Raw genomic sequence first — 527,791 nt, 5'->3', positions numbered from 1 at the left:
TAAGTCGATATCACTGTCTGGAAAAAACAACAACAATAGTATCTGGAAGTTTGAAGCTAATTTGAAGCAATTAGTATAAAGGAATCAGGTTACTTCCACTTCCAGGTTCTGCGGACTTAAAAAGTGCTAAGTGGACAGTTGTGTATTGTGGTGTAATGTGTTGTTTAGCTTTGGGTTTTATCTTAAATCTAAACTTTCAGTGTTTGTGAGGACTTTAGGAAAGAGCATATTGTCATGCAGATTTTCAGATGCTAAATAAACAGTGGAATACACACACGCAGCTCATATTTATACCTTCCCATTCAAACAGAAATCCGCAGAGGAGGGAAAAAAACAAATTTCTTCTAAATGAGATCGATGGTGGATGTTGTGGGACCGCGGTAACATCGTGTGGCGGGCAGGGACGGCGCCTTTGAATTGGCAAACTGAGGTGGTGATCCCTCTTTTTAAGAAGGGGGACTGGAGGGTGTGTTCCAACTACAAACTACAGGATTATCAAACTCCTCAGTCTCCACGGTAAGGTCTGTTTCAGGGTATTGGAGAGGAGAATCTGTCGGATTGTTGAACCCCAGATTCAGGAGGAGCAGTGTGGTTTTCGTCTTGGTCGGAGAACAGAGGACCAGCTCTATAGTCTCCCACGAGTGCTCAAGGGTTCATGGGAGTTTGCTCAACCAGTCCACATGTGCTTTGTGGAACTGGAGAAGGTATTTGACTGTGTCCCTTGTGGTGTCCTTTGGGGGGGGTGCTCTGGGACTATGGGGTCCGTGGCCTTTTCCTAAGGTTTGTCTGGTCCCTGTATGACCGGAGCAGGAGCTGGCAGTAACTCAGACCTGTTCCCAGTCTATGTGATGGACTCTGCCAGGGCTGCCCTTTGTCATTCGTTCTGTTCATTGTTTTTATAGACAGGATCTCATCTCTGCTGTTTACAGATGATGCCAGGACTTGCAACATGCACTGGGGTGGTTTGCAGTCGAGTGTGAAGCAGCTGGGATAAAAATCAGCTCCTCTAAATCTGAGGTCATGGTTTTTGACCGGAAAAAGGTGGCTTGCCCTCTCCAGGTACACTGTTGTTGCATAGACTGTTGTGGTGAAGAAGGATCTACGTATCGTCCCTATGGTCATGAGCTTTAGGTAAAGATCGAAAGGACAAGATTGTGGAGATAAGCGATCAAAATGAGTTTCCTCCACAGTTTGGCTGGGTGCTCACTTAGAGATAGGGAGAGAAGCTCAGTCACACAAGAGAAGCTCAGAGTAGAGTTGCTGCTCTTCCACATAGAGAAGAGCTAATTGAGGTGGCTCAGGCATCTGTTACGAACGCCCGAATCTAAACTTTGTGACAGCGTGTATACTGAGCGGCATGAATTACTATTTATATTGTTGTGTGTAACTATGAACTTAAAGCTGAATTACCCAACCTTTCGTTTATAAATTCCTTGTTTTTTTTCGTTTTTTCCCCCATAATGTGATTTGCAAAAGCCGATCTTCATCTAACTTTAATTAACTTTCCAAACCATGTGTATATTTGTGTCTGTACTATTATGTACGTTACTATGTGAATTATATGTGCAGGTTTGAAATAAATATTCTAACGCTCTCAACTATCTGTAGACCACAAACAAGTAAGAAAGAGCCATGTGAGTCACTATGACGTTTAGAGATGAGAGCTGATTGTTTGGGCAAAGCTGGTAAACCCTGCTTCACTTTGTCATGTGAAAAACCTGCTCTACAAAAACTGCTCTAAACCTGAGCTGGCCAAATGCTGTGAATACTATCAGATACCCCAGCTTTAATATTTAGACAGGGTGTCGGTATGTTGACACACATAGCTATAATATATGTGTGTCCTGCATACAAATTAAACAATAAAACTGTCAAAACACAAAAACACAATACACTCCAACAGACATCTAATATTTATGCATGTACGTTCTATATGCATAAGTCAGTGGCATTAGCAGCTGAAACACAAACACTTCCCTTTTTAAGAATAGCCCAGGCCACTGCCTCTTGTCCCGCTCCATTCAGACCAGCGTTAAGCACACAGACTAGCATGCTAATGGCTAATCCCTGAGGAGCGAGCCACCTTTGTCCCGGGACGTCCCTCTAACTCTCCGGGCTCTGGGTGACAGCTACCACGGGCTGCCTGCGAGGTTGCCAGATAGTGATCTTACAGCATTTGCATTTTGGATAGCAGCGGGTTGCCGGGGTCTGATAGGCATTTGATGAGCTTAAGATTGGCGTTTCTCCCTGCCACACTTTGTTTTTGGGTTCTTTTCGTCTTTCTTTAGCTGTGATGCACTGCTGGAGGTGTGCTATGTCCTTCTGCTTTGTGTGCGGAGAGCAAAAGTGTGTGTATTTGTCATGCAGCAGGTGGTCCGCGGGGGTCAACAATGCCTTCTATTGAATCTTATGGACTACAGTAGGAATGGCATGAGGTTGCTTCTGTTCCTGTTTTGAGTCCTTTTTGAGCCTTTTGAGTCCCCACATTAGCCCCTATATTCAATTTAAACAGAAGAAACAAATAATTGGCTTACATGATTTGAAATTGTATTCTCCGGACACAACTTTGGTTAATCCATTTTGGCAATTACCTATTAAAACGACACGGAAAAAGCCAATTGGACCACGTTGAATGGGAGTTTGATTTTCTCTGCTGGAAATGGAAGTCACCAAGAGCTTTGCCCCTGCTGTGATAAGCATTTTGGGACATTCCGTGGTGCAAGGTGGGCTTGGGGGGGGCGCAGGAGGGTAAGAGGACATTCCACAGTGCAAGGTGCAGTAAAGAGGCAGCGTAGGAGGCCGGCAAAGCTAATCTCACGGGAATAAGTGTAATCCTCATGATGGGATGGAATCAACAGAAAGGATGGGAGAGAGGTTGGAGAATTAATGGCGTTCCGGGAGTACCTTGCGTGTGGTATGTCTGTGTTTGCCAGCGACGGCATACAGCATGATGATTATTTTAAACAATTTGTCTAGCCCTGGTTCTATACTGTCTATGATGAAAGATGGTGGCCCTATCCCAAATGTGCGCTCTCATCCGTCTTGCCTTACCCCCAGAGAACTGAGCTCCATATTCGCCAGCAGCACCCAGAATATGTGCTCCGAGCAAGCGTGCACAGGCGCCGGGACTGGAGTAGGATCATAAGTTCGTATGTGCAAGTGCAATTGGTGAACTATTTTGGATGCCCTTTGCTAAAAATGGCATCGACTGATTAATTGTGATAACTTCATGTTGTTGTTTTGGAAAACTTTCAAACCCCAAGATGCAACTAACGTCTCAAGTTTTCTAGTTGTGATGCAATAGATGGAGGTTTGGGGAAAAATGAAATGTTCCTCCTGACAGTTTGTTGGGACAAGATATGAGTGACAACATAATTATTTGATTTTTGTTTTATTTATTTGAGCACATTGAGTTATTGTCTTGATGTTAGAAGCTGTGGTTTAATAGTTTCTTGTCTCACGGGGTAATAAAACAACTTTTGCTCCAGTGAATTTACATGTCAGTAATTCCAGAGCAGTACTGCAAATACTGAAAAACAGAAAAGGCATCTTTATCATGAGTAGAAAGTAGAAAGCTAAGATAACTCTATGTATATGCATTCATTTTAAAGGGTCATTACCCCATTTTGAACCATGAGTGAAGAACATATTTCAGAATTAAGTGCAAGTGCCTGTGTACTTCCTTCTCTAACTCTGAGGTTGAGCCATGACAGAGAAAAAACTGTCTGAGATAATCCAGAATCCACAGACAGTTGTTTCCACATGGTTCTTACTCAACAAAATTCCTTTTAAATTGTACTGGCAATATCATTCAGTCCATTTTTTTCCCCCACAAATAGTTAATTTTAAAACAAATTGTTTAGAATATAAAGCTTTTTTTCCCACTGAATTACAAACTAAGTAAATGACAGACAGGTTCTTTAAATTTAGATTGTATAGTTTGCTGAAGCTGTGTTTGCTTTTTTTCTTTATCTTCAACACATATCTGTTTTGAAAGTTGGCACAGGTCCGTAAACTCAATGCCCCACACCTCACACGGGTTTTCACAGCATACCCCCTTGAACCCCAATTTCTATGCACACTTTGTCATGATCCAGAGCTCCACGAGTGCACCCGCCCGCCCGCCTCAGCCACCCCTACGCCTCGCGCCCGGGAGCACGACTCGGGGGGACCCTCCATGGACGCCTCCCTTTGTGCCGACGACCCCGTGCTCCTGACGGCTTTCCGTGCCCCCTGGTTTCATCCATCATATCTGCCCCCCCTCCAGGCATCATCAGATCTCTACAAAAGCATCCAAGAGAAAACATAAAGGGAAAAAAGAGTACGGCCGCTTCCATGCAGAACAGTGCGTAGTCTTTTGTTCGGTGTTTTTCGGCTGGGCAAACACACCCTCTGCACTGGGGAAGACTTGGGGGTGGAGATGGGTGTGGTGCTATCTAAAGTGGGATAGTGTGGCCCCCTTGAAGGCCCCCTGGTCACCAGCAGAAACCATGTGTAGAGCTGTCATATGGGGCTGTCCCGGAACACCCCCTGTGCCCTCTGATACAAGGAGTATTGGATGGTAGGGCTCAAACTCTAAAGGAGAAAGGCCTACAGATATGTGGGTGCTTTGCTCGATTGACCACTGGTGCGTCCTGGAGTGGAACAGAACATATCAAATTCAAGGGGATTTGTGTCAAAAGCTGTGTTTTCGAAATGCTTACAGGGGACTTGTTTATTATGCAATCAACACTTAACACACTTACTCAGCTTTTTAAGAAGTTATGATGAAGTTATGTAGTAATGCTGAATTCTGGGGAGTTTTTGAAGCCTCAGAACGCCTCTCTTTCCGTAGCGCTCAAACTTTTTAGTCATAGATATTTCCCGGGACTTTTGATGATCAGCTGTGTCCCTTTACACCGACGCACTTACAAAAACTGTCATTAAAACATGTAGATATTTCTCAAATAAAGTGGAGTGAATCATTTTGAGTTATCACACGTAAGAATGGAGCGATGGGCGGGGATAGGGGGTAGGTGAAAACGATGATAGAGGAGTACTCAAATATCATGCATGCATCATTAGAAAAACCCCGAGAGAGTTTATGTTGAATGAAAGTTCAAAGTTCAAAGTCAGTTTTGTGTGATTATATCTGTTTTAAGTCTACGTTTTGTTTCCTTTAATTACTTTACTTTTATTAGCACTATTTCAGTTTTTGTCAGTAGTAAAAGAAAAATTCTGGACAACTGGACAAGAAGTTGTAGGAGTGAAGACGTTTTGCTGCTCATCCAAACCGCTTTCTGGTCAGACAGATAGATCAAGTGCAAGTCTTTCCTCTCCAAAAAACAATTTTCCAAAACCTGACACACATTACGCTGTGACGTCACTTTTTATTATTTAAAAGAAAAATCTAAAATGTCCAAGTGAAAGGCAACATCCTTTGAAGCAAAACAATGCGCACCGGCCCGCGGTTTGTGCGGCTGTTCTGCGGCAGGACGTCCAGCCTTTTGTGGCCCGTAGAAGGAGAGGGAAGTCCCCGCTTGGTCACGATCACACCCCCGACTGATGGAGCACCCCTCGGCCGCCCGTTATGCCTGTTAGCCGAGCTGCAGCTGCGTGGGCGCAAATGAAGAGGTGGACAAACACAGACACACAAGAAACAGTGTTCAAGAGAAGAAGTGATGGAGCCAAAATGGAGCCCAGAACAAAAGGAAGTGCAAATATAAAGCAGCTATATAGAGATTTATGTGGAAAAGGTTAGTGTTATTAATGATGAGGTACTACCACTATGACTTTAGTTGGATTGTTCTTTTCCGGTGTGCTATTCTGTAGGGCCCCAGAGAGTAAAATGTGACAGGAGCAGCCGTTAAGCAGAACGTAAACTAAAGGCATATGTGTCAGTGCAGTGTTAATTGGTCTCTTGAATCAGAAATATAGTTTTACTGCCATTGTATTGACCATATATTTATTAAAGCAGACCATGTGACTATGTGTTTCTCTGGTTGATTAATCGACCTGTCTCTGGAAGACAAGATCACATGTCACAATCGACACGTGATCACATGGCATGCAGTCTTTGCTCGTCGGGCTAATATTATGTATCATCAGGCTTCATAACGTCTGGACAACTTCCCCTTTGCTATTTCCTGTAATGAAAAAAAATCTTTGCATAACACGGGATTTTTCAAAGCGTTAAGTAATCCAAGTATGACCCATGCTTCAGTGACCAGGGGTACGAGTCATGTGGTCAGGAGCTGTTGGTGACTGTAATAGGGCATCTCGGGATAGTTTTCCAGATGTTTAGCTGGGATGGGTCAGGGGTATCCAGCAAGATACAGGTTAATCTGTTGTATAAGGTTAAAGAAATTGTATATAATTTGTCTTAAAAAGTGAAAAACAGGATTGCAGATGTCAGATTATTGCAGATTACTCATTTTGTTGATTGCTTTTGACAACTTTCAGAGGCTAGAGCTGAGTTTGCTATCACGGTAATGCTAATAACGACCATGCTAAGTGCGCACATCCTGATTTTCGGACAATGAAATGCTTTACAGACGCAGACAACACACACTGGATTTATTTTGACCACAAGAGCTGCTTATTCACTATATGTGTAATGGAGTAAGACAAATTCTGCTTAAATTGGAGCAGTTAAAGGAAACCCATCCAGGCGTTATTCACTTTCGCGTTTCTTTTCGCCCGGTTTCTTTACAGCGTGCCAACATTATAAGAGCTATAACATCTTAAAACACTGCTTGAATAAATAATCTGGGTTATAATTTCTTGAAACAACAAGTGCATAAAAGTATCTGAAAGTAGTCTAGAGTGAAAAAGAAGTTTTAAATCTTCGGGCCACGCATACAAACAGACACGTCAATAGCCCCTAAAAGGAAGCGTGACTGACCACGTTCCAGCCCCATTCACCGCTGGGACAATGGTTCGCTGAGGCTGCAAAAAACCCCAATTCAGCGCGTTGGGAGCGTGTGTGTGTGTGTTGGTGAGTATCTCTTTTGCAGCGAGGGCGAGTATAAGACAGCCCGCCCCCCTTCTCCTGCCACCGCTCCTCTCTCCAGCGCACCAGATTGTGAATTTCCCAGGTGAACCTCAGCATACGGCACACACTGTCTTCAGCTTTACTAAGACACCATTGGGGGGTCCCATTAGAAAGCACTGAGCATGGGTGTGTGTGGGGTTGAGGAGGGAGGTGGGGAAGGGGGGTACATTCCCTCACACACACTTGCCAGGATAGGGCACCACGCCATGAACCAAAGGCCCCAGGGTGGAGACCTCTGCTGCATACAGGCCAAGGGAACGCAGCAGAAGGATGGGATGCAGTCTTGTATTCTGGTAGCGTTGGTTGTTGTATGGGGGGATAATGGGTAATGGGGGGTGCGTGTAACAGCTTGTCGAGTTCCCTTACTTGGGCGATTCATGAAAACTGTTGAATGGAGTAACAGTTGACAGAGTTCCAAGCGGGACATTGAAGTCTGAGGTATAAAAGGTTTTGTTAGTGGATAGTTATAACATTGGAGCATTGAGGAGGGGTAAGTGATTGCTCTTTAGGGGATAAGGCCTTATTCACATGGTGCATTTCAATCTGATTTGTCTTTATATGGACGCGTGGCTAGACAAACATAGATTCAGAAGCGGGTAGATCCATGTGTGCGCTTGAGTTATGTCAAAATTTTTGATTTATTAAATGCACTACAGTATAACCATTCTGCAAAACTGTTTAAAATGAACAGCTCCCAAGTCTTAAGTTTTTGTGCAGACCTTTCTGTGATTTAGTAGTGCTGGGAAAACAGGGTTAGACAGGTTTGAAAGAATCCAAATTGATATGGGTTAAATGCAAAGGACAGATTTCCTTACGAGGACAATAAAGTTCTTAACCTTTTTGAGCTAAAGGCCCAACTTTTCTGTACAAAGTGACATGGGGCATCTCATATTAAATCATTATATTATATTTTTATGATTTTGCAGACCTCAAGACTGTGCTCGCGCCCCTACTTTGCAGTCTTATGGTTAATAATCACTGCCTTAACCTCTACGACAATAATGATACACGAAAAATACACAAACATTCTGAAAGATACCCCAAAAATATATCTGTATCTTTCATCTATTCCTCTAAACAAATAATGCCACAACAAAACAGATGCTATTATTTTGCAGTTTTTTATGGTGAAAGCAGCCGTGCATGCTCACACTGTGATGTAATGACTGTGAGTGATCTTGTGGCTTTCAATAGTGAACACAGATCTAAAAACAGCAGCTAAGTTCATTCAAATGCTGGACCAGACTGGAATATTTCGTTGCTAAGGCACTAACACTGAATACGACGCTTGGGTATAGGTTTCTTTATGCAAACAATGTCTTTAAAAGGAATTCTGCTGTATGTACATGCATTTACATGAGAGTACAAATCTTTTTTTCTTGTTGTCCCTCTCGTGGACAGGAGCCAGCCCCTCAGGCCTCAGTGACTTCAGACTTGGACCAGTGACCAATGGCGAGCCTTTAAGAGTCTCCCGTTGCTATGGCAAGTGCAGCGGTCCATAATTCAGCCACATATGTGTGAGAGAGGGCCCTGATGGTTACAAATGGAAGTCTTGTCAGCACTAGAGCCCGGGCCATCTGTGATACTCCAACATGGGCTCAGAGTGCACATGTAGAAGTGAAAGTATCTCCCCAGGGAAACAAAAACACAAGCTTTCACTACAGAGACTCACTAGAAAGCAGTCTGTTCAGCTTAAAGGGTGAAGGCTTCAGAGACATCTAGTGGAGAAGTTGTGGACTGCAGTCATTTTAGATAAACCAAGAACCTTCAGAGACAACTCCTGACGTCTCTATGACTTTGGTTAAGGTTTATATTTGAAGATTTAAAAAAATATTCTTGCTTAATTACAGTGAAACAGTGGGGAGTGGATCCTGCTCCCTTGCCGATGCTGACCTTTAAATCACCTTTGTCATGAGAAGTACAAATGCTGGGTTGTTTTTAGTTACACTTTTCCATCGTTGATTCCTCAGTGTTTCATGTAACAGGGATGTAGACAGGGAAATGCACAGCTCTAACCCTAGGACGAAGTTCGCCTTAAGGGACATTTCGACTTTTATCTAAAATGTCCGAATGACCTGGTTGATCTATATATAGTTAAAGCAAAAATGTAAAAATGTCCTCACTGCAAAGGCTTTTTTGCCATAACCAAGGGCCCATGTTCAGATCTGGAGCTACATGGTGAGGAGGACCAAGTTGGAGGTGTATGTTTTATTTTAATAGAGGTTTAGTTCATTTTCATACCTGACAGTTTCAAGTGGTCACATATTGTTGCTGTGATGTGTCCGGTCAGCTGATTTAAACAAGTTTTGGAGCTGTTTTCCTATCGATGGAGACAGGACGACTCCGCCATCCACAGTCCGACATCTTCAGGACAGTATCCCGAGTGTGTGAGAGTAAAACAGCCCCCTCGTCCCAGTTTAAAGTCCTTGGGCACATTTCCGTATTTCGATTGGCTCCATAATCCAGCGACAATGTTTGCTGTCCTCTGTCCCAGTGATGTTTGCTTCGTCCCAGCTGATTTGAGTTGCTCCTGTTCTGCTTTGGAAGACCAGATGAACCTCATTGGACGAAGCCTCTTTTAGGTTGAGGGAAAACCAGAGCACCTGTAGGGTAGACGTGTATTGTCACTACAAAATAGTTCTAAACAAGGACCCAAAGAAACGACAAAAAAGACGACATTCGATTTATCAGAACAATCCCCAGTAACTTGTTATATGGAAACCGTTTTTAGGGAGACATATAGTCCTTGAACACTAACCTCAAACAACAAATTGAGTGTTACACAACGCCCCGTGCAGCCAAACATACACAATTCTACCAGGATTGCATGAGGAAGCAGGGCACTCTGTGGAAAGGCAATGTTTCACTGCAAACAAGCTCAAATTTCCTGCTGAATAAGTACTTCTGTAGGATATAGAGGAGAGGCCCAAACTTTTTTCTAGGTCTCCCCAAAAACATGATGTATGTTCTCTTTAAGTCGATTAATCAGCCCGCGTGCCACCCTGTTCCCCCCGGTAAGGATATAGACCCAACCTCTTCTAGTGAGGGAGCTACGAAGGAGAGTCAAAATATTTATAGATCCTCGCGCCGCCAACCATTTCTCTCCGGTGACATTCACTAACTCCCGCTTCAGCGAACAGCGTTTTGTCAGCTATCTCCAGGTAGATAAATAACCAGGAGTCCAATCAGATTTTAATTTATTTTCTCCGCTTCCTCAAGTCAAATATAACCATCAAGCGGCCCATTTTTGAAGGCCCAACCATGAATCATTCTCAGAAGGAGAGGACTTAAAAGTCACACTGACCTTTTTGGGGAGTCGCCAGAGACTATAGTGGCTATTTCCTACTGTAGGGTTGGCGTATAGGCAGAGGAAGGGTACGTCGCTATGGAAACACACGGGGGTATGTTTTGGTGAGCGATGCAGACAAAGCAACACGTGACTAGATGGTCGTCCCCCTACAGCTGTGACCTGTCGTCTACCCCGGAGACAAGAGGGGGGGACAGGGAGATGGATGGAGCATTTTGGATGAGGAAGTCGAGGAAAGTTACAGGAAAGTTACAGTATTTTGCAAATGTAGTCCCATTATACACATTCAATAAGCTACGGCAATGGTAAATTATTGTCAGCTCTATATTCCTTCCAAAAAGCAGACAATTTGCAACTCTAAATGCTGTGTTTAATTCAGATACTGGGCTGATTCTGTGAAAGAGGCATCACTGTCACTGTTTTCGGGAATAATTTAGATTGTACGGATTAGATTGCAACAGTATTTTACAGTATTCAAACGTATTCAAATTCAAGTAGAGCGCGTACTTGCTGGGTTATGCAAATTGTGCGCCCAGATATTTCCTCAAAACTTGCAGGAAACAGGAAAAGGTTCGAGAGTTATACTTCTAAAATGAGGTACTACTATTACAATAAGACTTCTGAAGTATAACTGTTAGTAGCTGATACTAATACAACTTCCTCACTACCACTGCCACATTTTGGTAATATTACTACTCACAGAAACAACAAATACAGTAGGTATTTTGAGTTTTTACAAGTCTGGATAAACACTACAGTTTACATAGTTTTTTCTACACTTTTACTGTAAATAGTCTAAAAGTAGTCAGCGGACCTCATCATCAACTAATAACATCACACCAAAACTGCTCAGTAATTAACTTTTAAACTCACAAGAATATCAAACAAACTATCTGACTTTTCTAAATTTAAAACAACTAAAAATAAAAGCACAAAAGTAATTACCATCCCACCCGTCCCATTGGTCCTGCCCACTTTAACAGGTGCTCCGCCCACAACCAGAAAACAATGGGGTCATAAAGAGAAGTGAAAGAAAGTCGTGAGGGCGGCAAACTCTCGACCTCTGAAGTGACCGAGGGCTGCCACCAATTTAAAACAATACACTCATCATCATCTACTGCTCATTCTGTGTGTGTGGCTTCTACAGGACAGAGACACCTAGTGGACAAATGAGGTACAGGGAGCAAAATGAAGACTTGTATTAACCTATTTGTAGTGGTAAAATGTCAAAAGTTTACCACTATTTATAGGTAAAACTAGTTTATAACCTCAGATTACAGTGCAGATTGACAGGACATTCGCCTACCAACCTAAATTCACGCAGTACAATCCCAGTATCAATCACTTTATACCCTGTTGTCCTTACCTAAACATATACTTTGCCTATTTATTAATGCGGTGAGTGAGTGATGGTGCAGATTTACAGCCTCGCTTCTGTCACTGTACCCTCTGATAGAAGCAGTTTATCACCAACAAGTGTGGACAGAGTGACTGATGCACAAAAACGGCCGGACAACTTTGGTTATCTGGAAAAACTCAGTGTAATAAATGCGTTATTATGTTTTGGAGGAGGGTATTCTTGATTCTGGGTGATTCAATGAGCTAAAGTGACAGTACACAACCAGGGAAAAGTTTGGACACAGCCTCTCATTCAGTGTTTTCTTTATGTTTAGTACTTTTTGCAGTTTATATACACACACAGAAGGCATTAAATATATGAAAAAAGATATATGGAATTATGTAGCAAAGAAAAAAAAACAAAAAAACATTAAATGAGAAGCTGTGACAAAACGTTTGACTGGTGTTTAAAGGTCGTATGTTACATCTCCAAAGCTCAAAATGCTCTGTTCCACCTTGTGATGTCATGAAGTGGTAGTTTTCAAGTTAAAAGCTCCTTTTACCCTTAGTTCAGTAGATATTTGCATTTCCAGGGGTGAAATTATCCAAATCATTCTAGTGAAAGTGTATAGGGTTTCAGCATCACAAGAGAGAGAAGAACTCAGCCTAAATTTGTGCGTTAAACATGTGTGAATGAAACAAAACACAACTCCAGGTCTGTTTTTGATGAGGAGACATTATAACATAGATCAGAAAATAGTGTAATACTTACTTACTTTTACTACATTCTACTTTTTATACACATGGAAAACCTCAAATATCTAAATCAAGACATATGGAAAGATGTAGTAAAGAAAACACAATAATTAACTATTTTTTTCAGCAAAGTAAAGGGTATTTAGTAGAGTTATTTACCTTTGCTATATAATTCTTATTTCATATATTTGATGATTTGATTTGTCTTCTGTGTGTATATAACAATGTAGAGAGTAGTAAAAATAAAAAAAAAACAACAACAACATTGAATGAGAGGGCGTGTCCAAGCTTTTGACCTGTAGCATAAATTATTATCAACTTTATTTTCCTTCCAAAAAGCAACAATTTGCCTTTCAAAACACTGATACACTGAGCCATCACTGTCATTTTCAGATTAATTTTGATTGTAGAGCGACAACCATAAGCAAATAATAAATGCATTCTTGATTCTGGTAATTTTCTTGACCTTACACCTCCCCCACATCTTCTCACTCTCCTCCAGCCTGGACCATCTAGCTAGAGTGTCCCACAAAAGACACGTCCCGCCAGTCTCTTCAGAGAGGACAGGAGAGAGTGGGCTCATCCCTCTAATCCCGGGACGACAGGGCACCTCTTCACTGGAGAGGGCCAAATCCACTGATCCCCTCTGCTCCACTGAAAGAGTCCAGGTTCTCTCTGGGACAGGCGCAGCGGGACGTGGGGACACCAATCCGGGGGGCAGCGTTCTCCCGCACACACCGTCCTGTTGTTTTACAAAGATAAAGGCCGTTATGCAAATGCAAATGTGTGTGGATTACATACATATACATAACATGGCAACAGATGCTATGTTTCGAGTGATAAGCAAAGCACTAATCTGCAAGAAATGTCACTGCTGGTGTAATCCTGCGTGTGTTTGTGTTTCAGTGTGTGATTGATGGGCATGTGAATGTGTAACAACAATAGAAGAGAAATATTACACAGATTCATTTGCATCATGGGGCGAGAGAAGCTCAGTTGGTCGAGCGTTTGTCCACTGATCAAATCCCGCTCTCGACGTAAACTCGGCGGGTCTTTGAACGCCTTGGGGTCCCACCGGAGGAGCTGGAGGAAGTGTCTGGGGTGTGGGAAGTCTGGGAGTCCCTGCTTAGACTCCTGCCCCAGCGACCCAGCCCCCGGATAAGCAGAAGAAAATGGATGGAAGGATAATTTTTTAAGTGGCAAGTGGCAAGTGTGAAGGCAGAATGAGCAGTAAAGTTATGGCAAAACAACCAGGTATTATAATGGCTAAATTAAAAAATAAATAAATAGTAGTTCCTCACAAATATTTCTTAAGTGGGAATGAAAAATGAAATATTGTGAAATAGGATTGCATGGAGTGGACACATTTTTTTATATTTTTGCTGTTCATCTAAAATAATAAGTAGCAGGCGACAGTAGCTCAGTTGAGTGTTTGTCCACTGATCTGAAGGTTGGTGGTTCGAATCTCACTCAACCAATGATGTTTTCCACTGATGATACGATTCCAGCTCCCACAGATGAATGCTGTTGCTGTGTCCTCGGGCAAGACACTTAACCCAACTTTCGCCAACAGTGTCCGCGCACACTGGTGTTTGAATGTGTGTGTGAATGGGTGAGTGGTTCCTTAATATAAAGTGCTTTGACTGCCTGGAAGGTGGAAAAGCGCTTTATAAAAATGAGACAATTCACCGTTTAGAAGTTAATAAAAAAGATCACGAGTAGTTTTGAAAGATGTGGTTTTGCTCTGGGTAAGATGTTTGATGTTTGATGTTTTATTCGGTTGCGTCATTGGCTGCCACAAGTCACAACGTACATGGTGGCACTGCTGAGATTTCCATGACAGTCAGCCTCTTTCCGGCTTAAAAGGTTTGGTCCCACCTTGTGACATCATCAGGTGGTAATCCAGACTCATGTCAGTTCTCCCTTTGCAACTAGCTAACAGTTTTTAGCCCCATTTTCGCTGCAGATGATGTCCTTGTGCCCTCTAGTGGCAACGCAGCTGTTTTCCTTGCCCAAAAATCAGGGTTATTATATTTAAAGGAGTAAAATGTTCCAATATAAATCAATAACCCGGAATAATACAGAAATATGACGTACCAAATATGAAGTTTCTGCAGTCAGTAGTTCTTTTACTACTCCAAATTTTGGTGACAGCATTACACACAGAGAAGAATACCTTTTCAAAACATGTTAATTCTAAAGCATGCAAGTGAGTTAACTTCAAAAACTGCCCAAATCTTGAACAAAAGTTGGATTTGGAGTTGCATAATATACAGTTTTTGTTCATTGTCGTTCTATCATACTAACCCACGCAGGAAAATTGCTCCTTGCCCCTTGCTTTATTGAGTTATTCTTTGGTAAATTCCTGTCCCTTGCTGTGCTCAGACGTATGCATATGAGCTACAAATTGCCTGGATCCTTCTCCATGGTTATGTGGGGCGTGCGTGTGCGTGCCAGTGTCCCGGTGCGAGCGTTCAGGGCGTGGAGTGTGCGCCTGCATTCAGCCTGTCCCAGCAGCTAATGAGCGGCACCCACCTCCTCTCCTCTCGGGTGCCCCTGACACCTCTCCTCTGCAGGGCTGGAGGGGCTGCAGCGCTCCCGTTTTCTCATGCTAATCACACGCTTTGTCCCGGGACGGATAATCCTGCACGGGCTTTGTGTGGGGGGCCCCTGAGGAGAGCTCCACTGGGTCGACCCTGCTTCACGCTACGAGCCACAAAGAAGATGGGACACCCCACTTTAGGCTGCTAGAGGCAGAGACACAAAAATAATATAAAAGTCTGTCAAGTTTTGCAGAATGTACCTTCAAATAACTAACAAACTATATGAAAATGACTTTGTTAGACTTGCAGTTTGAAGAAAAGGGTGGTCCAGTGGTCATCAAACTTAGTAGTAGTAGCGGAAATAGTAAAGCGAATACCTCCACAGAAACTGGTATTTGCACTGCCTATTTATAGTATATTGGAAATGTACGTATTTTCACATTAATAAAGTAGAGTCTATATATGGCCTGCACTAGTTCACGAAAACACTTGTTCAGCAAGTTTCTGCAAGTAAAACAAGCCACCTCATATCTGGGTCAGACAGTCTCAACATACAGCTACAGTATGTTGCCATAACATCCATTATGTGCACCGTTCTTATTCAAAACCAGCTTTTGTTTAAAGGTCAAGACAATGTGTTTTCTAAATTTGACCAAGTGTTATAGCTGCTTCAGACTTAGAGCTGAGATCGTGACACGAAGCTGCCGTGTAAACTCTACTATGCAGGGTGTTAGTAACTGGAAAACTGTATGCATACTCCACACAAAACATGTAAATACCATCTATAGAAGGTCAGTTGTAGGTTTAATAAAATTTCTATATGATTTAAAAAAAAATAAAAATAAAAATCAAACTATACTAACAAGATATGAACTAAAAAAAAACAAAAAACTCTGGATGCTAATCTATTAAACAGCCATATTACGCTATTTTCTAATCTACGTTATAAAGTTTCCTCATGACAAACAGACCTGGAGTTGTGTTTTGTTTAATTCACACATGTCAACACACAAACCCTGCATATTTACGCTGAGTTCTTCTCTCAAACAGCAAATACTCTGTTCCACCTTGTGATGTCATCATGTGGTAATACAGGAAGTGCTCCATTGTGTTTTTAAACTCCTCCTTCACTAGAATCATTTGGATAATTTCAGCCCTAGAATTGAAGATAGCTAACTTGAAAACTACCACTACATGACATCACAAAGTTGAGCAGAGCATTTTGAACTTTGGAGATGTAGACAGACTAATAATGAATGATTACTCGAGCATGTGTGAATGAAACAAAACACAACTCCAGGTAAGTTTTTGATGAGGTAACAGCATTAAAACATGGCTTAAAGCTCACAAGTATCATTTTTGTGTAATATAGGACCTTTAACGCTCATGACTGATCCTCTCTATGGAGTAAAATAGTAACATCATGAAGCACCGATTGACCCTTTTGGAAGCATCCCAACATTCCTCTCCTTGAACCTCCGTATGGAAGATGGCTGTGGGGCGGTGAGGGCTCAGGGCACGGCGAAGCGTCAGGCAGATCGGTTCAGCTGAATAACTGCAGGGCGAGACAGGAGCTACACACTATCGTGGAGAGGAGAGAGAGCAGACAGGCAGCTACAGGTTTCTCTGTCTCATACTGAAGGGAAATGCAGATTATTGAAGCTGGGCACACAACCTTAGCCCGCTGCTCTATACATCATAATCAAATTCTGTTTTATGCTCAACTGTCAAATGGGAAGGTGCAAACTACTGTCAAGTCAATTACACTGTTGAGGATCTTTTTTTTACTTCTGAAAGTTGCAGCGCCCGATCAAAATACACTCAGATGTCAAGCCCTTTACTACTGTGCCAATAGTCTTCGTCTTAACTGGTCTAGAAGAATAATATACTTTAAGTTTTGTGTTTTTTCTGACCTATTTTGCCTTCTTAACATCATTTTACGAGCAACTTAAACAACATCACCACTGGTTGCAAACGGTGCCCACCAGTATCCAAGATGGCCGCCCTTGTTTTGATTATCCACTACAGATTTTGGTTGGATCTGGGCGGAAATTGACAAAGTGATGTGAGGTCCCTCTGAAGGAATGAATGTGCCCCAGTGGGTCATGATCCGGGGGGAGTCTGCAGCTCTGTGGCCCAGTGTGAAGAGGCAAAGACGGGGATTGTGATCCTCGACCACGGATGGGCCAAAGCCAAACGTCTGTCTGAGGACACACACGGACATTTTTGTTCAGCAAACAAGTGAGCGCTGGAAATCCCACTGCTCCCCTCGAATAATCCTCATTGGGTATTCTGACGGAGTTGTGCTGTGGACACCAAGTTGACAGACAGAGTTAGGGAGTAAAAGAGGAATCCGAGGGAGGACACAAAAGCTCCACTCCTCCGGTCCTGATTGGTCCCCGGCATAGGGCCTATTCTCTGCTGTTTTTGCTAATTGGCCACCCAAGCATTGAGTTCAACCCAAACACGTGCAATTGCCTATACTTCTATATGGCACACCGCCGGCTCTTCTTCTCTCATGTACCCTCATATTTCTTATGCTGGAGGATGGTTGCCTTGGTGAATAGAAGCTTTTCAGGAAGAAAAAAGGAAGACAATTTGGAAAAAGTCCTTTATTGCAGTTCACAACAACACAACTGTACTCAAAGCAAGCAAAATCCAATGAAAAGGATCACAGAGGTATACATAAAAAATCATCAAGGTTACCAAAAATTGAGAGCAATAATTCCACCCGTAGATGTCTGCAAGTCTGCGCCATTATGTTACATTGCTATTTCAAAAGGACACACTTTTCCCCAAAGTGCTGTGACGCATGACCTTAAAGTTGACATTTAGAGAAAGCCCGAACCCTACCCCATTAAAAGTTGGGGTTGTGATCTATGGCGTCTGATCTTATTATTTCATTAACTTATTAGGTGTGTTGGAATTCTACCACATCTCCAATAGGTTTTGTCCTGGTTTGCCTTCTTCAAATAAAAGGTAATTTGATTGTCTGGGGGGTCCATATGGATCTATAGCTCCTCGCTTCACCCTGACTGACTGCTACCAGACTGAGGCTTTGGTGTTCCTTTAAAGCGATGACAAACTTCCCTATCCTCCCTTCCTTTATACCCCCCCAAAGGCACCCTGAATCTGGTTAGGCCCAAAAGAATAGCCCCACTGAACAATGAGCAGCCATGATGGAAAGGAGTGGTGGTGCTGACGGAGTTTGTTGGGAGAAAGATGTGTGTATGTGTGTGTGTGTGGATAGGGTGAGGGGGTAGCGTCAAGTGACCCGCAAAAAAACACTATCAAACAAGACTCTGAGGGCTTGACAATGGCATCGGCCTGCTCTTTTCGGCACTATACGGCACTGGTGGAGCAAGATAAGGGAATTCCACAATACGGCAAAAACGGGTTGAAAGGAAGGCCAGGGGTTGCTGCTTTTGTAGATATTCAAGACTGTTCTTTTAAATCCAAACACTCTCAATGCATTACTGCTTGTGTGTTTCTGGAATAAAGCGTCACTTTGTAGGACAAGGTCGCCCCACGTTGCCAAAGATCTCTCTATGCAGATGACGTGGAGATTAAGACTTGGCTAACACCGGGCTAAACTTCTCAAACGGCAATAATTCAAGAGGTTGCTACAATGGGGCATACTGCAGCTGTCTGAATTTATAGAGATTTAAAAGTGCAGGGGAGGCCTTTATGAACCTCATGCTATAGTTTTCCAAGTTATTGTGACGTGTTGAGCTGTGAGTCAGATATTGTGTAAGTTCAAAGTTGTGATTTTTTGTGTCAATTTGCCTTGATGGAAACCCAAGAAAAATACCTGCAGGGTGAGAATTTGTGTGGAGAAGGGGTAGAGCCACGATAGACAAGGCAAAACATATCGCTTATGTTGCACAGAGCCAAGTAACTGTCTCCAAAACGTACAGATAGACTGGGCATGCATTCCTAAATCAAAGTAGGACAGTGAGATGAGAAAGAGTGCGGCATCATTACAGCAGTCAAACCAGGCTGATAGATAGAACTTAATGACCCCAGGATACAGATTGGTTCCTCACGCTTGTTTTTCTGTGCGCCAATAAACAAATAATTGATATATTTACTATTTTAAATGTTTTGTAGTATATTGGAATATTCAAAGGCTTGGATGAGTCAATCAATTAATAGATTTTATAATATATATGTATAGAATATGAAGGGACCTAAACAAACACCTTGTGGCACACTATGTTTCACTAGTTGTTTTTGATTATAGAAATGATAGCTGATAAAATGTACACCAGATTTAGCAAAACCATAGCAAAACAAGAACATTTTATGATTTATTCGAGGCCGCTGTAAAGTCTTATAATATAGTTCATATGATATTTTAGTCATAATCAATTATGTCATTTGGATGTCTGTTTTTCTCTGTAAACATGCTGATAGTTTGTATGAATCTTTATATCTGTTGTATTCGCTTCTGTAGAATATAAAATAACAAATCAAAAATAACCTATACTAAATGAAAGTGACCGTTAAGGCACATCTTTATGAATAGCACTAGGTCTCTGCTTATCTCAACGTTTGGGGCAGAAGGGGCTTTACTCAGGAGCAGGGCTGCTCAAATATTCACTATTTGCACAGCGTACAACTTCCCAGTCAGTGCGGATTAAGCAAACAATACTCGCTGCCCCCCTACACCCCCCTGTCAAAAAAACTCCATCCAAATTAGTCTTTCTTTGGCCAGTTATAAAGACCTGTGTATGAATGAGGGCCTCTGTTAGTGCACTAGAGATAACACACGCTCACTCTGAGTAATCTGGCTTTTCACAGCTTCTGATTGGCTGGAAGTGATTTATCTGTATTGCGATTGGACAGGAGCGTAACTGACCATGGTCGATTTGACACCTGCCCAACTGTTGGCCTGTATAGAGCCTGCGTGAAGTCCAGAGATATGTGGATATAGCAGAGATGGAAACCTGCAAACTCCTGATTAGATTTGGTCAATGCGGCACACCAAACACCGCATTCATTCCCACTGTTATGCAGACGATGGGGAGCTGTTTTCTCAACCCAGAAAAAGGACATAGGCAAACATTGCGATCTGAAAGCTGTAGGTGGTGCTGTATGTTGGATTGTGAGTTGCAGCCAATAATCTTGTATTTTCTGGTGTTTCTGAAGCTTCTGTGTCTCCGTACACTCATCCTCCATAGTAGCATTGGGGTAGCAGTGGTAGAGTTGGTATTCGTCACTAAAAGGACAGTTTGAAATGTGAAACACTTCAGAGGGAGTACTATTTTTGCGTCTCAGAGCAAGACATTTCACCAAGCGATGGGTTTGGGATTTGTGTTTTGTGTTTTTTTGCAGGGGTCATATGTGTTGCAGGATTGTGGATACAGAAGCTTCCATCACTGACATGACGTGAGATGTTCATTAATTTTAAAATAAGACAGGAATAAAATAAGAAAAATAATAATAATGGTCCAAAAACATCAACAGAAACACCAGAGGATGGATAAGATTCACATTTGCGTTTACAAGTCCTTATACTGAATTTCAAAATGCACAAAGTTTAAACATAATTTTGATTTACTGGATTGAGTCTTTTTGAGCCATTCGAGGTCACGGAAAGTGCTCAAAAAAAGATGCCTGCAGCAAATTCCTAAAAGTCATATAAATTGCTCTGTGCCTGCCTCGAATCACTAAATAGGACAAGTTACACAGAGATATTGTAATTTTCATCATGTCAGAACTGAGTGGTGAGAGAGTCTTTTTGGAGGGTATCCATGATCACGACAGTAACATAAAAGAGAAAAAAAAGGAAATTTAGAGAGTAGAAAAAAAATGTTCACTACTGAAGTCTTAGTATTAAAGACGCTCTATGGGATTTTTACTCAGAAATGTGAAAAACTGTTTTCATTTTAAATGGTTTGCAATGGTCCAAAGTTATTCCACACTTACCTAAAAATCCTAAAAATTCACCGTGATAAGACTAGAGACCAGTGCAGAGTTTGATGTGACGGTAATGCTACAATCTAAAATGCTAATACAACAGAACAACACAATATCTATGCACAGTACAATGCTGTTTGTACAATATATCTGTACTAGAGCAAGAAAACCTTTATTTATACCGAGAGACCCAATGCTCTTTGCTCCATGTCCCTATCTTCTTCTCTTTATTGTAATGAGCTGTGGTGGTTGTGGAACTTAGATTCTCTTTTTCATGGGCGCCCCGTTCAAAATACAGAAAAAATCCAATCAAAAACAAAAAAATAAGTATACAGTTTGCAAGTTTTCTCCCCGACAAAACCCGCAATATCGATGAAACGTTCTGCGCCGACAAATTTCAGAAACGCTTTGGACTTAAAAGTGTTTCTGTGCACGGAGGGGCGCCTCTGTGGATACGTGAACAACAAATTTAAAGCGATCATCGAGGAAGAGGGATATAATATACGAAGGTTTGAACTTTGAGAGCGTTTAAACAAGAAAGAAATGTGAGAAAATGCTAATGCCTGCGTGAGAAAAGTGTATAAAGTGTTTGGTGAGGGGTTTTACAGCAAAAAACATATAATTATAGTAAAAAATAAAGCTGATACTTCGTCTATTGTGGGTTATTTTTAGAACGTAACCCCCGTGATAAATGAATGACCACTGTATAAGTCCATTTAAAACATTAAAAACAGGTGCAGGTGTGTGTTTTAAAGTTTGTTGCCAGTTTATTATATTGTGTTTGTGGCTCTTCTTGTTCTTGAAATATATTCCATTTTTGTGAAGTAAAACAGCCAAAAGCCCCTTTTCCCATCTTAATTCTGGTGCAGCCTTATACAATTATGTGATCTTGTATTAAATGTTCAAGATCACATGATTATATACGTCCAAGTACTTTGCTGCAATACATTGGAAAAGAAATTGGATGCAGGCCTTATAACTTATTTGTACAAAAATAGAAATGAGTATATGCACTAGACGTGGCCTTATTTCACAAAATGAGGTGAATAAGGAAGCTACAGAAAGTTCTCAGACAAGATGAACTGTTTTAGTTCAAAATAATAAAGTCATTAACAACTCAACGGCTCAAACGGCAGAGTGAAATGAGTGAGACCCTGCAGTTACATCACAGTGAAACAGGTAGTAGAATGGATACGTACATGTGCGTGCCTGTAAAGAGAGAAAGGTAACAAGGCGACACCAAGAATGTGTAATTAAATTCTGGAGCAGGCCCTGAGCGCTTGTGCTTTAAATGGCCCTCGAGCTGAAAGGAAGGATTAACATGGACAGTTCCACAACCGCCACAGCTCATTACGACACAGCGGAGGATAGGGACATGGAGCGAGGAGCAGGCAATACCCCCAACGCCACACAGACGGGGACTGTGGCAGGAGCAGGTCTCAGATTGGGTGATGACGCTGCTTTTCTGCTGTGTCTCTCGTTCTGGTCTCAGCTCAATCATCTTTATCGATCATTATTCAGGAATAGTTTTTGTTGCTGTTGTTTATAAATGGACCAAAAAAGTTGAGTTGATTTGTGAGTTGTTGGGCTTGACTCGCATTCACCTCTTTGTATCTTCTCAAAGTCTTTTTCATCTGTTTGTAAAAGTATAGATACAGAGACAAAACGTAAAAGTATTTAGGTACCTGTTTAAAAATGTAATTTTAGAGTAAAAAAAAAAAAAAAAGTACTTCACAGAGTTTTTGATAGTGTCGTTAATTTGTTAAAGTGTTAAATGTAGTGAAATTGATTTAAAAATGATGCATATTTTGGTCAACAGTAACAATAGGAATCAATTTCTTAATTTTTATTATGAATATTCTGTATTCATTTTGTTTGCTCAAAGTCAAAGCTTGAACTCAGAAACTTTAGTCAGGATGGGACAATGAACATGGTAAAAAAAAAAAAAAAAACAACAACTCTCAAATCATATGAAAAGTAAAAGTAAAAGCCAAAAGTAAATTCTGTCAACTGGACAAAAAAACTTGTAGGAGTGAAGACATTTTGCTGCTGATTTAAGTCACTTCTTCAGTTCTGGCCAGATTATTGGTGGACACTGTCTTATATCTGTCTGAAGGGAGGAGCTAACTATTGTTTATAGTTTCTGTATGTAGGCTGGGTCTGTTGAGCTACATTAAGTGTGCACTGTGCCTGAGTCATAATTAGCGTATTCATTCAACTCTTAATGGATGTTTTCAAATCTATTGGCTTAAGAAAAATACTTTTTACTTTTCAGTCCAGTTAAAAAATGTAGTGGAGTAGAAAGTACAGATACTGCTCTCAAATGTAGTGAAGTAAAACTAAAAAGTAACCAATGTAAAATGAACAGACACCTGAAAATGGCACTTAAATACTGTACTTAAACACCACTTTTGCACCTTCCATGACCAGCTCAGTGTCCTTCTGTTATGAACACAGTCATGGATAGAGTAGGTTATCGCTGTGAATAGAATACTTGCTACAAAAATTAGAGTTTTTTTTTTTTTTTTTTAGTCCAGCAAATACATGTACTTATTCACTCTGCCTTATTATATTCAGCTGTGTTTATCTTGTCTGTACCTAACCTGAATGATTCAAGTTAATGCATAAGAGTCTTCTTTTAAACAGAAGGTGCAGTGTAATTAGTCATGTGCTGGTTTGTTTGGAAACCATAAAAAGATTTGTATAACTAAAATAACTCTACTGCTACTGTTAAAAAAATGCTAGTGATGGGACTGTCGGCTCTTTTGGATCCATTCATGTCATTTTTATATTTATTTATATGACAGAAGCCAACGTGAGAACTCACTTTACCCACAAACTAATCACAGAGAGGAACGACCAAGGCTCAAGATGTGTTTAAAACGGTTCAAGCTGAGAGTGGGACTGTGTTTACTGACTGAAACGATGCATAATCTAATTAAAACGTCGCACTTCAATAACACTAATTAAAAACGGAGTGTTATTATAATCCCAAATATGTTTTCTGTGCAAAAAGCTCTCATTCGTGTTACCTACTTCTGTGCTGATTCTTGTATTGGTTCGGTGTTAATCAGTGTAAAAATGCAACTAGAAAGTGCAACTAGAAAGAGAAAGATTTGCGTTTTCAAAAATGAGATCCGATTCCATCCATTCACGTTAAGAAACCGTTCAAAAGAGGATGCATATGATGTCAAAGAGCTTTGAAGCATGCGTGTTATAATGATTTGCCCTCATCCTAAGCTTATACGAGTTGTATTTTGAGTAAGTCATGTATCTCTGAGTCATCCTGTATTGTTCTGGGTCACGGCTAAGAAATGTTTTATTTGCGTCTATCTTTTATCCTTGTCCTAGACCTATTGCCGAATTCTTTGTTTTCTCCAGCTCTGGGTCATATAGTGTTTAAAAAAATGTCCCTGTGCCATTTTTTCACAGCTAAAACCACTGCTGCTCACTCCTGCAGTGGAACAATGTGTTATCAAGACTTAAAGAGCCCATTTTACACTCTGTTCCACCTTGTGATGTCATCATATGGTAATACAGGAAGTGCTCCACTAAATTTTTAAACTCCATACACCTTCACTAGAAAAACATTTGGATAATTTTAGCCCTGGAGGTGAGATTTTTTTACTAAACGAAAGCTAAAAGGTAGGTGCTTCATGACATCATAAGGTGCGAACGGGGCATTTTGAGCTTTGGAGATGTAGACGAACTAATGATAAACATGTGTGAATGAAACAAAACGCAACTTCTGGTATGTTTTGGATGAGGTAGCAGCATTAGAACATGGCTTAGAGCTCAAAAGAGTACATTTTCTGTAAAAAGGTTAGGGACAACCTGTTCGAAAATGGTAAAAAGAGAAAAAAAAATTACTAAAAATGCTTCAAATAAACTGCTAAAAATGTAGAAATGGTACAAAACGGCTAGACATGGCCTTGATGGAGTGGACTGGTGGTAGGATTAGAGCTCTCAGCACAGACAGGCAGACAGACCCCCTCCTCGGGGAAGAATAGGGGGCAGTGTGGTCAACCTTCTGTCTTAGACCTCATACATACGGTTGACCGGGCCACTGCAGCCAAACGCACACATCGTACAGGTCAATCACGGCAGGAGAGCAGCAGTACAAACACATGGCGGACTTCCTATGGAGCCACTGCGGTACTCCAATGTACACAGACTGACCGCTGAGTCAAGTTGGTGGCATTAAGGACCTGAACATGTGAGCAAGTTGACATTCCAGCAGAGCCAAGTGCGGTCCCCACAGACTAGACTAATTAAGTGTTCGGCCATTTTGGTGCTTAAGGCGAGGAAACTAAACAGAGACTCGTTGACTGGAGCATTACGGCGGACCTGTAAAGAGAATGTAGGAGATAGACAGGTGCCTCGGTGTTGACGTTGTAGGACTACACAAGAGGTTTCTGCTAATTCATGTAGTTTCAAGTCATTTCAAGTCTTAAAAATATACATCTATTGACCAGTAATTATGTCACCCACCACAAACAGAAAAGTATTTAGGTTATCTTTACCTCAATGGCAAAAAGGTACACGTTTGATACTTTTTTTACTTGAGTGTTGCCTAGTCTTGATGTATACAAATATTTTTACCTTGTTAATGTTACTTCTTGATGCGCTGGTTCACAATCTACCTTGAAATAATGGAAAATAGAAGATAGAAGTACAATAAAAAGTACTAACCATAGGCTGTATATATAAATAGACATAGTTAACCCGCTGGTCACCTCGTTCCACATAAAAAGTGATCATTGTTGCGCTTCCGGCTCCATCGGCTCTGGCTCCAATTCACTTTCTATTGAAAAACTGTCACCTTTCTCTCTGTATCTGCTGCTGTCAGGCTCATCATTTTGGTTTTAAAATGTCCGTATTAACCCGCTCTACATGATCCTGGTATTTTTATTTTGCAATTTTGTCCGTAAATAAGGTCGCTCCAGCTAGCATTAGCAACAAGTTTGATTGACACTGTTGCTAAGCTCCTGTTGAGTGCTAAACCGATGGTGCGGACGGGAAGGGGTGTTACCTTCAACAGCCTGGTTTCTGATTGGCTCTTTGGTTGCTATGGTACTTGCAGTTGGAGGCAGGGTCGCAGGGTCAAAGGTCATGATCACCTGTCTACTTCTGGGCCAGTGCAATGTACTTTTTTTTATTTGGTGTTTTGCTTACTCTTGATGTATACAAATATTTTGACCTTGTTGACTTTACTTATCAGGAACACTTTTCTTTAAGCACTGGTTCACAATCTACCTTGAAATCATGGGAAATAGAAGATAGAAGTGCAATGAGAAGCACTAAACATAGACTGTATATATAAACGGACATAGTTAACCTGCTGGTCGCCATGTTTCAAATAGAAAGTGATCATGGACGTGGCTTCCGGCTCCATCGATTCTGGCTGCAATTCATTCTCTATTGAGTCGAACACTATGGGTGACATCCACTTCTTTATACAGTCTATGGTACTAACCCTTAAGGCTCACAGACTAAATACATTTGTAGTTAAAATCAAGATAAATATTCTGAATTGAGGTTACAGTGGTCCCTCATTTATCGTGGGGGTTATGTTCTAAAAATAACCCATAGTAGGCGAAATCCGCAAAGTATCAGCATTATTTTTTACAATTATTCTATATGTTTTTTGCTGTAAAACTCCTCACCACACACTTTATACACTTTTCTCACACAGGCGTTAACATTTTCTCACATTTCTCTCTCGTTTAAACTCTCTCAAAGTTCAAACCTTCGTAGGCGCCTTTGTCGGTGCAGAATGTTTCATCGACATTGTGGGTTTGGTTGGGGAGAAAACAAATTGCAAACGTACAGCATTTCAGAGTCACACTGCAATCCAACATTTATGTAAATTTGTCTGAACACATTCTGTACTGTACAGGAGACACGGCACGGACTGATGGACAACGGTCTACAGTCCAACAGCCAATCAGGACGCACAACACAATGCACGTTTATACAGTGCAAAAATATCTGCGAAACAGCGAGACAGCGAAAGGTGAACCGCGATATAGAAAGGAACAATGGTATACGTTTTGCCACTGTTTTTAATCAGACGCATCTTGGTTCTTTTGCTGCTCTCTTTTTTATATTACCACAGCTCTATGTACTTCACTAGTTCTTAGCAATACAAGTTAGTTCCAACTCAACGTGACAGGACTACTACTAAGAATCTCATGCTCATTACGCTTGATAAGAGAATATTGATTTGCATAGACACAGACAAAACTCTGCACTGGGCACGACTCCTCTCCATCAGTCATGGATATGTGACAGCGGTTAAGTTAAAGCTGAGTTATCTGTGTGTATCTGCGCTCATATCAGCACATCTGGAACAGCCCTGTCTCTGTCTGCAGGGTCAAAAGACAGGGTTGCGGGGTCAAAGGTCATGATCACCTGTCAACTTCTGGGAAATTGCAATGAGAAAACACCTGGGAAAGAGTTATTCTAACATGAGTGAAGGATGGAAAACACCAGGAAGGTTTTTGGATGAGGAAATAACATTATGACACGGTAAAATCACTCTCCCAACTGAGCTTCTGTCACTATTTTCCATCTGTTACTGTTTACCAATCCAGAAGTATAACCATTAGACTTAGACAAACCTAACATCGACTTCGACTGCGACCAAGAGCTCTTCGAAGTACTTTTTGAGCACTACATTGCCGACTCAATCATTTGTAGTGGATTGCGATGACAGTTACTTAAAATTCACTTACGTCTGCTTATGCCGTGACAGATTGGTCAATTTAAGGAAAACTCTGGAATCTACTTAGTCCCAAGTCACATCCAACAACATGTGTGTGTGTGTGTGTGCGTCTGTGTGAACCCTCCCCATACATGAGCACTCAAAGAAGGCAGCCAAAAGTGGATGTGCCTCCCGCAATAGCTTTGGGGATTTGGGTATAAATGAGTTGAGTGTGGGTGCATTAATGAATAACACACAGAACCCTTACTTTAAACAATGACCCCCTCTCTCTCTCTTTCTCCCTTTCTCTCTTTCGCTCTCCTCCCATCCTCTGGCGCATCCTCCCTCTCGCCGGCGCATTTCAAGGCGCAGCAAAGCGACTTCTTCATTTGGAGTGTGAGACAATGTGGCAACCCCGGCTGGCTTTGTGCGGCTGACACCCTGCAGCGGCACAATATGGCCCTGTCAGGGATCAGTGGCATCGCACAATGGCCATTTACCCACGGGGCCGGCGAGGAGGGCCCCTGGGGCAGAGACGAGACGGGCCCATTTCGACATAGTACTGCAGCATGTGTGTAGTGCCACTACTCAACCAGAAAAGACAAGATCAGATAGGAGATTATAAGAGAGATTAAAGATGGGAGAATGGTAGTTTGGGGACATGTATGGGAGTAATGGTAGGAGCTGTAGTAGTGATGATAGTAGTAGTAGTAGTGATGGTGGTAGTAGTAGTTGTAGTAGTGGAAGTAGTAGTAGCAGTGGAAGTAGTAGTAGCAGTGGTAGTAGAAGTAGAGATAGTAGTAGTTGTAGTAGTGTCAACCGTGAAGTACAACTTTTTTCCCCACTGGTTTACTTTGGGATTGCTAAAAAAAGTAGTAGGGGTAGTAGTAGTAGTATTAGCAGTACTGTAGTAGTAGCAGTGGAAGTAAAAGTAGAGATAGTAGTAGTTGTAGTAGTATCAACCGTGAAGTACAACTTTTTTCCCCAATGGTTTATTTTGGGATTGATAGTAGTAGTAGTGATGGTAGTAGTAGTTGTAGTAGTGGAAGTAGTTGTAGCAGTGGTAGTAGAAGTAGAGATAGTAGTAGTTGTAGTAGTGCCAACCGTGAAGTACAACTTTTTTACCCACTTGTTTACTTTGGGATTGTTAAAAAAAAGTAGTAGTGGAAGTAGTAGTAGTAGTAGCAGTACTGTAGTCGTAGTAGTGGTAGCAGAAGTAGAGCTAGTAGTAGTTGTAGTGGTGTCAACCGTGAAGTACAACTTTTTTCCCCACTGGTTTACTTTGGGATTGCTAAAAAAAAGTAGTAGTGGTAGTAGTAGTAGTAGTAGTAGCAGTACTGTAGCTAGAGTAGTGGCAGTATGTGCAATTATTTTATGAAGGAATTTAGAAGTAGAGGTAGTAGTAGTTGTTCTAGAAAATGTAGCAAGCAAGTAGTAAATACGTTGCAGTAGTAGTAGTAGTAGTAGTAGCTGACATAGTACCGGTATTTACTGCAAAATATTTGATTCACTACTTCTTTCTTATGAGTAATATTAATTCTAACAACTAGTAAAACATTTCGTTGCTGTGTTTTTCATCTGTGGTTATGAACAAGTACAAAGACGACCAGACTGAATGCAGAATAAACAGATCTTGTGCCAGCGATTGAGAAAAAAAAGGGAAGACACAGAGCCAAGGGGGTGCCTCTCCCGCGGGACGTCCCACATCCCACAGCCAGCACGAAGGGGTTTGGGAGGGCGGGGCCGGTGGGTCTTGGAGCTGAACTTGGATGCTTGATCAGAGCCGAGCATAATGTCCCGCCCTGAGCAAACACAAACAGGCCCCATTGGACAAGAGCTGGATTTTCACCTTCACCGCTTCACCCATTAACCTCTGCCTTCTTTGAATGAGAGCGGTGGGTGGACAGCAGTGGACAACAGAGGGATCTGGGGTGGCGATGAGGGGTCAGAGGTGGTGACCCGAGGGGGCTCCAAGGACGCAGGGACACAGGACAGAGGGACAGAGGCTGGACCTGGGTCAACGAGTCCGCTAAACTTCACCATCAGTCTCCCACGTCAGCTCTTGACACGGTGCAGAAGGTTTGGGCTAAACAGGTTAGCTGGACAAACAGACAGGGAGAGCGAGGCTTTCATGGGGTGGGAAAGGGACGTGAAGGAGAAGACATGACCTCTTGACCTTTTGCTGATTAGATTATTAAAGGTGACAGGATTGTAAGCAAAGATGTGTATCGACTGGAATTATATTACGAGGTCAAGCATTGGAATGGCAGAAGACTCCGACCCTTTTCATTCCTGTGCATAAGAAACGTTTTTGGTTTAAATCAGCACGGGCAAAGCTAGAATTATATGTCTCTGTCTTTTTCAATATATTTCAATATCAGTCTGGTCCCCACGTCCTCCATTGGTCCAGTCAAATCTGTTTTTTTCAGTGATGCATGTGAAACCAAGGAGCTCATTGGTCATCTATGATTTACAAATAAAATCTAATTGATACCTTGGATAATCACCTCAGATTAACAGTTTAGTGATTCACTAATTGATCCACTATGTTTTTCAGCCCTCTGTGATATTTTTGCCCTTTATTTTTTTCCCGATACAGACAGATCATGCGTGTCCCTGATTGGCTAAACCACCTGTCAATCACGCCCATTTGAAAACCGGGAAAGTTTCAACCAGTTTTGACCAGAGTCACATCTTCATAAAGTAAAGAAGTGTGTATCCTAGACCTCAGGCAAGCACAGAACAGTAGTGATTCAAACAAGTTTAAAGTCATGTTAAAATGATTGGATTGCACTTTGCTTATTCATTCACTGTAAACTGCACATTTACCTTTGCAAAATACTATTTGTACCTCTCAATGATGATGTAAAAACTGGTCACAAGGCTAAAAGAGACCAACCTCTGTGGAGCTCATTTCAAACGTAAAGAAAAAACATTTATTGTAATGTTTTTTTTGTGAAATGGGGTATCCTAAAGATTCAGACAGACAGTGCCAACAAATACAACAAAACATAACTCATTCCTTTATAACATGGTAGAAAGTTGTTTTTGAAGAATACTACTATAATTCCGTAGCGTTCTGCTGAAAGAAAACACGCAAAATTTCTTCTGGTTGGTTCTGGTGGTTTATTTTTGAACACAAAAGCTACTGCAGGCCATAACCCACGCCAAAACAAGAGCAAAACAACAACAGTAGAGCCAGTCTCCAAAACAGACCAGTAACTGACGAATAAAACCTTCACGTCAGTTTTTCGACACAGCAACAAAGTGTCATGTACAAAAGCAAATACATTAACAACAGAATGTGTCAACTCTGAACAAAACACAAAATATCAGATCATTAGCCTATGACACTATGACACAGCCGTGACCTCAATGAACTCGCGTTACGTTAGATTTGTCAGGCATGAAAATTAAGTAAATTAAGATGAGCACTTCTGGTGGTGCAGAATACAAACCCTGCAGAGATTCGTTAGCTATATCGTGTGATAAGATCCACGCTAAAGATGTATTTGTTTGAGAGGGGGGACACCTATGATGTTCCTCAACAGTTTCACTCAAGTTTCCTTACGTCAGCTGCGTTCTACACACTTGACACACCTCCTGAAGCATATTCTCTATACACAGTGATGATATTTGTGCCATCAACCACTACAATCACTGCCAGAATCAAACCTTCAACTTGAATTGGGTTGGTCGACCGCTCTTAAATGACACAGTCTCGAAAATAGATAATACCAAGTCGTACCAAACATTTGAAGCTGGACTGGATTAAAGATGAATCAATTGTTGTTTTTTTGGAACTAATTTTCCAAGAACCCTGCTGCCTCGTGTCTCTTTCTAATTACACTGTGCCCTGTGATGTGGCTGTACCGTGCTTCCGGACCAAACGGTTGCGCTCACCTTAGTTGGGGGTCATCCTGCTTCTGATTAACTGGGTCAGTGCTCACTATTTTCAGCCCCTCTCTGACAGGGAGATGCATTAGTAATCTGGGAGAGTATTCCGTGTTTAGAAGGGGAAAGGGGAAAAAAAGTGCTGTGCCGGGGGTTTGTGTGCGTGCCCCTATACCAGGCTCCCAGAGGTGGGGCTCATGTGTGATGGAGCCCGTGTCTGTGGCTCACATCTATAGTTCATGTAGTCATGTGGGGCGGTGGGCTGGGACCCGACGTGCCCCCTTTATGTTGCAACATCCAGGTAAGTGTTGCAACATAGCTTTACATAGGTATAGTTTTAGGACTTTTAGGCACACGATGCATTTAGCTTATTGAATTTTAATGATAAATATATATTATACACTTTGATAAGATAAAGTTTCATATTATTAAATGTTCAAAACTGCATATATAGATGGACATACAGTAGCTAACCTGTAAGCCGCCGCCGCGTTTTAAAAAGGAGGTGAGCATGAACGTGCTTCCGGTTTCCTTGACTCTGGCTCCAATTCACTTTACACTGAAAAATTGTTGCCCCTCTTTCTGTAACTGATGCTATCACGCTTGTAATTTTGACCTTAAGATGTTCATATAAACCCACTCTACATGATCCTGGTGTTTTTATTCCACTATTGTATCTGTAAATCAAGATATGAACATTAATAACAGACAAATCAGACACCTTCTTTCCGCAAGGTTTGATTGCCAGTGTTGCTTAGTGCCCACTCCCTGCTAAACCAGTGCTGCAGGCGGGAAGAGGCGTTACCTTCAATAGTCTCGCTCCAGATTGGCTCTTTGGTGCTATGATACTCGTGCTCAGACTTCCAATTATGGAACTCAGCTCCAAATTCGTCCCTATAACTGCTAGCCTGGATGAGTTTCATTTGACTGGAGCTGAACGCTGTGGGTGTCGTCATACTCCCTTAGTTCACTTCTTTATACAGTCTATGAACACAATACATGAAAGTTAAACACACTTCAAAACAGTTTTACTTACATTAGTCTCTCTAACGTCAAAGTAGACATGTTATGCTTTCACGTATTAAAATTTAAACTATAAGATCGATCTCTTTTTTACATTTTGCTTATTGTAAATCTCAATATTTCCAGATTTTCGGTTACATGTTTTGGTCGTCCATCCATCCATTTTCTTCCGCTCCCAGACTTCCCTCACCCCGGACACGTCCTCCAGCTCCTCCAGTGTTTCTGTTGTTTTCTTTCTAATTTTATTTGATTGCTCGTCTCTCTTCTAGGTCTCCAGACGACACCACACTCATCGGGCTCACCTCGGACGGTCATGAGTCTGCTGCAGGAGGGAGGTGGAGCGGCTGGTGACCTGGTACAGTGGCAACAACCTGGAGACACAGATACAGACTGCAGTGCATCTCTCTGGGACATTTAAGTCTCCAGGACACGGGGATGAGCAGGTCGGATCACAGCTGACCCTTCTCACCCTGGACATGGACTATTTGAGCTCTTCTCCTCGGTGCATGAGGCTACAGAACCTCAAGAACAGTTTTTTCCCCTCTGCTGTTGGACTCTCTACTCTATATAACACCTGTCACTTTACAAGACCTGTCGCTGTCACTTTAAACAACAGTAACGAACCTACTTGTGCTGTTCTCCTGTCCATATTGTACATTTTCTATTTGCATATCAAAGTCTTTTTTTTACCTTACCTAGTTTTTTATCTTTGTTTTGTGTTGCACCATAACGCCCAAGCAAGTTCCTTATTTGTTGATTTTGTTCACTGACAATGACAATAAATCATATTCTAATTCTGTTATGTGACATTTTTTAACTTTTATATATGACCTGGAGACTGAATCTTTTGAATAATCGCAAGTAAATTCAGACAGATATAAGGCAGCGTCCACCAGTGATCTGACCAGAGCTGAAAAAGCGTCTTGGATGAGCAGCGAAACGTCTTCACTCCTACATCTTTTTACCCAGTTAACAGATTTAATTTTTTCTTTTACTATACAGACAAGTCCTTACACAACCCTCAGTAAACTAATGACGAGGGAACACCTTTAAAACACGGTGAAAAGCTCATAAGAGTCGATTTTGCATATGTCCCCTTTACAAACAATGATAAATGCTTAACGTTCCCAGACTAATAATGCATAAGCACTTACGAGGCCGGCCAGGTGCAGCAGGTGAAAGGTGAGTAGGTCCAGCAGAAGTACACCTGGACACTGTCATACGTGCAAACTCATTAATACTGGTCACTGGTCTGTGCGAAAAATCCCAGGTTTATAAGGATTCATACTTCATAGTTGGTTTTTTTTGTGTTTATTTGTTGCAAACTGCAGTACTGATTCCTCCCTGCCCCTTTATAGTATACGCCATCACAACAAAGTGCCACGCTGCCTCTGCTGACCTCTTTCGGCCTATGACCTTACTGTCTTTCAGCCCTAACCCAGGTGTTTTGATCATCCCAAATGTGTCTATCTTTCCGCACATGTAAGTTAACGAGAAACCACTCCCACTTCCCAGTACAGCGCTGTTTGTTCCGCAGAGGCAAACTTTGTCTGTTATTTAGTCAGCGGGAGGGGTGATGGCCTGCAACTAATCTTTGTTTGTTTTATGATATCATTTTATTGTAGTAGAAACCTTGCCTGATGTAATGTGGTAATGTTTAAAGTGGTTTATTTCCAAATGAATAACGAACAATAGAATGTGTTCAAGTGGCGATAGTTCCGTGTCTTATTTAACTCCTATTGTCACGTGTGGAGCCGTGTTGACTGATGTATGTTTAAGTGGGGACCATATGGCTCAGGCACACAATCACTGCCTCATTTATGGGCCTAAACAAGCGACTCCTTCCATCCCTGATCTGGAGCTGCCTTTGCTTTTTTTTGCAGTTCCACCAAGCTACAACGTGTATAGTAAACTCTCATGCATCTATTTATTGATCAACTCCCTAATAAAATTACTTTAACAAATGAATGTAAGCACAGAGGAGTTTGGTCAAACACCCATGAGCTCATCAGGCCATTCTCAGCCCCTAATTATTCCAGAATGAAAGAAGAACAAGCTTTTTATAAGGCCAGACTGAATAGACAATAAATTAGACTCCTGTTGTTCTGTCCAGCTATACGTTGTAATGTACAGTAATGGCACACAAAGCCCGAGAGGAAATATGTGACAGCTCCGGTTAAGCCTTCCACACACACATAAGCCCCTTTTCCATTGGCGCTGTTCGCTTGGGGCCGCCTCAGAGCAGGTCTGTTTGTTGCGGCTCCCTCCAGGCGGATTGCGTTTTCATGCTGCAGGTCCGGGGGCAGGGCTCTGCGACCTGAGCAACTGATGTGACCCGAATATTACAAATGTTTACTTAATAAATAAGATCTGAGTCGCATATTTGCAGAAATTCACAGCAAGATGTTTAGTGATTTAGTAAGTTTGCGACACTGATACGTGGCTAAAACTAGTGTAAAAATGAAACTACGTCTACTTTATTGTGAGCTTTTTCTGTGTGTATTTCATTTTTCTGCACCTTTACATCGTGTTTAGTGTCTCTTTATGTAATATGTTTGGTTTTGGCTCATGTTATGAACTGGAAACATTATATTTTCGATCGATAAACAGGTTATTTTGTTCATGTTTTGTTTTGCAACGTATATGAAGTTGTCAGAACTGTAAATATGGCGATTTATCAAGATCAAGTCAGCGTTTGGTGAGAGATTATTGTTTTATGCTTATGTTCTTGAGTCTGCGTCCTCTCTTGAACAATCATCTCGTGTCTTATGTAGCCACACCGTAGCTAAAGCGTTCGTCCGCTGCTGGGAGCTAGTACCCTCAAACGGCGCCGTACGGTTCACTTTAGACACTGCAGACACTTGTGGCCTGTACTGATCCTTTCTGAAATGAACCAGTGGAAATGAGGCTATACAGACCCCCCATTGTGAAAGTTCACTTTGAGGCACGTCCCGACACCTCCGGGTGCTAGAGAGTCCCCCATGGGTGCTGCCACGGGTTTATTTAGAGCTGCGAGCATGTCCGCACTGCACAGCTTGTCTGAATGGAGATTCCCAACATGTGGTTTACCCTCCCCTCCTCCTCCCCCAAACTCAGCCCCTCAACCCTCTGAACCCAAAATGCACCATCTGGCCTGTTCCTCTGTGCGCTACTACACGACCCACACATCCAGCCGGGACGCACACAGATGTGATGTCGACATATTACCATCAATTCCACGGTGTCTAGCGCTATTAGCATTTGTTGATCATGCCAGATTTGTTTGAAATGAAGAAAATATTACAGGACTTCATGGAGCCTTCATAAACAAAATGAACGCATGGTTGCACATAAAGTTGCAATGATTTAATTTTTTTTCCTGAGAACACAACGCCAAAAACTATTAAATAAATGTCCCTGGATCATTATAAACTAATAAAACTAACTGCGCTAAAACAGTGAATCTAAAGAGAGTTATTAAAGTGCATTAAAGCATCGTTTAAAGTAGAATTAATGCATTAAATTGTAGAAAAATACATTTGAAATATTGATAAAATATTAAAAAAAGAAGAAAAAAGTCTGATGTGTAGATTAAGGAGAGTTAAACGTATGTATAGCGAGCTGAATATTAAAAATAGTTCTTTTCTAGTGGGAGTGTGAGAGAGTGGACAGACTGTGGCTTGAGCAGAACACTGAATGCCCATGAGCCGATGACCTCGGGGGGTCAGGAATCATTGTGTGTTGAGCCTACGCTGTGTGGTCTCTGGTGTATAATTGACATTTAATGAAGGCTTGCGTTAGTGTGGGGCCAGAGAGACACTGGGGAGAAGAATGGAGGAGCGGGGTGAAACAGGGGCACCCGGGATTTATGGGGCAGCGCGCACTGAAATTGGGCTAAGAAAGTGCAAAGAAACGCAATATCTGCTTCTGAGGAAAAATTGGCTTGAGAGGATGGAGTGGAGGTAATAAATGAAAGATAAAGAACAGCTATAGAAGTTCCTGGAGAAGAGGTGCATCCTGGGACATGCAGAGGAGCAGACACCGCAGTCTGTTGTCTGGCTGCCAACTCCATCTGTCTACTTTCACATCACTTCCATCAAACGTTTGACTAAAGCAAGACATGGAAATTCATGCTGGTGCACCATGTGGAGGCACAAAGCTCGGGTTTTGAATCTTTTGAATCGGCTGATGAATCTTTTCAGATGAAATTTGTGTAAAAGTGACTCATCTCCTGATCAGGGCAGTGTTGAATTGTTATTTTCCTTTAAAATAAAATAATATTTGCTGATTTACTGTGTTCTTTTATGCTCTCTGAATCATATGTTCTGCTTTTATGGAGGTTGGGGCTTCAATTCCCTCCAGAAACAATAAATCTCTTAGTCTCAAGCTGAGCAAAATTTGATGTATTTGGAAGGTCATGACTTTACAGACACAAAACTCACATAGACATAGGTCAGGTGTCTTAACCTGTGGGTCACTGTCACACAACATGGTATATGATTCCCTTTCTCTGCTGCATTACCTCATGTCCATGTCCAGAAAATCACATTCATCCTCAAACATTTACCTCTTCCTCCACCACAGCCGGAGAACTATCAGCCACCTCAGCCTCTCCATTTCCTCTTAACCACTGCCATCTGTTATAAGATATTTTCTCACTTCCTTATTTGGATATCTGACTTGAGAAAACAAGGAAAAGATTAGCTCTAAACTTGCCATAATGATCTTTGTTTTATGATCCTTTATCCGGAACAAACAGAAATAAAATGGGGTGATAATAAGCATTATCTCTCATTCTCTGTGTTTATTGAAATAACACCCTCCTTAACCACTACTTCTCACATCAAAGTCTCTCTTTCTTTATTATTTTCTGCATCCTGTAAAATCCCTTCCCGCCAGTCTCATTTGCCTATTGCTCAGCAGCAGACTCCTTGTTTTGAAGGCGTGGCTGTGTATTATCTACGTCAAATTAACTGAAGTTGGCCCAGTATCAAAGTCTGCTCCTGGGGGAAATCCACAGTCACTGACAATGGTCCGGCCAAGTTGCAAAATAGGCGAGAGGTTAGCCTGGAGTGTGGCTCCAGAGCTTCAAGTCTCAGAGACCTGCGGCACCACTAACACCATAAGAAATACAAGCCACACAAAAAGGAAGTGAACTTCTCTAATGCTGCCACGGTGTATGTAATTGAAAGAGTGAATCTTGTTAAGTTCACCACATGAAAGTGCCCTGTAATTACTGTAATTAAACATAACTGCGGAGATGGTCCAATTAACATCCATTTAAACTTGATGGTTTGTTTAAAGTACTGTCTTTAACAAAAGACTTCAAAAGTCGTTACTGAATCACATCTACCTAATATCAAAAAGAGGAAATAAAATACAGAGCGTTAGACATTTACCTGTGTCCTATTATCACTAAGAAATAATGCCGTCTCAAAACATCATTCAGCCTGTACATGACAATAGAAAACAAGAAGGGGCCCAGAGCTGATCCCTGATGGACTCCCACTAGCACCAACACCGCTCTTATAATGAATTTAGTCAATAACATGTACTAGCAGTTAACCACAGTAAATAATTTCATACTAAACAGACTATACTCATTGTTTTGGCTCAGCATAAATACAATTTTACACTTTGTCATTTGTGTTGGTTTAAGAATATATCACCCTGTATGTGCTGCATCGCAAAACACCTACCCCTTGGTTTGGCGAGCAGTACCAGACTGAATTGCTCTGTATGTAACGCAATGAGAAAGCTATATTTGCTCACCAGGCAACATATCATGTTTCTTCCAGCTGAAAATAGTATGTCGACATTCTGCTGCTCTGAAAAAATAAATGTTTTGGGAGTTTTGCGTCTTGTTTTAGAAGAAAAAAAGACATATAAAGTGCAGAGTGAGCAGAAAACTTGTAAATCCTCTGCTTCTCTGGGGTTTAAGGCACTTGGAATATAGAGGAGAGCGCCACAGAGAGTCCTGAGGGAGAGGAGCACACAAGTCATGTGACACATACTGTACAAATAGATGTTTTGTACTGTAGCTGGTATAGGGACTTTCACGTGATTTGGATTTGTAATATCCGTCTGCTTAATTCTTATAATATGATTACTGTTGATATACAGATATTTATTTCACATGAAACATATACTGTAATGTAGCTGAGTTTAGAAAAAGATAAGGGTAAGTGATATCTTCATGCAAATCACCTGAGCATCTGAGAGAACGACTGAAACACACACACCTGCCAACACTGAAGACTAGAGCCTGTGGTGTTGTCTGTTGTGTGTGAACTGTGTGTGGTGTAAAGGTCATGGGATTGTGGGTTATTGGTGGGGATGAATTTGAAATGCCGTGGCCGAATTAGAATAAAATGATTAAAAGTGGAGTGAGGACAGGGTGCTGGTGTGACCAATAAAAACCCAAAAGACTATAAAATATGTCAATTTATTACAATAAATTCCTTCAAAACTGAGGTCAGTGAGAGTAAAACTATGATAAAAGTTAAAAATTTGTATTAAAAAGATAGTGGAGTGACGCTAAAAGTTACTAAAAGAGTTTATGAAGTAGCAGTGTCAGTCCAGTGAATGTTATTTCTTATTATTTGCTCCTTTAACATCAGGGCAAGGGGGTTTAGACCAAAAATCCTGTGTTTTTGCTCATGTTTAATCTTGTTTTATGAAATCCTCTCTCAAATTAACTAAAATAATCTAATCTAATCTGAAGTGAGAGATTGTTTAACTGAAATTGACAGGAATTCTTTCTGTTTTGAATATGATATATTAAGTCTCAAGAGGCTAAAGGATTAATAATAATAATAAAACAAAAATAAATAAATAAAAATAATAAAAATAAAATAAATAATAAAATAAATCAAAATAAAAATGAAATAATAATAATAATAATAATAATAATAATAATAATAATAATAATAATAATAACAATAAAGGATTAATAATAATAAAATAAAAATAATAATATAAATCAAATAAATAATAAAAATAATACAATTAATAATAATAATAATAATAATAATAATAATAAATCAAGTGTTCATAAGACAAGTATAAGTTTGCTTTTGGCAGTGTTCAGTATATGGGACAGTTTCTTATTCTACTTAATTGAAGTTAAGTATAGGGAGTCGTTTACCTTTCCTCTAAAGTCATCATTTTCTGTTGAGAAAACATTATGTAATGTTAACCGCTTCATATTGCACAAACAAATACATACCCTGGAGACATGAAGACTAACGCTTGCTTCCTTGAACACTTCCTGGGCGCCTGCCTTGTGTCTGCTCTCCATTCCTTCAATCCAGCTCTGCCACAACAGAATCAGTTAACGGCCGCAGCGCTGGGGGTGTGTGCACTATAAACACACTTGAGGCTCAACGTATGAAAGCAAACCATTGAACATGCCTACTCCCGAGCTCCTCCTGTCTATGCCGTGTGAGAGGTACATAAAGTGTTACCAGAAATGAATGCCCCAAAGCTATCTGCACTTAATGAAAAAACGTTAGCTGAGGTATGCTGGGGGCAAATCATTTATTTGTTCCGGGATTGTTTTGAAGAGGTACATATACTGTGGTGCGTGGTGATCTGTCTTACTGTATATACGCAGGGGTTTGTAGGCTGTCACTTCACATGAGACTTTAACACATGTGCTGGTGATGCATGGAGAGTTGTGTGAATACCTGGACGTGTGCCCTCCAGGTGAGCTGTCAGTCATAGTTAAATGGTAGTGGTGCTTTAGTTAAGTGAACACAGTACATGATATTATCCACTTAGAAGATGGTTTAAGCAAAGCCCTATAGATTATAAGTAGTAGGGTTATTTTAAATTAGATGCAAAACTCAGTAAATGTGTTGTTTCTACTAGTTATCCATGTTTATTTATCCCAGAATAGGAATTTACGCTCACATGTAAGGCGCGATTGTCCGAATGCTAGTTAAATGCCCTTTTTGTCGTACACTATACTTATTTTGGTATTGTTTAATGGCATTCGTGACGCTAACCCATGATTTCTTGTGTACCAGATTGCCGTTGCTTTAGTATTTTTTGCTCTCTAGCGGCGTCTCTGCTCTGCTAATCTTTTAAAAGTTAGTTCTCACTGCATGATTGTTTTGATATATTACCTAACTTCCTGTCGCGACCTGGGTTGGGCTAGTTGAACAGCAACACACAGTCGGGGTTGTAGTGCACTGCAAGGTTAGGCCTCAGGATTTGCATAAGTCACTGTAGCTCAGACAGGCAACGTATGACTAAGCACTTAAACACCTAAAACTCCATGCACTTTAACCTATTCCTAAGCAGTACAAAAAGAACTTCAGCACAAGCACTTTAAATGTCAGTAGAAGCACATCCGCCATGTTTTACACAGCAGTAGCACTTTAACTTATTGTAAATGTAGGATTTCAGTTGTTTTCTTTGCTGCGCGTTAATGTTTGGTTGATTTGACACTACTAACCTTTTTGTTTTTAGTTTTTTTTAGCTTGCTGGTTGTTGTTTAGTATTTTATTGCTTGTCGCACCTTGGAGGGGCGCTCTAACCTGCGCCGCGGTTACACATGTAAACAAAATCAAGGTAAATAACTAAAAAAACAATTAACAAGAGTACTTAAACATAGACAAAATCTAACATGACCCTGTGCTAGTAAAGCTAAGGCTACAAAACGATTGTGTACAATAAACACTGAGCAAAACGGCTAGAAAGTTGTTAAATTACAGCCATTAACAACAGGCTATTCCCTTATAAACACAGTAGACTCCTTTCTGTATCAAGCAAGCAGAGTTTATTTATAAAGCACCTTTCACAGACAAGGAGTCACAAAGTATTTCACAACAAGACGTTAAAACTCATAAAAATAACACATAATTACACCAACCGTCAGTACAACAATATAACAGTCGTAGCAGCCCCTAAAAAAAAAACTACTGCACCTTAAAACACTTGACCAAATAAAAGTGTTTTGAGTCAGTGTTTGAAGGCATCAACAAACTCCAGTGAACGCAAGGAGAGCAGAAGATCGTTCCAGAGTCTGAGAGCAACGTTTTTAGCTATTAACCAAACCTGCCAGACTCCTATGTAGATGTTTATGACTCCAAAATCCCCTCTAATTACTTTAAATAATGATTACATGGACAGGCAAGGGGTTTGTTTGCACTATGCTGCTGTGATGTAAGTCAAAGGGAATCCTCCTGCTGATCTGGACTAGCACCAGAAAAAACCTGCGGAATCAATAGAAATTATAAAGCTCATTCTCAGCAGTGGCGTGTGTGTGCGTGTGTGTGTGTGTGTGCACTGGCAGTATGTGTACATTTAATACTAATATTGTGAGTGTGTATGCCTGTGTTTGAGAGTGTATGAGTGGGAGATGCATGTGATGTTTTATGAAATATAAGGGGTTCTTGGCTGGTCTTGGCCCTGCAGGGGACTAAAGATGGAAATTAACTTTGGCTATAATCCGTTTCACGTTTATTGGCATTAATGTGTTTTTAATATGCACTGTCCCTTTAATAAATAAATACTAATACAAGTACAAATAACACACGCATGCACACAGTCGGGTTACATGTCTTGGATGTGCATCGATCATTACATTGACAATTACAATAACTTCCTGGAGACTGATCCTAACCATAAACGTACTCGCACAACCTTAATCTTAATGCACCCTTATCATGTTGTTGATTAAATATTAAAAGTTTTATGCCATAGAGATCTGATCATTGGCCTTATGTGACGCATATCCTCATGAATTAACTGTACAGTGTAATAAATGCACTCCCTCTGATTGAAAGAGTCAGGTTCTGTGGGAAAAAGTAGGTCAGGGTTCCCAGAAAGGTCAAACATCTCCTTCTCATGCGAGTTCCACACAGAAAGGCCCAGGAGTTGAACCTGGAACCGTGTTGCTCGGCCACTGTGTTAGACTATGACTATATTTTTACACAAATGTGGTTAGTTATTGATAGTACCGGATGTCCTTTATGGAGAAAGGGAAGGGGAAGGGAAACTGCTAATTTTCCCGATTGGAAGCCCGCCTAAGTAATGAAGTGTTAACATTGTTACCAGGGGCCTTTGGGCTGGAAATGTGAGGAATGGTATTTGTAAGGTTTATGTCTCTAATTACCATCATGCCAGTACCGTCGTGGTCATTAGCAGTCATACATGTAGCATTGCACAGCACATTACAGCTAACAGACAGTTTGTGAAGGACACCTTAAGACTCATACCTTCATATTAATCATGTCACTATCAAAGAAGTATTATACTTTTGAATGATTTGATTGTGTGTGTTGCCAGATGTTTTTCTTGTGAATGGGCAGAAAGTAAAGGCCCAGTACCTTAACCAGTGACTTATTATCTTTTAGTTAAGTGGCCCCCACTAACAGCAAAATGTAGTACACGGCTTTAACTGTATTTGACTGTTTTGCATTTCTGAGTTTAAACTAAGAAATCATCAATCATCAAATGCCAATATCACTGCGATGTATGCAAGTTTATTCCTTAAAGGCACTGCCATTGTACATAGGACAGGACCCTGCTGTAGTATGTTATAATATATAGTACATGGGGCTCATGCAGGGATCATTCAGAAGTCAACTACTCCACCACACAGTGAGTAATGAAACCATAAAAAGTGAAATAATAAATCATAAGATGTTGCAGAAAAGAGTTCCAGTTGTGAATAGTTGAGAATACTCGCTATGGGCTATGCACCCCATTATTTCAAGTGTTGGCTTCACATTTGCACATTTGTGCATTTGCCTCAACCTGTCTACTGTATAGGCTCAAGGGAATACGCAAGTGCAAGAGAAATCATAGAAATAAAGTCTGCACATTTGGGTTACACATGACATGCATGTGAGTGGGTGCACATAGGCAGAGGGTTTTGGGTGCCCTGTGTGGAGGGGCCAGTAGCCTCCTCATGCTTCACAGGGCTGTCAGAATGCATTGGCTCACCTCCAGTCAGTCTCCGCAGCTCGGGGCATACATTCTTCCAGTGGAGAGTGAAGAGTTAGCCCTGGAAGGTGTCTTTGTGGATCAGCACAGGCAGACACAAGGGACAAAGCAGTGTAAACAGACACAAAGTGACAGTCAGATCATGCAAGAGGAGCATGGACTCAGGAGGAGTCCTGTGCACCTTACAACTGGAGGCTAAAGCTGAGAAATGGAGTGACTGTGGACCTCTGGGTCATTGGGTCTCCACAACAGAAGTCAAATGAAATGTTTTTTAGCATTTTCTACTCTAGATACACATCCTTGCTAAAATAAATCAATACTTGAGAATGTCACAGTGGACAGTTACATGAATAATCACTGACAACAGGCTGTTACTAACTTTACGTGTACTTTATGTGTACATCAAAGTATGTGTTTCTGTCTCATCTCTTATCTTATGCTAACCAAAATTAAAGTGAATTACAAAACATATTTTTGTCAAGTTATGTATTTTCTATTTCTGAGTTCATTTATGAATTCAAAAATAAGAGAACTCATGTTTCTCTTTGAAAATCTTCAGGTTTGAAAGCGAAACATCTACTTTTACAATCCACAAGCGAAGTATATATATATCGTAGGTCTCAACTGTCAGCAATTATGAATCCATAACTCATGGTCACAGTCAGTGCATTAAATAATGATTTATTTTAGACTCTGCTAATTCGCCAAAGAAAATAAATACAGCTGTAAGTGACAATCTGCACTTTTGAGGCAACTGGAACGGGCCGTCTCGTAATAATGTGAAAATAGCCTATTGATTTTCCAAGACATAACATTACAGCATAACCAACCCTACTCCCCATGCATCCCAAAGCACTTTTATAGCCTCACTTTTCACCTTTACACACTCCATACTAGAGATGTGACCAGACCTGTCCGCCTGTCAGCTCCCACGGCAACCTATGGAATAAAACTGCAGGCATCTAACCTATGAACGCACTTCTAACACTTTAATGCATGTCAGAGGGACCACAACAGCAAGGGAAAGATCATGTCATTTGTGCATTCAAAGCCATATAAAAACCCAAAGCATTGCAAAACATGTGATAGAGTCCATAAATTATGCAATCGTTCCACATTCTTCGCTGTTACATATAGAGACTGTAATTCACATATATTTGGTTGCGTGCCAGCTTCACATATGCCAATAAAAAGGTCTAAATTATTTTCTCTGGGAGCAAAATCAAAATACAGAGAGGTTGTTCAGACCAGACTTGTTCTTGATGTAAATATGCAATGAATCATTGGCCTGTAAAAGTTGAGTTGTTAACAGTGCAGAAAGATAAGCTGAACCCAAAATACTGTAGAAGTTAAAAGAGCAGCAACGTTTGACCGTATACTTGAAATAGCATGACGTAAACAGGTTTAAAGGGGGGTAAAAGAGTCATATGACAGGGATATAAAAACAAAACTTTATTAGATATGGTGCTCTTCAGACAGATGCGAGTTGAAACTTGAGATTTAACTGTTCTGATAACATTACATGGTGCTATTCATTACCAGTAGATTATAATAGCTTTATAAATCGTTAGACTTGTAGGTGACTATAAAGATTCTAGGTTCTGTTGATCAGTTAGTCAACTAAAAAGCTCTTAAAACCATTATCTCTTCATATCTGTCCAAAACTGCACTTATAAGACTACACCTGCACAGAAGTTCATGCAAAAACAACCATTTATACAGAAAAAAGTACTTGGAAACCATGTATTTACACAAAAGACATATAAAACTTGACAATCGTGAGTTTAATCTGCCTTTTTACATATATTTACCACAAAATCTGTTGTAAAAGTACGCGGAGAAATAAAATTCATTCCTATTTTGAAAAGAAAAATAAAAAATCTTCAGCAAATTCACTCAAAAGCAGTGGTGGAATGTAATGAAGTACAAGTAGTATAGTACTGTAGTTAAGCAGAATTTTTAGGTGTCTGTACTTTGCTTATGTCAGTTTTACAGTGGATACTTTCTACTTTTACTTGACTATATTTGAGAGCAGTATCTGTACTTTCTGCTCCACTACATTTTTGAACTGGACTGAAAAGTAAAAAGTACTTAGACGCAGAGGTACAGGGATCGTTCTGTAGATCTTTATTGTTGGTTACAGCAAAACAGTCGGGTTAAAGGAAGAAGTTGAACTTGCATCAATGTTTTATACTAGTCGAAGAGTCGGGGGTTAACCTACTACTTCTATAGATAAGAAATTTAAAGCACAGTCGAACAATGTGATCGCATCAGTGTTCTATAAAACCCAGAGTCACACATTAAGAGACGTAACCGTAGCCAAAATGACCAGCTGTTATTTTCCCTGACTGTGATATATGTCCACTGTTGCATGAGAAACAGAACATTTTGCACCTTTGTAAGAAAATAAGCAATATTCCATTTGCATATTGTCCACAGGGGTTATTTTTTATCATGTTTGTAGTAACATCCTGAACATTATAAAGTTTTTGAGTTCAAGCTTTTTTGAGCAAACAAAAATAAACAAAAAAATTAAGAAATTGTTAAAAATACTGTTACTGTTGATCAAAATATGTATAATTTTTAATCAGTATCACCGCATTTAACAACACAAATTAACAACAGTACATTTTTAAACGGGTACTTAAATACTTTTACTTAGATTTTTCCATGTCATACTTTTATTTGAGTAACTTTTTACCTCTTTTACTTAAATAACAACTTACTTTTACTTACAAAACTTTTACAAAACTGAGTACTTCATCCACCACTGCTCACTACCTTCTCATTTCTCCCGTAGTCCCATATAAATCTTTATAATCTAGATAAAGTGATTAGTCTAATGCAAATTTTGGTTGATTAAGAATGACTAAAGCCCTATAATAACACAGGTGACAGATAGAAAGTATAATGTGAATGCAATAAAACAGTTACAATATGGACCATTCATAAAAATCCTCTTCAGACCTAAAGAGACGCTACTATTTGCTACACTGGACATGTATTTTTGCACGAACGTTTACTTGTATTTATGTAAGTGAAAGTCCCAGAACCGTATCTCAAACTATAGCTGCGACTCAAGTTTTAATGCCCTGATTATCGACGCTAACAATGCTCTGTTATCAGCAGTTAAGAGTCCTCACATACACAAACAACTGTTTCTGTGTCCTTGTTTTAGTATCCCATTTGTCGTATTAGTTTGTATGACTGCCTGGAGGCTAGAGATTAGGCTCCTTTACATCTTCAACGGTCACTGATGCCAAAGACGCCCTTATCGAAATGATTCCACACAGACGCCTCGCATAGTTTCACACAAATGCACAACATAACCCCTCCCCTTTTTTCCCTCCAGTTTTTGTAATTGCTAGAATCTCGGCTGGTGTATTTACAGACAGCGTAACAACAAGCCCATTGGAGCCAATTATTCCCCCAAAAAACGTTAAAAAAAAGAAAGAAAAGAGAGGAACGGCCTTCAACTTGAGCGCGGGCGGACGTATCACAGAAATATTTATCCTGTTTAAAAGTTTAGGGAAGACAAAAAGGGGCTCGCCACTAAACCCCTTAGCGTAGCAAGTGGAATGAAAACAGCCAGTGTAAAAGGGGGCTATTAGTCCCAGGACATGGACATTAGCATGATAGTAGACTTAGCCTAGGGAGGGACGCTAGCGGGTGGACTGGGAGGGGGAACTTTCTATACCAAGGGCTGCGCAGATAGGCAGAAAAATGCAAAGTAGGCTCCTATATACACTGAGCCGCTATCAGCACAAGCCTGTACATAAGAAAATGGGTGGGGCTAAGACAGGAGAGGCGAATTCAAGCTCCGAGATGCAAGGCCGTAAAAAAAAGAGGCAATTTGTAAAACTGCAAAGGACAACAATGACTTTATAACTTTCTTTTTGTGCTGGGAGAAGACTCTGTTTAAAAAGAAAAAGTGCCAATGTGCCGTTCTGTGCCGGATTGTGATACTAAAACTTGGGTGAATAGTTGAATGGAGGAATTGTTGCGAGGAAAAGCCACCGTATGTTCGCCGCACTGTACTTAGAGGTATAATATGCAGGATTTCCATTAAAAATAAAAAGTAATCCTCAAGCAATGGTAGGGCTTTTTATTGTAGCATATGGACCTCAAGAGTGAAGGGGCAGTGATTTTGTGAGCTCTTTGGTTCTAGTTTTCCTTTCTCTTTTTTCTCAGTTTAGTTTTTTTAGCATTTCGGAGAGCTTAGTAAATCATTTCTTGGATTTTTACACATTATAGCACGGAAACGGCGCCAAAACTTCTGCGTTTTTATATATTTATTGATCTAGTTTCAATTATTTATGCACATTGTCTTTTGTCTGCTTATTTTGACAAAAGGTTACTAAAGGGGCAGAGGTGGGAACAAGTCGTTGTTTTGCAAGTTAGAACTAAGACTCAAGTCTTTGGCCTAAAGTCCGAGTCAAGTCCCAAGTCAAAGACAGGGAAGTCCAAGTCGAATCCTAAGGCAGTGGTTCCCAAGTCCAAGTCGAGTCCCAAGTCAGTGGTTCCCAAGTCTAAGTCAAATCCCAAATCAGTGGTTTCCAAGTCCAAGTCGAGTCCCAAGTCAGTGGTTTCCAAGTCCAAGTCGAGCCCCAAGTCAGTTCTCCCAAGTCCAAAGCAAGTCATAAGTCAGTGGCTCCCAAGTCCAAGTCGAGTCCCAAGTCAGTGTCTCCCAAGTCCAAAGCGAGTCATAAGTCAGTGGCTCCCAAGTCCAAGTCGAGTCCCAAGTCAGTGGTTTCCAAGTCCAAGTCGAGCCCCAAGTCAGTTCTCCCAAGTCCAAAGCAAGTCATAAGTCAGTGGCTCCCAAGTCTAAGTCAAATCCCAAATCAGTGGTTTCCAAGTCCAAGTCGAGTCCCAAGTCAGTGGTTTCCAAGTCCAAGTCGAGCCCCAAGTCAGTTCTTCCAAGTCCAAAGCAAGTCCTAAGTCAGTGGCTCCCAAGTCCAAGTCGAGTCCCAAGTCAGTGTCTCCCAAATCAAGTCCAACTCCTCTGTTTTGAGCTTCAAGTCACTTCACGTCCTTAAACTAAAGTACCAAATATAGTTTGCATTTTTGTAACTTATGCACTTTTTTAAACTAAATTGTGCTACTTCAAAAGGTCATGCAACAAACAGGGATGAAACAATATCCAGATCTCACAGTACGATACGTATTATGATATTTTGGAGAGAACTAAATTGTATCTACATATAATCCACAGATTTAAAATTTAAAAGTGCATAACAACAAATATGTTCTGCACTGAAATGGTGCAAAGGATCATGGTCTATGTAGTTCCCTCTGTTTCAGCTGTTGCTGCATCAAAACAATGTATCTGAGCGAGGGACCTTATAATCCAATTTATCGTATCATTGTAAGACATTTGACAACATGATATCACAGTATTTCAGTTACTGTTACATCCGTAGAGTCCCCTTTGAGGAGAAGTATCAAGTCATCTCAAGTCACAGAGCTCAAGTCTGAGTCAAGTCCCAAGTCCTTTTTATCCAGTCTCAAGTCATCAAAATAATGACTCAAATCTGACTCAATCACGACTTGTGAGTCCCTGCCTCTGCTCAGGGTCATGGGACTGACGGAGACAGACAACCATTCATTCTCATTCACGAGGGGCAATATACAGTAGATTGGCTAATCCACCTAATAATGCATTTGAAAGGGTAGAAGGAACCCATTTGGATGGCATGCATGAGAGCTAACTACTCTGCCACTAAACAACCAGTGGCGATTCTTCATATAGTTTTTCAAAACGGTGATCAAATGAAAAATGAATTTGCAAAAACAGATACGTGCCATTAAAAACTGTGACTTGTGATATCTTAAATCATCCGTTCTTGATGAAATCCTAAAAAGAATCAAATAAAATCTAAAGAATCAGGGTAGATTTTTAAAAGAGTGGTTAGCAATACCACAAATTCAGTTCCTCGATAGTAACTTTATGTGTAGAGTGTTTGCGTTTTCCACTATCTACGCTGTTTTCCACTTGATGCTCCAGTTTTTCCAATCAAAATCTGAATAACTAGCTAACTATGATACCTGAATATCCTGGCCGCAGATAAAAGTCCCAGTGTTTTCAGTTTTGTGTGATCGGCCCTTGATTTATGCGCAATTTATTTAAACAGTCACACCGTTTTTATTTCTATCAGATTGTGAGTGATGAGGTAATAAAAAAAGAAAATGGGTTAAGGGTCTAACTTTGTTTACATACAATTCCCAGGAAATCCAGGCTTGGATGTCTTTAGTATGCAAATGTACTGTCAGTGGGAGGGAGGCGACCTTTGCTAACCCGAACTCCATTAGCCTTTAGCATCCACCCGAGCTAGCCCAGATACCCCTGTTTTAAACACAAAACAACCGACTAAGAACTGAAAGTGGCACCACTACAAGCGCAGTCATGTGTGGTCATGCCAACATGCAAATTCTGTTTATGTGTCGAGGAAGAAGCGGCTGGGGAGGGAGAAGTCTGGGGTCACACGTAGAGCCAGTATACAAAGAATTGGTTGATCTAGAGTAAAGATAGAGGCCATAAAAACAACTCACGCAACAAGTGGAGAAAAGGGAAGCATTGTGCGTGATTTGGGGGATAGGGGAGGGGTTTGGGGATGAAAACAAAACTAAAACAGAAAGTATGAGGTATTGGCATTGAGCTGGTTAGATCAGAGAACACAGAGAACTTCAAGTAAGATAAGGAACCAAATTTCATCAAAATCATCAAATCACCCTGATGATCTGGTACTTTTTGGGTTTTTTTTTTTCACTTTAATGTAGCAGACCAAAAACAAGGAAACAACATGTGCCAATAGATGATGGAGGGATGCTAGTTTACCACATGATTAAACATCCAAGCACATGTCGAGTATTTTTGTTTCTGTTTCTTAAATCTTGCTGTTTCTTAAGCCTTTGCCTGTATGTAACTGTACTGTGCAGTTACATGAAGCAGGTATCTGAGTACAAGTTGGTTTCTCCAGATGTGTTATTGGGTTCTGGGAGAATCAAACCATGACACCTCAGCTCATTTCAAGGTTAACATACATTTTGATAAACTATTTAAATTGGACTATGCATGTTATCCCGTTTCCTAGTTCTTCCATGTGGCCTACCTCTCGCAAGAACCTCTGCAGTTTGTGTATTTGTCTTATTTGTAGATAAAACTATTAATGTCTTCGTCTTCCTTTGGGTTGTTTGACATTTACAACAACCTTATCCATGGTTTAGTGTCATTTTATGTCTCGCTCAGAGTGCAAGACGACGTGTACGGTAACTACTAAAGAGAAAAAGCTTGCGTTTGGTTCCAGCGTCCGTTAAGAATAGACTCCCAATGGAATTAAACTGGAGCAACGCGGCACCCAGCACCACCGCACTGCTTGATGTGCTATCTGAGGTCCTCTTCTACCTTGTAATTATGTGGAATACTCACAGTCACCGGACCAGAGCTGCCTGGGGTTAGACCTTGTTTAGCCCTAAGTTAGGCCTGGTATAGTCCTGGTTTAGATCTGGTGTTACTCGGAACCCAAATGTCATCTTGGAAAATCACTGGTCTAGATTTATCGCAGTCACTGGAAGAAGATTCTTGATGTCTTTAAAAATAAGGCCTATTTTACTGTCAGTACTATTTGGGGAAGTTGGCAAAAAGCAGGTACAAACGTTTATAATACACATTAGTCCCGAAGTAAATAACCAAATAGAATTCTTCCAAGCAATCTAATGAAATATAAGATGTTCAAATCAAAATAGGGCAGCAAAGTTGGTTGTAAACTTTCAAAATCGGTAGAGGCTTCTTGCAGGAACAACGAAACACAAAATAGACGGCATTGACATTGAACTTCGAGCAGACACTACGCTGTACATGACCAGTTTAAAGACAGCATTCAGAGTTGTGAGACCATGCAAGACACTGAGGGATTAGGAGATAAGAGTCAATATTAGCGAGGAGGCCGAGGAAAACCCTGTCTGCTCAAACACAGAAGGGAATCAAGCAGCTCGTGTTTGCACAATCATCCTAATCATTTACACAAAGAGCCCGGTTTGTCTAATAAATCAGCAGCTACATGGGAAACGAAGAAGGATGGTCAAAGAAGGCGATAGAGTTTACTGTACAAACTCATTCAGACAGATACAAGCATTGATAAAAGTATTATTAACAAAAGTCTAATCCTTACAACAATGTACCAGCTCTATACTGTGCATCAGGTTCTCGAGGGTTCATGGGAGTTTGTCCGACCAGTCCACATGTGCTTTGTGGAACTGGAGAAGGCGTCTGACCATGTCCCTTGTGGTGTCCTTTGGGGGAAAACTCCAGGAGTATGGGGTCCAGGGCTCTTTGCTAATGGCTGTCCAGTCCCTGTCCCAGTTATTTGTATTGTTTTTATGGACAGAATTGCGTAAAGACCAAAAGGATCAAGACGAGTTTCCTCCAAAAGCTGGCTCAACGCTCCCATAGAAAGCGAGGAGTTCAGTCACACAGGAGGAACCTCAGAGTGGACCCGATGCTCCTTCATGCCAAGAAAAGCCAGTGACTGCTATGCAAATACACAGACCAGATACAATGCAGCGATGAGGCCGAGTGGAGGAATCTTATGAGTCAACACTGTACCACATAATGTCACAGAACGACTGTTGGCCAGTGGTTTTGCATACACTCATTCAACAGTTATGTGCATTGTACCGTCTATGTGTCATGTATTTACATAGTGAACAAGGTGAGGTCATTAAAGGTGAGGCTTGTTTGGTTATTCTATGTCTTCTGTTACAAAGAAGCTACTTTCTAGGTTATGGAAAGTCCCTTTACACTTGTCAGTTACATATTAAGAAGCCTCATATGGGGGTGGGAACTGTTTTAGACGCCTGAGTGCTGCTAAACATCCAGTGATGGTTAAAGCAGAGGTGACTAACTATCCTGTAGAGAAGGGGTATCAAATACATTTTCACCAAGGGCCACATCAGCAAAATGGCTGCTATCAAAGGGCCTAGTTCACAACTAGTTTATAAACTTGATAGTTAACTATTTCTGTGTTTATAACTCATTAAAGTTACAAATATTGCTTATATGTTTGCCTAGATGTAAAAGTATGGCTGTGGAACCATGTATTTCCTGATAAAAAGGACATTTTAAGACCATCGTGCCTGTTAATTTACCCTGTTGAGGGCCACATAAAATTATGTAGAGAGCCACGTTTGGCCCACGGGACTTGAGTTTGACACATGTGCTGTAGAGAGTCTTGTCCGGATGAAATCTTCCACACTGTTTGAAGTTTGCCAAAATTACACTTTTGAAACCATAAACTCAGCCACTAAAAACAGAGCAAGTACCGACTTCATTTGACTTGGCAACCAGCAAGTGAAAACATTGCAAACCTATCTAACTTATCAAAGTGCTACATGTGAGTAAATACACTAATTTGCTATTGCTAACATATTGCTGCATACTATATATTGCTAGTGGAAAGGATGTAGGGCTTTCTTGTAGCATTTTAGTATTTATAATATTGTTAATCATAGAATAAAACGTCAACTTTTTCCAATAAATAGTGTGTAAATGGATGTTTATGCTCATACCGTCTCAAAAATTACGTTTTGTGCAACATCAGAGTCAAGTATTTACAAAACATCAAAATGATATGACTAATGTACACATGTAGAAGAATTTAAAAAAGCACTAGAGGGCCTCAGATTTGCCTCTGGGTCAAACCGCATGACAGTGGAGGAGAAGGATCAGTCTCCAGCTCTCCGCTCTGTGCACTTCAGTTTGGAGTGGTCCATCCTTTAATAACATGGAAGCGTAGCATATGTGCGTGTGTGGAGGTATCCCTAAAAGGCAGGAGGGGGGAATATTCTTAGCCTGCCCACCACTCTGATGAATAGGACTGCGGCTCTGTGCCACAATACCCCTTACTTCATTACTGTCACAGGGAACAGATGGCGCCTTTCAAGCCCAGAATCGCACCCTCGCTCTTTCTGGGGATGCCGTCGCAGGAGTCTGATGTGCAAGCAGGACTTAACGAATTCCCCTTCACACATATTAATTTACCAGGTCTGAAAAGCAACCAAATCCAAAATGAGATCATACCAGGAGCTAAGATAAACCATGCAGGGCTAATTGAACCAAACAGGTAAATAAACAGAAAGCACTCTCTTATGTTCCAGAACTGAAGTAAATCTGGCATCATTGCAGGACAGAATAATCACAAGATGTTTGAGGGAATATTCTTGGTAAGCAATTTTGCAAAACTGAAATGGCATCAAAATTCATGGAAAACTAAATAAGGAGTTTGAGGGGTAGGTTTTGTAAATAGGTGGTAAACAGATTTTCCAAACTAAACACATGGAAAGCCAAATACCACAACAGACGAAGGACCAATTTTTATAGTCAGAAGGAAATGGCATGCACATATATTAACTTAAATTAAACTTGAAAAATCCCCCAGGGAAAGCCATGTGGTAGGGAGACATATTAAAAAGGTACCAGGGCCATCCTTAATTATTCTACATAATCCTTCATATCGCTAATTCTTTTGTTACTCCCGCCGTTACTGATGGGTCCGTGTGACATTAAAACACGCTGGAATGTCAATAGGCTAGTTAAAACTGAGCTTGAAGGCATCATAATTCAATTTAACAGTAAAAATGCAGGTGTTTTGGTTAAAGCAGACCGATTATGTAACATTGACTTTTCAGAGCTTTTAACCATGTGTTGTTTCCCCTCACGATTTACTCCCCCGAAGTTATATTTGGATGATTCGTGCCTGTTTGAGCATCTTTAATCGCTTATTTTCGAGATGTCATATTGATTAATGCCTGTTCCTGTTTTCAGCACAACCGGGACACGCCCACTGTTCTGCACTGAATTCATTTTTCAATTTTAATTTCTTAATCAGTGATATGTGCAGGATGCGGCAGCACTGTGCAGTCATTTTTACTTTTTTTTTTTCTTTTTTTTTTATCTCCTACTTGCTTGCGTAATCTGCAGCTATCCATCAGAGGTGCAGACTTTTTGTTGTGATGACGTTTACGGCGACGTTAGCTTCCACTGGGTACCACAGTTTTCTAATGTGGTCTTGTTTGTTTTATTAAGTTGTTTTTGATGAATATTGTGATTTAAAATGTGCAAAATATTAAATAATGATCCACGAGTGTCATAGATTATATCAATAAAGCAGAAACAAGTGCATGTGTCTTCTAAATATAACTGTATTTTCATTTTGGATATTTTCTCTAAACAATGAATTGCCCAAGAGTTACACAGGCCCCATATCCAACTAAAACTAAAACATCACACATATGACACCATGCTTATGTTGTGAGATCATAGTAAACTTTTAAAAGCATTATTAATTATTGTTTTGGTTGGAAAGCTTGTTCAGCACATGTGGGGCGAGTGATGGAGGTAAGTTGTCCAATATGCACTTGAACAGGCATAACAACAACCTATTAAAATTCAAATTCATTAAAATAATATGTAAAAAATAATATGTAATGGCAGTCACTTCCAAAAACCAGAAAACATAAAATAAAAAAATATTAAAATCTAAATTAATTCAAATAAAGGCTACCCAAATATTTTTTATATTTTTATGTTTTTATTTTTAATATTTACTACGCCTCAAAATTAGCATCAGCGTTCACATTGGGACACAAACATCTCTCTATCCAAACGCAGAAGTGTCCTCCGGCGAAGGACTCATTTTATTTGTGCAGTTTTTAACATGTTGTCAGTGTCATTGTCCTGCAGCTCCCTGTCCACTGTCTGATCTTTAACTATTTATTAATTTTATCGTGACTGCAAAAACCTTGTTGAGATACAATTGAACAGGAAGTAATTACGATACAGTGAGGCTGCTGGACGCTGTTGTGCACAAAGTTTATCAGCAACACCCTATTTAACACCCTCCAGTTACAAGCAAAACCTAGAGATGTTACGTTATCCATGTCATATTATCACAATTTGCACCTTCCAGTTATTATTTAAGTTGTATGGAGGCTAATGATATTTTTAAACTGCCCCATAAACCTTCAGCTCTGTCGTATTAGGATTAAGACATAAAACAAGTCTCTACTACTTTTTTAGGCTGCACTGAAACAAACGATGGATAGTTTTCAATTTTGTTTTGTTTTTGTTCAGTTTTTTAGTTGTTAAAACAGCACGGAGCTTGTAATTTGATACACTTTTTGACTTTCTGATAATATAACGCCTCAGATACAGTCACATTCATGAAAAAAATAACATTGGCGAGTATTTTTCTTCTCCAAACTCCACCTGCATTACACACTTGTTAACACTGGAAACTTTTGCCCACATCTAAACATTATCTAACCGAACATCAGAGATCTGAGCCTTATCGCGGCAGGGGTGAGGCAGGGACCGTCTTATCTTATTGGTTTAACACTGAGCAAACTGTGGCAGCACACTGGACCACCCGCCATCCCAGTTCCTCTCTTTACTAAACTTTTATCATATTTGCTCTGCTCTGCCGCTGTTATCTGAAGGGAGCCATTATAGAAGCATCTCTGTTTGTAAACGTGTCTGAAGACGCTCAAACACTCCCGAGAAGAAGAAGAAGAAGTGCGTTTGGGGAAGAACTAGGGACAAGAGTTTAACTGATAAGGAGAAGGAGCCGTTGTGAGTAAATAAATATGTTGTGAACTTTTTTTGATTTCGAGCTTAACCCAAGCAGCAGTAAGAGCGTTCCAGTCAGGTAATGCCATTCAAGTGTAGGTCTGAAGATGTATGTGATATATTCCAGGTGTAATTATGAAGCTTGAACAATTAAGTAACTATTGCTATGACACAAATGACCATTTTAGCAAAAAAAGTTGGATGTTTTTTTTTGCAATCTAAAGGTGTTCAAGAATATACAATACTCTAAATTGCAAACAGGCAAATCTGATCCATTTTAAAAAGGCATAAACTCTTTTTGACTGAGGGCTACACTTAGTCCTGTGAGCTGTCATATGTAACTGGTGTGTTTGTGGTTGTCTTGATGTTGATTTCTGTCCATTTTTGCAGAATTGGAACCTGCTGCAAAACAGCTCAGTCAGATCTGATTAATTGTTTCTTCTTTTTTCCTTTATAAAAAGTGATACAACTTCTGTATTTCTACCTACTCTGGAACTGTTTTTTACAGTAAACTGCACAGATGTGTTGTGTGTTAATAAATAAATATACTGGTAGTGAAACTAATCCAAGCAGAAAATCCCCAATAAATCAAGTGATTCTTTTCCATATTCATATGTTAACATGTTGGTGTATCTTATTATACAGACAATGGTTGGATGAATTGAGCATTTTGTTCAAGTAATGGCCCCAGTGGGCAGCAGATGCAAAGCAACCTCCCAACCATGTAACAATAGCCTGCGGTCAGCACTGTCCATCCATCTGTATCTGCCCCAGTACAGTGGAGGTAAACCAACTGGCTTTTTTCTGCTGCCTATTGTCATACAACTATCAGCGCCTTGCATCAGAGCCAGCACAGTGCCCACCTAATTGATCAGATCTCACAGAGAAAGAGCAGGCTAAGAAAGGACTTTGATGGATCACACAAAAATGGACGCAGGATCTCCCCGGCGCACTTCCTTTAGCGGAGGACTAGCATGTGAAAGGCTAACTTAGTTAATTGTAGTTGGCTCGTGGGCTTGCTGCGGCAGCCCGTGATTGAGAGGTGGTCCTGGGGGGGTCGCGTCCATAATGACCAAAAGATTCATGGGGCTACTGGGAGGGGAGTGATGCTGACCCCACCACAAACACACGTACACACACACAAACACACACAGAGGAGGTGGAAGCATGCCACATTCCTGCAGCAGTGTAACAGAGTTGGTTATCACTGTAGAGATGCAGAAGGTCAAAGGTCAAAGATACCTGGACCTACAGCATCAAGTGGGACATCCTTTTGGACAAGAGGGTGTGTTAAATTTTAGAGTTCATAGAAATATCAAGAATATTCAGTTCAAAATGTCCTCGTAAGCCTTGGCTGAAAATGTGTGTGTGGGTGTGTGTGTGTGTGTGGGGGGTGGGGGTGGGGGGGTGGGGGGGTGGGGGGGGGGGGGGGGGTGGGAATGAGGGGGTGGATGAATGAACTATAAATAATGTTGAACTGCATTGTTTTAAGACATTTTGTATTGTATGCTAGGGTAGAAAAGATCAACCAAGGACAGGAGTTGAAAACTAGCATAATTTACTCTACGCTGCATCATCTTAGAGCTTTTGTTTTGTAAATATGTCTGAATGCATTGTCCCAAATGGCCAAATAAATGAATAAAATATCGCTATGGTAATCTTTACAAACCCATATTATGCTAAAATGTTTTTCATTGATTTAATTTGTCATAACATACACAAAGCTAAACACGTGAAGACAGTTTAAAAAGCCTGTAGAAGTGTTTTTGTGCAGTAATCAACAATAAACTTGGAACTTTTGCGCATTATAGAAACTTAGATGGTTCGTTCCGATAATAAATGGTCTTTTGCTTTTGTATGTGGTCAGAGGAGGCAGTGTGCTGTTGGACAAATGTTAAACATGCTGTTCAAGTGTATTTATAAAGCACATTCACATAAAAGTAAAATAAAAGAATAATAAAATAAACAAATATATAGATAACAAGGTAAGGATAAGTACAAGAAAACACCAAAATATCGTGTCTAGCTAGTATTAAATGCCATGCCAATGGTTTTTTGTTGTTTTTTTACATTATCGAAACTAAGATGGTTCCTTCCAATAATAAATGCACTTTTGCTTTATGTGACACAGTAAACGGTGTGGGCTGGAAGGTGACTCATGATTTCACAAATACTCAATGTTAAAGCCGTACAACACATTCAGGTCTGTCTTTTGTTCCTTTGTCCATCATACACAGAGCACCATTCACCTTCCCTCAGTTTGGGAGATTTTAGAGTCAACAACTCACCAGCCAGACACATCCAGTGGCAATAAGTTAATGTGACAGGTAAGATGATGTGAAAGAACAGTTTTACAATGCAAAAAGACCTTCAGTGGTTTGGTCATGGGCCCCCACTGAGCTGAAGCCACAGGCATCTCATATTAACTAAGTTAAGCCTTTCACTTGCTAGTGCTCTGTAAAGGAACGGAGCCTGCAAACCCATTTGTTCTGTCATCCATCAAAGTCTCTGTCACTCTGCCCATGCATCAGTGAGGCTGTTATTGTCTATATCCTGACTATATACATAATACGCAAGAACCAAAAGACTATTTTTTGGTGTCTATAGTTTATTATGTTTTTACTATCGAACATAACATGGACCTGTCGACTTTAACACTATTGACCTTATTCTGGAAGTTGCCGTGGTCCCACCATTGTCATTGGGGTTGTATTATTTTGCACGGGGATCTTGGCAGCAAATAAGTTTTATGTGGACTACAGAGCTGTTTTTAAGCCTCTCAGTGAATCGGTGCAGTGTTGACTTGTTGTTGCACTTGAACATTAAATATTTTACACAAATCAACCTACTTTATATCAGATTTTAGCTGCGAAACTTTTCTTAACGTCTTCAGTGAAATGAAATGCATGGGATTCCTACTTAACTGTAAGTGCCACCACAAAGAAAGTGCATTTTAGTAGCATTCAGAGGCAAGTGGAATAAGCTCATTAAATGTTTCAAACGTGATTTTGACGTTAAACAAAAGGCTCAATAGTCGATATAGATTTGATAGCACAATGATAAAACTGCATTTTTTTAGACAATAGATCAATCGATTCAGGAAATGCCCAATTATGTCTTAGTTCATGCATGTTCAAATGAATATCTGGTTGAGTAGTTTTTTGTTCTGGTGTAACGGAACACGCCCAATTTCTTCTGGTTGTTAATTTTCTGAACACGGGATGCTGCAGGCCATAAACCACACCAAAACAAGGGCAAAACCACAGCAGTCTCAAATCCTCGAGCCAATCTCTAAAACAGACCAGTGACTGACAAAAAGAAGCTTCACATCAACTCGTCAGCACAGCAACCAAGAGTCACAAACAAAAGCAGTTATATTAACAAGAAAAACAAAAGGTGTCAGCCATAAACTGTGTAAAGAAGTGGACTAAGGGAGTGTGACGTCACCCATAGTGTTCACTCAAATGAAGCTAATCGAGGCTAGTGGTTATAGGGGTGAATTTGGAGCCAAGTTCCATGTTAGGAATTTTGACCACAAGTATCATAGCAACCAAAGAGCCAATCCAGAGCGAGGCTGTTGAAGGCAACGTCCCTTCCTGCACCACTGGTTTAGCAGGAAGCGGGTATGATTTGCTTTTATTTGGACAAGGACAGTGCACAACAATACACTGACCTTAAAAAACTGGAAAGATGTTTGGTGTCAGGTTATAGCAAAAATAGTCTCTGGACAGGCTGATGTTGAAGTAAAAGTAACAGTTATAGGTGGATGAAAGGCCTGTAAACATACGGTACATACATCAAATAATACGCCATTTCTAAAAACATTCAGTTCACACGTACACATATACACAACCATACCAAATGTGCTTAGCAACGCTGTCAATCATACCTGTTGCTAATGTTAACAGGAGCGACCTCGGGTGAAGAAAGTGCCTGATTTGTCGCTTATTAATGTTCATATCTTGAGTCATAAACGCAATAGCAAAATAAAAATACAAGGATCACGTAGAGCGGGTTAATATGAACATTTTAAGCTCAAAATGACGAGTCTGACAGCAGAAGTTACAGAGAAAAAGGTGACAGTTTTCCAACGTAAAGTGAATCAGCCATGCTCACTTTCAAGTTTTGTCCATTTATATATACAGTCTATGGTGTCAACTCTGAGCTAAACACAAAATATCAGATCATTAAACTATCATGTATTTAACAATTTGCTAAAATAATAAAGCAGGAGTCTAGCAATAGTGCACCTAGTCTGGAATATTATAGTTAAAAAGAGCAATTTTCATTTTGACCACTGCAGCAAAGCATAGTGAAGACTCATTGTGCATATTTTACCCCCCTGGACTCTGGACAGTCACTGTTCACAGCACACACGAGCCCGGTTCTTTATAGGTTGTAAAGTGCAGACATTGGCGTGTAGTAAAAAGCTGTGGACACCTGCCGCATGTTGACTTGTTTAACTTTATCTCCCATAGCTAACCCTCAGCCTTTTACCCCTGATAAATGAGCTCATGTCGGAATTCACCCCTGCTCCGCCACCCACTAGCCCCACGGTCCCAGGTGTGTGTTTGCAGATAGAGTAAAGGCTGTATGTGCGTTTATTCACACATATAGGATCGTGTGGTTAATGCTTAAACTTACGAATACATGGATTAGCACCTGTGAGTACTTTACAGAAGGATTGGGGAGGTAGTGCGCTGTTGGGTAAATGTTAAAGATGCTGTACGAGTTTATAACAACTTCAGCTGGCCAAAGTGCTTTACACAAACAAAAAAAACAAAGCACAAATATACAGGTAGGATGATACATAGAAAAACTACACTAAAACACAAAGATATCCTGTCTTTCTAGTGTTAAATGCCAGGGAGAAGAGGTGGGTTTTCAGTCTAGTCTTAAGCGGTGTTAAAGACTGAGAAGATCTGACAGGAAGATGACTTGGAATAATATCTCGTGGACACAACGAAGGCTTTAAGTGTTGAACAAGAGAATTTTTTTCAAGCCCAAGAGAGACACTGGCTCAAAACACTTAAACACTGAATTACAGACTGTTGGAGATACAACAGAGGGTACCACAATGTTTGTGTTACATGGATTTACAAGAGACGTCAAAGTAATAAAAAGAATCTGAGGTTTGTGGCAGTTTGTTGATACCAGGTTGGCTATAAAACTACATTTGGCAGGTTTAACTACCCTGAACTACCCTCAGATATTATAAAAGTGAAAAACAAAACTAGCTCATTTTGAGTGATCCAAAGTTATTCCTCACTTACCTTATGCATTCTGAACATCCTAAATATTCACCGCAATGAGTTTATAAGTGATTTTCACAACTCATTTGAAGTTTTTTTCCAACACGGTAAAGCTAAACCAGGGGAGACCCAGGACACGCTGGAGGGACTAAATCTCTCAGTTTGCCTTACAACGCCTTAGGGTCCCACCGGGGGAAGTGTCTGGGGTCAGGGGAGTCTGGAAAGTCTGGGAGTCTCTGTTTAGACTGCTGCACCCGCGACCTGGCCCCAGATAAGCAGAAGAAAATGGATGGATGGTTAGGCTAACAACTAGCATGCTAACACACACTTTCTTAATATTAGACAATAATCTGCCTTCTTATTTTGACCTCAAGAGCTGCTTATACAATATCTGTGCTGGGGCAAGGCATATTTTGCTCAGATCATGGGGATAAAATCAAGTACAGGTCCACAAAACACCAAAACAATTTTCTTTTTCTTGTATTCATTTTGCTTTTATTAAAAATACACTATATAACTTCTCAAGGGGAGGATCCGCCACCCGCTTTTCTCCATAAAGATGTTACATATTTACATTGAATTTTCCATAGTGTTGCATGAAACAAATTTATCTCCATGAAGACAAGTGAGTTACAGGTTTGATCTATGGAAAGACAACCCTGCTCATGATAACAATACATGTTTTTCAAGCTACTTTTGAGCAATACGAACACCTGGAATTCAATAAATGCAAAAATAACTTTAATATCGGTGAACATTCGAGGCAAAGCAATGACATTTCCGCGGAGGGACAAGCAGCTGGCAAATCGTCCGTGAGAAAAATTACATAATGTACCTTGTTCTTTTAGCGCGGCAGCCTGGATGACGACTCAGCTTCAGAGAGCAATGGATTATAATTAGGCGTGAAAGAAAGAAAGTACATTTTAGGTTTGTTTTGATGAGGTGACAGACAGAAAGACTCGCAAAGTCAATATTGTTTAATACAGTGGTGAAGTTCAAAGAGGATGAAAGCGGCTTTAGATGAGCGACAAAAGGCTAGAGACACAAAAACATCAGCCCTGCCTTAAGACACACACCTCATGCACTTCAAAGTTTCACACTATTATACCTTTAATCTGTGGGCTGAATGACACGAATCATGAGTCCTGTGCACAATAACGGTCTAAAGACACACTTAAGTGAAAAGATTTGGACTTAACTGTGTATAAATATTGACTGAGAGTTTGTTACTAGACTCTTCTGTTCGAAAAAGAGAAGGTGAGGACAGGTAAAAACAGAGCACGTGAGGACAGAAGCTACATTTCAATGAGATGGGAAGACAAAAATCCGCCATATGTGTGAGTTTTCATTCGACCCCCGATATCCAACCGGCTCCTGACTACACTTTTGTCTTGAATATTTTGCAGCCACTGTGAGCTGTCACTGACCATTCAGAACACAGCCCGGCAAATCTGCGTAACAAGGCCAAAGCCGGAGTTGTTTTGGTGCAGTGGTCATAGTTCAGCCTGACAGTGATTGGTTGTTACATCATAGCCTTCAGGACAGCACAGTCGTACCTGCGCCACTGTCAGGAGAGGTAACATCCACAAGTGCATTTTAGAAAGCTACAAATAGAACGTTCTGGTGTCAGTCCCAGTTCCGTCAGACACCTTATGAGCAGGAGTACCTAGAGGGAGGATTAAAAGACTGCGTGTTTTGGGAGTAAACCGGTTTCTTTCCGCAGCAAGATGAATTCTCGTGATATTACTGAGCTCAAAACTCAACAGAATGCATCTTTTATTGCTCCCTTTGCTGTATTTCATCGACTGGTGGGAACAATTCCACGGCAGCATTGTAGTTTAGTTGGAAGCCAAAGACAAAAAAAACTAAAAATAGCAACTCCAGTGTAGGCTGCTGTGTGTTTGCAAGCGCTGGAGTATCTCAGTTATGATCCATATCTTTAGTGTTCTGTGATGTTTGTATGTGCTCAGAGAAAGCTACAACTGAACACTGTGTCTACATGAACACCGACAAAACCAGGATACTATGGGATATTGTATTTTGTCGCTATGGAATTGCTTTGTGCATTTGTGAGTGGGGAAAATGTGCTCAATAAAAAGCACTTTGACAATTTGAAAGGTGCAATATATAGTCAACATAACCATTATACCTGCAGACAACAACGAGACAAAAATTGCTTCCAAACAGTATATTCGAGAGTAATTTGAGCTAATTACAACTGCTCCTTATCTATATGCTGTTAATGTGAGCTAAACGTTACATTTATGAGGTAAATAAATCACTCTCCCTTTCACCATTTTTACAGTAACAGTTTTGCGATGTAATTCTTTTTGGCAGTTTTACAACACTGTTTCAAAAGAACTTAAAAGTGCCATAATGACTTTTCTTTCCCACGTGTGACCTCTTACAGTGTGTAACAGGGCTGTTTACTTGCTTATCTCCGAGCACTGCAATTAACAGGGACAGGGACAAGCTCAGAAGCTGCCCACACAGGCGGATCACACGGGGAACAGTAGATAGGAGGAGGTTAGCGGGACAATGGACGTCGTGTAGGCACATACTGGGACACCTGATAAAAACAGATAGAAGATGCGGAAAGACCTCCTACCTAGAGACCTGAACATTAGGAAACTGTTCAAACCTTGACTATAATCCGTCTTATGTGGCTTTACTGAGGTCTGGCTGAGTTGTATTGAAGATTTGGGTAAAGGAATGGGTCATCTCATCCCTATAGAAGTCAAGTTACTGTAAGACAACATATAGACATATAGACACAGATCATCGGAATTAATCTATTGGGAACTTTTGGGGGATAAAAGAAATAAATGAAGCTTTACATAACAGAAATTCTGCTAAACTGACCTGATTTGTACTGATAAGTTTAACAAAAGGACATCTGAAGGGAAACCCAAAAGGTTTTGAACTCAAGTATTATAGAAAATGTACTAGTGCAGCCACTTAAAATAAAATATACTTCTATATATTTCACAACTCATCGTATTATTGGGTGTTCCTATGTCTATGATGGTTTACTTCACATTCTTTGATTTATTCTAAGATGATCCCCCCCCTCCACTTTCAGGTCACCCATGCAAAACTGGTTGACGTTTGGGTGAAACGCAGAGGACACATTTCGTCGTAGGACATTACAACTGCGATTAGCTCTTGTTTGTTTTCCGGGGAGCGACATACCCAACATGCCAACCTTACCAACAACAACTGTCCTCTATTTACTACTGGACATCTCCAAATGGGATTACCCTACCATTTCACGCTTAATCTCCATCATTTTTCTTCCCCACCTCACTCGGGCGTACAAAGCCGCGCTGATGAGCCTGACTTGCCCTGCCTCTTCAGAACCAGTAATAATCTCCCTTTAGGAGTCCTGAGAGCTCTGAAGTGAGCCATAAGAACCCACTTTGTCAGCTTTAACCAGCGCGCAGAAAGAAAAAGTCATAATTATAGTGCTTTTTCTTCAGGGTGGATTTAAATAATGCTTCCCGGACCTGGGCCCCTATAGACACACACACACACTCTATTTTTTTCGCTTAAATAAAGAGCCACTAATCAATCAGGGGTTCCCTTAGCCGTGGCCGCTCCTTCTGAATGAATAGAATGACAGCCCTCAACCTCCCCACATTGTCAGACGGGACTGATTAGTGCTTGTGGCCGGCTACCTCCGCCACCAGCTCCAAAAGCGCAGAGGTTAAAGGGTCTCCATTTGAGATCGACGAGCTCTGAAAAAGTTCTGGACACCTGCCTGTTTTAAAAGTGATGCTTGTCCCCGCTGCTCCTGTCCTCTATGTTTTGTTCGCACTGCAATTTGAGGGAGAGAGCTCCGGGGAGTGAAATTAGGGGTGTGTGGCTTAAGTTTTTAGAATTGGATGGAGGTGGTGGTGGGGGGGCGTATAGGGAGGTGTTGGCGAAAGGCCCAAGAGCTGGAACAAAGAGGGGACACTCTTTACATGCATAGCCAGACAGAGTGCGCACGCAGGCCAGCGGTGAGCCAAATGTAAGGTATGAAAGAGCAGAGACAAGAGACGATGACAGAACTCTAACTTATCGTGTAAGTCGGCTTAGGTTTTCAGTTTGATTGTGCGGAGTTTGCGTGTCCTCTCTGTAGTTTTTCCTATCACTAAAAACATGTAGTGCACATCAAGACGGTCATCAAGTTAGTTATTACAATGACTTGATGAGATGTTGCGTCCTTGGGCAAGACACTTAACCGACTTCGCTCTCAGTGTCTGCGTACACTGGTGTATGAATGAGTGACTGGTTCCTTGATGTAAAATGCTTTGAGTGTCTTGAAGGAGGAAAAACGCTATATAAAAATGTGACTATTTACCATTTTGATATAGGCGAACCATGCATGTCCCTGATTGGCTAATCCACCTGTCAGTCATGCCCATCTGGGAGATTCACCGGTGACGAGACTCATATCTTTGTGAAGTATTGAAGAAGTGTGCATTCTGGATCACAGTCAATCACAATGGAGCTCTCCTGGTCAAATAAGATAAGAAATGCACTAGAAGAAGGCTAGTCACAAAAAGTATTGTATTATCAACAATATATGACACAAAATTTAGTGATTAACAGTCAGATCGCACATTTTCTGAGGCTTTGCACTTCGAGGTAACAATTCCTGTCGTCCTATATCTCGATGTTTCTAACAATACAAAAATAAGAACTGAAACTGCAGCATAAAAAGAAACCGGACCACCTTGTTGAGCACTAATGAATTGGACTGGCAATATGCTTATAAGCTGCTTAGATTTTATTCTGTTTACACTCAATATGGAGCAGCGCGCCTGGAGTAAACGGAAGCTATCCCTTTGCAAACAGCTGCGAGATGAGCAAATAAAAGCAATGAGAAGCGAGAGGACAGGTGGACACGGGCGACGCAAGGAGAGCCCTGCACAACTTAGGGGACGTCATAAAACATATCAAGTGCATGTACAAGATGTTACACGTGACAGTTATTACTTTTTTTACAGATTTATTTTGAACAAAAAAAGAACCTGTAAAAATATACGTCTAAATATATGCATACTTATTTATTTTTAATAGGTTTATAGTTTCCATATATATTCTGGTTTTAACAGGTCTAGTTTGCCAAAATAAGGAGAATTTATTTTGTTTTTCTGTTCATTTATTCTCTGAAAGGAAATTGGAGAACTTTGTAATACTGACACTTGTAGCTGAGTTGAGTTTGGATCGGTCCTTTAAAATTGTAATGAAAAACTAGGTGGTGTTATCTTATTTGTGTTTTTATGGTGTTAAAATTCTTAAACTACTACAAACAAAATGAATATCCTGATCCCGTTTGTATTCCCACGTCACCTCTACATCCTAACCATTATCTACCATCACTCGTCCGTCCTTCCAAACTTCCCTTCAAAACAAAGACGATGCACTCTCTGTTCTTTTTTCCTGCAATTAGCTTCAACCTCTGCTACGCATCCACCACGCCAAAGAACCTAACCACTCCATCATTCTAAAACAAAAAGTAGACCCCCAACAACAGGGCCGTGAGGGCGGACCCCCACAACCGACCAACCAACCACCAGCACAGCAGCAGCATTGCCCACTGCACTGCCTACCACTGGTGACTGGTAAATGCCACTTTGAATCTCTCGCCCCTTTTTTCGACTTGCTCCTTGAATGGATGTGTTAAGTATTGTGCTGTGTGGCGATGGCGGCAGGGAGGGTGGAGGGGTGAGGCAAGGATCATTAAAAGCACACCCAGCCTTTGGCCAGATCAAAATAATTAACTGGGGAGGTCACAAGCTAATCAAATGAGAAAGGGCCGAGCTGAAAGGAGCCCTAAATGGTGCGCGCTAATCCCCCCTTTACCTTGTCTTATATAGGGGTGCGGGAGGGAGGGAGGGCGTAGGGGGCAGGGTCGGGTACTGATGCTCAGAAAAGGTTGAAGGGTGATGGGGGCGATGGATTAGATGTTGGCTGGGGGTATCTGAATGTCTGTTTTATTTATTAAGGTCGTTTTTAAGGTTGGCACTGAAGACATCCAAACTAAAAACGAATGTACTAAACAAAAAACAACCTCAAAATAATTAAAAACTTTGCTCAAACCCCGCTTTGCGTTTGTGGCATTTGCTCCTGACACGCCGCAGTTGTGAAGTGACATTATTTCAGGAGATTTTGTCATGAAGCTCATTGAGAAAAGGCCATGGGTTTGCAGCGCTGTCAACAAACGCAAAGACTGTGATCAATCTGGATATAAAAAACATATATATTTAGTTGAGTTATTAACATTATTTCTTCGCTACATAATTTCATACATCATGCGTCATATATCTGATGTTGTCCATGTGTACCGACATCGTAACAGCAGTAAAAACTTTGTATAAGAAGGTGTGTTCATGCTTTTGACTGGCAGTGTATAGTATGTTCATTCATATATTACATAACAATGATAGATGTAGCCTGTATGTCACCCATAACATTACAATTTCCAGCCTCGCGTTACTTTTCGTCTTATATAATGTTTCCATTCTGTTCTATTCTCTTCTGTCTGTGTTGGTATGCAGCATATCCTCTACCTACAGCTGCGTTTGGACAAAAATCCAAGTCCGCCAGTCGTTCCCACTAAACAGATTCATGCAAACAGATGGGTGAGGTGTCTTGCCCAATGCAAATCCATGCCGATGTTTGGGAATTGGATGTCTACTTTCACATCAATAGCTATGATCTTCAGAAGTTACAAGTGGCCATATTGTCCGAGCATTGCTGTAATTATATCTAATTGCGGTTTTGCAGGTTACAAAGGCAGTATGAATCTTTTGGTAAACATTATCACCAACAATTCAGACATCCCATGACTCCAACATCAATAGTCTCCAACAGCTCAAGTCTGTGGTTTACCTTGTATTCGCTAACCCAACTTGTTTTCAGCCTAATCCAGCTTGTCCTTTCATGTCTCCAGCTTTTATGACCTGAAGCTAGTGAACGCTCCATTCTTTAACGTCATAAAGCCAACATTTCTATTGTGAAAACCCAGATATTCACAAGATATATAAAAGAAATATCCAAGTGTCCCCATGTCGGTACACCTGAGACAATGGAAGAAAGAGGAGCAGGGCTGAGGGCGATGCACGTCAAAAGCGCATGAATCCACTTTGCGACAGTGTGAACAGGTTCTCCAAGGGCACGCTGCGACCTGCACGGGGAGGGACAAGACAAAAAGGAGAGAGACAACTTTGAAGTACTGGTGACCTTTGACGCACAAATAAGCAACTTTTAAGGCGACCGAGTCATGTTGAGTGAAGGAATGCACCTGATACAAACACAAAAAAAGCAAGTAAGGGAGCAAGTTTTTAGAATGAAAAATATATTTACAAAGAGGACATATAATCATAACGGTGAATTGCAAAAGGTCACATTTTTGTATACAGCTTTTCCACCTTCAAAGAGCTTTAAATGAACGGACCACTCCCCCATTCGCACATACTTTTATCCGCCTGTGTACGCAGACTCTGGGGGGTGAGGAGGGTTAAGTGTCTTGCCCAAGGACAAAACAACAACAATCATCTGTGGGAGCTGGAATCGCACTGCCAGCCTCGGGGTCAATGGAGCTGACCTCTCTCTACCTATGACGTTTATTTCAAGATTCAGATCAGTGGACAAACACTCATAAATATTAAAACCACTAGTAGATTCCAAAAAACATGCCTCTACATTTCCAGTTCTTTCTTGTATTTTAATATTGTTCTACTAATAACAAAACTCCATTGTTAGCGAGGCATTTGGCAAACCTGGCCTTTATCATGTCGCTGGGGGTTAGCAACATGCATACTTGAAAGTTTTCACTCTTAAGGCCTTTATACACTGCCTCGCCAAAAAAAAAAGTCACCACCAAAAAAATAAAGGTCACACACTCTAATATTTTGTTGGAGTGATTATGGGCACATATTTGCTGTGGCATTGTTTCGAATTCGCTTCTGCAATGTCACAAGATTTATTTCCATCCAGTGTTGCATTCATTTTTCACCAAGATGTTGCATTGATGATGGTCGAGTCTGACGCTGCACAAAGCTTCTCCAGCACATCCCAAAGATTCTCAATGGGGTTAAGGTCTGGACTCTGTGGTGGACAATCCATGTGTGAAAATGATGTCTCATGCTCCTGAACCACTCTGTCACAATTTGAGCCCGATGAATCCTGGCATTGTCATCTTGGAATATGCCCGTGACATCAGGGAAGAAAAAATCCATTGATGGAATAACCTGGTCATTCAGTATATTCAGGTGTCAGCTGACCTCATTCTTTGAGCACAGACTGTTGCTGAACCTAGACCTGAACAACTGCAGCAACCCCAACATATTAGCTTAGTTAAATCCAGGTGGTGACTATTTTTTTTTTTTTTTTTTTTTTTGTAGTTGCAACCCCTGCCACTACTGATTGCATTTACGTTTCAGAAAAAAGATAAAATACACTGTGGTAATAGAAATTTTTGAGTGTGCGCTCACTATAACATGGCGCTATGTTATCCTATATACTTTCAGAGGAAGGTAGTCGTTTTATACCATATGTAGTCACATTTTTAAACTAAATTAGTTCACGTGAATGTCAATACTGATCACAAGTCAGAATACTTCATGAGAAAAGTATCTGCTACAGTACGTTTGTATAACTAGGTCAACGGATTCCAAACTGTGTACTGGTTTTAATAGCTTTACATCGACAACAACGTTTGGAAGTTTGTATATCTCGTACATTAGCATTAGTAACTATATATTTTTGAAATTTCCTGACATTTTCAACTGTGATATAGCCACTAGCCGACTATGTGTTCATGAGCACTGGTTTTCACAAAAGTAACAGTACTCCTTTTTGAGAACAATTTTACTACGCAGCTCTGGTTTTAAAATCCTCCTCTGCCACACACGGCCTAATCTATTTGAATCCTTAAATTGGCCACTACTCAGGAGCCTTAATTCTCCACCACTCTCCCATGCACAGTCCACTCCAGCTCTGCACCATCATTACCGTCATTAGGCCCAAATAAGCTCTGTATCACAGGAGTCCACCAGCATCTAGTTTAACCCAGCACAATTAGCACATCCGTTGGAGTTGAATTACCCTGTAAAATGAGAAAGACACGCACAAAAGAGGCAGTAGAGTCGTATTTGGAAAAAAAAAAGTGAGGGTCTAAGTGTGTGAGAGAGAGAGAGGGAGAAAGAGGAGGAGAAATAACAGGACAGGCACAGATTAAAATTGTTTGAATCGAGTCCACGCTCGGTCCATTCATTCAGCATTCTGCTTAAATCAGGGCTTTTGTCCGGCCCGGCGTAAAGTAGTGTCAATCATCTCGACCCGGTTTTGTAGAATGGGGGAAATTTATTATGAATTTGCTCTTGCACATAATGAGGACTACCCCCTGCCTGCTCTGCACTCCCCTCCCCACTACCAAAGGCCCAACTCCAACCCCTCCACCGCCTATCGGAGTAGCGCAATAGAGAGTGAAGTTAGCAATCTCAAGGCTACTCGCACCCTGGACCCACATCAAAGTGACAGAGACGTCCAATCAGATTTGTCTTACAGGCATTACATGATGAATATGGTGAGGCCGGCGTACAAAAGGGTCTTTGTGTCTCCCCCCAGAGCCGAGACTATTCACAGCCCTGCCGCAGCCAGCCAGAGTGGAAGTAAATGGCCAAAAGGGTCCCGGGCCAGAAAAAAAAAGCACCCAAACTTGTACGACACAATGGACCATGCAAATGAGTACCCCCGCCTCTGCACCCGTCCCTCCATCCCGCACACTCTCCTCACACATGAGTTCAGGGCTTTTGAAACGAGTCCGAGGTGAGACTTTAAAGTATTGGGCTGCCCGGAGCACCATCGCTTTTTTTTTTTTTTTTTTTGTTCTATATGCAGTTGAAAAGGAGTAAGGTTTGTCGGAAAGAAGGTGAAGAGAGAAAAAGAGGAGTGACGGAGCGTTTTGTCACTAAATTGATACGTCTGCGAGAGGCCTATCAGTGCGACCAGTGAAAACAGCAGGCACGAAGCTATTCAAGGTAGATCAGGGCGCTGGTGACAGAACCATGAGGGGGCGAAACAAAAGAAAGCATAAAAGTTTAACATATTTTTCTAGATGCAAGTGGAGAGACCAGTAGAGGGGAGTAGAGTGCACCACTGTTGTGCTCTTTCAAAAACAGATAGTAAAAAAAGTCATTAAATTTGCTACTGCGCTGTTTAGTTTTTGTTTGTTTTATGTGATTTAAACCCACAGTATGCAACATTTTAGCAAAGAAATTGACTAAAATAAAAGCATGTTGTTCTTTTGTTAACTGAAAAATAGAAAAACTTATGTTCTTACTCTAAGCGGACTTACATCTACACAAACTGGCTCTTATTTGGCCTGGAGAAGAACTTCCCCCAGCGCTTGTTGAAATGTTCCTATCGAGACTAAAAATCTATTTCCATGGAATCATTCAGGTGACGTGCTACCTCCATAAAGTTGCATACTAAATAAGAGCTTTATAGGCCTCTGAAACCAAGGGGAAAGAGTAGATGACAGAGAATACACTCAAAATGGTACAGATTTAAGTCGAAAACAATGTTCCTGCAAAGTGAGAGAAAATTTCTGCCAATAAAAACTATAGCACTGAGCAAAGGTTTATTCTCAGGGGAAGTAGACATATGCATATACTTTCTTTGAATAAAATGCATGTGCTGGACCAAGTAACAGTCTGACTCCCAGGACATCAGCGACACATGTCCCACCTCTCACAGAGTCTGCCGCTCCTGCATCGACCTGCACTTTCAAAGCAGGAAATGCTCCAACCACTTCACCGGGAAACGAGACACAACAGGTGTAAATGAAAGAATACAAACTATACATGTACAGAAGCTGAAATAGTAATATAATGTGCCATAAAATATACTCACTTCAAATACAAACTCCATCAACTCCACTGTACAATCTGCTTTATAAAGGCACATTTATATTTGAGAGTGTCATGTGAACAACCATCTCCGATCATTAACACCTCAGTAAGCACTGCTGAAGGGGTCCATGGATCACAAGTTTTGATTTTGAAGCAGAAACCCTGAAAATCTTCTGTCAATATCAATGCAATATCAAAATAAAATATCAGCTGCAGTTGCATTATTCTCTGAACCTATAATTTCATTGATGCTGAAAAGGTTGTGTTCTCTTCCACTACAATAAAACATCACAAAGCCAGTGGAGTTGTTTTGATGTAAATACACTGCTTCTCTAAAAAAGTCCGGCTGATAAACGGATTTTGCCAGTGGCGTCAAAACATGAAAGACAGTTGAACGTTTGGCAGTGTGCGCATAAATATATCACAGTCCAGCATGAATGGAGAGTGGCCCTATTTCTGATGCAAAACAGCAATAAGAAGCCAAAGTGCACTCTGGTGGTTTTGCTCAGGGCAGCACATGACCTCTCACCACTCTATTCACCCCAATGGCCAATTTAGTAACGTCTGATTCATGCGTAACAGGGGCGCTCCAATTTCCATACCAAATCCATACATCATGACGCATGCGTAATGAGGCGCATGCGATTGCTGTGGCTAGCCGTAATTAAGGCTGCCAGGGGCTTTGTCGATGTGAAAATGACCCGTGGACTTAATGACAAGGGCGAATTTATCCCCATATAAACCTTACGCACGTATTCATCTTCTGAACGCTTCTCCTAGACTCTGGCCCTTGTCTGACTCCAAAGAACACAGAAAGGCCATTTCGACTTGGTTATAATGGAACAGCGGGGTACAGGTCCACCAACATTGGTTTGTCTTTTTGGAGATCCCTGTGACGCAGGCGAATATAAAGCGAGCCATAATTAATGCCATTTATCACAGATTTGAAATTGTCACTTGCTCATAGAGCTCTCACAAGTACGCGAGCCTTCAGCCAATGGGAGAGCGGGACGCTTTGTCAAAGAGCACAGGCACGTGGCTCGTTCACACCTGCAGGCTGCAGCAGTGTGTGTCACCGAGACAAATACAAGCAGAAGAAAGAGCGCACTTGTGGCACACTTTCTGTAGCGAAAGAAGTGTTGTGATGACGTTACAGGTTTTGATCTCTCCAATAGAAAGTTTCTTCATAGAGTTTGCAGTTACTATCCTGTACATTCAAAGTGAGCATATGTTTATCTCTGTGGAAAAACTCCCTGTTCCAGCTTTTCCCTAACTTTTTACGGTGCTGTGCTTGTCTTGTATGGACTGTGCGCAGTGTTTATTTACCATAGATCTTCCATAATTCGAATAATGAGGCGAAAAGGCGCACACAATGCGTCTCACAATGGGGCGTTGTGCTCCCCATTCCGGCAGGAGATGTGCTTTTTTTGATTATGCCGTGAAAAACACAGCCAGGGATACAAGCAGCCAACAAGTAAACTTTTTATTTAGATTGATCACAATCCGCCAATACGAATTTTGACCCTGTGCCATTGTGCGCCCGACTTTCCCCGGGCCGTATTTCAAAGTGTCTATAGCCTTTGAGAGTTGGTGAATTGCACCCCTTCCTCCCCCTTCTCCCTCTAGGGCTTTTGGGTAAAAGCAGAGTAAGAAACAATGCAACGCATGAAACGTAATATTAATCTCCCCGTCCCCAATGCGCACAAAGCGCTGGAGAAGCTGTGCGTCTCCAAAGGTTATTGAGCGCTCAACCCAGCTGCGTAATTTCCCCCGCGCGCCCAAGCAACTCAGGAAAAGGTCATCCAGGGGCTCTGAATAGAAACGCACAGTTTGCTCAATTACCGTCACTAATACAGCCCCCCTCTCAGACTGACCCTGATGTGAAAAAGCAACCCACAACCACTGTGTATAATATAAATAGAGTCATTTTATTTATAAAAATGTTTTACACAAAATAGATCTGTTCAAATCGACTGTTTACATCGTAGGCTACAGCAGAAGGAGAACAAGTGCATACATTAAAGAGTATCTCCGTACCACCTATTTATAAACTACAGTGTGTCACAGGTAGTAGCTGTATTATTGCTGCTCTGTCACTCACTGGCCACTGACAGCCAGCTCTCAGCACGCGCACCAATGACAGTGACAACAGGGTGTCATGTACAAAAATAAGTTCTCATGTTAAACAGTCTTTATGATACAAGTTTGATGTACATCACTTAAGAGTCCATCATCTTTGTTTAATCTCCGTCCCACTGACGCTGAAGTGGACAGTCCTGCTCCGCGTCCAGCTCCAGCCCCGTCTCTGCAGAGCCCGCTGCTGCCCTCTGGTAATTGCACTTTTTGTCAAACACTGTCTCGCGTCGTCCTGTCCGCTTACTCCCTCCACAATAACAAGCTCTGCTTGTTTGTTGCTCCAGGAGGACTTCTACAGACTGTCCCCGCGCAGAGGGACTGCTATGTGCCACAGTCTTCATAAGACCAACAGGCGCGCGCTCAGTATCTGTCAAACCAGGTGGTAAAGTCCAAGAGTTCTTGTTCCTCGGAGCTCAGCGGCTCATAGCTGCCTTCGTCTGAAGAGTAAGTGGAATGCGGTGACTCGGGGTCCGCGGAGTAACTGTTAGACAAAGTGGGCGAGGGCAGCCCGCACTGGAAAGCGGCGGATACTGCGTCATGCTCGTCCAAGAGCTGCTGGAGCGCCCTGATGTACTCCACCGCGGAGCGCAGCGTCTCTACTTTGCTCATCTTCTTGTTGGCGGCGCCGTTGGGGACGTGCTGGCGCAGCGTCTGGAAGCCCATGTTGACCTGTTTCACCCGGTTGCGCTCGCGCTCGTTGCGTCGGGCCACCGCCACCGGCTGCTGCTGTGGGATGGAGTAACCCAGGCCGTTGAAGCTCAGGCGCCGCTTGCAGCGCAGGAGCTCGGGGGAGCTGGAGCGCTGTCTCTTCAGCACCTTGGTCTTGCTCTGGAAACCGGCCGCGCTGGCACCGGTGGCGGGCTCTTGTGCCCCCGTGTGCAGGGTAAGTCCAAAGGTGAAGGCACCCTGTGTGCTGCTGCTGGTGTCCATGTCTTACAGCGGGGCAAGTGATGCGTGCAGTGAATGGACAGAGGAAGAGGCAGACCTGGCAGTGCACAGCTCTCGTGTCCTTCGCGTGGGGACCGTGTGGCTAACTCTAGTCCAAGTCTCTCTTGACTGCTTACTCCACGAGCTGATCTGACCCAAACTTTGGCAGCACTCCTCTTTTTTAACACGCGCCCTGCACACACCCCACCCACCCCTTTTCTTTTGCACTTTTTGGGACGCACGCTCTGCGTCGAGGCCCCGCCCCAGCTGTGTGATTCTTGCGCTCGCCGACTCCCCCGGGCCAGGCGCGTGGCTCCGGTAGCTCAATAAACAATCCCGAGCTTTCACTGCGCCGGGAGCACGCGCTGGGCTCATTTACATTCCAATGTCCCCAACTTGCAGAGCCATTGGTGGATTTAAACGGACTGCCACCGAGCGAAGAGAAAGACGCGTAAGGAAAGGCAGAAAGAGAAAGAAGAGAAAAAACACAGAATAGAAAAGTGAATGGATTGGTTTTTGAAATGCCTTTTGAATTTGACAATGTACCCCTGGCATGTCTTCAAATTGTCAGTGTCCCCCTTCAGCAATCACGCTCCTCCAACTCTTTACACTCACAAATACCAAGGACACAGTGCGCTGTATCCCGGCTACACTCTGCAGACACTTTGTAAGCGTGTCTGCTGCACAATCACGACCTATCAGAGCCAGCCGAGGAGGGGACGCCATTCATTCAAAAGTAAATATGCTGTTTCTGATATGAAAGCACCTGGTGATTTCACAAGTTCGCCCTGTGTGCAGGACACCACCACAAGAAGCTTCTCAGCACAGAGACCGTAAAGTCATGTGCCAGAGGCTGTGGTCACTGTCCACACGAACGTGGTGCTGAACTGGTCACCAGGGGAGAAGCCGTGTGCACAACAGAACAGACCTCACCGCTCAGTGCCGCGCGAGCCCCGAGAAACATGACACACTTGCGCTCTCTGCTGGTGAGAAGCTGTCATTACATCTAAAAAAATAAAAAAAAAAAACAAAAAAAAAAAAAAAAAAAAGATACATCTTCTGATTGTTTTACGTGGAGGTTGAAATAACTAAATGAATAAATAACAAAAATAAACAACTAAATAAATAAATAAATAAATAACAAAATAAACAACTAAATAATTAACAAAATAACTACAAAAATACATAAAAATAATAAATACATAAATAAAAATACATAAAAAATATAATAAATACATAATAAAAAAATACATAAAAATCTATATTAAAAAATTAAAAATGAATAAGAAATGAATACAAAATAAATAAATAAAAATACACAATATACCATAATGTAATTGTGTTAAAACTCCCCACTTCATCTGTTCAATTTCAATTCAATTTATTTTTGTAAATCCCAAAATGACAATAGCAGTCGCAGTTGATTTAACCAACAGAAAGTTAGAAAATCAACAATGAAAGAACAACTAGTGATGCATCGCACATGGCAACAAAGTATGAGACGACAAAGAGGGAGAGAGGAAATGCAAGGGAAGCAAGAAGAAGAGAGTTGGGGAAGAAAAAGCAAAATACAGATCAATAGAGAGAGGGAGAGGTCACAGGGAGAAGTAACTGATGGAAGGATGAAGCACACAATACTGAAAACACTTTGAGCATCGAGAAAATACTTCACAACTGTAACAAAAAACCTGGGAATTAACTGTGAAACATGAGCCGTCTGACAGCATTTGTAAAGGGTGAAAGGTGAACAACTGTTAAAACTATGACAGCCATTCTTTTCTTCAATCATGCACTTCATCCATTTCTTTGCAGCTGTAGCCTACCTTTGGTCCAGTCGAATCTAAAATAATGTCTGACTTTTGCCAATGTTGTATGCTGAATCCAAACTATTATTATATATCTGTTTAGCAATAGAAATCAATGATTAATCCAATGCCCCGTCTGACCTTATAAATGGCCAGCAGAGGGCGCACTTCAGTGTTTTTTAAATATTTTGTGTGTGTGTGTGTGTGTGTGTTTTGTTTATTTATCCCTTGTCCTAAATCTTTCAGGGACTTTAAGCATGAACATTCCCACTCGATTTTTTTTGGCACAACATTGGGAGTTTTGTTTTTACCACTGTCTGTGAGTGACAGTTTGACTTCACTATACACTGAACCAAGGGCTTTTAATTATGAATTGTGTGTTAGTCATCACTAAAGGTGTGTTTGTTATCATAATGAGTTATTGTAATACTTATACCCGCATAGACACGTTGACCAGATTCCCAGAAAGATTATTTGGCAGATTTAAATAGCTCTATTGTTACCATAAACCTTTCATTTTAAGTAAACAGGCCTAATACAATAATAACAATATATTATAATAATTAATTCATTCATTCATTATGTTTAGATTTCTGTGGAATAATAATGCTTTACAGACTCAAAGTGACATTGCAACTGACTCCATATCCAACGGGAACTGGATCACACATAAGAACAGTGAAGTGTCTTGCCTGTTGAACGTGATGATGAACGTGATGATGAACGTGATGATGAACGTGATGATGATGCACTGCCCTGTGGTATTATGCATCATCTTATTCTACCACTGTGTCGAAACTTTGATTCAATAAATAGATATTTTTTTCCATGTCTGTACTTGCTGAATGTGCACTATGAGTCAAAGGTTTGGACACACCATCTCATTCACGATTTTTTTTTAAATTTTTTTTTACGTTTACTATTTTCTATTTTAGATGCACACTGAAGACATCAAATATATGAACCAAGATACATGGAATTATATAAAAGTTAAAAAGTAAAATAACTGTACTAAATATTTTTGACAAAGCAACAAGTAGTTAGTTTGAGGATTTGAACATAATAATATAAAAAAATGTTATAGCGTTGTAGTTATTTTCTTTGACATATAATTCCATATATGTTACTTCATACATTTGATATCTTTGTGTGTACAGTATATACAATGTAGAAAGTAGTAAAAAATAAAAACAATTACATTAAAATAAAATAAAATAATAAAAAATAAATAATAAAAAATAATATATAAATAAATAAAATTTAAAATAAATAAAATAAAATACACAATAAAATATAAAATTAAATTAAATTAAGAAAATAATACATAAAAAATAATAACAAATAAAATTAAATAAAAACATTGAATGACTGGTAGCTGGTAGTGCATGAATGAAAGTGAATGGTGAAATACCTCTAGCCCTCCCCTGTGGAGATACAACACTTTCAACTGGACAGAGCTACTTCCATTAGGCCTGAAAAGAGAAGTGCTTTAGCAAAGCTTGTATCATTTCCCTGTCCAAGCCACCAATTTATGTCAGCTACTTCTCATGTATCCCCTAAATACATCAATGATGACCCTGCAGCCCGGTGCACTGACACGATACAGGAGCTTTTAAAATGTTAGTGACCTTAAGCCCAAAATAAATAATAGTCCTACACAGGCTTTCATGCGTACATAGAATGAGTCACGGCACTTGATAACAAATAAGTCATAAAATCACACACCCATTTTGATTTGAGACAGTGATTTATTTTATTTTAATCCAATAATAGGATTCAAAACATAGTAGTAATAGTCTAGTACAGTAGTGTGTTTTGTATGACATCACCTCACAAACACCCAACTGGGCTTATGCAATGTGGTTTGAGATGAAGGAGGGGAAACACAGTGATATAAACTAAATCTTTGATGCAAGGATTTCCCCTGTTTGCTCTCAGACCTGCTATTTTTATTATGTCTTGTAACACCTGTAGGATTCTGTTTGACAAAGCTTTGGTGACTTGGAGTAAAGATGTTTAATATTTGCCTAGTATCTGTGTAATAAACAGCCTATAAATAGAATAATTATGGAGTAAACCTGTTTACCTGACCACTGTGGGAAGGATGAGAGCAAAGATCAAGTCGTTAAACTCTCATTGTTTATCTTTAGTGCCCACGCCGGTGTTATTACAGCAGGTGCGTAAATCTGGGTTTGGCCATAACTTTTTCAACGCAGTGATGAAATGACAAGGAGCTAGTGATGCAATTCTTTGACTACACACTTTCAGTTTCAATTTTCAGTTTGTTCAATTCAGCCGAAACTGCGCGTTGGTACGGCCTCTCTGGAGCAGCGCGCACGGGTGGAGGCGGGTGGAGGCTAAGGAGGAGGCGTGCACGCTGATTTGAGGAAGTGATGCGCTTCTTTTTAGCGAATCACAGCTGTCCAGACGCGCACAACAGCGTCAGGAGGGCTGCGCCAGAGACAACCCTTTAAATAAGACAATCGGAGGCTGGAGAAGTTTGTTGCGTGCACAGGACGCACTAAAACATGCAAAGGTAGGAGGAATGTTGTGTTGTTTGAAAGAAAAGGACTGGGGCTGGAGTGATTTAGGATGTGAGCAGATGTCCTGTCCTGTCGTTTATATCTGGAATGAAAAGATACGATTGTTTAGTTGCCATTACGGCACAAAATAGTTTCTCCATGAGCTGTTCCTGTAGTTTACGTCTGCCATTGCTCTGTTTGTTTCCTGCTTGATTCTCAGTCACCCGAAGCCTCAGTTCGCCAGCTGGCTCATAAAGCAGGTGGAGACGGGACAGTACTCTGGACTCCGCTATGTAGGGCCCAACAGGTTCAGAGTGCCGTGGAAACACAACTCCAGGAAGGACTGCAACGATGAGGACGGCAAAATATTCAAGGTAGTGGCTTGAACTGTTGACATTAAAGATCAGTGATAAAGATGAGTGAAAGGCAGTTCAGAACTTGCTCTGTGCTTTTATTCTGATGATATGTTCTTGAGAATAACTTGATCCGCCTCCCCATGTCTGAATACGAGAGTTAGGTGGTTGGAGAGCTAAACACTATCAGCTTTATTGAATCAATAACATTTGGACACTCAAGACGCTTTGTATTATTCATTCACTCCACGCCGGGTGATGTTCAGCTGCTTCTGGAGCCACAGCTGCCCTGGGATGAACTGGCATAACTGCAATTGGCATAATCAGCCATACATGTTTATACAGTATATAGACAAAGTGAGGGAATTGTCTTGCCCATGTGCACAATGTCACTGTTTCTCAGCTACTCCAGAGTGTGAAGGGTGAATAATACATTACTATAATGGGTGTTACTTGTGTTTACAACAGGCTTGGGCAGTGGCCAGTGGTAAAATCAGTGATTTCCCTAAAGACAAGGCACGGTGGAAAACCAACTTTCGTTGTGCTCTCAACAACCTCCATGAGCGCTTCAAGTTAATCGCCGACAATTCTAAGAACACAGATGACCCCCACAAGATTTACGAGATAATTATCCCTGAAAGTAAGTAACATGAGCCAAAAATGTCCTGAGACCTATGCACTGAATGATACTTAAGTGTTGTCCATGGATTAAGGTCTTCAAATGCAGAGCTCACAGGAGGACTACGATCCAGACATCTACTCCTCCCCCACAGAGTACTTCCCCTCAGGATGTGACGTATGTTCTCACACTTTCACTTCTTTCACAAAAGCATTGTGATGGGGCATTCAGGGAATTCCTCATTATTTCATATTTTTAATGCGTGTGCAAAAAACATTCATTGAAGTGATCTATGCTTTTTCAACAGCTCAATTTACTGAACACATTTAATGAACTGGACATCAGCAGCAACATGACTGGTACTGTGGAAACTTTAAAGTGTTGCTAGTTCACTGTGGGTTTATTGAGCGAAGAGTATTAAAACTTATATTGTTGTCGTATTATTAGAACAGTCAAATCCCGCTGCTGTCCCAAACTATCCTGGTGTCTTGGCTCCTGCAAATAACATCGAAATTATACCAGAGCCAAATATTTACTATGAGCGTAAGTTATTGTTAAAAAATTATTTCATTCGTCAACACAGGTCAAACATAAAAATCACTACGTTTTGTTTTTTCCAGCACCTCCTACTCATCCACCACAGGTCCCTACCATAAACGACCTCGAGATCTCCATATTCTACAGGAAAAGAGAAATGCTAAAGACCATTGTGACTTGTCAACATCTACAGCTGCATTATCCACAAGAGACTCAGGAGCCCAGTGTCCATGCTCTCTGCTTCCCCTCTACAGACGGCCTCACAGACCACAAACAGGTACGCTCAACTCAATCTACCACGTTAATATCGTTACGGGGGGTCAAGTTGAATCAGTTAATCCATAATTGTGTTTATTCAGGTCACAGTATTATGGGTAAAAACAAATAAATCATAGGGTTGATGATTTTAGTAACAAAATTAAGTCATTTCAATTAAATCTAAGTGAGAAAAGTTGAATTATTTTACTTTGTCATTCAGAAAGTTTGATTTCATAAAACTAGTTGTATACAGGAATGGTTTCTACTGTTAATAATCGTGGATAACAGTTCATTTATTTTGATTTGAAACATTGTGACGTCCCTAGAGTCATTAGTCAGATAATTCAGAATTTGCTTCGTTTAGATTCACTACACCAATCGCATCTTGGACAGCATCCAGAGAGGCCTAACGCTCAAAGTGCAAGAGGATGGGATCTACGCCTACAGACATGACCGGTGCCATGTGTTCGCAAGCACCAGCGATCAGACTGTGGCTCACCCGAATCCCCAGAAACTGCCCCTGAACACCATGACGCAACTACTTAGCTTCGGAAACTATCTAAACGGTAACAGTAAACTAAATGTTATGTATAGGTTACCATTAAAGTGTAAATTAATTCCACGTTCCTTAGAGCTGAAAAACTTCGAGGATAACAGCGGGCGCTCACCGGAATATACCATCTACATGTGTTTTGGGGAAAAATTTCCAGATGGCAAACCTCTGGACAGGAAGCTTATTGTTGTAAAGGTACTGCATTTTTCGTTAAAAGGGGCCCTATGCAGCTTCACTTGAGGGTTCACCATATATCCGCACACATATGATGACACAAACTGGCCAATTTAGTGTTAGATATGTAAAGTCTGCTTGAAGTTTGCTACTGTGCAAAGTCAAAGCAGTAACCTCTCCTTGGAGTTAGGTTACATAGTCCCTAGCAGACGTTATTTAGTGTAACTTTTAAATAATATAGTTAATTTGCCAGTCCCTCATATTGTATCTCCATGCTCTCGTGTCACAGGTGGTCCCACTCGCCTGCAGGTATTTCCATGAGCAGGCACAACTGAAAGGAGCGTCATCTCTTCACAGCTCTAACATCAGCCTGCAGACGTCATACAACAGTCTAATGGAGCTCATCAACACATACATTGGTCTACCTACAGCGGAGGAGCCAGACCTCACACCTCTTATGACCTCACAATCACAATATTAGCTTATATTCCATGCATAACACATTAGTATTTAAAGGGGCTTTGACAACTGTTCTCATAAAATCTTTTTGCACTACAATGTATATAAAGACTTCATTATATGTACTATGATTTTTGAAAGGCATCAGATGGGAATCTTTATTTAGCTGCTCCCGTACGGGGGCTGCTATAGTAAATGTTTTAGCGAGCTTACTTAAGTATGAACAGTAGATCAAATGTGAATGAATCTGTAATAGTTACTTGTTTTTCATGTGTATTTTCCATGTAATGAAATGAATCTGCGTCTGTAATAGTTATGTTTTTTATATGTATTTTCTATGTTTGTAACATGTCTTTGGGCTGCTGAATAAAATACTGAAATACATTCACGTCACTGTTTTACAATGAGAAGGAAAAGCTGTTTGCATAAATTATATAACGTGCATTGAACTCTCATGCATGATTGTAGTGTTATGGTGAATATTATGCAACCAACACCTATGTCTATGTAGTTTTTTTTTATTGTTAACACTTCTACAAAACACAACAAAAACAAATTGAAAAAAGTAAATACATTCTGACTAACAGGAGTGCCTTTTAATAGATAATTTAAACCAATGTTTTGCTTTCGCTCTAATAAAACTTTACAATGCATAAATCAAGCGCTCATCACTCACCTGGCCATTATGTCACAATATTTACAAATAATAAACAAAAAAGATCCACAGTTATGTCAGAACAAGGCTGTGAAGTGCACATGAGACCAGGAGACTTGTCTACTGCATTTGATATGAAATGATCCCAAATGTAGGAATGAGTCATTTTATCACAGCCTTTCATGGCATACACATTTTAAAATCAGATTCACCATTTTATGTAAATAAAACATTTAGACACTGAAGCCACAGGATAAACTTTAGCTCCTGTGACCAACCATTTGTACCCAGGGTTAGAAAGTAAACGGTTCAGTTGAATGCAAAATTAATGCATATTTGGGTCATATGAGGAATAGTGATTCCTTATAAACCACATTTGAAATATTTATCAAATAAAAATACACAGAATCTCAGAACCACAATTTGAAAAGTAGCATTTAACGATCATTGTCGTTTATAAAATTGAAATGTTACCCATTTTGTGTAGATTTCTGTTTCGATTTATAATTGTACGGCAAAAAGAAAAAAAATCTATGACGGCAACCTCGTACAAAAAGCCACTCTTGGAAAGAATGTGATAGTGGGTGTCAGTCTTGTATGAATAAAGGGAGGAGTTAGTCTTCTCCCAATAGACAGATGTTTGGCAAATGAGGAAGACAAGCGAGCAACAGAAAACATATCTGTGAGTTAGTCAAACCTACCAGTACTTACTGTCATTTGCTGTAGTCGAGTGACAATGGAACATAATTAATCAAATCTATAGTATTTACAAACAAGTCTAAAACTGTATTTCCTGATGATGATCCATTTTCTACAAAAGTTGCATATTACTTTAGTTCCTTAATGTTTCCTCTTATTATTGACAATTAGACAGGTTTTATTTTCTACACAAACTTTTCCTCTGATAAATACCCTCCCCCTTCCACAAAACAACACAGAACACCAGAGCCTCCAATGTCCTCTTTCAAACATAATGAATACATCAGTAAAAACGTGCCTCTTTAAGACACTAGAAATTTAGCTGCAATGCTCCAGCTCTTGGCAGCAACAATCCCAGCATCAAATCTCTAAAGACACTTTATTTGTTCAAACTATGTCCCCAAATAATCCAATGTGACCTGTCCAATTTTGCCAAATGGACAGTTTCTTATCATCATGGGCTGTCAGTTCGTATAAGTTCCTGTGATTTACCTGGTTCATCTCCTTTCTTGTATTTTCTAGCATGTTTGTATTTGTCCACATAAGCTTTAACTAGATTGCCCACCTTCACCGGGTTGATCTCTCCACTCTTACTGTGACATACCTGATGGGCATAAATAGACAAAACACAACTCATTGGGGATGCTGTCAAAAACCCTCTTAATCAGACTTTGTGAAAGAAATCACTCACCTTCTGCACAGCTTTACGTAGAATCTCTTTGTACTCGTCCTTGTTAATGTCTCTTTTCTGGTAAAAAGGCTTGATGGCCAGCTTCACCTCCTCAATAGCTCTCTCTTGCATGTGAAGCTTCTTTAAGTAGGTCTAGTATTTAAATTTAAGTGTTAAGTTATCTATTCTTTATACTACACTATTATAATGAGCTGCTGTGTCTGAATCTTGTTTACCTTGTCTTTCTTGAGTATATCCCCATCGTCGCCCTGCCCCTGTGCTGAGGCAGAAGGTCCCTGTGAACTGTCAGATCCTGAGGACCTTTCTGGGTCTGCACTCTTCGTTGCATCACCTACACTAGTTCCGGTTAGGTCCTGTCAAAGAAATGGGGAGAATGCTCTGTGTACAATATAATACATATATTATAAATGCTGCACAACTAAAATGCTGGTAATTCTCTTTGTGCATTTCGTATTCGCCACTATAGCAAGTACACAGATCTATTTATTGCAAGGCATTTTCTCCATTGGCACTGTTGCTACTTGAGGTTAGATTTCATTTACTGAGAAATGACCTCGGTATAAGTTTCGTGTTCCCCACGTGACATTGTTTTAAATAGTCTTCTCTAAGTAAACACTGCCATCTTCTGGCCACACATGATATTACAAGCCTTTACCTGAGAGGACGTGGATGCTGAAGGTCTGCGAATTCCCTCCTGCTTGAGTTTTAGCTTGTACAAAGCCACCTCTGAACACAGAAAACAAAGGATTACATTATATTAAGACTATATTAAGAGAGACAGATATACCTTACAAATGCATATACATTGCATTTGTTACAGTAAAATGTTATCATATAATGATACATTTTGAACTTCCAAATGTCAACAAGTAAAATAGTTATTTCATTTATTACATTAATAACCTCTGTGGTAAATCTTATATTACCAGTGATTAACAGCCAGTCTTATGTTGTATGTCCTTGGGTCAAGGTGATGTATCTGAATTGAAAAGTATTTCTTCTACAATGAACTAAATGTTTCAAGATTAACACATTAACCATTTTTGATGTATAATAAATGTGAATGTTTTAAACCTCCAAAATATGGACTCACTGCTTGCTGACTTGTCAGGCTGAGGCCTCACAGGCTCCTCTATGTTCCATGTGACTCTTTTCACTTGTGCTTTGGCCTTGCCCGCTGCAGCAGCTGGCTCTCCCTCGCTCTTCTCATCTTTTTCCTGTTTGACAGTAGCTTCAGTTGACTCTTCACACTTGGATTTGACCAGGTCCAGGTTGTCTAACATTATGTCCACATTAAAGTCATCATCAGAGTCGGAGGATGCGTGAACTGCTTCTTGCTTTATAGAAAGGAATGGACCCTCAGTACTTTGATCTGGTGGGTCCTGTGGAGGAGTGGACACAGTAGTAGCATGTATGTCATCATCAATGCTAAAATCTAAAACAATGGGCTTCTCCTCAGGGGATTTTGCTTCTGGTTTATCCGACTGGCACTCTTCAATCTTAATACTATGCATGTCTTCCCCATTTTTATCTTCACCTGCTGAAACAGGGGTGTCAACATGCTCCTGTTTAATAATGCTGCTGGTTGGACTACCTTCAAACATATCAAGCACTGCACATTTTTCCTTTTTGATTTCTTTTTTTATTTTATCCTTTTTGTCAACAGCTTCAAGGGGATTCTCTTCTACTTTCATCTCTGTTGCGTCTTTCTTAACCACAGAACAAGAAATAGAGGATGAAGAGCCTGGTTTGTTCGTTCTAGATGCTTTTTCGGCATTTTCGGCTTTTTCTGTGTTTTCGGCTTTTTCAGATTTTCCAGATTTTTCTGATTTGGCTGTGGAAGTTTCATCTTTTCTCTTTTCTGCTTTTTCAGCATTTTCGGCTTTTTCAGATTTTCCAGATTTTTCCGATTTGGCTGTGGAAGTTTCATCTTTTCTCCTTTCATTTTTTTCAGCTTTTTCGGCTTTTTCAGATTTTCCAGATTTTTCTGATTTGGCTGTGGAAGTTTCATCTTTTCTCTTGTCTTTTAATGGCTTTTTGTCCTTATCAGTTGATCTACTGGTATCAGCTGTTTTTTGTTTGACTGTAGGCAGGTCTTCTCTGGTCTTCTTTCTCTCTCTGGAACTGGACCGGGACCTGTGCCTTTTCTTATCTTTTGAACGGGAGTCCACCTTGTCTCTGGATGAGTGATGGCGAGACTCATTCTTCCTCCTGTCTCTGGACCGCGATCGACTTCTAGATCGGGACTTGGAGCGAGCGCGTCTCCTCTCTCTTGACCTGGATCTAGAGCGAGATTTGGAGCGAGACTTGGAGCGAGATCGGTCACGCCTCTTATCTTTTGAAGAGCGTCTTTTCACATCTTTATCCTCATTTCTTTCTTTGCTTCGCCTTTTATATTTCTTTGTCTTTGATCGCTCCCGGCTGCTGGAGGTAGAATATGACCTACAGAAGAAAGACACTTTTAATAAATATTCCCCATAATGTGCTTTTAGTTTTACTCCCTGAATGTAATGTAATGAAGGAAATGCTAAATGCAATAATAATGAATATATTTCGACAATTCTTCACCATTTGATTTATTATAACATAGCATTTGCATTTTCAGAGGAAATTTTTGCAACACTGATCAGTAGTAACAACAAAATAAGCCAACAATCTGTGTGAAGATCTAAACCCATAGCTCTAGCTGAGCCGTACCTGGATCTCCTCTTGTCTTTGGAGCGTGATCGTGAGCGTCTTCTCTTTTTGGAGGCCTTGTCTGGGGATTTGGAGGAGGAGCTTTCAGAGGTTCTGTGTGTTCTTCTTCTCTCCTTTGACCGAGAGCGCCTGGAAGATTTTGCTTTGTCTTTGTCTTTTTCCCTTTCACCTCCTTCGTGTTTGGCCTCAGTGAGGACATGTCTCCGGTCGTGTTCAGGGCTAGCTTGTTTCTTTGCCCGGTCTGGGCTGCTGGACCGCGCCCGCTGATCTTTAGAGGGTTCTTTTTTCTTGGAGGTGCTTTTGTCACTGACTGATTCTTTTGTTTGGTTCTTGTTGTGTGAATCGTCCTTAATTTCCATCTTTTCTGATTTTTTAACAGGACTGGAGTTGGATGTAGCTGAGGCTCTGTCATCACAAAGCTCAGTAGGGGGTTCAGGGGTTGGACCTTCTATGTCAGTCTCCTCAGTTTTGATAATACTTAATTTTTGCTCCACTGGTTGAGTGTCATCATCCGTTTCTGATTCAAAGACACGTTTTACAGTATCTGTATCAGACTCTGGTTCTTTCTTTATAGTAGTGTCAGATGGAGTCGGCATCTCAATATGAGAGAATATAGAGCCTTTTTTAAATGTGACATTGTCTTCAGTGCCCTTTAGTTGCTCTGTGCATGATTCCTGAGCAGTTGTGGGAGCTGGTTTAGCTTGTGAATGTGGACGCTGTGTTTCATCTTTTCCTTGTTTTAGATCCCACCTACTTCGTGACACAACTTTCTTTTTTAAATTGGCTGGCTCTGGTTTAAGTCGAGAGCTACACTCTGTATGTACACCCTCACTTTCGCCATCTGAGCTGCCTGAATCTGATTCAGTGGGATTAAAAGGATCATAAATATTATTACTGTCTTTGGAACGTGATGCAAGCAGCTTCTGCTTATCCCGTCGTAATTGTCTCTTTTTTTCTTCTTCATCTTTTTTTGAACAATGTTCTTGTAGGCTAGATCCACTTGGAGTTAGTGACGCAATATTTAATCGTCTAGAATGCCACGAATTGCCACTGGAGCTAATGCGGAAACTTACAGAAGAGGATGATGACGATGAACCTCCTGAAGAGAATCTCTGATGGTTGGTGTGTGAGGCAGGTGAGGAAGAGGAGAAAGAGCTGGAGAAGCCTGAGGAAGAACCTGCTCCATCAGGTCTGCTCCTCGGACCATCTGTCCTGCCATGCTGCTGATCCACAGAATGATGCCGCTCTTTGTCCCCAGCCAGTCTGTTTATGCCAGTCTCAGGTATGCCATAGCTGCTCCCGTTTGAACTTCCATTCATTCTACTTGTATTACCATCAGTTTTCACAGAAGCACTGACACTGCCCTCCCTTTTGATTTTTGGTATTCTGGGGAGCACGGACACATCCAACCACATAGGTTTTGTAGGTGCCTTAAGTGAATGAGCCTGGGAGACAACTTTGCTTTCTGAAGAACTACTGTCTCTACATTCTCTTACTCCATTTGTTATCGAGTGGCCCAACCTCTGATTTGACCTGTTCACCTCATGTGAAAAAGCACTACTTCTTGGTGGGACATGGGGATAAGACATTTCAGTAGGGGTTAGTGGAGAGCCTAGAGGTGGAGATAAAGTAGAAGAGCTCTGAGAAAAATGTGTATTTATGGGGCTTTCAGAAGATCCCAGTCTGTCCATGTCTGTGGTCTGTGAGCCACCATCTCCAGAGCTACTGCTTCTGCTGCTGCCTGGCCTTATAGTGTTTGTCAAACTCACTGAAGTAAAAACAAAGCCTTAATTATTATCAAGTACCATTGTGGATATTACTGAAATCTACTTCAAGCTGGCTCCATGCACTTACTTGGTTTTGAAGCTTTAAGTGAACCATCACGATTTATGACCACATCGGAACTGTCCATTAAAAGCATGCTTTGGCCAGAGAGTATGCTCCCCAACAGATCAGGTACAGGAGCTGCTTCAACAACACTGCTCGTTTGTGGGATGCTCACAGGCCTTCTGGTGTAACACAGTTAATATGACAAAAGGTTTAAAGATGATTCTAATAAACAATATGTGATCACAAGTAGCACAACACTGAAAATAAATATTGATGTATATGCATGTTACCTGGAGAGACTAACTGGCCGTGCCACTGGCTGATGAGAGCGGAAGGCAGAGCGTGAGATCCCTCGTCTCTTGGCTTCGAACAGAGCAGAGTCGTTGGTCTGCTCTTCCTCATCCTCACTAACATATCACATGGAGTTTAAGGAATTACTCTTACAGTACATTTGGTGCATCATTCAAATAAACGTGTTAGAATTAGGATTGTGTGAGTCATGATATTCGAGTTAAGGTCATACCGGTCAGTAAAAGGGTCAAGGTCAAATGGATCCCCATAGATGGACAGAGATGCTGCGCCAATGTCTGCCCTCATGCTGCTCAGAGTGCTCTCAGATGGTCTGTAAACAGTTGGAAGGGATGAGCTCTTCCTTTCCTTCACAATGCCAAGACTGTTAGCAATACGACTCCGAGGGGTGGGCGTCTTTTTCATCACCTTATAAACAGCAATAAGAATCAGCAAAAAATATAATAATCACAACTGATGCTGCTGAGGTATAATACACGCACCAGATTCTTCCTGGATTTTCTCCTTTTCACTCTCCGTTTTCGTCTCTTGCCCCCCATACTGGATGCTTTGCCCTTTTTACTTTTTGAGGAGGTTTTTCTGCCATTTACTTTCCTGCTTTTACCTGAAGAAGCCATACAGAAAAAGAATAATTTGTAACATTTTATCCATTTTATTTAAATGCGTTTTAGTCACTACGTACGGCGACGGGTTGATGAAGGTCGTGAGGTTAAATCTCGTACATACACTGCAGTGTTTAGACCTGCCACCACAGCATTTATAGTTTCATCCAGCCAAGTGGATCGGATCAGATATGTAGGAGCCAACTATAGGGAAAAACTTTGTTACTTGACAGTATGTTGAGCCCAGCTCAACTTCAGTAAATAAACCTGCATGCTTTGTTTTGGTTTGTAAGTTACAAAAAACACAACATAGATTCAACATCTTTTAACACACAGCCATGCGCACTGTTTATATATGTTAGAAAGCCAAAACTGAAGCATCACGCTTCATGCCAAACCTCCTGAGTGCGTGCCTGGGTGATCCGATGGCGATTAACATTGGCCCGGACTCTCTCACTGTGCTGGGTGCGGGCGATAGCTCGGGTCTGGCCCACTTGGGAGCGAGAGCGGCGAGAGCCATGGCGTGCAGTGGAAGGAAGGCTGTCTGTGTCACTTGTTTCTGTAGCTGAAACCCCTTAAATCAAAAAGACACATATAATGCATTATATAAAACATATATACAGTATTAACTTAGCACTTAGACTAGAATGGTTTACAACTAACTTGATTGGTGGTTGTTGGCTTCACATTCTGGGCAAAACCATTCTTCAACTGGAACAGCATCAAGTGGTGGTGTAAGGCATTCCATGTGATATCTATTAATGCATTGTACATTGTGAGGTTCCTTTTTTCCATATACACATACACCTTTTACTGCATGTTTTAACTGAGGGACCATGCATAAATCAAAGGTTATGGTGACTACTAAAGCAGATATTACCCTGCGTCACAGCCGTCACAGAGCAAAAGGCGGTCTTCCCGGTCACTTCCTCCACACACTTCACAGCTTGTTTCCTCTAGGTTCACATCTACAGTGTCCTGCTCACACTGTTTTGCAGGCTTTTGTACAGTGATCTGCATTTAACCACAAATTAAGACAAGTCTGCACATGATAAAAGATGCTAATGTTAAGTGTCTGTGTACAAGGAAACATACCACTTTTTGCACCTTGCCTCCAAAGCATGTTCTGAGATATATAACTTTGAAGTTAGTCCGGTCTATTGGACAAGAGTTTGCGTTCTAAAACACATAAGCAGTAATTAAATAATAAAAATGTCATTAATTATTTGAGTCTGAAGATTAAACAATATACGTAAGCTCACCTTGGACCATTCAAGGATGCAGTCAAGGCAGAAGTAGTGCTCACAGTTCTCTGGTGTGGCCACAGGTTGTCTGTTAAATGAATGGAGGCAGATGGGACATTTCTCAGCCTCCTCATCTGAGCTCCCTTCTGCATCCGCTGATGTCCCTGCACATGCCCCTTCCTCCTTAGGCACAACTTCATCATCTTCCTCCTCATCGTCCTCATCTAATTAGATATATAATGTCATGTATGACATATCATGTCATATAAACTGTCTGATAGGTCAACAGGATACAGATTTTAAACACACCACCTTCATCCTCGTCTTCTTCATCTTCCTCATCTAAGGTTTCATCCTCCTCCCCACTCTGTGATTCTACCTCCTCATCCGAACGAGCTTCATCAGAATCATCTAATACATTGGACCAAGAAAGGACGTAAGCTTTACTTTGTTTTACAGACACAATGTAATTGAATCACCATTATCTCTTGCAATTATAAACTATAACATATTGTGAACAATAAGAAAAGTTAGGTATTACAATAGTTAGCATAAAGATAGTATAACAGTGGGGTAAGTAAAAAGGAGACATGCACACACCTGAGATGGCCCATGCTGCAGCTCTTTTCCCTTTGCTATTGGAAGAACGGTTGATCAGCTCATCTTGGCTGTCATCTTCATCCATGGCTGATCATCAGAAAAATATGTCTTTACAATGTATCTGTGGAAGTGTGGCAAACAGGTAGAAAACTCAATGTCGGGTCAAATTTGGTGCTATTTGCAAAAAAACAGCGCTAACGATGAGTAATCATACTATAAAAGATCAAACTAAAATGCCACGTTGAGAAAAAACTTGCAAAACAGTTTACTTGGAAATCAAGGGTTTCATGAGGTTAGCATGTAGCAGGCGTCTGCACAAGGCTAACGCTACATGTGTAAACAAAGCAGCCAAACCGTCAAAAACACCACGGATTTCATGTGTTGAGGGTTTATTGTTAGCCGCTTAAGCTGGAATTTAAACAAAATGTAATTTTATGGAACCAAAATTTGACAAATGACTTAGCAGACTAAACAAAAAGGACTAGCAATATTAGCATTGGCGTGTTAGCTAAATATAGCCACAGGACCCAATGTGACTTGTAGACAGGCCGTATGGCACCTTCTAGAAATGTCAGACTCTAACCACATAAAACTAGTTCTATATTGATATATTTCGAGCTTGACCGAACCTACCCTAGGTAGTAGTGAGGTAAGAGCGGGGATTGAATGATACACTGTAGTTGATCTTCACAGTAGTTGAGTGACACCACCGGCTGCTCATGGTAGAGGCACAAATGGACACTATTTTCTCTTAAAGAAACAGCGTCCCACAAATGAGACTTCATTCATCTTTACGATTATAGAAAAGTACTGAAACATGACCAATGTACCAGTTTGAATGGGTCTCTGCATGCTTTGTACTTTATTCAGGGCTGCTGACTAATAAATAAGACTAGTCTACAGATTTTTTTATTTATTAGGCTTTTAGCCTATTATGTTTTGACCAAACTATATTTACATTTAGCCTATAGGCCATAGCTACAACTGTGGTGATAGTGATTACAAAATGTAAGTCTATGAGCAGCAGTAAAAAGAACATTTATGCCTATTGCTCAAGTAGGTGGTTATTGCCCACTTGAATCGTTTGGTTAAAGCCAAATTATTCAAATGGGCTAAACTAAAAAGATCAATACAAATTAAAAAGGCCAGATTTTCAGCTATTGTCAAACTAAATTATCTTAACCTATGCCATCACAGGTGCTCTGTTGTGCACATCCATTGTGGACAAAATGTTCACTACACTGGTGTCTAGAATCGGGTGAAGTTAGGTAAAAAGAATAGCCTACACATAAATGTCTGTTAACTTCAGTGTGATCCTCCCTCAGTTTTGTCGGTCTTTATTCACTTCTTGCTACATAGCAAGAGTTTTTTTTTCATTGAAGTCATGCTTTGTGGCACTTTCCCTGTAGACCTAAAGGACAAATGAGCCACACGTGTACAGTGGTTCCCAAAGAGGTGTCCGAGGCACAGCACAGCATTATCAGCACTGAACTTTATAGCAGAGAATTGTCTGTCATTTAGTTTGGTTCAAAGTGTGAAGTGTGTATTCCAAATCTGTTGGCTGCCTTTCGTCTCTTCCTGTAAAGGGGCGTGTGCTCATGTCATGAGTAATTATGTCATGTCTAAAGTGTTTTCCCTGAGCCGTACAGACCTAATCCATGCTGTTAGCCTATACAAAATTTAGGAAACATTGGATAAATTTAAAAAGCAGTGGCCCAAGTAACACCATGTAATCTTTAATAGGCTATAAAATATATACTTTTATTTTTTGGCTAAAAGTTATACGGTGAGACTTATAGGCCTATTTAAGGCAAAATGGGCTGAGACTTTTGGAAAGCAATCGCCTAAATGGTTCATTTTGTAATACCATAACCATGTTTCTCTTATAAGGATTCCTGTGTGCAGCACTACTTGTTGCTTAATTCACAACAAAAAAGTATAAATATATATAACTTTATCTAGTTTAATGAAGTCAAGAGTCGAAAGGCAAAGCTCTCGATTTACCGGTCAATCTACGTTCCTACCCTCACCTTTGGGTAGCATTAGCTTTGGGTAATGACCGAAATTCCAAAATCACGGATACAAGTGGCTGAAATGGGTTTAATCACAGGGTGGCTGGGCACACCCTTAGAGATAGGGTAAGGAGCTCCGTCACATAGGAGGAGCTCAGAGTAGAGCCGCTGCTCCTACATATCGAGAGAAGCGAGTGGAGGTGGCTCGGACATCTTGGGGTCCCACCGGAGGAGCTGGAGGACGTGTCTGGGCTGAAGAAGTCTGGGAGTCCCTGCTTAGGCTGCTGCAACCCGGCCCTGGATAAGCGGAAGAAAATGGATAGATGGAAGGGTTACATTTTACAATCAATCATGTGACCTGTTTAATTGGTTTGCTATTTATAGGTGAGCTCCTCTGACATTATGTTTTATGGCCAAATTTACCTGACCTCACAATAATTCTAGTGGTCATAATGTTTCGGCTGATAACTGTGTTTTTAATATTGTTCCAAGGATATAGGCCAGAGGTGTCCAAACTTTTTCACCGAGAGCCGCATACTGAAACATATTTGAAGCAGAGGGCTACAAACCAGTGTCGCTACAGGGAGTCAAACAGTGCATTTAACACAGGTGTGACAGAGGCATTGTGCTGTTAACCTTATAGCTTTGGATGCTGTCGTCGCCGATAGAGCACAGTTGCGGACTTTCCAATACTGTAACTCCGCAAACAGTCGTGCTCTCATTTAAATTCAAACGGCATCTCAAAGCGTAGGCATGGGGCTATTTAAATATTTTACCACCATTACGGTAATCTGCCTCCGTTGTCCCTCGAAGGTGACAAATGAGAGCATGGGTGATGCGGTGATTTTCCCAGTCACTTATTCGATGCATAAAAGAAAAAAATACGGATGGATATGTAATATAGAGGTAGTTGTGTGAAAAAATGCAGTAAATTCTGATACTTCTTTTAACATGATTTTTATGGCTAAAATAATAAAAGTCTATGAGAGCTATACTGGTCCATAGTGTGCTCAGTCCTTAAGGGGTTAAGACTGCTGCCCCCGCAACCCGCCCCTGGATAAGCGGAAGAAAATGGATGGATGGAAGGGTTACATTTTATAATCAATCATGTGACCTGTTTAATTGTTTTTTTATTTATAGGTGAGCTCTTCTGATGTTATGGGTGTTCCAGGGCCCAATTTACTTGACCTCACAATAAGTCCAGTGGTCATAATGTTTTGGCTGATAACTGTGTTTTTAATATTTAGCCAAGGATATAGGCCAAACTTTTTTCACTGAGGGCCGCATACTGAAACATATTTGAAGCGGAGGGCCACAAACCAGTGTCAATACAGGGAGTCAAACGGTGCATTTAACACAGGTTTGACAGAGCCATTGTGCCACTAAAAAGACTTGGAAGATTATTTTTAGGTCTGTGTCACAATGCAATGTGATATTATTCAGGTTATAGAGGTAGAATCTTTTCAGTTTAGACAAAAAAAAAAATTCCTGACCAACTAAGGGCCAACAAAAATTGATCTGAGTGCCGGATTTAGCCCCTGGGCCGTAGCTTGGACAACAATAATAAAGTAGGCTATTTTAGTTGCACCACTACAATGTGAATAAAAAGTGGAAATGGGCTACACTGGGGTCGGGTCAGTACATCTCTTATCCTCTTTCTCGCGGTAAATAACTGAGCGCTATCACCGTTTTCCCTCCACTCCGTCTCGTCGTCGTCACATCACTCCGTCACGCTGCATCCTTGGTACGTGCACATCTACACTCCGCTCATGGCAACACTGTACACAAGTAAGCCGAGTGCAACCACTTCCAACTGTAGGGGTAGAAAGCCAAGTCTGCTCACAATCCACTCTAAATCACCACTGAGGCGTTTGTTTTTACACAACCGACTCTTATCGGCACCCGGATCTTTCTATAACACTCCATCGCTTTTACCAGACCCATATAAGTCCAAGTCTGGGCAGGAAACTGTTAAAAAGATAATGGTTTGTTCCTAATGTACGACGTGCGAAACTGAACGCACCGCACCCCAACTATAACTCTAGAAATAAATCAAACTTAACGGTTGCATTAGCCCCGCCCTTGCTAGCGTTTGATTGGCCGGTTGCCTTCCGAGACGAGCGCTGATTGGCTGTCGCAGGTGTCGGTTCTCGTCTCATCTGCATAACCAGGACGGGTTGCAGATGCAGGGGAGTGGGCAGGGTTTGGGTAGTGCAAGTGAACTGAACTTCTGCGTCGGTGTACCCATCCAATATTCTTTAAATGCAGCAAAGTTTAACCGCGCACTGTGATTTCTTTGAAGGAAAAACCAAGTACAGACCTCTACGAAACTGTGCACTTGACTCCATCTTCAGAAGTGGAAAGTTGTGCTTTTAAATCCACAAACTTGACCATGGTAAGTAGCTGTCTTTCTTTGCTCTAATGATTTATTCCGTTAATAAATCACGTTCATAAATTGTTGACCTGTACATGACACAACAAGATCCATCCTAAATCATTCCTAACCTGTGATTTTGAAACTTTTTAATTAATTTATTCATTTTAAATCATGGAAGTGTTTTAGGTTTTGGTTCAGTTTATTGAATTGCTTTGTCACTTTTAGGTATTCTTATGTATTTATGTCAGTATTTTGATTTCTGTTGCCATTTCATTCTAATAACTGTGATTGATCAGCCACGTGTTGTTAATGTTTTATTAGGCCTGATCCCACTGAAGCAGAAGAATCATACAGTGTTGTGTTTACTTTACAGATAGTGCTCTTTCATTGTTGTCTGCTTGTCCTGGCTGTGATCTAAAAGCAGGTGAGCCACTGACTAACGCACATTGTGCCATTTGCCTGTTCCACTGTGCGTGTGACAGCGGCTAACCTGGTTTTGGGAACACCACGTCCGAAAAAACCAGCCGCAGCCGGACCAGACACCTACAGTAGCTGCTTACTGTACATGAAATCACGTCCCATGCATTCAGCTGGGACAGGCCTGTTCCAAGATGATTGCCCTCCCAGTGGTCTCCCATTGAACTGTAGTCTACTTCCTATGTGCACATACTGTACCTTATGAGGGGCCAGGCGCCTTACAGACTCTGTAGAGCCTATGGATCCAATGTCTGCAACGCCATCTACTGTTAAAATAGTTTCTCTTTCATTTCCATTAGACACTGGATATTAATCTTAATCTGAAGTTAGTTATTTTTGTAATTGTAAGAAGTATCCAGGAAGTCAAAATCCTACTCAATGCCTTTATAATAGCTTTCTACTCGTTGTTGTAATCCACTTCTAGGCTATTTGGCAGGAACCTATCTCGATATTATGGTCATCTGCTGCTCTTTTTACATCCGTGTTTAATTTTGAATCAGTTATGAAACTCATTAGTCATTCAGCACCATATCTCTCTCCGGGGTCACGCAGAGGCCACATGTGGACTACATGTTGAGTAATTCCGTGCATGGTGACTGTGCTCCTCATCAATTTGTTAACGTCTTGTTTATGACATCATTGGACTGAGGACTATAAATAACATAATTTTTTGCGACACACTGATTAAAATTCCCCTTCAGATTTACAAATTCGGATTGAGAAATAAATAACCTTATTCTGGGACTTCATTTGTTTTCCTGTGATTGTTGTTACTCGTAGCTGTGAAAATAACACGATATAGACCTAGTAGTTATGTTCTTGGTAGGCAGGTGTCAGTATTGGACCATGCTGTGGTGTTTCCCAGACATCTAAACAACAATCTAAGGTCTTATCTAATCCCCACGAAGCCAGACAAGCCTAAATCTTAATCCAGTTGAAGATAGTTAATCATATAACAGTTACACATGATGCGCAAGGTGAAAAGTTCAATGTGTGGCATGAATGGGACGCAAAATTTGGCACAAAACATTATAAGGCATTCTTTCCAAAATATTCTACTTGACAGTCTAGAGAGGAGAGACATGAGCCAGGAGGGCATGTCACTCGTCAACGTGATGGCCAGCTTGTTTACTCAGGACGGGTAAACAAATGCGGGAGGATCTGCGGACGTGCACGGCGCAGGGAAGCCCATAGTGGTGCAATTGTGTGCCCATTCAACACTGCCAGGGAGCTGTTTGGGCTTCACAGTTGGCAGAGTTGAACGAAACAAATCATTACCGCTCATTAAGGCAAAGGGTTGGGTGGCTAGAAATAGTTTTGATAGTTTTGATAGCTTTAGAAGTTTTGATTTGAGTAATATGTTTTATGTATTTTTCTCCAAGATACTAACTTTCAAATACTAAATTAACAATGAAAATAAACATTACAACATCATATTTTTTCATAATCTGAAGTTGTTTATGATGTTGATACTGGGTTTTGTTTATATTGCTTTACTTTGCTTTGCTTTTTTGACACTGTAACATTGTTTTGATGAAGTACTGCTGAAATAAAAGTCATTATTATTGTATAAATGTCCTTTGGTATCGGTTTTATGTCACAATTCTTACCTGTAGGGGTGGGTGATAGGCTAAAAAGGTAATATCACAATTTTAACTGTAACCTAAATGAAAATAGATGGTGATACTATTTGAGCTGCATAAAAACACTGATTTAAAATATGATAATTTCACTAAAATACCATATCGCTGCAACCCTATTTACCTGACACAGTCCATGACAGTATTGCCATGATTCTGAATTTATTGGCTTTCTGTTGTCATGTTTTAAATTAAAATAAAAATGTACAGTATACATGCTGCTTTACACTGATGTAGCTTCCTTGGATGAATGCTGTCATCGTGTCCTTGGGCTGGACACTCAACCCACCTCGCCCCCAGTGTCTGCGTACACTGGTATACGAATGTGTGTGTGCGTGTGTGTTGTTCCTTGATGTAAAGCGCTTCGAGTGCTGTGAAGGTGGAAAAGCGCTATATAAAAACGTGACAGAATGTGACCGTGTTTTCCTCTCCAGAGCAGGACGAGTAAAACCATTACCACTAACCTAATTTGGATATTTGTAACAATACTTCATCTATTTGCACTGATATTCTGTCCTGTACTGTATAATTTATATTTATATTCAGTATTATTTTACACATGCCTTTTATCTGATCATAGTTTACTTTTATTATTCTCTGCTTTTGTTGGACCATTGCCAAAGCAGTTCGTGGATTTTGTTTCTATTCTGTGGGTGCATTTACACTTGCACATTTAACACATTCAAATTGGGACAAACTAAACCAGGACTACACCACCTCCTCTGTGATTCACCTTCATTAGTTTATGCTGGCTTCATTGTATTGTCTTGATACCATTTTATGCATGTTCAAACCAACCAAACAAACAAAATCTAGACTAAACCATAACTAAACAAAGACTAGAACTAAGCAAACAGGAGGACTAAAACGACCAAATAGTGACAAGTGTGAGCTCACTCTGATTCTGATTGTATAACTGTCAGAAGTGCAGTAGAGAGCTGTGAAATGTTAAGTAGAAATAAAAAGATAGCAAAACCAGGACAAGGACTAGAGCAGGACCAGCCCAAATAAACATCAGGACTAAAAGGGGTTCAGTTTAGGAGCAAATAGTGACAAGTGTGAGCTCACTCTGATTCTGATTGTATAACTGCCAGAAGTGCAGTAGAGAGCTGCGAAATGTTAAGTAGAAATAAAAAGATTGCAAAACTAGGACAAGGACCAGACCAAGTAAACATCAGGACTGAAAGGGGCTCAGTTTAGGAGTTAATAATGACAAATGTGAACGCTCCCTGATTCGGATTGTATAACCCCCAGACATGCAGGAGAAACTCTGAAGTATTAAGCAGCAATAAGAACACAGCAAAACCTAGACTAGACCAGGACTAAACAAGAATTAGAAAAGGGCCAGACCAAGTAAACATCCGGACTAAAAGAGGTTCAGTTTAGGATTAAATAATGACAAGTGTGAATGCACTGATTCTGATTAAATAACTGCCAGAAGTGCAGTAGAGAGCTGCGAAATGTTAAGTAGAAATAAGAAGATAGCAAAACCAGGACTAACCAAGGACTAAACAAGATGTAGAACAGGCCCAAACCGAGTAAACATGAGGACTAAAAGGGGTTCAATTTAGGAGCAAATAATGACAAGTGTGAACGCATCCTGATTATGATTGTATAAAAACCAGTAGTAATAAAAAGACAGCAAAACCTGGACTAGACTAGTACTAAACAAGGACTAGAACAGGCCCAAACCAAGTTAACATCAGGAACTAAAAGGTGCTCAATTTAGGAACAAATAATAAGATTCGTGAACACACTCTGATTATGACTGTATAACTGTTAGAAGGGCAGTAGAAGAAAGTAGAAGTAATAAAAAGACAGCAAAACCAGGACTAACCAAGGACTAGAACAGGCCCAAACCGAGTAAACATCAGGACTAAAAGAGGCTCAGTTTAGGAGCAAATAATGACAAGTGTGAACGCACCCTGAGTCTGATCAATAACCATCAGAAGAGCAGTAGAGAGCTGTGAAGTGTTTAGCAGCAATAAGAAGACAGCCCTGATAATGCCCTCTTAACAGTCTGCTGGCCACTGTTTGCTGGAACACTCATGATGGTAATAATATCCTGTTGATATATTGTGTTTCATTGGGCGTAACAGAAGCAGATGTGAGGCCAGGATGTTCGCTGCATTTCTCTCTCTTCCGTCGCACTTTCCCCATTAAGCACCTGTGAATTTCACCTATTTAATCGCGCAGAAATCATAACAACTCTTCACAGAACACACTGTGGATCTCACTGTAAAGACCATGCATATTTCAATAACACATTTATAATCCATGAGCCTGGTGTTACCGTAATTTACAGAGTATAGTGGTATTTTAATAATTTATTATATAAGTGGGGTACAAGGTAGTCGTATGGTTTTCAGTGTTTTTTTTCCTTCAGTTAAAATGTGTGAATGTGAATTATTCATGGACCAGGGGTTACGAACTACCCAGGACCCATAATGCTTAGAGAGAGATGGATAGTAGGCCTGTCACGATAACATTTTGACATTTTGAAGTGCGAAATATTACTGGAATCAATATAGACGATAAACGATATACTGAAACCAAACCATAAAGGAGAATTATTCACAAAAAAGTATTATAAATGTACAATATTGGTCATTTTAGTTCATAATTCAACCTTCTACAGCTCAAATCTTATCATATTGCTGGAAAAATAACCACAATTTCCCACTAGTACAAAGAAAAAGTACCATAACTATATAATAATAATAATTGTGACAGGCCTAATAGTTGTGAGTGACAATAGGACAAAAACTTAATAACATTTTATATAATTAATACAACAGGTCACATTCTAAACACAATGCACTGTTTATTAAATACATTAATAATTTCTCTAAGTAAAAGTCTGGATTATTTTACATTTAATACAAGTACATATCAGTATACAGTAGCAAAACTGTAAATATATTTGTCTTATGTACAGACAGTATAATATTCATACATAATAGACTAAATGACAATAAAGTGGGGTTAAGTTAACAGGTATTGGTGACTCAGTAAGTTTTCCCTTGGCCACGCGCTCCGAGATTTACCTCCAAGACGCTTCTCGAGATGTGAGGACTGTAAGACACACAGAGATGAGTGGGAATGAAGCTCCCTTCGTTTAGGACAAGACTTTTCAACACAGACACAACAGGGGTGGCCCATATCCACACCATGCTTGACACTCAGAAGCGCACACATGACCAGGTAAACTCGTTGTACCGAAGTCTCTACGGCAAGAAATGTCAAAAGACCCCAAAGAGAGTTGTACAAAACACACCACATGTAAACAGTATAGGGAGAATTCACACGCTGACGCATTCGTTTGACAGTACAGTAACAGTTTTTCTCAATCACTTTAACATATATGGAGATTTTACACATAATTCATACACAAAACTACACGTTGTTACTCTTTTATGAACTTTCTTTGGCCAAAAGTCTTAAATTGTGTCGTAATTGCAAATCAGGAAGAACGTTTTGACATAATTTTCAACTGCTTAACTGCTGTCATTAATACATATGATAAAGCGATTGCAAAAAAACTGCGCAATTATGTACTGCAAAATAGTGTAGTAAACATACGGTGAAACAGTTGTGGACATCAAAAACTTTTCCATTTTTTTCTTCGTTAATGTGTGAACTTTGGTAAGTGAAAAGTGAAATATTTAGTGTAAAACAAGGTGAAAATAATATATATAGAGAGTTATTTTTGAACCATGGTCTTGCTGCATATGCACAAAATGTATTTATAGTTTTAAGGGTTTACAAAAATATACTATCAAGGATTATACACATTAATACATAGAGCAAAATGCATTTCTGTGCGGGCAGACCAGAGCCATGGGTTGACACAGTTAAGACTAGGACAGTGCAATACATTTTACAGAGCCCTCAATGACAGGCTCTTTGCTCTTTGGAAGTCAAGTGTCACCAAAGTACAAGGCATTGTATAGACACACCTCTTTGATATAAACAGTATCCATACTTAAAAGGCAAAATGAAATGACATTGGTCTGGTGTTATGCTCTCTTATCACAGTATCAAACAGCCCTACAATCAGAATGTCTGCTGCACTCATTCCCAATGTGAATGAATCCATAAAAGAAAATGCATGTACTCGATTCAGAATAGGAAGAGCATTATTCAGAAGAGAGAATGTTGGAATGAAAAGCAGCAGCTGTTAGTCTAGCACATCAAAAGGTGAAATTGGGGTTAAGCAGAGAGAAATATTTAAAACAAGGAATTTAGACTAGATAAAACGGCTGTAAAAAGTCCAGAGACGTGATACAGCGCGAGTGTGTTAGCTTTGAATGGCACAGCATAAAGAGCCTGAGCAGCAGTAAGGACCTCCACCAAACACCAAAAAAAAAGTGATGCAACCAACACCAGGGGCAGCTGGGATAGAGGAGCGGCAGTGGGGGGGTCCCGGGGCGGGGCAGGAGAGGAGCAGAGGGGTCTGGGGGGGGTCTCACACATACACACCCTCAGGATTCAGGCTGGACACTAGAGGGTTCTGCAGGTTTCGAGGGTGGCCCAGGAACTGTTTGGCGGTGGGACGAGGCGGGGATTCTACGGGAGTGTCGCTTCGGCCTAAGTGGTGGAGAGACAATATTACAGGATTATTACAGTGACAGAAATATTAATTATTTATAGTGCAATTGTTTTTATGCACTTCATGGTCCATGTCTCGTTTCTATACTCATTTATTTCTAAGGGAACCAGCAAGTAAGAATTTCATTACTGAGTTTAAACTATATTTTCACTGCGTACAGGACAATAACTTTATTTTAATCTCTTTGACTCTTAAATATTAATATTACGTAAAGCTGCACTAACTTTTTTCTTCTCGTCTCCATGAAGATGTTATATTAAATTAAGTTTTATTATGTTCAGCAATAAAAACACCAGTAATTGAATAGGACCCCCACGAAAAAGAGATGGTTCATCTCAAGGGGCTATAAAATAATAAATGCAACATTCCAGCCAAAGTAATAATATCTCCATGGAGAAAAGCTCATGGCAGACTCTCAATCAAACAAGTTACATAGTGCACCTTTAATTACTTAGAATTGGCTACACTTAACAATATTACAAAAGCATATAGTTGAATCTTGATATTAAGATGTGTCCCATAAAAGGTGTGATGGATATACTGTCATAATCAGGAGGTCGCTGCCTTTTGGCTTCATAGACTGAACAAAATAGTGAATTTCTGCTTAAGCGCTGACTTGGCATTCTATAAGGGCAATTACAAAAAATAAGATGGTAAATCAATATTCCTTCAGTCTACACACATTTACTTCATTCATTTTCTACATTTTTCATCTGCTATTTGATCATGACACTAAAGGGCAGGTTGAATTCTGTAATAGATAATCAGTATTTATGTAAAGTCCCAAAATGTTTGCCTGTAAAAATAAACATGAACTAAATGATGAAGTACATTGTAGTATGATACAGACCCGTTGTGAAGCACTGAGTGTAAAGGGGCCTTCTGTAATTCAGTATTTACTTTATTTAGAGGCATATCTATAAATGCTTTTTGTCTTCCTTTGGACAAATCATTATTTAGAACTACCTTATTCGTGGTTTAGTCTCGTTTTGGACCATGTTTGGGTCTAATTTGGGCCCAATAAAGGCGAGTTTATTCCTGGTGGTATTGGGAAAACCACATGTTATTTCAAGTGGTACTAATGAACCACTGATGTATAGTATTAGTAGTATACGTACACTGATACAAAAGTGCAATATTAGAATTAGAATATTAGAATGTTGAGCTGAGAACGTGGGGTCCATACTTGCGTTCCTGTGTGCCTCCTGCAGCAGCTGTGCCAGTTCAAGCTGTTCGAGTTCACTGCGTGATTGAGAGTGCGCTGGCAGAACCCCCGCCTGCTGAATGAACTGCTGCAGGTTACACTGCCTCAGCTCCTTATTCAGATCTTCCAGCTCATCCTGCTTCGCCTGAGGGACACAGGGGAGAAACACCAGTCATTCAGATTATATTCTCTGTATCAATCTCACATAATACATCAGATTTATGCTTTGTCTAATAAGTCAAACGTAACAACTATCTCCTATCTGGGTACATGTTCTAAGGTTTAGTTTTACTGTGATCATAAAACATTAAAGAGGTAACCAAATACATGTATGTTACAGTACAAGGTTAGTAGTACAGGAGTTAATGTAATTACAAGCTCAAAAGCAGTTGTCCCAGTTTTACAGTAGCAGCAGTGACAGCAGGGTCAGCAGTAGTAGTTGTGGTGTTAGTAATAATTAAATTAAAAGTAACAAATACTTACTGAGGATGTACCTATTGTAAAAGTTATAGATGTTTTGCTTCTGCCTAGATTTATTGGACAGGATTTTACTTCTCTATTTTGAGTATGTTCCACCTCTGAGCACCGTGTAACTGGATAGTGAAGTTGATGAACTGCAGAGCATGCAAACTATGACCACATGGTGGCAGTAAAGACAAAGAGAATCATGCTAAAACTCCCAGTCCCATCAGTTTCCAAGACCTTGAGCTTGAGTAAATCTATGGTCTGACAGAGACCATCTCAAGTTGTCTCTCATCCCTGATTCCAGCTGTTTCTGAGCTGTAAAATAGATATACAACTCTGTTCAATTCCACCTCACAGTATAAACTAACAGCTCCCAGAGGAAACCAAATTCATCAGCTCTCATTATTGGAAATTTGCACTTTAAGGATGCCCTGCAGAGGAAGAAGTGCCACCTTCACACGAACAGATTAAACAAACAAGCCAGTCAATCAGTCTTAACAGCCTATCCATTTGTGTTGAATCAATGTGTCGGCCCACTGTAGCCTCAGCTAGCGTACGTGTGTAATTAGTATTGGACTCCCCGACAGGCGGCTGAGGCGCTTCACACCTGTGAGTCTACCTCCATTAGCCTAATGACAGGAAAGCTGCTCTCATCAGCCCGCACTTAAACAGCCTGTCGCCACCTCCACACATCAGCATAGGCCAGTGAGCAACCTTTCTTTTTTGTGTCTTCTGGTGGATGAAGCTATCATATAATTTTAAGGAAACAAAAGTGACTTATCCCTCCAGGCAAAAACTGACTTGGTGGCGACGTCTTTGCGGTTTTAACTGCTGAGACAGAAACCCTTCACAGGTGCGTGTTGTGGCATGCTGTTGTGAATGACAATCACATCTTTGTACTAAAGCCGACTTAGCCAAAAGCAGTGAGTCTTTGTGACTATAACATAGACCCTCCCTAAGCCCCTCAAAGTGCAATAAATCTGTTCAACCTGGGAGTCACCCATCTCCATAAGAGCGACACACAGCCAGCAAATGTGCTCATCATTATAGTTTTATTACCCCTGCTGCTAATTTGATTTTACATGAAGCTCCGGAGAAAGAATAGCATTTGTGAATGTAAATGAAATGGATGATAAGGAAACTTGTGCTTTCGACTGGGTTAGGCTTTTATTGATACAGCCACATCTATAAACAACCACCAAAAGTAAACAAACAATGAGGCCACAAATTGGCAATAATGAGAGCAAGTGACGCCACTTTGTTCTGTTGCAATAAATCTCAGTTTTATATACAATGATAACATGGAATACTAGATACTTAATTCATACATTAATAAGTCAGCATACAAATTCAACCAAAAGTCTGTGTGATTAGTCTCTAGTGTAGTGCGTCTGCTGCAAGACACAGGGAGGAGAGGGTGTAGTGTGGGTGTGGAGGAGGGCCAGTGCTGTACATTTAAAGGGAAGGGCTTTTTTTTAAAGTCTTTACAGTCCTTTCTCAGTCACCTCTCCTCTTACCTGCAGCAGAGCCTCTGCCTTCCCCAGGGCCTTGTCAGTCTCAGAAAGTTGCTCCTCCAGCTCTGAGCCCTGTCTGTCCAGGCTCAGCAGCTCTGCCTTCACAGCGTCCAGGGAGTCCTCTGGTGAGGTGGAGTTGGCCTGGAGCTGGCTCTCCCTCTGGATCTCCTGCTCCAGCTGATCCGAGCGCACGGAGAAGTCGTGGAGTCGTCGGCCACAGTCATCCAGTTTAGAGTGCAGCTCCCCCAACTTCCTCCTCATGCCTTTCTCCCTCTCCAGCTCCGCCTGCAGCTCATCCTCCCAGTACTGTTCATGAGCGAGCTCAGCTTGGTTCCTGCGCATCACCTGCTCCAGAAGCTCCAACTCCTCCTGCACACGAGCGTCTGATACAGGGGAGGGGCAAGGAGAGGAATAGGGCCGCTCCCATGAGTGAGACTCCCTCTCCAGGGCCTCCAGCTGGGCTTCGATGGCCCTCAGTCTCTCCTGCTGCTGCAGAACCCTCCGGAACACCTCCTCTTTGGACGGGCCCACAGGAGGAGAGGGCGAGGAGGGTGTAGGAGAGGGGGAAGCCCTCTGCTCAGGTGAGGCTCTGGGAGACCTCTTAAGCTGGTTGGCTTTGGGTTTTGGAGATGTGGAAGACGCTGTTGGCCCCAAGTTAAATGTAAGAGATTTCTTGGGCTGACTGCGTTTCAAAGGCTCTGGCTCCCACTGTCTGGGCAGAGGCGTTTGTCTGTCCTGTTTTGAGTTAGATCCATCACTGGTGCTGGGGCCAGTTCGCCTTAAAAAGAACTGCACTTCATTTCCATGTTGGCCCAGCTTGGCCAAAGACTCCAGAGGTTTCTCTGTGGCCAGCAGCTGCCGCTCTGTGTCCCTCAGACGCTGGATGAGAACATATCGGCCCGTCTGACCTATGGACAGAGGGGACAATGGGTAAACCCAAATGTACAAAGAACGCTCTGTTTGTAGTTACAGATGCTGTGTGACTCAGAGTCTGTAGCAGAACAATCAAATCCTCTCCCTGGACTGGAGAAAGCAATGCATAAAAACACACAGCAGACGCATTATGATGATGCTGATATCTCTGAGCCGGTGCCACTGAGAATAGGAATAAAAGGCCATTGCATAAGACATTGCTCAATGTGTAAAACTGTTCAAATAGACTCAATTTTCCACAAGGACTCTGAAATTAGGACAAGTCCTCCCTTCTGACTTGGCAAGAGCTGCTCACTCATGGAAGGAGAGTTCTAAATGTGGTGTTGTTCAGTGCAGTGATAAACAGACGCCTGACTGACCCTCACAATACTGACAACATTTCAGGTCAGGAGAAAAAGAAACTTGAAGGTGAAAGAAAAATATCCTTTTTGTGCGGCCTTCTTTGACTTACCATGGATAACAAGGAATAAATGTTACAGAACTGGGCAGATAATTTCATTCATTTCCATTAATGTTATCAAATTATTCTGTGAAGTGGTATAATAAACAAATAGTGGCAGAGTGACTAACGCAGTTTCTTAAAATAGAAAAAAATAAACTGTACCGTTGAACTAGTTTTTCACAAAGGTACGGCTTTTTCACCATATAATTGTAGATCTCGTTAAACTAGAGCTTGCAAAAGGACTAACACTGACCTAAAACTTTTAAAACTTAGCCAAGCCATATCCACAGAGTTACTTTAATGTAAATGGGGCATGCTTTGATATCGATTTTACATTTAATGAACTCCAACATACCTAATTTCCACTTTATTGATTTGTTCTTTGAGTTAATGCATGAGTAGAAAATGAAAACTTGGTCAAATAAATTCATACAAAACAAATAATACAATGTAGAAAGGAGCAGGATAAGAGTGAAAGACAGTTTTTTTGTTTGTTTTTGTTCATTTAACTTACCAATAGCCTGGGCCAGTGCAATGACCACATCCTGGCAGGACGTCTCCTCGGATAGGCCACACACCACTCGCACCACTCCGTCCACCCACACTTTGAGCTCCATCTGGGACAGGGGGGGGTGGCCCGGGGCGCAAGAGGGGCTTCAATACCAGTCAGTACAGCTTGGCTCACTTCTGCTTAACGCTGCATGGCACTGCCTCTGCAAAGAAATGGACAAAGAAAGAGATACATTGTGGTGAGCTGGATCAATCATTACACACATGACGTAATCTGAACCTTGTTGTAAAGCTCAACAAAAGCACTGCAGACAAATGGTACTCTGTCCTGTTAGCTTATGGTTAGTCAGAATACCTGTTTTTACATTAAACAAAGCTGACGCAAGATATTCAAAATGAGAACACTACTGAATTGTACATTTCCAGCCACTGAATGGATCAAGAAGAGAGACATTTTTATGTTTTCTAGTAGTTAAGCCCCTCCAAGGTATCTTGTGAACCTCAGCACATAAATGCCAATCTGTAACCCAATTAAACGCACTGCTGCCCCCCCCTTCAAAGCAGTTATGATAGCTTACAGCCAAGGGGAACGGACGGCTGAAAGTGGAACAACTCGCCTGTGCAAGTATTGAGGAGAAGATGCTAGCGTGGTTGAATAAATAGAAAACAATGTTATGCTGCTGTCACTCAGGGGATCAACATAGAAAGTAGCCGAACATTCTTTTGGGCGCATGGATATCAGGGTTTTTAATACAGTCTGGGTCTTTCCTTTTTACGGCTAAAAACAAGGTAATAAAATACCGCAGTGCTCATAAAAAGTCGAACGCCTTGGGCAGCGCTAGGATTATGAATAGTTCTTGGCACGAGGATGAGAGTTTGTAGCCCGCGTGGACGAAATAAAAGACAACTCTTCACCCCAAAGTTAGACAGATGGCACGGTCTTATTGCCCACTTGACAACAGGAGATGCCTCACGGTTATGGACCTTGTCTCATTCATGAACCTGGCTCCGCTCCACTGGCTGCTGTGGGGGAATGCATTGACTTCACGTGTCGGGCCAGAGAACTTCGTATTTTTGCTTTTGACAAAACGTTGACCTCCCTCTGCTCCACCGTTGCCTCCCCCCATGCTGTTGAGCAACCTGCTCTTCACTGTATTACTTCAGTGTTGTTTAGGAGCCAAGAAATACCAAGCAATTAAGCAATAACCCATGATATGTTTATAATAACACATCTTAGACTGTACATATAAAGGTGTAGTGTATGAGGACTTCCTGGGAGTCAAAAATTATATCTTAAGATGTGCTTGATTATGGCAAAAAAAATCCTAATCTCAATTACTTGGCTCATCACAATTATTTCCAATGATTACTTCTATTTTGACAAAATTAAAAAGTCTAGAGACCTTACATTTTATTAGTTATTTTTTGGGACACTTAAGTTTTAAAATACTTTGTGCATTATAAAAGAGGTTCTGGTCCAGGTTTTGCAGAACAGAGCCATCACTGAACCTTAACTGCACTTTTGAATATAAGATTTTTGTATCTGAATACTGTGCTACTACTATTCAATGGTGGAAGAAGTACTCAATGTTACTTAAGTAAAAGCACAGATAATAAAAAGTAGATTTAAGTAAAAAATAAGAAAAAAGTACCTGTTTAAAATGTACTTAAAGAGTAAAAACAGTAAAAAGTAAGTATTTCACACAGATTTTGAAATCCAATAAAGCTTCGAATGCAGTAACTTTGATAAAGATTTGTGCTGAATTTTGATCAACAGAAACAACTAAATTCATAGTTGTTGTTTTTTTTTATTTGTATGAACATGTTAAAAATAAACTCTCAGCCTTTTCAGAAAGTCTCAAACAATACTGAAAAATACTTTTACTTTTCAGCCCTGTTAAAAAATGCAGTAGAGTAGAAAGTACAGACACCTGCTCTCAAATGTAGTGAAGTAAAAGTAAAAAGATACCTTTTTTTTTTTTTTTACTTGAGTACAACACTTTACTACTTTTATTTTGTTACGTTCCACCACTGTTAGCAATGAAATCACAATTTCACATTTGAGTAATTGCTTACCCCTCGATGGATATCTGCGCTTGGATATTTTGGGATTCTATTGCTATCTTGATATGAAAAGTAATATCAAAAGCTACACGAGTGAACACGCCGCTGAGGTTGGAAGAGAAGACAGTGCAGTGTTGCAATGGGTAAATTACGCGGAGCTATCCCAGGAATGAGGGAACGGGATAATCATTTACTGCCTCTGTTAGTTACAAATGTTTCAGGTGAGTGCAGTGAAACTCCAAAACGGTCTTATCTGTTAGAATGAAATGCTAAGGTCCTGACCCTCTGAGAGATTAAAGCAAAACGTTCCAACTAAACTAGTGAGTTTTGTTATTGAGAAATGAATAGGATCCCACCACCTTACACAGATAGTTATAAAGGTATTTTTGGGGCATTGTTTGGAATACATCCACCAAAACTGCTTGCCTGTTATTTTCTAATAATGCAATTTAACCTCACAATACCTCGCCTTTGAGTTGTATCTGAAAGCAATACACCATTCCCAATTACATTAACTGCGCACTAGCAAAGAATGCCAGTCTCCCATGATGCTCGGTGCTAGTCCCTCCTGAAATGTGATAATGTGCACGAACAGGAAACAAACAGGCCTGCAGGAGAGTCTCGGGTTTCTGTCTATTGCTCTCTCTTCTCTCTATCTCTCTGCCTTTCTTTCCCTCACTCTCTCCCTCCCTCCCTTCCTCTCGCTGCCATTCTGTCACAAGCAAAACAAAGCTGGGAACTAGACATCTGAAGCAAGGCCAGTGGAGTCTCAAGTCGCCCGCAGCCCCGCGTAACAAGGGACCTTTAACTCAAAACTGAAACGTCACACTTTGAAAGCATACCATCAGCTTGTGTCAGAACCCCTTACAATGAAAAAACGGTAACAGATACAGACGACTGATACAGGGAGACAGCTGCATCTCTGTACATATGCTCAGGTTTGTACACATTGATGAAATGATTTGCAATACAGCAAGAATCCCACTGGGGCATGGTTAATTAAAGTTTTGCAAATGAACTAAAATAAATTGCGCCCGATGAATTTTTCATTTGGTTGCACCCCCAAATGTAATTTCAAAGTGCTTTGTGAAAAATGTGGCGGTTTTAAATGAAGTGTAATGGAACATATCCGTTTTGAATACAGCGGTGGTTTTCGTTCAACTGATTGCGTGACCCATCGTTTACCCCGGCACATTTTAATGAGATGCTCTTTTATTATTATCATACAAACATGGACCATTGCACAGGAAAATAAAACGGGGCCAGAAACATTTTGCAGAAACATTCTTCCGTGATGTTTAAGTTCAATAATACGAGCAATAGTGCGTTCGCTCTTGCACATACACCATCAAATTTGGGATAAAATATTTGTATCAGACCAGGACTAAACAAGGACTAGACAAAAACAAATGTGCAATGGGATAAAACTGGGCACAAATCAGGACAAGTTTGAACTCAAGTTTAAAAGCGTACATATTTTAAGGTTCAAATATTAATTAAATTGGTAAAGTGCGTAGGAACAAGACTTTACGGAAGCTGGTCTAAAGGGTGCTTGCTGCCAGTCACCACCAAAAACGTATTTTTATATGAATAAGATAAAATTTTTGGATTCCATTATTGTACAAATGAACAGTGACAACAAATAGATTATCTTCTCTTGCCCATCTATCCATTTTCAACTGCTTATCTTTCAGAAAGTTTATCGAAAACTTTCTCATGACTTTTCAAATTAGCTTCAATCCTGAGGCCGGAAATATCTCAAACAGAAGTGGGGGAAAAATTCTGGATCCAATTAATTAAAAGTTTTCTATGACATTCAGCTGAGTCAACATGCAAATAATGACGGATGATTTGCACATGGTGAGCAGGCAGAAGACATATACAAATGAGGGGTTTCAATTCATAGTTCCGTCCGTGTGACCGTACCCAAAAGTTGTAGCCATTCTCCCCGGGCTAGTACCAGTACCTTAAAATAGAAACTCACTTCCCGATTCCCACCTCCTCTTTCACCAGACAACCCAAGGCACTTTCACTCAGACTCTGTTTCAGTAGAACTTATGAGTAATGGCCATAGATATACAGTTTTAGAGACCATCTGAATCATTCTGGTATCTGGTATCCAATTTCAAGTTTATAAAGTACAATATTAAAGTGGAGAAATTGTAGTTTTGCACTTTGACCTGGATAATGCAGATAAGAGCGGTACTACTCCGGCATAATAATAAGTGAACCAACTTTTGTGGTGGAGCTTCTGCCACTAGAAATGTCATCGCTTTGCCTGAAATGGTCCGCTCTATGGCATTAAGTGTTGTCACCGGGTCAAATTACAGATCTGTGGAGCGGCGACCCCACTCACACTGAGAACGCATGCATTTCTGGAGCTGGAGGAAGCGTCTAGGGTGTTGGAAGTCTGTCCCCGCGACCCAGCTAAAGGAAGAAAGCAGAAAAAAAAATGGATGGATGGACATTTGGTAGCAATAAAAACACCTGCGACAAAGATGACAAGTTCAATACCACACTTTGGAACATCCGGCGCAATAAAAACTCCATGGAGACAAGTAGGTGTCATGCCCTCCGCCAGACAAGTTACACAATCTAGCTTTAAACAACAGGGGAAGAAACCATTAGCCTGACAGGAGCGGTGTATTTACCTTCTTTTATAATCTATGGAGCCATGAGAACAGGCCACGTTTCTCCGCATGTAAACGCACCGATAGCCTGACGAAAACTGACAGTGAGTAAGACAAACTAAGTAGCACTAGGTTGAATCATTCTTGGACAGACAGGTGAAGAGTGAGTGGACATATTGGAGGCAGGGGCAGGGTGTCTCCCCGCTCATCAACCATCGCGCTAACTCCCTTGGCGTCTTTCATCACCCTGTCGCGGCCTTCCTCTGCCACCCCCTCAATAACGGACTGGCTTCGGCTGCGGCGCGGAAAGGAATCAAGGCAGAAGTGGTTAACGTCACGCTCCCGGGGACACGGCGGGCAGGATCCCACTCGTCTCCGTGGCCCTGTGACTGAGCCCGCTGTCAGGCTGTGAATAGATGGAGCGATTCACACGGGGACAAGTAGAGGAGGAGATAAAATGACTACGCTATATGTCAAAGTTTAGATGTTTACTGAAGATAAATCAGAGGAATGAGGTGAGAAATTTAAAAATGGCGCCTTGAAACACCTTTAAAAGACTACTAATGTTTATTTGAGGGACAGTTTTAACGCTCACACTTCCCTTATTTGAAACAGCAAACTAGGAACTAAGATGATTTGTGTGTCATTCTATATTCTTAACCATAGACTGTATAAAGAAGTGGACAGAGAGTGTGACGTCACCCATAGCGTTCAGCTCCAGCCAAACGAAGCTCATCGAGGCCAACAGTTATAGAGGGATATTTGGAGCCAAGTTCCATATTAGGAATCCCGAAGACGAGTATCAGAGCGGGCACTTAGCAACTCTGTCAATCAATCCTATTGCTAATGCTAAAGGGAGCGACCTCAGGGAAAGAAGGTGCCTGATTTGTCCGTTATTAATGTTCATATCTTGATTTACAAACATAAAAACACAACAGCGAAAAAAACAAAACAGGATCATGTAGATAGGGTTAATACAAACATTTTAAGACCAAAATTACGGGCCTGACAGCAGCAGTTACAGAGAGAATCGCCACAATCTCTCAATACAAAGTAAAATCAAACAGCAGTTGCCTCTTAGGGCTTAACAAGATAATTGATTTAACCAACAGAAAGTTAGAAAATGAACAGTGAAACAGACATTTGTCAATAACAGACAAGCAGATGAACAAAAAGAAAACAAGCAAATGGATAACTGTCCCAGAATGCCCCCTGTCCTTAAACCGTCCTTCAAGGAGGGTTTAAGGCAAGGAAAAACTCAAAAAGCTGAAGCTATATTTTCAACGTAACATTTTTTTTTCATGAAAATTACACTTTTTATATGGATGTCATTTTAGGATAATAACAGCTCTGTCTGAGTCATAAAACCTCTTCTATCAGCACATGGCATGTAGTGGAGTATGTGTATAGATCAGGAGGTGACTATTCTATTACTTAAATAGTTAATGATTATAATTGAGTAGTTGAAATTAATCGATAAACTTGTTTCAATCCTACTATGAAGCTAGGCCTGTAAAGATAATCACTATATCAACTTCTCATTCAATATATAAAGGCTGAAATAATATTTTTTGGTGTCAATATTTATTATGTGTACTTTTTTCTTTGCACTACTGGGAGATTTTTTGTTATTTTTTGGTTATACGTTAAGATTTGAGTCGCAAAAGGTTGAGATAATAACTTCTATGACTCATTACAGATGCAATTTATCAACTAAAGTGTTTCTTTCTGCTATTTATTTATTGCAGCTCATGACTTTTTAACAATATTATAGATTTAGAACAGTTTTTGTGGTATAAATGTTTAAGGTTATTATGTAATTAGTTTCAATATTAATGTTTATCGTCCATATTTACTTCAGCAATATATCGAACTTCCAAATTTGTTATCGTGACAGGCCTATATGAAGTTATTGGAAAAATGATGGTTTGATGGTTATTTTCATTGTCTTAAGTTGTATGCCATTTCTTGCTGAAGTAAATACAGACGAAAAACGATCATATTGAAACAAATTTATGCCACTGAAACAATAATCCAAGAGCAGATTTAAACCACAAAAACTATTCTAAGTCTAGCATATTGTTAAAAAATGATGAGCTGCTGCAATAAATCAACACTTTAGTAGTTAGTTTGCATCTGTAATGAGCCATAGAAGTTCTTAATTCAACCTTTTACAGCTTAAATCTTATAGTATAGCTAAAAAATAACCAAAAATTTCCCAGCAGTGCAAAGAAAAAGTACACACGATAAATACTGACCACAAAAAGCTACTGTTCCAGCTTCCGTACATTGAATGGTAAGTCGATATAGTAATTATCATGACAGACCAACATAAAGATTCTATTTTCTAAAGCTTCCTATAAATCTTCTCTGCTGCCACCAATCACACAATGCACTTTTGTTTCATGACAGGGGAACGGCTACATGACTTGACGTCGAGTGTTTGTGATTGCCAGCAGATGTTCCATTTATGCCCTATCCTTACGAGAGGTCACCGCAGCCCCGAGCTACTACGCTATCTCCACAGACACACAGCTCCGGGAAACAATAGCTGACAGACAACATGATGCTAGCCGGAGACGCACACACAAAATGACCACACAATAAAACCCCTTATAGCAAAGTGGACAAAACTGGCCCCTATCAGTGTAAACACAGACTAGACAGAAGCGACTACGGCAAGATGGTGGAAAAGAATAAATAGTGGTGCCCTCCCCGGCTCTGAGCTCAAGGTTGGCGAGGAGAGTCGATGTACTAAAAAGCCAGTAACGCGCTGGCACGGAGCAACCTGGTGTCACTGAACGGACATTATTGCTTCACTGCGGGTAGCGTTTTCTGGCCGCTGGCATCGCTGGGTGATTCCTCTGCCCGACCTTTTATAGTCATCCACGTGTTAATGATAAAACTAATAAAACAAAAAAAGGCCAGGATAGTCCCTTGGTCGGTTAACACGCCCCATCATTTGCCTTCGTCTTTTTTGGCATTTAAATTTATGCGGCGAGTTTGTAGAGGGCTGCCCCTTGAGAACAGTATACGCTGCTTGTTCCAAAATGATCTTTTTCAGTTTGCGAAATGAAACTTGTCCTTAAGGAATTGGAAATAAATTGGTTCTGTTGGCGAGACGAGTCCACGAGCGAGGTCTTTAAAATTCATAAACTATAATTCAACGTTTTTTGACTTTTATTGATAGAAATTTACCCAACATCTGCTTGAATTATCCACATCCTGGGGCATATTCTTTATAGTGACGAGAAACGTGTCTTTTACAGCGCAGACGTATTGCCTCTGAAAAACAGATGTTGTAGGACAATTATCGTGAAAAGTATCTATATATTATGGAGGTTTAAATTTCCCACGCACGAGACATTACAAGAAAGGGTTTGGTGCCTGTGGTCACAAAAGCAGGGAGTGGTCCGTAAAGAAGCGCGAGGATCAGGCATCAGATGGACTGCAGCGGGGAACCATTACAGGCTATTAACTTTGCAGTGTAGACGTTACTTTCTTGTGGTGGAGTTGTTCATTTAATCAACGTTTATTGTGTGTGAAAAGGCAGTAAAAAAAACAACAAAGTGTCAGGTTCATTGCTTGTACATGTTTGGTACAGAGAAGAAAAGGAAAAAAAACAAGTATATGAACAACATTTTAAGCATTTTTGCAACGAGGGGGCTGTTGTAGTGGCTTACGTTTGCAGCTGTGGAGGTCATGTAGCCTTTTTCTTAAAGAACTCATGTTACGCTGTTTTCTGAGCTATGTTATAATGTTTTTTCCTCATCGCAAATAGATCTGGAGTTGTGTTTTGTTTCATTCATACATGTTTAACGCACAAACCCTGCAGATTTAGGCTGAGTTCTTCTCTCAAACTTCCACCTTTTGATGTCATGTGGTAATAGAGGAAGTGCTCCACTGTATTTTTAAACTTCACACACCTTCAGTAGAATCAGTTGGATGATTTCAGCTCCGCAATTGCCAATATTTCCTGAATTAAAGGTAAAAGATAGCTGTTAACTTGAAAACTACCACTTCATGACATCACAAGGTAGAACAGAGCATTTTGAGCTTTGGAGATGTAGATGGACTAATAATAAAATGTTACTCAAACACAGCTCCGGTTACATTTTTGATAAGGTAACAGCATCGTGGCTTAAAACTCAAAAGTGGACCTTTAAACATCCTGCTTTTGTGACCATCCTGGATTTTCAATTATAAACATTGATTAATTCACAATTACAAAAATATCCTGCGTGTTGTAGTTAGTTGTTGACTGTAAACATCCATGTATTGGTTCATTACGCAGTCAGACAGCAGAATGAGCCCCTCTCTTTGGGTTGCCAGATCCTAACACCAGTTTGGAGTAAACCCAAAAGCACTCTCTAATGATGCGTTTCAAGATTTTTTAAATGGACAGCGCAAAACAGCTCAGCAGTTCACCAATGCAGAGGTGTCCAAAAGTTTTAGAAATGTGGTTAAGCGTTATACACTTTCTATGAATAAGATGGAGATTAAATTAATTTCCACTTATTCCTGTTTCTCCTTGTCACTGTGGAGACCAGGCACTACTGTTAATTAGACACGATGGTTGCCTGGTTTCAAGGAGATTCACTTAAATTCTCTCTAAAATAATGCCCTTTGTCACAGTGCATTAATTCAACCAATGTTTCCTCTGAAAGAAAATTCAAAAATATTTCCCAAACCTTTAAAGTTGCTCCTCCGTCAGCCTTTGCTCTTTTGACGCGCTAATGACAGGGCAAAAGAAATCCGAAACACTTGTTAATAAGCTTTGGTGTTCAGATTTGCATATGGGGTTTGTCAGTGCAGCTTTCTCTATTATAATAACTGGCTCGTCCAAGTGTGAAATCTCAATGAGAAGGGATCAGCCGCCATTAATACAGGGGACACGGTTTCACTCAAGGACAAATATGTTTATAGGAGTTATTCCAACAGAGTAAGCCGAGCCAATATACCCCTTTTAATTGCTAATCTCAAGCTGCAGTTGATACCGAAACGCTTTTAGTAGTAAATAAGAACCACCGACCAAATACAGTTTATATTTCGTTCATAATTGACATGGGAATTACATTCTGACAGTGAAGTGATAAAAGCTTTTAGGCACAGCACTTGCTAAAATTGACAGAAAAAATATGCTTGGGGAATATATAAGATTAGTTTTTCTGTTTATCTTTATTAAACTGTATAATGGCTACAAGAAAAAACAATGCAGCCACTTCGTTGACCAAAAACTAAGCCTTCTACGTCAAGTCCGTTTATTTACTAACCCTGAAATGTCGACTTCAGTAAGTGATAAACAGATCAATATATTTTGGGGCTCAATATTTCTTTGCAATCGCGTGGAATTTTTATTTACTACGAAAAGATTTAAGCTGCAGAAGGTTGAAAACGTAACTTCTATGGCTAATTACCACTTCATTCTGCTATTTATTCCTTGCTGCTCTTGCGTTTTAATGATACTGCATATTTAAAATTGTGTTTATAGGGATTGTCCTACTTTACGTTACTGTGTCAGTCGCACAAAATACTTTAAATATTATCATTTATCGCTGTTTATCTCTGCAGCAATACATCATGCTTCAGAATGTGTTACTGTGACAGGCCTAGCTGCCGCAACTATGTTCATCACACAATTGTTTCAAGGAATCAATGTCGTACCTTCGACATTCTCACCTGTGGTTGTCACTATCGCTGTAGTCACACTTTGTAAAAAACCCACTACGGTGTGAAATTCCACTTGTCACAATTCACTATGCAGACAGACGCTAACCCGGGTCAGACATTGGGAGACAGGTGAGGAAAACTGACAAAAGAAAGGCTATTTTTTCAGTATTATAGAATGACAATCCCCACTTGGCATAATTTATGGTTTCATTGAAAGGAAACACACACCCAAACGCATGAGTAAGCGATAGTTTATACAGCTATGACCTCATTCATGCAAAACCGGTGTGGATTTTCCAGTTCTACAATCACAAGTTTTTGACAAACAGCTTATCATTTTATGTGCACATTCACCTGGCAGACTACAGCAATCTCAAAACACTCAAAAATGTTAAATTAGACTTCCAAGTTTGTCTGCACTCCCTGTCGATCAAATCATATTCTTGTACTGCGTCCTTAATCTGCAAAAAAATGACAATATGAAAAGTCAGCATGGATTAATCCTGTCCATTTATTCATTTAAGAGCTTTGTGACATAGTATATGGTCTTAAAAATGAAAAAGAACTCCAAAAAAATCCAGGTTTTCCAGGTTGCACAAGCTCATGACTCATCAGTGAAAGTGAACAGCCAACTCATACCTTGGCATTCCCTTTTAACCAATAGGTGGAGGGTTTCGGATTAGCAGAGTGACGTATCAAACCACATAGGTCACAGCAGCACCAGATTGTCTGATTCAGAGAGAGGAGCACTTTTGGCTGTCCGTGGGCTTAACTCCGAGCACACAAGTTGGCATTGTTAGGTAAGAAAGCTGTCAACCGGATGACGGGCACCCATGTGTAATTATATCCTCCCTTCCTGAGTCAGCGAAAACCTGCCAGGGAAGGAGAAGTCTGCCCCGTTCCCAGAAAAAGTCATACGCAGCAACAAACCTACTGGATAATGCACACCTTAAGTAGCGTCAAGTAGGCAGCGGGAGAATGAGAGTGACAGGCAGACATATTCAGTTATTACGCTGCCAAAATAGTATCCTTCAGGACTTAAAATACATAGGCAGACAGTCTGACTCAAGTTTAATAGTCATGTTTAAGGAAGCCACTAATTTAAAGGGAGCAATTTTCAGAGAGTGTGAGTTTAAATTAGTAGGCTAAAATTGACCAAAACATGCTATTCATAGTACTTTCACTTACAGTTTAAGTTGTTTTCATAAGCAAGTTTAGAAAATATGTACTAGGCGATATATCAGGCTAAGTTTAAGCGTCGAAGAGTTTTCCTGTAAATGTCTTGTTTGTATTGTAGTGTCATGTGCGAAACTCAAAGACACAAATGCGCAAATGTTGTTTACGTCAAATAAAACGCCACTGAATTGAATTGTAATCTTTGTCGTGATGTGCAAAAGCAGAATGGACAAGGAGTCTGCCTGTCCTCGGCTAAGTTAATTCTTTATCGTAATCCAGTGTAATACGATTTTCAATTGTGCGCAGAATGTCTATTTTGGGGACCTGGCCAAGAGCGGAATTTTCATCATTTTTGGTGTACAAGAAAAGAATGATGCAATATGCAACAGAGTCCTTGTCCGAACTGGAGGGAATGCTGCCATTAGCGTGCCCAGGGAAAAGTTCAGTTTGTGGATAGTTTTCAGAAAATAAAATGAATGCAAGTTTAAAAAAAATAATAGAAAACATTCCATTTTACAGTTCAGGATGAGGTGAAGGCAGTTATGGCAACAGGAAAGCACAGGTGCACATTCTTGAGCAGGGATGGACGTACCCATTACTAAAGAAATATATTCCACTAAACATAAATACGGCTGTTATGAATGAATACTTTCGCAGATCAAAGTGAAAAGCGATCCAGGGAGCTTTCTTTCCACAACATTTTTATAGGGTCGTGAACACCGCGTGGGGAGGTCAGTGGAAAATATCGGATACGCTCCCATTCTCATGCTGTTTTCGATTAACTTTGAAACTAAAACCTACGTTCCTGACTGTGACATTCCTTGAACAACTGCCAGGGAGTCAAACCTCAAAAACACAAAAGGGTGCCACAGGCTGTACAAATTAACCTGTTACTTCACCACGAAGGTCAGGCCGAGCTACGGGAAACATCTCCTCTCGCACGCCCACCTAATATTTACCCAGGGAGTTCGTACATGCTGGGCCCTGGGAGAGATCCACAGAAACATGAGTATGGGGTGTGTAGGTGTGGGGACCTTCTGGTATCAGGTCATTTAAACTTTATGGGAGATAAAGTGTTGTCATTCTCTAACAATGGACCTTATTCACTTAACAAAAATGCAGCCATGTGAGGATCAAAAATGGTTTTACTGGATATTCTATGAGACATGTTTGTGGAATGCACACAGCGAGATGAAAATAAACATTCATCTGATTATAATGAGACTATTGAGAAAAAAGCATTTAATTTAAAGAGATGCTTATTTAGGTGCGTCAGTACGGTTTATTATCTTGTATTGATCGACTTAAATGGATTTGAAATACATTTGGCTGTAAAAGTTATGGTTAGACAATGAGCAAATTCTTGAGGTCTTATCCATCTGCACCCAATCGTGTTTGACATTCCACTTCTGCAGAAACCGTCACATGTGGTTTCTAATATGCTTTTGAAAGGGGCCGCACAGTTGTATAAGAGTAATTATACAAGACAGAATATAAAAATGTATTCATGACAAGTAAAGATCTGGATATGTGGATAATTCAGTATCTTTCTTCATGTTCAGAGTAATAATATGCATTTTTTGTACCTAATAGTTGAGTAGAATTTGTTTTGCCCTAACTCATTTCAGATTTACGCAGCTAAAACCTGGAACAGTCTTCCTGAAGATGTGAGACAGGCCTCTACTTTGACAATGTTTAAATCCAGGCTCAAAACAGTTCTTTTTAGCTGTGCATACGACTGATTCTGCACTTTTCTCTTTTAATGTTAATCTTATGATGATTATTTGTGATTATTTATGTTTTGATTTGTTGTATTGTGATTGTAATGTCTTTTTTATTCTGTAAAGCACTTTGAATTACCTTGTGTACAAATCGCTATACAAATAAACTTGCCTTGCCCTGCCTAACATTGCCCTGTGTTGGAAAGCAGTTCTTCGGGTGAAAACGAGACTGCTGTTTGGTGTATAAACGGTTTTACTGTCTGAGAATCAGGAAGAGCATGCCAATTGTTTTTAGCTTTACTGTCTGGCCTCTGAAAAGCAATTATAACTCTTTGCGGGGAATACTTAAAATGCTAAGATGCACTAGGACCAAAGAAATAAGTTAAGACAGTATTTTAGAGTCCACAAATGAATGAAGTACATGAAAGAACACTGGGCATGACTCCATATGCACATCACTAGTCTTACTGTGCATACCATGTTGTTTGGACAGCAGCTCTTGTGGTATCTCAGCGCTAATCCCACTTGGAAAGTTAAGGGTGGAATCTGTTTGTGTTGCATGTGGATCTTGAGCTGTAGAGAGGGTGGGCCCCGGTATCGGCCTGATTTATAGGTTTGACGGCAAAGTGTCTCGCACAACTCTCTCCCTGTCATTACTCCCGGGAAGACTAACGGCCTGGCCTCTCCATGGGGGAACGAAGGCTGCGTGGACACTCGGGCTCGGGATGGATGGGGCTGATTTATAGTTGACTGTCTATATCCAAGGAGCGCTCCTCTGGGACATGTAGGTCTTGAGTCAGATCACCAGGGTGACGTGCGGTGCGGAGACAAACATACATGAAGCCATTAGCGCACGTAGATTAGAGGCTTAGTGGTGTCAGAGCTGCTGTTGTGGAGTTTACATTTGAGATAAGTGAGTTGCCCCCATGGAAACCGCACTTAGAAGAGCCGAAACTATACTGTTTGTTCAAGGCAGGATATTGAACAACTACGTAATGTATTAGCCTACAGACAGAAATCATAAATAATAGCTGTTTCGTGTAGTTAGCGCCTCCCTTCAGACAGATATAAGGCAGTGTCTACCAGTAATCTGACCAGAACTGAAGAAGTGGTTTGGATGAGCAGTGAAACGACTTTACTTTTGGATTTTACTATGGATCAGAGCTGGAGGACTGAGGGATTACACAGACATCGTACTTGACTATAATGTAATGCTACACAAAAGAATATGATAAAAGCACTTTTTGAATAAACGTGATGAGTAATTCAATTTCACGTATCATTTAAAAAAAATATTGCTATCAAAACTTTGCCTAAACAGTACAAAATTATTGCTAAGCTACCAAGGAAACATTCCAAATATGTTTATAGAGGACTAAGTGACAGGCGAAGCAAGTGTTGTGCCCCACGAAGACCAATTATTCTGCAGTGTGCTGTAAAACATCTCTTAACTCTAAATGTATTTATGTATTCAAAATGCCAACAATTTCAATATTGATTTATTAATAATGTATCAGTCGTGAGTGTGTCTTACATCTACGGCATGTATAATGTGCCTGCAAATTTACAACAGGAGTGTGAACAAGGACCCACGAGACTCGTGTGATAAGTGTACAAGTTATCTGTCTGAAACCTGAAGCAGTCAGTGCCCCACATTTAAAAGAAGCGCTGCAATCTTTTGGAACAAGGCCCAGGTTTGAGTCACAGAGCTTGTTTCTTACGCAGAAGAGAAAAAGGTAATGTGACACTGAAAATATGTCTTATCTGCTCATCACCATGAATGAAAGGACTTTGGACTCTTTGTTGGTGGTTTGTAACAACACCAACAATAATGGTGTGAATTGAAAACATTCAGGAAGCATAGGCATTGGTTATCCTGTACTTCCCCTGCATTAAAAGAACTTATACAAAAGCACATGACATATCAAAAACTAAAACTATTCAGAAACACACAATAACATTAGTCAAGTTGGTGACCAAGCGGACAAAGTAAAATAGCAAAGTTTCTGGTCATTCAGTTTAATTATATTCATATATATATTGTATGGTTGAATGCCCTTATAAATCCAAGTTTAATGTCACTGTGAGCCACTTAGATTTCAGGAGAAGCCTTTCCTTCTAAATGCGACTCCATGCTTAGCAACATTTGCGTGTGTTTGATGTGCTTGATCAAACACATCTATATTCACTGACAGGTCGAGCATCAAGCGTCTCACGGAAAAGGACAGCCCTGTCACACACACCAGCCTGTCGTCTTCACCAACCTTCAGTCTAGACTTCACAACTGAGAAGAATATTCTGCCTCTTGTTCAAGTGTTATATTCAATAATAAAATGTTACTGTTCAAGATTTAAACAACTTTGGCCATGTCCATATGAATACAATGTGTATTATAAGTTGTGCTCAGCTATTCCTCATCTGAAAGTTCATAGTTATCTCACCATTGTTAAAACTAAATGCTATGAAACATTCTGTCTAATGCACCTGCTTGTTGTGTCTCTCTTCCCTCACTTGATTTAGTGGCCCTGAGTCAAAGAGCAGACATTTTGTTTTTGTGTGGCCGGCGTCTTGACCCCCCCCTTTTGGCCCATGTCCGGGCCCTTGGTAGAGGCACCACGTTATTTACTGCTCACAGAGCCCTGTGTGCGAAGAGTCAACACAGCACGGCTGGTTGAGCAGGGGAGCAACCTGCTGCTCATTCGCACAGTCACATGACCATCCCAAGGGGCTGGCAGAGATGTTTACTGCAAATCCAATCACAAGTCATGATAAAAGTGAGAGAACCCAGAACAAGCAGACATCCAGCACACGTCAGCAGAGTGGAAGGCACAGTTGAAAAGGTGAAGTTATGTTTTTGATCGCGTGACAGAAAGAATACATCTCTTCTGGCTGGAGGAAGTTCACCCTGACAGGCCCCGACAGCTCTCGCTCAGGTGAACTTTCCGGACAGCTGGACACACGTGGGCCCACATCCTGGAGGTGGACGGGCTTTATATGGACCTGCTCCGATCAGGTGGGATATTTCAGCTCCTGATCTGCACACCGGGCTTCACGCTACTGGGACTGTGCTCAGTGACCCATGACAGACATTTTCAAAATCAACTCCTAAAAGGCTTCACTCAAGACAAAAACAAGTGCAATGTTTCACACAGTCTGCAACAAAGCGCTCCCTGAAGGATAGGCCTGCAGAGGTATAGAAATGTGCAGCTTAACGAGACAAAAATGTGAACAGGTTTCTCTTAAAAGCAACATCTAAAACTAGAGCACAGTGAAATTCCTCCTCTAAATCCCCTGCTTCCTTTGGGTAATTATAGGCTCCTGGAAGACAAACTCCAGGTCTGCTGTGTTTGTCTTTGGCTGAGTGGGTACAACAGGTGACTTACTTAAAAAGACCTGTCCACTCTTGGTTCTAATGTACATATAACAATTCTGTACACCCCACAGACGAGAAATTAGCAAACCTTGAAATTCCGATTTTCTGTAAAGCTGGGATTACAGAAAGTCTTAATGTAGTACTACTTAGTTTATGAAGTACTATGAAAAAACCCCTAACCCAGATTAGCTACCATATAACCCAACCATATCCAAGTTACTAGCTCTACAAATACAGCCTAACTTTTCCAATAAATTTCACATTTTGCCAAAGTTCCACAAGAACATTCTTTTAAAAAAACACTCTATCAAAAGTAATGTTCTGCCATGTTTACTCCTGTGGGGAAATAAGTAGATGCCTCCGTGAAAACTTAGTGTGGAATGATTTATGGAAAATAAGATTTGATAAATTGAAAAGTGGGCTGAATTTGGATTGGAAATGGGCTGCTGGGGGGAAAATGAGGTAGCTGCTCTTTGAGGGATGTGAATGTGTCGCGGAGAGGAGCGGATCAATCTTTTATCACTGACGGCGGGCGTTTATTCCTAATGGATCCGATTGGAATGCTGGAATTTTTTCCACCACACAACAGACCGGGGAGGGGGCGGGGGACAACTTCACCTCTGAAACATGCAAACATTATTTAAAAATAGGGTTTTTTTTTTTCAGTTACCTCCAGACCTGAGTCTAGGAATGCTCCTGATAAGAGTGCAGGGAAATTAAGTCACAACAAGGAGACAGACTTTTCCCCATTAAACGCCCCAAGGGATATCTCCGTGTGCATGGATGGACTTCCTAGTGACAGGAACATTAGTAGACTAGTATATATTTCCAGAGCTCATTTTTTTTGGTAAGAAGAAAAGCACTGGATAGGTTTGGCGCACTCCGATATGCTCTTGTCTACGGTAAACAGAAGGCAGGAAAAAACAAAAATCCGAGAGACAATAAGTGGTGTATGAGCAGAGGAGCAAAGCAAACAAGACTGGAGAGACGGCTGATGGTGCCTGTGGTAATTCACTGTGGTGATTTTTGGGAATGGAAAACGCCACAAGCTGACAACAAAAACTGTATATACAAGAAACAGAAGCAAAAAGCATTCATCTGCTGGCACTAGTTACTTTTACAAACAACATTACAATAATAAAGTATTAAAGGGAAGTATATGTTCTGACCAGATAATTATCATGTTATTGTTAGCCGCATTGTCAGAGGTTTTTAAAGATACAAAAGAATAACATTTAAGCTGAAGCAACCCTATACTTAAACAAAGACGATTTATCTTCTGGACTTAATTGGCTAATTACTGAAGCTGTAGAATAAATCAGTGTCGCGCTCAAGAACCGATAAGTTTAAAGTGCAAGTTGTAGTTCATTCCCCTATAGCCATCTGTACTGCGGGCACTATCTCCCGAGTTCACGACGAGCAGCACCTAAACACGAGATAACACATGATATATAACTGGTAAACTCCCACAGTGGACCTTGTAAAGAAAATAATCACCCCATGGGCAGGAGGAGGTGTGGGGAGGTGTGGGGGGGTGCTAATCAATGCTCCTGATTGGACGTTCTGTTAATGAGCTCAGAGTTTCCCCCTATCTATCTGACATACAGCACGCTGAGAAAACCTTAAGTAAGATGCTAGCCCATGCATAGTGATGAGTCAAATGGGCTTAAGAGCACTGTGGAGCATTAGACATGCACGGCACCCGGCAATACTGAAGTGTAGAGCGGCTAAATAGGGATAGAACATGCACAGAAAGAGAGCGAACTTTGGCCATTAATTAATCTTTAATCCTACGCGGGGTAAAGAGAGACGTGAGCGTGACGCATGGGGTAACAGATAGCCAGCACTTGTCTATTAAGTCTCATTGTGGTTGATGTTCGCAAACTCAAGAGGCCAGCCATGTCTACATATACACATTATGAACATTTTATATGCTTTAAACATTTATATAAGGCTATAAACAGACTATAAACATTTTAACACCTTAAATTCATGGTGGCCAGATTATGGAAAAATAGATACTGTCAATGTTGCTTTGGATGAAGATATACAAGAAATGAATATTGAGTATATGGTTTATAATCAGAAATGCTGCTAACTAAAAAGGAAAAAAGGTGATTTTTCTGCACATTCGTAGGTAATTTTACAGTCCTTTCTCATTTTAAAACCACAACTAATCTAACTACTAACTAATCTGTTGGACTGACATAATATCGTCTGAATAACTTTATCAGGAACTCCAAAAAATATCAATAAATACATTTCGTCAGCATTGCCCACTCCTAGTTTAAACGATTTGAAATACAAAGCAGAAGCTCTATTGTCAACAGGTACAAAGTTGCTATATTCGCTTTGACAGATAAGAAGTTGGACAGCCTAACACACGAGAAAGAACATTTCAAAAAGTCTACAATGAAACCACACGCATTAAAAGTAAGAGAAGTTTGTCTTACCAGTGCTCTCGTCCTCTGCGTCTCCTGATTGTATATCCCCACTCCGTCGTCTCTCTGGCAGGCTGGCTGAAACCTTCACTGGTGACGAAGCTGTCGATCCGGTTGTGCTGCTCCACGTACACGAGTGTGTGTGCTAACAGGAGCGTGCCGGTGCAGCAGAGGTCAGAGGCAGTCGGGCAGCTGTAGGAGGAACACAGAGGACAGCCGTGAGGGATTTGCTCCGTGTCGCGATCCGTCTAACATTCACACAGGCTTCTGGCGGCGTCGCTGGCTGCCTCAGGAATGCACTTGTGCTGGGTTGTCTTCACCAGCAGCCGGAGATCTGAGAGACTCAGAGCTCCCTCCCTCTGCTCCCTGCTGTCTACAGCCCTCCTCCTCTCTCTCCTCCCCCTCCCCCGGCCAAAAGAAACACAGCCTCTCCCTCTCTCTCTATCTCCACCCATTCTCTCCATACTGACAGATCAGGTACCTTGTGCTTTCAGGTTGGAGTATAACTTTTCTGTTTTCTCTGCTTAATGCTAAACAGGGTTACATATTTTAGATTTTAGAGCATGTTTAACTTTATAATACATTAAAAGTGTACAGCACCCAAAGTATTTGTCTATAATCTCAACAGTATAACCACAGCATAATCTCAACTAAAAAGTTCAGGGGTAAATGCTTCATACATGGATGAACAATGAAAATGAACAATGTTTTTCACATGGTGACTCAGACCCTATTCTATTTCTGGATGCACCAAAGTGTCATTCTCTGAGAATTAAAATAATGAAATCACCACAACTATGTAACAAGATAAATGAATAGTGCTGCAATAGTCTGCTGATGTTCATATAGAAGCTTTTCCTCCCAGTTTAGCACATGAATCATTCTGTTTGCTGTATATGTGTGTGTTTGAAATCACACTAACCTGAGGCTATGAGCCTAACACAGCCTGGGGCCTGCAGTCACAAACAGCTGATTACACAAGCCACAACGTCAGGTGACTATCTTCCTCTTCCGGGAATGAGCTCATAGTGCAAATAACCAGGTGCTGCGGTGGTGTGTGGATATGACAGGACTACGCCCACTGGAATGGGGACAAAACTGATCACTTACAAATGGCAGAATAATTACCCACGAAACAAGGGCAGGCTCCTGAACTGTCCCGAGGCCCCTCCCGTTCAAACACAGCCAAGGCATGCATGACCAATGGGTTAGGCACAATGTGTGGGAATCCCTCTTTTTAAACACACACTGCTCTGTACATATCCTTGAGCTCAAACCAAAATCAGAGCCACTTTCAGATTTGACCCTCCCCCAAAACATTGAAGCTACTCACCAGCTGCACCACACCCTAAAGAGTTTAAATTCAAATTTTTCAAATGCAAATAAAAAAGAGCTACAACACTACAATGAAAAATATTAGTAATATTTAGGATCTGCTCTTATTGTTGGATCTGTGAAATCATTTTATATCATTACTGCAGCATTTCTATGTCATATGTCGTTCACTGTTGTATTTATCTTGGCTTTATGTTCATGCAGTTTTGCATTGTGCACTCTTCAAGCACCTAATGAGGACATGCAGTCACTGTCCACAATATCTAGTGGGCACATAATTGAATTACAGAATAGATTTCTTGGATTAATTGTCTTAATTTGATAAATTAAATCAAGCAAACAAAAGTAATAAATGACGTGGCTATGTGCCAGACTGAGTCACAAAGGCCTGTGGTGAATCAGAACCATCTCTCCACTGTGTTCATAAAGCAAAGCTTTTGGCACATCCCAGAGATGTGCAACCTCACAAATCACTGAGGCCACACTAGGATAAGGAGGGCCGTAGGACAGAGCCCCAGGAGGCAGCTCACAAGGGCCCAGGGCTACAGTGAAAAAAGCATGGTGCCAAACAGAGTGCAGCTAATACACTTTAACAGACTATTAGGCTGATGTGAATCACAGGGACCATGTCAAATCTGCACTAACTTCATTTCAGGGCTTTTTGCTGTGGTCCAGGATCTAACTGAAGGTCAATGGACATAAGATGTGCTTCAGTCTAAAGAGACAACGGGGCAGTAATCAGACTGAATCTACTGTTGTGTTTAGTCAAGGATTATGGAAGTGGAAGGCTTCACAGACACCTTCCAGGCATTCCTCAGGGTACCTCCCACAACTCTGTGCCTGCCACGGCCCACCCTCCCCTGTCAGAGCCCACATTTCATCCTCCTCTGCTGGGTGACTCAAGCATTCTTCAACCCCTCCTTCGTTCTCATCGCACCCTCCTCTGCATTGACACCAGACAAAAGAGTATGAAAACCTATGCGCTCAAAGAAATTCTTCTTTAAATTTGGTGGCATGTAATGCACATTATTAAGAACATAAGACATTTGGAGCTAAAATCATACTCTGAACAGGTGACATTAAGTACCACAAGTACCAAGAAGAACTGGACAGGGGGACGGCTCTGACACTTGGCCGCTGACTGCATTGGTCTGGCTGGGGTTCAATAGGTTGAGTAGAGGGCAGAGGGAGAGTGGATGGCATGCTGATGTGACTTTGTTTGCCTGTGTGCATTAAAAATGAATAGCATTAAGTTGCTGGAGAGACTCACGCCTCCTGTATTCCCTCCTGTTTATTTATTCAGGTTTTCACTATAAATATAGACTTCAACAACAGGTGGACGAGATGTCAGTCATGATTTAAGGCACAATGAGAGCAGACAAACCAAAGCTCTATTTTCAGACTTACAAACAAGGTTCAAATGCCGAACTTTTGGTTACAATGTTTTTTTTTATATTCGTCTCTGCAACAAACTTTAGTAATAAGCTGTTTGTGCCAAACAGCCTAAGTATAGGCTGTCTATTTCATTATGGTCACTGCTCCTGTAGTGAAGCGAGGCCTTGTATGTCATTATGACAGGCAACATGGCTTATGGCAGCAAAGGTAATTGCACTGTTGAGACATAAATATAGCACATCCCTCAAGAAGACACTAGCACTTTTGTTTTCTTCCCAGAAACTTGGCTCTGGGGATGATTCATGTTTTGGAAGCAAATATGTGCTACTATATCATCATGTTACAAATAACAACAATGAAATGAAATGAAAAATTCACTAGTGAGGTGAATGAGAGGACAACGAGAGAGCGGGCACAGGCTGTTGGAACATTTTGAGCAAGGTGCCCCCCTGTAAGATTATATAACTTTAACACAACTTCTGACAAATACCATCTGAGGAGCTTTTAGCAGCCTCCAGGTTGTCCGAGGTTTGGCCACAGCCTGAAGAACTTTATCCATCTTCTCCTTATCTCCACACATTTCACAGTGCTACGTCACAAACATTAAAAAGTTGTATTTTACATATAATTAATCTTTTAAATATATATTATAATATTTTCTCCAGATAAAACAAAACATAGTAGATTTATAGGCCAAAGAGTAAAGCATTTGTGGCATGGTGCAAATAGACACCACTACAAATAGGCTTCATGTTAGCAGAAGAAAGTTACGGATGAGCTACGTGTCTCAGCTTTTCCCAGGCATGAGGAGGACAAAGCGGGTGAAATCTAACACCTAACCCCAGTATGTGAAAACGAACAAGAAGGTATGGGAACAAGCGTACGGACAACCAAACAGCCAAATTGTGAAAGATTGCTTAAAACAAAGGAAAGCGGATGGACAGGAAATGTGGGATTGTGACGAGCGAGCTATCAGGTAGTGTCAGGTCAAAGGTCGGAGGTGGACAAAAGCTTAGTAAGCCCCATGTAGCGCAAAAAGGAGGCCCCTGGATGTGCTCATTGGCGCCTGCACAGTCTATCACCACCGATATGCTCCATTAGCAAGAAGCCACCCTATTTCAATGCATTTTAAAGATGCACTGCGTAACTTTTTGATGGCGGATTCGCTACTTTTTTTTAGGTTCAAGTGACTTTATTGGTACCTGTAGGTAAACATTTTGCAGCGTTAATCATAAAAAATAAAGAAAAACCTGTATCCATCCACCCAGAGATGTTCTTGCTTTGCCAGTAATGTTACATAGTACTGCATTAAAGTTATCTACCTCCATGGAGACAAGCAGAAGACACCACCAGGCCAAGTTTCAGGTCAAATGTGAGGAGAGACAAACCCACTTACAGTAAGAATACATGTTTTTAAAGGTATTTTTGAGCAATAAAAACACTTGATATTGAATGTTAATGTCATACTGTGGAACCTTTTAGGCAAAACAATAAGCTGGTGGCAGATTCTCCATCATAAAAGCTACATGGTGCACCTTTAAATCAAGCAAACATCTGTAAAGGTGATGATGGCCATGCTCGTCTTCAGGCTTAAGCGTTACATAACATAAGGGGTGTTTTCTTGTTTCTTACATTAAAGCCGGGCTCAGGGGAACAGCATACCTGGCATTAGTATGCGTCTCCATGTGTCTGAAGTGGATACTTGTGTTCACATCCTATCTATATGCAAACACGTTTTCTTGTGAAGTGTGCAAATGGCTCTTTTAACGCTGCCATGTCAGTGCTTATTATGAATAATAGAAAATATAAGAAAAGGATGTTACCACGACCACCTGTGGCACTGGAATCATCTGTCTTACAATGATGGAATACTGTCTTTTAGTCATAGCAGAACTAAAACATTTTAAAACATTTTAGAGTCAGTGTAGCGAGAAAACTGTTGAGCTAAGGATTGGTATGTACTGAGTCACAAAACCCTCATATTTTACCCCTCGTATACTCCTACATTACTTGAACCATCTCACACTCTGAAGACTTCAGGGACCGGCTTCCTGCTGATGCCCAGAATCAGGACCAAACATGGGGAATCAGCGTTTCAGTTTTATGCAACTAAAACCTGAAACAGTCCTCCTGAAGATGTGAGACAGACCTCTACTCTGATGTTTAAATCCAGGCTCAAAACGATTCTGTTTAGCTGTGCATATGACTGAAAGGTTTTTATTCTGCACTCTTCTCTTTTAACGTTAATTTTGTCATGATTATTTGTGTTTATGTTGTGTTTATACTGTGGTTTTAATGTCTTTCTTATTCTGTAGAGCAGTTACTTTGTGTACAATTTGTACTATGCAAATAAACTTGCCTTGCCTACTTCTTATGATTATCAAGTATGATTCTGGACCCACGCCAAAAAACATACACCTGTTCATGACGTAAAACCAAACAACTTTCAAGTCCATAATTTAATTCGTAATCTTTGTAATTATTCCTTTTTTCCGTTTTTTTCCAAGCCAAGAAAAACGATGACTGCACGACTGAAACTAATATTCGAAAATGAACAAATCCTGTAATTTAAGTAGGCAAGGTGCTCTAAACAAACATATTAAAAGTATTCTGACGCGCGTGTCTAACGGAATAAGACAAGATTGCTTAACAGGTTCTTAGTAACATATCAACGGTGATGCATTTACAATACTTGGCATAAAGACACAAAAGACTACACTCAAGTTGAGGCATGTGTCTACGTAGAGAGATACATTTATATCACTCCTTAGGGTCAATATGCATTCAGGGGTGGACTCAAGCCAAAACCACAAATTTATTCATGACACAAAACCAAAAACTCACAATCTTTATAATCGTTTTTCCAGGGCAAGAACAAATAAGTATACAACTATATTTTCCATAAGGTTGTATAGGTCCTTCGAGCGATTTAAAATGAGAAAAGAATGTCAAGATGACTTCTTCCAAATGTGCTCTGAGCTATCTGATCTCCCACCTGTACTTTCAGCCTGACATTCAAATGCAGTTAATGCCAAATGTGAAAAGCCTTTAGTGTCTTTTATGAATGCTTCCTTTCAAAAGCTAAAAGGGCCCATCAAGTTTTATCCAGGCATATAATTTCCAAATCGTTTCACACTGTGCTATTTTGTCTGGCAGCATTATAATTCAGTTTCTAACTTCAACAATGCACAAATGACAGAGTGGTCTTCTTTAACCGCCTGTGGGAAATGCTAGCAAACACCTGTAGCAACAACAGTAGTTAAAAGCTTTCACTGTACCAAACCTGTCATCTGTTGGCCTTTGTGGCTTCCCTGGATCAAAGGGAAGCTGTAGTCCAGGTACAAATCGATGCTAGCAACAGTCATGCCCTGTAAGCACAAACAGATATGTATGCACGCATGCGTACACTGGATAATGATGAGACAAGAGCATAATAGTTGAGATCCCGAACCTCCATAACAACAGCCATTTTTTAGCCTCCAATTTATGCTAAACACATTCAAGCATGCACTCTTTAAGACTTGTTGAATTTTAACAAGCTGGCTAAGACAGACCTCTCTGTTCTTATCAGACAGGAGACAGTTGGAGAGGGCGCTGGAGTGGGCACAAGCAAGAGCCTCAATTAATAGCATATGTGTGTGTCGAGGAATATGCCACGTTACTAATCAGCGCTCGGAGACAAGGGGCATATGTGTGCCAGTCTGCTCCTCTCTCCGAACCCCCCCTCATCTTTTCCCCTCCACGGCGGTGTGACCCCATCAGCAAGAATGTCAGGATTGTCATGTCAGCAGCGGTGACATCATGGCAGGCCCGTCACCGGGGGATCGGCGCGGCTTTTCTCCCGGTTACATCAGCCTTTGTGATAATAACAAGAGGGGTGAGGGGTTACAGAATCAACATGTTCAGAGTGGCATGTTCGAAAGCAAACGTAGCATGGAGTTCAAAGATTTTCCATGAGAAAATAATACATGTGTCAAGGAATATCATGTCATACTAAGAATATTCAAGGGTCTTAAAATGTCTGATGTTCTTCTGTTAAGCCCACCACCACATTAGGATATGTCCTTGGATCCTGCCTCTAGTGATTTAAGTATCTGACTCATCTTAAACGGCCATCACAACTTGTACTATTATTACTCCAAACTTCTGAATAAGTTTAATCCTTGTCAAGATCTTCATGAGAAAAACATGTCCAGTGTTCTGGATGGATAAGAAAGTAATGACTTTTTCCTTGATCTAGCACATAACGTCCCAGCATATCTTAAAATCTTCCACAGTTTCTGGGGGAAATATATATAATTTTTATTCCGTTCTTCTCAGCTTTACAGATACAGTACAGTGCACAGTCAAATAACAGATTGGCAGCCTTGTTTCCATCAGTCTGCCACAAGGCAGTTATGGCTACAATAGTAGCCAAGTGTGAATAATGAATAATACACAGTGAAGTGCCTTGGGTGTTTTGACAGGCACTGTATAAATCGAATGCACTGTAAATGTGTAGAACAGCTATACTGATTGATTACCACTCATATGGGCAACACAAGTTTATTAGCCCTGGTTATTCTGGGCTGACAGTGAGATGACAGAATCTCTCTTTTGTACTCCAAAATATATTTCAAAACCTAGAACTAGCCCTCGGTGGTCTATGGTCGAGAAGTCTGTCAAGACAAGCTTTTCTGTTTACAGAGAAGATGTGGCCTGAAGAGAGCATACTAAAACAACCTTGTACTCAACAATATTTTGCAGAAAAACAAATATAATGAGACCAATTTGTAAACAATCATTACCTCCATTCAGCCACTATTGCCACATACAAGCAGCTCTTTCATGTCCGCCTTAAATATGCGCAGGTCAAGTGTCAGCGAACAAATGCAAGTGTGTGTGTTTGAACACATCCTGAGGATCCTCCAGGTCATCAGATAAAGTGCACCTGAGGGAGGGGCGGGGAGCGTTTTAGGCCGTTACCGTAGAAACCAAACAGGCAGGAGAAGACCACCTGGTTAATGGAGCCCAGGACAGCAGTGATGAGAGGGCAGCACTTCAGCAGCCAGCAAAACAGAACTGAGGGACATATTGTACCTGGTCTGGTAACAGGAGAGGACTCTATGTAGCAGATGTTCAGATCACACAATACCAAACTGTCTATTGTAAGTCCAAAGATGGAGCAGTGGTTGAGACTATCGCAGATAGAAAGGTCCTGGGTTCACCCACCTATGGCTCTTTCTTATGGAGTTTGTATCGGTCTCCCAGTGTCTGTGTAGCGGCTCAAACACTGCATCTGATCTACTCAGTTCTGTTGTACATAAACATATGTATGAGCCCTAGAGATCGACTGACATGGGTTTTTACATACCCGATGCCGAGTTGCCCACATTGCTTAGAATCCAGAAGATGGCTGATATGATTATTTAAATTTACTGCAAACTCACCTACTTTATTTTACTACAAACCCCCTCTGAGAGCTGTGTAGTCATATTTTATCTCTTCACGTATTCAAACAGAGCTTTATGTGTATTCTTTAGTCAGCAGATGAGCCAAAACAAAATATCTGCCTCATGAGATTTAAGGCCGATACACTGAAAAGTGCAAATATTGACCCGATATATATCGGCCGACCGATGTATCAGTCTATCTCTTGTGAGTCCATTACAAAGAGTGTTGTAGATGAATCCTGACCAGAGATCACTAATGATTTAAGATTTCAAAACTCTGCTGAGGCAATGATTACAAAATTTTAACTTGCCAGGAAAGTCTAACTTAACTGGAACAACACTGTCCAAAGGAGGATGAATCACAGTATGACAAAGTTACTTTAGTCCTCTTCAGGTAAAAAAAAAAAAATCCAAAACTATAACACCGAGTTGCTACCATTTTTATCAAGGGTCAAAAGAGAATATATGTGGAAGTCACTGTATCATCAAGTATATTGGGCCGAGTAAAGAAGGTGCTGAGCTTTGTGATGTTGTCACACGAACAACAAACTACTGACACTGACAATAACTATCACAACAGTTTAAGAAGGTGAAACCCAGTTCTTCACTTATAATTCTGTACTTCTGTAGACAGGGCACATACGGTATTTTGCAAAGTACTCTTCTTACTTACTAAATAAGGTGCAGTAGTATTGTTATCAGTAAACTACATGTGCTAAGGGTTATATAAGGTTAATCAATACAATTAAACGTCATCGGGCACCAAACAGTTATTGAGTTTATCATTCAGTGTATGTTCATTACAATTACAATTCTCCTTTTATTCCAAAATGTACATATTTCTGTTCACCATAATTAGTGGAACCAGAGTGCGGCATAATACAGGCCCGGTGATATTTAAATGCTGTTGATTGTCTAAAGAATCAAGACAAAACTGATAAACCAGTTCTAGGAAAATAACAGTGTTGAGTTTACAATACATTGGCTAAAGAAATAAAATTCTCCCTCAACTTTTTTTTAACATTACTCCCAAGTCGAGGCATGTGTCTAAGAAGAGAGATACACGTGTAAGTTGAAAACACAAAAGTCATTAGCTGTACTCACCTCTAAGAGCTCATGTGTCTGCAGGATGAACACAAGAAGAGGGGGAAAAAAACAGTCTGTCAGGGTTTGTTGTCAGCCGTGGGCTACCTGATCCAGGCCTATGTGAAAGAGACAGGGCAACATTCTGAGCCGCGGTGCTATGCAGAGGGAGGGGAGGGCGAAGGGGCAGCTGCAGAGAAAAAAAAAAGTGAAGTGGTGCCGCCATTCCCCATCGCCCCGGCAACCAACGCGCTTTCAAAGAACTCAGCCAATGGCAAACACCCGCAATTGTGTTAGGACAAAGAGTCACATGACCACCCCGCACACCACTCCCTGTGATGGAAGTGAGGGGAAAGTAAAGTTTTAAAGAGGGTGGAGGGGTCCAAAAACAGCTATTTGGGAAGGGGCGGTGGAGGGATTTTGTGCAAAACATTTCTTGCATAATTCTTTATAGAGGGGGTAATAATTGCTAACACATAATCAGATCTCAATGTTACCTTTTATCACTTTGAAAACAATCGCACAATCTGTGAACATCCTGCTAATGAAACTACTGCGCATTGCATCAGGTTTGTGAAGTTGTAGCGTATTGTTTTGTATCCTGCTTTTGTATAATTATGGAAAATTGCTGTGTGGGAGCATGGGTGAAATTGGCTTGTAGTCTTGGACAGAATCATACTGCTAACCGTAAGGAGGGTTCAAACAGGGCTCAGGAGAGATTAAAAGACAACCAAAATATACATGGGTGATATATAAACCTCTTCAGGCATGTTTTGATGAGGAAACAACATTATATCATGGCAGAAAGAAGTTGTTTTTGCATCTTTAAACATTTCCTTCTGTGGCTACAAAGGCAATGTCAAAAATGTGTTCGTTTGTTGTCCATTGCCAAAAAAGTCCTATTATAGCTGCACAAGTAAAAATATCCATAATTTCATATCATATAATTGGAAATACTAAGTTCAATTAAATCATAACAAACGCCTTGTGTTTATTCAAAATAGCACCAAAGCTTGAGAAAGGAAAATCAGATGGAAGACTATAACATACATAGAAATACATGTAGTTGTAATAAAAAATATTGCTTTTCCTGGTATTTAAATATGTCTAGTGTTAAATGTACAGCCTTACTACACAGTGCTGCATCATATGAGCTATGAATGTGTTCATTTTTGACAATAGAGGCAGGTCAAAAGTATTGTTTACACAAATAAACAAAGAATTTCATGTTACTTCCTTTCTGGAGTTCCCCTTAACAGGTAGCCACAGTTTATTTCTGCTAAAGGAACAATACTACATGCTGGCACACCCAAGAAATGTAGTTTACAGAGCTAGAAAAATCATTCTTACTAAGTTCTATTTTGTATTTAGCATCTAACTGTTTATTGTCAAGCCCCATTATCCCAGTCAAGCTGATGCTATTCCATAATATACAATTGTGAGTAAAAATCCTGCTTTTGGTGGCTGTTTTCAGTTTTCAGTAGTCTCAGGTGAATGAAGATGGTTCGGTCAGTAAAGGCATTTCATTTAAAGCAAACGCCCATTGCATATCACTGCAAATAGGAGCTGGATGATTTACTGCTCCCACTCCAGAGCGGCCACAGGGCATACAAATTAAACTTAACCTTATAAGAAGTGAATAAAAGAAACCTTGAAAAGTACACGCAGCCTCACTGGCACCAAACAATGACAGTACTGGTGATGACTAAGACTGTGTCAGTATAATTTTGCTCTAAATGTACAGAACCATAACGTGTAATTTGCACTTATTATAATCTTATCTTCTCATATTCAGTGGCCTTGGTATGAGCTAGACGGACACACACACTCACATTCACTGATATCTAAGCCTCTGTCATTGATATGTTTAAAAAAAGCAATAGGAACGAGTACCTGTGGATTAACACTCCTGTAACGGCTTGTCAATAGATGAAAGGCACACGCTGCAGGCTCAAGGCTCATTCTTGGGATTTATTATCGATGAATAGCCCGACCTGCAGTCACATGATTCAATTAATTACATATAAATGAGATGTGATTTATAATATGATTGCATAATACACTGAAAAATGTTTATGGTATTATGAACTTGCAATCAAAACAAACATACAGGGTTTAAGCGGTTTATTGTGAATAGTAGATCTGCATTTTCAATTTAAAAAAAACACCGAAATGACTAAATGGTTAAGGACATCTGAGGATACTCCTAATAACTGTTTAAGAAGGTAACAAATTAGAAAATATAAGTGGCAGTTTTGCTGTCTTCCAAGTGAAATTAGCTAAGCTGAAAGTATTTTCGACACCTGATCAAAGTCTCTGCAAAGTCAAAGACATTAAAATATCTAACTCCCTAAAAGCTTGCAATATTAGAATATGAACTAAAATGTGAGGTGTTCACAATTATTCAAAGGACACTGGCTATTTATGGGCTTTTTATCACTGTAATGTAGACTAACTCAAGTTGTAGAGCAATTTACATTAACAATCATAATTTGGACCTGCAGTATTGCTCTTCTTGTGCAGACTTTTCCTTTGCATGTTCCTGAAAAGCTCAGTCTTTATTAACATAACAAAGGTTTTGGTCAGGGGAGAATCAAGGGAGATCAGTGATGGATTTTTGATTTATTATGTGGGCTCTAAGTAATGATGTGACTGCTGTGGTCATTTTGTAACAGTTAAATGTGTAGGTTATTCAACGTGGTCACAGTGTTGAGTCTCGTGCTCATTAGACCCACTGCTCCACGCTCCAGAGGTAGGACACTTTTAGGCCTACTTCATGACAGGATAATAAACCCGTCATTAAAGTGTTTATGCGTATATTGTATCTAAAACTGAACTAACACAGCAGTCAAATAACTAGAACAAGTTTGCCCTTTCCCCTGGTGCTCAGTGCATGCGCTCGTGCAGGTGCACCTCTCTCTGGGACACTTCCACGTGCACTCGTGGCGGTGGATAAGCTGTGCGATAAAAAATTAACAAGACGCAATAAATTTGCACAACTTACCAGAACCATAAGAACAAAAAAGCGCAGATGTGGAAAGCTCCATCCTCGAGTTTATGTTTCAGAGTTGTTCCCAGGATCAAGTCTGGATTCCGGAAGTGGGCGCGTGCTGAAATTCCGCAAAAACTTTCAAATTAAAACTTGTAGTCTACCTAATTTAATAAACTTTTTTTGGCGCTGAAATTTGTAAAGACATGTTACATAGAATACTAATTGGCTTTCTATCTTAATTACTAATTTAGTGTTTGATTTGGGATCTGAACATTTAACTGGATCATTCAGCCTCTGAGTGGGCCTTGATCATGAGTCTGGGACATGTCTCCTCTACAGGAGGGTAGTAGGGCAATATACAACTGACACACGTGGATTTAACATTTTTACCATCTTTTTGCGTTATTACGAGAAAGTATTAAGTTAAAACGATAAAATGTTTTCGTTAAGAGTAATCATTACAGGTTTTAACGACTTCAGTCTCATGTTTGAACAATATCAGTTTCTCGTTTTAACATGAACATATTACACTTACAACCAATGCACTGAATACAGCCAAGTCACTTAAAGAATGCAAGTCTGAGAGTGTGATCTGCATAATCTGAAGCAATGCACAAAGGAAGAGCCAAGTGCTTATCATTTTACTTATGTCTAATGACAGGACTGGCTGCATGGTGCTCCGACTCCACCGACATAGACCTACCTGTAGACATAGGCCTACTGTAATAACCTCCTGGACCTGCCTTTTAGACAGGTCAATGTGCCTGGGGACCTGAGCGCACATCCAGAGTGCACACAAACACCTTTACAGGCTCTGGGCTGTTGTGACATGTTGATGCACCTGACTCAGTAGTTGGTGGCACTGATCATGAAGGATGAGCTGTGCACACACATCTGTTGGTGCTGCGTAAAGTAACCAGCCACATTTCCTCTGTTTGAAGCACGTTTGTATGCCTGGACACTCCGATCTAAGGATGTCCCATATGGCCACTGATTCCCTCCTGGCTTCTTCTTGTTTCCCAAGAGCGTGTAGTCTTCACCCACATGAAGATGTTTGTTCAGACATGGCATCTGTTAGATAGGTTGTGATCATAATAGTCCACCGCACCGAAAAGGACCTGTAACTTGGTCTAGACTCCAGCGATTGTTCAGTTAGTCATGTCCCCTCTGCGCTCAGACAACTGAATATATGTGGAACCCAGTCCACCCTATTCTCGCGTATCAGGAGCATGTTGCTTTTACCCTTAAATAGAGCAAAATACACATGTGTCTGCTCTTGGGTGGCACAAGGAAACAAGCCATGAGGAAACCAGTAACTATAAATTGCAGCTCTTGATTTACACAGCAAATGATTTTGGGACCAGCTTTTTCTTGAAGCCCACAATATAAAGCAAAATTATGGGACATCTTTGAGTGAGTGAGACCAGAGTGTCTGGCACACAGGCATACTCCCAACATTGCCAAATGCAGCAACGCAGGATAAGCACAGATGTGTGCACGGATGACCCTTTGAACTTTATATGTTATGATAGGTGCCTCCAGCCATTGGGTAAGGTGCACATAGACATGCCTCGACAGCCCAGAGCCTGTAAAGGTGTACGTGTGCCTTTGGTTACACACAGACGATGCACGGTCTGGTCTCCAGGCGTATTGGCACGTCTAAAAGGCAGGCCCGGAGCTTATTACAGTAGGCCTATGTCTACAACCTGGTGAAGTCGGAATGCCATGCAGTCTATCTGTCATTAGACATAAGCAAAATGATAAGCTCTTGGCTCTTCCCTTATGAACTGCTGCAGATCATGTAGCTCACGTGCTCTGATCTGGCCCCTATTCTGTGCACTGGATAAGAGCTTAATATCTTCACATTAAAACGAGAAACTGATGTTGTTAAAGTAAATAGAAAGTAGAAAGTGAATTCATTATAACCTGTAATGATTACGTTTTAATGAAAAAATGTTCTCGGTAAAAATGTTTAATCCATGTTTGTCAGTTCTATGTTGCCGTAGACCTCAACCCAGAGACTGTATAATGTTTTTGGCCCTCTAAGACTTGACAAATGAACCACAGGGGGGGAAAAAGTCAGTTAATTTACATACAGTATAGCTTTACTTTGCTTAAGGCAGAAGGCTTCACAAAAAACAGTCTGTGCTTTGTAAGCTTCAGGTCAGGATAGGCTTCTGATTACTTTACTAAACAAATCAGATCCAAAACAACCGGCTTAAAGCTTCAGTTTGTGGCCCCATTTTAAGGAAAATGCCTCTTGTCTCCTATTTCCTCCTGACCTTGAGCACTGTCTGCATTTTTTATGCTCGCAAACAAAGATTTAGTTAGATGCATCTAACAGGTAAGTCCCAAAGCCTCCCATTGTGGAGTTAGTTAAATGTGTGACCTTGAAAACTGATTAGTAGGATTTACACAGCTAAGCACCACAATAAACCAGCAATATACAGTGATGAAAGAACAGACTGTTACCTAATATGAGAAATCCCAAAATTCTATACAAAATCACCATTGTGAGATAGGGCCAAAGATGATCGTTTCAGCCACCAGGGGTCAGTAAATTAAAAAAAGAAAAGTCAGATGTCTTAATATATTTTGATGAATAGGCCCTCTAAAATAACAGCCATTTGATAAAATATATTTACATCTGAATTTCTATATATTTTTTCTCTTCCAACACAGAATTTCAATATTATTTCATATTCATATTTCATATTCATCTCTCCCTGCACTAGAAGATGCTTAGTTGTGAACAGAGTATTTTTCTTTTATTGTATTTTACCATTGCAATATAGATAAAAACATAATCACAACCTACTTCAGAATCAGTGGGCTGGCACACTGTGTACATTAATCCCAGTAATGGGTGGTATTAAATGTCATGTCTGCGTGCATTAAACTTGCCATCTATCACAAGTCGGATGAGACTCCAGTATGAACGCAATGAAAGGCATAACGATTAATTTTATTCCTTTTTGTTTGCGATTATGGACTACATGTCTGCAACGGGATTGTTAAAGTGTCAACACAGTGTGAGTTATGCAGCCCAAACAGTTAGCCGGAATGTTCCTCCCAGCAGGATCTTACATTTACTGTACAAACAGCTACTGCCGGGCCTGCCTCGACCCATAGTACAGGTATTTCCAAGTACAACACTGATTAGTACTGAGGAACTAGAACTCAAGTCAAAACAAGCTGGAAGTTTCCTCTGACAGTTCAATCAAAATATATTCAAAAAGACTTGAACACGTGTTTATATTCAATGCTTTTGACACCCTTCCAGTCATAAAATTATAGGCTTTATACACAGAAGATATGTGACATGAATGTTGTTATTGTCTTAAACAGCACTTAAATGCATTCAAAAACTTTGGGGTAGACTAATAAAATTATTCTTAAACACTGTTCCTCCAGCTCCTCCAGCCCCTCCAGCTCCTCCAGCCCCTCCAGCCCCTCCAGCCCCTCCAGCCCCTACAGACCCTCCAGCCCCTCCAGCCCCTACAGACCCTACAGCCAACTATTACCAATTACACAAGCCTATTAAAACATTCAGTAAAGTCGGGCTGAGTATTGCCTAATAACAGGATTGTTGGCAGTGGGGCTAGAACCACCAACCTGCCAATCAGGTCAAAGGTCTACTATGTAACTTTTCCATTGGAGGGTCCGTTACCTTGTCTCAATTTATATGTTTGTTTGGAACGCTCCACAGTATGGAATTAAACTTTTCTATCTTGGTTTTAATTGGACAGATTTTTACTGCATAAAAATATATTAGCATTCTGTGAGCGGGGTAACTTCTCCGCAGATCTGACCTGTAACTTGGGGTGGCATTACTTGCTTGCCTTCAGAGAGACAGAAACGTTTAAAGGTCCTACATTACACAAAATTGACTCTTGTGAGCTTTAAGGAATGTTAGAATGTTGTTACCTTATCACAAATATACCTGGAGTTGTGTTTTGTTTCATTCACACATGTTTGAGTATTCCTGTATTATTATGCTTTGTTCCACCTTGTGATGTCATTTAGTGATAGTTTTCAAGTTAACAGCTACTGGTAACCTTTTCTTCACTAGAGATGGCCATATCCAGGTCTGAAATTACTCAAATGATTCTAGAGGAGGTGTGTGGAGTTTAAAAACACAGTGGAGCACTTCCTGTATTACCACATGATGACATCACAAGGTGGAACAGAGTGTTTTCTGTTTGAGAGAAGAACTCAGCCCAAATATGCAGGATTTGTGTGTTAAACATGTGAATGAAACAAAACACAACTCCAGGTGTATTTTTTCATGAAACAATATTACAACATAAATCAGAAAATAGTGTAAAATGGACCCTTTAATGCCATACTGTGGAATATTCTTAGCCAAGCAATAACATCTCCATGGAAGAAGGCAGTTGGCAGACTCTTTATCAGAAAGGTTACACAGTGCACCTTTTAAGCAATGTACTGTTGGTGTTTTAACACATTCCAGGCCATAATTACTGGGTTTAAATGAGGATGCCACGTGGAAAAAGATACAAACCATAATTACATAACAAGTGTCATGATTGAGTGGTTGATCCCTTCACAAAGCACACAAGAATTTACACGTGCAAATATTTTCAAGCGGTTACTATGAACACACCTGCCTGGTTCCATGTGACAGTTTATACGCCCAAAATCCTATAAAGTCAATTGTATATTTTTCAAGTTGTATCAGTGTTCATACTAAAGCTTTTAAAGTTGTGAAAAGAGACATTAAAAACTGAAGAGATTATCCCAACCTGAGTAACATAAAGTGAGGTATGAATCAAACCTACTCACCTCTTTGTGCTACAATAACAGTTTAGTTTAAAATATAATTGTAAACCTATGACAGTAACAGTACTTTCATTTCATCATGAAGCCTAAACACTGAGGCAATGCTGGGGAGAGTTACATAATTCCAAGGCACTGGGGAGCTAATAGTCTTGAAAATGAAACTGGTGTTGTGGTTATTTAGGCTGAGAGCTCCCCCTGCTGGTCGCAGACAGATGGTGCTGGTAATGTTTCTGTAGAGCTGCACTGGCTGTGTGGGGGCGAGTAAACGATGATCTTTCCATATTTTCAGATGAATTGTTCCCAGACGTTGCACCGGCACTGCAAAAAAAAAAAAAAAAAAAAAAAAAAAAAAGAGAAAGTGCCAGTCAGTTCTGTAAAAGAAATCTGTATTCTCCACTACGCCTATTCATTTTATTTTTATAGTTTAAGATCACTATCAGAATGTCTCCACACAGTCCAGAAATTAAACTTGAAATCTTCTTGCTGTGAGACAGGGGTGCCAGCTTTTATACCACTGTGTCCTGCCATCAGTTTTTTAAGTGAATAATAAAACACATTATAACTGAAATCTTTACAGCTAAAAATAAAAACTAGTCCAATCCTTCAAATTCTTACATAAGAACATTGCATAATATCTGTAAAAGACATTTGGAGCCTATTCCAGCTACCTGCTATCCGTCCACTTTCATCTGCTTTTCTGGGGCCAGGTCAAGGGGAAGCAGTCTAAGCAGAGACTCCCAGATTTCCCACACCCCAGACACTTCCTCCAGCCCCTCCAGTGGGACCCTAAGGCATTCCCAGGCCATTATGAACAAGTGGTTTATTAAGAACAATTCAGGCTTTGTAACTATAAGTAAGGGGTTATGATTAGAAGTCAGGGTTGGGCTATTAATTATCCTGAATCACTCTTAATAAACTATTTGTTCATTATAAATTAAGTCTTTGTTTAATGCTTTGTGTAGTTATTATAAAAAGTTACCAAAAATACTGCATCCATACCATGAAGGCCTCAGTCCATGGGCGATTCCTTTCAATGGAGGAGGGCGAGGTATTCGAGGAGGGTGTGAAGAAACCTTTACATCTGAGCCTGTGAGTCGCCTGCTATCCTGTGGTTTCATGTCACTTACAGAAGCTGCAGCTAGGTGGCGCTTTATACTCTTGAAATCAGGCAAGAGTTCTGTATTGACCTGTATGAGTCTACGTGTTCGAATCCCTGGTGCTTTGCGGACAGTTTGGGACGCAGCGCTGCCCGGGGGAGATGGTAACAGCATGGAGTCTGGGGATGAGATTTGAGCTGCACCCGAGAAACTGTCGATGTCTACAACAGACACGTAAAGACAAAAAGTTTATCATGAAGTATATTCAGTAAAATACAGTTTATCATCAAAGTAAGTGTGTGTTGAGTTGACCTGGTGAAGGAGACTGGAGCAAAGTTTCTGGTGAATGCCGTTTCTCCTCATCCTCTTCATCAGAACTAGAATTTCTGAGACTATCAAAACAATCTTCATCTTCGTTGTCCTCATCATCACTGTGTCGAATTGTTAAAATCTGTGGAAGCTTTTCTGTTTTTATTGCCTCAAGACGCCTGGAAAATCATATAAGTGAGTGGTTTAAGCTTGTTTCCTAGTTAGAAATAGTCAGTTAACTATTGATTGAAATATACAGTATTTAAATATTTAACATACTTGCAGTCCTATAGCCAAATACTTCACCCAAATAGAAAACAATAAGTATACAATAACCAATTAATCCAGAAACAATGACCTAATAGACCATAACCTTGCATTAATTACAATATTCAGATTAGTTTTAGTTTTAATTATAATAAACTAAATTACCCATATAACTTCATTTCCAAAGTAAATGTAATCCATTACTACATAACTCTGATGTAGCGGAGACCAAGTTGACCAAAATAATTGACTTTAAAAATATGAGGTATTAATAAATTGTAATAAAGTCATTACAATTTTCCAATAAATAAAAACTGCATTTATTCCCGGGGTTTGTAATAAATTTTTGTAAAAAAATGTGTTTGTTTATATTACGCAAAAATGACTCTTGTGAGATTTTAGCCATGTTAGAATGTTGTTACCTCATCAAAAACATACCTGAAGTAGCATTTACGGTAGTTTCATTCACACATGTTTAAGTAACCCTTTATTACTGTGCTGTCTATATCCCCAAAGTTCAAAAATGCTCTGTCCCACCTTGTGATGTCACGAAGCGGTAGTTTTTTAGTTAAATATGCGTGAATGAAACAAAACACAACTCCTGTTATGTTTTAGATGAGGAAACATTATAACACAGACCAGAAAAAAGAATAATATAGGCCCTTTAAAGTTCACAGTAAATATCAAATGCACCGCGGATGAAGAAAAGAGGCCATGAGGTGAGGTGCTACCTGCTGTGTTCTTTTCTCCACACTCGGAGTTCAGCAAACACATCACAGCGACCTTTGTCATCAGGCTCTTCCACATCATACGTGTGCTCGGGGATGTGAAGGGGCAGCTCCCGCGGTGTTAAGGCCGAAGTCGTGGGTGCCGTCTACACAAAGAACAGAGCACGGGGGATTAGAAAATGGCAACAGAATTATAGCACAATGACTAACAGCATAATATAGAGTAGTTGTGGTTTATTTCTATTTCGGTCTCTTTCTATTCTATCTCTTGTCTTACTATATGCTGCAATGTATAATCATAGTCATAGCCACTTATTGTACATAATGGTGCTGTAGGTTTCAATTACCTGCAGTTTTGTGTAATCTATTTGCTCATAGTTATTTATCTTGACTTTTGAGAGCTATTCTGTTATTGAACTATGCATTGCAACACTGAAATTCCCCCTTCTCTTATTTTCACTGCCATTATTTTTATCTCTATGTATTGCAATGAGTGAGCTACTGTATCTATGTAATTTCTCTTGTTTGTCCAAGTCTAAGTTTTAGTCTACTTTTCAGATAACATTTCATAGGCTTATATAGTAATTTAATGGAAACAGGGGCAAAAAAATTACATCTATGAATATCTGCGAGTGTTTGAAAGAGCAGAAATGAGGCATAAAAAGGAAGATGAGCTTGTTTTTGGCAAGATAAGAAGACATTGTTTGTGTTTTAACATGTTCTCCCCTACCCGCAGTTTTTCTCGCCTCGCTCGAATAGCCTGGACAGGATTTCCACAGAACAGGATTTTGGTAGACCCTAAAAAAGAACACACAAAAGTTACATTTTAAAACAAAACAACTTTATGCATTTGAAGCTAGTAAGTGTTATTTTTACATACCATTTTAGTTTAACTTTAGACTCTTTAGACTTTACAATGTTTTAACTAACAATGATTCATATTTACTGTATGTCCAATTCAAGGAAATGATATAGCACTATTTTATAACCAGGCATGTTCCTTTGACGCTGAGGTTGTTCATGTCATAGTAAACTTCAAGCCTTAACTACATGATGCTATGTCTACAACTGCATTATTTCTGTCTGCTGCTACCAGTTCACTTTCTTTCAAAAATCTTTATCTTTTACCAAGTCTTTATAGCAAAAGCCGAAGTTAAATCTGTGAACTGGACAAAATTTCGCTGCTCGTCCAAGCCGCTTCTTCAGTTCTGGTCAGATTACTGGTGGACACTGCCTTATATCTATCTGAAGGGAGGAGCTAACTACACTGAAACTGAAAACAGCTATTGTCCCTAGTTTCATCTTTAATGGCCCTAGTCAACCTTTAATGGCCCTACTATTGTTCTCTTTTGTTTCTTTTGTTTGCTTTGGGCCTGAGGATGGAATTATTGATCGGTGAGAGATTATGTCTCAGGCGTCCATTCGTGTTTAAGGAAGGATTGTATTTCCTAACAAAAATAGCTTCTTTAACTTCCCTCTCAAACCATTTCTTTTCTTTGGCTAAGATCTCTTTTATACATCAAATCAAAATCACTCAAGCAAAATAAGATTCACTAACAGACTGAACATTAGATTTGATATCTGACTGGGAAAAAAGATAGGAGAGATATATTTTCAAGTTCTAAAACATGCTTATAGGTCTGAGGACACTGCTCTTTTTGATTAAATGAAAAAAATGTGATTGCTCAGTACAAGGGAAAAATGTATAACTATTATTATCTTTACTATTATTTTATTAGCAGAAGTAAAAAGTATTTCTGATAATAAATATACTGGAACTCATAAAGGTAGAGTTAAAATGGATTCTGGTTTGAGTCATTTATTTTTGCTTCTGAAAAAATTGTTTGCATTGTCTAACTAACCATGTGTGAGGGAGCTGCTCTCTACATCTTCGGCTGATAATCCTGAGTCTGAAGATCCTGGTCTGGACCCAGAAGGAGAGGAGAGGCCGAGTGCTGTGGTCGGCCTCGAGGCAGTGAAGGGTCTTGGGCTTTGAGATGAGCGTGGCCGGACACGGGAGAGACTGGTGTAGGGGCGCCGGGCTGACGGGGGCCGACTCAGAGGAGGCGTCCTGCCAGCTGATGCGTCTACAACAACAGTAAGTGAGTCATCAATCACAGTTATGAAAGTACGTCAACTGTAAAAGCAACATATAAAATAAAATCATTACCAATACACACCATAGTTTGTATCTAGGTGAGTCAAGTCTTTGATGGAGTTTTGAAGAATTTCCCAGTCCTCTCCCATGGTGCGACTGCAGCTAAGGCCCTCCTCCTCCACCTTCACGTTGTCAAGGTAACGCAACTGAGGGATCAACTCCCGCACGGCTGCTGGATAACTGTAGTCGGCTGTCTGGGAAAAGATAAGGGGAGCAAGGAGGTGAAGAATGTGAAAGGGCTTAGTAGTATGGATGAGGAATATTCATGATCACAATTTTATATATTTACACTGTGTAACTATACTGATGTAATTAGTTTATTCAGCCACAAGGGGCCAGTAATTAAACCATTTATTTTTTGTGTATTCTCGAATCCGGGCGTCAAGAAATTCCCCCATCAGAATCTGGATGGGGAGATTACAACATTTCCCATTTTGCGTCCTTGGACAATTAGAGGTCAATCCATTGTTATAGATAAGTTTAAGCCAAATACAATTGAGCAAATATAGTATTTATGGGCTAAACAAAAGTGCATAGTTTAAAAGTTTAGCGTGAGAGACAGATAAGTTACTTCAAATTTATACACTCTCAATTTTTGAATACATGAAGTTAATGCATTTTTTGACTTGCGTGTACAATGGCAGCTCAGTGAGGCAGCAGGACTGGACATGGAGCCAGGCCTTATAATGCCACAGAGATTAATAACCACAACCAGTGAGAGCACTTTGCACTCAGCTCTGATCTATTATCTCCACAAACTGCATTGAGAACTGGACTGGAGTGTGGTGAGGAAAACCCAGTAAATCACCGGCGACTATACAATCAAATTAGTTAGGTGCTCATGCCCTGCAGCACAGATGCAATGAATGAAAGAGCTGGAAGAGGAAACTAAAGAAAAAAAAAAGAGGAGTAGAGGGGGCCGTGTGACAGGAAGTGAGTGGATGTGCCTCTGTGTGTGTGCATGGCTAAGTTTGGCACAGCCCACCAGCCTTCAACACTACAAAGCACAGACCTAATGCATATGCAGCTCAGCATCTTTCTTCATTGCCCCAGATTCCTAATTAATGCTTGGCTGGTAGGGGGAAATAAACACATTTACCAAGCCACGAAAAATCTTTACAGAAGATAGAGGTTCATACTTAAATTTGGGTTATGTAGAGTGCAGTAAGGTAAAATTGTTATGCTCACATCATACATTAATACAGTAGTTTTAAAACTGGCTGATTTGCATGTTCTTCCTACGTTTGGATGGATTTCGCCTGGATACTTCCGAATTTCCTCCATCAACCTAAAACATGCACAATAGGCTAATGATCCAGCTAGGAGCTTTTAACAAGTTGCCCCAGTGGCACCAGTGAATGAGTAAAAAACATAAAGCCCAGTTTCATTTTAAGAACAGCGCTGGTGCTACAAACCAGTGCACTTTGTTACTCATGTAGAAATAAGGCTGTGCAATTAACCAAAATTTAATCAAACTGACACTGATCATTACAAGGGATTTGTATTATTTATTTATTTTTTTTTATGGACTACACACAACAATGAGTGACAGCAGCTCTAAGTTAAAATCAATCCTGGTTTACAGCTTAGATTTTTGTTACCTCCTCAGTTTTATGGATCAACCTTGGTTCTCCTCTTTTTGACAGTCGTTCCTCAAAAAGGTTAGGCTACGTTGGTTGGTGTGTTATAGTTCATAAATGTGTTTGGTTGTTGCCGTGGTGATGCCCTCAGCTCTCTTCTCCTCCTGTTTTGTATTTGGCACAGACAGATGCAGAGCGGCGAGATCACACCGATTCTTTTATGCCTCACCAAATGATTATTACATTGGGTTTATTGCCTACCATAGCCACAAGATCTGAGCACAGACAGATGTTAGCAATACAAACATGTGAATAAATACATTGAGCTTATTTTTTTATTTTTACTTATTTAAAAAAAAAAATTGTATTTGATTTTACTAGTTCCATTTGTCCGGAGCTTAATTCTGCTAACTTTTACAGCTAAATGTTTGCTATTATCTGTAGCACTATAGAAATCATCTTGTTTTTAAAATGTGCTATACAAATAAACTTGAATTAGATAAATATATTACGCATTTTTGACCTATCCTACAAGCTCTCACCTAACCTGTTCATCATTAGTAGACTTGGTTCTGAAGAGACAAGACGCATTTCACTGAGAGCAAAGATAGCGAATAAGATAGCGGCTCTTTCACTGCTGCCAGCAAACAATCTCATCAACTGTCAGAGACTACAAGCCAAAATGGAAACCCCACAAAACTGCACCATGGCTTTGATAAACAAGCTTAATGTCAACTACAACAATGAAGTTTCTGACGTTTTTGAACTTGGCCATAAACTGGGGCTGCGAGTTGAATTCACCGAACTAAAAAGAGAAGGCCCCCACCCACAAGGTCACATTCTCTTTTAAAGTAACTGTTGGAGGTTTCACTGGAGTAGCTGAGGCACATTCAGTACCTATTGCCAAAAAAGGTACCCGATGTTACCAAGAAGGAACTCTCCATTATTGACTATGTACCACAAGAACTCCTACCAATATTGGCTGCAATGGGAGTTTTGGAAAGTGTGAAGGACTTAGAAGAAAAAACAACCCCATCAGGGTCAGCCCCAGTGTGCCCATTGCCACAAGATCCTGTAGGTTCAGTTATTCAGGACCCCACTCCTGAAATCCAAGACAGGCCTGAGATGGAGACACTGTTGTTGGAGACACCAGAGGTACCAGCTGAAACCCAGGTGGAGACTTCAACAGATGGAGTCCAAAATGAGCTACAGACCAAACAACCAGAGCTCAGACTAAAAAGACCAAAACAATATTAACTGTGGTCATTGAATTGTCCAGAGTTGAGCCTGTCACCTCTTCTAGTCAACTGAGGAGTGAAAGAGACAAACAGACACAACTGAGGCCAATTCAGCTGAAAGCAGAAGTTTACCTGTGCTTCAGTTTGGGTCCGCCGTGTCCTGCAGTCTGACTCGTGTTCTCGTCAAGAAAATATTACAAAAGAACAAAGTCTACAGTCGAGATGCATGCCACAACATCACCAACAGACTGGACAACAAGATCAAGAACCAGCTTATTGTGGAACCGCATACAGACATCAGTGATAACAAACGAATGAGAATAGGCAAAGGGGCTGTCAGACGTCTAGAAATGTATTATGGATCGCCTGCCAATATCCTGAAGGCAGCACGTACCCCTGACAATGCAGAGTTTGAAGCAAATGTTGTCAAATGTCTCAACACCGAGCTTAAGGCATTTCAAAACCGCCCGAAGACAGCTGTGTCCCGTTTCTTCTCTGCTCTGAGGATGACCATAACCACCACCTGTTAGGCTCCTCACCTCAACAACCAATAAGCAATAAACATTATTTTAGCATCAGTCACTGTTCGTTTTATATGTTTATATGTATTTTAGTCATTTTTGGTGGGTATTTTCCACATTGTAAAGGCAAAATCTACATACACACTAATTTCATTATTATATCAACAGAAAAATATGGGTTAAATAGCAAACAAAAATTGTATTACCTTTTAGGTGTTGTACAAATAGTCAGTGGAATTTATGTCATGAGTTTAGGTTAAATGGCTGTCTTTCTGTTTATATCATTGTATATCATTATATCATATCATCATAGTTATTGAGACAGGTTCAAGTTATGGAAACAAAAGAACAAGCATGCATGAAGACATGTGCTTGCTTTTTGGGCTACACTGCTTGTCGGCTCAAAATCAATTATAGCAGCTCGAATCTCAAGTATTTTACCTGGAGTACAGTTGGATTTGGGCTCTTGCATATGGGGTTTCCATCTAGAGTGAGATTCTGGAGCTTGGTGCACAGTCCCAGGAACTGAATTTGAACCAGGTCATCCACGTCGTTCCCCTCGAGGTCCAGGATGTGCAGGTTCTCCAGCATGCCCACCTGACTCAGGTCTGACACTTTGTTGTAAGCCAGGTACAGCTCCTGGTAAACCACAGTAGCATGCATAGCAGAGGATATAGTCAGTTAATGGCATAACAGATGGGTGCACGCTATAAATAAAATATGTACTGAAAGGAGTTCTGTTGGCAGGAGTGGTACCTAACATTAGCAACATTTTCTGTTTACACATAAAGCAGTCTCTAAGTTGTACAGAATGAATTATTTATGATTTGTAAACCTTGGTCTATCACTGTGTATAAGTTAAACCAATGTAGGGCTGGGCAATTAATCTTTTTTTTTTTTTTTATCAAGAACTCTACAGTAAAAACATGTGGTTTAGAGCAGTTTTCAGCAGTTTTTTTTTTTTGTTTTTTTTGTTAAATGATTATGTTCAAAAGCCTGTATTGATTATATTCAGGATCTTAATACTGAAAGACATTTTTATTTGAAAATTGGAAACTAAAATAAACCCATGTATAACAATTGAGGGTATCTAAGTTTTTTTTATTTAGTAGAGACAAGGCCAGCAGCTGCAGGTGCACTGGGAGTAACACAGCTTCAACCAGGCTAAAAATAGTAGTTGCAACTAATGCCAAAGTTGGTTAGCTGCAAAGTGAAGGTAATTTAAGCATTTTTCCATTGGATGACGTCAACATATGGGGAGTGAGGCTTTTATTTCTTCCATTCAACAAATTACCCTGAGAGTGGATAGTGATGAAATACCATCCAAGTCTTCCAGACAGCAGCATGGCATCCACAAAACCTGCAGCTGAGAGAGGGAACTTCCTATATCTCTGTTAACCAAGACACAAGAAATTAAAATAATTTTTCTTCAGCTTCTAATTTTCTAATAGCTTCTAATATTGTTCACATGTGTAAATGTACCTGATTGACTTTATTACACTATTGCTCATTTTAAGTTGTTCCAGCTTAGGAAGATATGCCCCTAAAAAGCAAAAGAGGCACAATTGAAATTGTGACATAGAGTAATGAGGTGGCAGAGTATGACGTCTTCTGTTCTTTTAAACATGCACTAACAAGGTTCTCTCTTTGTCTAAGAATGTTGTGCAATGTGGGATTTTACATGGACAAAGACTAGCAACAAAAATATTTGTTCAGCCCTGTTATAAAAGAATATCCAGTGTCATGGCAACATTTTGACATTTTATTTAGCAATAGCATTCTACATATTGTCTTATTAATAGAACACATAGATCCACGACTTCACTCACCAAAGTTGCCCACTGTGTTGTCTTGTGTGTTTAAACACATTTCTAGTGATGTCACCTCTGAAAGTTCCTGTGTTCCACACAATAATTCCTACAAACATAAACATCACATATTGAACATTTTGAACATGTTCATGTTTATAGAAATGCACACTGTTACAGAATGTCTCTCTTTTGTAAATTACTGTAAGTAAAAGTATTACATTATTGACACTGATTTTTGTCATTATATAACAATAAGCTCCTGTGTTTAAAGAAAAAAATATTTTTTGTAACAAATGTGTAGGTATACAGTGATGAGACAAAAGCCTTGTTAGGATTATTGTTATTATAAACCACAATTTTAGTGAGCATAATTTTGCTCACACACTGTGACAAGAGATTTGGATATGCTTATAGACGTTGTTGGTCATAATAACATTCACAGGTGTAACAGATGTTCTTACCAGTGTGTCTAGGGTAAGGCATGACTCAGAGAGATCCAGGTCTTCACAGGGTCGAGGGGTTGGGTTGATATGTTCTGATCCACTCAGCTCAGTTACCAAGACCCTGGCTGAACCAGGGCGGGCCCCCTGAGGCACAGAGCTGTGGGGGATGTTCATGTCTCAAATCTGCCTAAATGCAAACAGACTGAGTTAATGTACATACATTTAAACCATTTCAATGAATAATGATATGAAATTAAATGATAATGAATGATAAATATGTATTGAAATGTGAAAAACTAACGTTACCAATGTTCAACAGTTGTGTTGTTGGCCTAATAAACAATAATTACAAACTAATTCCAGTCAAACCCACGCGTAAAGTAAAACTACGAAACATATTCTACCTTTAATGTACAGAGTTAAAACACCAACCAACAGCGACCGCCAAAACATCCCAAAGCTTGCAGAAAAAGCACTTTCCAGAGGTGAAAGTTTGGTTGACGACGGTTGCCCACTTCCTGGATACCACCAGACCCCCTTGGCCTTCTGGGATTTGTAGTCACACTTGTAATAGTCCATGTTCTGGTGTGTTTCAATAAACCGCTACTCAAAACCACTAAAACGGAACTCCAACAATAGAAATGACTCTAAACCCCGGAAAAACGTGTTGCAACAAAATCCAGTATCACTGCGGAACGAAAAACCCCGTGTAGTAGTGTAATGTTACGTTTACGTGATGTATGAGTTCACGAATTTTTAGATTGGTTGGTGATATAAACGGTTATTATTGTAAACAAACGCGCTGTAATAATAAAAACATGTGTTAGCTAAATATGATATACCTTAATTTTGGTGTTATGGATCTAGAAATACAGAAGTATATCCAAATATTTTTAATTATCGATGTGTGCGATGTAGCGTTGAGACAGATGTGTAAACTTTTCCGAGGTTACTTGAAAGCAGCAGTAACGTGCACGGTAACGGGGGCGGGGCTTGGTTTGATAGAACTGGGCGTGGGCTCCACTCGCAACGTCTGTCCTCGCCAAAAGCACATTGTTTAACGCGGGCGCTTTTTTTACACAGAATTCTCCTCGTTTCATTTTGATTTTTGGTGATTTTAAGTCTTCCTGCAGTGGCACAGGGAAGCGAGGATTGTGACACGAAGCGGAGAGAGGCAGCAGACTTGGAAGATTTCCTCTGAGGCAGAAGAAACAAGGCGGCTGTGTGGCTAATTAGACCTGGGTTTGTTGTAAGTGTGACTTTAACATTCTTGTACTATAAAATGTGTCTGGTGTTGTCTTTTCACCGTGCAAATCCCATCACTGGAGACTGCGGTCAACAGCTGGTTATAATGAACAGATAATGTGTCATATCACATGTATGACGGTAATGCAGTGGGTTTTTTCCTGTTACATCCCCTGTTATTATGTTCTAATGAGCTATTTATACACTGTTATCATCCACTCTCTCAGTTACAGCTGTTTTCTTAACTGTTTTCAGAGTTCCTGCTAGTTTACAGGCAAGAAATGACCCAAATTGGTCCATCCTTAATGAAATCCCAGTGCATTTACATGTAGAAGTGGTTCTCCTGACTTGTGCTGTCTGGAGAAGGCACAGTCCTCACTCCTGGGCGCACAGACAGAGGGAGACGCCCCGTCACACTCTGTATAAACTGAATGTATCACTGCGGAAGTTAGATTCCATTACAACGGCGTTTGGCCAGCAGCTTCTTTCCTGCAGGATTTAAATTGCTGTTTTGTAAAGTGAATGCTTAAAGTGTGGAAAAACTTCTGTCTCACATAATCATTCTTTCAAAGTGTTGTGGAGATTTACTTTGGAGAGCATCCACAACAGTGCTTCCACTTGTCACTGATAAACCATCAAACACAACAACTAGGCCAACAATGCATATACAATAATCAGTTCATTAAAAAAAAAGTCTGTCTGTCTTCCCATTGGCTTTTTTCTTATCTTAGGCCTTTTTAAAATACATTCTATTGTGGATTCCTTTTCTAACAAGATAATATCTATTTACCTTGGCTTTACCTTAGGAATGTTCCAGAGTAGAATAGCTTATGACCCTGGTCTGTACCTGCATTATGATGCCTGACTCCAAGTCATGTATTGGAAATGATTTCACACTGAATAGGGCTTAGCTTGCATTAGGGAAGGCCAATGTAGAGCCTAAATATCCCAATGTTCCAGCTTACTTAAATACAACATTTTGTACAGAACTAAAATGTCGTGTCCTTGTAGAAAGCTTTCCTTCTAACTTTTTGTTTTAAGACAGTCTTAGGAGATTTTAAGAAGACTTAGAATTGAAACAGCTGGAGTGTTAAGACTGCTTACAGATTGGAGGAGAGGACAAGGGCACAGAGTTTGGGGTGTTGGGTGTCCAATGATTAGCCTGGTGCGCTGCTCTCTTTGGCTGGCTTTTGTGTGGAGGTCAGCTGGCCTTTTCATCTCTACTTCTGCTGCTGCCTCCACTGCCTCTCCCTGCTCACAATGCACTAAAAGGATGACCCAATACAGAAAAGGTCACATAGACTCTCTCATCCACTGTATTAACCTTCTTATGACGCACAGAGAAACATGATCATGCTTGTTTTGTAAAGTGATAATCTGTGAACATATTTGGAAATATTTTCCTGTCTCGGTCTAATCCATTTCAGTCTGTTTTGAAGGTGTCATGGCGGCCAGTCTGCACTTCTGTTTGGATGCACTTTCGGGGGGATGATGTCATTGGGCAGTGGACATAAAGGGGGGTAGCACACAGGGCTATCAAGGCTCTGTGATGGGTCTTGGAGTCTCAGTATTGGATCGTGATACCTCCCTAGAGAGGGTCTCCTTACCATCATTGCTCCATTAAAAATCTATTATCTCTGCAGTGGGGCTTGCTTGTGGCAATACCAATATGGATTCTTTAACCAATTAGTCCCTACAATAGACACTAGAATGATGAAAAGAACATCATCCTGCTTGTGTCTACGCTTTTTAGAATCTGAAAAAAGGATAAAGGTCATTCCAGAGTGCTACTAGTTTAGGCTGACATCAGCTCTTTCAATCTTTCTCTTCTTCTACCATTTTTTTCTTCCTTTCGGTGCTTCGCAAGGATAAAAATCTAAAAACAAAACCACAGCTAGCTTGTTGTTTGGATGCTTTCTCGCATCAGCAACACTCACAGGCTGAAATGGTAAAAAGTTAGTTATTTTTGGATTAAGAGGTATGCCACATTATCCACTTGTTGTGTTTTGGATGAGATCACTGTTATATTATTATTATACATATATGAACTTTGTATCTCCTGCTCTCGTCTTGCTGCTATGGGCCTACACCCTCTGTAAGCTGTCATGTAACATTATACTCTGAGTCCAGGCTTAGTGCTAGGGTTTCAAAAGAACTGTTAATTTCCCAGGCTTAAGGTGGCAAGCTATAAATAACTTTAAAAAGAGTGGTGCATATTTAGGGAAATAAATGCAACCGATCACACCTGCCTCCTTGTTAAGAAGTACGTCAGTAAGTCAGAAATTATTGCACTATCTTTGGAGGATTATCTCACGTGGATTGATTTCCAGATTTAAAAAAAAATCTACATGTTGACTGCCATGGAAGATGTGATTGCTTTAACATAGAAACTAATCTGTATTTCAGAAATGTGCAATAAATACTCTGTTAAGTCTATGTTTTAGTTATCCCCGCTGTTATTTTAAATGTCACTAAGTAGCCTAACTTTTACGGAGAAGTGTACTCCACCTGTTTGTTTTTGCAGAGATGATATTGCTTTGTCTGGAATGCAATATAGATGTTGGCATTACATTTATCTACAGGTATCTCTTATGCCTTTAAAAATATGCCCTAACTGTGAGTGGGCTCGCTTTTCCACAGATCCTACATGTAACTTGGTCTGATAGTCGCATCACCTGCTTATCTGCATGGAGATGGCAAATTTTAATGACGTACCGTGGAAATTAATTAAATTTAGTAAGCAAAGCAATAACATTTCCATGGAGACTAGGAGGTGATATACCCTTCACTGGAAAAGTTTGCGTACTTATAAACCTGTCATGATAATTACTATATTGACTTATCATTCAGTATAACAAAGCTGGAACAATATTTTTTTAGGGGGGTCAGTATTCATCATGTTTCTTTGCACTATTTCTGGTTATTTTTTTTGTTTTACGATGAGATTTAAGCCGCAAAAGTTTGAATTAATAACGTCTATGACTCATTACAGAGGCAAACTAACTCCTAAAGTGTTTTATTCTGCTGTTTATTTATTGCAGTTCATAATTTTCTAGCCATATTGTCGATTTAGAATAGTTTTTGTGGTTTAAATCTGCTCTTGGGTTATTGTGTCGGCATTAATTAGTTTTATAGCAGCAATAGCAATATAGCAAGCTTCAAAATGTGTTAGCGTGACAGGCCTACGTACATACATGAATAAATATGTAAAATCTTAAATGATTTGATGGAGCTTTTGTCTCTCCGGAGAACATCCCCTTTTGTCGTAGTCAAAATGCTGCTTCAAAGACCAGTTCGGGACAAGCTCGGCAGATCTGAGAGAGTGACAGCTCATCTCCATATGTTTGTGTGGATTATTAATCAGATTGTGGCATGGCCCACTTTGAACGGAGAAGACCAGGCTGTTTCGCAGTAACAGTGCACAGTGGATTAGAATTTGGAATGAATTTCACACACTTGTCAGGAGCGAAACGAACATGCCTCGATCGTGAACGTTTAGAAACATTTGTGATGTAAGGTGGAACGTCACGTCATTATGTTGTTGCAATGACTCAGTGGGACAATACTCGAAAGAACCTTATTATGCAAAAACGTAGCTTCTCTATTCGGTCATGTTCTACGCACAATATGGCGACAGTTTTCATATGAAATTGCATGATCATAATTCACTGCAATGACAGGATCTGCGTCAGAACTGTATTTGGTCAAAGCAAAGTACAAGAGTATAAGGTTGACTGTGACGACACCAGGAACCAGTATGGAGGTGTTGTAAAAACCCTCATGGCAGTTAATGGGTGGTACTGTTGAGAGAGATTGCAAAACAAAGGTGTTATAATTTGTAACAACACTAACTGAAGCACATCATGACCTTGCTTTTATTATTTAAAGACAGTAACGGCTATTATCTGAAGCATGTCCTTGATACTAAAAGTTCATTTCTAAACTAATCGATATGGAAGTCTCGATACTTTAGTTTATATACACACCGAAATCTGATCAATGTCTGATTTCTTGAGTATTTCTGGAGTTAAAACGTAAATTGTTACGTCTGAGTCGACTTGGGACAATATTGAAATTTGGTGTCACAATTATCAAGACCAAGATAATTGCAATTAACGATTATATCATGAAGTTGCTGACAGTTTTGAATAATTGTAATTTTTAATATCACAAAGAGGTTCCATATTGAATCAGCTGTTATAGTTTTGTGATATAGAAGGGATTACCATGGAGAAGTAGTTTTTTTCTGCACATTTTGGTGATATAATGACGATTACCTTTGTTGGCGATGTCCCATGAATGATTATTATCACGATAAAACGATATTTTTGTTGATCGTTCCATCAATAATGTGATTTCTCTCTATTTGTTCACACCTGTGCAGCCGTTGACTAAAATGATGCAAACTAACGTGGCAAAGACTCGGCCTGTCACTATAATTACTATATCGACGTGTTTCAGAGGATTATAATACAGATTAATTTAATAAATGTCCATTTTTAGAGGATATTGAGAACAGTGATTTGGATTTTGAGTATTTTTTGAAGATGAAACTTGAAACTTTGTATTTATAATAATCGGTTTTAATGAATTTTGACAGTTTGAAATGTTTAATGATGAATTGGATTGTGGGTATTTTCAAGAAGACATTGTTATTGATGATATATTGCCTTTTCGAGCTGCTTTTACGTAAATAAGCTCTTTAATGTTTCCTGTAGCTGCCCAAGGTCTGCACTTGGAAAGAAACTTGTATCTCAACCTGGCGCAGAACATCTTTTGTCTGGAGATGAATGTTCTCTGTGCACTGTCCTTGTTTTAAATAAATAAATAACATAATAAAATAAATGATTGTTAGATTGAACAATACTTTTTTAAATATTTAGCGTGGGGACTTTTTCTATGGGCTAGTGCAGAACTTTTTGTCATTTCCTGTTCTACGATTAGATTTGAGCTGTAGAGGGTTCAAAAATAAATACAGAGTCAATCTAATCACTTTTTAATTACTTATTTATTGTAGTTAGTGTGTGTTTTTTTAAAAATAATATTGTACATGTAGAGTCTTTCAACAGTAATCCGGTAATAGAGTTATTGTGTCAGTGAAATTTTGTAGTTTCAGTATAATCGTTTGTCTAAAAAATGTGTTTTCATGACATGCAAAGACAAAAATGCAAGGGAAAATCTTAAGAACTGAAAGGGTAATTTTAAAATTCATTGTACTTTATATTCAAAATACACCAGTAACATGTATGACCAGGTGTTTTCAATGTTTATTTCTTAAGTCCATGTGTCAACACAGTAATAATCTGATTTTATGGACTGTCTTCTATGATATAAAGTCCGTGTTAAACCGATCTCACCTTTTGATGTGATTAGTGTTCTACTGTTTTTAGTGAATATGTGGAAGTTGTCCAGGCTGAGAACAACAGTGAGTCACCATCATTCAGCATTACTAATATGACATTATTCCATCAGCGTGCGTAGTTCAAGGTGGAGTGGAGGACAAAGACACATACTATAGATGTACAATGAATAATCCCTGACTATGTTCAACTAACTATAACTGAAACTTTTGAATGAGGCTCTGTTTATTTGATTTGTTTCAGCTTCACTTGTCCAGCCAACCTCTCAAATGTACTCCTTTTGTAGAGTGAGTTTGGGATTGAAAAACTAAATAAATTGAATGCTGTAACATTACTGATGCAATTATTCTAAGTGGTGTAGCCGCGGTGTGAGGTGCTCTGCCTTCTCTCCCTTTCGCTTTTGTCTAACTGACCATGTGCTGGAGAATTTGACACGGTTTCACTTTTACTAGTCTAGATCTCTGAGGTTCACTGCGTTTCCCACCAAATTCTACAAGGAATTTGACTTATTTTTCTCACGTTGGGTGTGCCCCCAAAATTCCTCCTCTGTGCTACAATGCTGCTTGTACTTGTTCAATCTTCTCACTGCCATTTGAGCTACTTTTAAAATGCTATCAGTTGCAAATTTCCCTTTTTTTGTTCTTTGGTATTTTCGCAATATTAAAAAAAAACACTAAAAGAATTCCAGTTAATTGCCACACATCTGATAAAGACTTTACAATCTTATGATCATGATCTATTACGGCCAATATAAGTGTTCTGTTTGGAGCGTTGGAGTTAAGACTTTGGATGCATTAAATGGATTTTAAATAAAAGCTTTCCTGAACTAAATGTTGAAGGCCACACCATCTGTACAGGGCCCTCAGGTCACTCCTGTAGCACAGCTGCTGTTTATTTGGTCAGAGCAGGTCCTTACTGTTCTCTCTACTGTCGCCATGTAGATTTATTTCAAGTGCGCTGGAAAAGTAAGAGTCATGTTAGGCCAAATGTGAGGTTTTCTTTAATTGTGTTTATGATTCCCTGGGCTGCTTCTTTTGGGGCAAATCTGGTGCAGCTCAGGGACTAGTGATGTCCATTATGAATTGTAGTTCTTATACTATCACTCATAAAACTACCACATCCAAAAAAAACAACAACTGCACTTCAGCCTTTCAGCAAGTCCTGGGTTTACCTCTCAGGCAGTGTGTAGAGTTTGCATGTTCTCCAGGTGCTCCAGTTTTACACTACCACTAAAAACTGTAGAATAAATTTCCCTAATCTCAGTAGGACTTTCCTGGTTAAATAAAAATAAATATATTTTAAAAATATAAAAATCAGAAATACTCATTTCTGTGCATTCAAACAAGAAGAAGGCTGTTTGAATACACACACTGCATAGTTAATAAAACATTGTGTGTTTTAATGAGCTTGTTAAAATATTAGTGTTCATTATCATACCATCTATCCACAAATCCTGTCTGCTCAAGCTGACCAAAAAAATAAACTGAGAACTTCAAATAAAGGTCATTACGAGATGTCTTCACTGGTAGCGGTGATATACAGTGTAACATGTCACCTCTCCCCTTGTCCAAATTCACTCCAGATGTCCACCTGAATCCAAGCCGAAACGTGCGCTCATTCAGTCTGCTCAGCGCCGACAAAGTGAACTGATGTCAAATATTGTGTTGGAGTAGAGATTCTGATGGTGGGTGCTTCTGCTACGCTCGTGAAATGCAGTTGGATTGATTACGCTCGGTGACAGATGGTGCAGGTCTGTTTGTTTTTGAGGGCACATCAGGAGCAGTCTGTAAAGGGAGGCTCCATGGATGAATGAACTGGTTATGAACTATGCGTCACTAATCCTAGCCTGGAGGAACAGAAATTGTTAGTATGCTGTCTAGGGCGGAGCAGGTTTGTTATCATGTCACCATGCTTACTATGATGATTTCATTATCTTGCTTTAGTTTTTTTTAGAGAAATTCTTTGATTGAATCACATTGGGTAAATTGCATTGTTTTAAAACTGAACTAAAACTGAAAATTAAAACAAACTTTAATCAAATAAACAAATTGTCTACCTTGAAGTGTCAGTGATGTGATCTCAACAGGGCAGGGTACCTCACAATACAAGTTTTGTTTTGTTTTGGGGGTGATATGATTAAAGCAGCCTCTCAAAACAATATTTTAACACCAAATAAAATATCCCAATACATCAAGACATCAAGACAATACATTTTAAATCTTACACACTTTCACTTCTGATTTGCTTCTCTTTCAGATGGTCAGACCTAATGAGTGTAGACATTTGATACTGATATTTTTTGCTGTTTTCACTGTATTTCATAAAAGAAACTATAACATAACGACGTGTTTTAACATAGCAAATGTCCCATATTGTTATTGTGTGGTATTCTACATTCTTTCATAGCTGTTGTTGAGTGTTTTCTGTAGTGAAAATGAAACTTGTTATCTTTGTCAGTTGGCCCTGGATGGTACAGGATTCCCAGTGATTTTCCAATGAGCTCAGGCCTCAGAAGTGACCACACATGACATCAGCCGGCTCTGTGCTGTGTTGCTCCGTGTGAGCTCAAAGTTGCCCCATAAAAACATTGTGAGGATGACTGAGCCTCTCCTAAACGTGTCTCTCACTCCATCTCTCACTCCATATGTACCAGTTATGATGGTGTAATGTCATTGTTCTAAACATATGGTCAGATTCCGTGCATTTGCTATAACCTGAGTCACAGGTTGCCACCGTATTTGGCAGTAACGCCGATATGGCTTCACTGATTGAGTCACTGTCACTATGTCTGGAATTTCACTGGCCCACAGTTATAGGGCGAGGGCGCTCTACGGCTGTACGCTGTTTTTTTCTGTGGTAGTGCGACTAAACAAAATGTTGTCTTAACTAACTAACCAACTTTGCACAATGGCTCATGTTGGAAATGCTTTTTTTTGTTGTCGTTGTGTCCATAAGTGTGTGGTTATCTTGAGTTTCCCGGCAAGCGTAAACAGCTGAGATGTTGAAATAAACAATTAACAATGAAAAGATTTTTTGCTCTAACAAGTGAGCGCCACATCTCAAAACCCCCAGACACTAAAACTGTAGGCGTTGAGTCGTTTACTCAGTTAAACGATCAATGATGTTTTAAGCGAACACTTTATAAAGGAGTTACGTTGACCACAGTGGAAAGGACAAGGCAGTGGAGTGGGATAGATGGAGTTTTTTTGAGTGAATTGTCTCTTGCATAGTTTTTAATCATGTGTTTATTTCAGGTCAGATGCATTTTCAGATCATAGTGGAGATACGCAGCAGTTTTAAGCTCTCATGTCACAACCTGTTTAGTAGGATAATCACAGCACGGAGCATAGAATTTCTTTAGACAACTATACCGCCCTATCAGACAGTTAAGTCACAGTGTCTAATCTGTTTACTTTCCACATTTGAATTGAATCAAGGCCATGAAAAAGGAAAAAAAAAGATTTGAGCTGGATCTACGTGCTTATGACAGGTTGACATCCTTGCATGAACCTGAATGATGAGCACCCGTCTGACAATGTCGCACCCCTCCTCTCTTTCTCCTTCCCTCTATCTCCCTCCTGCTCTCTCACGCGCTCTCTCTTTCCCTCTTTCTCCCTGCCCATCATCCTCCACTCACAGCTCAGGATGGGAACATGGAGTACCTTCACCACATTTTTCACATTCTCCTCTGAGGGTCTCCACCTCATCCCCCCCCCTTGACACCACAACAACAACCGCTACAAATATGCCCCCGATAACAGCTATGGATATGCTTTTTAACGCCTCTTCCCCCAGCGAGCGAATAGGCCTTTTGTAGTCTGTGGTTTTAGTCCTAATATGAGTGAACTTTGCATTGTCACTGGGCTAACCTAACCCCGTTTTGTTTCTATTCTCTTCTGCAGTGGTGGTTTGCGGTGAGCGGCAGTGGCAGAGATGACTGAGTATAAGCTGGTGGTGGTGGGAGCAGGAGGCGTGGGCAAGAGTGCGCTCACTATCCAGCTTATCCAGAATCACTTTGTGGACGAATATGATCCGACTATAGAGGTATGACACCAGTTCAACATCGAATCGAAATCGGAATTTGAATGGGCGAAATTACAAAACTGCAAAAGCCTGAAAGTAGCATAATTTCCCCCTAATTTCCTTCTAGTTTGGATCTTTTAGCATATTTTGAAATGTGATTCTTGTGTTTCTTTTTCAGTTCATATTTCAGTTTTTTTGCCAATTCTCCTGGTCCCCTTTTAAAATTTGAACTTTGAGCACAATCAGTTCAATTAGATATTTCCCGAATCGTTCAGTCATATTCAATTTTCCTGACAAACTGACTTATTAATTTATCGAAACCTCATATTAAAAGTGTGCTAAGAATTTTTAAATTGACCATATTTTTTCCTGGTCTGTCTACTAGAACTGGCTCTTTCTCACCACGCCTGCCTCTAGCCAGACAATGTCCTTTTTGTGTATTTGCATTCCTGGCCCCTGTGCTCTAACAAACAAAGAGAGAGCACTCCATGTTTTTGGAGCTGTGCACTACAAGACTGAACACTGGGTCTAATACCGTCTGATCTCATGCTCCGTTGACCCTACAGGATCAATGACGGCAATGACTTACAATGTCGTATAGGAAATAGTGGAGCTCTTCTTATCTACCAAGTAACATCTGTCACGGGAATACAGATGAAAAATGGCGTTATGGCTTATTAGCAGAAATGTTCATTAATATGCACTGTCACAGAAATAAATAAACTATAGGGCTGTTGCCAGGCAAATCCAGAATGATACTTCTCTATATTTTTATACACATTGATATCAGTCTGGTCCTCATGTCCTCCACTGCGTCTCAAGCTGGTCAAACGTGTTTGTGCAATCAGATTTGTTTATTTCAGTGACACATGTAAAATGAAGGAGCTCATTGGTCACCTACGATTTACATGTAAAATACAATTTTATCTCATCTCAGATTAACAGAGTTCAGTACTTCACTCACTGATTCAAAGAGCTTTTACATTAAGGAACCACTCTCCCATTCACGCACACATTCATAAAACAGTGTACGCAGACACTAGGCAGGTGGGTTAAGTGTCTTGCCCAAGGACACAATGACAGCTTTCATATGAAGGAGCTAGAATCTAGCCACCAACCTGTGGGTCAGTGGATTTGACTGCTCAACAGAGTAACTTTTTTCAGACACTTATGATATATTTTTATTTTATTTTTTCCAGTCAGTCACGCCCATTTGAAACGGGGAGATTCACCAGTGACCAGACTCGCATCTTCATAAAGTAGTGAAAAAGTGTGTATTCTGAATGTCAGGCAAAATGAGCAGCACAATTATAAAAAAAAAAAAAAAACATAATTAATTGATATTGGGTTTTTTTTGGGGTTTTTTTTTATACTTAAAATACATTAAAATCAAATAAATAATTAAAATAAAAACAGTTGCTGCAATAATTCAATTAATTGTTACTTTTTTATTGCACTATTTTGTAACTTGTTTGGAGCAATAATTATAAACTCGATTGAATTGAAAATGATTTCTCAGTTAACTTTCCATAAGACCCTTGTTACTTTGCAGTTTGTCTTTGTTGACAGACCCATGTGAATTCAGAGTTACCCTCCAGTGTTACCATGAGTTATCGATTTGGTACAACCTCTGTCCAGACATGCACACGCTGAATAAATGATGACTCTAAATTGCCTCTAGTCATAGAATGAGCAGGCATATAATGTACAACTTTGAGTTTCAACCCTAAAACCACGAAAATTTCCCCTTTAATACCCAATAAACCAGTGATTGTTCATAACTTTTTCTCTTTTCCTACAGGACTCGTACCGAAAGCAGGTGGTGATTGACGGGGAGACGTGTCTGCTGGACATCCTGGACACAGCGGGTCAGGAGGAGTACAGCGCCATGAGAGACCAGTACATGAGGACGGGGGAGGGCTTTCTGTGTGTATTTGCCATCAATAACACAAAGTCGTTCGAGGACATCCACCAGTACAGGTGTGTGCGCAAACTCACCAACCTAGAGCTTAGTGATTATAAGAGCAGGCAAATGCAGACGCTTCATTTTTTGTGAGTGTGAAAAGTTCATGTTTTAGGATTTTGTTTCAGTGGGAATTGCAAAATGTTAGCCAAGGGTCAGGGTTCAAATCTCACTTTAAATTGTGTATTTAACACTTGCCCAGGGTTGTGCCCCTGGGCAAGACACTTCATCCACTTTGCCAATTCTTGTCACACTGTGTTTAATATAAAAAATAGACTGTTTTTTTTTTTTCTACAAAGGAAACTCCACCCCAACCACATGTTTTTACTAACAAAGGATTAGCTCTAGACCTCTCAATTTAAAAACACATAATCGTACATTGACTATTAATTGCACAGCCCTATAAGCCAGCTGTGCAACTTGAATTAAAGTCATAAATTGTCAAAAAAAAAAAGACATTTTGACAACAGAAAGTACTAGTTATCTGTTTCCTAATGTATAAATGTATAAAAAATCCTTTCATTAATAATAACACTTCTTTTGATTGTTTATAATTTTACTGAAAATCAAAATTGTCTAGCGCTGGGGACATTGAAGTTGAAGCCTCTATTACCGCACCTTTCAACTGAATTTGCTGTTTGTGCACTTGCATTGCTGTCAGGGACTCCCATAGTCTCTGAAGGGAGTGCTGTGTGTGTATATTTACCTCATGCAAGTGGGTGCCAGCTCCCTGCGGTAGTCAGGTGATGTCATGCTGTAGCGTTTACCGCGGCTAAAGAAAGCTTAGCCCCCAACTGGAGGCTTACAGCTCGATGCCAATGAAATCGATCCTGACTCAATTAGAAGGTTTGGGCAGACGTAGCACTCCCCCAGGACTGACGAAGAAGAAGAAATGGGGAAGGAAGTTAGCCAGGGTAAATTCTACGCTACTTTTGACTGTCATTTTACTTGATGGCCACTTGCGAGCATCACACTTCATAAAGACGCTACATATTACCTTTGTGGCCTATTACACAGTTTTGCAGGGATGTTGTTTTTTTTTTAGCACGCTTTTGTTTGACCCACTGTCAGCCTTTTTATGGAACAGCTTGAACACTGCTGGCAGGGCAGTAAAGTAACACTTGAGAAAGATTTGAGAATCAATGGAAGAAGTGGAGGCTTGCTTGGTGAGAACATTAGAGTAATTCAAAGATCGCTAAAGAACTCCAAGCTGTTTGTGTTTTTAAGACTAGCTGTAGTTTATTCCAAAAGCTTTCAATAGGAACACGGATTGATTCATGCTTATTTTGTTAATAATGCCAGGTTAGCATGAAAACTTCCTGTTAAAATCGCATCGGAATCAGGCCTGTCACAATAATTACTATATCGACTTATCGTTCAATATATTATAAAGAGAGCTATAATTTTGAGGGTCAATATTTATCATGGGGACTTTTTCTTTGCAGTTGTGGGAAATTTTTGGTTATTTTTTCTGCAATATGATACGATTTGAGCTGTAGAAGATTGAATTATGAACTAAAATTACACAAACTAATTCCCTTAAGTGTTGCAGTCTGCCATTCATTTATACAGCTCAACAATATTTAACAATATTGTACATTCAGAATTGTTTTGTGAATAATTCTGGTTTAAATTTTATCGTGCTATTCCACTAACTATCTGTTTATTTGTGATTTCTGGCATGGAAAATCATGTTTTTCTACATTGATGTCACTGCCACCAATACAAGTGTTTGTCAAATACAAATTCCATGTGTTCACTGCTGTTGTAGGCTGTAAATACCTGCATTACTAGCCCAGACTGGAGAAGCCACACTGTGCAATGACATCACTTTAGCACAAATGCGGTCATAAACACTTCTCTGAGTGGAGCTGGCTGCAGATGGGCTGGCTGCAGTGGCTAGTGCATCATGCTGCTGTGCTGTGGCTAAAGTAGCTGATAGATTGATTTGACCCTCTCCCCTCGCTGTGCTGTAGTGATGAGGTAATGCTGTTAGCTGCCTGTTGTACTGCACTCCCTCCCTCCGCCTCACTCTGCTTCACTCCATCAACAGTGCACCATCGGGGCCCCAGTAGAGCTTGCTCTTTTGCGCTTGGTTCTCCTGTGGTTCCTGTTGTCAGTGTTGTTTGTGGATTCAAAGATATTCCTAGGAGTATCTTTTTCTTGTAATGTTCCACACATGGCTGAGGGCTGTATTTGTAGAACCAATAACTAGAGGCTCAGTGTCTTTTTATTCAGATTAAGCCTGTGATAATTACTGTATAGGGCTGTCTAAAGTATTGAATATCACATACTAATCAATATTAAACCTAGGGTAGTATTGAAACTAGCAGGTTCACAGGAGTTTCTGAATAGCTTTAGAATGATCTTGAGCTGTATAAGACCACAAGACCACGTATAAACCACTATGGAACGTACCTGGACGACTGAGGGATCACACAGATACAAGACCACATGGTAATAAAAGAACTACTATTTAATGTTTTGGTTTTTTTTTGTTTTTTTATCATTACGTTATCAGAATCGGTATGGAGCATAGAGTTTCTTCCGTAGTATCAAAATCGAGTTTGGAATTTTAGTATCATGACAACACTACTACTAAATTATTACTAAATGATTCCCTGATTGTGGGAAAGATGGACTGGTGTGGGCAGAGTTGTATCTTAGTTTTTGCTTTTCCTTGAGTGATGCAGAAAAGAGGGAGCCACTGTCTGTGTGAATGGTCATGTATGTTAACATTGTTCAGTAAATAATGCATAGAACAAGATATTTTATGGCTCAATATTTCATCATGGGTGCATTTTCTTTGCAATAATGGGGAGAATATAACACAATTTGTGCTGTAGAGGGCTAAAAAACAACCACCGTTTACTCACTGAGGTTATCCTGCTTTTTAGGATCATTGTGTCAGTGGCATAAACTATTTTCAATATTATCATTTATTGTGATATTTTCTGTAGCAATATATTGTGGCTTAAAATGTCTTATCCTCCTAACATATTTAGTTAGGATGAACCTTTTATTATCCCTGTTGAGAAATGTGTTACTCTACATTTGACCCATCCTTCCACGCTGCTTGGGCAACCTGTCAGGAGCAGTTGGCATAAACACTGCAGACCCCGGGGACCCCTTTCCTCATTTTGAGCCAGAATCCTGTTCAACGATACCATCAGGAAGATTAGCCAACAGTGCGTGTGATAGCGGAAACCGTAGTAGTGCCTGTAGAAATACCATCTTATTCTAATCATGAGTTTTAATACCAGAATCATGTGGTTTGTGTAGATTTTTGTGCGTGCGTACGAGTTGTCCATGTTTGTCAAAGGGATTTTTTTCAATTTCAGCCATTCATATCAGCAACGACGGTCACCCCAAAAATGTCAAACTATTTCCTTTCAAATTTGCAGAGAGCAGATAAAACGAGTAAAGGACTCTGATGACGTCCCCATGGTGCTCGTGGGCAACAAATGTGATCTCCCGGTGCGTACAGTGGAGACCAGGCAAGCCCAGGAATTAGCCCGCTCCTACGGCATCCCATACATTGAAACTTCAGCAAAGACACGGCAGGTAAACCATCACACATGCTCTTAATGTTTGTTTTTGACCTATGAATGACCACAAAAAAATAGATGTATACTCCTCTTTGTGTTTAAAAAAAAAAGTATATTTCATCATTTTGCCTAGTTTTTTATCTGGCCATGGTTTGTTGATGCCGGTAAGATTTGATTGAGTAGTGAGTCAGCAAGGTGGTTTGGCTCACAAACCATAAAAAAGGCCTCATAAGGACATGTTGCCACTCAGCTCCCACAGTCTCTGAATCACTCTGCACATAATTATGTTGTTAAGGAAGGGTTAGCATTTAGCAATCAGAAGTGGAGATTGACATTAAGTGATTTTGGGTGCTCAATTAATATTCTGAAATGAAGGTTACCATGGTAATGTTTCCCCTATCAGAACCTTTTCAGAATAAGAGGCTATATTCAGCGGGCTTCATTTGACCGTGGCTAATTAGCACTTGTATTGGTTTATGCAGGGAGTGGAGGACGCCTTCTATACACTGGTTCGGGAGATCAGACAGCACAAGTTACGGAAGCTGAACCCACCCGACGAAAGCGGCCAGGACTGTATGAGCTGCCGCTGTGTGGTGTCTTGATACAGGTGGGAAACTGAATGTTGTTTTAGGGCCTAGTTTCCAGGATCTTTATGTATTGAGCTGCTTATAATGAAACTGACAGCTCTTTTTCTCAATCTCAAGACCGTAACATGTATGCATTGCTTGTTTTGGACAACTCAATTACAGCTAACAAGATTTCTGCCTTTGCCCAAATTACTAACCTGGTTAACTATTTAACAGAATTCTCATCCTTTTAAAACACAAAGAATGGTCTGTCCATTGTAGTTTAGAAATGAAATATACTTGCATGATTACAAAACTTAAGTCATCTTCTGTCAAAAAGTAGCCAGGCGTTGATCACACTATAAAACTAGTAAAACAAATCTACCTGCATGTAACTAAACAGACCTGTTTCTGTTTTCTCCACAGCCAGTGGTGCACATTTAGCAGACTTGCAACGGCTTTATTGGCAGCATGGACTTGGAGATGAAAGCTATAACAACACAATGGTAACTTTTCAAAATGGAGGACAATGATTGAATGAACTGCTCAGAAGGAAATCACCGGAGCTGTCAGACCTGGGAGAACTTGGACTGTTGCCTAAATGGTTAGCTGAACTGGCCCTCAGCGGACCTCTATTTTTGGTCTGCCCACGACCTCACGAGCAACACCACTAATGACTCTTGTCAACTCCAATGTATTCTCACTAGTGAGTGCCACAAGTTTCCTGCTAACTTGTTGTTTTCAGTCTCAACACTGGTCTATAAAGGAGGCATCTCTTACTCCACTCCCCTTCTCTTCCTGGCTGCCTACTAGAACGAAAAAGGATTTGACTGGAATAGACATTAGGTTGCTCCATTGCCTCCGATGTTGACACACTACCTGTCTTTGTTTTCTCCCCCTGTGTAGTGCCTCCTTCATTCTCGACACAAGGAATGGAAACTTTAATACAAATGACTACTTTGGTTGTTGTTTAAGTTAAGCCTTGTGGTTAAAAAAAAAAAAAAAAAAAGATTTTGAAATGGACCAGTCTATTTACAGAACGTCCAAGAGCACTGTGTGAGTAAAGTTGTTTTTTTTTTGTTTTTTTTGTCTTTTTTTTTGTCTTTTTTTTTTAGATGGCACCTTGTCTGACCCTTTAATAATCAGTCAGGCATAGTAAGAATTCCTTTGGGGTAAGTTATGTTGATTGGAGATCCACTTTGTTCTCAATCACTAAGCTGCCTTCTCTTTCTTGTGGAATTGTAATGGCAAGTGTACGTACTTAGAATCTGGTGCAATAGATAAAAATCCCTTGCTCTATACTCTAATATTCTTTGCTACTTGGGTACAGAGCATGAGGCCATAATCTGCCTTTGTTTTTAAAAGCAAGTTTTGTTTTTTTCCACTTAGCCTCCTCCCTTGCAGGATCACCAAAACAAATCATCTGCCTCTGCATTTATTTGCCTATTAAGTTGGCATAGGTTTGTTTTTGTTTTTGTTTTTTTTTCATTTATCCAGGCTTGGGACTGATGCAAATAACTGAATGGTGTACCACATGAATTATCTTGCATTGTGTGCTCAGGAATCAGGGTCCAGGAGTGTAGCATCTATACAATCCTGAGTGTGTTAGTAAAAGATATACCCTTCTAGTCTGCTCTTTCTATCTTTTGCTTTTCAAAGGGAACAATAATCTTTGTCACAACACGATCTAGTGTGCGCACGTTAACAGGTTATGAATGTTCTGGGATCTTTGTTTCTTATTACTGCCTAGCTAGTGCTCTGTACTTAATGCCCGAAGACTGTTTACTTTGCCTTATTGGTTGGCTCGTTTGTACCTCATGTATGCAGCAGATTCTACCTGATGTGCTCAGATTTTGCTGTCCTTTTTGGTTAATGTTTGTGTGTTACTAAAAATTGCAGAATCATGATGAGATGTGCTCTATGTGGATTTGACAAGAAAACCTCACATAACACTAAAGTGAATTTTAATAATGCTTGTTATTGTTGTATTATATAAAAAAAATGTATTTTAACTTGACGATAGGTTTCTGAATACCTACCCTTTGTTCATGGAAACTGGTACAAAGTAGTACGTCATCATGGCTGAATTTTTATTGTATCTAAAAATCAAATCTAATTTTGTGAAAGCTAGATATTTGGATTTCCCATATAACAAACCTTCAACATTTCATGGCATTAATAATTGGTGTAGTTAATATTGTAACTGGCAAAGATGAGAACTGTGAATGTCTGTAGATATAGTTAAAAGTTGCTCCAAAATATTAACAAGGTTGTGTTTGCTCTTTTTTTTCATTTAAATATTTACTTTTAGATATGACCTCCTATTAATTTTTATACCCTTTGTACTTAATGATGTTATGTCGAGAAGAAGAAAGGATTGATTAATGGCCTGGGAGTTCATGATCTTTCTCCAGTCCACCTCAAAGCTATGCAGAATAATACAGCGTCATGTTGCCAGTATCAGCCAACAAACATTAAGTATATGTAAAAGAAATACAAATAAACCTGGCACGAATGACAGACTTTTTGATTTTGCACATTTATTTCATTTTTGGGGAAATCAAAAGTTAAATATCTACATTTTACAACAGTCAAGATCAGGATTTCATTTTGGGTGATGCTTTGGACCCATCTATTTTAATGTAAGTGAATACATACGCAGAGCTGGCATAAATCAGCTGACAGTTGGCACAAAAAAAATCTGGCTGCAGACCTCTACCCAGAGGACCCTACCCCGCAGGCTCTGCTCGGAGGCCCCTCATGTCACTTACCTCCTTCCACAGTAAAGACATGGCAGCCATTCCAAAAGAGCGCGAGTGAAAGTCAGAGATTTCCTCACCGTCTTTTTCAAAATAACATAAAATTTAACATTGTTTTACCTGCAGTGTACAGTGATGGTTAACAGTACTAGAAATACTAATTATACTACAGTTCCCTGGTTGTAGCTATTTAAAGGTGCACTATGTAGCTTCTGGTGTGTGTCCATGGAGATGTTATTGCTTTGTCTAATGTTCCACAGTTTGGTATTAAACACATGTAATTCAGTAGAAATGAGAAAGTAACAATACCTGGCCATGTAGTCAGATCTGTGGAGAATGAAAGCATGTTTTGGAGTAATAAAAACATCTGCAATAAAAAGTTTAATGTGGAACATTTCTGGCAAAGCAATAGCATCCCTGTTAAAAGTTAAATAGTGCATCTTTAATTATTCAAATGGTCAATACCACGCAGCATGCAAAGCTCAGGCACTTCAATAAAAAAATCAATCAAGATGTTATAGTCCACAACTTGAGTCGTTTATCTCAAATACTTTTGGTGCGATGCTTCACAGGCATCAAAGCATTACTATGGCAAAATAAAATATTGTGTTTTGCACAACACTTTTATCAGTGGAGTAGAGACCTGATCTCTGGGTTCAAGGGCTCGTCCCTTGTTTATTGTGAATGATGCAGGTGTGTAAGGACTATGTGAAAGGTCAACTGTTTAGCTATTTAAGATGTATATAGGCTACTCTTCACAGATGTGGCAGTAATAAAGATGTCAAGATGAAAATGGCTTTGGTCTTCTTCTTTTTTTTAGTTTATTTCTTCTGTGTTATGTGTTAACAGAATTTAAAACTTGCCAAAAGATGATTATAAATATTTGCTGCCATCTAGAGGCGGTTCTCATGTTTAGCAGGATTTCTCATGAACAGGTTTATGATCTGATTTGACACAGGAAGACAGGGGAGTGGCAGCTATAACAGTTCATTATACTCTTGCAAATGTGGGGTTACTCATCCTCATATACATTTATTATCACTGACCAGAAAACATTACCAACTCACACCAGCGTTTTTGATTCATGGTTTACAGTTCTCTAAAACAGCAATGGTTGAGTAATAACAATGTTGAAGAGGTACTCACTGCCCATCCTCACCAGGACTAAACACAAGATCTGATGGGACAGGGGCCCAAGAGACTCATTCACATGCACTGTCCATCTTCAAAGAGCCTGAAAACACATCTCTTTAAAACCACCTTTGAATAACTCTTCTGTTTGTATCTTGAAAAGTGCTAAGTGTTATATACAGGCCTATTATTGTTATTATTAAACCAATTACCTGTTTTTATCATTCCATAGTGTTTGTTATGTTTAAAAGAAGGATGATTTGTGACAAAATAATCTTAATTCAGTTGTAAACTATGTATTGTTATGATCTGATATTCTGTGTTTAGTCCAGAGCTGACACCTTTTGTTGTTTTTGTCATTGTTTAGGTGTTGTTAATGTAACTGCTTTTGTTTGTGACACTTGGTTGCCACGCTATGCAAAAGTTAATGTGTAGATTATATTTATAGGTTACTGGTCTGTTTTTGTAGATTGGCTTTAATGATTTGAAACTGCAGTTGCTTTGCTCCTGTTTCCTTACACCAGAACGCTACAGTATATTAATAAAAAATAATTAGAAAAGCAAACATGACGTAGGATATTTGACCTATAAACTGCTGATTAAAGCAAGCATGTTATTTAATTCACTAGTCAGCCTGTATTTCCTTGAGTAACTCTTTCAATTCAATACACGCTATGCCGTTTTACACATCATACTTGTTGAATGTGTAATGTATTTATCTAGGTTACAGTGAGAGGTCCACGCTTGTTGTTTTTCATCGACCTAAATGTTGTTTTTAGGCCATCTGATACCAAATATAGTATATAGTGTCCCTTTGGTCATCAGTAGCCATAAAAGTAGTTAGATATTAAACCAAAAGTGCAAACAACACGGCAAGTTTCATGAGGCAAACTGAGAAAGCGCAGGATATTTTTGAGCTCCAGTCATGTCATCTAAAGAGAAGATTAGAAAAATGCTGCCAAAGGTAAAAAAAAAATACATTTAAAAACTCTTTGTATGCTACCATAAATAGGCTTACGAACTGAATTTCTTGCTTTGAAGACCTACCCTCGGAGAGTTGTTGCGGAAGACATAGACACAGCACTGAGTTATTTTAAAAGCCTTACACCTGCGATGAATAAATATGGTGAGATATTCAGATCTTCTTGAGCATAGGCCTTTGCTGACCAATGTAACTCTTTGTAACTCAAGATTTTTGTTATTATTATTTTATTATATGCAGTATACAATGATGGAGTCACTAAAGATCTAATGTGCCTATCTGGAACTATTCGTACAATATATAATGGTGAGTATTTTTCAGCAGTAACCTTAATAACATAGCAGCTTCATGCCATTTAACAGTAGTAGTATTTTTTGTGTGTATGTGTTCAAGGCAAAGCTTATAACACCCCACTGTCTGTGTGGCTTGAGGAAAGCTACCCACAAAGTGCTCCTATTGTGTTCGTCCAGCCTACTAAAGAAATGATGATTGTTAAAAGAACATTTGTTTCCAGTAATGGTGAAGTCCAGCTGCCATATCTAGAGGAGTGGAAACAGGTAAGAGATCAAAATAAGAGCAACTGCACATTTTAAGGAAGCCTATTTACATTATTATACTATTTCTGAGTACTGTAATAAATCAGTAGTGCCTTCCTGTCTCTCCTCTCCACTCAGGGTGAATGTGATCTGCTCAGTTTACTGCAGCTGATTGCGGCAATGTTTGGGGAATATCCACCTGTTTGTATTAAGCCATATCCAGAACCCGAACAAGCTCCATGTAGGTACCCAACTGCATATAGTGGAAAACTCCCACTAAAGCATATTACTGCTACACTATACTCTAGTACTGTCTATTAACAAAACAAATTACATTTTAGGTTGGCTCCAGTTCCACAGAGAACACGACATTTATTCCAGACCAGACGGAAGTTCATATCTGTCTCTGCCTAAAGACGATGACCAGCCTTTCCCCCAACATCACGAAACCAACTGCTAGTGTTATTATTATTATCTTATTAATTTAGGCCTCTGTTTCTCTGAGCTGCCTTCATAAGCAACACCAGCTGGAGTTCATAATGGGTATTGGGATTTGATGAAAGAAATAAAAAGTTGTGACAGACTCAAGTCAGATAGGAGTTATTGCTTTGATTACTTGACTTGACAACTTGATTTGAGCCCTGTGCCTTTTCCTAAGTGAGCAGGCTTATCTGCTTTAGAGAGGGTCTGACAATAGTGTGAACGGGTGACAAAAATGTATAGACATGGTATAATTGGAAGAGTAAACACCGGAAGAGTCTACCTGAAGATGTGACACAGGCCTCGACTTTGACAACGTTTAATCCGGGCTTGAAAAAGGTTCTGTTAAGATGTGCAAATGACTGATTGTTTTTTATCCTGCACTCTTCTATTTTAACGTTCATATAATCATTATAATGATTATTTGTGATTATTTATGTTCTGATTTGTTTGTTTTGTGATTTCAATGCCCTTTGACTTACTTTGTGTATAAATTGCGCTACACAAATACATTTTCCTTGCCTAAAAATATAAAACACAATAGAAATAGCAAAAATACAAGGACATATTTGCAAAATTTCAAGGACTTGAAACTCAAAGCATAGGATTTGAGACCTTTACCTTGTCACGATTTGATTAAGACTTGTGTTTTACTTTTGACCTGCAAAACGAAGATTTGGTCTCACCTTTGCTGTTTGGGCACTACAAGAAGCATCTTTCTCTGTTCAGGTCAAGATAAAAAGCAGAATCTAAGCTGAGGAGAGCTGTACAGGCCAAGACCGTTAAAAAAAGTAATCTAATAGGCGCACAAGTATTATTTCTGAGTATTTACTGAGAACTCAGGTCTAATTTGAACATCCAAATAAATAAATACATCTAAAAAACGTTATCGGATGTGACGTCATAATCTACCGGAAGCCCTTAAAGGGATTGCCGGAAGCTGCTGTTGTTGACGATCGGACATTTTTGGAGGATCGTGAGCTTGGATTTTTATTTTAAATACATTTAAATACACTGTGTATTTGTGGCAAAGTCATCGCACATTCTAAAACAAATCTTTCATTGTTGCCGAGCCCAAAGCTGGGCTAGCGTACGTTAGCCTAGCATCAACTATCTTACTGCTAGTTAGCTTTAGCTTGTGTCAGTCAGCTAACTCACCAGCCAACTCAAACCCAGCGGAATTTTCTCTCAAACAACGCACAAAGATCTTGAACCATGGCTGTGGTCAACGAGGGAGCCCTGAAGAAAATGCTTAAGGTAAGTTTTAGTTCAGTCGTGGTGGTCGTGGTGTGAGACAAACTACCTGAGCTTGAAATACCATCCGGCTAACATGTCCTCAGCTTTTAAACACAAAAGAACGAGACATTTCCTAGATAATAAACAATACAGCTGGTAAAAGGGCCTTATTTGGTTATGGTATCAGTTTAACATAGGGACGGTATGTAACAGCTGATAATAATAACACATTTCTGTTCTTATTTGAATACAGTAGTTTGCATTACTTTACATAATCTTTACGTGCTTAACCATTTCATTATCTCTTTTCCAGCAATATAAATACAGAGACTTGACTGTTCGTGAGATTACTAATGTCATCTCCAACTACAAAGACCTAAAGCCAGTCATGGATGCATATGGTAAGAAACACAATGACATCACATTTCAACTGTTTTCTTTTTCCTATGTGTACATTATATTATTTTCCATATTTCTTTGTTTTATAGTGTTTAATGATGGTTCTTCAAGAGATTTGATGAGTTTGACAGGTACTGTTCCAGTAAGCTACAGAGGTGAGTCAAGTTTCCATTGTTTTTAGTGGCCATTGGGTTAGATAAGAGGCCATTTTATTGCCTCATTGTTCCATGGGTAATTCTGAGATTATATGTAACTAGGGATGTCACAATATAAATTTCCTAAAAATATTTATTTCGATCTATCAGTGTTTAAAGTTTACTCTTTGCAGGGTGAATATTACACATCAACCATATTTAGATTTTATTTGTGATACTTAGTTTCATGTGTTGATTTCAGATGTGATTTAGTGCAATTCTTTAACTTTTAATACATTTTCTTACTTTTCCTTTTCCTGTAATGTAAAGGTAATGTCTACAACATCCCAGTATGTTTGTGGTTGCTGGACACATATCCCTACAATCCGCCCATTTGCTTTGTCAAACCTACAAGTGCAATGATGATCAAAACTGGAAAACATATTGATGCCAATGGCAAGATCTATTTGCCTTATCTTCATGAATGGAAACATGTAAGTTTTCATCATAATATTGTCATATTTCTGTTTTTTTTTTATTGTATACTGCGAATGAGTAAACTGACTAGCACTGTGTCTCCAGCCTCAGTCAGACCTCTATGGGCTGATCCAGGTGATGATTGTGGTGTTTGGAGAAGAACCCCCAGTGTTTTCACGTCCCACCACACAGGCTCCATACCAGGCCTTTCAAGCGGCTGGACCTCCTAACCGTGAGTGGAACAAAAGTCAAGCCTATCTCTAGTACTCTGAGCAAATACCTACAATACAATAAAATTATGCAGTCTAGCACCTCTTTTATAAAAGTGGTGTTGCAAATGTTTGTGCATTATAGTACAATTCTGTTTTGCAACCCAACCACTGACTGTACCCTCAACTGAAGCAAAACTTAGCAATAGCTATTATAGCAAACAACAAAGTTAAATCTGTCAACTGGACAAATTTTGTAGGAGTGAAGATGTTTCGCTGCTCATCCAAGCCGCTTCTTCAGTTCCGGATTTTTGGATGAGCAGTGAAACGTCTTAACTCTTACAAGATTTGTCCAGTTGACAGATTTAACTTAATTGTTTGTTTGGATCAGACCTGGACGACTGAGGGTCTACACAGACAATAGCTATTATGTTAGGTTTTTCAGTTTTAAGGGCTGAATTTGAGTAAATTGTTGAACATAAGGACGAGATTATCTTACTGTCACATGACGTGATTTTACTTTTAGGATGGTCAGTGGCAAAAATATCAAGGGCATAAATAATCATTTAGGCTGGTTAAAATGTGTAGGAATAGTATGATGTCAGCACATGTCAGTACCTGAACACTAGATGGTGCTAGCATTACAGTGTATAAGCCATGAAGTTTTGCAATTCCAGTGAGGGGGGAAAAAAAATCTCTTATGGGCTTTCATTACCACAAAATCCAAGTTTTACTTGGTCTGGAGGAAGGCCTCTTCCTGCTTAGGAATGTTGTTCCTTTGGCTATAATATTCCCTAGTATGGCATAAAACGTATATCTCCATAGAGAATGTTCTGAAGTATGATTTTAATTTTCTTTTTCCCTGGAATCATGCAGATGAGCTGCCTCCAGAAATGTACATAACATTGCATTTTAGGAATTGAATGATGAATGATCAACACTAGATGGTGCTAACACTACAGTTTATAACCCACAAAGCTATGGCTCTGTGACAGCAGCATGCTAGCTAGCTCACTGTGTCTTAAACCTAGCAGTCACTTTTATTCAAATTGGAAAACTTAAAATAAACAACATATTAAAATTCAAATTAATTAAAATAAAGACTACCCAATTATTTTTATATGTACAGTACTTCAGTTTGTGGTGTTGTTTTAATCTTTATTATGCCTCAAAATTAGCATTAGAGATTGAGACAAACATCTCTTTGCAAACACAGAAGTGTCCTCTGGTGTAGTATTCATTTTATTTTGGTAGTTTATAACATGTTGGCAGTGAAATCCACCTGCAGCTCCGGGTCTACTGCTTTATAATGAAATATTTATTTGTTTTAGTTTGACTCAGCAAAAACCTCAGAGATAAAATTAGACAAAGTAGTGATGCCAATAGTGAGTTTGCCGGGCACTACTGTGCACACAGCCAATTCTAATGAGGGGGGAAATGCCCCTACCTATAGTAGTCTAATCTAATCTTTTATTCTCTTGACCTCAGCTTCTTACATGCCTGGAATGCCTGCTGTCTCTCCTTATGGCCCAAATCCCAACCCAGGGTAAGATATTGTGAATAAGAGTTCCTCAACCTCTCGTTTTGCAACATTTACAGCCAGTGCAGATGATAAAGTTAGAGAATGAATACAAAGCATTTATTTGCAGAGGCTATCCAGGCTATCAGTATCCAGGAGGAAACTCATACCCCGCCTCAACTGGCCAAGGACATTACCCGACTCAGACCCCAGTCTCAACTGTTGGTACGTACTGAAGTGTTATGTGAGTTTTTATAAAGGAGGTTAGAGCATCTAGTCAAATCCTAAACCACTTTATTTATATTGCACATTTTATAAACATCCAAAGTGCAGCATAGTAACTGACATGTAAAGTCATTAAAATGATAAAAGTTATGCAAGTCACATGATGAGACACCTTTCTCAATTCTGTTGGTCTTTAGATGACCTGTCCCAACTACTGACCTTTAAGTTAAATATTATTCACCCCTGTATGACTTTGGTACACTAAGGGGCAAATAAAAGGTCACTGGTGTAATAAGAGTGGGGTTCATAAAGGCCAAAGGGAAGAAGGGCATGGGGCTCACTGTACACCCAGTTCTTCCAAAGTGCAGAGAGCTATATTTAGTGTCATTACAGTTGCAGCACACAAAGACCAACACATCATGGCATCTGCCGATAGAGTTCTATTTAAAGCTGAGATAACTTAAATATTTGAAGGGCTATTTTGATGGGCTCTTCTCAAAGTGTGATACAGCAGTATGTTAGTGCAGAACAGTTAGTAGATGATACACAGACATGCCATTCCTTTTGAATGCTATTTTGCCCCAAAAAGTATTATTCAGAATTGTTAATAGTAACATTTTGTAATCAACCTTAAATAATTTGAACCTGAAATGTTCTTACTTAAAATGTCTTTTGTCTTCAGGACCAAACAGAGATGGCACCATTGGGGAGGACACCATTCGTGCATCTCTGATCTCTGCTGTCAGTGACAAGCTTCGCTGGAGGATGAAGGAGGAAATGGACAGAGCCCAAGCAGAATTAGATGCTTTGAAGAGAACAGAGGAGGATCTAAAGAAGGGCCATCAAAAACTTGAAGAAATGGTCTCAAGACTTGACCAGGAAGTGGTAAGCATGCTGTCAGAAATATTGTACTTTTTAATTTTGCCTTTGTTCATGTGTTTCATAATTTGTTTAGGCTGAAGTGGACAGAAACATTGAGCTGCTGAAGAGAAAGGACGAGGAGCTGACAGAGGCCTTGGAGAAGATGGAGAATCAGTCAGAAAACAATGACATTGATGACGTCATTGTCCCCACTGCCCCACTGTACAAACAGATCCTTAACCTCTACGCTGAAGAAAACGCCATTGAAGACACAATTTTCTACCTGGGCGAGGCTCTGCGCAGGGGTGTCATAGACCTGGAGGTTTTCCTCAAGGTGCTTTATCCTTTTTGTAATTTAGTCAACATTTTTCTCTAAAGCTGACTTGGCTTACATTTTTCTTCTCTTGCAGCATGTTCGACTTCTTTCCAGAAAGCAGTTCCAGCTCCGTGCTCTCATGCAGAAAGCGAGAAAGACAGCTGGCCTCAGTGATCTCTACTGACCCCTGCTTTTTCTCTTGTCCTTCTCTATATTCGGGAATTTTCTATGCTTCAACCATCACGATTTAATTTGTCCCTTTTATAAAACCTAGCTGTCAAAGTAGATGTTTCATAGTACAATCTGTTTTTTGGCCGTTTGACTTTTCTTTGGTCCTGTGCAGGTAGAATCATGGTGTTTGATCCCAAAGCAAAAGATCTGAATGATTAATTGTTGGCTGTTGGATCACATTGGAAGTATCAGTATTGTTGATTTGTTATTGGAGATTTTGCTTGTTAAATCAAGTGATTTAAAGATGGCTGCACCAAAGCCTCACAAGCAAATACAGAAGTCAGAAAGTTTAGCAGACATGTGCAGGATGTTTTTATATCAAAGTCACACCCATACAGTGACCAGCTATGGCCCACATTTTCCTGGCACCCAACAATATTGTGCAAGCTTGCAGAATATGCCAAATTTATTGTACATCTACAGAATGATGTATTTTGTATACTCCTACTTTCTATGTTCCATCTCTTTTCCATGTTGTCCGTCTGAATTTCTTGGTAAGACTGGGGTACTATTGTATTAATCCAGACATTAATTTATGTTTTCAAAAGGACTCTTTTAATTTAGCCTTTTACTAAATGCACTTTGAACTGTATTATAGAGTATCTGTTTATTACTTTCTGACACCCATACAAAACATTTATATTTCTCTAGATTTATGTTAAATAAAATTTCTGTCCTAAATAATGTTACTTTCACTTGAGTTCCATTATAATGCAATCTGGTGAACTTCAACAGTCAATACTATAGTCTGTCCAATACTAGCCACTGGGCTGCGGGCAGCTGAGTCAGCCACTCTCAAACAAACGGGGACAAAGGCAGGTCCTGTTATCCTGGCAGATTTATTTGATGTCACAGCAAAATAAAAATCAATGTGCAGCTGCCACCACAGGTACAGGTACTCAGATCTGATTAAAATAGAAATCTAATGCAACATCAAAACATAAATAGAACTCGGTATAAACAATAAATATCATCACCATCGATGATGTTTTACCAGAGCTAGAATGACTCGTGTAACTCTGGAGGGTTTATGGTGAACACAAAACCTTTTCAAATTGTTAACCATTTTAAGATTATCGGAGCCGTTTTTCTATTGAATCCCTTTTCTCTTGCTGCGTTTTACACAAAAATGTTAATTCATTATGTATGGTAGTTCAGCTGTATCAATGCACTTTAGTGGACAAGAAGTTATATTTAGAAGACCTCCCATAGCCATAGTGCTTCGGCATCACAAGAACTGGCCCAGTGATATGCAGCAGTTAAATCGGGCTGCAGAGGACACCTTTCTCACAGAGAATGGAATGTCACCATTTCGTGGTAGATAAAAATCAAACAGATTATCATTGGAAATGACCAACTGGTAACAACCACATACACTTAAATACAATCTACAAGCAGGGAGTGCAGCAGCAACAGTACAGTACAGTGACATACAGATAGGTACATACATACATACAGTACAGAATAAACTGCAGAGTTTTAAGTTGTGGTAACTTCAGTCATGGCAGGAAAAATGTGCTAATCAGGACATGAAATGAGTAACGTTTATAAATATTAGACAGATAATGTGGCTCATACACAAACCCTTGACCTTTTGAGAACTGGTCTAATACGGCTGTTGCACGTTGACAGCGGACACCGTTAGCATGTTTAGGAGTGATCTCGGGCCAGTAGGAGGAGCCGTCTCACAGAGTGAGCTCTTTCTGTACTCCCCACAGAGTCTCAGCGCTCTTCCTCAGCTGCTGCTCTTCATCGGGCTTCAGGGTCATATTGATGACATCAGTCAGACCACTGTTCCCCAGGACACAGGGTACACTCAGGAAGACCTCCTCGTTTACTCCATGCATGCCCTGATGCAGAGACCACACGAGTGTTAGTTTGTAGCACAAGAGAAATCATTGGAAAGATTAAAAATAATTAACTGTTTTTACCTGGACCAGGGTGGACACGGGCTGCACTTTGTGCAGATTCTTCATGATGCTTTCCACCAGGTCAGCCACAGACAGACCAATGGCCCAGGAGGTGTAGCCCTTCAATTTGATGACTTCATAGGCTCTGTGGGACAGGCACAAATAGGTCAAGCTACTTGTACACACATAGGACATTGTCCCATATAATAAAAATCAGACTAACACAAATATGAGGAACAAAATATTGCGTTTAATGGTGTGAGCACAGCAGGTAAAAGCAGCCGAGACTGCCAGCCTCCATTCACAGCAATGTCAAATTCCACAAGGATTAGTCTGCTACTATGTCACGCGTTAAATAGCACGATAGCAACCGACCTTGAAAGCCTTTTTCATTATGAAAATGTTCACAGAACTGGATACATTTAATGAATGCTATAAAATCGCTGTTGATTTTTTGACATTTAGAACAAACACTGCACTTACCCTTGAACTACTTGGTGGTGAACTTCTTTCCAGTTTTCACTGTCAGACTCTCCTCCCATATTTGGGTTCAGCGCTTGCAGTGACACTCCAGCCACATTAACTCCACTCCAGACGGGCACTAAGAACATAAACATATATCATCACATTATGACCCTTAGAGCTTATTATGACACCCATTTGTGAGAGGTGAGTGCATACCACTGGAGTCTCCATGCTCTCCAATGATCCAGCCATGGCAGCTGGAGGGGTGCAGGTGGAGCTTCTCTGCCATCAGATGGCGGAAACGAGCAGAGTCCAGGTTTGTTCCAGACCCAATGACACGGTTGCGGGGGAATCCACTCAACTTCCATGCCACATAAGTCAGGATGTCCACTAATAACAGGAAACACTGAATGATTAGCCCATTCTCTGAGATCAGAGAGGAACTGTAACACAGCTTTAGATTATGTGTGTCAAACCTGGGTTGGAGACCACCAGGAGGATGCAGTTAGGACTGTACTTGACAATGTTTGGGATGATGAACTTAAAGATGTTAACGTTGCGCTGTACCAGATTCAGACGGCTCTCGCCCTCTTGTTGGCGGGCTCCAGCGGTCACAATCACCACTTTGGAGTTTGCTGTAACACTGTAGTCTGTTGGTAAAACAACAAAATAAGTTAAAAAAAAAAAAATCCTCTAATAGACTAAACAACGTGATGGATTTCTCTCTATTCCCACCTTTGTCTGCCGCAATTCTGTGCGTCTTCAGGAAGAGGGAACCATGCTGCAAGTCCATGACCTCACCCTTGAGTTTGTCCTCCATTACATCAACCAAGGCCAAATCATCACACAGATCCTAAACAAACACAAGTTACTTTACGCCTTTTGTTTGTTTTGTATTTCTTATTTATCATGTGGAATGTGGTATTTCCTGTAGTTGGACAAGAAAAAACTTGCTAAAATGCTTTGTCATGGTAACGCATTCCCCCCAAAAACCTTGAGCATGTTGCTAATAAGATGACATATTAACCTTTTATGGGCATTAGTAACATGTGACATTATTTTACTTTTTGTTCATTGTAAACCAAAATATTAATCTAAAACTGCTTAATAATAGAACTGGTTGGATAACTTAAGAATTGCACAATAATAACACATATTTGAATGACGAGCGTGAAGGAAAAATACAGATTATTATATCTACAAGACCACGGCTTAAGTAAATGTTTTACACACGAGAGGTGGGGTAAGCAAATACTGATAAATATATGGTAGTTTTGACATGAAATATACTGCAAACTGGCACAAAACTGACTAGATAAGAACCAGCCCACCAGTCCTATGACACTCAACGCATGTGCAATACATGGTTAACTGATAAGTGGTGTTGTAAAACTGTAAAAGAAACAGTCAAAACGGCTTTTTAAAAGACTTGGTGCAGATGTGTGTTATTTTCATCCCACCTTGAGCAGTATGCTGATAGCGGAGGCCATTCCCACCATGCCAACACCCACAACTGTTACTTTGTTCTTGCTGCCAACTGCCTCCTCCTTGGACACATGGCTGATGAGCTTCTCCTTGGTGGACATCTGCGTAATAAACGGCAACAGGTGTAAGACAGAGTGAAAAGAGTGCTTCTGACTCAATGTACAGTCCCCTATTTCATCATTACTACTGAATACACCCTGACCTTTGTGCAACCTTCATTATACACATTTCCCGTCATGTGATTTCCTTACTCCAATTTAGGGACGGTCTGTTCTTTCCTGCACCCTTGCCATTGCCATTTTGGGGGGAGTCCATGGCAACTAAGTACTCCCTGAGAAGTATTTCATCCCCCGATCTGTGCCAAGTAGCAGAAATAGCAGTGCGCGCAGACAGAGAGAGGCCAGCAGGCTCACTCGCTGCTGTTACATCATCAGGCCTTGTCGCAGTGATGTGGAGCAAACAATTTTACTCTCAAGAGGATATTGGCTCACTACTAGGCCTATATTTTAACCAGGCCAGTCATAACGAATATCCTTTCATCCAATTATCCTTCTCCTAAACGCTTATATTACACAGGCACGACGATCTGCCAAAACATTTACTCCTTTATTCACTTTAAGAGGGTGAAACAGGACAATAACCAGCAATGCCAAACAGTTAATGAGTAGTTTTACAGTTTCAATGTTTATATTTAGATTTGAAACATTAAAAAAAAAAAAAAAAAACACTGCAGCCAAATTTGCCTTTCCAGGGCCTTCAGGCTGAATGAAATGTGATCCCAGATTAGGCCCCTACCCCCACTACTGGACCGTACCAACACGAAGGAGAATGTACCAAATGGATCAAATTGTGCCACTGCAGTTTAGCATCACCAAAGCCATCCGGGAATTTGCACTTGACCTGTCACATCACCACATCCACGAAGATAACAAAGGACATGACCTTCCGCAAACGTTAAAAAATAGAAATAAAAACTAAAAAAAAAAAATAAAGTTTAACGTTATTAGAACTTCCATTTCAAAAGATGTAAACCCTAACTGCCCAAACTGCAGGCCTATTTTGCTTCAACAGGCTGTCTACAAGTTTAGACCAGCATCATGTTTCCACGGGCCATTTTTACGCACCATTTTTTATTGTTCTTCCAATTATTCTGAACAAGGAACAGCAAACGATCACATTGCAAGAACAAGGTCGTAAATTGTAGCAGAAACGTGACGCATTTTTACTATAGCACAAAACGTCCCAGTCACCCATTCCATTGATTCGTCTCGACACGCCCATTTTCATCCAGAAATGCGCACCACGAACACGCTCTAACCGGATTAACGGCTAAAATTGAGTAGAAATCTGGTAGTAACGTGGGTAAAAACGTAAGAAAAAAAGTTCCCTTACCGTGTCGCTGTGCTGGGTGAGTTCTTTGTCAGAGCTAGTGGAATGTGAGCGCTTGTCTGGAGCCGCGATTTCCGCAGAGTGCAGTCGCGCGTGTGCAGCGGAGCCGTATTTATAGCCGCCTGCGTCCGCCGTCTGCGTCCGCCGCCTACGTCATCACGCAGAATCAACTGGCGGTGCATGTTTGGAGTCACGTCCTCCAGAAGCGCAGAGGACACCCCCCTCCCCTCCCCAAGTCAGACAAGCAGCATCGTGTCCAAGACTTTTAACTACGAACAACGATTTAAGTGTTCCCCCTGTACTAGTACGATCTCTAAATTAAATTCTGTTAGTTTTCATGGCCAAATAATGTTTTAAGTGCAAAAAAAGCGAACAATATTTTTTTTTTATTTTTTTTTTTAACTAACCGATCATTTTGGTTAGGCGTTGGTGTTGCCAGGCAAAGTTTTGGTTATTTATTCAACAGGAAATGACTTGGCTCATTTTACTACACGTACCACACGTTTGAAGGGATTTTCCTCTCATGAGTAACCTAACAAGAACTAAGACAGTCGGTACGATTAACACACGGAAAAAGAAACCCTCCCTCTGAGTTGTCGCTACAATTCAATATTCTCGATGCAGTAATAACAGAAGTACTTGAATGACAAAAACAGAGCGGTAGGAAGATGCCATTTTACGCGAGGAGATGAGAGTCATATTATGTAACGCTCTTACCTAACACTTCCTTTTCCCGTTTGGTTCCCTCTAGTGGTGACTTTGTGCAGTTACACGGCTGCGCCTGCGCTTCTGTTTTGTTTAATGAGTCAAACGACACACCCTCCACCTATAATGGCCCTTCATGATCTCACGCATGTGTCACGCAGAGTACGTAGACTTTATGTACAACTATAACCGCCAGGCATGATTTTATTTTTCACCTGATGCAATAGACCCACAACACCTTTACCCAGGGCCGGCTCAGCGTATAAGCAGACTGAACAGCTGCGTAGGGCCCCAAGGTCATCAAAGGGCCCCCAAGAGCCAATATGTTTAATATAATATGTAAAGTTATAGTGGAAACAGTGCTCAAGTGTTTACAGTAGCCTAAATATCCATCTATATACTTTACTTTTTTTTTTTTTTTTTTTTCCAATATCTATAGTAGCAAAATATCTACTACCTATATATGTTTTTGAACCAGGCATAAGTGTGGGCAGCTATGTGTTTACACCCCCGAGGTGTGCTGAAGCAGCTGAAGTACTTTTGAATGGCTGTTTTGCAAGTTAGATTAAAACATTTCATTCTTTTGCTCATATAAATAGAAACACACTTCGACAAGGTGATGAGAGCAGGGTCATAAAGTTGTCAAATGCGAGTCACCAATAGCTGAGCCCAGGTACATGCACTGCCAAGGAGCCCAGAGACAAATTCTGCTTAAGGCCCCTTGAAAGCTAGAGCTGGCCCTGCCTTTACCAGACGATGACCAGAGTCACGTAGTTTGCTCACAGGCGCGCTGCCACTTCCCTGGTGGTTTTGTGGTTTGCTTGTGGAGAAGTTACTGCTTTGCTTGTTCCACTGGCACTAAACTTACCCATCTCACATTTATCCAATTCTGGGTATTTTTATGTCTAACAAAAATGCATAGAAAAAAATGCCCTTTAACTGTGAGTGGGATTGCTTTTCTATAGATTTGATCTGTAACTTGTTCAGGTGGCACAACCTACACCCTCATTTGGGTTGTATTATTTTGCATGGAGCTGCAAATAAGTTCTATACAGACAACAGAGCCATTTTAAAGGATCTGTAAAGTGTTGACTTATTGCTGCACATAAACACTGAACATTTTACACAAATCCAACTACTTTATATCATATTTTAGCAGCAAAACTTTTCCCAAATTCTCCAGTGAAATGAATGGGACTCTTGCTCAGCCTTAAGTACCACCACAAAGAAAGCACAGTTTACGAGCATTTAGTGGAGGGGGGCAGGGCAGAATAAGGTCAATTGAAGTTAATAACAGCCATAGTCACATGGAACATTCCAGGTTAAGGTTATCTCCGTGGAGTCAAGGAGATTGTTACATAGTGTACCTTGAAGTTAAGATGAATACTGGTAAAGCACACTCACTCCTTTACAGAAGAGACAGCGAAGTGAAACTACCATCACGAGGAAATGGAAATAGGTTGAAAGAAAAACTGACTAGACCCGTGTGTGGTGGTAGTCAGGGGGGCCAAGAATTTAGGTTGGAACATTGCCAAATAAAATAGGGCGCACTGAAGTTACTTAGCTTATTAAAAATGTTGTCCAAAACAGAAAAAAATGGTCTATGTTTTGAAAATGCGTAAATGCAGCCTATAAACTTATTTTACTCTCATTCAAATTAAGCGATTAATCAATAATAAGACAAATACAATGCAATTAACTGAATCACCAAAACAGGACAGTGTGCACCTCACTTTTCTCCGTGATGCAAATTAGGCACGCATCTTCAAGAACCCTCCTCTCAGATCCATACTGCAGCTTTTGTACTGCGAGTTTAAACACTGAGAAGGCCCCTCACCCACCGCTCTCGCACCACCTCCCCCAAGATCTGTGTCGTTTCTTTCTCTAAACAGACAAAAGGTCAGAGCGGGCCCAGCTGTGATGGCTCCTTTTACAGTGTGTGCAGACCTGCTGGCCCCATTCAAACACTACATTGACAAATTCAGTAGACCACTGCAAAATCCTGTAATACCTCTACGTTACGATAAATACTAGATAGTTTATTGCTCAGTAAATGAAAGATGGAATAATAATAAAGTAAAGTTTGCACTGTTGTTCTGATGTTGTTGCATACATCTACCTCTATGACTATTTTATCTTTATGCATGCTCTTATTTGTATTTATAATAGCTATACTTCTACTTTTTATATTATTATTACTATTCAGTGTTTTATGTTGCACTTTATCACCGAAGAAAGTTCCTACATTGTGAGTTGTGTTAACTGACAATGGCAATAAAAGTCTGAATAATAGTCTTTTTATCGTGCATACTTTTACTTTTTGCTATCTTTTTGTACTAGGATGCACTTTGTAGAGGGTTGCATACATCTTTTCTACTCATTATAGATTAAAAAACAAACTACCAGGACTAAGGTTTGACTCTGCTATTTATTTTTCTCAGGTCATGTTTGTTTTTTTAATAATATTCTACATTTAGAATAGTCTTTTATGGGGATAATCCTGCTTCCTGCCAAGTTACTTTCATCACTATTGCTTACCACGTATATTTTCATACACAATATAAGCTCTGGCTCTTCAAAATGTGTTAGCGTGACATGACCTACATCTTTATCTCCCAAGAATGTTAAGAGCAAACCTGGGTTGACACAGTTTTAGTAATTGCAACAAAACGCCGGCATTGTCACAGCTTGGTGCAACTTCTTTTGTTTCGCTTTCCCTCCACATCTGTCAGTCACGTCAAATTAATTTAAAAACATTACAGATTGAATGGGTTTTTTGGTTGCACAAACAAAAGCACTTAAGCCAGTCCCTGCCTTTCAGCCCACAGACCCACACACCCTCTTGTAGTTATCACATCAGCCAAGGTGTGAGTATTTAAAACACCAAGGACAACGCACGTTTACCAAACAAACACAAAATCAAGGCTGGTTTTAATGAAAGCTGCTCAACAATGTGCACGTTTAGCCTAATCCTAGAACTGGTTGTCTAGAATCTATTTTTCAAATCTGGTTGTGTACAAGAGCAGAGCAATGCAAGTCACCTGATTTATCTTTTATTTTACACCTTTATTTATTCTAGCTTGCATACCTAAGCCCATTGTACAGTTTTTTGGAAGTCTTTCTGTTCCCACATAAGCTCAAGTGTCTTATTACACCTATGAACACCTTTGGCTTAGTGTCTAGTCTACTTTGTCATTAAACATGCAATTAAAAATACAATTGCAGATGAAACTATTTAGCATTAACCAATCACTTACAGATGAATGCAGATGGGAACAAGTGAAAATGCCCCTATCATAGGTTAGTTTTTCTGTAGGCTACACATTTTGATTGTTTTTTCTTGTTTCTTTTGTGTTTGGGTCACCATCCAGCCAATCAAGCCTAATATTTGACAAATTTGTGCCACATCTTGCACATTAGGCTCATTTTCAACAGGATCCGCAGGTCTAGTTCTTTTACTTTGTGCAAAGACAATAAAAATAAACGTGCCTTGTCTCGGGCGGTGTCCTGTTCACTGTCCCAGGGCATGATCTCAGCAGAGCAGCAGGTGGGGGTTGGATCAGATGAGGTCAGGTCATGTCACATTCAACACGTTATATAACAGCGACGCCTGGTGGTAAGAACTAGACTGCACGTAGCTCCACTCAAAGCTTAAACTCGTTCATTTCGCCATTTAAACTATGATTAGACTATGTGGTCTTACATTTTATCTATCATCAGGATACAGCCAAATGAAACCCAATGGAAACACAGCAAAGCTTCAGTAAAACAGCACATGTGTCAAAGTGTGATGATCTAAATCCACAGATCAAATTAACAGATTCCACACAGAAATAGTGTTTAATTCATGGTCCTGCAGGCTCTACAGACACCACCTAACCTTTATTATGTCATACTGAACTAAACAAAATCACTTTTACAGACAGGTTTTAATGTTCCAGCTCCACCCCGGTCAGTCTGATGTGGAAACAGTGGCTCTTTGTTTTAGTCAACATGACCTGGATTAAGAAGTAGGTCAAACATAAACCACCTTTTTATTTGTCCTAGCTGTAATATCCACATTCATTATTCTGTCATTATTTGAATAATAATATTAATTTCAACAATACTCTGAATGTTGATAGTGTATTAGTCTGATTATTGATATTTCATTCTCAAAACGCTCTGTGAATAAAGCAGTAGTCTGTCCTATAGACTAAACAGTTAAGGCTAATCAGGTGTAGCTAAGGTTGAATGTAGGTTTTTATTTATTTAAAATTGTATAAAATTGATGTATAACCATCGATGTCCCTAGATATAAATATTACTTTTACTGATAACAACTGGCTTAAACTGACTTAAATACAAAAGCACTGCACTAACTAACTCTTTGTCCAATGCCCTTCATTTACACTATAGTCTAATTTGTTAATTTGGTTTTCAAGACGATTATCCAATTAAAAGGCAATATGAGCATCGCGTGATCCTCATATTTGAACATTCATTTCTTTTCACATGAGGCATGGTCTGTCCATATACTGATGATGAAAAAAAAAAATCTTTTTTCAGCCAGTGAAAGCGCAGACTGCACAGCCTCTTGACAGTTCGAGGAAATAACAGCAGAGGGCGCCACTTCACAAGGAATAGATAACCTGATTCTTGTGTTAAAGCTAAACACAACAGCATTCTTTAACAGACTTCTTTCACTGTTTATAAACCATGTTCTTGCAATAAAATAAAAAAACTAATTACAATGACAAAACAATTATAGGAAGTGCTTTCCCCTGATAAAAGTGTTATTCAGAGACAAGTCTGGTGTTTGTCAGGTCTTTGCACAAATCACCTGAGGTGATCAGAACTATCTGGATTTTATTTTATTTTAAATATATTTGGCTTAATCTCATGATTATGTAATCAGTTAGTTTGATTTATTGTAATGGCTTTAGGGGCCTTATGTAAATTGGCCACTGAAACCCACTACACAGACATAAAACACTGGAGATCCATATGTGAATCAAGTTGTTACAAAGACAACAGGCCTATATGTGGACTTTCTAATATTCTAAACAGTATACAGCCTTTATCACTAAACTATGGGATCTCAAAATCACATTGTATCCTCCACTGTCCCACCACTGTCCCCCACATGTCATTATGCACTTATAAAGTTTGAGTGCAGTACTTTTCATCTAACATACAATACTGAAATAGAAGATGCACATTTTCTTCAGTTAAACCCTAGAGCCTCTCACTTATTGTACTTCCTCACATTTTCTATCTCCCACAATGCACTTGGGATGTTCTGTTACTCCAACTGCATTTACCACATTTACAGAAGACAGATGAAGTTTCATTAGACCACTGTCAGATTCATCTCGTAATAATGCGCTTGTGCTGCCCCTTGGATATCTTCTCTCAAACTCTATCAAACCTAAGTAACCTATGTACTTCAGTACTTGCTTTGTCCTCTCTGTGTCTTTCCCAATTCAATCAACTTCAGCTATTGTCCAATTTCTCAGTGGAATACAAAGGCACCGGTCGGCCATGTTTGTTGCTTATGTCTCTACTACGGGGTCCGCGTGTTGTTATTGTGTCGTGCTTTGGGACCTCGGAGGTGCTTCAGACTCTTGATACTCTCCCGCATGACCAACGCAGAAGGGCTGGTAATGGGGTGGGCAATCTAATAAGTGAGGCCACAGCTTCCGCCTCTATGCAGCCAGATTAGAAATAGAAACAGGGCCAAGTACCAGCGCTACATCAATCACAAAGGGACTGTGTGCAGAGGATGAAACAACTTTGTCAGAGCATCATCCAGCCCACAGATGTTTGGAACAGTTTACCTGGGAGAGTGGGTTTTGTCATTCATCTCAATCATTTTTTGGCAGTTCCAGAGGCAGAGAGCATATTCAAACCGTACCCAAATTTAATGGGCCTGTACCCAATTTTTTCCCATGTATTTGAGTGAAGTTTGTCTTGCCCCAGAACAGATATACTGTATATGCAGCTTGTGAAGTCAAAATAAGTCCAACTCTGCAATGGTCCTGAAAGTTGTGAAAAGTTCTTGTAAACATGTAAAGTCCCTTTTTGTCCTAAATTTGGTTGAAGGTATTTGGGGTGGAGCCTTAAGGGTGGAGTATCGTTGCTCGTAGCCACTTGGCCTGATTATTCTTTGTGTGGAAGCTGGACAGGGCTGAGGTCATACAGTTTATTTGACTGTGTGGGACCGGATTTATTGGGGAATCTGTATTTGTGGAGCCCGTATCTTCAATTAAACCTCTTAAACAGCATTTCCTCCAAGTCTAGACAGATTTGGAGAGACTTATCCATGCATTTGTCTCTAGTAGCTTAGACTATTGTAACGTCCTGCTCACTGGCCTCTCCAAACGAGCCTTAAGACAACTGCAGTACATCCAGAACACTGCTGCTCGGGTTTTGACTGGAACCGGGAAGTACAAGCACATAAGTCTAGTGCTCACATCTCTGCACTGGCTCCTGTGGCTCAGAGGAAAGACTTTAAAGCCGCTCTGTTTGTGAACAAGTCTCTTCACGGACCAGCACCAAAGTACATCTCCGACATGTCAGTGCCATATGAACCATCTCACACTTTGAGGACTTCAGGGACCGGCCTCCTGCTGGTGCCCAGAGTCAGGACTAAACATCAGGGGGAATCAGTTCAGTTCAATTTTCTGCACCTCAAACCTGGAACAGTTTCTCTGAAGATGTGAGACTTTGACAATGTTTAAATCCAGGCTCAAAACAGTTCTTTTTAGCTGTGCGTCTTTGTTTGTATTGTGATTTTAATGTCTTTCTTATTCTGTAAAGCACTTACTTGAATTACTTTACATATGAATTGAGCAATGCAAATAAACTTTCCTTGATTCTATCCATTTTCACCCCAGACGCACGAGTCAAGCTAAAGCCCTAACAGCTATAGAGGCAAACTGTGAATTTAAACCGCCACTATAAAACTCATTGTAGTGAATAATTAGGATGCATGAGGAATATCTTTGGACAGTGCTGCAAACTCTCTCACAACAAAATTGCTCAATAGTAGTTACTTCAAAATAACACTCGATAGCTGCAATATAAGTTAGTTGAAGTATTTGGGGACCGATTCGAGTGATCTGTTTCCTTGAATTGTAAGCAGGCCTGTCACTATAATTACCATTTTTTATGTGTACATTTTCTTTGTAAGTGTGGAGCTTTGGGGTATTTCACAATTGAGCTGTAAAATTCTGAATAAGTAACTTCTCTGGCTAATTACTGACCAATAATCGTACGTTATAGTTGCAGCTCAGACCTTTTAATGATACCGTCTATTAAAAATGGTTTACCGGGATTGTGTCAGTGTTTTAAAGTAGTTCCTTTTATCGCTGTGTATCTCTGTACCAATATATCCATCCACTTTCTTCCACTTATCCGGGGCTGGGTCGCAGGGGCAGCAGTCTAAGCAGGGACTCCCAGACTTCTCCCACTCCAGACGCTTCCTCCAGCTCCTTCGGTAGGACCCCAAAATGTTCCCAGGCCAGCCGACCACTATAATGTACCAATATATCATGCCTCAGAATGTATTGTAAGGCCTAATTGTGAGGTATTCAAGTCTATATATTGATTGAGAACAAAGTCTGAGAACAAAGCAAGTAAAAGTAGTAAAGTAAAAGAAAAATTCAATTCCGTTCGACTATGGATCACACCTGGACGACTGAGGGATTAGACAGATGACTGAAGTAAAGTTTAAAATTTAAAAAGCGATATGGGAGCTTAGGCTAACTCATAAATCGGTTTGCCAAAATGCTTGTATTTATCCGCTATCATTTCTCATTCAAGCCTCATATCACATTTGACGAAGCCTTATCTGATACTTCACTATCTTACACCACTATGCCTTCCTACCCAGGCCTCTCTCAGCTTGTTGCCTGCTTCCACCTCTGCCTCCAGCCTCCTGCTCTGGCCTGATAGCATCACTTATGAGCCTGTTTTATTAACCACCCACTGGCAGATTAACGGCGACAATAATAGACCAATCAGATGCAATTACGGCACGATAAGGCCAGGTAGAACACTGAGCCCGATGTGGCGCTAAACTAGATTAGCTAGCGTGTCCCTGCATACATTTCCATATTTGTATTCATGAGTTGTGCAATTTATTTTTTGCCCTGGGTCCTAATCCCTGTACGGCCAGATATCATTATCAACAGATGTGAAATCGGGAGGTTTTATCTGATGTTAATTGAAGCCATAATGCACAACCAGGAAGTTCATTTTTACATAGCAGCTTATGACACCAGCTTCTCAATCAAATTTGTTGTTATTACTTATGCAAGAGCTTCGAAATCACTGGAGAAATCCCATATCATTAAAGCTCTTGAGTTGGCACCTGTGTATGTTCGACTGTGCACAGCGGCTGATGAGGAAAAAATAAGTAGGAGGCCAGAGATGAGCTGAAGCCTGGGGGGACACGGGAATTCTACCCAAGTTTGATTTCCATGACAGCTGTCTGGATTTAACCTCCTCCACAGACAAAACACTAACTAATAATGACTAACAAACCAACAGATTTTTAAAAGTAGTGTGTGCGTTTGTGTATAGTTCATAACATTACATTAGCTGTGCATTTGGGTATTAAGAGACATGTTCAGACATTTTCTTTGCAAATTAAGTTGTTTATTTTAATATTTTGTGTTTAATTGGTTCATTTTGGCTTCATATATTTATCTAAAAATGATCAGACGTTCATCCAGCATGGTACATTTTTGTTATCCTGTGTAAAAATTTTAATAGATTAACTTGTCGTCGTCAGGAAAGACAATCCTTCCTTTCTATGATTCCATCCTCAGACCCAAAGCAAACAAAAGAACCAAAAGAGAACAATAGGAGGGCCATTAAAGGTTGAATAGGACCATTAAAGGCTGGAAATGGAGACAATAGCTGTTTACGGTTTCAGTGTAGTTCTCCTTTCAGATGGATATAAGGCAGTGTCCACCAGTAATCTGACCAAAACTGAAACGTCTGACCAGAAGAGAAACGTCTTCACCCCTACAACTTTTTGTCCAGTTGACAGATTTAAACTTCGTCTTTTGCTACTGTACTTAAGCACATTTTGAAGTCAGTACTTTTACTTTTTTTACATTTGAGAGGCGGTATCTCTACTTTCTACGCCACAGCATCTTTGAATAGGACTGAAAAGTAAAACCATTTTTTAGCCTGAGGGGTTTATTTTTTAATACATTCATAATCTGAGCAACTAAAATAAACAAGGAAAAAACGCTGGGGAAAAAACATTTATCCAATTGTTTTTGTTGAGCAAAATTCAGCACAATTCTTTATCAAAATCACTGCATTGGAAGCTTCATTAGATCTCACAACCTGCATGAAATACTTTTACTTTTTACTCTTTAAGTACATTTTGAACTGGTAATAATAATACAACATTGAGTATTTCTTCCCCCGCTGGTAATCGTTAACTTTTGTGTTTGTCGTCCTTGTTGCTTCAGCCTCCATATTGTTCTCTCCAGTCCCACAGTAAATGGCTGCAACAGGAAGGGCGTCTGACATAAACAGTCCACCGAATCAATATCTAAAAAACACACACAAATAAACAATCAGGTTATCCCTAAGCTGCTTTCTTTTGTGCAACTAGAAAGCGACTCCAAACGTGTCAGCCCTGCGTTTGAACCTGTGGTCTGCTGGTTCAACGTCTGTCCTCTGTGACTCCGACAGCACAAATCATCAAAGGAGGCCACTAATTATACAATGTTTAATTGGGTTTCATGCTCTGTGCTTCCAGTGGCAAACACAACTTGTTACTTGGCACTGTTATTGGTCCAGTAATCCCTCCCATGTCACAGCTCAGAGGACAGTCTGCTTGTGTCGAATGAATCAAGGACACGTGTAAGAAAAGGCGTATTAGAAATGGATGGATGAATAATGGGGAAAAATAATGATTCAAAAGTGAAACATTAACTTTAAGTGTTTAAAGCGGACCTATTCGTTAAAGCAGACCTATTATGCAACTTTTCAGAGCTTTTAACCATCTTACACATGCAGTTTGAGCTATTGTGCGCGTTTGAACCGTCTTTAAGCGCTAATTTTCAAGACGCTATATTGCTAATCAACCCCATTTTCACTGTCACCTCTGCTCTGTACTTACTTTCTTCTCCAATTTTATTTAATTTGATTCACTGCGGTTCAAATGAAAAAACAAAATCTGCTGCTTGCTAGCGTGATGTGCAGCGATCCATCAGAGGTGCCAACTATGGATCTATTGGTGCCAAATCTTTGTTGTGATGACGTTTGCGGTGACGTCAACTCCCTTTGGACACAGCAGTCAGTGGGCTTGCTTGTTTTTGTAGGTTGTTTTAGATGATTTTGCGATTTAAAATGAGAAAATGATGAAATAATGATCCACGAATGTCAGGGATTATAGCTGTATAGCAGACGTAAGCGCAATATGGATATGGATTTAGTTTACCATGATATTCTTTTATCCAATAGCAATAATCTGAAAATACATAAATGGCAGACACGATTTATTGAATGTCAGTGATGTAATGAGGAGGTCGTGAAGCAAAGGGGATGGAAAGGCTGAGGTGGTGGCCGATTCTGTCGTTGTATAGCAAAAATAAGGAGAGGACAATCAGAGAGATAAAAGCTTGTGAAAATAGGCAGAACAATCTTCCTGGTTAAATTTAGACAAACGTTTTGTCAAAATAAGCCCATTAATCTCACAATTCTGAAGCCATTCTTTGACCTTGAGCTAATCCACCGTACCGCCTTCCCAAATTACACGAACATTTAAAAATTCACCATGCACAAAATTCAAATTAAACTTCCCCCTTACTTCCCCTTTTGCGTGTCCCAGTTCTAATTATCCTCAAAAATGTATTTCCACATTTCGCAATCTTCTGTCGTATTATTATTTGTTAAGCAGCCCAATTGGAAACACAGGTGGCCTCACATTCCCGCATTCACCAATGGAAAAGCGGCACAAAGCTTCCCAGTTCGGTGACCTTAACGGCGGATTGGTAAACGGGACGGTGTGTGCGGCTGTGGTCAGGTTAATTGAAGCTGTTAGAGTGAAAATGATTCCCTTGGGGGTGAGGAGGGGGTCGGCGGGGGGTAGATAGGGAGACACTGGGGGGAGAGGAGGGGGGTCAGAAAAAGGCGATTGCTCCTCAACCCCCCCGAGAACAGGAGGCAGTGATACACGAGGACACCAGGATGAATGCGTTCGTCTAAAGGTCACTGCGGAACATGTCCTTCCCATATCGCTTGGGATTTCATGCTTCTGGACAGTTGTTTTTGGAATTGTAGACAGTGCTATCCATTTGGAGGAAAGCAAACCTGAAATGAACTGTATTTATTTTATATAGACATTACAATTTGAACATAATCATTGCCATTTCCTGTGTGAAAAAATTACAATTCTAAATGAAAAGTAATGCATTTGTGAGGCCTGGTGAGGTTTGAAATACAAAAAAGGTTTATTCTTTGTTACAACAGATGCAGACAAGGAGCTTTTCAGCATCCTGGGTCTCTCCTACTCCGTCCCCAGCTTTCTAGTCTCCCAGCAATTATCCGAGCTCTGAGTATTTATACCAGAATGACAATGCTGCATACATTTCAAACCAGAGTGACTTTTGTTTCACACCCATGAGAGAATTAACTGTTACACTCAGATAAGTAGAACAACATAGAGTTTCCTTTTGGGATGGAGAAAGAGCCTTCACACATGTTAACGTCTGGTCTGGGTCTGACACACTGACACACTGACACTGATCAAATGCATTTAAAGACAAACAGTAAGACTATTTACTTCTCAACATGATTATATTTAAATTTCCATCACATCCTGCATAATGGGACCAGAGTTAGCTTTACATCTACAGCTCCTAGTTTAATTAATATGAGACAACCTACAAACATTTAGCAAAGGAAAAAAAACAGATTAAGTTGGTTGAGCATGGTCATACATACACAGAGACGTGCAAAATTTACACAAGATGCCCTTCCAGATCATAGAGTACAAGAGCATGTGGGACTTAAAGGTGCCACGACAACATTTAAATCTGTCAACTGGACAAATTGTTGTAGGAGTTAAGTCGTTTCGCTGCTCATCCAAGCCGCTTCTTCAGTTCTGGTCAGATAGCTGGTAGATGAGCAGCGAAATGTCTTCACTCCCACAACAATTTGCCCAGTTGACAGATTTAAACTTTGTCTTTTGCCGTGCCCTACACTCAAAAAAATAATTCTTTGGATTTACTTAAAAGCATTGTGTCATCCGGTTGCACGCAATCACATTGAGTAATTGTTGTAAAGTATGCTTATATAGTACATACTTAACATACTTCAATAGGGTCTATGTAGATGGATTAAATATATACTAGATATTTTCATTACATAGTTAATACTCAACCTTATTGGGTGCAAACTACATAAATGCATTGCGTAATCCCTTTATAAAATACTTAATAGTAATTACTCAAGATGCTTAGGTAAATCTTAAGAATTCACGTTCTTAACCCTAATTCAAACATATTAACTAACTTGTATTAAATACCATTAAATAGAATTAACATCACTAGAGTAACTTAATATTATGAATAAAACACATTCATATTTACTCAGTGCAGTTGCATGCAACCGGATGACGCAACATTGTTAAATATCGCTTACAAAAGCAAGTCAAGTTTCCCAGAAGTGAACAAAAAGCATCAGGAATAATTTTACAATTCTTCATTTATTGTCTTTTTTAGAACATGACATTTTAAAACCATGCTTTAGTGCAAAACTAGCGCACATTTTTACATCTCAAAACTAACTTTTTTTTTTACTTGAAAAGTGCAACATGAAGTTTTATAAAACTGCTTCCCAATTGTGAAGAATTAACTTTACAAAGAGCAACCAACCTGCAAACATAAAAATTTGTAAACACGCCTCTTTAGGGCAGTCCTCTTTAAGTGAATAGGGTCTATTCTTAAAACATAAGATAACCTTTCTAAAATAGCTGTCCTTGTTTGAAAAATTAACTTAGCAAACAACAGATAAGATTGTGAAAAAAGTAAATAAAATATGTATGAAAAGGACAACATTTTGTCCCAAACCAACACATATGGTGCAAAGTAGCACCTACTAAAAATATAAATATTGATATTAATATCAAATTTGAGATATTGTGAATGTTTATGAATATCTGCAAAATAGGCAGATATTTTCAAACTTTCATCAATAATACACTTCATTTGAACATTTTTGCAGTAGCATTCTGGAAACCATCTTTGAACATTGTGAACAAGTGTATTAATGTATTGACTAAAATTGTGAAAAATCATCACAGACTTGCAATTTGCAATAATGAACTTTAACGAGCAAATTTAAAACTTAAAAAAATAATACATTGAACTTATTGGAATGTACTAAAGTCTACTTAACGTATTCCTTTTTAGCAAAGAATATTTTAAATAAAATAAAGTTGTTTTTTAATCAAAAAGTAAGTAAAGCATTTCAAAAATGTTTTCAGTAATCCTGATTTGGAAATTTAAATTTGATTGTTTACACTTGGCTTACTGCTCATCTGAGATCACCAAAAAATAAATACATAAATTTTTGTTCATATTTCCAACCTCTAGTGCAAAGTAAACACTGAAAGAACAGCAGCCCATCTTAAAAAAAGAAAAAGTTGTAAAATATGGTCAGCTAATCTACTCAAGAAGCTTGTTTTTTAGAATTTGGATTTTGTTTGACATTTTTTTGTTATCAAGCTCCATCAACACCTTTTGGTAAAATTCAAAAGTGTACTTGAGATCCCGTGGGTAGTTCAAGTTGATCAGTCCAAAGAGCAAAGGGAAAGCAGTGGCAACCTCACGAAGATCCTGCAGTACAGAGACTCCCTCAATGATGATTCCCACATCCTCTGGATCTTCCTTGCCGCCATCATCCCCTTCATGCAGGATGGCATAAATGCCAATAGAGGTCTTTGGCATTTGTTGCTGGGCATTAAGGAAATCAATATTCTAAAAAAAGACACACAAAAATTTTTTTATTACAGTGAACGCTCACTATAACGCGCTTCACCGACTTTTTTTACCGTGCATTGTGTTCTAGATCGGCACAAGAATTGAACTTGTGTCATGTCATTCATAACAGTTCTCAAACTTAATGGAAGGTGTCATGTCCGTTTATAAAAATCTTCTTGCTCAGAAAAAGAAACATTACCAACAACGACCCATGACAATGTTCTTCTCTCTGAGAAACACTCCTGCGCAGCCTTCAGTAGAAAAAGACGCTACAGCACTATTTCACGGATTTCATTTATCCCAGATTATATTCGGAACGTAAACCCCCACCATAAACAAAGGTTCACTGTACAAGAGATATAAACATTCTCGACTTAAAGAATGAGGGACACAGGTGTGGTGGTGGGGGTGAGGAAATAAGAGGACTGTAGTTGTCTCACCTTTGATGCGGACAGTGACTAAGACCCAACACCAGGGGTCCATCTTTATAAGACTAAAGTACCAAAATATGCTTTTCTGCTGGACACAAATAAATCTTTACACCCATAGATACGTTATACCAAAACCATTAGTCATTAACAATAAGTAAGTAAAATTCTGATATTTTCCTCAAAATAGTATTATTATTATTAAAATTAACATTTCATACAATAAACTTACTACATATTCTTTTATCATGTTGCTTGGATCTTCATTCAGATAAACAGAAAGGGCCTTCAAGGGTACAACATCTTCTTTGGTCAATGGAGTCTCTCTGAAAAATAAATAAATAAATAAAATTAAATTTGGGAGTAAATTAGGACCTATGCAGGGATATCATACTTTAACGCTACTTTATTCATTCTGTATGTTCTATATGTGCCAAATGTTAAAACCATTTTATATTTTTAAAAATACAATAACAATAATATTCTGATTTAAACTTAAAAAGTAAAATTTTAAATATCAATTTTTTTATACTTTAATACACAGTATTTTTCAACTTTTTAAGCGACGGCACACTTTTTTTGGATTGAAGACATTCTGTGACCACCATTTATAAATGTTTTTTACAATTTTTATAAAAACAAAAAAATATCCTATAAAGACTGTATTAATGTTAGCTGTGCAAAATATATTGTTAAAAACCATTATGTTGAGATGTTAACAGTCTAATACATCCATTTATAAATAGTAACTAATTTATTGGAAATGTTTTCAAGGCACACCTAATACAGCCTTTATCTCCTAGAGAGACACTTTTACAAACCAAAAATAACAGTTACGGTTGTAAGAAAACATTGTCAATATAACAGCAATAGTAAGCCTTAGTTGGAAACATACAAACATCTTTAGCTAGCTAAATATACATTTACAGTGGTTATATAGGGCATGTGTTAGATCTAATTTGAATTATTCAATACAGCATGTGGAGCGCAACTAGTAGCTCCTGAGCGACAAGTCGGAGACCCCTGCTGTGTACACTATTTAAATAGATTTTAATAAAATGAAAGTGGTGGTTCTGAGTAATGAAATTATTTACAAGTTTAAAATGACAAACCTCATTAATTCCTGTCATGATTTCTGTTATCTTCCGTCCAGGTTTTCCTCCCTTCTTTCTAAAGATTTTCATCAGTTTAGGAGCAGAAAGATCCAGCTGTGACATGAACTTTGAGGCCAATGGCATTGTGGTGATTCGTCTGAACTCTGCATTAATCTAGAAGACAGTGAAATAAAAATGTATTTAAAATTTTTTTTTTTTTTCCTGCCCCAAATACCAAATTATAAATGTATATAGCCTGTAAGCTTGGTGGTGTTTAAAATGTTTTTTATCTGCAAAAGTTTAAAAAGAAATGTGTGTTCTGATGTAATTTTGTCAAATTAACAATTCTTAATTTTGGCCCAGTGTAAAACATGGTTGCTAAGGTAATTACCAAGTATGTCATTGTTTACAATGAGGAAGTAAAATTATAAATGTAAAAAATTCATCAAACTGGGATGACATTTATGATTTTTATTTTTTTTTTAGGAAAGTCTTAGATGTAATTATCTTAACTGTATTTTAGTAGAATTTGTTGCCTAGCCTCAGAGGTACTTCTTGTAAGTTCAATTATTTCAGTACAAAAAATTTGTGTCAGTATTGTCTTCTCCAACCATAACATTAGACTTTATGATTGTTGTGTGAGCATGCCATTTATGAGATGTTCTAATGACAACAGCATTGCAAGACAACATGACATACCTCTCGATGAGAAAAGAGTGCAGGCCATCTACTTTTGAAATCTGCAATGAAGGGCATGTCTCGAACGATTTCTTGTCTCCTGTGTGGAAAAGTTTTCTCCATCTTTCTTTCAGCAACACAAGCTGAGGTTTGGCTTTCAATGGTGTTCACAATCCCTGGTTTAAAGTCTTCTAAGGTGTATGGCGTGTGCTTCCGGGTTTTATGCGACTTGAATGTACCATAGATATTTGTTTGGTAAGAGCAACCCTTAAACATACAATGCACTGTCTCACTACTTTTTAGATGAGTGTTAATATGAGAAAAATACTCTTTTTCTGTAGCAAGACCACTAAATGTACACAGATGGCAGCTAAATGTTGCAACAGTTATGTGTTTTTTGTGTGGATGTACTCTGCTTGTATGGCTATAAAGAGTTTTAAAAGTCTTGAAAGTACACGGGCAATCCAAATATATACATGGATATAATGGTCTGGAAACATGAACTAACTTGTAGTGCCTAAACAAACGCGTCCTTGTTGACACCACCTTCTGGCACAATTTACACTGCCACATCAGCACATCTGTGGAAAAAAAGACAAAGCATAAGACATATATTTTTCAATAGCATTTTAAATATTTTAATTAATATTTTTGTTATTTTATAGCACTGCCTTCTGAAACTGGATTCTCAAACTTTGAAGCTCACCATGTATAATTGGACTGTGTAATAAAAGCTATTTAGCTATAATCTTGTGCTTTATGAGCTTTATCTGTCTGCACATTGGCCCTCCAAATACAAAACTACTAAAACCCACATTTGAAAGTTTATAAAATCCAAATTTCACAAATTTCCAAATTTCTATCTGTGTAGGTAGTTTTATCTTGTCTTATGGTCATTACAATAACTTTATAAAAGACTACATTAGATACATGTTCAATAATTTCATGATAACTCTATACATAAAACTAATTGATTTGATCATTAAAATATGCAAACAAAATCTTATTACAAAATGGAGGGAAGATTTATTATTTGTTCTACTTGTAATACAACGGCAGGAGTGATCCTGCATGCTCAAACCCTATCGAAGTATTTACAAAAAGATAATAGCCGAATTCCTTATTCAGTCTCCCTCTTCACCGGGATACAGCGCGAGGCTCCGCAGTCACGTCATCGCGGCGGTTGTGCCTGCCCATCGCCGCCTTCGCACGCACCACTACAGCTTTCATTTGGTCTCCGCTGGTCTCCGCTCACACACACACCCACCGACCGACCGACCGACCGACCGACCGGTCCGCCCCGCGCTCATACATTCTTCCCATTCTCCCCCACGCCAGTGTAGCACGTGCAGCAACCCCAGTCTGTAGTGCAAAAAGTATGCTAACCAAACTATTCCCTCAATTTAGCGTTCAATACATGCTCGTGACGAATCATGAATATTATATACAGCCGAAATGTCCGGATAAATAACGATATAAAGTATATCAAAGTTAATAAAGTTTTACTTACCAATAAATTTGAGAGAAAACTCCAAAGATGGTCAGGTCTCGTTGATCAGGGCAGGTGAAATTAGCGCATGCGTGTGTGCTCACATTTGAGCGGGCAAAAAAAATCAAATCAAATACGGAATCCCAGAAGGACATAACTCAAACATTTTACTTAAGAGTTTTGAGTAATCCCTTGCATATAGCCTTGAGTAATGCCAAATATTGAATGTATTTCATAATATTTACACAAGCATGTCAAAAATATGTGAAAAATCAAAGTGTTTAAATAAAAACTACAAAATACACTTTAGTAAAAGTAACAACAGCCACAATTCATTTTTTTGAGTGTATGTGACTTTTCTTGTAGACACCCGCTTGTCTCATGGAAATGTGATTGCTTTGTCTAGTATGTACCACAGACGGCATTGAATGTGTCTGCCAGGTGTTTTAATTGTAAAGAAAATACCTCGAAAACCATGGATTCTTACCGAGAGCGGATTCGCCTCTTCACAGATCTGACGTCTGCTTGTCTCTATGGAGAAGTTTTACGCCGTACAGTGGGACATTCTCGGCCAATCAAGTACATCTCCAGGTAGGTAAGGGACCCTCTACTAGAAAATACTCTGTAGATAATGTAGGACATGTTCGAAATGCAGTAAAACTAACAAAAACATCCTGCATCTCTCTCTTGCAAAATAACTTGAACTCTTCATGTAAAAAATTGCGCTGTCAAAACACTATTTGTTTTTTATCACAAGTTTTAAAAGCTTTACTTGGTTGAGCAATCTTTCTCTTCAAACAAAAGCCATTACACAGTTGCAGTTTTATTATTGTTGGAGTCCTGCAGAGAGTTAAATGCTTTTATTATATTATTCCAGTAACAACACAATTACTTCTACGGCAGTTTATGGGGGAAGTAATGAAAGTCAGGCTTGTAAATGTAAATGGAACCTGCGTAGTCAATTAAACCAGAACACATTGATTGCAGATTTATACAGAGTGCCAGTCACCTTCAAACTAAACATCTTGTGCTAAAATAGCCACTATCTGATGATGAATGGGTTGTAGCAGCCTCTAAAGCTAGGAGCTACTTGAACTCCAGCTTGACCTGCAACCCATTAGATTCAATACACTGCAGGGGAACGTTTACGGGGCAATGGGAATGTCCTAATCACTTTTACTGCAGCGGAAACATGCAATTGGTGTGACCTGGAAGTCAATGGCGACCTTCAGGACACAAATAAACATAACCAACTGCGGTACACTGGTGCACACTTCAGAGACACAACAGCAGATCGAAGTGAAATTATTCTTAATATTATTTTAATTTGATTGCGTAAGTATTTGCAATTCTTGCCACACACAAGTCTAATTAGCCATAGCCATAGGCCGGGTGATAATATTTGTTAATTAGGAAGAAAAAAAATAAAAGATGCACATGGAATTATTCATTTCCTGATGTCAGTGAGAACAGTGTTTATCAAAAGTATTGATCACGTACTCTGTTCAAAATGTACAATGATGTATAATTTAAAAGCCCTATACCTGCAGTTGACTCCAGTAGGTTAGACTTCTGTAACGTCCTGCTCACTGGCCTCTCCAAACGAGCGTTAACACAGCTGCAGTACATCCAGAACACTGCTGCTCGGGTCCTGACTAGAACCAGGAAGTTCTTCACACATGAGTCCTGTGCTAAGGTCTCTGCACTGGCTCCTGTGGCTCAGAGAAAAGACTTTAAAGTAGCTCTGTTTGTGAACAAGTCTCAACGAGCCTTGCACCAAAGTACATCTCCCACATTTTAGTGCCGTACGAACCATCTCACACTCTGAGGACTTCAGGGACCGGCCTCCTGCTAGTGCCCAGAGTCAGGACTAAAAATGCTGAATTTGATGTTTTGATTTGTTTGTATTGTGATTTTAATGTCTTTCTTATTCTGTAAAGCACATTGAATTACTTTGTGTATGAATTGTGCTAAACAAACACACTTTCCTTGACTTTGCCTTAACTGATTTTACTTACAGACAACAGTGCAGAGTTTTGCCGTGACACTACAACTAACAAAAACTAGCATGCTTATGTGCACTTCTTGATTATCGGACAGTAAAATGCTTTTTAATTAGATGCAGAAAACACACAGCAGACTTATTTTGACCTCAAGAGCTGTGTATACAATATATCTGTACTTTGCAAGACAAGATGAGGTAAAAATGGCATACAGGACCTTTAAGAATTCATTTTTGTGGGCCTTACTGTTTTTCCCATAAGATGCAAACTTTAACAACTAACTTTACTTTAGCCAGGGGACAGTTTTAGTGACATTCTTGGTTCGATATGGGAATTGCACGTATTTTTCCCAAATCCCATTACGAAACTTAGATGTACTTGTACTTACTTCACTGTCTTACGTCCAAACTTAAGTCTTTCATTTCCACTACAGAAGCCTGGGGGACTCCACGGTGTAATTCTATGATATATGGCCAGTACATGTTCTTTCTAGTGATGCACACTGCACACACAGCACAGTCCAGGCGTCTACAGTGGTCGACATTGCCAGAAGCCCATTTCCAATTGGCTTGAGACGAAAGCTTACCTTCCAATGCCATTTTCAAGGGTACTCAGCCATTGTATGAGAGAGAACACAGGAAAGGTCACTCTGTAGATGCAGGACCCAGAAGCAACTGTTAAATGGGTATTGGCAAATAGTCAGAATAATGTGCTTTTTTGTTGTCGGGCAAAAGTCCAGAGTAAACAAGTGGATACGCTGAATACAATGCTGCTGGGGGGTTAAACAAAAGGTACATGCAGGTTGTGTTTTTCATTGTTGGGAAAAAATATCACCATTTGAAATAATTTGTGGATTTAAGTACATTTTTTAATTTGCATTTTCTTCTTCTTTTCTTTCTTCTTCCTCTGCCTCTTCTTCTTTTCTTCTTATTATTTTCCTTCTTCTTCCTCTGCCTCTTCTTCTTCTCTTCTTCTTTTCCTTCGTCTTCGTCTTCTTCTTCTCCTTCATCTTTTCTCCTTCTCCTTCTTCTTCTCTTCTTATTTTTCTTATTCTTATCCTTCTTCTTCTTCTGCCACTTCGTTCCTTCTTCTTCTTCTTTTTCTTCTCTTCTTCTTTTCCTTCTTTTCCTTGTTCTTCTTGTTCTTGTTCTTGTTCTTCTTTTCCTTCTTTACCTTTTTCTTCTTCTTCTTCTTGTTGTTGTTCTTCTCCTCCTTCTTCTTCTTCTTCTGTTTCTCCAGCTTTAGTCTTGATGTAGTCCTGGTTTAGTCCTTGTTCAGTCTGGTTCAGTCCTGGTTTAGTCATGGCCTAGAGTAAAGACTAACTTTATTATTTAGTCTTCCTGAAGATGTGAGACAGGCCTCTACTGTGACGATGTTTAAATCCAGGCCCAAAGGTTCTGTTCAGCTCTGCATATGACTGAGAGGTTGTTATTCTGCACTCTTCTCTTTTAATGTTAATTTTATGATGATTATTTCTGTTTTGATTAGTTTGTTGCCAATATGACTAGAGTAAATTCTATTCTTCATTATTTCAGAAACAATGGTTGTTTGGGCCATAATTGGATAAATCAAATCATGCAAAATCATGCAAAATACAGGGCAGTAAAAGTACTACCGTCTCTCCACCTGGTGCTTTCTCACAGCAGAGGTGTAATGGCTCATTTGAGGGTTGGTCAAACAGAAAACCAAAATCACTTTACTAATTTTACTTTTTTTTTTATTTTTAATCTTCATTTATACAGGGGGAGCCCAATGAGAGCACTCACACTCTGTTTTTGATGAGCACCCTGTTGAAATTCAAAAAAACTTTCAAACAAGCTAACAACACAGGCCCATTCAAACATTAAAAACAGGTGCAGGTGTGAGTATAAATCTTTATCTCCAGATCATTAAAGTGCATTTGTGGCTCTAGTGCATACACTTTTGAATGTCCTTGCAAAGTACTCCATTTCTGAGAAGCAAAATAACCAAAGCTTTTTTCCCATTTCAGTTCTAGTGCGGCCAGTTTTAAGACGTAGACAGTCATGAGGTCTTGTATTAAATGTTCTCGTACAAAAGTTCAACAAGCAAGTGAGATATTCAGGCAGTCTATGCAGTAGTCCCTTATAAATACATTTTATACCGTGTTGTTCTCTTCTGACAGATAGCGATGTCCTGCTTGCTTTTTTATAGAGTGAACAGTGATGGGTTTTAAATGCATCACCTGCTGTTACGAAACGAATGGCTGACTTCCAATATTATAACCACTGTACCTATATTTTTAAACGAGTGCGAGAGAGAATGACAGTTGCTCTTGGAGGTTGAACTACCTTGAAATCTGACATATCGTTGTGTCCTTAGGCAAGACATTTACTACAACCTTAGTGTTAGAATGATTGTATGTTTGGTTTAAAAATGAGCTCCTCCATCGATACACACATTCTCTTCTTTTCCACACCCAGCGTGCCATATGAGCCAACCACAACCTCCCATTGCTATAGCGGCGTGTGGTATGAATGATGAGTGAATTTAAAGCATCTGAATGTAGTTGTTTTAGTCCTATCCCCCCTGTTGTGACTAAACCTCCCAGTGATTAGTGAGGCTGGTGTTGCCAACCTAATTACCCAACTCCACACCCAAGCAATGCATGATTAGTAACTGTTCAATTTTCTTATCCCGCAATTACGCCCATTGTAACCGTGGAAACCTGTGATTAAAGAGAAAACTTGGGCCATAGGGGCTCATTTGTAAATAATTGTGTGTAGTGTGTGTGTGCCATTGCTATAAAGAGTCCTATATTTAACCATGTTGTTACCTCCTCAACAATATACCTGGAGTTGTGTTTGTTTTACTCAGGCATGTTTGAGTAACCCTTTATTATTAGTCTGTCTACATCTCGAAAGCTTAAAATGCTCCGTTCCACCTTGGGATGTCATGAAACTGTAGATTTTTCTAGTTAACAGCTCTTTTTACCTTTTGTTCGGTAGAGATTGGCAATTCCAGAGCTGAAATTATGCAAATTATTCTAGATTCAAGGTGTATGGAGTTTAAAAACACAATGGAGCATTTCCTGTATTACCACATGACATCAAAATGTGGAACAGAGAGGTTTAAAAGAAGAGCTACCTAATAGTGTGTTAAACATGAGTGAATGAAACAAAACACAACTCCAGGCAGGGCGGCCCAGCCTATAAGAAAACTAAGCAGCTGCTTAGGGCCCCTAGGTCACCACATTTATCTTAAAAATAATGATTGAAAGTTTTTTCTGAAAACTAAAGGGCACTCAGGTGTTTATACTTGTCTAAATATCCTTCTTAAACAACTAGATGCGTTTTATTTCCAGTAGCTAAATATGTGCTGCCTACATTTGTTTTTGATTTGGGCAGTGGTGTGGACAGATACATGTTTACACCGGTATGAAGGACCCCTCCCCTCCAGGTGCACTCTGGGACATCTGAATGGGTGTTTTACAAACTAAAAGTGAAGTTCAGTTTATCTAAAGTACGGGACAATGTATGAAGAGCCCAGAGGGAGACCGTTTTGGGGACAGGACTTTTCAGTGAAGACTCGAAATATGTCCCACTTTACACCATGGGACCTGCAGATAAAACAGTGAGGCTGGACATGTATGATTCTGCAGACAGGACACACCTCAGAGGGACAGAGGACACACAGGACACACCTCAGAGGGACAGAGGACACGCAGGACACACCTCAGAGGGACAGAGGACACAGGTGAGTCCGTTTATTACACTGGCTGTTTTTGGTTGTGTCTGATCCTTTTGTCTCTAAACATCAGATGATGTGAGTGAAGTTAAAGCGTCACTGCTCCTGTGAACGAAAGAACGACCTGTGAACGACTCCTGAATGTGTTGTCCTCATATAGGGACACACTGATACCACGTTTTGCAAAACGAGTAGGAGTACTTAATTTTGAGTACTCGCTAAACCGAGTAAAGATACTGGACATAATTTTTACTGCTGTTTGATTATAGTAGTAAATCTAATTCATTTCGTAGGTTTTTTATAACATAGACTCATTTTTCATCTTAGAATACTTATCTTATCTACTGAAATCACTGTAGTTGGGTATAATTCAAAAATAATTTATTTAGATAAACATCTGGCTTTAATATTTACCACTTCCTCTTTGCAGACGGTGCCCTGAGCTAACGGCTAACGAGCTAACTAGCTAATTGCTAACGTGCCACTGTTAGCATAACAGTGACTATTTTGTTACATTCACCACGGTCACACTTTCACACATATGTTCATGCTGTACGTCTTTTCAAAGCTCTGAACACGCTCTGTTCAGTCTTTAAATGTGTTTATCAATTATAATAAGTTACAACAGCACAAGCAAATAATCACCAGCGCCACTTAGCAACGTTAGCATGCTACTATTGTAAACACAAGCACTGCGATGATGGCCTCTGTGAACTATAAAAACCTTTAGAGTCCTAAATATTTGTATATTTCATGTGACAGTCACATATGTTTACAGCTGTGCTTAATGTGCAGAACAGTGTGCAGCTTTATGTCCAGAGCTCACTGCTCTGTGAGAGATGAGCTGTGAGCCTCAAACAAGGCAGCACAGATACAGTGGTATCGACAGTCCATTGATGAGTATTAGTACTGGCACCCGATACTGGCATGAGTAGGATACTCATTAATATGCGCATTTAGGCAAAAATCTCACATCCAAAGCATGACAATAAACATAAAAATGATGTGATCCTAAAATCCTCTCTTATTTAATGTTCAATTTATTTAATGTTTAATGTACAAATGATCTGATGTTGATAAATCTGATGTTATGTCCAGGCTGTTTCTCTTAGGCAGCTCTTAACGTGGAGCACTACTTTGTACTTCTTGAGTGATATGATTTTGAAGTAAGTGTACCCTTGCTTAAGTACACTGTTTGGCTACTCTGTCCATCCCTGCTTTTTATGACCTTAAGAATTGAGAAATGTAAGCCCACTGGAACACATTAAAATGCATCAGAATAAAAAAAATTCTCTGGCAGACCCTTCTTCCTTACACATTTTTATACTGTTATTCTTGTGGCTATTGGTTTTGTGAGCATCTACAATTTTCAGTCTTTTAACAACTGGTTGTGATTATGTCTTAATGTTGTCAAATATGAATATGTGGCACTGAAATTCAGCTTAGAGTCCCCTAAATACTAGGGCCGGCTGTGACTTCAGGTCTGTTTGTGATGAGGAAACACTTTTCCTTAATCCATTTCAGTGTACACTTTACAGAAGGGAATTTGGTAGTCATGTCTGCTAAACATTTACTTTCCATAGCTTGGTGATTGTGATTCATAGTTTATTATGTATACATGCATATGTACACAAGTGGGATGAAGCAGCTTGTACCTAATAAACTGGCCTCTACTTTCATTGCTTTGAAATGGCATTGCCACAGACATACAAACTGGGTCAAACCAACCATGTGATTTCATGAGTGAAAGGTGGGATTAGTTAAACCTCATCTTTACCCGAGCCAACATTACAATCCCTACTACTACATAATCTGTGAAATCACCAATTCTCCCCATAACAAAGGAACAATTGCCTTTTCCCTTATCCTATTATATGAGAATTATACAGAGATACTGGTGTGGGGGAGGTTGGAAGATTGTGTCATTTTCTTACCAGCAGGGGGCAGTGGAGACGTGGATGTACATGAGTGCTTTTGGATTGGTTTGGATGGAGGAGAGTGGGGGTGGTGGTTGAGGCAAAGGCTTATTCCCTGTTCCCTGGATATTCCTCCCATTCTCTTTCTCTCCTTCCCTCCCTCTCTCCATCCTTCTCTCTCTCAGGGGCATGCCAGTGTCCACATAGCACGCTTTAGTGACATTTGAAATCAACAGCCGTCATTGATCACAGAGGATGAACTTGGTGGACACAAAGAGACACAGCTTATGACAGAGAAATGTCAAAGGGGTTTGCAAGTGGAGGAAAGGTTGTTTTTGAGTCAATATAAAATAGACTGCTAACCAACAGCTTAAATAAAACATACAGGTCACAGAATTGAAAGGATAAACGAGCCTCTGCTGGATGGGGGCTGGGCTGTAGCGCAACTGAATCAGATTTCATGTATTCTTACTATGAGCAGGAGCGCCTCTCCGCAGATCTGACATGCAGAATAGTGTGATAGCGTTGCCTGCTTCAAATAGACTGATAGTTTAGATTTCATATGATTCTATTATATTCTAAGCAATGCAGAAACCTCTCCGTGGAGACCAGCCGGTGGCAGACCCTCCAGTACAAAAGTTACAGAGTGCACTTCATAGGTGACTATATATTGCAGGGGCGACAGTAGCTCAGTTGATGGAGTCTTTGTTCACTACTCTGAAGGTTGGTGAAGTTGGCAGTACCATTCCAGCGCCCAAATTTGAATGCTGTCATTGTGTCATTGTGTCCTTGAGCATTTAACCCTCCTTGCCCCTCTGTATGAATGTGTGTGTGAATGGGTGAGTAGTTTCTTGATGTAAAGTGAGTGCCTGGAAGGTGAAAAAGTGCTCTGTAAAAATGGGACCATTTACATTTTTATGTAGCAATTTTCCACCTTCAAGGCACTCAAAGAGCTTTACATCAAGGAACCACTAATTTACCCACCCATTTATACACACAATCTTACACCAGTGTAGACACTAAGGTTAAGGTGGGTTAAGTGTCTTGCCCAAGGACACAATGACAGTATTCTGTGGGATCTGGAATCACACCGCCAACCTGTGGGCCAGTGGATCTGATGGCTCAACCAATTATTTATTTTTTTTTATGTCAAAAGCAAAATTTGAACCGCCAACCTCTGGATCAGAGGACAAGCACTCAACCAACTGAGCCCCTATCGGCAATTAAACTGTCCCTCCCAGTGCCTCCGTGGCATCTGTTCAACCCTAAACCTCCATTTGAACCCAATCTTTATTTTAGAACATCAAATGCAAATCTAGTCTCAATATTTTCCCTGTAAAAATAAGTTCTACTAACAGCACAACAAAGCCAGATGTGATTAAACCTGATATTTCAATGTATTTCAAACATTAAAAACACTAAAACATTCACATATTTTACATTTATTCATTTTTTTTTCAAACCCACTGAAACACATTGGAAATAGTCATAACTATGAGTCTGCTGAGCTGAAAATCCTCTGTAAATGCGTTGATGCTGTGGTTGACGTCACGCTGCCTCTGAGTCAGACGGTCAGATGTTGGGCTGTGGGAGACCGAAGACTTGGCAAGAATCTTCTCCCAAACTGTCACCACCAGTGTCTGTTATGCTGCAGACCATTGAGATGGGGCATATGAGCAGAGCCATCAATCAACAGAGGATACAGAAGAAGTAGAACAATGCAATCAAGCTATATTAAATCAAATTACTTGATTTTTTTCTGTTTTTTATCAGTAGTTTTGAATAATTACTAGATTATTTGAGTTTTATCAAGATTTTTTGATTTCCACAGTGGGGCGCTAGTGGCAAAAACTGGCATGTCCTTAGGCAAAAACTTCAGCCACATTGCCTAGTATGAATGTGGTGTGTGTGAGCGCTGGTGATGCTCACAGGGTCCGATGGCACAGATGGGCAGCCTTGCTTCCGTCAGTGCGCCCCAGGGCAGCTCTGGCAACAATAGTAGCTTACACCTCCACCGAGCGTGGAGAGAATCAATAATACTCTGTAAAACGTCTCTGACTCTCCTAAAGCGCTATATAAATCTTATTATCCCTTTGTTCTTATATTATAGATAGATAGAAACAGATATACTGTATTAATCCTGAAAGAAATTCAGTGATAATTCAATTCAAGCTAAGTTATGTGGCAACTCGAGAGAAAATGCTCTTATCCAATTGGAGACATTCATCTTGAAACCAGTCAAATATGTAAAATGAGTCAAATATAATATAATGATGAATTATCTTATTATTTCTTGGCATTAAAGCAAATAAATCTTACTGTAATAAAAACAATTACATCTATAGATACTAAAATTCAGATCATATTTTTACCTCATGCAAGTCATTTTGTTTTGCAGTGAAATAGTGGTGAAAATTCAGATGTATAATACACTGCCAATACACCGATACCAACAAAAGCAAAGGGTTTGAGTTGAGTTCGAGAAAGTCCCGCCTTCCATATTTGATGTTTTAACGATCGCCCTAACCTCTCGATGGAACGGAGTAAATTATAAATGACTCCGGGCGCAGTCAAATTCAACAAAAGGATTTTAAAATATCTTTCACTCAACGCCTGGATTTGATCTCTCCATTTATGGTATACACACATCAATAGAATATACACGAGCTTCACTTCACACCTCCCAACCATCTCCACTCAAACTCCAACACTGCCAAGCCTCGCGCAAAGGGTTACTGCCAAAAAGTTACATTTTATTGTTGCGGTTGCAGTTGGCAGTTGTCAGATTGGCCAGCAGGGGACCTTTGATTAATTACCGTGTCATGTGGATGTGAAACAGACGATTAGTACTCATCCACAACATTTAGACAAGCTGAGAGGGGAGCAGTGTGAATAGAAGGCCAAGGTCAATGGATATCGGACTCGCGGACCCCACCGGGCGACTGAAAAAGCTCAAATTTCACAGAGATAACGAATTAGAGATAAAATAGAGTTGTTTGTTTCTGACAGCGCCGCTAACCTTTTGTACACAATTAAAGCTTGGTGGTGCACCCATGGGAGACATACGGCTTCAGTGTTTGCACAAATCAGACGCGATAGAAGCGTTGTACCGGATCACTTTACAGCTTGTCACGCACATGGCTGTCAACATGTTAAGTGTAAGTGAATACACGTTGAAGCGCTACTCAAAACTGTGCATTATTGATGGAAACTGAAACAAAAGCCGTGTACTGGTTTGAATGTGTCGTGAAGATGAATAGTGGGACACATCTTCAGGAGGACTGGTTTAAATGGCTGAGGTCGGGGTTGACTGAGTATCGACTGCAGCAGAAGAGCAGTTTCCATTGACAAAAGTGGTGCAATAACAGGGATAGTGATCTAACCTAGCACCTACAGCTTATGTGAAGCATACATTATAAATCTACGTTTTTTTTATTTAGTGTGATTTCGTGTGAAGCTAATAATTACAACACGTGTGAAACCGAAACCCAGACTTTGCCCTCAAACCAGGAAGTACTCAGTTCAAACCTTATCTATGCCACCTGTTCTTTGTGTTGTTCTGGGGGCAACAGTAGCCCAGTTGGTTGAGTGTTTGTCCACTGATCCGAAAGTTGGCGGTTTGAATATCATTGGTTGAGTGGTCAGATCCACTGACCCACAGGTTGGGGGCGCAATTCCAGCTCCCACAGTTGAATGTTGTTGTTGTGTCCTTGGGTAAGACACTTAACCCAGTTTTCCCCTGGTGTCGGTGTAAACTGGTGTGTGAATGGGTGAGTGGTTCCTTGATGTAAAATGCATTGAAGGTGGAAAAGTTCTATATAAAATGTACCATTTCTGCCTTGATTTAAACTCTGTGTCCCACCAATGTAATGCCTTTTTCACTGATGATGTTTACTGGAAAAAGCAAGAATGGTTGCTTATTTTCTGTGTGAATTATGTTAAAGATTTTTGCTTGGAAAACTGGAATCCTGGGACCTTACCTAGCCAGCTAGAACCAAACACTTTGACAAAACGTTACAAAGACGAGTAGGTCTGGAACCGTATCCTGATTCCAGAGGGTGTTTCTTTGATTAACCAATCAGAGAGACACATGCTCCGTTCTGGTAAAAACCAACATGGCAGTAAAAACAACAACAACAACAACACAGATGACCTTTATCTCAGGTAAAAGAAGTTCTGAATGTTGTTAACTATACAAGAATTGTCTAGAGATGCATTTGAGTAACACGTGATGCAGATTAGCAGCTGTGGTTGGACTGTCCCGTTTTAGGGCTGATTTCACTCTCTATTGTCCAATTCCGGACCCTTCGGGATTTGAACAGAATGTAGAAGGGACTGGCTGGTCAGGCAACATCAGACGACTCCTGAGTGTATGAGGGATTACACTGAATCTTGAATATTTATGTAGCCTATCTCTACAAGGGTCTGTTTAATTTTAAAACTTCTACTTTCGAGTTTATCCATCTGTGTCCAACCAAATTATACAACTTGTCCTACGTTTGCTGCATTTTTAGGAAGGCAAATTAACTGTCATTGTGTTCCTGGGCAAAACACTTTACCCACATTGCCAATTCTAGTTTGCGGCTGGCCATAACAAACACAAATGCATTACAATCCCCCTGACTGCACCGCTCTCTAGAAAACTGCACTTTTTGGGTCAGCTAAACTTTCCCTGCCCTGCCATAACTGCAAATGTAACTACTTTTACTTCCTGCAGATAAGAAAAGTGGAATGGTGGGATGGGAGCTGTGAAGGTGCAGTGGGACTGATCAGGAGGAGGCAGGGAGGTGCAGTGTGGTGGTGATTAAAAACTCAAGCTGCAGATGTTTCCACAAAACTTCAAAGTGTGCTTGCTCTACCTGTGCTAACACTGGGCACTAATCCATTACGGAGACTGTGCCCATTTCACTCACTAACACACACACAGAGGCACACACAGGCGCACACACACACACACACACACACGCACACATACCTGGCTCTGACATCACACAGCATGATCTTCCTGGCAGAGCCCCACCGCCAGGCTCTCACTGGGGTCACAAAGCCCCACACAAACTGGGCCTGAGCAGTGACGGAAAAGGGCATCATGGGAAATGGCACACATGCTCAGAACACAACGGAAAGGCACCAAGGTGTGAGATGAAATTACTATGAAGTGACATACAGACAAACCATATGGACCCAAAAGGGAGATTATTTAGACACAGTAGTGCACAAATTACAATGTTATAAGCAGTGGTGGAACGTAACGAAGTAAAAGTAATAAAGTTATGCACCTAAGTATAAATTTTAGTTATCTGTACTTTACTTAAGTAGTTTTTAGAGTGGATGCATTTTACTTTTACTTCACTACATTTGAAAGAAGGTATCTGCGCCTTCTACTCCACTCTTGTCTGAGAGCTGCTGAAAAGGCTGCGGGGTTTATTTTTAACACAGTCATACTTTGAGCAAACAAAAATATACAAATAAAAACAGTCAGGAAAAAACGATCCATTCAATTGTTTCTACTGAACAAAATTCTGAACAAATCTGTATCAAAATCTCTACATTTGAAGCTTTGAACCTCAAAATCTGTGCAAAATACTTTTACTTTTTACTCTTTAAGTACATTTTTAAATACTTTTATTTGAGTATTTCTTTGCTCTGGTATCTGTACTTTTACTTAAGAAAAAAACAGTACTTCATCCACCACTTGTAATAAGAAAGCAAAGAAAAAATACTATATACATTTCAAAATAATTAATTAGACTTGTATAAAATAAGGCACAAATATACAGATTTGCAAATACACATGTGAAATAAAATAAAACACAGTGCAAATATTTGACATGGCAATTTTATTTCACAAGTCCTATGTCAGACTCACATGATTCTACAAAAAACTGAACAGAATACACTTGAATGAATGTAACAGGCTTGTATATTCACTAATTATGTATAAGATTAAGTGTTTACAAAGTCCTTTACATAATGCAGGGTCAGCAAGTGTCTTTAAAAAATACTGTTGGACCTGTAAAGCCTGTCACTTTCTTGTCAAGGAATCTTTAAAATAGCTCTGATGACATTTAAAGTGATGCATTTTGAGGTTTGGTGCCTAATGACATTCTTTTCATATTTCCAAATTTCCATGTGCACTTTTACTGAAAACCTCAAGTTCTAGTTATAGATTCTGCATTCGAGGAACAGTGGAAAAATCTTTGAAATAGATGGTTCTTTTTTGCTTTGAAATAGCCACTGCCTGTTGATGTAATCTGTTGAATATTTCAGCAGCACTTTAACCTTGCACCGAGTTGGGGAAACATTTAGAGGTCGGACCGCCAGTGTTGTGTGTTTTGGTGAGTCCCCTGACAGCTGTAGTACTCTCCACGGCCCCCGAGAGACACTGACAGGGGCCACGGCGACAGTCACCGGGCTCAGACCAGTGGTGTGTGAAATGAATCCAGGGCCAACGCGCGCACACACACAGAGATACACACAGACGCACTCAGGCCATGCACGCAGGTGAGGTGAGAGAAGGGGCCGTTAAAGAGGACAAGTTCAGACCAGAGGGGAATGAGAAAGCGGGAAAGACACAAGCAGGATGTGTACTGGCCCCTGCTGCAAAGATAGCATTTCTCAGTAAATACAGGCAGTATAAATATTTATGAATCACTCAATGTTTTCTGCAAAACTGTGTTTGTTGCCTCAGCTTTGGATGTTTGGTTTAGTTTAGTAAGGAAACAAGGCATTGTTTCTGAAAAAGGGTACATATTGGTCCACTAATAAAAAACATGTGGGACTGGGATAATGGACTGATTATAAGAGCTTTTCTAAAAGTAAAACCTCTTCGAAAGAGACAGTATCTGTGATCTACGCAGCAGTAATTTAGTAAAGCCATACCTGTCCTACATGAGCAGATCTATGTGTTAAATTAGTTAGGCCTAGTAGTAAATTGTTAAGAAGCAGTAAAGAATTGTCAAAGAATTTATACAGGCCTAGTAAAAATTCACAAAATCAACTTGAGTCTGTCTCAGTGAGTGAGTGATGTGCATTTAAGAAATGGACAGTGGGTGATTCAAACCCAGCAAATACACCAACCACCCCCAATAATGAATGAAAATACATACACTGAAAACAAAGTGATGATGCCATTTACATCTACAAAATGCTTAATTTGCCTCTATGAGCAGCATCCAACGCAGAAAAGTCGGGGCTGTCTCTGTTAAAGCCCCTCTCCTCTGATTGGCCGTGGCGCTTGTCCGTCAGAGCGCACGCGGCTCAGCAGCATCTCCCGCAGACGCAGAGCGGCAGCGCAGCTTTCCCAGCTCCACAATGAGATTCAAGGCACTTGCGGCTCGTCTGCAGCAGCGATAGGCGAAAAGAGGAGAGAAAGAGAGAGCACCTCGCCTCCTCCTCAGCCAGAGTGAGGATAGAGAAACACCGAGAGGAAGCAGCCAGAGGAGACCCGTGGAGTAACCTAAACACAAGACTTTGCGGCTCGGACCACCCGCGGAGGAGTGTTTCGTTGAGTGAAGTGACCGATTTTCGTTCGACATGTCATCGTCCGGTAAAGACAACAGCGGTGCCCAACATGCCAATTACGTGGGACCTTACCGTTTGGAGAAGACGCTGGGGAAAGGACAGACAGGTTAGTTTGGCACTATTTCTTTACGCGAGTTCACATTTGGCCGGTGGCAGGTGCGCGATAGTTGGCTTTACCTTGAGGAGCACGCATCGGTTTCTCCCTGCGTTGACATAATCATTACCAGCATGAGGGGATTTAGGGAGAGCTGTTGCGGCTTTACGTCGGCTTGTTGTTGCATGTGCTCTGGCGCTTGGAGCAGGTGGGCGTGCGTGCGTCTCTTCCCCATTGAGGATGACATTGGAGGGGAGCATGCTGGTGATGGGAATGGTGGAACTTTTTGGAGTGCGTCCCCTCGGTCCTGTTCTTGGATTCGTGTGGTTGGGTGTCAGCTGGGATTGGACCACAGCGCAGTTAATCCCTGTTTGCCTGATACATTGATCTATTCTTAGTCTGCAGGCAGGCAAGGCAAAGGAGGCAAAGGAGGCAAGCAGACAGGCGTTTCTCCTATAGGCTTGCAGCAGTCAGCTACGTACGTGGGTTTTCCTTTGGATGTGGAGCACTGGCTTGACAGAATACATTGCAAAAAAAAAAAAAAAAAGGAGGAGGGGGTAATATTGGTGCTGCGCGGTCCATTTGCATATTAGAAAGTAGAACACATCCTTTCTACCAGCCATGACACTGCAGTTTGCTAAAGTTGGTTGGCTGGTTTCTTGCTTTAGGTTACAAGGTTACAGCAGTGTGGTTGAAAATGCATGCACAGTACTGACACTAATGGCATAGATGCGTTAAGAGAGATTCTCCCTCCCATCTGCTGTTCGTATGGGATCCAATAGGCTTCACTTCTTGCCTCTGTGCCAAAGTCCAGCTGGTCAGGCTGGGTTGAGCCATGTGCCTATATAAATGTTTGTGTGCGTCAATAGTCTCTCTCTCCGTTCATTGTCGTATACAAAATCATCTCCTGAACAGCTGAAAGAGCAAAGAGATGTGCTCCATCTTGTGTAATACTTTGCAACATATTTTACATTGTATAAAGGGCTGGGTGCAAAGTGAATGTACCATGAAAGATTAACTCCAAATGCAATATTAAAACCACCTTGTCTGGACTCTATTTAAATAAGACATTTTGTGCTTGATCTTGCTATATAGTTATAATCAATGACACCCATGGATCATTATGTTACAATCTGCACATTTTACAGTGCAATATTCACTTAAAATGACTTAATAAAAGGAAACAAGTTTACTAACTTCCATGTTAGAAAACTGTGATGCCCAATGGGAACTGACATCACCGCGAATGTCACAACAAAGAGTTGGCACCTCCGATGGATCTCTGCAGATCACACTAGCGAGTAGCAGATTTTTTTTCCATTTTTTACCAAAATGACAACATGACACTGCCGAATCCTATGTGTTTCATAGATTAAGAAAATAAAATTGGAGAACGAAGGAAGTACAGAGCAGTGGGCGCGTGCTCGTGGTGGTGACGATGAGGATTGATTGGTATTATGGCGTACTGTAAATAAGCAATTAAAGATTGTGCAAACATGCGTGAATCACTCCAAGTAGAACTTCGAGAGGGTAAGTGAGAAGGGGGAAAACTATAACATGGTTAAAAGCTCTGAAAAGTCAATTTTTCATAATAGGTCTGCTTTATAATTTGTGTTCAGTGGTAGATTTCTCACTGTAGCAGCCAGGCTCTTTGGCTTTACCTCTTGGGAACGTCTGATGCTGTTTATGCTTGTATGGAGCTTGCACTATGCTCTATTGGGTACCTACGCTTATTTGCTTAATGATAAGTTGTCAGTGAGATCGTTGCTGCTGCTCAAAATGTATTCAAGTCATGTGAAGTGCTGGTTTTCACAAGTGTTTTTCTTTGTACTCTTCTGATGTATCACAGAGAAGCCGAGCCAAAGCCACAAGCCAGCGTGGATCATAACTCAACCATGCTTCATTAGCTTTTGTGTGTCAGAACATGTTGACCTTTAATTTTAATTTTTTAAACCATCTTGAACCTCCTATAAATCAACACGCAACATGTGTCTTCATAGCCACCTCAATTACTCCTCAAAAGGGATATTAATAAAAGACTCCGTGACGTCCCTGTTTGAAAAATCATTCGCTTATTGGCGTCTATGTACACCAGCCCTTGCCAGACCTGTTCAGATTAATGACACTGCATAACATCCCATTCAGCCATTAACCAAGCGCTAATCTGTCACATCGCTTCCCATGCAGGCCCAGCGGAAAAGGTTGGTCTGGCAACTCTTGAAGCACCCAATGAGCTTGTCTTGGCTCTGAATGGCGTGCGGGATACTCCAATAGGCTAAATCCCCCGTGAGCTATCCTGCACTGGGGTTGGCAGGTATTATTAGAAGGGTGAAAGCGGAAGGCCTGTGCTTGATCTGACTGTCCTGCTCGGAGGAGTGGTGCAGTTCATTAAGTGATTAGGCTGTGTCCTAACACATACACATGGCCACCACGGAGGTTCTGCTCTGGCTTCCTGATCTAATCCTCTACGCAGCCAAAGTCCCCTCAGCGAGCACACACACGCACGGATTCACGTGTCCAGTTTGAGCTGCAAATAAAGGAACTCAATGGGACGCAAATGGTAACGATGGTTGAAGTAACCTATAGGGGGGTGATTAATCAGATTAACTGTGACTAGTCGACTGTTAAAATAATTGTAATTGTATTTGGATAATCCATATCTGGACTATACAGAGTCACGGCAAAAGACTTTTTATAACAATAATGGTGGCGTTATTAAATCAAAATGCCAAAATAGAATAAAAAGCCCGCCACACAATACAGGATTTTTCAGTCTTAAACAATTTTTAAACCTGCGACAAAAAGCGCAGACCAAAGACTCGAGTGAAGAGCCCGCACACCACAAGCTCAAAGATATGCGCTATCAAAACTATAGTGGACTTCCTGTCAACTCTTTCCCGTCTACATTAAAACAACTTACTTTGAGATTCTAAAGTGTTCAGAAGATCAGAGCATTGCACGCCTCGTTTAAATGCAAGTCAAACTGTGTTATTATTTGTGAAATGTGGTGCAATTGTTCAGATAAATGCTTTTAATGCACTGAAGGCTGGTGATAAATTACACAGAAAGTGGAATTGTGTTTACTTTAGCTGCAGCTTCACCCCGTTCCTCAGCGCGTGGATGTAAACAGACAAACATGAAGAACTAATCTTGCCTTTTTACTCGCTGCTTCAGACTGGATTAATAGTGCTGTTTTGTGGACTGGGTGCCATTATTTGCACGGGACAAATTCAAATGGATAATATGGATTAGAATACTGCAGTTTACAACTTTACGAGCAGTGAGAAATAAAGTCGCCCCATTATTTTAGCTATTTCCTGATCTTTTGTGCCTCTGTGTCTATCATTCCGTCTGCTCCTGATGCTCTGTTTTATTGGCTGGTGGAGCAGCGGTGATGTTTTGTGGTTACGATTTGACCGAGCAGCTGAGGGTGGCACTGACACCAGACACATACGAAGACATAAAGTTGGGCCCTGAAGTCGGGGAGCAGCAAATTGAGGTCGAAATCTGGCAAATTAGTCTGTAGTGTGTGGTGAACTTAACTACAAGTCTTCAGCCACCATATTTCAACTTTCATTTGGTTAAAAATATACAATATAAATAATTGTTTGACTAGTCGACGACTTAAAACTGTTCCAGTCACATTAGTAGCAACAAATATTTCATTATAGCAACATCACACCTAATGCAATTAACTCCCATTCATCAATCTTGGTGCTATACTTGTGTCCCTCACAGCTGTTAATGTGCAATCCAAAATAAAAATGTAAGATAAGCTCTAGAAACACACAGAAATAAACGATTTTTCACCATTTATATTCCATTCATGTATCTTTTATAGACAATATACATGCGCGTTTTTATCAGACGCCACACTTCATTGTGATTGGCTGAACCCACCTCACTCAAAGCATGATGGGGGCTGCCTTAGGAGGAGTGGGTGTGGAAAAGTAGACATGTGTTTGAGTGTAGCGCTGCATTAAGCAAAAGAGCACATACATCAGCATGTCTCCAGATTAACAGTCCCAAGGTCATGTCAGATCACTAATGGCTTTTATATATTGTCCTAACTACTGTCCTACTCACCTTAACATTTAACCTATGGAAAGTGCAGGAATATTGTCAATAGCTTCATAAATCCAGCTCTTTTTGGTCTAATTCCTTTCACTCTCTTTACCGTTCCCTTTCGGTTTCCCTGCTGCCCGTGTATGATATCTTTGTAAGTTGGCTATTGGTCCTTGATGGAACCTTTAGATATGGAGTGTCTGCATGGCTGGTTACTGATTGGTCTGAACCCACAAAAGCAAAGAAGTCATTTTAAAGCTATATAACGTTATTGTATTTTTGTAACCGGGTTTTAAAATGATGGCTCTTCATTGTTCGTAGTGTGAAACTAGAATTTACTATTCTGTCATTCCCCGTGACACTGCATTAGCCCCTTATGCTTTGTAGTATTAGTACATAAGTTTTGTAACGTTCTCCTTTCAATTTTGTAGCAGTAGTGTTGATTTATGATAAGTGGTCACATTTTTATATAGCGCTTTTTCCACCTTCTAGGCATTTAAAGGGCTTTACATCAAGGAACCACTCAGCCATTCACACACCACTGTACGCAGACACTGAGGGCGACGTGGGTTAAGTATCTTGCCCAAGGAAACAACAACTGTACTCATTTTAGGGAGCCGGAATCGCATCGCCAACCTTCAGATCAGTGGACAAACATTCCATCAACTGAGCTACTGTCGCCCCTACTGTCGCTACTGTCGATTTAGAAACCATTACGTGATGAAAGTTGTATTTCAAGAAAGATTTGTACTTTTGCCAGTGCAGATTTGACACTCAATTGCAGCATTGTTTTCTAATGATTTACTTTTATCAGCTTTGTTCTGATAAATACTAGCGATTAGCTGAGAAAGTACCCTATTGTGTAAAAAAAAACAGTGGTAGTTAATCCAGTGCTGGTCTTTGTTTTTGCATGACTGGGATATTGACATACTAAGAGTTGGGAGGTTGATGTGTTGAGGCTCCTTGATTCTTTGATTGACATTTTAGAAAGTGGAATCATGTGCGCTTCAGGGCCTTTTATATCGACTGTTCATCTGACAAAAAAGCCCCTATGTAGTCATCTCCACTCCTCTCTACTCTCTGTAGTGGCTTCGCAAGACTTACAAGAAAAGCTAGAGTGTCCAGCTGTTTTCTCTGCCTCCACTATCACAACTAGACAGTTTTGTACATCACTGGGTTTGTATGTTGCAATGTGTCCAGCACAAACGATCGATCTGAGAAAAAATATTTAATTGTGACTTTTCTGATAGGCAGGATCGCAGGATTGTGGTCAAAGTTTATATTTTAAACACATCCAAGAGATTTTACATTTAACTGAAAACATAAAGCCACACTATGTAACTTTTTAGCCAATAGACTGAAATAATTAATTCATTTAATTAGGGCTATGTCAAAAATTTAAACTTTGGTTGATCGTCATGATGAGGCCTGTGTATCTTAATCGACAGGTCTACAGCCAATCCTGTGTCAGTGAGAGTGCATGGTGCTGAAGAGGAGCCACCGCTCTTTTGTTTAGTTGAAAACTCTGAGTCAGCGCGTCTCCTCATGTCTCCTCATGTCTCCTCATGTCTCCTCATGTCTCCTCATGTGTCCTCAAGTGTCCTTGTGTTTCACAACATTTTTCTTCAATCTGCACAATTTGACTAAAACTCCAGTCTCTCCCTCTACCTGTGTGTGCGCTGTGCCATCTACCCCTGCTCCCCCCTGCTCCCTCACTCTAAGCCAGTGCCAGCTCCTCACTTTTTTTCCTCTCTTTCTCTCCTCATGTGCTTCTTGTCATTATAATCCAAGTAACAGAAAGTAAATGAATGCTTTCTCACTGTTTGTGAGTGAAACTTAAGACCTCATTTAGTGCACCAACATTACAGGACTATTACTGTGGAAGTACATCACCCGCAGCCAGTAGGATATAAACATATCTATGTTTCAGAGAAGATTTCAAAGTGTGGTATAGTCATTTTCTATTTCCATGGAATCATGTAGATGATATGCCACCTCCAGAAAGTTACACTGTTTAAATATATAAACTGCTAACCCTGTTCATTACCAAATATTTCCATTTGCAGAGGTCTGAACTACAGGGTTAGCATTTTTTAAACCTAATAAGACAGAATAATTTGTTGTTGCAAAGGAAAAAATAATAATTGCAGCCCTTCCGATTTGCTACAGTATTCAAATTTTGATTTCGGTTTGATTCAGTTGGCTAGCCTCTGTCTTGCAGCCATAGCATCCACTATTCGGCATGGAAAGAAGCGTCGAGAGTTTGTTGCTATCAGTAAACCAAACACATCCATCTTATTCTCATTCATTTTGCGGTAATGTAAAACCGCTAATTCGACGTTGACAGATACCTGGAGAGTTGATTGGGATCAATGTGTGCTGGCAGAGATTTCCTGCCAGTTGAAAGAGATCCATATGGTTTCACAGCACATGATATTCCTGATGATGACAAGTGAGGGGAACGGTTCAGTCAATTCCGTCAATGAAAAAGCACTTGGCAAATGCAGACGCTCAGTGCATTTGTGGCATCCGAACACTCCCTGTGAAACATGCAGGTGCTGTAACGCCTCGTGACCTTTAACCCTTGCTGTTAAAGGGCCTGTATTGCGCAAAATTGACTCTTGTGAGGGAATGTTGTTACCTCATCAAAAACATACCTGGAGTTACATTTTGTTTCATTCATACATATTTAAGTAATCCTGTGGTCTGTATCTCCAAAGCTCAAAATGCTCTGTTCCACCTTGTGATGTCATGAAGCTGTAGGTTTCAAGTTAATGGCTTAATAATTCCAGGCCTGAAATTATCAAAATGATTCTAGTGAAGGTGTACGGAGTTTAAAAACACAATCGGGCACTTCCTTTATTACCACATGTCATCACAAGGTAGTGGAAAGTGGTTTAAGTTTCAGAAAAGAAGCCTAAATATGCAGGGTTTGTGTATTAAACGTGTACGAATGAAACAAAAGACAACCCAAGTTATGTTTTTGATGAGGAAACAACATTATAACATCAGATATATCAGAAAGGAGCATGATATAGTCCCTTTAAAATAATCTCCATATTCAAACTGGCCTAAAACCCCAGCTGCCTATCTCACCTGAGTTCACAAGATTGCCTCGAAAAAGTTGCCAACGTGGTGGAAAAAACACCCAAGGGAGTAAATGAAAGCGAGCAACGAAATAGCCGTGCTCCAGTGGGGGGGCTGTGCCGAAATTCAGGTCAGAGAACTTTTGACCCCCTGGCTGCTGCGTGTTGCTCCCAGCTGAGGAGTGGAGTGTGTAAGTGTTCTGGATCAGAGCGGTGGAGCTACAAGCCAAGCCCGCGTGGCCTCAGCTGTTGGTCTGTCTGCCCAAGCAGCAGTCCCGCTCCCTCAGCCCTGAAATGGATCCTAATGGTAGGAGCCTGGTCCTGCTCCGTGTGTGTGGGGCTCACAGCTGATGCCTGCAGAATGCCGTGTGTCAGTGAGCCCGTATGAATGTACAGCATATGTGAGCGTGCGCGCCAGGATGCATAAGCCTTCTTGAATCAGCACGGGTTGTGAATGGGTTTGGAACAAGAACTGATATTAACACACACTGGCTGAGCGTAAAAAACTTCATCTGCTTTTGTTGTGCAATCATAAAGAAATAAGAGATAATGGAGCCTTTGTTTGTAATTGGATGTTCTAATCTTAAGGATTTCTTGACCTGATCCTTTTGTTACAATATGTTCTGCTTTTGTGTCAGCTGTGTAAAATGTCTAAACGATATTTTAATGAATCATCATAATAAGTGTCTTACAGGGCACTTTTCTAGGCATCACAGTTGATTTACAATTCTATCTCTTATTCATTCCCTCACACTCAGCGGTGGTATACTAGGATTTACGTTTTACTAGGCTGTCACGATAGCATATTTTGAAGTTTGATATATTGCTGAAGTAAATATAGACGATAAACGATAATATTTAAACTAATTTATGCCAGATGTGAACCACAAAATCTATTTTAAATGTGCAATATTGTTAAAAATTCCTGAGCTGCAGCAAATAAACAGCAGAATGAAACACTTTAGTACTTCATTTGCATCTGTAATGAGTCATTGAAGTCATTAATTCAACCTTTTTTTTAGCTTAAATCTTATCCTATGGCCAAAAAATAACCAAAAAAATCCTCAGTAGTGCAAAGAAAAAGTACACACGAGGAATGTTAACCCCCTAAAATATTGTTCCAACTTTCATATTCTGAATAATAAGTCGATATAGTAATTATCTTGACCTGATTTTTGTACACATAAGAGTGGCAGGTTCCCATGAGTGTACAGATTTTAGGTCCCACACATGATTTTAAAACATAAGGGCTTTGGGTCAAGTGTTTTACCCAACAACAGTACGCACAAAATAGAGCTGGGACTGAACTGCCAATGTATAGGTTTGTGAATGAGCATTTTAACCACTGATCCACCCCTGCCATAGACTGTATAAAGAAGTGGACTAAGTGAGTTTGATGTCCCCCAGAGCATTCAGCTCCAGTCAAATGAAGCTCTTCGAGGCTAGCAGCTATAGGGGTCGATTTTGAGGCAAGCTCCATATTTGGAATTCCAACTGTGAGTATCATAGCAACCAAAGAGCCAATCAGGAGTGTAGCACTTAGCAATTCTGTCAGTCAAACCTGTTGCTAACGCTATCTGGAGCAACCTCGGGGAAAGAAGGCGCGTGATTTGTCTGCTATTAATGTTCATATCTTGAGTTATGGACACAACAGCGAAATAAAAATAACAGGATCATATAGAGTAGGTTAATATGAACATTTTAAGACCAAAATAAGTCTGACAGCAGCAGTTACAGAAAGATGGGCGACAGTTTTCTAATGTTAAGTGATTTGGAGCCAGAGTCAATGCAGCCAGAAGCTCGCCCATGCTCACTCCCCATTTGTAACGCGACGGCTAGCAGGTTAGCTATGTCCGTTTATATATAAAGTCTATAACCCCTGCTCATTTCTGCAGCACCTTTTACTCTTGTCTTTATCTCTTCCATTCTAACTTTCTTCATATCATAACATAGTAAACGCCAAACGAGGGGTTTCAAATCTGTCCCTGAACTTATTTTACCTCTGTCTTTGAGGTTGCGCCGCAGTGATGCCAGTGATCGCTCCGTTTGTCTCCTCTTTTATCAGATTCATCGCTCCCTCTGTAACCTCCCCATGAGTCCCCTCCTCCCCAGGCCAGCCAAGATTCATACGGGGATCCAGCCATGTGGTAAATCAGACAAGACCTCGGTGGAATTGCATCGATTTGGAGGAATGCATGTAGCCAACGATTTTCAGAGATTAATGATGAGGAGAGAGGGGCAGACCAATGGAGGAGGGGCAAAAGCCAAACCGAAAGCGGGAATTGCAGTTCATGAATGTTTGGGCTGCGGTGGAGATTATTAATTAAGGCAAAGTATTGATCAAATTCTCATTATGTTCTCCTCCCCTCTCCAGCATTTCCATGTCTCTATCGCTGACCTCCATGACAGAAGACAGCTAAATCTTTAAAGGGTCATATTCCACTATTTTCTGATCTATTAACACACAAACCCTGTATATTTAGGCGAAGTTTTTCTCTCCTTGTGATGTCATGTGGCAATACAGGAAGTGTTCCACTGTACATGACTGAAAGTTGTTTTATTCTGCTCTCTTCTCTTTTAATGTTAATTTTATGATGATTATTTGTGATTATTCATGTTTTGCTTTGTTGTTTTTGTGATTTCAATGTGTTTCTTATTCTGCAAAGCACTTTGAATTACTTTGCCTTGCTTTTCCTTGCCTTTTTAAACTCCGTATACCTTTACTAGAATCATTTGGATAATTTCAGCCCTGGAATTGCTGATCTCTACTGAACAAAAGGTAAAAGGCAGAACTGATTGTTTTGAGCGTTGGAGATTTAAACAGACTAATAATAATAATAAAAAAGTTACTCAAACATGTGCAAATGAAACAAAACACAGCTCCAGGTATGTTTTTGATGAGGTAACAGCGATATAACACGGCTTAAAGCTCACGCGAGTCCATTTCTTCTAGTATAGGACCTTTAAACGCGAGGTCATTGAATAAGTGAGCCTTTCCCAGTGAACTTGTACTTTTGTCACCCTATTCTATTTGCTTGTCACCCGGCATATCCAGCATCACACTGTTAGCTGGTGCGGAGAATCATGTTAGACTGACACTAGCGCTACGGTCCATTTTCTTCACTTACACCACATGCGCGCACATTTCTCTCAAGCTGTCCTATCATATTTTTTCCATCGCAGAGTTCTGCTGTTCCACTGCTGCACCGCTGTGTTTTGGGGTAATGTATCGCTTCATGCTATTTAGAGTTTCATACTTTCCCAGATACAATTTTTCTCTTCACTGCCACTTCAGGTTGTTACATTTATATAGCTCTGTTGCTTCTATAAAATATGGATGCGGGTTTGGATAAAGATCCTGCTACTATAGTCATCTTTTTTTACTTTGAGCGTATGGAAATTTGTAATAAAACCCATTTTTCTCAGCATATATTCCACATATAGTAGATTAGATTAGACACACAACAGTTGTTTCCTTTTCTCTTTTCTCAGGGCAGATTAACCCTTGCCAACGAACAGTCTGCCTTTGATAGTGAGAACTCTGTATTGGTTGCCAGGGTTGGTTATCTGGTTGTCATGGTTTCCCTGCTTCTTGCTGGTTCCCGGTCTGCCCTCGTAAAGAAAGAAAGTCACTCCTCCTCCTTCACTGACTGACTTTCCGTCACCCTCCCTCCCGCCCTGTTGCTCTGGTTTCTTTTTCTCATGCTCTTCAGCCCTGAATGTGGTGCAATCTCAAGTCAGTCAGCTCCTTTACTCTCCTTGGGCTTAACTACTTTATATGTTCTGAAAAACACATGCAATAAGGGAATGTTTTTGCATAGACTTTAGAGATCATTGGGGCTATCAAAATGACTCACTAATTTAATTACTGTTCAGTACAATATTGGCAGTTTTTGTGGATTTCAAGGCTAAATATTTTTGTTTCTGATATAGATAATAAGACACGAATAACATCTAAATGGCTCAATATATAGAGTATTAGCATGGATTTTACTTCAAATATCTCAGGCAAGCGTCATAAAATTGTTTTCAGACAATTTTCCATAATACTCATGCAACAATTTATAACACTAAAGACTGTATTATAGTGATAGACCTATACAATATGCAGCTTGTGTTTAGACTTGCAGTCAAGGATCAGACAGGCTTGCCCTGCTCTACGCTCAGTGCTGCGTTCTCATTTAAATCTGGGAGATTAGCACATGTGGGGAGTGGGGGCTTTAGCTGCTGTCAGCTCAGTGAGCCTTGGCTGGCTGTCCTCAGATCAGTGGGGAGCTCCGGACTCATCCCCCATCATGTCTGTGCTGCTCCACTTTATCCACTAACAAATAGATGGAGGGCCCATGACCTTGACTATTGGATGGTTTCTAAGTGCAGCAGCACGTTTGATAGAGGCCAGTGGAACATGTGCCAACACACTAATGTTGACAAATAATCCATCATTTACTTCCCTTGCATACCTTGAATTAATTTAGCATCAACAGTGTGCCTTCTAATATAGTTCAACTTTATCATAAAAAGTGTGTCCACCAGTGTGTCCATTCTTTACTGTTATTTACATAATACAATGCAGAATGTATTGTACAAAGCTGAGGCCCACATCTCTCTTTGGGGTCTATTACTGACTGTATCTATGAATGGAAATGTGCATTAATGTGGTGACTCCCAGATGACACACTCAGTCTAATTGTGATTCGTTCCTATTTTTGCTGCTCCACAGCTATTTATGCTGAGGCACATGTCATTCAGTGCTAAAACATTTGAAATGCAGAATTGCAGAAAGTGCCACTGCTAGCGCCTGTCAGAATTCTGAAAATGCTGATCACAAGCTCATTTAATTTCACATCCAAACATCAATAGTGTTTGGTTGCTATTCGGATGATGTTTACAAAAAACACCTGGTGGCAGGTGCGCTGTGTTGCGGTTTCAGCCAAGACTTTGTGTATCATCACTTCATCACAAAATGCTGTGCGTTTTAGTCGCTGCCAAGTCAAAACCAGATCAGTATTACTGGCATGATGAACTTAAACTTTTCTGGCGAGTCCGCTATCTACTTGTCTCCATGGAGATGCTATTGCTTTGCGTAGAATGTTCCATAGTATGACATTTAATTTATCTATGCCACCAGGCCAAGTTACAGGTTACAGGCAAGCTCGCTCACATGCAAGTTCTTAAAGGCATTTCTGATGGATAAAACACCTGTAATGAAATAAATGCAAGATAGAGAAGTTTAGCACCATAGTGTGCAACATCAAAGCAGCAACATCTCCATGGAGACGAGCATAGAGGAAAAAAACTCACCTTTTAAGACTAAAAAGTATGCAACTGATTAGTAAAGTAATGTTTTATCATACACGTAAATATGTTTTTATTTTACATATTTTGAGAATAGTGCCAGCTCTTAAAAAAATACCTTTTCACTGAGAGAAAGCATCAATGCAGTAAGTCATCTGCACCGGTCAGAGCCTCTATTATCATTCAAATCCACAGGCGCTTTTGCCCACTGGGAAGGATGTGGGCTTATACACGTGGGAATGTCGTGTGCAGCAGCCGGAGAGAAGGGAGAGAGAAGAGAGAGAGATGGGAGAGAAAAGAGAGAGAGAGAAGGGAGGGAGATGGGAGGGAGATGGGAGGGAGATGGGAGAGAGATCGGAGGGAAATGGGAGGATTCTTCTGCAGGAATCCCATGCAGTTCCCCTCTGACTGCAGCAGAGCCTTTGACGTCATCACTGGGAGGAATTGCAACGGCAGCAGGAAGCGGTGCTCTATATGCGGGGGCCCGAGGACACACATCCAAACGCACACGCAATCCCCCAAGACTTTAGAACATCTCCAAAGCATCTTCCGCCTCTGTTCTAGTCTGTCCTCTGTATAACCTCACAATAGTTTATATATCTGTAAAAGACTGTTGCGAAACACATCATACGGCAACTGTCAGCTTGTTAAAGGCCCTATATAATTCACTGTTCAAGCTTTTTGATCTACGATTTGCACCCACTTGTATTTTATATCTTGTAGTTTAGTTGATCCTAAGTTCATACAAATGTCTGAGCATGCAAACTGTCACAATTTACTGATGAAGGTGCAAGAACTTTTGTTGGTGGTGAGTGAAGCAGTTTAAAGTAGGCTCAAAACAATAGCTTCCTACTGTAACGTCAGCGTTGAGAGGCGTCCTTGTGAAGGCCCTGAAATCATCGGATTAAGTCTAGTGATTTATATCTACTGTCTAACGTCTATGGAGTTTTAAATCATCGTGTGCTTTTTTCAGTTCATAGTGAGAATGTGGTAGAATGAAACAAAACATTATTATTATTATTTTTTTTAACATGAAGCTAAAAAAAATGATGGATTGCTCAAAAGTATGTTGACGTATGTCTGGTAGAGGGTCCAAATCCTTTCTTTCTCCATGATGTTGAGATGTTGTTTTGCCTGGAATGCTTCACAAAATGGCATAAAAGTTGATAATCTCCATGGAGACGAGCAGGTGGAATGAAAGATGGATAAGTTTATACCATGTGCAACATTCTAGGCGAAGCATTTACCACCAGCAAGTGCCAGGCCCTCTACCAGAAACCTCGCATAGTCCACGTTAAAGTGGTGTTATTAAAAACAGGCAAAGGTGGTCATGAAAAACCTGTCGCCATAGCAACACCCAATACATTCTCATATACTCTTTTTATTTTGTCCAAAGTGGGAACACCAGTGGAGTAATAGTAGTTTTGGCTGGTCAGCTCCGCATGCTGTCTGCGGTGCTATTGTGATGTATTATGGCTTGTATAATGAGACCATGGATATTCACTTTCATTTGTATGTGTCAGAGCTTGTGCGCACATTTGCCACAAGCTGCTTATGAAAACTCCTGACTGCACATTTGAGTCCCCTGTGCAGGCCAAATGACTCACACAAGTGTATAGTAATGGAGATTATGCCTAGTGTGGTTGGCGTTCGCGGGAGGTAGGCTACTCTTAGTGGTTTGCTTTCTTTACAGTACAGCATTTTGGTTCTTCTTTCACTAAACCATGTTACTACTCACAGGTCAGCCAGCCGTACCTATTCATCATTATGCTGCGCTGGGCTGCACATAAGTGGGCTACGTTAATCTTTACCTCTATATAGGCAATCTATCATGTTTTTTGTTTTTCCATACTTCATTTAAACTCATTCTTGCGTTATACGAACTGGCTACTCTTATGTTTATATGATGAATGAATGGGAGCGCAAATGGTTGTAACCGCCATGCCCTTTAATTAGCCATTGTCCAGTTTGTAATCTGCCTCTGGCTCAGATGCAGGGATATGGGTTTATGAGTTAGGCTATAACGCAGTAACTCAAAGCTTTTTTCTGTGGTTTTCCAATGTCCATATTCACTTTTTGTAACGTTTACCTTGGAGACCTCATTTCGATATGCACGTAATATGAAAACTACTAGAATGTGCTCGTTAGATTTGAGTATTTTAGCTCATGACTGAAAACGTAGTTGTGATTCGCTCAAGGCAGAAACAGAAACCTTGGACTTGGACACAGGTACATGGCATTTCAGTGACTTGATGCAGTTCTTGTTTGAGACTCAGAAATATTCACTATGATTCTATTCTAGCCTTGGTAATATTTTCAACATGATCACAGTTTATTGCTTCTTTAACTCCGCATTTGCCTGCTAATTAAGTATATGCAACAGCTTTGAAAGTACACATAATCATGCATTAATTTTCCAGTTTGTAGCACCTATCAACTGCTTTGTCTCTGACCCTTCCCATTTTCTCACCTCTTCTCTTGACTTAACCGGCTTAATGGAGGTATTCCCCCGTAGTCGTAACCATTCTGCTCAGGTTGCGCTCAATTCATGCAGCATAATTAGATCTGCCGGTTGCAACTCGGTGCTAGATAAGTCCCAGTGTTGTGGACCAGCACACAATAGCAAAAGTAATTCAATTAAATCTTAACATACAGTATCCCACCTTGCAGTATACACCGCAGTGCCAATACATCTGGATGAGGCCGTGACTTACACTCCATACCTGGCTCTTCCTCTTTGCACGTGTAATCATTTTCACTTGTACCATCATGTATACAGACTAGAATGGATACTTGAACACGTTTTGCAGACTGCAGTTCTCGCCTTTTCCGCTGTACGTTTTACAGTTTTAATAGGACAGCCATAGCAGTCCTTGTAGAGTGCACGCATTGCTACGCACCTCCCCCATCGGGTTCACACATGTCTTGTGTATTTTTCAGCAGCAGAGAGAAGGAGTCAAAACATCAACTGAATAATGCCTCGAGATAAGCAGCCTCCCTGTATATTTGCATAGAGTGGGTAATTCATGAATAAAGACAACTGTAACAACATGAATCCATTTTTATTGCCTAAACTTGATAGTAGATAAAACAAATTAGTATTGAGAGTTGTACAAAATATGCTTTTATACTACGTTTCATCGTCAAAAAATGATAGACGCAGAAATACGCGATAAACGATAATACTGAAACTACTTTATGTCACTAATTAAGATTTAAATAATGCAAGATAATCACAGTAAACCATTTTTTAAGACTGTTTCATTAAAAGTCATGAGCTGCAGCAAGAAAATAGCAGAATGTACCAATAATTAAAGGACTAATTCACGCCTCCACACTTTAAATTGTATCGTATTACAACAAAAATAACACAAATCGCTCCAAAGTGCCCACAATAACTATTTAGCACCAAAATATACTGTTCCAGCTTTAATGTACTGAACGATTTATATGTTGATACAGTACTTATCATGGTAATAAAAACTACACACACATTTGAACAAGTATTTCTACTGAAAAAAAATACATAAATGGGACAAAGTTGAGGAATTTTTTTTTTTAGAATGGTCTATATATCAGAACTAGTTATTCACCTTATTCCTGAAGTTGCCGTGGGGGCGCCATCGTCATTGGGGTTGTATTATTTGTATATATTTTGCATGTGGCTGCTGATCTTGACAGCAAATGAGTTCTATAGGGACTACAGAGCCGTTTTAAAGCCTCCCAGAGAATCGGTGCGGTGTTGACTTGTTGGTGCATTAACATTGCGCATTTAACACAATTCAACCTACTTTATATAATTTTTGAAGCAAAACTTTTCTCAAATTCTCCATTGAAAATAATAGGATTCCTGCTTAACCACAAGTGCACCACAAGAAAAGCGTAGCGGAGCATTTAGAGGAAAAAAAATGAGCGGTATAAGGTTAATAGTAGCATGGTAGTGTTAAAGCTACGTTTTATAATTAGACTGGCCAACTCGTACTTGTTGTATTCTCACATATCACCACTAGATGCTGTCTACATTACTTCTGCCTGATGCTGTGTTAGCTTTGGCCTGACAAATGAAAACCAGAGACCACAGGGGGAGCGGGGGGACAGTTTCACATCTGTTTCACATCTGCCGTCTACTGGTGAAACAATTGCATGTGAGTATCAGGCCTTTTCTCCACAAAATCGAGTTATAATTGTAATATTATAACTACACAAAGGAAACTGAACCCCAGACCTTTGTGTAGTGAGGCCAACCCCTTTGCCACCATGTGCTTTCTTTTCTCTTTTTCAACAAGTCTAACATGTCTGACTTTTGACCCAGATTTTACAACCGCTTCTTCACCTGGTGCCATTATCCTCCCTCCTCTCCTGCTCTGTCATTAATGAGGCTTTATGAAATATTCAGACCTTTACCTTGCGGAAGCTTCCATGCCCGTTCGTCTCCCATCTGCACAGCACATCCTCGGTTATCGGCACTTTTTGATTTCTCCCTTAACATTGACGCATTCGACTAGACACGAGACGGACACCGGGATAGATTTTGTCCGCACCTAAACACAGAAAGCCCTAATTTGACTGACATAATTATTTTGTTTTTCCACTGTGTTGTAATGGGGACATGCGAGATCAGGCTCATTAGTGGATAGCGCTGTTAGCTGGGAGAGGTGGACCCTAACCTCAAGCTCACCCCTTCTGTTTCATTCTTTACTCGCTGTCCAAAGCACTAAATAAAGCAGCCATTTTAATTAAAGGACACATTTTTCCACTGTTGGCACGATGTATACAGGCTCTTGGATACCGGATATGTGTTGTGTAATGTAAAAATGTATGGCATGTTATTTTGCAGCAGTCTCAATTACAGGTGTTTTTATTAAGCGTTGCGTATGTGTTTTCTTGGAGACGGATATGCTTCATGCCATGGAACATTCCAGGTGACGCAATAACATTTCCAGGTCAAGCAGAAGATGGAACTTTCACCAGAATATGCCATTCAATATTTCCTTTTTTTCCAGCTACGACATGCTATGACAAACAAGAAGATTAGCGTAATTAGCATGGGGCAACGGGAGCTTAGTTGGTAGAGCGTTTGTTCACTGACCCAGAGGTTGGAGGTGTGATTCCAGCTCCCACAGATGAATCCTGTCATTGTGTCCTTGGGCAAAACACTTAACCCACCTCGCCCCCAGTGTCTGCGTACACTTGTGTATGAATGCACATGTGAATGGGTGAGTGGTTTCTTGATGTAGCGCTTTTTTGTGCCTTGAAGGTGGAAAAGCCATATAAAAATGCGAACATTTGACATTTACATGGACTAAATAATCTTTTCTTGCACTGATTGCTAATGGAACGTTTTAAATCTGTCATATTTCATGGTCTTTTTTATGCTATTGTTGTCATCTTGCCAAAATCCCTCCGACATACAGTAAGATACACAAGAGCCGTCCTTCACACCCATAAATCTTGCGCCTGTCTTGGCAAAGTACTTAATATACCCCCCCCCCCCCCCCCCCCCCCCGCCTTGTTTGCCTTCTGCCCCACTACCCTTTAAAGATCCCTTTAATGAAGTGCTCTCGTTGGCTGCGCTTTGAGCTGATTGGGTGTCATGTCTTCAGTGAGGTGCGTATCAGGCCAAACAGGTGAGAGATGAGTATGTGTGTGTCCAGACTATAGAGCGGTTCATTAGGCAGGTCCCAGGACTCGTATTGTGGCTTTTTGTGCTAGCGCCTGGAGCACTTCTTGACTTTTTGCATGCGTCTCACACTCGCAGTGATCTCTGAAGTCCCCCGGAGTGGTTGGACTAACTGGTTTGTGGAGAGGCTGGAAAGTGTCCTCCATGCATCTCGCTGTATGTAAGCAATCCTGCATCAAGTGATTACTAGATCCCTGTGGGCGCTTTCACAGTGTAATGGCTGTGAAAATAAATAACGCAAATGTGGTCCAGAGAAGTCCGGTTTCTAAGCAGTACTGGTTGGTGTGTTTCTATGTTTCTGTTTTTACACTGTGAATGCGTGAGAGTGTCCAAATCTGATACCCTCAAACTGGAGCACCACAGAAATGATTATTTTTACTACTGACTGCCACCAGCTTTACACATAACTTCTTGAATTTGATTATTAACACAGCGAGTTACAATTTAATCCCAAGTATGAAAATGCACTCTGTTGTTGTGTCTTTAAGCAAGACATGTCACCCATTTCCTTTTGTTTTTTGGTTTGTTTTGTTGGCTCACTATGTAAATCCACATTTATCTGCGTACAGTGTGAAATAGTTGTCTTCAAGTTGCATTAAAGCTTAAACAACTTATCATCAACTTGGAAAACTTATCGACTTATTTGACTGTTAGCTGTTTGTCAAAGACAGTGGTGGAGCGTAACAAAGTAAAAGTAGTAAAGTACTATACTTAAGTACACTTTGAAGTATCTATACTTTACATTTTATTTTTACTTTTACTTCACTACTTTTGAGCGCAGATATTTGTACTTTCTATTCGACTATATTTGGAAACTGGACTGAAAAGTAAAAGTATTTTTCATTATAGTTTGAAACCTGCTGAAAAGGCTGAGGAGTTTATTTTTAGCACATTTGTAGTTTGAGCAAACAAAAATGTACGAAACATAAAAACAGCTAGGAAAAAAATTATTGTTTCAAGTGTGTGTGAACAAAATTCAGCTCAAATCTTTATCAGAATCACTGCATTTGAAGCTTTATTAGACCTCAAAATATGTGCAAAATTGTACTCCTTTTTACTTCTTAAGTAGATTTATAAATGGGTACTTTAATACTTTCACTAAAGTTGATTTCTTCATGTGATAGTTTTACTTTTGTTAAATATTTTTTTTTGCTCCAATATCCATGCTTTTACTTAAACAACAAAATCAAGTACTTCTTCCACCACTGCTCAAAGATATCATGCAATCTACAGCGTCTGAGAAGTTAAGTAATCTTTTATGTCATTTTCAACCATAAAATTGTATTGAAAATGAGCTTGTAGTGTTCATTAAACTCTGATGTGCATTGAAATGACCGCATATGTAATTTTGCAGCACTGGAAATGTAAATGTGTCCTCTGTGTTACCTTATGTTCGAATGTGAAGCTGCATCCGGGGCGGGTTCATGCACTGCTGGAGCTCTGGTAAACAACATCCATCTATCCATCTAGACTGTGATTATGTTTACTAATTCCCATCACAGTAAACACACAACTTTCCTCAACTCGGATTTTTCATATTCAACACATGAACATCCTTTATATCTCATGGAGCACACCTTGATCTGATGCTAGCTAATAAATTGGTTCGTCTTCCCACTGTCTTCACCATACTGGCTCTCCGTAGGACATCAGTAACCTTATCGGTCACGAGGACGCATGCTACTTCACAGGCTCCGCCCATCTCCAGTGTGAACCGTGTAATAGTCTCATGTCTACTTAATAGTCTTATACACGGCTGAGTGGCTTTATATGCTGTTCTTTTATTGTCTTTTATAGAATGCTAACTCTAACCTTTCCCATGGTCTTGGTTGGATTTTATAGATTAGTCTGTCAAGAGCGACCTTACGTAATAGCACTTTAAAGAGGATATTTTCATTTTTGCTTGCGCCGTCAGTGGTTTTAACTGTGTAATAGGTGATGGAATGCCTCATTTAGCTGTGGAGTATTTAGTCAGTGTATGAATGGGCCTCTAAGCAACATCTGTGCTGCGCCTTACAATGCTAATTCATATCATTTTATTTTGTTAACTGAACTCTACTTCATTTTTTTCCCCATGTAATGAAGTAACATGTATTTTGCCTGAGTTCAGAGATGACTGTGTGCTGTCTGCATCCAATTATAAACCGTATAAACCAATTTTTTCACTCAGTCAACCAGGAAGTAGCACTGGTGTACTGTTAGCTTGCTAGTTGTTGTTTGAAACTCAGCTCTGAAACCTCTGAAAGTGTGAAACGTGTTCATAGACTCATTGCGGACAAGAAATTGGATGCTCAGAAGGCAAGGAATGAGGTATGGACGAGTGAAAACTGTTACCAAAACAATCTGTAAAAATTCCTTACAGCGCCTTTAGATAAGGAGTCTCAAACTCACGGTGCGGGGGCCAATTGCGGCCCGCGAGACGATATTTTGTGGCCCACAGGACAATATAGAAGTTTAATTTTAGTGTGGCATTACCATGTTGCGTGTAAAAGGTAATTCGCGCTGTGTACACTGGTGTATGAATGTGTGTGTGAATGAGTGAGTGGTTCCTTGTTGTAAAGCGCTTTGAGTGCCTTGAAGGTGGAAAAGCGCTATATAAAAATGTGACTATTTACCATTTACTCCCGTCACAAAAGAATCAACAAATAACGATGTATATCCACAAAATCCACAAGAATTGGCTTATGAAAACAGCGATGACTTCTGAAAAGATTTTAACAAAGCTTTTTTTGTAGAATACCTGATGCGGCCCAGCTTCACCCAGACTCTGCCTCCTGCGGCCCCCAGATAATTTTAGTTTAAGACCACTTTAGAAGCTTTAGATACTTCAGTGTAGCTTTCCCTGCCCTTGCCAAACAGGAAATAGCAGTATAAGTAAAGTAAGTACTGGATTTGCCCTTTCAGTAACACACTGACCCCATGTACCCTGTTGACTAATTGCACCAAAAAGAATCTTTATTTTACTGTTTAAAATGTGTCAGCATGTAAGATTGAAGGAGATGAAAGTTATTTACCTCAAGACTTGACTTCAGTCTCTGTATGAATCATCCGTGAGTTATTATTACAGTTATAATAACACAAATAATGGCCTGTGTTTGGATTACTTCAGCCAATTAGCAAAAACAAGTTAATTAAACCAAGGCACATTAGGCTTCGAAAAATTATTATATTTGTGCATGTAATGGGTTTTAAATTGCCTGACTGTTTGCATATTTCCAATCAGAACTGACGGCCAATTCAAATAACTCAGCCCGGTTTAATTCCCAAAGCCAATAGTGATATGGATATGCGTTTTTATGCTATGGTGATTTTTATGGTGATTTTATACCCTACAGTTTGCCATCATCTGCGCTCATTTTGCTCCTTTCTGCTGTCCAAATTGGTGCTGGCTTGTAACCCCCATCACTGCACTGTCCCTTTGAAGAGCATTCTGGTATTTTCGCTGTATATTAGCCTTTTTGTGGCTAATGGGATCACCAGTGGACACATCTTCCTCTCCTTCCTCTCTCGCCATACTCTTAAACTTACCGCTGTGAAGTTAATGAAATGGAATAGTGAAATGACCCCACTGTTCAGCTCTGGACTACCTGCGTGTTGCTTTTCCCACAATCCCTTTGGCTAAATAGCTTTATTTTCATGTTGTTTTGTTATACTGATTTTAAGCATAATGCATATTTTATCTTTTGTTTATGTGCAATCAATAAAAAAAAGTCTTTTTCCCATCAGGGCTGTTTGTTATCTTTCATTTTCTTTTTAAAAAATATAACTCGATGTTGTAACGCCTTTGTGCCTCGCGGCCCTTTTCGATATATATTCTTCCTCATTTTCATTCAGGTAAAATAGGCACGACCTTTGACCTGCAGTCTCTTCCTGTAGGATGTAATGTATGGGTTGAGTCGTTATACCAAATCTCTGAACGCATCGCTGCTTTCATCTCGAAAAGCCTCGCCGTACCTGTCAGAAATGTCACACACGCCGTACCTACGCAGATGGCTTTGTTGGTGGGCCGTGTCTCCGTGAAACTGTCACGATGGGTTTCTGGGGATCCACTTTTTATCTTACAAATAGATTCTATATTAAAGGTAGTCCGAGGATTTAGCTTTGTGACTCCTCCTGTCAGTGCTGTTTAAGGTAGATATGGCCAGAGTTGAAAGTCTACGTTAGAGTACAACAAATTTAAAGTGACATTTTGTTATGTTTGTAAAGAAAAATGCAAGACGGGGCAAAGGGCGACATCAGAGACTGGGGTTCTAATGGATTTGGCAGAAGTTTGAGGAAAAGAGAGTGACTATTGGGCCGTTTTGTGTGGACGAAAGGTTATTTTTTGAAATTTGTTGCTGCATTTAAAAAAAAAAAAAAACCCTCACGCAATCTTTAAAGCGTATTTTGTTGTACGAGTCAGTACTCACCAGATGTACCAGTAAGATTGACTCTCTATCATGCTAAAAAGTTTCTCTAAAGTAAAAACAACATAAAAAATATTGATACTACATACTAGCATTGTCACGATATGATTCAGTTCGATTTCAATGGTAAGGAATAGACTTGATATTCAATACTCAACTATTTCTTTAGACAATAATATGATCTTCAACATTAAATGGTAGTGCTTTCTTATATTGTCTGTGTAAACCCTCAGTCGTCCAGGTCTGATCCATAGCAAAAGACGAAGTTTAAATGAAGAAGCGGCTTGAATGAGCAGCGAAACGTCTTGACTCTTACTACGATTTGTCCAGTTGACAGATTTAAACTTCGTCTTTTGCTTTCTTTTATATTCCCATGTGTCCTTATATCTGTGTAAGCCCTCAGTCGTCCAGATAGGTTCCATAGTGGTCCATGGACGTGTACTAGTCTCTGTGTCTTATACTTGTCCTGATACAGCTCAGAATCACTCAGAAAAGGTTAAATTTTGCCCCGTGAATGTGACTTTTGAGCATCGAAACCTGCTCAAATGGCTATCTCGTTTTGATACTAGTTTTAATATCAATTTCTGATACTTTTGACAACCCTGCTAGATGCCGTGTGAAGTATTTTTGTCAGTGCAATACAACCAGGCCAACTGAGATCTCTTTTTTTTTTTTGGTAATTATGCTTTTTTCTGTTTACACTTTACACTCAGCCTATCATCGCTCGGTAGCCCACCATGTATCACCTCCCCTATCGAGTTTAGACAGCATGTCAGCATCTCACAGCGAGCGCTTCCAATCAAGGCCGCGATGGTAAAGTCAGACCACCCTCTGCTTGCGTGCTCTCCCCACCCCACCCTCCCACACGAGCGCCCACCCACCCGCTCACTCTTCCCACCAGACTCCGCACTATCTCCCGTATAGTGTGGATTCCCTTGTCGAGAAAATGCTGTTTTCTGAGGTCTGGTTGACTGCGAAGGAGGAGTGAATGCTATTTATACACCCTGTTGCTGCACCTGCTGGTTTCACATTATACCTGGGCGCCCTTAAAACGCGGACATCATCATTGTAAGGGCTGCCGTCGCCATGGGAACTGCTGTATTCAATGTCTATATATATATATGACTGGAGAAGTGGCTGTAATTTCAAGTAATAGGAAAAAAATTGTGTCACAGGTGCTTGAGCAGGTGTGACGTGTAAAAGGCAGGAAAGAATTAAAAATACCCGTTGTTGACGCAGGTAACGCGGTACTTTTATATCGCATGCTGTTTTGTAGTTTCTGTCAAATGTCATGTTGTGAAGCTTGGAAATATTGCGTGCATGATTTCCATTCCCTGCTGAGAAGTGAATGAACTTCTTTTGCAAGGTCATTGGTGGAGAGAGGTCAGATCCGGTGCGATTCCAGCTCCGACAGATCAATGCTGTTGTTGTGTGCTTGAGCAAGACACTTAACTCTCCTTGCAGACTTCGGGGTGCCCTGAAGGTGGAAAAGCGCTGTATAAAAATGTGACCTCAGAAATACACTTCTATTGTAATGTTGGAATCATGTAGGACATAAATGTGCTGAGTGTAGAAATCAGAGCAGCTTGAGTTTCCGTTCATTATCGCTCATTCTCAAATGTGATATTTTTAATTTGACATTTTTCTATAATAACAATATAAACTTAATTAAACATACAAATTTAGAAAGAGCTGCAGAGTTCAATGCTGATTACAATGTCAGATTTGATCATCCTCCATTCATTTTTTTTGTATTTTAGCCATTTCAAGTACTTTTGCTAATCGTTAAAGAACTCTTCTCCAGATTTTGAGCAAGAAGTTTTGTCGTGAGTACTAATCTCAAGTACAAGCTGTAGTATTGGCCTGCTGTGCATGATGTAAACGAGAGCATCTGGCAACAACACACCCACAGAGAAACAACTCACATTACGGCATTAGATTAGTCATAAATGTATTCAGTGTTGTAAAATCTAAATTGTTTACAGATGTAATTTTACAGTTTTAAGAAAAGTATATGTCATTTAAGGGCCGTCCAATTATTCGATTAGAAATTGAATTTCAAGATTTAGTCTTTTCTAATTGACCAATGATCAGCCTGGGTCATTTTAATTAGTAAAAGCCTGTGGTTTGGAGCTCAGACTTTGGAGGAAGAAAATGTAAGTATATGTCTAATGAAATATAATTATAATGACATTTTTATTTGTTCTGTTAAATTTACATTAGCAGGAAATAGAGATCAAACACTGAGAGGTTTTCCTGTTTACATAGTGTTGAATAGATGGATGACTTCTGAGATGCAACGAGATAGAGGCTAGTGTTTAGGATTAAATCTCACTGTGGCCGGCCAGAGTGCCATGAAAACTCAGGCAGATTAGGCACACATGTACCCCCACCCACGCACACACATGTACACACATGCACACACGCATGCGCACATAAACACACGCACACACACACTGTTGTGGATTAAGGCTCGCTGCTTACTCTAGTCCTGGACTACACAGATGGCCAACCTTTGTGCTCTTATGTAACTCAAATGAGAAGGATTCTACATGTAAAACACTGATCACACTTTTATGTGTAATTAAATTCCGCAGTGTTTCTAATAGAATTCCTCTTCTCAAGGTTTTTTTTATTGTTTATGAATATGAAGTTATTTTTGTTCATTAAATTATTGCTTTCGTTATCAGCATTAATGTACTGACGTTTATAATTCCTCTAATCTTTCGTTCAGAGTTATTCTACATTTATAAAATAGGGTTGATAATTGTATTTGTTTATGTAGGAAGAAATTTTGGAGTCCAACCATAGAGTGATTTATTGCTTCTTCACCCACAAGGTCTTGGCTCTGGTCAAAGGTTGTGTTGAGGAGATGAAATGGCCAAAGATGGCAGACTGACAGACTGGGAGCAACCCGGCAAAGTGCCAGGAGGTTTGGAGAACCGCCAGAGAAGCACACATCCACACTCCAAAGCAGCTTCAAACACTCCCCGCTGGTACCGGGGGTGGCCCAAGGTGACCTGATGAGGTGAAAGTGGGGTCACCATGCCAACGGGGGATGGGGCGATGTCACTGTGGTGGACTGTGGCACATGTGACAGAGGTGGGATTGAAAAGCTGCCAGCGAGTGGGTGAGTGGTGGGATCTTTGTGCACTCAGGAGTCAGGCCTGAGGAGCACTTAGTGACAGGCTGACATTGAGAGTGTGTGCGCTACAGCAGCAGGCAGTTGTAGGGCAAGGAGGTGTGCACTGCTCTACAGGGAAGAATCCAGCTGGACATATTAACTGCTAATAATAATTAAATGTTCAAACATGGCACAAGAGAATCTAGAGCATGGTGGCTGAGCCAAATGGAAGACAGAAATACTGCCTTATACATGTACATAGAATTTTTTGAAAATATTTGAATTGAAATCAACACAAACTAATTCTCTGTAGTGTTTTCTAGATGTGCTCTTTGTATGACGTGACAAAATTGACACAAATGAATCTCGATATTTGTTATCCCGATAATTCAATCAATCCAACAAACATTTTGAACATCTATTATTCACCTTTTTGAAGTGGCCATCTCAAGGTTCATGTTTATTATATAATGTTTAGCTTTTTCTGTAATTGTTGACAACACAGCACAAATGAGAAGTTGTGCACATAGAACCCAGTTATACCTTACTATACTTTACTATACCTTACTATACTTTACTATACCTTGCTATACTTTACTATACCTTACTATACCTTACTATACTTTACTATACCTTACTATACCTTACTATACTTTACTATACCTTACTATACTTTACTATACCTTGCTATACTTTACTATACCTTACTATACCTTACTATACTTTACTATACCTTACTATACCTTACTATACTTTACTATACCTTACTATACTTTACTATACCTTACTATACCTTACTATACTTTACTATACCTTACTATACCTTACTATACTTTACTATACCTTACTATACTTTACTATACCTTACTATACTTTACTATACCTTACTATACCTTACTATACTTTACTATACCTTACTATACCTTACTATACTTTACTATACCTTACGCAGGTACAAAAGCATCCACCTTTGAGAACTAAGGCAGATGCACTCTGCAAAAGCTTTCATTTAACCACACAATAGTGAAAAATGTTTGCTTTGATGAAATCTTGAAGTAATTTTCACTCTTAAATATGGCGGTTATTCCAAGCTGTGAAGTGACTTGTCACAGCAAAAGATGCTGTGAGAGAAGCAGGGGCTGTTTTTGAATACACTTACTGCATGTAAACCAACATCAATCAAGGGTGATTGATGCGGATCCAAATTTAAAGTCGAGCCTCTGGCTGTTATGTGGCATTAGGAGCCTGAGCCTCTTCATGATTATTTTTTCAGTCATTTTCTTTTGGTGATTGTTGAAGCCCATTGTCCTTCTGTTAAAGATGTAAATGTCTTTGCCATTGTATGTGTTCAAATCTTAACCCTGCAGTTAAACAGGCTAATTGCTGATGGACATTTTAATTTGCTAACAAGGCCCTGATAGTAGTTTCATGTGGCCTAACATCTGCCTGCTTGTTCCCTTACACTTTTATGTTAATGTCCACAAGAAATATATAAGGGTTATATCAGTCTCAGTGCAAGTCTCTGAAACATGGACATTTTCTCAACTTTTTATTTTGAACAAGTGATTTCATTATTCTTCCCCAAAGTAATATGATTATCCCTATGATTCACAGATTTTAATTACTCATGGCACAGACACATCGGTGATCTTTGTCCCTTTGGGTCGCCATGACGGCACGCTCATTTGTATTTTCGCACAAAGTCACAGGAGACCAGGCAAACATGCTCTCAGAGGCACGTCACCTCCACACAACTGCACCGGGTTGTTTTTTACTCCTCTGTAATATTTTTTACTCCTCTGTCCTGTTATTTAAGTTGAAACGTATACCATTTCAGCAAGTGGGGTTAATATTATTGTGTTGTAAGACGAGCAAACGATTTATAAAAGAAAATTATAAGCTGTGTGCAGTGATAAGAAGAACAAATCATTTCAGGATATGAGCACTTTTTAGTCCAAGGAGGTTCATCTGGTCTTCCGATAATTTATTTTAATACATTCTTTTTTCAGACCAGGTTTGTTTTCACTAGAGGTCTTTTGCAAATGAGTAGCTAGTAGTAGTAAACATACATCGGAGAAACAGGGAGGGCATTCAGTACACAGAAAAAAGAGAAGGAAACAGTGAAGATGTGCACAAGAGCAACAAAACACAAAGCAGAACAGAAGACAAATCGACCATTTCTGATGATTGTAAAAGAGAGAGCCACATTATGTACTGGGACGGAGAAAACATCATTGCGACGGGACAGCAAACATCCCCACTGGATTAAGGAGACAATCGAAATACGGAAACGTGCCCACAGGACTTTAAACCAAGACGAGGGGGCTTATTTACTGTCACACACCCCAGATACTGTCCTGAAGAAGTCGGACTGCAGATGGCGCTGTCTTCCTGCCTCCACCGGTAGAAAGACAGCGCCAAAACATGTGTAAATCAGCTGACCGGACACGTCACTGCAACATCACGTGATCCATATGAGGAAGAATATCGCTAGTGAGCAGTCGAAACTGTCAACAACAAACTAAACCTTGGACTAAAAAAAGAATGTATTAAAGTAAATGTCACTTTTTGATTGTTTATTTAAAGGTTGTAACATAGACTCACAGAAAAATCGTATTCTGAAAAGATATGTGAAAAAAATCTGAATAATAAATGAATATAAGAGCTCTACATCTCAACATAAAGCTGCACTATGTAACTTTTTGCTGGATTATCTGCCCCCTGCTCGTCTCTAGGGAAGTGTTCTTGATTTCTTGATTTGTATTGATTTCACAATGGCATTAAACTCAATAGAGGTAAACAGGTGACGCAACCAGGACAAGTTAGGTCAGATCTGCGGAAATACCCAGCTAGTAGTCGAGATCTGTGTAATTTGAGCAATGAAAACAATCAGAACTGAAATGCTTCATAGTTTGACGTCATACTGTGGAACATTCAAGGTAAAGTGCAGCTTTATAGTAAATGGTCACATGTCGAGAGCTGAGCTACCGTCGCCCTTTAACATGAACTTTTAGAAATCGTTGCTGTTTGTTTTGTTATGAAAGTTTCTTCTACAGTGTGGTCTGACATCATTAACTGCTGCATCTACGTAAATCTATAGTAGAGAAGCCACTGCGACACCCGGGGGGGAGATCCTCAGTAAAAACAGACACGATAGGGCGGGATAAAGAAGGCTTAGGCAGACTTACTGTCAGAACAAACCAGGAAACGCACTGTGAATGTGACCCACAAGTTTGAAGACTTCTATTGATTTTTCACGCACTACAAGAAGAGCTCCTTTAATGGCTCATTGGGGAATACTGTGTTTTTGGAGGTTTTTAACAGAAGCGCAGATGATAGCTTGTTTTGGTTAATTGAGGATATTGCTTCTGTCTGCTGAAATGATTAAACTTCTGGCATATTAAAGACGCAATGCAGTTTAATGATTCAAGACTTTTGGAGCTTAAGGCATACACTGGGGTTTGAGCTTTTAAGCTTTAAGTCCCCCAAATTATCGCAAAATTGTGTGCGGTATCTCTGCAAGTTCTTGTTTGTGATGCTGGATACGGTGGAGTTTATTTTTGTCAGATCTAGGAGCAAAGATGTATTAAAACAGCGTTATTATCCATCAAAACTCTTACAATTCTACCACAGTGTCATTTTTGTACCTTTAAACAGCCTCACCAATAAATGAAACACAAGTTAAGTTAAAGGCTATGTACCCTATTTTTTCCATATATTTGAGTTTGTGTATTTGTTATTTGTCTAATAGAAACCAGACATGTTACACGACTCAGTTTTGCACTTCACAACCATCGTTTCTATATGCAAAAAGCTCTCATTTATGTTGCTTGCTCTGGTTCTCTGCTGTTTCTTACGTTAGTTTAGAGTAAATTTTAGGGATGCACTGATACAGTACAACACAATACCAGATATTGGCACCGATATTTAAATTTTTCATGGATCGGTTCAGTCGATATCTTATTTTGGTTTATAAATTGATGTGATAAGACGATTTTCTGGACTCAGACACCTTGTAGTATTTTTAAAGTTGTTTTGCAGTTACTTTAAATGCATAATAAGACATAAGAAACATTTGGAGCCGCTTGTTTTTAAAGAAAATAAATTATATTTTCATCTCTGCCCTTGTATTGGTTGATATTGGCTATCTGCAAATACCAGTAGTGGCATTGGTATCGGAACAGAGAAAGCTGAATCGGTGCTTCTCTAGTAAATTTGTGTAAAAAATAGGTGTTAAAATAAGATACGGACTCAGCTCTTTTTAAAAATTGCATCTGATTCGAACCGTTCACGTTAAAGAACAACTGAAAAGAGGAAATTTGGTTATAAACGTGACATCACTAGTCAAATCAAATGTTTATATTCCCAAACTATTTATTGATAAAACTCCCATTGCACCGTACTGTGGTCAGGCAAAACACAAGACTTTACCACGTCATCAAGAGCACGGTATAGAAATGTATTCTTAGAGACACATATCTATGCATGTGCAGAGCCTGTAAATCTCCTCTGCAGACAGTGATAATAATAGGCTAGCATCCATTCACTTTTTTCTTTTTTTTTTTCTTCTTTTTTTTGGTGAGCATTCATTACTGTCATCACTGCTCCTCTCTGAATCACTTACCAGCACACACATGAATTCAAATCATCCCCCTTCTCAACCTCTGCATTTCTTTCTTTTTTTTTTTTTTCTTGCTGCTACTGGAGGATTCCTGACATGACACCCTCACCTCTCATTTTGAACACCCCCTCTGCCCCCCTTTGGAGCCTGTCACCCAGTAGACAATGGGGACCAGGGTGGATATTGCATTTTTAAAAGCAGTGCTACTTTTACCCCCCCCCCCAGCCGTGTGTCTTGCTTGCCTTCTCTCTCCCTGCATTTGGCTGTCAGCGAAGATAACTCATTAATATGTCACCGAGCTATGAGCGCTGCTACAGGAAACCAAACCGGTGTAGGAGAAGCAGGGAGCCATGTGATTGGGTTAAGTAGCAGTCACATGACCCGAGGAAAAGGTCACGCTGGCTCAGCACGGTGTTCATGTCAGGTAAGGAATTGTGTGCATTCGGGAGAGAGGTAGGTGGGGTTTCTCTGGGCGCATGCCGCAGTTAAATACACCTGACCTAGACTTGGGTTTCAAGCTCTGGAGATTACTAACGTTGAAGAATGAGTCAAGGACAAAGATGGACAAGAGACTGAGTGCATTGGGTAACATTATACATATTATTTGTAGGCTGCGTTCATGTGCTCCAGAATGAAAATAGTTGTAACTTGAGGTATAGGGCATGTGAGTATTTGAGTTTTGCATATGTTTTGAGTGTAAAAATGCAACTGGTGAAAACGCAATGATCAGTTTTTAATGTCCGTTACTATATTATGCTATTTTCTGCTATTTATAATGTTGTTTCCTTATCATATCTTGAGCTGTGTTTTGTTTCATTCACACAATTAACACACAAGCTCTGCATATTTAAGATGATTGTTCTCTCAAATAGAAAACACTTCTTGTGATGTCATGTGGTAATACAGGAAGTGCTCAGCTGTGTTTTTAAACTATACACCCTCTCTAGAATCGTTTGGATGATTTCAGTCCTTGAATATCTAATTTCAACTAAACTAAAGGTAAAAAGTAGCTGTGAACTTGGAAACTACTGCCTCATGACATCACAAGGTGGAACAGAGCATTTTGAGCTTTGGAGATGTAGACAGACTAATAATAAAGAGTTACTCAGGCGCATGTGAATGAAACATAACACAACTCCAGGTGCATTTTTGATAAGGTAACAGCGTTATAACATGGCTTAAATCTCACAAGAGACAGTTTTGTGTAATATAGGACCTTTAAAGAATCAAATTCTACAACACGGATCCAACAAATGCAGTTCGATATGACACTTTGACTGAGAAATACCTTGCTTATTCTTGTCCAAACACTGTTACCATCTGATAGTAAGAACTGAATGGACGACTTGACATAAAGGTTAAAACAGACACAGACTTGCATCAAGACGCTCTTTGAGAATCCCTGCCCCACTCCCCCGAGAGGCTAGACTTATGTTTAAATCATCAGCGCGCCTTACCCCCGGTTCAGCTTCAGTTAAACGCTTTGATCATCGAGCTCTTTTCTACGCCTGCCGTCTGACCCACGCGCGTGTTAACCCGCGGGTCTGGATGAGGTCTGAACCGTGGAGAGGGGGGACATGGTTCGGTTTCGGCCTCAGCTCAGGAGTGGCGAGCCCGGGGTGTTTCTTCCTGAGTGGTCCCTGGGTGCTTTTCAACCTGATACAGCGACTGGCGCAGATAGAGCTTTCACTTCAGTCGCGCTCGCAGAGGAGGGGCACAAACAGACAGGCAGACGGTGGTGTAGGGGAGAGCCTCGGGCAGCCTGGATCAGCTAGGTGCTTATGAAGGCTGAGATACAGAACAAAACAAGGCCAAGACACTTAGTGCAGTAGACTAGCATTGCAGGTTAAAGCCCCTTAACACCAAGCTTTCGCCATGGAGGATAACGGACATATTGCTGCCCTTTGTACCACTATATGAACTAGACTAGTGCAGGGTTGCGTGAACTGACATGGGAGGAAAATGCAAGCTTCATCACAATTTAGATTATGCCAGCTCATTAATTTTGGAAAGTAAAATATTGCACGTTTTAGATCGTTTAGCAAACATTTAGGGAAGTAATTTGTGAAGTGTGAACACAAAATAAATACCTTTTTCACATCAAAATATCAGTTAATTTGCACATTAGCACTTGTACAGCACAAAACAGCAAGAAAACATTGAGTTGCGTTAAGAAGATGTGGCAGAAACTGATTTATTCTTACGTTTTAAAAGCTGGTGGACTGAAAAGAGACGCTTTGGGATAGCGATTTCCCTTCTACATCTCATGGTTACTGATTGGCGTTTCATCCTTATAATGCATTTAACCCCACTGGTAGTCTTTCATCATTACACTGCACTCTTGATTTGTTTTGTTGGCCCAGATGTGGACAAGCAACTCCAGGGGAAAATTGTGCGTATGTGTGTGTATATGTGTGTGTGTCTTATCCCATTGCAGAGCTGCGGTGAAGTTGATTCCTGTCAAGTGTGGACTCTTAGACAGGGCTTGACCAAGCGTTTAAAGACTGCTGGAGGATTTCCCGCTTCTGTGGGCTGAGTGGAAGTGTCACTCAGGGAGATGCGTGCTTATGTGTGTTTGGGTAAGGCCGCAGTGAGGGCTGTTCTCGTACGCAAAGGTCAGAGAGGTCCGAAGAGCTGTCCACGCTACAAGACAAACAGACAGAAGGCTTGCATCTGATTAGAGCGCCGTGTAGTGAAAAGTGTAGATGTGGCAGGACGAGCAAATGTTTTTACGAGATCAGCTGCCAAAAATATTGTGAGTTTTTTTGGCTCTCGTACCAAAGTTTGACGCAATTCATAATGTAATAGTTCACAAGTAGAGTGTGCTAAAGTTGTACATCACAATTTCGATTACTTCTATATTTCACAAGAAGTTTTGAATCATCTGAAAATGCATTCTACACTTTTACGGAGCAAAATGGTTTCAACCGACGTTATGCCTGTCACAATAATTACTATATCGGGCTACGGTTCAGTAAATGTTGATGGAACAATCATTTTTGAGGGTCAGTATTTATTGTGGGGATATTTGCTTGGTACTAGTGCAGAATATTTGGTTATTTTTCTGTACAGTTCCATTTTTCTCTTTAACGATTAGATTTGAGCTTCAAACAGGGGAATAAATAACTAATTATAGATACAAACTTGCTACTAAGAGTTCTTCTGCTATGTATTTATTGCAAGTTATGTTTTTAATCATTTGGTACATTTAGATTAGTTTTTTTTTTAGGGATAATTCTCCTTTGGGTTTTTTGTTTGAGTGGCATAAATTAGCTTCAGTATTATTGTTTATTGTGTATATTTATTTCAGGAATAGCAAAAGACGACGTTTAAATCTGTTTAAATCTGCTTCTTTAGTTCTGAACTGAAGAAGCGGCATGGATGAGAAGCAAAACGTCTTCACTCCTACAACGATTTGTCCAGTTGACAGATTTAAGATTTCTTTTGCTATGGATCAGACCTGAACGACTGAGGGATTACAGAGATTACTTCAGGAATATATTGTACTTTAAAATTTGTTATGACAGGTCTAACCGATGTCACAAGGTAAGTTTATTTGTATAGCACAGTTCATACAGAAAGTAATTCAAAGTGCTTTACAAAATAAGAAAGATATTAAAATCACAAGATGGCAAAACATAAATAATCATCCTGAAATTCACATTAAAAGAGAAAAGTGCAGAATAAAAACCTTTCAGTCGTATGCACATCTAAACAGAACCGTTTTGAGCCTGGATTTAAACATGGTCAAAGTAGAGGCCTGTGTCACATCTTCAGGAAGACTGTTCCAGGTTTTAGCTGCATAAAACTGAAACGCTGATTCCCCAAGTTTAGTCCTGACTCTGGGCACCAGTAGGAGGCTGGAACAGGTAACAATAGCAAGTTATTCATTCATTGGAAAAGTGTCTTGCCCAGTAACACACACATAGTACATATTACTTAATGAGAAAACATCTTAAAATATAGCTTAAAATATCAGTTCCAGTAACAGAAGCAGGAAGATAGAATGATCGTTTTGCATCACATATATGATATTGGAAACGTCTTATATTTAAAAAAAAATTATATATCCAAAAACATTTCTGGAGGTAAGCATATATCTCTTTCGTACTGACACCCAGGGGAGGATTTGGCCTAATTTCCCAAACAGCTCACCCACGTGCTGTACATATGTTCTGCCTGTTCCCACATATGGCCATACTAATGTGATCCTTGTACCCACCTCTGAGCAAACCACCTGAGAGGAAAGAGCACTGTTCTACCAGTCCTAAGGGAATCTACAGTACGAGTGAAGCAGCCAGCCAAATGATAGTGAGATGATGTCTGCTACTGGGCTGCGGAGGGAGCGCATAAGAAACAAGATGGTGGCTATAATGTGTGTGAGGTCAGTGTGATCCTTGCAGCTAGCCAATTTAGTGGTTTGCTGCACGGAGATTTGCTTGCTTCAATGGGACTGATTCCTGATTTTCTGAGTAAAATGTACCCGCACAACCGCTGAGAAAATAAGTCAAAAAGTTGTAGTTACCTGCTTTGACTTTGGTTAGCGCGCTGTGAAGGCAATTCGACCTCTGAAATGGCGAGAATGAGTCCTATATGCAGGGATATAGGCTTGACCAATACGGAAGAACACTTTACCAGTTGATGATGTCATACGGTGGAAGCCAAAGTTTTAAGTTCTGAAGCGGAACCGAGTCATAGAAGAAACAACATTTTTCATGAGGAAATATTAATATATAAGGTTCATAACATGATATATCGGCCAAAATCGTAGTCGATATTTGTCCAAGTGTCCATATCAGCCAACCAGTATATAACAGTTGGGCCTAGAAATTAGCGATTGGCCGATATATCAGGCCGATATTTGACCTTTTTAGCGTATCAGCTATCGGCCATAAATGTTCAGCAAAGACCGATATTTTGTTTTACTGAATCTGCTGCCTAAAAACATACACACAAAGCTTTATATTAACACTTTACCTCTTTTTTGTGGTAAAAAAAGGGCTTGGGGGCAGTTAATAGTCAATTTAAATGACATAATTTGGGGAAAATAAGCTAAATCGGCCCAATATATCAGCTTAAAAATACCGGCAGAGCTCATCGGCCGTCGGTTTCTGTGGATTCTAAACAATTGATATCAGCATCGGCTATAAAAAAAATAAAAGCAAAAAGCATATCAGTCGATCGCTACTCTACATATTATAAAAAACATGATGAAAAGTTCAGAAGTAGCTGTTTCGCATAATAAATGACCCTTTGAAGTGGCATAGCGCTGGTTGCCCGGGGAGACTGCGAGACTTGGCCTTGAAGAGTCAAAGTCCTGGGAACACGGAGTAACAAAAGAGCAGTTTTGGTTGTGCGCTCCACTGTGGCAAAACTGATGAGAGTGGCATCGGGCAAGTGTGTATTTGTTTAGCATGCTTGTGTGGGCCTCTAATGTGACTTTTGAGGGAAAAAAAAAAAAATCAGCCGTGGTGGCAAGATTTAAATGATAATGGCTCTATTGACCCTGAGAAATGCATGCGTTTGCAAGTGGGCAGTTTGGGGAGCGGGAGGGTTCGAGGGAGAATGTACTAAAAAAGTCGCTAGCGTTAGGAGTGGCCTTTTTGTTGTGTTGCCAATTTAATCCTATGAAAGAGAAACGTTTACACAGCCTATTTCTTCCCATTATGAGAGTAGAGAAAGTGCACAATGGACCAGCGCGGCCTTTGACAGATACAATAACATTAATTAAACACTCATCTATGCAAACAAATTAGCTATTTAATTTTGTTTTGCTGTCTTGTAATGTATTTCTCCTGTCTATTTTGAGGCCTATGTTATTCGCTCATCTGCCATCATTACTGCAACAAATATCAGTTCTTAAGATTTAATACAAGGGTTGTTATTTGTCAAATCCATCAAGACAATGATATTTTACATTTAAAAACGGTGGATGGTCACACTTTTATATAGCGCTTTTCCACAAAACACTTCACACATGCGTTCATACACCAGTGTAAACAGTCACTGGGGCCAAGGTGGGTTAAATGTCCTGCCGAAGGACACAACAACAGTACTCCTCTGTGGGAACCAGTAGTGACAGATTGATGTTATTAATGTGCTTTTCTTTCATGGAGCCGATCCAAACGTCTGGGCCTCAGGAAAGGGTTCATTCTGAAATTTGTCATGGTCAGTTATAGGAACCAAAGTATAGACTAGAGTTTGGGAACTTTAATGATGACTGAATTTAAACACGGAAGAATATTTCAGTTATTTATACTTCAAAATGTGATATTCATGTTTTTATTTGGTTTCTAGCTCTACGTGACAGAGATAGAAAAGGCAAAGTAAGAAAAGTCTCAGGTTTTTTGATGGTTACTCCCAAAGTTGCAACCTGAAAAGTTGCTTAATCCCTGCTAGAACATAATAAACAATCCATGTTTTTGGTCCATCTTTGTCGAAATAGTTTTATTAGGGTCATCTGATATCAGTAACTGCGAAACATTTTAGCTTGAAGGTTAAACACTCTTAATAAAAAACAAAACAATCCCCAAAACTACTTACCATATTATGCAAAATTGCTACTTCCCATCGTCTCCTATACTGGCCCCTAATGTATTGCCCTGAATAATCCATCTGCCCTGCTTTGCGTCTGTGCCCTTGTGCCGAAATGATGCTTTAATCCAGGTTACGCATTGTTTATCCAGTGCTCCTTACTACGCAATCCATCTCCTATACAAAGACCATATCCATTGTGCTCTCCAATCACGTAACTCCAACGTATGAAACACCAACAATAGGTAGACATGCCTGCAATCTCAAATGTGTCACTCACAATAAATGAAGCTATCCGTACCTTTCCCAGACAATTTGAATGGCTTTGATGAGCTCGTACGTTGTCTCCGTGACCTTGCGACCTTTTCTTTGTTGTAATATATATATATGTATCTCCATTAGCGATACTTTCGGTTGTGTTCTCTCCTTTCCTTTTTTCTGTCTGTTATGATAAACACAGAGGAAAGTTGTTTTGATTAGAGACATGAGGGAATCCCTTTTGATCAATCCAATATGGCACCTTCTCGAATAGTCTTATTTGGCCCCTGGGGTGGTGAGAAATGTATTTAATGTGCATTAGTGGCAGCGTGATTAATTTCCCTAGGAGGTAGATGCGAGGCGCTATTGAGATGTGTCCTTGAACGGGATTACAGCCACAGTCTTATAGTATACTTTGTCCTCTTGGAAAGAAAAAGCACTAAAATGACTTTGTTCTTTGCCATTTTGCACGTTTTCCTTGTAAAAGAAGGTAGTGAAAGGGACTGGTTAAAAAGGTTGGCATTTTATTGGGGCAAGTAAATCTGTGTAGTGGAGTTACTGCTTTTAAAAGTAACTTTCAGCACTAAAATGTGTTTTGACAGGTCTAGTGGTTCTGAGGATAAGAAACATTAACTCATTCACTCTTACAGTTTGGGTTTGGGCCTGTTTCTTCTTGACAGTTGACAGCTATTTCAAATAAGACAAGTTAAAATGTTAAAATGAATGCTGACTTGCTTGGATTGCACTTGAGCAAGACATTTCATTCATCTACACCAGTCTAATTGGGTGTGATTGGTGGTCAGAACGGCAGCCACTTCTCTGTAAACAGACCCAGGGCAGCTGTTGGTGTAAATGTGACTAAGGAGTAAATGACTTGTGCAGTTTTTGTAAGTGGTTTTGATTGTAGAAGTGGACTAAAGGAGTGTGACGTCACCCATAGCGAGCTAGCTGTTATAGGGGCGAATTTGGAGCTCCATATCTGGATTTTTGAACGGCGGCTAGCGGGTTAGCTACGTCCTTTTATATATACAGTCTCTGGTATAATGGATATTTTAACTTGATTTTTTTGCAAGTCTCAGACAATAGATTGTGTCAAAATATCTTTAAAACTGTTCTTTCTGACCTGGGCACCTGCCAGATCTGTAAAACCTCTGATTTCCGAGACCCATCCAAGCAAATTCAATTTCATCCACTATTAGCCCCTCTCCCAGTCCCTAAACTATGCTAATATTAAAATGGCACACTTCTGCTTCAACTTTCGTCGCTTGATTTCTTATGCCTTTTCTTCCTGCTCCTTTTGCTTTTATTTTTACCCATTTTGCCTTCCTACCGGGGGCACGGCAGCAGCCAGAGGGCGGAGAAAGTGCGTTCGCTGTCACATCTTCTCTATTGCACATATAGAACAAGAATCCACGCAGACGCACTCATCTCCTCCGGGCCTCAGTGTGCTTTAGCTGCAGGTCAATCTCTTACGAAATGCTCTGAAATTATTTCCCAATCTCAGCCCTGTTTTACAATCTGTTCTTAGCTTTAAAACGAGTTCGACCTCGGAACTGTGAGAAACTTTTTAACCTTGATTTGAATGACTTCTACAGGCAACATTTTCAACCTTTTTACTCTGAAATATAAAATGAAATAACCTTTGTTGAACTCGGCGAATAAAATAAGCTAAAATGGATGGTAAACAACACATACAAGTTATATACTTCTAATGCTGCTGCTAGTACTGCTTTACAATTAGGTGCATTCTTGATTCACAGATTAACACAGATAACAATGGATCCGGCTCATTCAGTCAATGTGGGTGAAGTGTCTTGCCCAATAACACGGTGACGGTATACAATGACAGTAGCTGGGATTGAACTGCTAAGCTATGCGTTTGTCGTAGCGTTGTCAAAAAAATCTGTACCCGGACTCATTTGAACAGGGATTGATAAGACAAATAAGAAGTTTTACATTTCCTTTAGTGTGTGTTTAAAATAGTCTAAGACCCATCGACTGTATAAAGAAGTGGACTAAGACAGCGAGATGTCCATTGCGTTTGGTGCCAGCTGTCAATCAAGCCCATTGCTAACGCTAGCGGGAGTGACCTCGGGAAAAGAAAGTGCTTGATTCATCTGTTATTAATGTTCATATCTTGATTTACGGACACAATAGCGAAATAACAATGCCAGGTTCATGTAGAGCGGGTTAATACGAACATTTTATGACCAAAATGACGAGTCTGACAGCAGCAGATACGGAGAGAGGTGACAGTTTTTCAATACAAAGTGAATTGGAGTCGATGGAGCGCGGAGCACACCCATGATCACTTCCTATTTGATACGTGGTATCAAATAGGTTATCCATGCCCATTTATATATATATACAGTTTACGGTACTGAAGAAACTACTATTGTAACATCTGTCGTGTTTTTATTATCATTCCAGTATCGTAAGTGAGCTTTGAGCCGTTCCTTTATCAAAATTGAGTAAAATTCTGTATCATGGCAATAGTATTTTGTCAGCCAACATCTTTACCAACAAAGCTTGCTCCTAGTACCATATACAAGTTCCTATATCCCACTTTCTATTTCAGCAAGCAGCCATAGCAGACCAAGAGTGCGTGTCTAATTCACTATGTTCCAACATTTTATCAGTTTGTGGTTGCCAGCACCAATCCTCTCTCCCTTATCTTCGTTCCAATGCGATATGTCCCCTTGATTTCATTCCACAGCCCTGTATTATTTCACGGTTGTGCTTTCTGCCCCCTGGATGAAACATTATTGAAAAATCTTCCACTACATCTATTTGCGCATTACTGTCTTCTCCAATCTTAACCTCTTTTTATTTTTTATCGTCCCGGTCTTTACCTTTTGCTGATTTTTATCTACGGACCTGCCTACCTTAACAAGTTCTCCACTTCATTAGCTGCTGTGCACATTGAAAAAGACTTCATGACCTGTGTATTAAATTATAGATAATGCAAGCTCGGTTAGAAACGGGTTTACCTTGTGGAAAAGGGAGTAAAAAAAAAGGTCCCTTTCCTTATTCTGCTGCTGTTCTGCTTAATTTCTCCGATATTGTTGCCGAGTAGCCACTAGGAGTTAGTTCAAGTGTAGAAAACCAGTTACTAATTGATGCTAAAACTTGTATCGAAACTAGATACTCATTTGAGCAGGTATCGGTACTAAAAAATGTACCTTCCCTGAACCTTTCCTGACTTTAGACTGATCTTGAGCTGTATCAGAACAAATATAAGACACATGGACCACTATGGATCCTACCTGAACGACTTAGGGATTACAAAATATATAAGAAGTACTATGATTTAATGCTGAAAATCACATTATATTGTCTAAAGAAAGAGGTTTTTTTTACTTTATCATTGTGATATCAGAATCGGTATTGAGTCTATTCCTTATCAAAATCGAGTTTGAAATTTTAGTATCGTAACAACTCTAGTCAGAAGGGATTATGGGGAAAAAGAAAAAAAACCCTTCTTATTCTGCCTTTCGTTCTACTTAATTTCTCCCGTATTGTAGCCACGTAGCTTTAGTGTCATACTTCTGCTTGAAAAAAATCGATAGGTCTATATAGGGCTGTGCCAAAAATCGAAAGCTCAGTAGATCGCAATCAAAACATTGATTGTTCTTGATGATAAGGCAAACGCATTTTAATTGACAGGTCTGCAGTTAATCCTGTGGCAGTGAGAGCGCATGGTACTGAAGAGGAGTTACTGAGCTCTTAGTCACAGCACGACGTCTCTTCATGTCTCCTCATGTGTCCTTGCGTTTATCAACTTTCTACTTAAATGCGCAGTGTACCTAAAAGTCCAGTCTCTTCCTCTGCCTCTGCTTCCTCCGCTCCCCTCCCTCTCTTTAATCCAGCGCCAGTTCCTCATTTTTTCTCCTCTCTTTCATTCCTCTTATGCTTTTTATCATGAATATACATCATTATATAAGCGATGGAAAGCAAACAACAAACTCATTCCAAATTTTTAGCTGTGTATTTCTCCAGAATTACCAGTCCAATCAACAGGAAATACAAACATAGTGATCCTGACACCTTTCTCTTTTTGCCTGAAGCCCACCTGTCTATGTTTTCAGTAAAATGGAAGAAAACCTAATCGAGATGGATCAATACGGGGTAAAAAAAACGATTCTTTTTCCCCATATTGGCGAGTTGTAGGAATATACCTTCCCTGTCCCTGAGTAACCCACAGTACCCAAAAGCGCTCTTATCTTTCACTCCCAGCTGGGCTCTTACAGGACTGGCATGAGAGGCGTGGAGTGCCGGATGAAATATGCTTAAGATTCGTGCCTGTGTGTGCTTTAGAGGAGGGGGGGCATATGCTTTTTTTATACCGGCAGTATATCTGTGCATGTTTACTGTACGCTGTTAACATGTCGCTGGCTCTTAACTGTTAAAGATGTGATTATCGCCACAGCTGCCTTCAAACGAAAGGTGTTGCCAGGTTGGGATGCATTTGTGGTTTAAGAACAAAGAAGGAAAGCGTGATTTGTCATAGAGAAAGTGTTTCGTCATCAAGGATTTGGCAACGTATTTAGAAATGTGTTTTACAGAAATAGCCCTTTTTGGATCGTTTTATGGCGTGATCACTGTATTTTAAACACGCTGAAGTCAAGACGTATCTGGTAGTTTTTGAATTATTATGGTAATAGCGCTTTTCTACCTCCAAGCAGACACTGATGATGTTCATGTCGAGATCGGGATTCAAACCGCCAACCCGATGAGCATTTTTAACTATTGTAACTGTCTTTTGTAAGTATGACGATTCATTCTTCGGACACAACCATAACACCGCTTTAAAATACGAATAAACCGTTTTGAATCCAGCTTGATATGAAATTTAAATAACTTGACTAATGAAAATAATCTTTTTGTTTTTCAGTAGCCACGTAATTTCATCAAGCAAAATTACCTGCCAGTTAACAAGAACATTGTGAACACATTTTATTCTAATATGACAAAAAATATATTTGAGCAAGAATAATGTGCTCACCAATGGTAAAAAAAAAATCCACAAAGAGCCAAGATTATTGTGAATTCACATATCCCGTTTGAAGTCCCCATTAAAGTGCTGGAAAATTGAACTAAACTAGTATAAAAAAGTCTAGTGGGGAACTTTACACCCCACTAGTAGCACATCAGCTGGGCTCTTTCCACACAGTTAAACAGATCTTCAAATTGGAAATGAATATAGAATGCTCCAGAAAGCCAGTCCTTAGGAGGGTGAAGTACTTCTTTGATCATTACTTAAGAAGGCTAAAAAAGATCCTTCTCTGTATTAATTTCTTGCCCTTCTTAACTAGGACCTGAGGCTACAGTGCACTGGCAGGTAAATGGCAGCACCCAAAGCTTGCACACTTTGAAGTTTATTGAAATGAGGAGAGAGGTAACTTCTTAAGCGTCAAATAAGGTTCACCTCAACTGGTCCACCTTGGCACCGAAGATGAAAATAGTTGCGGTACGATAGCTTTTAGTGAATGAAAAGTCTGTAGTATCTGATGTGTCTTTCATGGAAGTCATAATGAACCATATCTGCTCACAGGTATGGTTTATTAACAGACCAAAAGCTGTCAGAATGCTTTGCTTTTGTTGGGTTGGGAATCGGTTGTATGGCCGTGGATGATGAAATATTGTGAGTTGTGCAAGCTCTTAACCTTTGGGAGAATGGTAAGGTAGCCTGACAGGGTCAAAGTCACGTCACTTGCAAAGCTGTGAACAACTGACACTGGTGATGAGTGATGCCGTATGGTTGGCGGCCATTTTGAAGTTTTTGGCAGGTTTTGGACACATGTGTGATTGGGATTTCCAAGTACAGTCAGGTGAGACATCTTTAGGAGGTAAAGGTCAAGAATTGAATAGACTTTAGTGTCTGTATATGCTACTTTAATTTCTATATTTAACCCATCTTTCAACTTGTATGAGCAACTTGTTAGTGGTCTTATATATAAATTATATAAAAGCCCATCAATAATTCCTTGAGCATAAACAAGACTATTTTCAATATATCCTTCCAAACCGTATGTTTTTACCAACAGAGAACTGGCCTCTCCATTCAAAACATCCAGGTATATTGTCAATTTGAAATGATTGGACCCTATTCGAATGAAAATTTGAATAATTTCACAGCCCTAGTGCTAAACCCCCCATCACTCTTAGATGCTATGAGATAACCTGTGACGGTGACCTCAGCTTGGGAATATATAAGAAGTACACACGTAAGGAGGGCACCACCGTACGACTGACCTCCATCTGTCCAATAAAGCAGAATGCACTTTTTCTTCCGGTGGTGTTGGCATTTCCTTGTGCATATAGATTAGGCTGGAGATGAACCTGGCCTATTTACAGAGCTGTGAAGATGGTGGTGCAAAAGGTGGTAGGCATGTCTTTTGTATGCTGAAAGACCTCATGCAATTTCCAGACCCAAGCATGCATGCGAAATGGAATGGCAAAATCCTAGAGCGCTCCAACCGTCCGCTTCTTCCTTGATCTTGGATATGGCACGTTATCATTCCAGAAGGACTCGATTCTGGCATATGTCACTAGTTTTGTCGGATATTGATCGAAAAGGGTAACTTGAAAAACGTTGTAGTACAGGCAAATTGTGTGTTGAGCCGTTTACAAAAAAGCAAAAGCGAAAATGCCAGGATTTGAATATTATATGCACAAGTCACGGAAGGTCAACCAAAAAAGTCACTGTAGAGAGCTGCCATCTTGTTGGTATTTCCGCTGATAGAACATTGATTGTCCTTGTCAGTAAAATCATTATTAAGTGGCATTTTTCTTAAACCAATGAGCTAGGAATTGTTTATTTTTAAATAATTTTGCCGTCTTAATAAGGTTGTGAAAATTCTTGTTTGATTGATGTTTTAGTTTGGTTTAAAAATGTGTGTATAAAGTGGTTCTAGTGTGCTTACAGTGTTATAATGTCTAAATTCAACAAGCTACCACACAAACGTACCTATCGCCACAAATTTAAAGGTACAGTATGTGTCGTGACGTCTGGGGAATCAAATATAGGGACTCGAGGTTAAAGTTTGACAGAGTTTATTACAAACAAGGAAATGTGAATGTTGCTTGACGGAGCAGGTAGTCGAGAGCTGGGTCGGAGGCTGACGTCTTCGAAACCGGTCGTAGGAAGCTGGGTCAGAGGCTGAGGTGTTCGTATCGGTTGTGGAGAGCTGGATTGAAGGCAGAGGTGCAAGATGGGTCCAAGAAATGGGATCTGACTGGGATCTTGACAGTATGTAACTTTCTGGAAGTGGGTCCTGCCTGATTTCATGTAAATAGAAAGTTAAAACTGTACTTCAGCACATTCTTCATGGAGATAGGCAAGTTTTATGTCGTACTGTGGAATATTACAGCCAAAAGAACAAGAATTCCATACAAACAAGTCAGAGAAGGCCGGCTTCCAGATCAAATAAGAGTCAGGTTTGTGGAGATGCAAGCCTGCTCACAGTAAGGATGCATGTTTTTCAGTTAAAAAAAAACAACAAACACTATTTACTGTAGCTGTGGCTTTAGCATGTATGGTATTATCCGAGGAAAGCCCTGTGACAGCGGCCTATAGAATATTAAGTTGAATTTTGTTTGTTATTCAATGCTGCACTGACGGTTGCAAATGCGTTCATTGAAATAAGTTGATTCCCAATTTACATGCTTAATAAGGTCTTCTATTGTGCAGGGCCTCTGTAATTGCACAAGTATATAAAAGCTTTATCGCTCCTCAGTGTTCATTTGTCTTGATGTATTTTCCATTTGTTCACGGCTCAATATTCCCTTATTCACAAACCACTGTCTGCATTCATCTGTCATTTTCGGAGGAGTAGCTCTCGCTTCTGTTAGGCTAGCTTAGGCAACCAAACAATTTGGGTTTAAGACAAGATATTTCAAATTAACAATATGCAATCTGCTTATCAAGTAGAAGGGTGTAATTTAAGTGATGGATTAAAGTTGTTTTGGAAGAGATTTGGTGTTTTCTGTCAAAATGTTAGCAGGTGTGTTGTGATGAGATTCAATTAGGATGATGTTGTTTTCCACTGCGTAACTGGTGTTAGTGGTATTTTTAAATGGGTGAGTGGTTTCTTTTATAAGCGACAAAAGAAATATTAAGATTAAATTGGAATTCAAATTTTCTGTGTCTCTCTCTGCTTCCCTCTAAACCTACTAAAATACATACAGACAAGGTGGGTCAGGTGTTTGCCCACTGACTGTATAAAGAAGTGGAATAAGTAAATGTGACGTTACCTATAGTGTTCAGCTACAATCAAATGAAGCTCATCGAGGCTAGTAGTTATTGGGGCGAATTTGGAACCGAATTCCGACTGCGAGTGTCATAGCAACCAAAGAGCCAATCCGGAGACAGGCTGTTGAAGGTGATGCCCCTTTCCTGCTCATACCGCTGGTTTCGCAGGGAGCAGGCGCTTGGGGTGACCTCGGGGAAACAAAGTGCCCCATTTCTCTGTTATTAATGTTCATATGTTGATTTATGTATAAAAATAGTGAAATAAAACTGCCAAAACCATGTACAGCGGGTTTATACAAACATTTTAAGACCAAAACGAGAGAGGGATGACAATTTTTTTATGTAATATGAACTGGAGCCAGAGCCGATGGAGCCGTAAGCGCACCCATGTTCACTTCCTATTCGGGACGCGGCAGCTAGCAGGTTAGCTATGTCCATTTATATAAACACTCTATGGTGTTGCCCAAGGACACCACAACAGAGGCTATTCAGAAGTTCCATCCAAAGGTAAATTAATCACACATTTAGCCATTTAACAATTGTCTGTAACATTATATAGATGGACTAGGAGTTTGAAATGTATTATAAGTCTACCATTTTATGTTAGTGGAAATGTAAACCCGCTGGCCACCGTAACTTCTTTTTTGTCTCATAAATATACAGTGCATCTGGATCTCTACATGTATGTATATTTATATAGTGAGCAACATTTATATATTAAGCATTAATCAGTAATGTGTTATGGTTGTCTCTTGTTGGTCTCTCCCCGACTTCTCTTCATTCTTCATTGACAAAGTAGGTCATTGTCAGTTTATATAGTCCACATAATGGTCTGATCCATACACAGGCCCGGTGCTGTCCCAGTCCTTCTCAAGGTCATGGTGGTCCCATCCTCCACTGTGTCCCCATTTATCCCTCCAGATCTGGCAACCACAGACTATTTCAGGATGCACACTCCAGTCTCCTATTCACATGGGCTTTGGACAGCTCATGTACTGTATGATAAAAGATGTATCTGTTTGTGTCTGCATATCAAACTCTGTGCCTTGGTTTATTTGTTTATTTGGCAATTTAAATTCAGATTCAATTTACAATCCTTAACAGAAGGCTATAGCATGTTTAGCAGGTTTCTTACATAATAAGACTTCATGGAAACACTGAGGTATTTAGGCTATATAAGTCATGTGATGCACACAGCAGCAGTAGAGTAACATAGAGGTCAGTTGTATGTGGCTGTACTTAAAGCGCACCTCCTCCCTGTGCTGTTCTTTATTAGCAGTGGGCTGTATTAGCTTTGTCCCATGGGAAAAACAAAATTAAAGAACCAGACTGATATGCTTATATGATTTTTCCTTGGTAGATAGAACGCTCATTGTGTGTGTGTTTGGGCAAATATAGGGTTAACGACTGCTATCGCCTGGGGTCTGTGCGGTGGTAACCCTGTCAGTTAGCCAGCCCAGGTAATTGCTTCAGAGTGACAGCTCTGGAGGGCCTTGTGGCTATGAGAATCAAATATGCCTGGCTATACTGCATGTCTGCAGAGATGTGCACGCTAGCAGCTTTATAATTGCATGTTTTCACCTAATGAAGGTGCAGGTGATGCATTGTGTAGTATTTTGTTGTTTTGCACCAAATAGGAGGGGGTTGGGAGAGAGTTGGGAGACGGATGGGTCGAGGCAGCATTTCTTATCCAATTCAATTCAATTAGACGGCATATATTGATGTGGGCAGGGGACCACCTGCTTGCGTATGCAAAGCACACAGCGAGGGGCTCGACTTGACAGCCCCTCCCCACTGCACATATTGTTAGTGGGAAGACATTTTACACCAAAGACAAAATCAATTTGTTCTTCTTAAATCAGTGAAATGGATAGAAACACATTATACAGGGAACACCTCCCTCATTAGAACAATGCTTCTATTTTAATATAAACAGAGGTTTGGCTGCTGCAAATATGCTTAAAACTGTGTGTTATTTACCTCAAGTTGATGTAATCACTTTTAATACAGATGCATTCTTTGTTGAAAGCGTCCCGGCGTATAGACTTCCAAATAATACAACCAATATGGCACGCATTTGTATTTCTCTAACTAATGTATCCTAAAGGTTTGTGTTTGTCTCTGCTTTTTGTTAACCAGATGATAATGGCATCTAATTGCTGGGGTAATGATTGAAAGCGGTGAGCGGGCAGACTGACTCAAAGTGGTGGAAGACAGAGAGTTGTCCTGCCATGCCCTGTGTTAATGATCTCATTCACAACCTCCTCTCTCCAGACTGCCTATTATTTCTCCAGGCTACAATCAGCCTTATCCTATGGGAGGTCTACACTTGACCATACAACCTTAAGGAAGCTGTATAATGCTTAGCTCACTCTTCAGAGCTTTTGCTGTTGAAACGCTGTATCCCAAAACATCCATAGTGGAAAAAAATTCGGAAGAAAAGCACTAACATACAGGAAGTAGTGGTGAGTTCTAAAATGGAATACTTCTACACAGGCCTGTTGACAAAAATTTGGGGGCTGGGGGCAAGAAGGGCCCCCCTCTAATATAAATTAATTAATGGAGGAGGGTCCAGGGCTGGGCTCCTAAGTCCCTGAGGCCCAGAACAACAGATCCTTTGTCCCCTTGTCGACCCCCCCGGCTTTTAAATAATATGTCGTCAGCATGGAAAGAATACAGGGACAAATTACACACAAGGAAGGCATTTTTGTAAGAGCTGAAACATTCATTTAACAAAATAAAGATGTTGTTTTGCCCCTTGTTAACATTATCGTTGCTAGGTAACGCAGTACGTATGTCATATCTGTGCCCCTGTCCAACCGGGAATTCAAATGATCAACATTTTTAAAATAATAAAAATATGAAAATGTAATAAAATATAGTTATCTTAAGACTGCTGTTGTGAAATGAGTAGTCAACCTGCTATGCACTTAAAGTAATCTCTCCATATCTTCTAGCAGGCACAGAACCCCGGAGTAGCTTATGTTTTCAGTGAGTATGTGTCCAGTGTGATGCTTCACCTGTCATATAGTTTTTAATTCATCACTAATCTAGTGTAGCATGTAATTGTGTATGCCACAGCGTAATATTTGACTGGCTCTTGACACCTTCTCTGTTTTATCTGGCATCCTGAAGAGGCTGCAACTTTGCAATTTGCCTGCTCAACTGACCATTGTTTTAAATGGCAGTTATAATGTTACTCTTGGCTGAGCAGGTTGATGCATCGTTTATTCGCCTCAAAACCACAGTGTAAGCAGTTCTTTGTTTTGGGTCACTTTTAAAAAAATCTTGACAGGTTGGATTGATTTTTTTTCTTTTTTTTTTTTCTCTGTCTGAAGTTCCGGAGACCTTGGTGCGTGCATTCCTGAGTGGTGCCTGAAAGAGTCTTGCAAACATGACAAAAACAATATTGGGACTACGTTTTAAACAATTTATGCTTTATTTTTATGCTTTTATTTTGCTGTATCCAAGCTTTAAAGCAGACCTATTACGCAAAATGAACGTTTCCAAGCTTTTAATCAGTTTATAGTTGTTTCTGTTTCTCATTTACCCTCTCGAAGTTATATTTGGAATGATTCGTGCATGTTTGAGCAACCTTTAACCTCTTATTTTCAAGACTCCATATTGCCGATCAACCCCCGTTTTGACCACCACCGGCATACGCACACTGTTCTGTACTTACTTCATGTTCTTTTCTTAATCGATGATACGCGTAGGATTCGGCAGCGTCACGTAGTCATTTCCGTACAACTAAAAAACACCAAACATTTTTTACTCGCTAGCATGATCTGCAGCTATCCATAGGAGGAGCCGACTTTTACGGTGATGCCAGCTCCCACCAAGCACCGCACTTTTCTAACGCAGAAACCAGCAGACTTATTCCTTTTATTAAGTCGTTTTAGATGAACATTGTGATTTAAAATGTTCAAATTCTAGCATAATGATCCACGGGTGTCATAGATTTTAACTCTATAGCAGACACAAGTACAAAAGGCCTGCTTTTAACTCCCTTTAATATTAATAAAACTGTGATATAAAGCATGAAGAAACAGTGTATGAATTTAAAGTTAAGACACATTTAAACACAATGGTTATTAAAATGCATGAGAATGGAATGATCAGATCTCATTTCTACCCATATACCATCTTAGATACATGTAGCGCACATTACAAGGCGACCCCTGTGGTTTTAAATTCAATGGTTTTTATTGCTTCTATCTCATATTCGCGTACAGCTCGGTGTTAGTATTGCACTACTGTCCTTATTTTTGCTAGAGAAGGATGGCTGCTTCTCCTTGGCTTCAGCTTCCTCTGGCACTGCCCCCTCCCCCCGACCCCTCGGCTTCTGCGGCCGATCCTCTTTTCTGCCTCTTGACTTTTGGAGAAGCCGATCGCTCTTGACCACGCTTTAATCTCATTCATAGCCCTTTTTTCGCTCAACACGGCTCGAACTAGTGGTTTGGAAATTTGCAGTATTTCGTCCATTCCTCCAGGGCAGGAACTTCTTGGAGCTGTGGTGTTTAGCTCACTACAAGGGAAGCCAATTGAATGGGATTCCTGTGTAATCTTTTAAGCTACACCTCAACTCCATAATGCCTCTCCAATGATAACTCGCAGGGCTATTTAAGGCTCTTGTCACAGGAACTTTAAGTTTTCATAATCGCTCCATGATCTGATTTAAGGAGCTTCGCCTGCTGTCACAAAAACTGCCTTACTATGGACTTAATAGGAACTTTAAAAAAATAGTTTGCAATGAAACAAAAGTGATGCTGTATTTTAGTTGGTCTGCATTTCCTTTTTTGATTTTACTTACTTTTAAATGCTACATTGTAGACATTTAAACATCAACTATGCTGATTAAAACTATTGTTATATTAGCCAGTTTCACAAAATTAGCTTTGTTATGAATCCTAAATATATGATTGTCTAGTCTGACATGGTAAATGGTCAAAAGATCGCATTTTTATATAGCACTTTTCCACCTTCAGGGCACTCAAAATGCTTTAAATCAAGGAACCAGTCACCCATTTACACACACATTCATACACCAGAGTACGCAGACAATGGGGTGAGATGGGTTAAGTGCCTTGCCCAAGGACTCAACAGTATTCATCTGTGGGAGCTGGAATTGTACCGCTAACCTTTACCAATGATGTTTATGTCGAGAGCGGGGCTTGAACCGCCAACCTTCAGATCAGTAGACTGTCGCTATTCTAATAAGCTTCAAATTATAAACTGTTTTATTACACCAACCTGTGGGTCAGCAAATCTAACAGGGAGTTGAACTGCCAACCTTCTGATCAGTGGACAAACACTCTACCAACTGAGCTACCGTCGGCCCATGAGCTCATTGTGTTTGGAGAGTTGTGGTAATTGGGGTTATTCAGGTCAAATTATTATCGTGGCAAATTTGGAAGCAAAATTTTGTCATTTCAGTTGAATCAAAACTACAAAAAGTGCTTTTTAATCTGTTTATGTCACGGTAGAAAGTTAGAGAAGGAACTGGGATCTCTTCTGATGTTCTCATGTCCACACAATAGTTACACATATTACAAACCAAATTCCCAACTCTTGTTTCCTTATGAATGTGTCAAACATCGAGGACCTGTTTCCTCATGAGGTCTTTAAAATGGACCTTAAATCTCTACCATTTGAATGCGCCATGTCCATGCTACATTTGAGTCACATTTGAACTCCGCCGTCTCCACAAAGACCCACATATTTCTGGAGTCACCGTGGGGCCGAGGCTGAGGCAGACCGGGAAATGAAAAGGGGGTGTTATTGTGAAAGGGCTTTAATCCGAAGCTCCTCTCTCTCTCCGCTCACTCTCATTCCGACTTCCTCCGACAGATTAGGAGGCTTTGAAGACACCCTCTGTAGTGTGCCTCTTTTTTTTAAAGAAAGGGGATTGGGGGTTGGGGATACGATATGACTCTGAGTGAGATTAATAATGCTCCAGTCTGGGTGTGGTGCGAGGAACTGACACAAAGACTGACACATCTAGGGCGGTTTAAGGTTGATATAAAAATATGTAAACAGCAACTTACAGACTTTTTCTCTTGAAGCATTATTTTTACATTTTTGTGCAAAATAAGTGCGAAAATGATGATTTTGATGAGTCAAATCCAGTGCCAAAAAACACTTCACTCAGCTTGTTTCTGCGGTAATGGGTTGAGTGAGTGATTGGTGGTGATGGTGCAGATTGGCAGCATCGCAATCCATCAGTCTACCCAGGACAGCGTACCTCCCAGTGTGGAAAGTTAGCACATCTTTTTAGACAAATGCATTATTTTTCTTATTAACTCTTCACGTATTATGGTTTGATTGTAAATGGTAAATAGTCACATTTTTATATAGCACTTTTCCACCTTCAGGTCAATCAAGGAACCACTCACTTAACCCTATTGTGGCGGATGCTATTGTCGCCGATAGAGCGCGGTTGCGGACTTTCCATTACCGTAGCTCCAACACCAATTGTGCTCTCATGTAAATTCAAACTGCATCTCAAAGCAGAGGCATGGGGCTCTTTAAATATTTTACCGTCATTACGATAATCTGCTTCCGTTGTCCCTCGAAGATGACGAATGAGAGTGCAGGTGCCGCGGGGATTTTCTCAGTCACTTATTCAACGCAACAAAGAAAAAATACGGATGGATATGTAAAATAGAGGTAGTTGTGTGAAAAAATGCAGTACATTACATTCTGATACTTCCTTTAACATGATTTTTATGGCTAAAAAAAGAATAAAAGTCTAGGAGAGCTATACTGGTCTATAGTGTGCTCATTTCTGGTGTGAGCGTCAACGAGGACCAACAGACTGAAACATAAAGTCAGAAGGTTTTAATGAGTTCCACACAGGTAAAGTGAACAAAGAAGCAACAAACTCTCCGGAAAGAACAGGTGGACAGCGCTGAGATCTACCTGTTGACAGTTTTTATAGTGTCTCCCAATGTACGTTTATGAGGAGTGCCCTTCTTCTAATCTGCACGGCATCCTCATAAGATCCACGCTGGTCTGCTTAGTGTTTTTCACGAATCCCCACGCATTCCGTACGCTTGCACCCCCCTGGTTTGCACGTGTTATCTACCTTAGCACTAGTAAATCAAGATAACAGTTTGATGTAGTACTGCACTGCTAGAAAATACCTTACATAACCCACCCGGTGTAAGCAGACTCTAAGTTGGTTAAGTGTCAGCGTTCATCTGTGGGAGCCGGAATCGCACCGCCAACCTGTGAGTCACTGGATCTAACCGCTCAACCGATGTTAGAAATCGAGAACGGGATACGAAACGCCAACCTTCACACACAGTAGACGCTCCAACTACCAGCTGAACTAAGGTTTCTGGTCCATGTCTTAATAAAGGACTTAATTTTTCTATTTTCCTCAGATTTTTTCAGCTCCACATCCACCTCGGGATGTGCTAAGCTATATCTGTTATTCACGATCAGTGGTTTTATCCTTGAAGAGCACCTGTGTTGAATTGTTATGTTGGTCTATATTTACGTTCAGACTCAAACTATTTGTATAGCAACATTATCTGCTGTGTTACCAATAAAATTCACCCATTCGTTTCCTCGCCAACCCCTCACTCACTTCCTTCCTTGCTCCATTTCTCCTCAGCTCCTCGCGCTCCCTGTTCCCCAGTGAGTGCTTCTTAATCCACTCAGACATGTTGTGATGTGTTGCATGCATTTTGGTCCTTCCTCCAGAGAGGCCATTTTTGCCTGGGCCATTATATGAATCACCCGTTATCAGTTTCCTGGGTAAATGTTGTAATTTTCTTGTAGATTATTTGTATGGAGAATCATTTTGGAAACCACGATGCTCATTGATAACATCTCTGTGATATTCTGTCAAATGTGTCGGAAAATGATATTGACTGCGGTAATATCACAAATGTATGCCGTTTTCTAACCACTGACCGTTGCCTCAGGATTATATTTTGTCTCTTCTCTTTTTGGCTGCGTGTAATTTCTACAGAAGAATCTTTTCGACACTGAATATGAACAATGTCTTTATTTTGAACCATGATTTTTCTGACTCTTTTCAAAGCTGTTTAAAAAAATCTGAATGTGTTTTTTTTTACTATTATTAAGAAGATTCTGTGCATTTATTGAAAAATCATTTTCTTTTTCACTATTGGGGAAAGTGTCTCTCATCTTCTATCTTCTCATCTTGTCACTGTCATCTCATTTCCCTCTCTTTCCCCTATCTTTTTTCCACTTTTTCTCTCTATCTCCTCCCCTTTCTTCCTCTTTTTCTCTGTCTCCTCCCCTTTCCATCTCTCTATTCTTCTCTGCGCTCCCTTATTCTCTCTCTCTCTCTTATCTTTTCCATCCCTCTCTCCACCCCCCTCTATCTCTCTGTGCTCCTCTTTCCCTCACTCTCTTCCCATTTCTTTTCCTCTCTCCAATCCCTTTGTCTCTCTCTGCTCCTCTCCCTTCCTCTCTCTCTTCCCCTTTCTCTCCCTCTCTCCACTCCTTCTGTCTCCCTCTGCTTCTCTCTACTGTCCATTTCTTCCCTCCCCTCCGCATTTTTCTTTGCTTACCCTGTCTCTGTCTCCCAGCCCCTTTCTTTCTCTTCTCTCCTCCCCTCTGCCGCTCTCTTTTCTCTCCTCCTCTCTGTTTGATTCTCTGTCTCTCAGCCCCTCTCTTTGTCTCTCTCTGTCCTTCCTTTCTCTCTCTCCCCTCCCCTCCTCTCTGCTTGATTCTCCCTGTCTCTCAGCTCCTCTCGCTCCCTCTCTCTCCTCTCTGTTTGTTTCTCCCTGCATCTCAGCCCCTGTCTCTCTGTCTCTCTTTCTCTCTCCCCTCCTCTCCCTTCCTCTGTTTCTCTCTGTCTTTCAGCCCCTGTCTCTCTATCGTCTCTGTTTGTTTCTCTCTATCTCTCACCCCCCTCACTCTCTCTCCCCTCTGTTTGTTTCTCTCTATCTCTCACCCCCCTCACTCTCTATCCCCTCTCTGTTTGTTTCTCTCTATCTCTCACCCCCCTCACTCTCTCTCCCCTCTGTTTGTTTCTCTCTATCTCTCACCCCCCTCACTCTCTCTCCCCTCTCTGTTTGTTTCTCTCTATCTCTCACCCCCTCACTCTCTCCCCTCTCCTCCTCTCTGTTTGTTTCTCTCTATCTCTCACCCCCCTCACTCTCTCTCCCCTCTCCTCCTCTCTGTTTGTTTCTCTCTGCCTCTCAGCCCCTGTCTCTCTTTCCCCTCTCTCCCCTCCTCTCCCTTCCTCTCTGTTTCTTTCAGCCCGTCTCTCTATCATCTGTTTGTTTCTCTCTATCTCTCACCCCCCTCACTCTCTCTCCCCTCTCCTCCTCTCTGTTTGTTTGTCTCTATCTCTCACCCCCTCACTCTCTCCCCTCTCCTCCTCCCTGTCTCTCTTTCCCTCTGTCTCTCTTTCCCTCTGTCTCTCTCCTGTGCCCGTCAGACCTCAGTGGGATGTTTGATCTCGGGATGAGCCCAGACCATGTTGGCTGCTGTTTTCTTGACTGTTAAATCTATAAGTTTCCCAGACTGTGTCAGGAGCCTCTTATTCTGTTACCCTCCGTCTGCAGCTCTCTCCATCCTCTGAACCTCATTTGAACCGTTCATCAATGTCACTTGAAAAACACAGCCCTGGTACTATTTGAGCAAAATATAAACTATACATTTTCATTATGCAGTAGAAAAATACAAGAAAATCTGTAGAGATGCACCAATCTAACTTTTTCAGTTCTGATACCGATTCTGATAATTAGACTTTAAGTAAAATGAGACTAAACTGATTCAAGTGTGTTATGTAGTTGTTATTTATCCCTTAAGTACGTACAGAACAGCTTTGTATGAATAAAAGTTCAAACTTTGTGGGCCAGTTACAACTAGTAAATATTCTTATTACATCAGTTTATGTCCAACAGGGATATCGGCCGAACCGATATTTGGAAGCTGATATCCGTTCCAGAAAATGTTTCAATATCCGATTCCAGTACCAGATCGTTACATCCCTAAAAAATTGTAATATTTCATTTACTACTGCACTACTACTACAAAACTACTGTTACAACTGGTACCATACTACTATTACTACTACTACTGTTACTGCTACTGCTACTACTACTTCTACTAGTGCTGCTGCTACTACTACTGCTACTGCTACTACTACTTCTACTAGTGCTACTGCTACTACTACTGCTACTGCTACTACTACTTCTACTAGTGCTACTGCTACTACTACTGCTACTGCTAAAGCTACTACTGTTACTTCTACTACTACTACTGCTACTACTACTTCTACTGCTACTACTACTTCTACTAGTGCTACTGCTAAAGCTACTACTGTTACTTCTACTACTACTGCTAAAGCTAGTACTACTACAACTACTACTGTTACTACTGCGACTACTACTGTTACTACTGCAACTGCTGCTGCTACTACTATTACTGCTACTACTACTGTTACCGCTGCTGCTACTACTACTTCTACTACTACTACTATTGCTACGACTTGCACTTATTGTCAATTCAATTATTACTACTACATTTACAACTACCACTACTACTAGGAGTTAAATACTTCCAGTTACTAGAAGTTTACACAAGTTGTAAATATCCTTATTCCTTGGTTAGTTTTGTTAACAGATTATTAGTTTGTTTATAGAGCAGATTTTTTCCCCATAATCCCGGTCCAACAGGTGGAGTGATAAATATGACTAATAAGCAGATGTTTTTTTTCCTCTTTTGCTTTTATCTATTCTTTGTGCACCCACCACCGGATTAGTACTCGTACATCCCTTCTCTTCGCTGCTATTTTGATCCCCATTCTGCAGTCTCCACATCCGTCTGGCGTTCCCGGCTCCAGTGTACCTCCCACAATGCAACATGTCCTCCTCCCCTGGTAATCCCTGTCAGAAAGTGCATGCTGTGTGCGTCATCGCTGTTAGGCAGGGGGGACATGCTAAACTGCTCTTATATTTGAGAACTATTTTGGCACTTGCAGTAGAAGGGGGCTAGTACGCGCTGATAACCCAGAACCTTCATCCTGGTTAAATTAGCGAGGCTTAGAGGGAAATTTCCTGTTAATTCCCCCCAATTCTGTTCTAATCTGCTCTGAATCCATGGTCTTAGCTCTGCAGAATACCACTCCGCTGTGTTTTTTACGCTCTGAGGTACAAGTACTCAAAGTTTGTACATTAAAGTATACTCCGAATTGCATCTCAACTTGTGTTAATGACATTGATTAAAAAAAAAACTTAGCTGTCAAAGTTATGTAGTATCTATATCGCTCATATGATGGAACTGGCTACAACTAATACTACTTACAACTGCTACTATTACTATTACTGCTGCTGCTAATCTTACCGCTACTGCTACTACTACTACTACTACTGCTACTGTTACTGCTACTACTACTACTTCTACTGCTACTACTGCTGCTACTGCTGCTACTATTGTTGCTACTACTACTGCTCCTACTGCTACTACTACTACTACTGTTACTGCTGCTACTACTGCTACTTCTGCTACTACTACTGCTATTACTAGTGCTACTATTACTGCTACCACTACTACTGCTACTAGTGGTACTGCTACTACTACTTCTATTGCTACCTCTACTATTACTGCTACTATTACTGCTACTACTACTACTACTACTGTTATTGGTACTACTACTAGTGCTACAATTACTAGTAGTAGTAGCAGCACTACTAATGCTACTATTCCTACTGCTACTACTGCTGCTACTGCTACAGGTACTACTACTGTTATGACTGTTACTACTACTGCTAATGCTACTAAGACTACCTCTCCTATTAATACTACTACCACTACTACTACTCCGATTACTATTGATACACTACTACCGCTATCATGACCTCAGTACTTACCTCCCCCTACTACTATCAGTCGTACTTCTTTTTTCTTTGCTTATCATTATTAATTCTCCTACTACAAAAGTACAAGTTTCACCTTGTCATTAAAATCCTTTCGAGAGCACATCCTAGTACACAAACGGGGAGAACGGGTACTTCACTGACAACTGCATGACTGTGGCCTTCCATTTAATTAACACACAAATACACAATCAACCCACAAGTTGCCTTAATTTTGTATGAGCTGTTATGATAATGATAGAATATAAATACAGCAGGAGTAATCCAGTTAAGAACATTTCCTGGGGTTAAAGGAGATGAGAGGTTACGGAGGAAAACAGGGGAAGTTGGGGTTTGCAGATTAATTTCCGCTTGGCTCGGTGAGATAAGTCGGGCTTAATGAGTTGACAGAGAAACATGGAGGGAGCCAGCGGAGAACGAGGAGAGAGGAGAGGGGTATTGTGGGAAATGGAAACACAAACCAGGTGCTAATAAACGAGTATTTGTGGATTTCAGTTGTCTGTTTACAGCTGCCATTTTGAATACTTTTCACTATTCAAAACAGATAAAGTATTGTGTTCGGAATTGCTAATTGCTGTAACTTGGCGTTGTTTCCATGGAGATAAATTGGACAAGCAGGTGGCACACTCTCCGACAGAAAAGTTACATGAAATAGTGACTGTGAATGTTTATATGTCAAGGGTGTAGCTTTCAGTGCCATTGGAAAATGGAGTTTAACCATAGACTGCACATATAAATGGACACTGCTAATCCGCTAGCGTCATGTTCCAAATAGGAAGTGAGCAGCTCCAGTTCCCCCTCTCCATAACTTCTGCTGTCAGCCTTGTCAGTTTAGTCTCAAAATATTCATATTATTCCACTCTACACGATCTTAGTATTTTTATTTCCCTATTTTGTCCGGAAAAATCAAGATATGAACATTAATAACAGACAAAACCGACGCCTCCATTTCCCAAAGTCGCTCCAGCTAGCGTTAGCAACAGGTTTGATAAACAGCTGTTGTGGAAGTCTTTGTCCTAAATCTTTACTTGTATTCATATGTATCTGTTTGACCTAATTCCTAAATCCTTACATGTATTGATATGTAAAATTATCTATCTCTTTGACCTAATCTTTGTGATACTATCTGTTGTTACGCGCGGGTATGTCTCTTGTTTGTTAGCGTACAAGACGATGTGTCACTTGGACTAGATTAAGACTGGTACCGTTATTTTGATGGTATAAATACACTTCTCTACAACTTCTCTATTGATTTCATATATTTTTAAGGTTTTTACTATTGGAAATTCCACAACACAGCGCTGCTAAACTGAAAAGGACGTTGCCTTCACCATCTTCTCTCTGGATTGGCTCTTTGGTTGCTATGATACTCGCAGTCGGATTTCCAAATATGGGATTCAAACGCTATGGCTGATGTCACACTCCTTTGGCCCACTTTTTGATACAGTCTATGAGTTTACCATACAATTTTCTGGAGGCTGCACAACCATTTACCCCTGAACAAAAACATTCAGCGTGCTCAGTACCATACAGTGATGAATTACGTATGCTTTAGGAAACCCGTGTGAAATATTTGCAGTATACACTTTACCTGTGTATGTACGTCCCACTGAAACACGGAGGAGAGCGGCCCTGTGTCGCTTTCTCTACTCGTGTTGTATTTGTTTTAGAGTCTCAACCGAACGCTCCCAATTCCCAATGTCTGAGTTTCAATCATTGTACCTTCATATAGTATTAATCCAACTCGATTGTTATTCAGATGGAAATACAAAGTGTAAATGAGGCCAACAGCTGACTTGGGACGTGCTTCTTTTACAAATGCTTTTCATGGCTGTTTCTTGCCTGTTTTTGTTTATATCATCAGTTTGGATGATTGTTGATAAGAGCTACTATACGGACGTAGCTCTTGTCAACTATCAATTGGTGCTTACGTGTGAAGAAAAGTCTGCATTCATGTGTGTTTAAAAAGTGCTCCAAAAGGGTAAAAAGCACATAGTACAGCTGGGTTTCCATGAATTGCACTAATACTAACCTTAACCATAGTTACTACCTGCTTAATCATAACCTAAACCCTAATTATAACCTTTTTTAACCAAAATCTGAGCTATAAACCCTATAAGGAAAGCAGAACATCATGATTTGAGTGCATACACAGGAACTAGGATGTATTTTCAGGAACACACTGCAGTTGTATTCGTCACATGCGGTTACTAAAGTGTGTTACGAGCTCAAACCGTTTATAAACTTCATTTTGGAACCCCTGAAGGAGCTGTCCTGGTGCTGATTGCCGGCGCACACTCCGGGAGCTCTCCTTGGTGCTGAAACACAAGAGCGCTCTCCGGCACTTTCCTCCTACTTGAAGACAACTCGGGAGCTTTATTGACAGCGCTTCACATTATTGCCCTATGCCAATAAATCCTCCCTTTATTAGACCCTGCGTATTGATCTGTCCTCTCTCCACATATCTAACTCCGGACGCTTAATCCCGTGGATTTTTCTCTCGAATGCTCCTCCTTCTGCATTCTGAGTCGAAATGTCACGCTTCATCTCTGTCGGAGTACGGTTGAACAATTTGGGGGAAAAAAATATCTAATTTTGATTTTTCTGCGATTAGGTTTGCAGTTTATGGTTTAATAATGGGATAAGTTAACATTTCAGGCACGTTTAGAAGAAATATGAACTGGAAAATAATTACAACGATCGCACATATTTCAGAACATGTTTGCACAGATCTAAACTACAGCTTTAGCAGTTTTTATGCACGATTTCAATTCGATTTCAATTCATCTTGCAGTCCTAATCGGAATGTGTCTTTTGAGTTATCCTATTCCGAGATGAAACCGACATGCTATCCCCGTTTCTCTGAGTTTTGCATTTGCAGATTAGCGTAGCTTTGATGCTAACTTAGATAAGATTGCAGAAAATCAGAAGAATATTTACATTTTTTCCCTCTCTGCACCCTCTTTTCTGGTCAGATAACTCCACGGTTAATTATTGCCCTTTGAGTGATTTGCCTTTGTATCGTTAGCTGCTGATATTGCACACCCAACATGCAAAACAGGTGGCAGATAAGCTCCAATGATTTTGCGGGCGCGCGTCGGCAAAGCGTACGCACCTGTGATAATGGTCCCCCGAGATGAGATAGCGATGTGCGATGGCTGATAGATTTTCTGTAGATGTGTGCGCGCTCGCAGGGAAATAAAGGGAAAAAAGTGCGGAGGTGATGTTAATCAGGCTGTCAGGTGCAGACACGTCCTGCAGGGAAGAGCTGTTTGCAGCCGAGTCCTCCGCGGGATGTCCCAGTGGAGCCACACATACATGAATAAAGTCTATGTCCTCAGCACCAGTCGCACCCGCCCCTCCTGCGTCTGATCTGACGAGTGAAGGGGGTAGAGATGTGCTTTTTGTGAACGAGTCGGCTCTTTTGAATGGTTCCTTAACGTGAACGGTTGGATCGGACCTCTTTTTTTTTTTTTTTCAGTGTTTATTTGCAAAACAATGTTCCAGTACAATGTTAAAGTACATCTGACCAGCAAGACATACCTTTACATCATACAGTCAATACAACAAAATTTCCAGGAGTGAACAACAGATTTACAATTGTATCATTATTGTATTATAGAAATAATGGTATTACAAATAAAGAAAAAAAAGAAGCAAAGCAAGGATGGAATACACAGTACTGAACATAAATGCATAAATCAATTAAATAAGCAGTAATAATATCAATAATAGTGCTAATACAAAATAAATAAAAATAAAAATAAAAATAAAAATAAATAAATACAAATAAATTAAAAAAAATAATAAAATACAAATAAATTAAAAATAATAATAATAAAAAAAACACCAAAAAATGTCAGTGTTACCTTCATTGAGAGATGTTTGTAATCCCTCAAAATAATTCAAAAATGGAGTCCAGGCCTGCTGTGTGGTTCTCTTTAAAGTGTATCTAATTTTTTCTAATGTCAAAAAATGCATAATGTTTCTTATCCATCTAACGAAAGTAGGTGGGGAATGTTGTTTCCGATTAAGTGGAATGGCTCTTCTTGCAATGAGTGAAGTAAAAAACATAAAGACATTACATGCTTGATACAGAGCGATCAATATGGGCAATCCCAAATATAGCACTTAAAGATTTAGGGCAAACAGCCTTGCGAAAAATCTTTGTGTATGCTTCAAAAATATCAGACCAGAAGAGGGCAAATTTAGGACAGGACCCGATTTTATTTTATTTTTTTAAAGAACCAAATCTTTTTCTTTTCAATTTCTATGCATTTTAACACTGAACCAACACAAGAATCACTGTAGAGCAGGCAACATCAGTGTGAGCTTCATGCATAAAAAAAACAGATTTGACATCATATTAACAGTTAGTTTTATAATTATTATTATTGTAGCGCAACGTTTAATTTAGATTTTTATAATTTCAAAGGTAAACACACTCCCACTCTGTTTGAAACATTTTAAACAGATCGGAGCCTTGGTTGTTCCTCTCTGTGATTAGTTTATAGATAAAATGAGTTCTCACATTAGCTTCCGTCATGTAAATAAATAGTAAAAGAGCCAGTCTTTTGAACGGGGTGCTTAATGGCGAAAATTTTATGTCCAAAAAATGTAAAATCCTTTATTATTTGAACAAAGTGATATACAATTATGAAAGAAACCTGGTTCTCAATTATTTATTTTAAAACAACTCACAGGCCTTTGACGTCATATTGGGACTTTGTCAAATGTATCTTTATTTAAACAGATTTTTTCATAAAGCTAATGTACAGTAGTTTCTTTATCAATTGTCTGTCACAAAATATACTCGAAACCAATCACTACGGGGAGCATTTCACAATTAACATAGTGTAGCTGGCGGATTAATTGCAATTCAATCAAAACTGCAGTTTGAATGGACATAATGAGCAAACTCCAAAGGCTGCAATTTATTTTGAAGTGCCATAATTTCCTCCGCAAACAACCAAATATTGTGTTTTATTGTGCACACAAAACCGCTAAGCCTCTAGTTTAGATCTGTACAAACATATTCTGAAACGTGATTCTTGTATTAGTTCATTTTAGTTCAATTCTTTTGGACATGTTTGAAATATGAACACAAATTGTAGTAAAATCAGAAAATCAGACCCAAAAAAACCTCCACAGAATTACATATTTTTCCCTAAATTGTTCAACCCCATTGCAAAGTTTAAAGTATAATTCCTGGTTTTAGTACAATTGTAATTAAATGTAATGTGTTCTACAGTATTTATTTCCCCCTGTGTTAATGACAAACCAGCTAAACACTTTGGGAATACTCTCTTAACAGCATGCAAGTGGCAAACTGCGCTTTGTAATAATCCCCCCTTTTTCACAGCTGTCTTTGCCTTCACACTGGGCACATCTGGGCTCTCACACGTTCACATTTAACACCGCACCCTCCCAGAAGGACTCCTCTCACATCATCACCTCCGTGTTCACATGTTCAGACTGGTAAAGTGGTCCTGACACTACAGCGCCCCCTAACACCTCTGGATTACTCATACACACTGATACCAAGTAGGGCTGTTGAAAGTATTGAAAGTCAGATACTTATTGATTCTACTAGTACCAATACTGTATCAGAACACGTATAAGACCTGAATACGCCCATGGAACATACATGGACGACTGAGGGATTACACAGATATAAGACCACATGGTAAAATAAAAGAAAGTACTTTTATTTAATGCTGAAAATCACATTCTATTGTCTAAAGAAAGTGTTTTTCATTATCATTGTGGTATCAGAAATGGTATTGAGTATCAAGTCTACTCCTTAGTATCGAAAGACTTTTACTATTTACTATTTTTATTAACATTTTTTACTTCTACTACTTTTTTACTACTAATTTTACTATATAGCAACAAAACTATTACTCATACACAGCGATACCAAGTAGGGCTGTTGAAAGTATTGAAAATCAGATGGTTATCGATTCTAAAAGTAGTATCGATACTTAATCAGAACAAATATAAGACACATAGACTAGTATACGCCCCTGGATCACTATGGAATCTTTCTGGATGACTGAGGGATTACACAGATATAAGACCGCATGGTAAAATAAAAGAAAGTACTTTTATTTAATGCTGAAAATCACATTCTGTTGTCTAAAGAAAGTGTTTTTCATTATCATTGTGGTATCGGAAATGGTATTGAGTATCAAGTCTACTCCTTAGTATCGAAAGACTTTGAAATTGTACTAGTTTCACAACAAATTTGTTACTACTACTACAGATTTTACTATATAGCAGCAACACTATTACCAACTCACGTCAGTATGTTCCCAGCTCTGGAGCACAAAGCAGGAGAAAGCAGTGTCAGTAAGTAGTGTTAGCGGTTGTGTTTTCCTGGTACGTCTCATGTTGTAGTGAGCTATAACAGACAGGCCGGCCCGGAGCTAGAAAGGTCACTGAACTCTTGATATTTGCATTATGGGATGTCCACTTGTGTCTGCTCTACACATGTCAGGGAGAGGCTGTGGAGGCTTGGCGCTGGCATTTCTGACTACCCACTTACCCCCGGCCCCCCTGCCTAACCCTTAGAGTGGCCACACATGCTGACAGTATCCATTTCCTTCTCTGCAGTTTGCCTTTGGTGAAACAGAAATATGCTCAGTTAATTCAGTTTATAATGCATCAGTCTAATGTACTCAAAAGTTCCTCTTGCGCTGTGTTGTATATTCACTCTCCACTGAGGCTGTAGTTGACTAAATATGTTCTTGGTTGTCTACGGACATGTCCTAGCCACTGATTGGTTGACTAAAAAAGGGGCCATGGCAAAAGACACCAAAACTATTATGAATCACTATGTATTTGACTCAAAGTGCATTCACAAGACTACAATTACACTGAGAGTTCATGCTAAAACTGTACACTGTATACTTGTATATAAATGGATGTTTCCAGCTCCAATTCACTTTACATTAGAAAACTGTCGCATATCTCGCTGTAACTGCTGCTGTCGGACTCTTCATTTTGGTCTTAAACTGTTAAACCATATTAACCCGCTCGCGATTGTGTCTATAACGCAAAATATGAACTTTAATAACAAACAAATCCGGTGCCTTCTTTCCCTGAGGTTGCTCCCAGTAGCGTTAGCAACAGGTTTGATTGACAGCATTGCTAAGTGGCCACCTCGTGCTAAACCATTGGTGCTGGTGGGAAGGGGCATTACCTTCAACAGCTTTGCTCCAGATTGGCTCTTTGGTTACTATGATACTCAAGAGTTTAAGCTGCCTTTTTACATGTACATACCAAAAACATACCAAAAAATACAGACTCACTTGAGGTTGTCCAATATAAAGCCTTATAATCAAATGAAGTGATTTGTCAACTAATCTAACTAAGATGCCATAGTCCGATTATCAACTAAACGACTCGGCCAACAGCCCTATTCTCCACTCTTTGTAGCCTCAGCTGCCCCAGGTCGAGCTGACAGAGCAGTGGCTGCCAAACTGCGCTAAACCCAAGCCTGTGTAAAGAACAAAATGTGTGTTGAATTATAACTTTATCTTTTTATAAAACTCTTCCGACACCATCAAGGCAGATTTCTTTTCTCCAGCTCAGTCGGGGTTTCAGAAGGTCATTGTGCTCTGAGCTGAGAATACTTCATTTCCCAGAGTACACCTTGACTGACTGCATCGGTGAGCATGTCCTAAAGAAAGAGTGAATGATGTCGGGACCCTTAGCGGACAGGCTGTTTTCAGCTGCTATTAATCACACCGCTCTGTACTGTACCTGGACTGCCCTCTCCTCCTCAGCCCCAGCCCTCTGCCTCTTGTTCCGTGGATGCGTCACACTCTCCCTCAGTCGATGAGTGGGACCGGCAGAGCTGCTCTTGGCTGGCCTCCTCCTGTAACTCCCAGCTGGATCACCCAACCTTGAGGCTATTCCAACTCATCTTTGTAACTTCAAGAAGAACTGCATATTTAATATCATTGATTAACATATGACAGGGTTGCAAATTAATTATGGTATTTGCAGCATCAAATACAAAGATGTTGACTTGCTTATTTAGAAAAGAGCAGAATGCGCAGTAATTATAAACTCTAGATGAAGGAATGACTTTGTAAAGTGAAAAGCAAATGCGTAAGTGGAAAAAATACCACAAACAATTGGATTAACAGCTCTTCAACCCTTCTCAGGCTCAAAGCAGCTGCTATGAGTGATTGAATTGAAAATATCAGTTGTCTGGGCAGTGTTTTCTTGAAATCGAGACATTTTGGGTAACCATCCAGAAGCCATAACCAGTCTAAATTCTATTAGCTTTTAAACCCTTATTTAATGAGCTAAAGATTAAAGAATAAATGAGTTATGTTAGTTGATTAGATTAATGAAATGAGATAAACTCGACTTGACTTGTCTTGACTTGTATATTTGACAAAAGACCCCCGACCACATGAAGTGCAGCCTGTGTCCATCTTGTCATACGGGACCAGTATCACTCCTGACAGCTGCGTAGCCTCCATATGGCTTTGGGACTCAGACAAACCCACTTACAAGAGCACTGAGATGTGATAACATTGAGCATGGGAGCGTACATAGGACTTGGTTATATCATTACAGCCTAGCCAGCCGCTCTAATGTAAGCTAAAGCTGATAAAAAGTGATGGCTGACCTTCTCCGCTGTTCTAGTGCTCTTCAGATGGGCATTTGTCCACACGTGTTGCTCCGCCCATTTTCTCCCAAAGGCCCTGTGTCCAAATTAAACTTCACACAAGCCTCATTTGTAAGACCAAAATGAACCGAGTCCGCTATTGATACCACAGAAAGGTCAGTTAGTCGGGCTTCTTTTTCTCCTGTTTAATGAGGATGTACATTTTTCTTAACATTAAAGTAGCTTCGGCCAATATTTTCCCATTTTGAGTCCCATTTGTTTTGCCTCAGGACAGATTTATTGGAAAAGCAGCTCCTAGGGTCAAATAGTCACATTTTTATACAGCGCTTTTCCACCTTTAAGTCACTCAAAGCGCTTTACATCAAGGAACCACTCAGCCATTCGCACGCACGTTTATACACCAGTGTACACAGACGCAGGGGGTGAGGTGGGTTAAGTGTCTTGCCCGCAGACACAACAACAGCATTCATCTGTGGAAGCTGGAATCGCATCGCCAACCTGTGGGTCAGTGATGTTCACGTCAAGAGTGAGCCTCAAACTTCCAACTTTCGGATCGTTAGACAAACACTGAGCACTGAGTCGGCTTTCTAAAGTGTTTTATTGTCCAAAAAACAGAACGTGCTCTGTTAGTATGCTTTTTGTTTACTGCAGGAATGTCCAAAAGTTAGACTGAACCACTAGACCTTTATTCACGCTCACATCCTCAGTGGGACATGTTAAATAATTGATATGAGTTTGTTAAAGTAGATTTTCAGAAATGGACAGTAAAAAGTACTGTTTAAGGTAATATGGGCCAATTCACCTGGAAGCTAGAGGGCCAAGAAAAATTGGTCCGAGGGCCGCATTTGGCTCCCGGGCCACAGTTTGGACATGCCTGGTTTACTGTTACTTTAATGCTATAAACATTTAATTAACTTTTACAAACAGTCTTATCTAGGCGAACTGTATAGAGCCACTTCTAGTACTTTGGTCAGAGCAAAAAACAAAGATTGAAACCGTTTACGAACTGTTTGTATTTTGTATCTTTCTGTGAGCTCCAGAGTTAGTCAAACATGCGTTTATGAAACTCCAATCATGTTTTGTTGTTTATACAGAGTAACTTTATAACATGATAGCAAACTTATCAAGGTTAAATTGCAAGATTATAACCCATTAAATGAGCCTCCTTCAGCAGCAGATGTGGCCTGTCACTATTGCCAGGTAAAGAGTTGTGATTTGGGGATAGCCGGGGCGGCCAGCACATGTATTATTAATGCTGAGTAATAGAGCCTTATATGGAGCTATACATTATTGAGGCCCTGGTCCTTTGGAGGGCAGTTAAGCTGAAGTGGCGCTCGGGTTAATGGATTGGGCCAAAGTCGTGGGGAGAGCTCAATATCCAGGAGCGGGGCACAAAGTTAACACCTGTTTATACGGCATTACACATGAGACACACGAGTCCACACAAGCCAAGCACAGCTCAAGAGTTAGTAAAAAAAAGGACTCAATGTTTTCTTAGGGCTGCTTCGTGTTGTTTTCTCTTGGTTGTTTAAAATGCAGTGATTGAGATAAACTTCCAGACGTTTTATTCAATACTGTTAAAGCTGTTATTTGTGTTTGACTGTTGTTGTGTCCCTGGGCAAGACACCTCACAGTATCCTAGAGCTCATTCATTATGTGTGCCAACTGACCTGCTTTATTTGCATGTTTTTGTTTCAGTCGGTAGTTTTTGTCACCGATCTAAAAGTTGGGGAATTAGTTGAGTGGTCAAATTCATCGATCCACAGGTTGACGGTGCGATCCCAGCTCTCACACATGAATGCTGTTGTTGTGTCCTTGGGCAAGACACTTAATCCACCTTGCCCCTAGTGTCTGCGTATGTTTTTTTATTGCTCCAAAATGCATTGAAAAACATACATTCTTACTCTAGCCTCTCCACAGATCTGACCTGAAACTTGGCATCACCCGCTTACCTCCATGAACGTCGATACTTTCATTTAATGCCACACTCTGAAACCTTCCAAAGCAATAATCTCCATGACATAGACCCTCCACCAAGAGTTATTACTGTACGGACGTATTCAAATGTTATTAGTATGACATAAACAGAGCTAAATATATATTATGCCTATTATTTAAGTAAAGATTTAAAGATTGTTAGTCATAAGTATTTGGTTCAATAGTTTGTTGACTAACTGCAGAAAAAACAGATGCATAAGAAGTGGATGAGTAAGTACTTCTTTTATTGTACACGGGCAATTATGTGAAGTATGTTTTGTAAGCCTTAAAAGCAGGTGCAGATCTGAGTGGAAAGTAAATTGCTCATTGATGGAAGTAAGAACATGCTTTGTACTTTTGCTAATGGGAATACGGTCAAATAACAATTGAAATAAAAGTTAAATTGCAATTTTTATGGAGCAAAAAGCTTGTTTAGTAATGCCGATTTATCCAAAATACTATGCTTTCTTTGGACAAAACTGTTGAGCGTCTCAGATTATAACATTTTAGATAATTTGATGTATTTAGGATAACTTTATGGTAAATGTTTTTCACTTTCAGGGGACTTTACGTCAAGGAATCGCTCACCCATTTGCAACTGCCAACTTGAAATAGTTTAGAATAAATAAGAGTGATGCCATGTACCTATAGCGCAATCTTTACTTAACGCTATATTCATAAACTCTTCACCAGCGCACATAATCACACGTTGTTGGTGTATCTCCCGTCCAATTATAATTCCGACATCGATACCTGATAGCCTCCTAGTTTCCTGGCCATGAAAACCAATCTTTCCCTGGCTGTGGCACTATAATACAAACCTCTGAACTGCAGATATGAAAATCTCTTGGCAGATGAGACCGCGGGGCCTTAGATGAAGATATGCGTATGCTGATAGATTCTGGTTGCCAGCGATGTCCAGCCAACCTTTTCATGCACCGCTCTCAGTGGTGAGTGTGATAAGTGAGTGCATTAATGAATCACAGGGAGCCGGGTTAGACAGAGGCCTGGGGTTTGAGTCCGAGGCCTGCGGTAACACTGATCATCATATCTCCAAGTCCAGCAGGAACACGGCCACAGGATGTAATGTATTTTCTGTATTTGCATGGGAACCAATTTATATTTTGACTTTTTGTTTATTTTTTACGCTATGTAGCTTTTCCACCGGGCCAGTTTGTCACTATGAAGATGTTATAACTTAGCGTGGCGTTTAGCAGTATGACATTTAACTTGTTGATCGCCGTGGACAGGTCAGATATGTGGAGAGGCAAGTCCGTTCACAGTAAGAATGCCAGTTTTTCAAGGTATTTTTGAACAATTAAGACACCTTTATTTTATATTTATATATCTTTATTTATTTATTTATACAGAGGGACCCAAAGAGAGTATTTGGGCTTTCTTTTTCCATTGGTGCCCTGTTTAAAATACAATATAAAATAAAAAAAACAACAATCTAAAACAAATAAGTCCATATAAAACATTAAAAACAAGTGCAGGTGTGTGTGGGAAAAATGTTTGTTTTCAGATTGTTAAGTTGCGACTGTCAACTTTTCCTTCGCTTTTCCACCTAAAGATGGATAAATTAACTGCCATACTGTGGAATATTCCAGGCAAAAGCAACAGAAACGGCGTTACCAAAGACTTCAGTTGCAAGTATCACAACGCCTTAGCCCTGTAGTTGTCCTTACACTGCTGAATCTTACTTTTAAAATGTAAAAAAGTATGTATCTGACAACAAGACTTATGATATGATTTTGCGGCAGCTTCCTTGATATCCCTTTTCATCACCAATACAGTGAGAATTGAAGATTGGCTTTTGGGAGAGTAGCTCACAAAGTCAACAGTCGACATAAATAACAGAGATTTGCACCTTGAAAGATATTGTGTTTCAATCGAAGAACACAAGTGCGCAAAGTGCCATTTTGTGTCACTCTGGATAAACTTCTAGATGCTTTAAAAGTACTCTCTCGGCACCGCACTGTATTTGAAAATCCATAGCTCTTTTATTCTTTGATGTCCAATGTGTCAGCTATACACATGCGTTTGAAAAGTACGAGAAAGCTTTAGGAACGACACAAAAACATGGTGAGAACATTGTGACTCCGTGTGAAAGTTTATGCTGGTAATGGTCCTATACTGCGCTAAATTGACTCTTGGGAGCTTTAAGCCAAGTTATAATGTTGTTACTGCATCAAAAACATACCTTGAGCTGTGTTTTCTTTCATTCACATATGTTTGACCAACCTTTTATTAATAGTCTGTGCACATCTCCGAAGCTCAAAACGCTCTGTTCCACCTTGTGATGTCATGACGTTGTATTTTTCAAGTTAATAGCTACCCATCACCTTTTGTCCAGTACAGATTGAAAGTTCCAGGTCTGAAATTATCCAGTTGATTCTAGTAAAGATGTATAGAGTTTAAAAACCCAGTTCAACACTTTCTGTATTACCACATGACATCACAAGGTGGAACAGAGTGTTTTCTGTTTCAAGAACTCCACTTTAATATGCAGGATTTGTGTGTTAAACCTGTGTGAATGGAACAAAACACAACTCCGGGTATGTTTTTGATGAGGAAACATTATAAAATATATAAGAAAATAGCATAATATGGGCCATTTAATTAAGAAAAAAGTAATTAAGCACACTATTAAGTTTTAAATTCATACTATAAATCATAATTCAAAGTGATTTAAGCTTAGTATGTTGTGGGCGTGTGCAAACAAAAAAGAAGTGTTGAAGAAAGGCTATAGCTTTTGCAGCGTTCCTTCTTTTGCTAATCGTAAACAATAGCCGCCATTATTCCTGGGTACAATGCTCCAATCAGGTCCATCAGGAGAACATTGTTTACGCCCATAAAGGAATCAGAACTACTCATGCTATTCCTGCCTTGTTTATTTGTGTTAGTCTCTATTATGTGCCCTGATATAATCTGCATTGCACAGATCCTAATTCACTTTCATTAGTGTGCTTTTCTGGGACACATTACCATGCCGTGTCAGCTTCTGCCTCGTGTGTAGGTGTACAGAAATAATGTTGCTGATAAATGCAAGGCTATATAAAACGCCGGCTACATTTCAGATTTTCTCTCTCGACGGTTTTGACCCTATATGTTTTCTTACAGTAGCTCCAACTGACTCCAGCGGTAAACAGTAAATGCAATTTTAAAAACATAATCAAGTTGGGTTTGCTATTGTTGCTCTGACAGTAAATCATTGTGCGCTGTTTTTTTTTGTTTTTTTTTTGTTTAAATCTATGTTATAATGTTGGTTCTTCTTCACAAACATACCTGGAGTTGTGTTTTGTTTCATTCACATATGTTTAACACACAAAATCTGCATATTTAGTCTGAGTTCTTGTCTCAAAACATTAAAAAAAACTCCACTTTGTTCCACTTTGTGATGTCATGTGGTGAGACAGGAAGTGCCTTGTGTATACTTTGTAAACAGGCCCCAGCGTCTTTGTCCTTTTGTCCTACATGTTTTGGGGTCTGAGCTGTCAAATCTCTAGTCATATATTTCTCTAACATTGTCTAAAGCTCTTTCGTAAAACTCTTGATTTGAATCCTCTTACAGCAATACTTGGGGATAAGAGATTCAAAAGTTGTAAAAAGACATTCGGAGCGTCAGGTTTTACAATTTGATACTTGCATGAAGATTAATTTTATTGAAATGGAAGCAGACAGAGCACTCCTCTTACGTGAAGTGCTTCTGAGATGTTATGATGTATTTGGATGTAGAGCAAATTAGATGCTGCAGGGACGGGAAGATAAATTTAACAGGACATGGTCATCTTTTGTTAGACTGTTTAAAGCAGATATTTGAACTCATATTTCAGTTTGAGTTCTGTGATTGGATTCGTGAACCCCACCTTTCCAACTTGTTCATTTTTGTGTGACTTTTTTTTTTTTTTCTTTCTAATCCCAGTCTGTGTGTACTTGTATATCTTGCTTGAAATGTTGCCTAACCTTGCTTACATGCCTGATCCATAAAATGCCAAAAACCCAATAAACACAGTATTAAACAATAAATAAAAAATAATAATATAAATACGTTGGATAAAAAATAAAAATAAATAAAAAATAAAAATAAATTATTATTATTAATAATAATAATAATAATAATAATAATAATAATAATAATAATAATAATAATAATAATAATTAAAACTGCAAGCAGTGATAAAGGCCCTCGCCACCCCTTGCGACCGCGGGGTACACGCCACCGCGGAGTTCCTGCCTTTCGTTCCCGCTTACATCGCTCCTCCCCCCAAAATCAGCGACTGAGTAATACTACTCCATTCATTCCAATGGGACCATTAATCACATTGTCACGCCTGAACGGTTGGAAATAGAAGTTTGTCTTCATTGGCTTTTTTGTTCAGTATAATGAGAGGAATATGTGTACCAAATTTCAATGGTCTATGACAGAGTAAATGTTTTTCATCCTATTTAACCAAAACCCATGTATTTCAATGAGAACTGTCAGACGTTGCCATGGCAACACCTTTAAAAATAGAGGTATGGTGTCATTGACTTCTTTGTTCAGTATCGGAATAGGGATGTTCATGCCAAATTTCAAATGTTTGTGACAAAGTAATTTTTTTACATGCCATTTAAAAATTTCAAGGGGGCGCTGTGGAGCAACGTAATATTTGATATGTGTGAATTGCATATCTATGCAGTCAGATCAAAAATTTGAACAAAATGTATACCGTAAATTTCGGATTATAAGCCGCTACTTTTTTTCCACGCTTTGAACCCTGCGGCTTTTACAGCAGTGCGGCTTATATATGGAATTTTACTGGATAACGGCCCCTGGGGGGCGCTCTCTAGCTGTAAACATAAAAGTGAGACAGACGTGGGGAAAGATTCTGCTCTGAAGAATTCACTAGTTTTGATTTTGAACGATCATTTTGCGCATCATGAAATGGATATGATGCAGTTTTTAAGATAAAGAAACAGAAAGGAAACAGAGCAGGGGTCGGCCTTTAACACGCAAAGAGCCATTTGGACCCACTTTCCACGTAAAATAAAACACTGGGAGCCGCAAATACTTTTTGACATCTAAAATGAAGATAACACTGTATAATAACAATAATGTAACGGAATAATGTAGGTTTTACTTTCACGGACAAGCCTTCTACACGTGGCAGATAAATATGGCAAAAACAACTTAAGTGCATTAAAAAATACAACTCACCAAACCGCTGCATCATGCATCGCGCTGATTATGTGATTATGTCTACTCTACTCCGCAGTTTCTTTAAAAAAACAACAACAAAAAAACTCGTAGCGTATCGTTTAATCCCAGGTGCTTATTCTCCATATGCCAAAGCAGTTTTGAAGGTTTCATTGCCTTATTTGCTTTTCCCGTATGTTACGCAGAGCGGACTCTGTGCGTGAGAGTCACCTGTAGCGACAAACCCAGATTTTAAGTAGGCATTGTCTGTTAAATTTATCTTTGTTTTTCTTGGAGATCGTAGTCTCCTCTTCTGGCTCCTCAGTTGTCCTTTTCCCCTTTGTTAAAAGCTCTCCAAAGACTTTTGTTTTGGCTCATTTTCACTCGCTTGTGGCTCTACTTTTGTGCGTCGTGTCTGATGTGTTATACGTGATACGTCACCGCGGAGACAAGAGCAGATAATGAACTTGCTACTACATCAAATAGATTTCTGTGGCGATTTCCAGCAGGATTTTCATGATACATCTACGGACGAGCTTATTAGTGTGTCATTAGGGACGGGCCAAAGTTGCTCCTGACCCCTGTGCGCACAGCGTCTGAAAATCAGGGCTCTTTACGCAGGACTGTGAGCTGTGTCTGTGTCAGTTCCCAAGCCACGCAGAGCCGCAGTATGAGGCTGAAAGAGGCGCATACGGCTCCGGAGCCGCGAGTTCCCGACCCCTGAAATAGAGCCACTGCACGTAAGCTCGACATCAATGAATCCAACTTGGTCAATGTAAAAAGACGACAAAAGTTTTCAGAGGAAATAAAAGCAGATTTTCCGTGTTGGTGCAGCTTTATTTTCTAAACCTGCAGATGTGTTCATCCCGTGTTGATGTCGTGTTGGTGCCAATTTTCAGGCACAGTTTAAAAAAAAGCGTGTCGGTGCAGCGTCTTTCTGTGTAAATATCTCATGTTACAATATGAAAACCTGCGGCTTTTATTCAGGTGCGGCTTATATATGTACAAAATTGATTTTCTCTTCAAATTTAGCTGGTGCGGCTTATATCAAGGTGCGCTCTGTAGTCCGAAATTTACGTTATTAATGCCGGGAAATAGGATACTGCATCTGTGAGTTATGCTCACTTTAACACGTCAAAATATTGCTTTTTTCTTTGATTGGTGGCCACACCCATATTTTATGATGTAGAAAAATCCAAGATAGTTTCCTGTAATTCCACATGGGTCTAGTTCATTTTCACCAATTTGCAAGTTTCTTGAATAAAAATCCAAGGTGCAAAAAATCCAAATGTGAGAGGTAAAATGTTGGAAAAATGGGGTTCCGCCCACAATGGCCGACTTCCTGTAGCGTTTAGGGTGGGGTCATAATATAATTTTTTACTTGTATTGACATGTTCTATGTTTGTACCAAATTTAATTTGTCTACGATGAAAAAAGTCTCTCATTGCCGTAATGTATTTCAAATTTTTAGGTGGTGCTATTGAGTCATTTTGATACGTTAATTTTTTTCCACATCAAAATACAACTTGTTTTGCCAATCTTGAATTTTAGGCCATAGTTTGATGAGTGTAGAGCATCTATTTAGTCTACAACAAAGTCCAGTACTTTGAACCCCATTCATTCCAATGACACATTTATTATGTTACCACGGTAACATAGTTGAAAATAGAGGTATGTTCTCATTGGCTTTTTTGTTCCGTAAGATGAGAGGAATATGTGTACCAAATTTCAAATGTTTATGTCAAATAATTTTTTTGGTCCAATTCAAAAGTTCAAGGGGGCGCTGTGGAGCAATTTATTGTCTGACCTGTGTAAATTGTATATCTATGTGTTCAGATCAACAGTTTGAATAAAAAAAGTATATTCCTGCCGGGACATAGGACACTAACTGTGTGAGTTACACGCATTTAAAACCCCGCGACCGTGGGGTACAGGCCACAGTGAACATCCTGCCTTTCGTTCCCGCTTACATCGCCCCTCCCCCCAAAATCAGCGACTGAGTAATACTACTCCATTCATTCCAATGAGAGCATTTATGACATTGTCACGCCTGAAAGGTTGGAAATAGAGGTATGTCTTCATTGGCTTTTTTGTTCAGTATGATGAGAGGAATATGTGTACCAAATTTCAATGGTCTATGACAAAGTAATTATTTTTTATCCTTGTTGACCAAAACCCATGTATTTCAATGAGAAATGTCAGACGTTGCCATGGCAACACCTGTAAAAATAGAGGTATGGTGTTATAGACTTTTTTGTTCAGTATCGGAATAGGGATGTCCATGCCAAATTTCAAATGTTTGTGACAAAGTAATTTTTTTACGTGCCATTTAAAAATTTCAAGGGGGCGCTGTGGAGCAATGTAGTCTTTGATATGTGTAAATTGCATATCTTTGCACTCAGATCAAGATTTTGAACAAAATGTATATTAATGCCGGAAAATAGGAACCTGCATGTTTGAGCTACGGGACATTTAAAACTTCAAAAAACATCTTTTTCTTTGCAGGCTGGCCACACCCATATTTTATAACTTAACAAAATTCAGGAGAGTAGCCTATAATCCCAACTGAGTCTAGTGTATTTTGACAAATTCGCAAGTTTCTTGAAAGAAAATTCGAGGCACAAAAAATTCAAATGTGAGTGGTCAAATTTTGAAAGAATTGAGTTCTGCCCACAATGGCTGACTTCCTGTAGGGTTTAGGGTGGGGTCATAATATAATTTTTTACTTGTCTTGACATGTTCTATGTTTGTACCAAATTTCATTTGCCTACGATAAAAAAGGTCTCTAATTGCCGCAATGTATTTCAAATTTTGAGGTGGCGCTATTGAGTCATTTTGATACGTAAATTTTTTTGAACATCAAAATACAAACTTTTTTGCTAATCTTGAATTTCAGGCCATAGTTTGATGAGTGTAGAGCATCTATTTAGTCTACAACAAAGTCCAGTACTTTGAACCCCATTCATTTCAATGACACATTTATTATGTTACCACGGTAACATAGTTGAAAATAGAGGTATGTTCTCATTGGCTTTTTTGTTCCGTATGATGAGCGGAATATGTCTACCAAATTTCAATGGTCTATGACAAAGTAATAATTTTTCATCCCAGTTATCCCAAACCCATGTATTTCAATGAGAAATGTCAGACGTTGCCATGGCAACACCTTTGAAAATAGAGGTATGGTGTCATTGACTTTTTTGTTCAGTATAGCAATAGGGATGTCCATGCGAAATTTCAAATGTTTATGTCAAAGTAATTTTTTTGGTCCAATTCAAAAGTTCAAGGGGGCGCTGTGGAGCAGAAAAAAATCTGACATATGTAAATTGAATATCATTTTGTGTAGATCAAGATTTTAAACAAAATGTATATTAATGCCGGGAAATAGGACACTGCATGTGTGAGTGATGCACATTTTAACACTTCAAATTTTTGATTTTTTTTTTGCAGGCTGGCCACACCCACATTTTATGATGTAGAAAAATCAAAGACAGCTCCCTATAATCCCACATGGGTCTAGTTCATTTTGACCAATTTGCATGTTTCTTGAAAGAAAATCCAAGGCGCAAAAAATCCAAATGTGAGAGGTAAAATTTAGAAAAAATGGGGTTCCGCCCACAATGGCCGACTTCCTGTATGTTTTAGGGTGGGGTCATAATATAATTTTTTACTTGTCTTGACATGTTCTATGTTTGTACCAAATTTCATTTGTCTACGATGAAAAAGGTCTCTCATTGACGTAATGCATTTTGATTTTTGAGGTGGCGCTAATGAGTCATTTTGAAAGAATAATTTTTTTGAACATCAAAATAATAAATTTTTCACCAAACTTGAATTTTGGGTCCAATAAAATTGAGTTTTCGTTAACGTTCAGGGGGTCAAAAATGACTTCAAAGCGGTAAGTATAATAATAATAATAATAATAATAATAATAATAATAATGGAAATTTTTTTTCCACCCATTATTTTTCTCCTTAACCATAACAGCTACAGTCATGTGACTTTCTCACATTGTGCCCCATCACAAATAAGGCCCCTGTGATTTTTTTCACACGTCCACGACAAATCGATTGTCTTCTACGAATTTTTGAAAATGAAATTTGAAGAGGGCGCTAGAGAGCCATTTTGTGAGAGAGTGCCTTGATTTGCATATCATTGCGTTCAGCTCACAAATGTCCATAAACGCTGTATTAGCATTTTCCCAACAAAAAATGTGTGAAAGAGAAATATTTTTTTGAAATATTCCAAAATTTGCGATTTTGTTGAAAATTCACCCTGACCACACCCAAAGTCATAATCAAAATGTAATTGTTAATCTTTAATCACACATGGGTTTAGAGGGATTTGGCCAAATTTGATGTGTTTCTGATGAAAACTGGGCGAGAAAATGTCCTGAATGCGAGGGTGTGCACTTTTGTCGTTCCCGGGTTTGATCCAATATGGCCGGCGTCCTGTACATTTTAGGGCGGGGCCATAATATCATTTTTGTCATGTCCCGACATGTACTATTTTTTGATGTGAGTTTTGGATTTTTACGTCGACTTTTTTCCGAGTCGGGCTCCCATTGGCCCCATGAAAATGAAAGTTTGAGGTGGCGCTACCGAGTCGTCTTTCGTTATTTTTTCTCGGGATCTTTTGTGACAATTAGAGCTCGTCGAGTTCTAATTTTTGACACCACTCACTGCCATGTCGGGGCGTGTTTACTACTTGATTTTTGCCATTTTCCGGGTTTCGGACGCGGTTTTAATGAGTCCCTCGCCGGGACGGAGTCCCAGGCTCGGGCCTAATAATAATAATAATAATAATAAATAAACAAAAATAAATGAATAAATAAATAAACAAAAATAAATGAACAAATGAAAATAAATGCCGTGTGAATACATTGGATGACTTACACCGTCTGTAGAGCTGTTGTCCTTGGTCTTGGTCTGAGCTGTTGTCCTTCAGTCGGTTAATACGGGACAACAGCAGAAAGTAAAGAGTATGGAGTGAGCTAGCTGAGATTTGTGAGTTAATCGCGAGTTTCGTAGTACTTTTCTGTATAAATAATTGATTTTGCATAAACTCCAGTGCAAGTGTAGACTTGAGTGCAGTTTGCGTCAGATACATAGAGATCCCTAGTCGAGAGATGACTTTAAATAGACCTATTTAAGTATAAACGCTGGTTAAGTTGTGGTGAAATGATATTGCAATCAGTAAGAATGGAATGATTGTAATGGGGGAACTCCGTAGCACTTTTCTATTGGCTGTCAAGTGTGGTGCTGGGGCGTGGGTGTCACTGCTCTGTTGGGGGAGGAGTGTGTGGTGATCCTCTCAGCTCAGCGACCGCTCCTGTCATTGGAAAGAACAGTATCACTCGGAATTTACATTGATCCTTATTAGGTCTGGAGATTAGACCGTCGAGAAGTGCAAGCTAGCTACAGCGCACAGCCTGCATTTGTCGTATATCACTGGCTCTTTTGACAGTACTCCATCTGAAACTTTTTTTGAAATTCTCTGCGTGGTTGAGTTTACTGTAAATCGTGAGTTTTGAGTAATAGCTTTTACATGTCAGCAGAACTAGCTTTAAAGGTCCTATATTATGCAAAATTGACTCTTGTGAACTTTAATCCAGCTGTTACCTCATCAAAATCAAACCTGGAGTTGTGTTTTGTTTAAGAGAAAAACTCAAATACGCAGGGTTTGTGCGTTAAACATGTGTGAATGAAACATAACATAACTCCAGGCATGTTTTTGATAAGGAAACAACATTATAACAGATCAGACAATAGCGTAATATGAGCTCTTTGAGAAGCTAAAGCTATTTTTCACTTCACTATATTTCAAGTTTATGTTTTATCCTATTTTGTGGGATGCAGAGTCGATCTCCAGGGAAACACATCAGGCCGTGCGGCGCTGTCATGTCAGACACTTTCCAATTATATTATGGGCTGTTTGTTCCTTAACCCTGTGATGTCGCGTGTCACCGTGGCAACTGGCCGGCGTCTCATGATCCATGGCGTGTGCACTGCAGGTTCACTCTTACAGACTATTACTGCTTGAATACAGAAGCCTTCAGCGTAAACAACATGAGTATAGCTCTTTTCAGTGACATTTCCCACACACTTGTAGTTTATCTGAAACTTAAAAGACATAGTAAAACATTATGACTATACGCATATTGACTTGTTTTACTGTTAAAATCTAATGCAGGTTAAGTTTGTCTTGTTCTACTTTTCAGTGAGCGTTAAAAACACCAAAAAGTTCTACTCATTTTGAAACTTTTGCTCCAGGAAAACATTTTAAGAACCTCATTTAGCCTAAATCAATACCACATTTATTGAGTTCTAAACCAGGTCTAGACTTAGACTTAATGGTGCTCTACCTGATTTAGTTTTTTATTTTTTATTTATTATGATATTAGACAGTACAAACAGTAAAAAAAACATTAGACATTTTGACTTGAGAGGCAAAAGGGAGCATACATCCAGGTTTGAAGAGGAAAAATGGTATGAACTTGTTAACAGTTTGCAGTGGTTCAAACTTATTCCTCACTTTGCTAACACATTCTTAGCATCCGAAATATTCACTACCATGAGTTTATAAGCACATTTCACAACTTGCCATCACAATGATGACAAACGTGTACATGCTAAGAGTGCACTTCCTGATTCTTAGAAGATAAAGAACACATTTTAAGCAGATGCAAACAGCACACAGCACTTTCATTTTTTTTATCATAAGACAGGTACAGCCGTTTTACTTTTATCTGTATTGTCTATTCATACAGACACGAACAAACAGCTGAGTTGACACCCCTAGTGTTTGGACTTGGAAAACCAGCATGTGTCGTAGGTCTAAACCCAGAACAGAGCCAAAGTCTATCCTTCGGTCTCGTCTTTGTCCCTGTTGTGACCCTCAAAGCTCTTTGCCTGATCTTTTATAGGCACCATCCATAGGGACTGTATCTCATATCACTAAATTCTGCTCCTACAGCCACATACTTAGCCCTCGGAGCCACGGGGAGCCAGTCTCATGTTATATATTCTACAGAAAGTCCAGGGAGATTGGGATCAGGGAGGTAGCGTTCTTTTCTGACATGGATGAAGAGACCACAGCGTCGATATGAAGAGACGTCTGGAGGGAGGAGAGGGGCAGATACGGATCGGGACCTGGAAGCAGTCTCCTGTGTCAGAGATGAGAGCCGGGCAGATAAGGACACAGCAGCAGAGAGGTGGGCATCGGCCAGTTTACTGCTCCTCAGAATGGCCGCAGGTGACGGGAGCAAATGTACGGCCACAGACGGCATGTGACAGGAGCAAATGTATGAGCACATGGTGTTTTAGCTTCGTTCCAGCTAGAAATGGGTGAGAAATCAGACTGCAGACTTCAGTTTTATTAGAGTCTGGTTCACAATTTAGATTTGATAATGATAAATTGCCTTAAGAGTAAACTAAAACTGTCTTTCTGGTTTGATAAAGTAGACGGCATGTGTCTGTGTTTGAATAGAGAAAGGACGGGCGTTAAACAGAAATGGACTGAATCACAAAATCTTTCCAATTTGAAAGATCCACATAGGCGAGTCAGTTTTATATGGTCTTTATGCCCACCTCAAGTTTTAGTGCAGTTTCATTTTTCATATTTTGCCATATTGGTGTGATTGAATAACTGTTATATATTTAAGATGAAGGTTAACCTTGACCTTAAAACTGTATAGACTGGTATAAAGATGAAAGAAGTTCTGATTCTGACATTTCTGTCCATATTGGAAAGTGTTATGTTACAAAACTATTCAGATTACCACATTCCTTCACTCTTCTAGTGTCAAATATTCATACAGCATACTCTGACTATTAGCTTTTAATAACGTGATCTATAACTGTACATTCCACAAACCACACGCAAAACGTATAGAACTGAATATGCACTACAGAATTGAAAATAGATTTTTAATCCCGGAGCATTGCTGTGATGTGTCACAGTCTTGAAGTGTATGACATCTGTCATTGCACTTCTCCATAGTGTGAAATCCGCCCGAGTGTTGCCCGGTAACGTGTGACTCTCGATCGCTCGGACACACTGTGATTGAGCTGTCCCTGTGCGCTTTTCATTCAATCATTCACCCAATCACCTTCCTCTCATCACACCAGCCCCAGAATCCAAGCATTTCTCACCATTTCAGACCTAGACCTATACAGATATAGTGACTTTCAAAAGCAACCGACGTGACTGATGGCATTCAAACACAACGCTGCCATTTGTTAAACTGAAGACGGCAGAATGTGCTTTGTAGTGCTGTATGTTTGGGTGTAAAAGCACAAGCTGAACTGGTTTCAAAGACGTGGTGCACAGGCAGGAGGAGCCAAAATTTTACAAAGGTAATGTCCTTATAATTTATTACCAAATCAATACATGCATCTGTTAACATCTAATCTCCAGTAAATACACTAATAAAATGGATGTGTTTTACTTTACAGCTCTGCAATAAAAACTGTAATTTAGCCTCTATCATTATGCAGGTGATGTTGTCTTTTTTACTGCACATAAAACTCTGCAACCTCATCAGGTATATCAGTGCTGTGAATTGGACCTATAAAACCTAAAACCGCGATACCAGTCCTGTAGGAAATAATTACGTTGGAAGCTTTTCGTGTTAAGTGTAAAACGAACAAGAGTTTGCTAACAGAAGCCACGGGCAGGTTCAAAGATAATTAACATCAGCGGATGAGGCGCAAGCTCACTTCATTAAAGTGGACACTTTAGAAACAAAAGTGCGATCCTTTAAATGTGCTGACCAGAAAATTAAGCCCTGGAAAAATGTCCCGTGTGCTGCAGAATGCTCCTGGCTACCGCTATAACGAATACATTTGAATGAGCTCTGTTTTTGTACTTTTTGGACGTGTGCTCTTCATCACGGTGACGTCTAGCGCAGCACTTTCTACATAATGTTTGGAAGAAGTGATGTTGGTTGTTACCATGGTAATAACTTGTCAATATATGATAAATGGTGGTTTCTGATCAGATTTTCCCGATTAATAAAAGGCAGAAAAGCAAAATATTGTGTCTATTTAAGCACTACATGCATCCAGAAACTGATAAAAAATATTCTATAACTTTTTGATATGTGACTAAACATGGAACATTTACTCAAACTCGATTTCGATACTAAGGAATCGTCTGGGAAAAAAATGGATGGATGGAATAATCTTGATACTCGATACCGATTTAATTAAAAAAAACGTTAAAAAAAACCAACAGAATGTGATTTTCAGCTAGTAATTTCTTTTATATTCCATCTGTGTAATCATTTCTATTCTACAAATGTGACTTTGCGACAGTAGCTCAGTCATGTTGAGTGTTCATCCTCTGATCCGAAGCTTGGTTGGCGGTTTGAATCCCACTCGTGACGTAAATATCATTGGTTGAGCGGACCCACAGATGAATCCTGTCTTTGTCTCGTTGGGCAAGACACTTAATCCACATTGTCCCCAGTGTCTGAGTGGTTCCTTGGTGTAAAGTGGAAAAGCGCTATATAAAAATGTGACCAGTTACCATTTACTTTTTAAAAATCCATAGTTGCGCAATTGAATATCTACTTTCAATATTGATTTTCTATACTTAACAACCATAATCCTTAGTATATTGGCCGGTCTGTTCTATTGGAAGCGTAATTCTTTGGCCAAATAAACTGATAAAGTCAATACGTCTGCTTTTTGGCCTTCATTTTGCTTCTTATTATTCCTAGGCCGTTGCCCGGGAGACCAGGCCGTACAGGGGAGGTGCTTCCCCAGAGCCCGCCGTCAAATAAAGACCAGCACAAGAGTCAAGTCGATGGCTCTACGAAACAAATTCAATGCATCTTTTCCAACTGCATTTCTGTGTGTTTTTGCACTGGATATTTCTGTACCGGCTAAATCCCTCTCCAGCCTTCATCTCCCCATTGTCTCCCGTGCCTCGTTTCGGCACGCTCTGTTACTAGGCAGAAGAGAGCGGTGAGAATTTCCATTGGCGGAGCAGTTCTTTGGCTCGAGTTACATAACGGCAGAGTTTCTCACATCGGCGCTCACTCCCTCTGCTCTACAAAAGACGCCCCCAGAGTCAGACTAGATTATCTTACTTTTATTGTCCACTAAAGCCCGGTATAAATAGTGTGTGTTCAACAACCGAATGTGTCTGCATCAGCCTGGTTGAGTCTAAAAAGAGTGATATTTTGGGTAAGTCTTTGTAATGAATGGTTTCCACAGTTTCCATTTAGACTTCCATGCACTTGGGGGTTTATTAAGATAGACATAGATACTCAACCTATCAGAAGTTATTATAATTACCTTGTTATTTATAAGTTGTTGTTATGAAGGACTCAAAGGTTATGACAGTAATTAGACGTTAATACAAATTAGAACCCCAAATTTTGTTTAAAGTCGTGCCAAATACTCTCATCCATGTATGAATTAGTCAAGTGTTTTCTATATAATATAATATAGAAAATGGTCAGATGTTCATGATAAATGGTCACACTCAAGGCGCTTTACATCAAGGAACCACTCACCCATTCACACATTCATACGCCAGTGTGTGAATGGGGGCGAGATGGGTTAACGGTCTACCCCAAGGACACAACGGCAGCACTTGAGCGTTTCGATTCTGCTATAACGTCCCACGCGACGCACATTTCTACAGGTATATTGAGTATTTGTGCTTGGAGTAACCACCAGTGAGCGTTACCATAATACGATCCATTGCATTTTTGACACATACTTTTACTTTGTGGCGACTGTACGGTTCTTTTTTGTTGAGAGGAAAGAGCAATACGTTGGAAGCCTGCAGCCATGTACAAAGTAGACTCCGGGCTAAAGGTGTTAAGTCACATCAAACAGTCCACGCTTCAAAGTGGTTATGCCTCATAGGAGACTTCAAACGCCGGCCTCAAATATCGTACAACCAAGACATCAATACAACGCCAACACGGTTTAGAATTTTACGTATCGTCGCTGCGTGAAGGTCAGAAATTTGCTTGATTCTTATCGTTTGATTTTGCTGTTGAATTTTTTTGGTTACTCTCCTTCCTGCCGTTTATCGTTACAGTGTAGTTTACTGATGCGTAACTTTTGGCTCATTTTACCAGACTGTTTTGTATAGCGCACTCACTTGCTTTGTCTCTGCTTCCTTCCTCATGAGAGCTTTTGAAAAATAATAGGAGTGCCGTGGGAGTGCTATTGATTTGGTCTCATCGTGTTCGAGGAAAAGTGAGCTTTATTTTCTCCAAAATGCCCACCAAAGAGGAAAAAAAAAATGGCCAATTTTTGTAGAACGCTTTCAAATCCAATTTGTATCTGTTTTGCAGTTTGTCATACTTTTGCTGTTGCTTGGGGACTTGTTGGTTTCTGCCTGCACTTTTGTACTTTTGCTGTTGCTTGGGGACTTGTTGGTTTCTGCCGGCACATTTGTACACCTTGTCTCGTTCAATACAGCGCCCGGAGGCAAAGATGTTTTTGTGACAGTGACCCTCTGTGACCTGTTTAAAAAGCCAAGTGATATAATTAACAATGTGATGGTGCTACACTTAATGTGGATCATAGAAACAAGACAAAACATTGTTGGAGTGAAGACGTTTCGCTGCTCATCCAAGCCGCTTCTTCAGTTCTGGTCAGATTACTGATGGACACTGCCTTATACAGGGTGGCCTAAAAGTCACTGACATTTGAAAAAACTCTCTTGTTTCTAAATATTTTTATGTTATTTTTTCAGAGCATTTAGAACGACCCTTCTGACATTAATCTGAGCAAATACAGCACCGAGGAACGAACCCTCATTGTACAGTGTTACTCTGAGTCACACTGGGTCAAATACTGGGTTTAATGCAAGAGAAACTGCAAGCGTAAATGCCATTAAAGGAATAATGAGTCGTTTTCATAGACAGGGGGCAGTATGTGATCTCCACAGACCTGACTAATCCTGATTTCTTCCTGTGGGGCGCTCTTAAAGAAAAGGTGTTTGTGAATAAACCTTAGACAATAAACGACTTAAAACGTAATATCGAGGATCAAATAAGAGCCGTAAGCCCGGAAATGCTTTTAAATGTTATGCAAAATGTGTTGGATCGGGCTGTTCATGGCGAAACCGAAAATGGTGGACACTTACTTCCCCTAGTTACTTCCCCTAGTTTAAGTAGTGATAAGTTCAAGTGTAAGTGAACAATTATAACCATATATATTGCCAAAAATCTCAGAAGGTTCAGTTTAACCTACTGCTAAAATTTGATGAGTATAACTTAAGAATTATAGGAGCTACTGAAGATTTAAAAGTGTCAGTGACTTTTAGGCCACCCTGTATCTGTGTGAAGGGCGGAGCTAACTACACTGAAACTAAAAACTCCTATTGTTTACAGTTTCTGACAGATTTTATATTTTTCTTTTACTAGGGCTCATACCTGGGCGACTGAGGGATTACACAGACATCACAGAAACGACTTGCTACATTAAAATTTTGTTGATATTGATTCCGTACCTGAGACTGTTTTGTCGAGATAAAACACTGATGGATTCTTTGATATGCTTTCCTTACATCCAAGGACGTTTTAGTGCACCCTTCTTCTTATAGTGTGCATTTTCAGGTGTCGTTAGCATGTAAATAAACAGAAGAGTGAGTGGGAAGTGTTTTTGAATGAGAAGTATGTATGTGTCACCAGCCAGAGGCAAACTTTCAGCACGCTTGCACGCTGAGGAGTGACGGGATTGTACTTCATAAATCAGAGTTATTGACAAAATCTACCGTCTTTGCTGTAAGCTAACAAAACAACAACGTATAAACCGAGACAATATAGAACGTGACAACACAACCCTGACATCTATATGCTGCACAAGTGTAAGATCAGACCATCTGTGACACCTGTGCCACGTCACTCATCGATACATGGATCCGAGGAAGAATAGAGTAGAGAAATACTGCCCTTTTTTAGATAATAAGGTGTAGATAGACCTGCCACAATAAATGCTAACTTGACTTATTGTTGAGTATATAAACGGAACAATCATTTTTGGGGGTCAGTATTTATTGTGGTCACTTTTCTTAGCACTAGTTAGGAACTTTTTGTCATTTTTCTTGTTCTATGATTAGATTTTAGCTGTGGAGGATTGAATAAATAACTTCTACGACTCATTATAAATACAAACTAACTACCAAAGTGTTTCATTCTGCCGTTTATTTCTCATTTTTTAAGCATATTGAACATTTAGACTAGTTTTTTGGGGATAATTCTACTTTAGTTGTTGTGTCATTGGCATACATTTGTTTCAGTGTTATCGTTTATCGACTATATTTTCATCAGCAAGGTTACATGATGCACCTTTAGGCGTCCTTGTGACTTGTGTGATGCTGTCCTGTAGTAATCACATGATGCGTCAAGCTTCAGTGCTGATTTCTGAGTTCAAAATATAAATCTATATGTAGATTTAGATGGTTTTGTGTTTGTATTTGATTGGACAAAATGCACCGTACGTTTTTGTCGTTTATTAAAGTATTGACCTCCTCTGTTTCATCCTTGTGTAGAAGTTAAAAGGCTCTCGGTCCTTCCTTAAAGTTGCATATGTCAGACACATTTCATCCATTTTGAAGACCTGCTGAATATGTATTATGTAAACCTTCACTCAACTGCAGCTGGGATCTCCTCAGACATCAGCTCCATCACCCGCGTTACCTCCGTACGTGTAGCTTTCTTCATACTCTGACAGGGCAGATACTTCTCCTTGTTATAATTTTCAGCAGCTCCAACCAACGTCACTGCTCTGATTAAGTTGCGCAAGAGGGAAAAAAAAAAAAAAAAGAAGCAAGAAATGTGTCCTCATTTAATTCCCTTGGGAGATCGGGAGAAGCGGAGAGATAGAAGGAAGAGGAAGAAAGCAGAGAAAGAGGGGGAGCGAGAGGGAGACAGGGATGGAGAGGAAGAGGGTAAAGGAAGAGGGGGAGCGAGAGAGAGATAGGGAGTGAGAGGAAGAGGGGAGAAATAGTGAGAGAGGAAGAGTGAGAGGTAGAGTGAGGGGAAGAGGGGTAGAAAGAGGGAAGAGTGGAAGGGAGGGAAAGAGGGGAGGAAGAGTGGGCGAGAGAGGAAGAAAGAGGGGAAGGAAGAGGGAAGAGTGGAAGGGAGGGACAGAGGGGAGGAAGAGTGAGAGGGAAAGGAAGAGGGAGAAAGAGGGGAAAGAAGAGGGGAAGGAAGAGTGGGAGACAGAAAGAGGGGGAGGAAGAGTGAGAGGGAGAGAAACGGAGGAAGAGTGGGAGGGAGAGAAAGGGGGGAAGGAAGAGTGAGAGGGGAAGGAAGAGGCAGAGGAAGAGAGGATGGGAGAGAGAGAGGGAAGAAGAGGGAGAGGAAGAGAGGATGGGAGAGAGAGAGGAGAGGAAGAGAAAAAAGGAGAGGAGGAGAGGAAGAGTGAGAGAGAGACAAAGAGGGGGAGAGGGGGATACGAGAAAAGACAAAAACGGGTTGTCCTTGTGATCACATTGTGGTGCTTTGACACTGTTCCTTATCTGATTGCAGTGGTGTTTTTATGCAAAGAAAAAAAAAACCTTATACATAGTAATTGTGGTCCCTGCCGTCTCATTGTGGAGACTTGGTGATTACGCACGAGGGATTTGTCGACTACGTCACTGACACCACAGCCGCCCACCTAATGCAGCAGTGTGTGCCGTTCCGACTTGTTCATTTAACACTCTGCCGCTATAGATGTGACTGACTTAATATTCTATAGGCTTACCCTGTGGGAGAGTACGTACAGTTATAGTGATGACAGGACGAGCAAGTGGTTGTATTCACTCCACATCCCCACAAGACCAGAGCTGCTGCAGGAGGCCACAGAAAAGGGGTTACATCTTAGAAATAGAATAAGATGACAGAGATTAGAAAACTGTATGTTGTATTTTGTAGGATGGGTATGTACATTTTGATGTGTTTCAACTATAATTTCGGTTGCTACCTATTAACTGTCATTACTGTGGACCATGGATTTGACTTCATCTTACACAATGGACTGTTTTCATTTCATTGTAGAGCGTAATGACGTTTCTCAAATATGGACCAAGGGCCAGTTTTCCATATACCGGTAGATAACAATAACGTTGACCCTTACCATGAAATATCCAAAACATAAATGCACAAATGTTGAACCTGATCATTTCTATTTGCAACTAGACCCAAGAACTCACTGTGTTACAACAAAAAAACTGTATTTCAACCAGCTTCCCCCATATATGTTAAATATTATTGGCTAATAATTATGAACTAACATCAAAAGTAGATTTTTTTTAACAACTTATATGATATTATTGGTGGTTTGCAGTTTATAGAATGTGATTATGTCTGGGGCAAGAGCTAGTTTTCCCTATGACTTTGTACTTTGCCATAAAATATCCAAAAGGTAAATGCACAAATGCACAAAACTTACTATATTACAACCAAATTCTGCATTTTAACAGTATTTATTTTAGCCGCCCCCTTTTGTATTAAATCATTGTGGCCTATATAATGTTGTGATGTCATTTTAAACCCAGAAATATAATTATGTTCATGTAATCCCATGTTCATTTTTCCAGAAGTTATCCAAAAGCCATTGTGTATTCTGTCTGAGGAGCCAGAATTTACCTTCCAAATTAACAGTATGACAGACCAATTTTTAACTCTTTATCTTGTTAACTGCTTTTGAAGCCTTTAGCACCTCATATAATTTAGCTGCTTGATTATGTGTGCAAGATTTGGATTGTTTGATAGTGAGAGAAAAAACACTGGTTAAATAACATGAGTTCACGTGGCAGGTTTCTACAAAATGGAAAAAGAAATAAATGTGACCTAATCCCTAAGGTCAGCCATTATAGGTTGTTTATCCCCTAATGGCACTACCAGGTAAAGTAGTTTCCTAGTAACAGCAATGTATGATTCATAGACTTATAGCTGGATGCACTGGGACGACGCACATTTTAGACTTGGTTGAGCTTGATTTTTTATTCCATTATTTGCATTTGTTTCAACTGAGATATACCCACATTTGCAGTCATTTCCATTATGCTCAAACGGATATGAAATCAATCAGTTACATTTTTATGATTCAACTCATGCTTATTCACTTTGGAAGTTACTTTTGATTGAAATGACCTAGAGTTGGCACTGCACCAACGGGAACCTAAGATAACGGAGGTTGTAGCATATAAAATTAGCCAACTGTGTAGTTTAGATCTCTGCAAACGTGTTCATCTTTGCTTAACAGACTTATTTCAATTGTTAAATGTTCTAATGTTGTTTCCTCATCAAAAAAAAACATACCTGGAGTTGTGTTTTGTTTTATTCACACATGTTTAACACACAAATCCTGCATATTTAGGCTCTTTTCTCAAACACAAAAACACTCTGTTCCACCTTGTGATGTCATGCAGTGATACAGGAAGTGCTCTACTGTGTTTTTAAACTCCATACACCTTCACCAGAATCATTTGGATACTTTCAGCCCTGGAATTGCCAATCTCTCTCTGTTTTTTATTCTTTATTTATGAATTTTAGTGTTTTACAATGGTGGGAATTTTTGCTTTTCTCTTCCCGACACCCATTCCCATAATTTCTACAAAAAACATAACACAAATGTAACAGAGGGGAGCGACCACAACATTTCCCAACCAACCTTGTTTGTCATTTACCATTGCTGTCATCTCCAGTCTTTCCTGGAATTGCCAATCTCGACTGAACAAAAAGTAAAAGTTAGCTGTTAAGTGAAAAACTACCACTAAATGACATCACACGGTGGAACAAAGCATTTTGAGCTTTGGAAATATAGACAGACTAATAATAAAGTGTTACTCAAACATGTGTGAATGAAAAAAAACCACAACTCCAGGTCTGTTTTTGAGAAAGTACACACAAAAATCAGTTGCGTATTACAAAACCTTTAATGCTCCTGTCCTATAGTGATAACTGCAGCACATCTGAGCAGAATATAAACTCCGTGCATCAGTTTATTTACTTTTTTTTTGCGGTAAGAAACATTGCAAACATGGACAATTGGGTGGATGGTTTTACCGACCCCATTTTCCTCTAGTTACTTATATAAATGTTTGAATTTGAAAGGTGCTGCTCCCTCCCAGCCTGCTCCGTCTCTCAGCCAATCAAAACGCCCCGCTGCCGTATTTGGGTCATAGCAACGACGCTCGTGTTGCCGCTGTCTCCGCTGGCAGATGCTTTGTGCTCTATAATCCAAAAGCAAAAAAAATAAAGAATAAAATAATAAAAAAGTAAAAACATAGGCTGAGAGAAGGGCAAAGAATTCAACAAGGGAAAGATGCTGCTATATTTTCGATGCTAATTTAATTTTTTTTTTGCTTTGTGCCCTTTAAAACTTTCATTCACACTGCGTCAAAAATCGTTAATGCATGCTCGTCAAAGTCATCGATTTCTAAGAGAGCGCCGAATCCCTGCTGATTTTTAATGGGTCGTCTATGGAGAGACATAAGTGAGTGAGGCGGCGCAGTAATGGAAGAAGACAGGTATACGGATTGGATGACACACTCTGTTGTGCCAGTGCATTTCCTGGTAGGAAATGCACTGCCACAACAGAAAGACGGCATTGTTAAAATACTATACATTACTATTTTGTTTTTTAAATACACTGTCTGGCCAAAAAAAAGTCGCCACCTGGATTTAACTAAGCAAATATGTTGGTGTTGCTGCAGTTGGTCCGGTCTAGGTTCAACAGAATGAGGTCAGCTGACACCTGAATATACTGAATGACCAGGTTATTCCATCAATTGATTTTTTCTTCCCTGATGGCACGGGCATATTCCAAGATGACAATGCCAGGATTCATCGGGCTTAAATTGTGAAAGAGTGGATCAGGGAGCATGAGACATCATTTTCACACATGGATTGTCCACCACAGAGTCCAGACCTTAACCCCATTGAGAATCTTTGGGATGTGCTGGAGAAGCTTTGTGCAGCGTCAGACTCGACCATCATCAATGCGACATCTTGGTGGAAAATTAATGCAGCGCTGGATGGAAATAAATCTTGTGACGTTGCAGAAGCGAAATCGAAACAATGCCACAGCAAAATATTAGTGTGTGACCTTTTTTTGGTGGTGGCTTTTTTTGGCCAGGCAGTGTATATAGATTCCTACGTAAGTAAAAAGCTGTGTGGACTAAAAGAATTGGACCAGACTAGATGGAAGCTTGATTATTAGTCAGTGCTTCTAGCCTGGCAAGCCAACCCCTCTTACTGTAGGTTTGAAATAATGCAAGCTTAGGACCAGACTCCAGCCCTCCTCTTGAATATTCTTGTAACACTCAGAACTGGATAACGTATTTAACTTCAGATTAGTTAGTTCTTCTTTTTTAGTTCTTCCTCAGAGTGGTCACGTGATGTTGCCGTCCTAGACCATCTTTGTAGAGTCCCCAAGTTCTGATGGATGTAGACAAGTGGATTAACCAATCAGAGAAATGTGGTCAGTGATTACAGAAGAAAGAACTGGCCAATGAGGTTCATCTGGGCTTCCGATACTTTATTTTAATTGGTTCTTCTTCAGACCGAGGTTTAGTTTGTGATCATGTATGACCGTTTTGACTGCTCACTCGCGGTTTTCCTCAGATTTGTCATGTGATGGTGCTGAGACATGTCCGTTCAGCTGATTTAAACAGTTTTTTGGCGTTATCTTCCTACCAGTAGAAGCAAGATGTCAGCACCATCTGAGAAAAAACGCTATTGAGCAATCGAAACTGTTACATGTGAAAAAAAAAACGTGACTCTGGAAAACGAACCTATAGACGTTATTCCGCACTGCTCACTTTTGCCGTGAGTCCGACTAAACTGCACTTTCGGTTAAGTAGGAATCCCATTCACTTCAATAGAGAATTTGGGAAAAGTTTTGGAGGTAAAAATTATATAAAGTAGCTTGATTTGTTTGAAACGTTCTATGTTCACATGACCGACAAGTCAACACTGTATCGATTACCTGGGACACTTTAAACTGGCTTTGTAGTCCCGGTAGAGTTTATTTACTGTCAAGGTCGGCAGCCCCATGCAAAGTAACACAACCTGAATGGCAATGGCAGCGCCTACGGCAACTTCAGGTATAGGGTGAATTCAAATAAATGAGCAGAAGACGAGGCGAAACTCATTGGACCATTTGTGTATTGTGAGGATTTCATATGTAATCATAGGCCACATTTCTCTGATTGGTTAATCCATTGTCATGCACATCAGAACTTGAGGACTCTACAAAGATGGTCTGGAACAAAGCCTAAAGTTTAGAATAAGAGACAGGTGACAGTACTTCCTATAATAATACAGCGTTAATCAAGACTCCAGGTTTGTATTTAAAGAAAAGACCAACACGATAAAACGCCAATACAGTTGTGCATTAATGTGTCTTATAATTTCATAAAGTTGAAGTAATTAAGTTTTATTTCCGTGTGTTTGTTGTCCATGAAAGTCTCAGTCAAATGCTTTCTACACTTTTAATTTACCCCCAGCAGTGAGTTCTAACAGCGGAGTACATAGGAGAATACCGCATAGTATCACAGCTTGGATGACAATGTCTCATCAGAGGCTTAATGCGGTTGCTGGCAGTCAACGCGCCAGAGCTCCCTGTGTGACGCGCTGCTCCGCTCTGCCTCCATCCCTCCATCCCTCCATCCCTCCCTCCCTCATCCCACCATCATTACCCCTCCTCGTGCGCACAGCCATGAAGAGAAGAAGACAGACAGTGGGAGAGAATCACCATGCAGGGACTGGGGGGACTGGCTGTTAGAGCAGAGGATGCAGCCGCAGTGAGGAGTGAGCTGGAGAGCTGGTTATGGGGCTGATGGGTAATAAACCGCACCAACGAGCCTTCGGGGGAGCATTCTTCTAACGTACCTCCTCCAGCACATGGATAACTCTGAATAACTCTGAACTCTGGTTGACTCATAACCTTATTCATATTTATAAGTGTTCCAATGAGCAGCCCACAAACTTTGGGTTCCTCCATTGGCGCGTCGTGTGGAGGATAGACGCACATGGGTGGGCGGTGATGTGCAGAAGGGAACTAAGAGTTTTCTTGGCTGTTTTGTAAAGTAGAAGTGCGAAATATAGAGCTGGGAAAATGATATTTTAACCGTAACAGTTCGTTTCTGTGTTTGCAGCGTTTTGATGCAGTAAGTGTTGCAGTTGTGGTTATGTTGGTTGGTTGGTGGCTCCGTGCATTTGATTACTAATTATATGCAGACTGGAAAATAATAATTGAATCCTTTACTCATTATGAAAATTATAGGGGCCGGCATAACTGTAAATGTGTCTGCTACAGTTTTTTCCATTCATAAAAAGCTGTTGAACTCATCTCTCATCTTTCCATGTATTTGAGCTAAATTGCCTTGCATCAGTACAGATATATTGTAAAAGCAGCTCTTGAGGTCATAATCTAATTCTAAAACGTTTTATTTTGTGATAATCAGGAAGTGAACAGTTTGAATGCTGGTTGTTGTTAGCTTTATCGTGACCGTGAATTTCCACTCTTGCCTCTGAAAGTTGCGAATCACGCTTATAAACTCATTGACGTGAATGATTAGGATGCTCAGGATGTGTACGGAAAGTGAGGGATAACTTTGGATGACTGAATGACTGAATTTTTGTGCTTTTCTGAAGATTTGAATGTAAAGAATTGAATTAAATTAAGTGTTTCATTGGTATATTGCAGCTTAATTTTTTAGGGAAATCCTGCTTTGGACGATAATGACATTAAGTATTATCGTTTATCATCTATATTTTCTTCATCACTACATCATACTTCAGAAATTGTTAACCTGACAGGCCTAATTTGTATCTACAGAGTATTTGCTAATCCCATTTAGTTGTGCCCTGGTGACCGAGGCAGAGCCAGAGGAAGAAAACCTGGTGTCCTCCATGTTGCATTTGTTGTCACAACAAATCGACTTTGGAATTAGCCAGCTGTGTTTTGTCACATTTGTCTGTGGCTGTGTTTATTTCCCCTCTTTAGGCCATAAAGACATAAAGCTCTCCTCGGATGATATTACAGGGGAAGATCAGGCTAATTAGCTAAGCCCACAGTGGACGATGATTGCATCTGCCAGCCTCATTGTAATAAACTTTATTCGATCACTGAATAATTTATGACAAGGATTTTTTTTTTTTTTTTTTAAACCTCACTCTCTCTTTTTAACCAGACTCTCCTGGCGCCCCATTAAAGCCTCCTTCTATTCTGCCCTCACTATCCACATGAGCCAGTGTTGAGCGTGTTCAACAAGTTAACAACTTTATTTCTCTTTGAACAATGTGACTTTTGAGGTTATGCAATGACTATTTATTTTTTTATGTAACGGTAATGATGACCTTTGGCAAAACGGTCAAATTTTGCGATGCAGTGACTAACCAGAGTACAAATTCTGTTATCTAGGTAAAATACGAGATCAAGAACAAAACTATAATACTTTAATATTTACATCTGTAGCCATGAGGACCTTGTCAAAGAAATGTTAAAGTGGCACTACAATATATACCGTCATTGTCATAAGATTGACCTAATTATCGTCAATCAGAGATAAAGAATGAACTTTTTCTGTAGCTGCTTAGTGTAACTACATCAACTGCTGACATTCTCTTAAGTTTCTCCCTACTCCAGTGACCCTGTAGTGACCCATAGGCGCTGGCCCCACTTCCAGGCCTCCTCAGTGAGCTTGCATGTTAGCGACCGACCTGACTTTTGCTCCCTCCCTGCAGTGGAAGTCTAGAGATTGTGCTGTGTGGCTATAATCTGTTGCTTGACCTAGCTTTAGCACAGTTCAGTGTTCAGCGCTAACATGAGTACATAAGACTGCACCGCAAGACAAGTGTTTCAGTGTGTACAATGCGGTTAAATCCGGCTATGGACCAGCAACAAGAAGTCTTTGTGTTTCTAAAGCCTGGTCACCGGACTTGTTCTGGTTACGTCTCGTTGTTAATAATCGGCTTCTTCAAAATCACTCCGACGCAGAAAGAAAAAGCTCCTAATGGATTCGTGCGAAGAACTTAAAACATTTAGCATTTAGCTTCATTACAGATTTCGTGCACATTTGCTGAAAGAAACTTGTAACAAAAACATTCAAAATTTGCAATGCTTCAGCAAGATAAACGGAACCAATTTCGGATTTGTTCTGTGTTGAAATATATGGTCTCATGGCTGACTGACTCGAGTTCATTTCATTCTTTTTCTTATTGGATGTCGTTGGTTGATGCTGGTATCAAATGCGAACATAATGATGTAAAGATCAACTTTTTCTGAGGCCACTTTGTCCAAGAGAGTCTAAAAAGTCCCAACTTCTTTAAACATGTACTAACTCTAGCAGGAGGTCCATTTCCGTGCCCCGGTGCCGTCCCATTTGACTGGTATCGTTTAAGCCTCTGTCATGGATGGGCAGATCTCTTCAGGCCTGGACAGAATCCCCAGAGTCCTTTTTAAAAACATGGTCAGCGGCAGAAAGGAGGAAATCAACCGTCATTTTCCAAACCGAATTTTGTGTGTGAAGCTGTTTCATGCTCTCCCATTCTCATTATGTCCCCACTTGCTTCTGTATATCCAGCACTCAAGACTATTCCGGCCTCACAACCTTCGGCTACAGTTGAAATGCTCTCTTCATTGAAACCCTTACACCAGTGGTTTTGTACGCGTGCCGTGATGCCGGGCTGTCTGCTCTGGCCTTTTGTGTCACTGTCTTGGAAAGAAATGTTGCAATCCAGAGAGGGGAGGCTCGCTCACTCCCACCGCTTCTGGCATAATGAGACGCATTTGTTGAATTAAGGCCGCACTCTGCAAGACAAAAGCCAGTGTCGGGTTGTCTAAATATTATACAGGCAAGACAAATAGACAGAAAGGTCATACTCAAAGCCCCAACCAGCTTTGTTCCAGTTTTATCTCGTCAGTTATCAAAATCTGCTGGATATTTTGATTGTTGAAGGGGGTAAGGAACACAAAAGGGTGATGGCTAGTTCAAGTCAAAACTGAATGTCTGTCAAACTGTTCATGAAGACAAACTAAAAGCACTATTGAAACTGTGATCTAGGTTAGAAAATCTTGTAAACCATTTATTTTAGTTTTGTCACAGTTTTTGTACACCTGTGTCTTTATGTATAGAGGTAACTGCAGCTTCTATGGAGACGTCATACTTCTCTGTGATGGGTTAAATCTACCTGTCACCCACTCAGAGAACGATGAGGCTGACCAATAGGAAAAGTGTCTGGAGAAAATGATCTGTACTCGAGAGGCTTGTGGTTTTTGTTATGCCTACTGCATACAGCACCAGTACATGTGACTGTAGAGGAAAATCAATAGCGAGTTGTTTCTGACTGGTGAGTGTGTGCACATGTATCAGTCGTCACTCTCTGTGGTTATTACACAAGAAATATGAATGAATTTCTCCTTCTATTCAGCCTTTGAATTCAAGTCTCTTGACATCAAGGATGACACAGTTGATAATGTCTGCTTTATGGTTTCAAACCGAAACAAGCCTGTTTGACAGATCTGCAAGTACTTCACACTTATTTGTTTTCTATTCAGACCTTGAAGGAGAGTTGAAGTTATTTTGATTCCACTGCAGTGCTTTTTTCTTTATGAAGTTGTGCTGGTGAAGGTGCTGTGTACTTATTCTTAGAGCAAACCCCCAAGTCGAGGGTTAATGCGACCTAAGATCGACGCGTATCTCCATTACCAGCTTTGCCCCCGGAGTCAGCAGGTATTCTGTGCCGGTGAATATAGTGTGTGCATGAAGAGTGGTGTCGGAGGCCATTTAAGAATGATGAGCTGATTAGTCTCCCCTGTGGAGGGGCGCTTTGGCTGCAATCACAAAAGTACCGCACAGTTCAAGTATCATTTTATCTTGCAAGGGAATGGGATTTCTTCTCTTTTTGTGTACATCGTGTGTACATGGAACCTGAGCTTGCTCATCATTATCAAAAGGTACATGAACCACATACTTGATATAGATGTATTATGTACTATTGTCTCCAGATAGTTGAGTTAGTTTAAGCGTTACTTTGAAGCATAGGCAAAGAAATAACATCTCCATGGAGACAAGCAGGTGACAGACAGTAACATTTAAGTCGTAGTGTTCTGTAAATGAAACACAAGATATGAGATTATAGAGTTTGAAGATATCTGATCATACAACAACTGAACGTAGCTGTCACTGTGCCCTTGATAAAGATGTGCCACCTGCCCTGTCTCCAGTATTACATTTTATGATTGTGTATGGGCAGGTGTGGCTTTAAAGGCAGAAAAAACATTTGATTACTTACTTATATACAGGTCCCAAACTCAACAAACTGAGAAAGTTGCGGAATGGTGTCTGGAGTCAGATTTATGCCAAGCAAACATTTCCCTCCCTATGCTTGCGGCGACAATGCAAATGAGAAAAATAATTCAAGCATTTATTTTGACAAAAAATAACACAATTCTTTAACATTTGCTTATACTCAATTCTCCCAGATTTCTCCCCGAGGCTAGCCCACCATCAGGATCTCATACTGTCCCCTGTCTATCGTCTAATTAATTCCAACATGTTCCTTGGCCTCAGCACTGGCCCATATCTCTGTGATTCCTGCCACAGTCCCACCACACTCCCTCCTGGACCCCCGCCATGACAGCGCGCACATTGCCTGTCCGACTGGGAGCTGCCCCGTGCCAAATGGTTACACTAGCTACTCCCATCGTCAGACAAGTGTGCAGGGACCATAGCCACCGAGACAACTGCATCGAGACTGGGCCAACTGTTGAAGTCAAAGATTTTTTTTACATTTTCATTTCTTCAACTTAAACGAACTGTTGATAATTTGTACATTAAGCCGTGAGAGCAGTGACAGACCAGAGCGTACTGTTATATACTTTAAAAGTCACTGTTACCGGGACTTTTAAGGATCCTTTTACTGCTTGTACTCGCAACTTTTGTTTATTATATTAAACAGCGTTTGCGCCTTACAACCCATTTGAACAGCAAAACGGTTTACTTGAGGTTAAATCATAGACCGTATAAAGAAGTGGATTAAGGGAATGTGATGCATTCGCTCAAGCCAAATGAAGCTCGTCGAGGCTAGCAGTTACAGCGGCGAATTTGGAGCCGAGTTCTATATTTGGAAGTATTTGGAGTATCATAGCAACCAAAGAGCCAATCCAGAGCGAGGCTGTTGAAGGTAACACCCCTTTCCACCTGTTGCTAACGCTAGCGGGAGTAACCTCGGGGGAAAAAGGGTGCTTGATTTGCCTGTTAATCTTCATTTGCAAACACATTAGCGAAATAAAAACACCAGGATCATATAGAGCAGGTTACTACGAACATTTTAACCCCAAAACGACAAATCTGACAGCAGCAGTTACGGCGAGACTGGTGACGTTTTTTTCAATAGAAAGTGAATTAGAGCCAGAAGCGCCCATACTCACTTCCTATTTAGAACGTGGTGGCTAACAGGTTCGCTATGTCCATTTATATACACAATTTATTTGTTAAAAATAAGTTTGGCTTTAAGTAGACGTCACACTGTAGCAATATTAGAAGAAAACCAGCTTATTCACGGCCTAATTTAGTTATTTTGCGTTGTCTCCCCACATTTACAACCACAACCATCTATATGTTAATGCGTCCACCCCCCCTACCGCCTTGTTTCGGCACACGCTAATGCACATATTTGTTTTCCAGTGGACATTTGGCGAGCTCAAACACAGCTGTAATTATATTAGTGACTATGTTTCACCCTGTCCCCGTTTGTTCAGATCATCGCTGCGACAGGTTAATACACAACATCAATAATTCAAATTGTTCAGAGCGTCCTCCTCGTGTTATTAGATTGTACTCTCGCTGGGTACACACGATTACATGCAGGATTTGCCAGATACTCATTTGGGCGGTTTAGTGTTGCGTTTTCCTGGTTTATATGTAGATTCCTTTAGTGGCGTGTGAGTGCAGAACAGATGTTACTATATATTTGCATTGCCCCTCTCCCCACACTGTCCGTTGTATACATAATTCTCTTCATTGATTTCTGGCCGGACTATTTGTCACCCACTTACTCAAGTCAAATTAGAAAGCACTCTTCATCGTAGCCACAATTCGATCGATCGGGTGAAGTAGTGGGAACTGCTCCCAAACTAAATCTAATGAATATAATGCTCGCAGAGTGAAGGGGAAAGAAAAACTACCTTGGTGGAATCGTGTGTTTTTATGTGGAATTAATGAGAAATTTACGGCTCGACAAAGCGTAAGTTATCCGGTATGTGCGGCGATGGAAGACGGCGCGGGCACAGGCGGGTTTGTGTAATTTACATTAGTGCAAGTCATCGCGTTTGTTGCCCTCACCTGCGCGGAGCTGCAGTACCGGGCATCCCCTGGAGAGTGCGCTTCATTTAACGCGCACATTCATTTGGAAACAATGCTCAACAGTGTGATTTGTGCTGGAGTGGCTCTCTCTCTATTTATACCTGTGTGTTTATCTATTTCAAGTGTAATTGAAAATTTCACTGCAAGTTAAACCATTTCAAATTGGTGTTGGGTGTAATGGCACAACTTATTGACAGGGGGTTTAAAGACTTTTAAACGTGCACTGTGTAACTTTTCTGATTTTCTTTTGGAGGCTCCACCACCTGATTTTCTGCATGGAGATGTTTGCGTTTCCTTGAACGTTTCATAGTACAGTATCAAACTTTCTCCACGAAGACAGCTTGTGACGTTACTAAGGCAAGTCATAGGTCCGATCTGTGGAGAGGAGGGCCAGGTCTCTCTAAGAATGTATATATTTCAAGCAATAAACACCTGTAATTGAAGCATGATAGATCAGTTTAATTCTACGCTGTTGAACATTCTAAGCATTGCAACAACATCTCTACGGAGACGAGAAGGTTGCATACTGTCCACCAGAAAAGTTATAGTGTATTTTTATGTTACAACTTCTGTCAACTGGACAAAAAGTTGTTTCGTTGCTCATCCAAGCGGCTTCTTCACTTCAGGTCAGATTGCTGGTGGACACTGCCTCGTATCTATCTGAAAGGAGGAGAGAGCCGCACTGAAACAAACACATCTGCTATTTGCAGTTTTGGTTTGTGGTCCAGGTCTAAGGCAGTGACCACCAGCAATCTGACCCGGAGTGAAGAAATGGCTTGGATGAGCAGTGAACCGTCTTTTTGTCCAGTTGACAGAATTGAATTTCTCTTTTACGATGGATCACACCTGGACAACTGAGGGGTTACACAGACATCTTTATATCACAACATAGCCAGTGGAGCAAGTGAATAATGTATAAAATGTATAATTTAGAGAAAAAGTGTTATATAGGCTAGGAGAAACAGCAGGTACATAAAGGATCTATAGTGTCAGTCTTAATAGGCCCCAGCTCTGTCTTGATTCTTGATCAGATCAGAACCTGGATGTACACTACTGCTGTGCAAATGCAGGCTTGAATTTCAAAATGAATATCATCACATTGGATTGTTTTTGTATACCAGCAATTACTATAGATCCAAAACAAAAGCAAACTTTGCACGGCTCTGTCTCCCTGATGTCAGCTCCTCTAATCATGTTTGAGCAAAGCTTGTCTCCGCTCACGGAAAGCGACTTGGCACAGCTCCAGAATCAACAGCGGAGATAATAATATTGTCTGTCCAGATCACGTCAACATTTCCAACATAGCTGGAGTTTTGGAAAACGTCTTTAGGAATTCTGGTAATTTTGAAACCGGAAAGTATAAAGCCACTTTGTCGAGGGTGCTTGGAGAGAAGATGGATGGGAAGGAAGAGAGGACCGATAAACTGGACAAGGTCAGTGTGCTGGAGGAAATGAGCTGAAATTAGGAGGAGAAAGATTGAAAAATGGAGTATGATCCCATTCAGTGGCACTGGAGCATGGGAGAATAGAAGGCTGATTAGTGTAAAGTGATTGTATTGTGTGAGAGGGGCTATTGTGTCCACATGACCTTGGCTCAGCTCCGGAGCTTTGCAATGACAGCACTGTTGACTGATGGAGGTTCTAGGTGTAACTGCTGCTGCTTGTACCCTGAAAATAATTACACCGTGTATAGGCATTTTGGATCATTGCAACATGGTCTCGTTTTTTTTCTTCGGTACCAGCGCTGTTGTAGGCTACATGAACTGCACATGAGAACCAAAATGGATATTTTTTTTACGTGGAAAGATGAAATGTAATAAGATTCATCCTATGCCACACTTTCTTGTTCAATTCAGGATGAGGCAACATGTGTGAAACAAAGTGGACTTCAAAGGAACCTACACGCAACACAGTATTTTTATTTATGTTTTGCTGTCCATATGTGGGTTTAGTGAGTAAAATAAAGCATTATTGCAAGTGCGCATTGTTGACTCTATGTTCCAGAAGTCAAAGTTAGTACGTAAGTATTTTATTTGGTCATTAAATTCAAAATCAAACATTATTCAACTTGTATAAGGTTGTACATGACATGTCTATCAGTTCAATTACGCATCAGGTTAGCCAAACATTAAAAGAGCATTGACTTTAATTTTGAATGTTGTCATCAGAGTCAGATTCAGGACATGGTATATTTTATAAGTAGGGTTGCACCAATGCAGCTTTCTCAGTTCTGATGATTCTGATACTATACCTGCTGTCAATCGATACCAGCGTAGAGACTGAAAACAGCATTTACTTTCTTAAAACAAAGATAAAATAAGACAAAACTGATCCAAATGTGTCGTATCGTTACTGTTTATCTCTCAAGTAACTACAGAGCAGCTTTGTGTGAATAAAAATGCAAACATTATGAGAGTTTTTGGGGTAATTACCAACAGGAAATAGTGTTATTACATCAATTTATATGTCTAACCAGGATATTGGTTCAGTCGATATCCAATCCAGCAAATTTTCAAGTGTTGACGTTGATATAAATGTAAGGAATCATAGGGAAATTCCAATTACAGGAAAGAAAAGCCAAACTAGTAAAAGTAACATTCATGCTAGAACTGAGGGCTGTAAAAGTCTACGGTTGATGTGCCGTATTTCTACATCTCACTGTACTTTCACTTCACCCTTAAAACCATCTAGAATTGTTTCTCTCCTCTACACCGTGTGAGCGTGCTCCCTGCAGTCTTCTCCTCATCGCACCTGAGCCCCACACTCTGAACCAATCAAACTCCGTGAACCGCATCAGGTGATTCATCTCAGGTGGTGCCCAAGAAGCACAAATGATATTTCTTCATGTACTGGCACATTATTATGAAATTTAAAAATACAGACCACTGATCTATGTTCTAGCTCTTGTCTCGCTGTGAATCACTTTGCATTAAGCGGCTACATTTAGAGCCCACAGGTTTTAACGTTTCTGTCAGAATTCAATGGTGTACAGTTGACTTTTTAAAACGGTAGAGTCTAAAGTTGTTTGAGAGAGAGACTGAAGTATTTTTAGATATTAAAGTAAATGTACTAAAAGGAACAGATGATGCTTGATTTGAAATGAATATAGTCACATAGCCTAGGTGTAAAAAGTAACTTCTCCTGTTGGGGCTTTTACCAGCTTCTTCTCTCCCTTTAGATGATTTTTACTTTACCTGCAATGTTCCACAGTATGGCATTAAACGTACATATCTTACACTTATCTACTGGCTTTAGAAACTGGGAGGTTTTCTCAAGAGTCTGAAAAAGAAAGACTTTATGGTTTATGTGAGTTGGGAGAAGTGGAAAGTGAAGCTCGTTTTTTGTTGTATTGTCCATTTTATGATGAATTTAGAAATCCTTTATTTGATGAAATGTTCACCCAATGTTTGCCCCGATATGTTTTGGTGTAATGACGACAACAAAATGAAATGGGGGTTTAGTTCTGATGTTTATAAGTTAGCGTCATTTCTATGTAAAACCTGGAAAAAGCGGCAGAAGAGTTTGTTTAAATGAGTCTATTGGTTTTTGTAACACACGTCTAGACTCTTGTATTTTGTTAATAGTATCTTATAAGCCCATTAAAGTACTCGACATTCTTTGTGACACAATAATCAAATCAATCAATCAATACAGGCGTTTTTGTTGTTCTAAAAAAACTTAAAAAACGTGCATTGTTACTTTGAGCGGGCTGCACAAATTTGACCAGCAACTTGACCTGCGCCGTACTTTTCTGCTCGACTCCATGAGATACATAAGTTAACTGCCATACTGTGGAACATTCCATGCAAGACAATACTATCTCCATGGAGACAAGCAGGTGGCCGACACCAGAAAAGTTACAGAGTGCACCTTTCAGCGTGCTTGACTGATAGGATTGTAATAGTGTAATTCATTTGCGTTGAAACCATAGACTCATTATAGTGACGGATATAAATGGTGTTATAATGGAGTGCAGGGATATTTTACCTTGTGTTCCAATAATGACTCACACTGCAGCTTTTTTATTTGACCTATTTGCTTTGAAAGTGTTCAGTTCAAGACATAATCATCACCGGATTTGTAATACAATCTTAAAAAGCTATGTTTTGCCCTATACTTTTACGCTGATTATCCAACATTTGCATCTCTCCTCGTGCTTCGATTTCCCATAATTCCACACCTGACCCAGCCTTAATGTATGTCTATTTGCACCACGCCATTATATCCTGCGTCAAAGGTCGGGAGCACGCAGGAAGCAGTGTTAGTAGCGCGTGGATGGATTAGAGAGTGACGTCTGTAGCCAGCGCTGGTGGATTAATCTCTAAAGATACAAGACTCATTTAGATTACATTCTGACACACACATGCACAAGAGCACTGCGCTGCATTCCTCCCACCTCCCCACTTCCTGTAACGTTCGTTTGTTGTTTTTCCCCAGGGCTGCACAACAGTTGAAGATGAAGAGTTGAAATAATTTAGTATTTGAACTGTTATTGAAGCATTTCCAAACAGTATATGCTGTGTTGAAATACATGGCTAGAAAATTCATCTCGTTTCGACGTAGGATTTGAGTCACACTATGGCTGCAAAGTTGTGTTACAGAAGTACAGTTACTTTAGATTTGTGATTTTATGTTTTCAAATAGAGCTTTTGTTCTTAATGCATATTTTAAGCATGTCCATAGCATTACAATGAACTGCACAAACAAGAATCCCACACACATAGAGGTCTAAAGTACAGTTTTAGTTTAGTTTTTCCAAAAGAAGTCACGATATTTTGTTGTTTGCCGTGGACATTCTGTTACATAAATAGTTGGAGACTTTGAGACAACTGCCACTTTTTGAAATTTGACATTTCAGATGTTGATCAGGTTGTGTTTATTTGCGCTGCTCTAACAAATACCTTGCAGTTTGGAAAGAAAAAAAGAAAAATGCAAGAGTCTACTATACTCTACTGTAGAAAATGAGCCAAAAACGGCATGAAATTAAGCTTTAGATCTACATTTTGTATTACTGCCTGCTGCATGACAAATCAACCAATGTATTTGTTCAGTATAAACACATAAACATTTTCCCAATCCTATTCATGCTATTTATATTTCACCATGTGGCCCTACTGTTTCCTTTGTCCTCCTTCTTCCCCAGTTGCCGTATGCCTTTTAATTAGCAGTGTTGTTGTTCGCTTCATCCTTTGGCCCACACCGCTAATATTGCAATTAGCTCCTGCAGGAAGCCTTCAACAGAAGCCTTTGTTCTTGCTATTGCCGCCCTTGCCACCGCACTGCTCCATCAAAAACGTGTTTGTGTATGGTAAATGGTTACAAATTTATATATAGTGCTTTTCCACCTTCAAAACGCTTTACATCAAGGAACCACTCACTCATTCACACATGCCTCCAGTGTCTGCATACTGGATTACTGGATTGGACCGCCCAACCGATGATGTCTAAGTCGAGAGCGGGATTCGAACCCCCAAACGCTCTACCAACTGAGCTACTGCCATCCTGAGTGACCACTACTGACCAGAAAAATAAATAAAAAATACCTTCCTCATATTGACCAATGACAATTCCCGATTTGATTTTGTCTTATTAAAAATTGCAATGGATTTGACTATACATTTTATGAACATAAATTAAGAATTGTCTCCAAGTAATACCATACATTTTGGGCTATTAGATGCACCTAAATATAGGTCACACCAGCTAAATAAATCAATTTTGTACATACATAAGCCACACTTGAATATAAGCCACAGGTTTTCATGTCATAGCATAAGATATTTACACGTAAAGACGGTACACAGAAGGTTTTTTGAGTGTTAATTTACACTTTTTTTCAAACTGTGCCTGAAAATTGCCAGTACAGCACCAACACGCCATCAACACGGGATCAACATACCTGCATGTTTAGAAAATAGAACAGCACTGACACGGGCCATCTGCATTTATCTCCTCTGAAAGCCTGTGTTGTCTTTTTATATTGACTAAGTTCTTCCTGCTGCCGCTTCCAACGTCGCACCATCGATTCCTTAATACCAAGCTTACGTGCAGCGGCTCTGTTTCCTTCTTTGAGGTCAAACGTACGTGCAGTGACTCTATTTCCTTCTTTAAGCCCAGATCCATTGCCTTTATCTGAAAAGCTGCATCATTTGCATTTCTTCGTGTGTTTTCCATGATGAGGGCGTGTACATGATCCGCAAAATGACCATTAAAAATCAAAACTAGTGTATTCTTCAGCGCATAATCTTTCCCCACGTTTTTCTCACTTTTGCTTACTGCTTACTTACTGCTGGAGCGTGCCCCCCGGTGGTCGTTAACCAGTAAAAATCTATACATTAGCCGCACGTTGTATAGGCCGCAGGGTTCAAAGCGTCGGAAATTTACGATAGTCAGATTTCTTCATTCAAACCACACGCTTTTGTCAACAGGATCGGCACAATAAGTGTTGATTTGACCCAGCTGATCGTCGACAATTAGAAAAGACAGAATTTTAATCTTTATTCAAATTCAGTTAATGGCCCCGCTCGAATTCAAAGCTCCAAATTTCAAATCATAACACACATACAGTACAATACAGATTTTTAACGTGATCCATTGGCCTGATTTTCCCCTTTTCCCTCCTCATGCCGCCAGTAGGGACATCTTGAAGGGGTAGTAAAAAGTGATTGAATTTAAAGGTGTCACAATACTCCATTAACCTCCAAGTGTAGAAGTGTTGTACCGAGGTGCAGAAGCTCAAGAGGCCTTTGGTTGTTGAGGTCGTAAAACTTAACATCCCGACACCGGCGCGGCATGAGGCCATAAAGTCAAACCTGCTTACGTAAGAGATTTTTATAGACTCCATGTAGTTTGTCATAAGGCCGGTCAGAAACTATGTAATATTTTCTCTAAACAAAAATTCTATTCGAGTGTAGGAAAGCTTTTGTGCGATTGTTCTGATAGCTGTGTTTTAAGAAGTTCTAATGGAGTTTTTGGAACATTTGCCGACAATTTGGGAGAAAAAATATCTGATTGTGATTTTTCTGACAAGCACTGAGATTTACGTTTTAATAATTTTATTCTGTTCAAAGTTCACATTTTAAAAGTGTCCAGAGGAGATGGAAAAAAGACTGATGTATCATATGAACTGGCTAAGACAAGAATCACATTTCCAGGCGTGGAAGAAGTACTCAGTTTTGTTAAGTATAAGTACAGATACTGGAGCAAAAAATACTCAAATAAAAGTAGAAGTATCACATGAAAAAATCAAGTGAAAGTTTTAAAGCACCCGTTTAAAAATGTACTTAAATAGTAAAAAGTACTTCACGCATTTTGAGGTGTTATAAGGCTTAAAATGTATTGATTTTGATAAGATTTATGCTATATTTTGTTGAGTAGAATCAGTTTTGGGCAAAGTTTCAATGGGAATCAGTTGTTCCATTCATTTCACCACTGCACATTTCAGAACATATTTTGTATGTAGCAATTGCACAGTTCTAAACTACAGGATTAGTGTGTTTTGTTTGCAGAATATTTGATTGTTTATGGGGAAATTCTGGTACTTCAAAAACTGTAGCATTCAATATTTGCAAGTTGACTTTTCTAATTGTGATTTCTAGTCGATAATGATTCATCACGGCACCCTAATTTGCCATGTGTCGAATGCTAGCTAAACTTGTCAACTTGTCTACTGCAGCAGTGCCCATTGAAACTTTGCCCAAAACTTGAGCCAAGATCTCGGTCAGGAATACCCAGCTGGAGGATTAGTCCACTGACAGTATAAACGAGGTGACTGCTGCTATTATTTTGGGCTGTGCAAAAATAAACTGAATTGTTGCATAGAACCGGGAGTGTACAACCTAAAATGAGCACAATAGAAAAACAAATCCTCCAGCTAAGGTCCATGGCTCAAGGCCTGGAGATGTATGAGCACATTACGGTTGTTCATACGACATTGAAGGAAGGGTCAAGTGCAGAGGATGATTTCTAATTTAACAGTAACCTCGCAAAAACCAAAACCAATTGCGAACAAGTAAACTCGACGCAAAACTTCCCCACCTTATTTAGAAATCAAACTAGAACCTTTTTGCTATGGCACTCTTACTCGCATCATTTTATATTTATTGATCTTACATTTAAAGGTCTTTTTTAACTCTTTTTAAGCTTTAATACATATTATATTGCTGTTACCTTGTCAAATACATTCCTTGAGTTGTGTTTTGTTTTATTCACACGTGTTTAATCCTTTCTTATTAACCTGTCTGCAACTCCAAAACTCAAAATGCTCTGTTCCACCTTGTTACTTTTCAACTCAACAGCTACTTTTTACCTTAAATTCAGTAGAAATAGGCAATACCAGCGCTGAATTTTATCTTAATGATTCAATGGAGTATGTATGGAGTTAAAAACGCAGTGGAGCACTTCCTGTATTGCTATATGGCATCACAAGGTGGAACAGACTCAGCCGATATGCAGAAGTTTTATGTTAAACATGTGTGAATGAAACAAAACACAACTCCAGATGTGTTTTTGCTGAGGAAACAACATTATAACATAGCATCAGAAAATCGTGTAATATGGACACTTCTATTTACCTATAATCTGGAATATAATCTAATATTTTGAGCTGTAAATAGATTATGTTTCATTGTTTGGACTGTCTAAGAGGCGCGCAGCAGGCTCTTGTTAAATTTTGTAGCGCTTGCCGTTATGTAAACGCATTGACACACCCACATGCCGTCTAACTAAACACACGCCTCAAGGTTCAACATCTTATTCCCTCTCCTCGATCCTCTGAGGAGACTTGATCCAGGTAACTTTTTCAAACGCTCCGTCTCTCCCACAGAAAAGTTTCTTCGTGTGATCATGGGGACAGCGATGGCACGGATGGGAGGATAGTGAGGGGTGTCACACTGTGCACCGAGCCGGAGCAAGGGGGGAAATTCTCTCACATGAAATATAAAAATAATAAAAAGTACAACATCTGTGTGGGGGCTTCAAACGTCCTTTGAAAGGCAAAAATGTGATTCCGGTCGGGATTCTCGAGCTGGGTAAACATTCGGAAGTGGGTTGGAATGTGCGGTGGGGTTTGGATGTTTGTTTTCTTAGCTGGGGTATGTGAGCGGAGTGGAGGTAGTTAGCGGACACTGTTAGCAGGACATGTTGAGACAAACTGAGGACGGGATAGCTGAGTACAAGTCCTCTGATTGGCTGTAATGTTGTTCACTTTCTCTACTCAGTTTTTGAGATTAAAAAGGATGACACTTTGCTATTAAATGCAGTGTTTTGATTCAGTTATCAATAGATCAGTGGTTAGGGACAAAGGTTGACGTTTATCGCGGGGGTTACGTTCTAAAAATAACCGGCAATGGATGAAATCTGCCAAGTATCAGCTTTATTTTTTACAATTATTATATGTTTTTGGCTGTAAAACCCCTCACCACACACTTTATACACTTTTCTCACACAGGCGTTAACATTTTCTTACATTTCTCTCTCGTTTAAACTCTCTCAAAGTTCAAACCTTCGTAGGCGTCTTTGTCGGTGCAGAACGTTTCATCGACATTTTGAGTTTTGTCAGGGAGAAAACAAATTGCAAACGTACAGCACTTCAGAGTCACACTGCAATCCAACGTTTATGTAAATTTGTCTGAACACATTCTGTACTGTACAGGAGACACGGCATGGAGGAGACTGATGGACAATGGTCTACAGTCCCTCAGCCAATCAGGACGCAGAACACAATGCACGTTCATACGCTGTAAAAAAGCATGAAAATTGTACTAAAGACTGTGAAAGGTGAACTGCAATTTAGTGAGGGACAACTGTAATGCGTATTATCTCTATGTTCTAGGGCAAGACACTTTACTTCACCTACTGTATCTATATGTAGATCTGTCACGATAGCACATTTTTAAGTGTGATATATTGCTGAAGAAAATATAGATGATAAACAGTAATATTGAAAAAAAAAAAAGTACCAAAAGTATTCTAAATGTACAAATTGTTAAAAAAATATTAAGTGTAATAAATAAATCACAGAACACAACACTTACATAGTTAGTTTGTGTCTATAATGAGTCACAGAAGTTCATAATTTGACCATCTATAGCTCAGAATCCAACATGGTACAGAAAAATAACCAAATATTTCCAAGTAGTTCAAAGAAATAGTCCCTACAATTAATATTCCTCCCCAGAAAAGTATTGTTCCATCTGTTATGTATTGAGTTGATATAGTAATTATCATGACGGGCCTATCTGTATGCTTCATTTTGTTAACTACTGCAAAAGGTCAGATATATTTTATCATAACTAACCTTGATTCTCCTTTCTTTTTTTTCCTATGCGCGTCCGTCAAATGGATCCTCTCTGCTGAAATCATCTGCTTCTAACAGGTAAGTCACCAAACTGAAAGAGATATCTGCTATACCTTTGCTAATTAGAATAGATATTTTATAACAAAAATTCTGTGAACAAAAGCCAAGCTGTTCACCTACAAATTATCACAACCTTTCCTTACACTTAGCACCAATCATCCAAGCTCGGAAATGTGCGAACCCTTTACAAGTGCGTTAAAAAAGGGTCAGCAGTCTTCCCCAGCACACGCCATCAAATTAACCAGCCGCTAAGTAAATACGCTTCCCCGGCTTATGCACTTCAGGTGACTTCCGTTAATGCCTTATTTAAGTATCTCGTTATTCTGCGTAGCAAAGCAAAGGGGGCTCCTCGCTAGAAATGAGACAGAAAGCATGCAATTATCAGAAGTTTAAAAAAATACGGGAAACCATTTGCGAAATGTCAAGGCGTTACAATGGGGGAGAGGCAGAGCTGAGATGGTTTTATTACTGCTGACTCAAGTCTTTTCAGATCTGTGTTAAAAGAGCGGTGTTAGAAAACTGGGTGCTTGGCTAGCGAGCGCATTAGACCTGAATGAGCCGTTTTATTAAAGAAGTTAAAACAGTGATAACGCACGGGAAAAGGTTGTGTGCTGCCAGTCTTACTTTTATGTAACTGCTCTATGCAACAGATTTAGAAACGAACTGGGTAGAGCCAATGCAGCCATGAAGATCAGGGCTGTTACCGTGGCAATAAACAATTTTAAACAACATATCCGGTGTTTTGAAATGTTGCCGTGAATAGCACGTCTACTACTGCACTTTTATATAGCTAATTCATGGCATTTCTGTTTGCAAATGAATAAACTCCCAAGGCCAGTTCAATTTTCTATGCAAGAAATGTTGTAAATGTATTTTATTTCAAACATATTAATGTATATCTCGAGTTTCTCTCTGCCAACATCCATTATCTGAACATCATATTAGCGTTTCCATTTCCTGGTTGTTCCCTGTCATTGGTTCAGGCTCTTGCTGCCCGTGCACGTTTGAGTTTGATGGTGTGTGGTGGACTCTGCAGTGAGCTGATGGCATGTGAAATCAACGAGGAAATGGGGGCGGGGCATAGGGATGTCATTCAACCCGTGTCCACCGTTATTATTACCGTCAATGACTTCAAATTAGCAGCAGCGTTTAATTTCACCATTAAGTAATATGTCGTTCTTTTGATACGGTGTGTTTTATGTCTTTCCCGTGCCTCATGGGGTTGCTTTGCTTGTTTTCTCTGTCCCTGTGGTTAAATCAGTGACTGGACAGGATTGCAGAGCTGGCAAAAAGAGAAAAAAAGTGTGTCTCAAAGAGTGCGAGACAGAATGGGGCTGAGATGGAAAGCAGTGGGAAAGAAAGGCGCAGGATTCAGCTGAAGCACAGATAAATAAACCCAAGAGAACACACAGAAGAAGACTACAGATATTATATACGTTTGGCCCTGTTACTTTAGCAGTTTGGAGTACATATATGTTTTTGAAAGACCTTCACAAAAGACACAAAATAAGCTGCTTTGGCATTTTTATTTGCGAGTTCCTGGAGTTTGGTTAATTGTTTGACCGTTCGGAAAGAGGGTTTGGTCTAAAATAAAAGTCTAAAATGTGCAAAAGACTTTCTCTCACTCATCCTGGCAGATCCCATGTGCCATTGTGATTCGGAACTTTTGGTAAATTATGTAGTTAATTATGTCTAGGTCTACCTTTCAAGATGGAACATTTACAAAACCGGTATCTTGACTCTGCAAAGCCAGTTTTTGTGTATCATTTAAGTGAGCCGACAGTATTTCTTTCATATTTGACTCCGAGCGCATCATCGTCCATCATAAGCCACCATCCCTCAACCTCGTCTCCATAGCAACGCCGTAGTAACCCCCTCTTCAACCCGGGAGCCACAGCCGAGCCCTTGACATATAAGCTCGACCCGCCCCTCTCACAGCTTATAACTGACAACAGAGGCTGAGGAGGCCGTCCATCACAGACTGTTAAGTGTTTTTATTGGCAGCTTCTTCTTCTTCATACAAGGAGCCACTGTAGTAGTAATAAAGTCAACAGATTGATTCATATTAACATGCAGAATATGCCAAAAAAAACAAACAAAAACCCCCCCCCCAAAAAACCACACACACACAATAGGCCCGTGTCAGTCTGTCTAGATCTTCATGTAGTACTTGCACATACATAAATCAAATTGTTACCAGCCATTACTATACGCTCTGACAGTGGTGGAACGTAACGAAGTGAAAGTATCGAGTAAGTACTGAACTTGAGTAAACATTTTAGGCATCTGTACTTTACTTGAGTAGAGTTTAAAGTGGACATTTTTGACTTTTACACACTACACTTTTACTTCACTACGTTTGAGACCTGCTGAAAAGGTTGAAAGTTTATTTTTAACGCGTTCATAATTTGAGCAAAAAAATATACAAAGCAAAACAGCTAGAAAAAAAAAATCAATTGTATATGTTGAACAAAATTCAGCACAAGTCTGTATTAAAGTCACTACATTTGAAGTCTTATTGCATCTCAAAATCTGCACAAAATACTTTTACTTTTTACTTTTTTTTAAGTACTGTATTTTCTGGTCTATAAGTTGCACTTTTTCATAGTTTGGCTGAAGGTGCGACTAGTCCAGTGCGACTTATATAGGTTTTTTTCTTCATTATTATGCATTTTTTGTCTAGCGCAACCTATACTCCGGAGCGATGTATAGTCTGGAATAGGGATGATAAACAATAATATCGTTTATCGTGATGAAAAGGGAACACAATCATTTTATATAATCATGATAATCGCCGACAAAGTGGTCTGTTGTCCCGGGGCCCAGAATTGTGAGGCTCCTTGTCCCGGGCCCCCAATTTTCTGTCAAGGGCCCTGTTTATTCACAGTGTTCTCTGCTAGATCATAGCTGTTTTCACTGATAACACTAAGTACAATTATACAAAGTTGTTTAAACAAGGACCGTATTCGTAACATTAAAATTCTAATCATATCTATAACGTTTTTAAACTGTCAGCAACTTTAATCATTCTCGTGATATAATGGTTAATCACAGTTATTTTCACCATGATAATCGCAAAACACAAATTTTCATTACCGTCCCATGCCTAGTCTGTAAAATATGGTAGATTTTTAAACCGGTACTTTAATGCTTTTATTTAAGTAGATGTTTTCATGTGATACTTTTACACTTTTACACCACTGCGCTCTGTATACATCACGAGCTGCTTTATAACTACTACATCTGACTGCGCTGTCCCTGCCAAATAAATATCTAACTCCAAATATTAATGCCATGCCGTATTCATCCATAGGCTTAAGGTATAGTTTCTGCTCCAGTGATGTACAGCATGTAATAAGCATGTCAGTACAGCACCTCTGTCTTCAAGGTTTCACTGACAGCCTCATGAGTGTTAAAGTGATATATACGAGAGGAAGCCGCCCCTGCTAACGTGACTAATACTGCTACATCGGACCGTCTTGTGTTCCTATATCTCGCCGCACACTTGTAATATTGACAGCGCACAGGTTGGAAGAGCAAACACGAGTAAAAGCCCTTCCTCCTGATCAGCGGGCCCTTCGTGCGGAGCTGACGCGTGTAGGAAGCGGCGTCGTTGTAGCCTGATCGATACGTCGTCAGCACCACTGCCTGTGTCATTATCATTTTAATGACTGTGGTATTTCTCGGTGTGATGGCGGCACAGAAACGCGGTCGCATCTGAGGGCCCCTGGTAGACGCACTGTTCACGTTTAAAGCAGTGATCGCTGACATTTAGAGAGTCAAAAACAAACTGATAATGAAAACCAAATTGATTTATGGATCTGCCGAGAAGAAGTTATCTTTAGAAATGTGTCTCAGAGGAACTGTGTTATTCTTTTTTTCTCTCTTCCTTAAGAATTGGCTCGGTTGACTTCGTGGGATTTCTATTTGATACTTTTTTTGTGAGAGCGTGCAGTTTTAATGAGTATATAAGGGTAGAGATTGACCGATTATGGGTTTTGTCGTGGTCAATACCGATATCGATTGTTTAGAATCCAGAGGAACCAATGGCTGATACACACTGCCGATACTTAGCGATTATTTCCCCAAATAATCTCATTTCTATTTAGCACAAACACATCCACAAGTAGTTTTTCATGGCCGATACCGATACTGATTGTTTAGAATACAGAGCAACTGATGGCTGATAAACTCTGCTGATATTTAGGGACGATATTTTAATTATTTTCCCCAAATAATCAAATTTCTCTTTAGTACAAACTCATCCACAACTAGTTTTTCAAGACCGATACCGATACCAATTGTTTAGAATCCAGAAAAACCAATGGCTGATACACACTGCCGATATTTAGCAACGATATTTTGATTATTTCCCCCAAATAACCAAATTTCTATTTAGTACAAACACATTCACAACTAGTTTTTCAAGACCAATACCGATACTGGTTGTTTAGAATACAGAGCACCTGACGGCTGATAAACTCTGTCGATATTTTTGGGCCAATTTATTATTTTTCCCATATTATGTCATTTAAATTTACTACAAACTCCCCCAAAGCCCTTCTCTTTTACCACATACCTTAAAGAGAGTGGTGCTGTCACATTTCCTGCAGTCTCCTCTTCACAAAAAGTGCTCAAATAAAACTTTATTTTTATTTTTTGGATAAGTGCTTGGCCTGAATGAAATATCGGCCCCTATTGGAGATTTACGGCTGCATATATCAGCCTGAGTCTATCTCTATACAAGGGGCATGACAGTGGAGCCATCAATTATAATGTGCTTTCTAGACACTGGTATGAGCACATTTTATTCCAGGCACATATTGTTGTGTCCCTGGTTAAAGGAGTTCACCTCAGCTCAGTTCGAGTGAAATAGAAGGGTGTCATTGGAAAAGCGTCCCGTATAGACTCCTAAACGCAAAGTGTCTGTTTTGTGATTAAAAAATAAGCGGCGTTCCCATAGCAATTAGCAATTCACAACCCAATATTCTATCTCTAAGGTCAAATGTCCTCAAACTGTCACCTTGTAATATGAAGCTGAAACTCATGGATATAATAGAATAGGTCCTTGAGCTCAGGGTCAGTGCTCTCTGATGCAATCATAGATCTGAACAGCCCCGCCCACTTCGAAATTGGCTCCGGTTCCAGAAGTAAATTTTCCATTCGTTTTTTCCCATAGACTTTTCAAAAAATTCAAATGTTAAGAGTTAAAAGACACCGCAGATTCTAACCAGCTACATGGTAACTAACATCCATAATGCAGTTGTTTTAAGTCCAAAAAACTAATTTAAAACACAAGATTCTGCAAAATAAATGGTAAAATTATAAGGTTTCAGAAACAGATTTGAAATAAAATTGTAGACAGTGTTCATAATGACTGAAAGGACAAAATTGCAGATACAAATAGCCGAAATGGGTTTTTGGCTGGGCGCTCCCTTAGAGAGAGTGTAAGGAGCTCAGTCACTCAAGAGGAGCTCGGAGTAGACCCGCTGCTCCTCCACGTTGAGAAGAGCCAGCTGAGGTGACTCGGACAACTGTTCCAGATGCCTCCTGAACGCCTCTCTAGGGAGATGTTCCAAGCATGTCCCACCGGGAGGAGGCTCCGGGGAAGACCCTTAGCTGGCCTGGGAACGCCTTGGTGTCCCATCGGAGGAGTTGGAGGACATGTCTGGGGTGAGGGAAGGATGAGAGTCCTTGCTTAGACTGCTGCCCCCGTGACCCAGCCCCGGATAAGCGGAAGAAGATGGATGGAAGGATGGGTCCTGTGGTCATTAGTTACCACGCAGCTGATGAACTGAGTTTTCAAACTTTTAATATCATTTCTTTTTTTCAGAAAGTCTATGGGAAAAATAAATGAGAAATTTACGTCCGGAACTGTTGAGCTCCATTTGCCCCGATGTTATTCATCTCAATTCAATAGGGAATACGCACAAAACAAACACGATTTATGTCTTCAAAAATGGAGGGAAAGTTGTGATGGAAGAGTTTGATGTAAAAGTGGTAGATAGGATTTATTATTATTGTTATTTTTAAAGTCATTGATAAAGTTTGGTGTTTAGATTATATATGGCATGAAGTTCGAGAGATTGACCGCTGACGAGACTGAAAATGAAATAGTACAAACTGCGAGGGAGGAGAAAGTGCATTTTTATGAATTGCTTGAGAATTCATTGGATTACGAGGAAGCAAATGGGCGGAAATGGGCAAAAAATGTACTTATTTGTAAAGAAGAACTGTTAATGACTTTTCCAGCTCCATATAATGCGTACATGTTTTGTCCAGTCAGTATCTGCATTTTTTAGCAGGCTCCGTTCCAGCCAGTGTGACGTGAGCCTCATCTCCGAGCAAGCAGCCAATCTGGCCCCTGGCTCCACTCCAGAAAACCCATCACAACCATTCAGGCACAAGATCGCACACACACGCCCCCCCCCCACACACCCACACACACACCTCCTCCCACCTCCACCCATGAGAATAAACACTTCACTACAGCCGATAAATGCAGAAACCATATCGAGTGGCTTCTCATTTGGTTTGGCGTTTTGAGTATTTTCTAAAATAAAGTCCGTACAGGCTGTCGTTAGTTTGTTGGCAGAGCATGATGCAAAGCTAGTGCCATACTTGCCTGGCTCTCCTGGGACAATGGCTGCAGTGGGAAGTGCAGGAATCACACAGATGTATTAGGCAAAAGATTGGGGGATTTGGGGACAATTTGCACATAATGAAACCAGCTTTGCGTATACTGCGTAATCAATACACGGATATATTGTGATTATTATGCTATGGAATTCTGCAGGAAGCCATGCATAGGATTTATATGTCATACTGTGGAGATCGTTTTGTTATCTTACGTTAAAAAACCCCCCATCTATCTACATTTTTCCCGTTCTTTTATGGGTTAAGAGTAGACGTGGGACATATATTGAATAATTGATAATACAGTATAGCAAATGCTGTTTTTGGAGATATGCAAAATTTATTACATGAAGTAAACTATGAAAACAGCCTCAAAAAGACAGAAATATCTAAGGTAAGGTTGCCGTAGCAATTAACAATTTAAAACAACAGACTTTATCTACTGAAGGGTGAAAAGTTTTCAAAATGTCACATATCCCAGTAAGCTAAAACCCATGAATAAAGTGATATTTCTGCTCTTTTGTGATTAATTCTATGGTCCGTTCTCGTTTCGTGCGATACTTGAAACTCAACAAAGACATTTACAGGCACGTTTCAGCTCAGTCCGCACGCTTTGTTAAAATGTCATCGTAATATTGCTATCAAGCTAATGCAAAGTATATTGAAACTCATTTTTGTTAAAAGTAGTATTTTATAGTGGTCCTAGTGCAGTAAATATTTTAAGACTGATAATTAATCTGTTCAAGTGGCTGCTTTAGGACTTGCAGTGAATATTACATCAGTGGTGGAATGTAATGAAATAAAAGTCCTGATAAAGTGTACTTTTTACTACATTTGAGAAATGGTACCTATACTTTCTACCCCACTATATTTGTGAACAGGATTGAAAAGTCAAAGTGTTTTTTATATTGTCAAAGACCTGCTGAAAGCCTGAGGGGGTTATTTTTTTATTTTTTTAATGTCTTTGTAGTTTGAGCAAACAAAAAATATACAAGTAAAAAAAGCTAGAAAAAAATAATTCGGTTGTTTCTGTTGAACTAAATTCAGCACAAATCTTTATCAAAGTCACTACCTTTGAAGTTTCATTAGACTTCTCAAACTTTGTGCAAAATACTTTTACTTTTTACCCTAAGTACACATCTAAATGGGTACTTTAATACTTTTATTGCAGTTTTTTCATGTGATACTCCACTAATTGCTCCGCTATCTGTACTTTTACTTAAGCAACACAATTGAGTCCTTCTTCCACCGCTGGCCAAGATACAAGACTTAAAGTAAGACGCTGCCAGTAAGAGCGCCTTCCTCTCTGGACGAACAGAAATTCCCTGGCTGACTCATTTTGATGCAGCGGTGGCTTGGGTAATGAGCTAGCGGCCGCTGACACATTGATTTAGCCAGAAGAGTCGCTCAAACGATGCCACTCCTCAAGAGAAAGAGAGATGGAGCGAAAGAAAAAGAGCGAGAGACGTCAACAGCTTCTGTAATGGCCGCCGCGCCGATAACCAAGTGACACCTTGTCTCCGTGTGTTCAATTCTGCAACATAAAGCTGTAGCCACGCCCCCTTCAAAGCCTTCCTCTTTAGCTTCACCCCCTGACAGTAAGTGTAATATGTTATTTTATAGATTCATGACAAAGGCAGTTAAAGCGATGCATAGAAGGGAGATATATTGCAGATCCCTTGCAAAAAACAAAACAAAAAACAACAACAACATTGAGACCAAATTATAATAAAAAGAGCAACTGTAATTGACCAGCAGCCATCGAGAAATTATCATAAAAAATCAAATCAAGATAATTGCATTGTGATCTATTTCACGCCTAAACAAATACTCTTGGTACCAGCCCGTCCTGTTTAAAATGCTGAGTTGCAGAGCTTGTTATTCCGTAAACATCATTCTGTGTAGCATTTTTCTATGCGGCACAGACCTTAATGGGCTGCTCATTAACATAACGACATGAATACATTTTTGACAGAACTGTTATGGGAGCTGTGGCATATGCCTCATTTATTGGCACCTCTTTATCTTCTCTGTTTACGGCTTTATGGCCACACATGTTTGAACTGAAATGACACGACAGCCACATACACCACCAGACCAACATTTGGACTCATCTCATTCAGTGTTTTTTTTTTTTTTTTTCCCCCTTACTACTTTCAATGTTTTATATACATACAGAAGACTACAATTTCTTTTTTATTTTATTTTATTTTATTTTTTCAAAGTAGCCACCCTTTGTTTTGTCAATTTATTTTATTTATTATTATTATTATTATTATTTTTTTTTTTTTTTTTTTTGTAAGTTATTTTATTTTTTTTGTAGAGTTACTGTATTCAACTTTTTTTCTTTACTACATAATTCCATATATCTTTCATTTGTATAAAATGTAGAAAGTAGTAAAAAAAAAAAAAAGACAAAAAAAAAAACACTAAATGAGATGTTGTGTCGAACCCTGGTTTTGTTTAAACATCAGTCAAAACACATTTTACTTCTTATATTTGATATTTTCTGTTTTCTGTTTTCATATAAAATGGAGAAAAAAGTAAAAAAGTGTGTCCAAACATATGTATTAAGATACTCACTAATTTCTTGCAGAGTATTCAGAGACCACGGTGTTCTCAAAACATAATTGGTGTATTTGGAATCATAATGTACAAAATAAATCATATTATTAAAACAATTACAAATTTAGAGCCAGGAGCTGCACAGACACATTCTCTTTTTAAAACAAGAAAGATTTTAGTGTCTTTACTGATGAAGACACAGAACCCACTGCAGCGTCTCCACCGCTCGGACTCTTGATGGGGGTCCTAATAGCGCAGCCTTGACATTTTGCCCTTTTCTCCTGTGTTTGCTCTGTTTGCAATCAAAGCCTTGGAGAGGAGAAGGAGAAGCTAGGGGCAGGAAAGCACTTGACAGTATTTCAGAACCTTTTGACTTCTCATCGGGGAAAATTGTGCTTGTGCATCAATGTCACACTCCGGGAGGTGGACCCCCAACCACGAACACCCGCCAATGTTCCAAGCTCTTTGTCCCACACAAATGAGAGTTATTCTGGGAGCTGTAAAATAACCTTGTACACATTCACATAATGGTGGGTCTCTTGCACTCTGATGGCTGCATCTGATGGAATATGCAGCTTTTCTGTTCAAGGACAGAATGCCAAACAAGTGCAATGTATTATTAGCATATACTATAATGAGGAAGTGTGTTACAGCAATGTTTATTCTATACATATGTCAGAATTTGAGACACATTTTTAGAAATCCTCCATAGAGATGTGAACAAAATAATGATCTTTCCAGTTTATTGTGACCTGCAGTTTTTTTAGGAAAGGATATTTTTATGTGTGACTGTAGAGTTGGGCGAACAAAAGAGATTGCTTATTTATACATATTTATAAGTTGTTTTGAAATGGTAAAAGGTATACACTTTTTTTATAGCGCTTTTCCACCTTCAAGGCACTCGAATCGCACTCACACACTGAATCACGCCGCCAATCTATGGTTCAGTGGATCTGACCAATGACGTTTATGTCAAGAGCGGGATTTGAACCGTCAACCTTTAGACCAGAGGATGTCCCACAGTGTCTATAATAAAAATATCTTGATGCAGACAATATTGACAATAGCTAATACATTTTGGTGGAGTTGTTTAAATACTGTAAGATAATAAAGTAATACAATCTCCTTTCTCTCAGTTCAACGTCATCACATCCTTGAATCTGATTGAGTTCTGTGAGTGTGATTAGCAAATTCAAAATCTTCCTACCACGTCGTGAGATTGTTCCCTCAACAAAAACATCCAGGAACTTTTTGAAGTCCTGCCATTGCATAAAATACTGACCAACAAACTATAGACACCTGGTTTACTCACCTCTACCAAAACTTTTCGTGTTCATTTCTTGTTTCTGCAGATCATTAGAAACATTTAAAGCAGACCTATTACACAAAATCAACTTTTCAGAGCTTTTAGCCATGTTATAGTTGTTTCTCTTTCTTATTGACCATCTCGAAGACGCCATTTTGCTGATCAACCCCCGTTTTCATCGTCCCAGAATACGCCAACTGCCCTGTACTTACTTTGTTCTTCCATTTTATTTTCTTAATCGATGATATGCATAGGATTCGACAGCATTGCAAAGTTATTTTAGTACAAATGGAAAAAAGTGCTACTTGCTAGTGTGATCTGCATCTGTCTATAGGAGGTGTCGACAGCTACGTGGCTCTTTGTTGTGATTATGTTTACAGCGACGCCAGCTAACACGTAAATCAGCGTTCTTGTTTCTTTTATTAAGTTCTTTTGGATGAATGAACGATTTAAAATGTGCAAACTATAACCTAATGATCCACAGTTGTCATAGATTATTACGATATAGCAGTCACAAGCACAATAGGTCTTCTTTAAATGAAGCTCCATCACTCCTTCCAAACTTTGTCCTTATCCATGTTTGATTTTCGTTCCCGTTTCCGCCACTAGACCTTCATGACGGGACTCATTTTGCTCGCCCGCTCTCAGAACCTGTCATCTCTTCCTCCATGCCCCAAAGTGAGAACTCCCACCCTCACTGCCAATTAAACTCCAATCAGCAAACGAAAATGGAGTGAGACATCAAATTACATCCAATATCCTCTCTCATACTCAGGCCTGTCCACGCCAGCCGCAAATTAGCTTACAAATTAAAGCTCAGAAGATAGAAGTGTAAGTCAAGTTGCCAGATAACTACCAAATAGTATCCTGTCTGTGTCTTGATGTGCCGTTCCAACTTGGATCTCGCGTTCTTGCTGCCTTTTATTGATGAATGTCGAGTATGAAAGGCCAAGTTGATGAGAAGTTGTCCCATTGAAGTGTGAACCGGGTTGATCCATGTTTGATAATGAAGATGTTATGGAGACAAAGCAAACACTCTTAATTAATGAATTAACTCAACATGAATTATAGATGAGGGAGGCTTGATTAATTGCGTCTTACATTTCCTGCTTACTGCTTCTTCGTGCCAACAGCCGCTACTGGCGAATTGTACGGAGCGGTTGCCAGAAAGCATGTGGTATTTTTTACATGTATGGCGTGGGTAATTAGCAAAGTATGCGGCGTCAGCTAATGTTTTGCTTTGCTTGTTTCGATGAAAGGTCAAACTATTTTGCTAAGTTATCACAGTCAACAATACAAGACAGTAATACAAGTTTTTTAATATAACTTCAAACTTTTTGGATCTTTTGTTGCAATAGTTCCAACTTTTGCTGTGTTTCTAAAAGCTAGTCTGACACAAATGTTTATTGTAAAAGTTGGAATTAAACTATATCGTCAAAACTGAAGAACTGTCAATCTGCTTAAGACAAAGAGTTATACAGTTTAAGGTTGTCCATAGACTACGTTGGTCCAAAGTAAAGTTAGCTAAGATCAAACCGGAACTTGATGGTAATTGTGATCGTTGTGAAACTGAACTGGGGACATTGTCACATATATTTTGGTTCTGTTCAAGGCTGGGAAACTTCTGGCAGTCCATCTTTAAATTTCTTTCCGAAGGGTCTAGCATTGAACCTGAAGCCACAATAGCAATATTTGGTATATCACTGGAATCTGCTCAAGTATAATTGCCTATACCACACTCTTGGCTCGCAGATTAATACTGCTCAAGTGGAAAGATAAACAACCCCCAACTTTTGGATTGTGGATTTCTGACCTTATACACCATCTCACATTAGAGAAAATCAGATTTTCTATAAGAGGCTGTACCGATAAGTTTTTCAGCACTTGGCAATCTGTTTTGAGAAAGATTAGAGATCTTGATCCCTCACTAATCTCACAAGTACTGCTACTTCAGTGGGTAGTGTTACATATGTTATTTGTAAATATATTTTTATGGTGCAACAGGGTGGGTTTGTTCTGGGAAAAAAATATATATATATATTGTAATGTTTTTGAAATTGTATTTCTAACCGAATGCTTAATAAAAAACACTTTGAACTAAAACTGAACTGAAGTTTACTCTGCCGCTTTAAATTGCGTTACCAAATAGCATTAAACATGTCGATCCATTACAGTTGTTTTTATTGCAGAAAATACCTAAAAAAACATGCCTTCTTTCTGTGAGCGCGACTGCCTCTCCACAGATCTGACCAGACGACTTGATCGCCTGTTTGTGATCATGATATAAAGTTTCAAGTTTGTCATCACCATGGTGACAGGCTATGAGCGGACTTCCACCAGAAAAGTTACACAATGCACCATTAAACCTTAGTTCTACACTTTGCATATCAACACCAACAGTGAAAATAAACATGAAAACAAAAAACTATCTTCTAATTCATATTCCTAAACTTTGTTACTGACACAGAAAAACGTCTTTCAAGTGGCTACTGTACAGAATCCAAAGGCCATTTTTCTCTCCGCACTTGTTACTGCGCGAGCGGGTAATATCTCGTCAGATCTTTAATAATTCATACTTTTATACTGAGGGTTATCTAAGACACGACAGGCAGACAGCGCTGGGCTCCGTGAGTGCCGTCTAGGGGCTCCTCGTCCATGTTTCCCATCACAGTGTCATCTCCCAAGCACCCATCTTTAGCTCATCATCTCGCCTCTTCATTTTGCTCCTATAGATCTTCCCGGTGGAGTTCATACACACTCACATATTTCACGTCATATACACAGGCTTATCTAACAAGACTTATGTTTCCTTAAAGGCACATTATGTAACTTTTCTGGTAGAGGGTTCGCCACAAGCTCCTCTCGTGATGTTGCTTTGACATTAATGTTCAACAGTGTGGAATTAATTATTTATTGCTACAAAAGATACTTGTGTTCTTACTGTCAGAGCGGGTCACATATTCATGGAGGTGGTGGTGTTACCTGCTTGTTTCTATGGAGATAAATACGTTTTAATGCTGTACTGGGAAATGTTATTAGCAAAGCGTTAAAGCTATTATGCAAAATTTCAGAGCTTTGTTGTAGATGGTTCCTGTTCTCATTCACCCTCTCGACGTTGTTTTTGGAGTGATTCGTGCATGTTTGAGCAAGCTTTAATCACTTTTTTTTCAAGACGCGATATCGCCGAACAATCCCTGTTTTCACTGCTCTGTACGTACTTCGTTCTCCAATTGTGTTTTCTTAATAGATGATACGTTTAGGATTCGTCAGCATTGTGTAGTCATTTTGGTACAGAAAAAAATCTGCTTACCCATAGGTGGAACCAACAGCTACACAGTTCTTTTTTTTGCGATGACATTTATAGCAGCATCACCTTCCAATGGGCACCACAGTTTTCTAATGAAGAAATCAGCGGACTTGTTTCTTTTATTAAGTCGTTTTAGATAAATATTGTGTAATTGTGAAGGGAGAGATTGCAGACCCGGTAGAGAGTTGAAAGAAGTTTATCTGATCGGATGAATTAAGTAACACACATGCGTTACATTAGCCCAAGAAAGGTATTATCTATAGAAGGCCGGTCCTACAAGGCTTTAACTCATTTTACATACTTTCCGTACAAGGTCATAAATGGATATACTGTTAGCTGTTTACAGTGAGGTATAATATGTCACTAAAAGATGCCTGCAGTCACTGAAAAGATGTTTTCCAAGGCCTCTTGTCAACCTGAAGATGAAGAGCTGTGTCATATAACCGGAGTAGCAGCTTCCAGTGTAGACATCTTAAAATAAGTATGTGTCGCGTTCTTACTGAGAAACAAGTTCACCTCAGTGCTTGTAAGACACAGTAGTCAACAGAAGGGTTAAGAGTAAAACAAAATTATGCTTTTATATTGCAAATTATAACATAACGATCTACAGATGTCATAGATTATAACTACAGCAGACACAAGCACAATAGGTCTGCTTTAACATGTCCAAGGTGACAAAGTTGCAAGCCCTCCATAAGATAAGTTTCATAGTGTTTCTTTCTTCTTTCTTCTTTATTTGTCAGGGGCCATGTACAAATCCATTAATCTTGCAGAAGTAAAGATGATTTGTACCAGATTAAGCTACTGCTACTTCCCAGTGCCTCTTTAATTCTGCCCGATACACTGACATTGGAGCAGTTCGTGGGCTTTGCAGTCAGAATGAACATGTGTGGATACGCGATTGCTAAGTGTTTGTCGCAGTTCGAGCCTGATACTGCCACTGCTGCTACTGCTGCTGCACTGGGCGACTGTGGTTAATTAAAAGAAGCCTGGCTGCATTATTCATGAGGCTGTAATTATACATTCCTTTTGCCGATTCCCAGTCAGAGGCATTAAAAATAGATCTGACTGCGCAGGCTCTGCCCTCCCAGCTCACACTTTCTCAACATGTTTGGGTACGTTCCTACTTCACTTATGCCTATGTATCCTGTAAAGTGTTGAGTTTCCTTTGTGCAGCTCGTGGCACAGCGAGGCGATGGTAGATTCAGTTCTTTGGGAAAAACCTTGATGGAATTTGAATGTTCTCTCTGTGTTACTGTGGTTTCTCCTGCTTTCTCTGACAGTCCAAAGACATGACAAAGTGTATTGGTTTTTGAATATAATGTGAGAGTGAAAAGTTATTTATTTTTTGTATACAACCTCAGTGGTGAGTTATTCTATATGTTTCTATTTATCTTCATTTGTGTGTTTTGTCTGAATGCCTTTGTGTACTATGACAAGGTTTGCACTTATCTCTTTTATTTGGAAAAGATAGGACACATTTTTCTGCTACCGCTTCTTAAACTGAGAATCAGGTTCTACAGATGGTTACCCAGAATGAAAAAAATTAAAATATTTTGAGCATTGTGGGACTCGGCATGTTTTATCTGAGTTACGCCCTTTCTTTTTGTTTATTTCTTGCACAGCTCATGAGTAACTAACCTTGTGGACTCACAGGTTTGATTTCTGAACTTTGTGTGGAGTGGAGAAGAATGTAGAACACAAGAGAACGTACCAACACCGGTGTGAGAGCTCCTCTGTACCTCAGTCTGCTGTACATCTCCATCTCAAAGCCACTAACCGCTCCTTTGAAGATAGTGAAGTTCAGATCTAAGCCAGAGAAAAGAAATGGTTTGAGAGGGGAGTTAAAGAAGCTATTTATGTTAGAAATTATGTCTCAGGCCCCCATTCCTGTTTAAGAAAAGATTGTCTTTCCTAACCAATCTATAACTCTATCCTCAGACCCAAAACAAACAGGAACAAAGAGAACAATAGGTGGCCATTAAGGGTTGAATAGGGTCGTTAAGACTGAAACTGGAGACTGTTTACAGTTTCGGTGTAGTTAGCCCCTCCCTTCAGATAGATATAAGGCAGAGTCTATCAGTAAACCAGAACTGAAGAAGCGGCTTGGATGAGCAGCGAAACGTCTTCACACCTACAACGATTTGTCCAGCTGACAGATTTAAACTTCATCTTTATCTTTTGCTTTGCGTGGAGTATGCTTGTTCTACCTGGCTTTCCTCCAAGTAGTTACCCTCTTAAAACATGTACAGTGGACATACAGCTCAGTGGTCGGCGTGTTCCAGCTCTAACCAATGCATAATGTTGTTTTGTCGTTGCACATTTACCCACCTTTCTATTATGTATGGAGCCTACGTCAGTCTCTACCAGGGCAGCAGTGGCAAGAGAAGTAGCTACCACCATCAGGGATAAGGAGTGAGTGCAGTGACTGACAAAAACAAAACAAAATAATTCCAAAATCTGCTTGCAATTGTATTTTTACCAATAACAAACTAGTCACCGAATAGCATGTAATGAACGCGCTTTAACAAGAACGCGCTTTTCAATTGCTTCGCCCATGTTTACTCCAACATTTTGCAGAGTCAACATTTGACAGCCCAAACTTTGTGAGCTATTTTTTTTTTTTCTCCACTGCAAAATCATGCTCTAGTTCCCCCTGGCAAAAAGTCTGTTTACCACCGTCAGGAGCTATTCAGCGCAACCCGTCGCCTTTTACCAAGCAGGTGGTAGTCTTTTGAGCACCTTTACTGCCCTCATTTTCACATGCGTTTACATACTGATGAGAAGATAGGCGGGGTTTCTTGTATCGACCAATCTCAGAGCTTGTTAGATTATGTGGAGGATTGCTCATTTATGGCCTGGGGGCGATGCTCCAAATCGTTTTCTTGCTTGTTTCTTGGATGTGAATAATAGATTAGTGCCTTGCAGCTTCCCCGTGTTTGCCCGATTTAAACCACAATTTTCTGCGCGTTTGTTGTCAGGGCCTTATTATGTAAATGTAGGGCTTGGGTATGGAATAGACTTCATATCCACGTGCAGTTTTCCCTCCTGTATCCAAACAGCCAAAAACAAACAGGCATGGATAAATACTGCGTTTATCCAATAAGCTCACACAGTGCTGTTACGTGTTGGTTTTTTCATACTGTAGCTACTGTAATCTGATGAATATACACCCGAGAAACACGAGAATATAACAATATGTATTTCAGATATACTTTATACAATCAAATCCATTATACTTATACAGCACTGAAACTGAAACAACTGAAACAACATTTACGAAGTGCTGCACAGAAAAGCATTTAAAATAAACACGTGCTCTGCCAGTGCTCATAAAAACAATAATAAAAGATAGTAGTTGTCTCCTATTTTCAATGGTGGATGAAGTACTCAGTTCTGTTAAGTAAAAGTACAGATACCAGAGCAGAGAAGTACTCAAGTTAAAGTATCACATGAAAAAATCTACTTAAGTATTTCATGCAGATTTTGAGGTCTTATAAAGCTTGAAATGAAGTTTTATTAGTATATTTTTGTTCGCTCAAACTACAAATGTGTTAAAAAATCATCCCTTTGCCTTTTCAACAGATCATAGACAATAATAAAAACATACTTTTACTTTTCAGTCCAGTTCAAAAATGTAGTAGAGTAGAAAGTACAGTTACCTCTTCTCAAATGTAGTGAAATAACAGTAAAAAGTATCTTTATATGTATACTTAAGCACAGTACTTTACCACTTTCACTTTGTTACATTCCACCACTGCCTTCCTTTAAATCATGCTATATATATATTTAATTACAACTTCCTAATTCTAACATGCTTTTTAATAATAATGGAAATGATCTTTTTCTATCTTTTGGTAAAATGTGGCGTTGACCTCTTTATGTATTTCATTTATCTTTATTTATACAGTGAGAGCCCAATGAGAGCACTCAGACTCTTCCTACATGCTGTCATAATATTAGTGTTTATATGAAATCCAATACATTTTAATTATTTCAAAATAATAAAAAATGACAAGCTTCATTGATCCACAAGGGCACTCAAAATGACTCCCGTAGCGCACACACAGAGTAATCAATAAATACATTTAAAATACATTGTAGTGATAATCATTAGATGTGATAAATATGACTAAAATCTGAAACTGTAACACATAGTTCTGTTTCCAAACAAGCAGCGTTCAGGAACCATGCCTCCACCTGATTACAATTCAGAGCACACTGTAACAATCTGAACCACCTTCACACCAGCTCCAGGGTTTTCTAAGTGTTATTATTCTATATATATTGTTCAAAGTGATGAGCGAGCCCTCGAGTGCACATCTACATTCATGCAGGCAGGAGTAAACATTTTGAGTATGCGTGCGTCAGCGTGCTCCCCTCTCACTGCACCACTCCAGGGTGGAAGTGTTCTTACCGTGAAGTCGTGCTGCTGGTCTGGCCCTGTCTCTGTATCTGGGATCTGGGCTGGTATAGGCTTCAGAGGAGGTGCAAAGGGAATTGGGGCTGACTCGATGAGCGTCACAGCTCAGAGCAGATGCAAAAAAATGAAAAAAAAAAAAATAACAGGAAGCACTGGAACGGATGTGAGTTCAGGAGAGTGAAAACTGTTTGATCTTTGACTTACCCTGACGGTGTATGACTCAGTGTTCTACCGTTTTAGAGAGATATTATTATTTGATGGGAGACTGAAACGGAATGAATTAAGGTTAAAGTTAAGTTACGTTTAATTGTCTCCGTAGGGAAATTGGTCCTCTGCGTTTGACCTGTCCTTCAATGCTGCTGGCGGGGCAACCTGTCAGGAGCAGTGGGCGCCGCGGCACCTGGGGACACATCTTCAGATTTTGAGCTGGCGTGATCAAGAAGACCTTTGCTTAGAGGATTTTTTGAGGGTATTTAGGTTGTGTGGAAATATGGTAAATTAAGAAAATACTCAGGTGTGCCAAACAAAATGAAGACAGTAGCTCAGTTGGTAGAATGTTTGCAAAGTGATCCAAAGGTAGGCGGTTCGAATCCCGCTCTTGACCGATCCGCTGACCCACAGGCTGGTAGTGCAATGCCACTTCTCACAAATGAATGCTGTTGTGTGTCCTTGGGCAAGACACTTAACCCACCATCGCCCCCAGTTTCTGTGAGTGTGTGTAAAGTGCTTTGAGTAACAACCATGACCATGTGTGTGACCAAGAACCTGATGTGTTAGAGTTAAGACGAGGCAACGCAAGTTTTGTATTTGTATAGCACAATTCTTACACAAAGTAATTCAAAGTGCTTTACAGAATAAGGACATTAAAATGACACAAATAAAAACATAAATAGTCACAAATAATCATCATAAAATTAACATTAAAAGAGAAGAGTGCAGAATAAAATCCTTTTAGTCGAATGCACAGATAAATAGAACCATTTTGAGCCTGGATTTAAACATTGTCAAAGTCAGACTCACATCCCTTCAAACTTTTAAGTGAAAGAGAAACTCCGGATAAAGCGACTGTTTATTGGTCAGTACTTGATTGGACAGAGTTTGTGGATTGATTCCTCAAAATGAAAGAATAAACAAAAGACACGTGTGCACTAAAACATAATCCACAGTTACATGAAGAAACATTGGAAGGTGTTACGCTCAAAAGTGTGATTGTGATTGAAATGTGTTTACTGTGTTTAATGATATTACAGTTGCTGCTTTAACATGTTTTTTTCTGTTTGCACTTCTCTCCACTAAGCTTCACCGTCGCCGTAACCGTGCTGAAATTGATTCCTAAATCTTGAAGCCTCTTGAGTGGATTCCTGGTGTGTTTGCGTTGCCGTGGCGATGATGCCGTCTTGGAGTACGTACAGTTTGAGGAGCACAAATGGCAAGGCGCTCGGAGATCTGTGCCTAAGGGCAACTAGCATCTCAGAGTCAGTGCCTCAGGGAGTGAAAGCTAAGCCAGCATAAGCTACTACCATCTGCCGGTGTCATCTTAGGGCTTCTGGAAGATCACGCTTAAAAGTTAGCGAGGAGCGTGCGCATGCCTTGATTTTTTTTTTCCCCATCCTTCAACACGTTCCTCGGATAGTCGCATCCAAAAACACAACATGGGCAGTGATGTTTTTTTTTGTTTGGAAGCTGCGATGCATATTATAAGAGGTTCTTGTTTAGCTGGAGAATTAAAGGCTTAGTGTCGCAGATCGATAGACAAGGGAAATTTTGGCTTGATCTGGGAGCGTACCTTCTTGTCTCCTCTCGTCCCAGCAGTGCCTCGTGATGAATCAAAGGCTCATCGGCATGCAGCAGGAAAGCCTAAAATCACTTGTAACCGAAGGAGGACCGGTTTCTGAGTGTGAGAGCTTTACCAGGCTGTGCAGTTAGGCTAAATGTTTTCAAGAACATAAACGGTCCCTAAGGCCTCACTGGGAACTGCCCCAAATCAATACATGTAAATAATGAGCTATACCCAGCCTTCACTCTGAGCTGCTCACAGATATGGCTCATGTCGTTTTACTTTTATTTTCCTCTCCACATACCTGTATTTTGTAGAGGTTTGGGTGTTTTGCTATAGATGTAATGCTGCCAGGCTTCAGATTACATCTCAACAATCGAGGCAAATGACATTCAAAAGAGATGAAGACTGATAAAATTATCTTTGTTAATAAGCTAATTTGTATTGATAGGGAGTTCAATGCCCTTGTCACTATAAATTTGAGGTCTTTTGTCTAATTTAATTCATTTATATAGCACAGGTCACATAAAAAGTCAACAAAAAACAAATATACACATAATATATCGTCATACATAGTGGTTTTGATTGCGTTTTCTCCTTTGTCGAACCAATAAATGATTTTCTTATCTTAAATGGTCCAATATTTGTGATGAAAATACCATATAATCAAAAGGTAAGTAAGAAAGTGAAAACAAAATCACCAATTGAAACCTGGTTCTGCGATGCCACGTACAAATGTTCTGCTTAAGTGTTCATTGAAAGAACATTTACCCTTAAACTTGAATATTTGAATACAGATCTGGGAATTACCTTAGTAGGAATAACTTCACTAGGGCTGTGGATTGCCAAGTACCTCACGATACAATAAATATCCTGATATAGACGACAAAGGGCGACAGTACCTCAGTTGATAGTGTCCACTGATCCAAAGGTTGGCCATATGAAACACTTGGACCTTAATACGATACATGTCCTGATACATGGATATAAAACAAAAAAGGTGTTAAAAGTCCACCAAGTTAATGTTCTGGTTGTGTAAAATTACAAAATGCATTGGAATTTCATATTCACAATGCCCTTAATATCAGAATGCAATTGTCCTTTGAATGAGTGACCTTTTCAGTCAGCAGGTAGTTAAATGTGTAACTCTGCAATTTATAATGAATTTGTGTTTATAAATGTCCCAAAACGCATCTCTGTATCGATATGTGTATTGCCAAGAAGTCTGTCATGATACTTTGCTGTATTGATACGCAGTGATGGAAGAAGTACTCAAGTTTGTTACTCGAGTAAAAGTACAGATAATGGAGCAAAACAAAAAAAAGAGTAAAAGTATCACATGAAAAAAATATCATAACATATCAGCAGTGGTGGAACATACCAAAGTCAAAGTATTAAAGTACCTGTTTAAAAATGTACTAAAAGAGTAAAAAGTCTTTCAGATCTTAAATAGCTTCAAATGAACTGTTTTTGATAAAGATTTGTGCTGAATTTTGTTCAGTACAAACGACTGAATTGGTAGTTTTTATTTGTATATTTTTGTTTGCTCAGTTGAACTATGAACATGTTAGAAATGAACTCCTCAGCCTTTTCAGCAGGTCTCAAGTCAAAGGTTTTTTGTGTGTGTTTTTTTTATTAGTTTTCCAGTACTGTTCAAAAATATAGTGGAATAAAAAGTACAGATACTTCTCTCAAATGTAGTAAAGTAAAAATAAAAAGTATCCACTTAAAAATGTAAGTACATACCTAAAATGTAGCGCAGTACTTCACTACTTTTCCTTTGTTATGTTCCACCTTCTGAAATGTTATAGTTTAAAAGACTGAACCTCAACTTCAGCCTTCCCATTTAAAATTTGGTTTCTTGACGCTGCTCTGTCGTGAAGTTGAGAGCGGTGGGGCCTGGGTGACTGAACCAAAGCAGCCATTACACTTGTGGAGGACAGATGTCAGAAGTGTAGTGACTTTAAAAGTGACAGAGGAGTGAAACAAAAGCTCATTACAAAACTCAAGTACTTCATGAGGCAGTGAACCAGCACTCCAGTTTCCAGGGGGTCCAACTTAAGTTTAGAAACAGGGGCTGGGTTGGAACATTATGCTCTTCAATGCTTTGTTCTTTCTTTTTTTTTGAACCACTTGTTATAGTTCACATACATTTCATTTTACATTTTTACTTTTTTTTTTTCAAGTGGTTCCATTATTGAATCCCTGAACTGTGATTGTTGTCAGTCGAAATTACTTTAAACCATCTCAAAACCACTAACCTCTCGTTTGAAGATAGTGAGGTATAGATCTTAGACAAAGGCAACAGAGGGGAGTTAAAGAGGCCATTTTGGTTGGGAAAGACAATCCATCTTTGGAGAATGAGGGGCTTAGACACTATTTATCTCCAATTTATAACTCTGTCCTCAGACCTAAATCAAAACGAGGAAAACAATAGTGATGGCCAGTATGCTAATAGATGTGAAAGCAGCCATTAGGGGCCTTAATGATTATGCCAAATATCACTTATTATAGTCCAATAGACCTAGCTAACAAAAACAAACGAACAACAATTGTATACAAATAGGTGTGTTAGTTTGAGTGTAGTTAGCTCCTCCCTTCAGATAGATATAAGGCAGTGTCCAGCAGTAATTTGACCAGAACTGAAGAAGCGGCTTGGATGAGCAGAGAAATGTCTTCAATCTAGAACTTATATCCAGTTGACAGAATTTAATTTTTGTTTTGCTTTTAAGCCATAAGATATACAGTATATGGTTTGCCAATAATGAGGACTGAGCACATTATAGACCAGTATAGCTCGCCTAGACTTTTATTCTTTTTTTACTCCTAAAAACATGTTAAAGGAAGTATAAGAATGTACTGCATTTTTTCACACAACTACCTCTATTTTAAATATCCATCCGTATTTTTTCTTTGATGCATCGAATAAGTGATTGGGAAAATCCCCGTGGCGCCTGAGCTCTGATTGGTCATCCTCGAGGGACGACGTAAGCAGATTACCGTAATGACAGTAACATATTTAAAGAGCCCCATGCCTCTGCTTTGAGACGCCGTTTGGATTTACATGAAGCACAATTGGTTGCGGAGTTACGGTAATGGAAAGTCCGCTCTATTGGCGACGATAGCATCCGCCACAATAGGGTTAAGAAAACTCCTGCACACTGTCTCACTCTTGGTTCACTTTTATTCACGCAACGTTTCAGTCCCACTAACTTTCCCCAGGTCAAAGGGTCAGAGAAGGTCGTTGTGCGGAAGGAGTTGTGTGGGAGCTTTCTTAACCTTTCAGATCAAGTGCTTCTGCTCTGACGCACCTGTCGCCCAGTCAGGTGTGCAGAGTCTACACAGAAATGAGTACAAAAACATTTAATCTTAAACTATGGCATCATCAAACCTACAGTGTAACCTCAACTTGTCCATCGTATAGAGAGCGGGGATTACTCACAATATTGTAATACTGAAACATGGTATTCTGGTTGAAATAGTTGTAGTTTTTACCCTTTATGAGAGCTCGACTTTGTAGCTAAAATCTTTTACATTCACACCAGGATCTAACCCAAAGTTCCTGTTTCTCAAGACTGTAATAAATCCGCCACAAATTCTAACGACTACTCGAAGTAACTGATTAAACTTCTTCCCTGTGGGCTTAAGACCTTTATGTAGCATATATTCTTGGATACTGTTTTATAGGTTAAGTAACAACAATATATTTTAGAGCTGCTTTGAGAGTTAGCTTGGATTAATCTTGTTGCACCCTCTGATTAGTTTCCACCAGCATGAATAAAGTAATGACCCAGGTGAGGCTGTGGTCATGAGCGCCCATTTCACAGTGCTATTATTATGATACTTTTATGCACGTTGAAAATAGGCTCATATCTTTGTCTTCAGCGCCTTGTAGAAGTTTCTTTCCATCTTGGCTCAAAATGGCTGTATAATCCTAATGCGTTTCCGGGTGTGCTGCAGACTTTTGCTAATGCACCCACTGAAGCGATTTTTGGGAAAAGATGGATTGTGAGCCAAATAATCCGGTTAACTTTTTATGTGTTTGTAGGCGGATATTTCCTTAATGTCTTTATTCTGACTTATGAGCTTCTCTATAGCAGCTATTAACATATGATTATCATCACTGGGCTAATGGAATGTTCCCCCTCCCGGTCCTGTTTTCATCAACATTTCCTCAACATTTTTGCAGCTTGAACTTCCTGCCAACCTATTTATGTCAATATAGGTCTCATAGTAATTCTCCCTTTTCATACTTTCCGTTTTGCCTCCTCCTCTCCATCTGTCCTTGCCCGTGGCACCAGTGGTCTCTGAAATCCAAAAAACAACTCCTGACTCCATTATAGTTTAATTATTTTTTGAATATTCACACAATTTCTAATCTCGTCTTTCCATTTCATCTTTCGTACACTTTATTCGGCACTCGTCTTTCTCACTGGTGGCTGTTAATTTTGTGCGCTCGCATGAGTAAGCAACAAATAAGGTGAATTCTTAGGGGGATTGGGTGAAGCCAAAAAACTGTGCTTAGCTGATATAAATATAGTCTGCTAGTGACAATAAGACAGCTAAGCCCACGTATTTTGTACAATGCCCTTAGCTGTAAAGTTTTGCTGATGTACACTGCGAGAAATTGTTGGTTTTGACGAGGCAAGTATAGTAAATACTGTGTTTTTCAAATAATAATGATGCATTTGTTACGTAAAGTATAGACCATGGACTGGATAAAGAAGTGGACTATGATAATGACTGTGATGTTGCCCGTAGCGTTTGGCTCCGACCAAATGAAGCTCATCGATGCTAGCAGTTATACCATCCAATTTGGAGCAGAGTTTTACGTTTGGAATTACCAAAATTAGTATCATAGCAACCAAACAGCCAATCTGAAGCGAAGCTGTTGAAGGTAACACCCCTTTCTGTCTGGTTTAGCAGGTAGCGGGCACTTAGCAACACTGTCAATCAAACTTGTTGCTAACGCTAGCGACCTCGAGGAAAGAAGGCGCCTTATTTGTCTGTTCATGTCTTGATTTAACAAACAAAATAGCGAAATAAAACAAAACATCATTATCTAGAGCATTATCAGAGGGTTAATACGAACATTTTAAGATTAAAATGATGAGCCTGACAGCAGCAGTTACGGCGAGAAGAGTGACAGTTTCAATAGAAAGTAAAACGGAGCGGAAGTGCGACCGTGCTCACTTCCTAATTGGAACGTGGCGACTACCGGGTTAGCTATGTCCATTTATATATACTCTATGTCTATGGTGCAGACTGAAGCATGACACAATTACATAATTCTCAGCACACTTTTACAGTTGAGGTGTGTTCCCCAAGAATACAAAGCATCCAATGTGGGCAGAGAACGCAAATCCAAAATTCAGAGTACTAACAAACTAAACCTTGGTCTGGAAAAATAACCTATTAATATAAAATTAGGTCTCGTGTTAGTCTGTTTGATCCTCTTTTGGGTAAGGTCTTGGTTACAACTACAGAAATGTTAGTCCTGCTATCTGATTTGATTAGACCTGATTTGGTCCTTGAATAGTTCAGTTAAAGTCCTGGTTTAAATCTGGTGTTACTAAAAAACAACAAATCTTTTTCTTAGTTGATGTGAAATGTTTGAAAACCTCTTATTTATCTTAGATACAAATACAAAAATAACTGTGTAACAATTTGCTAAAAAAAAAAAAAGGAGATTTATTCAAGTTCCAAACAACATGGACCAGGCTTTTTTGGACATTCTGTGTTTTTAATAAAGAACTAATTGAACTGATATTTCTGTACGTCGTGTTAATTTTTGGCAGCCAAATACAAGCCTTGTTTTCAAGACTGCATTGCAAATCCCAAACCTACGCTCATTTCATTTTTGCCAACCAATTTGCTTTGGGACACTCTCTACTTGCTGCTATTTAGTGACAAACTTGGCTCTACACTCCGCTCTGCTCTACCAGAATCACGGTGCTTCAAAAATCAACAGGCATACCCATAATATACTTGAGATGGTTTTGCATTTGGCTTGCTATTACGCTCCTGAAATGTTAGTGGCAAATCAGGTCTACTCCAGCGTGAAGCCTTTTGGGAAATCACAGCGTAGGTTTAGTGCATTTGTTCCACTTTGTCCGATACACAACCAGTTTGGGACACCAGTGTGTATAGACCGTAGTGACACTTGGAAAAATAGTTGTTGTTTTCACAGTAGCATTATTTTCCCAGTCCTTTTTTGTGCCTGTTCTATTTGCGACTTGGCTGTGTTACAAATCATGTTATTCTCAATATGTGAGTGATGATTTGATTGCTAATGCCAGTGCGGAACAAAGCGAAGAAGTTAGCGTGAAGAACTGAACACCTACACAAGTCTGAAAAGTAATATTGTGTATTTATGGAAGATCCCCTATAACTAAGGCCATCTTTTACACTGCGTTTTATTGTTGGCTTCAGCTAACTCAACACAACTGCATTATGGGGGTTTAGTGCATTATGGCAATCAATAACAGGAATGGTGCACTTAACTTACATCTTTTACGACTCGAATAAACCCCAGAGGCCACTTTGCTTAAGGAACTGGATAGTCTTGCCAGGTCATTACGAGCTTTGTGTACTTAGGGTCACACTATTTTACATGCTGTGGTCAACGTTTGTTTTCTATGGGCTGTCGGGGAGTTAAATCCGCTTTACTATTCACGTATACTGGGAAAACAATCATACATCGGTTCTTATTGAGTGTTTGTGTTTTGCAGGGTTGGTCAAACTTGGGGTCCACTGTGTAACGTGCCAGAAAGTCGCCATAAAGATTGTTAACCGGGAGAAGCTCAGCGAGTCAGTACTAATGAAGGTAAGTGTAATGTTGTATAAATGTGACTTTTCTGATGGAGAGTGTGCGGATTGCTTCTCTCCGTGGATATGTTTTGCTTGACTGGAATGTTCGACCATCTAGTTACAAGTGAGATCTTTGGAAAGTTGATCCCGGATGCATGTTTTTCAAGATATTATAAAACATCTGTGACTCTCTAAATGCAAGATAGATACATTTATTGCAATACTATGAAAGATTCCATGAGATCCTCTAAACCAGGGTTGTCCAAACTACGGCTCTGGGGCCAAATGCGACCCTCAGACCAATTTTTGTTGGCCCTCATTCCTCCTTCTAAACAGGCCCAATTGATCAAAAAGTGTTTTTTACTGCAAATTGAAGAGATTCTACCTTTATAACCTGAATAACTACACACTACATTGTGACACAGACCTAAAAATAATCTTCCAAGTCTTATTAAAGGTACAATGTCTCGTTTGACTCTCTGTATTGACACTGGTCTGTGGCCCTCGGTGAAAAAAGTTTGGACACCCCTGCTCTAAGTGAAAAGTAAATTTATTTTTATTTATGCAGGGAACACCCAGACTCTTCTTTTCATGGGCGCCCTGTTCAAATACAGAAAAAAACACACCCTCAAAACAACACAAATCGCGCAGTGCACCTGTAATAATTGCTTCTCAAACACAAAGCAATTAATGTGGAATATTTGTCAAATCCTAAATATTTCTTTGCTAATTTGATGTGATTTTTGTCATAACTGAGCAGCAAGTGAAATCTGAGCTCATCTTTTGCTTCACTCTAACCAATGATACCCTGTAGATGGAACAATCTGCATCCTTCCTCTGGGACTCCCTCTCGTCTTTACGGAGCCTCTCCAGCATTTGCGCAGGGAAAGTACGAGTCATTTGTGTGACAACTCAACCCTGACAAAAATCTGATGTGTTTGGACCCATCGGAGTGGCTGGAGTCTGTGTGACGTGTGACAGAAAGAAGGGATGGCGGGATAATGTCCTAACCCAGGTGTTCCGGAGCGTTCTGGAAAATGAACAGATGTCAAACACTGACAGGCCTCTGACAGGACCAAGGATTCTGCTGAAACTGCACTTCAGAACCAATTACCCAACTTAGCTGCTGTCACTCTGCTCTCAGCTTGGTCCATATGGGTATAGTAGAGTTTCACCGGAGCCGTTACTGAATTTCTCAACTTTTGGACCATTAATTAAGGCAATATCGATTATGCGTTATGTGACATTTCTGGGGGAGAGTGCGCTACATGCTTGTCTGCATGATAATCAACATTTTGTGGTTTAAATCTGCTTTTGGGTGATTGTATCAGTGGCTCAAATTAGTTTCAGTATTATTATTTGTTTCCTATACTTGATTTAGCAATATACCGAACTTCAAAATGTGTTATCGTGACAGGAAATGCTATTGAAATGTTCCACAGAATTCAACTTTTTAACCTCCACGGTGGCAAGCAGTACTCATTCAAACCTCATTCAATTCAATCAATCAAACTACTACGCGACAAAACTCCATCTCCATCGAGACGCCTCATAGAATTTCCACTACTCCAGCTCAGGTCATCATTCCAGCTTTGAGAGGCCGCTGTCAACTGCCAACGACGTAATTAGTTGTCAGTGCCACGGCTCTTACCTGGGCTGGACAGGTGTTTTCTGATTCAATCCCAGCAGCCTCAAATAGTCCCATTATGTGGCTCGGTCGTCTCTGTGTCTATTTTTCGACCTGTCATACTGTCAGACTGACCGGGCCCCTGCTCTACTCTCAAATGTCACCTTTTAATATGCTAATGTCCCCGGGTCCCCGCAGTGCCATTAGGAGCAGCCGTGATTCTACAGGACAGGGGCTGGTGCATCTACTGTTTATGGATGTATGTATGTGCCAATTATCATGCGTCTATCCTCTCAAACAATGGCCCCTGAAAAGCGATGAGATTAGTTTATCGAGTTGAATTATTTCTCCCGTTGCCGTTTCTTTTACTATTAGTAGCGAATAAAGTGTTAGATTAAAGACATTAAGTTTATTATCCAGTCAACATGTTTAGTTTTATCTATTTTTACGCAACGCTGATGACAATTCTGTGAAATATGTACTTCTCAAATGGCAACCGTAGATTTATTTGTTGTAGAATTATTTTGCACAAGCTCATTAAAATAGAATGCATTGCCCGAAAACAGGAATTGAACCTGCACTGACTCCCTATTTTGTATCTGGTGCAATTCTAAATGTTATTGTGTTTAAATGTGTGTACTCTATGGGTCCACTTTATTTGACGAAGTTACTTTAGTCCTATACTCCACCCAGAGCCCTGTGCCTTTCTGTGGCAGCGCCCAGACTATGGAACAGCGCCCTCTACCTGTCAGATCCTCTCAGTCTTTCACACAGTTTAAGACTAAACTGAAAACCCACCTCTTCTCCCTGGCATTTAATACTAGCTAGACAGGATATCTTGAAGTTTTAACAAAGTTCCTAGCTTGCGTATTGTATTATCTTTACATTTGCTTTTTGTTGACTTTTATGTGCGGCACTTTGGGCAGCTAAAGTAGATTTTAAATGCGCTATATAAATAAACTTGAACTTTGAACGTCAAACCTTAGGCTTAATGGGTAAACAAGCCGTAAAAATCGTTTCATTATAACTTCCAGCATCTGCTTTCCAATCTCTGCGTCTTCAACTCACCGTAAGTACGACTCAACTCATTTATGGCCCCATCGGATGTGATACCACCCACCAGAAAGACACTTCATTGTCTTGGATCATGAAAACTTTGAGTGAGTTTGTACCAGGGGGATGAACTTTGACTACTTCAAAGACCAAGCCTAGTTCATTGCTTCTCCTTGTTAGCTAGAAATCTAACAGTGGATGAATATGAGAAGAAATGAAAAACCCGGAGAAACTGTCATATATGAGGGGATAGAAGGCTTGTGGACATGTGACAATGTGTTAGCAGAGTTGCACAAGAGCGATGGGAGCAAACACTTCACTGTGAGCTGGTATGTGCCTTCAGGGAGTAGTTAGTGTCTGAGAGACTGGGGTGACCCTGAAGTTTGTCCCTGCACTGTGGAGGAGAGGAAAGTTACAAGGTTGTCAAATCCCAAACAGAGATCTGATACGGTTCTAACAGAGCCTTTAGGGGGTTATTCAGTTGTAACTGTTACAATAAACTGTCTATTCACTCCTCTGTCTCACTTGGTGGTCATGTACTGGGTGAAGGGCTGCATCATTTTGGAAAACTAAATTTATGTACTACAAGGCAAGACATTTGTATAGCACAATTCGTACACAAAGTAATTCAAAGTGCTTTACAGAATAAGCAGGACATTAAAATCACACAAATCAAAACATAAATAATCACAAAAACAGCATAAAATTAACATTAAAACAGAAGAAACAGAAGAGTGCAGAATAAAAACCTTTCAGTCATATGCAGAGCTAAACAGAACCGTTTTGAGGCTGGATTTAAACAGTCAAAGTAGAGGCCTGTCTCATATCTTCAGGAAGACTGTTCCAGGTTTTAGCTGCATAAAACTGAAACTCTGATTCCCCGTGTTTAGTCCTGACTCTGGGCACCAGCAGGAGGCCGGTCCCTGAAGTCCTCAGAGTGTGAGATGGTTCATATGGCACTAACATTTCAGAGATGTACTTTGATGCTAGGCCATGGAGAGACTTGTCCACAAGCAGAGCTGCTTTAAAGTCTATTCTTTGAGCTACAGGAGCCAGTGCAGAGACTTGAGCACAGGACACATGTGTGAAGTACATCCTGGTTCTGGTCAGGACCCGAGCAGCAGCGTTCTGGATGTACTGCAGCTGTGTTAACGCACGTTTGGAGAGACCAGTGAGCAGGACGTTACAGTCGTCTAACCTACTGGAGATAAATGCATGGATAAGTCTCTCTAAGTCTGGTTTTGACAGTTTACCTTTGATTTTTGCAATGTTTTTTGGTGGTAAAATGCTGCAGATGTTATTGATTTGATGTGGCTGTTAAAGTTCAAGTCTGAGTCCATTATTACCTCTAGATTTCTAGCCTGATTTGAAGGTTTTAGAGAAAGAGACTGGAGGTGACTGCTGACACTTTCTCTATGTTTCTGTGGCCAAAGATGATGATTTGAGTCTTGTCTGAGTTTAGCTGGAGAAAGTTGTTTTGCATCCACACACTGATCTGTTGGATGCAGTGGCAAAGTGAATCCACTGTAATTGTAATTCGATTTGTGATATAAGTTTAAAAAGTTGCATTCTGTTCAGGCTGCACATGTTCTGAGTATCCCAATAAAGGTCTAAGCTACAGGACATTTGTTTCTATAAAAAGATATAAGTTATATTTAGTTCTTTGCAGAGGACTTTCTATTATCTAAAATTAATTGTAGCCTTTGCACCAACTCAAATTGCAATTTTGATTTAATTGTGAAATATTGTGGTGCACTAACTGGGTGTCTTCTCCAGAATAAATGTTTATCAACATAACACCATACAGTAAGTATCCATAAACCTTTGAGGATATGTTCTGATAAGCAGCCTTCATTTGCATGCAGTGGTTGCTAGCTCCTCTGTGGTCCTTCTGAGCCAGTGATCCGCTCATATTTCTGCAGCTGGGATAAGGACAACTAATTAGCCAGAGTCCCTCCCTCTCCTCCTGCACTTCAAAGTCACTCTGCCTCCCCGAGCTGCCAGGAGAGAGAGGGAGAGTGGAGCAAGAGATTGGGAAAGAGCCGCATAGGATGTAGTCAGATAGAGAGGAGTGTTGGAAGTTTGAATTGTTCAGCAAGAATTGTCTGTTTTTTCATATTTGCACAGTTCCGTTCGTGCTTTGCTGACTCCGTCCTTGATGGTTCAAATGCGTGTGGGAGATTGAAGGGGAGTTTTGAGATGGAGAAGTCGACATTGTAATTGCCCCCTGAAGCTAATAATTGAAGCGGCACGGTCTGAGGAGTAAGGATACGGCCGAGAGAGATACAAGATAAGACCAATACCACAGAGAGGGTTCTTTAAGATGGCCTTTGATACGACAGAAATCAATAATGTTGTTTTATGTTTTGGCCACTACAAAAGCATGATTAGTTGAAGTAAAATTGGTTTATAGCTAAATTCTCATTCTTGTCATACTGTTTTTTTGTTCTTGGGCGAGAGGCTTCTCCCAACCTGCCTGTCCAAATCTGTTATTGACAGTGAACTTATACTAATGGTCGCATTTAAGGCACTTTACATCAAGGAGCCACTCACCTACACACACGTATTCATACAGCAGTGTACACAGACATCCTTGGGGTCTTATCCAAGGACACAACGACAGCATTCACCTGTGAGAGATTCGTTTATAGAACCAGAGAGTTTCTGCAGGTTTTTTGTGGCATTCATTTAAATTAAGTTCCAAACTGAACTACTAACTAACCCAGTAGCCAATGGTTCAATCCCTTCTACCTCTATTGTAAACTGCAGTCTGGGCTGTAGCAATTGCACCGCCAACCTGTGGGCCAGTGGATCTGAGTGCTCTACTGATGTTTATGTCAAGAGCGGGATTCGAATTGCCAACTTTCGGATCAATGGACAAACACTCTACCAACTGAGCTACAAATGATGTAGCCTAATCGTGCAAACTTTCTGCGCATCTCAGAAACTTCCTTGACTATTAATTATCACGTCACAACTTCAAAAGATGATTGTAGGTAAAGGGTCTTGCTCAAGGGTACAACTACAGTCTACAATAGAGGTAGAAGGGATTGAACCATTGGCTATTGAGTTAGTTTTTTTCCCCCGCTACTTCAGTTTGGAACTTTTTTTAAATAGCGCCACAAAAAACCTGCAGAAACTCTCTGCCTCTATAAACAAATAATTGTGTCCAGCTTTTGGCGATGTGTCTTCACTATTGTAATTCACTGCAAATAAAAAAGACAATGTTTCTATTTACAGAATGAAAAATCCTTATACCACTTCTTTATTATTGCGCTCTCAAGATCTCGCGCGCAATAAAAGTCTGTGATTAACGGCATTTTCCAGGACAACAAATAAGACATAAAAGCCGTGTCTATAGGAACAGAGCGTGTGTGCGTGGTGGGCGGGTGAGGTGAGCAGTGCCATGGCGACCGATGAATCACACACAGTCTAATCTTGTTATCCCGACACCTCTGTGACAGCACTGGCGCTTTCTTCCTCTGCCATCTCGCCTCTTCCCTCGTAATGATTATAGATTGGACATTCGCGCCCATCTTGCTTCTGCCGCTGGTGCTTTGATATAGAAATGGCTTCCGCGGAGCACTTTTCCAACTTGTGAGTGTAAATGTGCCGAGCGCGTTTGGGATTGTCTAGGAGCGCCAAAGTCGACAAGCATCGAAAATAAATGGCTTTCATATGTTGGGTTCCTGAGCGTTGATCCGTCAGTTTTGGAGGCTGCTGAGCCAGAATCGGTGGCTTAGTGCGGTTTGATGTGAACAGGCTCCACCGCACAAGAGGGACGGCGGGGGACCGAGACGAAACTCCAAAAACTCTGTCTGCTTTCGCTCTAAATCTGCCACTGCTGTAGTCCCCTTGAGACAGTATAGTCAAGGCTCAACAAAACCTTTAAGATGATTTGAAAGCCCTATAATATGCTATTCAGTTTCCTTTTATTTTTGTTTTATAGAAGACATGTGCTTATTTCTGGTATTTTGTGAAACCACTTAACTTCCTGTTCAAACCCACTGAACTGATTCTCATTTCAGTGTAGCAAGCATTTATGTGTTTTTATTTTACTTTTCTTATATTTTGAGACGTAAAGTAGCAACACGTACACCTAAAGACAGCTCTAAGTCTGTTGCATGTCCACCTTTTTGTGCCTTTTGTGTTTAAACTGTCCTCCTAATCCTCCTGGTGCTTTCCGAAGGCTTTTGTCCATGATTAGTCAATTTGAAGGTCATTCACCGTTTCACATTCTAATTCAGTTTCCAATCACAACTCCTCAATCAATGCATCCACAGTTTTTTTCCTTCTTTTTGTCAGCGTTTATCGAGTGTCCATGGGTCTGTTGTACTGAGGAAATGGGAAATAGATTTTCCCCACAGGGTACAAACTGTTTGAGGGATTGTTTCGAGATGTCAGCTTGAGCTTCACCTGTGCGTCATTGAGTTAGGTGCTAAATACCATCGACAGGAGACAGGCGGTTTCCTAAATTGTCACCAATGTGTACTTGGGGAGCTGAGACTATTAGCTCTGCCTGCTGCATAGAGTGTGTTAATATTTCAACACACTCTTTGTTGCTTTGCTTCATAGATAAATTCACATGCAGTAGATAAAGCTGCACTAGTGGATGAGTAAATTCTATTAGTACTAATCCTTCCAGACAGATATTTTCAGGCATTTCAATAGGTTCCCTTGGTCAGATGAGTGAAATGAAGAAGACCAACAGCTGAGCACGCTAACCTCTTTGCCAGTATGTAATATTTATGACTGTTTTTGCAATGTACATAGAAAATGGTGGTTAAAAATATTAATAAAAAAGTAACCCACACACTGACGCATACTGGGTTTGGGTTTTTGGAGACATTACATTGACTTACACTTGCCCCTAACCTTACCCGGAGTCACTACTTGCTTAACCTAAATCTATTTCAACCCATATCTAAACTTTAAATCCTGCTGTTGATCTAATAAAAAGGCTTTACATCAAGGATTCCTGATTTTCATCCTTCTAAAAGAGGCAGGTTTTCATGTTCTAAGTGTGTATAACCGCCCACACACACAATGAAACTCAAGGACCCCCCGCAGCTTTGAACAAGGCAGACACTGAAGCGGCAACTGAAGCTTTGTTGTCACTCAGATGAGGCACAACTTCTTTGCTATATGTTGCCGCTTTCAAATGTGTCTTTGCTTTACAAGTGAAGTTCACATTTGATTCAAACTTTATGTAATGCAAACAGATCCTTTCAAAATGTCTTGTCTCTTTATTTCTTTCTTTATTCCTTATTTTCCTCACAGAACCTTTGGGCTTGGCCAGTAATATGGATATTATCATTATATTTTAGCTGCTCCGTATGCCTTAGAGCTACAGTATATACCATTTGTTTTCCTTTGTTTCCTTATTCTGTTTGCCTTTGTAATAACCATAGTGAGGCTGCCCTTCAACAACACTTTATAAAGAATAGCCTTGCATTTGGAGAATACTTTCAGTGTACACAGCAATTGAGAGTGAACAGCAATTTGTCAGTTGTTCTCGAGGCCCACAACCAAATGCGTCCATGAGAAAAAGGAATAACTTTCAGTACGTCTATGCACAGACCTGCAATGAACTTATAGAATATATTTTACCGGAAAGACACACTTCATCTCACCCAATCTATATTTGGTTCTCAAAAAATAAAAAGCAACTAATATTATTTACTTATATTTAACACTTTTAATGGTAAATGGTCATTATTTATTTAGCGCTTTTCCACCTTCAAGGCACTCAGCACGCTTTACATCAAGGAGCCACACACACATTCACTTACACATTCACTCACTAGTGCATGCAGACACTGGGGGCAAGGAGGGTGAAGTGTCTTGCCCAAGGACATCTATATTCACCTGTGAGCTGGAATCACACCCCAACCAGACCACTCTACCAATGATTTTATGATTATGTTGATAGTGGAAATCGAACCGCCAACCTTCAGATAAGACAACAAACTCTCCACCAACTGAGCTACTGTTTCTTCTTTTTCAAATAGGTAAACATCCCATGATTTGATCTTAATTAAATCAACCCTCCATAGACGCTAAATAAATATGTATTGTCACTCCATATTCTCGTCCAGACCATATGGAGCATATGTATTTTGCACATATGGCTGAGATGCATTTGTTTAATATGTGCCAGTTTGTTTCAAACTTAATTAAACTAACTTCTCTGTTTTCTTTTTTAGAGTTAAATGAGCTTTTCAGGTGACTGCTCTCACAGACCTTGTAGGGTCTCACTGCCGGTATTGACTGTCTGCCTATTGACTAAGTTCATGTGTCAATGGATAGGCCACATATACAAATGCAGGAAAACAAATGCAATGATCTCAGTGCTCTGAGCACTTGGGCTTCATTAAATCGCTCTAAATTGACTTTATTAGAAAATAAATATACCAAATGGGCTCTGTGCACAGCAGCACATAAGCTAACTCACTCTGTCGCAAAGCTAAAAGTCTAAATATAGACTACCCAATTATTTTTATATGTAGAATTCTTCAGTTTGTGGTGTTGTTTTAATATTTAGTGTGCCTGAAAATTAGCATTAGCACTGAGGCACACACATCTGTCTTCTGGTTTTTAACATGCTGTTAGTGACATCCACCTGCAGCTCTTTAAATATGTATTAATTTTAGCATGACTCAGCAAAAACCTTGTAGAGATACAACTGGACAGGAAGTAGTGACAGTGAGGCTGCTGGGCGCTGCTGTGCACAGAGCCTATTGACCTTCATGTTGAGAACAGATTAAAATGTAGTTTAAAGCAGGTGGAAGCTCATGGGGCCTGTTAGTGCATAGCTTTATTCAACATACAAATTGCATTGTTTTGGTGATTCTTTAGTATTTGACTATTTCCCCATGCATCCATTGGCAATCCAAGGTCATCTGACATTCACATTTTAAGTGTTTGACTGAAGTGAAAAAAACGGTATCTTATAACCAAGATGGCCACTGTGGCGTGACCTTCTGTCTCTTTGTCTGAGATAAATGACTGATCCAACCAAACATAGGCCATGCCCCCTCCTTAATCCTCTGAAGAGGTTTATCCTAATAACCTTTGACCTGAAGGCGTGGGGGAACCTCTACCTTTCCACTTTATTAAAGACAAGGTTATCCAGGGACAGGTTTGTGATGATTACTAAAAGATTGTCTGATAGATGTCTTGCTTGTCAGAGTAAGACTAATACACATGATCACCTTATAGGCTTGTTTGAAAATGAAAGAGCTCACTATTGTTGAATCTGGTTAATTTTGTTGTTGTTTTGTTACTTTTTTTTTCCTTGTTAGTGATTGGATCCACAAGCTCACTGTATCAATGTTCTGACTTATTGCTTTTGGACAATCATTCTTGTAACTTTGTAAAGAAAATGTCAGCAATTTTTGGCAGACAAACTTGGCTAGGTTGTTGTTTCATATGAAAAGACCCAATAATAGCAGAAACATTAGCTTAAGACGACTGCGTTTTTACAGCTTTATAACAAAACATGAATTTGACCTATTGTGCGAGCTTTCAGAGTTGTGAGAATTGTCTTTGGCTTAGAAAAGAAGGGGTAATGAGCCCATTTTTAGAATCCACCAGATGGATAAAAGATAAGGACTAGCTTACTCGTGGAGACTGTGTCCACATCGATTTACATGTCTGTGGCATCGATCATACTCCCCGTGTAGGAACTTACCCCCTCCTCTCTCTCTCTCCGAGGATGACTGATACAGTGATCAGCTGAAACACCCGCTGCGTTTCCCTGTGATCGTCTAAACCCAAAACACAAGCACGACTTCACTTTTTACACTTCGGATAGCACAGAGTATATAATGTGAAAACGATTGTATTTTTCTTATTTTATGTTACTCGCTGTGGGACCAAAGGAGGAAGGCAAGTAGATGAAACTGCACGCTAAAATGCACACACGTCTCACGCCAAATACGGTTAAGTCTCTCGCCTCAAGCCTGTTTGTCAATTTCTCCAACCTATTTTGGATAAGCAGATTTTCCAACGTTATTGCCAGTCAGAGATAACGGGCCGGTCCACATGTGCACTTTGCAAAGGCACATAGGTCATTATAAAAGGTACACATGGACACACAATATGCAAACATCAGTAGACGACGATGTCCTTGGAAACTTTGTTGTGTAAAGCTTTTGCGGTTGTTTTAAATGTGCACTGTGTAACTTTTCTGGTGGATGTCCTGACACCTGAGTGGAATAAAACTTTTTTATCTTTCCTGGCACCACCTGCTTGTCTTCATGGAGATTTAGTTTAGAATTTAAATGACATACTGTTCGACACAACCACACAAGGCTACAGTAGTTCAGTTGGTAGAGTGTTTGTCGACTGATCCGAAAGTTGGTGGTTCAAATCCCGCTCTCGACGTAAAGAGGTTAGATCCACTGACCTAAAGGTTGGCGGTGCAATCCCAGCTTCCACAGATTAATGTTGTTATCGTGTATTTTGGCCCCGATGTCTTCGTACACTGATGTATGAATGAGGTTCCGTCATGTAAAGCTTTTTGAGCACGCCTTGAAGGTGGAAAACCGGCTGTATAAAAACCCATTTACCGTTCCCATTTACCACCTCCACGGCGGCAATCAGGTGACAGAAATTCCACCAAAAAAACGTAGATTCGATTATACTTGGAACGTGCAAGTCAGGGCAGGCATTGCTGTACTAATTGCGTATCTAAAAGAACAAACTGTAGTGGATTCATAGGGCTATACATGCGCACACAACAGCTTGAACACCCCATGTTGCTGGCCCCAAATATTAATTCTTTCCCACTGGTTTGCATGTAGACAAAATAGTACATATGCTGTGCTGTATAGTGCGCTTTCAGCATGAATTACTGCCGATCTGCTTTTTTTTTTTGCTACTGCTCCACCCCTTTCTGTCGGCCTTTGAATCCCTATTTTCTTTTATATTTAATTTTGTTCCTAAAGTGCTTTCTTGGCGATTTCATTTAAGCCGTCATGAATAAATACACAGCAAAAGATAGTGTCAAGAAGAGAAAATAATTTGTACACTTTTTCATGATAGCAAAGGTATTTTTTTTTTATTACATATCAGAGGAAATCGGTGAATGAAAGGATTATTATAGCATTGTCATGGTGTAATACCCATTTGAAGCCATTGTTAGAATCTTTGACTCTATCTTGCAGTGGAGGATCCTGATAAAACCATACCGCTGTGCTCATTCCAGCCTTTGTTATGCCATTTGAAGCCTTCTCCACCTTCATTATTTACCTCTTGGACTTCCTTTGTGCCCATTATTTTAAATGGCTGCAAAGTTTCCTAAAGATTTAATGCGTAGGCCCCAACTTTGTTACAGAATTCTCTTTTCTCGTTTGTCAAGAGTTGGGAGGCTTATCCTTCATCCCTTCTGTTCCCCCCGTCAATCTCTTTTGTTTCTCCGATCCATCCAGCTATTCTCACTCCAATATACCCATCTTTTTTAGTCTGACACACATGGCTGCCCCGTTGACTTTGATCCTCAGATTTGCGTATCAAGGGAGCGCTCACTGGCGTGCCGTGGGGAGGTGACAGAAACGTCTATGTTTTTTCCTTGTGGAGAGACAGGCAGTAAAGAGCGTAAGATACAATAAGTGGAGTGAGAGATGACGGAGCTTGTGATCTGGTGCGTTCCCCCCGCGGTGTTGTGAGAGTTTGGCGTGACGGGTGACACGCGTGACACCAATCTCTTTGCATTTGGCCCTGACACTCTCCCCGGCCGCGTAACCTCCATCAGCGGACCTTTAGCGGCACTGATGAAACTATTGACGCTGCCTCTCATTTGTGTGCTCGCGCGTCCAGCCAAAGCTGTAATTTGAGGAATCGATAGTGAGCTACTGAACTATGGTAAACCGGGTTTTTCTTGTACAAATCAACTGACAAATGTTTTAACACTGTAAAATGTGTAAAATGTGAAAGCTTTTTGACACAGTGTGATGAATTCGAGGTGGAATACGTGACTTTTTCTGGTGGAGAGTCTACTACCTGCCTGTCTCCATGGAAATATTGTTGCTGAAATGTTTGTGGTTTGATAGTAGCTCAGTTGGTGGAGTGTTTATCCACTGATCCGATAGTTTGTTGGTTCAAATCCCACTCTTGACATACACTACGTACACTGGTGCATGAATGTGTGAGTGGTTCCTTGATGTAAAGCAGTTTGAATGCCTTGAAGTTTGAAAACATGTATAAAAACATGATAATTTACCATTCACACACTACACATCTTGCAGTTATTCAATTACAGGTAGTACATATAGATTCAAATCTGTCCTGGCAAAAAAATGAGAATAAAATTATGAATATCCAATATCCAATGCTTGGTTAGCCATACAGCAAGCTAGTAATGGTTTTCATCGTAGAAATAAAGTAATAACATTATGCGGTTATACATTTACGATGGCGCTCAAATCTATTGAGACGAAGCCATGAACCAAAGGACATTGAAAAAATAAAGTAAATTTTGACTGACATCTTTGAAGATAGTAAAAACTTTGCAGCCTTATGCTCCACTCCACTATAACCGTCACCATCTGCACCTGCTAATTATGTTTTGATTGGGAGTAATAAATCACATCCGATGGCACATTTTGATACACAACTATTTCAATGTGGCTTCAAAAACACGGTGCCCTGACCAATATGGCTCCTTCATTATAGCTTTCATTACCAGCCAACTATTATTTTCCTTTGCGGCGTCTTGAACATGGCACCACACTTGAGCACTATTGATTTGTTTTTGTGGTGAGTAATCCTTTAGGGACATGCTGGTCAATCAACACATCTTGTTCTGAGATGTTTCCCTGCTAATAATGGTGTCCAATAATTTGACTTGACTAGACACGTGGGTTTGACAAAAAAAAAAAGAAAAAAAAAGAAAAAACACAGCTCAATTATTACACAAATGTTCATCAAATCGTTAAGTGGTTGCATAGGATTGGACTAAACTAAATAACTAAAACAAAAACTGACATACTTTACGTAGTTTCCAGTATCTATGTGGCTGTCTGCTTATAGTGATTGGCATCCGAGTGGCTGCTAATTGAGCTTTGATGAAGTGCTTTGGAGATTTGGTGATTGGAGACAAGTGTCCACGAACACAGATGTGGAACTTGATGAGAATGAGTGCAGGCACAGGCACAGGCAGGAGCTGAGACAAGAGACGCCATGACCAGCTGCTGTTTATATTGGCCTACATGTGAGGGCTTTCAATAACCGGGAGCTAAAAAAAGTTATTTCATTGTTGTATCGTATATAAGCCATTCATTCAATGTTTTCTAACAGTATTAAAACATGTAATAGGCTGTTAAAGAGGTGCCTTGGCTTTGGTTGAACAAGACCAACATGCTGGAATAGCTCAGTTGGTTGTGCACTTTCTCTAACAGGTGGATGATGATGATGATGGATGATTTAATGTCCTTAGAGTTCCAAGTAAATATAAAAAGATAATGTGACTGTTTACCAATGTAAGGTTTAAAGGATCAAGATTTGCTTAAGGCTGCTGCATAGATTTACATTATTGTGTTAATCAATGGTTAATCTAGCCATAAACAGACAGATACCCTGGTAAGTCTGTGCATTAAGCTTAATACTCTTTTTCAATTAACCACAAAGACGTGCTTAGGAAAGGCTTAGAGGGCAGCGGCTGTTTTTTTTTGTTTTTTTATTACATTCTGACAGCTCTGTCTGGGTTTTACAGCATTACTTTCTCTGTGGGGGAGTTCTGGTACCAGTTAGTTGGTTAGCTGCAGTCGCTGGAGTTTGGTGCTAATACACCTTATCCTGGAAGTGAAGGTGGCATCCTGGCACAGCGTGTATGCTGCTGATAGCACTCATTAGCCTATGGATTAGTAGTCATTAGCCGTAGCAGTAGCTCCCACTGATACACATACTTACAGGCTAATTACACATCCATCTCTTTAGCCTTGTTAGCCATGTGCATAGCGTGCTTTTGTGGGTCCCCACTCCCTGCACTTTCTTGGCTTCATATGAACTCGATGTCTGTTTTGCACTGCTGTTCTCCATTCTTAACCCAAAAAAGGCACATTCATTACATAGACATGGGTATTCTCACACATAAATGTGAGTTAATTTCAGGGATTCTGAATTCCTGTCACATTCGTCAACTTTGTGCTGATCTCAACCTCTAAGTTCATTACATCAGATGCAAAAATGTACTGACAGTATGTGAATGAGCATCTGTGCTTTGTTGTTATAAAGCTTTGGATTCTTTAGGCTAACAGCCTAACAGCAGTTTTTTCCTCCCTTTGCAGACAAGGATCAAAATGGAGCAATTTTCAGTGTGAGAACATAATAATTAGAGTGGAGTACCAGATTTTATGCTTGGTCAAACCAAGAGCATTGTGGGAATTAAAAAGCATGAGGGCTGAATGTAGCTTCATTCAAAATGATGTGTTAATAGAAAGGCGGTCTCACCTAAGTGGTGCAGTCAAACTTTGATGAAATTGAGTAAGACTGACAGACTGCTCTGCAGCAACTGCAAATATGAAAAAAGCTATAAAATTGTTCCTATTGTTTTGTACGAAATGCTAACACAATCACTAGTGAACACATCTGCATCCAAAATTATACTGGCCCATATGTAAGGAGATGTTTTGGAGTCCGCTCGAACATTGGCACCGTTTTCTGAGTGAACAGAACAGTATGGAGGCAGGAGATTACCACGGTCGGTCCAAGTTGCTTCATGCTGCTTTAGTGTCCCAGCTGCACATGCTACACAGATCTTGACACAAATCCAAACTGATCTTTCCAGTTCATTCATGTTTGGGCAAACTCCGTGGTCTACCTGTCCCTCACGAGCTTGCTCAGTCAGCAGAACGTCCTGACAGATTAAAGGTACCACCAGCAGAGGGGACATTGTGACCCAGATCACCCACTCCACTTCATATTCAACTTTTGTTTTTGAAAAGCACATTTTTCTTGTTCCTTATCTTTGAAAACTGAAATGTTGTTCTTGAGGAAAGCACTGGATTCTAAAATCTGATTGCAAAGTGCTCAGTAAAGGACAGAACACAGGGTTTTATTAGATAAGAAAAGCACAAAGCTGTTTTACTTGCATTTTTCAAATAAACCGCATTTCAGATAGCAGTGCTTACCCAACTGTATGACAATGTGGTCAAAGCTTATCTCTGTCCTCACACAGAAGTGCCAGTCAGCTGCTTTTTAAGGATTTGGCTTCACTTTTTGTATTTATTTTACATTTGAACATGACTTGCAACTTTCTTTTTCCGAGTAATAGCTATGGCTGATAATGTCTCCTTTTGTTTTACAGGTGGAGCGGGAAATAGCGATTCTGAAGCTCATAGAACACCCACACGTTTTAAAGCTACATGACGTCTATGAAAATAAAAAGTACTTGTAAGTATCACCAGCTCTTTTGTAATGTGCTTTAGTGACTTTGCAAAATTGTACGAGCTGAGGAAAGAAACGCAATTTGGTCCAACTGTTACTACTGTATATGTCCATGGAGATGTTATTACCTTGGATGAAATGTTCCAGGACAGGGTTTTAAACGTATCTATGTCCGTGGAGACGATTAAGTGAAGCAACCAGGCCAAATTACAAGTTAGATCTATGGAGAGGCAATTATACAGTGCACCTTTAAGCAAGAGAATGCTCAAACATACCAATCATAATCATAGTATGGTATTTTGCAATAAAAAAAACCCAAAAAACACTACAGAGACGTAGATTAAAGACTGACAAATGATTTTACATCCTTACCCACTTTTAATAACATGATTCAAGTCAGTCCAGTATAAATAAGGAGAAAGAGGAAGGATCTCATGGTGCACTGTAGCGTTTGCCAAGCCTTAAGACCCTCAGATGAACATGAATCTATTACAGAGCTTGAGGAGTTCAGAGACAGCTCCATCAGTTGTTTAGCACATCCTTCTTGATCTACACACTGTTTGTCAACTAAATTGTATTAGATCTTGTTATAAGCCTTCAGACCAAATGGGATTGGACATGCTGCACTGTACATGTCAGCCTTTAAGACGAGTAGAAATAGATGCATATTCTGAATCCTGCTATAATTGGATTATTAAAATCACATTTCGTGCTTGTTGCTTCATCACTTCTGACAGTTGGTCACTAGTGGCATCACTCATGATGGATGGCCCTGTGTTCGCATGGCCACCGAATAAAGTCATCTCCCTTCTGCGTACCCACCGTAGTATTTAGTCATCATTATCAGATTCTGACTCCCGTAATTCCAATGAAAAAAGTACTAATTGACAGATCAAACCACGGAACCATCTGCTAGTTGTGTCCTTCATCTGCATTTGATGTTTTGTTGAGAAACCACAACGAACATAGTTAGTAGGCACAGACAATGTTGAATCTTGTATTCACCAAAAAATGCATTTGCCTAAAATTGAAAAATGTGACTTTGCCAAGGCTGTGAAATTTGCAAGCTGATCCTCTGAAACATATAAACGCACAAATATATAAACCTAGTTGTATTTAGATTTCTAATTTCGCAACATATGGACACATTTTGTCTTCTTTTTCTTTGTTTTTTACGTACATGCACTTGTGTAGCTCCACTCTTTGTTGCAGCTTTTTGCTGTTGTTTTTTCTCTTTAATGAAGCACAATCTTGTTTCTAATTAACGTCTTTATGAAATGACACACATACTGTACTGTTGACAGGCCTGTGTTATTCTAAATCTAAAGCTAGTACCTGTTGTTACTCTTAGCTCTAAAGGCAGCCCAACTTTTTCTAAATTAGGACATTCTTCTTGATGATATTACATTCTCCCAAAAGCTTAACCTTGCACTTTTGGACTTGATGGATCGCGGTTTGCCTCAGTTACCACATGCTCCAGCCCGCGACATTATAACACTATCAATAACAAAACTAACACACACACACATACTCCAGTATACGCAGCAGGTTGAGGAAGAGAGACTTTCAATTTGTCCTTTAGTGAAGATGGAGGGAGCTGGCAGAGGATATACGAGGCGAGGTCCAAAGCAGGGCCACACCAGCTCTGGCACGGAGCCCGACGATGTGCCCTGTAGCCTGGGTCAGCACAGATTCATCTCCGCCTGTCCCCCTGGAGCTCTGGAGCATGACCACGGAGCCAACGTGACAGAGTTCCCCCCTCTGCACTGAGCTACAGCGACAGAGCAGAGGCCATGTGAAGAGGGACTGGAGGATTGGGGTGCGAGGGGATGTGTGGAAAACATAATCAAGATAAAGTTAATTTTCATTCGTAACGGCGCTAAGAAAATGCAGCGCGGAATAAGATTGCATTAGTTCAATATATGAGAACAATTATAAGTGTCTCTACATAAAAACACTGTAAAAGGCAATAAATTAAATAATATATAAATTCTGGAGACGGCACCAGAGGCTTATTCGAGTACAGACCCATTTTGCAAAACGGGAATGTGTCTGAATGAACAAGATATGTTTTATAGTTACCGGTATTATTTAGTTGCTAATGGTAAATAGTCACATTTTTAGATAGCGCTTTTCCAACTTCAATGCGCTCAAAGCTCTATATATCAAGAAACCACTCACTCATTCACACGTACGTTCATACATACACCAGTGTACGCAAACACTGGGGGCGAGGTGGGTTAAGTGTCTTGCCCAAGGACACGACTGCAGTGGGAGCCAGTGATGTTTCAGTGGACAAATACTCTACTAACTGAACTACTACTATTGCACCAGTCCTAGTTTGGCATCATTTCACTGCACATTTTAACATTTGCAGTGAGGAAAAATAACAAAAAACAATCAAATCGTTTATTCTTCTGTTAGCGTTCTTAATTAGCCATTTCCAAATTCATTCTAAGAGTAAAAACCTCCTATTGTATTCTCATCAAAGTAAAAGTAGCATTAGCAGTATTATGTTTGACACAAGCGTCCACAGTTATATAAATATACATAAATACATGCACGTTAATGATTTGTTTCCTTCTTTTCTTCAGGTACTTGGTGCTAGAACACGTATCAGGAGGGGAGCTTTTTGATTACCTGGTGAAGAAAGGCAGACTGACACCCAAAGAAGCCAGGAAGTTCTTCAGACAGATCATGTCCGCTCTCGACTTCTGCCACAGTCACTCCATATGGTGAGTGTTTGCGTTTCACAAGTCTATGGTTTAAAATGGAGCGATTTCAGATCATTTAGCCTAAGAATACGCACACAAAAAAAGGAATTCCAGTTAAAACTAGTCTTATATGTGCGAGTTACCCATTAGGAAACGTTATTACATCATTAATATTTAGTACAAAAAAATCCTGAAGAATTCTGTTGTGTTTTGTGAGATCTGTTTCCTCTAGTTATGATTTTAAGGCTTTCTGAGATTCAATATTATGTTTTTTTTTCTTCTTCTTTTTTCGTGCCAAATTACTGCACCCAGAGAGTGTGGTTTAGTTGTCACAGAACATTGAACCAATAATGAGTTCCCATACAAAGAAAATGATTCAAATTCTCCCCTGATGTGAAACTACAATATGAATTTCAATTAGTTTATTAATAGCTTTGGAGCGCAATTTTCTTTTTCAAACCCCTGATTTGACGTTGATTTAAAAAACGTGGCTTTGTATGGTTTTTCTTCTTTCCAATCCATGTTTTGTGGGGACAAAAAAAAAAAAAACACAGCAAAGGACAGTGAAAAATGTGTGGATCGATTTCTCCCACTAACAGATGGAGACTGAGAAATTCAACGAAGCATTCAGAAAGTGCTGTATAAATGGTATGCATTAACATTATTATTTTTTATTTTATTTTTTTAATTTAAGTTTTTAATAAGTAAAGCAAAATATATAATGAAATCAATATACAAAGTAATTACATAAAGAAGACAATGGACATATAATTAAATAAATAAGAAATAATAATAATAATAATAATAATAATAATAATAATAATAATAATAATAATAATAATAATAATAATAATGCATTAAATATAAATAATTAAATAAATAAATACAAAAATTAAAATAATAATATAAATAAATAAATAAATGCATTATCATTATTTATGACCTGGGGCTCTACCTCATGTCAGTAAATAAATCTGCATACCTAAGACCAGGCCCGTTGACAGAACTTTGAGTCCCCAGGTTACGAAATCTCACATGGGCTCTAATTTAAATTAATAGGAAGAAGGTCCAATTCTGGGCCCCTAAACCCCTGCGGCCCTGGACAACAGACCCTTTGTCCCCCTCTGTCAACTCCCCTGCCTCAGACTCTATAGTTTTGAACAAAATTCTAAAAACAGATCATCAACAAATCAACATGTCATTAAAATGCATGTAGAATTCCTATCAACATGTTGACGATGTTTTGTTTTTATTTATACTGCTGGGCATTATTTTGAGTGGTGTTTCAAATGGGTCCCTGTGCTGTGACTAATTTGACGCGTAACACTGCAATATTTTGGCTTTGGGGGGTAATTCTACTGTTTACCAGCTCACAGACCGGAGGCAATCATCTCCTTCAGAAATCACGGCGTCTTTGGAGACCCATAAGAGAACTCACTTGTTGGGTGTGACTGATTGTAGCGTTCTAAGTCCTATGTGTCATATATTAGCCTTCGGGGAGAGTGGGAGACTTTAGTGAACATTTTGTCATCATATCCAAGTACAGAGGGGTGGAGAGGTGCTGTTTACTTTTGTGGGAAGAGAAATTGATAGACAAGACTGTTGTACAAATATGTAATAAATCTGAAAGATTACAGGGCTGGTATATACTTTGAACTTCCAAATACTAAAAAAATATGTGGAAAATAGTGCGTTCTTACTGTGATCTGACCAGTAACTTGTTGGGATAGAGGGACCTGCTTGTCTCCATGTGGATACAGTGGTTCCCGGTTTATTGTGAGGGTCACGTTCTAAAAATAACCCACATTAGGCGAAATCCGCGAAGTATCAGCTTTATTTTTTACATTTTAAGGCTGTAAAACCCCTCACCACACACTTTATACACTTTTCTCACACAGACATTAACATTTTCTCACATTTCTTGTTAAAACACTCTCAAAGTTCAAACCTACGTAGATTAAAAAAAATAAGTACAGTATTATGGAACGAAACCAAAGATCAAGACCTGTTTTCAGGCCCAAGTATTTGTTTGAGAAATAAAGATGTAAACATTTTCCTATACTGTAAATAAAAATGATAGCTTTTCGAAATACTGTCGCAATTTTTATTTTAATGATCAACCTACGAGGTGGGACACATAAGAAATTATTAATAGTGACTCACGCGTATTTCACAGCTCCACTGACCGAGCCTCTTCGTCCTGGCGCCGCTCTGCTGTAGTGTCTTTGTCGGTGCAGAACGTTTCATCGACATTGTGGGTTTTGTCGGGGAGAAAACTTGCAAACGTACAGCACTTCAGAGTCACACTGCGATCCAACATTTATGTAAATTTGTCTGAACACATTCTGTACTGTACAGGAGACACTCTGCACAGAGGAGACTGATGGACAACGGTCTACAGTCTCTTAGCCAATCAGGACGCAGAACACAATGCACGCACATACACTGTAAAAAAACAAACAAAAACATGTAAAATTGCACAAAAAATCCGCGAAACAGTGAGATCGCGAAAGGTGAACCGCGATATAGTGAGGGACAACTTTATATACGTTTAATGCTATACTGTGGTATATTACAAGCAAAACTATTACATCACCATGGAGATAAGCAGACAGATCAGAAAAGCTACAATAGTAAGTAAGAAAAAAAAGTGAACTACTGATCACTGAGCTGGAAATTTCCTGACAAGATTTTTACAGAAATGATCAGATTGTATCCAGTGATTTAGTTAGTGTTCTCTCTGCAAAAAACAAACAAAAACAAAACAAAACAAGAAAAAAAGTTCAATATTCAAACAGAACGACTTTGAAATCCTGTTTTGTTTAGCCCAGTTCATGCCCAGGTCTACAGGTTTATTTGTATGGCACAAACAAACGTAATTCAAAGTGCTTTACAGAATAAAAGACATTAAAATCACAATACAACAAATCAAAACATAAATAATCATCATAAAACTAACATTAAAAGAGAAGAGCGCAGAATAAAAACCTTTCAGTCATATGGAAGCGTATTATGTTTGTTTTTATGTTCACTCTCAGTTAACTTGATATCACCCAGGCCTGTTCCAGTTCACTGTCTACAACCCTAAAGTATAATCAGTTCAACAGAATCGATCGTGTGTCTCCTTTCATACTTAGTCAAAACTTCCCATTTCATGTGGAGGAGGAGGAGAATGATACGTGACAAGGGAGATGAGGCAAACACCAGAAACTGCAGCATAAAGTCAAACTATACATATGAGCGTGTCAGTGAAGAGGAGTTGGAGTGAGTGAGAGCTGGGATGTCGACATTCTGTATCCTGTGTTCATATGGATCTTTGTCAAACTGTGCAGCGTCAGTAAAGGGGGATTCTGCAGATGCATGACTCATACGGTGACTGACGTTTCATTGCAGCGCTGGGATGAATTTGAGTTGGGAAGCGGAATAAACATAATATATTTAGCGTCTTTTTGTCCAAGAGGTTACGATTATGTCGGAGATTGTTATTGGGAAAATTATTGCCGTAATTTTGATCTAGGGTTCCATACAATTGTGAGATAAAACCATAGAACTCCAGCTATAAAAGGCCAGTCAATTGTTTTGGGGTCATCGCATGGACTTTTACTTCCTGTTCATAATGACGATCATCCATCCATCCATCCATCCATCCATTTCTTCCGCTTATCCGGGGCAGCAGTCTAAGCAGGGACACCACCAGACTTCCCTCAGCCCAGATACAGCGTTCCCAGGACAGCCAGAATCATCTAACACAATATATATTTTTTATCAGGATGCATTTATGGCAGAACATACACACTAAAAGTCAAGGGCAGTGTATATCTTTGTTATTACAGTGGTCTTAAAGTGGTTCAGCAAGTTCAGATTTAGGCTTTTCTCTTTCCTTAGGTCTGATGTTGTACGTCTTACATAAACACAACTTTTTTTTCTATCTTGTTCTAATGCCCTCCATCAAATTACCTCTATTATCACAGCAGTAATTGTCTTGCAAAACATTGTCATAAACTATTCTGCTCTCCGCTCCCCTCTGCGGGTCTCTTAACCTGTTTCTTTATGACAACAGTAGGGTACTTATTTACAGCTAGCATGCGCGCGCACTTCCTTATTATTGGACGATAAAGCATTTTAAACTAGACGCAGACGGCAGGCAGCAGGCAGCGGACATATTTTGATGTATATTGGGGCAAATTTAGCGCAAATGCATGGGGGAAAAAAATCACGTACCTGGCTTTTAAGTATATATAACAGTAATGTACAAGTAGTTTTTCTCTCTCAGCACCTTTCTCTGGTCGGAGAGTTTCCTGCTGATAATAAAACACATATACAAAGTACGTACATTTAATATCGCCCACACCCTCTGTGGCGTTAGCTCCAAACACATGGAGAGCACATTTGCATACTGCCGCAGAGGCAATTAAAAGAAACAAATTAAACGGATTCGTCATGCAATGCTTAGGTAAGAGTCGTAATGATGTGATTTGATCTAGCCACTTTGTATTCCCGCACAGTATGTAATATGGAGTAGGCAATTACATTTTGGGCTGTGCTGATTTAATAATATAGCCACTGGGGGTGCACAAAAAGAACAGCTTAGACGCATCTTATTGATTATCTCACGATGAGATTCTTGACTTAATTTAAACAGCTACTTGATGCGTTGAACTTGTAGTAATTGCATATAAATGAAAGAAAAAAACTTAGAAGGATGAATGCACTCTGTCAGGATGATGGTGGCGCAACATAAACACGGACACACAGGCTTCATGGTCCTCGCTTCTCAATCAAAACAGTGATTGACTTTCATGTGGTCAGTATACACTCACCTGAAGGATCATTAGGAACACCATACTAATACGGTGTTTGACCCCCTTTCGCCTTCAGAACTGCCTTAATTCTACGTGGCATTGATTCAACAAGGTGCTGATTCATTCTTTAGAAATGTTGGCCCATATTGATAGGAGCATCTTGCAGTTGATGGAGATTTGTGGGATGCACATCCAGGGCACGAAGCTCCCGTTCCACCACATCCCAAAGATGCTCTATCGGGTTGAGATCTGGTGACTGTGGGGGCCATTGTGGTACAGTGAACTCATTGTCATGTTCAAGAAACCAATTTGAAATGATTTGAGCTTTATGACATGGTGCATTATCCTGCTGGAAGTGGCCATCAGAGGATTGGTACATGGTGGTCATGAAGGGATGGACATGGTCAGAAACAATGTTCAGGTAGCCCGTGGCATTTAAACGATGTCCAATTGGCACTAAGGGACCTAAAGTGTGCCAAGAAAACATCCCCCACACCATTACACCACCACCACCAGCCTGCACAGTGGTAACAAGGCATGATGGATCCATGTTCTCATTCTGTTTATGCCAAATTCTGACTCTACCATTTGAATGTCTCAACAGAAATTGAGACTCATCAGACCAGGCAACATTTTTCTAGTCTTCAACTGTCCAGTTTTGGTGAGCTCATGCAAATTGTAGCCTCTTTTTCCTATTTGTAGTGGAGATGAGTGGTACCCGGTGGGGTCTTCTGCTGTTGTAGCCCATCCGCCTCAAGGTTGTGCGTGTTGTGGCTTCACAAATGCTTTGCTGCATTCCTCGGTTGTAACGAGTGGTTATTTCAGTCAACGTTGCTCTTCTATCAGCTTGAATCACTCGGCCCATTCTCCTCTGACCTCTAGCATCAACAAGGCATTTTCGCCCACAGGACTGCCGCATACTGGATGTTTTTCCCTTTTCACATCATTCTTTGTAAACCCTAGAAATGGTTGTTCGTGAAAATCCCAGTAACTGAGCAGATTGTGAAATACTCAAAATACAGCCCGTCTGGCACCAACAACCATGCCACACTCAAAATTGCTTAAATCACCTTTCTTTCCCATTCTGACATTGAGTTTGGAGTTCAGGAGATTGTCTTGACCAGGACCACACCCCTAAATGCATTGAAGCAACTGCCATGTGATTGGTTGATTAGATAATTGCATTAAGGAGAAATTGAGCAGGTGTTCCTAATAATTCTTTAGGTGAGTGTAAGTCCCTATGTGTTATCGCTTATTAATGCATCTCCAGAGATCTGACCGAGAATGCATTAAGTAGGTGCATTACAGATTGTTTTTGTGTCTTGGAGCAAAGCATTGGATATAGTATTGCTTGTGTTTGATATGGAATTATTTTGGCACCAGTGATGATACCAGGATGACAATATCTGAACATTATTTTTGTTTTTATTATACATACCTATATATTTGTTAATTATTATTTACATATTATTTGCATATTATTAATTATTATTTACATATTCTTTACATATTATTATTATTGTTTACATATTTGTTAATGATTATTTACTTATTATTTATTTTCTGTTTTCAAACTCAAATCCATCATCAATTCCTGCTGATCCATTCAAGTAAAAGTAATAAATAATTGCTAACAAGGTACCAAGTGGAAGAACTACCATTTCTTCTTTCTTCTTTCTTTTTGATGCCAAAACCTATATATATTTTTTTTATATTAAAGCATATCAATTAATAATAACTCTTACTGATACTACTACTAACTATTTGAGTTGAAACCAATAGCATTTACCATTTATCTGCTAGAACTTGGTAACTGTCTGTAGTACTTCCTCTGGGCCCAGCATGAAAGAATCGAAACGTTTTTTTTAATCTTATGGTTCACTTGAATAAATAACGTTTGATAGCTTGGCCATACGTTACACAAAGCATACAAAGTCATAGTAACAAGCAAACCAGACAGCCATGTAATCTATAATTCTGCTCATTATAATTCACCATAGACCCTCAGTGAAATGCCAGACTCTAATAGTTGGTCTAAATGGAGACGTATCTGCTCTGTAATTGCAGCTGCACTGATTCCTGTGCCACTTTCTCATCGCTGCAGCCTTCCCTCAAACCCTTAACCCGCAGCTGTTAGATAAAATGTGATACCTTGTAAGTTTAGCCCCAAAAAGGATTATTTGGGAACCTGCTTGCCCTCCTCCCAACCTCAATTAGGCGTGCTTCAGCAGACAGACACAGCCCTCCTCACCTCTGCTTCACGCCGCACTAATGAAATCCCAGCATCCCTTCAATAAAAGCCCCTATTGCTATAATTTCCTCCATTTTGACTTGTCAAGTACAGGGAACCTCTACGCAGCATACTTTTTCTATTTTGTTTTTCATTCAAGTTTAGAATCAAATCCATAAATATCTCTCTCAGAGCTTGTTGGGTGTTTGACAGTCAACAAGGAGAAAACTCAAAATGGGACACTGGCTGTTTATAAGTCAGAGCTTCTCAGTTCACATTGGATGTAGTAGGAAATTGGGTCTTTTTGAGCAGAGAGAAAGGAAAGGGAATATTCGGTGACAAGGGAGATGAGGCAAACCATGGAAACAGTAGGACGAAATCTGTGGCAAGAAAAGGAACTTGTCATTGAAGGAAAAGTAGATGTCTTCATTGTGTTCTCTCGTCACTTATTGATCTAACGTCAAACTGACAATTGTGTGGATGTGATGTTTTGTTTTGATTTTGTGTGAGATTCCGCAGGCTTGTGATTCAGAGCAGGACTGAGTGACAGCTGGAGATAGCTTTGCTCGCTGTTCATTGGACTATTTTAGTGTTTGCAAACAGCATAAGGTTTACATGCTTGTTAAGTGGGAAGAAAAGCGGCTGCAGTGCTTTCAAAGACCAAGTAGACATCCGAATTCCACTAAAATAAATGTATATTTCTTGTTATTTAGGATGACATTTGACCATAGACTGTATAAAGAAGTGGACTTAAGGGAGTGTGACGTCACCCATAGCGTCCACGCTCAAGTCCAGTGCTGTCCAAACTATGGCCCAGGGGCTGAATGCGGCCCTCAGACCAATTTTTTTTGGCCCCGATTCCTCCTCCAAAACTGGCCCAATTCATCAGGAAGTATTTTTTTGCTCCAAACTGAAAAGATTCTACCTCTATAACCTGAATAACATGACTTTGCATTGTGACACAGACCTAAAAATAATCTTCCAAGCCTTATTAACGGTAAAATGGCTCTGTCAAACCTGTTTTAAATCCACCATTTGACTCCCGGAAACGACACTGGTTTGTGGCCCTCTGCTTCAAAAAAGTTTGGACACCCCTGCTCCAGTCAAATGAAGCTCATCAAGTCGAGCAGTTATCGGTGTGAAATTGGAATTACCAGCGCAAGTATCATAGCAAAAAGCGCTTGAAAATAACGCCCCTTTTTCCCGGACCGCTAGTTTAGCAAAGAGCAGGTGCTTAGCAATGCTTTCAGTCAAATCTATTGCTAACACTAGTGTGAGTGGAAAGAAGGCGCCTGATTTGTCCGTTATTAATGTTCATATCTTGATTTACGGGCATAAGCGAAATAAAAACACCAGGATCATGTAGAGCGGGTTAATACGAACATTTTAAGAGCGAAATGACGATGCTGTCGAGTCGATGGAGCCGGAAGCGCGTCCATGATCACTTTCTATTTGCAACGCGGCGGCTAGCAGGTTAGCTATGTCCATTTTTTATATACAGTCTATGCATTTGACACAACTATGTTCCTAAAAATGCAATAAAACCAGGAACTTGACGATGAGACACTTAAAATGTCGCAGGCCAGTACCAACCTGTCATGCGTTTCAATTTTCTTTTTTATAGATGCCATTTTGGGGATTTTTGACCATTCAAAAGATTTATATCTAATTTTCCATCACTTTGACATATTATTTGATTTCATTCGTGCAGTTATGTCACATATTTTTACAAGAGGACTGGTTTCTATACAATACCGTACATTTTGCCCTTGACCGACCCCCTGAACCTCCCCACACATACTGCAGAAATAAATCATCTCCCCTTAAGTAAACCGTGCTGCCAATAGTATCGGATTCGTCTCAAATAGACTGCATTGTGCGCTGTGCTCCTGTTCTCATGTCCTCAGCAGCTCTATTGACCAATCCTGTGTTTCTAAAGCCACAGTGACACTCGACTCTCGTCTCAATGTGTGGTCATTTAAAACAGCGGTGACACCTAACACACCCCCTCCACCCTTCCTCTTACATATTAGTTCATCACGCTTTGACATGTACACACGCGCACACACCTCCACGAGACACACACGCTGCAATCGATAAACACTATACCAGCCCACGACCTTTGACATCTTCACTTTACCATCTCATGTTTAATACAGTATGCCAAAGAGTGGGCGCTGGATCAACACAATCTTTCACGGCGAGTCTCTTTAAAGCTCCTTCAAACATGCACCGACACACAATGGCGGCCACACATCCTTCCATTTCGACACATAAGTTGCGTATTATGGAAACCACCCACACGCAGAGCGGATAACACCTGGTCTGAAAGTCACATTACTCCCACACACGAGCATCATCGCCTCTGGTTCACGCGGATCCTCCTTCCGGCTCTTAGTAGGTCGCCTGTGCAATGCTATTAGGGTCTTAGGTGTCACATTAGCTTCAATACTACTACGCCTATTCTTCTTGTGTTTATCGCTGCCACGGATACAAGCATTTGCCAATAAATTATATCGATATTTAGTGTTATTTTACAAGGTTATCGCTGCTAGGGTTTCACAAATTGTATATCCTTGCAATTTCAGAATTTTTTTTGCTTTTTTGAACTGCAAATTCTAACCACGCCCCAAAGAAATGCCCTTCATTATTTAGATGTTTATTATCAACATCCAGCATCCAGAATAAACCATAAAACTGTACTATTTAAACCAATGGCCCTCAAAATGGAGTTAGTTCGTTACATAAATGCTACAGTTTCTTATGATACACAATCCCAAACATCTCAAACTACACTAGTAAAATAACTATTAGCGATTAATCTTTCATGCAAATTTGGTTTTATACATGGTTTAAACATCTAAATGTTATTGTGCATCTAATCGTGGGGATCAGTAGAGGGTCTTTGGGATATTTTCATCTCTGGCCTAAAAAAGCTTTGAAAACCCCTCATTTAGACAGTATTCTAAGAGAGTCAATTAAATTAAAAAAGTTATTGAATATATATTGATATTTCTTAGTTCTGTTATCCCTGCAGCTACATCAAATTAGCTAATCTAGTGCTAAATGGAAATAGCTGATCTTTCCTTAAAAGTTCTGACGGTTCATTGATGATGAAATGTTTTTTTGTATTAATAACAATGAAGACAACGGCAATAATAATAATAATAATAATAATAATAATCATCATAATAATGACAATCGTGATAATAATGATAATAATAATAATAATGACAACAACAACACCATCAACACCAACAACACCGACAACAGCACCAACAAAAAACAACACCAACAACAACACCAACGACATCAACAACGACATCAACACCGACAACAGCACCAACAAAAAACAACACCAACGACATCAACACCAACAACAACACCAACAAAAAACAACAACACCAAGACATCAACAACACCAACAACAACAACACCAACAAAAAACATCAACAACACCAACAAAAAACATCAACAACACCAACATCAACAACACCAACAAAAAACATCAACAACACCAACATCAACAACAACACCAACGACATCAACACCACCAACAACAACAACACCAACACCAACGACATCAACACCAACAGCAACACCAAGAACAACAACCACCACAAAAACAACACCAAGAACACCAACATCAATAACAATGCCAACAACACCAACAACATCAACAACAATAACACCAATAATACCAATTTATTATAATTGTTTTTGTTTTTTGTTTTTTTTTTATGCAATGTGCCGTTGATTTCTTTCACTGATCACCATAGTCAGACCAGCCAAGAACTATAGCTATTCTACTTATGTCTCAAATCTGATATATAAGTCATACATTATTGCACCATTTTGCTCCATCCATTATGCATATTCTCAATTTACAGTGACTTATATACCCTGGAGTGGAAATGTCCTATTTTATTCCATTCTTGTAGTTTTTGATGCTTCCCTTTTCCCTGCTCCGGTGGTTATAGCATTGAATGAATAAGGGCCAATGATTTCAAAGGGAATGTTCTGATGGAAATTGGATGGGGAGAAAAATGACAACCCAGAGAAGGAACACAACTCTCAGTGTGGGTTGGTTTATGGAGCTGATTTAAAGCTATGGCCAAATGGGAGTACAAGGAAAATCCCACTAGACAAATGACATCGGTGACGGTAACATGGAAGTAAATGGGTTGTGTTATTAACGTGGCGGTAATGACAGTTTGGCAGTGAGCAAAAATGACAAGTTGCTGGTAAGTTTTGCCCACATTTTCCAAATCAGTGTGTAGAAGTAGGTGCATATTCAAAGCCAATGGTCTGTGTATTTCAGATAACTTGACTTTCCAAGCGTGTTTTCCCTCCCTGCCACTCCGGAGCCTCCCTGACAGCCTGTCTGTTTACATTGGAGGTCCACTGCTCATCCCATCTTCCCCCAGTCCAGCTCTGGTGGATTAAGAGCTAAAGACACATATATTGGCACAAGACATATTAGTATTTATTTATTTCATTTTCTTTTTAGACCAGGTTATTGTATGAGTAACACTTCGCTTTAGTCACAGCATTACACAGATGATGTATTGTTATTACAAACCTCCCAGCTGACACATGTAGTAGTCTACTGTTCTTATGTTCAGGATGGATTGGATTTCTTACTTGTAAATGTGCACTCTATGTTGTAAATATTGATGTTTACAAAAAAATGATGTAATGGAATGAGTAAAAGAAGAGTGGTAGGTGTTAAAAAGAGCATTTAAGTTATGTCCTAATGGAAGATAAGGGTTGGATTTAATAAGTTTTCTTCTTCTCACTCCTTCTCGAGCTTGAAAACGAACAAATTTGTGAAATGTGCTTTAAGTGTACCTGATACATGTGCTCGAAATAAATAAATGAATGAAATGAATGCATGAAAAATGAATGAAATGAACAGGTATGATATGAATAGATACAACAAAATAATGCAGAAATTCCATATTTTTGACAAATGCAAGCAGTATCACTACTTTTGTTTGTTTAATATAGAAAGAGAAAAACTAAGCTGCAGTTACATGTGCAATTCGACTCCCAGAACATGTATTTCTCCCACAATTGAGAAATTTCAGTGTTGCAACACAAAATGACAGCAGAAGAATAGAAATACACTATTAAAGTCAACATAAATTTAACTTAAATCTTATCGTTTTACTAGAATACAAACATACTACACATAAAATGATCGTGCAAAGGCTACAAAACTACAATACCTCAACTTTGGTTCCCTTAAAATAATTGAAATAAAAAAGACATACATACAGTTATCCAGTTTTACACAGTTCAGAGCTTTAATCCCAAATTGTCTCACACACCAATGACCTGCTCCAAGCCATACTTAAAAGTGCAAGACTGTAAAAAGGCAAACTATAGTGATAATGATTGCAATATCTCCCTCACCCCCCTTGGCTCCTAAAACAGTGGCTCTGGGGAAAGTACCATTTACTCCACAGTTACAAGGCAGCATGTCCTCTTTTGCTAATGCGATAGAATATTGGCCTTTAGGTATTACATTGAAAGTGCTCGCTCGGTGTCTAATTGGGTCAAAAGAAGCCTTGGAAACTTTGGGAGCGTTAGGGAAGCATAAAAATGAGAGGGACGTGCCACCAGCTAAAAGGGTGTGTTTATAGCTGGTTTTCGTGAATATTCCCTCTCTCCAGTGAATAATAATGATGCAGAAAGACCATTTGTGTTTTGTAAAAATGGAAGAGATAAATATGCTTCCAGACGCACTCAGGCCATTAGCGTCATGTTCAAGTGTTCTGAGACAAGTCAGCTTTGGGTAATTAGTGCGAAACTGATGTGATGTGTCTGTGGTCATTTATATCCATAATGAATAGGCTTTATATAGATGGATTTATAGTGGACCAATTTGGCTGCTTGCCTCGCTTCTAATACAGTATACAGAGTGTCGCACAATGTAACGCAATCATGTCAATTTGAGTTAGTGCAATTATCAAAGCCAATTATTCAGACAATAGAACGTCCTCTGCAAAGACCAAAATGTCCCGTATTTCTATTTCTATCTTTAGTTTAGACCGTTAAAAACAATCCATAGGAGTCTTTTATTAGTTTATCAGTTCATATTTCATCTGTTTATAGTGTGCTCTCTGGATAATATTCTACTTTTTAAACATATATTGCAAATCTAATCACTATTGCATAATTTCATGGTCATGATTTATAATTGAAATGTCACCAAAATAACCAAATTCACATATTAAAATTCAAATATTTTTAGTTAATTCATTGTATAGTTGAAACCAGATATAAAAAGTACACTTTTTTTCCCTCACTATGACATGAAATCAGACTAAACTTTAGAAAGTAATGAAAAAATGTCTAAAAATTCCTTCGCTCATTATTCTGGTTTAGCAAATAGAATTAATTTTGGTAATCCTAGTTGATCTAAAGCAGGAAAAGCATGTGTCTTTTATGTAGTGTATGTAAACGTCTGCTTTTGACTGTATACGGATAAACACACTACTGTACATCTGATATAATAATACAGAAAAAACAACAATACATAGCATTTATTTTGTCATGTCCAACGTAAAGTTAAAATCTCTCAGGATATGCATGACTTTGGACGTCTACAGTGTGTGAACGTCTTTGTTCTCAGCAGCTGCCCTGTTACAAGGTTACAGCACATATCAGCGTAGAGCGTGTAAATGATCACAGGCAATTAAAGCGCGTTGTGGTGTTGGATTGCCAGAATCATGTCTAACAGCCCCTCTGGGTGTACACACACATGTATGCTGTAAATTACACACAATGACACCCTAAGGACAGTGCGCCGTGAAACCAGCCCCATGCCACGAGGAATGAAGCGGAATATTTATATTATTAATGATCATTGTTCAGATATACATGCGGTATATCGATAAACCTAGAGACTATTTAAGTTAGTTTGAGTTAAATACATGTGGTAGGGTTAAAATGAATAAAAAAAACTATAATCCCGATTTCAGTTAATTTAATAAATTATAAAACATTGGTAATAAACTGTATTAGGTCTACAGTATCTTTCATTTTGACTGTGTAGATGCAGAAAAAGTTTGAAATAATCATGATCAATAATGAGCCAAATAATCATGAATTATTTTTGCCATATGATCATAAAGTCATTTCACTGCTATCATCATAGACAATTTTGATATAATAACTATTTGTGTAACTATTTTGAAGTATCTGAAAATTAATAATAAGTTTCATAGCAGTGTGGTTTGTTATATGTGTGTTTTTCTGTGCGTTTTTAAAGTGAATTCATCTTCAGCAGACTCACATTATTCAGTTGCTCTAAATCCCCTCACCACGCATCATGTCAACTTTATAGCTCGCCTTTTTAAAGACTTTATTTCCACTTCCTTAACTCCTCAGGGTGGCAGTAAATGCAGTCCTTGTGCCCTTTGCTTGTATTTAGTATGGAAATTTTATGAGGGTTATGACTTGTTAATGTATTTACAATGCAGGTGTATTGTATTAGCAACTCCCAAAGTCAAAATAAGCCTGCTGTGTACTGTTTGGATCTTATTATAAAGCTTTTTTTTGTCCAATCAAGTCTACATTAGCATGCTAGTTGTTATTAGCTTGACTGCGACAGTAAACTCTGCTCGGGTCTCAGAGAGTTGTGGAAATCACTTTTGTTCAAAATGCATAAACATAAATGAGGAAAAAGTTTAAAATGAACTAGTTCCGTTTTTGAGGATCCTTAAATAAACACATAAACAGATAAATGTGTATAAAAACTTGAATAATACATGTATAGGACCGAGCATGTTTGTGTGGATGTTTCCTTTGCTCGGTGCTGCTGCTGACTGGCGGTGACAGGCCTGCAGCGCGGTGACATATGTGCGCACACACAGATATTCCCATTGCAGAGCCTGCTGTGTGTGCAAGATTACAGGAGCTCCGTGCACCCTAATGTGTCAGGCAGAGACACTTTAATGTCCCATTATGGATACGGGGCTCCTGACAGCCAATAAAACATCCACATGTAATTTGTCCTGTTGATGTTGCAGCAGATAAACAGCCCATGGACCCTTTTCCCCCCTTTGTGAACCCACATTTGGAGATTTCCCTGTAGCCTTTCTAAGCTTTACATGTGATTACGCACAGGGTTTGTCATGTTTACGCCTCTTAAAGATAATAACAGAGTGCCGTTTGTTGCCTTTGTGATGTGTCTTGTGGGTTGTCATCAGGACGTCTTATGCCATAGGTCCAGTATTATGTGTTATTATTAAACCTGGCCTTGCTTTTTCATGTCTTATATCTTTACAGAAAACCAGGTCAAGTTTGTTCATATAAAAATAAACACATGGTCTCAGATTGCTGAACTACATTATAACATGGTTCAAGAATAAATAAAATGGCGTAATATAACACAGGCCCTTTAATAAATGAAAGTTGCTTTAAATTTGGTGCAATATTACATAACAATACAATGACTGGGGACTATGGGACTGTGTACAAGAGCATTAATTAAAGAAACATTGAAGATTCTGTGTCGTAGACTTCAGCTTCAGCAATTTCCATCTGCGGTTCCTGAGAGATACAAAACTCTATACCCTGTGTCCTACTCCCTGTGTGTCCTACTCCCTTTGTGTCCTACTCCGTGTGTCCTACTCCCTCTGTGTCCTACTCCCTGTATGTCTCTACTCTCTGTGTGTCCTACTCCCTCTGTGTCCTATTCCCTGTGTCCTATTCCCTTTGTGTCCTACTCCCTCTGTGTCCTACTCCCTCTGTGTCCTACTCCCTCTGTGTCCCACTCCCTCTGTGTCCTACTCCCTCTGTGTCCTACTCCCTCTGTGCCTTGCGTCCTTTGTGTCCTATTCCCTCTGTGTTCTACTCCCTCTGTGTTCTATTCCCTCTGTCCTACTCCCTCTGTGTCCTACTCCCTCTGTGTCCTATTCCCTGTGTCCTACTCCCTCTGTGTCCTACTCCCTCTGTGTCCTATTCCCTCTGTGTCCTACTCCCTCTGTGTCCTACTCCCTCTGTGTCCTATTCCCTCTGTGTCCTACTCCCTCTGTGTCCTACTCCCTCTGTGTCCTACTCCCTCTGTGTCCTATTCCCTCTGTGTCCTACTCCCTCTGTGTCCTACTCCCTCTGTGTCCTACTCCCTCTGTGTCCTACTCCCTCTGTGTCCTATTCCCTCTGTGTCCTACTCCCTCTGTGTCCTACTCCCTCTGTGTCCTACTCCCTCTGTGCCCTTAATCAGATATATTGGTTGTTTTTCCTACATTTCCTGGCACTTCTGTTGGCACTTCTGTGTTGTTAAAAAAATATGTTCTTAATTCCACACTAATCTTTTTGAAGTCTTTGCATAGCTTTAAATGTGTTGGTCGTGTGCTTCATTCAAAGTAAACTTCTTCCCGAAGGACACAGCAATGCCAGTCACAAAAATAAAACCATTAACATTTCTACCAAGTGAACGTCTAACTCACAAATGACCCAAAGTTTTATTGCCATTGTCGGTGAACAAAATCCACAATATAATCAAATATAAAATGGTCAAATAAAAGGCATTCATAAAATAAAGCATTAAAAAATAAAAATGTGTCTCCCACTGCAAAACAAACTTTTTTTTGTCATCAAGAGGAATGGTTTAACATGGCTCTTGCTTGAAAACCACAATGATACAGTAAACCATGATTTGTGTCCACACTATGAGAAGATGACCCCAGCTGTTTGTCAGCTCATGACTCATGTGTAAAGAAGAAAGCTGTGCAGATATCTGCAGATAAAGTGTAAACCAGTGACTCATTCAGCAAACAGCAGGACCAGACACAGTGGTTTTGTCATAGGCAGAGAATGGATTGATTACAGGCGGCTAAAGGGCTGGACACTGGGCCGTGGGCGGATGTGGTTACGGTGGATTTTATTGTAATGAAATGTGTTTTTTTATTTTTTTTCCCTATTCTTCAAACATGCAGTTTTATACTTTATCATCACAATGCCCTTTGAAAACGCATAAACAGCCAGTCAAAAGTTTGAACACACCTTATTCAGTGTTTTATTTTTTACCTTTTGTATATTTACTACTTTGTACATTTTATATACATTTGGAAGACATCAAATATATAAATCAATATGTATGGAATTATGTAGCAAAGAAAAAAGTTAATTAGCGAAATATTTTATAACCAAATGCTCAAAGTACCACCCTTCACTTTGTTGACAGCTGTAAACCCTTGGCTTTCTCTCAGTGAGCTTCACAATAAAGTCAGAAATGGTCAGAAAAGGGTCAAGGGATCACAAATAGACACATAACACTGATCAGAGCAAAGGCTATTTTAAAAAATCAAGTTAAAGAATAAGTTTTGAGTTGTTTTGAGTTTATATTTTGTTTGCTCCATTCATATTTTTGATGCTTTTTTTGAGAATCTACAGTGTAAATAATCGTGGAAATAAAGAAGAAACATAACATTTTAACTGATAGTGTAGGTTTGAAACACAATATTGACTCTGATCTGAAATGAAGAAGGTTTTCTAACATAAACCGTATCTCTTACCACTTCCCACTCTAAGGAAATAAAATGATACTTAAATGTGCACTATGTAACTTTTCAGATGGAGGCTTTGCTACCTGCTGTGTCCATGGAGATGTCTGGAATATTTTACAGAACGTCATTAAACACATCAAACATTCATTTATTTAACTATGTTGTTTTTTTTGGTGTTTTTTTTGCCTTGTTTCTGTGTAGACTCTGCACACATGAGAAGCACTTGGTCTGAAAGGTTAAGAAAACTCCTTTACAATGTCTCACTCTTGATTTTCTTTCAAGTGAATCAAGAGTGAGACTTTTCAGACCAGGTTTTTCCCTTGTAAAATTCTTAATTCGACAGAGTGACCTCACTGGTTTGGCTTCTCAAAGATAGATAAGTCGTACTCCATTTCAGGCAAAACAGTAACATCTCCATGGACACGGGAATCCCTACTCTGTGCAGTGCATGTCCAATTCCCCTGATAATGTCGTATCAGCTCTACACTTAAGTTGATCCTAAGCGTTTACACCTAAGTTGAACCTCAGATCACAGTGAATCACCGATCTGTTATCAATGCCCTCCCACTAGAACAATTGGTTAAACAACTGCCTGATCCTCTGACAGCATTCCCAAATGTTAGCTTGTGCGAGCAGATAAGGGCTTTTGCCTTGGGGTAACCTGTTTTAGATGCTATCTCTGTTTTATTTCAATTATGGCCGTGATCACAGGAGCTCTCTTGGTGCGATAACAAAGCATCTGACAGCTTATCCCTGCGGACCGGGCTCCATCTGATGTCATCCGAGGTTAAACGTCCGCACTGATGAGGCACTGCTCAAAGCCCAACTGCGCTGGCTTTGTACGGTTAGGCTAAAGGGAAGATTAAAGAGGGCTTTGTGACGTGTTGGCTGCTTTCTCTGATTACAAAAGGGTTGAGTGTAACTGTACGGCAGTGTTAAGAGTCTATTTTTCACTGTACTGTTTGATACTGTCTGTTACTGGAAGCGTGAAAAGCAACAAGTGCTCTACTTTTGGTTTGCGCTTATTAAAGGGGACATTTTAGGCTTTTGTGAGGTTTTAAACAACTGTCATGTTATAATGGTTCACTCTCATCATTAGCTTACTCCGAGTTGATTTTTTAAATTATTATTATTATTTTATTTTTCTAGAGTTTTACTTTAGAAACATAAAAAGGACAGAGACATAAAAATATTCAAACAGTAAACAAAAGAAACAAAAAGTGGGTGTACAGTTACAATCTCACATAACCAACAGTCACAGGATCAGACGAATTCTGGTCTTCTAAGCAGAATATAACATTTCCATTTCTTCCATATCTTGTCAAATTTGTCCTTTTGAAGTCTGTTGTACATCGTAATCCGTTTCATTACAAAGATTGAGTATTCCAGGTTGTGCCAATTGTCCAGGGTGGGGAGGTCCGCCTTTAATCATTTTTTAGTTATTGACTTTCGAGCCGCTAAATTCAACATTCCAAACAGACGTCCCATCATAGAGCTTTTGTCCACAGAATACAAGAGTCCAAATAATAATTCGTCCCAATTTAAAGGCACTTGTAAATTAAATATTACCTATCTATTAACTCTGATTGAAGATCCAGAAATTCTTTATCACTGGACATGCCCAAAACACATGAAAATGATTTGCTCCCTGAACACCACAGTTCCTCCAACAACCTGACGAGCCTGAATAAAGTATCTGCTGAGGCACCATCCAAAACATCTCCATTAATTTTTGTTTAATATAATCTGTGTTTGAGATTTTAATGTCCTAAAAATCCTTATATAATCTACAAATCAGTTTCAAGCCCGAATCATCCTGATATGTCTTAATAAAGATCTTCAATATAGGTATTTCAAAAACATTTTTATCTTTTGGAATGAAGCTTGATATATAATGATGAATTTGTAGAAATCTGAAGAAATCTTAAGTTTGATTGATTCCGGCAAGTTTGAGTTATCCTGTATTATCCTTCAGTCAAAGCTTGTGCTCTGAAATTGTAGGTTTACATCTACCCCCTGTCTCCGCCCACCGCTATGTGCGTACTACCGATTATTACAAAAATAAGGGACATACACCAGCAATAAAAATATGTAAATGGAAATCTACTGCTTGTCAATCTATGGGGAAGTCAGAGAGTCTGATTTTTAGATCAAGATTGCAGCTGACAATGAACAAAATCTAAGATGATGATCTACATATGTCACTGATTGTGTTCATAACAGCAAAAACAGAAGGCAGACAGTTGCATCCTATTTCCTGCCGGGGACCATTTGTTTCAGAAAATACAGTAATCTTGTATTTACACAGCTCTATTTTAAGCGCTCTTATGTAAATGTATACTTTGCATTTGATCCATACTTCAGTGCCATTGGGGAGCTAAGTTTAGTCAGGGCTACCTCAGGGGGAGTATAGCCTAGGGTCATTTTTTTTTATATAGTACTTTTCCACCTTCAAGACACTGACATTGAGAGGCAAGGTGAGTTAAGTGTCTTTTTTTATTTTTTACAAAGGGAGAGAGAGAACAACAGTAACAGCGCACTTTAACTAGACCCGTATAATAAATAAAAAAGGAAAATTAAGTACAAAGTTGGGCTGGATCTCCACAAAGTCTGTCTGTAAAGGCTTAATATATTTAACCCAGTTAGACCATAATTTAATGAAAACGGGTTTCTTGAGACGAATCGAGAAGGTGATTGCGTCCATTACATGTATATCATTCACAATGTTTATCCACTCTGAGCTTGTGGGGTCTCAGGAAGAAGCCAGGGTTTTGTTATTTCCTTTTTAGCAGCTGGTGTCAAAATCAGGAATAAATATTTGTTTGTTCGCTGAAGCTGATTATCAAAATGACCAAAAAAAAAGAGTCGAAAATTGTAATGTTACTTTTACCTTAAGTTTACTTACTACTAGACTGTGGAAGTGAGTTAAGTGTCTTGCCCTAGGACACAACGACAGGATTCAACCTGCGTGTTAGTAGATCTGACCTCTGAAACCAATAATGTTTATGTCGAAAGTGGGATTTGAGCTGCCAACCTTTAAATCAGTGGACAAACAAGCTACCAACTGAGCTACTGTTTGGTCAAAAAAACTGATAAAATTCAATCTAATAACAACTATTCATTCAAAACTGTGTCTTTTATCTAATTATTTTATCTAACCTGTACTCCACCACTCCATTGACCATCAGATAAAGCTGCACACAGTTTGACACCAGTCTCAGCTCCTGCTAATGCTAACTGCTAACCCCGATACAGCTGTTATATGCATGATAGGATAAAGACCACCCCCCTCTGCACCTTTAAAGGCGGGACACGGTGCCGGCTGGATACTGGTGCCCCTCGCTGCGTTTGCTGGTAATGAGTGGCAGCTAATGAACACTACCTCACCCTCCGCGGGCCCTGAGCAATGATGTTCGCTGGTGGCTACATGTCTGGCAGATGAGAGGAAGGAAACCATAGAGGGGCGAGAGGGGGGCGACCGTGGGGGGTTGTCACTCCTCATACAGCGAGCGATTAAGTTGGGAGGCCCTTGTTTAAGCACAGGCAGACCAAAGAGAAGTGGCACAGGTGCTACAGTGTTCATATGGTGTGTGGAATTTAAATAATTTCAGTGTTTTTTAGCCCAATGACATGGCTACAATCAGGTCCATCAACAGAGATTTGGGGGCCTGGGGCAAGAAAGCTTAAACGGACCCCCCTCTAATATAAATTAATAGGCAGGGGTTCCCTTTCTAGGCTCCTAAGACCCTCTGGCTTGGGACAACAGACCTTTTTGTCCGTCCTGGCTACAATAACCGCGTCTTGTTTGCATAAGAAAGTTCCGTTTTTCATTTACGAATTTACTTAAAGTTACTCAAATATACAACATCCCACACACTAGTGCAACCAAATGTGTGAACAGAATTCACCTGTAAGACAAAATGATTTTATAAGAATACTTTTCAATACATTTTTATATTGGGACCACACGTTAAGCCAGGTGTTTACTAGCTTTTAGTTAAAATCTTTAATCTTTAATCATTACATTCGAGATGCAGACAGGGTGCCAGCTTCTCATATTTTGAAACATGTGTAACATTAAATATTACTTTTCTCTTTTATCTGCTTCAAATAAGGAATTTTCAAGCCTATCCTAAATCAATAACTTCACTGAACTGAATTATTGAGACTCCATTAAACTTATACCGTGAATGAAGCTGCAATTTACAGAACGTCCAGCGCACAGCGAGTCCCTCCCAGCTTCCTATTGGTGGATTTCAGGTGACATCACAACGTTATATTGGCCAATAATATTTCATTCAGATGGGGGGGGCAGGAAAAATTAATATTGTTAAAGTGCAGGTTGTAATGCAGAAAGTTCTTGGGTCGAGTCAGAGCTGGAAATCATCAGGTTCAACATTTGTACGCGTAGTTTTTGAATATTGCAAAGTACATTTTTATCAATAGGAAAAAACTAGCTCTTGTCCCCCATCTGGGAGTATGACATTATCACAATCTAAAATCTGAAAACCAATAATAGTCCACACTCATCTTGTTCCTCCCTCTGATGTGCATTGAATTGTTTACACAGTTCTTTGTAAGCTAAATGCTAACAGAACATGAAGCAGTCTCAGAACCTGGGGTCAGGCTCTGCTCTGTGGGTTGTTAACATCTTGTATCTCTGTTTTGCAGCCACCGGGACCTGAAACCAGAAAACCTGTTGCTAGATGAAAAGAACAACATCAGGATAGCAGACTTTGGCATGGCGTCCCTTCAGGTTGGAGACAGTCTCTTGGAAACCAGCTGCGGGTAAGTGATCGTACAATCTTCTGTGGCATGTTTGCCCATAAGGAACAAAAGAAGCGCACATTTAAAGCTAAAATATGATGGGGTTTTTTGAGTAAAGATCTCAGGCCCGGTGGCAGGTGTCATGATCTCAAAGTTAGTATTTGAAACCAGGAGTGCGGGGTGTCCAGTGTGTGATATAAGGCTGGGAGCGGGGCCAGGGCATGGGCACACATTACTGTCCTCTCTCCTGGTGCCCACTTTTATGATCTGCCGCAACTCACGGCCGCTCCTAAACCATTCTGCAATGTGTGGAGTAGATTTACTCACAGCTGCAGTCGCGTTGGAAGTCTGTTTATTACAAAATGTCATTATTTAATTTAAGACAACGCTCTTTTTTTTTTAACTCTCATCTTTACTGAGACCGACATAAGGGAGAAAAACTTCAAAATGTTGTGTGTAACATGGTAAAATGCTAATTCGGTGTAAAATCAGTCAAATTTGCAAAATGATTTCTATTTGAAATGACACAATTTTTTATTAACGTCAGATTTATGCTTGTCTTTACAGTTATACTTATTTAATCCTTGGCAAAACTAGAAGAAAACAAACACCAAACCCATATTAGAAAGACTACACTCAGTCTAACCAGAGTTAACACAACAGGGTGAAATGATAATTAAATATGGGCTAAAACAAGTTCAATCAAAGAACAATAAACCCTAAATCAAACTAACAGTGAAAATGAAACATCTGAGTTGCAGACTAGCAGCAGCAGCAGTGACACCTGTAGCTCATTCACACACTCATCACTACCAGCAGATTTACATGTTGACATCTGTCACTGTTCTGGCCTGATTCCCTCGAGATTACTCCTCTGAATCATCGCTTTTAAATTAGAGACTGTTGAATACACGCTCTTAGCTTAGTTCCCCTGACCTTACAGTCCCTTTGTCCAGAGGCTGCGTGTTTGTCTCTCCATCTCCCTCCACACACAGTACAACGCACTGGCCTCCTCATATAATCTGTGGTCATCTGTGCTTTGGTAAGAAGAACACAGTACAAATATCTTTATTGTTTTAGTGTATAAGTGTTTTTAGTGTTTTTAGTATAAGCCTAAAGAACATATAGTGTTGTAGAATAAATTGCAGTAGCGTGAGAGTTGAAGAGAATAGACATGCGGCTTTAATTCTAACGCAGGAGAAGTTTATCTACCATAGTTTTCTTTATTTAGCTAATTTATTTAATGAGACAGGGACAGTACACAATATGCTTTCACCTGAACAGGACAGATGCCTTGTACGAGGCTGTAGCACCGATGCTAATTTCCTCCTGTCGTCCCTGGTCAAACTGATGTTATAGTTCATCAGTATAAGGACCTGGAGACATGTTCTCTTCAGAGATTGTGATCCTGTTGTCCATTTGAGTCTAGGACAGTCCAGTCTGGCTATGCTTCTGTTGTAGGGAGTATTATATCTCAGTACAGCGCAAAAATAGAATTACTTACTGCAATAATGAATGAATCAATGTGTACTAAGTATTTTCTATTACTGGTGTTAATATTGCTCAAAAATATCTTTAAAAAACATGCATACTCACTGTGACCAGCACTTACTGTGACCCGCACTCCCCTATCCACAGATCTGACTTGGTTTCTCCATCGAGCTAGACGAGTGTAGTATCATACTGTGGAAAATTCCAGACAACGCAATTACATCCCTACGGAGACAAACAGGTGGCAGACCCTCCCATCAAACTTATGTAGTGCACTTTTAAACCCGAATTTACATAACTCTGAAGAAGTGGTATTTTCCTCAACTACAACTTGCCAGCTTTTATCCTCCACTTGCACTGCGCTATCTACTCCAGGTGCACTCCATTGCTCCCCAGTGCGCTTTTGCTGAAGGCACTTGTTGCAGGTGTAAGATGAGTTGATATGCAGCGGTATCTCTTTCTCTTTCTATCCATCTCTCTCCACTTCTCTTTTTATTTTTCACCCGTTCAGCTGCGATGTCACGGATCTGATAAAAACACACACGCCGGTGATGTTTGCGTTCCTAAATGCCAACGCTAAATACATACGAACGCGGATACTGATTATTCACGCTCGTGTGGTCATCCCGTAAGTGCACGTATGACAGTTTTTAATTAAACGCATTTATCTGGTCCTTCCCTGCCACGTACCGGGGTGACACAAATGTATTCAGTTTGCCACAGGTAATGGAGCAGAGTGGAGGAGAGATTCGCTCCAGGTATATATGAGTACTGGGAACGCTAATCATGTGTATTTATTCATATAGACATGGTTATTGACAGATAGAGCCAAGTATAAGCACCCATAGCCAGCGCTCCATCTGTCTGTGTCACGGTGGCCCAGCTGTGAGCTCGCCCCTTGCTGTTGTTTGATTAGTTCAGTTGTAATGATTGATGAGAGGAAATTAGCTGGCATGCGGTGACAAGCTGCGCCAATTTGGGTGAGAAAGACTTGCAGACTTGTGATACATTTTGACCCCTATCCCAAAGGTTGAGCTGTGTAAAGTAGCAGTCCTTAGTAGCGCTGGGCAATTAATCACATTTTAATTGAGAGTGAGATTTAGTACTGGTGTAATTGTTAATGATGCTGTGGTCTTTTTAATCGAGAGGTCATAGGAGCAGAGAGTTCTGACTTTTAAGGAATAAATTGGGCTATTTTTCGTGTGGGTAATGGCACTGATTAACGTCGGTCTCGGTCGTGGACTCAAAACTGAAAGCCGTTTTTGTTTTGATCTTGTAAAAAAAGAATGAAATCAAATCAAAAACCGAGAACAAATGATTTTTTTTCCCATATTGCACAGTCGTAGTCCTTTTAACGAAGACCTACTGCGTTTGTGTCTGTTATATAGTTATAATTTATGACATCCATGGATCATTGTGTCATAATTTGCACATTTTAAATCGTAATTTTCATCAGAAACGGATTAATAAAGTTAACAAGTCAATTCACTTCCGCGTTAGTAAATTGCGGTGCCCCTTGGAGCTGATGTTGGCGTAAACATCATCACAACAAAGACTCAGCACCTCCAATGGACAGCTGCAGATCACGCTAGCAAGCAGTGGATTTTTCTTTTTCATTTCTACCAAAAACACTATATGATGCTGCTGAATCCTGCACGTATCATCGATTAAGAAAATAAAATTGAAGAATGTATGCTGGTGGCAGTAAAAACGGGATAGAGCACAATATGGCGTCTTGAAAATAAGTGATTAAAGATTGCACAAATCACTCCAAAAACAACTTCGAGAGGGTAAATGAGAAGAGGAAACAACTGCAGCATGGTTTAAAGCTTTGAAAAGTTGATTTTGCATAACAGTTCTGCGTTAAAGTCTGATCCTAGAACTAGATGTTTGCCATAACTTGTCATAACAAAAACATACTTCTTCAAATCGTGCTTGAAATTTTCTAGTTCGCTGAAAGTTCTATTCCCTGATCTACCAATTAAATTCTACCAATTGTATCCTCAAGGCTATAATGTTTATCTTAACAAAATTCCTCAAAGTTAAACTACTTTCAAGAGTCATTTATTTCTAGTTTCATTTTCGTATTTTTAAACATCCCAATGGAACATGTTTCTGCAGTCTTAAATCATACTTAATAAACTGCATGTGTCAGATGCGTGTTCATTTACCCGTTCCATTAACCAACTGTGATCAATCATGCGACTTAAATGCCAAGTCTGAAGATGCTGTTTCATTTAGATGGTGCTTCAGCGAGTTCCTCTTGAATCAGGTGGTTTTTGAAATTAGCCGAAGTCTTTGGGGAGTTTCTGTTCCAGCTTCGTTGACAAATTCGTCATTTTTTAGTCAAATTTGAGACGTATTTAGCTTGTAATCTAACACTAATTAAATGAGTCTCTTCAAACAGCTCAATGCGATCCTTAGATACACAGCTCAGAGTGTTGTAGGTTTAGAAATATTTGTTGATGACTTTGTTGTGCTGCAAATACAACAAAGGGCCCATATTACACTATTTCTGTCCATGTTATACTGTTGTTTCCTCATCAAAAACATATCTAAAGTTGTGTTTTGGTTCATTCACACATGTTTAACACACAAATCCTGCATATTTAGGCTGTTTGTTACCTCCATACATCTTCACTAGAATTATTTGGCTGATAATAATTACTCAAACATGTCTGAATGAAGAAAAAAACAAAACTCCAGGTATATTTTTGAGGAGGTAACAACATTATAACAAGATCACATGAGTCAATTTTGCGTAATATAGGACTTTTAATGACATAATATAACATAGAATAGAAAAAACAGTGAGGATTGAACAGACAAAGAGCTCAAAACCAACACAAAAAACTTTCATTATGATAAAATAAACTGTTTTTTCTCCCACTTACATTTGAATACACCTTCCCACATTTATCTATAGATGCTTTTCTGGTCCAAAAAAGTAAAGATGATGCATGAGGATGAGTGAACTCTACTCTCCCTGTGATCAGGAGTGCTGGTTGAGAGGCTAAATGAGCTTTTGCAAACAGCAGGGCAGGAGACTGATGTGGTGTCGACCCACGCACAACTGTTCCTCAAAAGAGAGCATTTTTCACAGCGGTCATCACCAAGTGCCTCTCTTTGCTTCTTATTTATCTCTCCTATTCGATGTCTGTATGTGGGGTTCTAGTGCAAGTAGCTGCCACATTTTTAGTAAATCAGATCATAAGATTGGGCTGGATCTGAAAATGAAATGATGCCACTTTATAAATCATTCTTATTCAGTTAAAACATGTAACGTTTACTGTGTTGTATGTACAGTTGAAACCAGGAGCTTACATATACTTTATAAAAAGACACATATGCTTTTTTTTCTGTCTGTCTGACATGAAATCAGACTAAAATTTTCCTGTTTTAGGTCAATTAGGATTACCAAAATTATTTCTATTTGCTAAATGCCAGAATAATGAGAGAAGGATTTTTTATCACATTTTTCAAAGTCAGAAGTTTACATATAATTCCTTCGTGTTTGGTACCATTGCCTTTAAACTGTGACTGGAGTCAAACGTTTTAGATATCCTTCCACAAGCTTCTCACAATAGTTGGCAGGATTTCCATGATGCCATCTATTTTCTGATGCGCACCAGTCCCTCCTGCAGCAAAACACCCCCACGACATGATGCTGCCACCCCCGTATTTCACAGTTGAGATGGTGTTCTCAGGCTTGCAAGTTTCCCCTTTTTCATCTAAACAATACTCATTATGGCCAAAGTAATGTAAAACTGTCTCATTATTCTGACATTTAGCAAATAGAAGTAATTTTCATCATCCTAATTGACCTAAAACAGGAAAAGGTTAGTCTGATTTCATGTCAGACAATGACAAAAAAACATATGAAGAAACTTGAAAACATGGTTCAGGGTGTCTATTTTTCCTATAAAGAGTTCAATTGCAAAAACGGATATCTCCATTTTGAAAAATTCCCCAAAAGTATTTTTCTTTTTGTTACCCTCTTCTACAGGTATTATCAATGAATATAATATCTAGTGGAATTTATCAATGAGGGATGTTATAATATCTTGAAAAAAATGTTATACAAAGAGCAAACTGCAAGCCTCTGCTGACTTTTTTAAATGGCACTTATCTCTTGTTTTTTTTGTTTGTTTTTGCTATTGCATTTGTTATTGCATTCAAATTGTTTTTCAACATGACCCTGACATTAAATCTAATTAGAGAAACTAAACTCTAAATGATTCAAATTCAATCTAAGCTGCAAATAAATAAATAAAACACAATAGCACACATGAAGAAGAAAAGAACAAGGCCAGTTACGTCGCCCGGACTGGCGTTACCGGGGCCCCACCCTGGAGCCAGGCCTGGGGTGGGTGCTCGGCAGCGAGCGCCTGGTGGCCGGGCCTTTCCCCACGGGGCCCGGTCGGGCCCAGCCCGAAGAAACGACGTGGGGCCGTCCTCCCGTGGACCCACCACCTGCGGGAGGAGCCATGAGGGGCGGGTGCGGAGAGATCCGGGTAGCAGTCGAAGGCGGGGACCTCGACGACCGGATCTCCGGACATGGAGACTAGCTCTGGGGACATGGAATGTCACCTCGCTGGGGGGGAAGGAGCCTGAGCTTGTGCGGGAGGTTGAGCGTTACCGGCTAGATATAGTCGGCCTCACCTCCACGCACAGCTTGGGCTCTGGAACCCAACTTCTTGAGAGGGGTTGGACTCTCCATTTCTCTGGCGTTGCCCGCGGGGAGCGGCGGCGAGCTGGTGTGGGCTTGCTCATTGCCCCACAGCTCAGCCGCTGCGTGTTGGGGTTCACTCCGGTGAACGAGAGGGTCGCGTCCCTGCGCCTTCGGGTCGGGGACAGGTCTCTCACTGTTGTGTCGGCCTACGGGCCAAACAGCAGTGCAGAGTACCCGGCCTTCTTGGAGTCCCTGGGAGGGGTACTAGACAGTGCACCAACCGGGGACTCCGTTGTTCTCCTGGGGGACTTCAACGCCCATGTGGGTAACGACAGTGACACTTGGAGGGGCGTGATTGGGAGGAATGGCCTCCCCGATCTGAACCCGAGCGGTGTTTTGTTATTGGACTTCTGTGCTAGTCACAGCTTGTCCATAACAAACACCATGTTCGAGCACAAGGGTGTCCATCGGTGCACATGGCACCAGGACACTCTAGGTCGGAGGTCGATGATCGACTTTGTTGTCGTGTCATCTGACCTCCGACCGCGTGTCTTGGACACTCGGGTGAAGAGAGGGGCTGAGCTGTCAACTGATCACCACCTGGTGGTGAGTTGGATCCGCTGGCGGAGGAGGAAGCCGGACAGACCTGGCAGGCCCAAGCGTATTGTGAGGGTCTGCTGGGAACGTCTGGCGGAGCCCTCTGTCAGGGGGGTCTTCAACTCCCACCTCCGGGAGAGCTTCTCCCTGATCCCGGGGGAGGTTGGAGACATGGACTCCGAGTGGGCCATGTTCTCCACCTCTATTGTTGATGCGGCTGCTCGTAGCTGTGGTCGTAAGGTCTGTGGTGCTTGTCGCGGCGGCAATCCCCGAACCCGGTGGTGGACACCGGAAGTAAGGGATGCCGTCAAGCTGAAGAAGGAGTCCTATCGAGCCTTGTTGGCTCGTGGGACTCCTGAGGCAGCTGATGAGTACCGGCAGGCCAAGCGTGCCGCGGCTCGGGCAGTCACAGAGGCAAAAACTCGGGGTTGGGAGGAGTTCGGGGAGGCCATGGAGGAGGACTATCGGACGGCCTCAAAGAGATTCTGGCAAACCGTCCGACGCCTCAGGAGGGGAAAGCAGTGCTTCACCAACACTGTTTACAGTGCGGGTGGAGAGCTGCTGACCTCGACTGGGGATGTTGTCGGGCGGTGGAAGGAATACTTTGAGGATCTCCTCAATCCCACTGTCACGTCTTCCGAGGAGGAAGCAGAAACTGGGGACCCAGGGGCGGACTCGTCCATCACCCTGGCTGAAGTCACTGAGGTGGTTGGCAAGCTCCTCGGTGGCAAGGCTCCGGGGGTGGATGAGATCCGTCCTGAGTACCTCAAGTCTCTGGATGTTGTGGGACTGTCTTGGCTGACACGTCTCTGCAACATCGCGTGGCGGTCGGGGACAGTACCTGTGGAATGGCAGACCGGGGTGGTGGTCCCTCTGTATAAGAAGGGGGACCGGAGGGTGTGTTCCAATTACAGGGGAATCACACTCCTCAGCTTTCCCGGTAAGGTCTATTCCAGGGTGCTGGAGAGGAGAATCCGACCGATAGTCGAACCTCGGATTCAGGAGGAGCAGTGTGGTTTTCGTCCTGGTCGTGGAACACTGGACCAGCTCTATACTCTCCATCGGGTCCTCGAGGGCTCATGGGAGTATGCCCAACCAGTCCACATGTGTTTTGTGGATCTGGAGAAGGCATTCGACCGTGTCCCTCGTGGTGTCCTTTGGGGGGTGCTCTGGGAGTATGGGGTCCGGGGCTCTTTGCTAAGGGCTGTCCGGTCCCTGTATGACCGGAGCAGGAGCTGTGTTCGCATTGCCGGCAGTAAGTCAGACCTGTTCCCAGTGCATGTTGGACTCCGCCAGGGCTGCCCTTTGTCACCGGTTCTGTTCATTATATTTATGGACAGAATTTCTAGGCGCAGCCAGGGGCCGGAGGGGGCCTGGTTTGGGAACCACAGGATTTCATCTCTGCTGTTTGCAGATGATGTTGTCCTGATGGCTTCTTCGAGCCAGGACCTGCAGCAGGCACTGGGGCGGTTTGCAGCCGAGTGTGAAGCGGCTGGGATGAGAATCAGCTCCTCCAAATCCGAGGCCATGGTTCTCGACCGGAAAAAGGTGGTTTGCTCTCTCCGGGTGGGTGGTGAGTCTCTGCCCCAAGTGGAGGAGTTCAAGTATCTCGGGGTCTTGTTCACGAGTGAGGGAAGGATGGAGCGTGAGATTGACAGGCGGATCGGTGCAGCGTCTGCAGTGATGCGGTCGCTGTATCGGTCCGTTGTGGTAAAGAAGGAGCTGAGCCGGAAGGCGAAGCTCTCGATTTACCGGTCAATCTACGTTCCTACCCTCACCTATGGTCATGAGCTTTGGGTAATGACCGAAAGGACAAGATCGCGGATACAAGCGGCTGAAATGGGCTTCCTCCGCAGAGTGGCCGGGCGCACCCTTAGGGATAGGGTGAGGAGCTCGGTCACACGGGAGGAGCTCGGAGTAGAGCCGCTGCTCCTACACGTTGAGAGGAACCAGCTGAGGTGGCTCGGGCATCTGCTTAGGATGCCTCCTGGACGCCTCCCTAGGGAGGTGTTCTGGGCATGTCCCACCGGGAGGAGGCCCCGGGGAAGACCCAGGACACGCTGGAGGGACTATGTCTCTCGGCTGGCCTGGGAACGCCTTGGGGTCCCACCGGAGGAGCTGGAGGACGTGTCCGGGGTGAGGGAAGTCTGGGAGTCCCTGCTTAGACTGCTGCCCCCGCGACCCGGCCCCGGATAAGCGGAAGAAAATGGATGGATGGATGGACAATAGCACACTTCATAAGGGGACTACAGCGGGGAATTGTATTGGGAGCAAGCACAACAAAATGCACTTTGGCAGAATGCTTTCAGTCTTATTAATATTTCTAATAATTTGAATTTGTAAAACCTGTTTAAATTTGGTATACTCCTTCGCTATTTTGAGGCGATTTAACAAGCACAGTCTCATAGTGGTCTTTTATTGCGACGTTGTATACTTACTTTGATTCCACACATAGATTAGGTGTCACTTGTAGTTTATTTCCGAGTGCACTGCAGATGTGGCTGACTAATTCAATTTGTAATCCTGATAAATTAGAACTAGGATCTGTGCGTTCCCTCCATCCGCTAACTTTAGTATCTACACATAATTTGTTTCTAATGATGCAGGATCCGAGTGCGGAGATGAGAAGCCGCCGCTAGCAGCCGTCTCTGGCATCTCGTCCTCTTCGTCCGCACTCATCTGCATAATGCACCGGGACACATGCAATCAGGAGGGGCTTATTTGCTCGGGCTCACGCTTGAACTTGCCCTGTTGGTGTGTTTGTTATGGGCTAGTATTTTGACAGCCTTGGGAGAAGAGCGGAGACATCAGGGGTGGTATTCATGAGCGCACGAGACAGCCTGAGCTAATGGCCGGCATGTTTACACACCTTAGGTAAAGCCTCATTAGTGATACGTATCCCACCATTATGTGAGGTTTAGAGGCAGGGACAGGTGCAGGACCTCCGCACAGGCCGACGGATCTGCCTCGTGTTTCCTGTCACATGACGTAAGCATCCGCCCATGAAGCTTCATTAGACCGTGCAAGACATTGTAAAAGTGCCACTCAAACAGGCACTTTTACACATAAAGGGTTTGGTGGAGTAAGGTCTTTCTTATATCAGTGCTGACTTACATGCATTATTGTTTTGTTGTTAAGACGATTAAATACAAAAAAGAAAAGTTTATATTGGGATTTTAACTGATACTGCAGTGTTTGGTTTTCTTTGTGCTTTTGTAGTTATTATAAAGTATTATCCAGTATTTAAATAAATCCAGAAGATAAAAATGTCTCACTTTCAAAGCTGCAGAACCTGATTTTCAAACTGTGAAAGGAGAAAATACGTATTTAACAGTGGTGGATGAAGTAGTTTAGTTTAGTTTATTGGTTTGTTTTAACAAGAATCACGTGCAAACACATTAATCTCATAAAAGAAGAGATGATTTACACCAGACTTAGCAAAAGCCAGTTTCTATCTGCAGTCCAAACAATTAAAATACATCCAAGTATCCATCCATTCACAGTCAAACCATGCGTTCTCCCATTATTTCATTTAAAAATATTACATTCCACGTTTCCACAGTTAAAAGTACTCAAATATATGTCAAAAATACCATGTAAGCTACCAATACCAGATCAGAGGAGAGTTTCAATCTGTGTAATACTCAGGTTTGTTTCTCGTTAAAGTACAGATACAGAGGTAAAAAAAATTACTCAAGCAAAAGTATCACATGAAAAAATCTATTTGAGTAAAAGTATTTAAGTATCTGTTTAAAAATGTAATGTAAAACTGTTAAAAGTAAAAGTATTTCACACAAGTGTTGTTAATTTAAGTGTTAAATGTATTATATTGATAAAAAAATTACACATATTTTGGTCAACAGTTGCAATACGAATCAACTTCTTAACTTTTCTTATGAATTTTGTGTATTTACTTTTGCTCAAACCCGAAGCTTGAACTCGAAAACTTTAGTCAGGATGTTGCCACAAACACGGTAAAAATAACCCCACAAATCATATGAAAAGTACTTTTTACTTTGAGTCCTGTCTAAAAATGTAGTGGAGTAGAAAGTAGATAGTTGCTCTCAAATGTAGTGAAGTAAAATTAAGAAGTATCCACTGTAAACTACTTTACTTTTACTTTGTTACTTTCCACCACTGCAGTATTTAAACTGCAACCCACAACTCCAAATTACTGCTGTAGCTCTCACAAAATCTTGAACACATCCTGCCTCCAAAACATCACAAAGTACTGCTCAATTGGTGAAAAAAACATGTTATTTTGCTCTTTACATGAAAAAATTGGTACCCCAGTTTTGATATTGCCAAAGTAGGTCAACAATTACCACACGGTGTCCTCTGCATTTGACCCATTCTCCCACCTGCATGCTAGCAACCTGTTAATGAAGCTCCCATCTAAATCAACAAAAACTTCCAAAATAGCTCATTGTCGCACAGCAAAACATGAAAAACGACTGTAAAATGTTGTCAGCAAGTGTTTCTTTCTCAATCGATTTGTCAGCCCTGCCACCAGTATCACACCCCTCCTCCCTGACATCCGCTGATCTTTGAAGCTCACCAGTCACCGCTCAAACCGTAAATCTCAGGGTGATATTGATGTCAATCTGGTTGTCAGCGTAGTCACCGGGCCTGGGTTGTCAGTCTGCCATGCGGTGCAAATATACTGTGGGAGGGAGGGAAGGAGGGAGAGGGGGAGGAAGGAGGCGCCCTTGAGTGAGCAGAGTGGGAGGACACGCTCACAACTTCCGGACATCTTGATCTACGCTCCCCGGACACATTTACGGCACTCCTAAATTGTTCTTTTATGCAGTGGAGTATACCTTGTCTGAACTTATTAACTCAAACAATATAAAATTCTTGATATAATTTATGACGTCCTCTTTCTATTTCACAGATCTCCGCACTACGCCTGTCCAGAAGTCATCAGGGTGAGTTCCATAATTCACTTTGTAAAATTAATTTACTTTTCGCTGTACTTTGGTTTGACGGACAAAACTGTGTGCTTTGTGTTGCCCGCAGGGAGAGAAGTACGACGGGAGGAAGGCAGATGTGTGGAGCTGTGGAGTCATTCTGTTTGCCCTCTTGGTGGTAAGCGTCATGTGGATTTACACTGGCGTTTGGGCCGATGTAATATTTTGAAGATGATTGTTTTTAGGGTGAAAGGTGAGTATTCTTAACAGTCAGTACACACAGCGTCCTGAATATTAAAACACGGATTCAAAAACTCCAAACAAAGGCTACAGACTTAGAAAAAAGAGCGGGTTAATACGGACATTTTAAGACCAAAATAATGAGTCTGACAGCAGCAGTTACAGAAAGAGGGGTGATAGTTTTTCAATGTAAAGTGAATTGGAGCCAGAATCGATGGAGCCGGAAGTGCGTCCATGCTCACTTCCTATTTGGACTGCTCCCGCCAGCTAGCGTGTTAGCTACGTCCATTTATATACAGTCTATGGTAGCAATAGATCGTGCTTTAAAATGTGTTATTGCGACAGGCTTAAACAGATTCCTATTTTAATAATCTATTCAAATATTTCACAGTCACATACATATTGACTGTGAAATATTATGTAATCCCTTGGGGCTCCCTGTTGGTTGGTCCTGCTGCTTATCTGCTTATACCTAGAAACACGTCTTCTGGCAACCTAATAGTGGGGAAGCAAGAGATTTAATTGTTTTCTTGAATCTTATGACATCTTCCAGAATAATCTATATGGTTTCAAAATGTTCAAACCAAGTAGATAAAATTTGGCTTTCCGTACTACCAGATCTAAACCATGGAAAAGGTAGCTCCAAATGATTACCGGTAACCTAAACGAGTAAAAAACATGTACTTGACAGTGTCTGTGGAAAATGAATTACAGGTTTATCTGTCTATATCTGTCTATCTATATCTCTGTCTCTATCTATTTATACCTATCTATATCTATCTATATTTTTGTATATCTTTCTCTCTGTATCTATGTATAGCTCTATCTATTTATCTATATCTATCTATCTATATGTATCTATATCTATCTACCTATATTTGTCTATTTCTATCTCTTTACATCGATCTATATCTCTGTATCTTATCTATCTCTATATATTTATATCTATCCCTATCGATCTATCTGTCTGTCTCTCTCACCCTGTCTCTCTCTTTTTGTCTCTCTCTCCTTCTTGCTCTCTGTCTCTCTCTCTGTGACTCTTTCTTTCTCACTCTCTGTCTCTCTTTCTCACTCTGTCTCTTTCTTTTTCACTCTCTGTCTCTCTCTGTCTCTCTCTGTCTCTCTTTCTCGCTCTGTCTCTTTCTTTTTCACTCTCTGTCTCTCTCTGTCTCTCTCTGTCTCTCTTTCTCGCTCTGTCTCTCTCTGTCTCTCTCTTTCTCGCTCTGTCTCTCTGTCTCTCTCCTGTCTCTTTCTTTCTCGCTCTGTCTCTCTCTCTTTCTCGCTCTCTGTCTCTCTCTCTCTCTTTGTCTGTCTCTCTCTCTCTGTCTGTCTCTCTCTTTCTGTCTTTCTCGTTCTCTGTCTGTCTCTCTCTCTATTTGTATCTATCTGTATCTATATTTGTCTATTTCTATCTATTTCAATTGATATTTATATCTATATCTTTCTCTAGCTCTCTGTATCTATATCTATTTATCTATATCTGTCTATTTCTATCTATATCCATCTATGTCTATATCTATCTACCTATATCTGTCTATTTGTATATCTCTCTCTCTATCTGTCTGTCTATCTGTTTCTATCTATATCCATTCATCCATCCATTTATCCATCTATTCATTCTGATTAATCTGCCTCTAAACAAAACACACACTTAAACATCAGTGGAGCCCTCGTCCCACCAGAGACCATCGAGTCTGAGAAACACTGTCCTATTGTAACAGTCAACGGGGCTTTAAAAGTGCATTGACTAAAACAACTTCCCTTTTCTTTAAATTCCCACAGTCCGTGTAAAACCCATACGGTGCCCCGGAGCTGCTCACTGTAGCACGATAAAAGATCAGACAACACATCCTGCTTTATTCATTGTGGTGTAGCGGGCTCAGGATCCATAATGGAGTCTACATTACCTGTGCGGTTTAGCCCTGCAGCTTTGTTTCTGCAGCAGCTGGGCTATAGTCCCACTCACGGCTGTCCCATGAATAATTCAAAGAGAAAAAGGAAAGCACCCAAAATATACAACGTTTTTTGACCACGGGGTGCACACTTTCTCAATTGCGTGTCAACTTGGAAGAGGGTTGTTTGGTTTTCTTCTACAGAGAAAGTTTAACTAATACTGACGTTTTTTAACTTAAAGCCACAGTATGTAACCTTTTAGCGAAGATTAGGTATATTTTTTTGTTTTGGTTTTGTTTATTGCACAGAAAAAGGTGGAAAAACCCTTACTGTGAGCTGGCTTCCGTTTCCACAAACCTGACTCTTATTTGTCCTGGAGGAGGGCTGGTTCTTGCTTGTTTCCATGGAAATGCTGCTCCTTTGGCTATAATCTTCACAGATTGGCTTAAAACATATCTATGTCCATGAAGAATGTTCCGAAGTATGGATTTAGTGTTATATTTCCATGGAATCAGGTGACATCCTACCTCCAGGACGTTACAAAGATTTAATATTTGAAAACATTAAGCTGTAAGTTCCTGGGTCCAAAATGTATTGTTTAGTGATGGCAATTTGTAAAAAATAATAATAAAATAAATAAATAAATAAATAAAATAAAAATAAATAAATATAAAATAAAATAAAATAAAAAATAAATCTAATGTAAAATAAAATAAAAATGACTATAAAATAAAATGAAATAAAACTAAATGTAAAATTAAATTAAATGAAATGAAAATAAATATAAAATAAATAAAAAATAAAATAAAAATAAATAAAATTAAATCATAAACCTTTGTATGTAGGTGTGCAGATGGAGAGCGAGGCTACATCACACGTCCTTATGGGTTAATCTAGTTTCTTCAACAATAATAGAAACACAGAGAAAACCTACAGACTCCACACAGACTTTATGTCATCCACCTTTCCCTCTTTGCTGTGAGGCAGAAGTGCTAACCACTCTGCCATCACACTGCCCTCTCACTTCTCTCTACAAGATAACATGGTGAATTTTCGCTCTTGCAGTTTCCCTCCTGGCATACATTCTCATTCAAAACTTTTTTTTTCTTTTTTCCTCCACTTCTTCCTGTTTGGTCCTGCTGCCTGCTCCGAGATAACAATTTGTCTGATTGTGGGAGACGCGCGCACTCCCCAGCAGTTAGGCTCAGCTCAGATCATCTGTTACACAAGGCTTTTTCGCCTCTGTACCTCTCCCATTTCCCTGTCAGTTTCTCTCTCTTTTCTGTTTTAGTTTTTTCCTTCTTTTTCCCTTCTTTCCCCTCGTACATCTTGTCTCGCGGTGGAGCTTGTCATTCATCAAACAGCCACATCTGTGAGGTGTCAGGGTGCGCTGATGGATGGCTGTGATGAGAGAATGCTAAATGAAGGACGTAAATTAGAAAACGGGACGATTATTAGAAAAAAAGAAACATTTTTGTCTTATGCTGTTTATTATTTATTTGCAGCGGCTGAGGGCAACACACTAATTAGGGAGTCGAGCTACTTCAGAGATGGTTTTAACAAGATTAAGACACAAAATGGGGGTTGCTTTTAAGCCTTGTTACTCGTGTTAACTGTTTTAACCGTGTTCTTCTACGTTGTGTTTATTTGTCTTACGTATTTAACGTTTCAGGGAGCGTTGCCGTTCGATGATGACAACTTGAGAAATTTGCTGGAGAAGGTGAAGTTGGGGGTGTTTCACATGCCACACTTCATTCCTCCAGACTGTCAGAACCTGCTCAGGGGCATGATCGAAGTGGATGCCTCAAAACGGCTAACAGTGAGTTTATTTTTCTTTACAGAGAACACAGTTTGAAGCAGTAACGTGCCGTCATTCCTCGTTAAAACATTATATTACTTAAATATATAATGCTGCTCTCCATGGAGACGAGCAGGCCAAAAATGTAATCAAAATGTTTAGATGATTTGATTGCTCTGACACAGAAACACATGTGTCCTTACCAGTGGGGGGACGTAACAAAGTAAGTAATACAGTACTATACTTAAACAAATTTTAGGTATGTGTACGTTACTTAAGTAAACTTTAAAGTGGTTGCTTTTTACTTTTACTTCACTACATTTGAGAGAAGGCATCTGTACTTTCTACTCCCATACATTTTTGAACAGGACTGAAAAGTAAAGGTATTTTTTGGTTGTTTGAGATCTGCTGAAAAGGCTGAAGGTTTATTTTTAACACTTTAATAATTTGAGCAAACAAAAGTATACAAATAAAAACAGCTAAGAAAAAAAAAAATCAATTGTTTCTAATAAACACATTTCAGCCCAAATGTGTATTAGGTACTTTAAGACTTAAGTATATTTTTCCATGAGATACTTTTACTTTTACTTAACTATCTTTTGCCCTGGTATCTGTATTTTTACTTAAGTAACAAAATCAAGCACTTCTTCCATCACTGGTTCTTACTGTTTGCAGGCTTGCATCTCCGCAAACGTGACTCTAACTTGGCCTGGAGCTTGTTCTGTTCCTGCTTGTTTCCATAGAAATGTTGTTCCTTTGACTGTAATATTCCATAGTATGGCTTATCTATCTCAATGGAGAATGTTCTGAAGTACAGTTTAAACTTTCTATTTTCATGGAATCGTGCAGGGGACATGCCACCTCGAAAAAGTTACACTGTGTTGCTTTAATATCTAACAAATTTGGTCAAGTTTATAAAAATATTTAAGAAAATCCTACATATGCCACAGCAGCATGTTGGACAGAACAAACCATAACACAAGCTTGAGCCAAAAGGTAGAAAACCATTTTGCACCGTTAGTTTTCTATTACTTCACTCTCTATTCCACATGTGTCAAACTGAAGGCCCAGGGGCGAAATCTAGCCCGCCATGTCATTTTATGTGGCCACGACAAGGTAAATTAAAATGTGTGACTGTCTTAAAATGTCAGTTTATCAGAAGATAGGCACTTACACAGTCATATTTTTTTTACATTTATGCAAATTGGCCCTTGGTGAAATTGAGTTTGACACCCCTACGAGTCTATTCTATATCATTGTGTCCAAATTGAAAATAAAACACTGGGTAAAGGCTGCACTATCTAAACTGTGGCACCCTATAGCTCTCATGATCTTTTCAGACTTTAAGCTCCTTCCTTTTCACTGATGATTACCGTCATTTAACACTCACATTTAAGAATATCTTTACCCATCTCCAGTACTGCGTTCCTTTATAATGTACATCTCCAGTATATAAATGTACACTCTGCTCTTTGGACCTCATCATGCAAACTTCAGATATTATAAATCCTCTCCATGAAAACCCAAACCAAACATACGGCCTATATTTCATATTCCTGGTCCACTTTCTGTAATATTTATGTAATGTTTACTAACGATGTCGAGGGAGATGCAGGAAAACACATTAAAATGTTATTTGAAGCATCATTCATATGTAACAGAGAAATCAGGTCAGGGTGAGACGAGATGTCATTATAGTTTTGACTTGAGGCTAGATTGGAAACCATCCAGAGTAAAAAAACAAAAAACTACATGAAATGAGCAAGACTCCACCAAGGCAGTTGACGTAATGTTGCAATGCCAGATGTGGGCATGAATGTTGAGTTGTGTTCCTTTCAATCCTTTCAGTATTGAGTATAAAGTCTATTTTTTTTGTTTCGAAATAGAGTTTGAAAATTTGAAATGTACTCCTATGTATTTTTTATGACAGTGAGGCTAACCATGTTTTGCAGTGGTGCTCAGTCTAGCCAAAAATAAGTAAATAAATAATGTAATTCCTTCCGTGACCTCTACACAACCTTTTGGGAAAAAAACAACAACAAACCCACTAAACAATAACTATAGAGTGGTGTCAGAATAGCACAGGACACATAGCCTAAAGTACAAAGCTGTGTTCACTTCATGTCTGTAGCTTTATTTAAGATTCTGTTTTTTGTGAATACATAAGAGAACTTTTGTGTTGTTTGTTTGTTTGTGTATTCATTGCAATGCTAGCCCTCAGATCACATTACAAGACGCACTATTCAAGATGAAGAGACGGTGGTAGAGGGCAGAAGAGCCAAATTGGTCAGGGATCTTACAAAAGGCAAATTTGGTGTTTGAATCTAAAACAGAGTATGGCTTTGAGGTAACAGAATATTCTGAAGTAGTGCTGGAGAATACATTCACAGATAGTAGGATTGTCTGACACCCTCCTCATAAAACACAAAATGCATTTGAACTAAATTATTCAGTTTCCCTGGTGATATTCAAAGAAATCATATTTTTCAGTCACTGAAATTAGCCTCCTGAATTTAGATCAATTTGTTTTCAAGGGTGATTAATGTTATGTAATCTAATCTAATATTACCAGTTTTAGGTAAGAAAAACATCCATGCTCATGTTTCAGCTAAACAAATATCTAAGCAAATATCATGACCTTGAACATTTGCAGATGCACAATTTCCTTCCTAAAATCTTCTTTTTCCAAAACATATAAAGTAAAGGGCTGTGATGCGTGATAAGACCAATTGTCTGTTTGGTATTCCACATATATTTTTTCCGTTGTGATGAGTGGAGGTCACCCTGAGATCGGAGATACGTCTGGATGCCTCCAGCGCTGTCCTCGACAAAGGGTTACACAGTGACCGCGCAGCTCAGAGCAAAATATGCTACCTGTCTGCCCCCATTTTCCTCCCTACATCGCTCTGGGGATGGAGTGTAACCTCACAGAATGTCAAATAGGCCTGTTAGCCTGCATGTAAGAGAGTTAAGTCGTGACTGCCTTGTCACCAACGGGACAGGGACACCCAAAGGTGGCACTGACAACACCTACAACAATGTTATTGAATTACTCTGTGGTTAGAGTGAGGGTTTAATGTGCACTGGGAAAAAACTATTTCTGGCCATAAAGTAGTGATGGCCATAAAGTAGTGATGTGTTTTACAAATGCTGCTGAGTGCATGTGTGCATTGACAATGACTTGTTATTGAACAGTGGTCCCCAACCATTTTTCTTATGAGTACTGGTACAAAACATACTTTTTTTCTGGGAAGGATTTCTCCCAAAAATAATGTGCTTTCCCTGACCATGGTGAATTGCTTCTTATTTCGGCTAGATGGATGCTAAAATGAAGTTAGGAACCGTAGCAAACCACAATTGTAAGTAGCACCACAAGTTGGTCTATTGCAGACCCCAAAATACTGTGTTTAGAATTATGTTTTGAATAACAGCGTGGGCCAGAGGGGGAGGATATTTATTAATATGATATTTAGCTCCATAAAATTCATTCTCTTCATATCCCGTTGGTGTTGTGGGGTCCTGCCTAAGGGGAACTGGCCACTTTAATATAGACATCACTGGCCTATTCAAATGAACAACCAGCAAAGCTTTGCTTCCTGTGAACTCGGGGTGTAATGAACATGATCAGGAGCCTATTATATTATAAAGCAGTTCATCACACAGACAGAGTACGCTCAGGGGGAGAGGAGCTGATGATGTAAGCTGTTTCCTGGAATCAAACGTGTGTCCTCCAGAAAACAACTGACCCCATTTTGAAATTCTGCTTTTGATGGGGTAAAAAACCATTCTGATCTACCTTATCTGCCATTTATGCTTCACTTTATCAGGGGAGTCGACGGGGGGAGGGTGGGACAAAGGGGTCTGTTGTCCCGGGCTCTAGGGTCTGAGGGTCCCAGAACTGGACACTCCTCCTATTAATTTATATTAGAGGGTGTCCCATGTGAGGCTTCTTCTTTCTGTTGACTGGCCTGCTATTTATCATGAGATTTGTTGTAATTTGTCAGCAGTTTATCATCACATTACGGCATTTTCTTGGAGGTTTAAATATATACAAAATATATTTCCAAAAAAAAAAAAAAAGAAACACACACAGTTTTTGTACTTGATGAACCATGGTCATGAATGCTTGAGGGTATACTTTTCTTAATTTTAGCTAAATAAAACTCTTGCTTTGCTATGTGACTATAGCTGATGCATAATATCAACTGTAATACAAAATAAAGCTTGAGATGAAATGTAAACAAACAACTGTTACCATGGAAACCCGCCATGTTTTTTGGCAGCAGTGCAAAACCGCCCTTAGCCACACATTAGCATAAACAATGTAAAAAAGTAAACAAAAAAGCCATGGAATCACCCCATAAACCACTGGGTCAGTAGTTCTAAATACATTTTTCACATAGAGTTGTAATACTATATTTTAACATTTAGCATCTTACAATCCCCATTGGTTTAAAAATGCTATAATCCCAAACCCTATATACGCTGCAGTAGTCTATATAATTGAAAGACTAATATTTTAAATGGGTTAAATCCTCTCATAAGTCCAGAACCAATTTCAAATACTACAAGTCACATAATAAATTGATCATTTTTTGCCGTCTTTCCGTTTTGAGTTCCTTCTCCTCGCAGACAGAATAATAACAAGCTGTGGGGGTTTTAATGAAGTAGGTATAAATGACATCGCCGCGTTTGCCTTGTACAGATTGTGCGTATAATGAGCTATCACTACAGCACCTGGATGCTTCCTTCTCCACATTTGGCGAGATGGACCTTTTATGGAGCGAGTGTCTGAGCGAAAGCATCTGGAATTGCTACTGTCACATTTAAAGCCTGATTGATGCTTTAGTGCATTTTCTACCGCATCACTCCGGAGTTGGCCGTGTGATATCGGTCTCTTGCCTCCCGGCTCTCAATAAAACCTCGAGAGAGTAGGTCACCCATTGGCCTGTATCTGACAACCAGGGTGTCTCTGTCAATACCCTGACCTCTATGGGAGTCACCTCTGGTCCACCCGAGCGGCTAGCCAGACTGTCTCTGTGATGGAGCTAATATGAAGACAGCAGAGGGCTATCCTTTGGGATTATAGAAGCACTGGGACAATGATAACAGACAGGTCTCAGTGGTATATGTAGTGGAGATGTCTGTACAGGGTGTGTGTGTGTGTGTAGCTTTTTGGTTTGGGACAAAAGCGGTCCAGGCAGTAGCATTACCTCGTATGTAATATCAAGATCAAATGTTTAAGTTTAGGATAAGGTACAGTTTGTTGAACCTGTAGGAAAATAAGTTTGTCTTCTGCATTAGGGGCAGCAGTAGCTCGGTGGGTAGAGTGCTCATCCTTTGATCCGAATATCGACAGTTCAAATCCGACTCTTAACGTAAACATCACTGGTAGAGCGGTCATATACATGGACCTACAGGTTGGTGGCGTCATTCCAGCTCCGAACAACATACTGTGCTTCTGTTCTTTGGCAAAACACTTGAAAAACCCTGTCTGCGTACACTGAATGGTTGCGAATGGGTGAATGGGTCCTTGATGTAATGTACTTTGAGGTGGAAAATCACTATATAAATGTGACTATTTACCGTTTTACCCATCCCCCAATGTCACTGGGACGACCTGTGTGGATCAGGTGACCCAGGCTTGACCAGACCTACCTTAGTTGACTTTGCTTGTGTTGATGGAGTAAACCTGCTCAGACATTGCAAATTACACACAACTGATATTAAACTTTGATTCAAAGCAATATTATCAACTGGATTTTATTTTTTTTTTCAGTATGTTTTGGTGTTTTTTCAACCACCACCATCAGTTTTATAAAGACTAAACTTTTTTTGTTGGTCTGTTCTGGAGAAATACTTCAGTACCTGTTGTATGAGGGAAGTAAACTTTTTTTATTACATTTTTGTTTACCATTTCTTGTGTACTGTGCACATTTAGCTAGAAGACCAATGAATAGCACAACAGACAGAGCAAACAAGGATAGACCTTACAAACATCATAATGGTTCATAATGGGTCAATAGCAAGTTTCCTGCGAATCTACTTGTCTATTACTGACCCATGTTTCAGTGTTTGGATAAGCCCTACACGGTGACGGCTGTTGTGATTTCAAAAATAAATGTAATTGAAATCAAATTCAATACTGTATCCTTGAACAGGAAGAGTTCATTATAGACTGCGTTCATGCCTTGAAAAAACGATACACCGTGTACTTTTAAATATGATTTTTCTGATTCTTCTAATACCTCATGAGTGCTATGACCTGCAGTTCCTCCTTTGGGACAGTAGCAGCATAAGAACCATAATAGAGACACTTAGTGGAGATGTATGCCTCCAGATAAGTGACAATAATTAGAAGTGCCTCCTGGATCTCCCGTGGCTCAGTGGCAACAGCAGGAACAAATTAAAAAGTCCCAACCGTTTCATTGATCCGGTGTTCCGCTGTGGGCAGTTAAAATGCCGAGCTTATTTTTGCAGACATCTTTCTCTGTCCGCCTTACGTGCTCGGCCTGTGTCTCATTGTGCTCACCTTTATTGCTAACAGACAGCAGCGGTGACAAAGTGAGCGCATTAAAAAGGCCATGATCGCAGTGGCAAACAGATTATGTGTTTGTAAGAGGAATGAGGAAAGGATGGGAGCGGCTGATTCCCCTTAGAGCAGAGGGCATCGCAGAAGTAGCAGTAAATGTTTGCTAGTAAGTCTCTATTACACGTATCTTTGTGTATTCTGTTTCAGGGTGATTCTGGATTGGTGCCATAAATATGTCTCTGTTATTCCTTCAGTGTTTCTATTGTGCACTCCTGTTGATCTAGGTTATGTGTTAGCGGCGCTATAGTCGATTAAAGAAATTATTGTTTGAATAAAGTTCTGTGAGTCAATTCGATTAGATTCAATTAGGCATGTTGCAAGCTCTAAAAACGATTTAGCAGTAGCACGCGGTGACTTTTATGGGTGGGCAAGCAGACTTGAGGTGGACATCAATATTTAGTCGATAGCAATGTAATAACGCGACTTTTTATACAAACTACATTGTAAATTAGTATATTTCTTTTTTTACTGACATATTAAAGGCGTAATGAGCCATTTTGAAGTCAAATTAGAGAAGCCTAGACCTACATAGTTTAATATTTGTATATACTGGGCTGTATTTGACACCTCGTCTGCACAAACAGGGCTGGTCATTGGGCAATTTGTTTCTTCACAGATTTGTCCTTTGCCTCATTTATGCAGCTGAGCCTTCAATACTATGGTTATCTAATTATTATTATGCATCTAGAAACCATAAGAGCGACATATGGCAGCTCTACAGATGTGCAATGCACTTACTACACAAAATGTGCGTTCATGAAGAGATACTAACAGGTGGTTGGGTCAGACAGGTGCTCTTGGTCAGACAGGTGCACTCATAATATAGCCTCATGTGTCACAAACGTCCCCTTAGACACAGCCCTGCTAGGACCGTACTCACCTCTCACAGATGCAAATCAAAACCACGTCTTTCCGGAAACAAACGTCTTGTATTTACCTGAAGCTGAGAAGGTCCAGAACAGCCACATGTTCCTCCACACACGTGTAATTGTCCCGTTATTCCCTAAACGCTGTTGCTTCGTTAACACACAGGTGCGTCCATGTCCAGTTTAGACCTGTCAGAGTCCTGTTTTAGCCCTGATTTGGACCTGACATAGTCCTGTTTTAGCCCTGATTTGGACCTGAGATAGTCCTGTTTTAGCCTTGGTTTGGACCTGGCATAGTCCTGGCTTAGACCTGTCAGAGTCCTGTTTTAGCCCTGATTTGGACCTGACATAGTCCTGTTTTAGCCCTGATTTGGACCTGAGATAGTCCTGTTTTAGCCTTGGTTTGGACCTGGCATAGTCCTGGCTTAGACCTGTCAGAGTCCTGTTTTAGCCCTGATTTGGACCTGACATAGTCCTGTTTTAGCCATGATTTGGACCTGACATAGTCCTGTTTTAGCCCTGATTTGAACCTGGTATAGTCCTGTTTTGTTCCTTCACACATCTAATTGTCCTGTTATTCCTTTAACGCTGTTGCTTCTTAAACACACAGGTCCGTGCCCACGTCCGTATTGTCCATTTCACACAAACTCGCCCTGAAACTAGCTGACTGTTTGGTTAAATGACCGCCATTATTACTAACATCTAATCACAAGAAACATGAAGCAAAAAGCAAGTTATTTTTCAACACCTCCTGACCACTGTTATTTAGTATCTCTATAATCTGACCCAAACTCACAAGATAATAACTCTGCATACAGAACAGTGCAAGTAAGCAATGTTTTCATAAATGTAAAAAGAGATTAAGCTCATGACTCACCCCAAAACTCCAGCCACCTCACTTCTTGATTCTTCTTTCTGCCGTGCTCCACATAAATCATTATAATCTGATAATATAATAATTATTTGACTAATTACAACGTTGGCCATCAAAGACACCATTGACCAATTAATGGACTAAATGACGTAAGACCTGCAGCTCTGATTGGTAGAGCGAGCTGTTAGACTGTAATGAATTCCTTTAAAAATCGGTTTTGGTCTAAGAAAATGATTAGTCTGTGCCATATACTGCACAAAGTACTCTCCTGGTAAAAAAAAAAAAATGAGTGGATTCTCACCATTCTTTCTGTGTTTTTTCCACTAGAAGTCAATCTAATTTCTTTGAGGTCTTTACTTTTAGAAGTCAGAAAAGCTATTAACCTCGGGTAAATGGGAAAGCATATGGCTATGGTTGCTGTCTTTGTCTCTCGTGGGAGTAAATTGTATTGAGGATAGGGAATAGCTGCTCATAATTCCACACAACGCGATCAAAACACAGCACACACCATGAGGTCATTGGAGACAAACAACTACTTTCTTGACAATTTCCTTCTTTCACACTATTCATCAGGGTTATCAATAGAAATCGGTTTGGCTTGTAACAAAACTCATTATGTCAGTATTGATGCTGAGGTAATTAAAACCTTTCTGTCAACTTGATTTTTTTTCCATCCCTTCCATCTCTGTCAGTAATAAAATATAACATAAGTATTTTTTCATGATGTTGGGAAGAAATATGAAACGTGTTGGACAGATACAACATCATTATTAATTTGTTTACATTTTTGGCTTTATTAAATAGCCAGACATGGATAGAGCAGATAAATATTGTAAGTAAGAGCAAAAAAATATATTACTCAAGTTAAAGTACAAAATAGTTATGCAAGAAATTACTCAAGTAACATTAAAAAGTATTTGGGGAAGAGTAACTGTCGCACAAATGTTTAAATCTGATTATATTGTCAACATAAAAAAAGTTGTCAGTTAAACACAATGGGAAGTTTTAACCAAAACTTTGACTCAACTGTTTCTTCAAACACAAGATTACTCAAGTAGTAAAAGTGTAGTGTCTGAAAACCAGTGGTGGATGAACTACTCTATTTTGTTTCTTACGTAAAAGTACAGATACAGAGGCAAAAAACTCAAGTAAAAGTATCACATGTATTAAGTAAGTATTTCACACAGTTTGTTAAAGTATACATTTATTGATATTGATTAAAAATGATACATATTTTGGTCAACAGTAGCAGTATACAAGTACAATCAATTTCTTATTTTTTCTGCTCAATTTTGTGTTTTTGTTTTAGTTTGCTCAAAGCCAAAGCTTGAACTTTTTATTCTGAACTCTTTAGTCAGGATATTACCACAAACTTGGCAAAAATAACCCCTCAAATCATATGAAAAGTATTTTTTACTTTTCAGTTCAGTACAAAATGTAGTGGAGTAGAAAGTACAGATACCTGCTCTCAAATGTATTGAAGTCATCATAAGGTAGAACAGAGCATTTTGAGCTTTGGAGATGTAGACAGACTAATAATAATAATAAAAATCATGTGTGAATGAAACAAAACACAACTCAACAACATGTTTTGGAGGAGAGAACAACATTATAACATGACTTAAAGCTCACAAGAGTCCATTTCGCATAATATACAACCTATAAATTGAAGTAGATGTGCCTGAGTGCTCCCCGTCTCTGAACATAACAAAACTAACTGTCTCTTCCTTGTGTCTTGTGTGTTACAGCTCGAGCAGATCCAGAAGCACACGTGGTACATGTGAGTATACCTTCGACACTGTTTATTCTCCCTGTCTGCTCTGTAGCCTGAGAGAGCCTGCGTCCTCATGATAAATGGCGTGTATGTGAGCAGTGCATTTGAGGCGTGACTCCGGGGGGGTGAGGGGGTGGCGGGGGGTGACGGGGTAAACTGCAGAGGAAGTGCACATATGGTCAAATGAGCGGGGAGAGGTGGAGAAAGGAAAACGCTAAGGTTGGAGTTACATGATCTTCCTGGGCTGATGTTTAACTTTAACAACGTGGAGTGCCCTTGTTTGATGCTCTCATTAATCACTTGGTTTATTTATACTATAATACTATCCTGTGTGAACAATAATGACAAAATTAGCTTGTGTTTATTTTATTAGACCAGCGATTCTCAAACTGTGGTACGTGGTCAAATTAATACACGTTTTGCCCTCTTTTGGGTTTGTCCTTGTTTGGATCTATTGCAGTGATGATGTAGTCCTATTTTTCAGATTTTTAACCCTGTTTTAGCCCTGGTTTGGACCTGACATAGTCTTGTCTTATCCCTGGTTTGGACCTGGCATAGTCCTGTTTTAGACCTGGTTTGGACCTGGCATAGTCCTGTCTTATCCCTGGTTTGGACCTGGCATAGTCCTGTCTTTGCCCTGGTTTGGACCTGGAATAGTCCTGTTTTAGCCCTGGTTTAGATTCCTGTTTTAGCCCTGGTTTGGACCTGGCATAGTCTTGTTTTAGTCCTGGTTTGGACCTGGCATAGTCTTGGTTTAGCCCTGGTTTAGATCTGACATAGTCCTTGTTTTAGACCTGGTTTAGACCTGGCATAGTCCTGTCTTTGCCCTGGTTTGGACCTGGAATAGTCCTGTTTTAGCCCTGGTTTAGATTCCTGTTTTAGTCCTGGTTTGGACCTGGCATAGTCTTGGTTTAGCCCTGGTTTAGATCTGACATAGTCCTTATTTTAGACCTGGCATAGTCCTGTCTTAGCCCTGGTTTGGACCTGGAATAGTCCTGTTTTAGCCCTGGTTTAGATTCCTGTTTTAGTCCTGGTTTGGACCTGGCATAGTCTTGGTTTAGCCTTGGTTTAAATCTGACATAGTCCTTATTTTAGACCTGGTTTAGATCTGGTTGCACTCGGAAGACATACATTATTTAAAAACAGACTTCAAAATGCACTTATTCGTTTTGTTTTTGGTTTGTATTGTTTTTGTTTTTCTGTATTGGAAAAGGGTGGCCATGAAAGGACAGTCTGAGCGCTTTCATCGGGCTTTCCCTGTATAAATAAAGACAAACAAATAAATAAAAACAGTTTGGGCTAATTATATAGCATGTAGTGTATTGTAAAATGCTCAGACAGGGTTTCTTTCCTCCTACTTAAAGAGCAGCTATTGTTTTTTAGCTGTAACGCGTCCTGCATCTTCCCCCTGCCATCTCTGGGATAAATTGCATAAAAATAGTGTGAGTGTTCACCAAACAACAGAGATTGTCCAATTTCATTACAACAGCGCAGATTTACAATAGTGCTTTGCTTCAAAATGTATGGGTAACTCCACAGAGGAAAGATCGAACAAACAAAGCAGAGATACAACAGGTTATTCATACACTTGAAATTGCTTACTTGCTGTTGTCTTTTAAATCCCAATGTGGTTTTAAAAATTTACTTTCACTGAATATGTTTTGGAACTTTTTTGACCATATATCGCCCCAAACTTTCTGACTAAAACAGCCATTAATGTCATTCTTTCTTAGCCGTGGGACACTGTATGACATATGACAAGTGTCCCGAGTCCCAAACCATGTTTTCAGCTCCCGATGTCATTCATTCATTTACATCTGATTTAGCACTTGTCCCAACAGCGCAAACACAGCAATGAATCATGGGAAATGAATGGTAGTCCGATGAGAGAGCAGCGTTAGTTTTGTGTTGTAAAATATCATGCAAACAGACAGGCAGACTTGATAAAAGAAAACTAGAGGAGACAAGCGCCGTGAGAGAAAACTAATACGGTGAGTGCGGTCCCCTGACTGTCTCCGCGGCGATAGTGGTGAATGATTAAACTTGCATCGGAATCAAGCAGTGCGATTTTACGTGAGCAGGTTTTATGTTTGCTAGCGGGGGCAGATGGGACAGGTGTGGTGCTGAAAGGACAGCTCCTCACCAGGGTTAAATCTACTAGTACTACTGCAGACTGTATAACGAAGTGGACTAAGGGAGTGTGACGTCCCCCAGTCAAATGAAGCTCGTTGAGGCTAACAGTTATAGCGGCGAATTTGGTGACAAGTTGCGTATTAGGAATTCCGACCGAGAGTGTCATAGCAACCAAAGAGCCAATCCGGAGTGAGGCTGTTGAAGGTAACGCCTCTTCCCACCCGCACCGCTGGTTTAGCAGGGAGCGAGCATTTAGTAACGCTGTCAAACCTGTTGCTAACGCTAGTGGGAGCAACCTTGGGGTAAGACGGCGCCTGATTTGTCTGTTATTAATGTTCATATCTTGAGTTCTGACCACAATAACAAAATAAAATATACCAGGATCATGTAAAGCTGGTTAATACGAACATTTTAAGACCAAAATGACGAGGCTTACTGCAGCAGTTACAGAGAGAGGGGCAACAGATTTCTAATATAAAGTGAAATGCAGCCAGAGTTAATGAAGCCGGAAGTGCGCTCATGATCACTTCCTATTTGGAACGTGGCGGCGAGCAGGTGTTGTGAAATTTTTAATAGTATAAATCTTAAACATATAAAATCAACAGAGAATCAAAAAGTCTGGTTTACCAGATCAATTGTGCACAATCGTCAAAGAGCAGTTGTCCCTGATAGTGTTGTCTCGCCCACAGCTGACAAATGAAAATACAGTCAGTGTATTTATACCATCAAAACAATCGTACCCGTTTAGTCTAGTCAAAGTGGCTGGAGGTCCCTAGATGCACAAACAAGAGATACACTCGTGCATAACAACAGATGATATTACGGAGGTTAGGTCAAAAAGATCCATAACGATACAAGTAAAGATTTTAGGTAAAGAAAGAAATAACACAGGTTAACTATGTCCATTTATATGTACAGTCTATGAGTGCTACTTAGTTGAATTGAGTTTATTTAGAGATCTGTCTGTTATGTTTATGTTAAGTGAATTGTAAAATGAATACATTCTGCTTCCTAGTCTTTTTTTTTTTTTATTATTATTTAGAGATGGTAGTAGGGATTTTACTAGTCTTCACATGACATAAGTAAGAAGTTTTTGAAAGTAACATCTGACTTGGTTTTGTTTTTAAGTGAAGATATTCTCTTAGTTGACCTGGTTTAGTCCTGGTTTAGACATGGTTTAGTTCCTTTTGAATTTGGGTCCAAACAGCCAGTTTTGACCAGGTTTAGTATCTGATATGGACATATTCTTTGTTTTGTTGCAGTTTTATTTTTATTTATTTATTTATTTATTTATTTATTTATTTATTTTTTTATTTATTTTTTTATTTATTTTTATTTATTTATTTATTTATTGTGGTGATTGTATTAGTAGACACCCATTTCAAAATAATTTCTTTTTTTTTTTTTTTTTTTAAATGGACCTGCAAACATTTCCTGAAGTGGAGCTAAAATTTGACAAGTGACAGCAAACATTTTAAGCTATAGCGTTGTGTTAACTGCAGTTTCCATGTGCCATCTCAACAGGGAAATAAAAACACACTATTTTTACTTGAACTGTGCTGTGACTATAGGGTGAGATGTAGGTCACAGTCATATTGTAGAGTTTCCGTGGGGATTAGTCTATAGAAGTAAAGTCATGGAAGTTTTGAGCGCAGAGCCATTTGTTAAACCAGGTGACAAGAAGTCTACGGGGGAAAAAGGGTGAGGCAACAGTATTAGACGAGCATCTGGAAAATACATGGCAGCGTTAGAGCCAAAAATGGAAATATAATCCACATGGAGATTACACAGTGGCACAGAATGACTCAGGCTGGAAGCTCGTTGACCCAAATTTGCATCATGATTGAATGAGAATATACCAAAAATATGTGATCAAAGCTTGTGTGTCGAGCCCACGGAATAGAGCAAAGAAATAGAGCTGAAGGGGTGGATGAAGTACTTGATTGTGTTACTTAAGTAAAAGTACAGATACAGAGGGAAAAAATTAGTCAAGTAAAAGTATCACGTGAAAGAATCTTCTCAATCTACTCAGTATTTAGGTATCCGTTTAGAAATGTACTTTAAGAGTAAAAACTAAAAGCATTTCACACAAGTGTTATTTGTTAAAAGTGTTAAATGTAGTAATGATTGATTGAATAATGATACATATATTGGTCAACAGTTACAATATGAAGCAATTTCTTAATTTTTCTTATGAATTTTGTGTATTTATTTTTGTTTTGCTCAAAGCCAAAGCTTGAACACAGAAAACTTAAGTCAGGATTTTATCACAAACGTAAAAATAACCCCTCAAATCATATGAAAAGTACAGATAACTGCTTTCAAATGTAGTGAAGTAAAAGTCAAAAGTATTCACTGTAAAATTGCTTTAAGTAATGTACAGATACTTAATAATTCTACTAATTTGTTAAAGGTGTTAAATGTAGTGATATTGATTGAAAAATGTTACATATTTTGGTCAACAGTTGCAATAGGAGTCTTGATTTTTCTTATGAATTTTGTGTAATTATGTTTGTTTGCTCAAAGTTGAAGCTTGAACTCAAAAACTTTAGTCTGGATTTTACCACAAACATAAAAATACTCCCTCAAATCATATGAAAAGTACATGTAATGAAGTAAAAGTAAAAAGTATCCATGGTAAAATTCACTTAAGTAATGTACAGATACCTAATAATTCTACTTAAGTACCATACTTTACTACTGTTACTCCATTACCTTCCACCACTAGCACTAACCATATTCTATTATCTTAAAAGTGCATAACATGTCCTTAGATTAGCACGCTTTGTTAAACAGAGCCGTTATTTTAAAATCTATGTCCTCAAGAATTTATAGAGGACATAAAAATGCTGAAGTAAAATGAGACATTGACACTTACCCTGATGGTGCTAATTCTACATACATACTAAAGTGAGTACTAAAAGCTTTTTTATGCAGTGCACTATAAACTCAGAGCAAGTAAATATTTCACTAAAGACTCTTTGATAATAAATAAGGCTCTAAATATTAATGCTGTTCGTATGTGCAAAGTGTAAACAGTGTCCTTAGGCTGTTTGTTTAGGCGTTATGTGTGTTTCCAGGGCATGTTTAGTCCAAAATATTGAAAATATTTGTGATTTTTAATTCAATTCAGTTACATTTTATTTATATAGCACGTTTAAATACAACTTCAGCTGCACAAAATGCTTCAGTTAAAGTCAACAAAAAACAAACATACGGATATACGATACAGAGGCAAAGGACAATACAACAATAAAACAGTTACAAAAGAATGAAACACCCAGATATCCTGATATCAAGTATTAAATGCCAGGGAGAAGAGGTGGGTTTTCAGTTCGAAAGGGCTCCATCACATATTTTTAAGTATAATAAATAAATGCAAGTATTACAATTTTGCAGAATAGTTCCATGTCTTAATACAGAATGAAACTGTGGTATTTGAGTTTTTGTAATCTCACTCTACTTTTGTAATCTGAGTCTATTAAAGCTGTCAGAAATCTGTTCCATGTTCTAATAATGGTTACAGAGATTAAATTATTTTCAAATAACTATAAAATTGTAATGTTAGACCTTTGAATGGTACTGTGTAAGTGAAAGTTTTTTGGTAGAGATAGACCGATACATCATTTGGCCGATATTTGGCCTTTTTATTGTATCAGGTATCGGCTTTAAATCTCCAACATAGGCCGATATTTTGTTTGGGTCGATCTTCTGCTTAAAAAAACACACACAAAGCTTTATATTAACACTTTAATCGAAGAGATAGCTGCACAAATCTGCCTTATATATCGGCCCAAAAAATATCGGAAGAGCTTATTTGCCATTGATTTCTGTGTATTCTAAGCGATCGGTATCGGCATCGGCCATGAAAAAACACATATCAGTTGATCTCTTGTTGGATAGGTACTTCATGTGAGAATTTACAAATGACTAAACTGTCAGAAAGAGCAAAACTGTGTCCATATAATCCAATGTCATTATACCATTAGCATTAGCTCTGGCCTATTATTAACTTACATAGTGCCCTTTACGATATGCTCCACTTAACTTCCTGTTATCACGCCCCGTTTAAGGTTATAATACAGTACACTCTCCATGCTGTGTTGGTCCTTATTATCAATTTGCTGACTTTTTACATTTCTTCCCAGTGGGGGCAAGAACGAACCAGAGCCGGAGCAGCCCGTGCCCAGGAAGGTGACCATCCGGAGCCTCCCCTCCTCGGACGACATCGACCCGGACGTCCTGGATAGCATGCACTCTCTCGGCTGTTTCAGGGACAAAAACAAACTGCTGAAAGACCTGCTCTCTGACAAGTGAGTTATGGGAACGAGTCGGCCAGTCGTAGAAGAAGAAATGCAGATAGAAACAGGAATTATACAGGTGAGGAGGGATGAAAGGGTGAGGTGATGAAATAGAGGGGGAGAGACGGAGATAAGAGGGACTGCCTGAGAAGGAGAGCTGCATGGAGTCGGTTGTGTTTTAGCCTGGGTTTTATGAAACCCACTGTGCCTGTCAGTTTCTATGACACAAGCCATACATCACTTAAGTGTTATCACAAAGCACTTACAGGGTCCCACGCTTGAGCCTTGCGCCCGAATGCAGGGAGGATTGCGCTTCAGATGGATCTCGGCTGTTTTGGTGTTTATGTTCATCTGTTTAGGTGTAGTAAAAAATAAATGATCACGACTTATATGGTAAAATACACTTAAGGTGATGATATTGTAGTGGTTTTATTGCTCATAAATGGGACGGTTGCTGGGTCAAACCTTCAACTTGTGCATCGTATCATTGTCCTGGAAAAAGACTTCACATTATCTAATCCAGACACATCTTGATTCAAAAATTACACATATTTTGGTCAACAACAGCAATACAAATCAATTTCTTTCGTTTTCTTATGAATTTTGTGTGTTTATTTTTGTTTTCTCAAAGCCGAAGCTTGAACACGAAAACTTTATTCAGGATGTTTCCACGAACACGGTAAAAATAACCCAACAAATCATATGAAAAGTACTTTTTACCTTTTCAGTCCAGTTAAAAAAATGTAGAGGAGTAGAAAGTACAGATACAGTCTTGTGGCTGGCTTTGATTGTGATGGGAAATGCAGCTGCCAAATCAGGAAACTGAGAAATAAAATGATAAAATCTGCCAAATACATACATATTCTGAATGAGTGTAATATTGAAATGTACATATAGAACACTATTCAGTTGTTTTCCCTTAACATGTGTATAATTCATAGCCCAGTTGGTACAATTTCACACCTTTAATACAACAGTTGGCAGTTCATCCCCATCATCGTTGTTGCTAAATATTTATCTAATCATAATACTTAAATAACTGTTAATTTAACTGATCTTATGAATCTTGTGTCACCACTGCATGTCAGGAAGGACACTGCTGCAAAATAAAACATGCAAATCACCAGCGTGACTAAGATCTTCTTGTATTCCCTTCGCTCTAATGAGGTGATTTTAACTCTCCAAGGCCGTGCAGAACAAGAGACGGCAGAGTTCATAAATGCTAAGTAACTTTTCGTGATGAGAAACAAAATATTAGACAAAACTTTACAAAATAAACTTTTTTTTGTGGAAGGGAATTAAATAGCTCAAGCAAATAATGATGTGTTTATCCTTAAAATAAAGAGCAGAGGTTATAGATGGAACGAGGAGAACAAGGAGGTCACAGGTTTGATTACCAGACTAGACCGTGTTTGTTTTCTGTGTCTGATTTTGCATGTTCTTCCTGTGTCTGGGTAGGTTTGCTTAGTACTATACTGCGGTGGATGAAGTATTCAGTTTTTTACCTAAGAAAAGATACAGATAACTGAGGCAAAAAGTTACTCAAGTAAAAGTATCACATAAAAAATAAAATAAAAATCTACTCTCTTAAGTAAAAGTATTTAAGCACCTGTTTAAAAATGTACTTTAAGAGTAAAAAGTGTTATTAGTTTGTTAAAAAAGTAGTGATATAAATACAAAATTTTACATATTTTGGTCAACAGTAACAACATGAATCAAATTTCTTATTTTTTCTTATGAATTTTGTGTATTTATTTTTGTTTGTTCAAAGCCGGAACTTGAACTCGAAAACTTTAGTCAGGATGTTGCCACGAACACAGTAAAAATAACCCCTCAAATCATATGAAAAATACTGTAATGTTTCAGTTCAAAATGTAGTGTAGAAGTAAAAAGTATCTGCTGTAAAATGTAGTAATGTAAAAAGTACAGATATCTAAAAATTCCACTTACCGGTAAATACAGTGCTTTACTATTTTCTTACCTTACACCATCCAATCTTTTACTTTATATAGCCGTATTAGAATGCTGCTCAATCTTTTTCTACCGAGTGAGTTTAATAAGTTGTCCACATGCACTCTAAACATAATTCAGGTCTGGTCAGCGTCCTATCTGCTATTACAGTGTTTAACATAACCCATTCCTCCTCTATTTAATCCTAAATGCTTTTCCTTCCCTACTCTGCCCTCTCGCTGTGTCTTCCGCTGCTCTTCTCTCCTGGGAGCGGCCCGTAATAGTGCTGGACGGGGGGAATCTCCATGTGCTTTCGGTGCTTGATTTTAGCTGAAGCTGCAGGTCCTTGTCTCTTTGCCTCCTACTGCTCTCCAATCTGTCTTTATTACAGCCAAACCGTGCTCCTTTGGCTTATGCAAACGAATGGCCCACAGGCTTGAAGATATTAAGCTACTCATTTAGACTTAAAAGTAAAAAGCGATGTTTTGATTGTTTCATGAACTTGCAAAGATTTGAGTTATATTGTCTGCTATGACGGCGTGATGTGTGAACTTTTTAAGATTGTATTTACGAGGAAGAATTGCCATATTAAAATGTTTGTTGAGTTTGATTTGGGGTTTCATCATGCTTAACAAACATTAGCTATTTTCGAACCCCCCCCCCCAACGCTTACTGCTACAATACGTGATCAAGTGCAAATCACAACTTGATATGAGGAACAATATTGTTTAGAAATGGCTGTGTCATCGCTACGAAAACACATTTAAAACTAATAAGATATTTAATGATCCATCACATATATTACAACACTCATTTGAACTCTTGGCCTTGTTGGGGAGTCTTTCTTGGTGAAGTAAACAATCACAAAGTGTCACTTCAGTAATAATAATACACGAAAGGGCTACCCGGACTGCTTCCTGGAGAGGTGTTCTGGGCATGTCCCACTGGGAGGAGGCCCTGAGGAAGACTCAGGACACGCTGGAGGGACTGTGTCTTTTGGCTCGGGATCCTCTTGGAAAAGCTGGATGAATCGTGTGTGGAAAGTCCCTGCTCAGGCTGCTGCCTCCGCGACCTGGCCCCAGATGGATGGATGGATTGAAAGGGCACAATTCTATTCTATTCAAAATTCTGCTGCAAATACACTGCCTGGCCAAAAAAAAAAGCCGCCACCAAAGGTCACGCACTCTAATATTTGGTTGTTCCGCCTTTAGCTTTGATTACGGCACCAATTCCTGTGGCATTGTTTCGATTTCGCTTCTGCAATGTCACAAGATTTATTTCCATCCAGTGTTGCATTCATTTTTCCCCAAGATGTTGCATTGATGATGGTCGAGTCTGACGCTGCACAAAGCTTCTCCAGCACATCCCAAAGATTCTCAATGGGGTTAAGGTCTGGACTCTGTGGTGGACAATCCATGTGTGAAAATGATGTCTCATGCTCCTGATCCACTCTGTCACAATTTGAGCCTGATGAATCCTGGCATTGTCATCTTGGAATGTGCCCGTGCCATCACGGAAGAAAAAAATCCATTGATGGAATAACCTGGTCCTTCAGTATATTCAGGTGTCAGCTGACCTCATTCTTTGAGCACAGACTGTTGCTGAACCTAGACCGGACCAACTGCAGCAACCCCAACATATTTGCTTAGTTAAATCAAGTTGGCGACTTTTTTTTGGCCAGTAACTTTTCTTCTTGTCTCCATGTTATTACTTTTCCTAGAATATTCCAGAATGATATCAAACACATCGCTCTTTTATTGGTTGAAACTTGAAAAACATGCATTCTTACTATGAGTGAACTCTCCACAAATCTGACCTTTAACTTCGCACGGTGGCGTCTCATGCTTTGCTCCATAGAAATAAACATTGTTGATTCTGTGTAACATTCTAGGAAAAGCAATAACATCTCCCAGGAGACAAACTGTTGGACCCTGCACTAAAAAAGTTACATAGTTCACCTTTACCAAAACTCTAAGCTCATACGCTTTAACCCTAGTTTACCCTTTTGTCTGCCCTGTCCAATACTAGGGGCCAGAGAAGTTTTTATTTTATTTTATTTTATTTTCATTTTTGGGGTTAAAAAAAAGCCACAATACAGATTCATGTTCATATACCTTGATCTAGAACACATTGCTAATCTTTTTTTGCTCTTCTGTTTCCAGTGACAACCAGGAAAAGATGATCTACTTCCTGTTGCTGGACCGTAAGGAGAGGTATCCCAGTCAGGAGGACCAGAATCTGCCTCCACGCAATGAAGTTGGTAAGAAAAACAGTACAGTACATCATTTACTATAGACTCTAAGTATCAAAAACTCATGAGGTGGTTGTTTTTATTTTCATTTCACATTAGAACAATTAATACCGACGAAAAGGATTGTTTTTTTTCTGTTTTGAAAGTACAACCGTCAGTCAAACGTTTTGGACACACCCTTTGATTGTTGAGTTATTTAACTTTTTTTTTCTTTACTACAGAATTCCATATATCTTGAGTCATATATTTGATGTCTTCTATACGTATCCAAAAGGTAGAAGGTAGTAAAAAAAACAAAAAAAACCTGAATGAAAGAGTGTGTCCGAACTTTTGACTGGTGTAATTGTGAAGGAAGTGAGCGACCAGACAGAGTTGAAAGAAGTTTTATCTATATCAGAAGAGGAAGTACAGACAGCAGATACATGTGTTACATTACAAAGGAGCCTCCTGTACTTATAGAACTGAGAAATGTACTATCTATAGAAGGCTGATCCTACATACTGCCCATACAAGATCATAAAGGGGTGGACTGTTAGCTGAGAGAAGTAACAGGTGGCAGTGAGGACATCTTAAAATAAGCTTGTTCTAGTAATCATATTCTTACTAAGAAACAAGTTCACCTCAATGTTTGAGAGACACATTTTTGTATTCAACAAAAGGTTTAAGAGTAAAGAAACTAAACAAAAATCATGCTTTCAACTGGTGTTTAAAGATACACTGCCAGTCAAAAGTTTGGACAAACCATCTTATTCAGTGTTTTTTTTTTTTTTTTTTTTACATTTTATACAAACAAAAGACATCAAATATATGAAACAAGGTATATGGAATAATGTAGTAAAGAAAAAAAATGTACTAAATATTTTTTGACAAAGCAAAGGGTAGCTACTTTGAGGATTTGAATATAAAATATACAAAAAAATACTTAATAGATTCATTTACAGTGAATCAGATGGTGTGTCCAAACTTTGACTGGTTGTGTATCTCCATGAATAAAACTGCTCCCTCTTGACACTGTTTTATTATCACTTACTCACTACGAGTTGGCCAGACTTCAAGTTTTTTATTTTATTTTGTACTCTCTTGATTCAGTGGTCACGGCTTAAACAGGGGTCTAATGTTTACATGAAATAATGTTGACTCATTGAGATATAAAGATGGGTAACATTTGCAGATTCGCCATTTTTTGTTCATTTTTGTTTCAGAGAAGATTCGAAAACCAAGTAAACACAAAGCAAGGTCACATTTCACAATTACCCCTGTCCATGGATTGTGTAAAATGGCCCATCTTTTCCAGCATTTGCCCGATAACATTTGAAGGGTTCTGCTTTTTCGAAATAGAAACAATTCTCAATAAATCTCCTGACTCTTGTTAAAAATTCCAAATATAACTAAAGGATTCACACTATTCTCCATCCAATGATCTGGTTGATAAAGAGATACTCAACTTGCACTTGTTCCAGTCTGATTTTTCACTGACAGCGGCTGTGCGTGTTCCCATAGCGACATTTTGATGATTAGACTCCCTCTTGAGTGAACGCAATACAGTCAATGCCCTGGCCATTAGTTCAAGGCCTGAAAGCGAGGCATTAGCTATTCAGTATTAGTTAAATGTCAGGGCCATCAGGGCTAAACATCGCTCACAAACACAACAGATCCTACGTCAGTGTGTGAAGTTACCAGGTGCATCGTGGGTAATGGATTTTTTGGTATTTTTGTGCTAGATCCACCAAAGAAGAGAGTGGACAGCCCTATGTTGAACCGCCACGGGAAGAGGAGACCAGAAAGGAAGTCTATGGAGGTGCTGAGCGTTACGGATGGGGGCTCGCCTGTTCCTGCGAGGAGGGCGATCGATATGACACAGCATGGACAGAGGTGGGCTCCAAACATAGTTAATTAATACTGTACATTGGATTGTGCTCCCTACATGAGAAATGCGTCATAGTCCAGTCGTACTAATGTTGATAATATGAATACGAGACGGTTCCAGAGGTGGGGACAGTAGGGGGCAGTAAATTATTCTTCAGTGGGCACTTTTATCTAGCACAAGTCATACATGGGAGAGCTGAAAGATAAACGTACACTATCAGCCACAAGTTTGGACACACCTGCTTGTTAGTCGTTGATACGGGAACATTTAATACCAGATCACATGACTGCATAAGGCTAAGGATAAACTGCACCAAAACTGAGATGGGAAAAAGTGCTTTTGGCTGTTTTGCTTCACAAAAATGGAATACATTTCAAAGCCAAGCAAAATTGGATACTTTGGTGCCACAATCGCAATTTAATAATCCGGTAACAAACTTTTAAACACACATCTGCATCTGTTTTTAAATGTTTTATATGTTTTTTGCATTGTATTTTGAACAGGACACCCATGAAAAAGAGAGTCCAAGTGCTCTCATTTGGTTCCCCTGTATAAATAAAGATAAAGGAATATATGAAGCAATATTTATAGAATTATGTCAAGGAAAAAAGTAAAATAAGAAGGCAAAGGGTGGTTGAAAATAAAATATATAAACAAATATTTAGTAGTTATTTAACTTTTTTCATTGCAACATAATTCCATATATGTTACATTGTATATTTAATGTCTTGTATATATAAAAAATGTATAAAGTAGTAAAAATAGAGAGAAAAAATGGATGAGAGGGTGTGTCCAAACTTTTGACTGTTAGTGTACGCAAATTATACAATTACACTTAAAACTGTAATGTAAAAGTGTGGCAGTGCCTATAGTGTCTCCGCTTAAGAGTGAAAACATTTTGCTGCTACTTAGATGAGTTTTGAACCATATTAACTCTTAAAATCTTTTGTCCAGTTGACGATTTTGCGGTTAGATAATTGTTTCTGAGTAAATACAATCTATAACCCCACCTCTGGCTCTACTGCACTTACATGACATCTCCAAAAACCTTTTTTAGTTTTTACTTGTTTTTCTCACTTTTTTCAGCCTAGTTTACAGAGTTTGGTATCAGCACTTTGACATTCTGCCCGCTTTATCTCTCTGTAGTAAATCAGTGTACAGTAAAAGCCTGGAGATCCCCGAGGCCAATTCAAAACGCAGCAAAGAAGAAAGGTATTCACCAGGTGTACCTCCCGTAGCTAGAGACGTGACTGGGGCTGTGGAACGATGCATGGGTCCATTTTTTTTCCCCCTTGTGACAAATAAGTTTCAAGATTCCGATACTTTTAATTGGCTAAATTTTCAAAGGGGTAAAAGTTCCACATTTGCAATTCAGACTCTAAGCTCTTCTCTATTTCCATCGCCTTTTTGGTATTAGCCCAATTACTTCCTTTCACAATCTTAATGCATTGATAATCACTTTCTCTCACACTGTGCCCTACTTTACACTTGCGCACATAGCACTTTTAAATTTTCAAAAATGTTAGATCCAACCGCACACCTCAATCTGGAGGAAGGCGGTTTTAAAATCTATTTCTCCATCGCTACGACAACCAATATATATCATGGCGAGGTGCGTTTGAGCTCGGAGGTGCTGACACTTGTGACAGCGGGGGAGATTGAATCGTAGAGAGGTGATGGCCTGATCTCACTAACGATAGGCAGATTGGCACAGAGTTGGAGACGCCCTCAGATCTGCCAGACATAAATGTGCAGAAGAACATACAGTTAATCTACAGAGTTGTCCTGGAGTCCAATTTGCATGCCCAAAGAGGTTTCCCCAGCAACGGTGAATTATGATCTAATATTACTCACATTTGTAAAGAATACTCATTGTAAAGAAAACAGTTTTAAGCCTTTGCATGAAATTTGAGAGCAGGTAACGTGTAAGAAAGTGGCCTAATCTTTGTAATTGCCACTTGCACTAGCATTGTTTTGTAAAGGCCAAATCTCTTTCCTGTCATATCCAGAATGATGTCTCTCTGTATTTTTTAAACACATTGATATCAGTCTGGTCCCCACATCCTCTGCTGCGTCATAAATCAAATGTCATGTGATCATCCAGTCAGATCTGGTTTTTCAGTGACGCATGTGGAACAAAGGAGCTCATTGGTCACCTATGATTTACAAATAAAACCAAAGTTCTCTCACCTCAGATTAACAGAGTTTAACCATGAGTGTCCCTGTTTGGCTAATCCACCTGTCAATCATGCCCATTTGAAACGGGGAGATTCACCAGTGATCAGACTCACATCTTCGTAAAGTATTGAAGAAGTGTGTATTCTGGATCCCAGGCAACCAAATCTCAACTTTGATGCAATAAAAATATGCAGTTATCCAGTCTTGGTAAACATCAAGTCACAGCAGTTACCTGAAGAATATAGAATATATGTAAAAACATTTGTACTATGTTTTACCTAAAGACAGTCTTTGTTCACAAATTAATCTTAGGTGATACGCAGCTTTGTGTTGCAAACAAATCATCAGAGATCGACTTTTCCATGGCCAGTGCTGATACCAATTGTTTAGGATCCAGAGAAACCGATGGCCGATAAGCCCTACTGATATTTTTGGGCCAATATATAGGGCAGATTTTAGTCATTTTACCCAAATTAACTACTTCAATTTAGCACAAACCCATCCACGACCTTGTTTTACTGCAAACTGGGTAAGAGAGCAGTGTAGTCACATTTTGCAGCGCCCTCTCTAGACTAAAGTGTTTAAATAAAGTTTTATGCATATGCTCTTTATGCTTATGGAGACAGCTGTTGGCCAAACTAAATATCGGCCGCTGCTGGAGATTTAAGACTGATAGCAGATACGCCACAAACTGAGAATATCGGCCAACAGGTCTATCTCTACAAACGGAAAAGGCAGTGTCTCATAAGAGCAGTGGAATATGAAAAAGGTACCATTTGCCCTTGGCCAGAATGGCATTCATGTCTCAGTCAGTCTGTCCCAGGGTAACTTTGACTTCAATATTCAATAGACTATTACTACTGTTCATTATCACACCTCACGTGCATCAAATCTTGTCACTCAAACCTGAAATATAATCGATTATTCAGCGGAACCAAGGCTTGATTCAGATCTTTTTTAAGATTTTCACTCCCCTCAGGTCCGAAAGTCTAATCCTTTTTGAAAAGCACCTCTTTTTGTGAGCTGAATCCCCAAATCCTCACCTCTACAATCTCCATTTTATCGCACTGCCATTACCGTCTTATAAAACTGCATACATCACAGTGGAGTCCTTATCACATGTGACCTTTAAGCTGACGTATAAATCTCAATGAGAGTAAATGGGAGAGTTATTCCAAAGGTCCCCTGCATCTTTCTGCAGTGCTATTTTGAATCTGTGTTTGTTTATAGCCCACTAGTGCTAGTGTGTAGCCCAAATCCCTATCATTATGTACCTTTGCCTTTCTATCTTGTGGGATCCCATGTGCAGCTGACCTTCAGTCCCTCACGGCCCCCCAACTTTGTGTCAAATTGCTATGCTAATATGGAGATGCTGCTGTTTTTTATTGAAGACAGAGGGCAATACACGGTATACCAACTGATTTATCAAAAGTAATACCCCACGAGTCCTACTAAAAACATTAATGGCAAAAAATAACAAATACCAGAAGAGAGAAAAGTTAACTATGTCCATTAATATATACAGTCTGTGGTTGTGCTTCATGGATATGTCACTGCTTTGCTTGAAATGTTCCACTGTAAAGACATAATGAGACAACCTTTTGGTATAATACTCAATCTATTACTAATCTTTTACCCATCTTAACTTTTTAAAATGTTTTCCCCAGCCTCTCTGTGGTCTCATATCCAACACTTGATTAAATTCTTCCCCAGATTCTTTTCCCTTTAGTCTGGACCTTATCTCTCTTCAGCAGAAAACTTTTGTTGACAGGACTGGACACATTTTGAAGTTGAGATCAGAGGGAGTCAGGGAGCCGACTGTCTTTGAACCATTTTGACAGAATACTTTTCCAAATGCGATTGAATTTGGTGAGAGTATTTTGATCGCAGCACTGACTCTTGATTGATATACGTTGATTCTCATTTTAAGTAGAACTAAATCATGTGTCTCCTCAAAATACTACAATCATTTTTGAACATTATTGGCACTGGACATTGTTGGTGGTATTGGAAGCAGGAAGTATTGGGAGCGTTCAAATTGGCCTAAAATAAGAAAGTATTTTAGCTTTACATTACACAGATTGACTTATAAATAGCCTAAGAGCACCGGGTTATTTATCACATTTTTTCAGTGGACAAACACCAACTGAGCTAGTAAAATAATAAAAACTCCATAGAAAATGAGCGAAAAATGGGAGCGAAATGAATGGCACAAGTTACTTAGATTTTAAATACAGAAAATGTGACTCTCCCTTTGCCCAACACGACTGCAGGAAATCCATTGTTTTGAATGGTTTTGGCCGCTGCAGGTCCTGTGTTTGACTCCTGGCACCACCGTCTCCGTTCTCTCTTGTTTATTTTATTCCACTCCACATTCTCAGCCCAAAACCTCTTGTATCGGATCCAACCCCTCCAGCTCAACATCAGACCCCCGATGTGTGGCTCAGCCTCTGACCAGGCACAGAGTTAGCCTGATAGACTGATGGATAATAGACCAAAGACCAAAGTGAAGTTGCCAGAGCATTATTTATTCATTACACACATGTTATAACTGGCTGTGATACGTCAAATCAATCTTAACTTTTTTTTTTTTTTTTGTTTACCTCAAAACAACCTGCATCTTTTTGATTACTGAAATATTATTGCCATTTGTAAGTTCCAGTAATCAATGAAAATTAACATGAAAGTATTTTTAATTTATATATACAGAACTACCTAACCACAAATATCACAAAAATACTGTTTTTAGCTTGGATGGCTGAAACAGAAGGGAATGAAGATGGAAATTTCAAACAAGCAATCTAGGTAGGGACTCCCAGATTTCCCTCACCTCAGACACTATCTCCAGCTCCTCCGGTGGGACCCCAAGGCATTCCCAGGCTACCCAAGAGGCATAGTCCCTCCAGCGTGTCCTAGGTTTTCCCTGGGGCCTCCTTCCGCTGGAACTTACCCGGGAGGCATCCAGAGCAGATGCCCAAAACGCTTCTTATATCAGTGAATTTGAATATTCCAGAATTATTTTGTTAAAATTATATCATGGGACTTTTCTGGTGAGGGGCCCGCTACCTGCTTGTCTCCATGGAGATGTTCCTTTGCTGGGAATGTCCACAAGTATGTCATTAAACTGTTCTAGTGTTTTCACAACGAAAATGTACCTTTTAAACATGAAGTCTTATTGTGGTGTGGTCTGTATGGAGATAGATGAATGATTCACAGAATGGCATTAAACTCGAGTCAGTGTCAAGCTGCGGACTCTCCTCTAGAAAAGTTACATAGTAGCTCTTCAGATTTTTGCTTCCCAGTTTTCCCATTTTTCTCATATGTAAACCACAGAATGTTGCCAAGATAACTGCTATGTGTCATTTGCCTTTTCCCCATAAATAACACTCTTGTCAAGTGCCATTTATCATCCCTATGAAATCACTGCTCAGCACTGACAGCCCATTACTGTACTGCACCGCCATCTGTAACATTAGCGTCTATAGGGCCGCTCTTCCAACACCAGCAGATGCCTGGAGGCTTCCACAATATGCTCCTAACCGGCCCAAGGATGCACCGTATTTGGCGTTAGCGCAATTGACTGCATACACAATGCAGCCACAACAGTACGGGCATGTCTCTGAGAATCGTGAATGATAGCAACTGTCTGCTCAGCTGCTCCGAGAAGATGGAGAAGGCTTGGCCAACGCTGTCTGATCGTCTCCTACTCGTGTGCACCATTGTGTGATGTATCCACTCCACGCAGGCAGGGGCCAGTAGGAGTCAGATAAAAATAGCTGAAGTGTGGGTGTTTGCTATTTTTTCTTCTTTCTCTCACTGTGGCTGTTAGCGCTGCTGCTTTTTCCAGACTATTCTAAATCCTCTCCAGAGACAAACTCCTCCTCTGGTTGCTGCTTGTCTTTTAAGCAGAGGGGAGAAAAAATGTATAAAAAAAAGTGTTCATTCATATTTGGACTGTTAAAATGCATAACACGGCCTCCTCCTGCTTGTTTCCATTGTTTCTTTGGCTGTAACAACCCACGTTATGGCATAAAATGTATCTATCTCCATTGAGAATGTTCGAGACGGTTTAACTTTCTACTTCCATAGAATCATGTAAGTGACGTGCCACCTCCAGAAAGTTACATACTGTGCCTTTGACATGATTATGCATTCGATTTGACTGATAAATCTACCTAGTTGTGTGACATACATTTACACAGCATTATTTGGTGAATAAAAATGTAAGGAAACACTCAGAAAATGTGTTACTTCCCCACAAATTGTCGCTTTATTTTGGAACAAATTTGGTGTATTGATGACACAGATACAGGGGGATTCCTTTTATAACTCAGCTCTACTTTGTGTGTATGAAAGGAAACAAAAACACAACTCTAAACTACATATAACATCTTTATTTGTACCCAGGGAACCTTCTTGGTCCTTCTTTTACTGTGATACAAGAGCACTAACCACTCAGCCACTTTCTTGTTTAAACATGACCTGTAAGTGTCCTGGTACATTTTGCAAAACCCGCTCTAAACTTTCTGATATCTTATTGATAAACTAGACTGTGCTGCTCTACCTGTGGGTGCAAACTCTTGTATTCATTGCCTCCAAATGTTTATGCTCCCAAATGCATGAGTGATGAAACGGAGTGAGCACAAGAGGCGCACGAGGAGGGGGTAACTCTGGTCTGAATGACAAACAGGAACAGTGTTGTGACAGTGTGCAGCTGCTGTTTCCTTGTGTTGACAGCCCTGTGTGTGTGTGTGCGCATGTGCATGAGAGCGTGCACATGTGTGTTTGCGTGCGTGCGTATGTGTGTGTGTTTTTGATGGAGACAGATTGTTCATTTTTGGAGCCGGCCCTGCGCTCACAGGGGTTATTGACGGCATCTGCGAGAAAAATATGAGAAATAGAACACAACCAAATGTCCCTCTGCATTTCCGCTTTGCAAAAACTGTCGTGGGTAAATGATTCAAAACTCACGGTCTGAATATTAATTTTGATCTGAGATGTTTTTAATTTCTGTCGTCTTATTTTAGTCAGTTATCTGCTAGTGAAGTGATAGATAGTGCTGCTTGAAATGAGGACTGAATATGATCACTGTAGTAGTTCAAATCTTCAAACAATGAACATCCATGGACTGTATAAAGAAGTGGACTAAGGGAGTGTGACGTCACCTTTAGCGTTCGACTCCAGTTAAATGAAATCCACTGAGGCTAGCAGTTATAGGGGCGAATTTGGAGCTGATTTCCATATTTGGAATTCCGACTGCAAGTATCATAGCAACCAAAGAGCCAATCCTGAACGAGGATGTTGAACGTAATGTTTCCCACCTGCACTGCTGGTTTATCTATTTTTACTGTTCATATCTTGATTTACAGACACAATAGTGAAATAAAAACACCAGGATCATGTAGAGCGGGTTAATACGAACATTTTAAGACCAAAATGACAAACTTGACAGCAGCATTTACAGAGATAAGGGACAGTTTTTCAATAGAAAGTGAATTGGAGCCAGAGTCGACGGATCCGGAAGTGCACTCATGCTTACTTCCTATTTGGAATGCAGCGACTAGCGGGTTAGCCATGTCCATTTATATATATAGTCTATGTAAAATTCTAATCACTACACACTGCAAATCTTGTATGCACGGTGTAGTTTTTTAGTTTCTTTCTTGTTTTTTGCTGCGCTCCCTCAAGGTATTCCAATTCAAAAAAGCCACTAAAACTATTAAGAGTGTAAATTGGCCTATAGATTTCCAAGTGGAGCAATTAACCAACAAATTTGAAAACTCATTCTGCGGCATAATTGGTTTGAGAGAGTGCCCGCGAGTCAATGCGAATAATGCCTGTGTTAGTTCTGTTTCTAGGTGTTGTGTTTCTGAGGAGCAGTAGCAAACTAGCGCCATATGCTTTAGTGCTTTGCTAACCTCCGAGCTGCACACGTGTTAAGTGGAACATTGAGCTTGTTCGCATGTTGACCGGTTTGTGTGCTGTGTGTTCTTGCCACAGGTCGCGGTCTATTAGCGGGGCCTCCTCCGGTCTGTCCACCAGCCCTCTCAGTAGCCCACGGGTAAGTGTGACCTCGGCTGCATGCGTGTACGCCCCTTCTGCAGGTGTAGAGCTGGACGTGCGCGGGGTTAAAAGTGCACTCATCACAACTACGCTGTCGAAAAGACATTTGACCTTTAAAGCACGACTATATCTTCACTTACAAATCAAAGGGAATATTTTCAACATGTTTCTTCGGCGCTTTAGAGAATGTCAAGAAATGTTCCAATATACAAAACGATGATCCACTTTCAAAATATATTGTTTTGGCGAAATTTTCTTTATTTTTAATTCTGTAAAGCTGTTGTAGAGTCCTAAAGCGTGTAGCACAGTGCAGCATAGCATCAGTCTAGTTTAGTAGTAATAATAATAATACATTTTGTTTATATAGCGATTTTCAAGACACTCAAATACGCTTTACGGAACAAATATTAAAAATGTAAAAAGAGCAATAAACAAATCATCCAGGAAAGAAAAAAGTTAAACATTAAAAGTTAATGTAAATAGATGGGAATAGTTAGTAGTTCTCAATCTTTTGCACCAAGTACCACCTAAAAATGTGGTATTCCAAGAACTGATCCAATGTTTTTTCCTAAGAAATCATAAGCCTTAAAGATGTACCTGAATGTGGTCTTCTTTAGGAGGACTATATCTGTATTGTTTCCCTTATCAGTGCGATTATGCCTTATAGCACCAATATTACAAAATTATACTGGGGGATTTCTAAGATCTGCTCCTAAAATCCTGAGCCTTCCAAAAAGCTGCTCAGGGAATGCCCCAGATAACAAAAACCCGCTCCCCTTGCTCAACTTTTCCAGCTGGGTACCCTCAGCAGGGCTCAAGAGAACTATAGTCTGCGATCCTATAGAGGGACCACACTTTTTGTTCTCATCTGAAAAGAAAATTGATTTTGCAACACCTTGATCAAAAAGTGTGTGTTGTAGTAACTGTGAAAAAAACAACAACAAAAACCCAAAACATGTAGGCGGTAATCTCTGCCCATTTGTCCCTTCGTAAGTGCAGGGAAGCTTTAGGAAACATTCTATTGCTTATATTGTTCGGGCAATTTCACTATTAGATTTCAATATCAACAAATAGCTGACAGGAATTGGAAATTTCATAGCGATGCGAGATCTTATAATCCACCTTTTGTTATTGAAAAAAACAAATTGTCTTCACAGCTGGCGGTGTGTGTCTAGCACTTGTGTGTCTGCCTCCCTGCCTGCTCCAGCCCTTATGATTTAACAGAGCGAGTGTGTTGTTTTCTTACGGTTTTTGTTTGTTCCTGTCGATTCTTTGAGCCACTGAATGCTCTAACTGCATGTTTCTTTCTTTTTTCTTTTCTCTGTAATGCTTCAACCTCTCCTGCGCATATGAACAATTGGATATTTCCATTTTGCCTTGTGTGGTTTGTTCTTTTGCACTTTTCTTGGTGTATTTCTTTATTTTTCCTTCCTTATTCCTGCTTTTGTGTGTCCACGTTGATCCGTATAACCCCAGCCTGTCCGAAAATTCTGTGTGCCGCCCCAGTCCCCAGATCTGGCGCAGTCCCCTAACTCCAGTCCGTGCCCTTCTCCGGATCCGCTTTTCATTCGCGCTGGCCCCAGAATTTCCACTCCCAACTCCCTCTCCCCGGATTGCGACTCCTTGCCAGTCCCGATGTCGTTGAACAAGACCCAAACGCTCCCAATTAGGTCCAACGCGCTTCCCAAACCCCTCCACGCCACGCGCTCTAACCCCCTGCCCGAGTCGACCAGTGATGCGGTCAAATCAGAACCGGCGTCGCCAGATCAACCGCCGCCGCAGCCTCAACCCTCGTCCTCAGTACCACCAACCCCCTCCTCCCCGTCCAGACCCATACCCCCTCCCACCCCCACACACGTTCCATTCTCCTACATCAACAGCCCCCAGAGAAGAAGGTCCTACTTTGCGGCCGGTCCCCAGTTCTCCGTGCCCCTGACCCCTGCCTTATCGCCCATCCGTTTGCACCACTTCCACCCGGTAGCACCCGTCGCCTCTCCCCCCTTTACTGACCATGCACCCAAATCTATCCCCCTGATACAGGTCACCCCGCACCCCTCCCCTCGAGGAAGCCCTCTCCCCACACCCAAGGGAACCCCGGTGCACACGCCCAAGGACAGCCCGTCCGGGACCCCCACCCCGACACCGCCGCCCAGCCCGTCCATCGGAGGACTGCCCTGGAGGACGCGTCTCAACACCATCAAGAACAGCTTTCTGGGATCGCCACGCTTCCACCGCAGAAAGCTGCAAGGTACTAGGGCTAGTCTGGATCTAACTGGTCACCTTCAGTCTACTAAGACGTGTAGATGGATTATTGTAGGTTTGGGATTGGTAAAGCTGAAGCTGAAACTAGGAACTGGCGTTATCTTATCTGAATATTAATATTTATCATTATGTTCAAGTATATTATTGTAAATATTATTGTGTATTTGGGATTTAAAAATGACATTTCAGCTTTACAAACTTAAAAAAAAAAAAAGAAAAATTATTATAATGAAGTGCAGAAGAGGGACAACTGAATGCTATGTTCATTTTAACACAAACTGAATGAAGAATATGCAGTCAGTGGTGGAAAGTAACAATGTAAAGTACAAGTAAAATACTGTACTGAATTTTTAGGTATTTGTACTTAACTGACATACATTTTACAGTGGATACTTTTTACTTTTACTCCACTACATTTGAGAGCAGGTATCTGTACTTTCTACTCCAGTTTATTTTTGATCTGGACTGAAAAGTAAAAAGTACTTTTCATATGATTTTTTGTTATTTTGTGTTCGAGTTCAAGTTCAAACTTCGTCTTTGAGCAAACAAAAATAAAAACACGAACTTCACCAGAAAAATTAAGAAATTGATTTGCATTCCTATGGTTGACCAAAATCTGTATTTTTTTTATTTTTTTTTATCAATATCACTACATTTAACAACACTTGTGTGAAATACTTTTACTTTTGCTCTTATTTTTAAACAGATACTTTAATACTTTAACTTAAGTGGATGTTTTTTATGTGATACTTTTACTTTAGTAACTTTTTACCTCTGTATTTGTGCTTTTACTTACATAACACAAACACAAAACTGAGTACTTGATCCACCACTGACAGTATTTGAGAGGACAGACCAAATGTACAGGACTTGTGACTATTTACTATTGTTTCTGGAGGTATCATACAGAAAAGTAAAGTAATTCAGGTTTAAATATCTTTATAACAGTTATGAGTTACGTTATCATTGGTGAGAATATTAGTATAACAAGTGTAAAATATCCAGAATGTAATGTAAATATAATCCCCACACTGTTTATATCTGAATCTCTTGACAGTTCCCACACAAGAGGAGATGTCCAGCCTCACTCCAGAGTCTTCCCCAGAGTAAGTACATGTATCCATAGCTGTATTAGCAGTACATCACCTACGAGCTGTTGTACACACTCCCGTCTTATACTTTGATGTTACTCTCCATGAATGTTTGATTTGGCCAGCTGAGTTCACAGTAATGACCCCGGGTTCTGTAATAGCGGAGCGGTTCAGCGGGAGGTAGTGGAGAGTGGTTATGAGGTGGAGGGATGCTATGAGCTCCCAGGGGCTTGGTTACTGAAGCTTTGGCCCAGATATGCCTGTTTGCTCGGCTGACTGTCTAGCTTTGGATGTTTCCACCTGGCTGGGGAAAAAAAAAATCTGTTGTAAATAGACAAAAGCTGGGGAATACCTTCTGGTAGGGGGAGGGTATGCGTCACTGGCTGGTACATTTATATGGAGTTCCAGAAATGTGAAGAAAGACAAATCAAAAGTTATGATGTGAAATGAGTCATGTCTAAAAATGTCATCTCTAAAATGTTCAACAATTATTATTTTGATCACTTGCAGTGGAAATAACCGATAAACTCATTGTACTTGTTGCCAAATCAATAGAATTTAAGGTCAATGCAAAACTTATTAAGTGGATATTAAAACCAGAGGTGAACAATTGGGCAAACGGAGGACTGGACCAACGCAAAGATTGGTCTAATGATTAGTCATAAACAACCTGTAAAATATAGGATACTGTAATTTAAAAGAAAAAAATCTACACTACCAGTCAAAAGTTTGGAAGCACTATCTCATTCAATGTTTTTTTTTCTTTATTTTTACTACTTTTTACTACATTTTAGATACATACAGAAGACATCAAAGATCTGAGGCAAGATATATGGAATTATGTAGTAAAGAAAAAGTTATATTCAAATCCTCAAAGTATCTACACTCTGCTTTGCTTAAAAATCTTTAGCGAGTTATTTAACTTTTTTATATAATATCTTGCCTCATATTTTTGATGTTTTCCATATGTTTCTAAAATGCAGAACGTAGTACACATAAAAATAAATAAATATGTGTCCAGACTTTTGACAGGTGTTGTTTTAACGTAGACTACCATTTAGGGAGCTATGTAGCAAAGAAAAAAAAAAGAAAAAAATCTACTACATATTTTTTCAACATAGCGAAAGGTGGGTACTTTGACGATTTCAATATAGATTTAAAAAAATATATTAAAAATGTACTTTAGGGCTTAAGCAAAATGAAAGAATGTGCTATAGTATGTTTGGGTCATTCAATTAGAAATGTTTGGACTGACTGTGGTGTAGTGTAGGCAGAGTGTTTGCCCATCAACTGCAGGGTAACCAGTTCAAACTACACTAGGCTCCAGCTTCTCACACTGTCCAACCAACTATTATCTGATTTCAGGTTATATATATGTAGGTTTTGACAAGTAAAGTTATGCAAAAAAAGGTAAACTAAAAGTGTAACATTCCATTGTACTTTCAAATACAACAGTTACTCTAAAAATCCATTCTCTTAGATATGTAAACACACCAAAAGTCAGATCTGGCTATTGGTTTAATAGAGTTTTCTAGTTATCTGATAAATACTGACCGTGTACATGTACCTCCACTGTATAACTGTGTGTGCAGCATGTTTTTCTTCATACTAGGAAATCCTCGCTTATCCATGCTGCATAATCCCATAGCCTATATCTTACTTCACATATCTGATATCTTCCGTATGTATATAAAATGTAGAAAGTAGTAAAAATAAATCAATTTTGCTGTGCTTAAACTTTTGACTGGTAGTGTAAAAGAGAGAAAGGGCAGATTTAGGTAGTCCAGATGAGCATTTTTTATTCATTATGAGTTTATTTGCTGTTCAGTTCAGCCAGAGTAACTTAGGGGTTTTCACAGTTTTCACATTTCCAGTTAATTAAGTACACACACTGAACACGTGTGTATACTTAAATAAACACATCACCAATCTCTATAATGTAAAACGTCACGAAACCTCCCCTGTTGTTTATTGTAGCTGTTTCACCTGAGGGCTTTCTATGTTTGCTTCTCCAATCCCCTACAGCCACACTCTGTTTCTCTTTACGCCGCATTAATGAGAACACCTTTTTTCACCTTCCCCCTGCAGGCTTGCCAAAAAATCCTGGTTCGGTAACTTCATCAACCTGGAAAAAGAAGAGCAGATCTTCATCGTCATCAGGGACAAGCCTCTCAGCTCCATCAAGGCGGACATCGTTCAGGCGTTCCTATCGGTACACACACACAAAAGAGCTTGGTTCATTTAATACGGCGCTCCCTTATTCCACCAGTCCCCTGCCATCTGCTCCCTGCCCTCTGCAACGGTGACTTATTACCTCAGTCAAGGATGTTAGGACTGTGCCCCGAGAGGTTTGGTTTGTTAGTGTGATTTTGAAATGGATGGACATTTGAGAAGTGTTAAAGCAAAGGGTAAAGTCAATAATCTTGGTGTAATGTGTAAATAAAAACAAAAAAAAACAACAATAACTAATAAACCAAACAACTCTTTAACTAATGATGAATATTACAGTCACTTTTATTAAAATCAGAAAACATTGAATAAACAGTCTATTAAAATTTAAATAAAATAAAATTAAATAAAGACTACCCAATTATTTTTATATATAGAATACTTCAGTTTGTAGTGTTGTTTTAATTTTTATTATGCCTCAAATTCAGTAAAAAAAATTGTAATACTTCAATTTTAGCGTGACTTGAAAAAAGGCTCTTAGACGCTAATGGAGAGGTTGCCGGGTGCACAACTGTCTGTCCAATTAAGTCACCGATTGAGTCAATTAAAGGTCGATTATGTAACTTTTCCGGTGGAGAGTCAGCCAGCTGTCGCCATTAAACTTGTCTTTCTCCATGGACGTAAGCAGGCCAAGTTAGATGTCAGATCTGTGGCGAGGCAAGCCCACTCACAGTAAGAAGACATGTTTTTCAAGATATAGTTTTTTAGTAATAAAATTTGATATGGATACATGCAAGAGACAAGCTTATAGAAGGCCATTGTGCTTGTGTCCGCCATATCGTTTTAAATTGCAAAAGTCATGTAAAACAATATAAAAGAAACAAATCCCCTGAGTTCTGTGTTAAAAAACGGCGGTGCCCAATGGGGGTTGACATCACCGTAAACATTCGGTGGATAGGAGCACATCACATTAGCGAGTAGCAGTTCTGTCTCCATTTATACTGAAATTACTACGTGACACTGCTGAATCCTACGCGTATCACTGATTAAGAAAATAAAATTGAAAAATGAAGTTAGTACAGAGCAGTGGGCGTGTAACGTGTCAGTGAAAATGGGAATAGATCAACAATATGGCGTCTTGAAAATAAGCGATTAAAGATCAAACATGCACGAGTGACTCCAAGTACAGCTTTGGGTGAGTAAATGGTGAGGGGAAACAACTATAACATGATTAAAAGCTCTAAAAATGCTTTAATGCCATTCTATGAAATATTCCAGGCAAAGCAGTCATATCTACATAGAGAAATGCAGGTGGCGAACTTCCAAAAAGAGATGTTACATAGTGCATCTTTAACCAATTCCACCATTGCAGTGTATTTTTGAGCAATATACGCAATGTCATCTCTTTCTGGTATTTTTTCCTTTCAGATTTATGTAGCAATCCACTAAAGTGCTCGCAATCAGCACTTCTATTTAACTGCAGACTCACTGGAGGTCAATAGAAATCAACTGTGCATTGATCATTAGCATATAGATGTTGTGGCCTCCATACTTTGAATTGAGTGAGCGCTTTATTCTGACACCGGGCAAGAAATTGAGAAAATGTAGTGAAGACAAGCATTCTGGGAGTTCTTAAAATGTGTTTACGCAAACATTTGGACACAGCCAGTCAATATCCACAGTGCAGAATTGACCAGAACAGCATTTTAGATTTTACAAAGTGCAAGGTGCCAAGGTGGGTCAGTGTCAATTTGGTTTCCCCGTTCCTTCGAGGTAGCTATTTTCTTTTGCTGTGTAATATTAGCTGGTATTCCGGACAGGAGATTGGCACTCAGATTGGTGGAATTATAGCTCTCAGCATGCTTATGTTAATGGAATGTCAAAGCCTCTCTACAATATGGCCACACACGCGACAATACTGAGGCTCACCTGCTCATCGGGTGTATAAATTCATTTTAGCTACAAATGTTGAGATTACATTGCTTAAGTCTTGCCCGCATGCATGGCTACTCCCAGAGGCAATAATCTTCTTAGAGTTTTAACCATGCCTAGGTGGAGGAGGTCTAATTAGGGCTTGTTCACCTTGTCATTTGTAACACATAAGGAATAACAGTATCCTTTAATCCTATTTAGGCTATTTATTTGACTTTGGTTGTCTCTCCGGAGCAGATCCCGAGCCTGAGCCACAGCGTCATCTCCCAGACCAGTTTCCGGGCGGAGTACAAGTCCACGGCAGGTCCCACGGTTTTCCAAAAGCCTGTGAAGTTCCAAGTGGACATCACCTACACGGAGAGCACAGCCGCCACCAAGGAGAACGGCATCTACTCAGTCACGTTCATCCTGCTTTCAGGTCAGGGCTTGGGCGAAATGGAGAGGAATGTGATATAGTGTGTTGAGGTCATTCGATTTATAATGTTTGGACTGACTGTGGTGTAGTGTAGAGTGTTTGCCCATCAACTGGAGGGTAAGAAGGTCAAACTGTGCTCTAGCTTCTCATACTGTCAGAAATCACTGGTTGTGTTGATCTCCACATCAGCCAAGTATTATCTGGTTTCTGGAGTTATCAGATTATTTAAATGACATATAAACAGTTAAAAGTTACATTTGACTAATCTGATTTCTCTGATTGCTCACTTTTATGTAGGTTTTGACAAAGAAAATGATGCAAAAAAAAGGGTACAGTGGTCCCTCGTTTATCGCGGGGGTTACGTTCTAAAAGTAACCTGCTATTTACGAAATCCAAAGTATCAGCTTTATTTTTTTGTTCTCTATGTTTTTGGCTGTAAAACCCCTCACCACACACTTTATACACTTTTCTCACACAGGCATTAACATTTTCTCACATTTCTCTCTCGTTTAAACTCTCTCAAAGTTCAAACCTTCGTAGGCGTCTTTGTCGGTGCAGAACGTTTCATCGACATTGTGGGTTTTGTCGGGGAGAAAACAAATTGCAAACGTACAGCACTTCAGAGTCACACTGTGATCCAACATTTATGTAAATTTGTCTGAACACATTCTGCACTGTACAGGAGACACGGCACGGAGGAGACTGATGGACAATGGTCTACAGTCCAACAGCCAATCAGGACGTAAACTAAAACTGTAACTCTCTATTGTGCTTTCAAATACAACAGTTGCTCTAAAAAATCCATTCTCTTGAGCATGTAAAGAGCTGGTTATTGGGTTATTAGACTATTCTAGTTTTCTGATTTATACTGACCATTCATGTTTTTTAGCATAATAGGAAAAAAGGTTATTACATGCACTTTAATAGGATTGCTCTTGTTTACTAGAGATGGTATAAAGTTTGTAATTTGCAAGTATTTAGTAGAAATAGTAAAGATTAAATCAACTTTGATTCACTTAACCGTAATGACAGCAGTAGCAGGAATTTCCTCCTTCCTACTTTAAACAATTTACTTTTTAAAGACTTGAATCCCTTGAGGGTGTCCTCAAAGTCTCTCTCACTAGATATTTATTTTCTTATCTGAAACTACAAAAACTTCAAAAAACAGTCAAAATTGGCTGGTAAAGGCACCAAAGTATAGTTGAACAGAATACAAAGATAAGACTTATTTTTAATCATAACACCATGCGGTAAGCTGTAATTGTTTCCTTATCCAGCATCAGTTTTAATAATACCATCAAAGGCAAAAGTGTCACCTAACTTCACTATTTATCCTTGTAATAAGATCATTGCTCATTTTGTTTCACTGGGAATGTTTTTCATAAGCTATTTATAACCGGAAGAGCTTTAGGGTGTAGGCAGGATGTCAGGGCACTCCAACAAAATATTAAGATGACTTCTTGGGGGAAAATAAACTTATCATTCCAGTAAATGCACCAGAAGAGCAGTTTCGGAGTGGTGGTGTTTTCTTGCCAAAAAGAACGCTGCCTACGGATTTTCAAAGTTTTTTCCCATTTTGAATGCTTGATAAGATTTCCCCCTCATCCAGCCGCCCTGTGCCTGCCTAAATGAGGTCTGGCTACGCGAGATTACATACTACTCAATCATGCGTGCTGCCGAGTGTTGTGTGGATACAGTTTTTCTGCCGCTGTCACGGAAACAGTGGCGGCTTTGGAGTGAGCCGATTGTTCCGTGCCACTGACTGTGTAATGTCCACAACAGGTCAACAAACAAGTCGCTCACTTCATCAGGCACTTCACTTCTGTCACACCCAACCATCCGTACAGACTTTTTAAACTTTTAGGGCTGCAAGAACGTATATATTTGCTCAATTTGCACAGTTATGGTTCTATAAAATTAAGAAGTGTTTGTATTGCTGAGTTAAGCCATTTCATTTGATACACTTCAATACTGAAACTTTATGTAAGCTCAAAACTTTGGAAAGCAATTTTGTTGACAGTGATTTTGGCTCCTCAGAAAACATTTGGCATAGCATCTTATCTGCAGTTAACAAAAAATTACAAAAAGAAAAGGAAAAGAAAACTTAAACCGATCTAAACAATGGTTAAAGTTGGAGTAAACAATGACTGTACCACATAAAACTTTTGGCAAGATGGAAGTCTGTGAGAATTGCTGGGAAAGGGGGAGATTTTGGGGTATTCTGGGTTTCTATTCCGTCACTTTCTGTGCCAAAAATATGCTAATCTGACTGAATATGACTCACAATCTCTGCTGGAGATGGTGAAAATACTCTGTGCGCTATTTGAGGAGTTGAAGTGTCATTACATTAGCACACATCTGACATTACTGCCACTTCTTCATACAAAATGTTTTCCTACAGTTGTGCAGCTTTAAGTCATTATATCTGGATTAAAGATGAATCAGTGTTTCTTCTCCTTGTGTTGCGTTCAGGGCCCAGTCGGCGTTTTAAGCGAGTAGTGGAGTCAATTCAGAGCCAGTTGTTAAGCACACATGACCAGCCTGGGGTCCAACAACTAACTGGTGAGTACTGACTTTATCTATTACTTTTTTCTTTTTTCTTTTAACCCAAACTGATTTTTGTTTTCACTACAACCCAGCAAAAGGGTATCTACATCAGTGAAAAATTACCAGAATTCTGATCTGAAATTTCAGTAGTTTTGATGTATTTTTCTCAGACCTATAAGCTGCATTCACGCTTGTCCCTGTTGGGTCCGGGTTTGAGCCCAGTTTAGTCCTGATGTAGACTTAGTTTGTTCACATTCTAGTCCTGGTTTAGTCCTGCTCGTCCAGGATTAGTTCTAAGATTAGTCCCAGTGCTTTCAACAAATTTCTCCTCCGACAAAGTGAAAAGTGTTGTCTTATTTGAAAAAAAAAAATACTGTACCTGTCAGAAATATCTTGGAACAAGTGAAATAAATTAGTCCTAGAGATTAAATGCATCTAAAATTGTAACTACAGTAGGGTTAAAATACTACTCAGTTTTAATATTCAGAATTCTGGTCATTTTAGCTAAAACAGATACTTCCTTTTTGCTGTGAACCCACTCCATCCGTCCCATCCCACCCAAGCCCACTCAATCCCACCTCTCCCATTGCTCCGGCCTATAGTCCTCTTCCCGTGCCTGGTCTGATCCTGCGCTCCGACTTCCCGACGGCTTCCGCAGCATGTCCTACCGCCACGTTTACCTTAGCGCTCATGACTGAAATAGTAGATCAGTAGTTTTCTTTAGTGGACGACATCAAAAGTAGGCTGAGCTGATTGGCATTCTGCTACTCCTACCGAGACTCCCGAGAGGGGCTTGTCGCCATGGCAACACAACCTTACCTCAACGTGCTCCCATAATGCCATGCACGTCGCAGCAGCGGCACACCTGGCAAACGTGCTACTCTACTCTTGTCTGGTATCACTTATTTTTGTCTGTGTTACTATGGTACTAAAAAGCTGTCACCTCACAATTTTTTATTTTATTTTATAATTTTTTTTGAGCTGCAAGTTGTTCTTGAATACCATTAATGAATAAATAGTCATTAAAGAACAGCAGAGGATTGTGTTAAGTTAATTTGTAAACTCGATAACGTTGTTATTATGAAGCTAAGACCCATTATGTGGTCTGTGGATCGCTCCAATCACAGTGTCAGGTTGTGGTTTTCCTCTGCATTTAACCCAGCTTTTAATGCCACTGTGGAACCTGTCAGAGGCAAATCTTGAGCCTGGAGAACCTAGCTGGAGCATCATCCTTGTGCATTTTTTAGGCACAGTCAATCACAAAGCCTTCAACCAGAAACTATCTTGCATCCACCAATGGAGTTAAGATGTTTTACAGTTCCAGACCCCCTCAAAAACATCTTAAAATGTATGAATAAACAATAAATAAACACATAAACCCTCACGACTAACTTACACAAACACGCTAAGTCAATATCACTAACTGACACATTTTTATTCTTTGCCTGTGAGCTTTTCTTTTTTAAGACGCCCTCCTTGTCATAGCTTTGACACCTGCTCCCTCTGCTGGTCACTTTTAAAACTACAAGCAGCTCATTTTTATTCCATGCAGGTTTTCTCAAGTGTTTCCCCAGATTTTACAGAATTCTACCTAAAAATGGGGTTGTTTTATATCTATTAATGGAGTATATCATGTACAACAGAAAGTGAATTCATTTAATTCACTATTATCTTTATAAACGTGCTTTTATTTGGTGAATATCTTTGGTTTTTGAAGGTAAAAGAGACTAGAACAGATGTAGAACCAATATAGAATAGATAAAAACAATATAGAGACCTTTAAATTTACATCTGACCTCAAACATATTTCCCATTCTTGTTATTATTTGACATTTCAATGTAGTTTAAGAATATCACTTGTGTTATGTAATGCTATTGACAGGTTGGCAACACTATAGTCATTTGTATTTTGTACATAATGCAAGACTTAAAGTGCTAATCCCTCTTTATTAAGCCAAGATGAGCTCCTTATTGTTTTGACCTCCCCAGATACAGCTAGTTCATTGACCACATAAAAGCAATTATGATTTGAGAGAGCTCTGAATACCAATTATAGTCATCCGGGAGTTGCATCTCCTTAACTTTCATTGTTGAAGCAATCTCAGTTATGTCCTTAAGCCGGCATGAAGAGAATTCCAATTGTATTTAGATGTTTTTTCTATTTAAATAAGTTCTTGAGAATTTGCAATGATCCAAAAGTAAAACATGGATGTCTAACCTGGCTGTATTTTTGTTGTTAAACACACAAAACACAAAATTATAATCGGATTGTGCGTTTTCTTGGCCATGTTAGAAAGTGAGTCGGTTCAGATGGAGTGAATTATGGTGAAAATCTGTGTTTATTTGACTTTAAAAATAAAAGTTTAATTAAATATATTAGAAAATGCAATTAAAACTATAATGCTATTTATTTTGTATTTTTTTAATATTATTTTATCTTTATTTACTCAATATTTTACCATTTGCAATGACGACCTGGCCAAGAGGCAACATAATACAACTCACAAACACTCACACATCAGTTATAATGTGAAACAGTGAATTATAACATGCAGATTAAAGATATAAAAGTCTGTTATAAGTAGCTCCACTCATTTGCTGCACAGAAATGAAACGAGGAGCAGTCAAAAGCGGTGCAGGCTTTAGGAATGACCAGGTTAATGTAGCTGTAGGAGCAAAGATGTGGATGTTTAGTCGTGAGCTGAGGTAGGAAGGAGTAGTTTTACTAATTAAATACTTGGAAATGAATAATAACCAGTCAGTTTGTCTGTGGGTGTGGAGAGAGGGCCACTTCACCAGGGCGTAAAGTGTGCAGTGATGGGTAGTAAATGATGCACTAAAGCAAAACAAAAAACAAAACAAAAAACACATTTCTTTTATACTTTGCTGTGAAAATCCATGGTTCTTGTTTTCTTTAAGCATAGCGAAACTGTTCCGCTGCCCCGTGTTCTGTTTGATGTGCATGCTTGCATTGTTAGCTGGAGTGTATAACAGACTGTTGTGCACAAATGCGTTGATCAAAGCTTGTCTTTTTGGCTCTGAGCTCAGTCCAAACATTACACGCTTGACTCGGTCCCAAAAAAAAAACAAAAAAACAGCACCCGATAGACAGACTCCATCATCACAGCTCCTCCAAGGCTCGTGCTGCTGTCACTAGGCTGGAATGGCACTGACAACACAGACGGATAAAATGAGTGGGAACGCTACAGTGGCATTTCTTTCTTGGAGTTTTTTTTGTTGTTCTTTCTCGTCATTTGCTGTTATGTGACCTGCTTTTGGCTGACTACATCTGCTTTAGTCTCTAGCACACACAAAATGAACACAGAGGAACTATTTAGACACTGAATTATAGCTTGATTTTTATGCCTGTAAGAGCAGCACTAAATGGAAAAAGTAGAAGGACACACATTTAAATTCTATAATGGGTAATGCTATTGTAATGTCTCACAATTTAGTCAGTTTTTAGCTTTAGTAAAATATCGCTGCAACTCTGTAAATTAGTATTAACAGCGGTCTCATGTAGATTTTTGATTGGCAAACCTCAAAAAGGAAACGTCGTCCCATCTTTTAGAGTTATTTTTAAGATATGAATGATAAATATAAATCAATTTTAAGAAAGAAGTACGACTAAGACTACGACTCAACTAGAACTAACTCGCATATAAGTAGTGGTGGAAGAAGTACTCAGTTTTGTTACTTAAGCAAAAGTACAGATACGAGGACAAAAAAACTCAAGTAAAAGTATCACTAGTATTAAAGTACTTGTTTAAAAGTATACTTAAAATGTAAAAAGTGACAGTATATGATGCTAATTTTAAGATCTAATAAAGTTTCAGATGTAGTGATTCTGAACAACTGAATCGTTCATTTTTCTGGCTGTTTTTATCTGTATATTTTTGCTCAAATTATGAAGTTGATAAAAAAAAATAAACCCCTTAGACTTTTCAGCAGGTTTCAAACAATAATTAAAAAAATAACTTTTACTTTTCAGTGCAGTAAAAAGTACAGATACCTGCTCTCAAGTATAGTGAAGTAAAAGTAAAAAGTATCCACGTTAAACTTGACTTAAGCACAAATTTTAGGTGTCTATACAGTACTTTACTACTTTTACTTCATTACATTCCACCACTGCATATAACCAGGTGTAAATTTCATGTAACCAAAATCTTCTTGGGTGCCACTAGAGGAGGTCAAAGTTCTCTCAGTTAGACACATCCCTCAGTTTAAACTCTGCATTACTCTCAGGCTCATATCAGTGCTTCCGTATCTGTGCATGGCTTAAATAAAAGTCACCGTGGCGTCTGCAGATCTGCTGTCGTTCGCTCTCTCTCCTCTTGTCAAGTGTCTTCCTTCTCTCTCCTGTGACCCCAGTGTTCACGTCCTGTCCTCTGTTCTTCTCTCCCTCTGCCCCGTGTCCTCTCTCCGTGTGTGCACCTGTAGGCAGCCCATTGAGTCACTTCTTTGACGTAATTAAACAACTCTTTTCAGACGAGAAGAACGGCCAGGTGCCCTCCTACGCGCCCAAGCACTGCCCCTCGCCCTCGCTTGTCCGGAGGCTTCCCGATCACGAAAACAATGACGCTAAATGTCCCCGGGCTAAGCTATCCGTGGCATCGGTCGGCACGCAGGACGAAACTTAGACCTCGCAAAGACGTTTTTCTATGAATGACTAAAGATATATTTTCTGAATGCACATCTCACTCCCCGGTCATCCATCACTTTTCCATAATCACATTCATCCGATTATTCCATGCTGCTCTAACCTTCCTATCATGTCAATTTTTCCATCACCAGGAATTATCCAAAAAACCTATTAAGGCGTTCCCAAATCTACAAACCCCTCCTTCGAAAGAGTGCCAAGAAAGATGGACAATTTTAGACGATGGAAGACAGAAGTACTTTTTTTTCTTCAAAGGAGTTACACACGTTGAAGGGGTTGCCATAGAAACTCTTCACTTCTAGCTGCCATTACTAGAAGTAGATCCCGTAGTCGTTAGTTTTTCCCATGTCCCATCATAGACTTGCAGTACACCGAACTAGACACAACTCAACGCACACTCCATACAAATCTACCAGTTTTCCTTCAATTGGAGACAAGCACTTCTTGGACATGTCCGGTATGCACAAAAATTCCAAATCTCTGGGATGTATTACTATGAAGAACAATTACAATTTACAGACTAAACATTGACTGATTTCGAGGAGGAGAGAAGGGAGAGGAGACCCGACACACAACGCCGACGCGGATTGCTTGCTGGATTGTAATGACTTTGAGTTCGCTTTTTAAATGTACTTTCTTTGTGAAGAACTTTGGAAAATATTGACTTTATTATGTATTATTATGATTATGATTATGATTATTATTAGACTTGATTCTATTGCTGCAAAATGCACTGGAATTGTGGGGGTGGGGAGGCGGGGAGGGGGGTGGAGCGGGGGTCGGGGGTCAGAGGTTATTATGATGATAGCATTATGGGTAAACGGTCGGGGTGGGTGACAATGTTGGGTATTTAAAATGAATGATCTATTCTGTACAGACGGATTTCTTATGTATAAAAAATGAAATGTAGTTGTGAGTTTAGATATATCGAACGGTCGGGTTGGAATACACCTGCACCAGCCTCATCATGTTTTAAAATTACTGTATTTTTGTTAGCGCATCATTTGTCTTACCTAAGAATTATGGTTATTCATCATCAATGGTTATCAATGGCATTCCTGTTATCTGTAATATGCCGCGCTTGTGTTTTATTTTATTTTTTCCATTCAATACCTCTCTCTTATAGGCTGCGCTCACACTGGAGCTGAAAATGACCCACTTCCGATTTGAAGAGTGTCCGTTTGACCAGAGTAGGCTCATCTATAGACCAAATACAGTTTTATACAGTGACGTTGGAATCGAAACCAAAGTATTGATCAATGTATTGGATCCTTGAATGTTATTTACTAATCTGAAAGTAGAAGTAAAGCATTGTAAAGGTTGTAAAAGTTGATCTGTAAAATGTGCATGGACTAGTTTCATACATGTCTTACTAGGGTTTGTTTACTCTGTCGCCATATCTTTTTGCTTTTCGTATTAGTCACAAAAGTAGGTGTTCAGTAGTGCAGTTTTTGTGTTTGTGATTGCGGTTATGTCTGTGTGATCCCTCAGTCGTCCAGGTTTGATCCAGAGTAAAAGAAAAATATAGAATCTGTCTGTTTGAGGAGCAAAACGTCTTCACTCCAGCGACTTTTTGTCCAGTTGACAGATTTTATATTTATCTTTTACTATGTTTATGGTTATAAAAGTGAAAGGAATAGTCTAATAAAGTCTGTTTTCAGATTAGGTGTTGAAAGAGGTCACGCTACTCAGAAAACTCAGGTTTGGGCCACTTTCCCTCCAGTGTGAACTCAGCCTTAAGTCTCAACTACCAGCAATAGGAGAAGAGGAACAAAAAAGTACAGTGACAAATGGATATTTTTGTATTCTTGTGCTTATTTATGTCTGTCATCTCACCTTCTGATTTCCTAATTTATTATAACTTGGCTATTTATATGAACAAAGCTGTTAGGTCAGTTGAATGTTATTTATTACCCTTGTATGTTTGTAAATGGGACATTTGAAGAAAAAAATGACCTTTTTTTCTTTATGTTTGGTCTGACTTAAACTGATTATGTGAACAACTCTTCTTCTTCTTCTCTGAGACGGAGAAATTGTCAAAGAAAAAATGTCATACCAGTAATTTAAGAATGTAGACTTAGCCTCTTTGGCAGAGGAATATGCTCTTCTGATAGTTCAGTTCTAGACATTGGATCAGCCTCATATCCTTGTGCGCATAGGCCCGAGCCATTGTAAATAGACAGACACGCCGTGGGGCTTGATTGTCTTCTCGAACCATGCTGGGGATTCCTGCTCTATGCTTTTAGCTTGTATTGCTGTGTGCATGTCAAAGCTTTTCTTTGCATGGCTTTCGTGTTCTTGTTCCATGCCAAACTCACTCCTCCTCTCAGCCTTCACGGAGCCACTAAACGCCCTTTTTGAAATGTCGGATGCTCCCTCTGTCCCTGATTTCTCACTCTATGTCTGCTTTTACCTTTGGCCTTTTTATTCTTATTTTCTTTTTTAAACTGTCCCTAAAGCCTTTCCCTTTCTCCTCCTCCTTATCTTGTGCACAACGTTTGGAAACGATGCTTCCTTTTTGACACTGTACCTCTCTCTGAAGGCTCGGAGCTCTTGGCTGTGTCTGCCTGTGGGTGGATATCAGTACTACAAAACACAAAGCAATACCCTGTTGTACACCCTTTTTTGTTTTCTACTATGGGAAGTTAGCAGCACTACAGACAGCTGACCACTCAGAGACCTCCGTGGTTCTCTGACAGAGCAGGAAAAATAGACTGATGTAATCCCCATATGACATAACTGTGAGCATCTTCAGTGCTGAACAATAAAAATCATTCAGTTCATTCTGGTGGCTTGTCTTTATGTGTGCAAAGTATGTGAACAGACCGGCATTGTTTCAAAATTTAGTAATAACTGCAAAATTAATGAAGGAATCACATGAAGGTGTAAGTATGAATGCAAAACCAATACATCTGAGTATTTTGAAACTCACCTCTGTCTAATACGAATGTTTAAATTATTTACCTTTAAATTCATAGCATGTCTTTAGGTTTACCGTCTATAATCATTCACACATGTATGCTAGATCTTTTCAAAATTACACTATTTAACAATAATAACCTATTTAACAAGTAGCTTATTTACTCATTTCAGTAATAGCTACGCACAAATATCTCTTACAATACCCTCACAGAGTTACAATTCTAGATTTTGAGTAGAAGTACCAGAACATTGTACAATTTATTATACATTAGCTCCCTCTAGTGACTAAATATGTTCATTAAACCTCACACATTGCTCCCTCTGGAGGACATTGTGTGTAATTACAGACACAAAAAGGGGAGAGTCAGATGGAGGTAATGAGAGCCAATCAGAGCATCTCCAGAAGTCACATGTCCCTCTGCAGCTGAAACTGTTCACCTGATGAGAGTTTGAAAACAGGAGCAGGTGAGAACCACTTGGAACTGAAAAAAATCCAGTCTAAATCAGACCCAAACAAGCCTGGCCAGACTATGCACTTAAATGAATCAGGTCGACAGTTTTCGAGTGTAAGAGAAACCCTGTTACAGTCCAAGTCTGCTCAGATCCTGCTGAGAGATGGGGGAGTCTCGGGCTGTGGTAGAGGAGCTTCTGTCTCTGTGTTTACAGAGAATCTCTCTGGAACAGTCGTCCATGAACACTGAAATGGGTAAGTTATTTTATTATTATTAAGGATGTTAAGGCCCATATAATATGACACTTGCACGACTCTTAATATTTATTGTTCAATTGTAGTGTGAATAAAGGTATTTTCTCATTTCCATTTGTCTATACGAGGCTATTTACTGTGTCTTATTTGGTCATATATCTGTTGTCTTTACAATTTGGTCTCATATCCTCTGCAGTCAGAGTAATTTCCCTTGTGGATCAAAGTGTAAGTTTTGAACATGATGAAGTTAAATTCCCAACCTGCTTTAACACGTCAACTTTGAGTTGGTTAATGTTTTCTTCCTTACCAACAGGCAAAGCAGGTATCAGAGGGCTTCAGGGCCTCAGGACTATGAGGTCCTGGAGGCCCCCTCACAGGGGTCTGACGGCTTAAATATATTCAAACTTGTCCTGACCTGAGATATTTGTCATTACATTCAATATAAGAGATGTAATACATTATAGTAACTGAAATAATACTAACATTGTAACAAATCTGTTACAGTCAGGAGAGATTCTCTGCTTAGTAATGGGCCTGAGCTGTAAGTCTGTGTGAAATCTGTGACAAAAGGAGCTGTGACACAGACTATGGAAGCCTATGTGATCTTCAAGTTTCTGATAACTGAATGTTTGTCAAGAGTTTCTGGAGATGACAAAGTCGTTTGAGTCCATGAGGAGGCGTTGTTTCACCGCGGAGTCTGAGTTAAAGAAGTACAAAGAGCTGCTGGTGAAGTCAGACGTTGCCAAAGCAGCTCTGGATGTGAAACTGAAGCACGTGAGGAACCAGCTGGACCTAGAGATGCAGAAACGACTGCGAGTGGAGCGGGACTTTCAGTACCTGGTGAGAGATACTACAAAGTGCATCAAATTATTAGGACGACACATTTGTTTACTACAATACTACAGACTACAACACATTGATCTAGAGACGAGAAATATTTTGTCTTGGTTCAAAGTACTCTGTAGTATCTGTGTTCACTGGAACTGTACTGCTGCAATTTCTATTTTTTCCATTGTTTATTTGTAAAACTACCTCTGGATGTGATTTATTTTTTTATCAGTCAGTGGTGTGTCCTCAATATGTTGTGGCCTGTGTTCTCCTGCAGCAGAGGCAGATGCAGCTCATGTGTGACATTCTGGTCCAAGACTCTAAGTCCAGCTCCTGTTTAAACGATGAACAGAAGTCTCTCCTCGCCACGTTTGAACACAAGAACCAGACCAGCGCTGTCCACAAAACAAGCAAGAGGTACCAGGACCAGACTGGATCTGAACCAGGTCTAAGACGGCTCTAACTGCAGTTCTTTTTGTCAGGTTGTCTGTGATCGACGAGTCCTCATTTCTGTCTCACTCTGACATCAGCTACGACCGAACTGACGACGATGTGGTATTTTTTTTTATTTGAACAATATACAATGTAACTTTCTGTAAAATATGGATAATTAATCCTAAGAAACATGAACAAATCTAGACGATTCAGATTTTTAGGGCTGCATAATACATCACAATCAAATCAAAATCCATTTTTAGTCGATTCAATTGTAAAATTGGAAATACTACAATTATTTAGATAAATGCTGTTTCTGTAGTTTAGATCTCTACAATAATGTTTTGAAATTCATGGGATTGTTGTATTATTTCATAATTTTCAGTCCTCTCTTAAATGTTGTTGGTTGTGGAGTTATTTAACAATGTGCACTCTGAACACAATTCTACCTTTTTCAGCCTATATTACATGTCTATATATCACAATACTTCAGGAAAATTGTGATTTTGTTTTTATGTTTCCCCCAAAATTGTGCTGCCCTATGTGATTATGATGAAGTTCTAACCATGGTCTTGGTTCCAGGACTTGGACTCTACAGTGATCAAGCCCCTGAAGTCCAGAGCCAGAGAGCGGCGGGTCAGAACCTTTCACTTTTCATTACCACACAATCCATCAAAGATGTACAACTGTTGGAGTAACCTGTGTTTCTATTGGTCAGCGATCTTCAATGGGTGTGGTCTCCACTGCTAATGGGTCAGTGGGAAAGAGGCTTAGAACCAACATCTCCACAGAGATCCAGACCCAGGTCCAGGACATGATGCACCTGGAGAAGGTACAACTGTGTCTCCTGGGACAGGGTCATGTCCTGCATGTGTTCCTCTGTTAGTTTAGATGTGTTTTTCATAGCAGAAGAGAATTGGTTTATTAATACTAGGTACATTTTTTTTATTAGGTTTTGTGGAACGTAAAAGAATTATATAAAGTCAGAAAACAAAAAGTAGAGGTTTTATTATAATGTTTTAAATTTGTTTATTTTTAGGAGGTGGAGACTATTGTGAAGGCATCAGTCTGCACCCCAGAGTCCACTCAGATCCACATGGTGGTGGGGATTACGCAGGAGAACTCAGAGCAGAAAAAGGGATCCAGACCAAGTCTGGAACTGGCTGCAGTTGATGCAGGTACTTGCTCTAATTGGTCAGCCCTCTCTCTTTTTGTTATCTCTTCTCTGGTTGATTGTTTCAGTCTGTTCTGTCTCTCTGGGCATGACGAAAGATGACCAGAGATTCTGAGGAGAGGAGGTAACCAATCAATTAAAAACAGACAAATGGATTTAGTTACATTTTATAGGAAATATTTAAAGTGAATAAGTGTACATGGATTGGGATTAAACTCAATTGTGATCTTGTGACTGACATTGTTCTGCATATCGCTCTGTCTTCATTCTTTTCCAGCTGTTTGATTGGGTTGCTCTCTCTTGCAGACCAGACATCAGTGTGGTGTCCTTCTGAGGAGACTCTGGAACCAGAGACTGTGACCCGGACTGAGGACTTCTTCAGGACCAACTCCAGCTCCAGCACTTTTTCCAACATCTGCAACAGAACCTTCATCCAGACGCCCTGCAAGACCGACTGCAATATGAACAATAACACAACCGGCACAAAACACGTGTTCATCTCCAAAACGGTACCAATCATTTAGTCCGAGCTTAGTCCTGGTTTCTGCCTTGACCGAGTTCTAATGTACCTGCTGTTGAAGGTGATCCGTCCAGAGTCGTGCTATTGCTGTGGGAAGAGAATGCGTTTTGGTAAAGCGGTGGTGAAGTGCCGAAACTGCAGAGTTGTGGTTCATCCCGAGTGCAAGAGCAAGTGTCCCGTGGGCTGCTCCTCAATGGGACCTACTGCACCAGGGTCTCAGACCAAACCAGGAACAAACAAACCAGTGAGTTCAGACCAGGTTATCAACAAGTTTTTGTTTTGTCTAAAGAAACAATGTTTGGAGATTTATTCTTACGTTTTGGTGAAACATCCATGCTACAAAATGGTTGTGTGGTCATCACTTGGAAACGTTGGGGTCTGCTACTTGCATTCCTTTAATACTGTGGAACATTCCAGGTGAAGCAATAAACATATTTTCGATTTATTCAGTGACAGGTATTTTTTATTGCTCAAAAAAAACAACTTGGATTGCAGTAAAACTTTGCCTATAGCAAAATTAGTACACAAAGTAATTCAAAGTGCTTTACAGAATAAGAAAGATATTAAAAATCACAATACAACAAATCAAAACATAATCATCATAAAATGTAAATAAAATGATTAACTAAAAATTATTTGTTACATTAAGCATAGCAAGTTTCAGATTAGTTTCAGTAGGATGTTATCGTCTTACAAGGAATGTGAACTAAATTTCTCTGATTGAACTGTCTAACTGTCCTTCTGTTAATCAGTTTATGTGATGTAACTGTAGATATGGCTCAATCTCAGCCTGATTATTATCTTTATCATAACTGTATGTTCTGAGAAAGCAGGGGCCCTGTGTGTTCTAGCTCTTGGTGATAACAGCTCTGGGGGGAAGGCAGGGAAGGGTGAGGAGGGGGGACCAGGTGATGGACCAGGTGAGGGACCAGGAGGTGGGGCAGGGGGAGTTTGGGTGAAAGTCAAGGGGGGGTTGGTGGGTATGGGGGAAGAGTTCAGCATAGTTGATGCCGGAACACTTGATCGCGCTTATATTGGGTGTGAGGGGAGCCATCTTGATTCCTGACCTGATGAGGCGTTCTAGATGGTTGGGAAGGTCCATGGGTGAAGATGGGGAGGAAAAGGAGAGTGAAGAGTTTCTAGAGGGAGTAGATGTAACAAAGGGGACACAGGGCTGGTCTGCGGGCAGGGGAGGTGAAGGGGGTGCTGCTGGGACTGTCACAGGTAAGTCCAAGGCCTGTAACGATTGACCTGGGGGAAGTGACGCCGGTGATGAATCCTTCACTAATGCCATACAGCGGAACATGAGAAGCAAAGCATAACATCTCCATGGAAATAAGTTATAAAACATAAAATATTGTCTTGTTATTTTGGTCCAGGGCTCGCTGGAGAGCTTCTGTCCCGTGGGGCGCCCCAGAGTCCCCCTGCTGGTCGTGGAATGTATCTCAGAGATTGAGCGCCGTGGTCTTAAGGAGGTTGGTTCTCCCTTTTCTATTCCTCCTGTTTTCCTGATATTTTCACCTGTTTGTTTCAGAGGGGGTTGTACAGGGTTCCTGGGGGCGACAGGGCAGTGAAGGAGCTCAGGGAGAGGTTCCTTTCTGGAAAAACATCTTTGAACTTGGGGAAGGTGGAGGATGTGCATGCGATCTGTGGTCTACTCAAAGACTTTCTCAGGAAACTCCCAGAGCCCCTCATCACGTTTCGTCTGCACCCACGTTTCATGGAGGCTGCAGGTGATAAGAGCTGGTCAAAACAGTAGATTATTTACTCATTTTTTATCATAACAGACTAATCTAAATGTGCCAGAACGCTGTGGAAGAGCTTATGTTTGGCTCATGTCTGCAGTTTTGCTTTATTTATCATTGAATACATTTGTTTTTCCAGAGTTGGAGGATGAGAGTGGAACTGTAATTCTCTACAAAGCCATTTCTGAACTTCCTCCACCCAACAAGGACACTCTGGCCATCATCTTGCTGCACCTGCACAAGTACATGCATGTTTTGTTTTTTTGTTAGATATATTTTAATAAGACAAAAACAAAAGGACAAACAAAGCATAAGGTAAATTCTGCATCCCCTACCCCACCTCCATGTGTCCGATATGTGTCATACATAGTTTATCCAGTTGTTTTTGTGTTACGTACATGCATCTTAACACAAACTTGTGCGTCTGTGCCATAAATGCACCATTCAGTTTACCCACTTGTGTCCAACGTTCTCATTTTATTCATCACTTTGTCTCCTACTTCCTTGCCACTTCTCAATCTCTCCTTGTGTCCTAGAGTGATGGCGAGCGCTGAGTGTCACATGGACCACGGTAACCTCTGTCGTGTTTTTGGACCAACTTTAATTGGACACGCATTAGCAGAACCATCTCCCACAACAATAATGAAAGACACGGCCTCGCAACATAAGGTCAGACTGAAACCTGTCCTAATCCTGTTGTAGATCTGCGCCAAAACCACAAAAGGACCAATTCGGGGTCAATAAAGATCCCTTTAAGCCTATGCAAAGTTCTTCTGACCCTCTGTTGCAGGTGATGAGTCGGCTCCTGTCTGTTCCTGTTGATTACTGGAAAAGAGTTCTGTCTCAAACTGAGCAAACTCCTACATCTGCTCCCTCATTGGCCAATGGGACCCCAACCTGTGTGAAGACGACCAATCAGGATGAAGGTATGTGTGACCTTATTTACATAAAACTCCATAATCCTCCTCCATAAAAAAAGGTTAGTTTAATTATAAATATTGCACAGGTCGTTTGTTCAAACCACTGACATCTCCAGAACTCAGCTCGTACAAAAACCGCCAAGGTTCTATAACAGGACGATTACGCAACTTGGGACATGCCGGCAATGTGTAAGTGAAATTCCAATCCCAAATCCTGAAAACATGTTCAAGTAAAAATGGGTTTTGTTCACACAGCGGCCGAGGTGATCCCAGTAGACGCTTCTTCACGTCTCCAAGTTGAACAAAAAAAAAAACTCTCCAGAGAAATGAGCTGTGTGGAAAAGTAGCTACATTTTAAAAGAAAAGTAAGTTATGTTTGTTGGAATAAATAATAAAGTGTATTTGAACTAGAAGTGGTGTCTTTCTTTGTATATTCAACCTAAGACACTGTGTTTTTAACTTCATTTTGTGTGTTTTGACCTCATATTACAGCAGATCATGGTAAACCCAAGCCTCCAAAAGACTGACTTTCATGGAGCCCATTGAGTTTTTACAAAATTTAATGGCTTTGTATTTGTATATTGCAGCCCAATACAACTGCAGTATTATCCATGCATTATAAGGACATTTCCATAGGTTGTGCATCATGATTTGAATCCTAATTTTTCCTGTTGCGACCGAACTTGTGTAAGGTCAGGGAAGTAACAAAGAAAAGAGAAATTGGTAATTTAATGAACAGGGTTGTAGGAGGTAAACTAAACAAAAGAGATCTAAATTACTTCAACAGAAGGTAACTTGCAAGGTTTTAACTCTTTAAGTTTAATTAAGACAAATTTTACAGTAACATAAAATATACAACAAACAAGTTAGTACTGACAGTTGAGTGTGTCAAAAGAGTCACTTCCACATTAGTGATGTAACAAGAGACACACACAAAATGGCATACTGGCCACACAAACTTGTTCCTTTTAAAAAAAATAAAAATAAAATAAAATGTCCAAACAATTACACAAAAATATTAAATAAATTGTGAAATAACCCAAAATATCACACACAATAGAGATGTACAATTACAAATAAATAAATTCAATTGTTAAAGGATTTCCAGAGTTTAGAACTTGCTTTTATGGTTGTGAAATTATGCAATTACATAAGAGAATAAAAGGGATTGAAATACAACGAATTTGGGTTTTTGGCTAGAAAATTTACAACAATGAATATATTTTGATAGAATTAGGATTAGAATCAAGAATGTGTTTTTTTTTTTTTTGCTACAATATCTTTTTCGAAAACAAAAAGTCTTAATATTTCTATTACTGAGCCCTGCGCGCGTGAGAATGTTGTGGGCGGGGCATAGTGCAGGTGGGCGGGGCTAAGGTCCTTCCGCAAACCTGTCCGACTCGAAACAAGTGACACCGGTATGTGAAGCGTGCGTCTCATTTGAAACTAAACTGGAAATAAAGATGAGATTTTTAACCACACGACCATGACACGTGTAGGTTTAACTTTAAGACTTTTATAGCTGAATATTCCTGATGATGGTGGTTGTTTAGGTTTATGTTTGTAGCAAGACTGAAGAGCTGTTATTTCTGTAAGAACAAAGTGTACTCTGGACTCAGCCATGGAATCTGTGCTGAAATTAACAAATCAAAGTCAAGGAAGAGATCGCATTTTTCGGTAAGCATTTGTTTTTGTTTTATATCTTTAATATTTCCAAGCAAACTGTTGATAATTGTGCTTGTATTTGCAGGACGACCCAATATGCATGCGCCTTCAGCTCATATCTGCTCAGAAACCATCCAGACAGAAAGGAGCTGGTGGGGAAACTGAAAAGTCTGGAGAGCAACATGAGTGCTGGACGAAAGTGTAAGAATCCTGGGAATTATGAGAGGAAATTATACTCCTAATCCCCAAAGAGCGTTAGGGTTAATCTTGTTACAGATAAGGATTTAATTTTGTACCTTCTACGTTGTGTCCTTGGCCTTATATGACAGCAACAGTGACTTTACAAATAAAAGAGTGTAAAAAATGATTAAAAATATAAATCGGTGAATTGTAATTTGAGCAGTAGGATAGAACATTGTTAAAATTAAACTTGAACAGCCCATGTCAAGATTTCAAAACTCTCTTCCAGCTGGTTCATTGAACTTTGTGCAGAGTACTAGATATTTTTTAACAGTATTACCTACTTTTCTGCATGTGTCCTTGGCCTTTGAACAGGCACTCTACTGTGGTGTGGTGTGAGGACTTGAATAGGGAATAGAAATGCGATACATAAACAGTGGAAGGACACAAGTCAGACATAAGACTCTAGCTACAATGGTTGTTCATTAAAATACTATAGGCAGGGAAAGGCAAGTTTATTTGTATAGCACAATTTGTACAAAAGATAATTCAAAGTGCTTTACAGAATAAGAAAGACATTAAAATCACAATACAAACAAATCAAAACATAAATAGTCACAAATGATCATCATAAAATGAACATTAAAAGAGAAGAGTGAAGAATAAAAACCTTTCAGTCATATGCACAGTTAAACAGAACCATTTTGAGCCTGGATTTAAACGATGTCAAAGTAGAGGCCTGTCTCACATCTCCAGGAAGACTGTAGCTGCATAAAACTGAAACACTGATTGTCCATGTTTAGTCCTGACTCTGGGCGCCAGCAGGAGGCCGGTCCCTGAAGTCCTCAGAGTGTGAGATGGTTCATGTGGCACTAACATGTGGGAGATGTACTTTGGTGTTAGGCCATGGACTTGTTAACAAACAGAGCTGCTTTAAATGTGCTGGTACTATAATTGAATATATATTATATTTAAAAGTAGGTATCCAAGGTATTAAACAAATTATTCTGAGGTTTTACTGGGTCAAAGACAAATGATGATTATGCTCTGCTCTAACCTTCATTCCTCTCCTTTGTTAGTGTTCAGATTGGGGAACACACTGAACTCCATTGACGCTGCTAAACGGACCGTGCACATTACTGACCCGGTGCTCCGTGTCTCACTCACTGCAGCTAACCTCGGCCGGGCTTTGTACTTCATATGTGACAACTTACTCTGGCTCCGAAACGTGGGGCTCGTCCGTGATATTGACAAGGAGCGCTGGAGCCTGCACGCGTCACGTTGCTACCTCCTCTCTCTGATTATGAACCTTATCAGAGATTCTTATGTAATTGGTCAGTTAATGGTCCAAAGAGCCAGAGATAAGGAGTTTCAAAGGAAGATGGACGCACATCTCCGAGAAAGCACTGAAGTAGCAGAGGCTGTGGTACCTCAGTTAGATGCACTGCTTTTTCTTCTTCTCCACATAATTAAATCACATCCTGCCGTGGCCCTGGATACATTCAAAAATATATGTGATCTATTTATTCCACTGGATAAATTGGGGATTTACCAGTCTAACGCAGGGGTTGTGGGGTTCTGTGGTCTGCTATCTTCCATAATTGGAATTGTGACATTGGTGCGACCAAATTTGAAAATTAAACCATGAACAAACCTATTAAATTATCAGGCACTGTTAAAATATAAGACTTAAATGTAGTTTTATTCATTGGTCCTGCTAAAAAGTGAAAGTAGGCAAGATTCACCTAAAGTGCCTTTAAGTCAACAACCTCAACTAACCTCACGGTGCTACAGCAGGGCTACGTTTCACCTGGGGATACTTCATATTTATTTGACAAAGAGGGCACAGTGCAATCGTAGTTGCACAATAGTTTGACTGTTTAACACTGTGTGACACTAAAACTGGTATAAACTGAGACATTACTGACTAGTTAACGTGCTGCTTTGACTGTTTGCGATTTAACAGTATTGTGATTTTTGTATTGTAAGACTTCCTTGAAAAATTAAATTCCATGGACCATGATCTGTCGGGAAAAAAATGAAAATGCAAAGCCAGTCTTAATCTTAAAAAAGTGCACAAGTTGAAGGGAATCTAACTTATTTTGTAACATGTTCACGATGAATGGAGCGGTGTAACAGTTTTATGACACTGAGATGGAAACGGGAACATTGTCATTTTCTAATAATTGTACTTTTTGTATACATTTTTAATAAACACAAAGTGAATTAATGTCTCTAAATGCAGTTGTCTGATGGTGGCTACAACTGCACACAACCCCTTACTTAAATATTTAATTTATCCAATCCAATTTACTATTATTACATTGTATTTCTATATGTTTATTATGCATGTATTTATTTTGTTTTTAATGTGTATTTATTACTATAAATACACATTAAAAAAGGGGGTGAAAATTAAAAAGAGGGGAAAAATGTGATTGGATTGTAAACTGTAAAGCTGCAGTTGAGATACTTGGATTGGATCTTTTTTTTTTTTTTAGATCAAATTTTTATTCATGTGCTACATCACCAGTATTTAATAGCGCTAATCGATATACTGAAACTGACTAACGATATCGGTACAAGCAAATCTCACCATTTATCCTTATGTTAAAGTCAGTTTAAATATCTCGAAAATCTGCCCTGACACAAATCAAAACATATAAAATAAAATCACATATTTTGTTCAAGGTTGATTTATTGTTCTTACATCAACCTCGATAAACCAGTATAAAAAATAAGTTGGGGTAAAAAAACGTTTACAAAATGTATCTTTATCTGAGACGGTTGTGAAGTTTCTGACATCTTTGTTTTTGAAAAGGCACTCACAGTTGATAATACATGTGTAGATATTTTGTTTTGATATGTCTGACCTTTACATCACTGGATTTATCAACACTAAATGATTGTGCGGTCAATTTGTGAGGCAGTAGAAACGTGGCGAGCTCAAAAATAGCGTGGTTATCAGTGCGGGAGAGTTTCTGATGTAAAAGAAAGGACTATGTAAGGCCATGCGCTCGGTCGTAATCCATGATCAGGCTTTTGATATGTGACAGTTTGTGGTGGAGGTACTGGCAGCGCCTCTTCTCATCCCGATAACCAGGGAATCTCTGAAACCAAAGAGCAAAAACAATTACATTTCAAGTTTTAAAAAGTCAAATGATTCATACAGAACTAACCACTAAAATGAGTTTGTTTTTCAGACTATATTTTTTAAATCTTTATTCCAGTATCACCTCCTGCTTCTTTACTTGTATAAAATGTGCCTGTTTTTCTTGATTCAACAATGATTTTATGAGAGACTAATCATGGTATGGATAAATTGTATGTTTATATAATAGTCTATACTTGATGCTCTAGTGTACATTTATCAAACTCAAGGCCCGCGGGCGAAATGTGGCCCTCCATATCATTTTATGTGGCCCTCGACAGGGTAAATTAAAAGGTATGATGGTCTTAAAATGTCATTTTATCATGAGACACACAGTTACACAGCCATGTTTTTACATCTTTGCAAATGCATAAGTAATAATTGCAATTTGAAACAGTTAATTAACAATTTTAAAAAGTAGCTACATTTATTTTACATTTGGCCCTTTGACGGCAGCCATTTTACTGATGGGGCCCTCGGTGAAAATGTGTTTGACAGCCCTGCTTTAGTGTAATTTCATATTTATTTTTTTCATCTCGGTGAAGAATCGTCGTGCCCGGAAACATTGACGTCAGAATCCTTGTAAAAGTGGACTCTTGGAACATTATGTCAAAAATATTGTTTTTGTCAGTTCTCCACAGACATCTCTTGAAAGTTTTGAATAAAGGGCAATCCCAACGCTCCAGAACATGATTTAAAAGTTTAGTTAAAAATATATAAGACGAATGATCCGGGCTCGACTTATGGGATGCTGTATACTGGGCTGGATGAGTTTTATTATGTGTTAGAAATAAGTTATTACATATTTATGGTATACATGTCTTTTTTCTATAAATATAGGACTCCAAATACACATACCTTTTTATACTTCTTGTACTTCTGCAGAATCCTGTCTTCCATAAGCTGCACAGTAACAGTTTGGTTAATTACTTTTATTTCAAACATGACAGAACTCTTAAATAACCAAACATGAAACAACAATTGAAAATGCAGAGTATAACAGAATCATTATTTTACAGTCCTGACTTGGCGCTTGCTCGCTGAAAGTACCTTGTGTTCCTGAGTTCCTGGGGAGAGGGAGTTGATCTCGGAGGCCATCTGAATGAAAATGTCCGTGACTGTCCTGATGTGGTCGTGAAGAGCCCTGTACTCGCTGTATTCTGCGCCGAAATCCTCCTGGTACTGCTGCCTCTGCTCCATCGAGGTGACAGTTTTGTATTTTCTGAAAGGACAAACAGATCCATGGACTGTCTTTACCCTTAACGTCCTCAAGATGGCGCCACAGATCAGTACAATTATATAGTAGATGTGGCGCAGTAATAGTGAGAGACAGAAAACACACAGATATTTTGTGTTTTCGTAGAGATAAGACCAGAGTATTTTGTATCTTACATTAAATAGTCAGGCAGGTCCTCGGTGATTCGACCTCGTGTGCTCTCCTGCTCTCCTTCTGTGAACAGCAAATATAAAAGTAAATCCTCTGCCGTGTTACTTTACAGATCTGTGGAGAGGCGAGCCCACTCATAATAAGAATGCAACGGTATATTTGAGCAATAAAAACATTTCTCCGCTTCGTAACATTCCCGGCAAAGCAATAACATCTCCGTGAAAACAAGCAGTTGAGTATTGCCATTAGAAAAGTTGTAAAAAGTCAAAAGTTACATCTGTCAACTGTTACTTTTGAGTTTTACTATGGATCAGACCTGGACGACTGAGGGATTACACTGACATTAGAGTGTCCTTTGAACATTATTGCGTAACACCTTTCACACACAGCTCTTTATCAGATTAATTCCCCGTCTGTCATTCTTGATGGTAACTAGAAAACTAAATATAAAACAGTATAGGAAGTACTAGCTCAGTTGGCCGTTTTTGTCCACTGATCTGAAGGATGGCGGTTCAAATCCCGCTCTCCACATAAATAAGTCATGTTTGCACTGTTGTTCTGATGCTGCTGTTGTATATATTTTCTACCTCTAAGTATTTTATTTTATTTTTAAGCATATCTTTTTTTAACTTTGTGCATGCCCTTATTTGTATTTATTCAGTGTAAGTTCCTAGTTTGTGAGCTTCTGATTCTGAAATACCACTGGTAGAGGAGTCAGATTTGCGGTGCGATTCCAGCTCCCACAAATGAATACTGTTGTTGTTTTTCTTGGGCAAGACACTTAACCCACCTCACCCCCAGTGTCTTTGTACGCCGGTGTATGAATGTGTGTGCAGTTCCTTGATGTAAAGCGCTTTGAGAGGCTAAAACGTGGAAAAGCTCTATATAAAAATGGCCATTTACCATTGCTGTAACAATCAAATCATTGCAAGGAATAAGGCCTAAATATTCTTCAATACAATCCCCAAACTAATGATGTCGTTTACCTTTAGAGTTTTCTTGTGTCGTCTGATGTGGGCTGCTTTCGATCCAGTCCGGTTTCAGTCGCGCTCTCTCTTTCCCTTTATGCTTTTTGTGTTTCTTTTTGTGTTGGCTGTTTGTAAACTCGGCGCAGGGGCTGTGTGTGTGGGGGGCTCTGGACAAAGGCGACGCCGGCACTGTCCTCTCCGTTTGTGGCGACGCGCTCGCTGTGGTGGACTCTCCCGGTTTGTGAGGGGAGTACAGGGGGAAAGATGTAAACTCCACTCTCACATGTGAGTTCTCTGTGTTACAGGGGGACGTGGTGGTGTCCTGGCTCAGATCCAGTCTCTGTTTCTTTGGGGTTTTACAGTTAAGAAAGGCGGGGTTCAGGGGGCGTTTCTAAATGACAAAAAGAAAAAAATTAATTAAAAATGCTTGCTTAGGCTGTAGCATTCACGTGCTGCTTTGAATTTTCACAGTAAATAAAAAAATACACTATACACAAAATGGTGAAAAAATAATCAGACTCTGTTCCGTTCAAAGAGTAATATTACCTGCAATGAAATGAATTAAATAACTAGATTTTCATACATTAAGCTTTAAATAAATACATAAGTAAATAAATAAATATGAAAGTAAATATCCAAGTAAATATCTAAGTAAGTAAATAAATTATAATATATTTTTATGAGATAAATTATTTAAAACAACAAAACAAAATGGTGTAAAAAGTAATCCAACTCTCCTGTTTACAAGTAATATTACCCTTTATGAAAATAATTAAGTAACTAGATTTTCATACATTAAGCTTTAAATAAATAAATATCTAAGTAAGTAAGTAAGTAAATAAATATATTTTTTACGAGATAAAATATTTAAAACAAATTATGGAGTAGAAAAACAAAATAAGTAGAACAGTTTGGCCCTAAAAATAAACGCTCAATTCAATTTCCTACATCAAGATTCTCACCAGCAACAATCCTAAACGTAAAAAAGTATTGAAACACCTACCACTGTTTTAACCGGACTCAGCTGAGAGGGGGAGTCTCCAGGAGCTCTGAAGGACGAGTGGTTGGACTGAGGACTCCTGATTTGCCCGATGTGAAGAGGCGGAAGTTTCCTGAAAAGAGATGAACGACGATTATTTCATCTGGAATATATAACTATATTGTTTGCGACTTGTTGAACACAGAACGATAGCAGGTTTATACAAATCCTGACTAATTTAGGCTACGTGTTTCGCTCAAAGACAAAAAAGTAGTGGCCACCTCCTGCACCGCTGAAGCCTGCATTGGGAGGCTATAGTTTTTTATTTTTACATTATTGTGATACCCACTTGATGAGCAGCCTGTGGATCAGTTGTCTCTCCTCCTCCATGTACCCCGGCCAGTCTTTCTGCACTTGTCTGTACAGCTCCTCCTTCAGAGAGTAGCTGTGGTCTTTTGGATTCAGAGTGCCAACCTAAAATATAACAATTCCTTTATTTTCCATATACAATATCGACAATAAAAAGACGCATTTTACTTTCTCAATTCAATAAGATTATGGAAGTCTTAGATGATTGTGCCGTAAGCTTTTGGACAATGAATGTTCGAAGCATCTCTCAAATAACTGACCACATGTGCAACGTTGTTAAAGGTTTACTAAGAAACTTCTGCTATTACACTTCAGACTAGGTATTTACATTCTACTTTTCCTTCTTCTGTGTTGACCTGGTTTAGACTTGATTTATTTACCAGCACAATTTTCAATCTAGGCTGCTTTTATTTAACTCTTTGCTTCTCCGAATGGTTGTAAATGCTTTTAATCTTAGTTTTAAATTGGCACTTTAATACTTCTACTTAAATCAAACTGTTACCTACTGCTTTGGTAATACTGAATATTTTTAAAGCATATTTCTGGCATTACTTCACCCATCCCACCTCGTCCAGCACCGCGCTCAGGTCAGCCTTATCCTTGGGGGTGAGTCCTTCCCGCTCGAGGCTCCGCAGCAGCTCAGGTTTGCGATAGGGCTTCAGGGCCAGCAGATGAATCACACGCTCCAGCAGAGGGCGCTGTGCCGCAGGGCTGGGGGCCAGGTTTCTCTTGTAGCTTGGAGAGAGTTTGTTGAATCCATCTGAGACCAGAGTCTGCTTCCTCTGGACCTTCACAAACTTACCTACGAGTAAAACAGGCTGAGATTAATTGGCCGTTACAAAGAAATTGATCTAAACCTGCTTTTCCTCAAAACTTCAACTTCGGTTTTGACTTTCTTTCTTTACTCTTTATTTGTCAGGGACCATGTACAAATTCATGAATCTTACAAAAGAAGAGATGATTTGTACCAGATTTAGCTACTGCTACTTTCCCTCTGCAGTCTCTGAGCAGGTGAACACATTAAAATACACTTTACAATTACATTATAAGAGTAAGAGTTTATCATTGACACTTGCAGTAAAATACAATAAATATCCTCATGTTCAGTACAGTATGTTTCCCACAGTCCAAACCAATTTAAAAAAACAACAACAGCAAGAAAGTTTTTGTGGGATATAGAAGCAAAAATATATATTTCATGTAATGCAGAAAACAGACTGTCCTTATTTTTAGATGATGATGTAGCAAACGTTTAAAATTATATTAAAAAAGGTCGAATATCTAGTTTTTGCTCAGTTCATCAAACACAGACCAAGCTGCAAAAAGCACTATTAATGCTGTTATAGATGTTTTTCCTTCTTTATTTTTGAACAGAAAAGTACAAAGTACTATATTGAATTACATGATCATGAGTTACCATTGATTAGACTTGACCAAACTCGAAATATTTGTACTAAAATTATATCCTGTAAGGTGAAATGATAAGACGTGTTGCTGTGAACTGACCAGGTGCAGGTTTGATTTCAATAGCGGAGCGGCTCCAGGTGTCCTTCTCCACCTGGGACATGCGCTCGCGGGTCGTCTGATACGAGTCGTCTGTGGCACAAACCGTTATCTTGTCCTGGATACTACCCCTGCCCTCCAGGAGATCCTTGCCCTCCCTGGAGAAGACAGAAAAGAAAGAGGAATTTGACTTTAAATAAATGGAAAAAGCTGCTCTTCAGTCTCCTCACACTATGATAATTATTGCGGTGTGATTTGGACCCTTAAAATGAAAGGGTTTAAAATGTCTTACCCAGAAACATACTGTTGGACACAGACAAAACTGGATTGAGGTTTCTCTTTGCTTTCATTGGACAAGTAGAAGGAGAAGACTCTAAATCCATCTGGATACTCGGGGGTAGGCGCTGGGATCTTTAAGTACTGCCAATACGAGAAAGAGGAGATGTCAGACAGTGAAGCAACTACATTTAAAATTCAAAAATAGCTTCGAAGCAAATGCTAAGATCACATGTAATTAATTGTAATTTTTCATTAAATGTGTCAATCAAGTGTTCTAGAGTCAATCCAAACTGGAGGATGTATGTTGGGATCTGGACAATCCTAGGCCTGTACTCTCCAGAGGAACAGCCCACTTACTTGTTTATAGTCAGTGGTGGAAAGTGATGTAGTAAAGTACTGCACTTAAGTAGAATTTTTGTGTATTTGTACAGTACATTTGAAGTAAGTGCATTTTACAAAGGATATCTTTTACTTTCACTTCACTACATTTGAGGGTAGTTATCTGTATTTTCTATTCCACTACATTTTTGTGGAGGATTGAAAAGTAAAAAGTACTTATTATATGATTTAACAGGTTATTTTTCCATTTCTGTGCTAACATTCTGACTAAAGGTTTTGCGTTCAAGCTTCGACATTGAGCAAACAAAAAAAAAATGCACAAAATTCATGAGAAAAAATACGAAATTGATTCATATTATTACTGCTGACCAAAATATGTATCATTTTTAATCAATATCACTACATTTAACACTTAAATTATTGACACTTTAGCAAAATCTGCGTGACACACTTTTACTTTTCACTCTAAAACCGCAAAATTTGTGTGACATACTTAACTTTATTTGTGATACTTTTATTTGAGTAACTTTTTGAGTCTGTCTCTGTACTTTTACGTAGCAAAATTGAGTATTAAACAGCGCTATGATTAATATAAGGTTCCCCGTGGGCCGTCAGAGACATAACAGTGACATAAAGTGCGTTGGGGGGACTTGAGTGTCTGCCGCTTCACTTCTCCCTCTAACGTGATTGATTATGAGGTGGTGGGCTGGGAGAGCCGTGCCCCTGGCAGATGTGGCCGGACCACTATAGCTGCTCTGTCACAAATGCCCAGTCATGCAGCAAAGCCACAAGCAGGTTTTTTTTTTTTTTGCAAACACACCCCTCCTCCCCTTTCAAAACCCAACGCATGCCACTCACCCTACCCCCATTGTCTCCTCGCTCTCCCGCATATGCACAGTCAAAACAAAACATGAAGCTACCCCACAAGGCCATGGCCACTTAAAAAAAAAAAAAAAAAATTAGGTCAGAACGGTGAAGCTGTCAACATTCTCATGAACTGGATGAGAGGTCGACTGCCTTGTCTGGGGCTTATACTAATTAAAAAGAATCAGCAGTTCTGTGGTAAACGCCTTGTTGATGACGAAAATCATTTATAATCACTAGAAATAATGAGCTCTGCAGGACGTCAAGATGAATCAGTGTTTTCAAATAACTGCAATTATAAATGGATAAAAATAAGTGTTATATAAGTCTGATTTAAACGTAATAGGCCAAAAATGTCACGCCATGTCCCGTACCTAATCACGCTTCTCTGTGAACGTGCTGAGTGATGTGGCAGAAACTAATCAACAGTTTTATTCTGTGTGTTGATCAGTTTGCAATGCTTTTTCTTATTAAAAAAACAAATAAATATGTAAAAATGTATGTAAATCCTAATGTGCTGTAGACTGACTTTTGATCAGTGCCATTTAACACGTAAAATAGTCGATTTATTCCCCCGTTATTCACACGTGCTCCATATAGGACAGCCACAATAATTACTGTATCGATTTTTCGCTCAATATATTATAAATGGAACAATAATTTTTGGGGGTCAGTGTTTATCGTGGTACTTTTTCTTTGCAGTAGTGGAAAATTTGTGGTCATTTTTCCAGCAATATGAGCTGAATTATGAGCTAAAATTACACAAACTAAGTATTTTCTGCTGCATTTTGCTATTTATTCACACAGCTCAACTATATTTAACAATATTGTACAGTTAGAATATGTTTTGAAGTAAATAATTCTGCTTTATGGTTTGGTTTCAGTGTTATAGTTTATCGTTTATCTTGATTTCAGCAATACATCGCAATACAAAATGTGTTATTGTTAATGGCCTCGCTCCAAACCGCATACTTTTACTGTCTGGTTCTTGATTAAAAACCCTCGAGCTCCGCGTTGATAATTTGACACGAGTGGATCTCAGTTTGATTAAACCTTTCTTAATTGCTCAGCCTTCCTCCTGGTGAGCCGTAACTATCACACGCTCGTACAAACGCAATCGCAGCGGCAGTGAATTCGACCTGGCTGTTAACTGCGCTCTGCACCCGACACTTAACATTTAAATTCTAATTAGTGTCACTGGGGTCAGACTGTTTCAGAGAGGCTTCCTTCTTGCCTGTGTTGTGCTATTTTGTGGTGGTTTTGTCACACGAAGGTAGTTTGAAGTTTAGCCAGAATTTCTTGTCAAGTCAGAGATTCGTATTTGCTTTAACAAACTTCACTATCACCTTTCTCAGCACGGAAGCAGACATTTTAGTAGTATTTTAGAAGCATTTTAGTCGAGTAAGATAGTAGAGTAAGATTTTGGCTTGGGTTGAATGCAATTTTAAAAACGAATGCCTTGATTTTGTGTTTTCGAGGTGAGAAATGCACAAACTAAACCAGAAAAAGAAGAAATGACCGGCTGAAACAAATGCATATAATATAAATACATTTTTTCTGTAACTATTCCACTAAAATGCCTTAATTAAAGCTATTTTAATCAAAAACATAGCAGTTTCCATGATGGTACATTCATGGTTAACTAAATTCTACTAATATTTACAGAGAAATACAAATACTATGCCATTTGTTAAGAAAAAAAGGTGCATTTTAGTACTATTTTATTACAGTATTACTACATTATCACGTTATCTTGATGTATTCTCAAACGGTGCAGCCTCCCAGGAGCTGTAGGGTCTATGTAGATTGTTTTTGCTCCTTTCACAGAGGGGGGTTGGTAAAAGGCATGGAAGCCGAGGGGGTTGTGGGGGGGCAACAGGGGATGGGCGACTGACTGTTATGCCAAGCAACGCAAGAAGACACCCCCAACCCCCTCCTAGGACAGACATGACTGGAGTACCCTTTTCATTCAAGGATTTGTAAGGCTTTGTAGCACACGGATCTAAACCCACAGGATATAATAAAATTTCGCTGATGTAAACAACAACAGCAGCGGTTAAACTTGAGCGACCTAGAATCCACTTGTGAATACTGTGCGATTCAAGCTTGTTTGCTATAGTAATTTGTGTATAATGTCTCAATAATGAATCTATTTTCTGTTTCTCTTTCATACATTTTCGTTATTTACTATTGTTCGTGGAAGTCCTGTGTCTGGATGACAATAAACACAAAACATCACTGCGTTTAATAACTGAAATACTACAGTTTTAGTTTGAGAGCTTAGTGTAAATCCACAGCAGGGTTCGTTTTGTTGCCAAATACAATAGATATTTCTATCCTGGCCTGCATAACTAGCATATTTTATCATTGTTTTGCCTATTTGAAAGGTTTGAAAGCTAAATAAACATGAAAAGAAAGGGGACGTCATGAAGAGGAGATCACGTGTTGCTTTTTAAGAGGCACAGCGCGTAGATGATGTTAGTTATGTTTACGTTAATGGTGTTTTATAACCGTAACACCCATAGGGAATTGAAAGGGAAATAGAAAGTTAAGGCTAAGATATTATTCTAATATTTAATCTACCTATCATTTCGCTCATAGTACACACAGTCACTATCACGAACATCTGGACAAGCAAAGCAAGTTATAGGAAGTGTTTATGTGCATCGCTAACTCCACAAACACACCGCAGAGGCCAAAATCGTCATGCAAATTTAAGCAAGATGTCACTCTTTTAGCCGCTGATAACTTCTTTTCGCAATTTAAGTCTGGACTATTCCTACAAGTTCACTTCTATATCATGCTAAGTCTTTAGAATTCATACTTTTGAAGGTTGACCGCTGATCACAGAGAAGATCACGTGTCGTATAATTGCACTGTGAAGTATTTTGAAAACTTTTTACCCCCTGGTTTCCTGTGAAGCAGATGGTCGGCCGCTGGGAGAGGGACACCTGCGAAGAGACAAGGCTGCTCACTGTGATCTGAGAGATAGGAGGTCAAAAATGAAAGAAAAACATGCTCAATATGTGCTGTGTGTCAAATATACTACATGATTTAATAAACTGCATTGATGTATGTGCTTTAGCAGGTATAAACTACAGCGGATGTGAGAGATGAGGAAGCTGAGGATGAAGACAGGTGATTCTTTTGTGAAAAACAAGTCTGGATGAATCCTCCTCTCACCTGCCCTGCCCTTTAATGTGTCTCTCCTCTTGCTCTCTCTTTTTTATCTAGTTTGTATGCTTTTATAAAGAGTCACAGGCAGTAGATTCACATGGACAATGATCTCTAGTCTTGTGCAAATCACTTTCACCATATTTTTCTGTAAGGCCCCTGTTTCAAACTTTAGTTCAAGAGTTGTTTTCAGCGCTTGTAGATTAATTAAGTGAACGGGAATCACGCAGTTTGAGTCCCCCACACGCTCTGCACGTCCCTAAACGTGTCCACGGGCCTTACCTTGACGCTCTGGTAGGTCTCCAGGGTCCGCAGAGCCGTGTCAGTGAGTTTGACGTGGTACAGGCTCTGGTTCGTAAAGCCTTTGTGGATCTGTCCGCAGGAGAGTCCATACCGATGCTCCTGCCTCAGCGCTGCCATTTCTCCTAATGATGAAAGCTATTGGCGACATTCAGCCCGTGACGTCACATCAGGGGGGACTCGAGGGGGCGGGGTCACGGCGCGTGGAGGGACGCACGGTGTTTGCACGCGCGCTGAAAAAAAAAAAATAATAATACTAACGAAAAACGTGAGCTAGCTTTGAAATTTTACTAAATATAATCAATATGTTTCATGAATGAGTATTTTTATATGTTTTTTTTGACGGCACAAGAGCAAGTTTCACAGGTTTGTTATAACCCGCACGTGCACTGATAGTTACACACACTTAAACACACAGTGGAATAGCAACTTATTTAAACTGCATTCTGTAAAGCAATCTATTTTTAATAACTAGATATAACTCCTGTATAAAGTGTAGATCTCCTTCATATTTTAATTTCGCATTTGACACATTTTTATTCTTTATTTGTGGCGAAATCTCACACCTGTTTTGATGCTGCTGTTGTATATATTTTCTACCTCTAAGTATTTTATTTTATTTTTTAAACATATCTTTTTAACTTTCTGCATGCCCTTATTTGTATTTGTATTTATTCAGTGTGTTTTATGTTGCACTTTATTACCGTAGTAAGTTCCTAGTTTGTGAAATGTGTACACAGACGATGGCAATAAAAGTCTAATGATTCTGATTCTTCTGATTCTGATCTGAATCTGATTCTGACTGAGCTCATGTCCAGGAGGAAAAGGCAGAGGGACCCAAACTTTTCTGGTGGATGGACACTTCCCTGTATCCATGAAGATGTTAGTGCTAAGTGCTTTACAGGTCAGATCTGCGGAGAGGTGACCCTGCTCAAAGTAAGTATACATGTCTAATAAAGCTTCAGACAGATTTTTTTTGAAAAAAAAAAAAATATTTTGCATCTTTTTCAAGGAAATTCTTTAGCAATAAATGTAAATTATATATTGTGGAACATTACTAGTAAAATAATACCATTTACAATAGCAAAGCAGGAGCTGAACAGTTACTGCAGTAAGTCTCTCTCTCTATATATATACAGACTCCAAAATACACCTTTTATAACAGAGACAGTGGCATTATCAAATAAAAATAGATCATCAGTAATACACTTTATTCATACATTAATTATAAATTCTCTATCTAGAATCCTAATCCTTCTGTCATCATATTTCAATCTGTATTTGGAAAAAATAAATACAATAAGAAACTTTTGAAAAGTTGACTAATCAAAAAAATAATACCCTGCTTTATTCGCACTGTGTTAGAAAAGGGTCAAGAACTAATCAAGTCTTGTTCTATGTGAAATCTGGGCTGAAATACAGTTGCCTTGTGATTACAGTTACCTTTTTTTGTGTTTAAATATATTTTTACAGTGTTATACAAAACAATGACACACAAAACAAAGAAAGCAACAACCCCCACTTCCCACAGCCGCCCCTGCTGTCACCACTGTAAAATACAGATTACTTTCACTGAGATTGCCAAAAAACACAAAGCCCATAAACAAATCTACATGTTTACACAGATAGAAATACAGACAAAATCTATCAAGGGCCAACAGATGTTGTTGCCTTGTTAAAAAAAAAATAAAAAAAATGTTCTACACCTTAAAAACAAACTTTTAATCTATATCTGACTTTCTCAAGCCTAAGATTAGACAGAATCTCTCTGATCCAATGTGGCACTGGGTCTTTTCATTAAAAAAGACTAAGGCAGCGAGCCAATAAAGTGCTAAAAGCTCAAACACACATTATGCTAAAATGATGGTGTGGTTCCGGTGCATGGCTCCAGTGCGTGGTTCCGGTGCGTGGCAGTATATGACGGTTTCATGGAGACAGTGTGGTGACAACACTGAAGTCAATAAGGAGCTTACAGACATTCTGCCAGATTGGGTTTTTCTCTTCTAATCCTAGAGATTAGCAGTGCACAGGGCCACTGGCTGCCAGTGCTGCGGTGTGTTGCACACTTTCTTTCCGATGATCATTACAGTAACGAGAGTGAAATATGGGACAGGGAAGAGGCCAAAGTGCAAGAGGATGTCATCATAACAACTGAAACTGCATTCTCATACGCAGCATGGCTGTGTAGATTTGCCTGGACTAGTTCTGTGTTGTATATCTGCTGTGTATGTTTCCTGGATTAACATGGAGGCAGAGACAGATCTGACGTTTGACTCAGTTGAGTTGCCAGTAGAAACTTGTGATCTTTCCATCAGAGACACAGAGCCTTTATGTTGTGAGGAAAACAAGCAGCTGAGCCAAAGCAGCCAGCCGGAGCAGAGAGAGGACTGCTCCGAGCGCAGCTGCAGAGAAGGATGGAGGGGACGACGGAAAATGAGGAAGACCAACAGTTTCAAGATGGTGCGCTTTCAGGAGCCCTCTGAGGAAGAGTCTGTGTCCGAGAGAGACAGCACCACAGAGACTCTGTTCCCACTGCATGTCGTGGACGAGTGGACCACCAGCGGCTTTGAGGAACTCTTTATGTCTGAGGAATGGCACGACATTACAGGTAAACTTTATTTCATCAAATTATTTTAAAGCTTCATGAACTCAAAAACTCAATTCTCAATTTTGCAACATTACAATGTGGCTCATTATAGTTACCGAGACTGAAGAAAATGAATGAATTGTTTTTAAGAAAGTAATATTGAGTTTATGTCCCATAGCCACAAGGTCTTTTGATAAAAGTCATATGATCAGGACAATAGTAGCTCTCATTGATGCAGCCTGCAGACCTTTAACCTACAGCATCTACAGACACAGTGAGGAGTCTTTTCTCTCAGAGGCTTCCAGGAGAAAACTGAAACCTTTGTTTATGACAGAGCAGAGCTCAGAGTGCATAGAATTTTAAATCAGTCAGTTTAAGATTTTCAATATAATTTTTGTAGATTAGTTTTGTCAACTATACGTAAATAAAATAAAATAATTTAGCCTCACATTTACCTTTATCTGTAATGTGAGTACGTTGGAGTGACAGTCATAGAGGAAACACTGTGTGCTAAGTGTATATGTCAGTGAGTATAAATGTATTCTGTGTTTCCCAACAGAAGACCGACTCTTGAGAAAGAAGATTCTGGAGCCCGGGTGCCCTCCCTGTCCCAACTGGGGTGAAGAGGTCACCGTCAGTATGCAGGCTGTGCTGGAGGACCGCACTGTGGTGGAGAAGGACAATAAGCTGGTGTTTGTGATCGGAGAGGGAGACGTGAGCCAGGTGAGACCAGCCAAAAGTCTGCTGAGTTTGACCGCTATCACTATTATCACTAATATCACTATAATCACATTTTTCAACTGTGGGCTGTGTCCATCCATTTATCCGAGGCTGGGAGGCGGAGGCCACAGTCTGAGTAAGGATGAGGAGCCACAACAGCTGGCTCCTCTCTACGTGGAGGAGTAGTGGCTCTACTCTGAGCTCCTTCCATGTGACCGAGCTCCTCACCCTATCTCTAAGAGAGCACCCAGCCACCCTGGGGCGGAAACTCATTTTGACCACTTGCATCTGTGAGCTTGTCCTTTCAGCCATTATCCAAAGGGAAGGAGGAGCTGAGGGAAGGAAGATTGACTGATAAATCGAGAGCGTTGCCTTTCGACTCAGCTCCCTCTTCACCACAGCAGTCTGATACTGCGACCACATCCCTGCAGACGCTGCACCGGTCCACCTGTTTATCTCACGCTCCATCCTTCCCTCCCTCGTGAACAAAACCCTGAGACACTTGAACTCTTCCATTTGAGGCAGGGACACTCCACCCACCTGGAGAGGGCGCCACCTTTTTCAGTTGAGAAGCAGGGCCTTGGATTTCTGTGTTAATGCTATTAATTGATACTGATTAATGTGGCAACTAGGCAACAAACTTCTTGTTGGGTTAGAATATGTGCTTTCTTAAGCTCACTCAAAGCACTATGTGTAGGTTATGGTATGTTGTATATTTTGTTAAGTCAAAATAAATACCAACAGAAGCATACATTATACTGCAGTATAGGTCACATGACAGTGACACAGCAGTAGTTGTACTTGTCCTTGTGGTTTGATGAACCACAGGCCCCAAATGGAAAAACAAAAATCAGGATCCCCAGTTTGGCCAACATTCCACACTCTCTCAAAGTAGAAAATAGCATCAACCATCGAAAACACCATCAAAGTCATATAGCAAGGAAAATATTCATTCCATTCAACTAAAACTGGCTGATAGTGAGTAAGGGAGTCTTGAGCGGGTGCAGATGTTTGACACTAACATAGTTTATGTTCAAATATATATATATGTGTACATGTTACAATACCAGACAAAATTTTGAGATATCACATTGAGGCGCTTGCATGTTTTATGTATTCTATATGTTTACACTATTGGTGGTGTGAGTACATGTAATAGTCATGTCTTCTTGTGACCTGTAGGCTCTGGAGGAGGGTGTCCTGTCAATGCAAAAGGGTGAGATTACGTTACTGCTGGCAGATTCACAGTACACTTATGGACATCTTGGAAGGTAAACACACTCAACTAGTGTAAAAAAAACTTCAAAATTCATTGTAATTTGACTGAATTACTAAGAGAAAAAAATACTTTATTCTACCACAATTTACAACACTCAAATATACTACTCCCTCAGAGGGTTAGGGCCAACTTGTCAAGAGCAGTGGACAACTGCAAACTCTGCCTGGTGAACCTTCTCCAGGTCGTGAAGCCAGGATTTTATACAGGAATACCTTTTCCTTTTGGACTAATCAACTGTTTTGATTAGAGTTGTACCTGTTCTGCGTTTCCACATATCTGGAATGTAATGGTTGCTGTGGGTATAGATGAATGTAGTTAGACACAAACTCCTTTTCTCTTTTATACAGTGAATTCAGTCTGGGTTTTCTTCATTTCACATTGCACAAGATTAACAGGGACACTACCTAACAAAGAGGGATAATTTTCCGTGTGCCAAGCAAAATGCTGCCAAAAACCAATGCAATTTTACCATGAAACACAAATATACTGTGTAAGTAGCAATTTAGTATTTAGTTAATGCTGTCTAGAGAAGAAGAAGAGTAACAGAAGAAAGTTGTAGTGAAACTTTTAAAAATGTGTTTAAGGTGTCTCTATTCAACCTACACAAAGTGAACAGGTAGTTTCCAGACTGCAGATGGTGTCATATTTTCATAAGAAATATTCAAAAGAAAGCTTGGTAATTTATGTAATTAACCAACAGTTTTCTCAATGAAACACATAACATAACTACTGAATGTTGTAACGTCATCTGAAATCAAGCAATAAACTTGAAAGTCTTTCAGTGAAACAGAGCAGAGTATAATGGTACCTGATGTTTTGCACAGACAGCCTGACATCCCCGCCTGGGCCCCTCTCCTGTACCAGCTGCAGCTCTCCGATGTCCGACAGAAAGCAGACCCTCAGACGCTGCCGATCGCTGAGCGCATACGCATCGGGAACCACAAACGGGAGCGGGGAAACTTCTACTTCCAGAGAGAGGAGTACAACCGTGCAGCCAGAGCGTACTGCATGGGTCTAGAGGTGCTCACCACAAGGTGTACAGGTAACAGTTATTACACATGAAAGTCATTTTTACATTACGCTTATGCTCCTAACTTGTATTCATTAACTGCATTACATCTAAATATTTCATAGTAAAAATGTAATTGCATCACATTTTAAATTACTAAATGAAAAGTGGCCTTCCTGAATTACATCCCAGCACACACATGTAAACGTAGAAAAGTCACACTGGGGTTGTAAAAATAAATCAACACCCAGATACAAATTGATACACTAATATACTAATTTGAACAAGTATTGATACTTTAAAAACTCATAAACAGGAGAAGATTTTCCTTTCTGGATAATTTCTGGAAGAGTCTTGATCAGAACCAGTATAAGAACACCCGGTAATATTAAAGAAACTACTATAAATGTGTGATAAAACGTCATTCTACTGTTCAAAAAAGGTGGTTTAATTATCATTGTGGGATCAAAATTGGTATTGAGGCTTTTTCTTAGTATTAAAATCAAGTTTGAAATGTTAGTATTGTGACACTACACTAGGTCACACTGTTTGAGCTGGGTAAAGCTTACATATATATGAGCGGACTGATTCACAGCGATGCCTTTTTCTGTGGAGAAAACATGGAAATATCCTGATGACAGACAGTCTATGTAATTTATGAATGGGGAGATGGAGGAAGTTTCTAGTCCAAGCAGAGAGGTCCAGGCATTTAACCTCCTTTACAATTCCTCATAGGGAAAGACAGGGGTTTTCCTGCTGTACCTCTATAAATATAAAATGAACAAAAACATCTAGTGTTATCTTCCAAACAAGGGCATAAAGTGATATTTCTGCACTTTTGTGGTTCATTTTACATTTCATTTTAGCACAATATCATTTGAATACAGTATCAATGTATTCAATTTTGTCGATATCACCCAACCCTAATATTGAATTTTCTGATCTTGATGTCCTGATGTGATCTAGATGCAGCTGAGGCAGAGCAGGACGAGATCAAGGACTATCGGCTCAAATGTCTCAATAATCTGGCCATGGCACAGCTCAAACTGGAGCAGAACGAGGAGGCTCTGAAAACTTGTGATGAGGCGCTGCAGCTGGACCCGCACAATGTCAAGGCCCTGTTCAGGAGCGGAAAGGTGGTCCTACACGCTCAGGTCAAAGCAGTGGTGAGAAGAGTATGCTAACTGTCTTGTCTTTTAGCTCCTCTCAGATAAAGGGCAATATAAAGAGGCCATGGAGCTACTGAAAAGGGCCCTGAAACTAGAGCCATCTACCAAGGTGAGATAAGCACATTTACAGGCACTGTGAACATTTTCCAAATGCTCTGTCTGTGACTGTTCCATCTTCGATCACAAGGAAAAAGACCATGCTGGTGTTTTTATAGTGCGTGTACATGTGAAGGTTAGTCCTCAGATTTTGGGACATGAGCCCAAAATCTGTCCCACAAAGGGGAAAGGTCAGTGTTGCATCACTAAGTATAAGAACAGCAGAAGAATGAAGAATATGAAGTCAATAATCAAGATGAATAAGAAAGGTTTGTCTCCATGGTGATGTTATTGCTTTGGTATTTTCCACAGTAAGGCATAAAACCAATGTAGCTTACTTTTATTTGATTGCAGCTTTTTATTTACCAAAAGAAATACCCTGAAAACAATTCTTCATAACTTGGCCTAGAGGCACCACCTGCATGTCTCCATTGAGATAAAAAAGATTTAATGCCATACTGTGGAATATTCTAGGCAAAACAAAACAAGCGAGTAGAGGACCCTCTAGAAATTTGGGGTATTTAGTCAGGGACAAAATGAGGACAAACCTGCTTTTTAATCTAGACTAGTATGAGAATATTTTATATAGAATATTTTTCACACAGTGACTTGCAGAAGTATTCATCCCCCTGGAACTTTTTCACATACTGTCACATCACAAACACAAATTTAAATACATTTTCTTAGCATTTTATGTGAGTGAGTAACACAAAATGGCACACAAGTGTGAAGTGTGAAGATTTCCATTTTATTTTATTTTTGTAAAAAACTTAAAAGTGCAGTGAGCAAAAGTATTCAGCTAATTGCTTTTAGAAGTTGCCTGATGATTTTGGAAAGATTGAATGTTGACCTAATGAGTAAAAAGAGCCCACCTGTGTGTAATCTTGTCTCAGTATAAATGCAGCAGTGCTGTGACGGCCAAAAGTTTGTTAAGAGAGTGTTGGAGAGCAAACCACAAAATGAAGTCAAAGGAGCAAACCGAACAGGTCAGAGAAAAAGTTGTGGTGAAGTTTAAAGCGGGAATTGGATCTTAAAAAAAAAGGTTGAACATCTCAAGAAGCACTGTTCAATACATCATCCTGAAATGGAAAGAGTATGGCACAACTGCAGACCTATCCAGACATGGCCGTCCCCCAAAATTACAGAACGAACAAGAAGAGCACTCACCAAAGCTGCAGGAGGCCCATGGTGACCTGTGGTGGAAGAGCTGCAGAGATCCACAGCTCAGGTGGGGGAATATTAGTATAATAGTACTAATAGTAGTACTATTAGTCATGCACTACACAAATCTGGTCTTTATGGAAGAGTGGCAAGAAGAAAGCCATTGTTGAAAACCATTCATAAGAAGCCTCATCTATAGTTCAGTAGAAATTATTTCAAGGACACAGCAAACATGTGGCAGAAGGTGCTCTGGTCTGATGAGACCAAAATCAAACTTTTTGGCCTAAAAGCAAAACGCTACATGTTGAGAAAAACTAACCCTGCACATCACTCCAAACAGAGCATCCCAGAGTCAAACAAGGTGGTGGCAGCATCATGCTGGGGGGGGGGCTTTTCTTCAGCTGGAACAGGGAAGCTGGTCAGAGTTGATGGGAGGATGGACGGAGCTAAATACAGAGCAATCTTGGAAGAAAATCTGTTGGAGTCTACAAAAGACTTGAGACTGGGGCGGAGGTTCACCCTCCAGCAGGACAACGATCCTAAACATAAAGCCAAAGCGACAATGGTAGCAAAACATATTCATGTGGTAGAATGACCCAGTCAAAGTCCGGACCTAAATCCAACTGAGAATCTGTGGCAAGATCTGAAGACTGCAGTTCACAAACGATCTCCATCAAATCTGACAGAGCTTGAACTGTTTTGCCAGGAAGAATGGGCAAAGATTTCAGTCTGTAGGTGTGCAAAGCTGGTGGAGACATACCCCAAAAGACTTGCAGCTGTAATTGCAGCAAAAAACGGTCAGAAGTATTGACTATTGAATATTTTTGCACCCTGCTCTTTTCAGTTTTGTATTTTTTTATCTGGAAATTATGTATAATTTTCTTTCTACTTCACACTTATGCACCAATTTGTGTTACTTATTTACATAAAATGCAAATGAAAAAATAGTTACATTTGTGGTTGTGACTTGACAAAATTTGAAAAATTTCCAGGGGGATGAATACTTTTGCAAGCCATTGTACTCTTGTCTTAAGGCGATCCACGCAGAGCTCTCAAAACTTGTGAAGCGACAGTCGGGAGGCCAAGACCCCAAACCAGTCAAAGCTCCTTACACCTTGGGAGAGGGGAAGACGCCATTTTTGTTCTCAAAGAAGACCCAGTCATCAGTGAGTGCACATACTGTGTGTAGCAGCAACTGCTATGTTTTGAAGCTCTTTGTCATGGCAGTTTTTCATTTCTTTTTAGGGACTTTCCTGGAAGCTTTTACTCGGGGCTCTGATAGTGGCACTGGCTAGTTTAGTCATATCTGTGATCCTGACCGCATGCAACTGAGCACACAGCTGCAAGAAGAATCATTTATCACTGTTTTAACTGAACTTGTGGGATAAAAGCTTATGTCGGAAGAAAATCTGGAAATTTCTAAACTGGACACTGCACTGGTCAGAAGAACCTATCACACTGTGGATGGATTTAACCCCAGAAGACAATATATGATAATTAATAGGCTTTTTTAATTTAATGTAGACTAGTTATTTTCTGAACAGATTGTAGGGCCACACTGACCACTAGGGGGCGGAGTGCTTCATGTGAGGAGAGATGTTCAGTATTTTCCACAGGTCTCTTGAGACTTTAGTGGCTCGGGTGAACTTTGATTAAATTTATATTCAATACGTCTTTGGTGTTATAATCTATTTTTTAGTGACTAGTTTTTATTCAAATAGTTGCCATGCAGCATTGCTTTCTTAGGGTTATTGTTTGTAAGTTTAAAGGAGTGCTGCTAGTACTATAAAAAACAACAAACATTTTATTACATAACAGGTATACAACAAGATATTTTATGTGTATTCAGCAAATTAGTATTATTTTCTTATCTCAGTCTAAAAAGTATTTACGTAAGGGTAAAAAAAAAAATTGATTCATGTATTGCAATAGAAAAAATATCTTAAATATAAAGTCATTCAGGTTTGCTAGCAAAAATAAGCTACTTAGAGTCACATAAATGCTTAACTATTTGCAGCTTTTAACTTTCATTCATGCCTGATTCAGTTAAAAAAAAGTGGAACTCTGTCTCCATCTACTGGCTTACCTCCAGTATTACAGCCAGTAACAAATCCAGGTGAGTTCTGTGTTCATGTTTATGTATACACTCACAATCTACAAACTGTGACCTTTGCACCTATGTAACTTGTATTTCCATCGTAACAATTTGAGGTCACAGCACTTCCTTGTAAAACTATTTTAAATCTGCACCTACTGAACCTTCAACTTGCTTTCAGCGTGGGAGGGCATCCAGATCATCATAGCCCCTTGACGTGTTCCAGCGATGATGTTCTCTCCTTGGTCACTGAGGTCTGTAGACTTCTCCCTGTCCGCCTCTTCAATCCAAAACACTGCAAGAAAAACATCAGTCTTGACGCCCCCCACATCCCGAGAGCACCAGTCCCATTTTATCCACCTTCCAACGTGAGGCCATCAAGAACACCCTCACGATCTGCATCACCGCGTGGAAAAGGCCCCCTTATCGTACCCTGACTAGATCCGTCTCAGGACAAGGAGATATGACATGACAAACAACTGGAAAAGGTATGACATAGTTTAATGAATGGATAAAATCTGATTCAATGAAGAGAGAAAATTGCGGTTTTGTTAGGAACAACATCTACCCCAGGGTTCAGACAGTGGTGAAGAGAGAGGCTGAGGTGTCTGATGGTTTCACTGTGGAGGAGATGGAAATGGAAGAGGGTTTCCAGCTGGGAAAATAGGAACAAGTTAGGATGCAGGCTACTGTCTTCCTGGGTTCAATTATTATCCCCCTCTAGTAATGGTTGGTGCAGCTATTCGAATAAAAGTAAAGGGTATTTTCTGAAAGCTCTTAGTCTTTCATACAGGCCTTGTCCAGAATATTTTTTGCAATAGAAACTTTGTGAAGCAATGTTATAAATCAGGAAAATAAATTCAGGCTGCTGAGTGTGACTATAGTTTCAGATTCTTATACAAAAATGATATATACATGTGACAATACAGGGAAACAGAGCCAATGTGGTGTGGGTAACATTATTCTGCATCCTTATCCACGACCATCCGGACCTAGAAATCAACACTGGTGATGTGATTAAACATGCAGAAATGGAGGAAGGAAACTTTTCTTTCTGTCTATAAGTAAGAACCAAAACGCAGCATGATGGAATGGCAGGCTCGGAGGCTTGAAGGGGAGAGAAAGGTGAAAGACAGATGAAAGTAGAGGCAGATAAAAGCGGGAGTGAGGCAGAGGAAGGAGGCACAGATGAAAGGCGAATGAGAACGATAAGAGCGGAGTGAGAGAACCACGCCGTCGAATGGAGGGAAAGATACCGTGTACAGAGAGACAGGTAACCATGGCAACAGCGCCAAGGTACAAAAGAAGAGATAGACAAAGGCTTCGGATTTAAAAGAATGAAACTTGGGAGCTGGGAGAAAAGTCGTTTTTTGAGTGAAATGTGTCAGGGGCAGTATCATCCACGCCACGGTCATAGTGGAGACCTCTAGTGTTAATAGTCTGCTGTTGATCACGAACATGGACCAGTACAGCTTCTTAAATTTGCACTAAACAATTATTACTTCACTCTGCATGTACTGTGGAACCAAAGGAGTAAAATAAGTAATTGTGTGTAGAAAGACAATGCAACGATAAAGTATGCTATACATTCTTGATAAACACATAGTTGTCATTGGCCCAAACTGGTGTGAATGAACTTAAGGTGTGTATACTGGGATTTGTATATAGACAGTCTGTTGGGCGTGTGGTTTTTTGAGTCCCTTGTGGCCACCCCTCTTCCTCCCTTCCCCCTCCTGTTTTTTTTTCTCTCCTTTTCGTCTCTTCTCGTTCGTCCTCTGTCTGTTTCGCTCACTCTCTCCCCACACCCCTCCTTCTCTCCTCCTCCTCCTCCTCCTCCTCTCTCTTTCTCTCTCTTGATCTGCCCCCCCCCTCTCTACACTCACACACACACACCTCCCTCCTCTCTCCGTTCCTTTTATATCTTCCTCTCTGAATGCTCTTCTCCTCTCCTCCCTCAACTCTTGTCTTTCCTCCTTTCTTTTCAGCCTTTTCTTGTTTTTTTTCCCTCACTCTCCCCACACTCCTCACAGTCTGAACACAGTGTTAATATTCTGTTTTTCCGTTTATAGAATGGGTAATCTTTCCTTTCTCTTATCACTGCATCCTGTTTTGGTGCTGTTTAGATTTTGATTAAATACAAGATGAATAACCTAACAAAAATAATTAAGTATCAGCATTAAGATACATTGTTTGAAGGTGTGAAGAAGTCCTGTGAAGTCCTCTGATTTGAAAGCTTGTAAAAAGGTGTCACCTGTTATCTGACCTGAAGACCTTGCATGGGTGTGGCTCCTTTACTCTTTTACTCTGTGATTAGTGCAGGTTAGGCCATTGGTCAATTACATAGTCTAGTCTACGGAAAAAAACAAGATTTAACTGTAATATCTTAGTGAGAAACATAAAACATAGCCTCCATCTGAGCAAGAACCTAACTCAAGATCTGTAGATGGGCCCCCGAGTGCACAAAGTTCTTTTAAAGTCTTCAAAAATATACAAAAAACATATGCATTTTTAACTTGTATCTGTAAAAGCTACAACATGTCACTGGAGGCGGCACGTCACCTGATTCCATGGAAATATAAAGTGAAGAGCTTCTTCTGAACATTCACCATGGAGATAAATCAGTCTTTTTTTCCATACAGTGGGATTTAAGAGCAAAATTTCCATGGAAACAAGCAGGAAGGGCCAAAGAGGAGTCAGGTTTGTGGAGATGCAAGCCTGCACAGAGTAAAGATGCATGTTTTTTGTATTTTGTGGCTTTAAGATATGCATTAGGAGTGATGTAGGGAGGACAAATGTAAAGTCAACAACTTGGAAAAAGTGTGTTGAACTAGTTAATGCTGTGACATCATAACATCCTATAGTCCTGAACTGTTTCATATGGAAAAATACTCATAGTAACACACTCTGACGCTGATATTGAGATGATTCCCCAATTATGATCACTAGAACACTGGCACCTACAGACGACTGACACTTTCACATATACAATCCTCAAAACTACTAATATGCTGAAAAAGTAGCTCATCGCATGTTCACGTCCTTTGGCCTGTTCTGTGCGCTTTGTGGACTAGTCCCTTGTTGTTCCTTGGACTCTTTGTCTTTCTTATCTTTGTTTCTTCCCTCGCTCTATATTCTCTTCCCTCCTAGACTTCCTGCCCCCCTCTTCTCTCTTCCCTCCGCACACCCCCTCCTCTCCCTCCACCGCTATCTCTCCCTCTCTCTCTTCCTCCTCCGAGCCCCCCTTTCCTTTCCTCTATCTTTCTGGTTCTCTCCGAGCTGCTGATGATTGATCAAGGTTTTCAAGGTTTGCCCTTTGCTGCTATTTAGCTTTTAGTTTATGCAGTCAGAGCTATGTATCAGTCTGCACCTGCTTTCACATTCGGATATCTATATGTATGTTAACGTTTATATTTGTATTGTAATTAGGAAATGATAAATACTTAAGTGTCTGAGTTCATTTCAAGGCTACTAAAGTTACTCAGAGGTAGATAACACTGTCTGTGCCATAACAACTGCAAAATAAAATAAAATCTGGAGGTTTAATAGTTAATGCACCCTCCCCACCACCCCCCGTCCAGCCTTCCCCCGCATTATTTTTTCTCTTTCTCTCTATCCTCCTTTTTTCCCGCAGCCTGTCACCACCTCCCTTCTCCTCCCTCCCCTCCCTTTCTTTTTTCTTTCAGTGCCTTTTCTTTCTTTCAGCCTGTCTCTCTCGCTCCTCCATGCACCCCCCCTCCCCACCCTTCCTCCACACCTCCCCTTCCCCCCTCCCCACCCCTCCACCGCCGCGGCCCAGCTTTTTTTTTTTCCTCTTCTTTTATTCTTTTCTTCTTCCTTCTTTTCTTCTGCCCGGCCACCCCTCCTCCTCCTCCTCCTTTCCCTCCATCTCCCTCTTCTCTTCTCTCTTTCCTTTATCTTTATTCTCTCCTCGTTTCCATCCCCCCTTCAACCCCCCCCCCCTTCCTCCCACCCTATCTCTCACTCTCCCTTCCCCCCTCTCCTTCCTCTATCCATTTTCTCTCTCTCTCCTTTCTTCTCTCCACTTTTTGGCTTCCTTATCTACAGTCTAATTGGGAAACAGCATTCATTTTACTTCAATAACTTTGTGCTCATGTCCCTACAGGTGTCCGGACTAGGACCAAGTGAGGACTGATCTGGCAGAATAAAGTAAACTCATTAAAGTATACGTTGCTTAATCATAAGTTCAAATAATAATGAAAGAAAAACTGAATCCGGTCTTTTTTTACTATTTGTGAAATCATCTTCACTTTAATACAATTGGCCAACAGCATTGATCCATCTGAAACAAGTTCAATAATTTGTGTTTGTACCTGAAATGTTAGTTTTTAATCTCCTCTGTTCAAGCCTCGGTGCAAACATTGTCAGTTTTGTTAGATGTGGTTGATTATAGTTTTCATATTATATCGTTATCTTCTCGTTTTGAATAAATAAGGGAGGGACAAGTGGAATGGTATAAGCTGTGGCAGAAAAGAAGCTTTTTGTAATGAAAAAGCTGTAAAAAAAAAAAAAAAGAAAAAAGAAAAAGGAGAAAAAAAAAGAAGTATGAAGACGAAGAGGAAGAGCAGAAAAGGAGTGATGCTGTTGTGGAGGGAGAGAATGGTGGTGGGAAGGGGAGGAGGGGAGGGGGGTGCAGCCCAGTCAGTTCAGATAAGAGCAACAGTAAGACAGGGAGGGGGGGAGCTGGCCCCGCCCACTCTCCTCCTAGCACTTATAAAGAGCAGAGGATTTTTTTGACTCATTTCTGCTGGAGGATGAGATCGGTGAAACAGCTCGCACATGACCCTGGGAGCACTGTGGTGAGTGAGGGCTCCGGTAGGATGTACATGTGTGTTTCCTCTTCCTGTTGCTGCTGCTTGTTTCCTGTTCTCACTAATTGTGTGGCTTTAAGTGTCTTTGACTTGGCAACTTTAGGAGACCTACCTAGAGCACACTACAGCTGGGACACTTTCACTTTCTGCCCTGCAGTCTGTGTTTACCATTTGTATCGTTCTTTTGCTTTTGACCATGTCTTCTCCCTCCTGCCCCCCTCTTCCTTTCCTTCTCTCTTCACATGCACACTCTCTCTTCCCCCCTCCTTGGTTTCCTCCCTCTTTTCTTTATCTTTCACAGTCTTGCTTGCTCCTTGCCTCCCCCGCCTCCCTCCCTCCTTCCTTCTTCCCTGTTCTGTCTCCACCACTTACACCCAGCCAGTTTGTCTGTTTCACTACTTAAAAAGCAGTCATTTTAAATTGTGTTCCTCAGCCACTTCTCACTTTTGGTTCTGTTCTGTTCGCTTTTCAGTCTTTTTCATTATTTTATCTCAGTGGTTTAGAAATACACCACACCCTGAATTTTAGTGTGTGTCATTTAGGACATCATAACAAAATATTCTTCAATATGACAATGGTTTGCATCAGGGTTAACTTCTCTTTGATTGACAGTAATGTTAGCATGTGTAGTATGTGGCATATGGAACTGTCCAGCAGTGTGTGAATCACTTGAGTTCTACCAAATGAAACTGTAGTTCTCTTAGAGGTGTGAATTATTCTAAAGTCTGTCAGAGGGAAGCTGCAAAAACAGCATGATTTCAGTTTGTGGAAGATACTATGAGGAAGTGAAAGACAAAACAATGGTGTTTTTTTTTTGTATGCTTCTTTGCTCATGTGTGATGTTTTGTGCTCATCGGCAGGAGGAAAGAGGCTGCCCCATACAAGTGATGTACCCAAAGAAGACACTGTGTCTCATGGAAGTGGGGACACAGACTGAGCCGGTGGTGGTACTGTCCCTGGCTCAGGCTGCCGTCCTGGGCCTCATCTCACAGAATGAGATCTTCAGAGGAACTATAGCCCCCAATGGTTTCTACAATGGAGAGCCTAAAGACTGTGCCCCCCCTCCACAGGAGGAGGGCATGGACTATGAGTATGCTGACCAGCTTATTGGAGCAAACGGGGACTACTTACAGGATCCTGCTAGGGACACAGAAGCTCAGTGCAAAGAGAGGAGACGACCCCTGCAGAGAGACCTGAGACTGGACTGTCCACACAAAACACCGAGCCCAGCAGCTCACATCAAAGGAGAAAGACTGGATTGTGACAGCCACCCATCATGTACCCTAAACAGGCATGGGGAGCTGGACAGGCATCAGGCTTCTCCCAAAGAGGAGCTGGTCAGTGTCATACACACAACTTCACCACAAGATGGTGCCTCGGTGGAGGAAGTGGAACCGGAGAGGCAGGAAGAGGCCTTGAACCTGAAGATCAGTGGGGACAATGACAGTTCACAGGAGAAGAGTTATTATGAATCCAGTGAGCCAACCTACGAGAGCTCTGAGGAGCCCCCACAGGCTGAATATGAGGGGACAGCCCAGGCCATGCTGTGGTCTGACCCAGAGGGTCTTGCCCGACGGATGCAGATTGACCGTCTGGACATCAACGTTCAGATCGACGAGTCATACTGTGTGGACGTGGGAGAGGGTTTAAAACGCTGGAAATGTCGCATGTGTGAAAAGTCCTACACATCCAAATATAACCTGGTCACTCATATACTGGGACATAGTGGCATTAAACCCCATGAGTGTGTGCACTGTGGGAAGCTGTTTAAACAGCCCAGCCACCTCCAGACCCACCTGCTGACCCACCAGGGCACACGGCCACACAAGTGCACCGTGTGTGAGAAGGCCTTCACCCAGACCAGCCATCTAAAGAGGCATATGCTCCAGCACTCAGACATCAAGCCGTACGCCTGCCGCTTCTGTGGCCGGGGCTTTGCCTACCCCAGTGAGCTCAGGACCCACGAGAACAAGCACGAGAGCGGCCAGTGTCACGTCTGTGCTCAGTGCGGACTGGAGTTCCCCAGCTATGCCCACCTCAAACGCCATCAGGCCAGCCACCAAGGCCCGACCAGCTATCAGTGCAGTGAGTGCAACAAGTGCTTTTCCTACCGCAGCCAGCTCCAGAACCATATCCTAAAACACCAGAATGTGCGGCCCTACGTCTGCCCCGAGTGCGGCATGGAGTTTGTCCAGATCCACCACTTGAGACAACATGCTCTAACACACAAGGTACAACAGTTCGAAAGGCTCAAGGCCTAATCACATGCAGAACAAACATTACATAGCCTCCCACTGTATGCAGCCAAATGGATAACTCTGATGTGTTTGTTTGAACAGGGCATGAAGGAGTTCAAGTGTGATGTGTGCTCCCGAGAGTTCACTCTGTCAGCCAACCTGAAGAGACACATGCTGATCCACGCCAGTGTCAGGCCCTTCCAGTGCCACATCTGTTTCAAGACCTTTGTCCAAAAACAGACTCTGAAAACACACATGATCGTCCATCTGCCCGTCAAGCCCTTCAAATGCAAGGTGAGGGTCCATAGGTTACTGAAATGTAACACCACTGTAAGAAAGGAAACTGTACCTTATTCTACAGCTTGTTATGAGTACTGTTTTTCATGGAGTTGTTCTGTATGCATCGCACACACACTCACACTAGGATGTGTTGTTTTGTTGTCTGGTTCAGCTGACTTCACATCAACTCAGAGTCAATTCTGTGGCCTTACAATTTCTCTAATCACACCTGCCCAGGGACAGAGTGACAGAAAGGTGGCAGCCCAGTCACAGCGCCTGACCTCCACCAGTCTCACAGTCACTCAGACAAGGTGTCTTGCTCAAAGGCATAATGACAGTTAATGCTTGAATTGGGCTGTTAAATATTCCGGTTTAATAAATTAAGTACATGCCACAGTTTTTTTAATTGTCCAAGTATGCAGAAGACATGACGCTCTCAGGTCTAAAGCAACAAAACTGTGCTTTAGCTGAAGTTACATTCATTTGGCTAAACAAAGATCATTGTTTTTTTATGATATAGACTAAACAATATTATGTGGTGTTTTAAAATTATGAATAACATTTGTCTCTATTGTTTTTTTGTTTTTTTATAGGTGTGTGGAAAGTCATTCAACAGGATGTACAACCTCCTGGGTCACATGCATCTGCACGCAGGCAACAAGCCCTTCAAGTGTCCTTACTGCACCAGCAAGTTCAACCTGAAAGGCAACCTCAGCCGCCACATGAAGGTCAAGCACGGCATCCTGGACGCCAGCATAGACGGGCCAGGTATGCTCAGGTTTTCTAACAAATTATTTTCCACAAAATAACACTACACTATGCTCTTTATAATCATAAATAGCACATTCACCAGTATGTTAAAGCCATTTCCTCTTTTGTGTTTTTTTGTATATTTTGTCATTTAGCTACAATGATTGAGCTTTTTGGACTTTTCTATTTGAGACTAAATTAAAGTAGATGAAAGTCTTTAACATGGATCTTCAAGATTCTTTCTGTTTGTCTCCTCAGAACCTCCTCAAGATGCAGATAGTCAGGAAGACTACGAGGAGAACTTTGACTACAGTGAAAGAGAAAATCGCGGCAGTATCAACAACAGCAGCAACAACAGCAGCAACAACACTGCAGAAATGAACAAACTGTCGTCCATGGCATATTATGGCACCTATGGGAAAAACACAGGGCGATACAGCCATCCAGAAATGATCAAAACGAACCCATAACGTATCTCTTTATGATGCACAGAAAACCAGAATGCTGTTTTTCTTCTACATATTGCACATACTGCCTACACTGGCCAAAATATATATATAAAAAATAAAAAATATACTGTTTTCCTTTTTAAGGTAATTGCTCTTAAAAGTGTCATGTGCTGCAATGCTCATTGATAAAAGTTTAAAAGTATGTGTGCGTTACTCTCATTGTGTCATAAAACACTCAATCTCCAGTCTCCAGTCATGCAGAGCAGAATTAACTCATCAAATGTTCATCAAAGTTTCATTTAAGTTGAGCTAAACTATGTGCTAAAAGAGATGTAAATGTATGACAATATTGTCACCTCACACGATATCAGGATGTGGTCACTATAATAGGGAACTACATAGTCACATTGATCTTTGCAGTTTCATAGTGATAATAAAAAACTGTACTAAAGGTGTGCCAGGGCACTTGTAATGCTCTTTACAGGCTTGTTTAAGTCTATCAATGCACTACACTGTAGTCATTATTCATACTCTGTGGCAGTAACCTCTGTAACCAGCTGCCCCGAAGTACATTGACAGAAGCAAGACAGCCAATTTGAGCCATCGGCCCTTCTGACCACCTTGCCTGGCCAACCAAAACCACTTAATTCAAGAAAAGTATGAGGAGCTGACTGGTCAGGCAACCAATCAAGAGTATGGAGGCTCTATAGGCACCACAAAAATGTGGATAAGCAGAACTGAGGGAATGAAACCATTAGGCGAGGGTGCTCTTCTGTCAGTTCAAGTTGCATTTTGCAAAGAAATGACTTTTCACATGATGCACCATATCGGCCAGAAAATATGCAAGAGGCCTCATCATCCTCCACCATGACATCACAATAAAAGTCATTAGTTTTATAGGTGTAAGAGTTTCCATCAGAAACTTAAAATTTAGGATTTTATATAATTTGAAAACATGTATGATCAAAGTTTTATATTTTTGGGAGAGACCCCCAACACATGGCCCATGGACCAGTTTACTGAATTGCTTTGGACACCTTAATTCCCACACTTTTGAAATTACTGCAAATTATAGTAAAAAGTCCGGAAACAAAACTAGGCTAAATCGAACAGTTCACCAAGACTACGGTACACATTACACATTAAGCTTCTTGGTCAAAACTTGAAGATCCCCTTCTTCCCATACAAGCGCTGACAGTGCCATCTACTGGTGTAGGACTGACTGTACAGTGTGTCCCCCAAATGCTCCTTAACGGAACATCTGATAGCTCTGGGTAAATAATGGCTGTATATTAGCTACTATCACTTACTATGAACAAATTCAGACAAATGGGCGTGTAGCATTTACTATTTACACTCTGAACATTGACATTCCACTACCAATTTTATTACATAAAACTGCATTCTTTAGACATTTATTTTTCTGTTGTGCTTGCCCTGCAAAAGCAAGTATAGGTACATTTTATAAAGGAAACTTATTGTTCTAGTGTAGACATGTTGTATTTGAGAGCTACATCCTATGACATCCATCAGTTTTCTTCCTATTGACATCACCTTTCCAAAATCTGAACGCAAAGTCAGTCCTGTCCTTACGCTCTCAAGAGTCCCAGATTAAAGTAACAATCACAGTTAGAGACATTTTCCATGAGATCAATGCCATGTTATTGATAAGCAAACAACATAATTTCATATAGTGAGTTTTTATACAATGGCTCCAACAGTGTTATGGTAATAAACTTGCTCTCGGTGTGGTCAAACCAGATTTATTGGTGCGGACGTTGGACAATCTTTCGCAAGGTGTAACAGTATATTACAGTTCTCACATTACAAAAATACAGCCTTGAAATAATGGACAGTGAGGGAGGCAGCTGATTGACAGCTCTAAGAGCCTATAAATCCTACAATGTATAACTTCCTTCAGTTAATCGTCTTTTTTTGACCTTTAGGTTAGAAATGAGGTACAAAAGCCAGTAGGAGCTATGGTATTTTTTTCTTCATTTTCCAAGAGCCTTATCCAGGTTTGTCTTGATGGCGTCCAGGAAGTCAGTGGTGTTAACGTAATGCTCATTCAACTTGACACTAAGAAACAGATTAACATTCAATTTAGAAATCTGTACAGATCACCAGAAAAGAAAACATGAGGAATGATCCACCCATTACATGCAAATTTCTAAGGCTGACAAAAGAGCAAAACCAACTTTTAAGTGTAGTAAAGACAAGTTTAAGACAATACTTGAAAAATCAACAAGAAATTCTTACTTGGAAAGTCCGTGAATGCAGCCCGCGAGGTCCTTTGTCATTGTCCCACTCTCCACAGTCTCCACACACACCCTCTCTAGTGTCTGAGAGAATCTGAAAACCATCACAGCAATACATTATTCATATTAATCTGATATACACAGGAAAGCATAGCACAGGAGCTGGACTAACTTTATAAGATCAGGGTTGCCGTCGAGTTTGCCGCGGTGCTCCAGGCCTCGAGTCCAGGCGAAGATACTGGCGATGGGGTTGGTGCTGGTTGGTCTTCCCTGAAGACAAATTAGATGGTCAAAATTTTGTAGATATTAGCACTTTTTATTTTGTGCAGCCAAAAACACTTTCTAGCATCATGTGCCATAATTGAAGCCATTTAAATTAAAGATTTGAGAAACTTTGAATGCTGTTTAATTTAAAAAGGGAAATGTGTAGTGATTTTACATATTTTGTTAAAAAAATAAATAAATAAAATTATACACCTTAACACCAATGTCACTGATCAAGGTGAACATTCATTTTTCGATTTTCCATTTGGATATATTCACAAAATACCAAAAATGTTTGCAGAATAACGGCTTGACTGTGTGCAGGGGCCAGGACGGCAGGAGTGTGGTATGACGTAATTTACAAGCTCATGCAAAGCCATCTACACAAGGTCACAGAACAAACCCCTGTCCTTCTCTACCATCACCACAAGGGGGCAACAGTTATGTTTATACTCTAGCCTGACCAAAGCCTCCTGACCTTCTGGTGCTCGCGGTAGTGCCGGGTCACTGTGCCGTGGGCCGCCTCTGCCTCAATGGTCTTTCCATCGGGACACACCAGAACAGAGGTCATGAGCCCCAGAGAGCCAAAGCCTGAGAACACACATAATCACTAACATTACAATGATCACCATGGAAACCAGAGGTAAAAGGGTTAGGAGTCTCACCTTGCGCCAGGATATCAGACTGCACATCTCCGTCGTAGTTCTTACAGGCCCATACAAAGGCTCCGGATGACTTCAGCACCTGGGCCACCATGTCATCGATCAGTCTGTGCTCGTACCAGATCTTCAGCTTGTCAAACTCTGGCTTGTAATTCCTGGAACAAAAAAAAAACAAAATCCATGCTCCAGCTTTTTTAAGGGCCAGCAATTTTATAGATACAAGGAGTCATAGTGACACGTGACACAAGGAGAGAATGGCAAGCATGGACAGCACTACCAGGATATGGCCTTCATAAATGTGTTGACATCTCATTTCTTAGTTGATCTAAAAATCCCACGACCATGTCACAATGCAGGTTTAATGGCAAAGCCAACCCCCAAAAAACAAAGACATCTTTTGATTTTTGGTTTCAGAAAAGGGTTTAGGCTTCAACTCTAACAGACACTGCATCATCCGATTCAATCAAGGGTGGCCAACTTTACATAGTACTGGACAAATAATTGAGCAAAGCCCAATATCACAACAATAACCTCAGGTTTCATGTGGGACAGTGTAAGTGCTGTCTTACTTCTCAAAAATATCCTGGAAGATGTCCTTAAAGCGTCCATCATAGGCTTTGAGGATGGTGTTCTTTGTGCTCATGTACAGGGGCCACTTCTTGGAGATGGCATACTGGAAACAGCTGTGAGCAAAGCCTGTGATGGACTGAGAGAAAGGTCAAAAGATCAGTGTTTTATCAGCGCAGCAGGTCATTCACCCAACTTTCACACTCATCAGAGCTGACCTCTGACACTTTGGCTAACAGCTGCGCAAACAGAAGCAGGCAGCCAACTGTAACTCTGAACGCTAAGTAAATTTAGTTACATACATTTAACATGGTATCGAACACAATTTAAATCAATTGCTTTCAAGCGGCAGTGACAGCTCTATGCCTGTATCCAAAGGCCTTATAGGCTTGTAAACATAATGACAGACATTGCTCAACTCCAATTGGTGTCAGTATACATTTTCTCTGGTAGCTGATCAGAAATGTACACATGACAGTCGCCAGTAGGTTCCAGCGCATGTTTCTTACTTTCTGAAGCGAACTGCAGGCTTATGACTTAAGAGTCAATTGATTCTCCATGCAATATGTACATCTTGAAAATGCTTATGATCCCAGCAAATCACTTAAAGTGACAGTTAATATTTATAATTGACATCAGAAAACACAAAGTTGACATTAACCCACCCTGTTAAGGGACAAACTGCTGCACTATAGCACTGAGCAGACACACAATGATCGGTCTGTACTTGTCACACATTGCAAGTGAAGTACCTTTTTAATTATTTAAGTTCCAAGTAATTAAGATGAAGCAGCTGCACACTCACCTCATCGGTGTTGTACATGCCCATGCCACAGCCTCCAGCCGGGAAATCGTACACCTCCCACTCTGTAGAAGCACTGCCGTCACTTGGGGAGAAGATGATCTTGAACTTTCCTGGCTGGTTCACAACAAAGTCTGTGGCTCTGTACTGCAGACACACATCACATGAGGCGGTTCAACAGTTATAATGCTCCAGTCCACTTCCTACAAATGAGGCAATCATGTTAAAATTGCTCACCTGGTCCCCAAAGGCGTGTCTGCCAATGGTGATGGCCTGTGTCCAGCCAGGAACCAGCCGGGGAATGTTCTGGCAGATGATTGGCTCTCGAAACACGGTCCCACCAAGAATGTTTCTGATGGTACCATTTGGGCTTTTCCACATTTTCTTCAAGCCAAACTCTAAATGAATAAAGAAGCATGAGAAGAAAATATCAGAATTTACTTTTTCATAGTTGAAGACGACGCTGGTCAATGGGAGGGCATCTGGGCAAGTCATTTCACTAACTTGTTCCAACCCAGGAATAACTTAAGTCAAAATGCACTCTACATTGAAGTTTTGATAAATGAGTGTGTGATGTCTAGATGTAGCATTTTCACTGATGGGGTTCTTATTCATCTTTTAAACAGCTCTACACTTCTCTACTTCCTAAGATGATTCTAAACTGAAGCAAACTCAAAGTCTTTCTCAAGTCTTAATGGGACAGACCTTCCACTCGAGCTTCATCTGGTGTGATGGTGGCACATTTGACTGCAACGTTGTATTTCTTGGTGGCCAGTGCGGAGTCGATTGTGACCTGGTCGTCAGTCTGGTCCCGGTACGGCAGCCCCAGGTCATAATATTTCAGCTCCACATCCACGTTGGACAAGATCAGCTGAAACACAGAAAGCCCTTCTAATATTACTCAAGCCTCAGACTAATTTGCAGTGGGGCGGGGCATAGGCCTGTCACAATACTGCATTGACTACTCCTTCAATAGATGATAGATTGAACAAAAATTCTTGGGGGTCAATATCGTGGGTACTTTGTCATCACTCTACTGTTTAACTTTATTATTTTTATGTAATATCATTTGAAGATTTGAGCTGTTGTCATGGAAATTCATTTGTCTTCATGTTGTGAAGAAAATATTCTTGTATGTCTTTGTGTAAATGCATTTGCTCTGTCAGAGGCCCAGACCATACATTAACATGTGTGAAGGCTCTGTCCCATCCCACAGGAAACTGTTTTACCTACTTAAGTTTAAAGGCTGATTAACTCATGTGTGAAACAAAAGTCACTGCCTTGATATGTATGTAGCTTTGTGATTCTGGTGTAAATACTCATCCCTTCCCCCGAGCTCAGATGCTCGGGGGAAGGGATGCTCTGAGGGGGAGACAGACTTGTTTGGGGGTCTGTGGCCATGGTAGGTCTGGGCCCTGTCCTGTCCATCTGTTGTAACAAAGAATAAACCTTTTTATATTTCATAACTCACCACGCAAAGGGATTATTAGTCATCAAGCTAGTAATTTTCCACAACACTGCAGACAGTTGAAATAAAGAACCAAATAAAAAAAAACTAATGACTCTACTAGTGTTTGAGTCTTCTATTATTTACATTGTAAATTCTGACTTTTAAAAATACCGTATTTTCATATATTTTCATACTTCGTCCGGGGGTGCGACTTCTACTCAGATGCTACTTATGTGAAATTAAAATATATAAGTTCACATCTTTGTTACTGTCAGACTGACAACTGTGCGGGGTCACTATGCTTGTGCACCAGTATCTACTTCATCATTGAAAATGTAAAATTTCCACATTACAGTAATTCAAAAGACATCTGAGAAAGACTGAACAAAAATGCCCCCTAAAAGAAAATCGTATTCTGCTGAGTCTGATGACAGCCATGTAGAAGAGGAAGCGGTGCTTCATCTGCCTCCGGAGTTGGCAAAGTTTTTCAGAAGTGACACAGAAGATGAAGAATTCAATAAATTTTGTGATTTGGAGTGAGATCGAGAGTAAACTTGTTTTTATGCTTTAATTATCTGATTAACTTAATATCTTACATTAACATACCAGACACGTGTTCAGGTCCCCGTCTATGCTTCACGTAGCTGAATGAATATAAATGTGTTAGATTAGCGTGCTGTACTGCTATACAGCCTGTTAAAGATAAAATGTCTGTTCTTGGTCCCGGATTTTGGAGAAAAAAAAAGAAGCGACAAACGTTTTTTCTTCATTATGCATTTTTTGACCCGTGCAACTTATGGTCTGGAAAATACGGTACATTTGTTTCAGTATTATTGTTTATATTATAGGTTATTTAGTGCCTCTCCGTTTAATGCAGCTCTATGCACAAACATTTTTCCCCACCCATTGGTCATACTCTATGTGAGTGATAGGTGGATTTACCCAATCACTGAAGTGTGAATTCTCAAATGGCTTTAGTTGTCTTAAATGTTATTGAATTTGTGATCTAGAAAATCAAAATGATTTTTATTTGGTGCTATATCCCGCCTCTAATTTGTAATATGCATTTCCACAGGCCTTTCTGAAAAGTGGGGCACAAGGGCTTACTGCTTTTGTCATGTGCGCTCTTTTGCTTTGCAGAGTAGATAGACACATGGCGGAGTGTGGGAGAGGTGCAGAACATGGTCACAACTACCACCAACAGTATATATTGCAGTGTCTCAACTATGTAAAAATATTTCCAAACCCTGAACCATAGTAAATGTTGATCAAAAGTGCTTCAATCTGCCCCAGTCCTGCCTCAGGAGTCTGGACCTTTGCAGACAGAAGGTGTACTGGTGCAGGGAGGTGAGGCCATGAGAAAAAAAAAATTATAAAAAATAAATGAATAATCACCTTTTCCTTGATGAACTCCCAGATGATACGGGTCATCTCATCTCCATCCATCTCCACCACTGGCTGGGCAACCTTAATGCGTTTGTCAGCATCTGTAGACAACAAAAAGGTTAGGTGGATATTTGTGTGTAGTTAAAAACTTAAAGTGCACCATAAAACTTTAAACAATGGGCATACGTTACAGAACACTGAAGTGTCAAGAAACAGGTTACTAATATCACAAGCAAGACAACAATTTTGGCCCAACAATTTTGTTAGTTTTAGTAAAATCTATGCTTCTAAAAGCACAGATTGTCATCATTTTAGTTCATGCCAAAGCAGTTGCAAGATGATTGTGTCAAGAAATGCCAGGCCAGACTAACAAGATTACAGGTGAATTTGTAAAGGCAGACAGATGCAGATTAGCCATCGACTTCTGCAAATAAAACAAACCAACAGTTTGATTCTCCACAGCTCCCCTCTAGAGTGCAGTCTTACACTCAAATCAAGCCTGTTGATACCCGCCCCAGCAGCTGCACAGGCACATGCAGCAACTCAAAATAAACCAGACGCACCACTAGTATTAGCCTTATGTAATTGGCTAACATGAGAAAGGACAGTCAAAAAAAGCACATGGGTTAATGGAGTTAAAAAACAAACACTGACAGTTTGAGTGCATTCAGAGCAAGTTGGCTACAAACCAAATTGGTTTAAACAAAAAAAAAAAAAAAAAAAAGGGGGGGGGGGGACTTTTGCTCTTTGTGGTATGACCGCATAAACACTTGGTTGTGCATTTTGACAGTGTGCAAAAGCTAAGAAAATATTAAGTAAACTAAAGACAGTAGACCGGTGAAGGTGGGGAGGGGGTTCTTATGTAACCAAGGAGCAGCTCAACAAACTAAAGCTCCGGCTCAGCTGGTGTTAACAAAATACACACCAACAGATCAAGTCTCATTTTGAAACATTCTCCTTAGTTGTAAAATTGAAAATCTTCAATGCACCAAAACTAGTATCAGAACAAGATACTCATTTGAACAGGTCCTGGATTGTTTAAGAACCATATTGGAAATGACAGGAGGCAGTAACACTGTTTAAAAGGTGCATAAAAATGTGATTATGTGGAGATGTATACATTTCAAATGCTATATTTTAAGTAAAAAACTTGTTTGCGATGAAACTACAGTAATATCATCATGGCACTAGTCTAAACTTCTCAGTTTCAGGTAAAGCAGTTTGAATTTGACACACTTCAAACAGCCTAGCATACAGCCTACAGACAATTCTTTCCTTGTACGTTTATATGGATCAAATGATGAAGGTCCAGACAATAAAACATTCTGTTAAACATTTTAGTAGTTGCACCGGAGAATTACTCTTTCCAGGGAAGCACCTACTCATGGGTTAGTCTGTCACACACTGAACAAAAGCAAACAGCAGCAGCTCTCACACAGCCCCCACCCCTCACACATGCACGTACAGCTGTTATCCACCAGCACATGGGCCAACTTTTAACCTAGTCTGCATTCTAAACTTATGTAAAATGTCTCAAAATAATGCAAAGTCAGGATTAGTTACTGTGTCATTAAAAAGAAAGACATTTTAGAGGTGAGCACGTAGGAGCAAGGACGTTCTACAGCGTGAGTTTGGCCACTAGGCGTCTGATAGCAGCCTTTAAAGGTCTAAATGAGGTCCTTGGTCACTTGACTGGTTTGTTCTGTTGACTCAATAAACATCCAAAACGACGCGCCCTTCATCTGACCCCCGCCGAGCAATCAGTGCAAAGACATTTAAGAGTTATGCATTCCTTTACATCTAAAATACACGAGGCCCAGCGGTGATATATGATCAACCCTGCTCCAGACGTACAACCATAAAGAGCCTGTGGTCAAAAGAGTCACAGTTTAAGTGAACATGGACTCAAGAGAGGACGGGGCTCTGGATAACCATGGACGAACAGGACAGAGGCGGCCATTGCACCGTTCATTCAATTCACTTAGCGGAGGCTGACCTTGGACAAGTTTGACCGCTCAGTCCTCTGCTTTGTCCCTAAACCGTGTCTCCTAGCTGCTCTTCACTGTCGGGGAGTCTATATTTGACTCGAGTGGGTTCTACCGGTTTCCATCGCGCATTTCCTTTGACCCTTTTAACATCTTCGCCGGCGTTAGCACAGAATGCTATTCATCAAACTGGGAACAAAACCGTGCAATGCTAATCAAGCTCAGCGCCAAGTTTTATTTTCTACCAGGACAGAGCCCCAGGCCGCTCTCGACGGCAGAGCTCTTGGTTTGACTGTGTGTCTTTTGTAAGAGCTAGCTTTAGCAGACAGTAACCCGAGCCGCCGCAGAGCGCCATGTTAGCAGAGTCTGCAGCGGACTAGCGGCGACAGAGAGATGCTGATGAGGATGAGCCGGGATCACTCACAGTTTCTTTGTTGCAGAGACAGGCAGTTGGCAGCCGGGGCCAGCACCGCGGGGTTTCGGGAGAACGCAGTGGCAGCGCCCCTGGACAGAGAGCTGAGGACTTTCAGATATCCAGCCATGTCTGCGTGGCCCGGTTCACTTCGCGGCTAACACCACAGTAACTCAGAGCAAAGAGGGGAACGACGCTCGCGCGCTGTCTGCAATATAGATCGCTCCTCTGCAGCCCCGCCCATCGCGTCTCCCGCTGGGCACGCACGGGAGCACGCGGCGCTACGTCACTCCGACACAGGAAGTACACGTTGTGCAAAAATCTGCACCCCGACCCCATCAGACACATGTGATCATCAACGCCGTCATATCTGAGACTTTTTGATGTTTTCTCCACGAGTTTTCTCATATATTATCTTGAACCGCTGGCCAGATTTAAATCAAACGATTAAAAAGTACGAACAGCCGTTTGCCTCAACCTACAACACATTCCCCATTTCACGTGGAATGGGATCTGATGAAGTCAGATTTCTGCAAGATTATGTGTTTGAGGAAGCAGGTCGCAGATTGTCAAAGAAGTTGGCAGACTTACATTAAAGTGTATTTTACCAACTCCGGTTGAAATGCAAAATAAACAGCAAACTGTTCATATGTCTTAACAGAAAGTAAGAAATTTAAATTAAATCTGGCAAATCAATTAAGTCCACACAACTGTAGTCACCCTAATGAACTCAAACGCGCAGCTTTTATACTCACTCTGAAAGTAAGCCCGCCCACTAGGTAAGTCCATTTTTCTGTACAGGTAAGTACGCCTAAGTGTTTAACATTAGCAGGCAAGTACATATATGGTTTAAGTACTTTAGCTAATGAGTTAAAAAATAAAACTATAAAATAAATCAAATACAAAATACATAGAAAAAAAATAAAAAATAAAACAAATCAAATAACTTCAAACAGCTCATCCCTCCACATGGTCTGGCCCATGACCTCAACCAAAGATCACAGAAACGGGACAGTGGACCATCTCCTCTTTCTCAGGAGTGGACCATGTAGTGAATCTCCTAAATGTGAGTATGTATAGATTTACACGTTTTAACAAATAAAGCATATTTAAATTAACAGCTTTATGTGGTAATGCAACTAAAGTGTAACTAAATAAACAAAACGTTATTGTGAATGTTTAGTTGAATATGGTAAATTAAGAAAATGAAATGATTTAAGTGGCAAATAAAATAATGGGACAAAGTGAGCAAACCAACTTTCTCACAATGTGATTTACAACTTTATGTCACTAACATTTTTATGATTGAAACCTTTGGATCTTAAATGTGGGCGAGGCTTGAAAACCAACTTTGGCCCAACACTGATTTTCAACCCAACTGTAGGCCTACATTATACTGGTGTGTACAGCATATCATTATGTGTCATGTTTTTTTTTTCTGGCATATGGGTACTATGTGCAGGGCCAGAGTCTTGGGACAGTGTGCGCCTGAGTCTGTGGCTCTTTGATAAGTCAGGTGTCCCTGTAGATCCCTGTGTTCGTGGACCAGTGTCCCTGCATTAATACTGGTTCAGTTCAGGATTATGTGGACCGCATGTCTCCGTAGATTCGCTTATTTCTCAGGCTCTCTGAGGAACAGTAAACGGTGTCTTTCTGATTGGATTTGCCCATTTACTGTCTCTAGACCACAGAGCTTCCTAGAAGTGAAACTGTCTCAGTCTTAAATCCACCTGAGTCTGATCCCACATCGTCCCTACACAGCCACAGCTAATTATAGCTCAGCACGTAGGCTATACCAAGCCCAGACATTCATACAACGCACCACCTGCTCACATCTTGTCCCCCAGACAAGAATTGAAACTGCCCAATATTAAGGCCTTAATACAGACCAGACTATGATACAAAATAGCACATTATATTGGGTCATGAGCAGCTTCTCTAGTATGCTGAAGCCATTGCTGAAGCTTGCTTACCTGGGACGATAACCTTAACTGAAGCATAAAGTGCCCTCTGCTGGTGGAAAAATAAAACACCAGAATCTAGGAATAAACTCTGTTAATTAACACCAAAATGTTAAATATGTGAATTTTAAATTGCACTATAACATTTCTGGTGGGGGGCCATCATCTAGTTTGCCTCAATATAACAATAATGTGTTTACCTGGAATGTCCCCCAGTGGGGCATTAAAGTTATTTATCTCACATTTGGATTTTTTTTTTGCTAACAAAAATATCTTGAAAAACATACATTCTTATTGGGAGTGGGCTCCATAGATCTGACCTGTAACTTGTCCTGGTTGCATCATCTGCTTGACTCCATGAGCGTAATGCCACACTGTGTAACATTTCTAAGCAAAACAATAACATCTTATAGCAGACCTATTATGTAAAATTGACTTATCAGAGCTTTTAACCATTGTGTCCTTGTGTACTCACCTGAAGTTGTGTTTGGACTGATCCATGCATGTTTGAGTAATCTTTAATGGCTTATTTTCAAGGCACAATTTGGCCGATCAACTCCCGTTTTCACCGCCCTGGCATAAGCCAACTGATCTGTACTAACTTCATTCTCCAATTTAATTTTCTTAATCGGTGATTTGCATAGGGTTTTGCAGCGTCACAAAGTAATTTTGGTGCACATAATTAATTTTTTTTTTTTTATCCGCTACATGTGTGATGGGCAACTTCAGCATCAGAGGCGCCGACATCTTTGTTGTGATGACGTTTACGGTGACATCAGCTCCCACAGTTTTCTAACGTGGAAGTCAGTAAACTTGTTTCTTTTATTAAGTCGTCTTAGATCAGCATTCTGATTTAAAATGTGCAAATTATAACGTAATGATCCACAGGTGTCATAGATTATAACTATATAGCGGTCACAAGCACAATAGGTCTTCTTTAAAGACAGGCAGTGGACAGGCCAACCAAATTAGTGCATAGTGCACCTTTAGGAAAATATTAAACTGAAAAAGCAGTTAGCCCCTAAAATCCCAACTGTGAAAATAGGACACAGCTAATCCTGGCTAATATAGTTTAGTGTGTTTTGCACCATCTGCTTTAGTAACCCTTTTATCTGTGGGTTTAGGTAAGTAAACTCTTGCGGCGTTGTTCATGGTTGAAACCCTCCCATTTGCTGTATGTCGTATGTATTATATTATTATATTAGTATCATTATATAGTGACGTCCTGGAAAAAAACAAAAATACTGAACCTGATCATTTACACTGGTGACAGGTTTATTATCCCACTATAATGTGCACGTGAACAAAAAACAACACTAGAATTTAGAAGGTAGGCCCATATGTCACATCTTTTGCAGTAATACACACAAACCAGAGATGGACTTACACATTTAGTCAGAATATACATCAAACTACCTGCAAAAATACTTTTCATCACAAATAAGACACATGGAAGTGGTGTGATCTTCAGTTCTGATTGCCTTTAGTGTTAAATGATACGTGACAGGTTGTGCTTGTCACATATCATTTAGTCTTTGTTCTATACCTTCATCTTAAGGCGTGAATTCAGTCTAACATCTCCAGTGCAGGCCAGAAACAGAACATATTTTGGTTACATACAAATTAAATGTTCATTAAATGTATGTTTTTTAAGGTTATTTGTTTTGAAGGCACTTCATACATATTTGCTACAAACAGTGAATTTTCATCACACTCAAAGCTACATATCAGACAGGAGCATGACAATACTCAGTCTATCACAAAGTGCACCACAGTGGCATTGGGCTCCTGTGGACCCTGTTAATCCGAACACATTACTATACTGAAAGAGCTAGATCTAGGAAAATGTCAGAAGGCATATTCATTGGTTTCAGTCATGTGACTTTTCTGATGTGGTGGCCATCTACAACTTTTACATAGCAATTAAAGACCATCCCTTTTTTACACAAATGCTAATTGAAACACTAGCCTACATCGGTTGCTAGCATATTTACAGTTCATTAAACAGTAGTGAAATTCATTAATTTTGACATGTTTTGATATGTTGTGCCATTATCCTTGCAGCAGAAAAACAGCAGGGCCTTATTTTTTTAGTCACATTTGTGCTGGGACCCTAGATGGCACATCCAAATGCTGCGTCACTTTAAATCTATGAATACATTCAAACTGCAATACATACTGTTTATAACCACCTGGAGTTGAACTGTCCCCTAAATGGGGCTTAACTGTGAAAAAAACTATATTGCTCTTTTTCTATGTATTTCCTCTACATATAAATACATTGTAGGCTACATACAACATAGGTGCACTTGACGTAATTCTGAAAGGGTATTATGTCCGACACCAAGGCCTTCTGTGCACTAATGAGCCGGCTCTTCAAAATCTGAGAGCTGCTTCATCTGCTCCACCTGCATAGAGTGCCGTCTCACCAGCTTCTTCTTGGACACTAGGCCGCCTCTCTTTGGTGTGTTGGGTGCTACTGGAGCTATGGATCTGATGCCTGAGGCCAGAGGAGAGGAGGGCTTGCTACTGACTCCTATGTCTGGAATAGGGGGGTTTGGGTTAACGTTGAGGGGGGGCAACTGCCCAGGTCGAGTGTGTGAGATGTGATCCAAGAGCAGAGTGCCCGAGCCCCGGCGCTCTAGCAGACCGGGGGCACGTCTACGGACCGTGCTGGGGGACGACGTGCTGCTGTTGCTGTCCAAAGACTCTCTGGAACTAGTGAGCAGTGCCAGAGGAGAGGTATTGAGTTTTCTCCTCTCCACTGGGACTTTGGGAGAGTCTGAGACAGAGTCAGAATACAGCTGTGAGTCTGAGTCGTAGTGCTCGTTTCCCACCCTTCTCCTGGGTCCATCCTGCTCTGAGGGCACGGTGCTGCGGCGAGCCAGAGGCTGGTGCTGGCTCACACAGCGCTCATATGAGGCCTTTGACGTGGGGGGCACTGACAGAGATGTGCTCATCTTACATGGCTGCTCCCCCATTATAGGAAACATACTGTCTTTGCCATCCACACTGTTGTGTCGAGATAAAACCGGCCTCTTGCTCAGGGACAGTCCATTTATTCCTGAAACCACATCCTCACAGCTGGCTTTCTTACTCTCATCCTGAGCAGCAGTAGCAGCAGCAGCAGCAGCGAGCACAGAAGGTGCTATCAGCCCCCATGGCTCTGATTGCAGCCTCTTCAGCTGAGGCAGCCGTGCACGTTTTGGGTTAGTGGGCCGTCGGCTTGGAGAGATAGGGCCGTTGGAGGGTTTTCCCGCTGAGCTGGACATTTTCATCTTGGTTTGAAAGCTGAAGACAGAGTTCTGCTGTTCTGTCTCAGCCGTCACTTCAATGTCTGATGGAGAGGTACAGAATGTGGAGAAGGAGCGATTGTCCAGCTCTGGGGAAGGGGGCACATTCAGGTACTGTTTGGTGGTTTTAGTCCCTGAGGGGGACTTGTCTGTAGTGATGATAATCACCTCTTTGCCTTTAGCCTTACAGGCGTCTAGTAGCAGTTTGAGAGTTTCCTTGTCATCTGCATTGATGGCATAGACCAGAGCTGAGGCCCCAGTACGATCCTCCAGACTCGGGTCAGCTCCATTCCTCAGCAGCAGCTCCACCACCTCGTGGCCTGCGCGGTGAATGCATGCGTGCATCAGGGTGGTGCGGCCCGCCTTGTCCTGGATGTTGGGATCGGCCTGGTTGTCCAGCAGGTACTTGACTAGTTTGTCTTTGCTGACACTCTGCTGGTCAGAATGTGAGGACATACATGCTACCATCAGAGGAGTTTCTCCTCTCTCGTTACTCTCATTAATGTAGGCTCCACCCTCCAGCAGCAGCCGGGTCAGTCTGAGCCTCCGCAGCCACACCGCCTTCAGGAGAGAGTTCCCATCTGTCCGGAGCTCCAGGATGTCTGCCATCTCAGCCAATCACAGCACTATCCTGGTCCACCTACAGCCCACAGCACTGAGGACATACGACACAAGAGCCATTAGGTGAAGATACTGTCTTATCAGCACCACCAGGTGGCACTCTGTCTCAATGCACAAGTTAAAAAATAAGATTAATATGACGTGAGCATTTTAACATATATGTGAAATCCAATAACAGCCAATTACAGATAGAAGCCAACGGGTCAAAACAATATGTCCCTGTGTTTAACTGCACACAACCAGGAATAAGTCTGTACTGGCTACAGTAATAAAGGCAACCGAGAAAATGTTTGTAAAAATGGAGATAAGTTGTCAAATTGGAAAGTGAAGACGGTAGCCTATATTCATGCCTTAAATATATACATGTGGATATTTCTCCTGGGCTATAATCCTGTGAGCACAGTAGGAGCGCTCAGGGCTGAGACGCAGCGGAGAATCCTGAGGAAAAGCAGAGCGCTGTCCAGGGTTCTGATCGCAATTTGTGCGACTGACGCGCTTCATTAGGGTCGAGAGCTTTTGATTGGTCCGGCTTCTTTTTTCACAAAACACATTAAAACAATATCACGAATCACTAGGCTATTGCCCAATTAGTTCATGATTAGATTTACTCGAGTTTCTTTTGAGATCTTGGATACTGCGTTGGCATCTTATCGTATCCACGACGTAAGGACGGAACATTTAACCTACGAAAGGTTTGTTAGAACTTTATAACATCTTACCTTAAAGGATAAGACTGTTTCCATCCTCAAAGTAACGGACGCGTGGTTAGACATCAGCATTAAAGGGTATAAGCCACACTTCATCAGTTGTGGTTGTAAACTGAGTCCTTGAGATTGTTGAGATCAGTGAGAGCCGTGGCTCTGTGGCTCCATGGCGCACGAGCCGCGCAGCTTATTATGGGCGCGCACTACATCAGTCCAATGGGGAGTTTTCCTCGCGCTGCGCACTGATCACAACCTGTAGATTCTGTGGGTTATAAATAACTTACTTTCTTGCTTGTTGAATGAAACGTGTGTTCAGTTGACGTCAGAGTGGACCAAAATACATCCCGTCAGATGAGCACCGCTGTCCTCATGCTCCTGTCTGCTCATCACATGGAAATGTCGTGTGCGCTGGGCACCTGCTGAGACTTTAGTAAAGCAGCGGGCTATAATGATATGCTTGTCAATGTTCTGGTCTAAAGACAGGTATAAAAGTCTAAAAGAAACAACAACAACAAACAAACATTTAGGCTAATAATAATAACAACAACAACAATAATAATAATAATAATAATAATAATAATAATAATAAATACTTTCCTCTGCCATGTGAGGACAAATCCCTTTACAAATACTATTATTATTAATTACAAATGAGCCACATAACATTGATGCAAAGGTTTGAGTTTGTGCATCTGATTTACATATAATCTATGGTTAATCTTGAACCCATCAAAACTCTCTGGGATTGTAACTATTATGTTTCGGCCAAATGATTCCTTCCTGATTTGATGGGTTTTGTAAGGACTTTTCCATATTCAGAGGATATAACATTCTGACTTCATTTTTCAATAATAGAGGACCCGTTTGAAACCCATGAGGCTTCGACTTTTAATGTTTCTATTCTTCTAAAAAAATAATAATAATAAAATAAAAAATAAAAAATCTGTTTTCAGACACGAAATTCCAGTTATTCCAGTTGTTTTGTTCCTAACAGGTTAAATGCCACAGGGAGGTCTTTTATACACATGTCTTTCCTTATAAAATGAACAATAGTGTAATGATATGTAGTCACATTATTTCAGCAGTTTCAAAATCTAAGAGACGAGAGTTGTGTCTCCTGTTATATAGGAGAGAATGTGATTGATAAGCAGTAGTTTTTCTTTTCCTTGTTAGGGCTCATGGTGACGAGTTATAAAGTCAGCTGCTGATCTGTTATTACCAGCTGCTATTACCTGTTCTGTGCTGAAGGGTTCCTTGTACTCCATTTGGTCATACATACAATTACTTGACAATTAAATAGACCCAAACTGCAGCAGCAGCAGCCATCACAGCTATATACAGCCTAACAGGGACATTTCTATTTTTAGGTTGCTATGAGACAGCACAGAAGCAGTTTCTAATGAGAGCAGTGATGTTCTGTGCCTGCAAGGAACAGGTAAACCCACACTGCTCCAACCCGCAGGATAAAAATATTGTGATCATTTAACCTTTATTTTTGCAGTTCGTATTATTTTGAATCAAACACATTTTTTGTTGATCTTGATTGAAATTCATGTATTTGCAGCCTCCTCCGATGAGCTGCAGTGTAAAACAATCCAATACACATAAAGGTTACTGAGAGAGAGATTAAAAACTGTATCAATTTATGCTATGGACTGCAGTTTTTGACAACTATGTCAGTGTGGAAAATGAGGTTACAGACTTAAAATCCACTTCACAGCAAAAAGCATTAGATTCTTGAATTTGTGAGGCCCTCAAATGTTGTCATATTGGGCTTTCAATGCTCCATGTGGATCACAACGTGGTGTGGGTCAGGGTTGACTCCATATTTTCCAGTTTGGCTTTATTCAATCCTCTCTCTTGCATAGTACTACACCTATGTGCAAATATACCAGCGTACAAACTGAAAGCTTCACTTGTGAAAACATGTGAACCTGTAACATCAGTCTCACCTTAGTCTCATAGTGATGTTACCTAGGATTTTATTCTTAGCCTATTGTGATGTAAGGCGGGCTTATTTATTATCAATATGAGTTCTGGATATGTAATAAACAGATATCTGCAACCCTCTTCCCTGTTATATTACTGAGTTTGTGTAGGACACCACCATCACCGGGCTGATCTTGAAGTGTGATAAATCTGCCAGTAGAAGGGACGTGGAGTCTCCAGCCCTGAACATGGATTATTTGAGTGACTCCCTTTGGGCAGGAGGCTTCGGTCCATTCAAACCTGAACATGTCTTTCCTCTGTCGTTATCTGAACCTCTGAACACTTCCTAATAATTCACTTTAACAATTTCCTCATGAATTGGACCTATACTTGATTTCATGTTGATTTCTGGGTTATTTAATTCTGATGTAAATGGTTTTTTTTTCCTGAGTTGTTCAATAAGGAAACAAAACAAGATGTAGTTTGTCATTGTGGTGCAAAAGAGGTGGCTTTTCCTTGCTGTGTTTGATGAGTTAAAAATGTTTAGGCTAAGACATGTTCTGGAGGCTTTCAGATTTCATTGATGATAAGAGCCTGATCATAAAACTGTTGTTAACGCAGCAGGAAGTCTGAAAAACTGTTACTTAAAAAAACATAACTTTATTGCTCATGACATATGTGAAAACGATGGCATGGAAATGGCACGGAACAAATGAAAATCAACACACTGAACCTAATGAGGGCCATTTCAGATAAAGCTGGACTGTTGCCTAGCAACAAAGATGTTGTGTTGGTGTTAGCAACTGCTAGCAAGCGCACACCAGTTATAATAGTAAATAGAACAGAAAGAGGTATTTGTATGATGAAACTGAACAGCTACACTTGCACTACACACGGCTGTCTAAACAGATACAGAAACAGAACAGATATGACAAATGTAAAATGTATTTCTACATTACATTAAATACACATAAGGCAATTCCTTGCTTAAAAAATAGTGTCTAATTTCACATTAAAGTCATATCATATGTTTAAAGCACTTGATTTGCAATAAACAGAAGACCTGACCATTGGGTTATCTGTAATGACATTAGTTCAGAGCATTTCCAGCTTTGATGCTGTTTGTGGGCTTTATCTTTCCATTCCTTTTTTTCTCTGTAAGCAGTGAACAAAAGTTTGTGATGTAACGTCCCGTTGTGTCCAGATCAGATCAGGGGTCACTAGTATGTTCAGGGGAACATATGCCCCAGTCTATAAGAAAGACAAAGCCTCATGAAAGTGGAGAAAAGGCTCTGTCACCCATGGGAGCATTTTCCATTTTCAGATTTACTCCATCGCAGCTGCTGCTCCGCTCCTGTCTTTACTAAATATAACCTATTCTTGTTGTGAGCTAAACTCGTCATCCAATGTCCAGCCCTATTTATATGAGCTGGGTACAGTGTCACCCAAAAATATGTGTTTTAAGCCCCTAGATCACCAATGTTCAGACGATGGAGCAGGAATCTAGAGGAGAGAAGGTTATCTGGGCTCCAGCGCCTTACCTCAGGAGCTATCTTTAGCTGGATATTGATTGAACGTCTGGCTCCTTTCAGAAGGGGAGAAATTTAAGGGTTGTGTCCACAGTGTTGTAGAATGTGATGTCATAAAAGTAGAGGGAGGACAAGGGCGATTCACAATGGGTTTTTAGGTCCAAAAACTTGCCATATTCTACATATAAAGTCCTTCTGAGGGTGAATAACGTCAAAAGAACATGAAGTAACAGCCACCCTGAATGGAATTAACTGTGCGCTCAGATAACACCTATTCATACTGCCTTGACACGACACTGAAGACCCACTCAATACACTGTGGATCTATTCTTCTTGTGTTGGAGCATCACTATTCGAGCTCATCCCTGTCCCTTTAAAGAATGGATGTGACATTCTGGTGGCATTTGGTGTCTCAGAGATGTTATCAGCTAAACCGTGTGGGCTGTGACTGCGAGGTTCACTGTGTTTGGCCGCAACTTCCGCTTTTGCAGCCGCTGATGACTGGAGCTCATTACAACATACCCTTAAACTCAGCTCTTTGTTCCAGTGTCCACTCTGCTGTCCACGCACACATCTGCACATTATCGTCCTCATTGTCTACGTCCTGATTTGTATTTAATTTCTCTCTTTTTTTTTGTTGTTGTTTGTGCTTTTGTCTATTACCGATGTGGTCCTGTCTGAGTCTCTTGGCCAGGTTATGTCTGTAAATAAGAATTAGTTGTTAAAAATCTACCTCTAAAAATAAAGGTTAAATAAAAAATAATATGCAAAGTTATTCCAAGAGCTTTACAGAATAAGAAAGATATTAAAATCAAATAAAGGATGAACTGGCCCTGAGTGCTGTGGCAGACCTCACTTATAAATCAAATGCTTTTAATTTTTTTTTTTTAATTGCACCTTTTAAGACACCCAAAGTGCTTTACCGTGCATTATTTATTCTTTCCACACTCACTATCGTAGCCAAAGATGTCCTAGTGAAAGCAAGACTGCCAATCTGCACCATGGGCCACTCCAACCAACAGGAAAACGTGGATAAAATGACAGAACTTGGTCCGAGCGGGAATCAATCAGGTGCAGGTGGCGAACTTTCCACCGTCAAAGTCATATAGCGCTCCTTTATGAGTGAGCTGTGACCCATTAAAATATGCGCATAGGAGATGAGATAACAGAACAGTAATAAAGCCAGAGAATGGGGGATGTAATCAAGAAAAAAACGTCCGTGGGATCTAAAGCAGTGGAGGAAATCCAAAACAGCATGTGCATTATATTACCCTATAGCTTCAGAGTTGACCTGTGAAGGATGTAAGAGAAGCCTTTCTGATTGGCTGATAGCGTCATACAGGAGATTAGAAGTGAGGTAGAAATGAAAAGTGTACGCTTCACCTCATGTTTTCCCAAATATTACAAGCAAATCTTTGATCATCGCGCCTGATCCCGTCTCAGTGTCCGGAGCAACACCTGCCTTCTGGAGCAGTAATTAAGTGCAGCATAATTGGCCAGCATTATACAGGTCTGTGTGGTTGTTGTGTATCATGGCTGTATCCTGGGAGATGCTTGAATATCTAATAAAGAGTTTGGTACTCATTTTGCAAAGTGGACCCTTTGATGTCCGTCCGAGTTGAATTGTGTATTTTGTGTTTAACTTAATGAAGTAGAAGGCTTGCAGCGTCAGAGGTGGTTGCTTATCAACTCAACGCTTTTCGTAGAGCCAGGAGGAAACTAAAATATATGCACTGAAACCTACAAATCATGAACTGTGTTGGCATGCGAGGCACATGTAGGTTGGGTTCTAAAGATCAAAAATCTCAGATGGAGGGCGGCTGGATGCTTTAAAATTCTTTGGGTTAGACTCAATTTTTAGATGAGTATGTATGTATAAGAGAAAAATCCACAACCTGCTCATTGATTTTAGGTTGATTGTTAGGAATTAAGCCCACAAACCTGAATTAATCCCAAATTATTACTGGCCGAGGTCCTTTTGACAGCATTAACACTTTGAAAATGCCACAATTTTTTACATTTTACCTTGTGTGCTGGCAGAAAATACATTCAGTTGTTTCATATGACAGGGCAGTAATAACCAATCTGGCAACGTGACAGTTAAAAGTCAAATTCTGTTATAAAACTGTCCTGACATCCACCTCATTGAGAATGTTATGACTTACACACAATTTTCTCTTTCACTTGCATGCTCATAAATACAGCAGACTGGATAAGTGGGAGTCTGGGGTCCTTTGTACAGGTAAAGAGCACTTTTCTAAGAACAGAAGATATTTATCTGGTAATTAAACATGTCGAAAACAAAAACATTCAACTGCCTCTGAACTGGATGAGTTACTGTGTTATTCTCTGCCTGCTGTCCCATCGATAAAACAGCAGAGAGAATGAATGTTTTGGTGGTATTTGTCACAGCTCCATTCACACCATGAAATCTGAGGCTCTGGAGCTTGCAGCCGATCGAAAGCCACATTAGTCTGTAGCTTACCAGTCTGCTATTGTGTTTTACAATCAACACAACCGCGTAAGTCCATACACCAATTATCACCTGACAAAACTGCATTTCCCATGTGCTCTGGGAACTGTGGGCTTCACAAGCAATTTCCAGTGTGTTCAGATGTATAATGCTGGACACAAATGGTATGTGGAAAGATTATGTTTATTTAACTACTGTAGAGATGGTTTCATGGCTTTTGCTCCAGGAGTTGAAAATGTGATTGTGGATATGACAAGGCCTTCAATTCACACCACAGTGACGCTTGTGACACCAGCATCATTCGGACCCCAGTCCACCCCCTCACACACGAGCTGTTTCTGTCGCAAAGAGCCTGACGTCAACTGACTCCTGTCTACCTTTCGCCGGCTCACAGACTTCAGCCATTATAGGAAGCGCTTTCTGTCATGGTGGAGAAGCAATTTACACAGTCTTCTGTATATGTATAAGACACTGTTTGTGAATAATTTGACTTTAATTTATTTATTAATTACTTTGATAATTAAAAGACGCAGCTGATGCTGATTAAAATTAGTACCACCTCCGGTCAAAAGAGCCATCATGTTTCAAAGTCACGTCAGAACAGTCTCTTTAAATCAGTGTCATATCAACGCTGTCGACAACACTGACCCCTCCCCAATTAAAAACACTGCAAACGCTGGTATCACAAGGAACAGCATTTAACACATCTCCAGTTAATTTCGACCTATTCACACAAATGAGGGAACTTTGGCTATTTGCTGAAATTTGTGCGTTTTTCTAGGCCAATAGGTCCCTCAAAACAATACCTGATGTTTAAACCCTGAAAAGAGGAAATCAAAAACTGATCTGATTTGTTCCTAGCGCTAACAAAGCCTGTGGCACATTGCTAGTATTCACATGCTTTTTTTTTTTTTTTTTTTTTACCACTATAGTACAGATTTACTACAGCGGGAACCTTCCACAATATGGCATTTCATTTATCCATCTTGGATTTATTCAATTCCTGGTGTTTTTTTTTATTGGAAAAACTTGAAACTTGAAAATCATACATTCTTACTGTGCGTAGAGTTGCCTCTCTGCAGAGCTGACCTGTAACCCAGTCTAGTGATGTCACCTGTCCTGATATAGATAGTTTAATGCATATGGAACATTAGAGGTAACTCAGAATGAAAACAAGTAGGTGGTGGACTTTGAAACAGAAAATGACCCGAAAGTGAATGTAGGATAATACAGGATTACTCAAACATCCAAGAATTAATCCAAAACTATCTAGAGCAGGGGTCTCAAACTCGCGAGATGATATTTTGTGGCCCGAAGGACAATATGAAAGTTTAATGTTAGTGTGGCGTTACCATGTTGCGTGTAGAAGGTAAACCCCAGCGCTGTGTACTCGCAAAATATTCAACAAATAACGACGTATATCCATAAAATCCACAAGAATTGGCGTATTTCCTCATGTATGTTGAAAACAGCGATGAGAAGATTTTAACAAAGCTTTTTTTGTGGAATACCTGATAAGCCCAGCCTCACCCAGACTCTTCCTCCTGTGGCCCCCAGATAATTTGAGTTTGAGACCCCTGATCTAGAGTAAGCTAATTATGAGGGAACACTTTTAAAACACAAACCAGTCTCCTTTAATCCTCATGCGCCCAAATGTGATTTTCATATTTTTGAGGTTGCATTAATTGCACAATATTTGCAATGGACTCATTCTGCTTTTCTGTTTCCAAAAAGAGCACAATAAAACTCATGTGCCTCTTGTAAAGTACATTATATTTTATAGTCCCGCCCTACATTCCTTTCCTCCAGGAGTTTTGCTGACATCATGAATGCACTGTACTGGTATTT

At 39.9% G+C, this 527,791-nt stretch overlaps 16 protein-coding genes across 24 annotated transcripts; 9 read left to right on the top strand and 7 right to left on the bottom strand.

Annotated features, from left to right (window-relative positions):
- Window positions 1-73,581: 73,581 nt before the first annotated feature.
- ascl1b (achaete-scute family bHLH transcription factor 1b) lies at window positions 73,582-75,502 on the bottom strand. Its single transcript, XM_033968072.2, has one exon. The coding sequence runs from the start codon at window positions 75,302-75,304 to the stop codon at window positions 74,735-74,737; it is 570 nt and encodes a 189-aa protein (XP_033823963.1). The 5' UTR covers window positions 75,305-75,502; the 3' UTR covers window positions 73,582-74,734.
- A 3,915-nt stretch (window positions 75,503-79,417) lies between these two features.
- Window positions 79,418-82,958, top strand: irf7 (interferon regulatory factor 7). 2 transcript variants are annotated; one of them, XM_033968705.2, is made up of 10 exons: window positions 79,418-79,642; window positions 79,849-80,002; window positions 80,450-80,621; window positions 80,695-80,777; window positions 80,908-80,959; window positions 81,048-81,143; window positions 81,221-81,414; window positions 81,760-81,961; window positions 82,028-82,143; window positions 82,412-82,958. In XM_033968705.2, the coding sequence occupies exons 1-10, from the start codon at window positions 79,635-79,637 to the stop codon at window positions 82,601-82,603; spliced, it is 1,269 nt and encodes a 422-aa protein (XP_033824596.1). In that variant the 5' UTR covers window positions 79,418-79,634; the 3' UTR covers window positions 82,604-82,958. The 2 variants fall into 2 exon arrangements, with proteins under 2 accessions (XP_033824596.1, XP_033824597.1); XM_033968706.2 differs by lacking the exon at window positions 82,028-82,143 and having other exon boundaries at window positions 79,419-79,642; window positions 82,412-82,536.
- Window positions 82,959-83,099: 141 nt separating this feature from the next.
- On the bottom strand, window positions 83,100-92,641 carry phrf1 (PHD and ring finger domains 1). The gene is made up of 19 exons (XM_033967586.2): window positions 92,542-92,641; window positions 91,909-92,029; window positions 91,621-91,719; window positions 91,327-91,532; window positions 91,160-91,243; window positions 90,945-91,078; window positions 90,728-90,819; window positions 90,463-90,638; window positions 90,145-90,268; window positions 89,945-90,066; window positions 89,677-89,870; window positions 89,444-89,560; window positions 89,178-89,332; window positions 87,324-89,091; window positions 85,720-87,068; window positions 85,282-85,352; window positions 84,842-84,979; window positions 84,627-84,758; window positions 83,100-84,539 (listed from the first exon to the last, which is right to left on the bottom strand). The coding sequence occupies exons 2-19, from the start codon at window positions 91,991-91,993 to the stop codon at window positions 84,390-84,392; spliced, it is 5,196 nt and encodes a 1,731-aa protein (XP_033823477.1). The 5' UTR covers window positions 91,994-92,029; window positions 92,542-92,641; the 3' UTR covers window positions 83,100-84,389.
- Window positions 92,642-101,215: 8,574 nt separating this feature from the next.
- Window positions 101,216-139,488, bottom strand: rassf7a (Ras association domain family member 7a). 2 transcript variants are annotated; one of them, XM_055222251.1, is made up of 8 exons: window positions 139,419-139,488; window positions 138,308-138,408; window positions 127,182-127,361; window positions 108,099-108,297; window positions 106,213-107,117; window positions 104,213-104,375; window positions 102,897-103,004; window positions 101,231-101,489 (listed from the first exon to the last, which is right to left on the bottom strand). In XM_055222251.1, exons 4-8 carry the CDS (start codon window positions 108,199-108,201, stop codon window positions 101,458-101,460), a joined length of 1,311 nt encoding a protein of 436 aa, XP_055078226.1. In that variant the 5' UTR covers window positions 108,202-108,297; window positions 127,182-127,361; window positions 138,308-138,408; window positions 139,419-139,488; the 3' UTR covers window positions 101,231-101,457. The 2 variants fall into 2 exon arrangements, with proteins under 2 accessions (XP_033823724.1, XP_055078226.1); XM_033967833.2 differs by lacking the exons at window positions 138,308-138,408; window positions 139,419-139,488 and having other exon boundaries at window positions 101,216-101,489; window positions 127,182-127,537.
- A 4,834-nt stretch (window positions 139,489-144,322) lies between these two features.
- lrrc56 (leucine rich repeat containing 56) lies at window positions 144,323-154,989 on the bottom strand. The gene is made up of 13 exons (XM_033967585.2): window positions 154,766-154,989; window positions 154,380-154,548; window positions 153,937-154,024; window positions 153,590-153,650; window positions 153,402-153,498; window positions 152,549-152,746; window positions 148,791-148,962; window positions 148,473-148,697; window positions 147,341-147,408; window positions 146,614-146,756; window positions 145,619-145,794; window positions 145,209-145,527; window positions 144,323-144,527 (listed from the first exon to the last, which is right to left on the bottom strand). Exons 2-13 carry the CDS (start codon window positions 154,533-154,535, stop codon window positions 144,383-144,385), a joined length of 1,848 nt encoding a protein of 615 aa, XP_033823476.1. The 5' UTR covers window positions 154,536-154,548; window positions 154,766-154,989; the 3' UTR covers window positions 144,323-144,382.
- Window positions 154,990-155,361: 372 nt separating this feature from the next.
- LOC117372137 (GTPase HRas) lies at window positions 155,362-173,626 on the top strand. Its single transcript, XM_055222255.1, has 7 exons — window positions 155,362-155,610; window positions 164,869-165,010; window positions 166,791-166,969; window positions 170,357-170,516; window positions 170,983-171,107; window positions 171,493-172,122; window positions 172,564-173,626. Exons 2-5 carry the CDS (start codon window positions 164,900-164,902, stop codon window positions 171,100-171,102), a joined length of 570 nt encoding a protein of 189 aa, XP_055078230.1. The 5' UTR covers window positions 155,362-155,610; window positions 164,869-164,899; the 3' UTR covers window positions 171,103-171,107; window positions 171,493-172,122; window positions 172,564-173,626.
- Window positions 173,627-175,838: 2,212 nt separating this feature from the next.
- On the top strand, window positions 175,839-177,421 carry zgc:123278 (uncharacterized protein LOC641569 homolog). The gene is made up of 6 exons (XM_033967449.2): window positions 175,839-175,920; window positions 175,998-176,082; window positions 176,179-176,244; window positions 176,332-176,495; window positions 176,613-176,715; window positions 176,816-177,421. The coding sequence occupies exons 1-6, from the start codon at window positions 175,882-175,884 to the stop codon at window positions 176,932-176,934; spliced, it is 576 nt and encodes a 191-aa protein (XP_033823340.1). The 5' UTR covers window positions 175,839-175,881; the 3' UTR covers window positions 176,935-177,421.
- A 451-nt stretch (window positions 177,422-177,872) lies between these two features.
- tsg101a (tumor susceptibility 101a) lies at window positions 177,873-182,705 on the top strand. Its single transcript, XM_033967447.2, has 10 exons — window positions 177,873-178,211; window positions 178,504-178,591; window positions 178,679-178,744; window positions 179,054-179,217; window positions 179,306-179,432; window positions 180,898-180,955; window positions 181,059-181,153; window positions 181,836-182,038; window positions 182,109-182,348; window positions 182,425-182,705. Exons 1-10 carry the CDS (start codon window positions 178,170-178,172, stop codon window positions 182,512-182,514), a joined length of 1,173 nt encoding a protein of 390 aa, XP_033823338.1. The 5' UTR covers window positions 177,873-178,169; the 3' UTR covers window positions 182,515-182,705.
- Window positions 182,706-183,381: 676 nt separating this feature from the next.
- On the bottom strand, window positions 183,382-188,545 carry ldha (lactate dehydrogenase A4). Its single transcript, XM_033967448.2, has 8 exons — window positions 187,814-188,545; window positions 186,397-186,522; window positions 185,672-185,789; window positions 185,413-185,586; window positions 185,153-185,326; window positions 184,955-185,072; window positions 184,493-184,616; window positions 183,382-184,411 (listed from the first exon to the last, which is right to left on the bottom strand). Exons 2-8 carry the CDS (start codon window positions 186,520-186,522, stop codon window positions 184,247-184,249), a joined length of 999 nt encoding a protein of 332 aa, XP_033823339.1. The 5' UTR covers window positions 187,814-188,545; the 3' UTR covers window positions 183,382-184,246.
- A 32,629-nt stretch (window positions 188,546-221,174) lies between these two features.
- On the top strand, window positions 221,175-461,282 carry LOC117372256 (serine/threonine-protein kinase BRSK2). 2 transcript variants are annotated; one of them, XM_033968031.2, is made up of 19 exons: window positions 221,175-221,452; window positions 357,873-357,967; window positions 373,941-374,026; window positions 376,615-376,755; window positions 398,958-399,074; window positions 410,708-410,741; window positions 410,833-410,901; window positions 414,529-414,675; window positions 424,735-424,766; window positions 431,042-431,206; window positions 435,307-435,404; window positions 437,117-437,267; window positions 445,441-445,501; window positions 447,544-447,751; window positions 448,823-448,871; window positions 450,945-451,068; window positions 453,195-453,375; window positions 455,845-455,934; window positions 460,714-461,282. In XM_033968031.2, exons 1-19 carry the CDS (start codon window positions 221,359-221,361, stop codon window positions 460,734-460,736), a joined length of 1,965 nt encoding a protein of 654 aa, XP_033823922.1. In that variant the 5' UTR covers window positions 221,175-221,358; the 3' UTR covers window positions 460,737-461,282. The 2 variants fall into 2 exon arrangements, with proteins under 2 accessions (XP_033823922.1, XP_033823921.1); XM_033968030.2 differs by having other exon boundaries at window positions 460,408-461,282.
- A 2,655-nt stretch (window positions 461,283-463,937) lies between these two features.
- Window positions 463,938-470,178, top strand: si:ch1073-416j23.1 (rac GTPase-activating protein 1). The gene is made up of 16 exons (XM_055222473.1): window positions 463,938-464,207; window positions 464,845-465,047; window positions 465,313-465,452; window positions 465,518-465,590; window positions 466,053-466,106; window positions 466,189-466,302; window positions 466,510-466,648; window positions 466,951-467,153; window positions 467,226-467,408; window positions 468,544-468,639; window positions 468,699-468,897; window positions 469,049-469,151; window positions 469,446-469,578; window positions 469,700-469,841; window positions 469,916-470,018; window positions 470,085-470,178. The coding sequence occupies exons 1-16, from the start codon at window positions 464,117-464,119 to the stop codon at window positions 470,128-470,130; spliced, it is 2,022 nt and encodes a 673-aa protein (XP_055078448.1). The 5' UTR covers window positions 463,938-464,116; the 3' UTR covers window positions 470,131-470,178.
- A 1,062-nt stretch (window positions 470,179-471,240) lies between these two features.
- Window positions 471,241-473,911, top strand: pex11a (peroxisomal biogenesis factor 11 alpha). The gene is made up of 3 exons (XM_033967948.2): window positions 471,241-471,506; window positions 471,580-471,695; window positions 472,754-473,911. The coding sequence occupies exons 1-3, from the start codon at window positions 471,451-471,453 to the stop codon at window positions 473,320-473,322; spliced, it is 741 nt and encodes a 246-aa protein (XP_033823839.1). The 5' UTR covers window positions 471,241-471,450; the 3' UTR covers window positions 473,323-473,911.
- A 537-nt stretch (window positions 473,912-474,448) lies between these two features.
- LOC117371908 (RNA polymerase II elongation factor ELL) lies at window positions 474,449-485,110 on the bottom strand. 2 transcript variants are annotated; one of them, XM_033967583.2, is made up of 12 exons: window positions 484,970-485,110; window positions 484,417-484,464; window positions 480,324-480,451; window positions 480,035-480,189; window positions 479,095-479,330; window positions 478,509-478,633; window positions 478,184-478,292; window positions 477,199-477,571; window positions 476,218-476,275; window positions 475,876-476,047; window positions 475,684-475,728; window positions 474,449-474,784 (listed from the first exon to the last, which is right to left on the bottom strand). In XM_033967583.2, the coding sequence occupies exons 1-12, from the start codon at window positions 485,105-485,107 to the stop codon at window positions 474,674-474,676; spliced, it is 1,698 nt and encodes a 565-aa protein (XP_033823474.1). In that variant the 5' UTR covers window positions 485,108-485,110; the 3' UTR covers window positions 474,449-474,673. The 2 variants fall into 2 exon arrangements, with proteins under 2 accessions (XP_033823474.1, XP_055078395.1); XM_055222420.1 differs by having other exon boundaries at window positions 474,467-474,784; window positions 476,218-476,272.
- Window positions 485,111-486,887: 1,777 nt separating this feature from the next.
- fkbp16 (FKBP prolyl isomerase 16) lies at window positions 486,888-494,389 on the top strand. 3 transcript variants are annotated; one of them, XM_055222464.1, is made up of 8 exons: window positions 486,888-487,595; window positions 488,134-488,297; window positions 489,477-489,565; window positions 490,398-490,615; window positions 491,549-491,718; window positions 491,783-491,860; window positions 494,043-494,174; window positions 494,254-494,389. In XM_055222464.1, the coding sequence occupies exons 1-8, from the start codon at window positions 487,232-487,234 to the stop codon at window positions 494,338-494,340; spliced, it is 1,302 nt and encodes a 433-aa protein (XP_055078439.1). In that variant the 5' UTR covers window positions 486,888-487,231; the 3' UTR covers window positions 494,341-494,389. The 3 variants fall into 3 exon arrangements, with proteins under 3 accessions (XP_055078439.1, XP_055078437.1, XP_055078436.1); XM_055222462.1 differs by having other exon boundaries at window positions 491,549-491,721; XM_055222461.1 differs by having other exon boundaries at window positions 490,398-490,621.
- A 5,454-nt stretch (window positions 494,390-499,843) lies between these two features.
- LOC117372637 (zinc finger protein 710-like) lies at window positions 499,844-503,849 on the top strand. Its single transcript, XM_033968460.2, has 5 exons — window positions 499,844-499,920; window positions 500,793-502,163; window positions 502,272-502,463; window positions 503,042-503,216; window positions 503,457-503,849. The coding sequence occupies exons 1-5, from the start codon at window positions 499,876-499,878 to the stop codon at window positions 503,666-503,668; spliced, it is 1,995 nt and encodes a 664-aa protein (XP_033824351.1). The 5' UTR covers window positions 499,844-499,875; the 3' UTR covers window positions 503,669-503,849.
- A 1,545-nt stretch (window positions 503,850-505,394) lies between these two features.
- LOC117372060 (isocitrate dehydrogenase [NADP], mitochondrial) lies at window positions 505,395-520,264 on the bottom strand. Of its 3 annotated transcripts, none has more exons than XM_055222465.1 (11): window positions 517,764-519,311; window positions 511,046-511,117; window positions 508,906-509,071; window positions 508,438-508,598; window positions 508,204-508,347; window positions 507,401-507,537; window positions 506,835-506,986; window positions 506,648-506,760; window positions 506,078-506,175; window positions 505,907-505,999; window positions 505,395-505,726 (listed from the first exon to the last, which is right to left on the bottom strand). In XM_055222465.1, exons 1-11 carry the CDS (start codon window positions 519,294-519,296, stop codon window positions 505,642-505,644), a joined length of 2,754 nt encoding a protein of 917 aa, XP_055078440.1. In that variant the 5' UTR covers window positions 519,297-519,311; the 3' UTR covers window positions 505,395-505,641. The 3 variants fall into 3 exon arrangements, with proteins under 3 accessions (XP_055078440.1, XP_033823677.1, XP_055078441.1); XM_033967786.2 differs by lacking the exon at window positions 517,764-519,311 and adding an exon at window positions 513,446-513,700 and having other exon boundaries at window positions 511,046-511,137; XM_055222466.1 differs by lacking the exons at window positions 505,395-505,726; window positions 505,907-505,999; window positions 506,078-506,175; ... (5 more) ...; window positions 508,906-509,071; window positions 511,046-511,117 and adding an exon at window positions 520,028-520,264 and having other exon boundaries at window positions 516,655-519,342.
- Window positions 520,265-527,791: the final 7,527 nt, after the last annotated feature.

Source organism: Periophthalmus magnuspinnatus, chromosome 6 (genome assembly GCF_009829125.3).
Source record: "Periophthalmus magnuspinnatus isolate fPerMag1 chromosome 6, fPerMag1.2.pri, whole genome shotgun sequence".
NCBI lineage: Eukaryota > Metazoa > Chordata > Actinopteri > Gobiiformes > Gobiidae > Periophthalmus > Periophthalmus magnuspinnatus.
Note: the sequence above shows the minus strand (reverse complement) of the source record. Positions and strands in the feature narration are given on the sequence as shown.

Bases quoted from the DNA above. Each gene is read 5' to 3' on its own strand.
- fkbp16 (XM_055222461.1), top strand. From the start codon at position 487,232: ATGGAGGCAGAGACAGATCTGACGTTTGACTCAGTTGAGTTGCCAGTA. The intron at 489,566-490,397 runs GTAAACACACTC...TGTTTTGCACAG, and splicing joins ACTTATGGACATCTTGGAAG to ACAGCCTGACATCCCCGCCT. The intron at 490,622-491,548 runs GTTATTACACAT...GATGTGATCTAG, and splicing joins CACAAGGTGTACAGGTAACA to ATGCAGCTGAGGCAGAGCAG.
- LOC117372256 (XM_033968030.2), top strand. From the start codon at position 221,359: ATGTCATCGTCCGGTAAAGACAACAGCGGTGCCCAACATGCCAATTAC. The intron at 374,027-376,614 runs GTAAGTATCACC...TCTTTTCTTCAG, and splicing joins TATGAAAATAAAAAGTACTT to GTACTTGGTGCTAGAACACG. The intron at 376,756-398,957 runs GTGAGTGTTTGC...TCTGTTTTGCAG, and splicing joins TGCCACAGTCACTCCATATG to CCACCGGGACCTGAAACCAG.
- LOC117371908 (XM_033967583.2), bottom strand. From the start codon at position 485,107: ATGGCAGCGCTGAGGCAGGAGCATCGGTATGGACTCTCCTGCGGACAG. The intron at 475,729-475,875 runs GTACTTTCAGCG...GTTACTGTGCAG, and splicing joins CAGGAACTCAGGAACACAAG to CTTATGGAAGACAGGATTCT. The intron at 474,785-475,683 runs GTATGTGTATTT...CTTTGGTTTCAG, and splicing joins AGTACAAGAAGTATAAAAAG to AGATTCCCTGGTTATCGGGA.
- lrrc56 (XM_033967585.2), bottom strand. From the start codon at position 154,535: ATGAACATCCCCCACAGCTCTGTGCCTCAGGGGGCCCGCCCTGGTTCA. The intron at 148,963-152,548 runs GTAAAATACTTG...ATCTTTTCCCAG, and splicing joins CAAATCCAACTGTACTCCAG to ACAGCCGACTACAGTTATCC. The intron at 147,409-148,472 runs GTTAGTTAGACA...GTTCTTTTTTAG, and splicing joins GAGCAGCTCCCTCACACATG to GGTCTACCAAAATCCTGTTC.
- LOC117372137 (XM_055222255.1), top strand. From the start codon at position 164,900: ATGACTGAGTATAAGCTGGTGGTGGTGGGAGCAGGAGGCGTGGGCAAG. The intron at 165,011-166,790 runs GTATGACACCAG...CTTTTCCTACAG, and splicing joins AATATGATCCGACTATAGAG to GACTCGTACCGAAAGCAGGT. The intron at 170,517-170,982 runs GTAAACCATCAC...TGGTTTATGCAG, and splicing joins CTTCAGCAAAGACACGGCAG to GGAGTGGAGGACGCCTTCTA.
- tsg101a (XM_033967447.2), top strand. From the start codon at position 178,170: ATGGCTGTGGTCAACGAGGGAGCCCTGAAGAAAATGCTTAAG. The intron at 178,212-178,503 runs GTAAGTTTTAGT...TCTCTTTTCCAG, and splicing joins CCCTGAAGAAAATGCTTAAG to CAATATAAATACAGAGACTT. The intron at 179,218-179,305 runs GTAAGTTTTCAT...CTGTGTCTCCAG, and splicing joins ATCTTCATGAATGGAAACAT to CCTCAGTCAGACCTCTATGG.
- rassf7a (XM_055222251.1), bottom strand. From the start codon at position 108,201: ATGGAGCTCAAAGTGTGGGTGGACGGAGTGGTGCGAGTGGTGTGTGGC. The intron at 107,118-108,098 runs GTAAGTTAAATG...CTCTGTCCATAG, and splicing joins TGCACTGGCCCAGGCTATTG to GTCAGACGGGCCGATATGTT. The intron at 103,005-104,212 runs GTATGGACCCCA...TCCACCACTTAG, and splicing joins GGAGGCACACAGGAACGCAA to GCCGAAGCGACACTCCCGTA.
- pex11a (XM_033967948.2), top strand. From the start codon at position 471,451: ATGGAATCTGTGCTGAAATTAACAAATCAAAGTCAAGGAAGAGATCGC. The intron at 471,507-471,579 runs GTAAGCATTTGT...TTGTATTTGCAG, and splicing joins GGAAGAGATCGCATTTTTCG to GACGACCCAATATGCATGCG. The intron at 471,696-472,753 runs GTAAGAATCCTG...CTCCTTTGTTAG, and splicing joins CATGAGTGCTGGACGAAAGT to TGTTCAGATTGGGGAACACA.
- si:ch1073-416j23.1 (XM_055222473.1), top strand. From the start codon at position 464,117: ATGGGGGAGTCTCGGGCTGTGGTAGAGGAGCTTCTGTCTCTGTGTTTA. The intron at 469,152-469,445 runs GTACATGCATGT...CTTGTGTCCTAG, and splicing joins ATCTTGCTGCACCTGCACAA to AGTGATGGCGAGCGCTGAGT. The intron at 469,842-469,915 runs GTGACCTTATTT...AATATTGCACAG, and splicing joins CAATCAGGATGAAGGTATGT to GTCGTTTGTTCAAACCACTG.
- zgc:123278 (XM_033967449.2), top strand. From the start codon at position 175,882: ATGTCATCTAAAGAGAAGATTAGAAAAATGCTGCCAAAG. The intron at 176,245-176,331 runs GTGAGTATTTTT...TATGTGTTCAAG, and splicing joins TATTCGTACAATATATAATG to GCAAAGCTTATAACACCCCA. The intron at 176,716-176,815 runs GTAGGTACCCAA...ATTACATTTTAG, and splicing joins AGAACCCGAACAAGCTCCAT to GTTGGCTCCAGTTCCACAGA.
- phrf1 (XM_033967586.2), bottom strand. From the start codon at position 91,993: ATGGATGAAGATGACAGCCAAGATGAGCTGATCAACCGTTCTTCCAAT. The intron at 90,820-90,944 runs GTAATATCTGCT...ATGCATTAATAG, and splicing joins TGTGACGGCTGTGACGCAGG to ATATCACATGGAATGCCTTA. The intron at 84,759-84,841 runs GTAAACAAGATT...TTTAAATACTAG, and splicing joins ATATACTCAAGAAAGACAAG to ACCTACTTAAAGAAGCTTCA.
- LOC117372637 (XM_033968460.2), top strand. From the start codon at position 499,876: ATGAGATCGGTGAAACAGCTCGCACATGACCCTGGGAGCACTGTG. The intron at 502,164-502,271 runs GTACAACAGTTC...TTGTTTGAACAG, and splicing joins AACATGCTCTAACACACAAG to GGCATGAAGGAGTTCAAGTG. The intron at 502,464-503,041 runs GTGAGGGTCCAT...GTTTTTTTATAG, and splicing joins TCAAGCCCTTCAAATGCAAG to GTGTGTGGAAAGTCATTCAA.
- irf7 (XM_033968705.2), top strand. The intron at 81,144-81,220 runs GTAAGTTATTGT...TGTTTTTTCCAG, and splicing joins GCCAAATATTTACTATGAGC to CACCTCCTACTCATCCACCA. The intron at 81,415-81,759 runs GTACGCTCAACT...TGCTTCGTTTAG, and splicing joins GCCTCACAGACCACAAACAG to ATTCACTACACCAATCGCAT.
- LOC117372060 (XM_055222465.1), bottom strand. From the start codon at position 519,296: ATGGCAGACATCCTGGAGCTCCGGACAGATGGGAACTCTCTCCTGAAG. The intron at 511,118-517,763 runs GCTCATTAGTGC...AAACGCATTAAG, and splicing joins TCTCAGATTTTGAAGAGCCG to GTTGCCCAGCCAGTGGTGGA. The intron at 505,727-505,906 runs GTAAGAATTTCT...TCTGTTTCTTAG, and splicing joins TGCATTCACGGACTTTCCAA to TGTCAAGTTGAATGAGCATT.
- ldha (XM_033967448.2), bottom strand. From the start codon at position 186,522: ATGTCCACCAAGGAGAAGCTCATCAGCCATGTGTCCAAGGAGGAGGCA. The intron at 185,587-185,671 runs GTGGGAATAGAG...TTTTACCAACAG, and splicing joins CAGAATTGCGGCAGACAAAG to ACTACAGTGTTACAGCAAAC. The intron at 184,412-184,492 runs GTAAAAACAGTT...TCTCTGCATCAG, and splicing joins CCGTGTCCACCCTGGTCCAG to GGCATGCATGGAGTAAACGA.
- ascl1b (XM_033968072.2), bottom strand. From the start codon at position 75,304: ATGGACACCAGCAGCAGCACACAGGGTGCCTTCACCTTTGGACTTACC.